General features: G+C 36.4%; 3 protein-coding genes and 3 pseudogenes across 4 annotated transcripts; 4 read left to right on the top strand and 2 right to left on the bottom strand.

Annotated features, from left to right (window-relative positions):
* Positions 1–76,769: 76,769 nt before the first annotated feature.
* On the bottom strand, positions 76,770–78,440 carry LOC131760647 (pre-mRNA-splicing regulator WTAP-like). The gene is made up of 2 exons (XM_059070859.2): positions 77,813–78,440; positions 76,770–77,595 (listed from the first exon to the last, which is right to left on the bottom strand). Exons 1-2 carry the CDS (start codon positions 78,262–78,264, stop codon positions 77,535–77,537), a joined length of 513 nt encoding a protein of 170 aa, XP_058926842.1. The 5' UTR covers positions 78,265–78,440; the 3' UTR covers positions 76,770–77,534.
* A 7,331-nt stretch (positions 78,441–85,771) lies between these two features.
* GUCY1A2 (guanylate cyclase 1 soluble subunit alpha 2) lies at positions 85,772–563,073 on the top strand. 2 transcript variants are annotated; one of them, XM_067038547.1, is made up of 9 exons: positions 85,772–86,424; positions 127,740–127,801; positions 142,721–142,842; positions 190,632–191,350; positions 326,502–326,987; positions 398,150–398,293; positions 486,494–486,648; positions 548,793–548,895; positions 561,742–563,073. In XM_067038547.1, exons 1-9 carry the CDS (start codon positions 86,140–86,142, stop codon positions 561,823–561,825), a joined length of 2,160 nt encoding a protein of 719 aa, XP_066894648.1. In that variant the 5' UTR covers positions 85,772–86,139; the 3' UTR covers positions 561,826–563,073. The 2 variants fall into 2 exon arrangements, with proteins under 2 accessions (XP_066894648.1, XP_058926784.1); XM_059070801.2 differs by lacking the exon at positions 561,742–563,073 and having other exon boundaries at positions 548,793–550,134.
* On the bottom strand, positions 120,473–121,229 carry LOC131760649 (large ribosomal subunit protein uL30-like; annotated as a pseudogene).
* On the top strand, positions 156,103–157,096 carry LOC131759668 (palmitoyltransferase ZDHHC7 pseudogene; annotated as a pseudogene).
* LOC131760636 (heterogeneous nuclear ribonucleoprotein A3-like) lies at positions 515,860–517,292 on the top strand. Its single transcript, XM_067039463.1, has one exon. The coding sequence runs from the start codon at positions 516,080–516,082 to the stop codon at positions 517,016–517,018; it is 939 nt and encodes a 312-aa protein (XP_066895564.1). The 5' UTR covers positions 515,860–516,079; the 3' UTR covers positions 517,019–517,292.
* On the top strand, positions 523,317–524,353 carry LOC131759667 (HIG1 domain family member 1A, mitochondrial pseudogene; annotated as a pseudogene).
* Positions 563,074–571,141: the final 8,068 nt, after the last annotated feature.

Raw genomic sequence — 571,141 nt, 5'->3', positions numbered from 1 at the left:
GCCTTGCCATATACGTGTGTGTGTGTGTGTGTGTGTGTGTGTGTGTGTGTGTGTGTGTATGATTTTGAGAAGACTGATGCCAGTCTAATTCTCTTGCCTTTACAGTTTATTTGGTCATGTAGCCTGCAATCCTTGATGATTTTTTTTTTTAATTTCAAGTCTAAATAGTTTTACCAGGATATGTCTCAGAGTTGACATTCTAGGTAGGTTTACTTTTCCAGTTACCTTGAGATCCCTTTCAAAATGTAAATTCAGATCATTTTTATTTGTGATTAAGTTTTTATAATTATAGTTTTAAGTATTAATTCTGTTACATTGTTTTTATTTTCTTCTTCGGAGACTCCAGTTATACATGTGTTATTTCTCCTTTGTACACCATTTCACTCTTTCTAACCCTGTTTCCTTTCTCATATTGCTTGTTATTTTGCATTTCTTCTTTTGCCTCTTAAATTTTCATTTAGTCTGTTCTCTATGGGCACCTTGTAATTTAATCTTCATTTATGATACGATTTTGCCTTATCTTCCATTTCTTTCTTGAATTTACTCATCTCTCAATTGTGCCAGTTATTTTTGCCTATTTGTGTTTGTTTGTTTTTTTTAATTTTTTTGAGTTTTCAAGTCAGGCTGCTTTTTATATACCCAAATGCTATTTGAGTGTTTTAATTCAGTTTGCTCTATTTTGTTACAGTTTTCTGTGATTGTTGTTTTGGTAGAGTTTGGTTGAATCCTTGGTTGATTGAATCTGCAGGTGTGGAACCACAGATATGGAGGAACCACAGATATGGAGGGCCGACTGTAAGTTATATTCTTACATTTTCAACTGTATGGAGGGTTGGCATACCCCTAACCTCCATGTTGCTCAAGGTTCAACTGTAATTTGAGGTTTGGATATATCCTATCTTTTCCTTAGGTTGAGGGTATGATTTTTGTATAAATTTATTTGTTCTTGTTGTTCTTTATTGTTTCTGGTGGATATGGGGAGACAAAGATGTAGGTAGCTGCCATTCTTCTTTATTACGTAGAGGTTCTCTCTGGTTCACTCTCTTTTTTTTTTTTTTTTTTTTTGTGGTTCGCGGGCCTCTCACTGTTGTGGCCTCTCCCATTGCGGAGCACAGGCTCCGGACGTGCAGGCTCAGCGGCCATGGCTCACGGGCCCAGCCGCTCCGCGGCATGTGGGATCTTCCCGGACCGGGGCACGAACCCGTGTCCCCTGCATCGGCAGGCGGATTCTCAACCACTGCGCCACCAGGGAAGCCCTGCTCTCAGTTTTATGGAGACATTTTCTAGCCCTCAGATCTATATGCACTTGATACAGAGAAAAGTAAAAGATTATATAGCAGAGCTACTTTGTCATTAAGGTTAATATCCAACTTATTCATACTCATATTTCTTTGCAATTCCCTGTCTATGCAATGTTTTCAAGTCATTACTATTAAAAGCAACTTACCCACATACAAAAAACAAGACGTTCAAGCACTGCTCTTTTGTTGTATCTAGATGGTATCAGGTTTGAAAATGCAGTAAGCCAATAATAATTAATATTAATGTTGAAATTTGTATAGTATTTTATGGTTTATAAAGTAAACCATGGAATCATTACAAACCCCCTGTAAAGTATGGACTACCCCCGTTTTTTAGAGATGAAGAAACAAAGGGTCAGAGGAGTTACATCAGTAATTATTTATTCATTTACCAATATGTAGAATAGCACAGGGTCAGGATCACAGGATTTGTAATCAGATAGACCAAACTTTTAATTATATTTATATATATTTTACTAGCTATGTGATGCTGGCCAAGTTTCCAGGCCCTACTAAACATCAGTTTTCTTATCTGTGCTTTGGGGCTAATCAAAGTATCTACTCATGGGGCTGTAGTGAGAATTAAATGAGATAATTCATGTAAAATATTAAGCACAATATCTGGAACACAGCTGTTGCTCAATAAAATTGATGGCTGATATTGTTATATTACTATTACTGCTTTTTCACTAATGTGCTGGGCATTGTAATAGTTGCTAGTGGTATAATAGAACAAGGGGTAGTCTAGTGCACTTGCATAAATATTCACAACTAGTAGGTAGAAGAGACAACACAAGTTTTCTGTTTCTTAATCCTTAAATCAATTTAATTTTAAATGCATTAATCTTTTTGTAATGAAGAAAAGTGAGAAATTCAAAGAAATATAAATAAAACTAGGTAAGAAGATGCTGGTGTCTCATGAGTTGTACAAAGTGAGAATGTTATTCCTGGGCTCTGGACAGAATCTCTTTTCCTTAACGTAGATATTCTAATTTCCATCATGCAAACCAGAGTGCAGTGGAGCTTGTTTTACTGTGGCCAGCTGATCCCTTTCTTGCAGAGTCACCACAGATTTAGAATTTTATTGGGCAGATGTTGAAAACCAGATTGAAAAATTTATAAATGATGTACTGCAAAGATGATTCATCTTGAGTAAGGTATCTTGCTGCAAACTTTCTAGTTTAATAGGCTTATAGAGTAGTTATGGTTTCCATAGGAACAAGACTAAATCATTCCTTTAATACAATCCTGGAGGTCTCAGTAGACCTGCAAAGTATGCCATGAACTGTCAAAGCACTGCTTCTCCTGACATACAGGGTGCAGCAGCATTTGTTGTTCTGTCAAGCTGTCCTTGAGTGGCATGATGCATCGGAAGTTTCAGTTAAGATTCTTATTTTTACAAAGAAAATGGGTGTTCCTCAAATGTTTACTTCACTCTTTAACTGCAGCGTCCACCAGGCTGATAACCCAGAGAGTTAAATTCAGACCTCTTTTGTACACTGTGCATGCAAGTCCTAATAGAAGAGTTCAAATGCAAATTTTCCTGCTACAGTTTCTTCATCGTTTACTTGTCATTTCATGGTAGTTACACTTTGTTCTCAACCTACAAGCTAAGCTATGCAATTCAGTTTTCATTAGATGAAAAGAGGCAGCAAACCCTGGGAACTTTAACCATCACACTGCCAGAAAGCATTTGGACTCAGGTAATTCATAATTATTTCATTGTAAACAAGGATAAGGCTATTGATTGATCCATGCTACAGGGAAGTGCTGAAATATGTAGAGACGTAATTTAAGGGATAAACAAAATTTCAAACTTCAGTATTCTGTTTTTAAACCAAGGCAGAATAGATAATCCATTGGAAATGGTCAATTACTATGGACTGGCAATAATAAATTCTTAATGGTATGATTATAGTGGTAAGACCAGCTCTTAACCAAAGTGAATACATAAGGCACATAGAAAGATATCTATAGAAAGCAGACATGTTAACAATATATAATTTTAGTATGATTTTCAAAATTCTATGTAGTAGCCAATGCTGGACTAGGTCAATGACCTGTTTGTGAATAATTATTACCCTTTATTACTATTTTTTTTCTCTTTACCTTTGACCATTTAGCTGCTCATTAGTGTCCAATTAAATGAGTGTGAAATTTTTTCCATTAAGAGAATTTTGTAAAGTCCAAAATAAATGGAAATCCAAAGGTGCAACATCTGGTGAATATGGTGGATGAATCAGAACTTCCCAGAGAAGCTGTAACAGTTTTTGCCTGGTCATCAAAGAAACATGAGGTCTTGTGTTATCCTGAAGGACAGTTACGTGTTTTCTATTGACTAATTCTGGATGCTTTTTGTCGAGTGCTGCTTTCAGTTGGTCTAATTGGGAGCAGTACTTGTTGGAAATAATCGTTTGCTTTTCCGGCAGGAGCTCATAATAGAGGATTCCCTTCCAGTCCCACCATATACGCAACATCACTTTCTTTGGATGAAGACCTGGCTTTGGTATGGCTGGTGGTGGTTCATTTCACTTGCCCACATGATCTCTTCCATTCCACATTATTGTAGAGTATCCACTTTTCATCCATCACAATTCTTTAAAAAAATGGAATGTTTGCTGTGACTAAAACTTCCAAAACTATGTTGAGTAATAGTGGTGAGTGGGCAACCTTGTCTTGTTCCTGATCTTAGTGGAAATAGTTCAGTTTTTCATCATTGAGGATGATCTTGACTGTGGGTTTGTCATATATGGCCTTTATTATGATGAGGAAAGTTCCCTGTATGCCTACTTTCTGCAGGGTTTTTATCATAAATGAGTGTTGAATTTTGTCAAAAGCTTTCTCTGCATCTATTGAGATGATCATATGGTTTTTCTCCTTCAGTTTGTTGATATGGTATATCACATTGATTGATTTGCGTATATTGAAGAATCCTTGCATTCCTGGAATAAACCCCATTTGATCATGGTGTATGATCCTTTTAATGTGCTGTTGGATTCTGTTTGCTAGTATTTGGTTGAGGATTTTTGCATCTATGTTCATCAGTGATATTGGCCTGTAGTTTTCTTTCTTTGTGACATCTTTGGTTTTGGTATCAGAGTGATGGTGGCCTCGTAGAATGAGTTTGGGAGTGTTCCCCCTTCTGCTATATTTTGGAAGAGTTTGAGAAAGATAGGTGTTAGCAGTTTTCTAAATGTCTGAGAGAATTCGCCTGTGAAGCCATCTGGCTTTTGTTTGTCGGAAGATTTTTAATCACAGTTTCAATTTCAGTGCTTTTGATTGTTCTGTTCTTATTTTCTATTTCTTCCTTGTTCAGTCTTGGAAGGCTGTGCATTTCTAATAATGTGTCCATTTCTTCCAGGTTTTCCATTTTATTGGCTCCATTTTATTGGCATATAGTTGCTTGTAGTAATCTCTCATGATCATTTGTATTTCTGCAGCGTCAGTTGTTACTTCCTCTGTTTCATATCTAATTCTATTGATTTGAGTCTTCTCCCTATTTTTCTTTTTTTTTTTTTTTTGGCTCCCTATTTTTCTTGATGAGTCTGGCTAATAGTTTATCAAATTAGTCATAGCAATCAGAGAAGATAAAGAAATAAAAGGAATCCAAATCAGAAAAGGAGTAAAGCTGTCACTGTTTGCAGATGACAGGATACTATACAAAGACAATCTGAAACATGCTATCAATCTACTAGAGCTAATCAATGAATTTGGTACAGTAGCAGGATATAAAATTAATGCACAGAAATGTCTTGCATTCCTATACACTAATGAAAAATCTGAAAGTGATATTAAGAAAACACTCTCATTTACCATTGCAACAAAAGAATAAAATACCTAGGAATAAACAGACCTAAGGAGACAAAAGACCTGTATACAGAAAATTATAAGAAACTGAGGAAAGAAATTAAAGATGATACAAATAGATGGAGAGATATACCATGTTCTTGGATTAGAAGAATCAACAATGTGAACATGACTATCCTACCCAAAACAACCTATAGATTCAATGCAATCCCTATCAAACTACCACTGGAATTTTTCACAGAACTAGAACAAAAAATTTCACAATTTTTATGGAAACACAAAAGACCCCGAATAGCCAAAACAATCTTCAGAAAGAAAAATGGAGGTGGTGGAATCAGGCTACTGGACTTCAGTAGCTATAGTAATCAAGAGTGTATAGTACTGGTACAAAAACAGAAATATAGATCAATGGAACAGGATAGAAAGCCCAGCGATAAACCCATGCATATATGGTCACCTTATCTTTGATAAAGGAGGCAAGAATATACAATGGAGAAAAGACAGCCTGTTCAGTAAGTGGTGCTGGGAAAAGTGGACAGCTACATGTAAAAGAGTGAAATTAGAACACTTCATAACACCATACACAAAAATAAACTCAAAATGGATTAAACACCTAAATGTAAGGCCAGACACTATCAAACTCTTAGAGGAAAACATAGGCGGGACACTCTATGACATAAATCACAGCAAGATCCTTTTTGACCCACCTCCTAGAGAAATGGAAATAAAAACAAAAATAAACAAATGGGACCTAATGAAACTTAAAAGCTTTTGCACAGCAAAGGAAACCATAAACAAGTGGAAAGACAACCCTCAGAATGGGAGAAAATATTTGCAAGTGAAGCAACTGACAAAGGATTAATCTCCAAAATTTACAAGCAGCTCATGCAGATCAGTATCAAAAAAACAAACAACCAATCCAAAAATGGGCAAAAGACCTAAATAGACATTTCTCCAGAGAAGATATACAGATTTCCAACAAACACATGAAAGAATGCTCAACATCATTAATCATTAGAGAAATGCAAATCAAAACTACAATGGGATATCATCTCACAGCGGTCAGAATGGCCATCATCAAAAACTCTAGAAACAATAAATGCTGGAGAGGGTGTGGAGAAAAGGGAACTCTCTTACACTGCTAGTGGGAATGTATATTGATACAGCCACTATGGAGAACAGTATGGAGGTTCTCACTCCTTCTTGAGAGAACACCAGAATCACAACTAGCTGCTGGACAATCATTGAGAGGAAGACACTGGAATTCACCAAAAAAGATATTCCACATCCAAAGACAAAGGAGAAGCCAGAGTGACACAGTAGGAGGGGCACAATCACAGTAAAATCAAATCCCATAACTGCTAGGTGGGTGAATCAGACTGGAGAACACTTATACCACAGAAGTCCACCCACTGGAGTGAAGGTTCTGATCCCCATGTCAGGTTCCCAAACTCGGGGTCTGGCAATGGGAGGGGGAATTCTTAGAGAATCAGATTTTGAAGGCTAGTGAGATTTGGTTGCAGGATTTCGACAGAACTGGGGGAAACAGAGCCTGCACTCTTGGAGTACACACACAAAGCAGTGTGCACATAGGACCCAGGGGAAGGAGCAGTGATCCCAGGGGAGACAGAACCAGATCTACCTGCCAGTGTTGGAGAGTCTCCTGCAGAGGTGGGTGGTAGCTGTGGCTCACCATGGGGACAAGGACACTGGCAGCAGAAGTTCTGGGAAGTACTCATAGATGTGAGCCCTCCCAGAGCCCTCCATTAGCCCTACTAAAAAGCCCAGGTAGGCTCCAGTGTTGGGTTGCCTCAGGCCAAACAACAGACAGGGAGGGAACCCAGCCCCACCCATCAGCAGTTAAACAGATTAAAGTTTTACTGAGCTCTGCCCACCACAGCAACAGTCAGCTTTACCCACCACAAGTCCCTCCCATCAGGAAACTGGCACAAGCCTATTAGATAGCCGCATCCACCAGAGGGCAGACAGCAGAAGTAAGAAGAACTATAATCCTGCAACCTGTGGAAAAAAAACCACATTCACAGAAAGATAGGCAAGATGAAAAGGCAGAAGGCTATGTACCAGATGAATGAACTAGATAAAACCCCGGAAAAAAACAATTAAATGAAGTGGAGATAGGCAACCTTCCAGAAAAAGAATTCTGAATAATGATAGTGAAGATGATCCAGGACCTCAGAAAAAGAATGGAGGCAAAGATCAAGAAGATGTAAGAAATGTTTAACAAAGACCTAGAAGAATTAAAGAACAAACAAACAGAGATGAACACTACAATAACTGAAATGAAAACTACACTAGAAGGAATCAATAGCAGAATAACTGAGACAGAAGAACGAATAAGTGATCTGGAAGACAGAAAGGTGGAATTCACTGCTGCAGAACAGAATAAAGGAAAAATAATGAAAAGAAATGAAGACAGCCTAAGACACCTCTGGGACAACATTAAATGCAACAAAATTCGCATTATAGGGGTCCCAGAAGGAGAAGAGAGAGAGAAGAAACCCAAATATTTTATTTGAAGAGATTATACTGGAAAATTTCCCTAACATGGGCAAGGAAATAGCCACCCAAGTCAAGGAACTGCAGTGAGTCCCATACAGGATAAATCCAAGGAGAAACAGGCTGAGACACATAGTAATCAAACTGGCAAAAATTAAAGACAAAGAAAAATTATTGAAAGCAGCAAGGGGAAAGTGACAAATAACATACAAGGGAGCTCCCATAAGTTTAACAGCTGATTTCTCAGCAGAAACTCTACAAGCAAGAAGGGAGTGGCATTATATACTTAAAATGATGAAAGAGAAGAACCTACAACCAAGATTACTCTACACGGCAAGGATCTCATTCAGATTTGATGGAGAAATCAAAAGCTTTAAAGACAAGCAAAAGCTAAGAAAATTCAGCACCACAAAACCAGCTCTACAACAAATGCTAAAGGAATTTCTATAAGTGGGAAACACAAGAGAAGAAAAAGACCTACAAAAGCAAACCCAAAACAATTAAGAAAATGGTCACAGGAACATACATATTGATAATTACCTTAACATGAATGGATTAAATGCCCTGACCAAAACACACAGGCTTGCTGAATAGATACAGAAAGAAGACCCATTTATATGCTGTCTAAAAGAGACCCACTTCAGACCTAGGGACACATACAGACTGAAAGTGAGGGGATGGAAAAAGATATTCCATGCAAATGGAAATCAAAAGAAAGCTGGAGTAGCAATACTCATATCAGATAAAATAGACTTTAAAATAAAGAATGTTACAAGAGACAAGGAAGGACACTACATAATGATGAAGGGGTCGGTCAATCCAGGAGGAAGATATAACAATTATAAATATATATTCACCCAACATACGAGCACCTCAATACATAAGGCAACTGCCAACAGCTATAAAAGAGGAAATCGATAGTAACACAATAATATTGGAGGACTTTAACACATTACTTAAACCAATGGACAGATCATCCAAAATGAAAATAAATAAGGAATCAGAAGCTTTAAGTGACACAATGACCAGATAGATTTAATTGATATTTATAGGACATTCCATCCAAAAACCACAGATTACACTTTCTTCTCAAGTGAACATGGAACATTCTCCAGGATAGATCACATCTTGGGTCTCAAATCAAGCCACAGTAAATTTAAGAAACTTGAAATCATATCAAGCATCTTTTCTGACCACAACGCTATGAGATTAGAAATGAATTACATGGAAAAAAACGTAAAAAACACAATCACACGGAGGCTAAAAAATACGTTAGTAAATAACCAAGAGATCACTGAAGAAATCAAAGAGGAAATCAAAGAATACCTAGAGACAAATGACAATGAAAACACGATGATCCAAAACCTATGTGATGCAGCAAAAGCAGTTCTAAGAGGGAAGTTTATAGCAGTACAACCCTACCTCAACAAACAAGAAAAATCTCAAACAATCTAACCTAAAGGAACTAGAGAAAGAAGAATAAACAAAACCCAAAGTAAGCAGAAGGAAAGAAATCATAAAGATCAGAGCAGAAATCAATGAAATAGAAACAAAGAAAACAATAGCAAAGATTAATAAAACTAAAAGCTGGTAATTTGAGATGATAAACAAAATTGATAAACCATTAGCCAGACTCATCAAGAAAAAGAGGGAGAGGACTCAAATCAATAAAATTAGAAATGCAAAAGGAGAAGTTACAACAGACACCACAGAAATACAAAGCATCTTAAGAAACTACTACAAGCAACTCTCTGCCAATAAAATGGATAACCTGGAAGAAATGGACACATTCTTAGAAAGGTATAACCTTCCAGACTGAACCAGGAAGAAATAGAAAATATGAAGAGACCAATCACAAGTAATGAAATTGAAACTGTGATTAAAAATCTCCCAAGAAACAAAAGCCCAGGACCAGATGGCTTCATAGGTGAAGTCTATCAAACATTTAGAGAAGAGGTAAGACCCATCCTTCTCAAACTCTTCCAAACAATTGCAGAGGAAGGAACACTCCTAAACTCATTCTATGAGGCCAACATCACACGGATACCAAAACCAGACAAAGATACTACAAAAAATTAAAATTACAGACCAATATCACTGATAAATATAGATGCAAAAATCCTCAACAAAATACTAGCAAACAGAATCCAACAATACATTAAAAGGATCATACACCATGATCAAGTGGGACTTATCTCAGTGATGCAAGGATTCGTCAATAAACACATATCAATCAATGTGATACATCATATTTACAAATTGAAGAATAAAAACCATATGATCATCTCAATAGATGCAGAAAAAGCTCTTGACAAAATTCAACACCAATTTATGTAAAAACTCTCCAGAAGGTGGTCATAGAGGGAACCTACCTCAACATAATAAAGGCCATATACGATAAACCCTGAGCAAACATCATTCTCAATGGTGCAAAACAGAAAACATTTCCTCTAAGATCAGGAATGAGACAAGGATGTCCACTCTCGCCACTATTATTCAACATAGTTTTGGAAGTCCTAGCAACGGCAATCAGAGGAGAAAAATAAATAAAAGGAATAAAATTGTAAAAGAGGAAGTAAAACTGTCACTGTTTGGAGATGACATGACATTATACATAGAGAATCCTAAAAATGCCACCAGAAAACTACTAGAGCTAATCATTGAATTTCTTAAAGTTGCATGATACAAAATTAATGCATAGAAATCTTTCATTCCTATACACTAATGATTAAAAATCTGAAAGAGAAATTATTGAAACACTCCCATTTACCACTACAACAAAAAGAATAAAATACCTAGCTAGGGAGACAAAAGACATGTATGCAGAAAACTATAAGACACCGATGAAAGAAATTAAAGATGATACCAACAGATGGAGAGATATACCATGTTCTTGGATTGGAAGAATCAATATTGTGAAAATGACTTTACTACCTAAAGCAATCTATGGATTCATTGCAATCCTTATCAAGTTACCAATGGAATTTTCTATGGAACTAGAACAAATCATCTTAAAATTTGTATGGAGACACAAAAGAGCCCAAATAGCCAAAGCAGTCTTGAGGGGAAAAAAACGGAGCTGGAGGAATCAGACTCCCTGACTTCAGACTATACTACAAAGCTACAGCAATCAAGACAATATGGTACTGGCACAAAAACAGAAACATAGATCAATCGAACAAGATAGAAAGCCCCGAGATAAACCAATGCACCTATGGTCAACTAATGTATGACAAAGGAGGCAAAGATATACAATGGAGAAAAGACAGTCTCTTCAACAAGTGGTGCTTGGAAAACTGGACAGCTACATGTAAAAGAATGAAATCAGAACACTCCCTAACACCACACACAAAAATAAACTCAAAATGGATTAGAGACCTAAATGTAAGACCAGACACTATAAGACTCAGAGGAAAACATAGGAAGAACACTCTTTGACATAAATCACAGCAAGATATTTTTTGACCCACCTCCTAGAGTAATGGAAATAAAAACAAAACTAAACAAATTGGACTTAATGAAACTTCAAAAGTTTTGCACAGCTAAGGAAAGCATAAACAAGACAAAAAGACAACCCTTAGAATGGGAGAAAGTATTTCCAAATGAATCAGTGGACAAAGGATTAATCTCTAAAATATATAAACAGCTCATGAAGCTCAATATTAAAGAAACAAACAACCCAATCCACAAATGCGCAGAAGACATAAATAGACATTTCTCCAAAGAAGAGATACAGATGGCCAAGAAGCACATGAAAAGCTGCTCAACATTGCTAATTACTAGAGAAATGCAAATCAAAATTACAATGAGGTATCACCTCACACCAGTTAGAATGGGCATCATCAGAAAATCTGCAAACAACAAATGCTGGAGAGGGTTTGGAGAAAAGGGAACCCTCTTGCATTGTTGGTGAGAATGTAAACTGATACAGACACTATGAAGAACAGTATGGAGGTTCCTTAAAAAACTGAAAATAGAATTACCATATGATCCAGCAATCCCACTACTAGGCATATACCCAGAGAATACCATAATTCAAAAGACACATGAACCCCAATGTTCATTGCAGCAGTATTTACAATAGCCAGGTCATGGAAGCAACCTAAATGTCCATTGACAGACAAATGGATAAAGAAGATGTGGTACATATATACAATGGAATATTACTCAGCCATTAAAAGGAATGAAATTGAGTCATTTTTTGAGATGTGGATGGACCCAGAGACTGTCATCCAGAGTGAAGTAAGTCAGAAAGAGAAAAGCAAATTTCAAATATTAACGCATGTATGTGGAACCTAGAAAAATAGTACAGATGAACCAGTATGCAGAGCAGAAGTTGAGACACAGATGTAGAGAACAAACATATGGACACAAAGGGGGAGAAACCATCGTGGGTTGGGGATGGTGGTGTGCTGAATTGGGCGATTGGGATTGACATGTATACACTGGTGTATAAAATTGATGACTAATAAGAACCTACAGTATAAAAAAACAAACAACAAAAAAAATACTAAACTTTGGGTTATTTGTATGGAAATATGTTAATATAAATGTTTCAGACATTACATGAAATTTCTAAAAATCTTATATGTTCTGGTATAATGTTATAATTCATAATTCTAGTTATTACTTGAAAATGTATATCTAGGAAATAACTAAATTTCCTTGTCAATTGCATTATTATGAACTTTCATCAAATCGTTAACCATGGTCATTTTTGAGTCTTTTGTCATTTACAGAGAGTTCTGGGTGTACTCTGATGCTTTTGCAAAAATGTTCCTATGAGAGTGTTTCATCTTCAAGGAATTCATGGAAAAGACTCTGACAAGTACAGGTTTCTGGTAACTTACTATACTGCTGAACTGAATGAATAAGCATTTTCAGAACTCTAATCGAAAACTGATGAATTCATAAAAGTGTTAAGAAAAGATCAAGATTAAAAAATTAATTACATGGGACTGAGTGAACCGATGAGGATGATTATAATTTTTGTGACTTTCTATTTGAATAAAAAAAAATCCAAAAAAAAAAAAAAATCCAACAAGGACTCAGAGGCAAAAATAATACAAATCAATTTTCACTGCAAAGTAAAGGACCTGTTACAGTGGAGGATTACTGGACTAAATGTCAATATTATGACATAGTGTGAGTGTGTTTCGTGTTTGGTAATTGCAATGATTGTTGCTTTTGTTGTGGTCATCCATTTACAAAAAAAAAAAAAGCAATTAAAAAAAAAAGAAAACTGAGGCTATCAGTATAAACTCATTTAACTTCTATCTCTTCTTACCTTTATTTCCTCCCAAACTTACCAGTATCCATCCAATTCAAAGGACACAAGTGATTTTTATATATGATGCAAGGTATTTTTCTTATTCATATGTCCATGTTTCCCCAATTCTCTAAATTATTATCTACATCTTCAGGATCTCCTTTATCAGTTCCTTTATTTCAACATTTAAAATATAAGTCCTTCTCATTCCAAAAATTCCTTTTTTGCTAATTATTTTCTCCTTTCATCCAAACCCCTTCAGAGTAGCCTATTCCTACTGTCTTCACTAGCCCTGCCTATCCCCACAGGCAACCCTAGACCCTCAGTTTATTGCAATCTGGCTTTCTTGTCCACCACTTCACTGAACTGCTCTAAGATCACTGGGGACCTAACTGCCCAAACCCAATGGACACTTACATTCTCTGAAGTATGACACTGTCATCTACTTCCTCCTTCTTGAAACTCTATCACCTCTCTCCTTCCTGGAATTCTTTTTCTCTGCTTATTATTTAAACGTTGTCAGTACTCACAATTCTCTGAAATCTCATCCAATTTCATGATTTTAATGGCTGCTGATACGTACTGATGACATTCTAATTTTTATCTTTCCATGTCTTCACATGCATGTCCAGTTATCTACCAGTTTGTCTCCTGAATTCTACAGGTACTTTAAAATTCAACATGTCCAGAACTAGAGTATTTTCCCCAATTCATTTCTTTATCCCCTATTTCCAAACTCAATGATACCACCACCCAACCTTAGTCACACAGATGGGGGTTCAGTCTCTGCCTCCTAATTCTTCCTGACTTCCCAAGATCAAGTTTTGCTTGTAATTTCCTAAATAAAATGAGAACTTATTTCCTCCCTTCATCTATACCTTATTTCAGACCCCTTTCTTCTTGCTATTACCTGGTCTAGCAGTTACCAAATTTCTGTTTAGTGGAACCAGTTGTTAGACAATTCTATTAAAAAAGGACTCTACAGTCAAATAGATTTGAGGATGGCTGTGTACTGTATGCCTTCTGTGAAGATCCAGAATGAACATTAGCCTACAGCAGCCCTGAGAAGCTGTACAGTAAAGAAACCTGATTAACTTTACTTAAGCCAGGTTCTCCCTTCTGCCTGCCTGTAAACCTTTCAGTAGGGACAGGAGAGGTGGTGGCAGCATGAAAGTCCCACTTGAAAATAAACAACACTACTCCTCAGAAGAGTGGGGCATAATTATCTCCAGGCTTCCTAAAATTCCTCATCCATACTGACGTCAGTGGTCTAAAATGCCACCTGAACTTGTCCTTTCCATTCTTAGCTATTTCTGAGGAAACCAGCTTCACGCAGATGAATGGTTAAGACCCGTTCTCCTCCTCCTCACCGCCTCCCTCAGGGGCACTTGCCACTGCCTGATGACACTGCACTAATTCTCCAGAGCCTGTGCCTGTGGCTCTGTAACACACCCCTCTCACCCTCACGGCTCTGGACTTCTGCTGTCCTCTCTGCCTTGAGTATCCTTGCCCTTCACCAGCTGACTCACCAGTTTTTCACGAGTCCTTTAAGACTTAGCTTAGGGACTGCCTCTTTAGATGACTTTCCTTTGCCCCACAGCTCCCCCTCTTCTTCCACAAACACTGACTAAATGCCCTGAATATGCCCATCACAGCATGTCATGTACAGTATGAGACATCTGCTCTGCGTCTTCCCCTCTCACTCCATTGTTAAAGGGCCAAAGCTACATCTTGCTCATTGTTTCACTCCTCTAACACTCAATCCATGACTAATGAACTAACTAGTACTGTAGTAGCCCTCTTAGTAACAATCAGGTAGCACATTCTAGAAGAAATCTGACACTCCAGCTTCTCTCTGATCTCACCTTTCAGTCTGGTTGAACTAAAGACGTATCTGTGCATGTTTTACCAGAGAGACATAATTTAATCCAGAGATGTGTCATCACATACTCTTACATACTCTACTGTTTAAAAATTAGGCTCACGACGGGGGAAGGAGACAGGTGTGCTTTCTGATAGCCTCTCTTTTGCACTTGTAGTGCTCACTGGTTTCTCCCTTGGTGCCTTTCTTAAACCCTTCCTCTCTTAACAAGGAAACAGGATTTTAAAAGTAATTAACAGTCTGGGTTCTGCCTATCTGTGAACAGAAATAGAACCAGGGACATAGACTGGTGGTTGCCAAGAGGGAGAGGGTGGGAGAGGGTTGGATTGGGAGTTAGGGATTAACAGATGCAAACTGGTGTATATACAGGATGGTTAAACAAAAAGGTTCTACCTGGGACTTCCCTGGTGGTGCAGTGGTTAAGAATACGCCTGCCAATGCAGGGGACATGGGCTCGAGCCCTGGTCCGGGAAGATCCCAGATGCCACAGAGCAACTAAGCCCGCTGCCACAACTACTGAAGTCCATGCACCTAGACCCCATGCTCCGTTACAACAGAAGCCACCACAATGAGAAGCCCACGCACCACAAAGAACAGCCCCTGCTCACCACAACTAGAGAAAGCCCATGTGCAGCAAAGAAGACCCAATGCAGGCAAAAATTTAAAAATAAATAAATACATTTATTTTTTCAAAAGTGGATGTATTTTTAAAAAATCAAAAAGTCCTACTGTATAGCACAGGGAATTATATTCAATATCCTGTGATAAACCATAATGGAAAAGAATGTATATAAATGTATAACTGAGTCACTTTCCTGCACAGCAGTAATTAACACAATACTGTAACTCAACTATACATCAATAAAAAATAAAATTAAACTGCCACAAAAATTTTTTAAAGTGGTGCTGAGAAAAATTGGACAGCTATATGTGAAATAATGAAATTAGAACATTTTTTCACACCATATACAAAAATAAACTCAACATGTTTTAAAGACACAAATGTAAGAACAGAAACCATAAAATTCCTAGAAGAAAACATAGGCAGAGCACTTTTTGACATAAATCATAGCCATATTGTTTTGTATCTGTCTCCTAAGGCAAAGGAAACAAAAGCAAAAATATAAAAATGGGACCTAATTAAACTAAAAGCATTTGTACAGCAAAGGAAACCATCTACAAAATAAAAAGAGAACCTACAAAATGTGAGAAAATATTTGCAAATGATATAACCAATGATGGGTTAATATCCAACACATATAAACAGCTTATACAGCTCAATATCAAAAACCCAAACAACCCATTAAAAATGGGTAGAAGACCTGAATAGACATTTTTCCAGAAAAGACATATAGATGGGCAACAAGCATATAAAAAGATGCTCAACTTTGCTAATCATCAGAGAAATGCAAATCAAAACTACATTGAGATATTATTTCACACCCATCAGAATGGCTCTCAAATAACAAATGTTGGTGAGGTTATGGGAAAAAGAGAACCCTCCTCCACTGTTGGTGGGAATGTAAATTTTGCAGCCACTATTGAGAACAGTATGGAGGTTCCTCAAAAAACTAAACATAGAACTATGATATGATCCACAATTCCACTTCTGGGCATATATCCAAAGAAAATGCAAACACTAATTTGAAAAGATACATGCACCACAACGTTCATAGCAGCATTATCTGCAATAGCCAAAATATGGTAGTGTCTGTCAACAGATAAATGGATAAGAAGATATGATCTATAATGGAATATTATTCAGCCATCAAAAAGAATGAAATTCTGCCATTTGCAACAACATGGAGGGATTTTACAGTTAGTGAAATAAGTCAGAGAAAGACAAATACTATATGTTACTACTTATATGAGGAACCTAAAATATAAAACAAACTAGTGAATATAAGAATATAAGTGAATATAAGAAAATAGAAACAGACCCACAGATAAAGAGAACAATCTAGTGGAGAAGGAAGGGGGGAGGGGAAAATTAGGAATAGGGTATTAAGAGTTACAAACTACTATCTATAAAATAAATAAGCTTCAAGGATCTATTGTACAACACAGAGAAATATAGCTATTATTTTATAATAACTTTAAATGAAATATAATATAAATAAAATAAAAATACTAAATCACTATGTTGTGTACCTGAAACCAATATAATGTAAATCAACTATGCTTCAATAAAAAAAGAAATAAAAATTTTAAATAAATGAATAAATAAAAATGAATCAAGAAAAAATATATCCAATTGGATCCAAAGAGAACATAATAATCAAATCTATTCATAGGTACCATTGTGTCTTTTTACTGACAGTTCCATTGCTGAATCAAAATGGGGACATGAAAGTTTATTTAATATTCATTAACAGACTTAAGTCATTCTGAGTTTTTCTTGTGATGCAACTACATTCTAATTAACAGCTAGAGACAATTAATGATGTTGACATTTAGACCCCTATTTCTACCTCATACTAATTGGCATTTAGAGCCACAGGAGACATGTTTTTGAACTGAACACTGACACCATCATGCTGCTGTAGGTTTTTTTAAAGTCAAAGACATATGGGCCTGTTGACAAAATGATGTATCATTTTCTAATTGCATTTGCTTAGAGAATCTGAAATCCTGAGAACATGAATAGGTAAATGTTGTCTACTTTCACAGTTAGAAGAGAAGCTATGTGTGAGTACACTCCCTAGTGTACTTTTCAATATGTTTTTAAAGTTAATATGTAACAAACATAATCACACAGACATTTAGGTTTAGTAGTGCAAGACTGTTGTCAGTATTTCCTGAATTAAAAGGAAACAAATAAATACCTTGTTGAAAGGCTCATACTTACGAACACTGGGCTCTTGAGCCAAAAATGGTTGATTGTGCCCCTTTACTATGTATAATTGAACAATAAATTGATTTTTGTACTGCTTGACATCTTGAGTTCATTAGACAGTATTTGGATTTATGAAAAGAGAGGGGAAAGAGGTTTAAGAAGAGGGAAGAGAGAGGAGAGATGAGACAAGAGAAAGGAAAAAGGAGAAAGGTGAATATATATTAGGGACATGATTATACTCTGATGTAGAGCACCATTACGATTTAAGGGGTGTCCCCCTCTGAAAGGTCTCTAAAATAAGTACAGCTTCCTCAATCTTTTAACATTTATCCATAATATTCCCCCCCAACATTCCCTCCTCCCTCCTACTGAAAGAACATGTGGAAAGACAGGCAAGCCCTGGGTCTAGCAGTATCCACCAGGGAACATTTGGAAAACATAAATCACACAAAGACAGCATTTTGCTTTATAGCTCAGATGCCAAAACGTCTTTAACAGCAACTGAATGAATTGTTGGATGTCTTTCACCTTTCCCTGGATACAAAATTAATTTTTCTAAATCCTTAATCATCCCTCCTGGCATTACTCCAAAGGAAAGCTTTTTCCAGCAGCACTTAGTCTAATTAACTATCTTGGTATTACCTATTTAGGCATTCAAATTACACTGTGAATAACAGACAGATTGCTTATCAACATTTAATTCTTGACATCCAAAGTTAATACTGATTTGAGTTATTAATCCCTAATGCTTTGATACTGAAGAGGCCATTGATTCAATTAAAAATGTATCTCTTTTCATAAAAAGATTCTTTTTTTAAATTTCCACCAAAACTCATTTTTAAAAACACAAGAAAAAAAATTCAAATGAAAAATGTTTACTTTGCATTCTTTTAATAAGAAAACACCTTCAATTAATCTATCCTAATGCTGAGTGAAATAGACCAAACCCACAAATTTGACAATGGAATGACTGCTCACAGAAAACTGGAACCCAGGGAAAAATGACTTTCATTACGCACAACTCAGATTCCCTGAAATCCGAATCTTTTCTTTGATTCCCAATTTAGTGCTTGCACACACATATATCCTGTTAATTTTATCTCAACTATTTCTCCAAGCTGCTAACCATCTTTGTCTTCATTGAAGCTTTCATTTAGCATCCCTTCTTTTGGCTATAACAACTGCTTCTTAACTGGCCCCTCAATCCAGTTTCCTTCCATTCAAGTCCATTTCAACCTAATGACCTTTCTCAAGCTCAAATGAGACTTTACATAGCTTTCCTGCTTAAAACTCCATTATGGCTCCCCACTGCCTATAGGATAATCCAAATTTGCTTATAAAGTACACAAGGTCCTCCAAGGCCTAGTTATGCCCAATTCTGCATCCTCATCTCCTTACCTAAGCATGCATGATATCACATTCTAATCTCCTGAACATATCATGCACTTTCATACCTCATGCCTTTGTTCATGTTGACTTTTTGTCTGGAACATCTTCTCTCCCATTCCCTTGTCTTTTCCTACCACGTTTCATCCTTTAAGACTCAGTTTAGGTTTCACTTAATCCCCAGACAATACCCTCACTCCCAGCACCAGAACTCAAGGAGTCCCTCCTTACACTCCTCCAACCTATGTGCATTCCTCTGCCATTGCACTTAACATAGACGGTAATGATCTTGAATTATCTGGAAAAGCCTATTTGCTCCAATTAAGGGCATGCATGATGACTCTATCTTCTTGGGCTCATGGCCCAAAAGTGCTTGCATAAGTTTTTATTATTTATTTTTTATTTTTTCGGTATGCGGGCCTCTCACTGTTGTGGCTTCTCCCTTTGTGGAGCACAGGCTCCGGATGCGCAGGCCCAGCGGCCATGGCTCACGGGCCCAGTGGCTCTGCAGCATGTGGGATCCTCCGGGACTGGGGCACGAACCCGTGTCCCCTGCATCGGCAGACGGACTCTCAACCACTACGCCACCAGGGAAGCCCCATAAGTTTTTATTGATAAACGTAGGAAAAGCTGCTATATAGCTCTGCTATATAGCTCATTTCCTGTAAGCTCCAAGGTTCTTTGCTGCTGCCCCAGCATAGTACTACTGTCCATTTTGTGGTTCATACTTAAAATAAATAAAAAATAAATAAAGTGGATTTGATCCCACAACTGCGAGTTTCTCTCTTTGGGTAGGGCAAATACAAAAAAAAAAAAAAAAAATGCTTCTCCTTAAATATAGTGTTAAGTCAATGTTAAAATAGAGTGGTTTATATTGAGTATGACTGCCATTTCTAGTAAGGAGAAAAGAACTTAGCATCAGAAGTACAAGTCCCCACCCAAGGAAGTACATGAATTATTTTCTATGTTTACTCCATGAAAGCACCTACTCTAAAGGTCTGTGCATCCACAGGTATCATATAGCACTAGCTCGCAGGATGCAGTGAGACAATCAGAACTTGAATGAAAGGGAGGAGGTAGAAGAGGAAAACCACAGAAACACTTTAGGAAGTGAAAATGAGAGGTCATTTGGGAGGAAATTAAAAAGAAAGGAAAATTCCTAATATGAATCCATGGTCAATAGAGGGCAAAAGAGGAAAACAGCTCTTTTGCCAAAGAGAGAGGATGTACTCCTGACCAAAGAAAATGAATTCACCTTTAGGACCTCTCTGTCCCTTCCAGCTTAGCCTGGTTTCTGGGTTGCGCACTTCTGTAGCTTCCATATGGTAGATGTAGTGGCTCTAAATCCAAGGAGGCAGGGACAACAATGCAGACAGGTTTTTTAAAATACTCTTTAAAATTATATCAAGGTATTATATGTTTATTGTAGACAAACATTTACTACAAATAAGTAAAAGGAAAAAAATTAAATATTCCTTAATCACATGACTTAGAAATCAATGCATATATAGGATAAAAGTAGAATTATAGTACTTGAGAAACTTGCTTTTCAAAGTTAACAATAGGTTGTGAACATGTTGTCCACATTAAGTGTTCTGTGTAATGTTATTTTTAGTGACTGAAAAATATTTCATTGTACAGATGTACCATAATTTATTTAGTCAATTACATATTGATGGACATTTAGGTTGTTTCCAATTTTGCATATTAGCACTTCTGTGATGAGTATCTTTATAAATAAAATTTTGACAGTCTATAATATTTGCCTCAGGAGAAGTTACTGCACATAGAATTACAAAGTCAAAAGATATAAGTATGCTGAAGCCTTATATAAAGCCAAATCTCACTGCACAAAAGTTGTACCAATTTATACTCCCACCAGCAGGAGATAAAAGTATCCATTTCTCAATTCCCTGCAGAGTTTTTCAAAGTAATTGAAAATACTTTACAAAGCTTCTATTTAGAAACCAGTCTAATGATCACAGACAGTTTATTCATCCACTTAGATTCCATTCCACAATTACAGAGAACCTTTTCTGTGCTAAGCAGTACAGGTAAAACCAACACATTTAATTAATCTAATAATGCTCTAATCAATTTGGCTAAAATAGTCGCAGTGGCTGATACAGAACACCCTTAAAAATTATGCTTAAAATATTTTATGGTTAAATTTTCCATTTTGAAATCCACTGTTTATAGTTTCTGATGCTCATTCAGTGTCCTCCTGACAGAGAGTTCACTACGGGGCAAATCCATGCCTAAGAACAGAGTTTTTAATTAGGCAAAAAGATCTTTATCATCCTGAAGCCAAAATTCCCCTCTGCAAATTCTATATTTCAGTCCTATTATTACCTAGCAAACAATCTATTTCCTCTTCAAATACACTATCTGTTCTTCAGACAAACAGCCCCAATACCTTCCACATTTGCTTATAAAACATTATTTCTAAGATCCCATTTCACCTATCTGGAATTCCTACAATTACTTTTCCTTCTTTTTGTTACATCCTGGTGAAATCCCATACCAAGGGGACCTCTTTCAAGGTCCAGCATGTGTCACCTTCCTTCATCCTTCATCAACCCTACAACCTATTCAGAATTAATTACTTCCCTTTCTGTATTCCCATAGCATTTTGTATACATCTTTAGTATGTCTTCATTATTTAATGTTTTGATTGTTTGTGTGATTGTCTTCATGGCCCATGTATGAACTCTATGAGGATAAAGATTATCTCCAGAGCACCTAAAACAGTACCTGTTTGACATGGTAGTTACTAAAAAATGCATACCTATGTTACATGAAACAGTAGAAGTTCAAAGTCCAGTAGGATGAATGAGACATATACAAATAACTATAAGATAGAAGATACAGAAGGTAGAACATATAGAAGGTAGTAAATATCAGAGGGTGATTATAATTAGGTTCTGTGGAAATGCAAAAATAAGGCAGACAATTGAATAGCCTTGAAAATCAAGCTGAGATCATTGTTTTCTCATCATAGACAATGTGAACAAATTTTGAATAAAGTGTGCAGAAGAGCTCAGAGGGAGGGGCAAAGAAAAAGTCCGTGAACAAGCTGACAAGGAGTCTAAACCAGGATCAATAAGAATAGGGTAAAAAGGAGAAATGAGGGAACAAATGAGAGGGAAGAAACCTTATACTTAAACATGTTGAAATGACCAGGAAGAAAACTAATCAGAGAAGTAAAAAGGACAGAAATCCCTCCAAGGTGTCCAGCCTGGGTAATTAAGATAATATTCCTACCCAAAGATTGCAAATTTATAACTCTTGAGAAGATTAAACTTACAGATATGGATTTATGGCTCACATGCTGAGTTATTTGACGGCTGTTAGAGGTGGTATGTTACCGTCAGTATACCACAGTTGCCACTACTCTCTTCTGTCTTAGATTCAGGAAATTTCACTGATTTACATTTCCTATTTTGTCCCTGCAGGTATTTGACTCAGTAATTCCTATAACAAAAACTGAAATTAAAAAGTCAAGAGTAGATGGAACTAGTTCTGAACAAATTTGGGTGACTCAGTAGATTCCAAAATTTTTTTAGCATCACAATCCTTGAAAAAAATGAAATCTTACTTGGAGGTCCCTCATATAAAACAAAAACAAAGATGCTCCTGTTAACTGAATTGGAGGGCTGGGGCTCTCATTCTCACAGCTACTAACCCCATTCCTAATTAGCATCTGAGGATTTTTCATGAACCGTAGGGATCTGGAAACCACAATTTGAAAACACTTGAGATGAATTATCAATTGAGATTTAAATATATTGCTTTTGATTTACCAAAAAATCCACAGGTGAAAAGGTCCAGCAAGCAACTGAATGGGGAGAACAGAAATTGGGAAAGATCCAATCCACAGATCTGGATAAAGATTTGGGAGCCATTGGTAAGAAGGCCATGGAAGCCATGGAATGGATGAGATGAGTGAAAATGAGTGGGCAGGAAGATGAAAGAATACAGATAAGAATAGGATTTGGGAATGCCCACATTTCTAAGGTGGGTGAAGAAAGAAAAATCAGCCTAATTGATGAATACTCTGACAAGTAGCAGGAGAATGCAAGTAGTATAAAATATTAGAAGTTACAGAATCTGTTGCAGGAAAAGAAGGGTGATGGGTTTTCCCTGGTGGCGCAGTGGTTGAGAGTTCGCCTGCCGATTCAGGGGACATGGGTTCGTGCCCCGGTCCAGGAAGATCCCACATGCCGTGGGGCAGCTGGGCCCGTGAACCATGACCGCTGAGCCTGCGCTCAGAGGAGCCTGTGCTCTGCAATGGGAGAGGCCACAACAGTGACAGGCCCGCGTACCACAAGAAAAAAAAAAAAAAAAAAGAAGGGTGATGGGTGGTGCAGAGTGTCAGACAGGAAGGAAGGAAGGAAGGAAGATGGGATTGAGGAAAGGTAATTTGATAGGCCACTGTGAGAGTACCAACAATGTGGCTCTCCAAGGAGCAGTTTCAGAATTGTGGTGGAGACAAGAGGCAGAGTGCAAATGAAATATTCAGTGAACAAGCAGAGTGTCTACTCTCTTGAGAAGTCTGGAGGTCAAAGAAAAGATATAAATAGTGTAATAACGTGAAAGCCCAGCCAGGAACATGGAGAGGTTGCTAAGAAATGTTGTGTTAGGTGAAAGTCCAAAACATTTTGACGGCAAGTGGACGTTTATATTCCTTTAGTCCAACCCAACAGAAAAGTAAAAACATACCCCAGGTGCCACAAGTGGTTCCCAAATTTGTATAAGGGTAGTTAAGACTGAAAGACTAGTGAGGTCTCCTCCAGCCTTGAGTGTCAGTGGTTATGTATCAGGTAACAACTGAAAGCAGCTTTAATCTATGTCCAACAGATATTACACATCAATAAGGGTGTATTTTTTGCCTATGGGTTGACAGAGGAAAAGGACCCCTCCAAAATATTGAGAGCAAGTGAGTCACCTGAAGACTCAGAGACATTCTGCCAGAATGTGCCAAGATCTGCTGAGATAATTTAGCTCTGCTTAAAGTTATGAGGTCACAATCCTGGTTTCAATCTCTGTGTAACGACACCCACTGTGAGTTCATAGAGTACATCACATCTAGGGCCTGAACATAAAATCAGGAGAGAAAGAGAGAAAGTGCTTCTGAACAAATTAACCTACAATGGAAAATAGATCAAAGTGATACTGTAGAGATGGTGGGTCAGAAGAGCCATTTTCCTTTGTGAAGGGTGGTAATTCTTATTGGAGCCAAGCCCAAAGTGAGAGAAGTTGGTAGGTACCATGTGGATTTCAGAATCTTGGAGTTGTAATAATAAATAATATAACATCAACATTTTGATGATGAGAATGATAAGCACTATTTTTATGGATCCCCTCGTATGCTCCAATCTCTTTATATATCTTGTCTCATTTAATCCTTATAGAAATCACATAAGAGTTGGTATTTCAAAAAAGAGATTCATAAAGGTTAAGTAACTGCCCAAGGTCACTTGGTTAATAAGGGATAGAGCAGGATTACACCTCAAATTTCTCTTATTTCTATGTCATTGTTTCCACCCCCCCATTAGTCTACATTGCCTGACAGCATTGTCAGATAGTATCCTCTGTTTCCCATGTGCAGGTTGACTGAGGTAACCCCATATCACACTTTGAAGGTTAGCCTTTCACCAACAGCTCAAGTAGTATTTGGCAGCTTTCTGCATCTGCAAGACTGTCTGTATCACTAAACTAGATTGCACTTTATATGTCTCAGAAAGGTAGATTATGTCATTGAAATAGGGATACAAAACAATGCCAATCTTGGAGCAGCACCAGACAAGAAAGGAGAAATGGTTGGTAACCTTGAAATCATGGGGAGGTTCCAAATCAGCACGGTGATCTTACCCAAATGATAATAGTTGAAAGCCAAGACTATACTTACAAGAATTAGTTGTGTATGAGAATTTTTCCAAATGAGAGGCAGCAGATCTCTGTTTCTTCATGTAAGCTGTTTTTCTTTACCAGAGCCATGGAAAGGAGGGAAAGTAAGGTTCTACTCCATCCTGTTCTGGCAAGTGTCATGGCAGGCTGAGGAGAACTTCATTCAGGACAGTATGTGACACAGATCATTATTATGGACAACATAGTGGTGGATAAGATTTCATGCTTACTGCCAAGGTTTACTAATTGGTTTCTCCCATGCTGGACTACTGCAAATCCTATGGTTTAATCATTTCATTTTGAAAATCTGCACAAATGACACTGAAGTTTCCTTCTCAGATATATTTGGCTCTTCTTGCCAAAATGGGTCATACACAACATAATAGTTGCTTAAGGGAAAACAAAAATACTACATCCTTCTCATTCTTGAAGGAGCTTCAGGGCATTAAAGATTACTTGGCCCTTCACTCTGTGCCTTAAAAGGAAAGAGTGTGGCTTGCTGGTACTCATTGTGTTGCAAGGATGAGAGCAACCTAGTTGAGGGTGGGCACCATGAGGTGTAAGCTGCTTGTCTTAATTCAGGTCAAGAATGGACACAGTTCTCTAAGTCATAGAGAAGTTACTGGGCTCCCTTAGTGCTTGGCCACATGCAGGCAATAAGGAGGGATGGAACAAGTGAGAAATGAACTGGGTCAGTGGTGTCATAATAGCTGAACTGTATTTCCTCATCAGTATAGTAAATGAGAACAGTGATATTTCCCAGCACCAACATGAGTCAATAAACAGCCCACAGAGAGACTATGCCCTTTAGATATAACACTACCTCCTCAGAATAACCAGAAAATGTTACTACATAACTAGAACAAGATGGGGCACTGCTAATCTACTTTCTTATTGCTGTATTAGATTAAATAATCTTTAATGTAAAAATTAAATAGCCACAAATATATCTTTGTATAAGTAAATGAATGAATAAATAAATAAGTGGGAAGAAGAGAAAAATCTCCTGTGCAGAAAAATCCAAATTATATATGTAGATATTCTGCCCTTGAAGAAATAGAGTTTAACTCCTCATTCTTTAAACATGGGCTTAGCAGTGACTTCCTTCCAAAGAGTACAATATGAAAGGAGAGAAAAAAGAATTACTTTACTGTGGAGAAACCTGACATAAACTACCTCAACCAAGTAATCAAATTCAATATCAACAGCAGTAATTTATTTTTTAATAGTATGTATCTTTGATATGATATGATAAAAATGGTACCAGGATTCCTTGAAACTGTCAAGGTCATCAAAACCGAGGAAAGTCTGAGAAACTGCCACAGCCAAGAAGAGTCTACAGAGACAGAGACACGACAACTGAAGATAATGTGGCATTTCGGATGGGAATCATAGACTAGAAAAAAAGGACATTACATAAAAACTAAGGAAATCTGAATAAAACATAGACATTAGTTAATAATAATGCATCAATATTTGTTCATCAATCATAAGAAATGTGCCTTACTAATGTAAAATGTTAATAATGGGGGAAACTGCATGAGAGGTATATGGGAACACTCTATACCATCTCCACTATTTTTCTGTATATCTAAAACCTTTCAAAGAATTAAGTTTATTTTTATAAAGAATGAATAAATAAATAAATGATGCCACTTTTTTAAGATCCAAAAACAGTGAACTGTAATGATAAAATATTTGTCCCATTACTGGTTCTGTGTCAAGCAGGCTGCCTCACCTTTCCAAGCGCTCATTTCCATATCTGTAAAGGCAGTGTTGTGTAATAGTTAAGAAACATAGTATTAAGTCGGCTAGAGAAAGACAAATACTGTATGTTTTCATTTTTATGTGGAAGCTATAAAACAAAACAAATGAACAAATATAACAAAACAGAAACAGACTCACAGATACAGAGAACAAACTAGTGGTTAACAGAGGGAAGAGGGATGGAGGGAGACGTACAATAGGTAAAGGAGATTAAAAGGTACACACTACTAATCATTAAATAAAATAAGCCCCAGGATGTAATGTACAGCACATGGAATATAGTTAATATTTTATAACTTTTATGGTGTGTAAGCCATAAAAATATCGAATCACTATGTTGTACCCCTAAAATTAAGATAATATTGTAACTCAACTATACTAAAATAAATTTAAAATTTTTTAAAAAAAAGAAGCATAGGTTTTGGGGTCAGATCACCCTGAGTATGCATTCCAGCTCTGTGTCTTACAAGTTCTATGACTGAGCCTTCATTTCATCATCTAAGTATAATAATATCTATCCATAGAATTAATGTGAAGATTTAATGAAATAGTGTGTTTGGAAGCATTTAGATAAATAGCAGTAGAAAAGTGTGAGAAATTAATCATTGGAGGAAACTGGACCTTTACCAGGAACAAAGCCCTGTGACCACTAGTATGAATGGACAAAGCATATCAGACATTGCCAGCAGGATAATTTATTCTCAAAGTAGCAGAAAAGACACAGAGTATAGGGCTAAACCTGAACTTTATAGACAGTGTTTGGGATAGTAAGACTCTTTTTCTTGTATCCTTCATGACCAAGTCTGATAATCTCTCCCAGGAAGGACTGGGAGCTAAGGAAATGAACCATAGCTGCTTGTCTAGACCTTTAGATGAGGAAGAACAGGCTGTCAGCACTGTCTTGGACAATTTACAAAGAAATCAGCTGGGAGTTTTCTTTTTTTAAAAAACTGCTTTATTGTAGCAAAATTGCTTTACAATGGTGTGTTAGTTTCTGCTTTATAACAAAGTGAATCAGTTATACATATACATATGTTCCTATATCTCTTCCCTACTGCATCTCCCTCCCTACCAACCTCCCTATCCCACCCCTCTAGGTGGTCACAAACCACCTAGCTGATCTCCCTGTGCTACGCTGCTGCTTCCCACTAGCTATTCACTTTACTCTTGGTACTGTATATATGCCCATGCCACTCTCTCACCTCCAACTCCCCATATCTTCAAGTCCATGCTCTAGTAGGCCTGTGTCTTTAATCCCGTCTTAACCCTAGGTTCTTCATGACCCTCTTATTTTATAAGATTCCATACATATGTGTTATCATATGGTATTTCTTTTTCTCTTTCTGACTTACTTCGCTCTGTATGACAGACTTTAGGTCCATCCACCTAACCAAAAATAACTCAGTTTCTTTTTCTTTTATGGCTGAGTAACATTCCATTGCATATATGGGCCATATCTTCTTTATCCATTCATCTGTTGATGAACACTTAGGTTGCTTCCATGTCCTGGCTACTGTAAATACAGCTGCAATGAATATTTTGGTACGTGACTCTTTTTGAGTTATGATTTTCTCAGGGTATATGCCCAGTAGTGGGATTCCTGGGTCGTATGGTAGTTCTATTTTTAGTTTTTTAAGGAACCTTCATACTGTTCTCCATAGTGGCTGTATCAATTTACATTCCCACCAACAGTGCAAGAGTGTTCCCTTTTCTCCACACCTTCTCCAGCATTTATTTTCTACATTTTTTGATGATGGCCATTCTGATCGGTGTGAGATTATATCTCATTGTAGTTTTTAATTTTTTTTAACATCTTTATTTGAGTATAACTGTTTTACAATACTGTGTTAGTTTCTCCTTTACAACAAAGTGAATCAGTTATACATATACATATGTTCCCATATCTCTTCCCTCTTGCATCACCCTCCCTCCCACCCTCCCTGTCCCACCCCTCTAGGTGGTCACAAAGCACAGAGGTGAACTCCCGGTGCTATGCGGCAGCTTCCCATTAGCTATCTAATTTACATTTGGTAGTGTGTATATGTCCCTGCCACTCTCTCACATCGTCACCGCTTACCCATCCCCCTCCCCATATCCTCAAGTACATGCTCTAGTAGGTCTGTGTTTTATTCCCGTCCTACCACTAATCTCTTCATGACATTCTTTTTCTTAGATTCCATATATATGTGTTAGCATACGGTATTTGTTTTTCTCCTTCTGACTTACTTCACTCTGTATGACAGACGCCAGTTCTATCCATCTCTTTACAAATAACTCAGTTTCATTAATTTTTATGGCTGAGTAATATTCCACTGTATATATGTGCGACATCTTCTTTATCCATTCATCTGTTGATGGACATTTAGGTTGCTTCCATGTCCTGGCTATCATAAATAGAGCTGCAAAGAACATTTTGGTACATGACTCTTTTTGAATTATGGTTTTCTCAGGGTATATGCCCAGTAGTGGGATTGTGGGGTCATATGGTAGTTCTATTTGTAGTTTTTTAAGGAACCTCCATACTGTTCTCCATAGTGGCTGTATCAATTTACATTCCCACCAGCAGTGCAAGAGTGTTGCCTTTTTTCCACACCCTCTCCAGCATTTATTGTTTCTAGAGTTTTTGATGATGGCCAATCTGACCGGTGTGAGATGATATCTCATTGTAGTTTTGATTTGCAATTCTCTAATGATTAATGATGTTGAGCATTCTTTCATGTGTTTGTTGGAAATCTGTATATCTTCTTTGGAGAAATGTCTATTTAGTTCTTCTGCCCATTTTTGGATTGGGTTGTTTGTTTTTTTGTTATTGAGCTGCATGAGTTGCTTATAAATTTTGGATATTAATCCTTTGTCAGTTGCTTCCTTTGCAAATGTTTTCTCCCATTCTGAGGGTTGTCTTTTGGTCTTATTTATGGCATCCTTTGCTGTGCAAAAGCTTTTAAATTTCATTAGATCCCATTTGTTTATTTTTGTTTTTATTTCCATTTCTCTAGGAGATGGGTCAAAAAGGATCTTGCTGTGATTGATGTCATAGAGTGTTCGGCCTATGTTTTCCTCTAAGAGTTTGATAGTGTCTGGCCTTACATTTAGGTCTTTAACCCATTTTGAGTTTATTTTTGTGTGTGGTGTTAGGGAGTGTTCTAATTTCATACTTTTACATGTAGCTGTCCAGTTTTCCCAGCACCACTTGTTGAAGAGGCTGTCTTTTCTCTACCGTATATCTTTCCCTCCTTTATCAAAGATAAGCTGACCATATGTGTGTGGGTTTATCTCTGGGCTTTCTATCCTGTTCCATTGATCTATATTGCTGTTTTTGTGCTAGTACCATACTGTCTTGATTACTGTGGCCTTGGAGTATAGTCTGAAGTCACGGAGCCTGATTCCTCCAGCTCCATTTTTCATTCTCAAGATTGCTTTGGCTATTCGGGGTCTTTTGTGGTTCCATACAAATTGTGAAATTTTCTGTTCTAGTTCTGTAAAAAATGCCAGTGGTAATTTGATAGGGATTGCATTCAATCTGTAGATTTCTTTGGGTAATAGAGTCATTTTCACAATGTTGATTCTTCTAATCCAGGAACATGGTATATCTCTCCACCTGTTTGTATCACCTTTAATTTCTTTCATCAGTGTCTTATAGTTTTCTGCATACAAGTCTTTTGTCTCCGTAGGTAGGTTTATTCCTAGATATTTTATTCTTTTTGTTGCAATGGTAAATGGGAGTGTTTTCTTAATTTCACTCTCAGATTTTTCATCCTTAGTGTATAAGAATGCCAGAGATTTCTGTGCATTAATTTTGGATCCTGCTACTTTACCAAATTCATTGATTGGCTCTAGAAGTTTTCTGGTAGCATCCTTAGGATTCTGTATGTATAGTATCATGTCATCTGCAAGCAGTGACACCTTTCCTTCTTATTTTCCTATTTGGATTCCTTTTATTTCTTTTGTTTCTCTGATTGCTGTGGCTAGAACTTCCAAAACTAGGTTGAATAAGAGTGGTGAGAGTGAGCAACCTTGTCTTGTTCCTGATCTTAGTGAAAATGGTTTCAGTTTTTCACCATTGAGAATGATGCTGGCTGTGGGTTTGTCATATATGGCCTTTATTATGTTGAGGAAAGTTCCCTGTATGCCTACTTTCTGCAGGGTTTTTATCATAAATGGGTGTTGAATTTTGTCAAAAGCTTTCTCCGCATCTATTGAAATGATCATATGGGTTTTCTCCTTCAGTTTGTTGATATGGTGTATCACATTGATTGATTTGCATATATTGAAGAATCCTTGCATTCCTGGAATAAACCCCATGTGATCATGGTGTATGATCCTTTTAATGTGCTGTTGGATTCTGTTTGCTAGTATTTTGTTGAGGATTTTTGCATCTATGTTCATCAGTGATATTGGTCTGTAGTTTCCTTTTGTTGTGACGTCTTTGTTTGGTTTTGGTATCAGAGTGATGGTGGCCTCATAGAATGAGTTTGGGAGTGTTCCTCCCTCTGCTATCTTTTGGAAGACTTTGAAAAGGATAGGTGTTAGCTCTTCTCTTAATGTTTGATAGAATTCACCTGTGAAGCCATCTGGTCCTGGGCTTTTGTTTGTTGGAAGATTTTTAATCACAGTTTCAATTTCAGTGCTTGTGCTTTGTCTGTTCATATTTTCTATTTCTTCCTGGTTCAGTCTCAGCAGCTTGTGCATTTCTAAGAATTTGTCCATTTCTTCCAGGTTGTCCATTTTATTGGCATAGAGTTGCTTCTGGTAATCTCTCATGATCCTTCGTATATCTGCAGTGTCAGTTGTTACTTCTCCTTTTTCATTTATAATTCTATTGATTTGAAGACTCAAAAAAGGCTCCCTTTTTTCTTTATGAGTCTGGCTAATGGTTTATCAATTTTATTTATCTTCTCCAAGAACCCGCTATTACTTTTATTGATCTCTGCTATTGTTTCCTTCATTTCTTTTTCATTTATTTCTGATCTGATCTTTATGATTTCTTTCCTTCTGCTAAATTTGGGGGGTTTTTTGTTCTTCTTTCTCTAATTGCTTTAGGTGCAAAGTTAGGTTGTTTATTCGAGATGTTTCCTGTTTCTTAAGGTATGATTGTATTGCTATAAACTTCCCTCTTAGAACTGCTTTTCCTGTATCCCATAGGTTTTGGGTCATCGTGTCTCCATTGTCATTTGTTTCTAAGTACTTTTTGATTTCCTCTTTGATTTCTTCAGTGATCACTTCGTTATTAAGTAGTGTATTGTTTAGTCTCTATGTGTTTGTATTTTATACAGATCTTTTCCTGTAATTGATATCTAGTCTCATAGCATTGTGGTTGGAAAAGATACTTGATACGGTTTCAATTTTGTTAAATTTGCCAAGGCTAGATTTGTGACCCAAGATATGATCTACCCTGGAGAATGTTCCATGAGCACTTGAGAAAAATGTGTATTCTGTTGTTTTGGGGTGGAATGTACTATAAATATCAAGTAAATCCATCATTTGCAATGTATCATTTAAAGCTTGTGTTTCCTTATTTATTTTCATTTTGGATGATTTGTCCATTGGTGACAGTGGGATGTTAAAGTCCCCTACTATGATTGTGTCACCTTCGAATTCCCCTTTTATGGCTGTTAGTATTTGCCTTATGTATTGAGGTGTTCCTATGTTGGGTGCATAAATATTTACAATTGTTATATCTTCTTCATGGATTGATCTCTTGATCATTATGTAGTGTCCTTCTTTGTCTCTTGTAATAGTTTTAATTTTAAAGTCTATTTTGTCTGATATGAGAATTGCTAGTCCAGCTTTCTTCTGATTTCCATTTGCATGGAATATCTTTTTCCATCCCCTCACTTTCAGTCTGTAAGTGTCCCTAGGTCTGAAGTGGGTCTCTTGTAGACAGCATATATATGGGTCCTGTTTTTGTATCCATTCAGCCAGTCTGTGTCTTTTGGTGGGAGCATTTAATCCATTTACATTTAAGGAAATTATTGATATGTATGTTCCTATTACCATTTTCTTAATTGTTTCAGGTTGTTCTTGTAGGTCTTTCCCTTCTCTTGTGTTTCTTGCCTAGAGAAGTTCCTTTAGCATTTGTTGTATAGCTGGTTTGGTGGTGCTGAACTCTCTCAGCTTTTCCTTCTTTGTGAAGATTTTAATTTCTCCCACAAATCTGAATGAGATCCTTGCTAGGTAGAGTAATCTTGGTTATAGGTCTTTCTCGTTCATCACTTTAAATATGTCCTGCCACTCCCTTCTGGCTTGTAGAGTTTCTGCTCAAAGATCAGATGTTAACCTTATGGGGATTCCCTTGTGTGTTATTTGTTGTTTTTCCCTTGCTGCTTTTAATATGTTTTCTTTGTATTTAATTTTTGACAGTTTGATTATTATGTGTCTTGGCATGTTTAACCTTGGGTTTATCCTGTATGGGACTCTCTGTGCTTCCTGGACTTGATTGACTATTTCCTTTCCTATATTAGGGAAGTTTTCAACTATAATCTCTTCAAATATTTTCTCAGTCCCTTTCTTTTTCTCTTCTTCTTCTGGGACCCCTATAATTCGAATGTTGGTGCGTTTAATGTTGTCCCAGAGGTCTCTGAGGCTGTCCTCAGTTCTTTTCATTCTTTTTTCTTTCTTCTGCTCTACAGTAGTTATTTCCACTATTTTATCTTCCAGGTCACTTATCCGTCCTTCTGCCTCAGTTATTCTGCTATTGATCCCATCTAGAGTATTTTTCATTTCATTTATTGTGTTGCTCATCATTACTTTCTTCCTCTTTATTTCTTCTAGGTCCTTGTTAACTGTTTCTTGCATTTTGTCTATTCTATTTCCAAGATTTTGAATCATCTTTACTCTCATTATTCTGAATTCTTTTTTGCGTAGACTGCCTATTACCTCTTCATTTGTTATGTCGGTGTGTTTTTATCTTGCTCCCTCATCTGCTGTGTGTTTTTCTGTCTTCTCATTTTGCTTATCTTACTGTGTTTGGGGTCTCCTTTTTGCAGGCTGCAGGTTCATACTTCTATCTGTTTTTGGTGGCTGTCCCCAGTGGCTGAGGTTGGTTCAGTGAGTTGAGCAGGTTTCCTGGTTTGGGGGACTAGTGCCTCTGTTCTGGTGGATGAGGCTGGATCTTGTCTTTCTGGTGGGCAGGTCCACGTCTGGTGGTGTGTTTGGGGATGTTGGTAGCCTTATTATGATTTTAGGCAGCCTCTCTGCTAATGGATGGGGCTGTAGACCTGTCTTGCTCTTTGTTGGGAGTAGGGTGTCCAGCACTGTTCATTGGTGGTCCTTGAGTGAATCTGGGTCTTGGTGTTAAGATGGAGATCTCTGGGAGATTTTCTCCATTTGATATTATGTGGAGCTGGGAGGTCTCTTGTGGACCAGTGTCCTGAGGTTTGTTCTCCCACCTCAGAGACACAGCCTTGACACCTGGCTGGAGTGCCAAGAGCCTTTAATCCACACGGCTAAAAATAAAAGGGAGAAAAAAATAGAAAGGAAAGAAAGGAAGGAAGGAAGGAGGAAGGGAGGGAAGGAAGGAAGCAAGAAAGGAAGGGAGGGAGGAAGGAAGGAAAAAAGGAAGGAAGGAAGGGAGGAAGGAAGAAAGGAAGGAAGGAGGAAGTAAGAAAGAAAGGAGGGAAGAAAGGAAGAAAGAAAGGGAGAAGAGAAAATAAAGTAGGATAAAATATAGTTATTAAAATAAAAAAATTATTAAGAAGAAAAATTTCTATTAAAGAAAGAAAAAAAAATGGGTCAGTCTAACCCTAGGACAAATGGTGAAAACAAAGCTATACAGACAAAATCTCACACAGCAGCACACACATGCACACTCACAAAAAGAAAGAAGTGGAAAATAATAGTATATCTTGCTCCCAAAGTCCACCTCCTCAACTTGGGATATTTCGCTGTGTATTCAGGTTTTCCACAGATGCAGGGCACTTCAAGTTGACTGTGGGGCTTTAATCTGCTGCTTCTGAGGCTGCTGGGAGAGACCTCCCCCTCTCTTTGTTCTCACAGCTCCTGGGGTTCAGCTTTGGACTTGGCCCCGCCTCTGCACGTAGGTCGTCTGAGGACGTCTGCCCTTCGCTCAGACAGGACGGGGTTAAAGGATCAGCTGATTCAGGGGCTCTGGCTCCCTCAGGCCAGGGGGAGGGAGGGGCATGGATACGGGACGAGCCTGCAACATCAGAGGCCGGCGTGACGCTGCACCGCCCCGAGGCGCACCGTGCATTTTCCCGGGGAAGCTGTCCCTGGATCCTGGGACCCGGGCAGTGGCGGGTTGCACAGGCTCCCGGGAGGGGCGGTGTGGAGAGTGACCTGTGCTCACACACAGGTCTCTTGGTGGCGGCAGTCGCAACCCTAGTGTCCCACACTCGTCTCTGTTGTCCATGCCGACAGCCGCGGCTCGTGCCCGTTTCTGGAGCTCCTTTACGCGGTGCCCTTAATCCCCTCTCTTCATGCCCAAGGGAGCGAAGAGGCAAGAAAAAGTCTGTTGTCTCTTTGGTAGCTCTGAGCCCGTTTCTGGAGCTCCTTTAAGTGGTGCACTTAAACCCCTCTCCTCGCGCACCAGGAGGCAAAGAGGGAAGAAAAGTCTCTTGCCTCTTCGGCAGCTCCAGACTTCAACTGGACACCCTCCCGGCTAGCTGTGGTGCACTAACCCCTTCAGGCTGATTTCACTTTGCCAACTCCAGACCTTTCCCTGGGATCTGCCCGAGGCTCAGTTCCCAGCCCGGCCTGCCCCGGCGGGTGAGCAGACAAGCCTCTCGGGCTGGTGAGTGCTGGTCGGCACCGATCCTCTGCGGAATCTCTCTGCTTTGCCCTCTGCACCCTGTTGCTGCGCTCTCCTCCACTGCTCCGAAACTTCCCCCTCCGCCACCCGCAGTCTCAGCCCACGAAGGGGCTCCTAATGTGTGGGAATCTTTCCTCCTTCACAGCTCCCTCCCACTGGTGCAGGTCCCATCCCTATTCTTTTGTCTCTGTTTATTCTTTTTTCTTTTGCTCTACCCAGGTACGTGGGGAGTTTCTTGCCTTGGGGAGGTCTGAGGTCTTCTGCCAGTGTTCGGTGGGTGTTCTATCGGAGAAGTTCCACGAGTAGATGTATTTCTGATGTATCTGTGAGGAGGAAGCTGATCCCCGCGTCTTACTCTTCTGCCATCTTCTCTGAGATTTTCTCATTGTAGTTTTGATTTGCATTTCTCTAATGTTTAATCATGCTGAGCATTCTTTCATGTGTTTGTTGGCTATGTGTACATCTTCTTTGGAGAAATGTCTATTTAGGTCTTGTGCCCATTTTTGGATTGGGTTGTTTGTTTATTTGTTATTGAGCTGCATGTGCAGCTTGTAAATTTTGGAGATTAATCCTTTGTCATTGGCTTCATTTGCAAATATTTTCTCCCATTCTGAGGTTTGCCTTTTTGTATTGTTTATGGTTTCCTTCACTGTGCAAAAGATTTTAAGTTTCATTTGGTCCCATTTTTTCACTTTTGTTTTTATACTATACATAGAGAATCCTAAAGATGCTACCAGAAAACTACTAGAGCTAATCAATGAACTTGGTAAAGTAGCAGGATACAAAATTAATGCACAGAAATCTCTGGCATTCTTATACACTAAGGATGAAAAATCTGAGAGTGAAATTAAGAAAACACTCCCATTTACCATTGCAACAAAAAGAATAAAATATCTAGGAATAAACTTACCTAAGGGGACAAAAAACCTGTATGCAGAAAATTATAAGACACTGATGAAAGAAATTAAAGATGATAGAAATAGATGGAGATATATACCATGTTCTTGGATTGGAAGAATCAACATTGTGAAAATGACTCTATTACCCTAAGCAATCTACAGATTCAATGCAATCCCTATCAAATTACCACTGGCATTTTTTTACAGAACTAGAACAGAAAATTTCACAATTTGTATGGAAACACAAAAGACCTCCAATAGCCAAAGCAATCTTGCGAACAAAAAATGGAGCTGGAGGAATCAGGCTCCCTGACTTCAGACTACACTACAAGTCAACAGTAATCAAGACAGTATGATACTGGCACAAGATCAGAAATATAGATCAATGGAACAGGATAGAACGCCCAGAGATAATCCCACGCATACATGGTCACTGGTCACCTTATCTTTGATAAAGGAGGCAAGAATATACAGTGGAGTAAAGACAGCTACTTCAATAAGTGGTGCTGGGAAAACTGGACAGGTACACGTAAAAGTATGAAATGAGAACACTCCCTAACACCATACACAAAAATAAACTCAAAATGGATTAAAGACCTAAATGTAAGGCCAGACACTATCAAACTCTTAGAGGGAAACTTAGGCAGAACACACTATGACATAAATCACAGCAAGATCCTTCTTGATCCACCTCCTAGAGAGTTTTATTTATTTCAGCTGCTTAATGGAGCACATTTTGTCAGTGGATGTTAAAATCTTCATTCCTTTCAAAAGAATGATTGTTGCACCTCCCTCTTTAGGACCCGTCACCTCATGTTTTAAAAAATTTTGGAGGAGTATAAAGTATCTTCCAGAGCATATAGGAGTTGGAGTTTTGGCAGTAAGTTTCCCCAAATATCTTCAGAACTCAAGTCAAAGAATGTAGTCCAGGTAGGTCATGGTCACTGTCCTATTGTCTTCCCAGGCCAAACTTCTAGGAGCACTAAGCAAGTGCTACCCTGAGAGTCCCTTGCCAAAGATGCAAAATTCAAGCCATTGCCCACTCTCTGAATCCTTTGAGGGTTACATAATTTTTATTTTATTTTATTTTTTTTGCGGCACGTGGGCCTCTCACTGTTCTGGCCTCTCCCGTTGCAGAGCACAGGCTCCAGACATGCAAGCTCAGCAGCCATGGCTCAAGGGCCCAGCCACTCCGCGGCATGTGGAGTCTTCCCAGACTGGGGCACGAACCCGTATCCCCTGCATCGGCAGGCAGACTCTCAACCACTGTGCCCAAAGGGAAGCCCTACATAACCTTTCATAAAATTTATTCTCATCCTTTTCAACATAGGCAAATATTTGTCTAAATCATATTGGGGTCATGGAAGACCCCAGCAATTACAGCTCCTCCAATACTGAAAATGGCAAAAGTCAAAGAATAGCTTTGGAGTCAGAGAATCTGGGGTTACAATTTTGGCTCTTCCCCTCATTGGCTGGGTAGACCTTCAGAAAACTTTCTTAACTTCTCTGAGCCTCAGTTTCTTTATCTCTAGAAGGGCAATATGTTCTTTACAGGACTTAAGTTAGAGGATGAATGAAAAGCACCTAGCAAAACACTCAGTATATGCTGAACGTTCAATAAATAGTATGTTTATCATAATATAGGCTTCAAATGAAATAGACATGGTCCCAGAAGTCTTTGGGAATTTAACTAATATAGAAGGCAAAACAAGGTGCAGAAATGGAGCCTAATAATTTGAAAGTAGTTGGCTGAGGGAAAAAAAATTAACTCACAGTGAGATTGTGAACACACCAGTTGGTTGATTGGACTCATTCCGTATTTAGTCATCATGGTTTTAATTTACAAAATGAGATGTGATCTGTTTCTGAGAACTAAGAGAGCACCACAAGCACAGTCTGATCAATCCTTACCACTCCCTACCATCATATACCACCTTGCTACCACAACCCACATGGACAAAAAGAACGAGCATCCCTCCACCTACCCTGGAGCCTCTTGTATATCTTCTTGCCTCTAGAAACGGGATCTCGTCATATATTTTGTCACAACAGAAGCCCATAGGCCCAGAGAGGATTGCATCTGTTCCTGCCACAGGTATTCAGCCAGACTTCTCAAAGCAGAGCCAGTTCTGTGCCTTCTACCCTCTCTGGCTAGTTCAAAATAAGAGTGAAACCTGAAGAACTCAGGACTGATTGATAACAATTTCCATCCCCTTGGGCTCACTTGTTTCTTTTTTAAAAATTTTATTCTGCTTACCAGCTACTTCTGTTTTGTGATATATAGTGGTGAAACATTACCATCATATATCTTCTGGTCATCTGGATGTCTAACAAAAAAAATGTATCTAAAGTATTCATCAAATTCTAATAGAATGGCTAGAATGGGAATCAGACTATACTAATAACTGAAGTTCCGGTTTCCTGTACACTCAAGAGAAGGAAAGTTTCAGGTCTCACTATCACAGACAATATCATCTTCTCTTTCCAATTCCCAATGGCTTTCAACCTGCCAGCCCCACTGTGGCACTTTATAAATTCAGCTCTCACCACAGACACATAGGTTGGGGAAAGCTAGTTCACACAGCAGAAATCTGGTCTGAGTTAAATGCCTCTCCAATGATTCTGAAAGTGTGATATCTTATCTGATGTGTGTTAACTATAGCTGCATACAGGCTCTTGGTATGAGGAGCATTTTTATGCTTCTCAGCCAACCTATAACCTCTGAATCCCTGACAGTCAAGCTTTCTCATGCATCACTTGTCCCAGCTAGAGCAGTGAAATACACTGTTTTATGCAACTGTGCAAATGGTATATCTGGGAACCCATGTGCTTCCTTTAGCAGTTGCATTTTCTAATAGCAATAGCAGGGGTCATAGGTTTGTTTGCTTGATTGGTTTTCTTTTCAAATAATTTGCAAGAGAGTAAGCAAAACATTTTAAATGACACACCATCCAGTTAAGCAACGTCTATTCTAGAGGTCAAGCAATTGCAGGTTAGCTAGAAAGGAGTTCAGGTGGGCCCAACTGAAAATTCTTCTTACTCAGAAGACATCAAAGAAGAAAGAGCCAGGGAAGCAGGTCAAGACGGCAGAGGCGTAGGAAGTGGAGCTCATCTTCTCCCCACAGATACATCAAAAACACATCTACATGTGGAACAATTCTCACAGAACATCTACTGAAAGATGCAGAAGATCTCAGGCTTCCAAAAGGGCAAGAAAATCTCCACATAATGGTGTAGGGCAAAAGAAAAGAGAATAAAAAGAGAGGAATTCGGACAGGACCTGCACCTTTGGGAGGGAGCTGTGAAAGAGGAAATGTTTCACACACTGGAAACTCTACTCATTGGCAGGGACAGAGGGGAAGTTTTGGATAACAGCAACAGGTGTGTGGAAGTCAATACAGAGAGACCTGCCCAGAAGGTCAGTGCCAACTGGCACTCCCGAGCCTGAGACACTTGTCTGCTCACCTGCTGGGGTGAGTCAGGGCTCAGTAGTGAGGCTCAGGCTTCCAAGGTCAGACCTTGGGGAGAGGACTGGTGTTGGCTGAATGAAGACAGCCTGAGGGGGCTAGGATGTAGTGTGCCACAACTGAGGGAGTCCAGAAAGAAACCTGGGCACACCAGAGAGAAAAGGCAACATTGTTGGGAGTCACATGAAGAGAGGGGTGGGCCCGCTATAGGAGCATCTTTCTCCAGATGCTCACAAGTGGCAGGGCACTGCTTACAAGAGTTCCAGAGGCAGCATGTTCCATGATTGCCATCTTGGATTCCAGAGGTGGGTGCTGACTGCTGCCACTGCTGCTGCTGAGGATCCTGTGAGTGGGTGCAGGCCCCTGCTCCCACCTTTCCGGGACCCTCCAACATAGCCCGCCACCAATGAGGTCCCTGTGATCAACTACCCTAGGAGCATGCTCAGCCCCTTGCTGCTGCCAAGGGCCCTGTGACCCTGTGCCAACCACTGCCCCCACCTCCCTATGTGTGCATGAACTGCTGCAGCCACTGCAGAGGGACCGATGGCCTGGAGCCAACCACTGTCCCCACCTTCCTGGGAGCCTAAGCAAGCCATGCACCTGTTAAACTGGACACCCACTATCAAGGGGATAACTGCCTGCACATGCTAAGTAAAGAGATGGCAAGCATCCAAACAAAAACAGCCCTCATGCCAAAAAAATATTAAAACCACATAAGTTACACAGGGACCCTCCCACATATAAATACCTCTCCAAAACTATAGTAGATAATTGTATCTCCTAAACTCACAGACTAAGAGAAGTACAAGCAAACTGAAGAAGCAGAGGACCTGCTCTCAGTTAAAACACCCAGAAAATTCCCCTGAAGGAGCAAACAATTAAACAGACCTCTTCAGTCTAATAGACACCAAGTTCAAAAAGGAAGTAAAGAAAAAACAGAAAGAATTAAGAAAGGCTATTGACAGAAATACAGATTACTTTAAAGAGAAACTATAAGGAGGATCCAAGAAAAATTAGAAAATTCATTTGCTGAGTTGAAAGCTGAGCTCAAGGCAATGAATAGCAGAATGAATAATGCAGAAGAATGAATAAGTGATCTGGAAGAGAGAATAATGTATATCACCCATTCAGAACAGCAGACAGAAAGCCAAATTTAAAAAAAAGGAAAGCAATATAAGAGACCTAAGGGATAATATAAAGTGAGCCAATCTGTGCATAAAAGGGATTCCAGAAGAAAAAGGAAAAGAGGATTGAAAATGTATTTGAAGAAATTATGGCTGAAAATTTCCGAAACATAAAGAAGGAAACAGATATACAGATAAAGGAAGCACAGAGGGTCCCAAACAAGTTGAACCCAAACAGACCTACACCAAGACATATTATAATAAACGTAGCAAAAGTTAAAGAGAGAATCCTAAAGGCAGCAAGAAAAAAAAACAGAGAACTCTTAACAAGGGAACCCCCATAAGGATATTGGCTGATTTCTTTACAGAAACACTGCAGGCAAGAAGAGAGTGGCAAAATATATTCAAAGTCTTGAAAGAGAAAAATCTGCAACCTAGAATACTCTATCCAGAAAGATGATCATTTAGAATAGGATAAATGATTTCTCAGAAAAGCCAAAACTAAAAGAATACAGCAATACTAAACTTATCCTAAAAGAAATATTGAAAGGTCATCTTTAAATAGAAAAGAAGAAAGAAGAAATAGGAAGGAGGAAATCACAATTGGAAAGTAAATCACTTAAATTAGCCAGTATACAGATCAAAACAAAACAAAACAAAGCAATTTGTGAAAGCAATGATAAACACAAGGAACAGCAAAAGGATAAACATGAAGATGTAAAAAGGGACATCAAAATAATAAAAGCTGGGAAGGAGAGTAAGAAAATGCGATGCTTTTTCTTTTCTAGAATGTGTTTGACCTTATATGACTATCAGTGTAAAGGAAGCAGATATAGGAAGGTTAACATACTTGAAAAAGAGGGCAACCAAGAATCAGAAACATACAATAGATTCACAAAAAGCTAAAAGAAGAGAATAAAAGCTTAAAATAAAAGTTAATCATCAAACCACAAAAAGAAAAACAAAAAGCAAAAGAAAGAAACAAAGAATCAATTGGAAATCAAGGTTTGAAGTGGCAATAAATACATATGTATCAATAATTACCTTAGGGAGAGGAGCTTCAAGATGGCAGAAGAGTAAGATGTGGAGATCACCTTCCTCCCCAGAAATACATCAGAAATACATCTGTATGTGGAACAACACCTATGAACACTCGCAGAAGACCTCAGACCTCCCAAAAGTCAAGAAACTCCCCACGTACCTGGGTAGGGCAAAAATAAAACGAATAGGGATGGCACCTGCACCAGTGGTAGGGATCTGTGAAGGAGGAAATGTTTCCACACACTAGGAAGCCCATTTGAGGGCAGAGACTGTGATTGGCGGAGGGGGGAGCTTCAGAGCTGCAGAGGAGAGCACAGCAACAGGGGTGAGGAGGGCAAAGCACAGATTCCTGCACAGAAGATTCGTGCAGACCAGCACTCACCAGCCTGAGAGGCTTGTTTGCTCACCTGCTGGGGCGGGCGGGGGATGGGAGCTGGGGCTCGGGTTTCAGTCAGAAGCCGGAGAGGACTGGGGTTGGCAGCGGTGAACACAGCCTGAAGGGGTTAGTGCACCACAGCTAGCTGAGAGGGAGTCGGGAAACGGGGAAACAGTCTGGATCTGACGAAGAGGCAAGAGACATTTTCTTCCCTGTTTGTTTCCTGGTGTGCGAGGAGAGGGGATTAAGAGCACTACTTGAAGGAGCTCCAGAAACAGGCAAGAGCCGCAGCAATCAGTGTGGACTGGAGAGATGCTAAGGCTGCTGCTGTAGCCACCAAGAAGCCTGTGTACTAGCACAGTTCACTGTCCACACCTCCCTTCCTGGGAGCCTGTGCAGCCCGCCACTTCCAAGGTCCCGTGATCCAGAGACTACTTCCCCGGGAGAACGCACGGTGTGCCTCATGCTTGTGCAACGTCACACTAGCCTCTGCCACTGCAGGCTCACCCCACATCCATAACCCTCCCTCCCCACGGCCTGAATGATCCAGAGCCGCTGAATCAGCTGCTCCTTTAACCCTGTCCTGTCTGAGCTAAGAACAGACACCCTCAGGCGACCTACATGCAGAGGTAGGTCCTAATCCAAAGCTGAACCCTGGGAGCTGTGCGAACAAAGAAGAGAAAGAGAAATCTCTCCCAGCAGCCTCAGGATCAGTGGATTAAATCTCCACAACTTGTACCCTGCATCTGTGGAATACCTGAATAGACAATGAATCATCCCAAACTGAGGAGGCAGACTTTGAGAGCAAGATATATTATTTTTGCCACTTTTCCTCCTTTTGTGAGTGTGTATGTATATGCCTCTGTGTGACATTTTGTCTGTAAAGCTTTGCTTTCAACATTTGTCCTAGGGGTTTTTTTTGTCCAATTTTGTTGGGTTTTTTTTACTTAAAAATATTTTTTCTTAATAATTATTTTTTATTTTAATAACTTTATTTTATCTTACTTTATTTTATTTTAGCCTCTTCTTTCTTTCTTTCTTTCTTTCTTTCTTTCTTTCTTTCTTTCTTTCTTTCTTTCTTTCTTTCTTTCTTTCTTTCTTTCTTTCTTTCTTTCTTTCTTTCTTTCTTTCTTTCTTTCTTTCTTTCTTTCTTTCTTTCTATTTTTTCTCACTTTTATTCTGAGCCGTGTGGATGAAAGGATCATGGTGCTCCAGCCAGGAGTCAGTGCTGTGCCTCTGAAGTGGGAGAGCCAACTTCAGGACACTGGCCAACAAGAGACTGCCCAGCTCCACATAATATCAAATGGTGAAAATCTACCAGAGATCTCCATCTCAACACCAAGACCCAGCTTCACTCAACAACCAGCAAACTACAGTGTTGGACAGTCTATGCCAAACAACTAGCAAGACAGGAACACAACCTCACCCATTAGCAGAGAGGCTGCCTAAAATTATAATAAGGCAACAGACACCCCAAAACATACCACCAGACGTGGACCTGCCCACCAGAAAGACAAGATCCAGTCTCATCCACCAGAACACAGGCACTAGTCTCTGCCACCAGGAAACCTATACAACCCACTGAACCAAATATAGCCAATGGGGACAGACAAGAAAAACAATGGGAACTACGAACCAGCAGCCATCCAAAAGGACACAGTAAAAAAAAAAAAAAAAAGAGTAGAATAAACAAAATGAGAAGACAGAAAAACACACAGCAGATGAAGGAGAAATGTCAAAATCCACCAGACCTATCAAATGAAGAGGAAATAGGCAGTCTACCTGAAAATTCACAATAATGATAGTAAAGATGATCCAACATGTTGGAAACAGAATAGATAAAATACAAGAAACTTTTAACAGGGACATAGAAGAACTAAAGAGCAAACAAACAATGATGAACAACACAATAAATGAAATGAAAAATACTTCTGAGGGGATCAAAAGCATAATAACAGAGGCGGAAGAACGGATAAGTGACCTGGAAGATAAAATAGTGGAAATAACTACTGCAGAGCAGAATAAAGAAAAAAGAATGAAAAGACCTGAGGACAGTCTCAGAGACATCTGGGACAACATTAAATACACCAACATTCGAATTATAGGGTCCCAGAAGAAGAAGAGAAAAAGAAAGGGAATGAGAAAATATTTGAAGAGATTATAGTTGAAAACTTCCCTAATATGGGAAAGGAAATAGTTAATCAAGTCCAGGAAGCACAGAGAGTCCCATACAGGATAAATCCAAGTAAAACACACAAAGACACATATTAATCAAACTATCAAAAATTAAATTCAAAGAAAACATATTAAAAGCAACAAGGGAAAAACAACAAATAACACACAAGGGAATCCCCGTAAGGTTAACAGCTGATCTTTCAGATGATACTCTGCTAGCCAGAAGGGAGTGGCAGGACATATTTAAAGTGATGAACGAGAAAGACCTATAACCAAGATTACTCTACCTAGCAAGGATCTCATTCAGATTTGTGGGAGAAATTAAAATCTTCACAAAGAAGGAAAAGCTGAGAGAGTTCTGCACCACCAAACCAGCTTTACAACAAATGCTAAAGGAACTTCTCTAGGCAGGAAACACAAGAGAAGGAAAAGACCTACAATAACAAACCCAAAACAATTAAGAAAATGGTAATAGGAACATACATATTGATAATTACCTTAAATGTAAATGGATTAAATGCTCACACTAAAATACACAGACTGGCTGAATGGATACAAAAACAAGACCCATATATATACTGTCTATAAGAGACTCACTTAAGATCTAGGGACACATACAGACTGAAACTGAGGGGATGGAAAAAGATATTCCATGCAAATGGAAATCAGAAGAAAGCTGGAGTAGCAATTCTCATATCAGACAAAATAGACTTTAAAATAAAGACTATTACAAGAGACAAAGAAGGACACTACATAATGATCAAGGGATCAATCAAAGATGAAGATATAACAATTGTAAATATTTATACACCCAACATAGAAGCCCCTCAATACATAAGGCAAATACTAACAGCCATAAAAGGGGAATTCGAAGGTGACACAATCATAGTAGGGGACTTTAACATCCCACTGTCACCAATGGACAGATCATCCAAAATGAAAATAAATAAGGAAACACAAGCTTTAAATGATACATTAAACAAGATGGACTTAATTGATATTTATAGGACATTCCATCCAAAAACAACAGGATACACATTTTTCTCAAGTGCTCATGGAACAGTCTCCAGGATAGATCATATCGTGGGTCACAATTGAAGCCTTGGTAAATTTAAGAAAATTGAAGTTATATCAAGTATCTTTTCCGACCACAACACTATGAGACTAGATGTCAATTACAGGAAAAGATCAGTAAAAAATACAAACACATGGAGGCTAAACAATACACTACTTAATAACCAAGTGCCCACTGAAGAAATCAAAGAGGCAATCAAAAAATACATAGAAACAAATGACAGTGGAGACACAATGACCCAAAACATATGGAATGCAGCAAAAGCAGTTCTAAGAGGGAAATTTATAGCAATACATTCCTACCTGAAGAAACAGCAAATATCTCAAATAAACAACCTAACCTTGTACCTAAAGCAATTAGAGAAAGAAGAACAAAAGAACCCCAAATTTAGGAGAAGGAAAGGAATCATAAAGATCAGAGCAGAAATAAATGAAAAGGAAATGAAAGAAATGATAACAAATATCAATAAAAGTAAAAGCTGTTTCCTTGAGAAGATAAACAAAATTGATAAACCAGTAGCCAGACTCATCAAGAAAAAAAGGGAGCCTTTTTTGAGTCTTCAAATCAATAGAATTATAAATGAAAAAGGAGAAGTAACAACTGACACTGCAGATATACGAAGGATCATGAGAGATTACCAGAAGCAACTCTATGCCAATAAAATGGACAACTTGGAAGAAATGTACAAATTCTTAAAAATGCATAACCTGCTGAGACTGTACCAAGAAGAAATAGAAAATTTGAACAGAGCAATCACAAGCACTGAAATTGAAACTGTGATTAAATATTTTCCAACAAACAAAAGCCCAGGACCAGATGGCTTCACAGGAAAATTCTCTAAAACATTTGGAGAGAGTTAATACCTATCCTTCTCAAACTCTTCCAAAAGATTGCAGAGGGAGGAACACTCCCAAACTCATTCTATGAGGCCACCATCACCCTGATACCAAAAGCAGACAAAGATGTCACAAAGAAAGAAAACTACAGGCCAATACCACTGAATGAACATAGATGCAAAAATCCTCAACAAAATACTAGCAAACAGAATCCAACAGCACATTAAAAGGATCATACACCATGATCAAATGGAGTTTATTCCAGGAATGCAAGGATTCTTCAAAATACACAAATCAATCAACGTGATACACCATACTAACAAACTGAAGTAGAAAAACCATATGATCATCTCAACAGATGCAGAGAAAGCTTTTGACAAAATTCAACACCCATTTATGATAAAAACCCTGCAGAAAGTAGGCATACAGGGAACTTTCCTCAACATAATAAAGGCCATATATGACAAACCCACAGCCAGCATTGTTCTCAATGGTGAAAAACTGAAACCATTTCCACTAAGATCAGGAACTAGACAATGTTGCCCACTCTCACTACTATTATTCAACATCATTTTGGAAGTTTTAGCCACAGTAATCAGAGAAATAATAGGATTCCAAATCTGAAAAGAAGTAAAGCTGTCACTGTTTGCAGAAGACATGATACTATACATATAGAATCCTAAAGATGCTACCAGAAAACTACTAGAGCTAATCAATGAATATGGTAAAGAAGCAGGATAAAAAATTAATGCAAAGAAATCTCTGGCATTCCTATACACTAATGATGAAAAATCTGAGAGTGAAATTAATAAAACACTCCCATTTACCATTGCAACAAAAAGAATAAAATATCTAGGAAAAAACTTACCTAAGGAGACAAAACGTGTATGCAGAAAATTAAAAGACACTGATGAAAGAAATTAAAGATGATACAAATAGATGGAGAGATATACCATGTTCTTGGATTGGAAGAATCAACATTGTGAAAATGACTCTACTACCCAACTACCACTGGCATTTTTCACACAACTAGAACAAAAAATTTTACAATTTGTATGGAAACACAAAAGACCCCGAATAGTCAAAGCCGTCTTGAGAACAAAAAATGGAGCTGGAGGAATCAGGCTCCCTGACTTCAAACTATAGTACAAAGCTACAGTAATCAAGACAGTATGGTACTGGCACAAAGACAGAAATATAGATCAATGGAAGAGGATAGAACAGCCAGAGATAAACCCACGCACATATGGTCACCTTATCTGTGGTACAGGAGGCAAGAATATACAGTGGAGAAAATATAGCCTCTTCAATAAGTGGTGCTGGGAAAACTGGACAGGTATATGTAAAAATATGAAATTAGAACACTCCCTAACACCATACACAAAAATAAACTCCAAATGGATTAAAGACCTAAATGTAAGGCCAGACACTATAAAACTCTTAGAGGAAAACATAGGCAGAACACTCTATGACATAAATCACAGCAAGATCCTTTTTGACCCCCCTCCTAGAGAAATGGAAATAAAAACAAAAATAAACAAATGGGACCTAATGAAACTTAAAAGCTTTTGCACAGAAAATGAAACCATAAACAAGATGAAAAGACAACATTCAGAATGGGAGAAAATATTTGCCAATGAAGCAACTGACAAAGGATTAATCTCCAAAATTTACAAGCAGCTCATGCAGCTCAATATTAGAAAAACAAACAACCCAATCCAAAAATGGGCAGAAAACCTAAACAGACATTTTTCCAGAGAAGATATACAGATAGCAAACAAACACATGAAAAGATGCTCATCCTCACTAATCATTAGAGAAATGCAACTCAAAACTACAAGGAGGTATCACCTCACACAATTCAGAATTTTCATCATCAATAAGTCTCCAAACAGTAAATGCTGGAGAGGGTGCAGAGAAAAGGGAACCATCTTGCACTGTTGGTGGGAATGTAAATTGATACAACCACTATGGAGAACACTATGGAGATTCCTTTAAAAACTAAAAATAGAACTACCATAAGACACAGCAATCCCACTACTGGGCATCTACCCTGAGAAAACCATAATTCAAAAGGAGACATGCACCACAATGTTCACTGCAGCTCTATTTACAATAGCCAGGACATGGAAGCAACCTAAATGTCCATCAACAGGTGAATGGATAAAGAAGATGTGGCACATATATACAATGGAATATTACTCGGCCATAAAAAGAAACAAAATGGAGTTATTTGTAGTGAGGTGGGTGGACATAGAATCTGTCATACAGAGTGAAGTTAGTCAGAAAGAGAAAAACAAATACCGTATGCTAACACATATATATGGAATCTAAAAAAAAAAAGGGGGGGGGTTCTGAAGAACCTAGGGTCAGGAGAGCAGTAAAGATGAAGACCTAGAGAATGGACTTGAGAACATGGGGAGGGGGAAGGGGAAGCTGGGACAAAGTGAGAGAGTGGCATGGACTTATAAATACTATCAAATGTAAAATAGATAGCGAGTGGAAAGCAGCCACATAGCACAGGGAGATCAGCTGGGTGCTTTGTGATCACCTAGAGGGGTTCGATAGGGAGGATGTGAGGGAGATGTAAGAGGGAGGAGATATGACATATATGTATATGTATAGCTGATTCACTTTGTTATGAAGCAGAAACTTACACACCATTGTAAAGCATTTATACTCCATAAAGATATTTTTAAAAATTAATTAATGTGGAACAGTTCTCATATAAAACTAAATGGAGTAAACAATAGCTGAAAGAAAGATTTTCACATAGCCCAGTAGAATGGGAAACAAAAAGCATAGAATCAGGACCTCCACCCATGCATAGGATCTGAAATGAAGAGAAGATCTACACAGTTTGACCCTTGCCCTGGGGAGTAAGCAGGTCAAGCCACAGTATAGTTGTCCTCATCCTATGTTCCTACACAGAGGAGATAAGCCCTCTTGGCTGGTGGGAGAAATGTTGGGACACATAGACGGGTTTTAGTAGCCTAGATTCTACTCATGAAGAGTGTATAGGTACTGGTTTGCCAACAAAGAGTGGAAAGAGCTCTGCATTGGCAGCTGCCACTTTGCCATTCTCCCTGATCCAAGCAGGGCAAACACCCCACCTCTGTGCATTCCACACAACAGCTTAGTTCAGGATCTGGGCCAGCAAGGCCCTGGGAAAAGGCTTGGTCTAGCTACACAAAGACAGTGTGGGAGCCTGGGTTATGGTCCAGGTGGGGCAGCAGTGGTCATTGACAGTGTTTGCTGAGGCCATGCCATTGGAACCACCCTGACCAGTGTGCCTTGTCCCAGCTCTCAGCAAACACTCAGGCCCCACCCACTCCACACCACAGCTTGACACTTGATTTGGGGTAGACAGGTCCTAGAGGAAGACTCAATCTGAGGATGCAGAGGAGGCTTAGTGTCATGGGGTGTGGTCCAGTTTTGGTAGTGGCAGTCAGTGTTAGCTATGGGGTATATGAATATGTAGAGCTGATTCACTTTTTTATAAAGCAGAAACTAACAGACCATTGTAAAACAATTATACTCAATAAAGATTTTTTAAAAATCAATAAATGTGTCCTTTGTTATGTTAATGATATGACTTTGGGGCCCCACCTATGGAAGAGGGATGGTTGCCAGGAGAACCAACTCTGTGATTAAAGGGCTGGAATTTTCAGTCCCACCCCTCTGACCTTGGGGGAACTGAGAAGGGGTGGAGATTGAATCAATTGCCAATGGCCAATTATTTCATCAATCATGCCTAAATAATGAGGTCTCCATAAAAGCCCAAAAGGACAGGGTTTGGAAAGTCTCCAGGTTGGAGGTGCTGAGATGGTGAAATGCCTGGAAAGAGTATGGAAGCTCTGCACCCTTTCCCAATACATTGCCCTGTGCATCTCTTTCATCTGGCTCTTCCTGAATTATATCGTTTTGCAATAAATTGGTAATCTAGTAAGTAAAATATTGCTCTGAGTTCTGTGAGTTGCTCTAGCAAATTAATTGAACCCAAGGAAGGGGTCATTGGAACCTCTGATGTATAACCAGTCAATCAGAAATATAGGTTACAACCTGAGCATGTGACTGGCATCTGAATTAAATCTTGTAGTGTTGAATCCCTGACTTCTGGAGTCTAATGCTATCTCTGGGTAGATAATATCAGAATTGAGTTGAATTCTCAGACACTCTGCTGGTGTCCAAGAATTGTTTGTTGATGTGTTGGGAATTGGGTCCAGGAACCAAAAAGAGGCTCAAAATGATAGTTGTTACTATTATTTTGTTTTTGTGCAGTTGAAAATAAAATTTTACTAAATACCAAATCACAATTTAAAAGGAACATTAACAATTAGGAGAAAGATATCCAGGCTGAGGAAGGATCAGTTAACCAAATTGTACAATTAATTGCTGGAAAAGTGGGAATAATTTGCTGTGAATAAAGCAGGAAGCAGATTGGTTAAGAAAAAAATACTTATTAGCTGGGAAGGTGAAATTCTGTCATGTATTAAAATAGGGAATAGATTTATTGTGTGAAAACCTAGATTTTTAGAAGATAATCATTCTCATGCATTGATGACCAGAAATTTTAAAATGTGCAAAACTTTCTACTTTCATACTCAGACCAAGCTCTGTTGACCTAGATCTGATCACTTTTTTGGGTTTTTTTCATTTGTTTGTTTGTTTTTACCACACATACTGCTTCTCAGTGCTGTTGCTCATTTTCTTTCAGCTTTGATTTCATGGACTTCCTTAGGTCAGTGCCTTAGAAATTTGAAACGGTCAAAAGGTTAGTATGATTTAGTTCCTTGGTCATTTAGTGGCTTTTTAAAAGCTTTTATTTTGTGTCTTTTATATAGTGATGGTATGGGAAGAGGCTGGGATGAAAAATTTGAATGGTGGCTGAGGCAGCCTTAGTTCTTATTCTGGCAATTACTATCAGTCTCTAATACTACAAGCTCTTTATCTTTAGAAAGAAATGAATAAAGATAGTTGTTGTAACCTCACATAAAAGGGCTCTTTTCATCTATGTTTTATCAGTTTGACTTCATGCTTGAATGGGTGACAGTGAAAGAACAAGGTCTAGAGCTCATAGTATGAGTATCTTGATGCCAAGATTACCGATGCATTTAATATGGCCCTCAAAGTAGTATTATCACTTGTGGTTGACTATGAACACTGAATCTTATTCTTCAAATGTAAACCATGGGCCTGGCAGAGCCTATAGATGCCCTATGCCAGAGCTCTTATTTACTGTGTCTGCTTAATAAACCTGACCCAAATGTGACATTAATAAAGTGCTCCATGTGAACTGACAGAAGAGTACTTAGTTTCCTAATAGTCGTGTGTGATTGTTTAACTACTAAGTTGGTATGTAGGTGTTACATTCTTGGGAAAGTAACAGGTGCAAGTTTAAGGGTCTTCCAGAAAAAAAGGCAAGCACAAAAGCAAAGAAGATTTACCAACCTCTTGCCTGGGACTGGGAAGCTTCATTGTAATCTGCTGCACTGCTCCTGTGTTTTCTGTCAAATGAGTTTCATTGCTGTAGGCAACTAGCTAGATCAATCTATTGGTGATGTTTGTTTCACTGTTGATCTGTCACATCTGCAAGAGTGTAAGGATGTATAATGTGGACAAGGAGCTGAGTGTAATTTTGTATGTGCCAGATGGGAGGATGTGATATGGTCGCCCCTGACTTTGGCAGCAACTAGCTTAGAATGTTGTTCAGCTACAAAAACATCTCTTCACTACTGTATACAATTAATTACATAACATCAGATTATGGTTTGCTATAAATAGCCACTGATTTGTCTTCGTTTACATTTTGGAGAACCTTTTGTTGGATATATACTCAGGAGTGGAATTGCTGGATTATAATGGTAGTTCTGTTTTTAGTTTTTTAAGGAACCTCTATACTGTTTTTCAAACTGCTCCACCAATTTACATTCCAACCAACAGTGCAGGAGTCTTCCCTTTTCTCCACACTTTCTCCAGCATTTATTATTGTAGACTTTTTTTTTTTTTTTTTTTTTTTTTTTGCGGTACGTGGGCCTCTCACTGCTGTGGCCTCTCCCCTTGCGGAGCACAGGCTCCGGACGCGCAGGCTCAGCGGCCATGGCTCACGGGCCCAGCCGCTCCACGGCATGCGGGATCCTCCCGGACTGGGGCACGAACCCGTGTCCCCTGCATCGGCAGGCGGACTCTCAACCACTGCGCCACCAGGGAGGCCCCTATTGTAGACTTTTTGATGATAGCCATTCTGACTAGTGTGAGGTGCTATCTCACTGTGGTTTTGATTTGCATTTATCTGATGTAAGCAATGTAGAGCATTTTTTCATGTGCTGTTAGCCAACTATATGTCTTCTTTAGAAAAATATCTATTCAGGTCTTTTGCCCCTTTTTTGATTGGGTTGTTTGGTTACTTGGTATTGAGTTATATGAGTTATTTGGTTATTTTGTATATTAACCCCTTGTCAGTTGCAGCATTTGTAAATATTTTCTCGCATTCTATAGGTTGTCTTTTTGTTTTGTGGATGGTTTCCTTGGCTGTGCAAAAGCTTTTAAATTTGAATAGGTCCCATTTGTTTATTTTTGCTTTTATTTATTTTGCCTTAGAAAACTGATCTAAAAAATATTGCTACAATTTATGTCAAAGAGTGTTGTGCCTATGTTCTCTTCTAGGATTTTTATGGTGTCACCTCTTAAATTTATATCTTTAAACCATTTTCAGTTTATTTTTGTATATGGTGTGAAGAAATGTTCTAATTTTATTGTTTTACATGAAGCTGTCCAGCTTTCCCAGCACCACTTCTTGAAGGGACTGTCTTTTTTCCATGATATATGTTTGCTTCCTTTGTTGTAGATTAATTGACCATAGGTATGTGGATTTATTTCTGGGGTCTGTATTCTGTTCCATCAATTTATGTTCTGTTTTTTGTGCTAATACCACCCTGTTTTGATTACTGTAGCTTGGTAGTATAGTCTGAAGTGTGGGAGGGTTACTTCCAGCTTTGTTCTTTTTTCTCAGGATTACTCTGACAATTTGTGGTTTCATATAAATTTCAGGATTATTTGTTCTAGTTCTGCAAAAATTGTCCTGGGTATTTTGAGAGGGATTGAATTAAATCTGCAAATTGCTTTGTGTAGTTTGACTATTTTAATAATATTGATTCTTCCAATCTAATCCAAGGGCATGGGATATCTTTCCATTTCTTTGAATCATCTTCAGTTTTCTTTATCAATATTTTATAGTTTTCAGCATATAGGTCTTTCACCTCCTTGGTTAAGTTTATTCCTAGGTATTTTTTTTCTGTGTGTGATTTTTAAACGGGATTTTTTTTTTACTTTCCTTTCTGATATTTCATTATTAGTGTATAGAAACACAACACATTTCTGTATATTAATCTTGTATCCTGTAACCTTGCTGAATTCATTTGTTAGTTCTAATAGTTTTGGTGGAGATTTTAAGGTTCTTTATATAGTGTATTATGTCATCTGCAAAAAACGTGACAGTTTTACCATTTCCCTTCCAGTTTGGATACCTTCTTTTTCTTGTGTGATTGCTGTGGTTAGGACTTTCAATACTATGTTAAATAGAAGCAGAGAGTGTGGACATCCTTGTCTTTTTCCTAAATTTAGTGAGAAGGCTTTCAGCTTTTAAGTATTATGTTGGCTGTGGATTTGTTGTAAATTGCCTTTACTATGGTGAGTTATGTTCCCTCTATACCAACTTTGATGAAAGTTTTTATCATGAATAGATGTTGAATTTTGTCAAATGCTTGTTTGCATCTATTGAGATGATCATGTGTTTTTTGTCTTTCCTTTTGTTAATGTGGTGAATCATATTGATTGATTTGCATATGTTGAACCATCCTCCTGACTGGAATAAATTCAATTTGATCATGGTGTGTGATCCTTTTTATGCATTGTTGGATTCAGTTTGCTAGTATTTTGTTGATGATTTTTGCATCTATACTCATTAAAGATATTGGCCTGTAATTTTCTTTTTTTGTAGTGTCTGATTTTAATATAAGGGTAATGGTGGCCCTGTGAATTTGGGAGTGTTCCCTGCTTTTTGATTTTTTGGAATAGTTTGAGAAGGATAGACATATATTCTTCTATATATGTTTGGAAGAATTCCTCTGTGAAGCTGTGTGGTCCTGAAATTTTGTTTGCAGGGAGTTTTTAAAATTACAGATTCAATTTCACTTTTAGTAATCAATCTGTTCAGATTGTCTGTTCCTCTTGACTCAGTCTTGGCAGACTGAATGTTTGTAGAAATTTGTCCATTTCTTATAAGTTGCCCAATTTGTTGGCATAGGACTGTTCATTGTATTCTCTTATAATTTTTTGTATATCTGTGGTATTAGTTGTTATTTCTCCTCTTTTGTTTCTTATTTTGTTTGTTTGAGTTTTCTCTCATTTCTTCTTGGTAAGCCTGGCCAGATGTATATCAATTTTGTTTATCTTTTCAAAAAACCAACTCTTGGTTTCATTGATCTTTTCAATTTTTAAAAGTCTCTACTTTATTTCCTCTCTGATATTTATTACTTCTTTCCTTCTGCTGACTTTGGGATTTGTTTGTTCTTCTTTTAAGTCTTTTAGGTGGTAGGTTATGTTGTTTGAGTTTTTCTTGTTTCTTGAGGAAGGCCTGTATTGCTATGAACTTCCCTCTTAGAACTTCTCTTTCTACATCTCATACATTTTGTAAAGTAGTGTTTTCATTGATGTTTTTCTTGAGATATTTTCTGATTTCATCATTGGCCCAATGTTTTTTAGTAGCATGTTGTCTAATCTCCATGTGTTTGTTCTTTTCCCTTTTTTCTTTCAGTACAGTTTCATATAGTTGTGGTCAGGAACAATGCTTCATACATTTTCTACCCTCTTAAATTGTTGAGGCTTGTTCTGTGAGCAAGTATGTGGTCTATCCTGCAGAACATCCCATGCACACTTGAATAGAATGTGTATTCTGCTTTTTCTGGATGTAGTGTCTTGCAGATATCAAGTAAGTCCAACTAGTCTATTGTGTCATTGGCTCTTGTGACTCTATGGTATGTTTTGATTTGTGGTTACCATGTTGTTCATGCATATTGGTCCATAATGATACTTGCTTTAAACTGATAGTCATTTAAATTCAAACACATTCTAAAAGATCTATGTCATATTTTACAGCTTCGGGCTTATCCCTTTTCTGTTTAGTATAATGATCTTTGCTTTTACAACTTTTTTTTTTTAAATCTATGTACTGGCTTATTTAAGTGATCTTCAATCCTTATTATATATTTGTCTTTCCTAGTGGTATTTTCCCTTTTCAATAGATTCTTACTTATATTACATTTAGAGAAGATTTTAGGGTAAGATTAGTATTGGTGAATTCTTTTAGCTTTTCTTGTCTGATAAATTCTCACCTTTTCTATTCTAAATGATAATATTGCTAGGTAGAGTATCTGAGATTGTAGGTTTTTCCCTTTCAGTACTTTGAATATATCATGCCACTCCCTTCTGCACTGCAAATTTTCCACAGAGAAATCTTCTGATAGCCTTATGGAGGATCTTTGTATATGACTCTGTTTTTCTCTTGCTGCCTTTAGAATTCTCTATCTTTAATTTTTGCTATTTTAATTATGTGTTTTGTTGTAGATCTGCTTGGATTCATCTTATTTGGGGTCTTCTGTTCTTCCTGTATCTAGATACAATAAGTCCCCTACATATGAACTTTCAAGATGTGAACTTTCAAAGATGCCAACATGTGTTCCATCAATGTCAGGTGTAAGTGAAATTGCAGCTTGCACTCCATTTTCTTTTGCTGACGATCCTTCACCTCTACCATCTCCCACCTTCTCTCCTTCCTCCAATCAGTAACTCTTCTTGCCTGTTCACTTGATGACAACCCCTGAATACCAGCTGTTGTACTGTACTAATGTACTTTTCAAGGTACTGTACTGTAAGATTTAAAATGTTTTTAAAATTTTTTTGTGTTTGTTTTTTATGTATTACTTGTGTGAAAAGTACTGTAAACCTATTACAGTACAGTACTATATAGGCGATTGTGTTAGTTGGGTACCCAGGCTAACTTTGTTGGACTTATGAACAAATTGGACTTACAAATGTGTTCTCAGAATGGAACTCATTTGTATGTAGGGGGCTTATTGTATTTGTTTCCTTCTGTAGGTTTAGAAGTTTTCTTCAAATACATTTTAGATCCCCCCTCTCTCTTTTCTCATTCTGGAACACTTATTATGCCTAGGTTGGCACGTTTTATAGTATCCCGTAGATCTCACATGTTGCCTTCATTTATTTTTTCATTTGTCTTTCTGGCTGCTGTTCTAATTGGGTGATTTCCATTATTCTATCTTCCAGATCACTTATTCCTTCTTCTGTGTCATTTAGTCTGCTATTTATTGCTTCTAGATTGGTTTATGTTCCAGCAGTTGAATTATCTATTTTTGATCAGTTCATCTTTATAGTTTCTAGTTCATTGTTACAGTGATCTACTTTTCTATCAATAACTTTTCTTGATTAAGTTAGTGTTTTTATTATCACATTTTTGAACTCAGGGTCTGGTAGATTGGTGAGCTCTACTTCATTATTTGTTTTTTTAAGGGATATTTCTTATTCTTTAGATTAGGAGTAGTCTCTCTGCCTTTTCATTTTACTTAATTTCTCTGTCCCTATGAATTAGAAGAAACAGTTATCTTCTATGGTCTTGAAGGAGTGTTTTATGTCAGAGCATCCCTGTGTAGACTCTGGCTGTCCAATGTCTTTGGTGTGAGAGTGGTTTTGATGTGATGGCCAGTCAAATCTTTCCTCAGGGTGTGCTGGGAGCAGTCATCTTGATAGGGGGTGTTGGAGGATCTAAACATTGCACAGGGTGTGAGGCAGGACTTCTTCTCTGCTCATTGGCTGTTATCACACAATATCAGAAGAAGGATCTCCTCCCCAATTGTTGAAGCAGAAGGCTTGAGGGTCAGGCTCAAGCAGCCTCTGTTCCTTTTGAGTGTGTGCCCTGCCCCAAAGTAGGAAAGTGCTGAAGAAATTGAGGGGGTCTGATCTTCCCACTTAAGGTGGGAAATGAGCTGCAGACTGGAGTGGTGAGCAGTCTTGCTGAGCGTCAGAAGAGTGACCTAATAGAGCCAATCTGCAAGGACTAGAAAGTGAATTACAACAGGAGAAAATCAGACTTCTATGCAGTGGATACTTGAAGCATTTTTAGAAGCACAAGGCTTGGGAAAATCCAATTATATGTTTCACTAAAGATACCATTTGCAGAGGAGCTTCAAGATGTTAGAAGAGTAAGATGTGAAGATCACCTACCTCCCCATAAACACATCAGAAATACATCTACATGTGAAACAACTCCTACAGAACACCTACTGAATGCTGGCAGAAGACCTCAGATCTCCCAAAAGGCAAGAAACTCCACACGTACCTGGGTAGGGCAAAAGAAAAAGGAATAAACAGAGACAAAAGAATAGGGATGGGACCTGCACCATTGGGAGGGAGCTGTGATGGAGGAAAGGTTTCCACACACTAGGAAGCCCCTTCACAGGCAGAGAATGTGGGTGGTGGAGGGGGAAACTTCAGAGCCATGGAGGAGAGTGCAGCAACAGGGGTGCAGAGGGCAAAGTGGAGAGATTCCCACACAGAGGATTAGTGCCGACCAGCACACACCAGCCTGAGACACTTGTCTGCTCACCTGTTGTGGTGGGCAGGGGCTGGGAGCTGAGAGCTGGGAGCTTGGACTTCGGAGGTCAGACCCCAGGGAGAGGACTGGGGTTGGCTGCTTGAACACAGCCAGAGGGGTTAGTGCATCACAGCTAGCTGGGAGGCAGTCCAGGAAAATGTCTGAAGCTTTTACCAAACGTAAAATAGATAGCTAGTGGGAAGCAGCCGTATAGCACAGGGAGATCAGCTAGGTGCTTTGTGACCACCTAGAGGGGTGGGATAAGGAAGGTGGGAGGGAGGGAGTCTCAAGAGGGAAGAGATATGGGGACATATGTATATGTATAACTGATTCACTTTGTTATAAAGCAGAAACTAACACACCATTGTAAAGCAATTATACTCCAATAAAGATGTTAAAAAGAAAAAAAAAACAAAGCAAGGCCCATGCACTCACAAAGGTCTGATGCACCACCTCTGTAGACATCTGTGGCTCTGCTCAGATGCAGACCAATGTTGCATCCCCTTCTTTGTTGTGGTCCTCCCAGATCTAGTGCAAGGCTGTGGCATGTAGTGGGTGGAGCTGGAGTGCTTGCTAGACTGTGCAGGCATAGTGGCTGCAGGATCTAAAGTGGCCATGATGCCACCAGAGATCTGGGCTGCCCCTATGGCACTGATTAAGCTAGTGCTGCCACTGGCTGCCACTGCCCCAACTGGACCACACCCCATGACACTAAGCCTCCTCTGCATCCTCAGATTGAGTCTTCCTCTAGGACCTGTCTACCCCAAATCAAGTGTCAAGCTGTGGTGTGGAGTGGGTGGGGCCTGAGTGTTTGCTGAGAGCTGGGACAAGGCACACTGGTCAGGGTGGTTCCAATGGCATGGCCTCAGCAAACACTGTCAATGACCACTGCTGCCCCACCTGGACCATAACCCAGGCTCCCACACTGTCTTTGTGTAGCTAGACCAAGCCTTTTCCCAGGGCCTTGCTGGCCCAGATCCTGAACTAAGCTGTTGTGTGGAATGCACAGAGGTGGGGTGTTTGCCCTGCTTGGATCAGGGAGAATGGCAAAGTGGCAGCTGCCAATGCAGAGCTCTTTCCACTCTTTGTTGGCAAACCAGTACCTATACACTCTTCATGAGTAGAATCTAGGCTACTAAAACCCGTCTATGTGTCCCAACATTTCTCCCACCAGCCAAGGGGGCTTATCTCCTCTGTGTAGGAACATAGGATGAGGACAACTATACTGTGGCTTGACCTGCTTACTCCCCAGGGCAAGGGTCAACCTGTGTGGATCTTCTCTTCTGTTCAGATCCTTCACAGTGGTGGAGGTCCTGATTCTATGCTTTTTGTTTCCCATTCTACTGGGTTATGTGAAAATCTTTCTTTCAGCTTTTGTTTGCTACACTTAGTTTTATATGAGAATTATTCCACATGAATTTATTTTTTAAACATCTTTATGGAATATAATTGCTTTAAAATGATGTGTAAGTTTCTGCTTTATAACAAAGTGAATCAGCTATCCATATACATATATCCCCATAACTCCTCCCTCTTGCGTCTCTCGCACATCCTCTCTATTCCACTCCTCTAGGTGGTCACAAAGCACCAAGGTGATCTCCCTGTGCTATGTGGCTGTTTCCCATTAGCTATCTGTTTTACATTTGGTTAGTGTATATATGTCCATCCCACACTCTCACTTTGTCCCAGTTTACCTTTCCCCCTCCCTGTGTCCTCAAGTCCATTTGCTATGTCTGTGACTTTATTTCTGTCCTGCCCATAGGTTTTTCAGAACTTTTTAATTTTCTTTAGATTCCATATATATGTGTTAGTATACAGTATTTGTTTTTGTCTTTCTCACTTACTTCACTCTGCATGAGAGACTCATGTTTGATCCACCTCACTAAAAATAACTCAATTTTGTTTCTTGTTATGGCTGAGTAATATTCCACTGTATATATGTGCCACATCTTCTTTATCCATTCATCTGTTGATGGACACTTCGGTTACTTCCATGTCCTGGCTAGTGTAAATAGAGCTGCAATGAACATTGTGGTACCCGACTCATTTTGAATTTTGGTTTTCTCAGGGTATATGCCCAGTAGTGGGATTGCTGGGTTATATGGTAGTTCTATTTTTTGGTCTTTTAAGGAACTTCCATATTGTTCCCCTAGTGGCTGTAACAATTTACTTTCCCACAAACAGTGCAAGGGGGTTTCATCTTCTTCACACCCTCTCCAGCATTTACTGTTTTTATATTTTTTGATGACGGCCATTCTGACTGGTGTGAGGTGATACCTCATTGTAGTTTTGAGTTGCATTTCTCTAATGACTAGTGATGATGTGTTTCATGTGTCAACAAACACATGTGTTTCATGTGTTTGTTGACAATATGTATATCTTCTTTGGAGAAATGTCTGTTTAGGTCTTCTACCCATTTTTGGATTTTTTTTTTTTTTTTTGATATTGAGCTGCATGAGCAGCTTGTAAATTTTGGAGATTAATCCTCTTTCAGTGGCTTCATTTGTAAATATTTTTGCCCATTCTGAGGGTTTTTCTTTTCATCTTGTTTATGTTTTCATTTGCTGTGCAAAAGCTTTTAAGTATCATTAGGTCACATCTGTTTATTTTTGGGTTTTATTTCCATTTCTCTGGGAGATGGGTCAAAAAGTATCTTGCTGTGATTTATGTCGTAGAGTGTTCTTGCACTCTATAGATTTTGCATCTATGTTCATCAGTGATATTGGCCTGTAGCTTTCTCTCTTTGAGACATCTTTGTCTGGTTTTGTTATCAGGGTGATGTTGGCCTCGTAGAATGAGTTTGGGAGTGTTCCTCCCTGTGCTATATTTTGAAAGAGTTTGAGAAGGCTAGGTGTTAGCTCTTCTCACTATGTTTTTTACAGAATTCGCCTGTGAAGACATTTGGTCCTGGGCTTTTGTTTGTTGGAAAATATTTAATCACACTCTTAATATCAGTGCTTGTGATTGGTCTGTTTATATTTTCTATTTCTTCCTGCTTCAGTCTTTGAAGGTTGTGCATTTCTAAGAATTTGTCCATTTCTTCCAGGTTTTCCATTTTATTGGCATATAGTTGTTTGTTGTAATATCTCATGATGCTTTGTATTTCTGCAGTGTCAGTTGTTACTTCTCCTTTTCATTTCTAATTCTATTGATTTGAGTCTTCTCCCCTTTTTTTTGATGAGTGTGGCTCATGGTTTATCAATTTTTTTATCTTCTCAAAGAACCATCTTTTAGTTTTATTGATGTTTGTTATTGTTTCTTTCATTTCTTTTTCATTTATTTCTGATCTGATATTTACAATTTCTTGCCTTCAGCTATCTTTGGGATTTTTTGTTCTTTTTTCTCTAATTGCTTTAGGTGTAAGATTAGGTTGTTTATTTGAGGTGTTTCTTGTTTCTTGAGGTAGGATTGTATTGGTATAAAATTCCCTCTTAGGACTGCTTTTTCTACATCCCATAGGTTTTGGGTCATCACGTTTTCATTGTCATTTGTTTCTAGGTATTTTTTTATTTCCTCTTTTATTTCTTTAGTGATCCCTTGGTTATTTAGTAGTGTATTGTTTAACCTCCATATGTTTGTATTTTTTTTCCTATAATTGATGTCTAGTCTCATAACATTGTGGTCAGGACAGATACTTGCAACGATTTCAATTTTCTTAAATTTTCAAAGACTTGATTTCTGACCCAAGATATGATCTATACTGGAGAATATTCCATGAGCACTTGAGAAGAAAGTGTATTCTGTTTTTTTGGATGGAATGTCTTATAAATATCAATTACATCAATGTTGTTTAATGTACCATGTAAAGCTTCTGTTTCCTTATTTAATTTCATTTTGGATGATATGTCCATTGGTGAAAGTAGGGTGTTAAAGTCCCCTACTATGATTGTGGTACTGTCAATTTCCCCTTTTATGGCTGTTAGCATTTGCCTTATGTATTGAGTTGCTCCTATGTTGGGTGCATATATATTTACAATTGTTATATCTTCTTCTTGGATTGATCCCTTGATCATTATGTAGTGTCCTTCTTTGTCTTTTGTAATAGTCTTTGTTTTAATGTCTGTTTTTTCTGATATGAGAATTGCTACTCCAGCTTTCTTTTGATTTCCATTTAAAAAGAATATCTTTTTCCAGCCCCTCACTTTCAGTCTGTGTGTGCCCTTAGGTCTGAAGTGGGTGTCTTGTAGACATCATATATATGGGTCTTGGTTTTGTAACCATTCAGCCAGTTTATGTCTTTCGGTTGGAGCATTTAATCCATTTACATTTAAGGTAATTATCGATACGTATGTTCCTATTACCATTTTCTTAATTGTTTTGGGTCTGTTATTGTAGGTTTTTCCTTCTCTTGTGTTTCCTGCCTAGAGAAGTTCCTTTAGCATTTGTTGTAAAGCTGGTTTGGTGGTGCTGAATTCTCTTAGCTTTTACTTGTCTGTAAACGTTTTAATTTCTCCATCAAACCTAAATAAGATCCTTCCTGAGTAGAGTAATCTTGCTTGTAGTTTTTTCCCTTTCATCACTTTAAATATGTCCTGCCACTCCCTTCTGGCTTGAAGAGTTTCTGATGAAAGATCAGCTCTTAACCTTATGGGGATTCCCTTGTATGTCATTTGTTGTTTTTCCCTTGCTGTTTTTTAATATTTTTTCTTTTTATTTAATTTTTGATAGGATTAATTATATGTCTTCCTGTGTTTCTCTTTGGATTTTTCCTGTATGGGACTCTATGTGCTTCCTGGACTTGATTGACTCTTTCATTTCCCATATTAGGGAAGTTGTCCACTATAGTCTCTTCAAATATTTTCTCAGTCCGTTCTTTGTCTCTTCTTCTTCTGGGACCCCTATAATTCGAATGTTCTTGCATTTAATGTTGTCCCAGAGATCTCTGAGACTCTGCTCAATTGTTTTCATTCTTTTATCTTTATTCTGCTCTTCAGTAGTTATTTCCACTATTTTATCTCCCATGTCTCTTATCCATTCTTCTGCCTCAGTTTTTCTGCTATTGATTCCTTCTAGAGAATTTTTATTTTCATTTATTTTGTTGTTCATCATTGCTTGTTTGCTCTTTAGTTCTTCCACGTCCTTGTTGAACGTTTCTTGTATTTTCTCCATTCTGTATCCAAGATTTTGGACCATCTTTACTACCATTACTCTGAATTCTTTTTCAAGTAGACTGCCTATTTCCTCTTCATTTGTTTGATCTGGTGAGTTTTGCCTTGCTCCTTCATCTGCTGTGTGTTTCTCTGTTTTCTCATTTTGCTTAACTTTCTGTGTTTTGGGTCTCCTTTTTGCAGGCTTCAGGTTCTTAGTTCCTGTTGATTTTGGTGTCTTCCCCCAGTGGCTAAGTTTGGTTTAGTGGGTTTGTAGCCTTCCTGGTGGAGGGGACTGTTGCCTGTTTTCTGGTGGATGAGGCTGGCTCTTGTCTTTCTAGTGGGATGGACCATGTCTTGGGCTAGGGTTTGGGTGTCTATGATCTTATTATGATTTTAGGCAGCCTTTCTGCTAATGAGTGTGGTTGGGTTCCTATCTTGCTAGTTGCTTGTCAAATGGTGTCCTGCACTGCAATTTGCTGGTCATTGAGTGGGGCTGGGTCTTCGAGTTGAGATGGAGATGTCTCAGAGAGCCTTCACCATTTGATAGTATGTGGGAGGTCTTTGGTGGACCAATGTCTTGAACTTGGTTCTCCCTCCTGTGAGGCACAGGCCTGACAACTGGCCAGAAGACAGAGACCCTGTCAGCCACACAGCTCAGAAGAAAAGGAAGGAAAAAGGAAAGAAAAAAATTAAATAAAATAATGTTATTAAATTAAAAAATAAAAATAAATTAAGGATTAAAAGTTTTTAATTAAAAAGAAAGAAAGAACAGAGCAACCAAACCAAAAAACAAATCCTTCAATAATAGTAAGCACTAAAAACTGTACAAGAAATAAAAATGGACACACAAAACCCTAGGACAAATGGTAAGAGCAAAACTATACAGAGAAAATCACACAAAGAAGCATACACATAGACACTCAGAAAAAGAGAAAAAGGAAAAAAAAATGTATATATATAAAAAGGAAGAGAGCAACCAAATCATTAAAGAAAACTACCAATGATAATAAACTCTAAATACTAAACTAAGATAAACATAAGACCAGAAACAAATTAGATGTAGAAAGCAAACACCAAGTCTACAGTTGCTCCCAAAGTCCACCACCTCAATTTTGGGATGATTTGTTGTCTATTCAGGTATTCCAGAGATGCAGGGTACATCAAGGCTGCTGGGAGAGATTTCCCTTTTTCTTCTTTGTTCCCACAGCTCCTGAGTTTCAGCTTTGGATTTAGTGCCACTTCTGCATGTAGGTACCCTGAAGGTGTCTGTTTTTCACTCAGACAGAAAAGGGTTAAAGTAACAGCTGATTAGGGGGCTCTGGCTCACTCAGGCTGTGGGGAGGGAGGGGTATAGAATGCAGGGCGACCCTGTGGCGGCAGAGGCCAGCATGAAGTTGCAACAGCCTGAGGTGCACAGTGTTTCTCCCAGCGAAGTTGTGCCTGGATCATGGTACACTGGCAGTAGCGAGCTGCACAGGCTCCCAGGAGGAGAGGTGTGATAGTCACCTGTGCTTGCACACAGGCTTCCTGCTGGATGCAGCAGCAACCTTAGCATTTCATGTCCGTCTCAGGTGTCTGCACTGATAGGCACAGCTTATGCCAGGCTTTGGAGCTCATTTAGGCAGTGCTCTGAATCCCCTCTCCACATGCACCCCGAAACAATGTTCTCTTGCCTCTTAGGCAGTCCCAGACTTTTCCCTGGACTCCTTCCGGCTAACTGTGATGCACTAGCCCCTTTCAGGCTGTGTTCACACAGCCAACCCCAGTCCTCTCCCTGGGATTCAACCTCCGAATCTGGATCCTCAGCCCCCAGCCCACACTTGCCCTGGTGGGTGAGCAGACAAACCTCTCAGGCTGGTGAGTGTTGGTTGGCACTGATCTTCTGTGCAGGAATCTCTCCACTTTGCCCTCTGCACCTGTATTGCTGAGCTCTCCTCCATGGCTCTGAAGTTCTCCCTCACCACCCCCTCTCTCTGCCAGTGAAGGGGCTTCCTTGTGTTTGGAAACTTTTCCTTCTTCACAGCTCACTCCCAGAGATGCAGGTCCCATCCCTATTCTTTTGTCTCTATTTTTTCTTTTACCCTACCCAGGTACGTGGGGAGTTTCTTGCTTTTTGGGAAGTCTGAGGTCTTCTGCCTGTGTTCAGTATGTGTTCTGCAAGAGCTGTTCCACATGTACATGTATTTCTGATGTATTTTGGGGGAGGAAGGTGATCTCCACGTCTTACTCCTCTGTCACCTTAAGGGTCTCTCCCGCATGTATTTTTAATGTGCTTTTGTGGGGAGTTGAGCGCCATATCCTCCTACTACATCATCATGTTCTGATCTCTGGGCACTTCTTAAAATATGGATATCTTAGTACGTTTATATGGGAACTTACTATCAGTTAGAAATAAAAATAAAATATCTGTGAAAATGTATGACTAAATATACTTTTATCTCAATGTGAAATTATTTCCCAACCTACAAAGGAATTGGATATGATATTTTAAGAGCTTTTTTTATTACATCAAGGGAGTGTATGTCTCCTTCCCCCAAGTTTTGTCATTTATATTAGTTACATATCCTTCCTTTTAAAGTTAATTGGTAACATATGAAAGGGATTCTTGGACTGTTAGATATTATATCATCAATGCAGTAAATCAAGTACTGGGCAATATTACTTGAAGTGTGTTCATAATTCATATTTATCTTCAAAAGTAAATATGCAGGCCACCTGACAGAGTCTAAATAAAATATTTTTGTGAATTACTAAGTATATAATTCAATCAAGTTCAGTTATGTGTCTAAGTAATTTTCATTTTGATAATTATATATGAGTAATCATGATATTCAGAATGATGTTATGGTTAACTATCTAAGTTGGAAAGAAATTCTATTTTGGATTACATAATACAAGTTTCATTTAGCATTGAAAGGTCAGGCTAAAGACACTTCTAAATGGAACTTACAAAACTGCAGCGCTTTTATTGTCAAAAGATGGTAAAAATGTGCATTTTTCCACATAATTTTGAAGGTAAAAAATGCAAATCAAAGAAGTGAATTCCAACTTCATCTTTTAGCTGAATGTCACTGATCAGCATGAATCTTTGCTAAAATGCATTCCTTAATAGCTTTGTAAACTCTCATTTGTTCCAAAAGTATAATGTTTGTAGAGCTGGTAGAACAACATCATTCTGTTCTTTTTGAAGGGCTTAACCTTCCCTATCTAGTTCCCCCAAATGCCATTTGAGCTTCTTCGCTTTTTGTTTGCTGACCCAGAAGTTACATGAAGATTTCCTTTATTTAGCACAGGTCTTCTATGAAAACCATAAACTGACAGAAGTGTTTGGATTTTTTTTTTTTTTTTTTTTTTTGGAATCTAAAGAAGTTCACAAACACTTTTGAGTGTCTTTATTGGTATAGCTAAGAAGTAGGAAACCATTCATTCATTGGCCACATCTTTCCCTTAGCCCATTTTCCTTTGACCTAAACATTACTAGGGATAGTATCATTTATGCCTATAGGTTCAAAAACACAATAAGATGGTGAGAGACTTTAGCCACAGTTTCCTAGAGTACCACAAGATGGGGCTAAGTTATAGTAGACAGTTACCTTTGTGGCCTATCAGAGTAAGTAGTTATCTAATTTTATTTTTGCTGTTGTTACTGCTGTTATGAGAGGGGAAATGAGTTTGTGACAATGTAAAACTTATAGACTTTAACTAGCAACTGAAATATTTTTAAAACAACTGTTGGAGAAGTAGTTTTATTCCCAAATAATCTTAATTTCAATGGATGTATATATATTTTTCTTGCCAAATAGTGAGTCTGAGGTTTTGCATTTACTACATAGGTATTCTGAATTATAGTGATTGATTATGTATCTGCATGTATAACATAAAATGATACTTTCAAATAACCTTTCTATAGCATTTCTTAGGATAAAATACCTCTTCCTGGCCTTTGGTTTTTTCCCCATCCCTTCTCCTCCTTCTTCTCCTTCCCTCTCCTCCTCCTTCTTTTTCTGTCTCCTTTTCCATCTGTCACACATTTTCACCAGATGACTAACATGCTAAGTATGTTTTTACACTTCCTATACCTCCTCCCAACACTGTGAATGGTAAGGCTGGGATAGAATTGAGATAGAAACAATCTCAGATGGAACTGAAGGAATTTGCTGGGTTGGAAGGAGTGTATATCCAAATGATATGGGATCTGATCTTATGTGCCAAATATTGACGAAAGTCAAATTATTTTGACAATGATTCATTACTCAACTATTCATTGAGCACTGACTCTGATCTAGGTATTATACTATATATTAAAATATTATTTATTATCTTTCAAGTATAAATTAATTATAGGTTTTAAGCATATATAAGTTAACAAGGCAGACATGAGTTCTTTCCTAATCAAGTTTTTGTAAATGCACAGATAATTTTTTAGATTGACAAGTTCTGACAAATATAATTAACTATTTACCTAATATCCAAGTCAAGATATAAGGTATTTTAATCACCCTAGAGAGTCACCTCACGCCCCTTTAGTCCAAGTCAATTTGCCTGAGCACCCCCTATCTCCATTCTGATTTCTATCACTATAGATTAGTTTTGTCTCTTCTTGAACATCATATAAATGGAATGTGCTTTCATGTATGTCTTGTTTCACTCAGCATAGCATTTTTGTAGTTTATCCATGTTGTTGGGTGTATCAATACTGTTTTTTTTTTATTGTGAGTAATATTTTATTGTATAAATATACCACAAATTGCTCTCCCATTCTACTATTGATGATCACTTCAGTTGCTAACAGTATTTTATTATCATGAATGAAGATGCTATGAACATTCTTGTATACATTTTTTGCAGACATAAGCCTTCGTTTCTTTTGGATATATACCTAAAAATAGAATTGTTGAGTTCTAGTGTAGGTATATTTTTAACTTTACAAGAAATTGCCAAATAGTTTTCCAAAGTAGTTATACCATTTTATAATCTCAACAATAATATAGGAAGTTTCCAGTTGCTCCACATACTGGACAACATTTGGTATAGCCAGTCTTAATTTTAGCCATGCTAGTGTATATAAATGTTAGTACTTCATTGTGAAGATGTGCACCTAACTCTATTATCAACAATACTACCAATAACTTAGACGGCATGGTGGGAAAATTTGGGAGGTCAAGAGTGAAAAGAGAAATCCTGGAGAGGAAAAACGAAGTAACATCTGGATGAGACTATGTGGTGAGAGTGAGGTGATCAGAGTCTTTCATTTTGAGCAGTTAAGAGAGAGAGGTGCAAGTTATTAAAAGTGCAGATAGGAGCAAGGTGAGACCTCAGGTATGTGATGCATTTAGCTGTGTGAAGTCTAATTAATAGTTAGCTTAAACTTTACAAAATATTTACATGGTGGTGGAATGTTTGAACTATCATAGCCCAGAACCTCTTCTTGGTCTCATTCTTATGGTATCTTAAAATGATGGTCATGCTCTGTGAGAGTAATCAAATCTATCTATAGAAGACATTTCAACCTGAAGTGTACCCTTATATTAAAAATACCCTTCATACTTTGCCCTTACCCAGAATCACTTATAAATGAGATATTCCAGTTTGAAACCTCTTTTTAATTATAGCTGGAAAAGGGGGCTTTCTCTAGGTCTCCTCATAGTAGTATGAACAAAATGCCTACTAAAAGGAGAACATAGATTTTATTGTTATCATAGATCATTTAAACATTTCAGTGTACTTTTATTGGTCATAGATATGATGGATATTTAGATCTTGGCATTTAAAAAATCACTCATCACTGTGGTTACATTTAATGATCTCAAATGTTAAATTCCACATTTCAAAACTGGCCAAGCAAGTTTTATTAAAAATGAACATTTTATTTTGGAATAATTTTAGATTTACAGAAAAGTTATGAAGATAATACAAAGATCCCATATACCCATCACCCAGATTCTCTTAATGTTAACAAATTAATTACCATGGTGTATTTGTTAAAACTAAGAAATTAACATTGGTATGTTACTACCAACTAAACTTTAGATTTTATTTGTATTTCACCAGTTTTTCCACTAATGTGTTTTCCTGTTCCAGGAACCAGTCCAGGATATCACATTGCATTTAGTTTTCATGTATCCTTAGTTTCCTGAGGCCTGTGTCAATTTCTTAGTCTTTTCTTGTTTTTCATCATCTTGATAGTATTGAAGATTCCTGGCCACATATTTTGTAGAACATCCCTCAATTTGGGTTGTCTGATGCTTTTCACATGATTAGACTGAGGCTATGGTTTTGAGGGACAAACACCACATATGTAAAGTGCCCTTCTCTTCACATGATGTCAGAGATACATGATATCTACATGACATCACTGGTGATATTTGTGTCTGTCAGATTTCTCCATGTTGAGGTTATTATTTTTCCCTATTCATATTCTATTCTTTGGAACTGTGTCATTAAGTTCATTCCATACTTAACACATGTGTGCTTGTGGTGGGGGTGAAGAAAGGATGGAGGTTAAAGATGGAGGGGGGATATCTACATACATTATTTGGAATTTTTTTGTAATAAAGACATATCTTTTATTTATTTATTTATTCAATAATTTATATCAGTATGAACTTGTGAACATTTATTTTATACTTTGGGTTGTAGTTTAGCAATACATTATTTATTCTTCAAATTCTTCCAGCTCTGACCATTGGAAGCTCTTTTAGGTTGTCTCCAGTGTTCTTTTGACATACATACCCCTATTTGTTTATTTACTTTTCTTTTTAGTACTTCTTTACTTCCTGGCACTAGAAGATCCTCTAAACTCATCTTGTATTTTCCCTGAACTAGCTCTAGAGCCAGCCATTTCTATAAGGATCTCTAGTTTCTTTATTGGAAACTTAAATTTAGAATATCAAGATCTGAGTACTGGGTGTGCTTATTGTTACTGAGATGTCATTGCCTCTATGCTTTCTCTGAGGACAGAGTTAGAACATGTTTATTTACACTAAAAATATATAAACACTTATCTATCTATCTATCTATCTATCTATCTATCTATCTATCTATCTATCATCTATCTATCATCTCTCCTAAACATGAGTTCATACAGATGTCTCTAAATAAGTACCACAGGGTTTACTCTAGACTTCTCCCTTGCTTATTTGTAGTTAATTTCTCTGATAGTAAGAAACCTAGATCCTATTTACTTAACATTTGCTTTCTTATTTTTCAATCCTAGTAAACATATAAAATAGTTTCCGAGTTGTTAACTGGTACTCCTATAAGAACTAAATTTACTAACTAGCATACTGTGCTTACGTACAGGTTTTGGGTTTTTTTTTTTTTTTATCTTTAGTCAAAACACCATTATCCTAAGTGACTTAAAGAAACTTCTTTTTTTATCCTACCACTTTCAGTGAGGTTATGTCACACATTTATATTACAAATAAATTCATTATGCCAATCAACTTTTGTATAAAAATGCTTATTTTTCTCTGTTGCTATGTGTTGTAAGTTGTGATGATGTATTGGGACCCTTTATATTTTCAAGAGATTTTCATAGCCAAAATACAGTTTTCATGGATAGAGTAGTGAGACATAAATTTGAGGACTGACTCATATTTTAAATTCTCTATGAAATTTAAGTTATATTATTGAATATTTTTTTCAAGGAGTAGAATGTTTTACAATGGCTTGGAAAATACTTTGTCATGAAATACAGAAGGATATACTAACATTATGGAAGTCAAAAGATATGATAGAAAATGTGCACCCTGTGCCAGATATTCCTCCTGTAGTGCTTCTTCTGGTAGACATGGGTGCTAGGGGCTTGACAAATCATTGACAGAGCATCAGACTAATTTTTTAAGTGGCTGAATTATATATTGATGTTTATTATTTCAAAACAAAATTCATTACTTTTAATCTCTCTTCCTCCTCCTTCAAGATTTTAATCTGAAAACTGTCTTTGTCACCGTTACTCTATTAGTACTTTTCCCAGTAATTCTTCAGGCTATTCTTATGATTATTTGCTATCTCTTTTTTAAGCTTCCTTATTTGAATATTTTTTCTTTTCTTAATAAATCCTGATATTCTCATCACTTAAAAAAACCCCAGAGAATAAAGCTATAAACAAAACCTTACATATATATCCAAAGCTATTTTCCACTTTCCTTCAACTATCAACCTAGCTGGTTAAACCAGACTATAGTCCCCTGATCTTGCTCCAGTACTTTTTGCTTTACTCCAGTGATGTTTACTAGTATTAATATTTTCAAGGCATTTATCTCTTTCCTCATTTTCTTTCATGGTTAAGTTTGGGTAGCTGAAGGTCTTACTCCTTACCAATTTTTTGTTGGTTTTGCAGTTGTCTTAATATCTTTTTCTATGCACCTGTCTATACTGTAGGGCTTTGTTATATTTTTTTTTCCTCTTCTACAGATTCTTATTCTGCACATGTTCAAACTCTGCTGCTATTCTATAGTATTTGACTGGGTACCCAGGAACTTTACTTTTTATTATCACAATTGATATTTATATTTTATATTTATATTATCTCCATATAAAATAGGGGTAAATGTAAAATAATCAGTACTTGATATCTCCATTTCCTCCTTTTCATTTTGCTCAATTCATTGACTAGTTTCTAAGTCTTTGCTGAAATTGTTCTAAGCTTCCCAAAGACTTCTTATTGCTAAATCCAGTAAATATTGTCCATTTTAAACAGTTTTTAGTAGACTATTCTGCCATGTTTACCTATTTAGTCCTCCATTCTTAAAATTCTTTTACATAAAAGTCTCCTAACTCTTCCTAGTTCTTGTCTGCCCTTTCTCTTTCTCCTCTGAGAGCTGTCCTTAGAATTTGGTGCTGCTCAAGTATTTTTGCCTGTTTTCATTTTCACCATATTTTCTCTGTGCATTGGTTTCCTATTGCTGAGATAACAAATTACCACAAACTTAGTGGCTTAAAACAACACAGATTTATCCTCTTATAGTCCTGGAGGTCAGAGTCCAAAATCAGTTTCACTGGAGTAAAGTCAAAGTGCCACAAGGTCCAGTTCCTTCTGGAGATTCTGAGAATACATTTCTTATCTTTTCCAGCTTCTAGTGGCAACCTGCATTCTCTGGCTTGTGGATTCTTTATCCATCTCCTGAGTACATCACTCAAATCTATGATTCTGTTATCACTTCACCTCTTTCTCTAACTCTGGTTCCTCCTGCATTCTTCTTATAAGGACTCTGTGATTACATTGGGTCTACCCAGATAATCTCCCCATCTCAAATTCCTTATCTTATTCACATCTACAAATTATTTTTTACCTTATATGGTAACATATAAATTTCAGGGATTAAGGTGTAGAGATCTTTGGGGATGGTCAGTGTTCAGCCTCATTATACTCTTGTTCTTCTCCTTTAATCTTATGGTTTTGATGAATATGTAAATGCTGATGATTTCCACATCTGCATCTCTTACCTAGCTTTCTCTCCTGTATTCAGGATCCATATACCTAACTTCTTGCTAGATATTTTCATCTGGATCTATTTCAATTTCAATTATAAGAAATAGACCTTATCATTTTCACCAAACCTTTTCCTCTTCTTGTGTTCTCAATATCAGTTGACAGTCTCCAAAACTGAAACATGGGGCCATTCTTAAATCTCACTCCTCTCTCAGTTCCCATATTAAATCCATTACCAATCCCTGCTAACTTAATTTGTCTGAAGTGTTCCCTCTAATTAATCTTTATTCCAGCTATCAGTTTCCTCATTTGCAAAATGGGATGATATTGTATAATTCTTATAAACATTATTATGCCAGCTTTACAGATAAAGAAATTGAAGCATAGGGAGATCAGGGCCTTGTGCAAAGTTACATAGAAGATTTGGGATTTACACACAGCATCCAGCTGCTTCTACAGCTCTAGTTAAATCCCTCATACCTTTTTTTGGGTTACTCAAACAGCCTCCTAACTGTTTTCCTCTTTTAAGAGTTTTGGCTCTTCAAGTTTGTTCTTTACATAGTCACGTGATCTTTCTAATATGAAAACATGACTCCTCCATGAAATATCTCTGTGATCTGGGACCTGTCTTGCTTTATTCTGCTGAGCCTTGCTTTAACTCCACACTTTAGCAATTCTGAACTCCTTGTGTTTCTTGGTGCATATCTGCTGTTTCTCAATTTTGTGCCTTTACTCTAGCTAATCCGCTGCCTAGAATACCTTGTCCTTAACTCCTCTGTCTTCAAAGTTCTATTTATTTTAAAAACTCAGCTTAGGCATCTTTATCTCCAAGAAGACATTTTAAAGCTTCCTTTTTTTCTAAGTTTGTATTTGGTGTCTCTCTGTACCCCATATGTATCTCTATTATTAAACTTACCATTTAAAAATCTATATCAGTTTGTGTGTTTGTTTCTCCCAAGGTATTTTTTTAAACTCTATTGCTAGTCCTTGAAGAAAAAGACTGTTTTATGCTCCTTTCTCTTCACAATACCTATTACTGTGCTTGCACAAAATACTACTGAATAAATGCTTTTTGGTTGAAGGAATGAATTAATGTATATATGTTTGTTCTATTATTTTTCTTAATAAAACCAGACATTCTTTTTGTTTTCAGCATGAAGCCATTGTCTCTAAGTCTTTAGATAATAATCATAGCAGAGGTAATTATCATGCTGAAGAAAAGCAAACTAATTCCATCTGTGATATGGATTCTTGTTTTCATAAGCAATTGCTTTACACAAAATAACAAAAATAAAATAAATCATGTCTAATAGAAAGAAGTATGCTTTCATTACCCTTAAGAAAGCATTTTCTATTTTTTCCTCTTCAGTATAAATAAATGATGGGATAAAGAAGAAAAAATGTAAAAAACCTTTATCTATACAATTTAAATTTCTCATAACTAATGATAGATGTGAAATATTTCCTTGTTTGTATATGCATTCATTCAAGTATGAAAGTACCAATAACTTGATCCAAATTGTCAATTTACTCAACAGAAATATATCTGTTTTGTATCTTAGGAACCAGGTACCAATAACTTGGGGGAAAAGATTTTTTTTTATTTGTGAAAAGAATGTATAGCTTTGTTTTAGAACATTGGAACTTGCCACAAGTTGATAGATTATCAATTTGGTATTGATTGCTGTATTCCAATGAATTTGAGTGACAGTCAAGTTTTGGCAACGTTCATGTTTACTTAATTCCCAAGTATATGAAAGATAACCTAATCTATTTTATACATTTACCCTATATTTCAGTGATTAATATTGGTCTTTAAAAAATCTACTCAGATTGCCCAGAAATTATATTATGTCATTTGAATAATAATAATAAGGTATTGGATTTTTTGCTAATGGAAAACTACCAACAAAAAGCAAACAGCAAAAAGCAAAGGTGTGCATTTTTGAAATAGGACATCAAAGAGAGCATGGAACAGCTGAGGAAAAAGTTCTGTTAAAATAATTGAAAATCAAGAACACTGATAATCTATGACCTCATCAGCCTGGAGACAATTAATTTTATTATGGTTTGTTAAATAACCTCCTGAAAATACAAGCATCATGCAAACTAAGAGAAATGAAGGAGCAAATTAGAAGAACTATGGATTGAGAGTAAGTTGAGTATTTTCCTTTGGTGACTTTAATGCACTTTGATTTCAAAATACTTTAGTTATCTTTTTAAAAAACATATTAGAACTATTTAATTGTTATATTTGAATGGGGCATTTGTATTTACACTCATCAAATTATTTGAAGTATTTTTTGAGGTACTCTTAAAGTGGAAAATTGTGGCCACTACCTCTTAAATATGTGCAGTGAGTATGGGAAATTTTGGAGATGATGATTTCAAAACCATTTTTCATTTGTTTTCTCATACACAATTAGTAAGCACTTTCAGTTGTGCTATCTCTAAACAAAGATCCCCAAATTTTCATTCTTCATGTGGTGTTCAGTTGGCAAACTTGTCTTGTATGCTTCAGTATCATTCCAGCCTGTTCATTTCAAATACTGCATCCTCATTCCTGTTGAGCAGTCTTTGTTCTAGTATTGTATTTATTTCTGACCACATGATATCTCTCCTGAATATCCTACAGCCATCTCTCTCTTTCTTTTTCTAATCTCCCCATTGGCCTTAATATCTCCTGGACCTAGCTGACAATGTTTTCAAAGCGTATATTTGCTCTGGTCCACTAACTAACAAGAAATTCCTGAAGGCCAATCTTCTCAATTTTCATGGATGAGCTTTCTCTTTCAGTTGCTGGAAGCAAATGTAGCAAATTAAAATCTTTCTCTGATAGAAAAAGGAAATGTATTCGATTGAATTTAAGAGCACAATAGATTTGGTATGAGTCAAGGTGGGATGATTTTTTCTTGACCAATCTGTTTTAGAATCTTCTTTACTGAGTCAACAAAGTGACTGTCTTAGGACACCAAATGAAGAATTTAGGGGTCTCTTTGTTAAGTACAAGACACACCACTGGTCCAGACACAGAGTGGCATTTATTGAATCTATTGGGAGTTCAATTTTCAAAAGTTTCTATAGAGGATATCTTTCCTCCTACCAGTTTAATGACTAATATGCTTTGAAAATTGGCCATTTTATACAATAGGAAGCTGAAATAGGGAGGTGATATATTTTACTGACTTGGATTATATTCTTGGAAAACATCATAAGTGTATAATATGTAGCAAGTGTGCCCCCAGTTTGAATGATAGAGAAAATGGTTGTGTGTGTGTGTGTGTGTGTGTGTGTGTGTGTGTATGTGTAGAGGAGGAAATCATGAAGAGGCCATATACCTTAGTTTTAATGGTATGGAACAGATTTCTTGGACAACTGAGGCAGTCTGCCCTGCTGGTTTATGTTCTTGGGAATAATAGACTGTATAGATGAATTTTATCTAGGTAGATTTTCTTGACCTATATAACACTCTCTTCAAGTCACTTGCCAGGTCAAAAAGTTAAAATATATTTTTTCAATGCCTGGCAGAGAAAGTCCATTGTAAGGCCTTGTTCAATCTGGTCTTTATTTTCTTATTCTACTTCTCATGATTCCTCCGTATTTATTCTCTGATCCAGTTTGGATGCCATACACAGTGTTTCCAAACACAAGTTACTCTCTCCTCCATGTCCAATTCATTCATATTCATCTATTCAAATTTTACCCATTCTTCAAAGGCCAATTCAAGTCCCATTCCCTTCATAAGAAATAGAGTTCACCTTTATTTTTCTTTTAAAATATTATAACTTGTTTTCCATATGACATCTAATCTTGTTCTATATTGTATGGCCATTTATTTTTTGCTCTTATTTAACTTTTCCTTAGGCTTATTAGAGTGTAAATTTTCCAAAAGTAGGAATAATACCTTTATAATATCTGCTGTGCCTGGTTTAATACTAAACTCAAATATGTGTTGTAATGAATGGATATGGATGAATTAACTTAACCATGGTGGTCATGTGTAATTGGATTAATGCAAATCTATTCTTACTACCCGAGAAAACAACTCAAATGATATTCTTTACAAATAATGAGATAGACATTTATTTTCCCTCCCAAAGGATTGTCATTTTTATTTTTATTTTTATTTTTTTTTTATTTCAAGGCACATTTAATTTAATATCAAGAGTGCAATACAAAAGGCCCAAATACAATGAAGGAACACATTCCCCCATGAACACCAACGGCAATGCTCTTTCAACATGTGCCTGTTGAATGGAATGGGGATTTCATAAATTTCACTACTGAAAAAAGAACGCAGTGAGTCTCATCACAGCTAATATCCTTATACAATCTAGTTGTGAAATGAATGTTTATAATGCTTCAAACAGTTTAGACCTGAAGTTTGATACCACACCTTCATTATTTGTACAGTCCTCAATAAGATTATCTACAGTATTTGCAACCATTCAAAGAACAAACCATTGAGTAAAACCACATTGATTTAAGGCCCAATCAAGTAATACGGAGCCCCAAACTAAATGGTTAAATATACGAACTACTTGTACTGACATCTATTATTTGATTCTCTCATGACTATTAAGTTGGTTCTTAGCAAATAAACCCTTTAAAGGCAAAATTCACCTCATTTGAGTTTGACCCAGAAGTTCAACAACAATCACGAAGTCCACAGTCTTATTGGCAAAACTGATACACAGTGTCTCTAAGTCACTATGCTCAAGGTTAAGAGCGATGCATACTCCATCTTTACATTTACTGGAATTTTACATGTTCAATTCATGATTTTAAATCTCTAGGTTTTCATTCCTCCAAACTGTCTGAAGACACAGTGTGCCACAGACTTAAGACTTCTGTTTCTCCCTCTATTTTCTTCAAACAGAAACATTTCTCAAGTGTCTACATGTTCTAGAAGGGGAATTTTTCGGAGGTGGCCACTTCTTCGGAATAGTCCGACGCCATCAGGCCTCTGAAGCAAGGGGAGGGGGAAGAGAAAAAAGCTGAAACACAAGGTTCATCTGGTAAGTTTTACATTAACCATTACAAGCTGGATAGTATAAGAATGTGGCTTTTTGGCTCAAAAAGTCTGAGTCTTGGTGTGGAAACGAGTACTTGGCTGTCCCACCACAGCTTTCTCGTAGTGGGACTGTCAGGGAAGTCTTGACTGGGGAGTATGATTTGTTTACCTATCAGGCGTAAACTTCCAGGCACTCAGTTCATTTTGGGCTTGTTCCAGTTTGTCTTTAGTCTGTTCCAGTTCACCTTTCATTTTTAGGAAAAACAAGTTGATCGCTGGGTCTACCATTGTTGATCTCAGTTGGGCAACACTAGGCTGCTGGACTTGCTTGAGGTACTGGATTTGAGTAGTACACTCTTGCATCTCTTGCTCCTTGGTTGCTAGTCGCATTACAAGAATGTTTTCCCTGCGTGCAGACTCTTGCTGTTGTTGCTTTAGTTTTTCTTCAGATTCCCTTAAGCCAGTTACATCATTAGAGTTAAGATCTGTGTACTTGCTCTCCAACGCTTGCACATATGCTTCATATTGTTTCCACCTGAGAATTAAATCATCTCGTGCCATAACTTTGAAGTCTGTTTCACTCAGTCGAACCTTTTTAGGAAGAGGTTCCTCGTTGGTCATCTTGAATCCTCTCTTGATGGAGGCCGCGTCGGCGCCGCCCAGTCACATAGGCTGACCCCGCGCTACCCGCTCGCTGCCCAGGCCGCCCGACCCCGCTGCCGCCGGCCCCCGCGCTCCTCCTCCCGCCACAGCCCCGGCTCTCCCCTTTATTTGCAGGTCTCGCTGCCACAAAATGGCCAGGATTGTCATTTTTAGGTACAGTCTTCTACAGTAGAACTATGGAATGGGATTTTGCCATGCTAAGAGCTTTACCTGTAATTAACTACGTGCCATTGGACCATGAACAGTTCCCTTAATCTTGGATGTCTTTGTTTCTCCATCAACAAAATGCAATGAAGTGCCTTCTTTCCTTTGCTATATAGTAGAAGTTATAGGGAATAATAAACTTTACCTTTGTCTTTCCTGTTCTTTTCAAACAAAGCATAGTTATCAAGATTTCAGGGTCAGCTTTTGTTTGTTTGGTTTTGGTTTTTTTGGCCTCACTGTGCGGCTTGTGAGATCTTATTTCCCTGAACAGAGATTGAACCTGTGGCCCCTGCAGTGGAAGCACCAAGTCCTAACCAGTAGACCACCAGGGAATTCCCCAAGGTCAGTTTTTAAAAGAAACAAATATTTTAAAATCTTTAAAAATTTTGCATGAAATAATATTGATTTCTATACTCTCAGCAAATACAACCCTTGGTAAAAAGATTATATGTATAAGAAATATCAAAAGCAAATATTTTATGTGTCTTTTCAAATTATTTTGTTTCTTATGTATTCAAAGCTTAGTTGATAGATAATTAATGAGTTAAAACATTATACAGATTTAAATTATAGAATAACGTACTACACATAAATTACACTTTAGGTAGTATTCTGTACATAAATTTATTATAACAGAAAATACATTAAAATACATAATTTTCATTTTACATTTATAAGCTCTTATTGTGTGTTCAGAGTCTGTAATAAAGATAAAAGACTTGAGAACTTTGGAATAGCTGAACAACCAAAGTAGTAGTTTCCAAACTGTGCACTAAGACTGTGCCTGGGACAATGTAATGAATGCACAGGAGTGAAGAGGGATATTTTAAAATTTTGAGGGAAACAAAGCAAAATTTAACATCTTTTGAAAACTGAGAAAACTGTTAGCTTGAGGTAGTTTATGTTTTAACAGTTGATTGTGCTACATTGTTTCAGTCAATTCATACACTTGCAAAGCTAAGTTTATTGAAGTTCATGTTCAGTGTGGAACAGGAAATGAGGTGGCAATGTTCAGTCTCATCTCAAGGTTTGAGAAGCTGTATAGTGCCCAACTGCAAAATAATTAATTAAATAACTACAATTATTTTAGAATGAAATTTTAAAATTCACTTTATAGATAGATGTATTTTTAAATGCTACTAAGTTGTTAGGACATAAGTCCTTATTAAATAGTTTGGGTACAACTACCTTATACACTGAATTGTTAAGTATTTCTTTTGGTTTCGAATGCTGTTAAAAATTACTTAGAAAACCTAAAAACCAAGAGAATTTGGATCTTCTCTGAGACAGAAGTGCCAAGACCTTATCGGATTGGGCAAAGATAGGTCCAGCTTATGTCTACATAACCTGGAGGGAAACACAGAGTCACTTGTGAGGTCTTGGTGCAGAGGCTTTGGAATGAGTGTCTACACTGTTACATGCTGTTTATCTGGAAACAAGGATTCCTCTACTTAGGTGACCATAATAAGGCCCCATGTGAATTAGAAAAATGGAACATTTTAATTTTAGTTCACTGTGGTGGTACAGATGCCTGTCCATTTTTGTATACCAAAAGAGGAATTAATGCTCATATTGCTCATTAAAAGGAGAACTGTCAGAAATGAGTAAACATGTTTTATTTTTAAATTTCATGTCTTTTGGTGGAAAAATATTTTAGAATTATTTTAACACTAAATTTTTTTTTAGGCTTGAACTAATCTATTCATTAGTGAGGTCAGTCATTTCAATATCTACTCTGAAATGCTTTCCAGAAATGATTGTCACATAAGTGAGTGTAAATTGTGATTTGTTTCTTAACTTTAAACAGAAAATTTTTTCTTATTAATTACTTTAAGGAATCTAAGTATATTGCCATTTAATCATTATCAGTAACATTTTACTTATGTTTATTTTATATCTAGTGACAAGGGCATAACATTTCATTCTTAATGCTAATGCTTTTAAGAATTCTAGTATTTATATTAAAATTTGATTAAAATAGATTCATTAATTTAAAATAATGATTACATAACAGATTGCATACTCAGGTACTCATGACAAATTGAACACATTTAAGTAAATGTCTATTAACATTAACAAGGTTATATAAAGACACTCATTGATAATTCATACTAATTATTGTTAGCTGTCAAGCTTAATAAGTTGCAGACAGGAAGATATGATTCCTTTCTATAATATAATAAAGCATACAGAAGAATTAGGTTATGAAAAGACAGAGAGATGGTGAACATCTAACCAAATAAAATTGAGTTGAAATTTTTCTTTTTTATCCATTTAATTCTGTGGACCTTGTTCATGGCAGTTTCATATAAGATCTTAGACAGTTAAAGAAGGTATTTGCAGAGCAATTGTGTTCTCAGAAAGGATGTGATAGGGAGGGAAAAGAGGAACTGACCTTATAATATGTGAAGGGAAATTTTTCTAGGCAGAAGACATATCTGGAAAGAAAATGAGTAACTCCACAAATAGAAAAAGAATTATAAAAACTTGGGGATTGATGATACTCTGAAGATTTCACTCAACCCTTTTAATTTAGAGATAAGGGGTCTGTAACCCAGAGTGGTTAAGCAACTTCCTTTTGAGTCATTTGTCTAGTTATTAGCAGAACAGCTACTAGAAAGTAGAGCTTCTGCACAGATCAGTGTTTTTCCATGACATTATGTTCCAGGGAATAATTCCAATGTGTAATATTTATTTGTAATGCAATAAACCACTTACATTGTGATTTTAATTCATCAGATTTGTTTTTCTCTGTGTTTTTAGGACATCTGAGGTCAATCACAAGAGGAAGGCAGGAAACAGGGTTCAATGGAAATACATGGGCTTATGAGTCAGGACTGGAATTCTGACTAATATTTATCAGCTCCATGACCTTGAGGAAAATATTTAAACTCTGTGCAAAATTTTCATACTTGTAAAACTGGGAAAATACTTCCTATTATGGCATTGTAAAGATTAAATGAAGCAACAAGTAAAAAGACCCTGGTCCATAGTAGGTTCTCAACAAATGTTAATTCATCTTTACTTAAATAGATTTGGAAGGCAAAGGTTTGGAAATAATTTGAAAGGCAAAAGGTTTGGGTACAATGTGGAAAGAAGTATTTAGGAAAATTATAAAAAGCTACAGAGGACCACTGTTGAAACACTTAGCACAAAATATTGCTCTTATTAGATATGTAAGGACAATTCTGTGATTTATAAAAATATGTAGAGGAAGACACAATAATCTTCCAATATAGTTTGCACTTAGTACCTGAAAAAGAATCCCAATTTAAATAAAGGTTGTAGAGAGCTAATGATTCTGAAGACAAAAAGGCTGGAGATTGTAGGAGGCATTGACTTATAGGGTCTCTCCTCAGAGGAGGATAGATTTCTGCAGTGCATGATTGAGAGTGCAAAGCCATTTAAAGCCACTTAAGGAGGAGAGTGTTGTCAGTCTGAAGCACCAATAGACAATGATTACTTTCCCTTTTTCTCTCTTTCTTGGATATGGGGGCATCAAAATGAGGCAACCATCCCACTTATAACTCATAAGTATCTTTTTGGTACAAATCTACTAAGTGTTGCATTGACTTTATTTCATCCCCTCCACCCTTCTTGTTTTGAGCAAGAAGTACTTTTTGATGGTGTTATGATGAAATATAACCATAGGATGGTGGGTTGCACTGTCTTCCATGTATCCCTTTATATATGAACAAAGCAGATGGTGTTTCTCATTTTGATATTTTCCTTAATATTTAGTTTTACTTATAAAATTATGCAAGAATATGACACATGATATCTTTGCCCTTATTTGTTCACAATCTTTCACTGAGAAAGTATGTTTGACCTCTTATAAAAACGAGATTATGAGAAAGTGGGAGAGGTAGACAGATCTCATTCAGGGCACATGTACATAGATAGGGTTAACCTGCAGGTGTGGAGTGTATGTGTGTGTGTAATTTTCTAAGTTAGGGATACAGAAAAACTTGTCCTAGTTAAGAATTCACCAGCTACTATATTTCTTTGAAGAACTTGCTTTAATATTACATGTACAGTTCCTGTGATTACCATATTTATGTAAAGATTGACTACAGGGAGTGAGTTCCTCTGTCTTCTGATATCAAGCAAGAGCTCTGTTCTATGGAACACTTATGCAGATAGATGTTGCAGGTTTTCTTGCCCAAGACTTAGATGGATGAAAATAAATTAGGAAAGAGTTTGAAGTTCTGAAGTGCAAAGAATTTGGGGAGTAAGGACTGATGGCAGTTCTTTTTTGAACTTGACAGAGGTGATTTTTCTTTACTTCTCTGGACAGAGTGAAAATCAAATTAAACGTGACAATGTAAGTGAAAGGAGTTTATAAAATAGCAAATCTGTATATGAAGTTAAGATATACACAACAAATTTTTTTTGTGATTAAAGGGGAAATAGTCCCCATCTAAATTAAGATGAGGAATTTTCTTTCTTAAAAAGTCCTTCCCAATGCTTGATCAATCTGAAGTGAGTCCTCAAATGCTCTCACTGACTTCACAAACAAAGGAAGTACATCCCTGCATTTTCCTTTTCCAATAGAAGACTGCACTTTAAGGAATTTATTGAAACACAATGTATCCAGCAGGACCAGATTTGTGGGCATGAGTCTATGCAAGTTTTTTTTTCCTAAAATCAGAGCACAAATCTTTCATTTTCAGTGGACTATACTTTCCCTAGAGTATCTGGATTCCTTTTACTAGCTCTAAGGCTTTAAATTTTTTGTTTCATGGAGCATCAGGTTATGCTCTCTTCTAAAGATGTTAATTCAAATATAGAACACAGCGTTCTTTGTACTGAGAACTTTTGAACCTTGCTCCTGTACAGAAATACAAAGGAAACCCTTTAAAATAATGCAGATGATATACTGTCTATATCTAGGCCTCCATTTACTTATAGTTTAAAAATCAGTGGGAAAATCATGATCAACTTATACAGAAAATTGTAAGACCACTTCATCTGGCTAGATCTTATAAAGAGTCTGATTCAAATCATTCACACAAAGCAAAAATGTCCCATAGGTTCAAAATTATTTCTGGCAATAAACTGCCAGTGTAAACAGGAAGACCACTGGGCCTCTTGTAAATTTTGGAAACAAATGATACTCATTGCTTTGCACTCAGTCATTTTGATTTTGAGACAAGAGTTTGAATGAATTTTAGTTTTAAGTTCAATGCAAAGGTTATTTGCCATTACCAAAAAAGAACTTTTGTGTTGAGTGTGTGCCACAGTAGTTATTAAAAGGATGCGAAGGGCATAGGCTATTTAGTATCCTGAATAGAAGCTCTAAAATTGTATGACTCTAAAGAACTTGACAGTTATATCATTATTACTAAAGAAGGGAACTAAAAATTCCATTTTATTATGCTATGATTGATACTGCACAAAAAGAATATTAAACAGTTTTCCCAAAGTTGGAATAATGTAATTTGCAAAAAAAAATTTTAGGAATAAAAAAGGCTAGTGAAACCTTTTAACACAATTGATGACTATCCTTTCTGATAAAAAAATATAATTTGTGTCTAATTTCAGTGGAAACACATGTGTATAGAATTAAGTGAAGCAATGGGGAAATCAACAGTGGATACACCACAAGATCAAAATAATAGTAACTACAAATATTAACTATTATTATTATTTTTAAAAAGAGGCCTGAATTTCCTCTGCTAAGAGGAGAAACTATGCAGTTAGCAATTTACTCAGCGGGCTGAGAAAGAGTATATATGTGTATTTGAAGGGGAGTATGTGAGGGATAATACACACTTTTCATATCTTTAACACCTATTTCATATCTGAGATTAAGGCATATCTCTAAAGCAATTTGAGTGCATTTTCCCAAAATGTAAATGGAATCTTCAAACAGCATTTATATTTATTTGGGTCCTCATAAACAATTGGGAAGATTTAGAATTAAAAGCAAGTTGGGCTTGTGGTATAGCAAAGGTTTTATGCTTTGTCTGTTAAATTTAAAATAAATACAATCCAGAAACCTATCTCTCTTTACCTTAGAAGAACCTTTAAAAGAAAAACTGATTTTGCTTCTGTATCTCTGAGGAGCTAAAGCTCTGAACTTTTCTTTCCGGAGAAGGGGTGGGGAGCCTTCTCATCTGCTTTGCTGCAGGGGTATCACAGCCAGGGACCCTTATTTGCCTCCATCTCAATGTCAGAACAAATCCGAGGCTTTCCTGGAGCTAAAGCAAGCGCGGTGGGGACAGGCACTAAGAGCGGCTGTTGGTTTGCCAAGAGGCAAGCTTTGGAATGAAGCAGTTCCACCGCAAACTTGCGAGACCCTTAGCTTTCCGAGCAGCGTTTGTAGCCTAGTGCAAACAGATCGCATATTTGGTGCAAAGAGCCGAGAGAATGAAGGACAGGGGATCACTCCCCAGGTCCTAGGTAGTGAAGTCTGCAGAGGAACTGTCTCCAGGTCTGCACCGCCTGCAAACGCGGCTGCAGGTGGCAAGCGGAGCTGTCCAGCACCAGTGCAGAGGCGGCGGGAGCCAGGACCCCGGCGCGCCCAGGCCGGCTGATGTTCAGCAACAGGGCTCTCCCCTGAAGACACGCTGTCCTCATTCACTGCCTTCAGGCTCTGGGCTCGCTGCGAGCCCACGCAGCCTCGACAGAGGCGGAGAACACTCGTCCTCACAAGCTGCCCCAGCAGGATGGGTGCCAACATGTTGACCCTTCCTTTCCCTTGTAAGCGACTCCTTCGGAATGGGCGGACTGGAATGCTCGGCCTTTCCCCTTGGCCTCAGAAATTCCTAAATAAACTCGGAGGGAAAGGTCAATTATGGACCCTAAACCCCCACTTCAACATTCTGAGGCTTCCCCGAGGTGGCTCCAGAGGGTGGTCTTCCGTCCCCGGCCCCGCACCCCTCTCCCTTCCAGCGCCCACCAGGGCCAGTCTGCTCCTCAGCTGCCTCTTCCGTGGACGAGGGGTAGGGCATTTGGTTTTGGGGCCCTTTGGTCTGATCCATGTCAACGTGAGCTCCTCGGAGGAGGAGGGGACGGTGGGAGCTGAGGTGGCGTTCAGAGGACGGCGACGAAGTGTCCTTGTTGCTCCTGAAATGTGGCGACAAGCCAGGCAGACTCCCAACGAGTATGATGGCGACACATGATGCCGGCAGAGAGAGAGAGACCACGGAGGAGGGTGTGCTTAAAGGGAGAAGGAAGTAGGCGGGCAGCAATGGGAGAGAGGCGGGAGGAGAAGGGCGGGAGGAGCTAGGGGAAGGGGGGCGAGATAGGCGCGCAGGCGGCAGAAGCCTTTGCCTCCGCGACAGTGCGGGCCGCAGCCTCCCCGCCCTGCAGCCGCCGGTCACACACTCGCAGCCTCCCCGCGAGCTGCAGACCGGCCACAGCGATGCGCCGAGGCAGGCGCTGAGGTGGCGTCGCGCTAGCAGCAGCAGAGGCGGCAGGCACCGCCAAACGCGGGCGCCGGGTGCCGCGGCGCCCCAAGTTCCCGCCATGAGCAGTCGTATCTGGAGGCTCCGCGGCTCCGGGGACTCACTCCCAGCCGAGCACGGCAGCAGCGCTCAGAGGCCCCAACGCTCCTAACGCCAACGCCGCCGCCACCCGCGTCCCCCCCGCCGCCGTTTCGGCCTCCGCAGAGCCGCCAGCAGCATGTCTCGAAGGAAGATTTCGTCGGAGTCCTTCAGCTCCCTGGGCTCTGACTACCTGGAGACGAGCCCCGAGGAGGAGGGGGAGTGCCCCTTGTCTAGGGTCTGCTGGAACGGCAGCCGGAGCCCGCCCGGGCCGCCCGAACCCAGCGCGGCGGCCGCCGCCACCCCGACCCCGGCAGCCGCCGCAGCTACCGCCGCCACGGCTGGGGCCAGGAGAGCGCAGCGCCGGAGGCGGGTCAACCTGGACTCTCTGGGCGAGAGCATCAGCCGCCTGACGGCGCCCTCGGTGAGCGGGGAGAGGAAGGAGGGCCGCTGCGCAGGAGAAAGGAAGGGGATCGGGCAAGTTGGCGCCACGCTAGCCCGGGCGTGTGCGAAGAGCCCCACCGCTGGGGGGCGGCCGGGCCTTGCTCCGCCCGGCCTACTGTTCCCAAAGGTCGGGGCAAGACCCGCACCTTGGGCTCTGGTGGAAGGGGGCACTGGAGTACGGGAAAGGAGGAAGACTTCACTCCTCCGGGGTCTCCCGATTCAGAGGTCTGTCTGCCCACCTCCAAGCCTTGAACCCTCCTTCGTCGCGGTCACCCTGACGGCCCTAGGTCCTCCTTCATGCCCACCTGTTTTCTTTCCCCCAAACTTTCCCAGGCACTGTGTTCTGCAGTTCCCATTTCCATGTCTTTCATCTCTGGTCTCCAGTATCCCAAAGGAACTCCTACTCCCTTCCAGGAAACTCTTCCTCTCTTTTCCCACACTCTCTTGCTCTTAGCATGACCTTCTCTGACATCTTTGAATTCTGCAGGCTAACTGCATCCTATGTTGCATTCCTTTCTTCAAATCTTTGGGAACTGGTTGTCAGATACTTTTTTGAGTTGTCTTCTGATGCAGAAACCTCATCTCTTGTTTTCTTACTACCTCATATACTTATTTTCTTAGTCACTAGGCATTTATTGGTTCAACCTTCTCCTGTGAGTAACCCTAGTGTCTGGTTTTCTAAATCTGTCTGATATTTCTTGCACCCCTACCTCACCCTTCACTCTCTTTTCCCTGGATTCTTTAGTGCTCTCTCCCACATTTTTTCATGATTTCCTTTTATTAGGCCCTTCATAAATATCTGTTGAATGAATAAATGCCTTCCTAGCTCTCTCTAAACTTGTGCTCATTTAGGGATGTCTGTATCAGCAGTTCCAGGTGTACTCCAGACTCCCCTTGGTTCTAGGCATCTTTCCAGAGCACTTCTGCCTCATTCCTGCTCAGGCATTTCAGCTACTCTTGACTTCTACTCTTTGCAGTAATGCCAGACCTCTGTTTCAGTCTTTGACTGTATAAGCTCTGTTTTGAAGGAATTCACTCCATTGTACACAGAAGCCTAAAGAGACTCGGTGTCAAACCACCATCCACCTTTTATTCTCACCTTGATTGGTTACAAAGACTTCAACTACTAACAGCACTTTTACCTACCCATCTCTGAGACTTTTACTTCTTTAAAGTTTCCAAAATGAATTGGAACATTGATCTTGTTTGCCTACTCTTGAGTCTCCCTTTTGAAAGTACTCTTATAGTTTATGGTAGGACGGACCTGAGAAAGAATGGGATCCAGAGACACTGGGAACTGGTACCAGGCAATCCTACAAATATCCTGTGGCCATTGCATTAATGGAGTATGACCTTTTAGCAATGAAACTACTCTTCGGTCATCTTGCTTTTTTTATGCATTTCCTCTTCAATTTACCTTTAGCCACTTCTTTCATCGATAACCTAGGAAACAAAACTCAGAATGGGTTAGCTACTGTTTGCTATTCTTAATGCAAATATTTACCAGGAAGCATAATCTTAGGAACTATTTGATGTTGCAAATTGTTGAACATAAGCCTTTATAAAAGGAGTCCAGTAATCCTGTGCATCTGTAGTTTTATGTCAGTACCCAAAGCAACGTTTGTGCAATATACTAATTCTTCAGTATAACAGATTCATATCTAATATGATGATTTTACTAAAGATAATTATTAGTTTTTTGTGGGAATTGTTTTTATAATCCTGGAGTTTTCTTTTTCTTTTCTTTTCTTTTTTCAGAATTTACAAATTTCTAAAAAGTTGTGGCACTGCCTCTAGTAATGCCACTTTAACATAAGACTATTCTCAGCAACTTATGTGAGTAGATAAAATAAACTGAACTCAAGTATTTACTGCCAAAATAAGAGGTAGGAAATAGTCTCTGATTTTTACCTTTTATAAAGGTAAAATTTGAATGACTCTGACTCTTTGCTGGATAAAAAGCATATAATCAGATAATGGTGTTCAGGATAAGAAGTTTGAAATTAATTGTGATAATCAAAAATTTGCAACAGCTGTATGTACTTTCCATGCTATAATTCTTTACTATTTTGTTCTTTTTTAAAATTTTACTTATTTATGGTTGCACCAGGTCTTAGTTGCAGCAGGCAGCCTCCTTAGTTGCGGCTCACTGGTTCCTTAGTTGTGGCATGCAAACTCTCAGTTGTGACGTGCATGTGGGATCTGACCAGGGATTGAACCCAGGCCCCCTGCATTGGGAACACAGAGTCTTATCCACTGCACCACCAGGGAAGTCCTCTTTTCTATTTTGAAAAAGGTCTTTCAGCTGTTATGCTGAAAACATACATGTGAATATAGTGTAAACAATTCCAACTTCATAAAGCATGTATAAACAAATTCTCATTGGCTAACCATCATGTCACCAATAGAATTGGTAACAAAGGAAAACAGAGAGTATATTTCAAAGCAGCGGCTTATTTCTGTGTTCTCCACCCCCATTTTCTTTTGTTTGGCAAGCTAAAACACTGCTTCAGAAAGTTCCAGTAGATTCGTTCTCCTACATTGTCAGCATTCTAAACTTCTCTGAAAACACTTATGTGCTATCTAATGTCCTTTCATTAGAGCTAAACAACTTAATACAGGGCTTCCCTGGTGGCGCAGTGGTTGAGAGTCCGCCTGCTGATGCAGGGGACACGGGTTCGTGCCCCGGTCCGGGAAGATCCCACATGCCGCGGAGCGGCTGGGCCCGTGAGCCATGGCCGCCGAGCCTGTGCGTCCGGAGCCTGTGCTCCGCAACGGGAGAGGCCACTACAGTGAGAGGCCCGTATACCGAAAAAAAAAAAACTTCAAACAAACAAAACCCCAAAAACCTCTGAGAACAGCCATTACCAGAGTGTTCTTAGATGGAAATTTCTAGTTGTTTTGAGTGTTGCAAACTTTCTTGCATTGCTGTGGAAGCTCCTGTGTTCTTAGTGGTCTCATCGTGGAATATTGTCTCAATCACTGGAGATCTATTTGTTTTTTATTCAGGATAATTTGCAAGTAGGGAAATGGAAGTGAATTTAATAAATACTAGGATATTGCCAAGTAATTCAGCTAGTAATTTGATCAATGGAATATTCAAACTCCATTTTTTCATATTTTAAGAGTTACTTTTAGGTTCATTGATGTTGGCTACAAAGATTATAATACTTTCATACTATTTTAATAATAAAAGTAAATTGAATTCATAAAATTGAAAAAATTCTGGAATTCAGGATACCACGTTCTCATTCATTGTGCCTTGGACAACTAAATACTTGTATATCACTGTGCATATTACTTTTACTGTCTAGGATCCTACTCATCTGTAAGTTATTATATTTAGGGTCCCTTCCTGTTCTGACAGTCTACGAAGACGTATTGTCAAGCTTTCAATAAACTGTCACAATGGCATATGAAATAAAAAGCAAGGACATATTACTATGAGTTTTAAAACTGAGGAAAGTAAATTACTTTTTTAAGTAGGGGCATCAAAGTACTAGTTATTCCACCTAGTTGTTAAAAAAATATTTGAGGATCTGCAATGTGGCAAGTATTGTGCAAAGCACTGGTGATACAAATGCCAAACAAAACTTTCCCGTTTTTTGACCTCATGGAACTTCTTTAATTATAGATTTTATTCTAAGGAAACTGTATTGAGGTAAAATATAAGAACTCCAATTGTTGAAGAGATGTCTAGGGGAAGTTTTATTTATCATCCACTTTGGTTAGTTTTGTTCACTATGAATCTCTGGGGTGCAGCCATAAAAATAAAAATAATCCTAAAGACCTGGCTGAAGATGCATATATCACTTATTACATTATTTATTTTGAAATAATTTACTTGGGAACACATATGGAAAAACAGTTGGGGATTTTATATCAAGGGTGAATTTAGGGTCTCATTTATTTCCATTTTATGTTTATAAATGAGAGTTGCTTAGACCCCTCTCATTTTGACATTGGTTTTGGGTTTGCTAATGTCAGCCTGTCAGTGGAGATATTCTAGGAGACCAACCCAGGGGCAAGTGTCAGAGAACTACTAGCTGTTATAACATTACAGATGGCTTTGAAGACCTCAGAAGCTATAGAGAGCAGAATGGCAGGAAGAAAAGTAACAGAACTGGAAGGATGGCATATAAAGGGAGGAAAGCTACTTACATAGGGAATAGTCCAAGAAACAAAGAACAGTGAGGAAAGAAAAAGGAAGGGAAGCTTGAATTCAAGTAGCAAAAATCCAAAAACTCTTTCATTATTTTTGGAAAGGAAATTGCATTGATACATGCCTATGAAAAAGTGAAAGGACATAAAAAATACATATTTAGCGTCTCCTAGTATTAAATAAAATGAACTTTCTGATGTGTAAAGCCTTAAATAAAACCTTAGAAATTGTGAGTGTAACTAACATGTAAATAATGAAAAATATATAAAATATAGTTTTGAGGTTATATAGTTGATAAATTTATGTGTTTTAATTGAAATTTTAAAAATTTGGGGCTCAATATGGGTAATAAAGTTCTTAGCAATAGATTCATTAAAATTAAAAATCAAACAAAATGTATTCCAGTAGTTCAGTGTTTTCACTTTTGTAGAAATTAGATATGATCTTCTGAAATCAGAATTTAATGGCCATCTATTGCTTTTTTCTACCTCATCCCTACTTATCAGAAACAACATGGCAGAATTGAAAGAACAAAGATTTGAAGTTTGACAGAAAAATTGAATAACTCCCTGCTACCCCTTGCTATATGTAAGGCCCTGGGAAAGCCAACTCCTTCCTCCTCAGAGCCTTAGTTTTCTATTTTGTGAAGTAGGAATAATGACTACCTTATAATTTGTTGTGAAAGAGGAGGAATATTCCTTGTAAAAATTTCTTGAACTCAATAAATGATAGTTTCAAGTTGAGATCCATTAACTACAATCAAATTTGAATGCCTCCAAATGATCTAAAATTTTTCATTTTTTCTCAACAATTTACTTGCTAGTAACCTTATTAAAAGAGTTCATAGGTTAACTGATGTCATGTACCTAAAAAAAAATTGATAAGGAGTTAATTTTGTTGGCATTGTCCAGTCAATCCATTAAAATAACTAAAACTGGACTCCCTTTTTGGCTCCTTGGCTATGCCTCATGTGTGTACACACGTATATGTAATCATTGCAGATTCAAACATTTCTGTCAAACTGCTGAATGTTATGTGGCAGTATGAGTACCACAACTATAAATTCTATAAAAATACTAGAACATATATATTTGGTAGAATATGGGTATTTCACAACAAATTACTCTTAAATTAGGAAAAAAAATAGGTGAAAGAGAAACTGCTTATTTCACTTGCCTGAGAATTTCAAGAGTTCCCCATCCATTGTGTTCAAACTAATTTGTACAACTGTTCAAAGGTTTATGCTGTGAGATGCAAGAACCACCTAGAGGGGTGAGAGAGGGAGGGTGGGAGGGAGGGAGACGCAAGAGGGAAGAGATATGGGAACATATGTATATGTATAATTGATTCACTTTGTTATAAAGCAGAAACTAACACACCATTGTAAAGCAAATATACTCGAATAAAGATGTTTAAAAAAAAAAAAGAAAAAAAAAAGAAGTAGAGACACAGATGTAGAGAGCAAATGTATGGATACCAAGGGGGAAAGATGGGGTGGGGGTGTGGGGGGAATTGAGATTGACATATAAACATTATTGATAGTACATATTAAATAGATAACTAATGAGAACCTACACTATAGCACACAGAGCTCTACTCGATGCTCTGTGGTGACCTAAATGGGAAGAAAATCCAAAAGAGAGGGGATGTATGTGTATGTGTAGCTGATTCACTTTGCTATACAGTATTATACTCCAATAAAAATTATTTTTTAAAAATTTAAAAAGGAATTATCCAGCTAATGACTTCTACATTTTGTGTACTGCACTCTATTCTTGTTTGGCTACAATCTCAACTGTTAGCCCTTCTTTTTTTTTTTTTTTTTTTTTTTTGGTGGTAAGCCGGCCTCTCACTGTTGTAGCCTCTTCTGTTGAGGAGCACAGGCGCTCCGGATGCACAGGCTCCGCGGCCATGGCTCACGGGCCCAGCCGCTCCGCGGCATGTGGGATCTTCCCGGACCAGAGCACGAACCCGTGTCGCCTGCATTGGCAGGTGGATTCTCAACCACTGCGCCACCAGGGAAGCCCTAGCCCTTCATTTTAAAGATAAATTTTGACTATGGGAAATGACATCAGTGATTATTAGTCTATAGGTAGAGGTGATGTGATTATATATTCCTTTTTAGTATATAATTTATCTACCTTGAAGTTTTCTGAGATGTGTGGGAAGAGTACCTGAGTGCTATTGTTTTTCCCTTCTATATCATCATTGCTCTTTTCATTCACTTTTGTTTTATCTTGTTGCCTCTATGATAGGGAGCTGAAGGTAAAAGTTTAAAAACTTACATGTTTTATTGAATATGATAGTAAAATAAGTGGGTGATCTCTAGATATAGACATTGTTAAATGTGAATTTCACACACATCTAGGAAGAAAAAAAATTAAGTGGCATAAGTAGGGAGAATGTTTACAAGGGCTGACTAGGTTTTCTTTGCAGGCCCTTATTTGATGCATGAACCAGTGATTAGGTCAAAATTCAAAGTTCCTCTATTTAATTTCTTACTCTAATCTTGATACTCTTATGTTTATCTTGTATTTAGCATGGTACCTGATACTTAATGGATTTTCAATAAAATGCTCAGAATAAATGAATGGATGTTCTTATTTAATTATCCAATTATATTATTTCTTTTTTTGTTTGATTTTTTTTCTGTGTTATATTTGGTTCAATCAAACAAAATATTTAGATTTCATAACCAGCCTGTGAGAGATACTTTCAAGTATGCAAACCTGTTTGACTTTTACTTACACCTGCCATCTAAAGCAAAACTTCAGAATAAAGTTGTGTTAAAAAGAGAGCAGATGGAAAAGTATTCTTCTCCTGGAACTCCTTGAGTGGCCTATTTATATTTTAAGAAGTTAGGTAAATGTAACTACTCTCCTCACATCTCCAGTATAAGTCTGCTTATATTTTCTGTACAGTTCTCTCTCAGGTGAGAAATGTTTGTCAGCAAGTAGGTTACTGTCACCAAAAATGCACTGCTGGGAGATGGAATGAAAAAATCTTGCTCCTCAAATATCACTTCAGGACAGGATCTGAATATCTAGAATTATGAGCATCTCATAAAGTTGAAAATTCCAGCTTAGAGTAATTTAGGAAGTAGGGGAGCTGGAAGTCTCTTTGAAGGCTGGAGATTTGTTGTGGCTGTTGTGGGGAACTGAGAAAGAGTGAACATTCTTATAAATAGAACAGTGAGAAATCACTTCCTGTACAGCCTTTATTTGAGGCATATTAAACAGTTCTTCATCTTATCTAGTGGTTATCAAACTTCAGTGAACATAAGAAATACCTAAAGGAAATCATTAGAATGTAGGTTCTAAGCATAGTTCACTGTGCTATACAGTAGGACCTTGTTATTTATCCATTCTATATATAGTAGTTTGCATCTGCTAACCCCAAACTCCCCCTCCATCCCTCCCTCACCCTCCCTCCTTCTTGGTAACCACATGTCTGTTCTCTATGTCTGTGAGTCAGCTTCTGTTTTGTAGATAAGTTCCTTTGTGTCATATTTTAGATTCCACATATGAGTGCTATCATATGGTATTTGTCTTTCTCTTTCTGACTTACTTCACTTAGTATGATAATCTCTAGGTCCATCCATGTTGCACAAATGACACTATTTCATTCCTTTTTATGGCTGAGTAGTATTCCATTGTATATATGTACCACATCTTCTTTATTCATCTGCTGATGGACAGTTAGGTTGGTTTCCATGTCCTGGCTATTGTAAATAGTGCTGCTGTGAACATAAGTGTGGATGTATCTTTTTGAATTATAGTTTTTTTAAAAATTATAGTTTTGTCTGGGTATATGGCTGGGAGTGGGAATGCTGGATCATATGGAAACTTTATTTTTAGTTTTTTGAAGAAACTCTATAGTGTTTTCCATAGTGACTGCACCAACTTACATTCCTACCAACAGTGTAGGAAGGTTGCCTTTTCTCCACACCCTCTCCAGCATTTGTTATTTGTAGACATTTTTACTGATGGCCATTCTGACTGCTGTGAGGTGTTATCTCATTGTAGTTCAGATTTGCATTTCTCTAATAAATAGTGATGTTGAACATCTTTTCATGTGCCTGTTGGCCATCTGTATGTCATCTTTGGAGAAATGACTGTTTAGGTCTTCTTCCCATTTTTTGATTGGGTTATTTGTTTTTTAGTTGTTGAGTTGTATGAGCTGTTTGTATATTATGGAAATTAATCCCTTGTTGGTTGCATCTTTTGTGAATATTTTCTCCCATTCTGTAGATTGTCTTTTTGTTTTGTTTATGGTTTCCTTTGCTGTGCAAAAGCTTGTAAGTTTGATTAGGTCCCATTTGGGGTTTTTTTGCTTTTATTTCTATTGCCTTGGGAGACTCACCTAAGAAAACATTGGTACTATTTATGTCAGAAAATGTTTTGCCTATGTTCTCTTCTAGGAGTTGTATGGTGTCATGTCTTGTTTTTAAGTCTTTAAGCCATTTTGAGTTTATTTTTGTATAGGGTGTGAGGGTGTGTTCTAACTTCCTTTATTTACATGAAGCTAACTTTCCCAACACCACTTGCTGAAAAGATTGTCTTTTTCCCATTGTATATTCTTGCCTACTTTGTTGAAGATTAATTGACCGTATGTGTGTGGGTTTATTCCTGGGATCTCTATTCACTTCCACTGATCCATATGTCTGTTTTTGTGCCAATAATAAACTGTTTTGATTCTTGTAGCTTAGTAGTACTATCTGAAGTCTGGGAGGGTTATGCCTCCAGCTTTGTTTTCTTTTCCTCAGGATTGCTTTGACAATGCTGGGTCTTTTATGGTTCCATATAAATTTTAGGATTATTTGTTCTAGTTCTGTACAGAATGTCATGGGTAATTTGATAAGGATCACATTAAATCTGTAGATTGCTTTGGATAGTATGACCATTTTAATAATAGTAATTCTTCTAATCCAAGAGCATCCAAGAGAATATCTTTCCATTTCTTCAAATCATCTTCAGTTTCCTTTATTAATTTTTTATAGTTCTCAGCAAGTCTTTCACCTCCTTGATCAGGTTTATCCCTAAGTATTTGATTTTTTGGATGAAAGTCTTAAAAGAGATTTTTTTTTTACATTCCTTTTCCAATATTTCATTGTTAGTGTAAAGGAATGCAGCTGATTTCTGTATGTTAATCTTGTATCCTGCTACCTTGCTGAATTAATTTGTCAGTTTTAGTAGTGTTTGTGTGGAGTCATTATGGTTTTCTATATAGCATATCATGTCATCTGCATATAATGAAAATTTTACCTCTTCCCTTCAAAGTTGGATACATTTTATTCCTTTTCCCTGTCTGACTGCTCTGTCTAGGACTTCCACTACTATGTTGAATAGAAGTGGTGAGACTGTCATCCTTGTTTTGTTCCAGAATTTAGCAGGAAAGCTTTCAGCTTTTCAATGTTGAGTATTATTTTAGCTGTGGGTTTGTCATATGTGGTTTTATTATGCTGAGATATGTTCCCTCTGTACCCACTTATGTGAGAGTTTTTATCATGAATAGATGTTGAATTTTATCAAATGCTTTTTCTGTATCTATTGAGATGGTCATGTGGTTTTTGTCTTTTCTTTTGTTGATGTGGTGTATCACATTGACTGATTTGTGTATGTTGAACCAGCCTTGTGAACTTGGGACGAATCCAACTTGGTTGTGGTGTATGGTTGTTTATATGTTGTTTGATTTGGGTTGCTAATATTTTGTTGAGAATTTTTTCATCTATATTCATCAAAGATATTGGCCTGTAATTTTCTTTTTTGGTAGTGTCTTTGTCTGGTTTTGGTATCAGGGTGATGGTGGCTTCATAGAATGTCTTTGGGAGTGTTCCCTCCTCCTCAATGTTTTGGAAGAGTTTGAGAAGGATTGGTATAAGTTCTTCTTTGTGTGTTTCATAGAGTTCACCTGTGAAGCCATCTGGTCCTGAACTTTTGTTTATAGGAAGTTTTAAAAATTATTATTATTACAGATTCTATTTCACTTCTAGTGATTAGTCTGTTCAAATTATCTATTTCTTCTTGATTCAATTTTGTTGGGCTGTATGTTTCTAGAAACTTTTCCATTTCTTCTAGGTGTTCAAATTTGTTGGCATATAATTGTTCATAGTATTCTCTTATGGTTATTTGTATTTCTGTGGTATTGGTTGTTATTTCTCCTTTTTCATTTCTTATTTTGTTTATTTGGGTCCTCTCTCTTTTCTTCTTGGTTGGCCTGGCCAGAGGTTTGTCATTTTTGTTTATACTTTCAAAGAACCAGGTCTTGGTTTTATTCATTTTTTTCTATTTTTTAAATATCTCCATTTTTATTTATTTCCTCTCTGATCTTTACTATTTCCTTTCTTCTGCTGACTTTAAGCTTTGTTTGTTTTTTTTTTTTGAATTCTTTTAGGTGGTAAGTTATGTTGTTTATTTGAGATTTCTCTTGTTTTTTGAGGAAGGACTGTATTATGAACTTCCCTGTAAGAATTGCTTTTGCTGCATACCATAGATTTTTGTATGGTTGTGTTCAGAGGGTCTAGTTTAATAACTGTAGGAAGAGGCCTGGACTCTGTATTTTAAACAAAAAGCCAAGTGATTGCTAGGCCCACCAAAGTTGTGCTTAAAGGTTACTGAATTACATATCTCCAGGATCATTGATCTAGGCTCAGTGAGCACTGTATACTCATTTTTTGGAAAGAATGATCCTGGAAGTGGCTCCTTTGGAATGATTGTATCCCAGGCAATTATTGTCTTAATTGGAACAGAATAGAGGAGGTGTCTTGGAGACACACCTTATTGCTGTATCCTTCGTGTTCAAAATAATTTTGTTAGCTCTGTGTTGGAAAATATTTGAGGTTTAACCATTCTTAGTTTTAATTATTTGTGGACTCTTCCCATTTTTCCTGAGGATTCTCCCCTAAGTTTATGTTTAGTAGGTCACAAGTCATTGCTGTATGTGCCCTGTGGCCTCTTTACTCAAAATAAAGAAACAGCTATTCAGAAATGTTGGGGCTGATAGAGAAGGGAGAAGAAGAGCTGTTGTGATGGTCAATCTGACATTATTATCCATATCTGTGTTTTTTAGAGCAAGATTGACATGACATTTCACAAATATGCCATCAAGTGCTTCATTTTGAAGCAATGACTTGTTCACGTGCCAATGAAAATTTTTTTGAAAAGGTGAAGAGAGAAAGAAACATCTAGATGGAGAAGAATTTTTTTGCCTAGAAAGGAAGCAAAAGGAGGTTCAGATATCAAATTATAGAACCACCTCTCAAACCCTACCAAAATGTGACAAATATAACAATGGTTGCTAAACTCTACATCCTTAGCCAATTAGTCTTTCTCTCATTCAGTGGCTAAGGTGGGTAGAGGTCTAGTTGAAGTCTCCAAATAAGTGGTGATCCAACATTTGAAGAAATTTGCATTTGCAGAGAACTCTAGAACCAACCTATTATGAGAGGAGGCTGTCTGTGTGGAAGTCCTGAGATTACCTTAGTTGGAAGTCCTTGAATCCACTTGACTCCTTTTCCATTCACCATACTATATTTGTGAGGTGTGAGTCTGCTGTGCCCAGTGGAGGAACTTAAAATGTTCTTAAAAAAATGCTTCCATTCCTTGCTGCTTTATACCTCTGCTTATTCATGCACGGACCCTTCAACTTAATATTGGGAGAGCATGGCTTTTCTGATTAGTTTTGTGCACACACAAACACAGACACACACATACTCAGACACATCTGTCCTGTTTTCTGTTGCTGCATCTCTTCCCTATAGAATACTAAGTTATTGCTCAGACCTGAATAATGGGACTTATTGTGTTGACAGGTGATTTTGGTTTATTCTGCCTCCTTAAGACAGATATCTATGCATGCCCATGACTAGCAGAAAGTCTGATTTATAAAGGTACTCAATAAATGTTTGTTAAGATAATGAATAAATGATTGCATAAATTCCTGTGTAGATTGTGGTGTATCTGGTAATGCTCTGTAGGCTATGGTGATTTTGTGCTGTCATATTTTATTTGATTACTGTAATTGTTTTGTTTGTAGATTTTTTTCAGACACAAATAAGTGTAAAGATAGTTAAAGCATTTGTTTTATAATGCTTTAAGATTAGAAAAAAACCTCCCTTATTGGATATTTTATTGGAGCTTCACAATAATCATTAGATTTTTTGCCAGTTATCTTTAACTTTGGTTATTATGATTATCAGAACATGCCCATAGACATAGTATCTATTTGGGGGAGCATACGTGCTGCCACTTATAAGTGTCTTTATACTATACAGAGACAGTATTTCTACCATGCTTTTCTGTTCATTATTATTTCAGTGTATAAGAAACCTTGTGTTACCAAACATTGTATTAAAAATCTCTACAAGCCAGCACATCCACATATCTATCCTTCAGATATCATTATAGACATAATGATGTTACTGGAGGGTTAGAGTCCTTGAGAAAAGTGGTAAAGTTAGAAATTATTGATTTAAGGAATGGGGGAGAAAACTGAACAGGAACAGGTTAATGTATTATTGGGTATTTTTTGAGGGTCGAGCTGAGGGTGACAATAATGAATTTGTAGCCTAAACTGAAAGGATGAGTATGACTTGGAGAGGTATAAAATGGTGAAAGTATTTATTGTATATTAAAAGGCCTATATGTCAGATTGAGTTTGAGCTATTAGGGGGCAATTTAATGGAGGAGGGTTAGGGTTATGTCTTGGGAAGTAATGAGAGTGAATGTCAGATGGGGCAGATTGTAATACTCAAAGGCATTTCTAGCCTTCCTGTATTGGACAGAGATCTGATGTTAAGCTTATTTAATATATATCTGGGTCCTGTTCTTTCACTATTCTTTCTCATAGCATAGATGATTGGTACCACAGGTCCCCATCTACCAGACTGATGACTGGTAACTAGTTGGTCTTTGAGAAACTCAGATCTAGCTTCTTGATTACTATATACATTATGTTTTAAAAGTTAGAACTAATACTTGAAAAATAAGAACATTCAGTTACATCATTCAATGCATTATTTATGGGCCCTAGTTGTTACACAGTAAAGTTACCATGGCTCATACTTGGTACATTGCTTCTTGAGTATGAGAGCCTATGGGATTTAGAGTAATGGGTGGCTACCAAAACATTTCCTAATGTATTGGAGAACATAGCAGATTGGTTTTTTTTTACCTGAAAAGGTAAAAATTAGTTCCAGTGAATCAGTCTAAATAAACAGTCTAAATAAAACATATGCAGTATCAATTTGTGAGTAGGTGAAGTTCAATAAAGAGCCCTTAAGAGTTAAACAATTTTCATTTTGTTAATCAGTTTTTGATAGTCCCAAAGACTCTCCTGTGTGTTTCAGTGCCTCAGTGTCATCATTATGAGTCAATTATCACTGTGCTATAGACGTGTGGACATCCTGGTAACTGGAGTGATTGATTGATTGATTTTTTTCATTAATTTTTCCTCCAGTTTTTTTGAGATATAATGGACATACAGCACTGTATAAGTTTAAGGTGTACAGCATAATGATTTAACTTATATACATCATGAAATTATTACTACAATAAGTTTAGTGAATATCCATCATCTCATATGGATACAAAATTAAAGAAATAGAAAAAAATAATTTTTCCTTGCAATGAGAACTCTTAGGATTTACTCTCTTAACAACTTTCATATGTAACACACAGCAGTGCTAATTATATTTATCATGTTGTACATTACATCGCTAGTACTTGTTTGTTTCTTAGTGATTTGATATTTCTATACATTTCAAAATGATCATCATGATAAGGCTAGTTACCATGTATGTGGAGTGTTTTAGATAATCAAATGCTTTACAATATGAAATTTCCTCTACATAGGAGCACTAAGAAACTAAATGGTCCTTGCGGTCTGAAAGAGTTAAGATGCGTGCTCGGTTTCTCCTCTTCCACCAGGGAGTCTCAGGCAATGGGAGGCAAATTAAGCATGATTTAAAAAAAGGTTTCGTTTTGTTTTTTTAACTTTTAGAGTTCTGTGTATAATTTGGTTAATGTGCTTGTCTTGTTTTTTCTTGAAAAATGCCTGTTAGTGTATGTGTGTGTGCAGGATGGGTGGGGAGAAGGGCACCGGTGGACAGAGGCTACAACGCAATTAATGCTGCCTTCTATTTTTGGTTTTAATTTTACTTTGGGGAAATAACTTTTCTGGCTCTGTTTCCCATCTCTGAAATCAAATGTAATAAGACTTTTTTCTTACTCAAGGGTAAATATGTAGTAAAATGTGAATAGTGAACTGAAGACAATGTGTCTGTTATTAATTGCTTCATCATGCTGCTATGCTGATTGCTTGAGGACTAAGGCATTGTTTCAGATTCCTTCACTCTCTACATTCTGGGAAAAGAACAAGTTGTAGAGTCAGACACGAACCCTGGTCATTATATTGTGAATTCTTGGATAATCCTTTATAAGGCTCATTTTCTTATTTATGAAATGAAGGTAATAATTTATAGGATTATGAAGATTAAAAGTATAATGCAGGGCTTCCCTGGTGGCGCAGTGGTTGAGAATCCGCCTGCCGATGCAGGAGACACGGGTTTGTGCCCTGGTCCGGGAAGATCCCACATGCCGCGGAGCAACTAAGCCCGTGAGCCATGGCCGCTAGGCCTGCGCGTCCGGAGCCTGTGCTCTGCAACGGGAGAGGCCACAACAGTGAGAGGCCCGCATACCGCAAAAAAAAAAAAAAAAAAAAAAAAAAAAAGTATAATGCATACACAGTAATTGGAATACAATAAATGATCAATTAATTTTGGTGGCTTTCGTTAACTGCTTCTTATCAGCATCTTACTGACCTGCATATTGTAAATCACATCTCCTAGTAACTTGAGTTACCTCCAGCCACATCTTTTCCGAAACCTGTAGAAATTTCCTTCTTTATGGTTGTTGCTCAGCATTCTCCAGCTTTTTATGGGAAATATTTTTTAACTATCTTGGGTGTACATTTCAGAGTTATGAAATCTCCCAGAAATTCCCTCCCAGAAATCTTAAAAATAAACATATTCTTACTGGTCACTTGTTTATTCACTCATTCCCTTACCCCTCACATTCACTCATTCAGACAGCATTTATTTAGCAAATGAGTACTTATTGATTCATTAGCATGCACTCAGTATGCATTAAACACACACAAGAAGTGGGGCATTCAGACAGAAATTTGATACGATCCATTTGGATTTAAAAAATGTAAAACTGCTTTTTAAAAATTACCAAATAATGTGCATGACAGCTATTTCTGTCCCTCTTTTTCATCCTATCCCAACCTTTCCTTATTTGGCCTATGAATATATGGAGGACATATGGACAAAGGAAGGGTCTGTATGTAAAAGATCAGTTGAAACTGTAATGAAGATGATGATGCTAGTAATAACAACTGCTGATTTACCATGTGCTGGGCACTGTACTAAATGCTCTACACATTTTATTCTATTTTCATACTCACAACAGTAATGCAGGAGTGATGCCTTACTATGGTCTACAAGTACCAAGAGACTACCTCTCTTTCCTCACCTCATGAACTCTAATCTACACTTACGGTTCTATAGTACACTCTTTGAACATTCCAGGAAAGTATTATCTTGCCTCAGGACTTGTGTTCTATATCCCCTATGTTAGAAATACCCCCTCAGTCCAGTTCTCCACATGATTGGCCTTTTCTTGGCTTTCAGATTTCAGCTCAGTGTCACCTCATCAGACAGTAGCTCTCCCCCACCCACCATTCTCTTTAACATCATTGTTTATTTCGACCAGCACTCACTATCAGAAGTTATCTTTTTATTTACTTACTCACTTATGTATTGTCTTCCCTCACTGTAATTTAAGCTGTGCCAGGGCAGGAACCTTGTCTGAGTTGTTCATAGTGGTTTCTGTAGTGCCTAGAATAGTCCTGGCTAAAGGCAGGTTCTCAGTACCTGTTTATTGACTGAATGAACATCATTTTGAAAGAAGTCTTAGTACCTAGAAAAGAAACAGCATAGTTAAAAAAACTTACAGGGTAGAAGAAGAATTAACATGTGTTAGGCAACTACTGGGGATCCAGCATTGTTTTCATAATATGTATCATTGAATTTTCAAAATAGTCTTATGAGAGATTGAGAGAAGTTGACTTGCCTGTGATCACAGTTAATTACTTACTGATGGAGAATAAGTTTAGAATCTTGGTCTGTTTAGCTCCAAACTCTATTTCTTCCACCGTATTTGTATATTTCACCCCTCTGAGTATGGTGGACATTGTGATGTACTGCCTAGATGCCCCTACTTTAGTAATGATGGACTTACTTCCCTAGATGCTAGGAGTGCTGCTGACAGTGACCCTCAGATGTCAGTCTCCTATATGTATTGCCTGGAGTGAAAAGAGATGCCTTGCCCAACGTCATTCCCCATTCCAGTGACTAATCAGCATATGGATATGAAGACTTGCCCCTTTTGACCGAATTCAGCCAACTTTGAAGGTAGAACTCCACGTAGGGTCAGCGGTGGTCTCCACTGAGACAGCATCACAGTCCAACTTCTTCCTCTTTCATGGGTATTGATCCCCAGAGTACCCCTTAATAAGCTTTCTGCATTCTAATCTTCTCAGAGTCTGCTTCCCAGGGAACCCTGCCTACAATAGTGTGTTTGAGAATTGTAATGGCATTAATAAAAGTGCAAAAATCAGCAATGGGAAGGTGGTATTTGGAAGGAATATAATGATAAACTTGGATTTAAATTTAAATTTAAACTTGGATTTTTTGAATTTAGGTGCAAATGGTTGGCTCTGGACTGTGAGTTCTTTGTGAGCTTGCTATTATTGGTTCACCAGCCTCAGCACACTGCATGTCATATTGTAGACAGAAGACTCAATAAATAGAACATTAAAGATTTAGCATTGGAGTTTGGGTGACAGTTCCTGGAGGTAATAGCAAATATCTTGGAAATTGACAAGCCGTCTTATTTAAAGAGAGGAAAAATAAGAACAGTAGAGAATTGAAAAGCAGTATAGAAAAGGGAATCAGAAGAATGTAGGTGCTAGGATGCTTTTTTATTTGGTTGTGTGGTGGAAGGTGACTGGAGAGCAGCTGGAAGCAAGTGTTGTAATGGTTGATATTTGAAAAATGTGAATTTAAGACTGGTACTTTCAAACCCAGTATGAATGAGGTTTCTGGTGGCCTTCAGAAGTGATGCCAGTCATGCAACTGAGAAGGAAACCTGTTTAATGAGATTTAAAGAGAGAATATATGATGATATATATAGGATATCATGGGCATAAATTTGTCTTCCAAGACATATGACAATACAAGTAAAGAGAGGTAACTGGCAGGGCCTGTGAGGCCAAATCAGTTTATTAAAGAAATGGAAATTCATGTCTGAAGGTAACAAAGTAGTCAAAAAAGCTGTAGATGGATGAGATAAATAGAGTTTGGGAAAGGATAGAGTTGATTTAGAGCCATTCTGTAGCTCCTTTGCCAAAAGTAAGGACGCTTATTTCTCTGTACACAAGGGGAATACAATATGGCATAGTAGGAGTATAGTGCAAAGACAGCTATCAGATTTTGGTTTTATTTACACCTAATTTATCATGATCTTATATTGATTTTATCACTATAACTCATTGGTCAGTAATTTTGTGAAATTTAAATTGCAGTTCTCTAAGTATATCTTAGCTATGGCAGCTACACTGACCATGGGATGTCAAATGAGGTCTGAAATGTTAGTAATTCATTCTTCAGAAATTTTGTATTTAAACCATGAAGTGTATATTTTTGTTTATATTCCATTGTAAATCACCTTTTGAAAACTTCAGATTTACTCTTATTCTTCTAAAGATAAGACTTTGTAAATTGATATGCTGGTATTAGCTTGTTCTCTTAGTTTTAAAGGTAATTTGAGATACATATTTTATGTATATAACCCATATTCTTACCATCACTGTGTCTGATATGACTTTGTTAAGCATTGGACCTCTTTTTGACATTGATGAAAAGGTCACTAAAGGAAGGAACTCTTGAGGTATTAGGAGCCAAGTGAATAGGACTCTGTTGTTATACTGAATATATTTTACACAGTTGAAAGGTGGTGTGGAAGGCAAAATAAGGCCAAACAAGACATACACAATCAAACGGTGCTTCTTGGCCCTCTCCCTTTTCATTCCTGGGGGAATTTTACTCAATTTCAGCAAGCAAGGATTTTTGTCTATTTTTATATACTTCCACATCCCACGTCTACTAGTGCCTGGCATGTGGTAGCCGATCAGTAAGTATTTGTTAAATGATTAAATTTAGAGTGAATATAAGGATTTTTATTCTAACTATACTACATAACTATACTACACAAATAAGAAAGAAGTAGGATGATAAATACAAATACATTTTAGAAAAATAAAATCAGTAACAGGATCAACAAAATAGACAAAACATATTATACAAATGTAAATAATTATTATAGCTTATTATCCTTTATTCCTTCATCATATATTTACTATACACCCTCTATACATGTTTGACTTTATTGTGTCCTGAGCCAAAACATAAGATCTATGGAGCACAAAATGGCTCTAGTCATCTGCAGCGTTAAAAATTAAAAAATATTTTATTGGATTTTTATCCAGTATTTTACTGGATTTTCCTTAAATACTCTTGTAATATACTATGCTAGTCAACTTACATTATATATTAGGAAGTAAGAATAATTTTTTTCTACATGATCTAAATATATATATTTTAAAAAATTGACATTAGTTTATTAAACAGATATTTGTTGTTGGCCTTTTCTGTGCCAGGAATTTGAGATGTCTCAATTATAGAAAATACTTAAAATCTGCACTCCTCACTGCCCTCCTCTCCCCCGTTAACCATTTTTTCTTGTGATTATGTTGCAAACATTTCAGGGATAAAATTTAAGAAAGATTTTGTCTTTCTTCCAACCTCTTTTTTGTATAAAGTTTTCCCAAGGGAAAGCAAGAACTTTTGGAAGAAAAATTCATATTACCCCAACAGCAAATTTAGGGAGTACCTGTTTGTTGCTGCACTAGTGAGAAGCCTGTCATCTCAATGTAGTAAGTTTCTGTAGATCTCAACAAGAGAAAAATATATCTCTTTTAATGCCTGTTGACCAAATTCTCAGTTCAGGGTTACTCTGAGCCTGTCTTCCAATTTCATTTTTTCCTTGTGTGATTGGTTTAATTTGCGTATGGGAGATAATTTGATTTTTGAATGTTGTCTTACAAATATTTGGTTTCTAACTTAAGGAATTTATTTGTTTTCAGAAAGGAAAGAATGCAGAGACCCTTACAAATTGTATTTTTATCATATATTTACAGATATAAACCTGAGTTTAATAGCATTTTTGAAATCTATATGTTTATCTGTCTATCAATCTATTATTGATTATATAGGTCAGAAATGACTCTGTCTGATTCTGAATTTAAAAATTTAATTCAGTAGAAATCTGGAGTAGGTATACTTACTCTCATTGTGTCTTTTTAAAAAAAAATTGCCACAGTAATGAAAATGTCTTTTGCCTCCTTAACAAAGAATCTGCCTCCAAAGGCATTTATTGTAAGCAGTGATAATGATGAGATGATTATGTTGTAATGGAACAGACTGAGGGAAAGAATAAATTTTAGCTACATATTACTATAATTCCATATGAAACTTCAGGCAGATATGAGGAAGTTTCTAGTGTGGTTGCTGGTGAAGGAAGATTTATTGTTTCCTCCTGATATAAAGATCAATTAACACTTTGTAGACATGACATCATTTGCAAGCTATAAAGCCTCTCTTTTTTTCCCTCTTATGTTAACTCATTGCCATTATAAACACATTTCAAAGAAAACCAATCTTTCCTTTTGTTCTGAATTAAGTTCTTTCTCCAAAAGTGTGCTTGCAAAGTACAAACCTAACTTTTCTGCTGAAAGAGAATGGGATAGATTCTTCCACAGCTTGCAAGGGGCTAACTGTGAGAATTGTGGTGTGTGAGGCTGCTGTCTGCTGGTTCTTTAAGCACTTAGGCAGTTGTCTCATTCAGCTGCATTCTTGGGATGGGAGTGGGGGAGGATGGAGGAAATAAAATACTACTTTAAGTTATAAATGTAATTTTCCACCATTAACTTAACATTCTTGACTACTGAGAAATATCTCAGTCTCAAATACATAGTTAACATAGATACCCAGTTATTTTGATTATAGCAATGGGATATATTAATCAATGGCATTAATGATGACTGTAATGAAATTAACAATTCCGTTGGATATGTAGTTGGAAAAAGCATTTTACTACAAGTTACCCCAAGAGACATAATTTTTCAAAGAATACACTTTCAAATGAAAATGTTACAGTTATAAAACTATAAAATATGAATCTAAAAATAAGATCAGAACAACAATTTTTGCCATTAGATAAGGTTTCAGCCACTTTATGTGATCTATATGTCAAATCAAGATATGCCTGTCTAGAAACATCTTAAAAACCTAAAGTAACAAAGTTTATTATTTTGCTCTTCCAGAGTAACTAGCAGAAACAAAAGCAGTCATTTCAATGTCAAGCATATCACAGTTTCTGCCTTGGCATTTTATACTAGTGTAAACTCTGATATATTATGAATTAAGTTTGAGAAAAAATTGTAAAATATTTACTTTTGGTAGTCCTTATTCTCAATCTCTCTCTCCCCCCTCCCCATCTCTATCTCTATCTCTTTCTATATCTCTTTCTCTATCTATCTCTATCTCTCTTGATTCCTATAGCAAAACCCCTAGCTGCAAAAATCTGCTATGGGTCTCTCCCACCAGACAAATTGGAATGTGTGCATTTTACATACTTTATGTTAAATTATTAATTGAAAAGTACTTCTTTTTATTTTAAGCGCCTTTGCAGGAGTGAAAACTAAGTTTTGGAGGGTGCCTTGAGGGGATGGAGAGGATGGGCATAGCTCTCTTGGTGCTCCTAAAATCAAATTTGGTGTCTGGCTCCACAATGCTCTGACATATATTGACGACTATATGGAAATGTGTATGTCTGGGCACTTCTTACACAGCCATATGAAGATCTCTGTAGACATAGTAAATTACTTAATATTTTTGGTCTGTATGAATGATGTAGATATATTTGTGGATAAAACAAAATAATAATATATAGCACCTTTGATTATGTGGCATTACACTTATTAATTTTATATCAAACTATTTTCTGTTACTTTTAAGAACTATTACTGCTACTTCAAGGTTCATTTAAAAGAAGACCCATAGGACTAAATAGGGCTTATGTTGTCCTTATATTTTATAATGCCTAGAGATTCCAGAGACTTGTTACTTAAATGAATAATTTATGGATTAATATGTATTATGCCAATTATGGATGCCCCTGCACTGAATTTGCCTTGGAAATTCCAATTAAGAGCCCTTATGCATGCAAGGAAATTAAAATGATTTTTTAAGACTGAAAAATGGTGAATGATATCTAATTAGTGCCTTGTTCCTAAGCATAATATCATTAAAACTGTCTGTTGTTTGGTGTGAATGTGTGTACATGATTTGTGTGGGTCAACATTTGATATTTGTATAGCTGAATGCCAGAGCAAGATATTTAAAACTCTTATAGTATTCTAGAAAGAATTTGAGAAAAAAAACACTGTGCCAGAAACATTTCCCCTCTTTTGTAGGCAACTGTGCTTACATCATTTTAATGTCTGCCCCTTTTCCTCTAATCTTCTGTTAGGTAGTTAAGACAAACAAACGGCTAAGAAATACTACATAGATAAAAAATTTGGTTCGAATGTGAGCAAGTTTAATGTTCTTTGCTGGAGGTCTTCTACAATGACCTCTATATCAATTCACATTATTATAACCAATTTTGTGATAAATAGCTTATTTTGATTAGTTAGTTTTTAGTGTGAGCAGATTTGAAGAGAATTTTGAAAAACCAGGGGCTTTCACCAGATTTTTTTTTTTTTTTTTTTTTTTTTTTTGGTACACGGGCCTCTCACTGTTGTGGCCTCTCCCATTGTGGAGCAGCACAGGCTGTGGAAGCACAGGCCTAGTGGCCATGGCTCACAGGCCCAGCCACTCCATGGCATGTGGGATCTTCCCGGACAGGGGCATGAACCCATGTCGCCTGCATCAGCAGGCGGACTCGCAACAACTGCACCATCAGGGAAGCCCCAGATGTATTTTTTAACATCTAAAAATACGAAACATTAGTGACATCATTTTTTTTTCTTCTTGATTTTCCCCACTTCAGGACTATGAGAGAATGATGTGCTAACCTATACTTTCCATACAGAAAAACCACAAGAAATAAGTGATATCTATTTAGAGCTTACAAAGCATGTTTTATAATACTCATTTCGTCACCCTAATTCACTCAGGAAATGTATGAAGTAAGGAGGTCCAATTTAAGGATGGGGAAACCAAAGCCCAGAGGGGAACAGTAACTTGCCTAAAGTCAAGAAGCTTGTAATCACCTATTTTAGTGCCTGGTTTTCCTGTTTCAGATCCTAAGCTCTTTTCACCATGTTGTGTCTTTCAACATGTCCATGAATTGTTCAATAAGCAATTTAGCAATATACAATATTGTTCACATAGATTCCCTATTTCCTATTTTGCTTCCCATATGTTTCATACTTTGTGACTTGCAAGTGGTGGCTGATAGCAATTTCCTGTTGGTTTTCTTGAACCCTACCTCCTGTCACCAATTGTTTAGTTCCTGAATGTGCTGTGAGTTCATATAACATAGACCTGTGTTAGAAATGACAAAGTGCTCTTTCTTCATCAGGGCTCTGTCTCTAGGCTGACATAGTTTGCCTGTCCACTGTCATGTTTGTATGTTCCAGGCTCCCAAGGGTGAGGCACCTATGAACGGAGTGACAAAAGCCATCCTCAATGCCAAAAGCTTAACTTATGCTGCAGAGTCTGGGGACAGCAAAGACATTACTAGTCCTATGATTTCTGAACATGAAGGAAGTCATGATTATCATAGAAATAGTTATGTTCATAAGGTTATACATTTCACAGTTCATACATAACTATGCTGTAATTAAATAATTTACTAGAAGGAATGAGGAAGCAATATAATAGATATTATACAATGGAGTGATACTTAGGTTAAAAATGTGCTCAGGTAGAGTTAAATGAAAAAAAATAAGACTTTTCATGTCATTCAGTATTAGTATTCTTTGACTTGCATATTTTTTCCAGAAAGAAGTGTGATTATCCTGTACCTTTAGCTTAGGAATGTAGTTCATCATAAACATTGATGACATGGCAGTCATTATCTGCCAAACATCTGCCTACTAAGCAGGTTTCATATCTGTTTGGATCAGCAGATTATAGTCAACAATAGATCTGATTATATTTAGACCCTTGTTGAGTTTTATCTTCCAAAAGAGGTTGAAGCAGTAGAGCTGAGCAGAACAATCCCTGGGTAGTATTTTGATGGTTTCGGCATATTTCAGCGTCTGAAACTTTTAAACTCCAAGGACTTGGGCTTGTCTGAGTCCTGAAATATTCAGACTCTTAGCCACTGACTGGGTAAACAAAATGCCCATGGCACTTTGGTTGATGTCTGAATGACAGTTTACTTTTTCAAAGTGAGCAATAACTGTGAAATGAAGCTTACTACTCAAAGTCTGCATGGTGAATACTTTTCTTACCTATTCAGGCTACATGAGGAGCCAAGTCATAACCAAAAGTTTGCTTTAATCCACGGAGAGCCAGAGCAAAATGAATTTCATGTCAAATTCTTTAATCCAGTTTAAGGGTCTATCTGGTTGTAGGGAAGGCCTTGACAATGAGACCTGATACTCCATATTCATTCATGAGACTCTCATTTTAGTTAAGATGGTTGAAGAATTTTCCTTACCTTAAGAACAATTTATCTCAATGTGATAGAGGACCACTATCTCTTGAACAGTATTAGAGGTAATGTTTCATAAACTATTCTCCTCCCTTCTCTTTCCTATGGGTTGCCCTCTCTAACTTCACCCACTTTCTATTGCTCAGTAGCCTACTTTGTCTGGAGCTATACCATGGCTGGTATTTGAAGGTAATTCCCAGTCACGAATTTACAAACTATTGTTTAAGCTGGTGCATTTAGGGTTAACAAAACATTTCCCTGTTTTATGAGTTAATTTTATAACTTAACTGTCAAACAGAAATATCACTTCCCTCATATCCAGGCTCTTGTTGGGAAACACCTCATTGTAAATTCCAGGTACTGGAAACAATAGAAAATTCTTTGGAAATGTTCAACTGGAGGCTGCAAAGATATTTTAAAAGGCTAGAGGACAGAGAGAAGATGGCGGAAGAGTAAGATGTGGAGATCGCCTTCCTCCTCACAGATACATCAGAAATACATCTACACGTGGAACTGCTCCTACAGAACACCCACTGAACGCTGGCAGAAGACCTCAGACCTTCCAAAAGGCAAGAAACTCCCCATGTACCTGGGTAGGGCAAAAGAAAAAAGAATAAACAGGGACAAAAGAATAGGGACGGGACCTGCACCAATGGGAGGGAGCTGTGAAAGAGGAAAGGTTTCCACACACTAGAAGCCCCTTCACGGACAGAGACTGCAGGTGGCAGAGGGGGAAGCTGCAGAGCCACAGAGGAGAGCACATAAACAGGGTGAGGAGAGCAAAGCAGAGAGATTCCCGCAGAGGATCAGTGCTGACCAGCACTCACCAGCCCGAGAGGCTTGTCTGCTCACCCGCCGGGACGGGCGGGGGCTGGGGGGTGAGGCTCAGGCTTCAGTCGGAAGCCTGGAGAGGACTGGGGTTGGCTGCGTGAACACAGCCTGAAGGGGTTAGTGCACCACGGCTAGCCGGGAGGGAGTCTGGGAGAGGTCTGGAGCTGCCAAAGGGACGACACTTTTTCTTCCCTCTTTGTTTCCTGGTGTGCGAGGAGAGAGGATTAAGCATGCCTCTTAAATGAGCTCCAGACATGGGCGTGAGGCATGTCTATCAGCGCAGACACAAGGGACGGGCATGAGACGCTAAGGCTGCTGCTGCCGCCACCAAGAAGCCTGTGGCTGAGCACAGGTCACTCTCCACACCTCCACTCCCGGGATCCTGTGCAGCCTGCCACTGCCAGGGTCCCGGGATCCAGGGACAACTTCCCCGGGAGAACGCACAGAGCGCCTCAGGCTGTTGCAATGTCACGCCAGCCTCTGCCACCGCAGGCTCGCCCTGCATCTCTACCCCTCCCTCCCCTGGCCAGAGTGAGCCAGAGGCCCCAAATCAGCTGCTCCTTTAAACCTGTCCTGTCGGAGGGAAGAGCAGACGCCTTCGGGCAACCTACGCGCAGAGGTGGGGCCAAGTCCAAAGCTGAACCCTAGGAGCTGTGCAACAAAGAGGAGGGGGGATGTCTCTACGAGCAGCCACAGAAGCAGTGGATTAAAGCTCTACAATCAACTTAAAGTGCCCTGCATCTGTGGAAGACCTGAATAGACAGCGAATCATCCCAAGTTGAGGAGGTGGACTTTGGGAGCAAGACGTATTATTTTTTTCTCCTTTTTCTCTTTTTGTGAGTGTGTATGTGTGTGCAGCTGTGTGAGATTTTGTCTGTATAGCTTTGCTTTCACCATTTGTCCTAGAGTTCTGACCGTCCTGTTTTTTTATTTTTTAGTTAAAAACATTTTTCTTCTTAATAATTATATTTTATTTTAATAACTATTTTATCCTATTTTATTTTTATCAACTTTCTTGCTTGCTTGCTTCCTTTCTTCCTTTTTTCTTTTCTTCTTTTCCTTCCTTCCTAACTTCCTTTCTTACTTAATTCCTTCCTTCCTACTTTCCTTCCTTCCTTCCTTCCTTTCTTTCTTTCCTTTCTAATGTTTCTCCCTTTTATTCTGAGCCATGTGGGTTAAAGGCTCTTGGTGCTCCAGCCAGGCATCAGGGCTGTGTCTCTGAGGTGGGAGAAAAAACTTTAGGACATTGGTCCAAAAGAGACCTCCCGCTCCACGTAATATCAAATGGCGAAAATCTCCCAGAGATCTCCATCTCAACACCAAGACCCAGCTTCACTCAACCACCAGCAATGTACAGTGCTGGACACCCTATGCCCAAGAAATAGCAAGACAGGACTACAGCCCCATCCATTAGCAGAGAGGCTGCCTAAAATCATAATAAGGCTACCGATACCCCAAAACACACCACCAGACGTGGACCTGCCCACCAGAAAGACAAGATCCAGCCTCATCCATCAGAACACAGTCACTAGTCCCCTCAACCAGGAAACCTACTCAACCCACTGAATCAACCTTAACCAACAGGGACAGACACCAAAAAACAACGGGAAATACAAACCAGCAGACTGCAAAGAGGAGACACCAAACACAGTAATTTAAGCAAAATGAAGACAGAAAAACACACAGCAGATGAAGGAGCAAGGTAAAAGCCCACCAGACCTAACAAATGAAGAGGAAATAGGCAGTCTACCTGAAAAAGAATTCAGAATAATGATAGTAAAGATGATCCAAAATCTTGGAAATAGAATAGACAAAATGCAAGAAACATTTAACAAGGACCTAGAAGAACTAAAGAGGAAGCAAGCAACGAAGAACAATACAATAAATGAAATTAAAAATACTCTAGATGAGGTCAATAGCAGAATAACTGAGGCAGAAGAACGGATAAGTGATCAGGAAGATAAAATAGTGGAAATAACTACTGCAGAGCAGAATAAAGAAAAAAGAATGCAAAGAACTGAGGACAGTCTCAGAGACTTCTGGGGCAACATTAAACGCACCAACATTTGAATTATAGGGGTCCCAGAAGAAGAAGAGAAAAAGAAACGGACTGAGAAAATATTTGAAGAGATTATAGTTGAAAACTTCCCTAATATGGGAAAGGAAATAGTTAATCAAGTCCAGGAAGCACAGAGAGTTCCATACAGGATAAATCCAAGGAGAAACACGTCAAGACACATATTAATCAAACTATCAAAAATTAAATACAAAGCAAACATATTAAAAGCAACAAGGGAAAAACAACAAATAACACACAAGGAAATTCCCATAAGATTAACAGCTGATATTTCAGCAAAAACTCTGCAAGCCAGAAGGGAGTGGCAGGACATATTTAAAGTGATGAAGGAGAAAAACCTACAACAAAGATTACTCTACCCAGCAACGATCTCATTCAGATTTGATGTAGAAATTAAAGCCTTTACAGACAAGCAAAAGCTGAGAGAGTTCAGCACCACCAAACCAGCTTTACAACAAATGCTAACGGAACTTCTCTAGGAAAGAAACACAAGAGAAGGTAAAGACCTACAAGAACAAACCAGAAACAATTAAGTAAATGGTAATATGAATATTCACATCGATAATTACCTTAAATGTAAATAGATTAAATGCTCCCACCAAAAGACACAGACTAGCTGAATGGATACAAAAAAAGACCCATATGTATGCTGTCTAAAAGAGACCCATTTCAGACCTAGGGACTCATACAGACTGAAAGTGAGCGTATGGAAAAAGATATTCCAGGCAAATGGAAATCAGAAAAAAGGTGGAGTAACAATTCTCATATCAGACAAAATAGACTTTAAGATAAAGACTATTACAGGAGACAAAGAAGGACACTACATAATGATCAAGGGATCAATCCATGAAGAAGATAACGATTGTAAATATTTATGCACCCAACATAGGAGCACCTCAATACATAAGGCAAATACTAACAGCCATAAGAGCAGAAATCGACAGTAATACAATCATAGTAGGGGACTTTAACACACCACTTTCACCAATGGACAGATCATCCAAAATGAAAATAAATAAGGAAACACAAGTTTTAAATGATCCATTAAATAAGATGGACGTAATTGATATTTATAGGACATTCCATCCAAAAACAACAGAATACACATTTTTCTCAAGTGCTCATGGAACATTTTGCAGGACAGATCATATATTGGGTCACAAATCTAGCCTTGGTAAATTTAAGAAAATTGAAATTGAATCAAGTGTCTTTTCCTACCACAACGCTTTTAGACTAGATATCAATTACAGGAAAAGAGCTGTAAAAAATACACATGGAAGGTAAACAATACACTACTTAATAAAGAAGTGATCACTGAAGAAATCAAAAAGGAAATCAAGAAATACCTAGAAACAAATGACAATGGAGACACGACGACCCAAAACCTTTGGGATGCAGCCAAAGAAGTTTTAAGAGGGAAGTTTATATCAATACCATCCTACTTTAAGAAACAGGAAACATCTTGAATAAATAACCTAACCTTGCACCTAAAGTAATTAGAGAAAGAAGAACCAAAAAACCCCAAATTTAGCAGAAGGAAAGAAATCATAAAGATCAGAGCAGAAAGAAATGAAAAAGAAATGAAGAAAATGATAGCAAATATCAATAAAACTAAAAACTGGTTCTTTGAGAAGATAAACAAAATTGATAAACCATTAACCAGACTCATCAAGAAAAAAAGGGAGAAGACTCAAATCAATAGAATTAGAAATGAAAAAGGAGATGTAACAACTGATACTGCAGATATACAAAGGATCATGAGAGATTACAGGAGCAACTCTATGTCAATAAAATGGACAACCTGGAAGAAATGGACAAACTCTTAGAAATGCACAACCTGCCGAGACTGAACCAGGAAGAACTAGAAAATATGAACAGACCAATCACAAGCACTGAAATTGAGACTGTGATTAAAAATCTTCCAACAAAAGTCCAGGACCAGATGGCTTCACAGGCGAATTCTATCAAAAATTTAGAGAACAGCTAACACCTATCCTTCTCAAACTCTTCCAAAAGATAGCAGAGGGAGGAACATTCCCAACCTCATTGTTGAGGCCACAAGCACCCTGATACCAAAACCAGACAAAGACATCACAAAGAAACAAAACTACACGCCAATATCACTGATGAACATAGATGCAAAAGTCCTCAACAAAATACTAGCAAACAGAATCCAACAGCACATTAAAAGGATCATACATGATGATCAAGTGGGGTTTATTCCAGGAATGCAAGGATTCTTCAAAATACACAAATCAATCAACATGACACACCATATCAACAAACTGAAGGAGAAAAACCATATGATCATCTCAATAGATGCAGAGAAAGCTTTTGACAAAATTCAACACCCATTTATGAGAAAAACCTTGCAGAAAGTAGGCATACAGGGAACTTTCCTCAACATAATAAAGGCCATATGTGACAAACCCACAGCCAACATCATCCTCAATGGTGAAAAACTGAAACCATTTCCACTAAGATCAGGAACAAGACAAGGTTGTCCACTCTCACCACTCTTATTCAACATAGATTTGGACGTTCTAGCCACAGCAATCAGAGAAGAAAAAGAAATAAAAGGAATACAGATTGGAAAAGAAAAGTAAAGCTGTCACTGCTTGCAGATGACATGATACTATACATAGAGAATCCTAAAAATGCTACCAGAAAACTACTAGAGGTAATCAATGAATCTGGTAAAGTAACAGGATACAAAGTTAATGCACAGAACTCTCTGGCATTCTTATAAAGTAATGATGAACAATCTGAGAGTGAAGTTAAGAAAACACTCCCATTTACCACTGCAAAAAAAAGAATAAAATATCTAGGAATAAACCTACCTAAGGAGACAAAAGACTTGTATGCAGAAAACTATAAGACACTGATGAAAGAAATTAAATATGATACAAATAGATGGAGAGATATACCATGTTCTTGGATTGGAAGAATCAACATTGTGAAAATGACTCTACTACCCAAAGCAATGTACAGATTCAATGTAATCTCTATCAAACTACCACTGGCATTTTTCACAGAACTAGAACAAAAAAATTTCACAATTTGTATGGAAACACAGAAGACCTCGAATAACCAAAGCAGTCTTGACAACGAAAAATGGAGCTGGAAGAATCAGGCTCCCTGACTTCAGACTATACTACAAAACTACAGTAATCAAGACAGTATGGTACTGGCACAGAAACAGAAATATAGATTAATGGAACAGGATAGAAAGCCCAGAGATAAACCTACACACATATGGTCACCTTATCTTTGATAAAGGAGGCAAGAATATACAGTGGAGAAAAGACAGCCTCTTCAATAAGTGGTGCTAGGAAAACTGGATTGGTACATGTAAAGTATGAAATTAGAACACTCCCTAACACCACACACAAAAATAAACTCAAAATGGGTTAAAGACCTAAATGTAAGGCCAGACACTATCAAACTCTTAGAGAAAACATAGGCAGAACACTCTATGACATAAATCACAGCAAGATCCTTTTTGACCCACCTCCTAGAGAAATGGAAATAAAAACACAAATAAACAAATGGGACCTAATGAAACTTAAAAGCTTTTACACAGCAAAGAATACCATAAACAAGACCAAAAGACAACCCTCAGAATGGGAGAAAATATTTGACAAAGAAGGAACTGACAAAGGATTAATATTCAAAATATACAAGCAGCTCATGCAGCTCAATATCAAAAAAAACAAACAACCCAATCCAAAAATGGGCAGAAGAAGTAAATAGACATTTCTCCAAAGAAGATATACAGATTGCCAACAAACACATGAAAGAATGCTCAACATCATTAATCATTAGAGCAATCAAATCAAAACTAAAATGAGATATCATCTCACACTGGTCAGAATGGCCATCATTAAAAATTCTAGAAACAGTAAATGCTGGAGAGGGTGCAGAGAAAAGGCAACCATCTTGCACTATTGGTGGGCATGTTAATTGATATAGCCACTATGGAGAACAGTATGGAGGTTCCTTAAACTACAAATAGAACTACCATATGACCCAGCATCCCACTACTGGGCATATACCCTGAGAAAACCATAATTGAAAAAGAGTCATTTACCAAAATTTTCATTGCAGTTCTATTTACAATAGCCAGGACATGGAAGCAACCTACATGTCCACCAACAGAAGAATGGATAAAGAAGATGTGGCACATATATACAATGGAATATTACTCAGCCGTAAAAATTAATTAAACAGTTATTTGTAGTGAGGTGGATGGATCTGGAGTCTGTCATACAGAGTGAAGTAAGTCAGAAGGAGAAAAACAAATACCATATGCTAACAGATATATATGGAATCTAAGAGAAAACAAAATGTCATGAAGAGATTAGGGGTAGGACGGGAATAAAACACAGACCTACTAGAGCATGGACTTGAGGATATGGGTAGGGGGACGGGTAAGCTCTGACAAAGTGAGAGAGTGCCACGGACATATATACACTACCAAACATAGGGGGGATAGCTAGTGGGAAGCAGTTGCATGGCACATGGAGATCAGCTAGGTGGTTTGCGACCACCTACAGGGGTGGTATCGGGAAGGTGGGAGGGGGGGAGATGCAAGAGGGCAGAGATATGGGAACATATGTATATGTATAACTGATTCACTTTGTTATAAAGCAGAAACTAACACACCATTGTAAAGCAATTATACTCCAATAAAGATGTTAAAAAATAATAATAAAATGCTAGAAATTATTTCCTGACATGAAGGTCATTGCTCAACCTGACTTGAAATGGCCCTAATTAGCTTGGCAGCATATAATTGGCATCTTTGGGCTATGAGGCATGCTTGGCAACAGTCCTAGGTGTTAGACATAGTCAGTTTAGTTCAATTTAATAATTTTTTGACTAGTTCCTCATGAACAGATTTTTGCATAGAATTAACATATAACAAATATTAGTATACTACTTCATAGTTTTATTTCATTTGGTTCTACACCAACCCTGAGAAACAGTTATGTTAGTAATTTCCCTATTTTATAATAGAGGTTCAGAAAAATAAATGCTGTATCCAGAATTATACAGTCTAGCTAAGACTTAATTATCCCTTTCAACTGTAACCTTTTCTGCTTTGTTAAATATAGAACATTGTATTTCGGTTTAGAGGAGAAGATTAAAAGCTTGACTTTTGGAGGTAGTCAGATATAGATCAGACACTTAATAGACTTAGATACTTACAATCTAAGTGACTCCGGGCAAGTTTTTTTTAAGTTCTCTGGGTTCAATTTTCACATTTATAAAATTAGGGTAAGACTTCTTCCTCTCTTACAGGATTTTTGTGAGGATTACATGAGTTGGGTCATGTAACGTGTTGGACCAATTGTTTGACACTTAGCACTCAACTTCTATTACAGCGTTGAATCCAGAAAGCTTACTCTTATTTCACTTTGTAGACTGAGTCAGCCCTGTGCTATCTGTGAGTTCCTGTTTGGTTTAAGGGTTTAGGACTGAAGTCATGTTTCTCCAAAGTTCTGCAATAAAGCAATATCAATTTTCCTGAGATGTCTAGAAGCAGTACCGTCTTGTCTCATAGTCAGGATTTTTATTCAGACAGCCAAGTTGGCCAAGATGGTGACCAGGAAAGTATGTTTCTCCTGAAGTTTCCCTATTAAGAAGTTAATGATCCTACCAGAACTATTTAAATAACATTTACAAATTTGGGGAAACAATTTTCAACATTGTTTTCATATCTATTACAGAAAAAAAAGGAAATAAGGGATTTCAGTTAGGTACATGGAATAACTTCCTAGTGTTCACCAAAGTGAGATAAATTACCAATGGAGGCAGCAGCTTGTGGAAGAAGTAGCATAGGAGACCTAAGTTCTTGTCTAGTTGATGTCTCTTTCCAGCATGTAGCTGAGGCAAAACACCTTAATCTCTCTGAATCTCAGCATTTTCATCTGTAAAATGTGGATAATTATATCTGAGACTTACAAGGATGTTTTGAATATATAATGAAATGAAGGAAAAGAAAGCGATTTGTAAACTGTGAAGTGTTATATAAACTGAAGGTGATGGTATTATTTTCTGGTGTTCGTTGAAAACAGAAATTCTTGGATTACTTAAATGTGCTCTTGCCTGAGGTGGAGAAGAACTAATAAATAGCCCTTTGAATCTGTTTCAGTTCAAAGAATATATGTTTTCAGATTAAATCAGTATTGATGGTGTTAGGTCTTGTCAAATTGAAATTAAATCACTATTTTGGAAGGGAGTTAAAAAATCAAGGGGAAGATATCTGAAAAGCAGAGATATTTTGTATAGAAAGAATTAATTATCACGTTGAGTATATGTTAAATATATTCAGTTTAAAATCAATAATTAAATGGTAATGAACACTGTGCTCTGCTAATTAGAACCTACTTTTGTTTTTCTTTTTTTTTCACAGCAGACAACCGAGCATTGCTTTTGTGCGCTTCTTTCTTTCTTTCTTTCTTTCTTTCTTTCTTTTTTTTTGCGGTACACGGGCCTCTCACTGTTGTGGCCTCTCCCGTTGAGGAGCACAGGCTCCGGACGTGCAGGCTCAGCGGCCATGGCTCACTTGCCCAGCCGCTCCATGACATGCGGGATCTTCCCAGACCGGGGCACAAACCCGTGTCCCCTGCATCGGCAGGTGGACTCTCAACCACTGCACCACCAGGGAAGCCCGGTGCACTTCTTTCTAATTGTATTTCAAGTTCTTTCCAGAACAAGACCCTGGGATACTCCAGCTTCAATATGCCCCTGGACCTGGTCCACTGTTGTCTTGTATTCATGTGTGGGTATTCGTTCGTTCACCAACTTTAAATCCCAGGATAGGTGTGATAAAACAGGACTCCCTCCTGCATGGCACAAGTCCTTTGCTGGTTTCAGAGGTGGACGGCAGTCTTTGCAGAAAACACACAGGAACTTTTTCTTAAAACTGAAGTGGGATGAAAAGTGCTTGCCCTGAACATCACCATCTTTTCCCTGACCCTTCCCCTCCAGTTTCTGAAGATAAAGCAGAAAATAATCTTGCTTGAAGATACTGGGTTACAATTCCATAAAATAAAAACACATGCTTCCAATGCACTGTGCTTTCTGATATGCTGGGTTTAGTTCAGCTGTGGAGGAGCTGATTGATGTGTTCACCTCGATAGCCAGGTGAGCCCACTTCCTTGAGGAATCCCACTCTATTCTTGGTAGCATGACGGGCTACAGAGTTGGAAAGGGCACAAGAACCCTGAGATCACCTGAAAATTCTTCCCCTGGAAGGCAATTTCATGAATGAGGTCTTCCAAGCAAATGACACCAAACTTCCCCAGGTGCTCCTCAATCACTGTGTTGTCTGTCAAAGGGATGATTTTATTCTTGACCTTTGCTTGTCCAGGTTTCAAGATGAGCTCCCAAACTGACTTCAAATTTGGAAATCCCCAGGTCACATAAGGTTCCACTATACGAAGCATTTGTATGGTTTGAGGAGTTACTTGCATAAAGACACCACTGAAAATCTTATTCAGGCAAACTCTTGTAATGGTCCTCTGCACCAGTAAACTCACCCCATTAATTCTTTCTATGCATAAAACAAAGGCCAAGGAATGTTTATCTGGCACTTCCAAGCCGTGAGGTTTCACTTCTAGTTGTCTGAGTCTCACCCTGTCACGTAGTTGCCGCCAGGAATCATGTAGGAACACTTCTAGTCGCTAAACTTGATCTCTTTTCCTTTCCTCTGCTCCTTCCTTTGCAAAAGCGCCTACTTTGCCTGGGTGGCTTTCAGGGCTTGATAAGCCTTCCTCTTTGTCAGGAGATTTTCTGGAACCAAAGGTATCTTTTTTTCTTGGCTCTTCCTCTACCATCTTTCCAACTCTAGAACTTACTTCTAATAAGGCCAAGGTTATCAGTTTGAATCCCTTGTGGCTCAATTAGCATAATGTCAGCCTTCACCCTAAGCTTTCATGAGGTCACTCAAATGTGTACCCATGTTCACAAGGAGAATAAAAGTGGAGATTGGATGAAATCATGCAGATTTTCAACCAGTATGTATAAAACTATATATTATAATGCATCTCCAGCTTTTATTTTTTTCTTTTAGCATACTTATCATTTTTGGTTTTTGTAGTTATTTGTCTGGACTACCAATTTTGTTTAGAAAATTATTGGTGTAGTTCACAGATGATATTCCAAGTTTCTTGAAAGGTAATTTAGTCTCTGGTATATTCTGACCCCCTGTTTACAAGCTCTAACTTTACAGTTCTTTACTTCAAATGACCCGGAGAGCTATGAACTTCTTATACGTGTTTTTAGATGGGAAAACGGAGGCAATTTTTTCCCAAGGTTTTTACTGCCAGGTGAAGAGATTTTGGCTAATTTTATAAAAAGGTCAGTAGCACAGCTGGGCTTGAAATACAGAGGTCCTGACTCAAAGTTCTATATTTAATTTGCAGTGTTTTTTTTCCTTTTTGGCTTATATATAGTAAGTTTAGTCAAAGGCTGGGAAAATTCATATTATGCCTGGATCTTTAGCAGGACTGACAATTACTACAATTACATGTCTTTCAGATGTACCTATGCTGGTTATTTGACATGACATTATTTTGACTAGTTTTGTTAAAAATATCAATCATATAATTTGGTCCATTTGTGTCTACAGACCTACCCATAAAGATAAGGCATCTAACATTATAATTTTGATCACTTTAAGTGAAGAAATTTGGCATATCAAATCCTTATAAGCAAAATGCTCTTATGTTATGAAGAAAGTAGAGATCCTTTGGATTGTGATTTAGAGGATGATGAAAAGTTTCCTTGCTCCCTAATTTATCTCTCACTGACCCTCCTATTTACCAAAATTCTACCTTTAGTGGTTCAGACCATCTTATACAAAGTAGGAAAGCCCATATATACCATCATTTACCTTAGTAAGGGTTGAGGATCAAGTTTTGTAAGCAGGATTCCTCCTGAGTACCATCTGGGGTCAGGGTACTTAGAGGATTTCAAATTCTGATGAAGGAAGGATAGAGAATATGCAATGATTATTTTTGGAGACCTATTCTGGGAGTTTAGATTATGGTGTTGGGAATTTGTCCTATCAGAATGCAATGTAACTAAACTGGACACTCAGAGGGTAGGGAAGAGGGTGAGGGAAAGCTAAGGATGGGAAAGTAAAAGTGTATCTAAGACAAGATATTCATAATTTTTGCTTATGGTCTTGTTTGTGTACATATGTTTAAAGAACATTAAGTGTGTTGTCAAGAAGCAAACAATTAATTTGAAACCATGTTATTCTTCATTTTTATGTTGACATTAAAAAAATGCTTTCTTGTTATGGAAGTTTCCTAGGGAAAAAGATGCTCTTTTTGTAAAGGAGGGCTTCTAATCTCTCTAATTTTGATTCTTTTTTAGTCAAATTGTGATAATATCAATCTAACTATTTCATTGGATTGGTGCAAAGATCGATTTGGATAATATGCATTAAAAACATGAAATGTAAAGTGCTCAACCAAATACAGGGTGTTAAAAATAATGTGCTGTACAGGTTGGAGATTAAGTGCTTGGATTCTGGAACAGATTACCTGAGTTTCAACCCTGGCTTTGTCTCTTTTTACCTGTTCAACATAGGACAACTTAAACTTTCTGTGTCTCAGTTTTCTAATCTGTAAAATAATAACCTACCTCATAATGTTAATGTGAAGTTCAAAGGAGTTAATATATGTAATGGGCTTAAAGCAGTGCCTTCCATAGATTAAATGCAACAATCGTATTAACTGTTGCATTGTTATGTAAGTGTCAGTACAAAATTGAATACTGACATAAGTGCATGGGAGTGAATTACTTGGAAATGCTTCAAGCAATATAATTCTCTGTTTACCTAGCAAATCATATTTAACTATGAGCTATTAGTGGAACTGTGTTGATTTGGCAGTTATGTGTGAACATCTTTCAGAAGCTTTCTTGTTTTGATATTTGAGTAAAGAAACTACTCTCATTAATGCTGACTTATTCAAGTAACTTTTATAGAGTATTGGTCTTGATCATCATGTTTATATCTTACATGAAAGGTTTTCAACCCTGACTAACATTAGAAGCAAATGGGTCCCCCAGTTGTATTGGAAAGTTTGGGGGTGGCACTCAGGCATTGGTATTTTTTCAAAGCTCCCCAGGGGATTTTAATTTGTAGGCAGAGTTGAAAATCACTGGCCTAGAGCAATAGTAATTAAATATATATCCATATCATTTAGTTTCTGACATTGAAATATCATTTTTCATACTTAAATAAATAAAATGACATGGCTATTTATGGATGTTTCTTGTGGTTTTGTGTTATAAAGCAGAAATGAGAAGTTTGTTTTTAAATTATCTGTGGATTTTTGTTTGTTTTTGGCATGATGAAGGCTGTATATATTTTAAAAATTTATAGGATCACAGAAGAGTAAAGGTGAGAGGGACCCTCAAAGCATCTAGTAGAAAGATTGCACACTTTGAAACCAGTCCTGGCTTGCAGTGACTGATTCACTTACGAGCTATATGATCTTGGGCTACTTACTTAATCAATCTGAGCCACAACTTCATCTCTGTAAAATTGAGATGTATGTGTACTTTGTAAGATGAAAACTGCATTTCATGTGATACACACACACACACACACACACACACACGCACGCACACATCTTGACTCCCTGACTCCTGCCTTACTCCCATACCATCTGGTGCAGATATCTAGAGCAGGGACTGTGTGGGAGCCTCTGCAGGGCTGTCTGAGCTTGAAGGGCCAGTTGCTGAGAACTGTTTCCTCCCACTACTCAGGGATCATTTCTCTGGCTCTTTTTGGATTATTTCATGGCTGGCTGTTTGGATCCCATGACTTTTCATGAGCGTAACATTTAGTCTGTGGGGGTCAGTCACTGCTAAGTAGAGTGAAGCTGTTAATGAAACTAGAGATGAAGATGGCTTCTTGTTGCCAAATGATGGAAGCTTTGGGTACTTCCTCTTTGAGCCCTAGACAATACATGTGCAGGACACAGATGGCTGCTTTGTCTTTCCAGCTGTCTTCCTGTCCATTGCTTCTTTGTGTTGAGTAGAGACAGTAGGAAGCCACTATCTCTATCTTAGTTTGGGGGAAGGAGAGAAAAAATTACAGACTTCTTTGATTTTCTTTTGTATGATAGGGACAGTGGATTTTGTCTCCTTCCCAACCCTTGTCTTTCAGATCCTGTTGCATATAGCTATAAACATATTAGATCATCCAGCTCTCCTGTTGCACATCTTTATGTCATAAGAAGGAGGTTCATGGGTTGTTTCTAATTAGTTATAAAGCATAATGCCTGAAGTCTTCATCTTAGCTATAGTGCATCAATGTCCTTCCCACATATAGGCCTGGATTTAGGTCTATTCTCAATCTTACTTCTGAGATTTCTGCTTTTGTCACCATCTGTCTGGACTGATCTGAAGGTTTCATTGCAAATATTTATAAATTCAGCTACCATTTTCCTATTTTCCCCTCAGCTGGAATAGGCACCATCTTCTCATTATTAGTATTAGCAGTAAGTCTATTGATTTTTTTAACTGATGAGGATCTTGAAACATTACACTTGTGGGGTGGGTGTTCTAACATAAACTTTGTACTCCACTAGATTTTGAGACTCTTGAGGGTAGGAATCCACTGAAAATAGTCATAACTATCATTTATTATGTACCTACTATGTACTAGTGACTTCGATTTAATTATTTCAATTAATTCCCATAAAAATAATGTACACATAAGGAATCATTTCAGATAACTTAAGTAAACTGCCCAAGGTCATCTACTTCATGAGTAAGAGTTGGATTTTGAACTCAGTTTGAGTTTAAATCCTCTTTTCTAAATCATCTTTCCAAACTCCTTCTTAAAGAAAAGAATAGATACACATAAGAGGAATGGGATTTTGGCCTGTTGAAGGTTGGATGGAGCTGATATGGAGTTGCATTCTTAAAGAAAAGGAGAGAAAATCTGCAGATCTTTAGAGCCCTTGCTTTTCCCACTAATCTACACTGATTTGCATCACTGGCATACATGGACATTTAGTAAATGGATCCTACAGCCCTCAAGGCAGAAGTCACCCCTTCAGAAGGCTTTGGCCCACGTGCAGGTCTTCACTTTGTGCTTTTTATTCATGTCAGAGAGGCTCAGATTATGTGAAGATGTCTCTAAATCAGGCAAACTCTGAAGAAGATTGGAGTGGATCCATGGTGATAGTCCATGGTGAGGATTCAGGTCTGTATTGAAGTTAGCCTTGGCTTTCTGAAGATCAAGGGATACTCTGCAGTCAGCCTCTATGCTTACAGTTCAGACCACCAGAATGTGCCCACTGGATCTGGCAAGCAGTAGGAAATATATAAATCTTTATGAAGTTGAAGCTTTGTTGAATGTGCCCAGAGAACATTTTCCATTTAATGTATTTGGAAACTATAAATATAATTCCTTCTGGGGAGTAAAAGTAATTGCTTCAGAAAAGAAAAAAGTCAGTTCTTTAAATGGCTTAACTCCTTTCACAAACATTTGCTTTTTTTAACGACTGGGAAATTCCTGGTACAGGAAAATAAAATGTCCTTTTGTACAAAGGAGGTCATTCTGGTCTTAACTGACCCTATGCACTCTAGTTCCTGCTTTCTGTTCCATATTTTGTCACCAGAGGTTATTGGAAGGATAATCTCTCTGTGGATTTTCACTGCTTTTAGGGCATGTTGCCAAAGAGAAAGTTATCTTGGCTCAGAAACTGCCAAACAAGTTTTGAAGGCTCAGATCCTAGGGGTACTGAGCCAGTGACTGATAATGACTTGATTTAGGTTGGCCATGGGTTGGATTTTTAAAGCACACTTTTCATGTGCGCTAGGTTTGCTGTGTCTGCTTCATCCTCTTCAGATTTTTCAACAGACTCATTGCTTCTTGGGTCAGGAATGATTTTCCTTTCCTAGGCATGCTAGTCTACTTTGATTCTATTCTTATGAACAGAAACATCTGTACCAGTTTGAGGCCTCATGTACATCTTTTTAACCTAGTATAAAGGAAAAACAGCAGTTGAAAGAAGTTGCCCTGTATCTATTTTTTTGAATACTTGGAGGCTGATTTCTCCTAAAATTAATTTCTGAAATGGCTTGGCTAAAGCAAAGAATATATCTGAGCTCTTAGATTTGCTCAGTGAAGATGTTCTCCTAAATGGTAGCGTAGAATAGTTCTCAGTGGATGCCCTTGATTTAATTGAAGCTCAGTTTCCTCAAGCTTTAAAATAGCCATTTCCTACCAAGGTGGATGTTGAAAGTATTAGGTAGGGAGATTTTTACATCTATCCTGGACATTTTTCACATAGAGGTAAACATGAAAGAGGTTCAAGTGAACCCTGACAACAATCTCTGTAGTCTCCTTTAAATTACATATCTTTAAGACAATATCTTTGAAGGATTAGGGATGGGAAATAAACTGATATTTATTAACTCCTTCTTAGGTAGCAGCATTTTGCTAGATGCTTTCTACAGATTACCTTTTCAGATTTATCTAGGTTTGTGTGGTTAATTAGTGGCAGCGCACAAGATTACCAATCTACCATGCTGCTCTCACATCTTGAAGGGTCTGTGTCAGAATCATTATAACCCACCAAAATTCTTCCATGGCTATAATAGATCAATGTTTTGATAAGCTTTTTTTCCTGCTTGATTAGAAGTTTTTATTATTTAAAAAATTCACACCCTTGCCACTGAGAATTTGGTTCTTATTATAATTTGTTAAAATCTGTGTTTTAAGATCTTTGAGTCACTTTCATGCCTCCCTAGGTCTGAGACTCCAAGATGAGGCTCTGTTGCCTAAATAAGTCTAGAATAATTCTTGCTCTGGGATCAAGAAACTCTGTCTTTAGCTGTCATGGAGAGGAGGGGATTATAAAATTCAGTCATGAGCTGCTTAGGTATTTTCTGCAGATCCCATTTCTTGCCCCAAACACTGTGGGCCCTCTCGGACACTCTAGAACCCTTGCTTGAAATCTCTTGAGGAAGTCAGGCTTGACCTGGGCATTACTCATCTTCTTTAGTACATCCCTCTCCACTGCTCACAATGTCTAGGTTTATTGTAGGCAGCCAATGAGTATTTTGTTGAACTTAATAACTAGTACAAAAGCATTGGGGAATATATGGCTAGGAAATACTATCATATTTGAAACTGGGAAATTCTGGGTAATTGCTGAGTGCCTCATATTATTAGTTCCTGTGGGGAAAATACATGGCAGAATTCTAGATGGGTTTATATTGTAAAATGAAAACTCTTATGAGATGAATCAGAAGCTACATATCTGCTTATGATACTCAGAATGGGAATAACACTGATTTGCTGATAATGTATTATTGTTATTATTATTCTGTAGACCCAGATGATACAGCAAACTCTCAAGAGGACATTGCAGTATTATGAGCACCAATTTACTGGGTAAGTAAAAATGGATTTTGGCTATTATTGGGGACAAATTAAAGATAATTACTATATAGAGAACAGACCTGTGGTTGCCAAGAATTGGGGGAAAGGGTTGGGGGAGGGATGGAGTGAGAGGTTGGGGTTAACAGATGTAAGCTATTATATATAGAATGGATAAAGAGCAAGGTCCTACTGTATATCACAGGGAACTATAGTCAATATCCTATGATAAAACTATAATGGAAAGAATATATATAAAAAGAATGTAGATATGTATAACTGAATCATTTTGCTGTACAGCAGAAATTAACACAATATTGTAAATCAACTATATTCCAATTTTAAAAAAAGAGCTACTCAAACATAGCTGTTGAATATGTGGGCAACCAAGTCAACCTTATTACATAGTGATTATGATCTCAGTGTGAAGTGGGAGCTCATAGGAGCCCCATGGAGTGATTTCCTTTAGTTTATTTGTGTTGAATCCTTTTTAAGTAAAATCCTTTTGCTAGTGCTTTCCTTTTTCTTCCTTCTTGTGCTCTTACCCTCTCATTCTCATCCACTGAATCTCATATTTTGCCTTAGTAATATCATAAGGTTTATTGGTACCAACCAAGAGGCTTTAAATGGGATTTTAGGATCCTTCAGTAAAGTTTAATCAAATTCACTACAAGCTTAACACAGTTCAGTGAGAAGTATTTGTTTAGTTAGAGTCACATGCTACATATTTCCTTTATTTATTCCCCATTTCCTGAAATGGTTGTGGTATGATGTAAAGTAAGATGATTTGAGTCAAAAGACAGGAATTCAAGGCCTCACCAGGACATAGAACTTTAAAGTAACTTTATCTCTTTTAAAGGGTGATGATGATGGTAACAACTAAATCAAGGATTCTTTGTCATTATTAAATGAGGTAATTTTAATGAAAGTATTTTTAAACAGGGAGCTCCAAATAAGAGTAAGGTATATCCTTGATTGGCTATGGTAGAAAGCAGTTGGCAAATACAAAAGCCCAAATTCACTTTCTGATGCAGTCTAGCTATTTAAATTAAATGTACAATGTACTATAGCTATTTATCTTTGTAGAAGTTTAAGAACTTCTGAGGAGTCAAGTTTCAAACCCTGGTACACCTTGAAATGTTATGGGGAATCACTTAACATTTATAAGTAATAATCATTACCCTGGAGATCAAGAACATATTTTGGCTATTAGGAAGTAGTGTGATTTTTTTTTTTTAATAAAACAAAAGGGAAGAAAACTTAGTGGAAAAATAATCTCAGTACCGAGTAGAATACCATATACTTTAAGTGCTTGATGATTATGTTAACTGTCATTTCAAAGGGAATTGCTCTGAAACTTTGTCATATCAATCCTCAAGAGTACAGTACTAGAAAAAACATATTATTTAAACTCATGAGATGGTTTTTAATTTGAGGCTATTTATAGTTTTAAATGGTTTATTTTAAGGGAGATAAATAATGTCAAGTTAATCTCTTCCCACATACTCTAAAATAAAACTTAATCACTCTCATTGGATTTGCTGCTTTCAAATATGGTGTTTGGATTAAACTAGTCAATGTATTTAGAGCAATTTCTGATATGTAGTAAGCACCACATGCTTGTTTACACATATTTATTATCATCATTATTTTTAACATTTTAATGACAATACCAGTAATGAAATGCAAATTATTTCTGGAATTATGAATGCCCTCTCCGTTTTGAAATCAAATAATGACTGATGAAATAGTCTTATCTGTGAACTAGATTATGTCTTCATTACAAGCCAGAGTGGGAATCTTATAAATATGATCAAACTAGATAACTAAACTCTATTACTATAATCAGCAGAAATTTTTTTTCCATTAGTAGGATGGAGTTCTCTTTCATCTAAATAACTGTCTCAATTCTCCTCTCAATCTCTGTAGACATAGCCTGTGGTATTTCTTTGTTCATTGCCTAAATGGTCTTTCCCTAGTTCTGTTTATTGCAGACACAGTATTTAAAAAAGAGACAGCATATAGGACTTTCATATAAAGAGGTGTCTTAATGTCCTACTGGTTCTAAGACGTAGTAGCATATTTTTGCTTGGGTGTTGGCTACCTTCTGAGGACTTGAAGTACCTTTGCTCACTGTCTTTTTCTGTGCTCATGCTGATGAAGATAAAAAGGGGCCATGGTTTCCCTGTCCAGTGTCCTCTTTGCCTTTTAGAGTCCATCTTTCTACTTTCAATTTCTTTTTTTCAATACTGAAAAAGAAGAGCGTCTATGATCACTAACACTTGGATTAAAATGTATTAACTCATATGTGTTGTTCCTCTTAAAAAAACACAATTTTATCTCTAACTGTGAAAAGGAATGTGTTTCTTACAGTTAAAGGGATTTCAGGCAATTGCAAGCAAGTGCTGGAAAGTTTATTTTACATGTTTCTGGGGAGGTGAGGGTGGGAAAGTGGTGCTTTTCCTAATCCCTGAAATTGGGCTTTGCCTAAAGCTTGTCTGGAAATAATTCAGCTTTTAGGTGTCTTGGGTTGGATGATGAATTAGAATGGGTAACAGAGAGTAGGAGCTAGCTTTTTTCTTTTTAATTTCATAATTCAGCCTCCAACCGCTAACCTTCCCATCTTCCCTTTCCTCTGTTTTGATACTCTGCCTTTGGATCTACATTATTTATCAGAGCTCAAGGATTGTATAGTCTTGCTCCTTAATTAATTTTTATACCAGTAGCCCATAGAAACTCTCTGAGGCTTTTTTTAGTCTCCAAGACCTAGACTTGAATGAAGTGAGCAGCTGTTCAAAGGATCAGACAGATGGAGGATTCGGAGGGAGTAGCCGATGGAGCCTCTTGTTAGGAAGTAAGATAGCCTCTCTGTACTTCAGCAACTTTATCTTTAAACATTTATTCTGTTCCTTAACTTATCCATTCACTTGTTCATTTATTTATTCATAGAGATCATTCAAGTTGGGAAAATAAGTACTTAAATAATTTATTCATGCGGTATGATAAATCTTCATCTCTTCATCTCCACTGTCACCATGGTCTCTCAGATTGAGATTCCAATCTAGTTTTCTGGCTTCTACTCCTGTAGTTTCTGATCATGTATGTCTGGGTGGGGCTCAAGAATTGGCATTTCTAAGGAGTTCCCAGATGCTGTTGGTTCTACTGGTCCATGGATCAAGCTTTGAAATCCCTGTTTAAAACCATATAATAACTTACTGTGATAGAATAAAATCTGAGCTATTCCTGTGATTTGGTCTCTGCTTACCTCTCTGATTTCATCCTATTCCACTCCCCACTTTTCTCTCCACTCCAGCCATTCCAGCCTTCTGTTGGTTTCTCAACTATACCAAAGCTAGCTTAGCCTCAAGGCTTTTGCACATAGTATTTCATATACCTGGAATATTCTGTCCCCAGATGTTTACATGGATTATTCTTTTATACAGTTAAGTCTTTGTTTATTTTTTATTTTTTTATTTTATTTTATTTTATTTTATTTTTTTTCGGTGTTATTTCTTTTTTTTTTTTTTTTTTTACATCTTTATTGGAGTATAATTGTTTTACAATAGTGTGTTAGCTTTTCCTTTACAACAAACTGAATCAGTTATACATATACATATGTTCCCATATCTCTTCCCTCTTGCATCACCCTCTCTCCCACCCTCCCTATCCCACCCCTCTAGGTGGTCACAAAGCACAGAGGTGATCTCCCTGTGCTATGCGGCAGCTTCCCACTAGCTATCTAATTTACATTTGATAGTGTATATATGTCTCTGCCACTCTCTCCCTTCGTCACAGCCCACCCTTCCCCCTCCCCATATCCTCAAGTCCATGCTCGAGTAAGTCTGTGTTTTATTCCCGTCCTACCACTAATCTCTTCATGACATTTTTTTCCCTTAGAGTCCATATATATGTGTTAGCATACGGTATTTGTTTTTCTCCTTCTGACTTACTTCACTCTGTATGACAGACTCCAGGTCCATCCACCTCATTATAAATAACTCAGTTTCATTTCTTTTTATGGCTGAGTAATATTCCATTGTATATATGTGCCACATCTTCTTTATCCATTCATCTGTTGATGGACACTTAGGTTGCTTCCATGTCCTGGCTATTGTAAATAGAGCTGCAATGAACATTTTGGTACATGAGTCTTTCTGAATTATGGTTTTCTCAGGGTATATGCCCAGTAGTGGGATTGCTGGGTCGTATGTAGTTCTATTTGTAGTTTTTTAAGGAACCTCCATACTGTTCTCCATAGCGGCTGTATCAATTTACATTCCCACCAGCAGTGCAAGAGGGTTCCCTTTTCTCCACACCCTCTCCAGCATTTATTGTTTCTAGAGTTTTTGATGATGGCCAATCTGACCGGTGTGAGATGATATCTCATTGTAGTTTTGATTTGCATTTCTCTAATGATTAATGAGGTTGAGCATTCTTTCATGTGTTTGTTAGCAATCTGTATATCTTCTTTGGAGAAATGTCTATTTAGTTCTTCTGCCCATTTTTGGATTGGATTGTTTGTTTTTTTGTTATTGAGCTGCATGAGTTGCTTATAAATTTTGGAAATTAATCCTTTGTCAGTTGCTTCATTTGCAAATATTTTCTCCCATTCTGAGGTTTGTCTTTTGGTCTTGTTTATGGTATCCTTTGCTGTGCAAAAGCTTTTAAGTTTCATTAGGTCCCATTTGTTTATTTGTGTTTTTATTTCCATTTCTCTAGGAGATGGGTCAAAAAGGATCTTGCTGTGATTTATGTCGTATAGTGTTCTGCCTATGTTTTCCTCTAAGAGTTTGATAGTGTCTGGCCTTACATTTAGGTCTTTAACCCATTTTGAGTTTATTTTTGTGTGTGGTGTTAGGGAGTGTTCTAATTTCATACTTTCACAGGTAGCTGTCCAGTTTTCCCAGCACCACTTATTGAAGAGGCTGTCTTTTCTCCACTGTATATCCTTCCCTCCTTTATCAAAGATAAGGTGACCATATGTGTGTGGGTTTATCTCTGGGCTCTCTATCCTGTTCCATTGATCTATATTTCTGTTTTTGTGCCAGTACCATATTGTCTTGATTACTGTAGCCTTGTAGTAGAGTCTGAAGTCAGGGAGCCTAATTCCTCCAGCTCCATTTCTCGTTCTCAAGATTGCTTTGGCTATTCGGGGTCTTTTGTATTTCCATACAAATTGTAACATGTTTTGTTCTAGTTCTGTAAAAAATGCCAGTGGTAATTTGATAGGGATTGCATTGAATCGGTAGATTGCTTTGGGTAGTATAGTCATTTTCACAATGTTGATTCTTCCAATCCAAGAACATGGTATATTTCTCCACCTATTTGTATCATCTTTAATTTCTTTCATCAGTGTCTTATAGTTTTCTGCATACAAGTCTTTTGTCTCCTTAGGTAGGTTTATTCCTAGATATTTTATTCTTTTTGTTGCAATGGTAAATGGGAGTGTTTTCTTAATTTCACTGTCAGATTTTTCATCATTAGTGTATAAGAATGCCAGAGATTTCTGTGTATTAATTTTGTATCCTGCAACTTTACCAAATTCATTGATTAGCTCTAGTAGTTTTCTGGTAGCATCCTTAGGATTCTCTATGTATAGTATCATGTCATCTGCAAACAGTGACAGCTTTACTTCTTTTCCTATTTGGATTCCTTTTACTTCTTTTTCTTCTCTGATTGCTGTGGCTAGAACTTCCAAAACTATGTTGAATAAGAGTGGTGAGAGTGGGCAACCTTGTCTTGTTCCTGATCTTAGTGGAAATGGTTTCAGTTTTTCACCATTGAGAACGATGCTAGCTGTGGGTTTGTCATATATGGCCTTTATTATGTTGAGGAAAGTTCCCTGTATGCCTACTTTCTCCAAGGTTTTTATCATAAATGAGTGTTGAATTTTGTCAAAAGCTTTCTCTGCATCTATTGAGATGATCATATGGTTTTTCTCCTTCAGTTTGTTGATATGGTGCATCACGTTGATTGATTTGCGTATATTGAAGAATCCTAGCATTCCTGGGATGAACCCCACTTGATCATGGTGTATGATCCTTTTAATGTGCTGTTGGATTCTGTTTGCTAGTATTTTGTTGAGGATTTTTGCATCTATGTTCATCAGTGATATTGGCCTGTAGTTTTCTTTCTTTGTGACGTCTTTGTCTGGTTTTGGTATCAGGGTGATGTTGGCCTCATAGAATGAGTTTGGGAGTGTTCCTCCCTCTGCTATTTGTTGGAAGAGTTTGAGAAGGATAGGTGTTAGCTCTTCTCTAAATGTTTGATAGAATTCGCCTGTGAAGCCATCTGGTCCTGGGCTTTTGTTTGCTGGAAGATTTTTAATCACAGTTTCAATTTCAGTGCTTGTGATTGGTCTGTTCATATTTTCTATTTCTTCCTGGTTCAGTCTCGGCAGGTTGTGCATTTCTAAGAATGTGTCCATTTCTTCCAGGTTGTCCATTTTATTGGCATACAGTTGTTTGTAGTAATCTCTAATAATCTTTTGTATTTCTGCAGTGTCAGTTGTTACATCTCCTTTTTCATTTCTAATTCTATTGATTTGAGTCTTCTCCCTTTTTTTCTTGATGAGTCTGGCTAATGGTTTATCAATTTTATTTATCTTCTCAAAGAACCAGCTTTTACTTTTATTGATCTTTGCTATTGTTTCCTTCACTTCTTTTTCATTTATTTCTGATCTGATCTTTATGATTTCTTTCCTTCTGCTAAATTTGGGGGTTTTTTGTTCTTCTTTCTCTAATTGCTTTAAGTGCAAAGTTAGGTTGTTTATTCGAGATGTTTCCTGTTTCTTAAGGTATGATTGTATTGCTATAAACTTGCCTCTTAGAACTGCTTTTGCTGTATCCCATAGGTTTTGGGTCGTTGTGTCTCCATTGTCATTTGTTTCTAAGTATTTTTTGATTTCCTCTTTGATTTCTTCAGTGATCACTTCGTTATTAAGTAGTGTATTGTTTAGCCTCCATGTGTTTGTATTTTTTACAGATCTTTTCCTGTAATTGATATCTAGTCTCATAGCGTTGTGGTCGGAAAAGATACTTGATACGATTTCAATTTTCTTAAATTTACCAAGGCTAGATTTGTGACCCAATATATGCTCAATCCTGGAGAATGTTCCATGAGCACTTGAGAAAAATGTGTATTCTGTTGTTTTTGGATGGAATGTCCTATAAATATCAATTAAGTCCATCTTGTGTAATGTATCATTTAAAGCTTGTGTTTCCTTATTTATTTTCATTTTGGATGATCTGTCCATTGGTGAAAGTGGGGTGTTAAAGTCCCCCATTATAATTGTGTTACTGTCGATTTCCCCTTTTAAGGCTGTTAGTATTTGCCTTATGTATTGAGGTGCTCCTATGTTGGGTGCATAAATATTTACAATTGTTATATCTTCTTCATGGATCGATCCCTTGATCATTATGTAGTGTCCTTCTTTGTCTCTTGTAATAGTCTTTATTTTAAAGTCTATTTTGTCTGATATGAGAATTGCTACTCCAGCTTTCTTCTGATTTCCATTTGCATGGAATATCTTTTTCCATCCCCTTACTTTCAGTCTGTATGTGTCCCTAGGTCTGAAGTGGGTCTCTTGTAGACAGCATATATATGGGTCTTGTTTTTGTATCCATTCAGCCAGTCTGTGTCTTTTGGTGGGAGCATTTAATCCATTTACATTTAAGGTAATTATTGATATGTATGTTCCTATTACCATTTACTTAATTGTTTCGGGTTGTTCTTGTAGGTCTTTTCCTTCTCTTGTGTTTCTTGCCTAGAGAAGTTCCTTTAGGATTTGTTGTAGAGCTGGTTTGGTGGTGCTGAACTCTCTCAGCTTTTGCTTGTCTGTAAAGGTTTTAATTTCTCCATCAAATCTGAATGAGATCCTTGCTGGGTAGAGTAATGTTGGTTGTAGGTTTTTTTCCTTCATCACTTTAAATATGTCCTGCCACTCCCTTCTGGCTTGTAGAGTTTCTGCTGAAAGATCAGATGTTAACCTTATGGGGATTCCCTTGTGTGTTATTTGTTGTTTTTCCCTTGCTGCTTTTAATATGTTTTCTTTGTATTTAATTTTTGACAGTTTGATTATTATGTGTCTTGGCGTGTTTCTCTTTGGGTTTATCCTGTATGGAACTCTCTGTGCTTCCTGGACTTGATTGACTATTTCCTTTCCTATATTAGGGAAGTTTTCAACTATAATCTCTTCAAATATTTTCTCAGTCCCTTTCTTTTTCTCTTCTTCTTCTGGGACCCCTATAATTCGAATGTTGGTGCATTTAATGTTGTCCCAGAGGTCTCTGAGACTGTCCTCAGTTCTTTTCATTCTTTTTTCTTTCTTCAGCTCTGCAGTAGTTATTTCCACTATTTTATCTTCCAGGTCACTTATGCGTCCTTCTGCCTCAGTTATTCTGCTATTGATCCCATCTAGAGTATTTTTAATTTCATTTATTGTGTTGCTCATCGTTTCTTGCTTCCTCTTTATTTCTTCTAGGTCCCTGTTAACTGTTTTTTGCAAATTGTCTATTCTGTTTCCAAGATTTTGCATCATCTTCACCATCATTATTCTAAATTCTCTTTCAGGTAGATTGGCTATTACCTCTTCATCTGTTAGGTCTGGTGTGTTTTTATCTTGCTCCTTCATCTGTTGTGTGTTTTTCTGTCTTCTCATTTCGCTTATCTTACTGTGTTTGGGGTCTCCTTTTTTGCACGCTGCAGGTTCGTAGTTCCTGTTGTTTTTGGTGGCTGTCCCCAGTGGCTAAGGTTGGTTCAGTGGGTTGAGTAGATTCCCTAGTTGGGGGGACTAGTGCCTCTGTTCTGGTGGATGAGGCTGGATCTTGTCTTTCTGGTGGGCAGGTCCTCGTCTGGTGGTGTTTTTGGGGAAGTTGGTAACCTTATTATGATTTTAGGCAGCCTCTCTGCTAATGGATGGGGCTGTAGACCTGTCTTCCTCTTTGTTGGGGATAGGGTGTCCAGCACTGTTCTTTGCTGGTCCTTGAGTGAAGCTGGGTCTTGGTGTTGAGATGGAGATCTCTGGGAGATTTTCGCCGTCTGATATTACGTGGAGCTGGGAGGTCTCTTGTGGACTAGTGTCTTGAGGTTGGTTCTCCCACCTCAGGGACACCGCCCTGGTGCCTGGCTGGGGCGCCAAGAACCTTTAATCCACACGGCTCAAAATAAAAGGTAGAATAAATAGAAAGGAAAGAAAAGGAAGGAAGGAGGGAGGGAGGGAAGGAAGGAAGAAAGGAAGGAAGAAATGAAGGAGGGAAGCAAGAAAGGAAGGAAGGAAGGTGCAGAGGAAGAAAGGGAGGAAGGAAGAGAGGAAGGGAGGAAAGAAGGGGGAAGGAAGGAAGAAAGGAGGGAAGGAGGGAAGAAAGGAAGGAAGAAAGGAAGAAAGAAAGGGAGAAGACAGAGTAGTATAAAGTATAGTTATTAAAATAAAAAATAATTATTAAGAAGAAAAATTTCTTTAAAAAAAAAAAACAGAAAAATGGGTCTGTCTAACCCTAGGACAAATGGTGAAAGCAAAGCTATACAGACAAAATCTCACACAGCAGCACACACATACACACTCACAAAAAGAAAAAAAAAAGGGGGAAAATAATAGTATATCTTGCTCCCAAAGTCCACCTCCTCAACTTGGGATGATTCGTTGTCTATTCAGGTTTTCAACAGATGCAGGGCACTTAAAGTTGATTGTGGAGCTTTAATCCGCCGCTTCTGAGGCTGCTGGGAGAGACCTCCCCCTCTCCTCTCTGTTCACACAGCTCCTGGGGTTCAGCTTTGGACTTGGTCCCGCCTCTGCGTGTAGGTTGTCCGAGGGCGACTGCCCTTCGCTCAGACAGGACAATGTTAAAGGAGCAGTTGATTCAGGGGCTCCAGCTCACTCAGGCTGGGGTGGGGGAGTGGCACGGGGGCGGGGCGAGTCCGCGGCGGCAGAGGCCGACGTGACGCTGCACAGGCCCAAGGCGCGCCGTGCGTTCTCCCGGGGAAGCTGTCCCTGGATCCCGGGACGCCGGCAGTGGCGGACTGCACGGGCTCCCGGGAGGGCCGGTGTGGAGAGTGACCTGTGCTCACACACAGGCCTCTTGGTGGTGGCAGCAGCAACCTTAGCGTCCGACACCCGTCTCTACTGTCCGTGCCGACAGCCGCGGCTCGCGCCCGTTTCTGGAGTTCCTCTACGCGGTGCTCTTAATCCCCTCACCTCACACCCGAGGAAGCAAAGAGGCAAGAAAAAGTCTCTTGTCTCTTCGGCAGCTCCGCGCCCGCTTCTGGGGCTCCTTTAAGCGGCGCACTTAATCCCCTCTCCTCGCGCCCAGGCAGCAAAGAGGGAGGAAAAGGTCTCTTGCCTCTTCGGCAGCTCCAGACTTCTCCCCAACTCCCTCCCGGCCAGCCGTGGCGCACTAGCCCCCTTCAAGCTGTCTTCACTCTGCCAACTCCAGACCTTTCCCTGGGATCCGACTGAAGCCCGAGCCTCAGCTCCCGGCCCCTCCCGCCCCGGCGGGCGAGCAGACAAGCCTCTCGGGCTGGTGAGTGCCGGTCGGCACCGATCCTCTGCAGGAATCTCTCTGCTTTGCCCTCTGCACCCCAGTGGCTGAGCTGTCCTCCGCGGCTCCGGAGCTTCCCCCTCCGGCGCCCGCAGTCTCCGCCCGCGAAGGGGCCTCTAGTGTGTGGGAGTCTTTCCTCCTTCACGGCTCCCTCCCACTGGCATAGGTCCCGTCCCTATTCTTTTGTCCCTGTTTATTCTTTTTTCTTTTGCCCTACCCAGATATGTGGGGAGTTTCTTGCCTTTTTGGAGGTCTGAGGTCTTCTGCCAGCGTTGGGTGGGTGTTCTATAGGAGAAGTTCCACGTGTAGATGTATTTCTGATGTCTCTGTGAGGAGGAAGGAGATCTCCGCGTCTTACTCTTCCGCCATCTTTAAGCCGTCCTAAGTCTTTGTTTAAATGTCATATCCTCAGCAAGGTATGACACACACCTAAAGTAATCCTCAATCCCCTACCTCAATCTCCAACCGCAGTGATTTTCTACTACATTAGTCTCTATTATCTCTCTTCATAGTACTTATCATTAGCTTATATTATCTTGTTTATTCTCTTATTTGGTTATTTATCTTATTTACTCTTATATTACTGTGTCTTTGTAAATGCTTGGTACATAGGAGGAACTAACAGGTTTTTGGGGGGAGGGAGGGGTGTTAATAAATGAATACATTGTACTCTAGAGGTATGTACACAAAGGTATGTATATAGTGGATAAAAGAGTAAATTATGCTTCAGAAAGGGGTGTAAAATGAGTAATCCCTAGGGTCCATTATAGTTCTAAAATCTATAGTTCCAGGATCCAAAATCCTTCTTTTTATGGCAAAAATTATACTCATTTATTTGCATAGTTTTCCATTTATGCTTAATGTTCTGCTACAGTGTGTCAGATTGACTTTGTGGTAAATTTTGATTGCTGTGTAAACTCTGCATATGCAGTCTTCTTCCCTCAATCTAAAATGAGAAAAGAGGGCCCTGACTGTTCTCTTTATGTTAGCCTTTCTTTAACTCAAGCTTCTAGGGAATAGACTAGTTGTGGGGGCAGTGTGAGGTAGGAAGAATAGTGAGAAGCAAAAGTGGTAAGTAGGAGACAGGCAGTGTTTACCTTAGAAATCAAAAGGAAGTCAGGATTGAGGAAAATCTGGTTTATGGTGACAATTTTTTTCTGATGTCATTCTTGTCATTATATTGTGCCCTTCTCTCTGTGCAGCTTTATTGTGTAGTATAGAGCAAGGGACTGCCAAAAATGTGCTTTGGAAGTAGACATACCAGATTTACTAGATTTAAAGTCAGGTTGTGCCTTTGAATGATCATGGGCAGATTACTTAACCTCCCTGAGTCTCAGTTTTCTCATTTTTAAACTTGGGAATAATAGCACGGTAGGGGTGATGTTTAAATGAAATATTAATGATAATAATGTGGTAAATCATATAATCAGCTTGCTATACATAAGTAATCAGTATGTTTGTTGAATTATAATTACCACTACTGTATCTGACTCTTTTGCACCTTAATTTTTGTTGATTGTCTTTCCCTTTATCCTCTTGCTGTATCCTTTACCTGTCCTCCTTGAGCCTTTAAAACTCTGCAATCATTTGCTTAGCATCAGGAGTTAAATATGCCCAGTTCATGTTCCAGCTACAGCTTTCTTCTTACAGAGAATTTGGATTTTTAAAAATCTAAATTTCTTCCTCCAGAGTGCCTAATCTATCTGCTCTCACTGATGTTTATACTACACCACTCCTACTGGTCTTTAGCTCACAAAAACAGATTGCTATGGTAGGGAAGACAAAGCAGAGATTTCTTTAAAATGATGATTAGAAAATAACATGGTCATCTTTCTGAGATGTAATTTTAATTCTTTATATATTTTAAACATCAAAGTATAGAAAAATATGTATTCAGTATCCTGCCATTTGTTTTATACTTTTTGCCAGAATGAGCATCGTTGTGCTAATATCACAGGTAGGACTGCTGCCAACCTCATATTGGTCTGGGACACCATTTCCTATAGTCATCTAAAGGTATATTATTACTCCATTTATCACTGTGGGCTCTATGTTTGTTTTATACAGCCAATCTCTGTTCTCTTTTTATTTTGACAGTTGAATAAGGATTAAGGTAGAATAATTTCAATAGAACGTTAGAAGTGAAATTAGGAGTGGGTTAACCCTGCTTATTCAGGGAAACAAGCTTCAGTGATATTACTTATGCTGTCATGGTCAGATTTTGTGGCTGTAAATTATTTTATCTAAAAAGTGATATAGCTTTTTTTGTATATATTTATATATAATACCTATCTTACTGAATAAAAACAAGTTAGATAAAATCTAATATCTATTGCTCTCTGTTTTTGAGGTAATATACTGGGCACTTCATATCTGTTATTTTATTTAATACTAACAATCTATTTCATAGGATCACTGTATTAAGCTCATTTTTACAGATGAGGAGATTGAGACTGTAAGAAAAAATATTTTGTTTAAGGTCACTCTGATTAAAATGGTGGAGCTTGATTTAAATATAAACATGTATTTGTCTGTGTTTAATGACTGTGTTCCCCATTCCACCTTTTATTGAGTGATTACTGAATTCTAGAAATTGTAGTAAGCATTTTGTTTAACTGGTTTATTGGAGTCTAATCTTACAAACATGAAACCCCTTTACTTTTTTCTCCTCAGTCATTTCAAACATACTAGGATGAGCCCTCTTTGATACTAGGTTGGGCAGATTGCACTGTATTCCAAGTACTTTCAGGGAGTATAAAGTCCACTCCAGACCAATTCAAACCTTCAATCTCATATCCAATCTTATTCTCTGTCCCTCTCTGCCTGGGTTAAACCTTGGCATGAGGAACTTGGAATGTAATGTAGAGGTGATATCATGTATTATTGACTCCTCTGTTTTAGGCCAATCCTTTCTGGTTCCTTTCTCTTCTGATGTGTTATATCAGGCATGAATAAAATGGGAAATAGTAGAAGCCTCGTTTACTTCACTCGTGGCTGTAATAATCCTCTCTTGGCTGTGATGCCCTCAGCAAGGTGCATGTACAGGCTCTGCCTTTACTGCTTCAGATGCCTCAGCTCCTGGCTCTGTGGATTTCACTCCACAGTCTTGCTAGTGTAATCCTTGCCCCTGGCTGCAGCCTCTAGATTGGGAAAGCAATAGGAAGGGACACCCCCAGTTCACCTTTCTTTAGTGATATCTCCATATCACTAAATATGAATTTTCCCATGGGAAACCCATAGTTTTTGCTTTGTCAAATGGTAGGACTGTAGGCCTGTTCCAATTTGGCTCTATTTATTTTCCCTGTTAATAACACTCCCTGGAATCTTCTTCCATTCAGTCAGGTATAGAGGGATGATCAGGAATTCCACCACCTCAGCAGATATTCATGGAGGAATAAGATACCTAAACCTCAGTCTCTATCAGAGTAGAGCCCTCTTTCACCAACTGGTCCTCTGTAGGGAATATTATTAACCTTCTCTCTTTTACTTGTGTTTGTGTGTGTGTGTGGGGGGGAGAGAACAACAGTACTCTCCTCCTAGGCCAATAACTCATTCTTCTGATTATTTTCTTTCAAATTTTTCCTATTCCTTGACTTATGTATGCTGGTGGTGAGGTGACAGTGACAGTGACTATTTAGTCACTTCTTAAGTTCTGAAGGTGATGTCTGGTCTTCTTGGCTACTCTTTTGAAACATGGGAGTGTTTGACCCTTATTTTCTGCAGCTTTGGTGCCTTAGCTCTAATTCAGAGGAAACTGGAAAAGTTTCAGTCAACACAGTCATTTTATCAACCCTGGCATTTTATCTGTAAGTCCTCGTAAGAACTCTAGGAGGTATCTCCATTTCATGAGGGAGGAAAGTTAGACTAACAAAGATTAGATTACTTGCCCAAAGTCTCACAGATAGAAAAAGGTAAGACCATGATTCAAATTCTGTCAGACACCAAATGCTTTATTTGCTTATTTGTTATCCATGCTAATTTCTTAACTGTAATAGAAGTTAAGATGTGTTTACTTTCAACACAGTTAGTGCCAACGCACCAAATTAGCACTGTTAATTATTCTTTTTCTAGGCAAATTTATTATAGAAACAAATTACCAGTAGTTATGAAGCACTCAAATAAAGAAACATTAGATACACAAACTGATGTATTTTCTGGTTCTCATCATTTATTTTTTTCGCACATTGCTTTCTTGTTAATGATTGCTTCCAGTTCCAGGTCCACATTGCTTATTCTGATGTTAGTGATGGGTTATGCCAGAAATTATGTCTTAAAGCTTCAGTTGTTTGAAAATGTCATTATGCTAAGAGTATAAACACATGCTTTTGTGTATGTATATGAGTGTATTTGCAGAGTCTTTTAAAAATTTCTCCATATACTAATTTTGTTTTCTTCTTAGTTATAGGGATGTAGAAAAGAATTTCTACAGTATTTCTAACAGATGCTCCTATGCAGACCATTCCAACAAAGAAGACATTGAAGATGTCTCAGGAATTCTTCAGTGTACTGCTAACATACTCGGTATAGTAACTATATATTTATAAGGTTGAGAGAGAATGAGTAAGGGGAAAGGGGGACAATTAAAAAAGAGTAAATGTTTCATTTTCTACGAAAGAGAGATTTGGAGACTATGCTGAATTGAGACCAAGACCTTGTCTTCAAGTGACTTAGTTTCAATACTTCTGATGATGTTTAAATGGAAATTACATGCATGCCATTTACTTGGAGATTGGAAAACATTACATTCCAGGCAAACTTTTCTAAATATTCATATCTGAGTATTATTAGTCTTCTGTAATCCATATTTCTCTGGCTCTTACTGTCAGTTAAAATTGGGGATCTTCCTCTTTTCTCAAAGTCTATGCTTTATTATTATTTATTCTACTATTTCTGGAATGCCTGGTTGGGGCTGGAGGGTGACTCACATGTACTCATAGTGGACTCTATAACTCAAAGGCAATGAGGTATGCCATCTATGGAAGTCTCTGCTCCCTGTTTATAGGGGGGTGTCTACCTTGAAAAGAGGTACATTGTATTATAAACAAAGTAGATACCATAGCAGGAATATTTTTTGCTCTAATGTCTTACATAGTTTTGGGGAAAGATATCTCTTTCAATTTTTTTGGAATCTTCTTTTTGCCTCAGAACTCAGACAGAAATCCATGGAGTTCTGGGGAGTGGTGGGGAGGAACAGCAAATCTTAGTGACTGACTCCATACAAAACTCAGAATCACCTCTCTCAGAATCAGATTTTGGAGACTAGGAAAAACTTGTTTCACTTTCTTTCCCTTTAAGGTAAGTACTTTCCCTGGAGACACCTAAGTCCCCCCTACAAACAGATTCCAGGTGACCTCAGTGCATGAGTTTACCAGAGTTTTCTAAACATATCTGACTCCCAGAGGTAGACCTGGCTTTAACACTCAAGCTGGGACTCCAGCTAGACATTGACTACATTTTCTCCCTAGATAACTTTTGTAAGCATAAAATATTATAACAAGAACATGGACCTTTTATGAGGGGAGGCATATAGATGTAAATGGTTTGTCTAAGACAATAATAGGCAGTGAAAAGATGTACTTACCTCAATCTTAGTACAACTGCGTGGATGTCATACTACACAAGTCAACATTATTATTGGAGAAGATAAGGGGTGAGAGTAAAGGTGGGGTGGGGTTGAGCATTACCCAAGAACTGTTTATAGTTTTCTGATTTTGTATTTCCCAGGACTCTCTCATAAATGATATCTATTTCTTTTGACACATTGTGATTTTTTCAAAGGGTGAGGTGAGATGACGTTCCACTAAGAGGGATGTATCAGAATCTTGGCCAAGGGATTTTTAATATATTGAAAAACTTCTTTTTAATTGCTAATTTTCTGAATGATTCCCTGACCCTCACATCTCCTTTCCTTTCCTTTCCTTATGCTGCCTACTTTGAGAATCACTGAGTTAGTGGGAGTAAGAGGTGTACAAGATAATGAATATGTAAGAAGTACTAAAGACTTTTTCTGAACTGTGACTTGGAAATATGTACACAATTCCTACAAGAAACTCTAGGTCAGACAATTTGATATAGTAAACACCAGGTGATACTGTTGGCCCAGCATAGCTTAGTTGATAGATTAAGTTAGTGAGTGAAAAGAACAGCAGGCAGTATGCTACCTGATGGTATTAGGGGAAGAGTAGTTTTTAAATAAGTACTTATAATTTAGAAGGGGACTGTATAACAGGGTTTAGATATCCATAAATGTTAAATTTTTCTGGAAAACAGATATTAGGTCTAATTTTTTTCCCTGTAAGTAACGATGGGTTGTTCTCAAATGTAAAAAGCACAATCTTGTAAATGTCTGCCTCCTGTTCACAAGACGCTGGCATGTATCCAACAGGTGATTAGGTGCCTAGCACGTAGCTGTTCTCTTAACTTATGTCCTATCATAATTCTTGAAATATAGACTGAGGACAAAGATGACAGCTTTACTAATCATATTCAATGTAAGCTTTATTTTTATTTTTAACAAGTCACTGAAGTATGATTAATCTTGGTTTGCTTAGATCTCACCTTTTACAAAGAATTACATTTAAAGTCTTCTGTGCAATCATTTATTCAAATGCAAAAATTGATTAACTCTGAAAAGAAAAACACAGTAAAGAAAGAGGACCTGTTCTGAGTTGGGGAGTTTAGCATGGAGAAATATAGTTTCAACGAGTTTAAGGAAAATGTTGATGCCTGGAAGCCCTCTCTGTGGATGCTAGAGGGCAGTTTTCCTACTCTATGATTTATATTTACCAGCTTTGGGTGGTGTGGTTAGAATATTGGTGGATTGGACTCGAGGGATACATATTTCTCTCACCTTCTTAACATATTACAAGGTTATAGTAACGACTAAAATTGTGTTTGTTCACTCATCTGAATGTTATTTATATTTCACCTATCATCAAAAAATATTTAAAGTCATAGGTCAGAAAATATGATCAGAGTAACAAATTTTTCTCCTTTCAAAATGACCATCTCTATCTACTAAATTATAAACTTTAAGTAGTCTGATCATTTACCAGCTCTTCAGGTTGAAGTTTGAGTTAAGTGGTTGGCATAGAATAAAAAGAGAAACCTGAAGAGAAGGAGAAAGCTTGTTGCAGAAGACCAGTCATGCTTCTGTCATGCATTTGTTCCATTGCCTCTTCCCTAGTACTCCCTGGAAACGTGCACATTACAGAGTGGTTTATTCCCTCTGTAGTAATGGTAAAGAACTATTTCTACACATCAACATTTTTGTCATTGATTTTCTTTTGTTGGCTTACAAACCAGTTGTTATATTGTCTCATTATTTACAAATTAGGGATATTAAGTACAGACTATTCCTTATTTTGGTGCTCTGGCATTCACTGTGATAATGCAGTACAGTACTCTAAGGAGGTTTTTAAACTCTGGAAAAAAGGATATACAAGGAGAGATCATTGTGAACAATGCCCTCCCTACTGGAGGCTTTTAGTGTTAAACGTACTGCTTTATTTAGTACATCTTTTGCATACCAAAATGATCTTCTAATTTTAGTTTGAAAAATGTAAGCCTTTTCCAGGCATAATCTGCAAAGCTCATTTTTAGCTCCAGTTAAGTAAAAAAATGTTTATAGTCTTATGAGGTACAGCATTGAGTATTTTCTTGGAAATTGTAACAGTTGATTGGTACAGTGAAGCATCTATGCTAAAGCATTAAAGGTTGTATACTGTGTTTTCTGCTGAAGTGTTGCCACCTGATCCGTATCTTGGATTTAGGTAATGTTGGGGAAAGGAAGACAGAATTGAATAGGGAGACTTAAGGGAGAAGGACGATATATTGCTTAGCTCCCTTTGCGTAATACAATTTAAAATAAATGAGGATTATGAGGATTTCAGTTTTAACAGGGTTTGATACTGTTGTGTGTGTTTCATCAAGAGCCATAAAATACAGATGGTGTAGGATAGGGTCATTCCACAGTAAGACAGAAATCATATAGAAATGAGAGATCTAAGGTAATTCATCTACTGATGAATTATAGCAAACAGAGGTTTACTATTTTAATAAGCATCAGTTATTTACTAAGTATTAACAAAGTATAGTTTTATACTGCCTTGGCTAAAGTGCATTTTCTCTCAAAATGATTGGTGAAGGACATGAATTGTGAAAGAATCTTCATTAAAAATTTTTTTTGTGTTTTAAAGGTCTTCTGTTAGAGTGGGACTTTGTTGTCTCCAAAAAGTCAGCAATTAAAGTCAGTGTCAGAGTAATGTTTTCATGGGATTATTTGTTGGGAAAATGCTAGTGAGGAGAATGGAGTGGATGACCTTTGGTGCATATACCTCACAATATTTTTGTGGTAGACTCTGAAGTACTGTGAAACCTGAGCTCCCTATAAAATGCCACTGATTCCAGACTCATTAGCTGATATGGAACTTTTTATTGCCACTTGTTTTTATATAAGCAATAGTTTATTGCTTACATGTTGACTTGTATGTACTTTTCTGGTTTTATTGTGATTTTGAATGTGCACTTGACAGCCTTTTAATTGGTCATAAAACTGTGAAGAGTTATTTAGCCTTACTTTAGGGTTAAGATTACCTGAGGGTTTCCTTAGAATAACTCTAAAATGTGTAATTGTTTAGTGAATTAGAATATATTTAACATATTTAGCATATTGGAGAACTAGTTGGTGCAAAAACCACTTATCATTTTTATAGATGAATTAATCTTGATAGCAATAAATAAATTCTGCCAATATAGTTCTTTTTTGTGGGAGACAAACGGTGTTTTATTTATTTTTTTTACTGAAGTATAGTTGAGTTACAATGTTGTGTTAATTAATGCTGTACAGCAAAGTGATTCAGTTATACATATACATATATTCTTTTTTAAATATTCTTTTCCATTATGGTTTATCATAGGATATTGAACATAGTTCAATATAGTTCTTATTACTGTAACTTGGTAACTGATCAGTTTTCTCTTTCATTAAAAGTAAATTAAAAGTAAATAGTGTCAGTATTTTAATGAGATGAATTGGAGTTAGGGTGGCTGAAAGGGAACTGATTTATTAACTGATTTAATAATGATATTATAATGTAGTAATTTAGAGCAAAAACTAGAGCCTGATTACTTAGTTATGAAAACATACTTACTCGCTGTATGAACTGGAATAAGTTACTTCATCTTTCCATACTAGATATTTCTCATTTGTAAAAAGGGGATAATATAATTACATACCTCCTAGAGTTGTTAGGAAGATTAAATAAGTTAATTTATATAAAGTACTTACAGCAGCCTGATAAATAACAAATGCTGAAGTGTTTGTTCGTATTATTGAATATTCATAAAATAATGTTTGCATCAGAACTGGGAGGTCAATATTCTCCCTTTTATAGATAAGGAAACATATTTTGAGACATTAACTTGTTGTTAAGTTCCTTTGTCAGTGCTGACAAGCCAGGATTTAAAGCCAGGTCAGTCTGATTCCAAACCTTTCCCTGCTTCATGCTGCCTTCAAGGGCCATTGTACTAAGATTGACTTTACATCACACCTCCAATGCTAATTACACAAGTCTTTCTAGTTCTCTGAATTATGAAAGTTGTCATTGTATTGAATTTTACTTAGTTCATTACTACTTGAAAGTGTACTAGGGATATTTGCTTGCATAAGGTAGTATCAAAAAAGTTTGGTTATTTATCATTGGTATTAAGGAGAATGCAGTTTCCTTGTAATTTGAATCATTTACAGTTTAGATTTTTTTTTTCAGATTTCAGGTGTTGACAGTGCAAATTAAGGGTGACAGTGTTTGGCTCATGACACAAAAATGGTTTCATAGCTATGCTGTAGTAAACCCTATGCCAGTTCTGTTGGCCACAAGATTTCAAGCTGATTTGGTGGCTTAATTTAATATGTTAGATGTCATTGGCCTAGCACAAACCTTGCAAAAGGCTGTATTTACAATGCCATTGATTTTTTTTTTAATGGTTAAGCTTAGGAATATTGTCAGAGTATCTCATTTAGGAATTTAATAATTTAGGCATTATTAAATTTAGGAATTTAATAATTATAAAATTATTAAACTTAGGAATTTAATAATTCCTAAATTAATAAATTTAGGAATTTAATAATTCCTAGTAGAGAACTGAGTAATGATTCTATGTAAATTAAAAATAACTTCTGTTTTCTGCTTTCTGCTTGAATACTTTTTTCTGAAATGATTAGATGTAGTAGGTAGGCCTGAAAAGGATTGAGACTGCTGAGTGTCTCACTTCCTTCAATATGTGTAAAATTATAAAACATTTAAATAAAAACTGACCCTTAAATTATGCAGACCAGTTTTAGAAGATACAAGTATATTGAGAAGAAATGTAGAGGGCTTTCTTTACTCCCCTAGATATTTTTTTCTCTTAGGAGCATTTTCTTCTGAATCTTGTGGCAAGCCTTTTCCCATTTATCCTGATAAATTTCTCCACATTAAGCTTCTCTTCTTTACTGAAAAAACACGACAGTCATTTTTCTTTCTTCTTTTTTTGATCTTCTTTGTTTATATCTAATGTGTTATTGCCCTATCACTAGCAGCTTTCTGTCCTGGACCTCTTCTTTATGTGGGAGAGCAACCTCTCACATCCTAAATTCTTCAGACTGTCTGTTCTCTTTTCTGAATTTTTTAGTAGGTAGGTTTTTACTTTTCTTTTCCCTCTAAGTTTTTTTAAAAACTAAACTTTCAATTTTAGTATAGATTCAGATTTACAGAAAAGGTGTGAAGATAGTATAGAAGGTTCTCATACATTCCACACCTATATCCCCTATTATTGACAGCTTACTGTCATGGTAAGCTGGTACTTTGGTCCCAATTAATGAACCAGTATTGATACATTATTATTAACTAAATTTCAAGCTTTATTTAGATATCTTTAGTTGTTACCTGTCCTTTTTCTGTTTCAGCATCCTACTCAGGATATATTACATTTAGTCATTAGGTCTCCTTAGACTCCTCTTGGCTGTGACAGTTTTTCAGACTTTCCTTGTATTTGATGACCTTGATGGTTTTGAAGAGTACTAGTCAGCTTGTTTTCAGTTGTCTGCTGTGTACTTTGACGTATGTCCATCATTATTGTGTATGTGTTTTGGGCACTTCCCTATTATCTTGTATTATAAGATGCTCCAGACTCATCTTGTATATTTTCTGTCTCAGTCATTTCTCCAAGTCATTTCTTAAAGGAGCCTCAAAGGAGTCCAGATTCCTTTTGTTGGAGAATGGAGTTGAAAACCAAAATCTGGGCACTTGGTGTACTCATTGCTATTGGGGTGTTGCTGCTTCTAGGCTCTCTCAGTTGACAGAACAAGGAAATATATATGTGTATATTAAATGCTATATATATATATATATATGCTATATATATATATATATATATATATATGCCTGTTTATAAATATATGCCTGTTTATAAATGCCTGTTTATATATGCCTGTTTATAAATATTTCTGTATTTCTGTATTATGCTAAATATGAGCTCATACTGATGCCTTCAACTCTAACCCATTATCATGTGGATCATTTTAACCTTTCCCCCTTGCATACTGTAACTTCCTACTCCAGCAGTGAGAAACTTTGTTCTGTTTAGACATTGATCTACATAATTGTTCAGTTGCAGTGTAGGAGTATAGTTGTTTCAGAATTGTTATTACATACTCCTATGAGATATGATTTTTATCAACTAGAGTACAGTGTTTGTGTGCAATTTCAGAGTATGGATTTACATATGAAGTTTTACAGACTCTGCTCATTTCCAAGGTTATTTAGGTCAGCACCTTTCTACTCTACTACCTTCAGTGAAGTTTTTTTTTTTAACTTGTAATAAAGTTTGTAATACAGTTGTATTCTTTGTGTGACTTGATAGCTAATTCCTTTTTCCATTCTATTCTGGGATCTTACATTCCATTTCTGGGATATACATATGTATATATATAAATATATATACAAATATATATATAAATTTTTCTCTCTATATATATTTAAAATTTGCATACTGTAAAGTTCACTTTTTGTGCTGTATAATTCTATGGGTTTGATAAATGCATAGTGTCATGTATCCACAATTATAATATTATATGAAATACTTTAACTGCCTTAAAACTCCTCTGTACTTCACCTTTTTAAGCCTACCTCTTTCCCCTCAACAAATCCCTAGAAAATACTAATCTGTTTGCCACTCTATAGTTTTGCCTTTTCCAGAACGTTATGTAAATGGAATTATAATAGCAGGTAACTTTTTAATATTTTTTCTGGGTTTTTTTTTGTTTGTTTGTTTTATGGCTTAGCAGTGTGTATTTAGGTTTAGTACATATCTTTGTGTGGCTTGATAGCTTTTTTTTTCTCTCTGAATAGTATTCCATCATAATAATGTACTACAGTTTGCTTATCCATTCACCTATTGAAAGACAGCTGGTTGCTTCTGTTTCTGGTGATTATGGATAAAACTGCTATAAACATACACCTGCAGGTTTTTATGTAGACATGTTTTTGAATCAGTTAGGTAAGCACCTAGGAGTGTGATTGCTGCACTTTGTTTAGCTTTGTAAGAAACTACCAAAGTGTCTTCCAAAATGGCAGTTATCACTTATTCCTCATTCTCTCCAGAAACTGGTTTGTCAGATTGTTTTGATTTTAGTCATTCTAATAGATGTGCCTTTTCCCTTGAAGTTTTAATAAACAAAAACAGCACCTACTATCTCCTTATAATTTCAACATATACAAACTATAGTTAAGAATTTTGTTTTTCTGTTTTGTCATTATGAGTGCTTTTCCAAGATTTTATGACTGATTTAGAAACTGTTTAAAAAATTATTTCTAGTATGATTAAAAATCATACCAGAAATTATCCATGGTGGTAACAGGAAGAATATTTCTCTTTGATTTGGTAAAAATAAGCCCCTGGAATGGAGTCAGCCACCGTTATATAATGGAAAATAAAATATTTTATGTATTTAGGTGTAACTTTTAAGTGATATGACTTGTTCATTTTCATAAGCAGGTTTTGTAAGCCTCTTATACAATCACCCATTGCTCTTTTCTCAGGAAACAGTATAATTTCCACTTAATATCAGCAAAATTCCTAACATGGAAAAATTACATGTGACTTAGAAGAAATGAAAGCACAGTTAGGTCAGCCTTTTTGCATGGTCTTGTGGGGCAGTCAGGAAGACTATGAGGCTGTGATGTAAGAGTCTGCTGCAATACTTATTGACCTCTCTACTGCTTCTATTACAAAAGAATAATTTTTGGTTTTTCTCTCAGTTAGCAAGAAGTTTATTCTTTCCTTACTATGTGAGAAAGATGATTGTGGGCCCATACCACTTCCTATGTGAAACTCATAGGTCATTTTTTTTACCATCTCTTGGAACAAATTCATAGTGATTTGGCATATTTACTTTTTAAATTTAAATACCATATGTTTGTGTTCACTCCTTTTGAATCTTTTAGCTCAGATGAACACACAACCTTCTCTCCTCCCCTCTCTTTTCCATTTTTATTTTATGCCTTTTATTCATTAATTATTTTAATCTTAGGTCTATTTTTCCTTTGTTTTTTGGTCCTTTATATTCTCTAATTTTATTGCTCTTTGCTACAAATCTCTAACTTTGACTGGGCTATAAATTTTAATAACCAGTTAATTATATTGAAAATTAATGAAAATTTTAAGTAAGATTTGAGTTAAATTCAAATATCCCAGGTTCTATGCTAGATGAGTTTTCATTCTTATTAACCTTGAGTTTAGATATTCAGTCAATTTTAAGTGTTTTGACAGCATTTTTTTTTTTTTTTTTTTTTTGCGGTATGCGGGCCTCTCACTGTTGTGGCCTCTCCCGTTGCGGAGCACAGGCTCCGGACGCGCAGGCCCAGCGGCCATGGCTCACGGGCTCAGTTGCTCCGCGGCATGTGGGATCTTCCCGGACCCGGGCACGAACCCGTGTCTCCCGCATCGGCAGGCGGATTCTCAACCACTGCGCCACCAGGGAAGCCCTGACAGCATTTTTAATCACCATTTATTTCAATTAATTTGATGAACAGAACTTTATGAGTCAGAATAAAGATGCTACTCAAATTAAGGTTTGTTATATGATGTATTCCCTTTATTATCTCACAGTCAGTCTATTTTCAAAAACAAAAATATGAATCTTTTAATTTTTTTTTTATGAGCCTGTTCTGTTAAAGATTCTCATATGCTTTATTTTCCATTTTGGGAGCTATGATTATGTATTGTGGATGATTTTATAGGTGTTTTGGACTTCTCTTTACCTATTTCTGTTATCCATAATGGTAGGTAGTTAAAGTGAGATAAGAGATTCATTTCAAATATAGTATAATTGAGCCCAAACTTCCAATTCCTGGCCTATCCTTCTTTTACACCAAGTCTGATCTTAACTTTACAATAAGAAATGGTAATTTTCCTTTGTGAAGAAACGAAATGTAGCTTTGGAAATATTAGTCAGATTTTTTCCCTGTGATACATGTGAATTTTATTGTAACATTTGTGGGCAGCTTCTGTATTCTTATTCCTCATTGTTGTGGTACAGACTTGGTTAGAGTAGATTGTTGGGAGATAGAGAATGGTTGTAGATATGAAAGATTGAGCTTCACTTCCCATGTAGAAAAGAGGAGTCAGAAGAACCAGCTGTGAGTCCCCACAGAAGAGATGAATCATTGTTGGTATGAGGTAGAATGTTATTTGATATAAGGGGAGTGTTGTTGATAGATGTGAAAAGAAACCAATGGATCACATATAGCATCCAGTTGAAGAAAAAAACACGTGTTATATTCATAAGCAAGGATACTGAAATAATTCCTGACTTGTACATACTGGTCAGGATTGAACATTTTCCAGAGCTAGATGAGGGAAAAAGGAAGAAAATCCAACTCTAAATATATGTACATTTATTTTAACATTTATGAATTTATGCTTTTGCCCTTCCTAGAGAGATATTTTTTACATTGTTGATTTGAATTCTAATCCCAGAAATAATTGTCTCTACTCCAGACTCTAGTAGAGTAGATTCCACTAGTGATTGTACAGTAGGATCATCTGGATAAATTTTAAAAAATAGGCTTGTAGACCCTATATCCAAATATTCTGATTCATCATATCTAGAATGGGGACTGAAATCTTGTATGTTAAAGATAAGTTCCCCAGGGAGAATGACCAAGATCCTGAGCTCTCCTCCTTCCATGGGCACACCAAAATTACAACCATTTAATTAGCACTATTGATAAGAAAGACCAGAAGACTAGTAGAAAAGATCTTCTAGAATTAAAGATGTAAAGAAGGAACCACAACATGATGGGCAGGAGGGGCTAAGATGCAGTATAGACAAGACCCATAACCCTGGTGGGTGATCCACAAGTGGTAGGATAATTACAATTGTAAAGTTTCTTCCCAAAGACTTAGGGATCCAAGCCCTACATTGGACTCCCCAGTCTTGGGAGTCCTGTACCAGGAAGACAAGTCCCAGAATGTTTGGCTTTGAAGGCCAGCTGGGCTTACTTTCAGGAGACACACAAGGCTGTGGGAAATAGAGACTCCACTCTTAAATGGTGCACACAAAATCTCACATGCTTTGCGACCCAGGGCAGAAGCAGTTATTTGAAAGGAGCCTGGGTCAGACAAACCTGCTGATCTTGGGGAGCCTCCTGAAGAGGCAAGAGGAAACTGGAACTCACCCTGAGGACATATTGATGTCAACCATTTTGAGGAGCTTATTCTACCATGAGGACACTGGTGCTGGCAAGTGCCATTTTGGAATCCTTCCTGTAGATTATTAGCACTGGGAACTGGCCTTGCCCACTAGCCTGTCAGTGCCAGTACTGGGAACCTAAAGCTAAGTAGCTACCTTGACAGGAACTCAGCCCCAGACTCCCTGCACCCACAGCCACCCTGGGACCTGGTCCTATCCACTAAAGGGCCCAACACCTGCCCCTGCATACCAGTGCACTGACACTAACCCTAAAGTAATCAATCACCAGCAGGCTGACACCAACATTGGGCTCCATGGGCCCTACAGTCAGCTGTGTTAGGAATCATCCCCACCCATCAACAGGCTGACACCATATCTTGGAACCCTGTCTCCACAACCACCCTTGCCAGATATGGCTCAGCCCACCAGTTGACCACCACTAGCCCTGGGACTACCTGGGACTCTGCGGCCAGTCACCCTGTGACCCAGCCTCACCTGTCAGTGGCCAGCAGCCTCTGTACAAGACAGGGCCTGGTAAACAACCCAGCTGGGGGCTAGCCATGCCTACCAGACTTGCCCATAGTAGTCAGCCTGCTAAAACAGAAGGACCTATGCAGCCAACATAGGGGATACCCTAGAACCTATAGCTCTGGTGACCAGGAAGGAGTGCACTGCTGGAATGCGTAGGACTTCTCCTACAAAAAGTCACTTCTTCAAGGTCAGGAAATGTAACAACCTACCAAATACATAGAAATAAGAACAGCAATTTAGGCAAAATAAGGCAATAAAGGAGTATGTTCCAAATGAAAGAATAAGACAAAACCTCAGAAGAGGAACTAAGTGAAGTGAAGATAAGCAATCTACCTGATAAAAATTTCAAGGTAATGATAGTAAAGATGCTCAAAGAATTCTGCAGAAGATTGGATGAACAGAGTGAGAAGTTAGAAGTTTATAACAAAGTTAGAAAATATAAAGAACCAAGCAGAGCTTCAGAATACAATAACTGAAATAAAGGATACACTAGAAGGAATCAAGAATAGATTAGATGATACAGAGGAACAGATCAGCAAGCTGGAAGATAAAGTAGTAGAAATCACTGAAGCTGAACAGAAAAAAGAATACAAAGAAATGAGGAAGTTTGACAGGTTTCTGGGACTACGTCAATAGTACTATTTGCATTATAGGTGTCCCATTAAGAGAAGAGAGAGGGAAAGGGCCAGAGAATATATTTGAAGACATAATGGCTGAAAACTTCCCTAACCTGAGAAAGGAAATATCCAGGCCCAGGAAGCACAGAGTGCCCCAAACTGGATCAAACCAAAAAGGGTTACAGCAAGTTAGGGAAAAAGAATATTTTAATTACAATGTGTCTTGGTGTGTTCCAAAAAGGAACACACCAAGACACATTGTAATTAAAATGGTAAAAATTAAAGATAATGAGAGAATATTAAAAGCATCAAGGGAAAAGAAATATGTTAGGTGTAAGGGAACTCTCATAAGGAAATCATCCGACTTTTCAACAGAAACTCTGCAGGCCAGAAAGGAGTGACTTAATATATTCAAAGGGATGAAAGAAAAACACCTCCAACCAAGAATACTCTACCTGTCAAGGCTTTCATTCAGATTTGATGGAGAGATAAAATGTTTTACAGATAAGCAAAAGCTAAAATAATTCAGCACCATCAAATCAGCCTTACAAGAAATGTTAAAGGGACTTCTCTACATAAAAAAGAAAAGGCCAGCTCTCCAGGATGGGCTCTGGCTCTCATGTGTGCTCGGTGGCAGCCTCCCTTTCACTAGACCATGAGACCCAGCAGAGCAGAGCTGTGGGCGGCTCTGGCCCGAACATGAGCACTGCTGTACAATGTGTCCCTGCTTCTATTGCTGCAGTTGATGTTGCCGCTGCCGCAGGCCAGGAGGAATCAAGGTGCTGGGTGACCCCACCTGGGCCTCACATTCTATCACACGGGACAGTATGCACCTTAAGATCCTGAATAAAAGGCACAAAATGTTCAAGAAATGTTTAGAAATAAATTGTGAGGGAAACCATGCCATCATCAGGACACTGGCTCTGGGATGTCAAACATCATCCTCTCCTGACTGAAAATGACAACTACGACTTTTCATCCTCCTCTAGTTCATCCGTGACAGCAGCAGCATGATCTGCACCATCATGATGTGGTTTCTGATCATGTACTTGGACTTCATGGTGATGTTAGTTGTGCTGCTGCCTTCCAAAGACTTCTGGTACTTTGTGGTCAACAGGATCGTTTTTATCTGCCTGGTGATGCTTGCCCTGTCGTCTTACCTGAGGACCATGCTCACCAGCCCTGAGGTAGTTCCTAAAGGAAATGCTATTAAAGAATACATGGAGAGTTTGCAGCTGAAGCCTGCAAACTGAAGAATTTGCAGAAGAAGTGATCTACAAGTACCCCAAGTGTTGCTGTATCAAGCCTGAGCACACCCACAACTGCAGTATTTGCAAAAGATGTATTTGGAAAATGGATCATCCCTGCCATGGCTGAACAATTGTCTTGGAGAAAAGAATCAGAGATTTTTTTGTGCTCTTCACTCTGCACTTCACGCTGGTGTTCATGCACACACTTGTCCTCTGAGGGTTGCAGTTCATCCCCTGTATCCAAGGGCAGTGGACTGAATGCAGTGATTGTTCATCTCTAGTCACTGTAATTCTGTTGATCTTCCTGTGCCTTGAGGGTCTGCTGTTTTTCAGTTTCACTGCTGTGATTTTTGGCACTCAGATCCACTTCGTATGCAGTGATGAAACAGAGGTTGAGAGGCTCAAGAGTAAGAAGCCTGAGTGGGAGCAGAAGCTTCAGTGGGAAGAGATGAAGTCAGTCTTTGGGAGGCTCCCCCTTGTTGCTCTGGATGAACCTCTCTGTTGGCTTCTGATTCAGGCGACTGCAAATAATACTCAGAAAAAGTGACCCAAGTTCTCTACATGAGACCCTCTCATCATGCTGCAACTTATTAATGAACTTTATTTATTTGGGGTCAGAACTGGTATCAACAGCTCATTTGTGACCAATAGGACAAATGGAACCTACACAAACCAGGTGTTATAGCAAGCAGAATTTATATATTTGTCACAGATGGGTATTTCCCACACTAGTAACTGGGTGGCACTCTGACCAGTGTCACCGTCCAGTAATGAAGGGATGTGGCCACATGAAGAAGCCATATGTTATTATCTACCTGTACAGTTAGGAGTTTTCTTAACATACTTGGCATTTTCTGAGAAGTTGTGTGGGGTATTATAAAGGTTATTAAAATTCTGTGTGCCAGAAAAAACAAACAGTCAAAGAAACAAAAAAAAAAAAAAAAAGGAAAAGAAAAGGACACAACTAGAAACATGAAAATTACAAATGGACAAATCTAATTGGTAAAGGCAAATATACATAAAGGTAGTAAATCAACCATGTATAAAGCTAGTAGGAAGGTTAAAAGACAAAAGGAGTAAAATCATCTATATCCACAATAAGTGGTTAAGGGATAAACAAAATGAAATGATGTAAAATATGCTGTCCAAAACAGTAAATGTGGTAGTGGAGAGTAAAAATGCAGGGTTGTTAAAATGGACTTAAGAGATCAACAACCTAGAATTATCTATCTATCATCTATCAACTATCTATCATCTATTTATTTATCTATCATCTATCTATTTATCTATCTACCTATCATCTATCCCTATCTGTTTATCTATCTGTCTATCTACCTGTCTATCATCTATCCCTATCTATCTGTCTATCTATCTATCTATCTATCTATCTATCTATCTATCTATCTATCTATCTATCTATCTGTTTATCTATCTCATGGTAAACCACAAGCCAAAAAATCTATAATAAATACACACAAAAAGGAGAAAGGAATCCAAACACAATATTAAAGATAGTCATCAAATCACAAGGGAAGTGAACAAAAGAAGAAGAAAGAAAGGAAAAATAACTATAAAAACACCCCCAAAACAATTAACCAAATGCAGTAATTACATACCTATCAATACTATTTCAAATGTAAATGGACTAAATGCTACAATTAAAAGACAGAGTGGCTGAATGGATAAAAAACAAGACTCATCAATATGCTGCCTATAAGAGACTCATTTCAGAGTAAAGAACACACTGAATGCAAGGGTATAGCAAAAGGTATTCCATGCAAATGGAAACAAATAATTAAAATTTTTGTATAGCAACACAAAAGACCCAGAGTAGCCAAAACAAACTTGAGAAATAAGAACAAAGCTACAGGTATCATACGCCCTGATTTTAAACTATACTACAAAGATACAGTTATCAAAAGAGTATGGTACTTGCACAAAATATATACATAGATCAATGGAACATAATAGACAGCCCAGAAATACACCCACACTTACATGAGCAATTAATCTATGACAAAGGAGGCAAAAATATACAATGAGAAAAAGACAGCCTCTTCAATAAATGGTGTTGAGAAAACTGGACAACTATGTTCAAAAAATCAAACTGGACTACTCTCTCATACTGTGCACAAAAGTAAACTCATAATGGAGTAAAGACTAAAACTTAAGGCTTGAAAACATAAAACTTCTAGAAGAAAACATAGGCAGTATGTGCTTTGACATCAGTCTTAATTTTTTTTGGATATGTCTCCTTAGGCAAGGGAAACAAAAGCATAAATAAATAAATGGGGCTACATCAAACAAAAAGCATTTGGAAACTATCAACAAAACAAAAAAGCCATGTACTGAATGGGAAAAGATTTTTGCAAATGATATATCTGATAAGGGGTTAAAATCCAAAATATGCAAGAAAATTATACAATTCAACATCAAACAAACAAACGAACTTATTAAAAATGGGCAGAGGATTTATATAGGCATTTTTCCAAAGAAGACATATAGATGACCAACTGGCACATGGAAAGATGCTCAACATCACTATCATTAGGAAAATGCAAATCCAAACAGCAATGAGATATCACCTCACACCTGTCAAAATGGCTATTCTCAAATAGACAACAAATAACAATTGTTGGTGAGGATGTGGAGGAAAGGGAACCCTTGTTCTCTATTGGTGGGAATGTAAACTCTTGTGGCCACTATGGAAAACAGTATGGAGAGTCCTCAAAAAATTAAAAATAGAACTACAGTATGATCCAGCAGTTCTACTCCTGGGAATAGATCCAAAGGAAAACAAACAAACAAACAATACTTAAAAATATATATGCACCCCTATATTTATTGAAGTATTTTCCATGATAAACAAGAAATGGAAGCAACCTTAGTGTCCACCAATAGATGAATAAAGATTCAAGATACACACACACACACACACACACACACACACACACACACACACACACAGAGTGGAATATTACTCAGCCATAAAGAAGAATGAAATCTTTCCATTTCTAATAACACAGATGGACCTAGGGGTATTATGCTAAGTGAAATGAGTCTGACAGAGAAAGATAAATAATGTATGATATCACTTATATGTGGAAACTGAAAAATAAAACAAACAAACATAAAATAAAAACAGAGTTCTAGATACAGAGAACTAATAGATGGTTGCCAGAGATGGTGTGGGGAGGAAAGAAATAGATGAGGGAGATTGAGAGGTACAAACTTCTAGTTACAAAATAGATGTGTCATAGGTAAGAAATATACAGTATGGGGAATATAGTTAATATGTAATTCCTATGTATGGTTACATATCATAGTTAGATTTATTGCAGTGATCATTTTGAAATGTATAGAAATATTGAATCACTATCTTGCATAACAGAAACTAACATAGTGTTGTAGGTCAATTATACTTCTAAATCAAACAAACTCATAGGAAGAAAAGATCAGATTTGTGGATCAGACCAGAGGCGGGGGTTTGTAGGAGAGTGAGTTGGATGAAGATGGTAAAAAAGTACATATTTCTAGTTATAAGATAAATAAGTACTAGGGATGTAATGTACAACATGATCATTATAATTAACACTGCTATATGTTATACATGAAAGAATTCTCATCACAGGGAAAAATTTCTTTTCTCTGTATCTTTAATTTTATATCTATGTGAGATAATGGATGTTCACTAAACTTATTGTGGTAATCATTTCATGATGTATGTAAGTCAAATTATTATGCTATACACCTTAAGCTTATACAGTACTATGTGTCAATTATATCTCAATAAAACTGGAGGAAAAAAAAGCTCCCCTGATAGTTCTCACATGCAGCCATAACTTGACACCGTAACTCCAAGACTAACCCTGCTCTTCAGCAAGGATGCCTAGTAAGCTCTAGTTCAATTCTTAGAGAATTTAGTACCAAGTTATACTTTCTGGTACTAGAGGTTCTAGAATCTGGGTTTATCTCTCTGTCTTATTTCTGAGAGGAGGTTGCTTCCTTGTACACCACTCAGTTCTTTTCACTTATTCTGTTTCTTTTCAGGACTTTTAGTTCTGCTTCTGATCTCTGAACAGGAACTGGAGCCCTGCATCCACTCATTGCCCTTTGTCTTCTGGCTGTAGGTTTAATGCCTCCTGCTAGATGCCATGTGCTCTAGTGATGCCTTCCCCCCCATCTCTTTATCTCTTTGCCAAGTCTTCTTAATGCTGAGGACTGCTGGCTTAGATTGACACTGTCTGTACCACACATTTATATTATATTTTTTTCTGATTTTCTCCTGTCTTTGCATAAGTGGACATACTAGTTCTGGGTCAGTCCCTCACTTTCTTCATCCTATGTCATTAACTTTGCACAGATGTATGGTAGGTTGTTCTTCAGCGAATGTCAGAAAGAGTGGGTCACACATAGTTTTAGTAAAATACTGGTTTTAGTAACATTTTTATCTCTACCACTACTTGGACCAGAAATCCCATTAATCACCAGAGGACAAATTTAGCCTAGGTGGGGAAATATAAATAGAGTGGGCAATAGAGTGAGTTTGCAGCTGCTCTGGGAAAGGGAAGTTTTTACTTGTCTGTGAGCTTTCATAAAACAAAGTCATTTTAGGGTCTTTTCAAAGGAGAGATCAAGAGGGATTTCAGCCAGAGATCAAGCATAGCAGTGACAAATGAGCCTGATTTTTGTGAGTTACTCCACTGAGTGATTAGTGCACAAAATAATTTTGACTGAAAATACCTCTGATTGCTATCTTTTTTCTACTTTTTGTTCTGTTTTTCCTGATTCTTTGTACTTCCTGCAACATTCTGACACCTCTTTCTCCTCTTCATTCACTTTTAGTATTTAGGACTGTTTTTCATTTACCTCTGTTTTTGTTTTCATACCCTTTCTTTTTCATTATTTGGATACTCAATCCTTCATATTAATAAAAAGGAAGATGCAAATCTGCCAAGCATTTAGAAGTTTGCTTCCTTTAATTTATCATTAGTTTTCTTCTTTTATGTTATATTTAAGCTTAATTTTTTGGATGGCAAAATTAGTAATCAAGAGACTCTACCTTGTTGCAAATCTATAAACTTCCTTAGTTTGTTTTAAATGATCACCAGGGCTTTAGCTGAGGTAAAGTTTATTGTTGTACTAACTACAGGAAAAGGTTTATTAATCCAGTGATATGTGTATATAATAATATAGAAAATGTTTACCTCATTAAAGAAACAATTTTCAAGTACTTTGTTCCATCAATACAAGTATTTATTGAGTAGCTACTTTTTTCAGTTATTGCTCTAGGTGCTGGTGACTAGCAGGGAGAAAAACAGAAAGTGGAGAGGCAGACAACAACAAAAAGTACCCACAAATAACAAAAATGATAACTTCAGAGTGATGTGCTATGAAGAAAAATAAGGCAGTGGAATGTAAAAGAGAGTGGGGAAAGGATTAAATAATTAATACGTTAATGATAATCATTTTTAATTCATTTACATAATTCTAATAGGATTTATACATGACTATAGTGTTTATGCTGATTCAGAGTTCCAGGAATGAACTTTTTCTTTTTAAACTTCATTTACCCTAATATGGAGGAGGTTGATGTAAGTTCTGGTTTCCCGGCTGTTGTCTGAGTAGCAAGTACCTCTAGAAGGAGCCAGTGATGCTGTGTCATAGTATTTTGGGCTGGAAAAGGTCTCAGCTGGTGTTCACCATTCCACAAATATTTGTTAGGTACCCTCTGTGTACCCAGGACTGTGTTGATTCTAGAGACTTGACGGTGAGTAAGGGAAAGGGATAATCCCAGGCATAATCTCTACCCTCTTAACACTGTCAGTTTAGAAGCTCATGGAAAGGCCATGTGATAGGAGGAATAGAACTTCTGTACTTAGTGGACAGAATGGAATGCTGCTTGTATGTGGCCATTGGAAGACAGCCATCCCAAGAGAAGTGGGAGGCCCATGCTCAAACTGAGAAATTTGTGATTCAATACTCCTCTAAGTGGTGAGAGGGAGGACCCTGTCAGGAAAAAAAATTCAAATCAAATACATCCTTAAGCTTTCTCTCACTGTCATTCTCTGTCTATCCCCATGTGCATGTACATACACACATCCACCTATATGCATCACTACATCTATAGACGCACATACATATGTGTACATGCATATATACATGTATATATATATCACAGTGCTTTACTTTTTATGAAAAATTTTCACATATATTCTTCTGTTACTCATTAAAGTCTATAGTTAACTATTGTTATCTGATTTTACAGATGAAGTAATTAAGGCCCAGATTTTAAGTGACTTTCCTAAGATCACTTAGCTAATAAATGACTGAGGCTAGATTTGAATATAGCTTCTCCAGCTTCAGAAAGGGAGCACAGTTTTTTTCACCATGTTCAATTTTTCTCTATTTCTGAAAATAAATGGAAATTGTAACACATCTTCCATTTAGAAGAAACATGACTATGTCTTAAAAAAAAGAAAAAAATACCCCCATCCCCCACAAATTTCTGTGTGTGCATGTTTGTGTATGTATACGGTTTTACTGCATACTGTTATATAGTACTCTATATTACTTCAGATAACTCATTGAATTAAAATTTATTTTTTAAATAACTTTTACCAGTGATGATTCTGACTATACAATTATTTTCCTGTTCCCAAATGGGAGATAGAAAAAAGATAAAGAAAGCAATGGTTTTCAGCTGATAAAAATGGGGAGACTCCAGCTTATACTTTCATGATGTGCTTCCTATTGGTTTATATATCTTTCTCTCCGGCTTGACTGTAGGTACCAAGTAGTTAGATTCCATGTTCAATCTTTTGTAACCACACCAACAAGGAAGAGTGTCTGGAAGGGTAGGTATCTGAGAAATATTGTTTGAAAGACAAAGAAAGACTGAGGAATTGTTCTAGAGGAGGGAAAACAAAAAACACAAGACAAACAAATGCAATATATGATCTTTTATTGGATCCTGGACTAGAAAAAAAAAGGAGCTGTAAAGAGTATTGTTGGGACAGTAAGGAAAACTTGAATTTGGACTGTGTTTTAGGTAATAGTATTGTACCAGTGTTAAATTTCCTCATCTTTATGATTTTACTGTGTTTTTGTAAGGGAGAATTCTTGTTCTAAGGAAATACACACTGAAGTATTTAGTGGTAAAGGGGCATGTCTGCTACTTACTCTTAAATGGTGTGTGTGTGTGTGTGTGTGTGTGTGTGTGTGAGAGAGAGAGAGTGCATAATAAAGCAAATGGGGTAAATTTTTAACAAATTGGTGAATCTTGGTAAAAGAATATGGAAGCTTTTGAACTAATCTTGCAACTTTCCTCTAAGTTTAAAATTATATCGAAATAAAACATTTCTAAAAATGATTGAATAAAATTATATTTAAAATAGATCATTGATCCAAAGGGACCTTCTATTTCTAGCACCAATTTTTAAAAAAATCCAAAACTAAACAAAAATAACAAACAAACGAGTTTAAGAGCTTTGGTAGTCTATTTTTATACTTAAGTATATTTTGCTGTTCCTAATATCATCAATGAAAACATCTAATTCTATGTAATCAGTGTCCAAATTGGAGCCCATCTATGGATACTATTTTTCTCAAGTTTTGTGGCCTTATAACTTGACTTAGTGGTAAAACTGCTGACTACTTCTACTGCTCAAGTTATCTATTTTATTTTTTGATACTACAGTGAGTGGCATCTATACTAGGACCTGTTCCTTTCTGCTTGTAATCCTCTTACTGTTATGTTATGACATTTTTGTTATGACATTGTTGACATAATCTTTTCTATAGACTCTGACTTTCTTTTTTATTTCTCCCCTGACATTTTAAGTACCCAGAGTAAATTATTATTCACAGTCTGTCATCAGTCATTAGATAATATTGCAATGTGCTATAAGTGTTTCTATATTTAATAACAGTGCTTTCTGCATCTCTATATAACTGTTTGTACAATTAGTTAAATAGAGTCTTCATCTGAAGCAAGATATCACACCAAGTAGCTGTTTAGTTTTTTAAAATGAGCTAATAGGAGTTTAAAGCAAACTATTTAGAAGATGATGGAAAACGCTGTGACTACAACTATATATGGTTAAAATTACTACCATGGCCCAGATTGTAAAATTAATAACAGATCAGAGCATCCAGCACATACTAGATATTCACTTCCCCTCTTGTTGGAATAGACAAAGTATTTTTTTAAATGGTGTTCATTTTTGATACATATCTATTTAATTCTTTAAAACTTTAATTGTTATATAGAAATAATGGGATTTAAGTGAATTATACTCAAATTTCAAACTTATTGTGACCATAAGCAAACATATGAGGCAGGTAGATGTCATCTCAGGTCTTACTTATGTCTAAGGTCTCCTTAACTTCCCTCCCCTTACCCCCTTAAGCCCTACACTCATTCACATACACACTTTCATGCGGTTATGAACCTCACAATCTTGATTTTGTGGTGACAAAATTTTTAATTAAATGATGTATGAATCTAATTGCCAGTGGGAGGCAAACATCAAGTAACAGTAGTATCCACAAACCAATGTCCCTGCTTTCACCTTAGTAGAAATGTTAGGCAAATCGGAGGGATTTGTGAGATAGAGCAAATCTTAGTATTGCCACATGGGAACTTGACTTCATGTGTCTTCATTCTTAGCTCCTTTATATAAGTCCTTGGGTAGTTCTGATTTGTGAAACAGGGATATTTGTAGCAAGAGTTACTGTAGTATAGGTTCTGCAGACAGTGGAGTTTAAATTTGGCTCACTGTTTAAAAAGAAGATTGCCTACATCATAAGATTTGCACTTAGAACAAGGTTAACATGGTCGCAAGGTTAAAAATATCTCAAATGTGTATTTACCTTCTAGGCCACCCAGCCAGCCATTTCACTGTTAGTTGGATAGACAAAACAAACTATGTTGACCTTTGACATTCTTCTGGAAGCTAGAAAGGAAATAGCAGCAATATTCTGGCAAGGCTTGGAAATGGCCTAAGAAGAGAAAAGTCAGCATGTTTTTTGACTTTTAATTATGACTCTTTTCTGCAATGTACTAAAGAAGTGCTTTGAAAAGAGTGTGGTGTTTATCACTGAGTGTGAATTTAAGATCTTACAACTTTGTAATAACTTTTTCCTGTCAAATGCTGGATGTGGTTGACCTTTTGGATAATGTGTTTTTGTTTGCTTTCAGATGTTAAGAAAGATCTCCCATATAACCTTTTGTTTTCTTTAGGACTTAAAGCGTGGTGGGGAAGTGATAAAAGTTTATGGGAGAAAGAAAAGCTCTAAATTCAGACATTTTTGTTTTATATCTCTTTTGGGTAAGTTAGCCCCAGGCTTACCTATTAATATCTCTATAAAAATAAACTAAGCTTTTGGTGCAGTTTCTTTTCTCCTGCTTCTGTTTTTTGGTATTCTCTGCCTCCTACTATGATGTATTTTTTCCTCCCTCTCCTTCCTAAGAAGTGGATTCCTCTCCTCTTTGTCCCCTTGTTTATGCCTGTCCAGTGAGGGATGCTCTTTTTTGGGGATTCCCGGAGAGGCACTCTGAGTGACAGGACACATGTGGGAATGAGCAAGGTGTGCTCACGAATCATTGAAGAGACAGCCTGATTTGAGAAATGATTCTTGTTGAGGCATTTTAAGAGACGAGAAATGGGGATAAATCTTACGATATGTCTATAGGATTGCCAATGCATCTCACGAGATATACCATGCCTTCGTTCCTCATCTGCCCCAAATTTAAAATGTGAATTTCCATTAATATCTTTCAGTCTCTGGCACTTCTTTCCATGAATTTGTGGCATGTGTCCTGGTGCAATAACAAACTTTGCTTACTGTTTTCTGGTTGACTCTGAGTACCTTTACTAGTTGTAACTGTATTTTATTCTTCCTTAACTCTTCCATCTTAGTCCCTCTGCTAGCTTCTGCATACCACATATGCTATTACTGTTACCAACACCATTACTTTTGCTTTGGCATGGGAACAATTTAAGAACTTAAAGCTAAAGGCTTCTCAGTATCCTGTCCATATTTTCTACATTACATACATTTTCTACATTTCTACATTAATGAGCTTTCTTGAATTTCAATTAAAATTTAAAACAACCTGATTATTTATTTATTCATTCATACATACATGTATTCAACAAATATTGATGGTATACTGGGTGCTAGCATTGTGTAGATTCAGATTTACTCAGCCAAGTACGGTATAATTAGCTGCAGAAGTTAATTATAGACCATTCTGTTCTCTTTTTCTTTTGGGGCCTCTCAAGCATCCTATTCTGAGTCTTGGGTCAAAGAAACAATAATATATAAAATAATCTGTCCCAATTCCTTAGTATTCTGGTGTTATATTTTGCTATTGGACTTATGTTTGCAATGCTATGATCTATAAATCCTTAATATCGATAGACTGAAAACCTTCATATCTTTATCTTAATAATATCCGATGCTTCAGATTTTTTAAGAAATAGTTTAACACAACAAGAAGAAACATCAAAAATGGCTTGATCCTGTTCTCTGAATGCTCTTTATACTGAAAAAATATTGGCAACCACCAATAGTCCAACTGTACGGAAATAGTCAATTAAAATGTGATAATCTGCTTACAAGAACATTAAACAGCTGTTTCATTGAGAACTATGTGGAAAGATTATGCTACAGCATGGGAAAATGTTTATAATGTTATCATAGCTCTGTTTCCCCAGGAAACAGGCTCTGAGGGGGAGATCTGTTCTCAGGAATGCTACTGGATAGTACTCTCAGGATCAATGACCCAACCAGGCAAACCACAGTAGGTTTCAAGGCCTGAGAATAGTACTTTGTGATTAGCTTCACTGTCTGAGTCATCCTTTTTCATGAAAGAAAGCCCGCATTTGCAGCTTAGCAGTTTTATCAGACTATTGCCTGTAAGGATGTGAAGAAAGTAAAATGAGAGAGAAGTTGAACTGCTATGCCTAGGTGCAGTCACAACAAATGTCTCAGCTGATCTCTCCAGAATTGCCCCCTACTGAGGCAAGGATGCCTTGCCTTTGTATTACAGCTCACCACCTCTCAAACTAACCTTTGGATTCATGCTTCCCTGGGGCCTGAATCCTGCCATTGGGCCAAGCATCTCCCTTCAGCTAAAAGCAGTTACCAGAGCACGACTCAGCCTAGAGCTGATAGCTTCACACACTCCCAGCATCCATTAGAGATGAAATACAAAAAAATCACAAATTTTTTGTATACATTATTATATTATGAATTCAATTGTAATATATGTGTGGGTATGTACAAAAATTGGGAAGGGACAGAAAAATGAACTGTGTTACACAATGCTGTATTAGAAAAGTGAAAGAGGCAGTCCAGTGGTTAGGACTCCGCACTTTCACTGCAGGGGGCATGGGTTCCATCCTGGTCGGGGAACTAAAATCCTGCATGCCATGTAGCATGGCCAGAAAAAAAAAAAAAAAGTGAAAGAATTCTTAAGAACATAACTTTTTATCAAATAAGCCATGAAACCAAAAATATTGTAGTTTCCATTACAATATTGGAAGAACTCAGGTGTATGTTGTCTCCTCTCCCAATTTTAAAAGATTACCATTTTTGTTAATTATTGCGTATCTCAGGCTTTCCCTTGTGTTCTGTTTGTGGAATATCTTCAGCTGTGGTATGACAAACATAGGTCAGTGGTCCTGTCAGATTCGCTGTAAGGTAGGAACACATATGAACAGTTGCTCTGCTTCGGGTGCTAGCTTTAACCATTCTTAGGGTGACCTCACCTATGAGGCAAAAGAAGCAGTGGTTAGGGGTTCAGTCCCTATGTATGCCATTGATACTTTTTTTCACAGCTTTAAATTACTTTCTTACTCAGCCCAATATCTTATATGTGTGATCAAAAGGGAATTGGTTATGAAAAATGTGATTCGACAAGGGCAAATAAATCAAATATGATACTGAAAACCAGTTTGAAAGTGTAAAAAAAAATTCAGATTCCCATCAATTTTATTTATTTACAACAACAAAACTTTTATTCCAAAAGTTAATCCTCTCTGTACAAATTGGATAGAGGCATAGTTTCCAAAACCGGGTTAGAGCAGTTGAGGACGGTGGATCACAATTTAGTGATTGTAAAAAGCATAACAATTAAAGAGGCATTAGCAGTGATTAACAGCTCTGAGTAAACCCTCGGAGGAGCCTTCCTTCTGGAAATTATGCTCTTCTTCTGCCACTTTTGTGACCTCTGATTTAAACTGGGCCAGTTATCATCAGCAGAAACAGGAATCCATGCATTTGCATAGTAATTCTCTTCCTTAAATTCTTAGCCAACGTGTAAAAGACTGCTAAAAAGTGCAGGCATGAGAAATGATGAGAGAACATCTCTGTAGGGAGATTCTGAAGCTTATGAGACATTGACACATTTTCACAATGTGGCAGATTGCATTTCAGAAGCAAGGGCCAAGTGCGTGTACAAGGCTGAGGCAGGTGCTCCTGAAGTTCCTCTTTTTAATTAGCTCATATTTGTGCATTCTTTGAATGTACCATACTGCTGTGGGGCTCTTGGCTTAGTGTCTTACACAGCAACATGTCAGGGTGCTGGGGAAGGAAGACTGGGACATGTGATGAGCCCTTAGTCACCTGACAGGTGGGCAGCTTCTGATAGCAAGCATAGCACAGAGCCCTGATAAAGCTGCCTGATTATACATGTGCTGTCCTGAGTCTGTCCATTTCTTAGTTCTCACCTGTGGCTATTTGTTGGCAAAGAAACAATAATTTGTCAAATAGTAAGCATTCACACCTATTAAATTAGTCTTTTAGCATTACTAGCCCACTTATGTAAAAAGACCTGCCAGTGAATATTGAAGGGCATGAAAAACAACAATGGAAAAACTATACATATGCACCCATACAAGCATCTATCGATATATCCAGTGTATTATATAATATATACATTGTATATGATCTATATATATACATATATATATTATACAGACATGTGGTCAGTCACACACAGCCATATTTATTTGTTCATTCATTAATTGATTGATTCTTTTATCTATCTATTCAAAAAATTTACTACAAACAGGCACTGTGCCAAGGATTAGGATTACAATAGTGGTCTTCATTGTTTCTCAAAAGCTTCATTTTAGTTTCTCTTGCAGGACTTTTGCATACATGTTCCTTTGGTCTGGAATGGTCTTTCTTTCCTCCTTCTTGGCTGCCTAGTTGACTTTTACTTATCTTTCATATGTGTCACTTTTTAAAGGAAGCATTCTTTGACCCTGTAGATTATATTAGGTCCCTGTCATATGCTCTCATATCATTCTGCAACTTATCATTCTAACACCTATCATCATGTGGTTTCTATGTACAGTTGTTGGATTATGTGTACAACTACTGGATCAGACTATCTTTCACATAGCTCAATAAGGGTATTCTGAACATGATAGTTTCCCTGGTGCTCAGCACTGAGACTGATACAGAGCAGGTATTCTCATTTTTAAAAAAATAATAATTGAATGAATGGTGAAGAGGATATAACCTTTGTTTTCAAAGAGATTAAGTCTGATTGAGGGGGTGGACAAGCCAGCAACTGTTGCGTGGTAAATGCTAGGATGGGGGTATTCACAAAGTGCTTTGGAAACTGAAGAAGTAGAAGCATCCATCTTAGTCTTTGAGTGTCAAGGAAAGTATTCAGGAGGAATTTAGGTGTAAGGATCTGCAAGATGAGTGTAAGCAGATAACTACCTAAGTGGGGTAGGTAGGAGAACAGAATTCTTTTAAAACACAAAACAACAAAACGAAGCACAAAAGTAGCATGGACAGAAACCTGTCAGAGAGACATTGTTGAGCATGTTCAGGAAACTTCAAGTGGGTCATAATGGCTTATACAGAGATGTGAAGTGAGGAAATTGGGAGAGATGAGGTTGAGTCTGTAAGTAAGGGCTGGATCAAGCCCTGGTGCATTTGGACTTTATTCTGAGGGCAAAGGATGATCATTAGAGGGCTTTAAGTAGAGAAATTATATGATAAGATTTATGATATTAAAAAGACGCATATAGAATGGATTGCAGAGAGATTAGAAAGCAGAGTAATTAGGAAGCTGTTGAAATAATTCTAGATGGTTGATAATGGTGGTCTGAAACAAATTAGTTGTATTTAAGATAGAGAGGCTAGCAGAATGTCAGGGGAGATGCATCACACACACACATGCACACACACATACTTATATTTTTACTAAAATAAAATTGTATTCTATATATTATTCTGATAGTTTTAGCTTAGCTTTTTATCATACAAAATCAAATATGTCTTTATGTCTTTTTGTATGTTTGTTTGCCAGTTTTGGTTAAGGCATACATAAAGTCCCCTAGATTTTCTTCTAAAATATTTATTGTTTTGTCTTTTACATTTTAAACTTTTATTTAGAATTTGATTTTGTGTGTGTGTGTGTGTTTTGAGATAGGGTTTAATTTTATTGTTTTCCAGATGGCTAGTACCATGTATTAAATAAACCATTCTTTCCCCATTGAATTAAAATACTATTTTATGGTACATTAAAATTTATTTTCACAGATTTGATTCTGAATTCTCTATTCTGACCTAATAATCTCTTCATTTGTTTCTATAGAAATAAAAATTTTAATTACAGTGCATTTCATTTACTCCAATATCTGGTTCATACTCAGCAGTCTTATGTCATGAAATTTTGGGCTATCCTAAGAATTTATTCTTCCATATGAATCTTAAAATTACTGTATTACGGAGAAGAGAGAAGACGGTGGAAGACTATGACACAGAGATCACCTTCCTCCTCACAGATACATCAGAAATACATCTACACGTGGAACTGCTCCTATAGAACACCCACTGAAAGCTGGCAGAAGACCTCAGACCTCCCAAAAGGCAAGAAACACCCCATGTACCTGGGTAGGGCAAAAGAAAAAAGAATAAACAGAGACAAAAGAATAGGGATGGGACCTGCATCAGTGGGAGGGAGCTGTGAAGGAGGAAAGGTTCCCACACACTAGAAGCCCGTTCATGGGCGGAGACTGTGGGTGGCAGAGGGGGAAGCTTCAGAGCCACGGAGGAGAGTGCAGCGACAGGGTGTGGAGGACAAAGTGGAGAGATTCCCGCACAGACAATCGGTGCTGACTGCCACCAGCCCGAGAGGCTTGTCTGCTCACCGCCGAGAAGGGCGGGTCTGGGAGCTGAGGCTCGGGCTTCCGTCGGATCCCAGGGAGAGGTCTGGGGTTGGCAGTGTGAAAACAGCCTGAAGGGGTTAGTGCACCACGGTTAGCCTGGAGGGAGTCCGGGGGAAGTCTGGAGCTGCTGAAGAGACAAGAGACCTTTTCTTCTCTCTTTGCTTCCTGGTGCGCAAGGAGAGGGCATTAAGCGCACTGCATAAAGGAGCTCCAGAAACGGGTGCGAGCCGTGGCTGTCGGCATGGACACCAGAGACGGGCGTAGGACGCTAGGGCTGCTGCTGCCGCCACCAAGAGGCCTGTGTGTGAGCACAAGTCACTCTCCACACCTCCACTCCTGGGGACCTGTGCCACCCGCCACTGCCGGGGTCCCAGGATCCTGGGACACCTTCCCCGGGAGAAAGTGTGACACGCCTTGGGCTGGTGCAACGTCACACTGGCCTCTGCCGCTGCAGGCTTGCCCCACATCCGTACCCCTCCTTCCCCCCGGCCTGTGCCAGAGCCCCCAAATCAGCTGCTCCTTTAACCCCGTCCTGTCTGAGTGAAGAGCAGACACCCTCGGAGGACCTACACGCAGAGGCGGGTCCAAGTCCAAAGCTGAACCCCAGGAGCTGTGTGAACAAAGAGGAGAGGAGGAGGTCTCTCCCAGCAGCCTCAGAAGCAGTGGATTAAAGCTCCACAATCAACTTGAAGTGCCCGGAATCTGTGGAATACCTGAATAGACAGCGAATCATCCCAAGTTGAGGAGGTGAACTTTGGGAGCAAGATATATTGTTATTTTCCCCTTTTTCTCTTTTTCTGAGTGTGTATGTATGTGCTGCTGTGTGAGATTTTGTCTGTATAGCTTTGCTTTCACCATTTGTCCTAGGGTTCTGACTGACCCATTTTTTTTAAATAAAATTTTTCTTCTTAATGATTATTTTTTATTTTAATAACTTTATTTTATCCTACTTTATTTTATCTTCTTCCTTTCTTACTTCCCTTCATCCTTTCTTCCTTCCTTTCGTCCCTCCTTCCTTCTGTCCTCCCTTCCTTCCTCCCTTCCTTCCTCTACCTTCCTTCCTTCTTTCCTCCCTTTCTTGCTTTCTTCCTTCCTTCCTTTCTTGTTCCCTTTCTTGCTTCCTTCCTTCCTTCTTCCTTTTTTCCTTTCTTTCTTTCCTTTCTATTTTTTCTCCCTTTTATTTTGAGCCATGTGGATTAAAGGCTCTTGGTGCTCCAGCGAGACGTCAGGGTTGTGTCTCTGAGGTGGGAGAACCAACTTCAGAACACTGGTCCACAAGAGATCTCCCAGCTCCACGAAATATCAAATGGTGAAAATCTCCCAGAGATCTCCATCTCAACACGAAGATGTAGTTCACTCAATGACCAGCAACGTACAGTGCTGGACACCCTATGCCCAACAAAGAACAAGACAGGACTACAGCCCCATCCATTAGCAGAGAGGCTGCCTAAAATCATAATAAGGCTACCGACACCCCAAAACACACCACCAGACGTGGACCTGCCCACCAGAAAGACAAGATCCAGCCTCATCCACCAGAACATAGGCACTAATCGCCCCAACCAGGAAACCTACTCAACCCAATGAACCAACCTTAACCACTGGAGACAGTCACCAAAAACAACGGGAACTACAAATCTGCAACCTGCAAGAAGGAGACCCCAAACCCAGTAAGCAAAATGAAAAGACAGAAAAACACACAGCAGATGAAGAGGCAAGGTAAAAACCCACCAGACCTAACAAATGAAGAGGAAATAGGCAGTCTACCTGAAAACGAATTCAGAATAATGATAGTAAAGATGATCCAAATCTTGGAAATAGAATAGACAAATTGCAAGAAACATTTAACAAGGACCTAGAAGAACTAAAGAGGAAGCAAGCAAGGATGAGCAACAAAACAAATGAAATTAAAAATACTCTAGATGGGGTCAATAGCAGAATAACTGAGGCAGAAAAACGGATAAGTAACCTGGAAGATAAAATAGTGGAAATAACTACTAAAGAGCAGAAAAAAAAGAAAAGAATGCAAAGAACTGAGGACAGTCTCAGAGACCTCTGGGACAATATTAAACACACCAAAATTCGAATTATAGGGGTCCCAGAAGAAGAAGAGAAAAAGAAAGGGACTGAGAAAATATTTGAAGAAATTATAGTTGAAAATTTCCATAATATGAGAAAGGAAATAGTCAATCAAATCCAGGAAGCACAGAGCATCCTATCCATACAGGATAAATCCAAGGATAAACACGCCAGGATACATATTAATCAAACTATCAAAAATTAAATACAAAGAAAACATATTAAAAGCAGCAAGGGAAAAAAAAACAAATAACACACAAGGGAATACCCATAAGGTGAACATCTGATTTATCACCTGAAACTCTGCAAGCCAGAAGGGAGTGGCAGGGCATATTTAAAGTGATGAAGGAGAAAAAGCTACAACCAAGATTACTCTACCCAGCAAGGATCTCATTCAGATTTGATGGAGAAATTAAAACCTTTACAGACAAGCAAAAGCTGAGAGAGTTCAGCACAACCAAACCAGCTTTGCAACAAATGCTAAAGGAACTTCTCTAGACAAGAAACACAAGAGAAGGAAAAGATCTACAAGAACAAACTTGAAACAATTAAGTAAATGAAAATAGTAACATACATATTGATAATTACCTTAAATGTAAATGGAATAAATGCTCCCACAAAAGATACAGCCCGGCTGAATGGATACAAAAACAAGACCCATATATATGCTGTCTACAAGAGACCGACTTCAGACCTAGGGACACATACAGACTGAAAGTAAGGGGATGGAAAAAGTTATTCCATGCAAATGGAAATCAGAAGAAAGCTGGAGTGGCAATTCTCATACCAGACAAAATAGACTTTAAAATAATGACTATTAGAGGAGACAAAGAAGGACACCACATAATGATCAAGGGATCAATCCATGAAGAAGATATAACAATTGTAAATATTTATGCACCCAACATAGGAGCACCTCAATACATAAGGCAAATACTAACAGCCATAAAAGGGGAATTCGAAAGTGACACAATCATAGTAGGGGACTTTAACACCACACTTTCACTAATGGACAGGTCATCCAAAATGAAAATAAATAAGGAAACACAAGCTTTAAATGATACATTACACAAGATGGACTTAATTGATATTTATAGAACATTCCATCCAAAACCAACAGAGTACACGTTTTTCTCAAGTGCTCATGGAACATTCTCCAGGATAGATCAGATCTTGGGTCACAAATCTAGCCTTGGTAAATTTAAGAAAACTGAAATCATATCAAGTATCTTTTCCAACCACAATGCTATGAGACTAGATATCAATTAAATGAAAAGATCTATAAAAAATACAAACACATGGAGTCTAAACAATACACTACTTAATAAAGAAGTGATCACTGAAGAAATCAAAGAGGAAATTAAAAATACATAGAAGCAAATGACAATGGAACACGACGATCCAAAACCTATCGGATGCAGCAAAAGCAGTTCTAAGAGGGACGTTTATTCCAATACAATCCTACCTTAAGAAACAAGAAACATCTCGAATAAACCACATAACTTTGCACCTAAAGCAATTAGAGAGGAAGAAGACAAAAACCCCAAATTTAGCAGAAGGAAAGAAATCATACAGATCAGATCAGAAGTAAATGAAAAAGAAATGAAGGAAACGATAACAAAGATCAATAAAACTAAAAACTGGTTCTTTGAGAAGACAAATAAAATTGATAAACCATTAGCCATACTCATCAAGAAAAAAAGATGGAAGACTCAAATCAATAGAATTGAAAAAGGAGACGTAACACCTGACACTGCAGAAATACAAAAGATTATTAGAGATTACTACAAGCAACTGTATGCCAATAAAATGGACAACCTGGAAGAAACGGACAAATTCTTAGAAATGCACAACCTGCCGAGACTGAACCAGGAAGAAATAGAAAATATGAACAGACCAATCACAAGCACTGAAATTAAAACTGTGATTAAAAATCTTCCAACAAACAAAAGACCAGGACAAGATTGCTTCATAGGCAAATTCTATCAAACATTTAGAGAAGAGCTAACACCTATCCTTCTCAAACTCTTCCAAAAGATAGCAGAGGGAGGAACACTCCCAAACTCATTCTATGAGGCCACCATCACGCTGATACCCAAACCAGACAAAGAGGTCACAAAGAAAGAAAACTACAGGCCAGTATCACTGATGAACATAGATGCAAAAATCCTCAACAAAATACTAGCAAACAGAATCTAACAGCACATTAAAAGATCATACACCATGATCAAGTGGGGTTTATCCCAGGAATGCAAGGATCCTTCAATATACGCAAATCAATCAACGTGATACACCATATCAACAAACTGAAGGAGAAAAACCATGTGATCATCTCAATAGATGCAGAGAAAGCTTTTGACAAAATTCAATACCCATTTATAATCAAAACCCTGCAGAAAGTAGGCATAGAGGGAAATTTCCTCAACATAATAAAGGCCATATATGACAAACCCACAGGCAGCATCGTTCTCAATGGTGAAAAACTGAAACCACTTCCACTAAGATCAGGAACAACACAAGGTTGTCCACTCTCACCACTCTTATTCAACATAGTTTTGGACGTTTTAGCCACAGAAATCAGAGAAGAAAAAGAAATAAAAGGAATCCAAATAGGAAAATAAGAAGTAAAGCTGTCACTGTTTGCAGATGATATGATACTATACATAGAGAATCCTAAAGACTCTACCAGAAAACTTCTAAAGCTTATCAATGAATTTGGTAAAGGAGCAGGATACAAAATTAATGCACAGAAATCTCTGGAATTCTTATACACTAATGATGGAAAATCTGAAAGTGATATTAAGAAAACACTCCCATTTACCATTGCAACAAAAGAATAAAATATCTAGGAATAAACCTACCTAAGGAGACAAAAGACTTGTATGCAGAAAACTATAAGACACTGATGAAAGAAATTAAAGATGATACAAAGAGATGGAGAGATATACCATGTTCTTTGATTGGAAGAAGCATCATTGTGAAAATGACTCTATTACCCAAAGAAATCCACAGATTCAATGCAATCCCTATCAAACTACTGCTGGCATTTTTTACAGAAGTAGAACAAAAAATTTCACAATTTGTATGGAAACACAAAAGACCCCGAATAGCCAAAGCAATCCTGAGAATGACAAAGGCAACTGGAGGAATCAGGCTCCCTGACTTCAGACTATACTACAAAACTACAGTAATCAAGACAGTGTGATACTGGCAGAAGAAAAGATATATAGCTGAATTGAACAGGATAGAAAGCCCAGAGATAAACCCACACACATATCATCACTTTTTCTTTGATAAAGCAGGCAAGAATATACAGTGGAGAAAAGACAGCCTCTTCAATAAGTGGTGCTGGGAAAACTGGACAGGTACATGTGAAAGACTGAAATTAGAACACTCCCTAACACCATACAAAAAAATAAACTCAATATGGGTTAAAGACCTACATATAAGGCCAGACACTATCAAATTCATAGAGAAAAACATAGGCAGAACACTCTATGACATAAATCACAGCAAGATCCTTTTTGACCCACCTCCTATAGTAATGGAAATAAAAACAAAAATAAACAAATGGGACCTAATGAAACTTTAAAGTTTTTGCACAGCAAAGGATACCATAAACAGGACCAAAAGACAACCCTCAGAATGGGAGAAAATATTTGCAAATGAAGCAACTGACAAGGGATTAATATCCAAAATTTATAACCAACTCATGCATCTCAATAACAAATAGAAAACAACCCAATCCAAAAATGGGCAGAAGAAGTAAATAGACATTTCTCCAAAGAAGACATACAGATTGCCACCAAATACATGCATGAATGATCAACATCATTGATCATTAGAGTAATGCAAATGAAAACTACAATGATATATCATCTTCACTGGTCTGAGTGGCCATCATCAAAAAATCTAGAAACAATAAATGCTGGAGAGGGTGTGGAGAAAGGGGAACACTCTTGCACTGCTTGTGAGAATGTAAATTGATACAGCCACTATGGAGAACAGTATGGTGGTTCCTTAAAAATCTGCAAATAGAACTACTATGTGACCCTGCAATCCCACTACTTGGGATATACCCTGAGCAAAGCATAATTCGAAAAGTGTCATGTACCAAAATGTTCTTTGCAGCTCTATTTACAATAGCCAGGACATGGAAGCAATGTAAGTGTTCATCAGCAGATGAATGGATAAAGAAGATGTGGCTCATATAAAGAATGGAATATTACTGAGCCATAAAAAGAAATGAAACTGAGTTATCTGTAATGAGGTGGATAGAACTGGAGTCTGTCATACAGAGTGAAGCAAGTCAGAAGGAGAAACGCAAATACCATATGCTAACACATATATATGGAATCTAAGAAAAAAAAAATGTCATGAAGAGATTAGTGGTAGGATGGGAATAAAACACAGACCTACTAGAGCATGGACTTGAGGATATGGGGAGGGGGAAGGGTAAGCGGTGACGAAGTGAGAGAGTGGCATGGACATATATACACTACCAAATGTAAATTATATAGCTAGTGGGCAGCTGCTGCATAGCACAGGGAGATCACCTCTGTGACCACCTAGAGCGGTGGGATAGGATGTTTGGGAGGGAGAGAGAGGCAAGAGGGAAGAGATATGGGAACATATGTATACGTATAACTGATTCACTTTGTTTAAAGCAGAAACTAACACACCAATGTGAAACAGTTATACTCTCTGAAAGATGTTAAAAAAATAATAATAAATAATGTAAAAAATTTATATATTAATAAGAAAACATGTTGAGACTATAATTAGAAATGCATTAAACTCAAATTAATTTGGGAAGAATTGATATTTTTATATTGTAAGGTCTTTGCATCTTGAAATTAGGAACATTTTTTCCATTTGTTCAGTTTCTGTTTTCTGTGTTAAAATTTAATAGTTTTCTTAATATAAGTTATATGCCTTTCTTTTTAGTGTATTCCTATGATTTTATAATTTTCATTGCTACTTTGAATAGAATATTTCCCCATTTCTACTTCTTGATCCTTATTGCTAATATAGAGAAAAGCTATTGATTCTTTCTATGTTTATTTTATATTCAATTATTTACAATGTTTTCTTATTAATTCTAGTAGGTATTTTTTTCTATAAAATAATGTTCTATTTTGTGCACCAAAAAAAAGCAAGAAAGAGCCTTGAAATTAAAAGGCTTTCTAGGTTTTCTAAGTGTACAGTCTTCATTAGCAAAAATAGATAATTTTATTGTTCCTTATATTTCATAGCTTCAGCTAGAACTTCCAAGGTAATATTGAATAACAATGGTGATAACAAGCTTATTTGCATAATTTCTGATTTTAGTTGAAATGTTCTTAGTATTTTACCATTTAGAATAAGCTTTGCTTCTGGTTTTTGAAGAGTAGAATTTATTATGTTTGAGCAGCTTCTCTATATTCCTGTTTTGCTCAAAATTTTTATTAAAGTTGTTCAATTTCAGACTTTTCAGAATCTACTGAGAAAACAATATTATTTTTTCATTTAATTTTATAAACATACTTTACGCTGATAGATTTTCTACTATTGAACTACTTCTTTTCTGACATGAACAGTACTTGGTCATGAAGTATTACTCTTTAATAAATTGCTAGACTCCATTTGCTACTATTTTAGCAAATATTCATAAGAGAAAATGATCTTAGTACACTGTATCAAGTTTTGGCATTAAAGTTATGTGGGCTTAATAAAAAGAATTGAGTAGTTTTTTTTTTTTTTTTTTTTTTTTTTTTTTTTTTTGCGGTACGCGGGCCTCTCACTGTTGTGGCCTCTCCCGCTGCAGAGCACAGGCTCCGGACGCGCAGGCCCAGCGGCCATGGCTCACGGGCTCAGCCGCTCCGCGGCATGTGGGATCCTCCCGGACCAGGGCACGAACCCGTGTCTCCTGCATCGGCAGGCGGACTCTCAACCACTGCGCCACCAGGGAAGCCCAAGAATTGAGTAGTTTTAATTGTTTTCTATGGCCTGGAAATATTTAAATCACTTTGGAATTATCAATTTTCTTAAAGGCTATCCAAAACCCATTTCTTCTTGGGTCAATTTTTGTCATTTATGTATTGATGAAAAATTAACCATTTATATTACATGTACACATTTGTTGTCAGAACACTGTATGGTTCTATTTTGATTCCTCTATTTCTCCTTAATATATGCTATGTCTTCTTTCTCACTCCTAATTTAGTTCTAATCTACAAATTTCAGCCTTTATAGTTTAATTTTAAATTTAATTTCTTAATTGAAAGTTTTAATTTACTTATTTTTTTTTGTTGCTGAAAGTATTTATGACATATATTTTTGTTTGAATACAGTTTTTGTTGTGCCTCATAAGATTTTGAATGAATTAGTTTCCTTTTCATTGATTTCCAGAAGTTATAATTTCAATTTTTTCTTTTTAATACAAGGAAGGGTACTGTTTAACTTCTAAATAGATAAAAGTTTTGGTTACCTTTTTCTCACATATGTGTTTATTATTATTTAACATCTTTATTGGAGTATAATTGCTTTACAATGGTGTGTTAGTTTTTGCTTTATAAAAAAGCGAATCAGCTACACATATACATGTAACCCCATATCTCCTCCCCATTGTGTCCCTCTCCCACCCTCCCTATCCCACCCCTCTAGGTGGTCACAAAACACTGAGCTGATCTCCCTGTGCTATGTGGCTGTTTCCCACCAGCTATCTATTTTACATTTGGTAGTATATGTAAGTCCATACCACTCTCTCACTTCATCTCAGCTTACCCTCCCCGTGTCCTCAAGTCCATTCTCTACACCTGCTTCTTTATTCTTGTTCTGCCCCTAGGTTATTCAGAACTTTTTTTTTTTTTTTAGATTCCATATATATGTGTTAGAATATGGTATTTGTTTTTCTCTTTCTGACTTACTTCCCTTTGTATAACAGACTCTAGATTCATCCACCTCACTACAAATAACTCAATTTCATTTATTTTTATGGCTGAGTAATATTCTATTGTACATATGTGCCACATCTTCTTTATCCATTCATCTGCCAATGGACATTTAGGTTACTTCCATTTCCTGGCTATTGTAAATAGAGCTGCAGTGAACATTGTGGTACATGACTCTTTTTGAATTATAGTTTTCTCAGAGTATGTGCCCAGTAGTGGGATTGCTGGGTCATATGGTAGTTCTATTTTTAGTATTTTAAGGAACCTCCATACTGTTCTCCATAGTGGGTGTATCAATTTACATTCCCACCAGCAGTGCAAGAGTGTTCCCTTTTCTCCACACTCTCTCCAGCATTTATTGTTTGTAGATCTTTTGATGATGGCCATTCTGACTGGTGTGAGGTGATACCTAATTGTGGTTTTGATTTGCATTTCTCTAATGATTAATGATGTTGAGCATTCTTTCATGTGTTTGTTGGCAATCTGTATATCTTCTTTGGAGAAATGTCTATTTAGTTCTTCTGCCCATTTTTGGATTGGGTTGTTTGTTTTTTTGTTATTGAACTGCCTGAGTTGCTTATAAATTTTGAATATTAATCCTTTGTCAGTTGCTTCATTTGCAAATATTTTCTCCCATTCTGAGGGTTGTCTTTTGGTCTTGTTTATGGTATCCTTTGCTGTGCAAAAGTTTTAAAGTTTCATTAGATCCCATTTGTTTATTATTGTTTTTATTTTCATTACTCTAGGAGGTGGGTCAAAAAGGATCTTGCTGTGATTTATGTCATAGAGTGTTCTGCCTATGTTTTCCTCTATGAATTTAATAGTGTCTGTCTTTACATTTAGGTCTTTAATCCATTTTGAGTTTATTTTTGTGTATGGTGTTAGGGAGTGTTCTAATTTCATTCTTTTACATGTAGCTGTACTGTTATTATTATTATTATTTGTATTATTATTAGAAAATGTGTCTGCAAAATCTTTCCTTAAAAACATATTATGGAAATTTTGTGGCTAAGTACTTGAGCAATTTTTGTAATATTGTCATATACTATAAACATGCATGCATGTGTATATACATACATGTGTACATTTATTGCCTTTGTTATTAAATTTTATTTATTTTAATTTCATTTTTCCTCTGAATTTTTTATTTTTATTGTTGTTGAGATTTATTTAATTTATGACTTTGCTTTTTTAATCTTTGATCCTGAAAAAAGCACATTAATATTTACTAATGACATTTTATTTTTATTACATTTTTCTTTTGTTGATTGTTTTGTTGTATTTATTTTTATTTAATTTCTCTATGACTTTGATTTTTTTTTTTTTTGTCTGTCAGATCCAACTGAATCTGAGAGAGATACATTAAAGTTTCCCACTATAATCCTACTATAATTTCCTCTATAATTGTCTAGAGTTTTTCATTAGAGTAAAATTAGATTTTTTTTTTTTAGCTTTTAAAATGTGTAACAGGTATAGTGAAACATAATTCACATACCATACAATTCACCCGTTTAAAGTGCATACCTCAGTGTGTTTTTAGAATATTCATAAAGTTTTGCAACTATCACTATGATCTACTTTAGAACTTTTTTTGTTTTTTTTTTTTTTTTTTGTGGTATGCGGGCCTCTCACTGTTGTGGCCTCTCCCATTGCGGAGTGCAGGCTCCGGACGTGCAGGCTCAGCGGCCATGGCTCACGGGCCCAGCCGCTCTGCGGCATGTGGGATCTTCCCGGACCGGGGCACGAACCCGTGTCCCCTGCATCAGCAGGCGGATTCTCAACCACTGCACCAGCAGGGAAGCCCTAGAACATTTTTTATCACTCCATAAAGAAATCCCTTGCTCATTAGCCATCAATTTCTAATTACTAATATTTTGTATATTTAGCTACATTGTTGCAGGTTCATGTCTCTTAGGTCTTTGTAAATTGTGATTTTTAAAATATAATATCTCTCTTTATCCTGATTAACACTTTTAACTTTAATTCTACCTTGTTTGATATTAATACTACTCCTTCCTTGCTTTTTTTCTTCTTGTAGTTTCTTGGAAATTTTTGCCTAATATTTATTTTCAAACTTTTTGTTTAAAATCACCTTTTATAGGTTGTTTTATACATATGCAATTCTTATATATGGGGTGAGAATTTCTGACATTTGATGGTATTTATTTGTTTACACTTAATGAAATGCATAATTTACTGATTTTCTTTCTTCCATCTCGATTTATGATAATTATTTATTTTACATTGTTTTTTCTTTTTCTTATTTTTGCTATTTTGATCATGTTGAATATAAAATATTTTTAATCTTTGTAGTTTGAAAGTTCTCTTCCACTTTCCCATTTCATTATTAGTTAGCTTCCCTTTCTTGTTACTAAAATTAGATCCATGTGTTTTTTCAATATTTTAAAACAAAATATCACTTATTTCCTTACTAAGAATGCATTTCTTTTCTCTAATTACCATATCCCAAAGAAACCTTTAGAGTGCTGTTAGAACATTTTCTCCTCACTGTTTCTCCCTAGCCTCCTAACTCTTGGGTTTTGCTGAGATTGTTTAGTTTCAGATTATCAATAAAATTTACCTTGCAGTTGTCAATAGTTTCCCTTTCTCTCTATTTCAGTGATTTTTATTTATATTTATATTACAAATTTGCAAAATAAATCTGTCATTGACACATACACACACACACCTGTGTGTGTGTGTGTGTGTGTGTGTGTGTGTGTGTGTTGCAAGGTTCATTGCTCCTTGATGTTTTTACTTTTCCCATTTTCTCTTACCAGGACTCCTCTGTTTCATTTGTTGTTTGGTTAAAGTGTTTTCTCAATTATTTTCCTCAGGTGTTTCACTGAGTCATATTGTTTCTGAATCTGCCAGATATCTTGGCTGGGTAATGAATTCTTAGATTTAAATTCTCTCAGTATTCCACGTATATTATTCCACCATCATCTAGCTTACAGAATTGCAAATAAGAAGAACATTGTTTTTAAGTTTTTTGAAAATTACTTGTTCTTTCCTGCAGCTTAAAAGATTTTATATCTTGTATTTCAGGAATTTAACCAGATGTGCTTAGGTTTTTTTTGTGTGTGTATGTGTGTGTGTTTTCTTACCAGTTTTGGCTGGAGCTTGTGCATTTTCTATAAGTTGATTCAAGATTTTCTACAGTTCAGGGAAAATTCCATTATTGTTTTAGTTATAGTCCTTCCTCCATTGGTTTCTTTTTCTCTTTCTAGATCACACTGTTTCTAGATATCATACATTTCATGAGTTGTCCTACTAAATCTGTTTATGGTCAACAGAAGGATCATAGACAAATATTTATAATACAAGGGGATATCTGGTATTTTACAAGAAAAGCACAAAGGTGTGTTTGCTATTTGAAAGCAAGGAGTACCAACTGATAATGTTGGAGTGTACTTTCATGATGTTCTGCTTTTTAGGTATAATTTCTGGGTGAAAAAATACTCCCAGTACTCAGGGTTTGGCATCATCTCCATTATGCCATATTTCTAACTTAAAATTTTTGCCCTATGTTTACTTTATTACTTTATTTACTTTATTTTTTGTCCTGTGTATATTTTAAAGCATACCTTAGCATAGTCTCAAAATTACAAACTGTACTCTTAACCATCACAAGTATTTTTGTGCCTGAAGCACTTACTATACTTATAGTAATAAATATTCCTTTGGGTATTCAAGAATTAATCTTAAATATGTTAGAGGGTTTCCTTTAATGCTATGCTTAGCAAATTCTTTTTTAACTCAAAAATGTTAAAACCCTGTTTTTAAAATGTGTCCTGCTACTTTTAATTATATAATAAAATTGTTAAAAATAAAATAAAAATAATAATTGTTAAAATATTAAGGAAAATTTAATTTAGTTCACCTACCCTTAAAAATAAATATATGACTTACTCTGTGTTCTTTTTTGGAGAGGGACAGGATGCCACAAATGCAATAAAAGGAGGAGAATTAAATGCCTCTACAATGGTAGAAAATTGCAGTTTAACCCTTCATAGATTAAGAGCAAAATTGATGACTCTCTTTTTTCTATTATCCCAACAGTTTTACTTATTTAATTAAAGTACTCTAACTACAAACGTTTTATCTCAGCTCACCAAAATGCAAATCAGAATGTATTGATAGCTCAGATTCAAAACAATTTCCCTTGGGGTTTCCCTGGTGGCACAGTTGTTGACAATCCACCTGCTGATGCAGGGGATACAGGTTCGGGCCCCAGTCCGGGAAGATCCCACATGCCGTGGAGTGGCTGGGCCCGTGAGCCATGGCTGCTGAGCCTGCGCGTCTGGACCCTGTGCTCCGCAACGAGAGGGGCCACAACAGTGAGAGGCCCATGTACCGCAAAGCAAACAAACAAACAAATAACCAATTTCCTTTAAAATTACAATTTGGGCAGTGGGACTTCTTTCCAGCCTTTCTTCTTTGTTATTATTTAGACATATGTAATATTTACCCTTTGTAGGTTGGCATGGCACTAGAATTATATTCTTATAAAAGTGTCATCTGGGTTTCAAACATAGTTGAGAAACATCTTATGGTCTTGCTAGATAAAATAACTTTTTCTTGACAAATACTGTATGCTGCCACTTATATGTGGAATCTGAAAAAGCCAAACTCATAGAGAGTAGAATGGTGGTTACCTGGGGCTGGGGAAACAGGGAAATGTTCTAACTTCCAGTTAGGAGATGACTCAGTTCTGGACATCTAATGCACTGCCTTGTGATTATAGTTAACAATTGTGTATTATACTTTGAAAGTTAAGAGCAGATTTTGAATGTTCTCACCACATAAATAGAAATGGTTATTATGTGAAGTGATGGAGGTGTAAACTAATGGTATGATGCTAATCATTTTGCAATATTTAAGTGTATCAAATTAACACATTGTGTACCTTAAACTTACACCATGTTATATCTCAATAAAGCTGGAAAAATAATTGTTTGTCTAAAAGGATAATTGTTTACTTAAAATGTTGAAATCTTTTGGACTTGAGATACTGTTGTGATTGAGTCATATTACTTAGATATTAGGTTGATGAACCCTAAGTAATTAATCAAAAAATAATTATGGAGGTCCACAATTCACAGAAGTGATAAGTTGGTAGGTATTCAGCTCCTTGGTTGAAGTTTAAGCAACTTGAAGAAATACCTTCCACTTTGGTATTTTCCCAAGTTAGTGGAGACTGATACATTTGCTGGGTGATAAGGATGGTCTCTGGACCTAGAAAGACACAAATTTCCCTCTTTTATTAATAAATCTTCCCCCAGAGGATCCAGGACCCCAGTCAGTGGTACATCTTTTGTGTCATACCTTTCTTCTCTATTCACTCAGTTCTCAATGAAGGCAACATTTCCCTTTCCAAGCATGGAGGCCATATTTTTTTTAAAACAATTTTATAAAATCAGTAATTTTAGCCTTCCAATAATATTATTGATACAGCTTAAAACTAATATTCTGTTTCTTCATTTGTCCCACTCTCCTCAACCCATTATACTCATTCTTTTGCCTCCACCTCCCCACTGAAATTGCTCTGTCAAAGGTCCCCGAAGTTCTGACCAATCCAATTTAAAGTTTTCTTCCCTGACCTCTCTGTGGCATTGATAGCCATTGACTGCTCCTTGTAACTCCTTTCTATTGACTTCAGTGATACATTAATTCACCTGACATCCAGCTATTATGTATTGAGCGCCCATAAATGTCAGGCAGAATGCTAGGCATTGATGATATTTCAATGGGCAAGACATGCATTTTTCCCCCATGCAGATAGTTAACTCATTTAATACTGTGCACATTATCACACAATACTTATTACACAAGATCTAGTATTAGACAGACTTCACTTTGAAACCTGGCACTGCTACCTACAACTGGGTGAACATGGGCAAATTTCTTAACATTCCTCACCTTAAAAATGGGTGCAATTAAAAATATTCACTTGATAGGAATTTTTAAAATGTTAAAGTAATATACGAAAATGTTTGGCACACTGCTTGATACTAATTTCTCCATTCTTACTGGAACTACCTAATTCAATCAATATAACCTTGTAGAGACACTGAAGCATCTCTTTGGCTGCTATCTTTGACTCTGGTCTTGTCACACTTAAGTCCAACTTCTACATTGCTGATTAATTAACAGCTCATCCCACCACCCATACTCCACAGCCATTATACACTTACTACTTGTTCTTCCATGACTCTGCTGGGCTCTTTCACCTCCCTGCTTCATTCATATTTCATTACTGTCCATCTGTTAGAGTGCTCCTTCCTTCCTTGTTGGCTTTTTTTTTTTTCCTTGTTAGCTTTTTGAACACCTACTTTTTCTTCAAATTATCTTTCAAACTTTATCTCCCTGAGCAGAAAGTCAGACATTCTTTTCCCCATACTGTCATAGCTCCTGTATGCCTCTGTTATAACCCAATCATTTGTAATTTAATTATCTGTGCTCATGAGAGAAAAATATGTGTCTGGTTGTCTTGATATCCTTTGATGTGACACATTTGTAGCTTTAAAAGCTTGATTCTAGATGAATGTTTAGTTTCTATGAATGAATTCTTAGTCTCCATGTGCCAGACATTATGCTAGTGATAGGTATGAAGACATATATGCCCTCAAGAGGTGCACAGTGTGAAGTTGGATAAGGGACAAAAGATTCATGTCATGAATGAACACACTATTTCATTTTCAGTTAAAGGATGTCAGCATTTAGGCTATTCATTTTTTTGAACGGATGAATTAGTAGTAATTTAAAATTCCTTAATTTACCTGCTAATGAAAGTAGTTTTATTGTAAGTTTTTCCTCTTTAAGAAATGTATTTTTATATACCCAAATGTCAAGCTTCTTGTGATAAGAACAGATGAGCACTGTTTCTATGTTTCAAGTGATTTACTGGAAGTAGGGGGTTTGCATCAATTATAAGTGGAAACTTGGGAGTAAGACTGAGCTAAACTACTTTCTCTGTGCTTTCTAAATTTTGAGATGTTTAAAGTGGAAGTCTTGGGTATTGATACATAGCATATTTGCAAAAGTTGAAGTGATGATTCCCTAGTTCTATTTTTTCAAGCTCTAAGAAATATTTTCTTTTCTCAGCTGCACAGTTTAACAATTGTGAGACCAAAAATATTTATTAGTTAATTGAATACTGTGGTGGATATAGAATTGCCATGTATAGTATTTGCATATAATATTAAAAATAATTTAGTTTTTCTTTATTTATACAAGTCACTTTAGCACCCTGGTAGGCTTTAGCATTATCATTTGAGACTTAATAACAATTGTATCTTAGGTACAGAAGTGCTTTTTAAAGCAGCAAGGATTTCTAGTTGATAGACTGCTGTACTCACAAGTAGTTTTAATTTTGTTGCCTCTGGTGAATTTACTTACTCATTAATTTCTGGATGATTCTTTGGAATTATGACATTTGGAAATAGGACATAAGCTTACTGTATTATATCTGTGTTCTTAATAACTCTGAGGACATTTTTAATGTTATGAAAAATGCAAGTTAGAAGAAATTCTCTTTTTCTCGTCTGTGCATAAAGGCCCTATGTCCTTTAAGACACAACTCTTCAAAGTATAGAAGCAATCCATGGAATATTTTCAGTGACACGTGGAATTTTGTTGTTCAGCAAATATAGTCAGATTATAGGAATTTTTATTTATTCTGAACTTAGTTTTTAATAAGAATTTCATAATTAAAAATTAATAGCAGCAAAGTATATTGCCATTGAAGGGACATAAGTTTAATTTGTATGTATTAGAAATTTTTAGTTACAGTATAGTGATGGTGATGTAAGGATTTTGTATAGGAAGAAGTTTTAGTGAAGGGCTTTTCAGACAGCTAATAATTAAACCAGGGGAGAATGGTTTATAACCCAAGAGAGAAGAGCAATTTAGGAGGAAGAGTTGATGAACACTATCAAACTAAAGGAAAAAAAAAGTTAAGTAAGATAATGACAAAAGAGGATATATTGGTTTAAATAATTGCAAAAGCAGTTTTAATGGAGCAGTTGGAACAGGAGCCAAATTGCAGTGGATATCATCTATTTTGTTTTCTCTCTTTCACACCAGGGAACTAGTTAGAAAACTGCTATTATAATCAATTCTGGCTGGCATTATTGTTAGTGAATGCAACATATGTTGAAGTTCAATCTTGTAACATTACAATGTGAGATGAGTAGTGATGTTTTTATCCTAGTAGGTGACTTTCTCAGCTTCTCTTGAACATCAGATCTATGAAACTAAAATTAATGTGAAATGCTTCTTAATAACGGGACTGATTTTCACTTAAGTTTTCTATTTCTCATTTCACATGGATTTTAAGAATTTCTTTGTCAAACTAACTTCTTAATTTGGCTTTCACAACATTTAGACTCTATGGTAAGTTCTCAAAAAATATTTGACGTGTTTGGACTCTATTTTAAAACAATATTATTAACTGTTTTATCCCCTCACTTCTGGGTGGAGAGAACTCATAGGGAATAATAAAGTAGGAACAACAAACTAAGCCATAGACAGCCTAGATTACTTTGCATTCTAACAGGATACTAACAAAGTGACCTGTCTTTTCCTGTCTGATTTTCAGGACCTCCTTGTAAGATGAGACAGATAATGAAATAAAATATGAATATGTAAACTACATGTACTGATTTCAGCCAATGTCAAAGGAGAAGCACTAGGGTGACTCAACATAGAAGCTTTCTTTAGGATACAGACTCAACTCTTTTATCTGTGCTGTACTCTCCCTCAAGGGTGGATCTAACTAGATTACATGTGATCCTGCTTCTAATTACTATATAATGCATTGTGTTTGTTTATTTATTTATTTATTATTATAACCATTATTATAAGGTAGATCTCCTTTTGCCATGGCATCTGGGAATAAGTATGAAAGGAGAAAACTTAAAGACTTTTAACTCTGTCTGGTCAGATTCCTACTCTACTTTTGTCTGCTCTCATTTTTGTGAGTGAAAGAATGAATGCAAATCATTCCACAGTTTAAATTCCTTGTTTTGTCTCTCACTTCCTGGGGTCTAGCTGACTTGCATGATTTTCTCAGAGATTACTATTTTAAACACTTCTGTTTATGCAAGAAAACCTGATGCTTTTCTCTGCTCATGTACCATAGATTCCCTCTCTGGTTATATTTCCTACTTAACAGGTGAATTGTGATAAGTAAAATAGTAATATTGAGTGAACATAATAAACAACTTTATAATAGTCTCTTAAAATTCTTTAATGATGAGAAAAAATGTTAAGGAAAATATATTATTGATGATAATTACAGCAAATGGAGTATAGTATTGAAAAGAAAAGAGAACAACTAGATAAGCAGCATTTTAAAACTTCATGCTCCAGGGTTTGAGGGGAGGGAGGAATGAATAGGTGACACACAGAGGATTTTCAGGGCAGCAGAACTACTCTGTGTGATACTATAATGGTGGGCACATGTTACCATACATTTGTCAAAACTCAAGTATATACAACACCAAGATTGAACCCTAATGTAAACTATGAACTTTGGGTGATAATGTTATGTCAGTGTAGGTTCATTGATTGTAACAAATGTACCACTGTAGTGCACAATATCAATAGTTGCCAGGGGAGGGGGTTGTGTGTGTGGGGGGGGGCAGGGGGTACATGGAAAATATCTTTATATTCTGCTCAGTTTTGCTTTGAATCTAAAATTGCACTAATAAAGTCTATTTAACAACAACAACAAAACAGTTTATGCTCATTAACTTCTTAGAAGCACCCAGAAAATGAACTGAAATTTACTTTCTTTAACTCAAAATGAATGACTTAACCTATTTGGGAAATTTGTGTACCCAAGGGAAATACCTCTCTTGCTTCTCTCACTAGCTACCTCTTCTGGTAAGCATTAAAAAAGCTGTGAATTCAATTATTTGTATTTTACTTTATTAACATTTGCTTCCATTTACCTCTAGGTTTGAAGTTTGAGGAAATTCAAGAAAGATTTGGTGAGGAGTTCTTTAATATATGCTTTGATGAGAATGAGAGAGTCCTTCGAGCTGTAGGTGGCACGTTGCAGGACTTTTTTAATGGCTTTGATGCTTTGTTGGAACACATTAGAACTTCTTTTGGAAAACAGGCCACTCTGGAGTCACCATCATTCCTATGCAAAGAGCTCCCTGAAGGTAATCTTATGCTGCACTACTTCCACCCTCACCACATTGTGGGGTTTGCAATGCTTGGAATGATTAAGGCTGCAGGAAAGAAAATCTATCAGCTGGATGTAGAAGTGGACCAGGTTGCAAATGAGAAACTGTGCTCTGATGGTTCAAACCCAGGCAATTGTAATGGTCTTACTTTTCTTATCAAACAATGTGAAAATACTCATATCACGAAGAACCTTCCACAGGGAACCTCCCAAGTTCCTACGGACCTCAGAATTAGCATCAACACCTTCTGCAGAGCCTTCCCTTTCCATTTGATGTTTGACCCCCACATGACAGTCCTTCAGTTGGGGGAAGGCCTAAGGAAGCAGCTCCGATGTGACACTCACAAAGTGCTCAGATTTGAGGACTGCTTTGAGATTGTTTCTCCAAAGGTTAATGCCACCTTCGAAAGGGTTCTGCTGCGACTGTCCACGCCATTTGTGATTAGAACCAAGCCTGAGGCTTCTGGAACTGAGAATAAAGACAAGGTAAGTGGCTATGGACTTGATATGGGTGATGGGAACTAGGAGATTACATAATTATTTTAGTAAATTACATGATGGCAGTACCTGTCATTATTTAGGCAAGAGAGCCTAGAGTGTCATTTAGAAAATTACTGGTCCCTGGATATATGTAAAAAGATTTGACCTTATTCCCAGCCATTTTGCATAGTGTCTGCCTCTTTCATTAATTTATTTCATTATATAAAAAGAAGACATTTATTAATACTAGCCATAGTAATTACAAAAATGATAAGACTCACTAAAAACGGGATATTGTAAACCCATGACTATTTCCACCTTTTGAAGTCAAACTATGAGAGAAATAGTAAGACTGATATCAACATTATGGGGATTGCTTGCCTTATTCTTAAATATTGCATAAATATAGGTAAAAAGCTAGCTACATTTTGAATATGTTATGTTCTAAATTTCATAATCTAAGAACATCTGTTTTACATCCTATTATTTTCTTAATATGCAGAATAATGTATCAAGTGACTATCTCAAGACTTCTAATTAAATTTTAGTGTTGAAAAAGAGACATTTCTTTAGAACATGTTCACTTCTTGAGAGAAGACACTGGAATTATTCTATCTTTTAAATTTAGGGAATATTAAGGCTATTGGTTTTGATTTATAGAAGTACAATATTTGGCTAGGAGTGTTTGAAGCATTTTTGGCCTTATAACTGAAGTTAATATTATTGAAAATGTGCCTGAAGTAGAATATATTATTACCAATGTTGATTGCTTCATATATTTTGTAGATTTGACAATTAATTCAATTTAAAGTTACTACTTCAGATTTTCCCCCTATATTTCATCTTGTATATCTATTTAATTTGTATACCACAGTAAGAAATAGACACAGTGAAATGATGACTCAGATGTCAAGGCCCCCTGCCAGTTCCAGTAATAAGGAACTGTGCTCATTGAGAAGATGCAATTATAATTTAAACATGTTAGTGGTAGTTTAAAAATAAAACAATAGGCAAGATTTTTAGTTAGAATAGGGATGGCAATCCCCTCATTCTCTGTGCATTTCTGCTTATTCACCTGGGTTTGCCACAATGGGACATTTGGGAGACTACCGTTAGCCCAAATAAAATTATAATCAATAAAGTTATGGCATGGAATCTTAACCAGATGAGTAATATTTTTGAATTATTATGTTCCAAATTCCAAATTTATAGTTTCCTAAAACATGGAAAGAAGAAAATCAGGGTTAAAAATTATGATCCTGTTGATAAATTTGGCCTTGATATTCATTATTTTTCCCATAATTGCTGGTCTTATTAATAACTCCATGTTATCTGGAGTTTCTAATTTTGTATTGGGCTTTGATAAGAAAGTTCTAATTTTCAATAATGTAAGATATTTATTCTTTAGTCTACAGTGAAGGCTTTCATTATAATTTAACTATTTAGCTCTGCACTTAATACCAATGGACTACCACCCCTGCCATCAAAAAGAAAAACAACAAAAACAAGAGCTAATCATACAGCTGAATGATGGTAAATCATTTGCAGAGTGAACTGTAATGCTTTTGCTAAACCATGATCTTTGTCATTTTGGTTGCCAGTTAGTGTTAACTATATAACTAAAGGTAGAACACTCTTGTAAGCAATTTGGTGAGGTAGCCGTCATCCTAGTTTCAAAGAATTTACATCTTGATTCTGCAGTAATGAGTTATAAAGACATAAGTGTTTGTTACCAAAAGCAAAAATATCACTGAGAGACAACTGAAGCATTTTCAAAGAGAGGCAGAGGGGAATCTGATCTTTCAACCATGAAAAGCTCATCCTATTATCAAGACTAAGTTATAATAATTCTCTGAAAATTAGGCTGCCTACCTCAGAAAGTTATTTGTGAAGATTAAATGACACAATCCATGTAAAATTCTTATTATATCTTTGCCTTCAGGGTTAAGTGTTGAATGAATGTTCATTATTGTTACTTCTACCACTATTATTATTATTTTTTTCCTTTCCTCTTGTCACATTCCTCCTATCCATTCTCCTCTCTTCTTGCCTTATGGAAGTTAGTACTGGAAACCAGTAGGTTGAATAATTTTAGAGAAATATCAACTCTACCTAACATCTTCACAAAATACGACTTGGGTTTGTCTTCTTAATAATGACTAGAAAACCATTTGTCACAAATCCTGTAGCAGCTTTGTTTGAATCTGCTTTTCTATTTATAGGCTAGCATTGTTTTAAAAGCCCTAGTCTCCTTTTCAGATTCACTAAAGTTTGGAATCAAGTTTTTATTACCTGTGTCTATTAATATATTTTATGTTCACTTGTTACAGCACTTTGTTGTGTCAGTGGTTTCCAAAATAAAATGGACTGGTTAGCTTAGGCAAAACCTAAAACAGCAATGGATTTGAGAATCAATAAATAATATGAGTTCCTTTAACATTTTTTTTCCTTAGTAGCAATGCTTCAAAGAACATTGTGGAAGGAGTCCAGCATTTGAAATACATCATCCTTACGATACAGCAATGGCATGCTATTCATCTTCACTTTTGTTCTCAAGGTTAGAACTTAGGAGAAGCATAATAACAACAACACATTTCTTTTTCAATCCCCAGAAATATCATCACATTTGCCTTCTTAATTAGAAGTTGCAAAACAAATATCAGGAGATAATTTTAAAAGACTAAAGGAAGAATTAACCTCTGATTTTCTGTAGTCAAATCAGTTTCCACAATGCTCCTTTATCTTTTCTAGACATATGTCCATCATTTTTCTGACATGGTGATGGAAAAGTTTAAAATATATTTATTAATCTTACCAATCCATGATGATGCTGAGAGACAAATTTCATCCAGTTGTTAAGAATACATTATTTGACTTCAACTTAAAATTAATTTAATTTGGGAAAATGTGAGCATTCCTTCTCTGTTCAGATCATAATATTCTATTAGAGAATTTCAAATATTGAACAATATTTTAGTGATGGACAAAATGACACTAGGACTTTTTCTATAAATGAGCACTATAGAACATAGATGTACAATAACTTCAATCAAAATTATCTGGAATTTTCTTTGCTCTTATAATTATAAATGAGATTTTTAATTTTAATTTTTGTTTATTTTTCTCTAGAATTTCTCCCTGACAATAAACTACCTTTTAAAGTAGGTTAGACAAATTGAGATTTCTTTTTAATTGAAGTATAGTTGATTTACAGTATTATATTGGTTTTAGGTGTACAGCATAGTGATTCAGTATTTTTACGATTATATGCCATTAAAAGTTATTACAAGTTAATGGCTATAATTCCCTGTGCTATAAAATATATCCTTGGTGCTTATCTATTTTATACATAATAGTTTGTATCTCTTAATCCCATACCCCTAATTTGCCCCTTTCCTTTCCCTTTCCCATTTGGTAACCACTAGTTTCTTTTCCTTCTGTGTGAGTCTATTTTCATTTGCATATACATTTGTTTGTAGTATTTTTTAGACTCCACATATAAGAGATATATAGTATTTGTCTTTCTTTGTCTGACTTATTTCACTAAGCATTATATTCTCTAGGTCCATCCACATTGCTGCAAATGGCAGCATTTTATTTTATTTTTAAATGGCTGAGTAATATTCCACTGTATATATCTTCTTTATCCATTCTTCTATTCATGGGCACTTGAACTGCTTCCATATCTTAGCTGTTGTAAATTGTGCTACTATGAACATTGGGGTGCATGTATCTGTTCAAATTAGTAATTTCATTTTTATATACCCAGGAGTGGAATTGTGGATCATATGATAATTCTATTTTTAGTTTTTTGAGCAACCTCCAGACTGTTTTCCATAGTGGTTGCACCAATTTACATTACCACCAATGGTTTACAATGGTTCCCTTTTCTCCACATCCTCTCCAAAATTTGTTATTTGTAGACTTTTAGATGATAGCCATTCTGATAGGTGTGAGGTGATATCTTGCTGTCATTTTGATTTGCATTTCTCTAATAAGTAGTGATGTTGAGCATCTTTTCATGTCCCATTGGCCATCTGTATGTCTTCTCAGAAAAAACGTCTTTTCAGGTTTTCTGCCCATTTTTTCATTGGGCTGCTTGTTTTTTAGATACTGAGATGTACGAGCTGTCTATATATTTTAGATTTTAACCCCCTGATGGTCATATAATTTGAAAAATATTTCCTTTAATTCCATAGGTCGTATATTCATTTTGTTGATGGTTTCCTTTGCTGTGCAAAAAGTTTTAAGTTTTATTAGGTCCTATTTGTTTATTTTTGCTTTTACTTCTTTGATCTTAGGGAACAGATACAGAAAAATATTGCTTGATTTATGTCAGTGTTCTGCCTATGTTTTCTTCTAGTTTTATGGTTTCCAGTTTCACATTTAGGTCTTTAATTCATTTTTGGAGTTTATTTTTGTATATGGTATGAGGAAATGTTCTAATGTCATTGTTTTATATGTTTTTTCAACACCAACTTGTTGAAGAGTCTGTCTTTTCTCCATTGTATATTCTTACCTCCTTTGTCATAGATTAATTGACTGTCATAGTATGGGTTTATTTCTGGGCTCTCTATTCTACTCAGTTGATCTATGTGTGTTTTTTTGTGTGCTAGTAGTATGCTGTTTTGACTACTGTAGCTTTGTAGTATAATCTGAAGTCTGGGAGGGTGATATCTCCAGATCTGTTCTTTATTTCTCAAGATTGCCTTGGCAATTTGGGGTCTTTATTGGTTCCACATGAATTTTAGAATCATTTGTTCCAATTCTGTGAAAATATCATAGGTATTTTGATAGGGATTATGTTAAATCTGTAGATTGCTTTCGGTAGTATGGCCATTTTAACAATATTAATTCTTCTAATCCAAGAGCATGGGATATTGTTTCACTTCTTTGTATCATCTTCAGTTTCCTTCATTAATGTTTTATAGTTTTCAGACTATAAGTTGTTCAGCTCTTTGGTTAAGTTTATTCTTAGCAATTTTATTCTTTTTCCTGCAATTTTACGTGGGATTTTTTTTTTTTTTTTTTTTTTTTTTACTTTCTCTTTCTGATCTTTCATTGTTAGTGTATATAATGCAACAGATTTAGGTATGTTGCTCTTGTATCTTGTAACTTTGCTGAGTTTATTAGTTCTGATAGTTTTTAGGTGGAGTCTTAAGCGTGTTCTATGTAAAGAATCATATCATATGCAAATAGGGACAGTTTTAATTTTTTACCTTCTAATTTGCATTCCTTTTATTTCTTTTCCTTGTCTGATTGTGTCACTAGGACTTCTGATACTGTGTTAAATAGAAGTGGTCAGAGTGGGCATCCTTGTCTTTTTCCTGAATTGTTCCCATAGGTTTTGAAGTGTTGTGTTTCCATTGTCCTTTGTCTTGAGCTATCTTTTTACATCCTCTTAGATTTCTTCATTGACCTAGTAGCTTTTTAGTTACATGTTGTTTAATCTCTACATATTCGTGTTTTTCCCATTTTTCTTCCTGTAGCTGACTTCTAGTTTCATACCTTTATGGTCAGAAAAAATTACATATATAATTTCTATTCTTAAATTTGTTGAGACTAGTTTTGTGGCCTAGCTTGTGATCTATCCTGGAGAACATTCCATGTTCACTTGAAAAGAGTGTGTATTCTGCTGTTTTTGGTTGTAATGTCCTATAGTTATCAAGTCCAAATTGTCTAGTGTGTCATTTAAGAACACTTTTTCCTTATTGATTTTCTGTCTGGAGGATCTGTCTATTGATGTCAGTGGGGTGTTAAAGTCCCCTACTCTTATTGTACTATTGTCAATTTCTCCTTTTTATGACTGTTACTATTTGCATTCTATATTTAGGTGTTCCTGTATTGGGTGTATATATGTTAATGAGTATAATATCCTCTTCTTGCATCAATCTCATTATCATTATATAATGCACTTCTTTGTTTTATTATAGCCCTTGTTTTAAGTCTATTTTGTCTGATATGAGTATTGCCATCCCTACTTCCTTGTCATTTCCATTTACATGAAATAACTTTTTCCATCCTTTCACTTTCAGTTCAGTGTGTGTCTTTCACCCTGAAGTGTCTATTGTAGGCAGTATATTGAAGGGTCTTGTTTTCAATCCAGTCAGCCACCCTGTGTCTTTTGAATGGAGATTTTAGTCCATTGATACATAAAGTAATTATTGATAGTATGTAATTATTGCTATTTTATTACTTGTTTTTTGTAGTTCTTCCTTGTTCATTTCTTCATTTGTTTCTTCCCTTGTGGTTTGATGATTTTTTTTTAGCAACATGTTTGTGTTTCTTTTTGATTTTGGTATATGTAACTGTAGGTTTTTAATTTGTTGTTATCATAAGATTCACATATATTGACCAATAATTACATTTACTTGTTTTAAACTGGTAGTCATTTAAGCTCAAACACATTTTTAAAAATCTACATTTTTTTATTCCCTTCCCCCAATTTTGTGTTTTTGATGTCACATTTTACACCTTCATGCTTATCCCTTGACTGCTCATTGTAGTTATAGTTGCTTTTACAGCTTTTTGTCTTTTAATCTAAATACTGGCTTATTTAAGTGGTTGATCTTCAATTTGTACAGTATATTTGTCTTTCCTAGTGGGATTTTCCCTTTCCTGTAGATTCTTTCTTTTCCATTTAGGGAATACCCTTCAACTTTTTTTTAGGGTAAGTTTAGTACTGATGAATTCTTTTAGTTTTTGCTTTTATATAAAGTTTTTTTTTTTTTTAATTTCTCCTATTGTAAATGATAATCTTGCTGGGTAGAGTGTCCCAAGTTGCAGATTTTTCCTTTTCAGGACTTTGAATATATCCTGCTACACCTTATGGTCTGTAAAATTTCTGTAGAGAAATTAGCTGATAGACTTATGAGGGTTTCATTGTATATAATTTTTGTTTTTCTCTTGCTGTCTTTGGAATTCTCTATCTTTAACTTTTGCTATTTTAATTATGATATGTCTTGGTGTAAGTCTCTTTGGGTTCAGCATGTTTGGAACTCTCTGTGATTCCTGTATCTGGATATCTGTTTCCTTCTTTAGATTTGGGAAGTTTTCAGCCATAATTTCTTCAAATACATTTTCAATTCCCTTCTCCCTCTTTTCATTTTCTGGACACCTGTAATGAAAATTTTGGAATGTTTAATGTTATTTTAAAGATCTCTTGAATTGATTTTTTTTTTTTTTTTGTATTAGTTTTTCTCTCTGCTTTTCTCATTGGGTGATTTCTATTATTCTATTTTCCAGATCACTTATGTGTTCTTCTATGTCAATTAGTCTGCTATTCATTCTTATAGTGTGTTTTTTATTTCAGCTATTGAATTATTCATTTCTGATTGGGTCTTTTTATATTCCCTAGTTCCTTGTTTAGAAAATTTCTTCTCCTTAATACAGTTAACATTTTTATTACCAATGTTTTCAATTTTTTATCTGGTGAATTGTTTATTTCTGTTTCATTATTTATTTTTTCAATGGTTTTCTCTTGCTCTTTCAATCGAGAGTATTTCCTCTGCCTTTTCATTTTAGTTAACTTTCTCTACTTCTATTAATTTAGTTGAAACAGTTACCTATTTCAGTCTTGAAGGGATTTTCTTATGTGGAATCATCTCTATGCAGATTATGTGTGCCCAAGGCCTTTGATGGGAGGGCTGGACTTGACATGGACAACAATTACGTCTTTCCTCAATGTGTGCTGGTAGCTATCACCTTGATGGATGGCGATCCAGGTAGAGGGACTAGAGCCAGCACTGGGCATGAAGTGGAACTTCTTCTCTGCTCAGTGGCCACTACTGCCTTGTCAGAGGTGGGGGTCTGATCTCAAGTTCCTGGAGCAGAAAACCTGAGGGTTGACCTTGAGCTGGCTCTGTTCCTTTTAAGTGTGTAATTTTTCCCTCTCTCTGCCCAGGGACTTTTGCCTCAGAGGAGCTGAAGTAGTAGGGTCCGGGGGCAGAGGACTGATGTGCAGCATGTGTAGGTGTCTATAGCTCTACTGAGATGCAGCCTCTGCTGCAAGCCCCCTTTGTCACTCACAGGTGGTCATTGTCTTCTGCTTCCACCATCCCCATCCTGTGTGAAGCTTCTCTCCTGGGCTGATGGGGTCCTGGGTAGATTCCTGGTGTGTGTTGGAAGGTTAGCTGTGGTTGAGTGGAGGCCATCAGATACCTGGGCTTCTTCTGAGGTGCTGCTTGAGTAAGTGCCAAAATGGACACCTCTGCCCCACCTGAGACTGAGTTGCCTGGGACTGGGTCCCCTGGGACTGGGTTGCCTCTGTGTCCCATGGTCAAGTCTTCTCTGGTTCTTCCCACCCTAGATGCAGTGCCATGCCATGGCATGGAGTAAGCAGGACTGGGTGTTAACTTGACTCATGCTGGGGTATACTGAGAGGCGGTTTCTGGATCCCCAGCAGCTGCCAGAGCAGACCTGTCTCTGACCTGCCTCTGGGGCTAACCTGCATATGTTCATTTTTCAGGAGCAGAGTCCATTCTTTTCCTTACCATTCTATTTGTTGCAGTGGACCTCCCACTATACAAGGGAGTGTGTCTTCTCCACATAGGCCTCAGGACTGGAACTCCCAGTCTGTAGCTCTGAGTTCTTCACTCCCCAGGTTACTCATCTGAGTGTCTGTTCAAGTAATTGCCTTTTCCTCTGAGTCCCCTCTCAACGGCACATGTCCCAACCCAATTGCTACTCTTCCCTTCCTACCCAATTACATGTTTCTTGCTTACAGTCTTGGTTGAACAGGGGTCTTTCTGCTAGTTTTCAGTTAGTTTTCAGTGAGAATTGGTCCACATATATATTTACTTTGATATGTTTGTGGGGAGAGGTGAACTCCATATCCTCTTAATCTGTCATCTTGATCTCACTGCTTCCAAATTGAGATTCTGATGCAGATATTACTGAGGTTCATGCTGGCTTTCTTTCTTGATTTTTTTAATGCCTGTAATGTTAAAATTACTGTAGAGTAAGTGTTATGTTACTATACAGTTACTGTATTCTGTGTATTTAAAGGACAGGGTAGATGATTACACGGTCAATAATATATTCCTTACAGTAATCCTCATGTTTAAAGTGTACATTTTGCCATGTTTTCATTTTTGTTAGCAGGAAAGACTGCAACTCTTAACTTACAAAAGAAAGTAACCCTACTGTAGATCAGACATTATTTAGTTCTAGTGTAGGTTCTGATGAGTGGGAAATTAGTCCCTTTCATTAAAACTTGTTCAGAATCTTTCTTTAATTGTTCCTTTTGTATTTAACTTAGAATCATTTTGTTTTAGCTGGTAGCTTTCAGATTCAGTGAATTAAAATCTGAAGAGCTATTTTGAGTGTGTTGTCTACCTCCCAATTTTTAATGGTGCTTTCTTTATTTATATTAACATTTTTTATAAGTAAACAGTGCAATTATCTTTAGTAAATGTACATAATTGTGCAACTATCACAATGATTCAGTTTTAGAATACTTTATCACCCCAAAATATCCTGTGCCCATTTGCAGTCAATCCCTGCTCTAACTCCCAACCCCAGGCAACCACTGGTCTACTTTCATCTCTATAAGATATCATTTCTAATAGATGTATCATACAAATATGTAGTCTTTTTTTGTCTGGCATAATGTTTTTGAGGTTTATTCATGTTGTAGCATGTATGAACAATTTGTTCCTCTTTGGTACTGAACAGTATTCCATTGCATAGATATACAACACTTTGTTTACCTGTTTATTAGTTGACAGACACTGAATTGTTTTCACATTTTAGCTATTATGAATGCTGTTGCAATGCATGCAAGAGTTTTTATTCCATACATTTACATACTCTTGGGACAATTCCTAGGAGAAGAATTACTATGTCATAAGATAAGTATATCTTTAAATTTTAAAAGAAATTGCTACACTGTTTAACAAAGAGGATGTGCCATTTCATTTTTGAACAGCAATGTATGGGGGTTTAAATTTCTTCACATCCTCACCAACTCTTCATATTGTCACTCTTTTTGATCATAAGCATCTTAGTGGTTGCTGAGTGGTAGGCATTTAATGTACATTTCCCCAATGACTAATGATGTTAAGCATTTTTTCTTGTGCTTATTAACTAGTGGTATATTTTTTTGTTGTATGTCTAGTCAAATATTTTGTTCATTTTTAATTGTGGTTTTTGTCTCCCTATTATTGAATTGTATTTTTTTTTGAGAGTGCACAATTTTATTTCATTTTATTTATTTTTTAACAGCTTTATTGGAGTATAACTGCTTTACATTGTTGTGTTAGTTGTTGCTGTATAACAAAGTGAACCAGCTATACGTATACATATATACCCATATCCCCTCCCTCTGACATCTCCCTCCAACCCTCCCTATCCCACCCCTCTAGGTGGTCACAAAGCATGAGCTGATCTCCCTGTGCTGTGGGGCTGCTTCCCACTAGCTATCTACTTTATATTTGGTAGTGTATATATGTCAATGCCACTCTCTCACTTTGTCTCAGCTTACCCTTCCCCTTCGCCATGACCTCAAGTCCATTCTCTACATCTGCATCTGTATTCCTGTCCTGCCCCTAGGTTCATCAGAACCGTTTTTTGGTTTTGTTTTTTTTATATTCCATGTATATGTGTTAGGATATGATATTTGTTTTTCACTTTCTGACTTACTTCACTCTGCATGACCAAGGTAATGAGGTCCATGCACCTCATTACAAATAACTCAATTTCATTTCTTTTTATGGCTAAGTAATATTCCATTGTATATATGTGCCACATCTTCTTTATCCATTCATCTGTCGACGAACACTTAGGTTGCTTCCATGACCTGACTATTGTAAATACTGCTACAATGAACATTGTGATACATGACTCTTTTTGAATTATGGGTTTCTCAGGTTATATGCCCAGTAGTGGGATTACTGGGTTGTGTGGTAGTTCTATTTTTCATTGTTTAAGGAACCTCCATAGTGTTCTCCATCATGGCTGTATCAATTTACATTCCCACCAACAGTGCAAGAGGGTTCCCTTTTCTCCACACCCTCTCCAGAATTTATTGTTTGTAGATTTTTTGATGATGGCTGTTCTGACTGGTGTGAGGTGATGCAGCATTGTAGTTTTGATTTGTGTTTCTCTAATGATTAGTAATGTTGAACTTCCTTTCATTTGTTTGTTGGCAATCTGTATATCTTCTTTGGAGAAATGTCTATTCAGGTCTTCTGCCCATTGTTGGATTGGCTTTTTGTTTTTTTGATATTGAGCTTCATGAGTTGCTTCTAAATTTTAGAGATTAATACTTTGTCAGTTGCTTCATTTGCAAATACTTTCTCCCATTCTGAGGGTTGTCTTTTTGTCTTGTTTATGGTTTCCTTTTCTGTGCAAAAATTTTGGATTTCATTAGGTCCCATTTGTTTATTTTTGTTTTTATTTCCATTTCTCTAGGAGGTGGGTTAAAAAGGATCTTGCTGTGATTTATATCATAGAGTGTTCTGCCTATGTCTTCCTCTAAGAGTTTTATAGTGTCTGGCCTTACATTTAGGTCTTTAATCCATTTTGAGTTTACTTTTGTGTATGGTGTTAGGGAGTGTCCCAATTTCATTCTTTTGCATGTAGCCATCCAGTTTTTACTGCACCACTTATTGAAGAGTTTGTCTTTTTTTTCTCCTTGTATATTCTTGCCTCCTTTATCAAAGATAAGATGAGCATATGTGCATGTGTTTATCTCTGGGCTTTCTATCTTGTTCAATTGATCTATATTTTCTGTTTTTGTGCCAGTACCATACTGTCTTCATTATTGTAGCTTTGTACTATAGCCTGAAGTCAAGGAGCCTGATTCCTCCAACACTGCTTTTCTTTCTCAACATTGCTTTGACTATTCAGGGTCTTTTGTGCTTCCATACAAATTATGAAATTTCTTGTTCTAGTTCTGTGAATAATACCATTGGTAGTTTGATAGGGATTGCATTGAATCTGTAGATTGCTTTGGGTGGTATAGTTATTTTCACAATGTTGATTCTTGCAATCCAAGAACATGGTATATCTGTCAATCTGTTTGTATCATCTTTAATTTCTTTCATCAGTGTCTTATAGTTTTCTGCATACAGGTCTTTTGTTTCTTTAGGTAATTTTATCCCTAGGTATTATATTCTTTTTATTGCAATGGTAAATGGGAGTGTTTCCTTAATTTCTCTTTCAGATTTTTCATCATTAGTGTATAGGAATGCAAAAGATTTCTGTGCATTAATTTTATATCCTGCTACTTGTCCTAATTCATTGATTAGCTCTAGTAGTTTTCTGGTAGCCTCTTTATGATTCTGTATGTAAAGTGTCATGTTATCTGCAAACAGTGACACTTATAATTCTTCCTTTCCTATTTGGATTCGTTTTTTTTCTTTTTATTCTCTGATTGCCATGGCTAAAACGTCCAAAACTATGTTGAATAATAGTGGTGAGAGTGGGCAACCTTGTCTTGTTCCTGACCCTAGTGGAAATGTTTTCAGTTTTTCACAATTGAGAACCATGTTGGCTGTGGTTTTGTCATATATGGCCTTTATTATGTTGAGGTAAGTTCCCTTTATGTCTACTTTCTGGAGGGTTTTTATCATGAATGGGTGTTTAATTTTGTTGAAAGTTTTTTCTTCATCTATTGAGCTTATAGTATGTTTTTTATCCTTCAGTTTGTTAATATGGTATATCCCATTGATTGATTTGTGTATATTGAAGAATCCTTACATTGCTGGGATAAACCCCACTTGATCATGGTGTATGATCCTTTTAATGTGCTGTTGGATTCTGTTTGCTAGTATTCTGTTGAGGATTTTTGCCTCTATGTTCATGAATGATATTGCCCTGTAGTTTTCTTTTTTGTGTGTGATATCTTTGTCTGGTTTTGGTATCAGGATGATGGTGGCCTCATAGGATGAGTTTGGAAGTGTTCCTCCTTCTGCTATATTTTGGAAGAGTTTGGGAAGGATACGTGTTCACTTTTCTCTAAATGTTTGATAGAAGTCGCCTGTGAAGCCATCTGGTCCTGGGCTTTTGTTTGTTGGAAGATTTTTAATTGCAGTAACAATTTCAGTGCTTGTGATTGGTCTTTTTATATTTTCTACTTCTTCCTGGTTCACTCTCGGAAGGTTGTGCTTTTCTAAGAATTTGTCCATTTCTTCCAGGTTGTCCATTTTATTGGCATATAGTTCTCGTAGTAATCTCTCACAACCCTTTGTATTTCTGCAGTGTAATTTGTTACTTCTCCCTTTTCATTTCTACTACTGTTGATTTGAGTCTTTTCCCTTTTTTTCTTGATGAATCTGGCAAATGGTTTATGAATTTTGTTTATCTTCTCAAATAACCAGCTTTTAGTTTTATTGATCTTCGCTATTGTTTCCTTCATTACTTTTTCATTTATTTCTGACCTTATCTTTATGATTTCTTTCCTTCTTCTAACTTTGGGTTTTTTTGTTGTTCTTTCTCTAATGGCTTTATGTGTAAGGTTAGGTTGTTCATTTGAGATGTTTCCTGTTTCTAAAGGTAGGATTGTAGTGCCATAAACTTCCTTCTTAGAACTGCTTTTGCTCCATTCCATAGGTTTTAGGTTGGTTGTCATGTTTTGATTGTCATTTGTCTCTAGGTATTTTTTCATTTCCTCCTTGATTTCTTCAGTGATCTCTTGGTTATTTAGTATAATATTGTTTAGGCTCCATGTGTTTGTATTTTTTACAGATTTTTTCCTGTAATTGATATATAGTGTCATAACGTTGTGGTTGGAAAAGATACTTGATACAATTTCCAGTTTCTTAAATTTACCAAGATATGATTTGTGACCCAAGATATGATTTATCCTAAGGAATGTTGCATGAGCACTTGAGAAGAGAGTATATTCTGTTGTTTTTGGTTGGAATGTCATGTAAATATCAATTAAGTCCATCTTGTTTAATGTGTCATTTATAGCTTGTGTTTTCATATTTAGTTTTATTTTAGATGATCTTTCCATTGCTGAAAGTGGGTTGTTAAAGTCTCCTACTATGATTGTGTTACTATCAATTTCCCCTTTATGGTTGTTAGCATTTGCCTTATGTATTGAAGGGCTTCTATGTTGGGTGCATAAGTATTTACAATTGTTATATCTTCTTCCTGCATTGATCCCCTGATCATTATGTACTGTCCTTCTTTGTCTCTTGTAATAGTCTTTATTTTAAAGTCTATTTTGTCTCATATGAGAATTACTACTCCAGATTTCTTTTTATTTCCTTTTGCATGGAATATCTTTTTTCACCCCCTCACTTTCAATCTGTATGTGTCCCTAGGTCTGAATTGGGTCTCTTGTAGACAGCGTGTATATGGGTCTTGTTTTTGTGGGTGTTCTGTAGGAGCAGTTTCATGTGTAGATGTATTTCTGATGTATCTGTGGGGAGGAAGGTGACCTCTGTGTCTTACTCTTCTGCCATCTTCTCTCCCTGGGTCTTGTTTTTGTATCCATTCAGCCAGTCTATGTTTTTTGGTTGGCATTTAACCTTTTACATTAAGGTAATTATTGATATGTATGTTCCTATTACCATTTTCTTAATTGTTTTGAGTTTGTTATTGTAGGTCTTTTCCTACCTTTGTGTTTCTGGCATAGAGAAGTTCCTTTAGTATTTGTTTTAATGCTGGTTTGTTGGTGCTGAATTCCCTTAGCTTTTCCTTGTCTGTAAAGGTTTTAATTTCTCCATCAAATCTGAATGAGATCCTTGCTGGGTAGAGTAATCCTGGTTGTAAGTTTTTCCCTTTCAGCACTTTAAATATATCCTGCCACTCCCTTCTGGCTTGCAGAGTTTCTGGTGAAAGATCAGCTGTTAACCTTAGGGGGATTCCCTTCTATGTTATTTTTTTGCTTTTCCCTTGCTGCTTTTAATATTTTTTCTTTGTACTTAATTTTTGATTGTTTGATTAATATGTGTCTTGGTGTGTTTCTCCTTGGATCTCTCCCATCTGGGACTCTGTGCTTCGTGGACTTGACTAACTATTTCCTTTCCCATATTAGGGAAGTTTTCAACTATAATCTGTTCAAATATTTTCTCAGCCCCTTTTTCTCTTCTTCTTCTGGGACCCCTATAATTAGAATGTTTGTGAATTTAATGTTGTCCCAGAGGTCTCTGAGATTGTCCTCATTTATTTTCATTCTTTTTTCTTTATTCTGCTCTGTGGTAGTTATTTCCACTATTTTATCTTCCAAACACTTATCCGTTCCTCTTCCTCAGTTTTTCTGTCATTGATTCCTTCTAGAGAATTTTAAATTTCATATATTTTGTTGTTCGTCATTGTTTGTTTACTCTTTAGTTCTTCTAGGTCCTTGTTAAACATTTCTTGTATTTTCTTCATTTTATTTTTGAGATTTTGGATCATCTTTACTATCATTACTGTGAATTCTTTTTCATGTAGACTGACTATTTCCTCTTCATTTGTTTGGTCTCATGGGTTTTTACTTTGCTCCTTCATCTGCTGTGTATTTCTCAGTCTTCTCATTTTTCTTAACTTACTGTGTTTGGGGTCTCCTTTTCACAGCCTGCAGGTTCGCAGTTCCCATAGTTTTTGGTGTCTGCCCCCAGTGGGTATGGTTGGTTCACTGGGTTGTGTGGGCTTCCTGGGGGAGGAGAGTGGTGCCTGTGTTCTAGTGGATGAGGCTGCATCTTGTCTTTGCATCTGACAGGACCATGTCCTGTGTGTGTTTTGGGGTGTCTGTGAACTTATTATGATTTTAGGCAGCCTCTGTGCTAATGGATGCTGTGTTCCTGTCTTGCTGGTTTTGCATGAGATGTCCAACACTGGAGCATGTCTGTTGTTGAGTGGAGGTGGGTCATAATGTTGAGATGGAGATCTCTGGGATAGCTCTCACCTATTGATATTATGTGCAGCTGGTAGGTTCCTGTTGGTCCAAGGTGCTGAACTCGGCTCTCCCACCTCAGATGCTCTGGCCTGACACAGGCCAGAGCACCAAGACCCTGTCAGCCACGCAGCTTACATGTAAATGAGTTAAATTATCCAATCCAAAGGCACACGGTGGCTAGCCTTCTGTACTCTGCTCAGTCCTCCTGCCGGGTGTTGTCCTCCAGTCCTGGTTGATATGGAGAGACTGCTTTGGATCCAGGTCCAGCTGCACTTCCTAGCATCTAGAAGTAGCAGCTGTTGTCCCCATCCTTCCCTTTCCCACTGCAACTCATCAGGATCCTGGAGTGTCTGAGTTTCTGCCCCTCATGCTGCTCGCAGTGCTGATCCCATCTGTATTGATTTTTATCATAAGAATGCACCATAATTTATTTAATCATTCTCTTATTGATGGATTTGAAGATATTTCCATTTTTATTATTTTTTTTGGTGAATAACTTTTATACATGGATCCGTGCCTGCCTTTCTGTTTATTATCTTAGTAAACTTGGTGACTCAAGGGTATGGATATATTTAAGGTTCTTAATACATATTGTTAATTTTATTTCAAAGAAGTTTTACCAATATACCTTCCCAGCATCAGTAATAATTGTGCCAGATGACCCAGCATTTGCACTCTTGAGTATTGTCCCAGAGAAACAAAGAATTATCCTCATACAAACATCTATACAGTAATTTTAATAGAAAATTTATTCATAGTAGCTAAAAACTGAAAACAAGCTAGGTGTCCTTTAATGGGCAAAAGGTTAAAAAACCTGTGGTCTATCCATATCATGGAACAAAAAAGAATGACACTGTTGATAAGTGCAAAACTTGGATGAATCTTCAAAGAATTATGCTGAATGAAAATGACAACCCCCAAAGATAAAATGCTGCATGATTCCATTTATATGAATTTTTGAAGTGAGAAAAACAATGAATAGGCTAGTAGTTGCCTTGGTTTAAGGATAAGGGAGGGCAAGCAGGGCCAAATATGGTTTATAAAGGGGCCACGCAAGGAATCCTTGTGAGGATGGAACTATTCTGCATCTTGACTGGTGGTGGATACACAAACCTATACATGTGTTAAAATTGCACGGAACTAAATACACACCATTGAATGCAAGTGGGGAGATTTATAGTGCAAGATTGGTGGATTTTATCAATGTCAGTATTTATTTTGTGATATTGTACTGTAATTTTCCAAGATGTTATCACTGGGGAAACTGGGTAAATGACATATGAGATCTCTATTATTTTTTACAAGTGAATATTAATCTACAATCATCTAAAAATAAAAAGTTTTATTAAAAACAATAATGTATGAAATTTATCATGTAGCTTTAGTAATTTCTATATAATAAAAGTTCTGTTCTTTGATGACTGTTCTGTAATTAGGAGATTGTCCCTTTCTTTCTACTATTACTAGTCAACAGTTATTCATTCAGTATACAGCTGAAACCTTTCCTTATTTCCCTGCCCCCATATTCTTCTTTTATGTTTTAGTAATTTTTACAGTATAATATGTATAGCAATTACAAAAATATTTCTTTATCATCTAGCCATTTTGTTTGGACATGATCACACATCTTTCACTGATGTATCTCTACGGTAGCTCTGAACTAAGCCTGATTTTTAAATTTTTGTTTTTGTTTTCTTCAAATATAATGTAATTACCAAAGGACTTCTAGTTTAGCACTGGTTGTCTTACTGAATAGTGAACTGATTTATATGCTGGAGGTCAATAAGAAATGCTGTTAAAAGTGTTCTCTTATCAAAAAAGATAAGGATTTTACTTTTTTTTAAAAACTATGGATTTTTATTTTCATCTTTATTGACATTTATTTATTTTTAAACATCTTTATTGGAGTATAATTGCTTTACAATGGTGTGTTATTTTCTGCTTTATAACAAAGTTAATCAGCTATACATATAAATATATACCCATATCTATTCCCTCTTGTGTCTCCCTCCCTCCCACCATCCCTATCCCACCCCTCTAGGGGTCACAAAACACCCATCGGATCTCCCTGTGCTACGCAGCTACTTCCCACTAGCTATCTATTTTACAACTGGTAGTACATATAACTCCCTGCCACTCTCTCAGTTCTTCCCAGCTTACCCTTCCTCCTCCCATATCCTCAGGTCCATTCTATAGTAGGCCTGTGTTTTTATTCCCATCCTGCCCCTAGGTTCTTCATAAGTTTTGTTTTGTTTTGTTTTGTTTTAGATTCCATATATATGTGTTAGCATATGTTATTTGTTTTTCTCTTTTGGACTTCACTATGCATGACAAACTATAGGTCCATCCACCTCACTACTAATAACTACATGACAGACTCTAGGTCCATCCACCTAACTACAAATAACTGTTTAGTTTCTTTCTATGGCTAATATTCCATTGCATATATGTGCCACATATGCTTTATCCATTCATCTGTCGATGGATACTTAGGTTGCTTCCATGTCCTGGCTATTGTAAACAGAGCTGCAATGAACATTGTGGTACATGACACTTTTTGAATTGTGGTTTTCTCAGCATATATGCCCAGTAGTGGGATTGTTGGGTAGTATGGTAGTTCTATTTTTAATTGTTTAAGCAACCTCCATAGAGTTCTCCATAGTGGCTGTATCAATTTACATTACCACCAACAGTGCAAGAGGGTTCCCTTTTCTCCACACCCTCTCCAGCATTTATTGTTTGTAGATTTTAAAATTATGACTGGTGTGAGGTGATTGTAGTTTTGATTTGCATTTCTCTAATGATTAGTAATGTTGAACTTCCTTTCATGTGTTTATTGGCAATCTGTGTATCTTCTCTGGAGAAAAGTCTGTTTAGGTCTTCTGCCCATTTTTGGATTGGTTGTTTGTTTTTTTTGATATTGAGCTGCATGAGCTGCTTGTAACTTTTGGAGATTAATCCTTTGTCAGTTGCTTAATTTGCAAATATGTTCTCCCTTTCTGAAGATAGTCTTTTCATCTTGTTTATGGTTTCCTTTGCTGTGCAAAACCTTTTAAGTTGCATTAGGTCCCATTTGTTTATTTTTGTTTTTATTTCCATTTCTCTAGGAAGTGGGTCAAAAAGGATCCTGCTGTGATTTATGTCATGGTGTTCTGCCTATGTTTTCCTCTAAGAGTTTTATAGTGTCTGGTCTTACATTTAGGTCTTTAATCCATTTTGAGTTTATTTTTGTGTATGGTGTTAGAGAGTGTTCTAATTTCATTCTTTTACATGTAGCTGTCCCGTTTTCCCAGAACCACTTATTGAAGAGGCTGTCTTTTCTCCATTGTATATTCTTGCCTCCTTTATCAAAAATAAGGGGGCCATATGTGTGTGGGTTTCTCTCAGGGCTTTCTATCCAGTTCCATTGATCTATATTTCTTTTTCTGTGCCAGTACCATACTGTCTTGATTACTGTAGCTTTGTAGTATAGTCTGAAGTCAGGGAGCCTGATTCCTCTAGCTTCATTTTTCTTTCTAAAGATTACTTTGGTTATTTGGGGTCTTTTGTGTTTCCATACAAATTTTGAAATTTTTTTTCTTGTTCTGTGAAAAATGCCATTGTTTGTTTGATAGGGATTGCATTCAATCTTTAGATTGCTTTAGGTAGTATAGTCATTTTCACAGTGTTGATTCTTCCAATCCAAGAACATGGTATATCTCTCCATCTGTTTGTATCATCTTTAATTCCTTTCATTAGTGTCTTATAATTTTCTGCATACAAGTCTTTTGTATCCTTAGGTAGGTTTCTTCCTAGGTATTTTATACTTTTTCTTGCAAGGGTAAATGGGAGTTTCTCCTTAGTTTCTCTTTCAGATTTTTCATCATTAGTGTATAGGAATGCAAGAGATTTCTGTTCATTAATTTTACATCCTGCTACTTTACCATATTCATTGATTAGCTCTAGCAGTTTTCTTGTACCATGTTTAGGATTCTCTATGTATAGTATCATGTCATCTGCAAACAGGGACAGCTTTACTTCTTCTTTTCCAATTTGGATTCCTTTTATTTCTTTTCTTCTCTGATTGCTGTGGCTAAAGCTTCCAAAACAATGTTAAATAACAGTGGTGAGAGTGGGCAACCTTGTCTTGTTCCTGATCTTAGTGGAAATGGTTTCAGTTATTCATCATTGAGGACGATGTTGGCTCTGGGTTTGTCATATATGGCCTTTATTATGTTGAGGTAAGTTCCCTCTATGCCTAGTTCTGGAGGATTTTTATCTTAAATGGGTGTTGAATTTTGTCAAAAGCTTTTTCTGCATGTATTGAGATCATCATATGGTGTTTTGTTGGTTTTGGTATTTTTTGAGTTTTATTTTATTTATTTTTTATACGCAGGTTCTTATTAGTTATCAGTTTTATACACATGAGTGTATATATGTCAATCCCAATTGCCCAATTAATTACACCTGAACCCCCACACCCCCTGCCATTTTCCGCCCTTGGGGTCCATACGTTTGTTCTCTACATCTGTGTCTCAATTTGTGTCCTGCAAACCAGTTCATCTGTACGATTTTTCTAGGTTCCACATATATGCATTAATATACTATATTTGTTTTTCTCATTCTGACTTACTTCACTATGTATGACAGTCTCTGGATCCATTCACGTCTCAACTAATGACCCAATTTCATTTCTTTTAATGGTTTAGTAATATTCCATTGTATAGATCATATGGGTTTTATTTTTTAATTTGTTACTATGGTGTATCACATTGATAGATTTGCATATATTGAAGAATCCTTGCATTCCTGGCATAAACCCCACTTGATCATGGTTTATGATCCTTTAATGTGCTGGTGGACTCTGTTTGCTAGTATTTGGTTGAGGATTTTTGCATCTATTTTCATCAGTGATATTGGCCTGTAGTTTTCTTTTTTTGTGACAACTTTTTCTGGTTTTGGTATCAGGGTGATGGTGGCCTCGTAGAATGAGTTTGGGAGTGTTCCTCCTTCTGCTATATTTTGGAAGAGTTTGAGAAGGATAGGTTTTAACTCTTCTCTAAATATTTGATAGAATTTTCCTGTGAAGCCATCTGGTCCTGGGCTTTTGTTTGTTAGAAGGTTATTATCACAGTTTCAATTTCAGTGTTGTTGACTGGTCTGTTTATTTTCTTTCTTTCTTTTTTTTTTTTTTTTTTTTTTTTTTTTTTTTTTTTGTGGTACATGGGCTTCTCACTGTTTTGGCCTCTCCCACCATGGAGCATATGCTCCAGACGTGCAGGCCCAGTAGCCATGGCCCATGGGCCCAGCCACTCTGCAACACGTGGTATCCTCCTGGACTGGGGCATGAATCCACATCCTCTGCATTGGCAGGTGGACTCTGAACCACTGCACCACCAGGGAAGCCCTGTTTATATTTTTTATTTCTTCCTGGTTCAGTCTCAGAAGGTTGTGCTTTTCTATGAATTTGTCCATTTCTTCCAGTTTGTCCATTTTATTGGCATATAGTTGCTTGTAGTAATGTCTCATGATCCTTTCTATGTCAGCAGTGTCAGTTGTTACTTCTCCTTTTTCATTTCCAATTGTATTGATTTGAGTCTTCTCCCTTCTTTTCTTGATGAGTCTGGCTAATGTTTTATCAATTTTGTTTATCTTCTCAAAGAATCAGCTTTTAGTTTTATTGATTATTGCTGTTGTCTCCTTCATTTCTGTTTCATTTATTTCTGATCTGATCTTTATGATATCTTTCCTTCTGCTAACTTTGGGTTTTTTTTATGTTCTTCTTTCTCTAATGCTTTAGGTGTACGATGTTTGTTTATTTAAGATTTTTCTTGTTTCTTGAGGTAGGATTGTATTGCTATAAACTTCCCTCTTTGAACTGCTTTTGCTTCATCCCATAGGTTTTGAGTCATTGTATTTTCATTGACATTTGTTTCTAGGTATTTTTTGATTTCCTTTTTGACTTCTTCAGTGATCTCTTCGTTATTTAGTACTGTATTGTTTAGCCTCCATGCATTTGTATTTTTTAGATATTTTCCTATAATTGATATCTAGTCTCATAGCGTTGTTGTTGGAAAAGTTACTTGATACATTTTCAAATTCCTTAACTTTATCAATGCTTGATTTGTGGCCCAAGATATGATGTATCCTGGGGAATGTTTCATGAGCTCTTGAGCAGAAGGTATATTCTGTTGTTTTTCAATGGAAGGTCTTATAAATCAATTACGTCCATCTTGTTTAATGTATCATTTAAAGGTTTTGTTACCTTAGTTATTTTCATTTTGGATGATCTGTCCATTGCTGAAAGTGGGGTGTTAAAGTCCCCTACTATGATTGTGTTACTGTTGATTTCCCCATTTATTGCTGTTAGCATTTGCCTTATGTATTGTGGTGCTCTTATGTTGGGTACATAAATATCTGCAAGTGTTATTTCTTCTTCTTGGATTGATCCCTTGATCATTATGGAGTGTCCTTCTTTGTCTCTTGTAATAGTCTTTATTTTAAAGTCAATTTTGTCTGATATGAGAATTGTTGCTCCAGCTTTTTTTTCATTTCCATTTGTATGGAATATCTTTTTCCATCCCTTCACTTTCAGTCTGTATGTGTCCCTAGGTCTGAAGTGAGCCTCTTGTACACAGCATATATATGGGTCTTGTTTTTGTATCTATTTAACCAGTCTATGTTTTTTGGTTGGAGCATTTACAATTAAGGTAATTATCTATATGTATGTTCCTATTACAGTTTTTTTTTAACTGTTTTTGGTTTGTTATTGTAGGTCTTTTCCTTCTCTTGTGTTTCCTGCATAGAGAAGTTCCTTTAGCAATTGTTATAAAGCTGGCTTGGTGGTGCTGAATTCTCTTAGCTTTTGCTTGTCTGTAAAGGTTTTAATTTCTCCATGGAATCTGAATGACATCCTTGCTAGGTAGAGTAATCTTTGTTGTAGGCTTTTCCCTTTCATCATATTAAATATGTCCTTCCACTCCCTTTTGTCTTGTAGAGTTTCTGGTGAAAGATCAGCTGTTAACCGTATGGGGATTCCTTTGTATGTTATTTGGCTTTTTTTCCCTTGCTGTTTTTAATATTTTTTCTTTGTATTTAATTTTTGAATAGTTTGATTGATATGTGTCTTGGAGTGTTTCTCCTTGCATTTATCCTGTATGGGACTCTCTGTGCTTCCTGGACTTGATTAACTATTTCAATTCACATATTAGCGATGTTTTCAAATATAATATTTTCAAATATTTTCTCAGTCCCTTCCTTTTTCTCTTCTTCTTCTGGGACCCCTATAATTAGAATGTTTGTGAATTTAATGTTGTCCCAGAGGTCTCTGAGATTGTCCTCATTTATTTTCATTCTTTTTTCTTTATTTTGCTCTGTGGTAGTTATTTCCACTATTTTATCTTCCAGGTCACTTATCTGTTCTTTTGTTATTGATTCCTCCTAGAGAATTTTAAATTTCATTTATTGTGTTGTTCATCATTGTTTGTTTGCTCTTTAGTTCTTCTAGGTCCTTCTTAAATGTTTCTTTTATTTTCTCCATTGTAGTTCCAAGATTTGGGATCATCTTTACCATCATTACTCTGAATTCTTTTTGAGGCAGACTGCCTATTTCCTATTCATTTGTTTGTTCTGGTGTTTTTACTTTCTTTGCTCCTTCATCTGCCGTGTGTTTCTCTGTCTTCTCATTTTGCTTAACTTACTGTGTTTGGGGTCTCCTTTTTGCAGGGTGTACGTTCATAGTTCCTGTTGTTTTTTGGTATCTGTCCCCAATGACTAAGGTTGGTTCAGTGGGTCATGTGTGCTTCCTTTTGAAGAGGAATAACTCCTATGTTGTGGTGTATGAGGCCAAATCTTGTCTTTCTGATGTGCAGTTCCACGTCCTGTGGTGTGTTTTGGGGTCTGTGACCTTATTATGATTTTAGGCAGCCTTTCTGCTAGTGGGTGGTGGGGTTGTGTTATTGCCTTGCTAGTTGTTTGGCATAGGTTGTCTAGCACTGTAGCTTGCTGGTTGTTGAGTGGAGCTGGGTCGTGCCATTGAGATGGAGATCTCTGGGAGATTATTGCTGTTTGATATTACCTGAAGCTGGGATGTCTCTGGTGGACCAATGTCCTGAACTTGGCTCTCCCACCTCAGAGGCACAGGACTGACACCGGGCTGGAGCACCAAGACCCTGTCATCCACACAGCTTAGGATAAAAGGGAGAACAAAAGAAAGAAAGAAAAAATAAAATAAAATAAAATTATTGTAATAAAAAATAATTATTAAAATAAATTTAAAAGTAATATAAAAAGAAAGAAAGAAAGAAGAGAGCAAACAAACCAAGAAACAAATCCACCAATGATAACAAGCTCTAAAAACTCTACAAAACAAAAAAACAAACAAATAAACAAAGAAACCCCTAACAGACATAACCCTAGGACAAATGGTAAAAGCAGAGCTATACAGACAAAATCACAGAGATAAGCATACACATACACACTCACAAAAAGAGAAAAAGGAAAAAAATATATATATCTTTGTCCCCAAAGTCCACCTCCTCAATTTGGGATGATTCATTGTCTTTTCAGGTATTCCACAGATGTAGGGTACATCAAGTTGATTGTGGCGATTTAATCTGCTGCTCCTGAGGCTGCTGGGAGAGATTTCCCTTTATCTTCTTTGTTCACACAGATCCTGGGGTTCAGCTTTGGATATGGCCCTGCCTCTGTGTTTAGGTCACCTGAGGGCATGTGTTCTTCACTCATACAGGATGGGGTTGAAGGAGCAGCTGATTCAGGGGCTCTGGCTCACTCAGGCCAGGGGGAGGGAGGGATACAGAATGCAGGGCGAGCCTGCAGTGACAGAGGCCAACATGACATTGCACCAGCCTGAGGCTCCCCATGTGTTCTGCCATGGAAGTTATTCCTGGATCACGGGATCCTGGAAGTGGCTGGATGCACAGTCTCCCGGGAGGGGAAGTGTGGATAGTGACCTGTTCTTGCACACAGGCTTCTTGGTGGCTGCAGCAGCAGCTTTAGCATCTCATGCCCATCTCTGGGGTCTGCGCTGATAGCCGCAGCTCGTGCCCATCTCTGGAGCTCATTTAGACTGTGCTCTGAATCCCGTCTCCTCACTCACCCTGAAAAAATGGTCTCTTGCCTCTTAGGCAGTTCCAGACATTTTCCCAGACTCCCTTCCAGCTAGCTGTGGTGCACTAGCCCCTTTCAGGCTGTGTTCACGCAGCCAACCCAGTCCTCTCACTGGGATCTGAACTCCGAAGCCAGAGCCTCATCTCCCTGCTCCCACTTGCCCTGGCAGGTGAGCAGAGAAGCCTCTCAGGCTGGTGAGTGCTGGTTGGCACTAATCCTCTGTGTGGGAATCTCTCCACTTTGCCCTCTGTACACTTGTTGCTGTGCTTTTCTCTGTGGCTCCAAAGCTTCCCCTCCCCCCACCACCCACCGTCTCTACCACTGAAAGGGCTTCCTAGTGTGTCAAAACTTTTCCGCCTTCACAGCTCCCTCCCACTGGTGCAGGTCGCATCCCTATCCTGTTGTCTCTGTTTTTTTTATTTTTTCTTTTGCCCTACCCAGGTATGTGGGGAGTTTCTTGCCTTTTGGGAGGTCTGAGGTCCTCTGCCAGCATTCAGTAGGTGTTCTGTAGGAGTTGTTCCACATGTAGATGTATTTCTGATGTATTTGTGAGGAGGAAGGTGATCTACACGTCTTACTCTTCCACCATATTGAAGGTCTCCTCCTAGTTACTTTTTCTTTTCAAATTGCTCTAAATGGAAGAATTGAGTTAATGATATTCCTTGCATCCTCTGTTTATAACACTTGACCATCATCACTCTATGCCAGGACCTTCTTTTCATTTTTCTTCTCATTTGGCTCTTTATCACAGGCTCATACTCCCCTACTCCACATTCCATGGTTTGTTTTCTCTTTTATGTATGGGTGTATCCTTATAAAATGTGTAGCATTTTGTGTGTTTTTCACATTTACATCAACAGTATTATGCTATTTATGTCTTATATCTGTTTAAATAAAATAATTATTTGTGGATTTCCGGTATTCCATATAAATTTGAGTAGGAGTTTATGACTTTCTTTAAAATAGTTAACTTGAATCTTTGTTAGAATTACACTGAATTTTTAGATTAATTTGAGAAAAAATTGAGCTCTTCACTGTGTTTAGTGCATGCCTTGTAAGGAAAGGTCTAAGTGATAGATAATTTACTTGATAGTGTGTATGTTTCTTTCCTCTCCTGAGATTTTAAAAGGTAGCCCTGGTGTCATTTGCCTAATGTCTCTTTGATGATGTTTTTAGTTTTCATGCCTTAATTATTTTTATTGCATTTTTGGTGTATACTACTGTACATTAACTAATACTTAGTTCATTGTCATAATACTAATGCATAGATTTCTGTTATAATGCTTATAAATGTTCCCTTATTATTGTATTGTGTAATTTTCAATTGTAGAAACCTGACAAAAGGATTTGAAATCCAATTTACACCTTCTTGAAATTGTGTGGATAAACTTATTTGCATAAAGATAACCATTTGTGTGTCTTAGCTGTAGCTGGAACAATCCCAAACAAATGGGTCTTAGCTTATTTGGACTTCATTTTGGCAGTGATGTCTGCTTGATCTTATTTCTCTATGTGCTATATTATAATTAATTATGCCCCACACCATGAATTAATATATTGAAGACCTAACCCCCCACGTGACTGTATTGGAGATTGGGTCTTTAAAGAGGTTATTATAGTTAAATGAAGTGATAAAAGTAGAGTTTAGTTATAGAGCTAGTGCACTTACAAGAACTAGACACCAGACACCAGAGCTCTCTCTCTGCCATGTGAACCACACAGCAAGAATGCAGCTGCCTGCAAGACAGAAAAAGAGCCTTAACCAACATGTGGCCATGTTGGAACCCTGATCTCAAACTTCCAACCTCCAGAACTATGAGAAAATAAATTTCTGTTGTTTAAGCCAACCAGTCTATGTTGTTTTGTTATGGCAGCCTGAGCTGACTAAGACACTAAGTCTGACATCAGAGTGATTGTCATATTTATTAATGCCAGATAAAGTTATGAGTCAGCTTTCCATTAGAAATCATTTTATAACAGTTTATTTTTCTAGTAGGGTATTTTGGCATTAGAGTAAATGAGCCATTTGTCGTATCTTTCCATGTTTTCTGACTCCTAATGAACTACTTTATGAAGTAATAGCAACTCTTTTTCTAGCCAGTACCTTATAAGATGGTTAGGCTTTATGTATCATTTCCTGTCTTTTCTGATATCAGGGTATAAAATTATTTTACTATATAACTCAGTTAGGACACCTGAGACACTTAGTAAGCTAGGCTTCTGAAATCCAAAATAGTGTTGCTTATGCATCTTAATATATTTATTTTTTTAAATGCAAGGGCCACTTAAGGAGTCAGAGTCACCTAGAAAATTAGATAATTGCACTTTCTTTCCAAATCAATTGTTATCATACATGTTTTTTCATCAAGGGGATATGTCATAGCAATCTGGTGGTTTCTCATATCTATATTTGAGACTTCATTCTCAGATTGAATATACTAAATTTTTAGTAGATTTGGGGCTTATATAAAAGATAGGCTTGGTCATAAGTATGGAACAGAAATTTTATATTTATTTATCTTTAACATCTGCCTCAGTGTTTGAAACATATTAGGACAACAGATGGGTGGATATTTGTTTTACATTATAAAACAACTAAAAAATCTCCTTCATATCAAAATTAATTTATGTAAGAATTTGAAACATTCTGAAATTGATTTTTAAAGTGCTTCTCAACTAATAATTATGACAAAATTCTCCAAAGGGGTTCATGAAAACTTCTGAGTTACTGGGATAGACATGTTTACTAACAAAATAATAAATGGTTACACATTCTAAACATTTATTTAGTCAACATGATGGAATACTGAGATAATATTATAGTAATTTAAACACTTCCATTGTCATTGGAGGTAAGGAAAGCAGTGAAAATTTTGTGGTAAACACTTTCAGGATATTACTCATCTCCATTTTGGATGAGATGCAGGTAAAGTCCTGCAGAGTTCCACTCTACATTGTGAAAAAGTTACTACTGTTTTGCTCTGAGGATGGTGTAGGTCAAGTGGAGGATAGTTTGTTTAGCTTTTTAAATATAGTTCTGGCTTTTTGTTCAGTATCAACTAAGTCTGATTGCTTAGAAATAACCTTAGGTTTAAACTATGATAGTTATGAGTAACTTGATAGTTACTTGATGGTTTTCTGTCTAAAGAAGAAGAAAATAATTCTGGTTACTTTAGATTCCATTATTTAGTCACAGTTTTTAATATAAAAAAGGGCTTAGAAGCTAGATTAGAAAAATGCTTCTTATCATCTAAGAAAATGTTCCATGTTAGCTATGTCATCTCCACATTATTAGCTGGGAATTATGGTATACCATGTTGTGAGTATCCTTACAAAAAGGCTTGCAAGAAATTATAGACAATTTAACCTAATTTGTGACCAAACTCTAGTTTGATTTTTGACCATACTCATGGTTTTTTCTGAAAATTTAGTAATTTAGAAGAGAAGTAATACACTTCATAGAAAGCCCTTTGTCATTTTCTAGCATCTTCCTTGCCCTTGGCAATTTCTTTGTCTCCTTTGTTATTTAGATAACAATAGATAATCAGAATTTTTATTTAAAAAATTCTATTCTCATTTATTTCTGGTGAGAATGTAAAATGGTACTGTCTTTTTGGAAGACACTTTGATGGTTTCTTACATAAACGAAACATAATTTTGACAAACAATTGATCCAGCAATCACACTCCTTGGTATTTACCCAAAGGAGTTGAAACTTATTTTCACACATAAGCCTGCACACAGATGTTTATAGCAGCTTCCTACATAATTGGTGAAATGTAGAAGCAATCAAGATGTCCTTCTGCAGGTGAATGGATAAATAAAGTGAGGTACACTCAGGCAATGGAATGTTATTCAGCAATAAAAAGAAATGACCTATCAAACCATGGCAAGACGTGGAGAAATCTTACTTAAATGCATACTACTAAGTGAAAGAAACCTATCTGAAAAGGCTACATACTGTAAGATTCCAACTATATGACATTCTGGAAAAGGCAAAATTATGAAGACAGAAGAGCAGTGGTTACCAGGAGCTGGGGGTGGGGGATGGAGGGAGTGATAAATAGGTAGAGCTCAGAGAATTTTTAGGGAAGTGAAAATACTCTGTATGAAATGATAATCGTGGATACATGTCATTATGCATTTGTCAAAACCTATAGAATGTACAACACCAGTAGTGCATAGTAATGTAAACTATGGACTTGAGTAATTATGTGTCAATGTAGATTCATCAGTTGTAAACAAATGTTCCATTTTGGTAGGAGATGTTAATAATGGAGGATGCTATGCATCAGTGGGGCAGGAGATATGTGGAAAATCTCTGTATCTTCCACTCAATTTTACTGTGAACATAAAATTTCTTTAAAAATAAGTCAGAAAAGTCACAAATCTTCATTTGAGTGGTATCTAGCAATTTCAAACTAGAAAGCCAAGTCATAAAAACCTCTCTTGCCTTTGGGTAGTTAGCTACAAATTCCACCAGGGCCTGAGAAATATGATAGTTTGAAATGAACCCTGACCAAGGATTCATGGTTTTGTCTGAAAAGGAAGTTTGGTTCTGGTTAAATCCAAACTGATTTTGAGAAAGCTATAGGAAAAAAATACTTTGATGTAAAGAGAAACATACTGGCCTCCAAGGGAAATCCTAAAGTGTTACTGGTGGCCGGGCCTTTATGTTTCAGTGCAATATAATGACATAATAGGTCATGTAAGCTGAAATGTAATACAGAGAAATTCCATATTATTGTTTCTCTAGAGACAGTTCACCAAGGGTCAAAGTTAGATTGAATCAAGGTAGGGAAGCAGTGCAAGTGAACTGAGAAAATTGGATATGGTCAGACAGCATTAGAGAAAGGAGTGAACTGACTCTAGGTGTGAAAATCTTCAGAAATTGGTAATGGAAATTTTTTATAATTTCAATGAATATAATAATTATTAAATACTATTTATTTAGTACTCTCTTGTGCTTGGGACTTTGGCCACATCTATTTAATAGTATACAATAAATTAAAATTTATTTTTTTCTCCTTTGGAAGTTTACACTCTAAAGAATGATATTAGAGTTTTAGGACACAATAAGTCATTGGACACATGTTAGAAGTTGTGTTAGTTTTTATATTTGAACAGTCTTTGCAGGTCATAGATTCATAAGAAAGATATATGTAAATGCTTTCATGACTATAAGGGAAAACTTACAGTCCTGGACGCCTGGTACAGTTTGGGGCCACTTCCTAGATATGTATTAAGGTGCCAGAAGTTTTATCCATCATTGCCTTTGCAAAGTTTATGAAAAGATCAGCACAGTGAAAAACACAAGTCATTTTTGATATTATTTTTGAAAACATTTTTTATGTTATGTATTCCTTGACAAGATTTCTAAAATTGCTGGATGTCTGAGGACCATATTTTAAGTATGAAAGTTCTAGGCCTAGGATATACAAGGAAAAGAGAAGATGTGCTCTTTTTGTTTAGCTGTTCCTTCTGTTTGATCTTGAAAGTGCAACTTTCTTGTTTGAAAAGTCCCTAAATTCCATAGCACTAGGAGTATTTATTTAGTTTCATTAATGTTAAGATTTCCAGTTGTCTCCTTTAGAAGAATTACAATAGCTTTTTGGAAAGATATTACTTGCATGGTATTTCAATTAAGGGTACGAATAAACAATGATTTTTTTTTTAATTGGTGATGAAAATAAATTTCGTTCATTTTCTTAAAATGTGCTGTGGAAGAATACTTGAAATTCTGGAGATATAGCAGATGTTTTCAGAAATTATTCAAAAAAAGAAGCTTAGTCTTAGAACCACCAGAGTCCTTCTGATTTAAGATAGATATTATATGTTTATTTGAACATAAATATTTTATTATTACTATCTTTGCTAAATTGAGCCATGCAATTATGGCTAATAGATTAATAGATGATTATGCTTGGTTTTTGTCAAAACATTACATTAATTACCAGATATCATACATTGATTGACTACATATATCATATGTTCTTAATTTGGATGTACAGATGTATTTCAGGAGCTCCATGAAGCCCCTAAATTACTAATATGAAAAAATCTGGTACACAGTTAATTTTATGGGGTGAAGGTCTATCAGATTATCAGAAGGTTTTCCTGGAAGTACTCATTATTCTGTATTTATGGAATTGGCTACAAATACTTTATTTCAATTCTATGGGGAGGAAAATATTTTTAACACAAGGTAGATTAAACAACTGGTTACTTGAAATATCTCTCTTAACTATTAATTTGGTATTATGTAGACAAAGCACAAGTCCTTTAATTATCTGAATTAATTTATAATATGTGAAATTCACCTACAATTCTTCTATTTATTGCTCCATGAAACAGCATGCTTTGGACTACTACTAAATTTTCCATATGCAGGACATTTCCACTTTTATATTTAAAAGTATATTCTTCTAGATTATATTGTCTCATTCAAACTCTTTTCGGAAATGCAGTGAAGTTTAATTTTAAAATGCATTTTGAATGAGTCAGCTTTTCATTGTATAGATTCATTATCTTGTCATTGTGTATTTAAATGTTTTTTGTTTGTGTATTTTCTAATGATTTTTCTTTTCTTTCAGCATCTTTATTGGACTATAATTTCTTTACAATGGTGCATTAATTTCTGCTTTATAAAAAAGTGAATCAGCTATACATATGTCCCCATATCTCCTCCCTATTACGTCTCCCTCCCATTCTCCCTATCCTACCCCTCTAGGTGGTCACAGAGCATGACGAGATCTCCCTGTACTATGTGGCTGCTTCCCATTAGCGATCTGTTTTACATTTGGTAGAGTATATATGTCAATGCCACTCTCTTCATCGCAGCTTAACCTTACCCCTCCCCGTGTCCTCAAGTCCATTCTCTACGTCTGCATCTTTATTCTTGCCCCTAGGTTCTTCAGAACCATATTTTTTTCTTTTTTCTTTTTAAATTCCATATATATTTGTTAGCATGCGGTATTTGTTTTTCTCTTTCTGACTTACTTCACTCTGTATGACAGACTCTAGGTCCATCCACCTCACTACAAATAACTCAATTTTGTTTCTTTTTATGGCTGAGTAATATGCAGCCATAAAGAGATATTGTATATATGTGCCACATCTTTATCTGTTCGTCTGTCTATGGACACTTAGATTGCTTCCATATCCTGGCTATTGTAAATAGAGCTGCAATGAACATTGTGGTACACGACTCTTTTTGAATTATGGTTTTCTCAGGGTATATGTCCAGGAGTGGGATTGCTGGGTCGTATGGTAGTTCTATTTTTACTATTTTAAGGAACCTCCATACTGTTCTCCATAGTGGTTGTATCAATTTACACTCCGACCAACAGTGCAAGAGTGTTTCCTTTTCTTCACACCCCCTCCAGTATTTATTGTTTCTAGATTTTTTTTTTTTTTTTTTTTTTTTTTTGGTACGCAGGCCTCTCACTGCTGTGGCTTCTCCCATTGTGGAGCACAGGCCCCGGACACACAAGCTCAGCGGCCATGGCTCACAGGCCCAGCCGCTCCACGGCATGTGGGATCTTCCCGGACCAGGGCACGAACCCACGTCCCCTGCATCGGCAGGCAGACTCTCAACCACTGTGCCACCAGGGAAGCCCCTAGATTTTTTGATGATGGCCATTCTGACCAGTATGAGATGATACCTCATTGCAGTTATGATTTGCATTTCTCTAGTAATTTGTGATGTTGAGTTTCCTTTCATGTGTTTGTTGGCAACCTGTATATCTTCTTTGGATAAATATCTATTTAGGTCTTCTGTCCATTTTTGGATTGGATTGCTTGTTTCTTCATATTGAGATTCATGAGCTGCTTGTAAATTTTGGAGATTATCCTTTGTCAGTGGCTTCATTTACAAATATTTTCTCCCATTCTGATGGCTGTCTTTTCATCTTGTTTATGGTTTTTTTTGCCGTACAAAAGCTTTTAAGTTGCATTAGGTCCCATTTGTTTATTTTTGTTTTTATTTCCATTTCTCTAGGAGATGGTTCCAAAAGGATCTTGCTGTGATTTATGTCATAGAGTGTTCTGCCTATGTTTTCCTCTAAGAGTTTTATAGAGTCTGGTCTTACATTTAGGTCTTTAATCCATTTTGAGTTTATTTTTGTGTATGGTGTTAGGGAGTGTTCTAATTTCATTCTTTTACATGTAGCTGTCCAGTTTTCCCAGCATCACTTATTGAAGAGGTTGTCTTTTCTCCACTGTATACCTTTGCCTCCTTTATCAAAAATTAGGTGACCATAGGTGCATGGGTTTATCTCTGGGCTTTCTATCCTGTTCCATTGATCTATATTTCTGTTTTTGTGCCAGTACAAGACTGTCTTGATTACTGTAGCTTTGTAGTATAATCTGAAGTCAGGGAGCCTGATTCCTCCAGCTCCATTTTTCTTTATCAAAATTGCTTTGGCTATTCAGGGTCTTTTGTATTTCCATACAAATTGTGAAATTTGTTGTTCTAGTGTTGTGAAAAATGTCATTGGTAGTTTGATAGGGATGGCATTGAATTTGTAGATAGCTTTAGGTAGTATAGTCATTTTCACAATGTTGATTCCCCAATCCAAGAACATGGTATATCTCTCCATCTGTTTGTATTATCCTTAATATCTTTCATCAGTGTCTTATAGTTTTCTGCATACATGTCTTTTATCTCCTTAGATAGGTTTATTCCTAGGTATTTTTTTTGTTTTTCTTGCAATGGTAAATGGGAGTGTTTCCTTAATTTCTCTTTCTGGTTTTCATCATTATTGTGTAGGAATGCAAGAATTTCTGTGCATTACTTTTTTATCCTGCTACTTTACACAATTGATTGATTACCTCTAGTAGTTTTCTGGTAGCATCTTTAGGATTCTCTGTGTATAGTATCATGTCATCTACAAACAGTGACAGCTTTACTTCTTCTTTTCTGATTTGGATTCCTTTTATTTCTTTTCCTTCTCTGATTGTTGTGGCTAAAATTTCCATAACTATGTTCAGTAATAATGGTGAGAGTGGACAGCCTTGTCTTGTTCCTGATCTTAGAGGAAATTGTTTCAGTTTTTCACCATTTAGAATGATGTTGGCTGTGGGTTACTCATATGTGGCCTTTATTATGTTGAGGTAAGTTCCCTCTATTCCTACTTTCTGGAGGGTTTTTATCATAAAGGAGTGTTGAAAATTGTTGAAAGCTTTTTCTGCATCTATTGAGATGATCATATGGTTTTTTTCCTTCAACTTGTTAATATGGTTTATCACACTGATTGATTTGTGTATTTTGAAGAATCCTTGCATTTCTGGGATAAAACCCACTTGATCATGGTGTATGATCCTTTTAATGTGCTGTTGGATTCTATTTGCTAGTATTTTGTTGAGGATTTTTGCATCTATGTTCATCAGTGATATTGGTCTCTAGTTTTATTTCTTTGTGACATCTTTGTCTGGTTTTGGTATCAAGGTGATGGTGGCCTCGTGGAATGAGTTTGGGAGTGTTCCTCTCTCTTATATATTTTGGAAGAGTTTGAGAAGGATAAGTGTTAGCTCTTCTCTAAATTTTTGATAGAATTTGCCTGTGAAGCTGCTGGTCCTTGGCTTTTGTTTGTTGAAAAATTTTAATCACAGTTTCAATTTCAGTGCTTGTGATTGGTCTGTTTATATTTTCTATTTCCTCCTGGTTCAGTCTCAGAAGGTTATGGTTTTCTAAGAATTTGTCCATTTCTTCCAGGTTGTCCATTTTATTGACCTATCCTTGCTTGTCATAATTTCTCATGATCCTTTGTATTTCTGTGGTGTCAGTTGTTACTTCCCCTTTTTCATTTCTAATTCTATTGATTTGAGTCTTCTACCTTTTTTTCTTGATGAGTCTGGGTAATGGTTTATCAATTGTGTTTACCTTCTCAAAGAACAAACTTTTAGTTCTGTTGGTCTTTGCTATCGTTTCCTTCATTTCTTTTTCATTTATTTCTGATCTGATCTTTATGATATCTTTCCTTCTGCTAACTTCCTGTTTTTTTGGTTCTTCCTTCTCTAATTTCCTGAGGTGTAAGGTTTGGTTGTTTATTTGAGATGTTTCTTGTTTCTTGAGGTAGGATTGTATTGCTACTAACTTCCCTCTTTGAACTGCTTTTGCTGCATCCCATAGGTTTTGGGTTGTCTTATTTTCATTGTCATTTGCTTCTGGGTGTCTTTTGATTTCCTCTTTGATTTCTTCAGTGATCTCCTGGTTATTTAGTAGTGTATTGTTTAGCCTCCATGCATTTTTATTTTTTACAGATTTTTTTCCTGTAATTGATATCTAGTCTCATAGCATTGTGGTTGGAAAAGATACTTGATATGATTTCAATTTTCTTAAATTTGCCAAGGCTTGATTTGTGAACCAAGATATGATCTATCCTGCAGAGTGTTCCATGAGCACTTGAGAAGAAATTGTATTCTGTTGTTTTTGGATGGAATGTCCTATAAATATCAATTAAGTCCATCTTGTTTAATGTGTCATTTAAAGCTTGTGTTTCCTTATTTATTTTCATTTTGGATGATTTGTCCATTGGTGAGAGTGGGGTGTTAAACTACACTAGTATGATTGTGTTACTGTTGATTTCCCCTTTTATGGCTGTTAGTATTTGCCTTATGTATTGAGGTGTTTCTATATTGGGTGCATAAATATTTACTTTTACTATATCTTCTTCTTGGATTGATTGTTGAGCAGTATGGAGTGTCCTTCTTTGTCTCTTGTAATAGTATTTATTTTAAAGTCTATTTTTGTCTGATATGAGAATTGTTACTCCTGCTTTCTTTTATTTCCATTTGCATGGACTATCTTTTTCCATCCCCTCACTTTCAGTCTGTATGTGTCCTTAAGTCTGAAGTTGGTCTCTTGTAGACAGCATATATACCCGTCTTGTTTCTGTATCTATTCAGCCAGTCTATGTCTTTTGGTGGGAGCATTTAATACATTTACATTTAAGGTAGTTATAGATATGTATGTTCCTATTACCATTTTCTTAATTGGTTTGGGTTTGATTTTGTAGGTCTTTTCCTTCTCTTGTGTCTCCTGCCTATAGAAGTTCTTTTAGCATTTGTTGTAATGCTCGTTTTGTGTTGCTGAATTCTCTTAGATTTTGCTTGTCTGTAAAGGTTTTAATTTCTCCATCGAGTCTGAATGAGATCCTCTCTGGGTAGAGTAATCTTGATTGTAGTTATTTCCCTTTCATCACATTAAATATGTCCTGCCACTCACTTCTGGCTTGCAGATTTTCTGCTGAAAGATCAGTTGTTATCCTTATGGGGATTCCCTTGTATGTTATTTGTTGCTTTTCCCTTGTTGCTTTTAATATTTTTTTCTTTGTATTTAATTTTTGGTAGTTTGATTAATACATGTCTTGGCATGGTTCTCCTTGGATTTATCCTGTATGAGACTCTCTGTGCTTCCTAGACTGACTGACTATTTCCTTTCTCTTTTTAGGGAAGTTTTCAACTATAATCTTTTCAAATATTTTTTTCAGTCCCTTTCTTTTTCTCTTCTACAACTGGGACCCCTGTAATTCAAATGTTCATGAGTTTAATGTTGTCCCAGTATTCTCTGAGACTGTCCTCACTTCTTTTCATTATTTTTTTCTTTATTTTTGCTCTGCAGTAGTTATTTCCACTATTTTGTCTTACAGGTCACTTATCCATTCCTCTGCCTCTATTATTCTGCTATTGATTGCTTCTAGAGAGATTTTTGTTTCACTTATTGTGTTGTTCATCTTTGTTTGCTCTTTAGTTCTTCTAGGTCCTTGTTAAACATTTTTTGTATTTTCTCCATTCTATTTCCAAGAATTTGGATTATCTTTATTATCATTACTCTGAATTCTTTTTCAGCTAGACTGCCTATTTCCTCTTCGTTTGTTTGGTTTAGTGGGTTTTTGCCTTGCTCCTTCTTCTACTGTGTGTTTCTCTGTCTTCTCATTTTGCTTAACTTACTGTGTTTGGAGTCTCCTTTTTGCAGACTGCAGGTTCCTTGTTCCCATTGTTTTTTGTGTCTGCCCTCAGTGGGTAAGGTTGCTTCAGTGGGTTGTGTAGGTTTCCTTGTGGAGGGGACTGGTGCCTGTGTTCTGGTGGATGAGGCTGAATTGTGTTTTAGGGTGGGCAGGACCACGTCCTGTGGTGTGTTTTGGCATGTCTGTGACCTTAGTATGATTGTAGGCAGCCTCTCTGCTAATTGGTGGGGTTGTGTTTCTGTCTTATGAGTTGCTTGGCATAGTGTGTCCAGCACTGTAGCCTGCAGGTGGTTGAGTGAAGCTGGGTCTTAGTGTTCATATGGAGATCTCCTGGAGAGCTTTCCTCATTTGATATTATGTGGAGCCAGGAGGTTTCTGCTGGACCAGTGTCCTGAACTCGGCTCTCCCACCTCAGAAGCAGAGACCTGACACCCAGCTGGATCACCAAGACCCTGTCCTCCATTTGGCTGCTGGTCTTGAAGGGTCTCCTGCAGAGGCAAGAGGGTGGGGTTGACCTTTGCTCTCTCTGGGGTCATAAAACCTGGTGGCAGAAGCAGGGACCCACATCAACACTGGCTAGATGCAGAGACAGATATTTTGAGTCTCTGGCACCAAGACATGGCCTCACTCTTTAATGACATTTCTTGGTATCTTCTTGAAAGAAATCTAGTTTGGGGGCTTCATTACAAAGTGTTTATTCCATACATATTCCATGGTATATTTTAATTTCTATTTTTGTTGTGGTATAACTTACATAAAGCAATGTGCTATAATATTAAATATATGGCTTGATATATTTCTTTATTAAACACATTTTTTCTTAGACGAGTTTTAAGTTCATAGGACAATCAAGTGGAAGGTACTTCAATTTGCCATATACTCCCTGCCTCAACACCAGCATAGCCTTCCCCATTATCAGCATCACTCATCAAAGAGGTACATTTGTTATAACTGATGAACCTACACTGACACATCATTATCCCACATTCATAGTATTAATTAGGGTTCACTTGATGTACATTCTATAAGTTTTGACAATTTCATAATGACATGAATCTACAAATATGGTATCATACAGAGTAGTTTCACTGCACTAAAAGTCCTCTGTGCTCTACTTATTCATCCCTCCCTCCAAACTCCCCCAATCCCTGGCAACAACTATTCTTTTTAGTTTTTCCATAATTGTGCCTTTTCCAGAATATCATGCAGTTGGAATCATTCAGTATGTAGCCTTTTCAGATAGATTTCCTTCACTTAGTAATATGCCTTTAAGGTTTCTCCTTGTCTTCTTATAATTTTATAATCATATCTTTTTGGTACAAAATAACTTTCATATGTCTGGATGTATCACAGTTTATTATCCATTCACCTGCAGTAGGACATCTTGGTTGCTTCTACATTTTGCCAATTGTGAATGAAGCTGCTGTAAACATCTGTGTGCAGGCTTATGTGTGAACATAAGTTTTCAACTCTTTTGGGTACATACCAAAGAGTGTGATTGTTGGATCAATGGTGTGGTAAGACTATGTTTAATTTATGTAAGGAACCAACAAATTGTCTTCCGAAGAGAGAGTACCATTTTGCATTCCCACCAGCATTGAGTGAGAATTCCTGTTGTGCAGCATCCTCACCAGCATTTTGAATGTCAGTGTTCTGGATTTAAACTATTCTAATGGATGTATGGTAATCTCATTGTAGTTTCAATTTGCATTTCCTTGATGACATATGATATGGATCATCTTTTGCTACTCGTATGCTTCATTGTTGAGATGTCTTTTAGGGTCTTGGCCCTTTTTTTTTTTTTTTTTTTTTTTTTTTTTGTGGTACACGGGCCTCTCACTGTTGCAGCCTCCCCTGTTGTGGAGCACAGGCTCCGGACGCACAGGTTCAGCGGCCATGGCTCATGGGCCCAGCCGCTCTGCAGCATGTGGGATCTTCCCGGACCGGTGCATGAACCCGTGTCCCCTGCATCAGCAGGCGGATTCTCAACCACTGCGCCACCAGGGAAGCCCTCATGGCCCATTTCTTAATTGGGTTATTTGTAGTCTTATGGTTGAAGTTTAAGTTTTTTGTATATTTTGGATAACAGCCCTTTATCAGATATGTCTTTCATTACTGTTTTCTCCCAGACTTGACAGTGTCTTTTGTGGAGTAGAAATTTTAAGTTTAATAACGTCCAGCTTATCAATTTTTAATTTCATGTATCATGCCTTTGATGTAAGTATCTAAAAAGTCATTGTCAAACACATGGTCATCTAGATTTTTTTCCTATCTTATCTTCTAGGAGTTTTATTGTTTTGCATTTTACATTTAGCTTTATGATCCATTTTGAGTAAATTTTTGTGAAGGCTGTATGAACTGTGTCTAGATTCTTTTTTTTCTTGTCCGTGTGTTCCAACCCATTTGTTGAAAAGGTTATCTTTTCCCTATTGTGTTGCCTTGCACCTTTGTCAAAGACCAGTTGACTATATTTATGGAGGTCTATTTATGAGCTCTCTGTTCTGTTCCATTTATCTGTTTGTCTGGTTTTTTTAGTTTGTTTATTTTCTTTTCTAATATCATATTGTCTTGATTACTGTAACTTTATATTGAGACTTGAAGTTCAGTAGTGTCAATCCTCCAAATTTTTCTATCTTCTTCAATATTTTATTGTCTATTTGGGATTTTGATTGGAAATGCATTGAGTCTATAGATCAAGTTGGGAAGAACTGACATCTTGACAATATTGATTCATCCTGTCCATAAACATGGAATATCTCTCCATTTATTTAGTTCTCCTTTGATGATTTTTGTCATAGTTCTTTAGTTTTCTTCATAACTCTAACTACAATATACATATATATATTCTTGTATATATTTTGTTATATTTACACATAAGTGTTTCATTTTTTACACCTAAGTGCCAGTGTAAAAGGTATTGTGTTTTTAATTTCAAATTACACTTTTTAATTGCTTATATATAGAAAGGGATTGGCTTTTGTGTATTAACCTTGTATCCTGCCACTTTGCTATAATTCCTTATTAGTTCCAGGTGTTTTTTGGTCAATTCTTTCATATTTTCTACATAAAAATATATTTTCATCTGTGAACAAAGATAGTTTTATTTCTTCCTTTCTAATCTGTATAATTTTTATTTCTTTTTTCTCTCTTATTTCAGTAGCTAGAACTTCCAGTACAATGATAGGAGATATACTTGCCTTGTTCCTGATCTCAGTAGGAAAGCTTTTAGTTTGTCACGAGTATGATGTTAGCTGTAAGGTTTTTGTAGATATTATTTGTCACGTTAAGGAAATTCCTCTCCATTTCTCAGTTACTGAGAGTTTTATCATGAATGGATATTGGATTTTTTTCAAATGTTTTTTCTGCATCTATTGATATGAGAATGTGATTTTTTTTCCTTTGTATATAGACTTTTAATGTGATACATTAATTAATTTTCAAATGTTGAACCAGCCTTGCACACCTAGTATAAATTCTACTTGGTTGTGGTGTATAATTCTTATTATACATTGCTGTATTTAATTTGCTAATATTTTGTTGAGGATTTTTGCAAGTATGATCATAAGAGATACTGGTCTACAGTTTTCTTGTAATGTCTTTGTATACTTCTAGTATTAAGGTGTTAGTGAACTGCAGCTTTGTAGAATGAGTTAGAAAGTATTCTCTGTACTTCTGTCTTCTGACAGAGTGTAGAGAATTGGTATACTTTATTCCTTAAATGTTTGATAGATTCACAAGTGACCCATCTGGGCTTGGTGCTTTCTGTTTTGGAAGATCATTCATTATATCTTTAATATAGGTCTATTCAGATTGTGTATTTCTTCTAGTTTGAGTTGTGTCTTTTAAGGAACTGGTCCATTATCAAATGGACCAGTTATCAAATGTATTGTCAAGTGTGTGCACACAGAATTTTTCATTGTATTCCTGTATTATCCTTTTAATGTCCATGGAATCTGTAGAGATGCTTCCTTTTTCATTTCTGATATAAGTAATTTGTATGCTCTCTTTTTTTTTCTTAGCCAGCCTGGCTAGAGGCTTATCTGTTTTATTGATGTTTTCAAAGAGCCATAATTTGGTTTTGTTGATTTTCTCTGTGGATTTCCTCTTTTCAATTTCATTTTTATTATTTATTTAAATTTTTTCTCTAGTTTTTTTTTTTTTTCTTCTGCTTACTCTGGATTTAATATACTCCTCTTTTTAAGTATCCTAAAGTAGAAGCTTAGATAATTGATTTTAGATCTCTCTACCTCTCTAAGATATACACTGTATTCAATTCTATACATTCCCTTTATGCACTGCTTTCATTGCATCTGACAAATTTGGATAAGTTGCATTTTCATATTCATTTAGTTCAGAATATTGTAAAATTTCTCTTGAGTTTTATTTGTCTCATGTGTTTTTTGTTTGTTTGTTTTTTGTGGTACGTGGGCCTCTCACTGTTGTGGCCTCTCCCATTGCGGAGCACAGGCTCCAGATGTGCAGGCCCAGTGGCCATGGCTCATGGGTCTAGCCACTCCATGGCATGTGGGATCTTCCTGGACCAGGGCATGAACCCACGTCCCCTGCATCGGCAGGTGGAGTCTCAACCATTGCACCACCAGGGAAGCCCTCATGTGTTATTTAGAAGTGTTTTGTTGAATCTTCAAGCATTTGGAGATTTTGTAATTGATTTGATTTGGAAATTGATTTCTAGTTTAATTCCACAGTGGTCTGAGAGCTGACATCAGATGGTTTCCATTCTTTTAAATTTGTTAAGATGTGTTTTATGGCTCAGAATGTGAATGTTCCATGTGAGCTTGAGAAAAATATGTATACTGCTATTGTTGGATGAAGCAATCTATTGATGTCAATTATATCTAGTTGATTTAGAGTGTTATTGAGTTCAACTATGCCCTACTAATCCTGCTTCCTGGATCAATCCATTTCTAATAGAGGGATGTTGAAATCTCTAACTATAATAGTGGATTCATGTATTTCTCTGTGCAGTTCTATCAGTTTTTGCCTCATGTATTTTGACACTCTGTTGATAGTTTCATACATGTTAACTACTGCTATGTCTTCTTAGAAAATTGATCCCTTAGTCAACATGTAATGCCCCTCTTTATTTCTGGTAATTTTCCTCGCTATGAAGTCTTCTGTCTGAAGTCAATATAGGTATTCCTGCTTTCTTTTGATTAGTGTTAACATGGTATGTGTTTCTGCATTCCTTTACTTTTAATCTATGTGTTTCCTTATATTGAAAGTCAGTTTCTTGTAGATAACATGTAGTTGTGTTTTGTTTTTTATCTATTCTGACAATCTTTGTCTTTTAAATAGTGCATTTTAATTAGTTCACTGAAGTTCAAATGTTCAAAATGACTGTTGATATGGTTGGATTAATACCTACCATATCTATTACTGTCTTCTATTTGTTGCCCTTGTTCTTTCTTCATTTTTTTCTTCCAGGCTTTCTTTGCCTTTTGTGGTTTTAACTGAGCATTTTATTTGGGATTCCATTATTTTTTCTTTCTTAGTGTATCAGTTATATTTATTTTTAAACGTTTTTAGAGGTTGCTCTAGAGTCTACAATATGCTTTTACGGCAAACAAAAGTCCACTTTCAAATAACACTATATTGCTTCAAGGTAGTATGAATACCTTATAATAACAAAATATTCCTAATTCTTATTTTTTTCCTCTCATCCCTTGTGTCATTGCTATTATTTATTTCACGTATACATAAGTATACAAAATTGGATACATTTTTGCTGTTATTATTTTGAACAAAGTGTTACCTGATAGAGCAATTAAGAATAAGAAACTTAAAGTTTCTATTTTACCTTTACTTATTCTTTCTCCAAAGTTTTTGACCTATATTATTTGCCTTCTCTCTAAAGGATTTCTTTTAATATTTCTTACAGGGCAGATCTACTGGCTACAAGTTCCCTCAGTTTTTGTCTGAGAGAAAGTCTTTATTTTTCCTTCACTTTTGAAGAATAATTTTGCAGGGCACAGAATCCTAGGTTAGTGGATGTTTTTCCTCTCAATGCTTTAAATATTTTACTCCATTTTCTTCTTTCTTGCATGGTTTCTGAGAGAAGTCAGATATAATTTTTATCTGTGCTTCTTTATAGATAAAAGTTTTTGCTCCACTGGCCTCTTTCAGGATTTTTTCTTTAATCTTTGTTTTTCTATAGTTTGAATATGATATGCCTAGTTGGTTTTTTGTTTGTTTATTTGTTTTGTTTTGTTTTTAGCATTTATCCTTTTGGTGTTTTCTAAGCTTCCTGCATCTGTGACTTGATGTAAATTCTCAGTCATTGTTGTTTCAATATTTCTTCTGTTCCTTTATCTCTTTCTTCCCCTTCTGGTATTCCAATTACATGTATTTTACACTGTTTGCAGTTCCCCCTCAGCTCTTGGATAGAGCTGGACAAAGCTATTAATAAGGCCATCAAAGGCATTCTTCATTTATGTCACAGTGTTGTTGATCTAGCTCTTCTTTTTCATTCTTCCTTGGGATTTCTATCTCTTACATTGACCATCTGGTCTTGCATGACATCCACTTTATCCATTAGCACTCTTAGCATATTTATCATAGTTTTCTAAAATTCTTTGCTTGATGATTACAAAATCCCTGCCATATCTGAATCTGGTTCTAATTCTTGCTTTGCATCTTCAAACCATGTTTTTTGCCTTTTTTAGTATGCCTTGTAATTTTTTCTTGAAAACCAGATATGATATCCTGTGTAAAAGGAACCACTGTAAATAGACCTTTAGTAATGTGGTGGCAAGGTATATGAGAGAGGAAACATTCTATCTTCTTATGATTATGTCTGTCTTTTAGTGAGCCTGTGCCTCTGGATTGTGAACTTCACAAGTCTCAGTTTCTGTCTCCCCTACTTTCCCCTTAGGGAGGACAGCATAGTTCAAGTGCACTGGAATTGAATATTCTCTTTTACCACATTGAAGGATAGAGCTGTCTCAAGTTGGGCATTTTCCTTCCCCTCAGGTCAGTTAGGCTGTGATGAAACCGCAGCTGATTAGGCTAAGATAAAACAGTTTCTCCTGTGTGTCAGCCTTGTTAAGAAGAACAGAATGTTCTGGTGTATTTCAAAATGGTTTTTTTCATCTTTCCAACTGAAAGCACCAGGTAATTTTCCCCTGATATTCACTTTGAGAACCTAGTAGAGCTTCAAGAGGTAAAACTCACAAAGGTGTGCCCCCTGCCTATGACTGGATCAGCACGCCCCCCATAGATTTTAATCTCCAAGACTTGAATGCATTGAGTCTCTAGCAATTTGTCAAGTACAGTTCAGATTTTCCTACTCTGACACTGGTTCTTGTGGAGGTTTCTATCTATGAGTTTCTGCTCTGGTTTGTTGTCATTCTGTTGTATATACCTGTCTCTGGAATTTTGGTAGCAGCAATTTGGCCCTATGATGTCATGTCTCTTATGGATCTAAGAAAAGTTGTTGATTTTTCATTTTGTTCAGCATTTTGCTTGTTGTCAGGGAAGAGTGGCAACTTCCAGGTACCTTATATTCTGCACCAGAAACCTTAAGTCACCACCATATATTTTTAAAGTATATATCTCATGTTGTAATTTACAATTTTGTATTTCATTATAGATGTCACTTACATTTGGCTTAGAGCTTAGGGATATTATGTGATACAAATAATAAAACAAAGCGAATTTATTGGAATCTTTCTTCCCCCAGATATTGAAGAAGGTTTGTGGTTTTTTTTTAAACACCAAACACTTTGATTTTTATTCTGTGAGAGTTTGTAAATTTTGAGTTCAGCCAAAAGGCTTTTAGCCAACATACATAAGTCATATGTGTGACGCTAGTTCCCTTGCTCTACAGGGAACATCAGGAATGATATTTAAAGATTATGTATTTGGTTTCAGTTTGTATACTTGAGATGCCAAAAAGAAAAAAAATCACCTTAAAGCTCCCCTTAAATATTTTTCCTGGTATTTTCTGGAAAGAATCATTTGATAAGTGAGTATGCTTGGGAAAGCCCAATTCAAAAAAAAAACAAAAAACAAAAAACAGATTCTGTAATTTCAGTATTTAGTTGGCAATTCTGAAAGCAAGAAATGATTATAAAAGTTTAATTTAATGTAGCTAGGATGCTGACTGCAAATATATTAACAGCCCAGAGAGATAGAATTAGTATTGGGAAAATATCCCTAAATTTTTAGTTGTTATTTACTGTGTCACCATGGACAAGTCTATATGTTACCAGCAAACCACTGAAAAGTGAAAATAAATAACAATAAGTAAGTAGGTGTCAGTCTCCTCAAATTGATCTATAGGTTCAATACATCCCAATCAAAATCCAACTACATTTTGTAGAATATGATTCTAAAATTTTATGAAAATGCAGAATGCCTGGAATAGCCAAAAGTGAAGAAAAAGAGCAAAGTTGGAGAATATGCCAGACTCAAGACATTATAAAGTGGCAGTAGTTTGTACAATCTGGCAAAAGCATTATAAATAAATAGATCAATGAAACAGAATTTAGAGTTAAAAAATAGCCCCCCAAATATATTGGATTCCTGATAAAGACACCAGAGCAATTTAATAAAAGAAGAACTTTAAATAAAATGGTTTTGCAGTGACTGGATATTTATGTGTGAAAAAAATGAATCTTGACATTCATCTCATATATATACAAAAATTCAAGGTGGATCATAAACATAAATATAAAAGCTAAAATTGTAAAACTTCTAGAACAAATGACAAAACATCTTTATAATGTTAAGGAAGGTAAAAATTTCTTAAATAGTGAACAGTAAGCACTAACAATAACAAAAATGAATTTAAATTGAATTTCATTAAAATTAAAATCTTTTCTCATAAAAGGGCAGAAAGCAAAAAGGACAACCATAGACAGGGAATAAATGCATGTGACAAAGAATTTATATATAAAGAATTCATGTATCTCAATAAAAAAATCCTCAAAATATGGACAGAAGTCCTGCTCAAACATTTTTGCAAATGGACAAAAAGTATAGGAAAAAATATTTAGCATTGTCATCAAGGAAATGTAAATTAAAACAATGGCACACCAAGAATGAGTGTTATTAGAAAGACTAACAATACTGAATGTCAGCAAGGATGAGGAGCAAACAGAACTGTCATACCTTGCTGGTGGAAATGTATTTGGTACAGTCACTTTGCAAAATTGTTTGACGATCACTAATAATGTTAAACATACCTCTACCATATGACCTAACAATTTCATTACTGGGAATATACCCAAAGGAAATGAGTGAAATGTTCATAAAAACATCTGCACAGGAATGTTTCTAGTAGCTTTGTTGGTAACTGCCCAAACCTGGAAACCACCCAAATGTTCTTTAATGATAACGTTCTCTTTTTATATTTTGTCCAACACTGCTATATGATAGAATTTCAGTGGTTTCTCTAGGCTTAAACTTAAATAACCATCTTGATCAGAAGTCCAGTGTTCTTCAAATGGTGTTTTATACAATGTTTATGCAGTACATAGAACTGTGAAGACTGCAATTAACTGTTAGTTGGTGTTGCAGGTGACGTAGCTAGATAAAATGTTGTGTAAAAACTGATTGGTTGGCATAGTATCCAAGTGGTGTTATTCTGTGACCAGCAAGAAATAAAGTGTAAAATTGTGGGAGATTAAGGTCATGAACATCACTTATGGAGGAAATTACAATCTTGAACTTCCTGAAGAGTGAGTAGTGAAGCCTTTTAAAGAACAGAAACTTTAGATGGAAAGAGTGAGGAAGAGTTAGCCAAAAAGCCAAAACCAACATTCTTAAGAGCATCAGCAGAAACAGAAAAAGTTTTATTACCAGTGTCCTCTTGGTATTGTTATTAAGTAGAAAGGTTGAGAAGCATAGTAAAGGAGAAGTTATTGGGTTTAGCTCGGATAGGTTGCTAGCTATGCAGTCACAAATTCATTTAAGACTAGAGAAACATTTAGTGGGAAGTTAGGTTGTAATGGAGTAGATTTGGGGGGCATAGATGATGAATTCATAGATTTCATCCATAGAGACAGGAAAAATATACAGTGGTAGATTTAATGGCAGTGGAGGTCAGGTGACAATTTATTATTACTTAATTGGGATGATTACAAATAGAAGAGGCAGTCTGGGGCAGGTGAAATTAATGAATTAGGTGACAATGTGTAGAGTATACTATACAATGGAAACAATAATGGCACACAATTGGAGATGTATCCAATAGCAGTGAGGGTCTAAGAGATTTTTATTTATGTAAGATATGTTTTTAGTATGAAAGTTTCTGCAAGCTTGTATTTTTTGGTAACTGCTTTTCTATTGGAAATTTTAAAATCTTCATTAAAGAACCTCTGAACGGACTTCCCTGGTGGCACCGTGGTTGAGAGTCCGCCTGCCAATGCAAGGGACACGGCTTTGTGTCCCAATCCAGGAAGATCCCACATGCCGCAGAGTGGCTGGGCCCGTGAGCCATGGCCGCTGAGCCTGAGCGTCCGGGGCCTGTGCTCCGCAACAGGAGAGGCCATAACAGTGAGAAGCCCGCGTCCCGAAAAAAAAAAAAAAAAAAAAAAAAACATTTGAAGATAATAAATTGCATTGCATAATGGCAAAAATTAATATTTTTTGTCACACTGAAGGAACTTTAGTTGTAATACAGCCTTCTGTTTCTTTTGATGCTTTTCAGCAAATATGTAAAATTACATGTACAAGATGTCATTTACTGATACTGTGAAATGACTGGAATTTTATTGGACAGCAGGAGCCAAGAAGTACAATAGGTTTGCAGACATGTGAAGAGATTACAATTTTTTTAAATATTAGCATTTGCATAAAATAAAATCATATGTTTCATCTTTGGTCTAAAATTTCTTCAGGTTTTAAAAGTCCAGTAATAAATGTGTTAGTACTGGATTTTTTCTTGTTGCAGAAGTGGGCTGTGAGACAGTAGAAATAGATTTTGAAATGCTTGAGACTTGAGAAGTTGGAGTTTGCCATATGGGTTGGATTTAGGCAGATCCAAGTTTAGGAAGCCAAGATTCTATCTATACCTCTTTAGAAGTTTATGAGAATCTGTTTTAACTAAGTAATTTGTTTTCTGTCATTTGACTTTCTGACTGACTTGTCCTTCTTTTGGGGCCTTTTCATCTCTCTGGGTCTTTTTGAACACATGGAAACTCATCCTGAAGAAAACAAAAAATAAAAATACTAAAAATACTGTGTCTAACTGTCCATGAAATGTATAATGTATTTATCCTGGGAATATTGTTAAATGACTTTAAATTATCAAAAAGAATAAGACAGAAAATGCAAACCGAGAAGTGTGGCAATAAAAAGATATTCATGGAATACAATTTCATTTAATTTATATGTATTATGTGAAGAAGAGATATAGTGCATTGAACATAATTTCTTTTTATCAGATGGAAAGTTTTGGAGATTGTTTTAAAAATAGAGTACTGGATTAAAGTATAACCTTATAACTTGTACCTTTGAAGACAGCTTTTCTTACTGTTTTGAATAGCCATTTTGTACTCTCTGTAGCTTAACCTGTCCTTGATAAATCTTAAAGAATTGGTTGTTCTAAAGTAAGGAATGGGCCAGAGTAGGAGGATATATCATGATGCCAAATTGGAAAGGAAATCAATTGCTTTTCAATGATCAATGAGAATATAACACCAAGGAAATGAACTTTTCTAACTATTCTTATGGGACAAGCAAGCAATTGCTGTAACCATTCTACCCAGCAACCAGAAGTGATTAGATAATTACTAAATCATTATACTGATTGTGCTAGAAACCCTTGTTGGCTATAGAAAAAGGTACAGCCCCTAAGAGAAAGCAAAAGGCAAAGGAAATAAAAACAATTGTGCTACTTTGCTGACAGCATGTGATGATGAATTTCTCATTGAAAGCCTGTGAAAGAAAAATAGGTTGCTCATTCAGAAAGTTTTAGTTCTCAGCATCTTTAAAAGACTTTTTCAGACAACATATGCTCAGGACACACTAGCTAGGCATAGGTGATTATTTATTTATTCATTTATCCCTTCAAAGAGAGGCCTTCTCAGGCAACTTTTAAAGTGATTTATCCAGAATCACTGTGGTAGTAATATTCAGAGACTGATAAAGAACTAGGTAGGACCCTGGCCCTACTGGACAAAGATAAATATGACATAATGAATTGCAACAGTTGACAATCTTTAGTGGAATAAAGGTAATATAAGGCTGGAATTACTTCTGACTAGAGAATTCTAATTCTATGACTTTTACTCAATGTAGCTATCTTAGAATATCTCAGAGAGGAGAAATGTCCTACTTTAGTTTTGATGCTTGCTACTTAACCTAAAAGTCCATATCTCTGTCACAGGCTACCTTTTCTTCTCCCTGTAACACCCAACATTGTAAACAAATACTTAATTTGAACCAGGTGTAATGACTGAGTAGATGTGACACAACATATAGATGAGAATAAGGAGGGAATTAATAGTGCAAATGAGAGTAATTGAAAAAAATTGTCATGAGGTCCAAGCTAGGTAAGAAAGGAAGAGAAGCAGGTGGGAAGTTGGTGGCTGGAGAAAAGCATGAAGTCAAGGGACTGGACACTTAAGTGTAGGTTTAGTGGTTGAGAGTCAGTTGGTAAAGTTTTATGGATAAGTAAGACAGCTTTCAGATTTTGATATTTAAAATATCTTTGTCTCTGGATAATACTGTCTAAATTAATACCATGTAAGTGGAGAGAGGAAGGTCAATGAAATAAATGAAGTCAAGGAACTATGACAACAGGGTGCTCGATGAGTCATCTAGTTGAACTGTAGGTAATGCAGACTCCCAATAATTAATTGGCTAATCAATTACTGAATATCTGTACAGTGCATTAAGGATGAAAGAAATTAGAAAATATACTATCTATGGTCTCTAGGACTGTGGGTAACAGATTTTTAAACATTACAATAAACTTGATGGTTATAATAGAGATATATGGTGCCTGCTACTCAGTAGATACTTAGTTTCTTGTTGAAAAAATAAATAAATAAAGGAACTAACTCAGCAAGAGCAACAGGAGAATGAATATGGAAGAGTGTCAAGGAAAGACACCCAAAAGATATAAGATGTAAGCTTACTTTGGAGGATAGTTAGCCATCAGCAGAGTATATTTGAGGGAGTGGGGTGAGGCATTTCAAGTAGAAGAGAAAGATCCCTATCTGTGCAAAGGTAGAGAGACAAGGTGAGGCAGGAGTACAGGATGCTTGTGGGTGAGGACTAAAGGAACTCTCTTAGGAAGGACCTGTATGTCTGGCTGTTATCTGGGCTTTATCTTGAAGGAAATAAAGAGCCATCAGAGGATTTTAAGATGGAATGTCATAAGATTAGATTTAAAACTAGAATTTCTAATGACTATTTTATTGGCAATGTAGAGATTATATTGGAGAGGGTAATACTGTAGGCCTTTGGGGGCATTCCACGTTTGAAGTGTCTGTTCTACTAAAATGTTAAATAGTCACAGTCTTTTGTTTTTGTTTTACATCAAATTAAGTGAGTATAAATGTATGTGTACATATATGTATAAATATTTGTATGTATACATATGTGTGTTTCTAAGTAGTTGTACATATAAATATAGATAACATCCCACACCATATATATATGTGTGTGTGTGTATATATATAGTTTGCAGATAAGATGAAGTTTGTCTTTGAGTAACAGAAGACTAAAAATAACAAAAGCTTATTTCTCCTTCATATGAAATAAAGAGGTAGGCAGTCTAGAGTTGGCATTTTTGTGTGAGGAATTCAGACACCTTTTTTTTGTTGTTTCATCTCCCTCAGCATCTAGGCTCTTCTTCATGGCCCAGAATTCTATTTGAGTCCCAGCATCATATACACATTCCAACTAACAGGAAGGAGGAAAGGGATGGAAGAAATAGATATCCTTTACTTTAAGAACGCTCTTACTCTAAAGATACATTCAACATGATATTTCAACTTACATCCCATTGACCACTATTTAGCTTAAGAGCCACACTTGGCTGTAGGAGAGGCTATAACATATTATCTCTTCTGAATGGCATTATGCCCAGTTAACAAGAATGGCTTTCTTATGAGGGAGAAAGGGAAGAAGGATTACAGCATGAGAACTAGCAGTCCCTGCCACATAAAAGTGGTTAGTATTTTTCTCCCTCTAGTATTTCTGACTAGAGAATAGGTGAGTGTGTGTATATGAAGTTGACATGCTCTTAGAAGTTCTTCTATTTGAAGAAACATACAATCAGCACACTATATGTGGGCAATAATATTTTATAAGTATGACCATTTTTCAAAATGTGTTTATGTAGTTGGCTCAGTGTATAACACATGTGATGATTGTAGTAAGTTGCATTTGTATAGAGATTTAAATATTTTTACAAAGTACCTCCACTTTATATAATCTATATAGCATTTCTAATGTAAATAGGATGATGGTACTTCCCCATTTTGTTACTGGAAAAATGGAATTATGTGGTTTGATGTTAAAACGGGGACTAGTGTTTATTGACTCCTACTCAAGCTATTGATAGAAGGTAATAATGGCATGGATTTCTAAGAACAGAGGATAATTTGAAAATAATTGAAATTTTAGTTTAAATGAGTGTATAATATTGGAAATGATAATTCTGCCACTTGAAAACTTAGTGTTCAAGAATCTACTTTTTCCTTTCACTTACCTAAGCAGCAATATCATGGCCATGGTCAGAGCATCCCATTTTCCCATAGGTGTGACTGTTTCCATCTCCCAACAGAACACATCAATTATTTGGTATTGTTTAGTTAACAAAGTATGATAGATAAGTTTACTTATTCCTCTGCAACTGCAGAATACAAATTTTGCCTACACATTAATTGCTTTCTGACATGTTCACTGTATAAAAAGGTCAGAAAATTCAGCTATCTTTTTTTTACAATATTACTTTGTAAAAAACAGTACGCTTGTAAATATTATCACCATAATTGCAAAATGAAATAAACATTTTGAACAACTGACTCAAATCATGGTGTTTTGAGATGATGACATATATTGCTCAGAAGGACATAGTTTAATTTCTTCTCCAGGGCTCCTTCCAATTAATACAAAGTATTTTAATCTATTATCTGTGGAGTAAACTTTCTGAAGATATCTTTGTCTTAAAAATAACAAAGGAAAGAGAAAGCAGTTGAGTCACTGACTGAGCCAGGATTTGAGTCACCTCTTTGGAAAAGACTGAATTTCTGGTTAAAAACCCGACGACATTGTTTAAATTTTAAACCCTCATTTGGTAAGAACCAACTGAGTACTAATCAAGGGCTAAGACAAGACAATCTGTCATGAATTTCTTTATTTCTTTTTAATAAGGTTATATATAGTCATAACTAGCACTATAATTTTTCACTAACACTAATAATCTCCATGGACATTTTTCAGTCTTCATCATACTTCTCTGTTTGGTAACATTAACTATTAAAAATTCTCTGTGCCTTGAAACACTTTCTTCCTTTGGTTTTTGTTACTATCTTGTCTTTTCTTTCCAAAGATGTTCCTGCTCCTTCTTAGTTTGCTATGCATGCTTATCTCTGTCCACCTAGATATTGGATGTGACTTGTTCCTAGCATTTCCTCCCCTCTCCAACTCCCTTTCTTTTTCTCTTCTGTTTATCAGAGCAATTGTATATGCTATTCTCTCTGCTTGAAATATTCTCTCAAATCTTCATCTGGTTAGCTCCCATTAGTCTTTTAGTTCTAAATTTAATAATCATGTGTTCAGGAAAGACTTCCTTGAACTTTGATTAGTAAAATTGCCTATTATAGCTGTCATAGTTTCATTAAGCTCTTCTAAACACAAAACAGTAACATGTCCATGGAGACAGAACTCATGTTGTGTTACTCACAACTTAATCCCCAGGGTCTAGTACAATCTTTGTGACATACTAGGTACACAATAAATATTTGTGAATGAATGAATAAGTTCATTTTCATGGATATACATAACACATTATGAAAATATCCTTAGTATAAATTATACATGTGGAGATATATGAAGTTGCCTTACTTGTCAGCTGAATTGGGACTGAAAGATAGTCAAAAAGTGAAAGGTGAGAGAGATTGGCTAAGATGGCAGAGTAAAAAATTCCTGAGCTCACCTCCTCTCACAGGCACACCAAAATCAGAATTATTTGCAGAACAAGCATAAGTGAAAAAGACTGGAACCCACCAGAAAAGATTTTCTACAACTAAAGATATACAGAAGGAACCACAACAAGATGGGTAGGTGGGGCAGAGTTGAGATATAGTCAAGTCCCATACCCTCGGGTGGCAACCCACAAACTGGAGAATAATTTCAATTCAGAGATTCTCTCACAAGAGTGAGAGGTCCAAGCCCCACATCAGACTCCCCAGCCTGGGGGTCCTACCTTGGGAAGATGAGCCCCCAGAGCATTTGGCTTTGAAGGCCAGCAGGTCTTATTTTCAGGAGTCCCAGAAGTCTGTAGGGAATAGAGACTTCACTCCTAAAAGGTAAACAGAAAATCTCACATGCTCTAGGATCCGAGGCAGAAACAGTAATTTGAAAGGATTCTGGGTCAGACCTAACTGCTGATCTTGGAGAGTCTCCTGGAGAGACAAGAGGCAACTGCAACTCACCCTGGGAACATAGACACTGGTGGCAGCCAATTTTGGGGAGCTTGTTCTACCACACGGACACTGGTGCTAGCAAGCACCATTTTGGAATCCTCCCTCTAGCATATCAGCTCCAGTAACTAGCCCTGCCCTGGCTCAACAGCCTGTAGGCATCAGTGCTAGGACGCTTCATGCCAAGCAACTAACTGGGCATGGACACAGCTCCACCAACTAGCAGATAGGGTACCTTAGGACCCCTGATCCCACAGTCACCCCTGGACTCAGCCTTGCCCACCAGAAGGCCCAGGACCTGACCCCAAACACCAGTGCACAAGCACTAGACCAAGGACCCCCAAGGGCTCTCCAGCCAGAAACCCAGGGACCCAGCTCCACACATGAGTTGGCAGGCACCAGCCCCAGAATCCTCTGGGCCCTGGCCCTGCCCTGCAGGGAGCTTGTTCTAGCCTCAGGACTAGCCTACACACCAGGGGTCAGACACCAGTGATAAGAACACAGGCCTGCAGCCTGTGAACCCAGCCCACCTACTAGCAAAGAAGATCCTGCCCTTGGGCCAGTTGGACCCAGGCCCCTCCCACTAATAGGTCGAAACAAGCTTGAGAACATCCCAAACCCCACAACCAACTGTGTCAGGAATCAGACACCAGCTCTGAAAGCAGACCCCAGGACCTAAGTCTGGCCAGAGAGCAGACCCCAGGACCTAAGTCTGGCCACCAGTAGGGTGGCACTCACTCCAGAACCTGGTTTCAACTACCAGTGGGTGTGCAGCAGCCCTGGTGTCTCCTGGATGCTGACTGCCCACCAATGAGCCAGCACTAGTTCTGAGGTTCCCCAGGGTTCAATAGTAAGTTGTCTTGTGACTCAGTCCTGACAACCAAATTTCCAAATTGGAAAGGAAGAAGTAAAACTGTCATTGCTTGTAGATGTTATGATACTATGCATAGAAAATCCTAAAGATAGCTCCAAAAACACTTGTAGAGCTCATTGATGAATTTGGTAAAGTTGCAGGATAAAAAATTAATACACAGAAATCTGTTGCATTTATATACACTAACAATGAACTACCAGAAAGAAAAAGTAAAAAAAAAAAAAAAAAAAAAAAAAAATCCCATTTACAATTGCATCGAAAAGAATAAAATACCTGAAAATAAACCTAGCTAAAGAGGTAAAAGACCTGTACTCTGAAAACTATAAGACATTGATGAAAGAAATAGAAGACACAACAGATGGAAACATATTCTATGTTCATGAACTGGAAGAATTAATATTGTTAAAATGACCATACTATCCAAGGTAATCTACAGATTCAGTGCAATTCCTATCAAAACACCAATGGCATTTTCACAAAAGTAGAACAAGTAATTTTAAAATTTGTATGGAAACACAGGAGACCCTGAATAGCCAAAACAATCTTGGGAAAAAATAACAGAGCTGGAAGAATCATGCCTCCTGACCACACTGTACTGCAAAGCTACAGTAATCAAAATAGTATGGTACTGGCACAGAAACAGAGACATAGACCAATGGAACAGAATAGAGAGCCTGGAAATAAGCCCACATACTTATGGTCAGTTAATCTAAAATAAGGAAGACAAGAATATACAATGGATAAAAGACAATCTCTTCAATAAGTAGTACTGGGAAAACTGGACAGCCACATGTAAAAGAATGAAATTGGAATTTTTTCTAATACCATATATAAAAATAAACTCAGAATGTACTGAAGACCTAAATGTAAGAAATCATAAAACCTCTAGATGTAAACATAGTCAAGGCATTCTTTGACATAAATTGTAGCAATATTTTTTTGGATCTGTCTCCTAAAGCAAACAAAGGAGTAATAAACAAAATGGGACCTAATTAAACTTAAAAGATTTTGCACAGCAAAGAAAACCATTGACAAAATGAAAAGACAACCCACTGAATTGGAGAAAATATTTGCAAATGATATGATTGATAAGGGGTTAATATCCAAAATATATAAGCAGCCCATACAGCTCAACATCAAAAAGACAAAAAACCTGATTAAAAAATGGGCAGAATAACTGAATAGACATTTTTTCCAAATAAGACATAAAGATGGCCAACACACACATGAAAAGATGCTCAACATTGCTTATCATCAGAGAAATGCAAATCAAAACTACAATGACATATGCCCTCATACCTGCCAGAATGTCTAGTATCAAAAAGAACACAAATAACAGATGTTGACAGGGATGTGGAGAAAGGGGAACCCTTATACACAGTTGGTGGAAGGTAAATTGGTGCAGCCACTATGAAGGTTGCTCAAAAAACTAAAAATAGAACTACCATATGACCCAGCAATTCCATTGCTGGGTGTACAGCTGAAAAAAAAAAAAAAGAAACACGAATTCGAAAAGATTCATGTACCCAATGTTCATAGCAGCATTTTTTACAATTGCCAAGTTATAGAAGCAACCTAAATGTTTATCATCAGGTGAATGCATAAAGATGATGGGGTATATATAGCCAATGATATATTAATTAGCTATAAAAAAGAATGAATTTTGCCATTTGCAACAAAATGTATGGACTTGGAGGGTATTATGTTAAGTGAAATAAGTCAGGCAGAGAAAGGCAAATACTGTATGATATCACTTATGTGTGGAATTTTAAAAAATAACACAAACTAGTGAATATAGCAAAAAAGAAACACACTCACAGATATAGAGAACAGACTAGTGGTTACCAGTGGGGAGAGGGAAGGAGGGACAAATAAGGATAGGGGATTAAGAGGTACAAACTACTATGTGTAAAATAAATAAGCTAAAAAGACATACTATCAACAAAGGAATATAGTCAACTTTTTACAATAATTGTAAGTGGAGTATAACCTTTAAAAATTGTGAATTACTATGTTGTATGCCTGAAACATATAGTATTTTACATCAACTTACCTCAGTTTAAGAAAACAAATGATGAATGTCAAAACATCAGGTTTCCAGGATGAAATGCGAGCTTTATTCTAAGGGTTGTGGGACTTAAAAGATGCTATCGCTGGCACAGAACAGAACAAATATAAATGGTTAGATACTGTCACTTTAATCCATTTCAGTAATAATATGCTTTTTCTGGGTAACAAAAATATGTAATATCAAAGGCAAATATCATTTTTCTTTATCCAAACAGGCTTGTATACACAGAAAAGATGACGTAGAGATATTGAAAAGTCTGCCACTTAACTAAATGATGACCCTCAAATATTCAGAATTCATATGTTTCTCTGATGAGAATCTGAATAACTGAATGCAGAACTGTGGGACTTACAGCATGGGTCAGTTTTATAGTTTGAGAGTCAGAAGTGATAAAATCTTAGTGCCGCATCACTAGTCATCATGTAAGTCGGTTGCATTCTTATGTTCTTTCATTAGGAATCATATGGCCTTTTTTTTCTCTACAGACAAAATTTATTCCTTTGGGGGTAAATCACAATGCATATTTTGACACGTATAATTTTCTGTGAAATAATAGTGAGAAAATTGCAGATACTGTTAAATGAGAGTGAACATCCATGCTCAGACCTACGTCCAGATAGTTTCCTTTGTAGATTAGATTTATAAAGTCCTGGGGGAATACTTTCTGTCTGTTTTTACTAGTTACTTTAAATCTTATAACACATTTTATCGTAACCTAGACATTGGGAAACAGTAATTTAGTGATTGTTCAGACACTTTTTTTTCTTTCTCTCCCCACCCCCACCCTGTTTTAAGTTTCTTATTGTAAATCATGTCTTTGTTAAATTCTTACAAGAGCATTTTGGAAACTAGAGCTATTAGGGAAAAATCAAGTCACAGCTGGCAATCATCTGACTAAATGTTTTCATGTAAAATTCCATTTTAAACAACGCAAGTTCTATCTCATTCACTATGTCTTCCTTTTTGCATCTCCACAATTATGTAATAACCTCGAATAAATGTTTTGGCTACCTAGATTATGGTAATGCATCTATAAACGTCCCATCTCCAGATATAATGTACTGAAATGGAGTGTGAAAAGCTGAGTTAATTTTTATTTTCTTTTAGCCAAAAAAAAAAAAAAAAAAGAGAGAAATGAAGAAATAAGAATGAAAGAAAGGAAGCAAGACAGGAAGGGAGGGAAGGAGGGGAAAAGAGTCAGAGAGAGAGAGAGATACTGGAAAATTGTACCTGGCAAAAATTTCCAGAAGGGAGAAAGTGACTTATGCTAGAGGCCTTGCCATTGATATATCTATGCAAAGTCTGGGATGTTATGAAGGAGCTTCTGACAGAAGCCCTTCTAGTATGTTGTGATGACATTTGTATAATTCCTTACTCATTTCCACATACATTATATAACAATATATAGCACATCCGCTTATTAGTGATTAGTATTTAAGAAATCCTGTAAAACAAAACATGTGTTTATGTAGAGAATATTTAAATCAATACAATTGATATGTTTGAAATTATTCTGGACAATTCTGTAGAATCGGTTGCAATTGCATTTATTTTAGAGCTTTCCTTGTTTATTTCTTTGCTTTATTTACTGTTGAAAAGTACTGTGGATTACCCTTGAGAAAAAGAAGAATGTTGTCTGAGAGAGGAGACCTAAGGAATTTCAGCCATATTGGCAACATTTTATTTCTTTAAATGAGAGATGGATTAGATGGGTATATGTAGTCTTATTCCTCTTTAGAAGTAATACATTTTAATAAGAATACTACATTATAAGGCAGACTTAATAGTCCTTAGTTTTGTGAAATTGAGCAACAAATTGTATATTCATTCTGGATCTTAATGTACTTAAAGTGAAAAAACCAAAAACAATAAGCATTGTAATTTGTGAAGTCAGATATTGACTAAGGTATGGCCATATTTTGTGGACTCCTCCAGTTTTATGACCAAATAATTAGATAATTTGTAATTCATTTATCCTTTGAATGTTTATGAAGTGTGTAATGTTTACATGCAGTTAACCCCATATGTAACTGTGCCTTACATGTATGTAAAGTTATTATGAGACTTCTAACATTTAAACAGGAGGTGTTTTTATAGAATCAAGTGTAATTGGAAGTGAAAAATATTAGTTGTCCATTGTCTGAACACAATCGAAGCCACTGTACAACTAGATTCATTTAAGGAAAATAGAATCATAGAAGCTTAAAGCTGGAAGAAACCTCAGAGGTGATCTAATTTGCCCCATTCAGTTATAAATGGGGAAATGATTACAGTCCACATAAGCTTTAGTCACACAGCTGCTTAAAGGAAGAGCTAGTACTAAAACTAAGATTTCAAAGCTTTCCTTACTCTTTCCTTTCCACTGTATTGGTATTTCCCAAACTGTCATTTCCAGAATTGTTCATATGAGTGTAATCAAAACATACAAAACTAACAAACAACAATAATAAAACCGGGATTTTGTGGTAAAGCAACTTTTTGAAATTTTGCATCCTTATAATCCCCATGTGAATGCACTTTAGTGTAGCAAAGACTCTGGGAAGTCCTACAGTAAAGGAATTGATAATTGTTTAATTTACTCTTTCCAAAATTTTTTGACAATTAAACCCCTATTGTATGAAACACTTAGTACATTTTGAGGAAGAATGTTTGAATAATGCTACAAAATTAGTCAAATATTTTTTTTATCACCATGCAGTCTAATTGAATAATAGATCAATTTTTAAAATTAGGTTAATTGTTATGGCAGCATACAGATCCACCTTAAAGACACAGTATGTTAATAAGGAAGTCAGTATTCCATGAGTGCTTTAAAAACTTTTCATTCATTGGTATCTTATAGTTTTTTGAGCACAAATCTTTTGCCTCCTTAGGTAGGTTTATTACTAGGTATTTTATTCCTTTTGATGTGATGATAAATGGGATTATATCCTTAATTCCTCTTCCTAAACTTTTGTTGTTAGTTTATAGGAATGCAAGGGATTTCTGTATATTAACTTTGTATCCTGCAACTTTACCAAATTCATTGATGAGCTCTAGTAGTCTCCTGGTAGCATCTTTAGGATTTTCTATGTATAATATCATGTCATCTGCAAATACTGACAGTTGGAAGCAACCCAAATGTCCATCAATAGAGGAATGGATAAAGAAGATGTGGTACATATATACAATGGAATATTATTCGGCCATAAAGAAGAACAAAATAATGCTATTTGCAGCAACATGGATGAACTTAAAAACTGTCATAGTGAGTGAAGTAAGACAGAGAAAGAGAAATAATGATATCACTTTTGTGTGGAATCTAAAAAAAAATTGTACTTATTTACACAACAGAAATAGAGTAACAAATGTAGAAAATAAACTTATGGTTACTAAAGGGGAAAGGTGTGGAGGGAGGAATAAATTAGGAGGTTGGATTTAACATATACTCACTACTATATATAAAATAGTTAATCAACAAAAACCTACTGTATAGCACAGGGAATTCTCAATACTCTGTAATGACCTATGTGGGAAAAGAATCTAAAAAGAGAGGACATATGTATATGTATAACTGATACACTTTGCTGTACAGCAGAAACTAGTATAACATTGTAAATCAACTATACTCTAATAAATTTTTTTAAAATAAAAATAGTGTAATTTTGAAATAAAATTAAACTTCATTCATGGCTCAGTGAAGGGACTAAGGTGAAGGAATGATATTATCTCTAATACAACAGACAAGGGAACAAGCTAATGAAAATGGTAGTTAGTAATGTTAATGTAAATATAGATGTTAGGCTGTGGCAATGGAAAGAGAGAGAATAAAAAGAGAGAAAGAAGATGAGTCAGAGCCATTTCAGAGTAACAGTTTGTTTAGCCCTATCCTTTTCTCTCTGGGGCAATACTCAAACCAAATAAAAGTACCAAAAAGTGTCATGAGGAAGATGATTTTTGTAAGGGAAATAGAGGGAAGGAAGAGCATTAAACACAGGCATGCTAAAGATAAGCAGGGCAGTGTATCTCCATGAGATTATTTTTGAATCCCCTGACAAAATTAAGTCTTCTATGTCTAAATTCCTAAAACTTTTCATTCTCAACTCTGTAATTTTACTTAGCTTGCTCTGGATTTTCCTTTAGTTAGTCAATTATATGTTTTACCACTCCCAAGATGTTATTCTAGAGGAAAAGGACAGTAGTTGTTCTTCTAAATTCCACCGGTACTGGCAGATTACTTCGTATGAACCATACTCTCAGTGAATGTTTCCTGAATAAATACAAATATGAAAAAACCATCAAGCATGCATTATACTCATTACTGCAGTTGAGTATGTGAAACATTAGCTCTGATAGCCCCTTCTCTTAAGAGGTTTAGAGTTTATGCAGGATAACACATTAAAAAAGAAATGATATGCTTATATTAAACCCTTGATATAGGACATATCCATAACAGGGAAAGGTCAGAGAAGGCTTTGTAGAGAAAATAGTATTGAAAATTATTATTTATTGAAGGTGGTATTGGAAGGTGTATTGTTTCTGACTGCTATTTGTAACAAATTATCACAAACAGTGTCTTAAAACAACACAAAGTATTATCTTACACTTCTGGAGGTCGTAAGTCTGAAATGAGTCTTACAGAGCTAAAATTAAGGTATTGTCCTGGCTGCATTCCCTCTGTAGGCTTCATATTGAATCTGTTTGCTTGACTTTTCTAGCTCCTAGAGATTGCTTGTATTCCTTGGCTTGTGTCCTTTTACTGAATCTTCAATGTGTATCACTACAACCTCTGCTTCCACCTTGGAACACTCCTGACTGCTTCATATAAGGAGTTTTCAATTATATTGGGTCCAATTGGATAATCCAGATAACCTCCCCATTTTAAGATCCTTAACTTAATTATATCTGCAAAGTCCCTCTTGCCATGTAAGGTAACATGTTGAGAGGTTCTGGGGATTGGGGCATGAAAAACTTTGTGGAGCCATTATTCTTTCTACTGTAGTGGGAAACCAGCATGAGCAAAGTTCTGGAAGAACCATAGATATAAACATGGGGTATATGGCTGAACAATAAAAAGAGGGAAAAAAATGAAAAGTACATATTAAGGAGTGTGGTGAATCAAATGGCTGGTAGGCAAGTATAAGTTACAAAGGGCTTTAAAATTTAAGACAGGAGATTTAGGGTTTTTAAAAAAAATTTATTTAATATTGGAGTATAGTTGATTTACAATGTAGTGTTAGTTTCAGGTGTACAGTCAAGTGATTTAATTATACATTTACATATATCTATTCTTCAGATTCTTTTCCCATATAGGTTATTACAGAGTATTGAGTAGAGTTGCCTGTGCTATAGAGTAGGTCCTTGCTGATTAATTATTTTATATATAGTAGTGTGTATATGTTAACTCCAACCTTCTAATTTATTCCTCCCTCCCCACTTTACCCTTTGGTAACCATAGGTTTGTTTTCTATCTCTGAGTCTGTTTCTGTTTTGTAAATAAGTTCCTTTGCATCATATTTTAGATTCCACATATAAGTGATATCATATGGTGTTTGTCTTTCTCTTTCTGACTTACTTCACTTAGTTTGAGAATCTCTAGGTCCATCCACATTGCTGCAGATGGCATTATTTCATTATTTTTTATGGCTGAGTAGGATTCCATTGTATATATTTACAGCATCTTCTTTATCCATGCCTCTGTCAATGAACATTTAGGTTGCTTCCATGTCTTGGCTGTTCTATATAATGCTGCAATGAACATAGGGTGGTTTTCTCTGGATATATGCACAGGAGTGGGATTTTTGGATCATATGTTAGCTCTATTTTTAGTTTTTTAAGGAACCTCCATACTGTTCTCCATGGTGGCTGTATCAATTTACATTCCCACCAACAGTGTATGAGGTTTCCATTTCTCCACACCCTCTCCAGCATTTATTGTTTGTAAACTTTATGAAGATGACCATTCTGACTAGCGTGAGGTGATACCTCATTGTATTTTTGCTTTGCATTCTCTAATAATTAGCAGTGTTGAGCATCTTTTCATGTGCTTTTTGGTCATCTGTATGTCTTCTTTGAAGAAATGTCTATGTAGATCTTTTGCCCATTTTTGATTGGGTTGTTTGTTTTTTTGATATTGAGCTGCATGAGCTGTTTGTATATTTTGGAGAATAATCCTTGTCAGTCACATTGTTGGCAATTTTTTTCTCCCATTCTGTAGGTTGACTGCTCATTTTGTATATGGTTTCCTTTACAGTGCAAAAGTTTTTAAATTTAATTAGGTTCCATTTGTTTTGGTTTTTGTTTTTTTTTGCTTTTGTTTTTTGGGGTTTTTTAGGCTTTAGGACGCAATGTGGCTTTTTAAAAAATTAATTATTATTGGAGTATAGTTGCTTTATTATGTTGTGTTAGTTTCTACTGTACAGCAAAATGAATCAACCATGCATATACATGTATCCCCTCCCTTTTGGACTTCCAGGTCAACACAGTGCATTTATATTCATTACTGTAGGAAGTGGATCAAAAAACATCTTGCTGCAATTTTTGTCAAAGGATGTTCTGCCTATGATTTCCACTTAAAGTTTTATAGTATCCAGTCTTACATTAAGATCTTTAATCCATTCTGAGCTTGTTTTTGTGTATGGTGTTAGAGAATATTCTAATTTCATTCTTTTACATGTGGCTGTCCAGTTTTCCCAGCACTGTTTATTGAAGAGACAGTCTTTTCTTCATTAATTTACCATAAGTGTTTGGGTTTATTTCTGGGCTTTCTATCCTGTTCCATTTATCTATAAGTCTCTCTTTGTGCCAGTGTCATACTGTTTTGATTACTGTAGCTTTATAGTATAGTCTGAAATCAGGAAAAATGTTTTCTCCAGCTTTGTTTTAATTTCTCAACATTACTTGGGCTATTTGGTGTCTTTGTGTTTCCACACAAACTTTAGAATTTCTTTTTGTTGTTGTTCTAGATCTTCAAAAAAAAGCCATTGGTAATTTGACAGTAATTACATTGAATTTGTAGATTACCTTGGGTAGTATAGTCATTTTGACAATACTGATTCTTCCAATCCAAGAACATGATATATATTTCCATTAGTTTGTGTCATCTTTGATTTCTTTCATCAGCATGTGGTAGTTTTCAGAGTACAGGTCTTTTGCCTCCTTACGTAGGTTTATTCCTAGGTATTATTTTTTTGATGTGATGGTAAATGGGATTGCTTCCTTAATTCCTTTTTCTGCTCTTTAATTGATAGTGTATAGGAATGCAACAGATTTCTGTATATTAACTTTGCATCCTGTAACTTTACTGAATTCATTGTTGAGCTCTAGTAGTTTTCTGGTAGCACTTTTAGGGTTTTCTATGTATAGAATCATGTTATCTGCAAACAGTGGCAGTTTTACTTCTTCTTTTCCTATTTGCATTCCTTTTATTTCTTTTTCTTCCATGATTGTCATGGGTAGGACTTCCAAAACTATGTTGAATAAAAGTGGCAAGAGTGGACATACTTGTCTTGTTCTTGATCTTAGAAGAAATGCTTTCAGCTTTTCACCATTGAATAGCTGTTGGTTTTTCATATATGACCTTTATTATGTTGAGGTATGTTCCCTCTCCGCCCACTTTCTGGAGAGTTTTTATCATAAATTGGTGTTGGATTTTGTCAAAAGCTTTTTCTGCATCTATTGAGGTGATCATATGGTATTTATTCTTCAACTTGTTAATGTGGTGATTGATTTGCTGATATTGAAAAAGGCTTTCATTCCTGGGATAATTCCTACTTGATTATGGTGTATGATTCTTTTTATGTATTGTTGGATTTGGCTTGCTAGTAGTTTGTTAAGGATTTTTTGTCTATATTCATCATTGATATTAGCCTACTTTTCTTGTGGTATATTTGTCTGGTTTTGGTATCAGTTTGATGGTGGCTTCATAGAATTAGTTTGAGAGTGTTGCTTCCTCTGCAAGTTTTTGGAATAGCTTCAGAAGGATAGGTCTTATCACTTATCTAAATGTTTGAAGAACTCGCCTGTGAAGCCATCTGGTCCTGGACTTTTGTTTTCTCGGAGTTTTTAAATCACAGCTTCAATTTCAGTGTTTGTGATTGGTCTGTTCATATTTTCTATTTCTTCCTGTTTCAGTTTTAGGAAACTGTACCTTTCTAAGAATTTGTCCATTTCTTCCAGATTGTTCATTTTATTGGCATATAGTTGCTTGTAGTAGTGTTTTTTATTATCCTTTGTATTTCTGTGGTATCAGTTGTAACTTCTTTTTTATTTCTAATTTTATTGATTTAAGCCACTTCCATTTTTTTCTTGTTGAGTCTGGCTAAAGGTTTATCAATTTCATTTATCTTTTCAGAGAACCACCTTTTAGTTTCACTGATCTTCTCTATTGTTTTCTTCTTCTCTACTTCATTTATTTCTGCTCTGATCTTTATGATTTATTTCCTTCTACTAAGTTTAGGTTTTGTTTGTTCTTTCTCTAGTTGCTCTAGGTGTAAGGTTAGATAGTTTATTTGTGATTTTTCTTGTTTCCTGAGATAAGATTGTTTTGCTATACACTTCCCTCTTAGAACTGCTTTTGCTGTGTACCAGAGGTTTTGGATCATCGTACTTTCTTTTTCATTTTCCTCTAGCTTTTCTTTGATTTCTTCAGTGATCCATTGGTTGCTTAGTAGCTATTTAGCCTCCACATATTTTTGCTTTTACATTTTTTTGTAGCTGATTTCCAGTCTCATAGCACTCTGGTTGGAAAAGATACTTCATATGATTTCAGTTTTCTTAAATTTACCAAGGCTTGCTTTGTGGCCCAGCATGTGATCAATCCTGGAGAATGTTTCATGTGCACTACAGAGGATGTGTATTTCTGCTGCTTTTGGATGGAATGCTCTATAAATATACATTAAGTTCATCTGATCTAATTTGTCATTTAAGGCCTGTGTTTCCTGGTTGATTTTTTGTCTGGATAATCTGTTCATTGACGAAAGTGGTGTGTTAAAACCCCCTACTGTTATTGTGTTACTGTCAATTTCTCCTTGTATGGCTGTTAGTATTTGCCTTATATATTGAGGTGCTCCTATGTTCGGTGCATATATATTTACAATTATTATATCTTTTTCTTTGATCCCTTGATCATTATTTAGTATCCTTCCAGTTTCCTGTTACTGTCTTCATTTTAAAGTCTATCTTGTCTGATATGTTCATTACTACTTTAGCTTTCTTTTGATTTCCATTTTCCATCCCCTTACTTTCAGTCTGTATGTATCTCTAGATCTGAAGTGGTTTCTTGTAGACAGCATATATACAGGTGTTGTTTTTGTATCCAGTCAGCCAATCTTTGTCTTTTGGTTGGAACATTTAATCTGTTTATGTTTAAGGTAATTTTTGTTATGTTTCTTTTACTGCCATGTTTAAAATTTTTTTTTGTAGGTCCTTTTTCTTCCCTTCCCCATTTTTTCTCTTCTCTTGCAATGTGACAACTAATTTTAGTCTTGTGTTTGCATTCCTTTTCCTTTTTATGTATCTATTATAGATTTTCAGTTTTTGTTTTCCATAAGGTTTTGATATAGCAGTCTGTATAGAAACACAATTGTTTTATGTTGCTGGTCTTAATTTACAATGTGTTTCCAATATCCTGAATTTGTACTCTCCTCTTCTCTTGATTGCTGGGTTTGATATCATATTTGTATGCATATGATTTCCTACATTTACTGTATCTTTGTCTTTACTAGTGAGCTTTCCCATTCATAATTTTCTTTTTTCTAGTTGTGGCCTTTTCTTTTCATCCTAGAGAAATTCTTTTAGTATTTGTTGCAAAGATGGTCTGGTGGTGCTGAATTCTTTTAGCTTTTGCTTGTCTGCAAAGCTTTTGATTTCTCCATCAAAACTGAATGAGAGCCTTGCTGGGTAGAGTATTCTTGTTGTAGGTTCTTTCCTTTCATCACTTTAAATATATCATGGCACTTCATTCTGGCCTGCAGATTTGGGGCTGAAAAATCCACTGATTATCTTATGGGGATTCCCTTATATCTTATTTGTTGACTTTCCCTGTTGCTTTTAATATTTTTTTGTCTTTAATTTTTGTCAGTTTGATTAATGTGTGTCCTGGCATGTTTCTCCTTGGCTTTATCCTATATGGGACTCTTTGCACTTCCTGGACTTGGGTGACTGTTTCCTTTTCCATGTTAGGGAAGTTTTCAGCTATTATCTCTTCAAATATTTTCTCAGGCCCTTTATCTCTCATGTCTCCTTCTGGGACCCCTATAATGTGAATGTTGGTGTGTTTAATGTAGTCCCAGAAGTCTCTTAAACTTTCCTCATTTGTTTTCATTCTTTTTTCTCTATTCTGTTCCCAGCTTTGATTTCCACCATTCTGTCTTCCAGCTCTCTTATCCATTCTTCTGTTTCATTTATTTTGCTCTTGATTCCTTCTAGTGAATTTTTCATTTCAGTTACCATATTGTTCAACTTTGTTCTTTATATCATCTTGCTCTTTGTTAAACATTTCTTGTATCCTCTTGGTCTATACCTCCATTCTTTTTCTGAGATCTTGGATCATCTTTACCTTCATTACTCTGAATTCTTTTTCAGGATGATTGCCTATCTCCACTTCACTTAGTCATTCTTCTGGGATTTTATCTTGTTACTTCATCTGGAACATATTCATCTGCCATCTCATTTGTCTAACTTTTTGCATTTGTGGTCCCACTCTCTGCCAGATTATCATTTCTTTTGCTTCTGGAGTCTGCTCCATGGTGGGTGAGGCTGGTCTAAGAGGCTTATGTAGGTTTCCTGGTAGCAGGGACTGGTGTCTGCCGACTGGTGTGTGGAACTGGGTTATGTCTCTTTTGTGGGCAGGGCCATGTCAAGGAGTATGTTTATAGGTTGTTGTGAGCTCAGGAAGATTTTGAGCAGCCTGTCTTCTGATGGGTGGATCCGTGTTCTCTCCCTATTGGTTGTTTGGCCTGAGACACCCCAGCATGGGAGTCTACAGGCTATTTTGTTGGACTAGGTCTTTGTGTCAAAATGGTGGCCTCTAGGACAGCTTATGCCAATGAGTACTCCCCAGTACCTCCACTACCATGTCCTTGTCCCCACAGTGAACCACAGCCACTCCATGCCTTCCCAGGAGACCCTCCAAGACAAGCAGGTAGGTCTGGCCCAGGCTTCTATGAAGTCAATGCTTTTCCTCCTGGGTCCTTGTGCACAAGAGACCTTACATGCATCCTTCAAGAGTGGAGTTTCCGTTTCCTGCAGTCCTGTGGAGTTCCTGCAATCAAACCCCACTGACCTTCAAAGCCAAATACTCTGGGGCCTCCTCCTCACAATGTCAGACCCCCAGACTGGGGAGACTGACTTGGGGCTCAGAACTCTACCAGGAGATTTAGGTTTAATGCAGTTAATGTCAGAAAACCATAACAAGTTATTGAGAAGTGGGTAGTGTTGTGAAAATGGTATTTATAAGAAATTAGGTGGGTAGGGTTTATAGGAGAGCCTGGTGGAGAGAATATTTGAGAGCATTAAGACTGGCAAATGCATGATTCAATTTGTTACATTGCATAGTTCTTTACATATATGGACACTTATACTTCCAAGACTATTTGTTTGATTAAAGCCTTGAATTAGAGTGGCAATTATTAAATTTTTCACAAATCCATAATTTTACATCTTATTTATATTTGAGCATAGTCATGTTTATCTTTAATGGATTGTGGTAGTCTCTGAAGCAAGGCTTTAACTCAGTTGTCAGTACATGTTTTTTCCTTGCTTGCTCATCATCTTTCAATCTGTATTAAACTTATATTCCAGTGGCTGTTCTGAAGGGCTCTACTTTTTCTCCATTGGAGAAATTTTCCTTTTTCCTGTGAAAATAACTTTATCTAAGGAATGATAAATTACTTTTTTGACATTGTTATAAATATTCCCTGTTAATTCTTAACTTTGTGATATTAATGAATTCTTCCTAGGTGGAAGTTACTCATATCAGACTGACTATTCACTTTAAATGCATGTTAACTGGATACTTTTACCTGGAAAGGGTCAATAGTTAATTGGATAAGAAAGAGTTACATTTCTATTTGTAATAGAATGTATTCTGTGATTCTTTTTATTTTCTTGGATTGTCACAAGGCCATAGAGCCTTATTTTATTTATTTATTTATTTATTTATTAAAATTGAAGTACAGTTGAGATACAATATTTCAGGTGTACAGCAAAGTGATTCAGTTATAGGTATATTAGTTGGATCTTTCCTCTCTTTGTCTATCCCTATGCAGTATATGACCATTCAAAACTACCCTGCTGTGAGGTTTTTGACAATAATAGGGATAGGTAAAGGGAAGGAAGATCCAAACATTTTATTTTTGCATAGATAGTTAGACTACTATTTAATTAATATCAGGCCTCTGTATGTTTGCTGATTTTATTTATTAATTATTTATTTATTTTTAATTTTTAAAATTTTTGGCTGTGTTTGGTCTTCATTGCTGCTCACAGGCTTTCTCTAGTTGTGGAAAGTGGGGGTTTCTCTTGCTGTGGAGCACAGGTTCTAGGTGCATGGGCTTCAGTAGTTGTGGCTTGTGGGTTCTGGAGTCCAGGTTCAGTAGTTCTGGCACACAGGCTTAGTTGCTCCACAGCATATGGGATCTTCCCGGACCAGGGGTTGAACCCATGTCTCCTGCATTGGCAGGCGGATTCTTAACCACTGTGCCACCAGAGAAGCCCCTGTTTGCTGATTTTATTCCTTAACACTTACACATACTATGTCTGTAGTAATAAATTCCTGGGCACTCAGTTTCTCTATTCAATCCTATTTTATATACAAAAGCTACATTCTATTGGATTTAAAAAATCCCTTAAAGATTTTCCAAAACAGCATTCTACTCAGTAGGGGAAAGTACTCTACAAAATTTATTCAGCAAATATTTTTAATTAAATGTTAATTAGCAGACATTGTGCTGGACATCATGGAGAGTTAAGATCAAGACATCTCTTCCCTCTCCCTGGAAGCCCACAATCTAATGGGAGAGAAAGAAAAGTGAAGTGAACAGACTACTACAGTACCCTGTAATAAAGGATAAAATAGGGGTATACGTTCAAGGTATAAGAACCCTAGAGTAGGATACTTAACATGTAGTGGAAGCTGGAAAAGTCATTTTGAGAAAAAATTTGAGCCATGCTTTGAACATGAACAGTGAAGAGCATGCCAAGTAGAGGAGGCAATATGCAAAGACACAGACATGGAGAGATCACAGACAATTTAGAGAATTATGAATAGTTTGACATGATATGAAATTTCATCATCAGTAAAGACTGTACCAAGAAAGGCTTTTTTAATTTGTGTGTGCCATTCTGAGGTGTTGAGACTTAAACTGGTCATTCAAACAGCATGATCACATCAGAGTTCACACAGCAGCCATTACACTTTTGATTAGTACTTATTGTCAGATATTTTTACCTATATATTTAGTTGAGATCCGCCTCCGACTTTTATACACTGGTCATTTTTTCAACTTCATTACTTCAAATTTAGTCTTATTACTCTTTTATATGACTCTCTTTCAGTTATTTAAACGTGTCACCTCCTTACCTAAGCTTTATTCTCTAAACTTAAAATTCCAGTCATTTCACCTATTCTTCATGTTCTTCTTGGAACATTTCAACCTCAAAATGTGGCTAATGCAATTAATAAGTAGTCTAACCTGTGTGTAGCTATGTTCTTACCTTTTCCTGGATTCTGTAAATAGGTCTATTAGTGCCACTTATGATTGTATTAGTATTTTTGAATTTTTGCCACTGTTAATTACTGGTTATTACTGGTATATATAAACTTTAAAACCTATAGATTTACTACTGTTTTGAGTCTGCCTTATCTTGTGATTGTGCAGGTAACTTTTTGAACCTATGAAGAAGATTTTACATATACCTTTGTTCAATCCAATTAATTTAAATTTAATTTTGTCTAGTATAATCATCTGTAGAGGTGCTTAAATCTTCATTTTTATTTTCTACATTATCAACCCCATATGTTTTTGAATCTTGTGCAAGTTAGATAAATACACTTTAATATAAAGTTTTGTTAAGAATATAGAATTTCAGAGCATGTATTACAGCATTCTGCAGGAAAGCACTGTAGATCACCCCATCAAAGATGATAATATACAACATTGTTGGGATTTATTTGGCTAATCGGTTCTGAATTAACCTAAACCAACTAATATCTCCCTATCTATTTGTTTAATTCATAATGACTATGTTAAATGCCTTTTAAAATCAGAGTACATTATGTCTTTGACATTATCTGGACTGAAGCAAATGGAGATACTGTTAGTTTGCCATCCCTTTTTCTTAATGAACGTTTGTTGAGTCCCAGAAATTTCAGTTTCATTTTCCATGTGAACATGACCTTATTTAGAAATAGGGTTTTTGCAGATGTAATCAAGTTAAAATGAGGTCATTAGGATGAACACCAGTTCAATATGACTGGTATCCTTATAAGAAGAGAAGAGGAGGGAAGAGCAAGATGGTGACACAGAAAGACCCAGAGTTCACCTCATCCCATGGACACACTGAATCTACTCCTACATGTAGAGCAGTTCCACCTGAAAGAGAGCCCAGAACTGATTGAACAGCTACAACACATAGAAGGACCACATAGAAACAAGTAGAAAAGATGGAGACATGATATCCATGGGAATCACCCCCTGCTCTGGTGCTGTGACCTGCAGTAGGCAGGGATATAACTGAGGGGCCCAAGCACAGACCCACCCAACGTGGTACACAGAAGAAAAAAACAGCAGTTTACAGAGCACCTAGACTGTATGGAAAAAAATTCATTTACTAACCCTAGAACTTCTGCCAAATGAGCAGAAAAGTGCTGGTGCACTCTCTGGGGTCAGAGGTGCCAGCAAGCGTCTTTATTTGAGTCCTCCCAGGCCTCATCCCAGACCATGCTGCTCCAGTTCCAGCCCGAGGCATCCTTCCAAGGCAGGTTTGAGTGCAACAATCACCAGGGACTGCCCTGAGCCTGGCCTGATCCAGCTTCAGCCACCCTGCCAAGACTGCCTTGAGCATAGTGCTCCCCAGGGACTCCAACGACCTGGAATCCTCCAGCTTCATCCCTCCAAGGAGATCTCAGGCACATTTCTCCCAGGAACTTTCCCCAGCCCATGCCTGATTCAACCCCAACTTCCCTCCAAGGCAGCCTCAGGTGAGCATTCCCCAGGGACTACCCCAGTCCTGGACCGAATTCAGTTTTAGTTACTCCACCAAGGCAGCCTCAGGCACAGTGCTGGACCCAATTCACTTTTAGTTACTTCACCAAGGCAGCCTCAGGCACAGTGCTCCCCAGGGACCATCCCTTGCCCAGACCACTCCAGCCCACAGAAGGCCACTCCTTTAGACCAGGAGAGGTAGGTGTTTCACCCAAGTCATAGAATCAAAACCCTAAAGTCGAAGAAAATGAGGAAAAGGGAGAATATGTTCAAAATGAAAGAAAAACTTAAATCCCCAGAAAAAAATCATAATGAAAGAGAAGAAAGTAATTTACCTGATGAAGAGTTCAAAGAAATGGTCATAAAGATGCTCACCAAACTCGGGAAGTACACACCACGGACTGTGCATTTTAATTGAGTAATTTGGCTCTTCACCTTACAAATGACAAAGACTAGGTAGGAGCTAGATGGATGCTTAGGCTTTAGCAAACAAAGAGAGAAGTTTCATTATTTCCACATGCCAAATAAAAGAAAAGGTACAGATGTGATAACTCAACATAGCAAGATCAACTTGCAGAATAACATTGGGAATTGGTCATTTTCTATAGTTCATCCACATTCTCTTGCACCTAACTAGGCATAGAAAATTTAATTTTCTCTAAATCCTCTTAAATTCATCAAAATTTATCTTTAGAAATTAAACAGTAACAGTGACTTCCACATTCTCTGAAGCCTGTATTGAAGTCATTAAACGACAAATGCACTTCCTTGGGAATTTTCTGTGATTGAATTTTCTCTGATAGAAGCACCCATTCTCCCTTCCCTTCTTTCCTTCCTTCCATTCTTCCTTCCTCCTTCCCTCCCTCCCTCCTTCCTCTGTCTCTCCTTCTCTCTTTCATTTAGAATTAGAGATAATCCAATTCAACTTTTTAATTTGAGACAATTAAGGCCCAGATAGGTTTAACAGTGCCAGAGCCAGAACTAGATTTTCCTGTTCCAGGTCTTTTTGTGTCACACATATTACTTCCTTATAATATAATAAACAAATATTATAAGCCTTAACACATATGTACTGAGCATTTACTGTGTGTAAGGTACTTCAATCAATATTGTGGAGGAAACCAAGGTGAATGAGGCACAGGTTATTCCCTCAAGTATTTTGCATTCTACCAAGGGAAATAAGTCACATATATGTGATAATCGACCTAAGAGTTTAAAAAAAAAAATCCTGGGTAAAAAGGATTTAAGTCTAAGGTCATCTTTCACTTCCCCCTGCTTTCATCTTATTACAGATCTCTTTAATTACAATTTTATCTTTGAGGCCCAGGCAGGGAGAGACTTTATCTTTGGATATAGTCAGGGTCAAACACATTCCCTTCAGTACCTTATTAGATGACCCACAAATGCCTCACAGTTGGAAAATACCTCTTCTCCTTAGTTTACAAAGTATAGCATTTTTCAAAAGAAGTCTTCTATAGGAATCTAAATAAAAGAGAGAAAATATAAAAGAATGAAAACAAAGAAATATTTATCCTGCCCAGGTTTCTTGTCCTGATATATCTTAAAGTTCAACCAGAGATCTGTTTTATCAGGACAGTTTACAGATCCCCTTCCATTCCTCCCTTCTCTTAAATCCAAACGCTCAGAAAAGAACACAGAGAATTTCCTACCTTAATTCCCTCCTTATGGCCAAGGAAAGAATTGGTACCAAGTCTCTAGTCACTCTAGCAAAACTGTATAATAAAGCATTAACTATGTAAGGGAAGAAGCAATTATCTTTCTCTGTGTATTCTCTAAAATGCAAACAAAAGTCTTAAGACATTTCTTCACTCTTTGATTAAGGTACTGCTTCCTTCAGTTTTCACAATAAGGAAAACTATTTTTTCATAGAGTTACAGAAAATTCAGCTACCAACAAAGAGAAACCTATCCACATCAATATGAAAGGGGGAGGGTAAGGTCACTAATTTATTATTGTATAAATACAATGGAGTACATGGATACAGTAAACCACAAAAACCAGGAAGTCATGGTAATATTTCACACAAGTTAAACAGGAAAGTAGAAAAAATACAATAATAGGTAGGCTTCTAGATTAATTCTGGAAATATATGTTTATGATACAAGGAGTGATTAAGCCTGCAACCTTGGTGACATCTTTGCAGAGTAAAACCAGAGACAGGGCTTGTCTAGTTCCTGGAGAGTTCCATTTTCATTCCAATATGTTAGAGCAAATTCTTATTCTTCATTCTCTTTCTTTTCTTCCGTTCACCCTCTTCTTTCTCTTCTCCCTCTTACCCTTCTACTTTCTCTTCCTCCTACCCTTATACTTCTTCTTCCCTTCATCACCACCCTTATTGTCCTCTTCCTCTTTCTCCTCCGCTTTCTAAGTTTGTGTTTACAGTAGTAATGGCGGAGCCTTCCCTTTTTTATCTGTGACTCATTCCTTGGACTAGAGTCAAGCTGAAATGAGGATTAGCACAGGCATTTGAAAGCCGTTTTTGATGGAATTGTGCATCCAGTGTCATCCTTTTAATTTTGGGAGTTAATTCAACCAATATAACGGTAAGTGAAAGTATAGATATTAACATCTTCTTAAATGGAGTTGCAATATTTAATAACCTCGAGTTTTCTGAATTCAGCTAAGTATGACAGAGGGCAAAAAGCTCTGAAAAGCCAAAATATAGGCCACAAAATGCATATCTCCCATGCACTTTATAGAGTCCATCAAGCTCTCTTTATACAGTCTCTTTATACATAATTCAATATGTTTGGTTGTCTGGTTTCTCAATCCACAACAGATTAGATATAATATGCCAAAATGTACTATGGTGGGGAGAGTTGTTTCTAATAATAACTGTGACAGTAGAAAGCCTGAGGTGAAAAGAGCTATAAAGAAAAAAAAAAAAAAAAAAAAAAAACTTGTAATTTGAAAGACAGAAACTCTAATGGTATGGAGATAACATATGTATTTTATTTAGATAAAGTACTTTATGTATAAAGTGTTAGGTAAATAGTAGATACTTAATTCATGTTAGTTCTTTTCTTTTTTTTTTTTCACTGAAACAATCCCTGTATTGCATTTCAGCACAAAAATCAGTGTTCATAATATTACCCTGAGTTTTGAGAAATGTTTTATGATCAAGGCAGTCTGTATAAAATAGCAGAACAGACTATGTGTAAATAATAAGCTCATTTTAACCCAAAATGTTAAAATTGAAATATATTTTGGTATTTAAAGATATAAACTTAAATAATTCATAAAATTCAAACATGTTGAATAGTAATAATTACTTTTATTAAAAGATATTTACAGCCCTTTGCATGTATTATCACATGTTATTTAGTTATTTATGCTGAATCAGATGAAACTCTTATTTTCTCATCAGAGCTGGATTATATCACGCTCTACATATTTTTATTATTAATATCATTATTTTTCATGTAATCTTATTTCACTTTTCAAAATGCAGGTCATTGAGGAGAGGAATCTGATTAATAGCTGAATTTTTTGATCATGTCTCTTGCAAAATAAATGCTTATTAAACTTTAAGGATTTAATAACTCATTAAATCCATTCTAAAATTTTACTGGCACTATATCCTTTCTTGTAATTTATTTCTTAACAGGTTATGGATAATATATGTATGAGATTCAGTAAAACAGATACATAAATTAAGCATGATGGCCAGCTCAAGTTAAATGTGAGACAATATCTATTATTATCTGTTGGTTATAAATTACTATTCTTCAGGGAAGTTTAAATATTCATTCCACCAAAAAGCCTTAAAATAAGACTTAATTCAGATTTTAAGCTATCAATTCAGAATAGCTTTGGTTCACAATTAGTTGTATGACAATCTAATTTTAGATGTAAACACATTCATAATTACTGCATTCTTACCTTTCATTTTAATCTGAATTTGGTTAAATTTACATAATTTCAGTATTAGATCAAGTTATAATAACAGTAAACTACATTCCCTAAAAAATGGTGATGAGGCCACAGCTCATTTTAGTTTAGATTTTTTAGATTTTATAACTTACCAATGTTTATATGTTGTCCAGGAATCCTCAACTATTAAGTAGTTGTTGTTCTAATAGATCATTTAAAAAATCAGCTTTATAGGGGGCTTCTTTGGTGTTGCAGTGGTTAGGAATCCACCTGCCAATGCAGGGGACATGGGTTTGAGCCCTGGTCCAGGAAGATCCCACATGCTGCCGTGGAGCAACTAAGCCCATGAACCACAACTACTGAGCCTGCCCTCTACAGCCCATAAGCCACAACTACTGAGCCCACATGCCATAGCTGCTGAAGCTCGCATGCCTAGAGCCCATGCTCCACAACGAGAGTAGCCATCACAATAAGCCCATGCACTGCAATGAAGAGTAGCCCCCACTCACCGCAGCCAGTGTGCAACAATGAAGACCCAATGCAGACCAAAAATATATAAACAAAATAAATATATAAATATTAAAATCAGCTTTTTGAAATTTAGATAGCAATTACCTACTCATGTGATTATCATTTGTGATCACATCACATGTGATCATCATGTGATGACATGATAACTTGTTAAGTCCCTAGGTTACTTTAAAAAGCCTATTATCTACAAAAGTTGGGCTGTAATTATACCTACCTAAAAATTTGACCTCAAGAAATATGTGTGGGGGGTAGGGGCAGCGTAATGATTTTTGTAGCTGTTTGATGCCAATGAAGCTTGTGTGAGGAATGGTACCACCTATCTGCATTTCATCTTTATCTATCTTATAAGTCCTAGTACTTTTGGTCTTTAGCATTTAGGTGACTAGTCATCCTAGAAGTTTAGAACTCTGATTCTGAGTTCAGAAAGACCTCAGGTTAAATCCTGACTCTACCTCTTGTTGATATGCCCTTAGACAAGTTTCTTTATCTCCCTTAGTCTCAATTTTCTCATGTATAAAATAAAGATAACAGTGACAACAGTTTCATAGGATTGCCAAGAGGATTAAATGGAATAACTCACTTGGAAATGTGCCTAGAACATACTAAATATGTGATAATTGTTACTATTATGGTACCCTAAGTCCTTTGCTATTTATCCAGCCAAATCTTTTCAACTCTACAAACTGCTTCTCATTCGAAATGAGCTTTATCTACTTTTTGTTTCTTGCCAAATAAAAGTATTCATTTCTTTAATATAAATGATAGAATTCAAGTAGCTCTTAGAAGTAAAGAAATTTAACTGTATTAAATTTTACTGAATTATGAGTCACTGGTAGCCATAACCCTTCAATAATTTGTATTTTAAGTAGAGATTTCTTATTTTCCTCAATCTAATTTCTAATGGTTGATGATGTAGATGAGGAGATACATTGAAGTAAAGTCTATAGACAATATAGGGAAAATGTACTTTTGTGGCACAGTGCCGTGCCATTCAGGTTGATTGGCATTGCTTATCTTGGCTTCAGCAAACAGAAGTTAAACCTTTCTGTCATAGATTTTTTTCTTTCCTCTTCTTCTTAAAGCATGCATTCTCCAGAAACTATGAACTCTTTGGAAGAGACAGTGAGACCTAAAATAGATGAAGGCTAGGGAAAGGATGAGGTGGGTTGGAGGTTAGGAGAGTAGGATATGAGAAGCAATGGTGGCTGATTTTATGTAGTTATGTGTAAATAGGGGAATAACTTTATTTATTTATTTTTAGATTCAAAGGAGTGAATTTATTTGTTTTATGTATCTGTTTTCAGGATGAGAGATTAAGGCACATTTGTGTGTTAATGGAAATCTTTTTTTTAACATCTTTATTGGACTATAACTGTTTTACAATAGTGTGTTAGTTTCTCCTTTACAACAAAGTGAATCAGTTATACATGTACATATGTTCCCATATCTCTTCACTCTTGCGTCACCCTCCCTCCCAGCCTCTCTATCCCACCCCTCTAGGTGGTCACAAAGCACAGAGGTGATCTCCCTGTGCGATGCGGCAGCTTCCCACTAGCTATTTAATTTACATTTGGTAGTGTATATATGTCCCTACCACTCTCTCACTTCGTCACATCTTACCCTTCTCCCTCCCCATATCCTCAAGTCCATGATCTAGTAGATCTGTATTTTATTCCCGTCCTATCCTAATCTCTTCAGGACACTTTTTTCTTAGATTCCATATATATGTGTTAGCATACGGTATTTGATTTTCTCCTTCTGACTTACTTCACTCTGTATGACAGACTCCACATCCATCCACCTCATTACAAGTAACTCAGTTTCATTTCTTTTTATGGCGGAGTAATATTCCATTGTATATATGTGCCACATCTTCTTTATCCATTCATCTGTTGATGGACACTTAGGCTACTTCCATGTCCTGGCTATCATAAATAGAGCTGCAATAAACATTTTGGTACATGACTCTTTTTGAATTATGGTTTTCTCAGGGTATATGCCCAGTAGTCTGATTGCTGGGTCGTATGGTAATTCTATTTGTAGTTTTTTAAGGAACCTCCATACTGTTCTCCATAGTGGCTGTATCAATTTACATTCCCACCAGCAGTGCAAGAGTGTTCCCTTTTCTCCACACCCTCTCCAGCATTTATTGTTTCTAGAGTTTTTGATGATGGCCAATCTGACCAGTGTGAGATGATATCTCATTGTAGTTTTGATTTGCATTTCGATAATGATGACTGATGTTGAGCATTCTTTCATGTGTTTGTTGGCAATCTGTATATCTTCGTTGGAGAAATGTCTATTTAGTTCTTCTGCCCATTTTTCGATTGGGTTGTTTGTTTTTCTGTTATTGAGCTGCCTGAGTTGCTTATAAATTTTGGAGATTAATCCTTTGTCCGTTGCTTCATATGCAAATATTTAATCCCATTCTGAGGGTTGTCTTTTGGTCTTGTTTATGGTATCCTTTGCTGTGCAAAAGCTTTTAAGTTTCATTAGATCCCATTTGTTTATTTTTGTCTTTATTTCCATTTCTCTTGGAGATGGGTCAAAAAGGATCTTGCTGTGATTTATGTCATAGAGTGTTCTGCCTATGTTTTCCTCTATGAGTTTGATAGTGTCTGGCCTTACATTTAGGTCTTTAACCCATTTTGAGTTTATTTTTGTGTGTGGTGTAGGGAGTGTTCTAATTTCATACTTTTACTGGTAGCTGTCTAGTTTTCCCAGCACCACTTATTGAAGAGGCTGTCTTTTCTCCACTGTATATCCTTCCCACCTTTATCAAAGATAAGGTGACCATATTTGTGTGGGTTTATCTCTGGACTTTCTATCCTGTTCCATTGATCTATATTTCTGTTTTTGTGCCAGTACCATACTCTCTTGATTACTGTAGCCTTGTAGTATAGTCTGAGGTCAGGGAGCCTGATTCCTCCAGCTCCATTTTTCGTTCTCAAGACTGCTTTGGCTATTCGGGGTCTTTTGTGTTTCCACACAAATTGTGAAAATTTTGTTCTAGTTCTGTAAAAAATGCCAGTGGTAGTTTGATATAGATTGGATTGAATCTGTAGATTGCTTTGGGTAGTAGAGTCATTTTCACAATGTTGATTCTTCCAATCCAAGAACATGGTATATTTCTCCACCTATTTGTACCATCTTTAGTTACTTTCATCAGTGTCTTATAGTTTTCTGCATAAAAGTCTTTGGCCTCCTTATGTAGGTTTATTCCTAGATATTTTATTCTTTTTGTTGCAATGGAAAATGGGAGTGTTTTCTTAATTTCACTGTCTGATTTTTCATCATTAGTGTATAAGAATGCCAGAGATTTCTGTGCATTAATTTTGTATCCTGCTACTTTACCAAATTCATTGATTAGCTCTAGTAGTTTTCTGGTACCATCCTTAGGATACTCTATGTATAATATCATGTCATCTGCAAACAGTGACAGCTTTACTTCTTCTTTTCCTATTTGGATTCCTTTTATTTCTTTTTTTCTCTGATTGCTGTGGCTAGAACTTCCAAAACTAGGTTGAATAAGAGTGGTGAGAGTGGGCAACCTTGTCTTGTTCCTGATCTTAGTGCAAATGGTTTCACTTTTTCACCATTGAGAACAATGCTGGCTGTGTGTTTGTCATAAATGGCCCTTATTATGTTGAGGAAAGTTCCCTGTATGCCTACTTTCTGCAGGGTTTTTATCATAAATGGGTGTTGAATTTTGTCAAAAGCTTTCTCTGCATCTATTGAGATGATCATATGGTTTTTCTCCTTCAGTTTGTTCATATGGTGTATCACATTGATTGATTTGCATATATTGAAGAATCCTTGCATTCCTGGAATAAACCCCACTTGATCATGGTGTATGATCATTTTAATGTGTTGTTGGATTCTGTTTGCTAGTATTTTGTTGAGGATTTTTGCATCTATGTTCATCAGTGATATTGGCCTGTAGTTTTCTTTCTTTGTGACGTCTTTGTCTGGGTTTGCTTTGTCTGGGTTTGCTATGGTGGCCTCATAGAATGTGTTTGGGAGTGTTCCTCCCTCTGCTATCTTTTGGAAGACTTTGAGAGGATAGGTGTTAGCTCTTCTCTAAATGTTTGATAGAATTCACCTGTGAAGCCATCTGGTCCTGGGCTTTTGTTTGTTGGAAGATTTTGAATCACAGTTTCAATTTCAGTGCTTGTGATTGGTCTGTTCATATTTTCTATTTCTTCCTGGTTCAGTCTTGGCAGCTTGTGCATTTCTAAGAATTTGTCCATTTCTTCCAGGTTGTCCATTTTATTGGCATAGAGTTGCTTGTAGTAATCTCTAATAATCTTTTGTATTTCTGCCGTGTCAGTTGTTACATCTCTTTTTTCATTTCTAATTCTTTTGATTTGCGTCTTCTCCCTTTTTTTCTTGATGAGTCTGGCTAATGGTTTATCAATTTTATTAATCTTCCCAAAGAACCAACTTTTACTTTTATTGATCTTTGCTATTGTTTCCTGCATTTCTTTTTCATTTATTTCTGATCTGATCTTTTTTAATTACTTTCCTTCTGCTAAATTTGGGGGGTTTTTTTCTTCTTTCTCTAATTGCTTTAAGTGCAAATTTAGGTTGTTTATTTGAGATGTTTCCTGTTTCTTAAGGTATGATTCTATTGCTATAAACTTCCCTATTAGAACTGCTTTTGCTGTATCCCATAGGTTTTGGGTCGTCGTGTCTCCATTGTCATTTGTTTCTAAGTACTTTTTGATTTCCTCTTTGATTTCTTCAGTGATCACTTCGTTATTAAGTAGTGTATTGTTTAGCCTCCATGTGTTCGTATTTTTTACAGATCTTTTCCTGTAATTGATATCTAGCCTCATAGCACTGTGGTCGGAAAAGATACTTGATACGATTTCAATTTTCTTAAATTTGCCAAGGCTAGATTTGTGACCCAAGATATGATCTCTCCTGGAGAATTTTCCATGAGCACTTGAGAAAAATGTGTATTCTGTTGTTTTTGGATGGAATGTCCTATAAATATCAATTAAGTCCATCTTGTGCAATGTATCATTTAAAGCTTGTGTTTCCTTATTTATTTTCATTTTGGATGATCTGTCCATTGGTGAAAGTGGGGTGTTAAAGTCCCCTACTATGATTGTGTTACTGTCGATTTCTCCTTTTATGGCTGATCGTATTTGCCTTCTGTATTGAGGTGCTCCTATGTTGGGTGCATGAATATTTACAATTGTTATATCTTCTTCATGGATCGATCCCTTGATCATTATGTAGTGTCCTTCTTTGTCTCTTGTAATGGTTTTTATTTTAAAGTCTATTTTTTCTGATATGAGAATTGCTACTCCAGCTTTCTTCTAGTTTCCATTTGCATGGAATATCTTTTTCCATCCCCTCACTTTCAGTCTGTATGTGTCCCCAAGTCTGAAGTGGGTCTCTTGTAGGCACCATATAATGGGGTCTTCTTTTTGTATCCATTCAGCCAGTCTGTGTCTTTGGTGGGAGCATTTAATCCATTTACATTTAAGGTAATTATCGATATGTATGTTCCTATTACCATTTACTTAATTGTTTTGGGTTGTTTTTGTTGGTCTTTTTCTTCTCTTGTGTTTCTTGCCTAGAGAAGTTCCTTTAGGATTTGTTGTAGAGCTGGTTTGGTGGTGCTGAACTCTCTCAGCTTTTGCTTGTCTGTAAAGGTTTTAATTTCTCCATTAAATCTGAATGAGATCCTTGCTGGGTAAAGTAATCTTGGTTGTAGCTTTTTCTCCTTCATCACTTTAAATATGTCCTGCCACTCCCTTCTGGCTTGTAGGGTTTCTGCTGAAAGATCAGGTTTTAACCTTATGGGGATTCCCTTGTGTGCTATTTGTTGTTTTTCCCTTGCTGCTTTAATATGTTTTCTTTGTATTTAATTTTTGACAGTTTGATTATTATGTGTCTTGGCATGTTTATCCTTGGGTTTATCCTGTATGGGACTCTCTGTGCTTCCTGGACTTGATTGACTATTTCCTTTCCTGTATTAGGGAAGTTTTCAACTATAATCTCTTCAAATATTTTCTCAGTCCCTTTCTTTTTCTCTTCTTCTTCTGGGACCCCTATAATTCGAATGTTGGTGCGTTTAGTGTTGTCCCAGAGATCTCTGAGACTGTCTTCAGTTCTTTTCATTCTTTTTTCTTTCTTCTCCTCTGCATTAGTTATTTCCACTATTTTATCTTCCAGGTCACTTATCTGTTCTTCTGCCTCAGTTATTCTGCTATTGATCCCATCTAGAGTATTTTTCATTTCATTTATTGTGTTTCTCATCGTTGCTTGCTTCCTCTTTATTTCTTCTAGGTCCTTGTTAACTGTTTCTTGCAATTTGTCTATTCTATTTCCAAGATTTTGAATCATTTTTACTAGCATTATTCTGAATTCTTTTTCAGGTAGACTGCCTATTTCCTCTTCATTTGTTAGGTCTGGTGTGTTTTTATCTTGCTCCTTCATCTGCTGTGTGTTTATCTGTCTTCTCATTTTGCTTATCTTACTGTGTTTGGGGTCACCTTTTTGCAGGCTAAAGGTTCATATTTCCCGTTGTTTTTGGTGGCTGTCCCCAATGGCTAAGGTTGGTTCAGTGGGTTGAGTAGGTTTCCTGGTTGAGGGGGACTAGTGCCTCTGTTCTGGTGGATGAGGCTGGATCTTGTCTTTCTGGTGGGCATGTCCACGTCTGGTGGTGTTTATCGGGATGTTGGTAGCCTTATTATAATTTTAGGCAGCCTTTCTGCTAATGGATGGGGCTGTAGACCTGTCTTGCTCTTTTTTGGGCATAGGGTGTCCAGCACTGTTCATTGCTGGTCCTTGAGTGAAGCTGGGTCTTGGTGTTGAGATGGAGATCTCTGGGAGATTTTTGCCATTTGATATTGTGTGGAGCTGGGAGGTGTCTTGTAGACCAGTGTCCTGAGGTTAGTTCTCCCACCTCAGAGACACAGCCCTGAAGCCTGGATCACCAAGAGCCTTTAATCCACACGGCTCAAAACAAAAGGGAGAAAAAATAGAAAGGAAAGGAAGGAAGGAAGGAGGGAAGGAAGGAATAAAAAGGAAAGGAGGAAGGAAGAAATGAAGGAAGGAAGAAAGCAAGCAAGCAAGGAAGGAGGAGAGGAAGAAAGGGAGGAAGGAAGAGAGGAAGGAAGGGAGGAAGAAAGGGAGCAAGGAAGGGAAGAAGAAAGGAAGGAAGGGAGGAAGGAAGGGAGGACAGAAGGAAGGAAGAAAGGACGGAAGGAGGGAAGAAAAGAAGGAAGAAAGGAAAAAGAAAGGGAGAAGGCAAAATAAAGTAGGATAAAATATAGTTATTAAAATACAAAATAATTATTAAGAAGAAAAATTTCTATTAAAAAAAAATAACTGGTCAGTCTAACCCTAGGACAAATGGTGCAAGCAAAGCTCTACAGGCAAAGTCTCACACAGCAGCACACACATACACACTTACAAAAAGAAAAAAAGGGGAAAATAATAGTATATCTTGCTCCCAAAGTCCACCTCCTCAACTTGGGATATTTCACTGTCCATTCAGGCTTTCCACAGATGCAGGGCACTTCAGGTTGATTGTGGAGCTTTAATCCACTGCTTCTGAGGCTGCTGGGAGAGACCTCCCCCTCTCCTCTTTGTTTGCACAGCTCCTGGGGTTCAGCTTTGGACTTGGACCCGCCTCTGCATTTAGGTCGTCCGAGGGCGTCTGCCTGTCACTCAGACAGGACGGGGTTAAAGCAGCAGCTGATTCGTGGGCTCTGGCACAGGCTTGGGGGAGGGAGGGGCATGGATACGGGGTGACCCCACGGTGGCAGAGGCAGGCGTGATGCTGTACCAGCCCGAGGCACATTGTGCTTTCTCCCTGGGAACCTGTCCCTGGATCCCGGGACCCCGGCAGTGGTGGGATGCACAGGCTCCTGGAAGGGGTGGTATGGAGAGTGACCTGTGCTCACACACAGGCCTCTTGGTGGTGGCAGCAGCAACCCTAGCATCCCACACCCGTCTCTACTGTCTGCGCCGACAGCCGTGGCTCGCGCCTATTTCTGGAGCTCCTTTACGAGGTGACCTTAACCCCCTCTCCTCACTCCCCAGGAAGCAAAGAGGCAAGAAAAAGTCTCCTGTCTCTTTGGCAGCTCTGCCCCTGTTTCTGGAGCTCCTTTAAGCGGCGCGCTTAAACCCCTCTCCTCGCGCGCCAGGAAGCAAAGTGGGAAGAAAAGGTCTCTTGCCTCTTCGGCAGCTTCAGACTTCAACCGGACTCCCTCCCAGCCAGCCGTGGTGCACTAACCCCTTCAGGCTGTTTTCACTCTGCCAACTCCAGACCTTTCCCTGGGATCCGACTGAAGCCCGAGCCTCAGGTCCTGGCCCCCGCCCGACCTGGCGGGGGAGCAGACAAGCCTCTCGGGCTGGTGAGTGCCAGTCGGCACTGATCCCCTGTGCGGGAATCTCTCCTCTTTGCCCTCCGCACCCTGTTGCTGCTCTTTCCTCCGTGGCTCTGGAGCTTCCCCCTCCGCCACCTGCAGTCTCTGCCCGCGAAGTGGCTTCTAGTGTGTGTGAATCTTTCCTCCTTCATGGCTCCCTCCCACTGGTGTAGGTTCCGTCCCTATTCTTTGTCTTGTTTATTCTTTTTTCTTTTGCCCTACCCAGGTACGTGGGGAGTTTCTTGCCTTTTGGGAGGTCTGAGGTCTTCTGCCAACGTTCGGTGGGTGTTCTATAGGAGAAGTTCCATGTGTAGATGTATTTCTGATGTCTCTGTGAGGAGGAAGGTGATCTCCATGTCTTACTCTTCGGCCATCTTCTTGCCTCTCAATCGGAAATCTAACTTTATTCTTAAGGTTAGAGAAATCAATACATTAGTTCAGTTACTGCTAGGTTTAGACATATAGGTAGATATGTAAGACAGATAGGTAGCTAATTTAGGTAATTCTCTAGGTGTAAAATGTCTATTTCAGGAGAAACACACCAGTTATTTGGAGATTGACTTTGTTTTCTTAACAGTGACAGGGACTATGGGAATTAGCTTTCCCCATTCAGTTTAAGTGAAAAGAACATCCAAGAGACAGATGATTTTCTCATAAAGATAATTCAGTTGGCAAGTAGGGATATTGGCAGTGCTCTGACTTCTACTTGTGGCAGTATATAGTTTAGAAGAAAGAATAATAGGAAATAAAAGGAGCTGGTAACACATTGCCACAGGTGCTAATTTCAGGACAGTGTACACTGCAGATGCCATGATACTTGCCCCAGGCACATAGATTAAAGTGGCAGGCTTGCTTCTCAGACAATTAATGGAAATTTTATCTGTCTGCAGATAGAATTTTCCATAGTAGAGACAAAAAATAATAAACATAGTAAGGTATAATGGAATGGCATCTTCTGGTTACAGAGATTTTACACCCATCATTTCACTTAATCTTCAAAATAATCCTTAAAAATAGATAGAACAAATGGTTTTACCTTTAAATTACAGACTTGGAGAATGAGAATTTCAGAAGTCATAGCTTCTTAAGAGTAGAATCAAGAAAAAATAAGATGTCATTTCTATTATCATATTAATTTTATAAAAAGACAGTAAAACAAAGCAATGCCCAGACTTCACTGAAGAATTCTATCCAACATTTAAAGAAGAATTAATATAAAACCTCACAAGCTATTCTGAAAAAAACGGAAGAGGGGAGGAAATTTATGAAATGTTCTATGAGACTGTTGTTATTACCTTGATACCAAAACTAGACAAAGACAACACAAGAAAATAAAACCATAGACCAATATTCCTAATGAATATAGATGCAGAATCCTTAACAAAATACTAGTAAATGGAATGTATCAGTATATAAAAGTGAATATACACCATGACCAAGTAAAATTCATCCCAGGAATGCAAGGTTTGTTTAACATTTGAAAATCAGTCAATGTAATACATCTTATTAATGGAGTAAAAGACAAAAACCTCATGATCATTTTTATAAATGCAGAAAAAGCACTTGACAAGCCAACATCCATTCATGATAAAAATATTCAGTAAACTAGCAAGAGAAAGGCAACTTCTTCAACCTGCTAAAAGAAATCTTGCAAAAACCTACAGCTGACATTATAACTAATGGTGAAAGCATGGCATGAAATGCTATGCTTTTCCCTTAATTTCAGGAACAAGACAAGCATGTCTGCCCTAGCTTTAGTTCAACATTGTACTGGAAGTACAGGGCAATTATCTAAAAAAAAAGATTCAAAAGGCATTTATATTAGAAAAGAAGAATCACTGCAGCACTATTTACAATAGCCAGGTCATGGAAACAACCTAAATGCCCATCGACAGATGAATGGATAAGGAAGATGTGGTACATATATACAATGGAATATTACTCAACCATAAAAAGGAATGAAATTGGCTTATTTGCATAGCCATGGATAAACCTAGAGACTGTCAAACAGAGTGAAGTAAGTCAGAAAGAGAAAACCAAATATCATATATTAATGCACATTTGTGGAACCTAGAGAAATGGTACAGATGAACCAGTTTGCAGGGCAGAAATAGAGACACAGATGTAGAGAAAAAAAACGTATGGACACCAAGGGGGGAAAGTGGTGGGTCGGGGTGTAAGTGGTGGTGGGATGAATTGGGAGATTGGGATAGACATATATATACTAATATGCATAAAATAGATAACTCATAAGAGCCTGCTGTATAAAAAATAAATATAATAAAATTCAAAATAAGAAAAAAGAAGTATAACTACCTCTATCCTTGGATGATATGATTTTCTCTATAGAAAAATTCTAAGGAATCCACAAAAATATTATATCTAGTAAACAACTTTATCGAGGTTTCAAGATATAATATTTCCAGGGGCCAGACGCCTCCACATGAGGAAGAACCTGGCAGCCAGCTGAGCCAGGGGCCAGCCCTATTTACCAGCATACCCACAGTCAGAAAACCCACCATAACATAAGAGCCCACTCAGCCCACATAAGGGGCAATCTTAGATCATATAGCTCTGGTGACTAGAGGGGGTGTGCTTCTGGGCTCCATAGGATGTCTCCTACATAAGGCAACTCTGCTAAAATCTAAACATAATCAAGCAACATAATATATACAAATAAGCAGAGAGAATTAGGCAAAACGAGGTGATAAAGGGATATATTCTAAATGAAGGAACAAGATAAAACCCAGAAGAAGAACTAACTGAAGTGGAGATAAGCAATCTGCCTGATAAAGAGTTCAGGGCAATGATCATAAATATGCTCAATGAACTCAGCAGAAAAATAGGTGAAAACTGTGAAAAGTTTAGTAAAGATTTAGAAAATATAAAGAAGAATCAGAGTTGCAAAATACAATAACTGAAATAAAAAATACACTAGATGGAATCAAAGATAGACTAGATTATACAGAGAAATAGATAAGCAAACTGGAAGACAGAGTAGTAGAAATCACCCGAGCTGAAAGAAAAAATATGAATTTTAAAACATTAGGACAGCTTGAGACCTCTGGGAAAACAAAAAGTGTATAATATTTGCATTATATGGGTTCTGGAGGGGAAAGAGAAAATGACAGAACACATATCCTGAAAAAGAAAACAGAAATCCACATCCAGAAGTCACAGAGAGTCCCAAATAAAATCATGCAAAAGAGATCCACACCAAGAGACATTGTAATTAAAATAGCAAATATTAAAGATAAAGACAGAATATTAAAAGCAGCAAGGAAAAAGCTATTAATTATGTACAAAAGAACTCCCATAAGAAACTTTGCAGACGAGAAGGAAATGGAATGATATATTTATAGAGATGAAAGCAAAAAACCTACAGTCAAGCATACTCTACTTAGTAAGGCTATCATTCAGATTTGAAAGAGAGATAAAGAGTTTTACAGACAAGCAAAAGCTAAAAGTGTTCAGCAACACTAAGCTGGCTTTACAAAAAATGTTAAAGGGACTTCTCTAAGTAGAAAAGAAAAGACAATAACTTAAAGTATAAAAATTACAAAAGGAAAGATCTCATTGGAAAAGGCAAATGTATACTAAAAGTAGCAAATCAACTACAAATCAAGCTAGTAGGAAAGTTAAAAGCCAAAAGTAGTAAAATCATTTCTATCCAAGATAAGTAGTTAAGGGATACACAAAACAAAAAGAAGTAAAATATGATGTCCAAAACAGTAAATTTAGGGGTGAGGGGAGTAAATATGCAGGGCTAGTAAAATGTGTTAGAACTCAAGAGATCAGCAAGGGTAGGGGGGACTTCCCAGAGGTCTCTCTCTCTCTATATATATATATATATAACTATTTATAAACCTCATGGTAGCCACAAACCAAAAATCTATGATAAAACCACACACAGAATATAGAAGGAATACAAACATAAAACCAAAGATAGTTATCAAATTACAAGGGAGGAGAGCAAATGAAAAAGGAAGGAACATAAAAGAACTACAAAAACAAGCCATAAATAATGACAAGTGACAATAAGTTCATACCTGTTAATAATTACCTTAAATGTAAATGGACTAAGTGCTACAATCAAAAGACATGGAGTGGCTCAATGGATAAGGAAAACAACACTTATCTATATGCTGCCAAGAGGAGACTCACTTCAGATTTAAAGACACACAGAGACTGAAAGTGAGAGTATGAAGAAAGGTATTCCATGCAAATGGAAATGAAAAGAATGTCAAGTTAGTGATACTTATATCAGAAAAAATAATGACTTTAAACAAGAGGCAAGAAGGACATTTCATAATCATCAAGGATCAATCCAAGAAGAAGACATAAACATTATAAATATATGTGTGGACCCAACATAGGAGTACTTAAGTACATAAAGCAAATATTAATAGACATAAAGAAACTGATAGTAACATAAAAGTAGAAGGGAACTTTAATAAGCCAAATTCATCAATGGACAGATCATCCAGAAAGAAAATCAACAAGGAAACACTGGCCTTAAATTACATTTTAGGTCAGATGAACTTAATAGACATATATGGAACATTCCATCAAAAGCAGCAGAATATACATTCTTTTTAAATGCCCATGGAACATACTCCAGGATACATCACACGCTAGGCCTCAAAACAAGCCTCAACAAATTTATGGAGATTGAAATCAGACCAAGCTTCTTTTCCAAATATAACATTGTAAGATTGGAAGTCAACACAATAAAAAAATGCAAAAAACCACAAACATGTGGAAGGTAAACAATATACTGCTGAACAACTTATTGATCACTGAAGAAATCATAGAAGAAATCAATACCTTGAGACAAATGAAAATGGAAACACAGTGTTTTGAAATGTTTAGGGCCCAGCAAAAGTAGTTCACAGAAGAAGTTTATAACAATACAAGCCTACTTTATGAAACAAAACAAAAAATTGTGAATGAACTATCTAACTTTACGCTTAAAGGATCTAGAAAAGAACAAACAAAACTAAAAGTTAATAGTAGGAAAAAATTTATAAAGATCACAGGTGTAATAAATGAAATAGAGTCTGAAAACCAGCAAAACATACCAATGAAACTAAGACCTGGTTTTTTGAAAAGATAAAAATTTTAAACTTTTAGCCAGACTCATCAAATACAAAGGAGAGAGAAAGGGCCAAAATAAGTAAAATTATAAATGAAAGAGAAGAAGTTACAACCGACACCACAGAAATACAAAGTATCATAACAGATTACTACAAACTATATGTTAATAAAATAAACAGCCTAGAAGAAATGGACAAATTCTTAGAAAAGCACAATCTCTGAAGACTGAAACAGTAAGAAATAGATAATATGATAAGGCCAATTACAAGTAATGAAATTTAATCAAAACTTTAAAAATATATATCTCCTAACAAACAAAAGTTCAGCACCAGATGGCTTCACAGGTAAATTCTATAAATTATTTAAAGAAGAATCAACAATTATCAAATAATTCAAAAACTGAAGAAGGGGCTTCCCTGGTGGTGCAGTGGTTGAGAGTCCACCTGCTGATGCAGGGGACACGGGTTCATGCCCCGGTCTGGGAAGATCCCACATGCTGCAGAGTGGCTGGGCCCGTGAGCCATGGCCACTGAGCCTGCACGTCCGTCCGGAGCCTGTGCTCTGCAACGGGAGAAGCCACAACAGTGAGAGGCCCGTGTACTGCAAAAAAAAAAAACAACAAAAAAACAAAAAAACAAACCTCATCTGAACTCATTCTATGAAGAGAATATCACCCTGATACCAAAAACAGAGAAAGACACCACAATAAATAAAAAATTAAAGGCCAATATCACAGCTGAAAATAGATGCAAAAATTGTCAACAAAATATCATCAAGTCAAATTAAACAAACTATTAAAATGATCATACACCATGAACAAGTGAGATACAAGGGTGGTTTAGAATCCAAAAATCAACCAATATAATACACCACATTAACACAACAAAGGATAAAAATTGCATGGTCATCTCAATAGTTGTCTAAAAAGCTTTTGACAAAATTCAACGTCAAATCTCTCAACAAAGTTGTATGGATGGAATGTATCTCAGCATAGTAAAAGCCATATATGACATACATACACCGAATATCATACTCAAACTCAAGGGTAAAATGTTGAAAACATTTTCTCTAAGATCAGGAAGAAGACAAATATGAATGCTCTCACCACTTTTATTCAACTCAGTATTGGCAGTTCTAGCCACAGCAATCAGACAAGAAAAATAAATAAAAGAAATTCAAATTTGAAAGCAAGATGGAAAACTGTCACTGCTTGCAGGTATGATACTGTATATACAAAATCTTGAAGATGTCACCAAAAAGCTATTAGACCAATAAATGAATTCAGTCAAGTTGCAGGATACAAAATTAATATGCAGAACTTGGTTGCATTTCTAAACACTAACAATATCAAAAGGGATAAAATACCTATGAATAAACCTAGCCAAGGAAGTAAAAGACTTGTACTCAGAAAACTATAAGACATTGATGGAAGAAACTGAGGAACACACAAGCAAATAGAAATATATACCATGCTCAGCACAGGAAAAATGAATCTTTTTTAAAAAAACATACTGCCCAAAACAATCTACAGATTCAATATAATCCCTATCAAAATTCCAATGACATTTTTCATAGAAGTACAACTAATAATTTTAAAATTTATATGAACCCACAAAAGACACCAATTAATCAAAACACATTCTTGAGAAAGATTAACAAACCTATAGGTGTCATGCTCCTTGATTTCAAACAATACTACAAGGCTATAGTCATCAAAACAATATGGTACTGCCACAGAAACAAGTGCATAGGTTAGTGGGACAGAATAGATTAATGCCCAGACATAAACCCACACTTATATGATCAATTAATCTATAACAAAAAAGGGAAGAATATATAATTGGGAAAACCAGCCTCTTCAATAAATAGTGTTGGGAATCTGGACAACTACATGCAAAAGAATCAAACTGAACTACTCTCGCACACAATATGCAAAAATAAACTAAAAATGGATTAAAGACTCAAACGTTGAAACTGGCAACATCAAACTCCTATAAGAAAACATAAGAAGTGCACTGTTTGTCATCAGTCTTAGCAAAAATTTTTTTTGGATCTGTCTCCTAAGGCAAGAGAAACAAGCAAAAGGAAACAAATGTGACTACATCAAACCTGTTTTTTCTTTTTTTATTCAAACAGAAAGTCACAAAAATTATAATCATCTGCATCACTTCACTCAGTCCCATGTAATTAATTGTTTTTATCTTGATCTTTTGTTAGAACTTTTACGAATTCATCAGTTTTCCATTAGAGTTCTGAAAACCCTTATTCATTCAGTTCAGCAATATAGTCAGTTACCAGAAACCTGTACTTGTCAGAGTGTTTTCCATGAATTCCTTGAAGACGAAACCCTTTTATAGGAACATTTTTGCAAAAGCATCAGAGTACACCCAGGACTGTCTGTAAATGACAAAAGACTTAAAAATGACCATGGTTAAAGACTTTACATCAAACCTTTTTTAGTTTTTAGTTTTGCACAGCAAAGGAAACTATCTACAAAACAAAAGACAGTTCATTGAATAGGGCAAGAATAGTGGCAAACCATATATCTGATAAGGGGTTAAGATCCAAAAATGTAAGAACTCATGTAATTTAATATTTTTTAAAGTGATTAAAAAATGGGAGGAAGACCTGAATATATATTTTTCCAGGAAGACATATAGATAGCCAACAGGCACATAAAAAGATGTTCAATGTTAATAATCATAAAGGAAATGTGAATCAAAATGACAATGAGATATTACCTCATACCTGTTAGAATGTCAGGGATGTGGAGAAAAGGGAAACTTCATGCCTTGGTGGGAATGCCAGTTGTCATAGCTGCTATGGAAAGCAGAATGGGGTTCTTCAAAAATTAAGAACAGAATAACCATACAATCCAGCAATTCCAATTTTGGATATTTTCCAAGGTAAACAAAAACAGTAATTCAAAAATATATATGCACCTCTACATTCATTGCAGCATTATTTATGATAACCAACATACAGAAGCAACCTAAGCGTCCATCAACAGATGAATGAATAAAGATCTGGTATATCTATATATCTCTATCTATCTATCTATCTATTTACCTAAATTATTCAGCCATAAAAAAAGAATGAAATCTTGCCATTTACAACAACATGGGTTGACCTAGAGGGTATCATACTAAGTGAAATAAATAAGAAAGAGAAGGACAAATACTGAATGATTTCACTCATATGTAGAGTCTAAAAAACAAAATGAATGAACAAACATAACAAAACAGAAATAGACCCATGGATACAGAGAACAAACTGTTGCCTTGGAGACAGGCTGGGAGGACAGAAAAAATGAACAAAGGGGATTAATAGGTACAAACTTCCAGTTATAAAATGAATGAGTTACAGGGACGTAATGTGCAACATAGGGAGCTTCGTCGATAATATTATAATGATTTTGTATGCTAACAGATAATAACAAGACTTATTGTAGTGATTATTATTTAGTCTATAAAAATATTGAATGACTGTTGTACAAGCGAAACTATTATAATACTGTAAGTCAATTATACTTCTATTAAAAATAAAATAAAAACTATAGAGTCTCCTCATCTGTATACCAAATCTTCCTGCCTATGATGTTTTCCTAAATTTTCTCCAATATTATGGCTAGTTTAGGTTGATTACTAGTTTCACTTTTACTGACATTGTCATATAGATTTGGTTTACATCAGTTTCTCCAATGAGAGTCATTAATTGGGGGAACCTTTACCTTTAATAAAAAAAAAGTTATTCTAAACATAGCTGTACATATTTGATCAAAGATTTAAACTGGGAGGAGATTAGTTCACGATGGCAGAATAGAAGGATGTGACCTCACCTCTTCTTATGTAAATATCAAAAATCACAACAACTGCTGAAAAAAAATCAACAGAAAAAGCTGGAACCAACCCAAAAAGATGCCCTACATCCAAAGGAAAATAGGAAGCCGAAAAGAGATGGTAGGAGTTGGGCAACTGTGATAAAATCAAATCCCATATCCACCAGGTAGGAGACACACATACTGGAAAAAAATTATCACAGAAGTTCTGCCACAGGAGGGAAATTCCTGAGACCCATGTTACTCTTCCAGGCCTGGGGATCTGGAACTGGGAGAAGGAGCTCCCAGAGAATTTGAAAGCCAGCGGGGTTTGGTTGCAGGAATTCCACAGGACTGGGGGAAGCAGAAACTCCAATCCTGGAGAGTGCACACAATGTCGCAAGTGCACCAGGAGAGACCCAGGGGACAAAAAGCAGTGACCTCATAAGAGACTGGGACAGATATACCTGCTAGTATTAGAAGATCTCTTACAGAGCCAGGGGAAGGCTGTGTCCCATGATGGAGAAAAAGACACAGGAAGCAGCAGATTTGGGGAGTACTCATTAGCATGACCCTGCCCAGAGACTGTAATTAGCCCCACCCTACAGCCTGTAGGTTCCAGTGCTGGGGTGCCTCAGACCAAGCAACCAACAGCATGGGAACACAGCCCCACCCATCAGGAGACAAGCTGCAAAAAGTCTTCCTGATCACAGCCCTATCCATCAGAGGAACAAGAACCAGCTCCACCTATCAGTAGTTTGGAACCAGCCCCTCCCATCAGAAGACCTGTACAAGCCTCTAAGACAGCCTCATCCACCAGAAAGCAGACAGAAGAAACAAAAAGAACTATAATCTTGCAGCCTGTGGAACAGAAACCACAATCACGGAAAGTTACACAAAATGAGATGGCAGAGGAATATGTCTCAGATGAAAAAACAAGATAAAACCCCAGAAAAACAACTAAGTGAAGTGGAGATAGGCAACATATTGGAAAAAGAATTCAGTATAATGTTAGTGAAGATGATCCAAGATCTCAGTTAAAGAATGGAGGCAAGGATTGAGAAGATGCAAGAAATGTTTAACAAAGACCTAGAAGAACAAAAGAGCAAACAAACAGAGATGAACAACACAATAACTGAAATGAAAACTACATAAGGAGAAATCATCGATAGCAGAATAACTGAGGCAGAAGAACGGATAAGTGACCTAAAAGACAGAATGGTGCAAATCACTGCCATGGAACAGAATTAAAAAAAAAAAAAATACTGAAAAGAAATCAAGACAGTCTAATAGACCTCTGGGACAACATTAAATGCATCAACATTCACAATGTAGGGGTCCCAGAAGGAGAAGAGAGGAGAAAAGACCTGAGAAAATATTTGAAGTGATAATATCTGAAAACTTCCTTAACATGTGAAAGGAAACAGTCACCCAAGTCCAGGAAAAATAGAGAATCCCATGCAGGATAAATCCAATTAGAACATGCCAAGATACATATTAATTAAATTGAAAAAATTAAAGACAAAGAAAAAATACTAAAAACAACAAGGGAAAAGCAACAAATAACATAAAAAGGGACTCCCATAAGGTTATCAACTGATTTCTCAGCAGGAACCCTGCAGGCCAAAAGGGAGTGGCACAATGTATTTAAAATGATGAAAGGGAAGAACCTACACCCAAGACTATTCTAGCCAGCAAGGCACTCATTCAGATTTGATGGAGAAATCAAAGGCTCTACAGACAAGCAAAAGCTAAGAGATTTCAGCACCACCAGAACAGCTTTGTAACAAATGTTAAAGGAACTTCCCTGAGTGGAAAAGAAAAGGCCACGACTAGAAACAGGAAAATTACAAATGAAAAAGCTCACTGGTAAAGGAAAACATACAGTAAAGGTAGGAAACCATTCACACACAAATATGATATCAAAACCAGCAACTGTAAGAAGAGACCACAAATGCAGGATATTGGAAATGCACTGGAAATTAAAAGACCAGTAACTAAAAACATTCTTGTTTATATATACAGACTGCTATATCAAAACCTCATGGTAACTGCAAACTGAATATCAACAATAGATACACACACAAAACAGAAAAAGGAATCCAAACACAACACTAACGTTAGTTACCAATTCACAGGAGAAGAGAACAAAAGAGTACAGGAAAAAAAAACCCTACAAAAACAAATCCAAAACAATTAAACAAATGGCAATAAAAACATACAGATCGATAATTGCCTTAAATGTCAATGGATTAATGATCCAACCAAGACATAGACTGCCTGAATGAACACAAAAATAAGACCTGTGTATATAATGTCTACAAGAGACACACTTCAGATCTAGGGACACATACAGACTGAAATTGAAGAGATGGAAAAAGATATTCCATGCAAATGGAAATCAAAAGAAAGCTAGAATAGCAATATTCATGTCAGAAAAAAATAGACTTTAATATAAAGACTGTTATAAGAAACAAGGAAGGACACAAGGGATCATCCAAGGAGAAAATATAACAGTTATAAATATATATATATGCACCCCAAATAGGAGCACCCCAATATATAAGGCAAATACTAACAGCCATACAAGGAGAAGTCGACAGTAACACAATAATTGTGGGGAACTTTAACACACCATTTTCATCAGTGGACAGATCATCCAGACAGAAAATGAACAAGGAAACACAGGCCTTAAATGACACATTAGACCAGATGGACTTAATTAATATTTATAGGACATTCCATCCAAAAGCAGCAGAATACAGATTCTTCTGAAGTGCACATGAAACATTCTCCAGGACTGACCACATGCTGGGCCACAAAATGAGCCTCAGTAAATTTAAGAAAATTGAAATCATATCAAGCATCTTTTCCCACCACACTATGAGATTAGAAATCAACTACAAGAAATAACTAAAAAACACAAACACATGGAGGTTAAACAGCATGTTACTAAACAATGTATCACTGAGAGACAAATGAAAATGAAAGCATGATGATCCAAAACCTATGGGACTCAGCAAAAACAGTTCTAAGAGGAAATTTTATAGCAGTACAATCTTACTTCAGGAAACAAGAAAAATCACAAATTAACAACCTAACCCTACACCTAAAGCAACTAGAGAAAAAACAAACAAAGCCCAAAGTTAGCAGAAGGAAAGAAATAATAAAATCAGAGCAGAAATAAATGAAGTAGATATGAAGAAAATAATAGAAAAGATCAATGAAACTAACACCTGGTTCTTTGAAGAGATAAACAAAATGGACAAACCTTTAACCAGACTCAACAAGAAAAAAATGGAGACAGCTCAAATCAATAAAATTAGAAATGAAAAAGGAGAATTTACAATGTACACCACAGAAATACAAAGGCTCATATGAGACTATTAAAAACAACTATATGCTTTAAAAAAATGGAAATCCTGGAAGAAATGGACAAATTCTTAGAAAGGTACAATCTCCCAAAACTGAACCAGGAGGAAATAGAAAATATATAAAAACTAATAACAATAATAACAATAATAACATCCCTGGGATTTATCCCAGGGATGAAAGGATTTCACAATATCTGCAAATTAATCAGTTTGATACATCAAATCAACAAATTGAAGAATAAAAACCATATGAACCTTTCAATAGGTGAAGAAAAAAGCTGTTAACAAAATTCAACTCCCATTTATGATAAAAACTCTCCAGAAAGTAGGCATAGAGAGAACCTACTTCAACACAATAAAGGCCATATATGACAAACCCACAGCCAACATCATTCTCAATTGTGAAAAACTGAAAGCATTTCCTCTAAGATCAAGAAGACAGGTATGTCCACTCTCACCACTTTTATTCAACTTGGTCTTGGAAGTCCTAGACACTACAATCGTAGAAGGAAAAGAAATAAAAGTAATCCAAATTAGAAAAGAAGTATAACTGTCATTGTTTGCAAATAACATGACATTATACATAGAAAATCCTAAAGATGCTACCAGAAAACTAGTAGAGTTCATCAATGAATTTGATAAAGTTACAGGATACAAAGATAATACACAGAAATCTATTGCATTTCTATACACTAACAATGAAAGATTAGAAAGAGAAATTTAAGAAACAATCCCATTAACATCACATCAAAAATAATAAAGTACCTAGGAATGTAGCTACCTAAGGAGATAAAAGACCTGTTCTCTGAAAACTATAAGATGCTAATGAAAGAAATAGAAGATAACAGAAAGAATTGGAAAGATATACCATGTTCTTGAATTGAATCAATATTGTCAAAATGACTATACTATCCAAGGCAATCTACAGATTAAATGCAATCCTTATCAAATTACTAATGACATTTTTCATAGAACTAGAAGAAAAAATCTTAAAACTTGTATGGAGACACAAAATATCCCAATTAGCCAAAGCAATCTTTAGAAAGAAAAATAGGGTGAGAGGATTCAGGCTCCCTGTCTTTTGATTATACTACAAAGCTACAGTCATCAAAGCAGTATGGTACTGGCACAAAAACAGAAATACAGATCAATGGAACAGAATAGGAAGCCCAGAAATAAACCCATGCACCTATGGGCAATTAATCTACGACAAGCGAGGCAAGACTTTAAAATGGAGGAAAAACAGCCTCTTCAATAAATGGTGCTGGGGAAACTGGACAGCTACATTAAAAAAATGAAATTAGAACATTTCTTAACACTGTACACAAAAATAAACTCAAAATCGATTAAAGACCTAAATGTAAGACCAGATACTATAAAACTCTTAGAGGAAAATATAGGCAGAATACTCTTTGACATAAATTGAGGCAATATCTTTTTTGATCCATCTCCCAGAATAATGGAAGTAAAAACTGAAATAAACAAATGAGAACTAATTAAATTCAAATGCACAACAAAGGAAACCATAAACAAAATGAAAAGACAATGCACAGAATGGAAGAAAATATTTGCAAATGATGTAACCAACAACAGATTAGTCTCCAAAATTTTCAAGTTGTTCATGTTGCTCGATATCAAAGGAAAAAAAAAAACAACAGAGTCCAAAAAAAGTGGACAGAAGACCTAAAGAGACATTTTTCTAAAGAAGACCTGCAGATGCCCAAGAGACACATGAAAAAATGCTCAGCATTGCTAATTATTAGAGAAATGCAAATCAAAACTACAATGAGATACCACCTCACAGCAATCAGAATGGCCATCATCAAAAAATCTGCAAACAATAAATACTGGAGAGGGTATGGAGAAAAGGGAACCCTCCTACACTGTTTGTGGGAATGTAAATTGATACAGACCCTATGGAGAAAATTATGGAGTTTCCTTAAGAAAACTAAAAATAGAGGTACCATATGTTCCAGTAATCCCAATACTGAACATATATTCAGGGAAAACCATAATTCAAAAGGATACATGCACCCTAATGTTCATTGCAGCACTATTTACAATAGCCAAGACATGGAAGCAACCTAAATGTCCATCAACAGATGAATGGATAAAGAAGATGGGGCACAATGGAATATTAGCCATTAAAAATAATGAAATAATGCCATTTGCAGCAACATGGATGGACCTGGAGATTATCATATTAAGTGAAGTAAGTCAGACAGCGAAAGATAAATGTTGCATGATATCACTCACATGTGGAATCTAAAAAAATAAAACAGATACACATGAACTTATTTACAAAACAGAAACAGACTCAGAAAAGAGAAAGAACTTATGGTTATCAGGGGGAAGTGTGGGGGAACGGAATAGATTGGGAGTTTAAGGTTTACATGCACACACTGCTATATTTAAAATAAAATGCCTTTCCATAAAAATAAGAAAAAGCCTTGAACTGCACTTTTGGAGCTGGGGAGAGGTATTACATTCTGTGACCCATGTTTTTCTAATTTATTCCTCAGAATACACCCAGTTTAATTACCATAATAGCTATTTACTCACTTGCAAATGCAACAATTATGAACCATTAATTGCTAACTCCTCTGAAACTCTGTAAAGCTCCTTTTTCTAGAATTCATTTTTCAGTTAACATATATTGGCTTGTATAGACTGAACTATACATTTGTATATTTACATATTATATATATAATATATATTTAATGTATATATGTACATATATATCCTTTATATTCAACTAAGTTTGTAGTTACAAGTCTCTGCAGAAGGGAACTTTTTAAAGTTTCCTGAAGGCTTATCACAATACCCTACATATATGAGCTAACTAAAAAGTGTTTTAGCTGGATAGTTTATGTGCCAGCCTCTACGCCTGGGAAGAGGAGCCCTGTGAGTTGCCTTTATTTATAATTCAGAAAATTATAGAAAGTTTTAAGATTAAGAATTCTCTGTACCCTCTTATAAGTCTCATCTTTTAGTAGCACATTTTTGTCCAGAAAATGGCAGTTCTTTGTAAAATACATTTGGCCTGGAAGACTTTGACTTCTTGGAATTCTAACTAGCTCAAAATATAATTTTCCTTCCATAAAATTTTATACTTTTTCCTTCCATAAAAACAAATGCAATAGATAATTTATATTGTACAAGTGTCCCATTTAAGCAGGGTGTATTATAATAATAAGGTAGGATTTTCAATAAGTGACCAAGCATTCAAATAAGCATATTTTCATAGGAGTTCCTTGGTAGACAACACACTTTTTTTCTCTGATGGTGATAATATGAAGGCATTTCCTAAGTTAGGGAAGTTTTTAGCTATTATGTCTTCAAATATGTTTTCTGCCCCTTTCTCTCTTCTCCTTCTGGGACCCCTATAATGTGAATGTTAGTACATTTGGTATTGTCTTAGAGGTTTCTTAAATTGTCCTCATTTTAAAAAATTCTTTTTTTTCATTTTTCTATTTAATTTCAGTTATTTCTGTTACTCTTTTCTAGCTCACTGATCTGTTCCTCAGTATCATCTAATCTACTGTTGTTTTCTTCTAGTTTTTCTTATTTTTTAAATTTCAATTATTGTATTCTTCATCTTTGGTTTTTCCTTACATTTTCTAACTTTTTGTTAAAAGTTTTCTCACTCAGTTATTCAATCTTCTCCCAAGTTCTTTGAAAATCTTTATGTTTATTACCTTAAACTCTTTATAGGATAAGTCACTTATCTGTACTTCAGTTAGTTCTTCTTCTGGGGTTTTATCTTGTTCCCTCATTTGGAACATATTTATCTGTTACCTCATTTTGACTAATTTGCTGTTTCATATCTATGTATTTGATAAGGTGGTTACATTTCCCAACCTTGGAGAAGTGGCCTTTTGTATATTTTCTATGCAATCTAGCAGCACAGTCTCCTCTAGTCACCAGGGCTATATGCTTTAGGAGTTCCCTTCTGTAGGCTATATAGGTCCATCTGTTGTGGCAGACTGACTACTGTGGGTGGTCTGGTAGGTGTTGCTGGCCTCTGCTCTGGTTGGTTGCCAGATCCTGCCTTGTGAGGAGGGTGCCAGACACTGGTAGGAGGGGACAGGTTACAAGGTGGCTGGCTGAATATTCTTGAGTGGTCCTGGGGCCTGGGCTGGCCAATGGTGGCTGAACCCAATTCTGAGGTGGGTGGTTGTGGGGCCTGGTGTCCCAAATCTATCATCAGACTGCTGGTGGGCATTTTGGTTCCTGACACAGGTTGCTGCAGGTTCTGGGTTGTCCCAAAACTTATTGGTGAGTGGGGCTGAATCTTGAAGCCACTAGCTGAAACATCCAAGGTGTCTCAGATCTGGTGTTGGTCTGCTGGTAGACTAGGCCATGACCTGGAATGGGAGATGTATTCTAGAGCTATTGCTGGCCTGCTTGTCAGCAGGACTAAGACCCAAGTTGTACTGGGTGTAGTGCCAACTCGCTAGATTGTGGATCCATGTTTCTTGGTTTCTGGCTACAGGGCCCTGGGAGTGGCAGAGCTGGTGTCAACTCACTTGTGGGTGGGCTCGTTCATGACACAGCTGGATGCTGGTTCTGTGGTTTCTTGAAGCTTGTGTCAGTCCACTGGTGTGTGAGGCTAGATCCCTGGGTGGCTGCCTGTGCTTTTCAAGATGTCCCAGACTTGGTATTGGTCTGCTAGTTGGTTGGGTCATGGCCCAAGTGTTATGGCTGGAGCTAGCCTGCTGGTGAGTGGGCTGGAGCTCAGAGGATACCAAACTGGTGCCAGCCCACTAGTGGATGAGGTCATGTTCTTAGGCTAGTGCTGGCTCCCTGGTGGAGGTAACTAGTCCTGCAGGTCTCTGGCTGCACGGTCCTGGGTATCCTGTAGTTGGTGTATTGGCCTGCTGTTGGGTAGGAACAGGGACCTCAGGGTTCTTGGGCTGGTGCCTACCCACTGGTGTGTGGGCTCTCTGTCTTCAGGGCCCTGGTGTCCCAGACGTATTCCCAGTGCACTGGTGTGCAGGGAGCTGTGTCCTGGGTCCACTGGTGGACAGGGTTCTGTTTAGAGAAAGCTGTGGGCTCAGGGAGTCTTAACATAACTGGCCTGCTGTTTGGTAGTGTTGTTTCCCCATCAGCTAGTTGCTTGGCCTGACGTGTCCCAGTACTGGGGCAAACATGCTGATGGGCAGCTGGGCTCCAGGGACAATAAGCTAGAGGTTTGATTCCAAAATGGTGCTTGCTAGCACCAGAGACTTTATGGTAAACAAGGTCCCAAAACTGGCTTCCACCAGTGTCTGTGTGCCCAGAGTGAGCTCCAGTTGCCTCCTGACTCTCGGACACTCTCTAACCCTCATCAGGTGGATCTGATCCAGGCTCCTATCAAATTACTGCTTCTACCCTAGGTCCCAGTGTGTGTGAGATTTTGTGTGTACCCTTTAAGAGTGGAGCTTCTATTTCCCATGGTCCTCTGGCTCTCCTGAAAGTAGGTGCCACTCACCTTCAATGCCAAACTTTCTGGGGACTCATCTTCCCAGTGTGAGACTCCTGGCCTGGGGTCCCATTATGGGACTCAGAAACCTTGCTCCTTAGGTAGAACCTCTGCATTTGTAATTATCTCCCATTTGTGGGTTGACTACCTCCCATTTGTGGGTCGGGAAGAAGACAAAGAGTCCCACTCTTGCTGCTTCTATTTAACATAGTATTGAGATTTCTAGGTACAGCAATCACACACGCAAAAGAAATATAAGGTATCCAAATTAAAAGGGAAGAGGTAAAACTGTCACCCTTTCAGATGTTATGATACTTTATATAAAAGGCCTAAAGTTTCTATCCCAAAATTGTTAGAACTAATAAATTCCACAAAGTTGGGGGATACAAGATTAATGTACAGAAATCTGTTGATTTCTATACACTAATAATAATGATGTCAGAAAGAGAAAGTAAAAAAATAATAATAATCCTGTTTAAAATCACATAAAAATACTTACGAATAAACTTAACTAAGGAGGTGAAAAACCTACACTCTGAGAACTATGAAACACTGATGAAAGAAATTGAAGATGATACCCCAAACTGGAAAATGAGGTGTTAAAGTCCCCTACTATTATTGTGTTAACATCAATTTCTCCTTTTAGTCTGTTAATGTTTGCCTTATATATTTATGTGTGACATTTGGGTGCATATATCTTTACAATTGTTATATCTTCTTCTTGTATTGATTCCTTTTTTTTTTTAGTACATCTTTATTGAAGTATAACTGCTTTACAATGTTATGTTAGTTTCTGCTGTACAACAAAATGAATCAGCTATATGTATACATATATCCCCTCCAACTTGAACCTCCCTCCCACTCTCCATATCCCACCCCTGTAGGTCATCACAAATCACAAAGCTGATCTACCTGTTCTACGCAGCAGCTTCCCACTAGCTATCTATTTTACATTTGGTAGTATATATATGTCAATGCTACTCAAACTACGTCCCAGCCTCGCCTTCCCCACCCCTGTGTCCTCAAGTCTGTTCTCTATATCTGCATCTTTATACCTGCCCTACCACTAGGTTCATCAGTACCATTTTTCTAGATTCCACATATATGCATTAGCATCAATATTTGTTTTTCTCTTTCTGACTTACTTCACTCTGTATGACAGACTCTAGATCCATCCACCTCACTACAAATAACTCAGTTTCATTCCTTTTTAAGGCTGAGTAATATTCCATTGTATATATGGGCACATCTTCTTTATCCCTTCATCTGTCAATGGACATTTAGATTGCTTCCATGTCCTGGCTATTATAAATAGTGCTACAATGAACACTGTGGTACATGTATCTTTTTGAATTATGGTTTTCTCTAGGTATATGCCCAGTATTGGGATTGCTGGGTTATATGGTAGTTCTATTTTTAGTTTCTTAAGGAATCTACATACTGTTCTCCACAGTGGCTGTATCAATTTACCTTCCCACCAGCAGTGCAGGAGGGTTCCCTTTACTGAACACCCTCTCCAGGATTTATTGTTCCTAGATTTTTTGATGATGGCCATTCTGACCAAGTGTGAGGTGATACCTCATTGTGGTTTTGATTTGCATTTCTTTAATGATTAGTGATGTTGAGCATCATTTCATGTGTTTGTTGGAAATCTGTATGTCTTTGGAGAAATGTCTATTTCAGTCTTCTGCCTATTTTTGGATTGGGTTGTTTGTTTTATGATATTGAGCTGCATGAGCAGCTTGTATATTTTGGAGATTAATTCTTTGTCAGTTACTTCACTTGCAAATATTTTCTTCCATTCTGAGGGTCGTCTTTTCATCTTGTTTATGATTTCCTTTGCTGTGTAAAAGCTTTTAAGTTTTATTAGGTCCCATTTGTTTATTTTTGTTATTATTTCCATTCCTCTAGGAGGTGGGTCGAAAAAGATCTTGCTGTGACTTATGTCAAAGAGTGTTCTGCCTATGTTTTCCTCTAAGAGTTTTATAATGCCTGACTTTACATTTAGGTTCTTAATCCATTTCAATTTTATTTTTGTGTATGGTGTAATGTCATATTCTAACTTCATTCTTTTACATGTAGCTGTCCATTTTTCCCAGCACCATTTATTGAAGAGACGGTCTTTTCTCCATTGTATATTCTTGCATCCTTTGTCATAAATTAGTTTACCATAAGTGCATAGGTTTATCTCTAGACTTTCTACTCTGTTCCACTGATCTATATTTCTGTGTTTGTGCCAGTACCATACAGTCTTAATTACTGTAGGTTTGTAGTATAGTCTGAAGTCGGGGAGCCTGATTCCTCCAGCTCCTTTTTTCTTTTTCAAGAAAGCTTTGGCTATTCGGGGTCTTTTGTGTTCCCATACAAATTGTAATTTTTTTCCTCTAATTCTGTGAAAAATGCCATTGGTAATTTCATAGGGATTGCATTCATTCTGTAGATTGCTTTGGGTAGTATAATCATTTTCAAAATGTTGATTCTTCCAATCCAAGAACATGGTATATCTCTCCATCTGTTTCTATTGTCTTTGATTTCTTTCATCAGTGTCTTATACTTCTCTGCATACAGTTCTTTTGCCTCCTTAGGTAGGTTTATTCTTAGGTATTTTATTCTTTTTGTTGCAATGGTAAATGGGAATGTTTCCTTTATTGCTCTTTCTGATTTTTGTTGTTAGTGTATAAGAATGCAAGAGATTTCTGTGCATTAATTTTGTATCCTACTACTTTACCAAATTCATTGATGAGCTCTAGTAGTTTTCTGGTGGTATCTTTAGGATTTTCTATGTATAGTATCATGTCATCTGCAAAGCGTGACAGTATTACTTCTTCTTTTTCAATTTGGATTCTTTTAATTTCTTTTTCTTCTCTGTTTACCATGGCTAAAACTTCCATGACTATGTTGAGTAACAGTGGTGAGAGTGGGCACCCTTGTCTTTTTCCTGATCTTAGAGAAAATGGTTTCAGTTTTTCACCATTGAGAATGATATTGGCTGTGGTTTTGTCATATATGGCCTTTATTGTGTTGAGGTATATTCCCTCTTTGTCCACTTTCTGGAGACTGTTTATTATAAATGTGTGTTGAATTTTGTCAAAAGCTTTTTCTGTATCTTTTGAGATTATCATATGGTTTTTATCCTTCAATTTTGTTAAAATGGTGTATCACATTGATTGACTTGCATGTATTGAAGAAGACTGCATTCCTAGGATAAACTTCACTTGACCATGGTGTATGATCCTTTTAATGTACCGTTGGATTCTGTTTGCTAGTATTTTTTTTTAGGGTTTTTGCATCTAAGTTCATCAGTGATATTGGCCTTTAGTTTTCTTTTTTTGTTACATCATTTTCTGGTTTTGGTGTCAGGGTGACGGTGGCCTCATAGAATGAGTTTGGGAATGTTTCTCCCGCTGCTATATTTTTGAAGAGTTTGAGAAGGATAGGTGTTAGCTCTTCTCTAAATATTTGATAGAATTTGCCTGTGAAGCCATCTGGTCCTGGGCTTTTGTTTGTTGGAAGGTTTTAATCACAGTTTCAGTTTCAGTTCTTGTGATTGGTCTGTTTATATTTTCTATTTCTTCCTGGTTCAGTCTCAGAAGGTTGTGTTTTTCTAAGAATTTGTCCATTTCTTCCAGGTTGTCCATTTTTTTGGCATATGGTTGCTTGTAGTGATGTCTCATGATCCTTTGTATTTCTGCAGTGTCAGTTGTTACATCTCTTTTTTCATTTTGAATTCTTTTGATTTGAGTCTTCTCCCTTTTTTTCCTGATGAGTCTGGCTAATGGTTTATCCATTTGTTTATCTTCTCAAAGAACCAGCTTTTACTTTTATTGATATTTACTATTTTTTCTTTCATTTCTGTTTCATTTATTTCTGATCTGATCTTTATGATTTCTTCCCTTCTGCTGACTTTGGGCTTTTTGGTTCTTTCTTTAATTGCTTTAAGTGTAAGGTTAGGTTGTTTATTTGAGATTTTTCTTGTTTCTTGAGATAGGATCGTATTGCTATTAAATTCCCTTTTAGAATTACTTTTGCTGAATCCCATAGGTTTTGGTTCATCACGTTTTCATTGTCATTCAATTCTAGGTATTTTTTGATTTCCTCTTTAATTTCTTCAGTGATCTCTTGGTTACTTAGTAGTGTATTGTTTAGCCTCCATGTGTTTTTATTTTTTACAGTTTTTTCCTGTAATTGATATCTAATCTCATACAGTTGTGGTCAGAGAGGAAGCTCGATACAATTTCAATTTTTTGAATATTACCAAAGCTTGATTTGTGATGCAAGATATGATCTATCCTGGAGAATGTTCCTTGAGCACTTGAGAAAAAAGTGTATTCTGTTGTTTTAGGATGGAATATCCTATAAATATCAATTAAGTCCATCAGGTCTAATGTGTCACTTAAAGCTTGTATTTCCTTATTTATTTTCTGTTTGGATGATTTGTCCATTGGTGTAAGTAGGGTGTTAAAGTCACCTAATATTATTGTGTTACTGTCAATTTCCCCTTTTATAGCTGTTAGCATTTGCCTTACATATTGAGGTGCTCCTAAGTTGGGTGAATAAATATTTAAAACTGTTAAACTTTTTTGGATGATCCCTTGATCATTGTGTAGTGTCCTTCATTGTCTTTTGTAATAGTCTTTATTTTAAAGTTTATTTTGTCTGATATATGTATTGCTACTTTGGCTTTCATTGGTTTCAATTTGCATAGAATGCCTTTCTCTACCCTCTACCTTTCAGTCTGTATGTGTCCCTAGATCTGAAGTGACTCCCTTCTAAGCAGCATATATGCAGATCTTTTTTTTTTTTTTGGTATCCATTCAGCTATTCTCTGTCTTTTGGTTGGAGCATTTAGTTGGCTTGTATTTAAGTTAACTATCAATATGTATGTTTTTATTGTCATTTTATTAATAGTTTTGGATTTGTTTTTGTAGGTTTTCTTCCCCCTTCTTTTGTTATATTCGCTTCTGATTTGATGACTGTCTTTACTGTCAAGTTTGGATTCTATTTTCTTTTTTGTGTGTATATGTATTCTACATTTTGCAGTTACAATGAGGTCTTTGTATAGCAGTCAATATATAAACTTGATTGTTTTACTTTGCTTTCTCTTAACTTGAAATGCACTTTAAAAACCTTGTATTTTTACTGTCCTCCCCTCACAATTACTGTTTTTGATGACTTTGATGATTTAGGTGATTGTGAATTAGATTTTACAGATAATTGTTTTCTGTATCCCTTAACTACTTATTGTGGATATAAATGATTTTACTACTTTTTTTTTTGCCCTTTCTACTAGTTTTATGTGGGGTGATTTCCTGTCTTTACTGTATGTTTGCCTTTACCAATGAGCTTTTTTCATCTCATCATTTTCTTCCTTCTATTTGTGGACTTTTCTTTTTTGTGTAGAAAATTTTGTTTTTCATTTGTTGTAAATGTGGTTTGCTGGTGCTGAAGTCTTTCAATTTTTGCTTGTCTGTAAGGTTATTGATTTCTCATCAAATTTGAATGAGAGCCTTGCTTGGTAAAGTCTTCCTGGTTGTCGGTTTTTCCCTTTCCTCAGTTTAAATATATTATGCCACTCCCTTCTGGCCTGCTTAATATCTGCTGAAAAATCAGCTGATGGCATTATGGGAGTACCTTTTTATATTACTTATTTCTTTTACCTTGCTCATTTTAATATTCTCTTTCTTTATTTTTTGTTATTTTAATTACAGTTTGTCTTGGTGTCTTGTTTGGATTCATCCTCTATGGGACTCTTTGCACTTCCTGGACTTGGGTGACTGCTCCTTTCCCAGGTTTTTGAAGTTTTCAGCTACTGTTTCTCAAATATGTTCTCAGTCCCTTTCTCTCTCTCTTCTCTTTCTGGGAGCCCTATAATGCCATGTTAGTGTGCTTGATGTTGTCCTAGAGGTCTCTTAAACTGTTCTCATTTCTTTTCATACTTTTTTTGGTTTTCTGTTCAGTGGCAGTGATTTTCACTACTTTTTTTTCCAGCGCACTGTTCTCTTCCTCTGTATCATTTAGACTAATTTTGATTCCTTCTACTGTATTTTTCATTTCAGTTTTTGTAATCTTTGTCTCTGTTTGCATCTTCTTTATATTTTCTAACTCTTTGTTAAAGTCTTCTAACATCTCACACTGTGCATTGATTCTTCTCCTATGTTCTTTGATCATCTTTATCATCATTATTCTGAACTCTTTCTCAGGTAGATTGCCTATCTCCATTTTACTTAGTTGTTCTTCTGGGGTTTTATCTTGTTCCTTCACTGAAACATGCTCTTCTGCTTCCTCACTTTTTCTCTAAGTTACTATTTGTATTTTTATGTATGTGATAAGTTAGTTGACTTTCCTAACCTTTGAAACATGGCCTTCTGTAGGAGATGTCCTATATGTCCCAACAGTGCACTCCTGTGTTTTCACTAAGCTATATGCTCTAGGGATTTCCCTTAAGAGGGCTTTGTGGGTCTTTCTGTTGTGGGAGGCTGACTATGTAGTTGGTCTGGTAGTTTTGGTTGGCCCTCTAGCCTAGTTGTTTACCAGGTCCTAGCTTGTGTGTATGCTGCTGGGCACTGTTTAATGGGGTCTGGTCATGAGGTGGCTCATGCAGAACCATATGGGGTCCTAGGGCTGGTGCTAACTCCCTGGTGGGCTGAGTCAGGGTCCTGAAGATTCTATGGTTGCTGCTTACCCACTAGTAGGTGAAGTCAAGTCCTGAAGCTAGTGTCAGATTACTGGCAGGCAGAGCCAGTTCCTGGAGTCAGGGATCACAGAGCTAGTTTTAGATCATTGGTGCTGGTGGGTGATGGTTCCTGACACAGTTCAGTATTGGGTCTAGGGTGTCCCCAAACTTGCATTGGCTTGTTAGTGCACTGGTCCCAGGGGAGTGTCTGGCCTGCTGTGAGTGGGCTGGTTTCACAGGCTGCAAGATCATAGTTTTCTTACATGTGGTATCTGACCCTGGTGGGTGAGACTGGTCTAGTGGCTAGTACAAGCTTCCTGGAAGGAAGTGACAGTGCTTGCCCACTAGTGGGTGGAGATGTGTCTTGATCCTCTGGTGGGCAGTGACCTATCTACGTGCATGTCTAGAGGCAGCTATGGGCTCAGGAAATCCTTAGGAGCCTTTCTGCTGATGAGTGGGGCTGTGTCCCTGCCCAGTTAGTTGTTTGGGCTGAGGTGTCCCAGCAATGATGCCAACAGGGTTTTGGTTGGGACCAGGTCTTGGCATTAATGAGCCACAATGGCACCCACCAGCAGTAGTGTTCATGTGGCAAAACGTTCCCAAATATGGCTGCCACAGTGTCTATGTCCCTCAGGTGAGCCTCCCCCCTCACTTCTCCAGGAGACTCTCCAAGACCAGAAGGTATATCTGGCCCAGGCTCTGATTAAATTATTACTTTTGCCCAGAGTTCTGGTGTGCATGGGATTTTCATTGTTCCCTTTGAGAGTGAAGTCTCTATTTCCTTTGGGGCTCTCAAAATTAAGCCCCATTGGAATTCAAAGCAAATGTTCTGGGGGATCATCTTCCTGGTTCAAGACCCCTTGTCTGGGGGGGGCCTGATGTGGGGCTCAGAACTCTCACTCCTGTGGGAGCACCTGTACAATATAATCATTCTCCAAGTTGTGGGTCACCCACCTTGGGATATAGGATTTGATTATATCTCAAGTTGACCCCTCCTACTCCTCTCATTATGGTTCCTCCTTTATGTCTTTAGTTGTAGAAGATCTTTTCTGGCCGGTTCCAGTCTTTTTAATCAATGGTCTTTCTGCAGATAGTAGTGATTTTGGTGTGCTCTTGAGAGGAGGTGTGCTCAGGGTCTTTCTACTCCATCGCCTCAGATGCCTTCTGACTGGTGTCCTTATAAAGTTTGAAAATTTGGACACAGAGGCTGACATGTACACAGGGAGAATACCATGTGAATATTATGCTGTCACAAGCCAGAAGCTAGGAGAGAGGTATCCATGGCCCCACCAAAACTTTGATCTTGGGCTTCTAGTTTCCAGAACTAAGGCAATAATTTTCTGTTGTTCAAAGCACTCATTCTGCATTAATTTATTACAGTAGCCCTAGAAAACTAATACAGCCTGTAATTCATTGTAATTAAAGCTTAATTGTCTGTAAGGCAATAGTAGATGATGAACTAAAGTGTTCTAAAACTACTCATAGCAACCACAAGCAAAGCAGTTTTATTTAACATATACATGTTTATTATTTACTATTGACTATTCTGAACACTTTGTAAATATTAATCAATATGTATCCAAATAGCAATACTATTAGGTAGGTTTATTTATTATTTCCATTTCAAAGGTGTGGAGTCAAGTTTGGTCATGCCATCTAAATCCCAAGAGTAGGAAAACATTCAAGCAAATATTACATGACAGTGCAGAGATTCTTGGGCCTGATATATAAGAATTTCTTGAGGGTTTCCCATAGCACATGTACACATGTCCTGTTGTTAGAAGTCCATTTTTTGTAAGAGTGAAAGATGTAGGAAAAGGACATACCTAAGGTGAGACCACCCATGTTCTAGTCCCATGTCTATGTTTCCTTAGCCATAGACCTTGGACTCATCACTTAACTTGTTTCAGTCTCCATTCTTACACTTGCTCAACTAACTGGGTTACTGTAAAATTAAATCAGAGGATATATTTAAAATTGAAAATAAACATCAAAAAAGCAATGAAGTCTCTAATGCATAATTTGCCCTGAAGACTTTCAGTTTTTGAAGGAATATTCACTCAATACCCCCAAATAAATGTATTAATTTCTATACTGTTTGTGAATATTTACATATAAGAAACCACAGTATACTTAAAAGACTTTGACAACATCTTACTGGAATACAAGATACACATGCAATCTAGTTTCAGTAGGATAAAAAATTGATGTGAAGTTCTAATTTATGATGATTCATATTGGATAAGCATAAAACCAACCAGTTCTTTAAGCAAAGCTTTAGCTTCACACTTACAGATTCAACTCTGTATTAATCTCAGGACTCTTCTTTAATTCACTGATAGCATAGAACTTTAAATGGGAATGATATTAATTAGAATGATAGTGAATATAATCGGGTTGGATAAGAATCATGGTTGATTCTTTTCACCTAAGTCCTAGCATGAAGTAGGTATAAGCCTAGAGCACATCTCAAGCATGTGAAAAGAGAAATAATTCTAGCTGCTATAATAATCTTCAAATCCCAGTCCATTAACTATGTAAAAATTTATTTCTTGCTCACATCATAGATCTGGGGCAGGTTAGGTGTCTTCTGAGCAATGCTGTTGCAAAAGAGACTTTGGAACCTACGCTCCTTCTGATTTCATCATCTTTGACACATGGCCTTCATGGTAGTAGAGGAAAGAGTAGAGAGAGGACTGAAGAATCACAAGGGCTAGGTTCACATTCCAGTGATCATAACTCAGTTGTGTGGTCTTGACCTGACTAGACCCTGGTCATTTCCCTTTTGTTCTCTGTTATAATCATACTGGACCTTCTTAAGTGCCCCAAACGTGCTATGCCCTTCTTTCTCTCTGGCGCTTTAAGCTTTTCCTTCACTTATCTTGGAATACTTCCCTTGCCATATTCCAAGAACTATTACATTTTCCACTATAATAGACAGCCTGCAGGACATGTTGCTTCAGCTGAATGCTATTATCTTGACAAGGAATTCTTACACATTGTTCAGTTCATGGGGAAATTTACAAAGACAAATTCTGATAATGGGTGTCTGAGACATTTTGCCAATTCAAAGTCGACCTTCACTGTGATATTTTAATTATTGTAGCATTTTGTATGGTTTGTGAAACTTTTCTCTTAACTGACAGAACATATATCATTTAAGTAGAAATCAATTTGTAGACATGAAACTATAGATATGTTTATAGTGTTTCATTGTTACTGATAATAATCCATAATCTATATCTATGTAATATAGCTTCATAAAACATAATTTTTATTAATATTCATTGGAGTATAGTTGCTTTACAAGTTTATTTTCTACTGTACAGCAAAGTGAATCAGCTATATATGTATATATCCCCTCTTTTTTTCGATTTCTTTCCCATTTAGGTCAACACAGAGTATTGAGCATACAATGTATTATAATTATAATTTCTTCAACATAATTATATTATTATCATTTCCTATTTGTAATATCTCTCTAGCACCAGCCAAATCATCATTATCTTATTTCATAATAATTAATAACAACAGTAACAATAATAATAGAGAGAAATTATTGAGTGAATGCATATGCAAGTATTAGGCTAGACTTTTTATATGTATTATCTCATTTAAACTTTGTCCTACTGCTATTCTATTAAACTTGTCATTATTCCAATATTACAGAGGATGTTGCTAGAGCCCTGAGAGTACATGTGATCTGCCTATGGTGACTCAGCCAACAAGTGGTGAAACTAGGCTTTAAACTCGGGTCATTTTTAGTTTCAAAACTAAACTGTGCAACTAAACTAGCAACTCACCCAACCCTCCCTCGTCTTAGCTTTCTCAGTTACTGTAACTTTGATTGTGTGCACCTTACAATGTCAAGAAGACAAAATGCAACAATGTGTGTGGAAACATTTTGAAAATTCTACATGATGTATAAACTAAGTGATAATTAAGAGATATTATTGAGTCACAAACAGGATTTGTCAAAAAGACCATTGGCAAACACTTCTGGGATATACCCAGAAACTCAAATTGGATAATAAAATCAACATAATTCCTCTCATAAAATGCAGTAGTGTGACAATGAAAATATGTAAGGGGCCCATTTATATCTTTAATGTTTCCACAAGTATGAAGGAAAGTCATTTATAAAGTTGTTAAAACAAAACTGTCTATAACATTTGTTGAAACAGTTTTGTGATTCACCTTTGATTAATATATTTACAGGCAACTTGGTGGTCTTTTTCATGTCATAGCTTTAAGTCATCACTGAACTTCACATTTCACTCTTTTTTTTAATTCAGAATATACTTTCTGACAGTGAACCATCTAAAATGTGACCATATATATCAAGAGGTCTGTTTCAAGTCCTTGCCCTTTACCAACTTGTCTTGTGTTTCCATACAATTTGTCTTTCCTTTCCATCCCTCATTTTCTTTACTTACACTTCATTTACACTTAGATTGTACAAGATGATATTTGAGACAATAATTCCTAAGTCTAGTGAATTTTCAGAATCACATGTAGTTCTTGTAAAATAAAATCAACTTCTGAACCCAACAACAAGGGGTTTTGATTTAGGAGATTTTAGGTAGTTTCAGAATCCACAGTGAAGTCAGCTAACAGTTATTGAAGGCTAATTTGTACCGGATATTGTACTCAACATGGTATACAGACCTGTATGTATTTATTTCATTACAAGTGTTTGAGGTAAATGCTATTAGCATTTACATTATGATCTATGCTTAGTTTTTAACTGCCTGCTCCTTCCTTATAGTCTCTTGGTGCCTTCTTTCTCTATAATTATATCCTTACTTGTAAATATGTAACTGCTCTATAGTCTGAACCTGACAATCTTATTACTCAGAGTTTTTATCATCTAAATCCTGTGTTCATTGTTTGTTTGCTTTTGTCCGTTGCTCAAGCTTAATCGTGTTGGGAGTCTTGTGAGCCTACGATGAGGAAGTTTTAGATGTCACTTGACTGAGGACCACTCTAGTCTTCTCTGAGGATGGAGCTTCAGGTCAAGAATCTGATGAGGCTCCCTAATCTTACAAATGTCCCAAGTCTCATAATCCCAATAGCAGTGTGCTCTCCACATGGCTCTCAGTACAGCCTGGCTTCTCTCTGCCTGTTAGTGGTCCAGATCAAGGTTTCACTTTTTGTTTATTTGCTTTGTTTTGATTTGGTTGTTCCTTTTTCTGGTGTGCATATGTGGGGGTATACTTGGAAACCTCTCCTACCTCTTAAGAGATGGCTCATAAGTTTTTTAAAAAAATCAGGATCTATTTGTTCTGCAGCAAGAGAGTCCTTCAGCCCTCCATAACCATAGCATTTCTCTTTTAAAATATATAGATCATCTCCTCTTTTAGAATATAAGCTCCATGGGTACAGAGACCATAACTGTCTTAAGCTCAACTCTACCTTTAGTGCTGAATAAAGTTCCTACACATAATATTTTCTTAAACCTTCTATGTAACATTGTTAAAAGAAAAAAACATCTGTGTGACCCAAATATTAAATTGTTTCTTACCCCTAACAAATTAGAGATAATACATTGACCAAGTGATGGATTGAATATGGGACCCACAAGTTTTACTTCAGAGCTATGCTGTCCAGTAGATTAGCTGGTAGCGATGTGGGGTGATATACATTTTAATTTCAATTAATGAAAATCAAATCAACCCCACTAACCATATTTTCCATCATTACAGAAAGATCTATTGGAAATAATCCTCTATATAAAAAATTCAATCCTCTATATAAAAACTAGATTCTGCAACTCTTCATATTTCTTTAACCATGGTATGTGCCCTAGACTAAACAAATACCCTGTTATTCCATTAGAAAGTTCCTTCTGTACTCTAATATCCTTAATTCTGCTTATCCAACAGCCAGGATTCTCAGTATGGAACAGGGTTTTGTCAACTTGGGTCTAAGCACAAACTCCAGTTATTTCTTTTAAATATTTAACACAATCCAGTCAAAATGCAAAAACCTTATTTTTATTACTAAACAATATATCAAATATCCACTCCTGATCTCCCATCCTCCCTCTGATTATGTATGGGAGAACAGTTATTTTAATATAAGTGCACACACAACACATACATATAAATGGATAATTATATAACACATATATAATTGGATAATTGAAAATTAGTTTTTTGGTTTTTTTTTTTTTTTCTTTAAGATCTTATCAGAATATTCTCATGTTAAATGGGCTGGGCCAAAAAGACCAATATTTTTTACACATCTAAATGGCTCTCTATTATAATACTATGACAAGGCTTCACTAATCCTCATGTAATAATGTGTTAGTACTTTGTGCAGAATCATTTTTGTAATATTTCCTTAAAGAGAGAGTAGAATTTCCTGTTTTTGCAGAATATTTTAGTGGTAGTTCAAAAATTTATTATAGCTTTTTGAAGTGTATTTTTATAAACTGGATATATAGAAATATAACCAAAATCTTCCATGGGATGTGTGAGTGACAGTGTGGTGACAAGGCATCCCAGAGGCTATTCCTTTAATGTGTGTGATTTACTGATTGTGTGAATGTGATAAAAAAAAAATGAAATCATTTGCACCCTTTGGGAAAAAAGACAGTCTATGTAGGTAAGGTATTAAAAACTTCATATCAATTTAATATTCCTCACATAGTGTGAAATTTAGTGCTTGTTAAATACCAAAAGAATGAGGACTCTAAAAGCAAAACATAAACATTTCTCAACAGAATGACAAAAATTTTTCAGATATAACTTCTTTCAACTATAAAGCGTAACCTATATCCTTTCAATATTACATGAATCCTGCCATGATTTAAAAAGAAAAATGGCATCTAATCTTGGAATATTAAACCAAATTTGTCATGTACTTTACTGGCTTATCTATCAAAACAGAATTCAAATCCATTTTTAGAATGAATTTCTGAGGTGTAAAGAATAAAAATGAAACTAAATACAAATGCATGGGAAATAAAACGAGCACAGAAAGATTAAAATGTCTGAATGGTTATTTTTATTTATATATTTATTTTTGTAAAGAAAAACACCAGCAATTATTTCATCAATAAACAGTATGACTTATATTGAATCTCATCTCAACAAAGGCAACATTTCAATCTATAGAGTAAATAATTAGCCTTAGATGTTAATATCCCTCCAGATACATACACACTTTACTATTGAATTTACTGTTCAATTTAGTAAAAAAGCAAAGATGCTCTCCCTATATTACTGCATATTTAAAGAGCACAGTACTGGTAGGTCATGTATATTAAATAAATATTTGTGAAATAGGTTAATAAATAAATAATTGTTTTAAATTTCTTTTAAATTATATTTAGTGTACTTAAGAATTTTAAAATTGTTTCTCTAAATAAGAATATTCAATGAAGGATTCATGTCAAAGAAAATAAAAACATTTCAAAACTTTTTAAAGATTGTAGCTACTATAAATGCAGATTTTTTAGGTTGAAATTTTTAAAACTCAGCAGCCCTTTGGGTGAAATTGGTTTTGTTACTAAAAACCTTATTTTCTTGATAAATATATTCTAAAAATCAAAACACAAAAATTGAATGATACAAATAAGCAAGCAAGGAAAAGAAAAACTCTTCTAATTTATTAACTGAGAAATTTTTTTTTCTTTTTCTATTAATTGTCTCCTTTTATTTATTTATATACTTCTTAAATTTTCTGCAATATATTTATTCCAATTTTTTTTTACACTACACTTTTTTGTTTTTGTTCTTTTCACACACACACACTGTATTTTATTTTTACAAGAGATAAATAAACTGACACCAAGCATTGTAAATGGATGACCACAACAAAAACAACCATGATTTCAATTACCAAACATGAAACACACTCATACTATGACATAATATTGACATTCAGTCCAGTAATCCTCCACTGTAACAGCTCCATTACTTGCAGTGAAAATTGATTTGTATATTTTTTGCCTCTGAGCCATTGTGGGATTTTTTTTTTATTCAAACAGAAAGTCACAAAAATTATAATCATCCTCATCAGTTCACTCAGTTCCATGTAATTAACTTTTTTATCTTGATCTTTTGTTAGCACTTTTATAAATTCATCAATTTTCCATTAGAGTTCTGAAAACCCTTATTCATTCAGTTCAGCAGTATAGTCAGTTACCAGAAACCTGTACTTGTCAGAGTCTTTTCCATGAATTGCTTGAAGATGAAAGCCTTTTATAGGAACATTTTTGCAAAAGCATCAGAGTACACCCAGAACTGTCTGTAAATGACAAAAAAACTTTAAAATGACCACAGTTAAAGATTTGATGAAAGTTCATAATAATGCAATTGACAGGGAAATTTAGTTACTTCTGAGATATACATTTTAAAGTAATAACTAGAATTATGACTTTAGCATTATACCAGAACATATAAGATTTTTAGAAATTTCATGTAACATCTGTAACATTTATATTAACATATTTCCATACAAATAACCCAAAGAATATTTAGTGTTAGTTGTGTTTTTAAATTTGTTTCTTTCTTTTTTTATACTGCAGGTTCTTATTAGTCATCAATTTTATCTACATCAGTGTATACATGTCAATCCCAACCACCCAATTCAGCACACCACCATCCCTATTCCACTGCAGTTTTACCTCCTTGGTGTCCATATGTTTGTTCGCTACAAATATGTCTCAACTTCTGCCCTGCAAACCAGTTCATCTGTACCATTTTTCTAGGTTCCACATACATGCATTGCTATACGATATTTGTTTTTCCCCTTCTGACTTACTTCACTCTGTATGACAGTCTCTAGGTCCATCCACGCCTCAACAAATGACTCAGTTTCATTTCTTTTTATGACTAAGTAATGTTCCATTGTATATATGCATCACATCTTCTTTATCCATTCATCTGCCAATGGACATATAGGTTGCTTCCATGACCTGGCTATTGTAAATAGTGCTGCAATGAATATTGGGGTGCATGTGTCTTTTTGAATTATGGTTTTCTCAGGGTATATGCCCAGCAGTGGGATTGCTGGATCATATGGTAATCATATTTTTAGTTTTTTAAGGAACCTCCATACTGTTCTCCATAGTGGCTGTATCAATATTTATTCCCACCAACAGTGCAAGAGGGTTCCATTTTCTCCACACCCTCTCCATCATTTGTTATTTGTAGATTTTCTGATGATGTCCATTCTAACTGGTGTGAGGTGATACCTCATTGTAGTTTTGATTGGCATTTCTGTAATAATTATTAATATTGAGCAGCTTTTCATGTGATTTTTGCCCATCTGTATGTTTTCTTTGGAGAAATGTCTATTTACATCTTCTGCCCATTTGTGGATTGGGTTGTTTGTTTCTTTAATATTGAGCTGCATGAGCTGTTTATATATTTTGGAGATTAATCCTTTGTCCGTTGATTCATTTGCAAAATATTTTCTCACATTATGAGGGTTGTCTTTTCGTCTTGTTTATGGTATCCTTTGCTGTGCAAAAGCTTTTAAGTTTCATTAGGTCCCATTTGTTTATTATTGTTTTTATTTTCATTACTCTAGGAGGTGGGTCAAAAAAGATCTTGCTGTGATTTATGTGAAAGAGTGTTCTTCCTATGTTTTCCTCTAAGAGTTTTATAGTGTCCAGTCTTACATTTAGTTCTCTAATCCATTTTGAGTTTATTTTTGTGTATGGTGTTAGGGAATGTTCTAATTTCATTATTTTACATGTAGCTATCCAGTTTTCCCAGCACCACTTATTGAAGAGACTGTTTTTTCTCCATTGTATATTTTTGCCTCCTTTGTCATAGATTAGTTGATCATAGGTACGTGGGTTTATCTCTGGGCTTTCTATCTTGTTCAATTGAGCTATATTTCAATTTTTCTGTCAGTACTATATTGTCTTGATTACTGTAGCTTTGTAGTATAGTCTGAAGTCAAATAGTCTGATTCCTCCAACTCTGGTTTTTTCCCTCAAGACTGCTTTGGCTATTTGGGGCCTTTTGCATCACCAAAGAAATTTTAAGATGATTTGTTCTAATTCCGTAAAAAATGCCATTGGTAATTTGATAGGGATTGCATTGAATCTGTAGATTGCTTTGGGTAATATAGTCATTTTCACAATATTGATTCTTCCAATACAAGAACATGGTATATCTCTCCATCTGTTGGTATCATCTTTCATTTCTTTCATCAGTTTCTTATAGTTTTCTGCATACAGGTCTTTTGTCTCCTTAGGTAAGTTTATTCCTAGGTATTTTATTCTTTTTGTTGCAATGGTAAATGAGAGTGTTTCCATAATTTCTCTTTCAGATTTTTCATCATTAGTGTATAGGAATTCAAAAGATTTCTCTGCATTAATTTTGTACTCTGCAACTTAAAAAATTAATTGATTAGCTCTAGTAGTGTTCTGGTGGCATCTTTAGGATTCTCTATGTATAGTATCATGTCATCTGCAAACAGCGAAAGTTTTACTTTCCCAGTTTGTATTCCTTTTATTTCTTTTTCTTCTCTGATTGGCATGGCTAGGACTTCCAAAACTGTGTTGAATTATAGTGGAGAGAGTGGACAACCTTGTCTCGTTCCTGATCTTAGAGGGAAATGCTTTCAGTTTTTCACCATTGAGGATGATGTTTGCTGTGGGTTTGTCATATATGGCCTTTACTATGTGGAGGTAGGTTCCCTCTATGCCCACTTTCTGGAGAGTTTTCATCATAAATAGGTGTTGAATTTTGTCAAAAGCTTTATCTGAATCTATTGAGATGATCATATGGTTTTTATTCTTCAATTTGTTAATAGGGTGTATCACATTGATTGATTTGAGTATATTGAAGAATCCTTGCATCCTTGGGATAAATCCCACTTGATCATGGTGTATGATCCTTTTAATGTGTTGTTTGATTCTGTTTGCTAGTATTTTGTTGAGGATTTTTGCATATATGTTCATCAGTGTTACTGGTCTGTAATTTTCTTTTTTTTGTAATATCTTTGTCTGGTTTTGTTATCAGGGTGATGGTGGCCTCATAGAATGAGTTTGGGAGTGTTCCTCCCTCTGCAAATTTTTGGAAGGGTTTGAGAAGGATGGATGTTAGCTCATCTCTAAATGTTTGATAGAATTCACCTGTGAAGCCATCTGGTCATGGGGTTTTGTTTGTTGGGAGATTTTTAATCACAGTTTCAATTTCATTACTTGTGATTGGTCTGTTCTTATTTTCTGTTTCTTCCTGGTTCAGTCTTGGAAGTTTATACCTTTCTAAGAATTTGTCCATTTCTTCCAGGTTCTGCATTTTATTGGCATAGTGTTGCTTGTACTAGTGTCTTAGGATGCTTTGTATTTCTGTGGTATCTGTTGTAACTTCTCCTTTTTCATTTCTAATTTTGTTGATTTCAGTCCTCTCCCGCTTTTTCTTGATGAGTCTGGCTAATGGTTTATCTATTTTGTTTATCTTCTCAGAGAACCAGCTTTTAGTTGTATTGATCTCTTCTATTGTTTTCTTTGTTTCTATTTCATTTATTTCTGCTCTGATCTTTATGATTTCTTTCCTTCTGCTAACTTTGTGTTTCCTTTCTTCTTCTTTCTCTAGTTCCTTTAGGTGTAAGGTTAGAATGTTTAGTTGAGATTTTTCTTGTTTCTTAAGGTAGACTTTTATAGCTATAAACTTCCCTCTTAGAACTGATTTTGCTGCATCCCATAGGTTTTGGATCATCTTGTTTTCATTGTCATTTGTCTCTAGGTATTTTTTTATTTCCTCTTTGTTTTCTTCAGTGGTCCCTTGGTAGTTTCATAATGTATTGTTTAGCCTCCATGTGTTTGTGTTTTTTACATTTTTTTCCCCTGTAATTCATTTCTAATCTCATAGCATTGTGCTCAGAGAAGAAGCTTAATATGATTTCAATTTTCTTAAATTTACTGAGGCTTGATTTGTGACCCAAGATGTGATCTGTCCTGGAGAATGTTCCGTGCGCACTTGAGGAGAAAGTGTAATCTGCTGTTTTTGGATGGAATGTCCTATAAATATCAATTAAATCTATCTGGTCTCTTGTGTCATTTAAAGCTTCTGTTTCATTATTTATTTTCATTTGGATGATCTCTCCATTGGTGTAAGTGAGGTTTTAAAGTCCCCCACTATTATTGTGTTACTGTCAATTTCCCCTTTTATAGCTGTTCCAGTTGCCTTATGTATTGACGTGCTGCTATGTTGGGTGCATATATATTTATAATTGTTATATCTTTTTCTTGGATTGATGTCTTGATCATTATGTAATGTCCTTCCTTGTCTCTTGTAACATTCTTAATTTAAAGTCTATTTTACCTGATATGAGTATTGCTACTCTAGCTTTCTTTTGATTTCCATTTGCATAGAATATCTTTTTCCATCCCCTCACTTTCAGTCTGTATCTGTCCCTAGGTCTGAAGTGGGTCTCTTGTAGACAGCATATATATGGGTCTTGTTTTTGTATCCATTCAGTAAGCCTGTGTCTTTTGGTTGGAGCATTTAATCCATTCATGTTTAAGGTAATTATTAATATGTATGTTCCTATGACCATTTTCTTAATTGTTTTGGGTTTGTTTTTGTAGGTCCTTTTCTTCTCTTGTGTTTCCCACTTAGAGAAGTTCCTTTAGCATTTTTTGTACAGCTGGTTTTGTGGTGCTGAATTCTCTTAGCTTTTGCTTCTCTGTAAAGCTTTTGCTTTCTCCATCGAATCTGAATTAGATCCTTGCTGGGTAGAGTAATCTTCATTGTAGGTTCTTCCCTCTCATCTCTTTGAGTATATCATGCCACTCCCTTCTGGTTTGTAGAGTTTCTGCTGAGAAATCAGCTGTTAAAATTATGGGAGTTCCCTTGTTTGTTATTTGTTGTTCTTCCCTTGCTGCTTTCAATAATTTTTTTTTGTCTTTAATTTTTGCCAATTTGATTACTATGTGTCTCAGTGTGTTTCTCCTTGGGTTTCTCCTGTATGGGACTTGCTGCACTTCCTGGACTTGGGTGGCTACTTCGTTTGCCATGTTAGGAAAGTTTTCTACTCTAATCTCTGTAAATATTTTCTCTGGTCCTTTCTCTCTCTCTTCACCTTCTGGGACCCCTATAATGTGAAAGTTATTGCATTAAATGTTGTCCCAGAGGTCTCTTAGACTGTCTTCATTTCTTTTCATTCTTTTTTCTTTATTCTATTCAGCAGCAATGAATTCCACCATTGTGTCTTCCAGGTCACTTATCCATTCTTCTGCCTCAGTTATTCTGCTATTGATTCTTTCTAGTGTAGTTTTCATTTCAGTTATTGAATTGTTCATCTCTGTTTGTTCTTTAATTCTTCTAGATCTTTGTTAAACATTTCTTTTATCTTCTCAATCTTTGCCTCCATTCTTTTTCTGAGGTCCTGGATCATCTTCACTATCATTATTCTGAATTCTTTTCCTGGATGGTTACCTATCTCATCTTCATTTAGTTGTTTTTCTGGGGTTTTATCTTGTTCCTTCACCTGATACATAGCCCTCTGCCTTTTCATCTTGCCTATCTTTCTATGAATCTGGTTTTTGTTCCACAGGCTGCAGGACTGTTGTTCTTGCTTCTGCTCTCTGTCCTCTGGTGGATGAGGCTATCTAAGAGGCTTGTGTAAGTTTCCTGATGGGAGGGACTGGAGGTGTGAAGAGCTGACTGCTGCTCTGGTGAGCAGAGCTCATTAAAACTTTAATCCGCTTGACTGTTGATGGGTGGGGCTGGGTCCCTCCCTCTTGGTTGTTTGGCCTGAGCAACCCAACAGTGGAGCCTACCTGCCTCTTTGGTGGGGCTAATGACAGACTCTGGGAGAGGTCACGCCAAGGAGTACTTCCCAGAACTTCTGCTGCCAGTGTCTGTGTCCCCTCGGTGAGCCACAGCCACCCCCTGCTTCTGCAGGAGACCCTCCTACACTAGCAGGTAGGTCTGGTTCAGTCTCCCCTGGGGTCACTGCTCCTTCCCCTGGGTCCTATGTGCACACTGCTTTGTGTGTGTCCTCCAAGAGTGCAGTCTCTGTTTTCCCCAGTCCTGTTGAATTCCTGCAAGCAAATCCCACTAGCCTTCAAAATCTGTTTCTCTAGAAATTCCTCCTCCCAATGCTGGACCCTGAGTTTTGGAACCTGACTTGGGGCTCAGAACCTTCACTCCAGTGGGTCGACTTCTGTGGTATAAGTGTTCTCCAGTCTGTGAGTCACCCACCCAGCAGTTATGGGATTTGATTTTAGTGTGATTGTGCCCCTCTTTTCATCTTAGTGTGGCTTCTCCTTTGTCTTTCGATGTGGGCTACCTTTTTGGGTAACTTCCAGTGTCTTCCTGTTGATGATTGTCTAGCAGCTAGTTTTAATTCTGGTATTCTCAAAAGACTGTGTGAGAGCACGTCCTTCTACTCCACCATCTTGGTTCCTCCTCCAGCAATTTTTCATTTAGCATAATTCCCTACAAGTTTATCTAATATTTTACCTATATCAATAGACAATTTCTTTATATTGCTGAATAGTATCTCATGTTTGGTTTAATCATTCACCCACTGATATACATCTGGATTGTTTCCAATGTTTGTTTATTATGAATATGTCTTTATTTCTAGTTTTATTCCATATGGTTAGAGAACATATTCCATATAATTTGAATTTTAAATATTTGTTGTGGTGTTTATCTCATGGCCTACAATATGGTCAATCTTAGTGTATGTTACACAGGTTCTTTGAAAAACATGTATTCTTCTGCTGTTGGGTGGATCAGCCTATATCTGTCAATTAGATCTTATTTGTTGATTTTGTTGTTCTGATCTGTATCAGTTTCCTGTGGCTACAGTAACAAATAACCACAAACTGGGTAGTGTTAAACAGCAGAAATTTATTCTTTTACATCCCTAGAGGTCAGAATCTAAAATCAAAGTGTGGATAGCTCCTTGCTCTTTCCACAGGATCTGGAGGAGAATAGGTTTCTTGACCCTCTAGCTTCTGGTGGCTACTGGCATGCCTTGGTATTTCTTGGTTTGTGATTGCATCACTCCAATCTTGTCTCTGTTTTCACACTGTCTTCGTGTGTATGTGTGTGTGTGTAATCTCCCTCTGCTTTTCTCTTATAAGGAGGACACTTGTAATGAGAATCATTAGTGTTATAATTTTTGTTGCAATCATCACATGTGATTTAGACAGCTTATGAGGAGAAGGATAATCTATTTTATTTACCAGTATTTTTAGTCTTTCCATTCTTTTCTCTTTTCCCTTCCTGATGCTCCTTAGAGAAGTATTTCTCTTAGTTCATTCAATTTTAAGAACTTTCTTTAGCAGTTCTGTTAGGACAAAGACTTTTAGCTTTCCTTCATTTGCAGATGTTTTTATTCCCCTTTCATTCTTGAAGAGTAGTTTCCCCAGACATAGAATTAGCAATTGACACTTCTTTTCTTTCAATATCTAAAAAAAGTACTACTTTCTTCTGACCTCCATAGTTTCAGATGAGAAATCAACTGCCATTCAAATTAGTGTTCCCTATAAGTAATGGATCTTTTCTCTGTGACTGTTTTTAAGATATTTTCTTTGAATTTAGTTTTCAAAATTTAATTATAATGTATCTTGAAATGGATTTCTTTGGTTTTATCCTACTAGAGATTCACATAGCTTGTTGATTCTGAGCATTTATATCTTCAATCAGATTTGAGACACTTTCAGCCCTTATTTCTTCAAATGCTTCTAGGACTCCCATGATATGAATGTTGGATTTTTTGCTATTGTGCTACAGGTCCCTGAAGCTCTGTTTATTTTTTTCAGTCTATTTTCCTCGTTCAGATTGAGTAAATTCTATGGAACTATCCTCATTGATTCTATCCTCTGTCAGTTCCATTCTATTTCTTAGCCTATTCCCTTCTTTTATGCTTACCAATTTATGAAATCCGATATATTTAAAGACAGTTTATTTTCATTACACCTTATGCTATTTTATTAAAACTTTAATATAATTTAGAATGCAATATAACCTTAGGGGGATGTTTTAATTTAATGTAGTTTTTCACAAATTTGTCTCCTCTACATAAAAATACATAGTTCCTATAATAGTTGTGCATATTGCTAAATCAATAAATGCAATCATGGTGAATATCTGAATTTATAATTATAATAAAGCAAAAACAATTCAATAAAACTAATTTATATTATTTTCCAATTAGGCTAAACCTGCATTTATGACAGAGACACAAATGCTCCAGTGATATTTGCCCAATTATAAATAAGGAAAAAATTCACTGATGAAAAATATTCTAAAATTAAGTTATTTACTGTGTATATTGTGATTTCTCTTTCATGATTTTTTTTCTGTAATATAAGTAATTTATTATTTTATTGTCTCAAGCTCTGCTGATTCAGAGACTTCAAAAATGAACTAATGTTATATATAAATCAAGAATATATTTATGTTTTGTTTTTTTGAGTTATAATATAGCATATTACATTCAGCTTCTTTGTAAGTTAAAGAAAAACACTCTTATTTATTACAGATAGCAAATAGTGTATAATATTGTTTATGCCTGTGTACATATACTGATTTCATATTAAAATAAAAAAGGAGGTGAAAGCAAAGGTGGAAAATAAAAAGGTCAATTTGTGAAGACGGCTTAAAGGTGGTGGAAGAGTAAGACGTGGAGATCACCTTCCTTCTCACAGAGACATCAGAAATACATCTACACGTGGAACTTCTCCTATAGAACACCCACCGAATGCTGGCAGAAGACCTCAGACCTCCCAAAAGGCAAGAAACTCCCCACGTACCTGGGTAGGGCAAAAGAAAAAAGAATAAACAGAGACAAAGAATAAGGATGGGACCTACACCAGTGGGAGGGAGCCGTGAAGGAGGAAAGACTCCCCCACACTAGAAATCCCTTCACGGGTGGAGACTGCGGGTGGCGGAGGGGGAAGCTCCGGAGCCGCGGAGGACAGCTCGGCCACAGGGTGCGGAGGGCAAAGCGGAGAGATTCCCGCAGAGGATCTGTACTGACCGGCACTCACCAGCCCGAGAGGCTTGTCTGCTTCCCCGCCGGGGTGGGCAGGGCTGGGAGCTGAGGCTCGGGCTTCAGTCGGATCCCAGGGAAAGGTCTGGAGTTGGCAGAGTGAAAACAGCCTGAAGGTGTTAGTGTGCCATGGCTGGCCGGGAGGGAGTCCGGTTGAAGTCCAGAGCTGCCGAAGAGGCAAGAGACCTTTTCTTCCCTCCTTGCTTCCTGGGCGCGAGGAGAGGGGACTAGCGCGCCACTTAAAGGAGCCCCAGAAACAGGCGTGGAGCTGCCGAAGAGACAAGAGACTTTTTCTTGCCTCTTTGCTTCCTCAGGCGCGAGGAGAGGGGATTAAGAGCACCGTGTAAAGGAGCTCCAGAAACGGGCGTGAGCCGCGGCTGTCGGCACAGACAGTAGAGACGGGTGTGGGACGCTAAGGTTGCTGCTGCCACCACCAAGAGCCCTGTGTGTGAGCACAGGTCACTCTCCACACCAGCCCTCTTGGGAGCCCATGCAGCCCGCCACTGCCGGGGTCCCGGGATCCAGGGACAGCTTCCCCGAGAGAACGCACGGCGCGCCTTGGGCCGGTGCAGCATCACACCGCCCTCTGCTCCCGCAGACTTGCCCCGCCCCCGTGCCACTCCCTCCCTGCAGCCTGAGTGAGCCGGAGCCCCCCAATCAGCTGCTCCTTTAACCTCGTCCTGTCTGAGCAAAGGACAGAGGCCCTTGGACGACCTACACGCAGAGGCGGGACCAAGTCCAAAGCTGAACCCCAGGAGCTGTGCGAACAGAGAGGAGAGGGGGAGGTCTCTCCCAGCAGCCTCAGAAGTGGCGGATTAAAGCTCCACAATTAACTTGAAGTGCCCTGCATCTGTGGAAAACCTGAATAGACAACGAATCATCCCAAGTTGAGGAGGTGGACTTTGGGAGCAAGATATACTATTATTTTCCCCTTTTTATTCTTTTTGTGAGTATGTATGTGTGTGCTGCTGTGTGAGATTTTGGCTGTATAGCTTTGCTTTCACCATTTGTCCTACGGTTAGACCGACCCGTTTTTCTGTTTTTTTTTTTTTAATATAAATTTTTCTTCTTAATAATTAATTTTTATTTTAATAACTATACTTTATTCTACTTTGTCTTCTCTCTTTCTTTCTTCCTTTCTTCCCTCCTTCCCTCCCTTCTTCCTTCCTTCCCCCTTCTTTCCTCCCTTCCTTCCTCCCCTCCTCTCTTCCTTCCTCCCTTTCCTCCTCTCCACCTTCATTCCTTCGTTTCTTGCTTTCTTCCTTCCTTCCTTCCTTCCTTCCTTTTCTTTCCTTTCTATTTTTTCTCCCTTTTATTTTGAGCCATGTGGATTAAAGGCTCTTGGCGCCCCAGCCAGGCACCAGAGTGGTGTCTCTGAGGTGGGAGAACCAACCTCAAGACACTAGTCCACAAGAGACCTCCCAGCTCCACATAATATCGGACAGCGAAAATCTCCCAGAGATCTCCATCTCAATACCAAGACCCAGCTTCACTCAAGGACCAGCAACGAACAGTGCTGGACACCCTATTCCCAACAAAGAGCAAGACAGATCTACAGCCCCATCCATTAGCAGAGAGTCTGCGTAAAATCATAATAAGGCTACCAACATCCCCAAACACACCAACACACGTGGACATGCCCACCAGAAAGACAAGATCCAGCCTCATCCACCAGAACAGAGGCACTAGACCTCCAACCAGGGAACCCATGCAACCCACTGAACCAACCTTAGCCACTGGGGACAGCCACCAAAAACAACGGGAATTACAAACCTGCAGCGTGCAAAAAGGAGACCCCAAACACAGTAAGATAAGCGAAATGAGAAGACAGAAAAACACAACAGATGAAGGGGCAAGATGAAAAGACAGAAGACCTAACAAATGAAGAGGAAATAGGCAGTCTACCTGAAAAAGAATTCAGAATAATGCTAGTAAAAATGATTCAAAATCTTGGAAATAGAATAGACAAATTGCAAGAAACAGTTAACAAGGACCTAGAAGAAATAAAGAGGAAGCAAGCAACGATGAGCAACACAATAAATGAAATGAAAAATACTCTAGATGGGATCAATAGCAGAATAACTGAGGCAGAAGAACAGATAAGTGACCTGGAAGATAAAATAGTGGAAATAACTAATGCAGAGGAGAGTAAAGGAAAAAGAATGAAAAGAACTGAGGACAGTCTCAGAGACCTCTGGGACAACATTAAATGCACCAACATTCGAATTATAGGGGTCCCAGAAGAAGAAGAGAAAAAGAAAGGGACTGAGAAAATATTTGAAGAGATTATAATTGAAAACTTCCCTAATATAGGAAAGGAAATAGTCAATCAAGTCCAGGAAGCACAGAGAGTCCCATACAGGATAAAACCAAGGATAAACACGCCAAGACACATAATAATCAAACTGTCAAAAATTAAATACAAAGAAAACATATTAAAAGCAGCAAGGGACAAAAAAATAAAAAAATAAAAAAATAAAAAAATAAATAAAAGCAGCAGGGAAAAACAACAAATAACACACAAGGGAATCCCCATAAGGTTAACAGCTGATCTTTCAGCAGAAACTCTACAAGCCAGAAGGGAGTGGCAGGACATATTTAAAGTGATGAAGGAAAAAAACCTACAACCAAGATTACTCTACCCAGCAAGGATCTCATTCAGATTTGATGGAGAAATTAAAACCTTTACAGACAAGCAAAAGCTGAAAGAGTTCAGCACCACCAAACCAGCTCTACAACAAATCCTAAAGGAACGTCTCTAGGCAAGAAACACAAGAGAAGGAAAAGACCTGCAAGAAAAACCCGAAACAATTAAGTAAATTGTAATAGGAACATACATATCGATAATTACCTTAAATGTAAATGGATTAAATGCTCCCACCAAAAGACACAGACTGGCTGAATGGAACAAAAACAAGACCCATATATATGTTGTCTACAAGAGACCCACTTCAAACCTAGGGACACTTACAGATTGAAAGTAAGGGGATGGAAAAAGATATTCCATGCAAATGGAAATCAGAAGAAGGCTGGAGTAGCAATTCTCATATCAGACAAAATGGACTTTAAAATAAAGACTATTACAAGAGAAAAAGAAGGACACTACATAATGATCAAGGGATCAATCCAAGAAGATATAACAATTGTAAATATTTATGCACCCAACATAGGAGCACCTCAATACATAAGGAAAATACTAACAGCCTTAAAAGGGGAAATCGACAGTAAGACAATTATAGTAGGGGACTTTAACACCCCACTTTCACCAATGGACAGATCATCCAAAATGAAAATAAATAAGGAAAAACAAGCTTTAAATGATACATTACACAAGATGGACTTAATTGATATTTATAGGACATTCCATCCAAAAACAACAGAATACACATTTTTCTCAAATGCTCATGGAACATTCTCCAGGATCGATCATATATTGGGTCACAAATCTAGCCTTGGCAAATTTAAGAAAATTGAAATCATATCAAGTATCTTTTCCGACCACAATGCTATGAGACTAGATATCAATTACAGGAAAAGATCTGTAAAAAATACAAACATATGGAGGCTAAACAATACACTACTTAATAACGAAATGATCACTGAAGAAATCAAAGAGGAAATCAAAAAGTACTTAGAAACAAATGACAATGGAGACACGACGATGCAAAACCTATGGGATACAGCAAAAGCAGTTCTAAGAGGGAATTTTATAGCAATACAATCATACCTTAAAAAACAGGAAACATCTCGAATAAACAACCTAACTTTGTACTTAAAGCAATTAGAGAAAGAAGAACAAAAAAAACCCAAATTTAGCAGAAGGAAAGAAATCATAAAGATCAGATCAGAAATAAATGAAAAGGAAGTGAAGGAAACAATAGCAAAGATCAATAAAACTAAAAGCTGGTTCTTTGAGAAGATAAATAAAATTGATAAACCATTAGCCAGACTCATCAAGAATAAAAGGGAGAAGACTCAAATCAATAGAATTAGAAATGAAAAAGGAGAAGTAACAACTGACACTGCAGAAATACAAAAGATTATTAGAGATTACTACAAGCAACTCTATGCCAATAAAATGGACAACCTGGAAGAAATGGACAAATTCTTAGAAATGCACAACCTGCCAAGACTGAACCAGGAAGAAAGTGAAAATATGAACAGACCAATCACAAGCACTGAAATTGAAACTGTGATTCAAAATCGTCCAACAAACAAAAGCCCAGGACCAGATGGCTTCACAGGCGAATTCTATCAAACATTTAGAGAACAGCTAACACCTATCCTTCTCAAACTCTTCCAACAGATAGCAGAGGGAGGAACACTCCCAAACTCATTCTATGAGGCCACCATCACCCTGATAGCAAACCCAGACAAAGACGTCACAAAGAAAGAAAACTATAGGCCAATATCACTGATGAACATAGATGCAAAAATCCTCGACAAAATATTAGCAAACAGAATCCAACAGCACATTAAAAGGATCATACACCATGATCAACTGGGGTTTATTCCAGGAATGCAAGGATTCTTCAATATACGCAAATCAATCAACGTGATACACCATATCAACAAACTGAAAGAGAAAAACCATATGATCATCTCAATAGATGCAGAGAAAGCTTTTGACAAAATTCAACACTCATTTATGATAAAAACCCTGCAGAAAGTAGGCATACAGGGAACTTTCCTCAACATAATAAAGGCCATATATGACAAACCCACAGCTAGCATCGTTCTCAATGGTGAAAAACTGAAACCATTTCCACTAAGATCAGGAACAAGACAAGGTTGCCCACTCTCACCACTCTTATTCAACATAGTTTTGGAAGTTCTAGCCACAGCAATCAGAGAAGAAAAAGAAATAAAAGTAATCCAAATAGGAAAAGAAGAAGTGAAGCTGTCACTGTTTGCAGATGACATGATACTATACATAGAGAATACTAAGGATGCTACCAGAAAACCACTAGAGCTAATCAATGAATTTGGTAAAGTAGCAGGATACAAAATGAATGCACAGAAATCTCTGGCATTCTTATACACTAATGATGAAAAATCAGACAGTGAAATTAAGAAAACACTCCCATTTATCATTGCAACAAAAAGAATAAAATACCTAGGAATAAACCTACCTAAGGAGACAAAAGACCTGTATGCAGAAAACTATAAGACACTGATGAAAGAAATTAAAGATGATACAAATAGGTGGAGAAATATACCATGCTCTTGGATTGGAATAATCAACATTGTGAAAATGACTCTACTACCCAAAGCAATCTACAGATTCAATGCTATCCCTATCAAATTACCACTGGCATTTTTTTACAGAACTAGAACAAAACATTTTACAATTTGTATGGAAACACAAAAGACCCCGAATAGCCAAAGCAATCTTGAGAACGAGAAATGGAGCTGGAGGAATTAGGCTCTCTGACTTCAGACTATACTACAAGGCTACAGTAATCAAGACAATATGGTACTGGCACAAAAACAGAAATATAGATCAATGGAACAGGATAGAAAGCCCAGAGATAAACCCACACACATATGGCCACCTTATCTTTGATAAAGGAGGGAAGGATATACAGTGGAGAAAAGACAGCCTCTTCAATAAATGGTGCTGGGAAAACTGGACAGCTATCTGTAAAAGTATGAAATTAGAACAATCCGTAACACCACACACAAAAATAAACTCAAAATGGGTTAAAGACCTAAATGTAAGGCCAGACACTATCAAACTCTTAGAGGAAAGCATAGGCAGAACACTCTACGACATAAATTACAGCAAGATCCTTTTTGACCCATCTCCTAGAGAAATGGAAATCAAAACACAAATAAACAAATGGGACCTAATAAAACTTAAAAGCTTTTGCACAGCAAAAGATACTATAAACAAGACCAAAAGACAACCCTCAGAATGGGAGAAAATATTTGCAAATGAAGCAACTGACAAAGGATTAATATCCAAAATTTATAAGCAACTCATGCAGCTCAATAACAAAAAAACAAACAACCCAATCCAAAAATGGGCAGAAGAACTAAATAGACATTTCTCCAAAGAAGATATACAGATTGCCAACAAACACATGAAAGAATGCTCAACATCATTAATCATTAGAGAAATGCAAATCAAAACTACAATGAGATATCATCTCACACTGGTCAGATTGGCCATCATCAAAAACTCTAGAAACAATAAATGCTGGAGAGGGTGTGGAGAAAAGGGAACCCTCTTTCACTGCTGGTGGGAATGTAAGTTGATACAGCCACTATGGAGAACAGTATGGAGGTTCCTTTAAAAACTACAAATAGAACTACCATACGACCCAGCAATCTCACTACTGGGCATATACCCTGAGAAAAACCATAATTCAAAAAGACTCATGTACCAAAATGTTCATTGCAGCTCTATTTACAATAGCCAGGACATGGAAGCAACCTAAGTGTCCATCAACAGATGAATGGATAAAGAAGATGTGGCACATATATACAATGGAATATTACTCAGCCATAAAATGAAATGAAACTGAGTTATTTATAATGAGGTGGATGGACCTGGAGTCTGTCATACAGAGTGAAGTAAGTCAGAAGGAGAAAAACAAATACCGTATGCTAACACATATATATGGACTCTAAGGGAAAAAAATGTCATGAAGAGCTTAGTGGTAGGACAGGAATAAAACACAGACTTACTAGAGCATGGACTTGAGGATATGGGGAGGGGGAAGGGTGGGCTGTGATGAATTGGGAGAGTGGCAGGGACATATATACACTACCAAATGTAAATTAGATAGCTAGTGGGAAGCTGCCACATAGCACAGGGAGATCACCTCTGTGCTTTGTGACCACCTAGAGGGGTGGGATAGGGAGGGTGGGAGAGAGGGTGATGCAAGAGGGAAGAGATATGGCAACATATGTATATGTATAACTGATTCACTTTGTTGTAAAGGAAAAACTAACACACTGTTGTAAAACAGTTATACTCCAATAAAGATGTTTAAAAAAACAAAAAAAAAGGTCAATTTGTGATGGTAAGTGTGGAGATTAATACATAGGGAAAAAAGACAATGAAAAAGAAAAAGGAAACACCAGTGAAGAAGATGATGGAAACCAGTGATGAGAAAGAAAGCCAGGCAAGCAGGAGAGATGAAGACTGAATGTAGATAACATATTGAAAAAAAAAAAAAAAAAAGAGTAAATCCAAAGAACAAAGAGGAGAAGGGAGAAGAAAGTAAGATGTAGAAGAAAAAGAAAATAATTAGAAAGAAATCTGAGGGGAAAAAAAGGGAGAGGGCTTTCCTGGTGGCACAGTGTTTGAGAGTCCACCTGCCAATGCAGGGGACACGGGTTCATACCCCGGTGCAGGAAGATCCCACATTCAGTGGAGCGACTAGGCCCATGAGCCATGGCCGCTAAGCCTGCATGTCCGGAGCCTGTGCTCCACAATGGGAGAGGCCACAACAGTGAGAGGCCCATGTACCGCAAAAAAAAAAAAAAAAAGGGAGCAACCAGACGGAGGTCTAAATCTATGAATATCAGAGGTTTGCTTTTACCTTAAATCACAGAAAAAAAATTAAAGTACTATTTTTTAAACTATGAGGTAGTACATTATGTGTATCTTCTTTATTACACCTTTAATATTCTACAAGTATATATCATTAACAACCCCCCCCCAAAAGCATATCAGGCATATATGTAATAATCTGGAAATACTTTTCAGGACAATTACTTTCTTTGTATTCAAACTATAGCCTGTGGTCTTTTGAGAGCCCACCTTAAATTGGGAATTGAAGGGTCTTCTTTGTTCTATTCTATGGGCTATATAGATTTGGCTCTCCCTTCCATACTGTGATAACTTTGAAAAGAGGAACCTTGTTTTATCTTTTTATGCTTATAATCCAGAGCAGTACTAGTAAATAGCAAACACTCAATAAACACTTCAATGAATAAATGAGAATATAATATAAAGAATGCTGAAATACTGAACACTAGCAGAATCTTTATATAAAAAAGTGAACATTTCATTTCATTAAAAATATAACATGAAGCAAGGATTCAATTTTATTTCCTTATGTAGACTAGATCTTGGTAAATTGTCCATGGGGAACAAAGTAAAACATTAGCAGGCTTACTAATCCAAATCTCTTCAGTTTTACCCCATATTTGTTCTATTCCTCCAATTTCATCAACTAGCCTAACTACTTCATACTATGAAGAACAAAAGAAAATAAATGTATTGAAAACATTCCATGTAGTTGGGGAAAGTGACATAGATAAAACTGATGCACTGTCTCAGCTGGTCTACTTATAGGCTGTTCTCTCTAGGTATTTACAAGTAGCTTCCTCTCCAGATGTGCTGAAATATCTTATCCTAACCCAAATAACTCTATTTGCATAACCATATCCTAAGTCTTCCTTCCTTCCCTACTGGTGCTTATCCCCTCTGAGCGTTCCTTGGGGAACCAAGCTAAAATAGCATAAACCAGTGTTCATGAAGTTTTTCATTAAACATCAGTTCTCAAATTCTCCAGTCAAATAGTACAGAAAGGAGGAATAGATTTAAATTACTACATCTTCAGATTCTTTATCTTATTAATTGAATTCCTTTAATACTGTCCCAACTTGGAGGGCTATTTTTAGCTTATATTGAACATACTAGTTGATTGCTATTTTCTGGTAATACTAGCTTAATGATATCTAGTTTAATTTTTTTTTATTTTTAAGAACAAATGAATTTTCAACTAATCTAGCCAGTGCACAATGTAATATATTTTCATAGGACTACAACTGGTGAAAAATGACTTACATAAGGCTAAATAATTATTTGTATTCATTTAGTCTCCTGGACTTATTTTCTGAGTATTATTTTAATGAGAGTTAAAGGCAGTTATATTGACAGATGGATTTATCCTAATTCTACTATTACTAAGCAGGTTGAAAGTTTTTGAACTGGCTCATGAACAAGTTTCATGATGTACCTGGGTGCAATTTCATTTTGAATGAAAATGTTTTCCTGTTCCATTTCTCATTGATCTTCCTTCCTTTCCATTTGATCATTGTGTTAAGAAAATGACCAAGTGGGAAAAAATAACAAATGTTTATATTTAGAATCATAACTTATATTGGCCATAAATCACATTTAAATTTGCCTATATGAATGCAGAAATTCAATAGAGCTAATTTCTTGTTCTTCCTCTCCATCAGACAATAAATTAATTTTTGTGAACCTACTATGTGAATAGTGCTGATCAAAATTCCGTGTTAATTTTGCAGGTGATGGAAGTTAAAGGACAAATGATCCATGTCTCAGAATCAAATTCTATTTTATTCTTGGGTTCTCCATGTGTGGACAAGTTGGATGAACTCATGGGACGAGGGCTGCATCTCTCAGACATCCCTATCCATGATGCTACCCGAGATGTAATTTTGGTTGGTGAGCAGGCAAAGGCCCAAGATGGCTTGAAGAAGAGGATGGATAAATTAAAAGCAACTTTAGAAAGAACTCACCAGGCCCTGGAAGAAGAGAAAAAAAAAACAGTGGATCTTCTATATTCTATTTTCCCTGGTGATGTAGCCCAGCAATTGTGGCAAGGGCAGCAAGTGCAAGCCAGAAAGTTTGATGATGTGACCATGCTCTTTTCAGACATTGTTGGCTTCACAGCCATATGTGCCCAGTGTACCCCCATGCAAGTAATCAGCATGCTGAATGAACTGTACACAAGATTTGACCACCAATGTGGATTTTTGGATATTTATAAGGTAATGGTGTTTAGTTACTTATATATAAATACTTTTTAGTAGTAAATTTTCATCTTAATTAAATTACAAACATACAATCTATTTCTCTTTTTAAACTTGATATTAAATGGTGGATAATTTTAATTTAGAAATATCAATATTTATACAAATACAAGTATTTCTGCTCTATGAGTAAACTTTCATTATGAGTTGATTTATACTATTGACATAGCTAACTGTGAATCATGATATTGCTCAGTAAGGAAAAATTCCATAGAACTAGTACTCTAAATTCATTATTATAAAAATTAAACACATAAACTTGCTGAAATCTAGGCAAATTTTAACCATATAATTAGTTTTTCCTAAAGAGTAGGATTACGATATAAAGTAAAAGTTTTATGTTGGCATTTAAAAGGAAATAGCAATTTATGTTAAAACATGCATTGCATTGTGAATTAAATCATGGTTAATCGGTATTTTGCTCTTCACTGTCAATTAATTGAGGTCGCTCTAATTCTGAAAGAATACATGTATTCTAGCTATTGTCCAAATAACCAATGGTTTTTAGTGTAAGCACCTTAATTTTCCAAGCTACTTAATTGAAGAGTTTTGGAAATGTATACAAGTCACCATTTGTTAGTCTAATTTGGTGAACTCCTTATTAATCTCTTATTAAAATTATAGAAATATTTTGAGTGATTCAGCTTCATGTCTACATAATGCATAACTGTAACTTTACATAAAATTTCACATGGATTGCAAAATGTCAGGGTGCATGGCTTTTTTTTTTTTAATATGGAGGACAGCAATTACTTTTAGTACAAACAAACTAGTGAATTTTAGATTTTTTTTTCTTCTTTACTAATCATCTAGACTTCTACTTCTTTCATAGTATGATCTTCACATAAACAGATTCAGAAAGAATCTGTTTCACCTTTTAGTTTCATATTATGATCCAGAGGGTGTTTTCATTAAGGTGCATCTCCTTTACGGAAAGATGTTCACTAGTTCCATTATGTATGATATACAACGAATGTTAAATATTTTAGAAAGCCTCTTCTGAGTAGTAAACACTCAGTGTGACATATGTATGAGTGATTTACTTTGTTAAACAAAATAAGAGTTTTTATAAATTATATTTTACTTCCTTATAGTTTATTTTTATGTAATTTATGGCAGAGGCAGCCAAATGTCTGATCCTAAACCAGAGACATGATGAGTCTATCACTGTCAATTCCAGAAGAGAGAGCAGATTGTCCTGAATTTCCAGCACTCTTTTTCCTTCAGACTTTGGGCACTATTTTTTTTTTTTGGCCACCCTGCTTGTGGGATCATAGTTCCCTGACCAGGGATTGAACCTGCATGACAGTGATAGCATGGAGTCTTAATCACTGGACCACCAGGGAATTCTCCAGACTTTGGGGACTATTGCACCAAGCTCTGCAACCACAATCACTTCCTTCTAAATCATTGATTTGCAGTGTTAGTTTCCTTCAGCTAAAGTAGTCATATGTTTTTGTGGCTCTAAGTCTGTGCAAATAAATGAGCATGAAAAATAGATTCTTTTCTGGTAAAATATGGAAATTCCTGATTTAAATATAAGTATCAGTTTGGTTTTGAGAAAAGAAGAAATGTGATATCTTCTGAGGGTACAAAAACAATTTCAAGTTTCAAAAATACAGTTCATTTCCCAGACATCATGTCTTCCTTCTCTGGAGATAAGCTAGGACACCTCACAAGAAAAGAAAATCTGTGGGAATATACTGAATGACTTCAATTTTTCCTATAGTTTATTAAACTGGTAAGGTTCCTATAGTTATAAATAATTATCAGCAAGTTTTAAATTACAGAATGGATCTACTCATTCTCAGGTACTCAAGACTCTGTTTTCCATCTTTCATATATATATTGAAAAGTAAACAAAACAGTTTGGTTCACAGATTCTCTTAAACTGAACTTTCTTATGAAATTTTAGCAATAAATTATAAGGTAAAATAATACCAGAGCCAGGTGTTTTTTTTTAAATTTTTTTTTAAATTGAATGTACAAGCCTTTAAATCCTATAGTGCTTTACAGTTTTCAAAAGTTTCATACATATGATTTTATATAGTACCACAGTAACCCCTTTTTTACCCCATCCCAATTTTGCCCCTCCTCTGTTCACTCTCCCCATTGGTAATCACTAGTTTGTTCTCTATAACTATGATGTCTGCTTCTTTTTTGTTTTATTCACTAGTTTGTTGTATTTTTTAGATTCCATATGTAAGTGATATCATACAGTATTTGTCTTTCTCTGTCTGACTTATTTCACTTAGCATAATGCTCTCTAAGTCCATCCAAGTTGCTACAAATTGCAAAATTTCATTCTTTTTATGGCTGAGTAGTATTCTATTGTCTACATATACCACATCTTTGTCCATTCATCTGTTGATGTACGCTTAGGTTGCTGCCATTCCTTGGCAGTTGTAAATAATGTTGCTAGCAACTTTGGGGTGCAAGAATCTTTTTGAATTACTCTTTTTGTTTCTTTTTGATATATACCCAGGAGTGGAATTGCTGGATCATTTCGTAGTTCTATATTTTGATTTTTCAGCAACCTCAAAATTGGTTACTGCTGCACCAATTTACCTGCACAGTGGCTGTACCAATTTACCTTCTCACCAACAGTGTAATAGGGTTTCCTCTTCTCCACATCCTCGCTAACATTTGTTATTTGTTTTCTTTTTGATGATAACAATTCTGACTTGTGTGAGGTGATATCTTGTCATGGTTTTGATTTGCATTTCTCTTATGATTAGCAATATTGAGCATCTTTTCATGTACCTGTTGGTCATCTACATTTCCTCTTTGGAAAAATGTCTATTCAGTTCTTCTGCCAATTTTTAATCAGGTTGTGGTTTTGATGTTGAGTTCTATAAGCTGTTTATATGTGTTGGATTTTAACCCCTTATTGGTCATATCATTTGCAAATATCTTCTGTGTTCAGTAGATTGGCATAGAGGGAGCATACCTTAACATGAAAATGGCCATATATGAAAACCCAACAGCTAACATCATACTCAATGGTGAAAAGATGAAAGTATTTCCTCTAAGATCAGGAACAAGACAAAGATGTCCACTCTCACCACTTTTATTCAACATAGTTTTGGAAGTCCTAGACATGACAATCATAAGAAGAAAAGAAAATAAAAGGAATCCAAATTGGAAAAGAAGAAGTAAAACTGTTACTGTTTGCAGATGTCATGATACTATAAATAAAAAACCTAAATATGTCACCAGAAAACTACTAGAGCTCATCAATGAATTTGGTAAAGTTACAGGATACAAAGTTAATATACAGAAATCTGTTGCATTTCTATACACTAAAAACAAAATATCAGAAAGAGAAATTAAAGAAACAGTTCCATTTACGATCACATCAAAAAGAATAAAATACCTAGGAATAAACCTACCTAAGGAGGTAAAAGGCCTGTACTCGGGAAACTATAAGACATGGATGAAAGAAATTGAAGATGACACAAACAGATGGAAAGATATACTGTGTTCTTGGATTGGAAGAATCAATATTGTTAAAAGGACCATACTACATCAGGCAATCTATAGATTTAATGCAATCCCTATCAAAGCACCAATGACATTTTTTACAGAACTAGAACAAATAATTTTAAAATTTATGTGGAAACACAAAAGACCCCAAATAACCAAAACAATCTTGAGAAAGAAAAATGGAGCTGGAAGAAACAACTCCATAGCTGACTTCAGACTATACTATAAAGCTACAGTCATCAAAACCATATGGTACTGGCACAAAAACAGACACATAGATCAGTAGTGGAACATAATAGAGGGCCCCAAAGTAAATTCACACAGTTTTAGTCAATTAATCTGTGACAGAGGAAGCAAGGATATACCATGGAGAAAATATATTGTCTTCAATAAGTGGTGCTGGGCAAAATGGACAGCTACTTGTAAAAGAATGAAATTAGAACATTTTCTAACACCATATACAAAAATTAACTCAAAATGGATTAAGGACCTAAATGTAAGGCTGGATACTATAAAACTCTTAGAGGAAAACATAGGCAGAACATTCTTTGACAGAAATTTCAGCAATATTTTGGGGGATCTATCTCCTAGAGTAATTTTAACAAAGCAAAAAATAAACAAATGGGACCTGATTAAGCTTAAAATATTTTGCACAGCAAAGGAAACCATCAACAGAGCCAGGTAATTTTAATGTATCTCCAATACTAATGTGTATATGTATCTGGTATGATAGGTGTATACGGTGGCTTTGATGTTTACTCAGGCTTATGGAGGTTGAATCTGGGGGATCCAGACTGTGAAACACAATATGTGCTGAAGCCAGAGTAATGATAGGGCCAGAGAAAGGGAAGGGTAAATAAAGAGAATATTACCCTTGTTTAGGATAAAATGAAGTATCAATATATTATGAGACCTACATTAGGAGATATATAATTTAGAAATTCTCAATCTGACCAGCCTAATTTAAGGTTTCTAATTATTGTAATCTTTCCAGCTTATTTTCTAAAATATTTACACAGTGCTATTTTATACCAAGAACTATTTGCTAAAATTTCAATTGCTATTGAAAAAGTCCCAAAGGTGACAGAATTTTTTAAGGATTATAAATCTGCTGATTTTATAAAATTTAAAAGTATTTTGTTGGATTTAAAGTATGTGTAGAATTTTTGTTGGAATAATTATACCACAGAGATAAATAAGGTATAGCTCACTTTTGTTTTATGTTAGAAAAGCGAAAGGAAACCAAGTAAAGCTGAATGTTAAGAAAAAAGAGGGCTTCCCTGCTGGTGCAGTGGTTGAGAATCCGCCTGCTGATACAGGGCACATGGGTCGTGCCCCGATCTGGGAAGATCCCACATGCCGTGGAGCGGCTAGGTGGCTAGGCCTGTGAACCATGGCCTCTGAGCCTGTGCGTCCGGAGCCTGTGTTCCTCAATGGGAGAGGTCACAACATTGAGAGGCCTGCACACCAAAAAAAAAAAAAAAAGAAAAGAAAAAAGAACTAGAGAACAAGAGAGAGGACCTCACAGTGGACATTCAAAGTCTGTTACATGCAATAAGACTTCAGTCTATAAATTTATTTGTTGCCCCTCTCTCGATCATCTTATTATCTCATGTTTTCCTATCATAAGGGAGATGATGCAGTGATGAATTATAATGCCAGAATTTAACTAAATTAGGGCATAATAAGAAGGTTCTGCTAAAATAATCAAGCTTCCTATAAAGTAGGAGGTTAAGGAAGATGCTGTATATTTTAATGTACATATTGCAAGCATTGAGAAAATTAATCTTTAAAAATGTTTGACTTCCAAGATGTTACAGGTGTATGAATGTTATATAAGAACAAGGTAAATTGAAGGAAGCATGGATTATAATTTTGATCTCATAATTAGAAAAGCAAATATTCAGCAAATAGTCAACATAATATATTATATAATATTTTGCTCCTCAGGTTTTATAGGGGGTAGAGAATAAACTAAATAAAGAACAAGGAACTCTAACTTTTTAAGTCAATTGTATATAGATAATAATAAATAATAACTAAATGTAGTAAAAATAGTATTGGATGTTGAAGCAACATAATGTGAGTTTTGCCTCATTTTATATTTTTGTCTTTGCCAAACGCTTTAGTTTGAAATAAAGGAGAAGTAAAGAGGAAGATGAATCTTTCTCCATGCTCCTCTTATTGCACTCAGCCAAGCTGCAGTTTCCCAGTGCTATCTTAAATACACTCCTTACAGCTCGCGACTTTTCACCTTTAACACTTTCTTAACTTCCCTCCCGTTCTATAAACTGTAAAGTTAAGATTAGCATGTGGTGTATAGTAGTAAATGGACATGTTAGTTGTCATTATTATTTCTCAGATCAGTACATTTGGACATATGAGAGTGGGTATGTGTTATGTGATTATTTTGTATGTTTTTATATGTACATAACTAAAGTGTACTCAGTGCTTATTAGAAAAGAATAAAATATGATCTCATTTAATAATCCATGACTAACATGTGGACTTGTTGCATTATCTCCATTTTCAGATAAATAAACTAAATTTCTGAGAAGTTAAATAATCCAGATAATATTGCTATTGAATCAGAATTTGAACTGACACTTGTCTGATTCTAAAACCTACAATTTTCCCATAAGTTTAGGCTGTGGGAAAAGATCTAGACAAAGATCAAATAATAGCAAAAGTGGAAACTGTTTCAAAACTATTTTACGTGATCAGTAACTATAGTTATACTGTCAAATGATAAGGAAAACACTATGACAACATAACCCAATTCCACTTCCATCTCTTGAGTCACAAATAGTTCAGAGTTCTGAGAAGCTGCATCTTTAAAAGTTAGGGACTCTCCCATTTGCCATACTCCCTTTTTGTCAGAAACTAGCTAACATCTTCTCCCTTCATTTATCTTGTGGAGAAGTAGTGTACCAAGGAAACAGTGGGATCAGTGATCCCAAGTGCAGGAAATAAGGGGTATAATTTTAAAGGAATGAAACTGAATAAAAGTTGATATTTTTAAAATCACCTTGTCCAGGCAACTCTAAAATATGTTAGTAATAAAATACTTTACTCTCTTGGGGTGGGAGTAAAGAGGCATTCCCATCACAAACTCCAAACCTGGTTTACAAATGTTTGTAGAGTTAAACGTTGCGTATCAGTGTCAGGCTTGGGTTGGGAAGAAAGAGTAGAAAGACAGGATGGGGCAACCAGGACATGCCAGGACCAGAATTTTGTTAGATCAGGGAATCTGATATTGAGATCTAAAAACCAACAACACAAAGTTCATATTGGTAAGGGAATACAAGTATTGTAAGTTCAGGTGGAAGAGCTGAGTCCAGCAAAGTAGGAAGGAACAGAAATTCATGCTCACTCTTAGGGAATGCAAGACCTTGGGACTGGACACAAAGATTATGGGAACTGGGTATCAGGTAACAAGTATGAAGATAGGCATCAGGACAAACTTTGATGGGAACTAGCATCTTTTCCCTGGGCAGGAAAGACTTGGAGCCAGAGGATGCATACAACCTCCACTATAGAGTCAAAGGGAAACCAAATATGGCAACCTCAAAGGAATATAGAGATGTCTACTGAGCTTTTAAATTCTAAAACAGAAATTAAACCTACAGAGAAGCCAGAGTTAACAGGTTCATTCTATCCACTCTTGAAAATAAATTGACTGTATTTGGGGGGCACTCTTGGCATGAATAAAATTTGAAAATTGCTGAACATCTTGAGTTCTGAGAATCTCAAAGACCAATGGAAGCACTTTGTTGACTTTATAAGCTGAAAACCTCCATAAATACAATACCAATAAAGGGCTAGAAAAATCATTAAGATCATGTATCCACTAAATTTATATAAGTAGAAGGTATATATCCATGATAGAAAGGTTTATGTATAAGGTGATAAGAGTTCAGTTTTGAGTGAACTTGTTAATATCACAGGAAAATTGAGAATCAGGCAAACTTTTTGGATTCAGACATCTTGGTGAAGACCATTCGGGCTTTACACAACTGATATACTAGCATTTTGTAAATTTGATAAGGACCTCTTTCAGACTTGAATCTCCATCTTTAACCTCCCTGATAAGAGCTGAAAGTAGATGTTTCTCATATAAAGTTACAAAGCTACAGAACACTATGCTTCAAGAATTTTGATTTGTCTTGACATTTGATTAGTACGGAGTTACTAAAACCACTGTTCACTGGACTTCAGCCAGCCTTCAGAAAACGAAGTAGAATGTCAAGAATATCCTTCCAGTGTGAATTGAGGATTTTGCAGAAAAAAACAAAATGAAATGCTTCCTTTCCCCCTCATTTTGCCTTATGATAAAATAGCACTTTAAAGTACTTAGGTATTTAGGTTATTCTTAGAATTTTATAAATAGGTATATATTTTACTCCATATTCCAGCAATAAATACCAGTTCCATTTAGTAAAGAGTGACTGGTTCATTTTCCCCTAAGGTTTACATATTTTCTGCTTCATTGATCAGTGCACACTTTTGAAATTGAAAACTACTAAAGATTTATACTAGTCCTTTTTAGTGGCTTCAATCAATGTCAATGTCATTTACTTTTGCAGCTATATTATTGGAAATAAGGTAACAGTGTCTTCTAGTAAGTCTAGAAAAGAGGAACTTCTGAAGTAAGATAATCAATTCATTAATTCACTCATTCAATAAACATTTTTGACTCACTCATTTGACAACACCTACAGAATATTTTGGAATTAGTAATATATATATTATAAAATATATATTATATTAGTAATATATATATAGGGGTATAGTTGCTTTACACTGTTGTGTTAGTTTCTGCTGTACAACAAAATGAATCAGCTATATGTATACATATATCCCCTCCATCTTGGACCTCCCTCCCACCGCATCCCCATCCCACCCATCTAGGTCCCCACAGAGCACAGAGTTGAGCTGCCTGTTTTATACAGCAGGTTCCCACTAGCTATCTATTTTACATGTAGTGGTGCATATATCTCAATCCCAATCTCCCAATTCATCCCAAACCTCCTCCCCCCATGTCCACACGTCCATTCTCTAAGTCTGCATCTCTATTCCTGCCTTGCAAATAAGTTCCTTAAAAAACTAAAAATAGAACTACCATATGACCCAGAAATCCCACTACTGGGCATATACCCTGAGAAAACCATAATTCAAAAATTCACATGCACCCCAATGTTCATTGCAGCATTATTTACAATAGTCAGGGCATGGAAGCAACCTAAATGTCCATCAACAGAGGAATGGATAAAGAAAATGTGGTACATGTATACAATAGAATATTACTCAGCCATTAAAAGGAACAAAATTGCATCATTTGTAGAAACGTGGATGGAAGTAACAAATATCATACATTAGTGCAAGAGAAAAACAAATATTGTATATTAATATATAAATGCAGAATCTAGAAAAATGGTACAGATGAACCTATTTGCAGAGAAGGAATAGTATTTTTTTAGCACAATTTTAATGAGTAGAAAACTAATTTATATTCTTTAGAAGGAGGGTGAAAGTCAAAGATAATTGTTTTGTTCTGATAACTTTCCTACTAGGGGGATTATATTGTCAGTTTCAAAATATCATAATGCCCTAAAAATTAATTGACAATGGTTTTGTCTCATTTGTAGTTTTTCTTTTGTCAAGTTCTTAGGCTGGAGATAAGAGAGAAAAAGAGAGGAGAATGTATTCTTCTCCGCATCACTCTCATTTCATTTAGCTAAAATAGTGGAATCCCAGTGCTATCTTAAGTACACTATTTGGATTTCTCATCTTTCTACATTTAACCACTTATTTTATCTCTGTGCTTCAGTTGCACCACCTGTAAATAAAGAAAAAATTTTCTATATTCATAGTTATTTTTAAGCTTTTAAATTAAATGAATGTAAAAATGCTTATGACAGTGTCATTGTAGTAAATATAAATGTTAATTACCCTTTCTCAAATAGCTGATCTGAGCATATATGGTGAGTGATTGTGTGTTTTATATGTATATGCTTATATGTCCATGTGTTTGTATGTAATAAATATTGTATAGCCAGTGCTTATTAGAAATAGATAAAATGCTTACTTCCTTAGGCTCATTTTTCCAGGTTATTAGAATTACTTCTTATGCCAGAGAAAACTGTGAAGGCAGAGTAGGGAGAAAGTTAAAAAGAGGAGGCAAAAAACATAGCTCCCTGAAATGCATTATTTATGTCAGCTTCACTGGGTCCTCATGGATCCTCATTCTTGAAGATGGATCCATATTCTGCCTTCAGAGATCATTTTAATCTGAATAACCTGAGTTACAATATGCAATTTATGAAGATAACAGTGTTTCTTAAAGTAATATTGGATTGTGCAAGACCTATGACCAACACTGTGAAGCTAAAGCTAAAATGTATATTTTTTTACACTCTAATATGACATCCTTCTGCATTCAGAGAAAATTTTCTTTTAGTGTTGTGGCAAATTCTGAAGACAGAAGGCTAAAGCAATTTGATTGCCAAGCAGGAATCAAAATTGATGAATTTCTTGCTGAATTTAACAAACAAAGTGTTTTGGGATGTTGTTTTTCATCTGTATTGATTTTTAATTTTCTTTCTTTTATTTATAGGGCTTCTATTAAATATTTTACAGAGTGGTTAATAATACCCAGTGTTTCAATTTTGAAATGAAGCTTAGTATAAAGTTTTTTAACCTTGACATTTCTGCATCATTTTATATTATTTTCTTTATAAAATTTTTTTTAACTTTTTTCTTTTTTTTAAGTTGAGGTATAGTTAATTTACAATATAAGTTTCAAGTGTGCAACAGTGACATAATTTTTAAAGGTTATGCTCCATTTATAGTTATTCTAAAATATATTCCCTGTGCTGTACAATATATCTTTGTAGCTTATTTCTTTTAAACAGAGCAGTTTGTACCTCTCAATCCCCTATCCCTATCTTGTCCCTCCATCATTTCCTCTCCCCAATGGCAACCACTAGTTTGTTCTCTATATCTGTGAGTCTGCTTCTTTTTCTGTGATATTCAATAGTTTGTTGAACTTTTTAGATTTCACCTATAAGTAATTTTATACAGCATTTGCCTTTCTCTGACTGACTTATTTCACCAAGCATAATACCCTCCAAGTTTATCCATGTTGTTGCAAGTGGCAAAGTTTCATTCTTTTTTGTCCCTGAGTAGTAAGTAGTCCATTGTGGTATATATATATATATATATAAACACATATATAAAATATATATAATCAATATCCATTCATCTGATGATGCATACTTAGGTTGCTTCTATGTATTGATTATTGTAAATAGTGGTGCCATGAACATTGGGGTGCATATATATTTTCAAATTATTATTTTTTTTACTTTCTTTGGCTATATACCTAGGAGTGGAATTATTGGATTATGTGATAGTTCTACTTTTAGTTTTTTGAGGAACTTCAATACAGTTTTCCACAGTGGCTGCAGCAATTTACATTCTTGCCAGCAGTGTACCAGGTTTCCCTTTTCTCAAGCTTCACCGACATTTGTTATTTGTGGTCTTTTTGATGATAGCCATTCTGGCAGGTGTGAGGTGATACCTTATCGTGGTTTTTATTTGCCTTTCTTTGATGATTAGCAACATTGAGCATCTTTTCATGTCCCTGTTGACGATTTGTATTTCTCCTTTGGAAAAATGTCTATTGGGGTCTTCTGACCATTTTTTAATCGTTTTTTGTTTGTTTGTTTGTTTTGTCTTATTTTCTGCTGTTGAGTTGTATGAGCTGTTTATATTTTTTGGATATTAACCCCTTCTCATTATTTGCAGAGATTTTCTCCCATTCCATGGGTTGTCTTTTCATTTTGTCAGTGGTTTCCTTTGCTGTGCAAAAGTGTTTTTTTTTTTTGTGTGTGTGGGTTTACTCCTTTATTTCCTGAATATGAAGAATTACATTGATTGATTTTTGTAGTAGCTTTCTAAAGATATAATTCATGTACCACACAATTCACCCATTAAAGTGTAGAATTCAAGGGCTCTTAGGGTATCTACAGATGTCAAAAAAAAAGCACAGTTTTATAATATTTTCATCTCCCCAAGAAATACACCCCTTAGGTATTGGCTCCCTATGCCCCTATGTCCCCCTGACCCAGGCAAACACTAATATATTTTCTGGATGAAAAATCTATGGATTTGCAAATTCTGGACATTTCATATAAATGGAATCACAGAATGTGTGGTCCTTTGTATTTGGAGTCTCTCATTTACCATAAAGCTTTTTTTAAGTTGTAGTAACACACACATAACATAAAATTTATCATTTTTACAACTTATAATGCACTTAGTACATTCATATTTTTGCACAATCATTACAATTATCTTTATAATTTTTTCATCATCCCAAACAGAAGCTCTGTACTCATTAAGCAATAGTTCCCCATTACTCCCTCAAGCCCATGGTAACCACTATTCTACTTTCTCTCTATGAATTTACCTATTCTAGGTACCTCATATAAGTAGAATTGTATAATTATTGTCCTTCTGTCTGGCTTATTTCAATTACCATAATGTTTTCAAAGTTTATCTATGTTGTAGCATGTATCAGAATTTCTTTTTAAGACTGAGTAATATACCATTGTATGTATATGCCATATTTTGTTTATCCATTCATTGTTTGATGGACACTTGTGTTGCTTCCACCTTTCAGTTATTGTGAATAATGCCACTATGAACATGGGTGTACAAATACCTGTTTAAGTCCCTGCTTTCAATTGTTTTGAGTATATATCTAGGAATGGAACTGCTGAATCATAAGTTATTCTATAAGTTTTTGAGGAACTGCCATAACGTTTTGCATAGCAGCTGCACCATTCCCACAAGCAATGCACAAGCATTCCAGTTTCTCCACATTCTTGCCAACATTTGTTATTTTCTGTTTCATTGATAACAACCATCCTAATGGGTATGAAATGATATCTCATTGTAGTTTTGGTTTGAATTTCCCTAATGATAAATGATGTTGAGCATCTTTTCATATACTTATACAAACCATTTCTTTGTTAGATACATATTTTGCAAATATTTTCGCCAAGCTATGGCTTGCCTTTTCATTTTTGAATTATGTTTTTTTTTGAGAAGTTGTTTTAAGTCTGTATTTTGTCTTTTAGTCTTGTCTATGGTTTTTATTTTATATTTTTAATAGATATTTATTGGAGTATAATTGTGTCACAATTCTGTGTTAGTTTCTGTTGTAAAACAAAGTGAACCAGCCATGTGCATACATATGTCCCCATTCCCCTCCCTCTTGAGCCTCCCTCCCATCCTCCCTATCCCACCCCTCTAGGTCATTGTGAAGCACCGAGCTGATCTCCCTGTGCTACACTGCTTCTCCCCACTAGCTAACTGTTTTACATTTGGTAGTGCATAAATGTTGAAGCTACTCTCACTTCGCCCCAGGTTCCCCCTCCCACCCTGTGTCCTCAAGTCCATTCTCTATGTCTACATTTTTATTCCTACCCTGCAACTAGGTTCATCAGTACCTTTTTTATTTTTTTACATTCCACATATATACATTAGCATATGGTATTTGTTTTTCTCTTTCTGACTTATTTCACTCAGTATGACAGACTCTAGGTCCTTCCACTTCAATACAAATAACTCAATTCCGTTTCTTTTTATGGCTGAGTAGTATTCCATTGTATATATGTGACACATCTTCTTTATCCATTCACCTGTCAATGGACATTTAGGTTGGTTCCATGTCCTGGCTATTGTAAATAGTGCTGCAGTGAACATTGTGGTACATGTCTCTTTTTGAATTATGGTTTTCTAAGTGTATATGCTCAGTAGTGGGACTGCTGGGTCATATGGTAGTTCTATTTTTAGTTTTTTAAGAAACTTCCATACTGTTTTCCATAGTGGTTGTATCAATTTATGTTCCCACCAACAGTGTAGGAGGGTTCCTTTTTCACCACACCCTTTCCAGCATTTATTATTTCTAGATTTTTTGATAATGGTCATTCTGACCTGTGTGAGGAGATACCTCTCTGTGGTTTTGATTTGCATTTCTCTAATGATTAGTGATGTTGAGCATCTTTTCATGTGCCTCTTGGCCATCTGTCTGTCTTCTTTGGTGAAGTGGCTGTTTAGGTCTTCTGTCCATTTTTTACTGGATTGCTTGTTTTTTTGGTATTGTGCTCCATGAGTTGTTTGTATATTTTGGAGATTAATTCTGTGTCTGTTGTTTCATTGGAAAATATTTTCTCCCATTCTGAGGGTTGTCTTTTTATCATTTATGGTTTCCTTTGCTGTGCAAAAGCTTTTAAGTTTAATTAAGTCCCATTTGTTTACTTTTGTTTTTATTTCCATTACTCTAGGGGGTGGATCAAAAAAGATCTTGCTTAGTTTATGTCAAAGAGTGTTTTTCCTGTGTTTTTCTCTAAGAGTTTTATAGTGTCTGGTCTTATATTTAAGTCTTTAATCCATTTGAAGTTTATTTTTGTGTATGGTGTTAGGGAGTGTTCTAATTTCATTCTTTTACATGTAGCTGTCCAGTTTTCCCAACACCATGTATTGAAGAGGCTGTCTTTTCTCCATTGTATGTTCTTGCCTCCTTTGTCATAAATTAGATGCCCATATGTGTGTGGGTTTTTCTCTGTGCTTTCTATCCTGTATCTCTGATATATACTCCTGTTTCTGTGCCAGTACCATATTGTCTTGATTACTGTAGCTTTGTGATATAGTTTCAAGTTGAGGAGCCTGATTCCTTCCAACTCCGTTTTTCTTTATCAAGATTGCTTTGGCTATTTGGGATATTTTGTGTTTCCATACAAATTGTGAAATTTTTTGTTCTAGTTCTGTGAAAAATGCCATTGGTCGTTTGATAGGGATTGCATTGAATCTGTAGATTGCTTTGGGTAATATAGTCATTTTCACAGTATTTATTCTTCCAATCCAAGAACATGGTATATTTATCCATCTGTTTATGTCATTTTTGATTTATTTCATCAGTGTTTTATAGTTTTCTGAGTACCAGTCTTTCACCTCCTTCAGCAGGTTTATTCTTAGGTATTTTATTCTTCATGTTGCTATGGTAAATGGGAGTGTTTCCTTAATTTCCCTTTCTGATTTTTCATTTTTTGTGTATAGGAATGCCAGAAATTTCTGTGCATTAATCTTGTATCCTGCAACCTTACCAAATTCATTGATTAGTTCTGCAGTTTTCTGGTGGCATCTTTAAGATTTTCTATGTATAGTATCACGTCATCTGCAAACAGTGAGAGTTTTACTTCTACTTTTCCAATTTGGATTCATTTTATTTCTTTTTCTTCTCTGAATGCCATGGCTAGGGCTTCCAAAACTATGTTGAATATGAGTGGCGGGAGTGGATCTTGTTCCTGATCTTAGTGGAAATCCTTTTAATTTTTCACCATTGAGTATGATGCTTGCTTTGGGTTTGTTGTATATGACCTTTATTATGAGTTAGGCTCCCTCTATGCCCATTTAGGGGACTCCCTTTACTTCCTGTACTTGGGTGACTCTTTCCTTTCCCACGTTAGTGAAGTTTTCGACTATAATCTCTTCAAATATTTTCTCAGACTCTTTCTTTTTCTCTTCTTCTTCTTGACCCATATAATTGAAATGTGGGTGGATTTTGTGTTGTCCCAGAAGTCTCTGAGATTGTCTTAAATTCTTTTCATTCTTTTTTCTTTATTCTGATCCTTGGCAGTTATTTCCACCATTTTGTCTTCAGCTCACTTATTCTTTCTTCTGCCTCAGTTATTCTGTTATTGATTCCTTCTAGTCTATTTTTTCATTTCATTTATTGAGTTGTTCACCTCTGTTTGTTTGTTCTTTAGTTCTTCTAGATTTTTGTTAAACATTTCTTGTAGTTTCTCAATCTGTGCCTGCATTCTATTTCTGAGATCTGGATCATCTTTTCTATAATCACTCTGAATTCATTTTCAGGTAGATTGCTTTACCTTGCTCCTTCATCTGTGACATATTTTTTTGTCATCTCATTTTTTTTTTTTTTAAGAGTGGGATTGTGTTCCTGTCTTACTGGTTGTTTGGTCAGAGGCTTCCAACACTGTAGTTTGTAGGCTGTTAGCTGAGTCTTGGTGCTGAGATGAGGGCGTCCGTGAGACCTCATTCCAATGAATATTCCCTGGGATCTGAGGTTCTCTGTTAGTCCAGTGGTTCGGATTCAGATTTCCCACCACAGGAGCTTCAGCCCACCCCCTGGCTCATGAACCAAGATCCCACAAGCCACATGAGGTGGCAAAAAAGGGGAAAAAAAGAACAATAACAAAGTAAAAAATAAAATTAGACTAGGAAACTAACAGATATTGTAGAAAGAATATAAAAATAAAAATATAGATTAATCAACAACTGGTAGGTACATCAGTACTTTTTTACCATAATAAAAAGGACGAGATGGGGAAAGAAAAGAAAGAAAGGAAAAGGGTGGAAAAGGCTTGGTTGTGGAGGGTGGGGCCTAAACAAGGGCAAGGTTTGGACAGTGGGCGGGTATCTTATTTTATGATCTTTTTATTCTTAAGAACTCCTTCATATCTCAAGGCTATAATCAGAGTCTCTTACATGTTGTTCTAAAACATTCATAACTTTGTTTTTAATATCTGGTATCTCGAATCCTTCTAGAATCTGTTTTTTGTGATGGTTTGTGGTGAAGATGTCAGCATTTCTCCCCATGCACAGAGCCAATGATCTCAACCATCATCCCTCTATGTTCTCCATTCTTATTTTCCCCCTTCTATGAATTCGTCCCTAGTTTGTTTCCATAGTTCCAGTGACCAACAATAATTGGTGAGTCATATATTTTATCCTAGACTAAAATTTTTCAATAATTACAGAGTGGCATGAATTCTTTCTTCCATTGTTCTTCCAGGTCCAAGGACCTGGATGCCAAACCCATCCTCTCTGGGTGAAGTGTGAATATGGTAGAATGCCTGGCCTAAGTCTAATATAAAGAAAAAGATACAAAAGAGATATTCAAACATTTTTAAAAACACTAGTAGAATTGTAAAGTGTGCTTTGCACACAACAGGGATGCTCTGGCTTACAGTAACGTCAGATATTGGGGAGAAGCACAGCGGGAAGAAGCAAGGGTGAGTCACCCTGTCTTTCCCTCCAGGACTTCAGAAATAAGCACATGAAGTCATAAAATGTAGCTACTTATGTATCCTATTTGCTGGGTCCCAGAAAACTTTGAAAAGTTAACTCTGGCTCCACCTGTTGCCATTCATACAAGTCAGTCCTTCCACAGATTAGTCAAAGAAGGAAGACATGTGGGCACTGATGATATGAAGAAAGCTTTATATATTTAATCTTTAAGAGGAGTGAGAGCCCCCTCCAGTTCTCAGAGCCTCTGGGCATAATTCCCAAAGATGTTTAGTTTAACTAGGTCCCATTTACTTATTTTTGCTTTTGTTTCCTTTGCCTTAGGAGACATATCCAAAAAAATATTGCTATGATTTACTTCAAAGAGTGTTATGCCAATGTTTTCTTCTAGTTTTATGGTTTCAGGTCTCACATTCAGGTCTTTAGTGAATTTTGAGTTTATTTTGTATATTAGATACAATTAGAAACTATTCTAATTTCATTGTTTTATGTGTATTTGTCCAATTTTCCCAGCAGCACTTTTTGAAGAGGCTGTCTTTTCTCCACTGTATATTCTTGTCTCTTTTGTCATAGATTAGTTGGCCATAAGTGCATGGGCTTATTTCTGGACTCTTTCTTGTGATTTTTCTTATTTCTTGAGGTAAGCTTGTATCACTATAAAGTTCCCTCTTACAACTGCTTTTGCTGCATCCCATAAATTTTGGATCATTGTGTTTTCGTTTTCATTTACCTCCAGGTATTTTTTATTTCCTCTTTGATTTCTTCAGTGATCCATTAGTTGTTCAGTAGTATATTGTTTAGCCTCCATGTGTTTGTGGTTTTTGCTTTTTTTTTAATTGTAGTTGATTTCTAATCTGATAGTGTTGTGGTTAGAAATACAGCTTGATATAAGTTCAGTTTTCTTCAATTTACCAAGGTTTGTTTTATGTCCTAGCATGTGTTCTATCCTGGAGAATGTTCCATGTGCACTTTAAAAGAACATGTATTCTGCTGCTGTGGGATGGAATATTCTATATATATTTATTAAAGCCATCTGCTCTAGTGTGTCATTTTAGGTCAGTGTTTCCTTATTGATTTTCTGTCTGGATGATTTGTCCATTGACATAAGTGGGATTTTGAAGTCCCCTACAATTATTGTGTAACTGTCTACTTCTTTCTTTATCTCTGTTAATATTTGCTTTATGTATTTGGGTGCTTCTATGTTGGGTGCATATATATTTACAATTGTTATATCTTTTTCTTGGATTGATCCTTTGGTCATTATGTAATGTCCTTCTTTATCTCTTGTAACAGTCTTTGTTTTAAAGTCTATTTTGTTTGACATAAGTGTTGCTATTCTGGCTTTCTTTTCATTCCATTCAAAAAAAATACTTTTCCATCTCCTCACTTTTAGTCTGTGTGTGTCAGATCAGAATTGAGTCCCTTGTAGGCAGCATATATACAAGTCTTGTTTTTGTATCCATTCAGCCAGTTTCTGTCTTCTGATTGGAGCATTTAAATCATTTACATTTAAAGTAATTATTTATATGTATATTCTTATTGCCATTTTGTTAATTGTTTTGAAGTTGTTTTGTAGTTCTTTTTTGTTCCTTCTTCTTTTGTAATTTCCTCTGGCAATTTAATGACTATCTTTAGTGTTCTGTTTGGATTTTTTTCTTTTTTGTATATATATCTATTATAGATTTTTAGTTTGTGGTTACCATGAGGTATATATGTATATGTATGATTGTTTTACGTTTCTGATCTCTTAATTTCAAGTACCTTATGCAACCTTGAAATTGTACTCTCCTCCCCTCATGATTACTGTTTTTGATATCATATTTTACACCTGACTATTTTCTGTATTTGTTAACTGCTTACTGTTGGTATAGATGATTTTACTAGTTTTGTCTATTAGCTTTCCTACAAGTTTTGTGCTCAGATGATTTACTACGTTTACTGTGTGTTTGCCTTTACCAATGAGATTTTTCCTTTCACTGTTTCTATTTTTCTAGTTGTGGCCTTTTCTTTTTTGCTTAGAGAAGTCCTTTAACATTTCTTGTAAAGACGGCTTAAAGGTGCTGAACTTTTTTTAGCTTTTACTAGTCTATACAAGTTTTTAATCACTCCATCATATCTGAACAACAGCCTTACCATATAGTGGGTTCATGGTTGTAGATTTTCCCCTTTCATCACTTTAAATATAACATTACTTTAAATATATAACTATAACTATATAACTATATATAACTATATATAAAACATCCCTTCTGGCCTGCAGAGTTTCTGCTGAAAAGTCAGTTTATAGCATTATGGGAGTTCCATTGTATGTAACTTGTTGCTTTTCTATTGCTGCTTTTTTTAAAACAATAAATTTATTTCTTTTATTTATCTTTTTGACTTTAATGTGTCTTCATTGCTGCACTCAGGCTTTCTCTAGTTACATCGAGTGGGAGTTACTCTTCATTGTTGTGTGCAGGCTTCTCATTGTGGTGGCTTCTCTTGTTGTGGAACACAGGCTCTAGGCATGTGGGCTTCAGTAGTTGTAGTGCTTGAGCTCAGTAGTTGTGGCTTGCAGGCTCTAGAGCATACACTCAGTAGTTGTGGTGCAAGGGCTTAGTTGCTCTGCTGCATGTGGGATCTTCCTGGACCAGGGTTCAAACCCGTGTCCCCTTCAGTGTCAGGTGGATTCTTAACCACTGTGCCACCAGGGAAACCTCTCCATTGCTGCTTTTAATATTCCTGTTTGGAACTCTCTGTGCTTCCTGGACTTAGATGTCTGTTTTCCTTCCAAGGTTAAGGAAGTTTTCAAGTGCTCATTTCTTCAAATATGTTCTTAGCATCTTTCTTGGTCTCTTCTCCTTCTGGGACACCTATAAAGCAAATATTAGTGCTTGGGATGTTGTCCCAGGGGTCTCTTAAATGGTCCTTATTTCTTTTCATTCTTTTTTCTGTTCTGTGTCAGTGATTTCCACTACTCTGTCTTCCAGCTCACTGATCCATCCCTCTGTATCATTTAGTCTACTTTTGATTCCTTCTGGCATTTTTTAAATTTTAATTACTGTGTTCTTCATCTCTGTTTGGTTCTTCTTTATATTTTTTGACTCTTTGTTTAAAACTTCTAACTTCTCTGTTCTGTGCCTCCATTCTTCTCAAGTGTTCTTTGATCATCTTTAAAATCATTACAGTGAAGTCTTTCTTGGATAGGTTGCCTATTTCCACTTCAATTAGTTCTTCTTCTGGGGTTTTATCTTGTTCCATCTTTTGGAAATATTCCTCTGCTTCCTCATTTTGCCCAAATTGCTGCTTTTATTTATTTCTATCTGGTAGGTTGGTTATGTTTCCCAACCGTGAAGAGATGGCCTTTTGTAGAAAATGTCTTGGCAGTGCTCTCCCCTCTCATCACTAGAGCTACATGCTCTAGCATTGTCCACTAGGGAGGTCTTCTGTTGTAGTGTACTGACTACTATGTGGGGTCTTGTGGACTTGGTTGACCCCCTGTGAGGTTGGTTGCCCAGCCCTGCCTTGTGAGGCCCTTCTGGTTGCTGTTTGATGAGGCTGTGTCATGAGGCAGCTGGCTGGCTGAAGAAACCTGGGGCCCCTGGGGCTAGAGTTTGCTCAGTGATGATTAGAGTTGGGGTCCAGGAGTCCCCAGGGCTGATGTATGTCCACTGGTAAGTAAAGCCAGGTTCTGGGGCTAGTGCCAGCCAACTGGTGGGCAGAGCTGGGTTCTGAGCTCTGGCTATAAACCCCAGAGGTCCCAGATCTGGAGTTGGACTGATAGTGAGTGGTACCAGTTCCTGATACAGCTGACTTTGTGATCTGGAGTGTTTGGGGTATCCTGAAGCTTGTGTTGGTTTGCTAGTGGGCAGTGCCAGTGCCCAGCTAGTCCCAGAGCAGGTGCTGTTCTGCTGGTGGGAAGGCTGGGTCCACCAGCTGTGGGGACATGGTTGTCCTGTGGCTGCTGTCTGCCTGCTGGTGGGTGAGACTGGTTGCCTAAGTTAAAGATGGGTAGCTAGTGGGTGGGGCTGGGATTCTGGGGCTGGCCCTTCCAAGTGGTGGGTGGAGCTGTGTCCTGCATTCTCTGGCTAGAGGACACTGGGGATTGCAAATCTCATGCCTGTTCCCCAAGTCTAGGTCCTGGGACTTCTGGGGGCAAGGCTGTGTCAAGGGGTGGCTGTGGGTTCAGGATAAGGCAGCCTGTTTGCTAGTGGGTGGGCCTGTCTCCATCCAGTAGTTGCTTGGCCTAAGGCATCCTAGTATTTGTGCATACAGGCCATAGGGTGGAGGTGAAGTTGGGGTTATGAGGCTAATAAGAGAGGGGAGGATTCCAAAATGGCAATTGCCAGCACAAGCATCCATGTGGTAGAACAAGGTCCCCAAAATGACTGCTGCCAGTGTTTATATTCCCAGGGTAAGCTACATTTACCTTCTGCCTCTCCAGGAGATTCTCCAGATCAGCAGGTAGGTCTTTTCCAGACTCCTTTAAAGTTACTGCCTCTGTCCTGGTTCCTGGAGTGCAGTATATTTTGTGAACATCCTTTAAGAGTGAAGTCTCTATTTCCCACAGCCCCCTGGGACTCCCCAAAGTAAGCTCCTGGCCTTCAAAGCCAAATGTTCTGGGGTTTGTCTTCCTGGTTCAGGACCCCTAGGCTGGAGAGCCCAACATGGGTTTCAGACTCCTCACTCCTTTGAGAGAACCTCTGAATAGAAATTTTTCTCTTGTTTCTAGGTCATCCATCCAGCAGTATGAGACTTGCTTATATCATAACTCTGCCCCTTCTACATATCTCATTGTGGTTCTTTCTTTATAACTTCAGTTGTAGAAAATATTTTCTGTTGGTTCTGATCTTTTTCATCAATGGTTGTTCTGTTGTAAATTTAGTGGGCTTGTGAGATGAGGTCTTTCAGGGTCTTTCTACTCTGCCATCTTAGCCCCTGTCCTGATTTCACTTTTCTAAAGAGCGATGGCAACTGCTAAGAGATTGATGTTTTTGATTTTTATAGTAACTAATTTTATGGACTGAGTGTGTTCTCTCAAAATTCATTTTTGAAGCCCTAACCCTCAGTACAATGGTATTTGGAGTGGGGTCTTTGGAAGGGTAATTATATTTAAATAAGATTATGAGGAAGGGGTCCCATGGTGAGATCTGTGTCCATATAAAAGGAGAAAGAGACCAGAATTTGCTCTCTTTCTGCCATGTGAGAACACACGGATAAGATGGTCATATGCAAGCCAGGAAGGGAGCCTTCACCAGTGAACCAAATTAGCCAGCACTTTAATCTTCGATTTCCTAGCCTCCACAACTGTGAGAAACAAATTTCTGTTTTTTAAGTCACCCAGTCTATGGTATTTTGTTGCAGCGGCCTGAATGGAATAAGACACCAAGGAATGTATATCATTTTTAAAAACAGTCTGGAAATTTATGATATAAGTCTCTTGCAAGTTTTCTTTGGCCCATGTTGCTAGAGTTTCTTATATTTATAAAGATAAAGGTTACTTCATGATTCAAGTGAAAAATTTTTCACTGGCTTTATGGAGTGTGTGTCATTGCACACTGTCTCTTTTTTACATATCTGTTGATACATAAAATAATTATTTTAAATAAACGATTTGGAATTCTTATCTTTCTACTTTTAACCACTTATTTTACCTCTGCTTCAATTTCACTATCTGTAAACAAATAAACTAATTTTATCCAACTCATAGTTATATTTTTTGAGCCTTTAAATGAAATATATGTAAAAATGCTTATTACAATGTCTTGTCCATGGTAGTAAGTGTAAACGCTAACCATCATTTCTCAAATAGATGTTTCTGGGCATATAGTGAATTAAGTTCTTAGCTCAGACTGCATGTTTGTGCTTATTATCACTAAGACCTTTAACAGTACAGTACAGTATAAATATAGTTTTTCATTTGGGTACATTTTGTAATTTTAAGTTTCACTATCTAGTTAATTACTTACTCCAATATGTTTATTTTTTTAAAAATCATTTACAAATATCAACTTTCTTTACAAAGAATTATTGTCGTTAAATAGTCATTTTTGTTACCCTGAGGTCATTTACCAGAGGATTTCTGGCAAACGCTAGAAGGTGAATATGTCAGTTATGTTTCCATCAAGGTTTATAATACTTGGGTTTTCAATGAGTTTACTAAAATGGAAATCGATCTTCTAAACAGGACAGTTACGTTTCACATAACAGATGGGATAGTCTCAATGCAATCTGAGAATTGTAATATTTCTATTACCTTTTCCACCAAACCTTTAATTAATGATGTTATTTAGCAGAAATCTTATACATAATTATCCCAGTAGTCACCACTTAACAACAGTGATTTTAAAAGTAAAAATTCCTTAAAGCAAAAAAGAACTGAAGGAACTGAATTCACATTTACTAAATACAAACTGTTTTCCAGACACAGTGCTGTTTACCTTAATTGTGACTTCTTATTTATTTTCCAGAACAAATTTGTGAGATAGGTGTTATTATGTCCCTTATGAATATGACTTTATAAGTGACAGAGATATTATTTGAATTTACTTCTGATTCAGCTAAAAGCTCATAATTTAGAAAACCATGGCTGAAATCATTCACGTATCAGATAGCTAGTAGTCCTAACTAATTAGATGCAGATCTATGACCAAAGATTACTCTAGCATTTCTATACATATATTTCATAAATCAGTATTCTGTATTCAATAACTTTGACAGTCACCAGGAAAATTTCTATGAAATGAGAGTAGTGGTATATCACAATTCTGTTCAGAGGGTGTAAAGAGCTAGTAGCCAAAGACCTTTATTATGAACATGAGGTCCTTGATATAATAGTTCAAGTATCAGTTTGAATTTTTAAGTTGCAATTTGAATTTTAGCCTAGAGTTAAGAATATAACTATCATTACTTTTACAAAGCATTCGAAAGATCTGCACTATTTTTAAATTTGTGTTAGACTTCATAAAGTCTTGTCCTTTTTGACTCCAGGAGGGTAAAGAGGATCTGTATGCAGAAGTTAAAAAATAATAATTTTAGCACAGTAGAAGATCCTTATGAAAGTCAGTGTTTCCAACAATAAAATAGATTGTCTGAAGCCATATGCTCTGGTCACTGGAGTAATTCAAACACAAGCTACAATCTTTTGATAGGACAGGTAAAATAAATTCTCAAAGTTCATTCTAAGTTCACAGGATTCTAATATTCTAAATACTCAATTTTGGAATTATAGGTAATTGGCTAGGAAAATGTTCCCAAAGTGCAAACCAGCTCTAATTACACCCTATTAGTAGGTTATTCATATATGGTGAGTTTAAAATAATGTGAATTTATTTATATATGTAAACATATTTAATGTGGGAAAATGAAAATTTAACTTTGTTTTCTTAAATTCAAGTATTTGATTGTAACTGTGTGTACAGTTTGATTAATTTTTCAAGTTTTAAAATCATTAATATGGCTTTGAATAATCTGGAAAACTGCAGGAAATTAGCTGAAGCAAAATTCTTATTAAACTGTTGATCCAGCTGTGTGTGCGTGTGTGTGTATATGTGTGTGTGTGTGCGTGTGTGCGTGTGCCTGTATTGTAGTATATGAAAGCCGCCTGTTAAGATAATGCTGTTCTTAACATAGTTCAAAGCAATATGTTTTAATTTCATATTTTCCTTTGATATTGTATAGATTTTTTTCTACTGTCATCAAAGGAAAATATTGTGTCTCTCCTTTTCCACTTATCAAATTCCATTACTAGTGTCACTACCTCATAAACAATAGGGCATATTTCAGCTCTCTGATAAAGGAGGTCCTTTGACCATAAGGGAGAGACTAGAGAGAGCTGTTGAAGTCCTTGTGCATGACACTGCTGTGATAGCTAAGTGTAGGGGAAAGAGTATTGGATATCAAGCTTGAAAATCGTATTTTCTGTCCTTATCACTAAAGTCACAAAACCTATCTGAGCTCTCTTCTGCTTCTACAAAATGGGAACAATGGTATTGGTCTTATATTTTTGTTACAGTTACACATAAAATGTGCTTAGCAAATTACTGTTGGGAAATTTTGCTATTCATAATTCAAAATAATAATATCTGTGGGAAATAGCAGTGAATTAAGGAACAGTACAAACAGTTGACTCCATCTAGATCCATTCATATGAAAGAAGACAAAGGACAGAGAGTGTCTTGGGAATTTGCTATGAGAGGAAGGAAGAGGAGTGTCTTAGTCCATACAGTCTCCTATAACAAAAATACCATAGACTGGGTGGCTTATAAACAACCAAAAACTTATTTCTCACATTTCTGGAAGCCTGGTAAATCCAACATCAATGCATAAGCAGATTTAGCATCTAGTGAAGGACCACTTCCTGTTTCATAGTCAGATGGCTGTCTTTTTGCTGTGTCCTCAAATGGTAGAAGGGGCAAGGGAGCTCTCTGGGGTCTCCTTTATAAGGGCACTAATCTATTCATGAAGGCTCTGTTCTCATCATTTAATCATCTCCCGAAGGTCCCACACCCAAATGCCATCACACTGGGGATTACGTTTTTGCATATAAATTTTAGGAAGGGGGGCACAAAAATTGAGCTTATATTAGGGACTGATATTTGTTGAATGTAAAATATGTGTGAGTGTAATGCTAAATTCTATGTATATATTTATTTATTTATCTTCAACAAATAATTATTTGTCACCTACTGTTTTCTAAGTACTAGGCTAGGCATTGGGGCATAATGGTAGAAAAGAGTATCTGGGAGAAAGAAATATTCCTCTACCCTTGTAGGTCCTTCTAGCTGGTTTAAAATTAAACTGGCATGAGACAGAGTAACAAGAAAAAAATCAAACAAAAGTTTAATAACGTATACATGGGAGAGACCCTGGAAAACTGAGTAACGTGCCAAAATGGCTGAAATCTTTAAATACAATTTCAGCTAAAGGAAAAAAGAGGATTTGGGTGCAGTCATTTGACACTTCAAGGGGGAGGAAGGCAATTGACATGGAGATGGAAAAGAAAATGTTCAGTAAACAAATGTTTGCCAGGCCATGCAGAGACATGGGACACAGAGAGACGTCCCTTTGCTAGGTTCTTCCATTTCTACCACACCTAACTCATACTATAGTTATCTATATTGATAACTCCCTTCCTGGAACAGATTCTCTATCTAGTTTCTTTAGGCAGTTAGAGGGAAGGTGAAACTTTCTTCCTGAGCCTTTTGGGACTTGATTGTTTACAGCTCAAAACAATCCAAATGCCAAAAAGACATTTTAGGGTGGCACATTTTGCTCCCCTAAAGTTCTGCTTTTGAAACCTCCTTTAAGAAGTTTCAGAATTCAGAAATTGAGTTGATAGACTGCCTTATAACTCACTGAGCCAATCTCTTGGTCCTGACAATAGGTCAGTTCAGTTACTCATTTCAGGAGACAGTGATTCACATGGGGTCTCAAAGTTTGACCTATACAGTGCAAGCAGTCAGGTATTTAATAAAGACCATTTCTATGGATACAAAAGAAAAACAAAGGATAATAGTTCAAGAAAATTATTAACCCAGCGTCTGAGTCCTGAGAGCTACCAGTGGAGAAGATTTTTAGATGTCAGGCTCAAAGTATCTTTTGCAGTTTAAAATGTCCCTGATGATGTCATCTAGCATTCAGGTTAACTTTCTGAGTGGCTTATACAGTAACAAAGAGGTTGTCTAAACATGAGCTATTGTGGTGATCTCTCTTAAGTTTATACCAAGTTGTTCATCTTCAGTTTGCCGGGCTTCAGGAAGAGGGAAATTTTAGCTTGCAATGATTTCAAGTCAAAAGTGAGAGAAAAGCTGGAAACATTAGATTGAATAGTTGTAGCCAAATATTTGAGGAAACTAGAAGAATTCAGGATCCACCTCAGTTTATATTTGGAAAAACAAAACCTCAAAGACAATTAACAGAACTCTAATCTAATATTCATAACTGTGTATTATAGTTTCTGCTGAAACACATTTTTTTCTCTCTAAAATCACCCACATTTCTACCAAAGAAAACCAAATTAAGACTAATTTGTTTTCAAAATAAGTTTAGTTTCATTAAAATTGGCCTATTTACATAAGTCCAAAAAGAATAGAAATTAACCATATAGGTTCATTTAAATCTGCTTTGCTGGAACTTTTCGTAAGGAATCTCCTGATTGAACGTTTCAATGCCTCTTAAATCCAGGAAGCCATGCCCAGGACTTGTCATCACATTCACCTGTAATACCTTGTAGATTTGGGTGACTTCTTCTCTTCTTGAAGTCCCCCAAATACCCAGAGGTTTTTGCATGCGCCAGGAAGTGACCTTCCTTATTTACCTAGTAAAGCTGCTAGGAACCCTATAAGAAAGGTACCAAGCTGTTTTTCCTTGGGACTTTATGGCTCCATGAGGTCTATCTATCTTAGTTCCTTAAAGAACTAAGATTGGTCTGGTCATATCTGAGTCTATGCATGTCTCTCTCAAATATGACATTCCAGTCAAAGCCTTGGTAATATAACCAACGTTTCCAATTGTGTTCTGTTACAGGGGGAACAGATTCTTAGTGAACTTATGTAAATAACCAAATTTCCATAAAAATAAAGAGTTCCCAAATTTGGAGGGATCAGGTAGGGAGAAAAAAGATAAATGTTTCAATTCTCTTAACAAAGGTATAATTTACCAAATTGCTGTAAGTCATAGCTTAAGAGGATATGTTTCTTTATATCTGAAAACCAAATATTAAGAAGCCAGTAATATTTGATAGAAAATGTCATAAAATTATAATCATAGACATCACTTCATTCAGTCTATAAATAATTCTTATTGATTTTGATTTTTGTTAGCAGTTTTATGAAGGCATCAGGTTTTTCATTAGAACTCTGTACGTTCTAATGCATTTCACTGGTATATGAAAGTTATCAGAAACCCATATTTGTCAAAAAGTCTTATTTATTTATTTATTTATTTTTGGTACACGGGCTTCTCACTGTTGTGGCCTCTCCTGTTGTGGAGCACAGGCTCTGGACGCATAGGCTCAGTGGCCATGGCTCACGGGCCTAGCCACTCCACGGCATGTGGGATCTTCCCGGACTGGGGCACGAACCCATGTCCCCTGCATCGGCAGGTGGACTCTCAACCACTGTGCCACCAGGGAAGCCCTCAAAAAGTCTTTTTAATAAATGTTCTTTTTATATTTTTTTGTTTTCTTTCTTTTTTCTTGAAATATAGTTGGCATACAATACTGTGTTAATTTCAGAGGTACAGCAAAGTGATTCATTTATACATTTATACACACATTTATACATACATTTATACTTACACACATATATATTCTTTTTCAGATTCTTTTCTATTATAGGTTATTACAAGATATTTAATGTAGTTCCCTGTGCTATACAGTAAGTCCTTATTGTTTATCTATTTTACATATAGTAGTGTATACCTGTTAATCCCATACTCCTAATTTATCTCCCTCCCCCGTTCCTCTTTGGTAACCATAAGTTTGTTTTCTATGTCTGTGAGTCAATTTCTGTTTTGTAAATAAGTTCATTTCTATTATTATTTTAGATTCCACATATAATGATATGATATAGCATTTGTCTTTCTCTGTCTGACTTACTTCTCTCAGTAAGACAATATCTAGGTCCATCTATGTTGTTGCAGATGGTAGTGTTTCATTCTTTTTTATGGTTGATTAATATTCTATTGTGTATATATAGCACATTTTCTTTATCCTTTCATCTGTTGATGGGCACTTAGGTAGCTTCCATGTCTTGGCTATTGGGGTGCATGTGTCTTTCCGAATTGGAGTTTTTATCTTTTCCGGGCATATGTCCAGGAGTGGGATTGCTTGATCATATGATGACTCTATTTTTAGTTATTGAAGGAACTCCATCCTGTTTTCCATAGTGGCTGCACCAATTTCCACTCCCACCAACAGTGTAAGAGGGTTCTCTTTTTCCACACTCTATCCAGCATTTATTGTTTATAGACATTTTTATGAGGTCCATTCTAACTGGTGTGAGGCGATAACCTCATTGTAGTTTTGATTTGCATTTCTCTAATAAGTAGCGATGTTGAGGCCATCTGTATGTCTTCTTTGGAGAAAAGTCTATTTAGGTCTTCTGTCTATTGTTTGATAGGGTTGTTGTGGGTTTTTTTGATATTTATCTATATGAGCTATATGTGTATTTGGAAATTAAACCCTTGTCAGTCACATCATTTGCAAATATTTTCTCCCAGTCTGAAAGCTATATTTTTGTTTTGTTTATAGTTTCCTTTGCTGTGCAAAAGCTTATAAATTTGATAAGGATCCATTTGTTTATTTTTTGCTTCTATTTCTTTTGTCTTGGAAGACTGATCTAAGAAAATATTGCTATGATTTATGTCAGAGAATGTTTTGCCTATGTTCTCTCCTAGAAGTTTTATGGTGTCATGTCTTATATTTAAGTTTTTAAGCCATTTTGAGTTTATTTTTGTGTATGGTATGAGGGAATGTTCTAACTTCATTGATTTACATGGAGCTGTCCAGCTTTTCCAACACCACGTGTTGAAGAGACTGTTTTCTCCATTGTATTTTCTTGACTCTATAAAAGATTAATTGAGTAGGTTTATTTCTGGGCCCTCTATTCTGTTCCATTGATTCATATGTCTGTTTTTGTACCAATACCACACTGTTTTGATGACTGTAGCTTTGTAGTGTTGTCCAAAGTCTGGGAGGGTTATGCATCCAGCTTTGTTCTTATTCCTCAGAATTGTTTTGGCAATACTGGTTCTTTTGTGGTTCCATATACATTTTAGGATTATTAGTTCTAGTTCTGTGAAAAATCTCATGGGTAATATGGTAAGCATCACATTAAATCTGTAGATGTCTTTGGGTAGGCTGGCCATTTAAAAAATATTAATTCTTCCAATCCAAGAGCATAGGATATCTTTCCACTTCTTTGAATCATCTTCAGTTTCCTTTATTAGTGCTTTATAGTTCTCAGCATATCAGTCTCTCACCTCCTTGGTCAGGTTTATTCCTAGGTGTTTTATTTTATTTACAGGATTTCTTTCTTTCTTTCTTTCTTTCTTTTTTTTTTTTTTTTACTTTCTCTTTCTGATATTTCATTGTAGTGTAAACAAATGCAACAGATTTCTGTATGTTAACCTTGTATCCTGCTACCTTGATGAATTCATTTATCAGTTCTAATAATCTTTGTGTGGTGTCTTTAGTGTTTTCTCTGTATAGTGTCATGTCATCTGCATATAAGGATAATTTTACCTCTTCCCTTCCAATTTGGATACATTTTATTTCTTTTCCCTCTCTGATTTCTCTGACTAGGACTTCCACTACTACGTTGAATGGAAGTGATGAGAGTGTCATCATTTTCTTTTTCCAGAATTTAGCAGGAAGTCTTCCAGCTTTTCAATGTTGAGTATTATTTTGGCTGTGGGTTTGTCATACATGGCTTTAATTATTCTGAGATATGTTCCCTTTACATATACTTTGGTGAGAGTTTTTATCATGAACTGTTGCTGAATTTTATCAAATGCTTTTTCTGCATCTATTGAGATGATTATGTGGTTTTTGTCTTTTCTTGATGTGGTGTATCACATTGATTGATTTGCATATTTTTAGCCACCTTTGTGATTCAGCAATGAATCCACTTGATTATAGTATATAATCCTTTTTATATGTTACTATCTTTGGTTTGCTAATATTTTGTTGAGGACTTTTTCATCTATATTCATCAAATATATTGGCCTGTAATTTTATTTTTTAGTAGTGTCTTTGTCAGATTTTGGTATAAGGGAGATGGTTGCTTCATAGAATGACTTTGGGTCATTTTTTATTCCATTTTCTCTTTCATCTCCTTCTAGGATCCCTATTATGTGTAGATTGGCAAGCTTTGTATTACCTATAGGTCTTGTATGTTGCATTCATTTTTTTCACTTGTCTATCTGTCTGCTGTTCTGATTGGGTGATTTATGTTATTCTATCTTCCAGATCACTTCTTTGTTTGTTTGTTTAGACTTTCTTTATTTTATTTTAATTTTTATTGGAGTATAGTTTCTTTACAATGTTGTGTTAGTTTCTGCTGTACAACAAAGTGAATCAGTTATACATACACATATATACAATTTTTTTAGATTTCCTTCCAATTTGGTCACCACAGAGCACTGAGTAGAGTTCCCTGTGCTACACAGTAGGTTATTAGTTATCTATTTTGCACATAGTAGTGTATATATTTCAATCCCAATCTCCCAATTCATCTCATCTCCCCCTTCCCCTCTTGGTATCCATAAGTTTGTCCTCTACATCTGTGTCTATATTTCTGCTTTGCAAATAAGTACATCTGTGCCATTTTTCTAGATTCCACATATATGCAATATTATACTATATTTGCTTTTTCTGACTTACTTCACTCTGAATGACAGTCTCTAAGTCCATTCAGGTCTCTGCAAATGGCACTATTTCATTCCCTTTTATGGCTGAGTAATATTCCATTGTATATATGTACCACATCTTCTTTATCCATTCCTCTGTTGATGGACATTTAGGTTGCTTCCATGTCCTGGCTATTGTAAATAGTGCAGCAATGAACATTGGGGTATATATATCTTTTTGAATTATGATTTTATCTGGGTATATGTCCAGGAATGGGATTTCTGGATCATATGGTAGTAGTTCTATTTTAAGTTTTCTGAGGAAACTCCATGCTGTTCTCCGTACTGGCTGTACCAATTTCCACTCCCACAAACAGTGCAAGAGGGTTCCCTTTTCTCCACACCCTCTCCAGCACTTATTGTTTGTAGATTTTTTTGATGGTGGCTGACCTGTGTGAGGTGATACCTCATTTCCACTCCCACAAACAGTGCAAGAGGGCTCCCTTTTCTCCACACCCTCTCCAGCACTTATTGTTTGTAGATTTTTTGATGGTGGCTGACCTGTGTGAGGTGATACCTCATTGTAGTTTTGATTTGCATTTCTCTAATAATTAGTGATGTTGAGCATCTTTTCAAGTGTTTGTTGGCCATCTGTATTTCTTCTTTGGAGAAATGTCTATTTAGGTCTTCCACCCATTTTTTGATTGGGTTGTTTGGTTTTTTGATATTGAGCTGTATAAGCTGTTTGTATATTTTGGAGATTAATCCCTTGTCAGTGGCTTCATTTGCAAATATTTTCTCCCATTCTGAGTGTTGCTTTTTCATTTTGTTTATGGTTTCCTTCGCTGTGCAAAAACTTTTAAGTTTAATTAGGTCCCATTTGATTATTTTTGTTTTTATTTTCATTACTCTAAGAGGTGGGTCAAAAAAGATCTTGCAGCAATTTATGTCAAAGAGCATTCTGCCAATGATTTCCTCTAAGAGTTTTATAGCGTTTGACATTGCATTTAGGTCTTAACCCATTTTTGAGTTTATTTTTGTGTATTTCTGTTATTTTATATTCCAGATCCCTTTTAAATTGGTTTTTTATATCTATTTTATTTGCTCACTGGATTTTATTATTTCATCCTACTGCTGAATTTACATGTTGTTTGTTCTTCTCATAATCCTTTAGGTGGTAGGTCAGGTTGTTTTTTGAGGAAGTTCTGTATTGCTATGAACTCCCCTCTTAGGATTGATTTGATGTATTACATAGATTTTGTATGGTTGTGTTTTCATTGTCATTTGTCTTGAGGCATTTTCTGATCTCCTCTTTGATCTCATTGTTGACCCATTGGTATATTAGTAACATGTTGTTTAGTCTCCAGGTGTATTCCACTGTGTATTCCTCCCTAGGAGCTGTCCACTGGTACAGTAAGTCCCCTACATATGAACCTACAAGTTGAGAACTTTCAAAGATGTGAACGTGCATTCACAGGTTCAATCACTTAAGTTAGTTCATGTGTCTGGCATACGTTGTCGTGTGCATGCATTCTCTACACATGGTTGTACTTTTGTGTACTTTACTGTACAGTACTGTATAGAGTACAGTAGTACAGTATCTTTATTTCAAGCCCAGGATGTCCAGAAGCAAGCATAAGGGCAGCGGTGATGTAGCTAGTACTGCTAAGAAACACCAAGTTATAACGATGGAAATAATTGAGAGAGTGGAGTGAGGCAAAAAGACAGTAGACATCACTCATTCTTATAGCATGAATCATTGAACCATTGGCACGATTCAAAAGAACAAGGAAAAGATCATGGAACATGTGAAGTCTGCTGTACCAATGATGTCAACAATTATATTGAAGAAGCATGGAAAATAATGGACGAGATGGAGAAACTTCTCAGTGTGTGCATGCAGGATCAGTATTAGTGTCAAGTCCCACTCAGCTTAATGCTGATTCAAGAGAAAGCTAAAAGGCTTTATGAAAACTTGAAGAAACATGAAGAAGAATCAGAAGGTGCATCTTTTAATGCCAGCCATGGCTGATTTCATCATTCAAGACAAGAGCAAATCTTCACAATGTAAAAGTTAGTGTTGATACAGTGAGTGCAGTGCTGCCCAGGAAATTTCCTGAAAGATTTCAGGAAATTATTGATGAAGGCACATATTTACCCGAGCACATTTTAAATGTGGATAAGACAAGACTGAACTGGAAGAGGATGCCAGACTGAAGTTACATCAGTAAGGAGGAAAAGTTAATGCCAGCAAAGGATAGGTTAACTCTTGTTTAGTGGCAATGCTTCCAGCAATATGAAGCTGAAGCCTCTTTTAACCTCTTTTAGTTTATCAATTAGAGAACCCAAAAGCCCATAAAAACATAGCCAAGGGCTGTCTTCCTGTTGTGTGGGCGAGTAACCCTAAAGCCTGGGTTACACAGGTTACATTTTCCAGGACTGGCTTTTCCATCACTTTATCCCGGAGGTAAAGAAATATTGCTTAGAGAAGGATGTCCCATTCAACATTTTTTTTCCACTCGACAATGCTCTGGGCCACCCCGCATTCATGGATGACTTTCATCCCAATGTCAATATAGTGCATCTGCCACTGAACACTACGTTGTTCATCCAACTTCTGGACCAGGGAGTTATAGCGACTTTCAATAAATATTATTTACATCACTCTTTTCATCAGGCAATAAAGGTGAGTGATGAATCAGAAACAATTTTATGACGGTTTTGGAAGGACTATAACATCTACAAGGCCATAAAAATACATTGACTTTGCTTAGCATGAGGTTACTGCTGTCACCATGAATGGAATTTGGAAGAACCTTTGCCCCAGTTTGTTCACGATTTTCATAGATTTGAGAAGGTGTATGAGGAGTTCAAAGAGGTCTTCAGCAACTTAGTGACCCTCATCAAGAAGCTGGAGCTAGAGCTGCAAGAGGACGACTTCATTGAACTCCTTGCTGTGCAACACAAGGAGCTTACTAATGAAGACCTGATGGAATTGGAGGCCCAGAGAAAGGACGAAGATAGACAAGAGGAAAAAGAAGTAACTGAAGAACCGAAGAGATTCACGAAGCAGGAAGTGGCAAGGGGATTTTCTTTGTTTGAGGAGACACTGTTAGTTTTTGAGGCACAGAACTCAAATGTAGAGTGACACACGAGGATTGCAGCAGCTGTTCAGAATGCAATCCAGCACTACCGTGTCATCTATGATGAGAAAAAAAGAGATACTATCCAGACATCAGTGGATCATTTTTTCAAGTGGGTACATAGAATTGAATCCAGGAAGGAACCAGAACCTATGCCAGGCGTGAGTGAATTGCAGCTTGCCCTCCATCTCCTCTTGCTGACGATCCTTCAGCTCTACAATTTCCCACCTTCTTTCCCTCCTCCAGTCAGTAAATCTTCTTGCCTGTTCATTTGATGCCAGCCCTTGAATGCCAGCTGTTGTACAGTACTACTGTACTTTTCAAGGTACTGTACTGTAAGATTAAAAATGTTTTCTTTATTTCTTGTGTTTTTTTATGTATTATTTGTGTGAAAGTATTATGAACGTATTACAGTACAGTATACAGCCAATTGTGTTAGTTGGGTACCAAGGCTCTTTGTTGAACTTACAAACAAATTGGACTTAAGAACGCACTCTTGGGATGTAACTCATTCGTACATAGGTGACTTACTATACATGTTACTCTCTGATGCCACCTGCCACCTGGTGTGCACACCCACAAAGTACATATTTGTTGGCACTGCCCTTGATCCACCTTCACTGTGGGAGTACCAGTAACCAACTCAGATGTCCCCCAGGCACTAGTCTGACAAAGCTGCTGGTGGGAAAACCTGTCAAACACGTACCCTCACATCTGCTGTAGGAGCACTGGTAAATTGGCTCAGACTTGAGCCCCGAATCCATGTATGTGCAACCCAGAGGTGCTTGCAGGCTCCCAAAACTCACAGTGGCTGGATGCTGCGAGCATGCTAGCAATGAGAATGCTATGGTGTGCCAATGCCCCTCCTTTCATGCAATGATAAAGGGGCTCCTATGGCAGATCTCCATCCTGTAGGCCAGGGGTCCCAAACCCCTGGGCCATGGACTGGTACCAGTCTGCGGCCTGTTAAGAACAGGGCTGCAGGGCAGGAGGTGAGTGGGGGGCGAGTGAGCAAAGCTTCATCTGTCACTCCCCATCACTCCCCATCACTTGCATTACTGCCTGAACCATCGCTCACATTACCGGCTGAACCACTCCTGCCTCCTCGTCCCTGGAAAAATTGTCTTCCACGAAACCAGTCCCTGGTGCCAAAAAGGTTGGGGACCACTGCTGTAGACAATCCCAGTTGTAGCTCAGACCTTCATGCTGTGTCTGTGCAGCCAAACTGAGTCCTCTCCTTGAGTCTCTTTGCTGAAGCTTGTTCCAGCACCAAGCATCTGTGCACACCAGCAGGCACACATCTTGGGCTGGGGAGTGAAGCAACAGGACCATCTGTGCCAGTCTCTCTCTACCCTGACTGCCACAAGCCAACTCCTGCACTCTTGTCTTGAGCCTCTGAAGCTCCCTATCTGTCCTGGCACACCTCCCAGCTGGTGAAGGAAATTTCCATGGTGAGGGAATTTTTCCTCTTTCCCAGCTCTCTCCCAGGGGCACAGGTTCTGTCCCGATTCCTTTTTTTTTTTTTTCTTTCATCCTATCCTGCTATGTGGGGATCTTTCTTGCAGCTTTGTTTGTATGAGATCTTTTACCAACTTTCAGTAGGTATTCTGTGAGAATTGTTCCACATGTAGATATATTTTTGATGCATTTGTGGGAGGAAGTGAACTCCACATCCTTTCACTCCACCATCTTGATCTCTTCCTAAGAATCTTCTTGATGTTGAAGGATTTTAATAAAAATATCAGAGTAAAACAATAATTGTCTATAAATAAAGACTTAAAAGAGCATTGTTAAAGACCTGATTACAGTGCAATTGACAAAGAAATTTGGTTATATCTGACATACAATATTTTAAGTATTTCATAAAATTTTGAGAACATGTACATTAATAACATTTACCCATATAATATAACCTAAGAAGGTTTACCATCACTCATTTGACAATGCTTCCCATATAATTTAGCATACCAAATAAGCCTAATTATTTTATTATCTCTCTTTGAGATATTTCAAAGGCCCTCTTAAATAAAGTTAGCTAGAGTTTAAAAGGACTTAATTTAGAATTTTATTTGGGGAAATTTGTCACAGATACCAAAAGCTTATTAAAACTTGGTCAAATAGGATCATTGGAAACTATACCTTTTTACTTATCCAGCGTGGCAATAAAAGCTTTCAAAGGCAAATAGCAAAATTTACAACAGATTACTTAAAAGGTAAAGAAACTATAATCTGTTATCAAAATCAGGTCAATATTCCAAGAAAATTTTGTCTTCTTAGTGAGAAAACTAAATTCTAGCTTTGTACAAGCTTACTTTTAATATTAAAATTAATTTATTCAATTAAATTTGTTCTAACCTGAACCAGTCCTAACAACACACAAAACTCTTTTGTTAGGGTTCCTTTTCCACAAACGTTCTACAACTTCTTTTATTAAATTTAGATTTTTGTCCTAGCCCCCCACCACTCCTTTTTAAACTTCTCTTTATGACAAAATTATTTTCTCTTTTGCTTATCAAAATATATTTCCATCCCTTACATCTCTTTTAAAAATTTCCTTGCATACAAAGATGCTTTTCTTATTAATTTTAGTAGTTTTAATTAGGATTTTTTAACCCTTAGAAACTTTAATTTCTAGTGAAAACTAAGGAATAAGCAATTGTGGACTGTTTGGTATCCAGTCTTTCTTGACTGGCAAACTTATGAATACATTTCATAATTTCTAGAAGCATATATTCATTTCCTTATAGCGTAATTTTTTTTAAAAAAAATGTGGTACAAGACATGTTTGTAATAAACCCAAACATATTTAGTTTTCCTGTAATAAGACAAAAGTAGGTAAACAGACTTGTTTAGCAATTAATATTTTATTATTTTACTTTCTTGGAAAATGATCTAGACATTCAATGAATTCCCAGCATTTAACTTAGCACAACTTGAATGTTTCAAGTTAACAAAAATATTTGGAGAAACGATGCTAATTAGACATACCATAAAACATAATTATTTTTAAAAACTTCACTACCATATGATCTAGCAATCCCAATTCCAGGCATATATCCAGAGAAGACCATAATTTGAAAAGATATATGCACCCCAATGTTCATTGCAGCACTATTTACAATAACCAGTACATGGAAGCAACCTAAATGTCCATCAACAGAAGAATGGATAGGGAAGATATGGTACATATATAACATGGAATATTACTCAACCATTAAAAAGAATGAAATAATGCCTTTTGCAGCAACATGTATGGACCTAGAGATTGTCATACTGAGTGATGTAAGTCAGACAGAGAAAGACACACAGCATATGATATTGTTTATATGTCAAATCTAAAAAAAAGGGTATAAATGAACTTATCTAAAAACAGAAATAGAGTTACATATGTAGAAAACAAACTTATTGTTACCAGGGGTAAGGGAGGGGGAGGAATAAATTGGGAGATTGGGATCAACATGTACACACTACTGTATATAAAATAGATAACTAATAAGGACCTACAGTATAACACAGGGAACTCTACTCAATACTCTGTAATGACCTATATGGGAAAAGAACCTAAAAAAGAGTGAATATATGTATATATATATATAACTGATTCACGTTGCTGTACACCTGAAACTAACATAACATTGTAAATCAACTATACACCAATGAAAAAATTTTTTTAAAGATTTTTTAAAAAGATTTTTTAAAAAAGATTTCACCTAAAAAAAAGATAGATTTATATCTATCTAAATCACTTGTTCCCAAAAATTTTGTTTAGATTACTCATGGAAATTTCATGATACATTAGACAAAGTCAGCCATCATCCCAAGCTATTTTTCTTGCTGACGAATTTTGTAACAGAGATAACATGAACTTATTTGACTTATAGTAAACCTAGGTAGAATAAAATTTTAAATTTAATGCTGATAACTGTAAAGATATGCCTATTTTAATTAAAACAATAACTTTAAATTTGCTTTTAATTGTAGATCACATGAATTTGAAAAACATTAGGGTTAGTTTATATTATACTTTTAAGATTTAGAAATATTTAATTCATAAGTGCTTACTTTTAAGCCAATTTAAATAGAAATCTTTTACAAATTAATTTTGATAATAATATCCAAAACTAGAAAATACCATATTTTTATGTATATACTTATATACAGATAGATATAACCAGAGATTTCATAATTTTCATTTTAAAACTTAATTATGAATCAGGTAGAACAATATAAACCTCACTAGTTTATAAGTAACAGTTGGAATAAGTTAAGTTTATTTGCTCAGATGGCTAAGGCTGTTTACTATTTGTGGAAAAAACGTTTAAGATTTGTATTTGTCCTTGACAAATAATCTTAATTATGTAGATTATGAATTCGATTTTGGGTGAGGGAGCTTTTCCAGCAGTTTGTACTCTTAAAAAGGCCTCTTTCCCTCTTCTTACCCCCACTCCCCCAGCTTCAGGCTCTACCTAATTGGGTTAACTGGGCTCAGTCTTAGGTCATTGTGGACTGTGTTTACATTTCCCACTTTATAGAGATTTGCAAGATAAAGACAGTTGCTTTAAATTCCCCAAAGAACCGGGTTGCTGCCTAATTCATGTCAAAAGTCTGATCCACCCATCCAATTACATTTTTAAAAATTTGCCTCTTTATATCAGTGAGAATCTTTTCCGAAAAAAATAGAAATCAAAATATTTTTATGTTCTAGAATTTCAGGGTTCAATATATCGTACCTTCAACAAGCCTGTACAAGGAGTTTAATAAAGATCCTCTTTCTAAGTACACAAGTTAACCTCAAGGTAATTCTCCCTAGGAGCAAAAGCTTCCACTATTTCTCCTATTAGCCCTCAAATTTCAGGTGCAGCTTCCATTTCATACTGTGTGGGTTTAGGTAAATCTCTTGTATCGCTTTAGCATGCTCAATTAACATTTCCTGAAGAGTGAATTTACATGCCCTGTCTTATAATACCAGCCAGGGAAACCATTCCCCAGTGAGATACAATGTCCATCCCCACAATACAATCAGACAAAATAAACAACCTTCTTACATGAAGCCTGTTCAAATACACTATTTTTTTAACATCTTTATTGGAGTATAACTGTTTTACAATGGTGTGTTAGTTTCTGCTTTACAACAAAGTGAATCAGTTATACATATACATATGTTCCCATATCTCTTCCCTCTTGCATCTCCCTCCCTCCCACCCTCCCTATCCCACCCCTTTAGGTGGTCACAAAGCACAGATCTGATCTCCCTGTGCTATGCAGCTTCTTCCTACTAGCTATCTATTTTACATTTGGTAGTGTATATATGTCCATGCCACTCTCTCACTTCATCACAGCTTACCCTTCCCCCTCCCCATATCCTCAAGTACATGCTCTAGTAGGTCTGTGTTTTATTTCTGTCCTACCCCTAGTCTCTTCATGACATTTTTTTGGTCTTAGATTCCATATATATGTGTTAGCATACGGTATTTGTTTTTCTCCTTCTGAGTTACTTCACTCTGTATGACAAACTCCAGGTTTATCCACCTCATTACAAATAACTCAGTTTCATTTCTTTTTATGGCTAATATTCCATTGTATATATGTGCCACCATCATCATCTCAATAGATGCAGAGAAAGCTTTTGACAAAATTCAACACCCATTTATGATAAAAACCCTGCAGAAAGTAGGCAGAGAGGGAACTTTCCTCAACATAATAAAGGTCATATATAACAAATCCACAGCCAGCATCGTTCTCAATGGTGAAAAACTGAAACCATTTGCACTAAGATCAGGAACAAGACAAGGTTGCCCACTCTCACCACTCTTATTCAACATAGTTTTGGAAGTTCTAGCCACAGGAATCAGAGAAGAAAAAATAAATAAAAGGAATCCAAATCAGAAAAGAAAAAGTAAAGCTGTCACTGTTTGCAGATGACATGATACTATACATAGAGAATCCTAAGGATGCTACCAGAAAACTACTAGAGATAATCAATGAATTTGGTAAAGTAGCAGGATACAAAATTAATGCACAGAAATCTCTGGCATTCTTATACACTAATGATGAAAAATCTGAGAGTGAAATTAAGAAAACACTGCCATTTACCATTGCAACAAAAATAATAAAATACCTAGGAATAAACCTACCTAAGGAGACAAAAGACCTGTATGCAGAAAATTATAAGACACTGATGAAAGAAGTTAAAGATGATACAAATAGATGGAAAGATATACCATGTTCTTGGATTGGAAGAATCAACATGGTGAAAATGACTCTACTACCTAAAGCAATCTACAGATTCAATGCAATCCCTATCAAACTACCTCTGGCACTTTTCACAGAACTAGAACAAAAAAATTTCACAATTTGTATGGAAATACAAAAGACCCCGAATAGCCAAAGCAATCTTGAGAATGAAAAATGGAGCTGGAGGAATCAGGCTCCCTGACTTCAGACTATACTACAAGGCTACAGTAATCAAGACAGTATGGTACTGGCACAAAAACAGAAATATAGATCAATGGAACAGGATAGAAAGCCCAGAGATAAACCCACAGACATATGGTCACCTTATCTTTGATAAAGGAGGCAAGAATATACAGTGAAGAAAAGACAGCCTCTTCAATATGTGATTCTGGGAAAACTGGACAGGTACATGTAAAAGTATGAAATTAGAACACTCCCTAACACCATACACAAAAATAAACTCAAATACACTAGTTTTTAAAATAAACTTTGATCTGAATTCCATCAACTCATACATCTTTAACTATAACCTCCACTAGGATCCCATCACAGGCACAGTTCATATTCTGAGGTGCTTATAATTGAGCATTGGGAATCAGCATTAAACAAATATTACATAATCAGCTAATAATTAATTAAAATTATAATGACCACTAAAGTGGTATAAAGTTTTGACATTTAATCTTTTCAACCAACTTGTAAAATAGATATCATCTCCCTTTCACAGAATAAAATGAGACTTAAAAAATAAAATTCACCAAGTAAAGTTGAAGGTTTAATTGGCTTTATTTAACAATTCATGAGTTAGGCAGCATCACATCTAGCAACTAGAAGGGCTCTCCAAGGAGTTGTACAAAATGGAAGGTTTTTATATGCCAAAAGAGGGTGGAACGAGGAAGATTTTAGAAAAAGAAGAAAAAGAATTGTTTAAGGCCAGGTCATCTTCTTTTGTGGGGTTGGGAATGACAGAGTATTATGCAAATATCACACATTGCTGATCAGGAAATTTAAGATTGTTCACATTCCTGGGAGAGGTTGAACAACAATTAATTCTTAGTTTGTTGTTATGGGGACAAATGACTCCATTTGGGGCTTGTTATTTCTTTTAAACAACTTAAAGAGCTTGTTTAAGTTCACAAAGCTAATAAATAGGTGGTAAATTTAGCATTGTTCAGGATTTTCCATTCCAGAAGGCTGCTATGGATGGTCTCAAGACTGCATGATCTTAAGGAAGTCCACACTTGACCAACCACTTTCACCTATTTATATTTAAAAAAAAATGTTTCCTGAGCACTTGCCATATGTCAGGCACCACACCAAGTAGTGAGCAAAGTACAAATGATATCTGCATTCATGGAGTTTATAGTCTAATGAGGAAGATAGTGATTAATGAACACTCACAAAATCTGTAATTATAAACTGCAATAAGAATGACTACGAAAAATTACATGGTGTTATGAGAGCATATAATAGAGACAACTGATATATTTTAGGAGTTGGAAGGCATCCCAAGGAGATGATTTTAAATTGAGACCTAAATATGAGTAGGAGTTAACCAGGTAGAAAGAATAATGAGAGGAGAGGATTCTAAGCAGTAGAGTTAGGATATGTAAAGGCTCTGAGTCAGAAAGGAACATGATGAAATTGGAACAACTAAAATGAAGATCAGTTTGGTGAAACTTAAGGAATGGAGAAGAGTAAGACAAGCTAAGACTTGTCTTACAAGCTAAGCTACCTACAGAGGTAGGTAGGAGGTAGAATCTATAAGTGATTTAACTATTTCAGTGATTTTGTTCTTAATCATAAAAGCAAGATGAAGACTTTGAAGAATTTTGAATACAAGAGAGACACAAGTAGATTTGCTTTATAAAAATCACTTCAAGAGTAGTGTGGGGTTTAGATTTGGGAGGGGTGGGTGGAAAGCAGTAGAACATAAGGATATTAATGCCATAATTCTGTTGAGGAATGGTGGTAGCATTACCTGGGCTGGCAAGACAAGTACAGGAGTCAATGTTGGACACCTGAAGTGAGTGGTCAATCTTATCAACTAATAATGGAAGTATTTCTATTTCATCATCCATACTAATCCCCTGGTCACCTGAATATGTTCTAATTTTGGAATTATGTAGGCATGAACTGAATTGGTTGAATGTTTTGGAGGACTGTAACAATGATGATGATCTAGAAAGGTAATTCACATATTGTTTATATTGACCTAACTCTTCCTAGAGAAGTTTATAATACAATTTTATTCAGTCATAATTCTCTACATGTCTACTGTGCTAGCAAGGTGCTAGCCCCTGCTGGATTTAAAACGATAATGAAGGCATTGTTCTTGCCTTCAAAGTTAAATGATTTAACAATCTAGACAGGATGATATTAGAGAAAGTATGAACATGAATGACTACAGTATAAGAGATGTAGAAAATAAGCTTTAGTGGGGTCCTAAAAGAGGCAAAGTTGACATCCTACTGAAGGATTGGGGACACTTTCAGAAAAGATATGGCATGAAGATGGACTTGGAAGCATGTGACAAGTTTGACTCATGGAAGAGGGGTTGGGGGAAATCTGTTTTCTAAAACCATACTTAATCTGGGGAGACAAAAGCTAGTATTTACATAGATAATCTGAGGCAGTAGGATTTATAGAGGTTAGGTTATCTTTAAAAAAAAAATTCTTGGGCTTCTCTGGTGGCACAGTGGTTGAGAGTCCACCTGCCGATGCAGGGGACACGGGTTCATGCCCCGGTCCGGGATGATCCCACAGGCCAAGGAGTGGCTGGGCCTGTAAGCCATGGCTGCTGAGCCTGCGTGTCCGGAGCCTGTGCTCCACAACAGTAGAGGCCACAAGAGTGAGAGGCCTGCATACCACACACACACACACAAAAGAAAAAACAAAAAACAAACACAAAAACCCCAGTTTCTTAGTGAACTATTTCCATTTGATTTGCTAATTAGACCACACTATTCACTTAAAAAAGAAAAAAAGACTTTAATTTTTAGTTTTAGCTTTACAATAAAATTGAGAGGATTGTACACAGATTTCCCATATACCACTGCCCTACACATGCATAGCCTTCTACATTATCAACACCACTCACTAGAATGATGAGTGACCAAGGATGAAACTACGTTGACATATCAAAATCAGCAAGTCCATACTTTACCTTAGATTCACTTTTGGTATTGTACATTATATGGATTTGGGCAAATGTATAATGACATATATCCATCATTATAGTACCATACAGAATATTTTCCTGCCCTAATAACCCTCTGTGCTCCACCTATTCATCTCTCCCAACTCTCAGCAACTGCTGATATTTTTATTGTCTCCATAGTTTTGCCTTTTCCAGAATGTCATATATTTAGATCACATAGTATGTAGCCTTTTCAGATCAGCTTGTTTCACTTAGTAACATGTATCTAAGAGTCCATGTCTTGTCATGGTTTGATAAGTCATTTCTTTAATAATATTCCATTGTCTGAATATACCCGTTAGCTTATTCATTCACTTACTCAAGGACATCTCACTTGCTTCCAGGTGTAAATTTTTGCATGGATATATGTTTTCAACTCCTTGGGGTAACTACCAAGCAAGTGTGATTGCTGAATAGGTTGTAACGTACGAGTTTGTTTAGTTGTGTAAGAAACAGCCAAACTGTCTTCCAAAGAGGGTGTACCATTTTTATTTCCACCAGCAATGACTGAGAGTTCCTGTTGCTCCACATCCTTACCAGCAACACAGTCAGTGTTGTGGATTTCACCACTCTAATTGGTTTTCAGTGGTACCTCACTGTGTTTTAATTTGCATTTCCCTGATGACATATAATGTGGACCATCTTTTCATATGTTTATTTTAAATCTGTATATCTTCTTTGTGAGGTATATATTAAGGTCTTAGGCTATTTTTTTAAATTTATTTATTTTATTATTTTATTCTATTTATTTTTTTTGACCATGTTTGGTCTTCATTGCTGCATGTGGGCTTTTTCTCTGGTTGCGGTGAGCAGGAGCCACTCTTCATTGCAGTGTGCAGGCCTCCCATTGCGGTCACCTCCCCTGTTGTGGAGCATGGGCTCTAGGCACGCTGACTTCAGTAGTTGTGGCACGTGGGCTCAGTGGTCGTGGCTCATGGTCTCTATAGCACAGGCTCAGTAGCTGTGGCGCATGGGTTAAGTTGCTCCACAACATGTGGGATCTTCCTGGACCAGGGCTCAAACCCACTTCCCCTGCATTGGCAGGCGGATTCTTAACAACTGCACCACCAGGGAAGCCCTCTTAGGCTAATTTTTAAATTGGATTGTTTGTTTCCTTATTGTTGAGTTCCTTAAATATTGTAGATAATAGTCCTTTATCAGATATATTTTTGCAGATATTTTCTCCCAGTCTGTGACTTGTCTTCTACTTCTCTTGACAATATCTTACTCAGAGCAGAAATTTTTAATTTTAATAAAGTCCAGTTTATCAATTGTTTTTTTCATAGATTGTGTCTTTGGTGGTGTTATTAAAAAAAAAAAAAAGCATCACCATACCCAAGTTCATCTAGGTTTTCTCTTATGTTATCTTCCAGGAGTTTTATAGTTTTCTATTTTACATTTAGGTATACACTCCATTTTGAGTTAATTTTTGTGACAGGTGTAAGAGCTGGGTCTAGATTCATTTTTTTGTATGTGGATGACCAGCTGTTCAAGCACAATTTGTTAAAAAGACTATTTTTGCTCCATTGTATTGCCTTTGCCATTTTGTCAAAGATCAATCAACTATATTTATGGGGTCTATTTCTGGGGAATTTATTCTGTTTAACTGATTTATTTGTCTATTCTTTTACTGATACCACACTGTCCTGATTATTGTAGCTTTAGAGTAAGTCTTGAAGCTATTCACTTTTGTGACATCAACTAACATGATTCAGCACTTATTATGTGTGTACTGAAAATACAGCAGACATTCACCATTCTCTGGGGACATATTTAAAGTTCTGGTAAATCAGGAATATCTGGAAAACTTTTCTTAAAAAAATAGAATCTTAATAATTATTTCATAAACAGTTAATGGATGGATTCCAGATAAATAACTTTGAGTATAAATAAGATGGTGGCAGGTACAGAAAATATGCAAAGAACATTCAGTTATTCATTTTGATTGAAGCATGGAATAAATTAGGATGATAATGGTGGATAAAGGTAGGATATTAGAACCATATTCCTGAAGTTCTTACAGGACAGTCTACTGTATAGCAGAAAGAAATTTTCATTTGCCACAACTACCCTGAGGATTTACAGCAAAATTGTAACAGGAAAAAATATATATATATTTATGCACATATATATTATTTGCTAACAATCTCAATATTTAATAACCCTTGTGATAAACAACTTAAGGGCTGGCAATATTGTTTTCTACATGATTGAGATCGTGAGCAGTAACTGGAATTTGCATTAATAGATCTACTGAGAGTTTTATCAGAAGAGCTTTCTTTATTAAGCAGTCATTTGGAATCTATTTCCCCTCATGTGGGAGTAGTTCCCAAGCTAAATAACTGTGCTATTTACATCCATGACCTCTTTTCAATGTGCCTTATCAGCTGAGCACTGTAAAGACATCCTTGAAAGAAGTATTATTATAATTTGGGTCAGAAATATCAATCAAAATGAGTGTAATTAGATTTTTTTTAAAGAATGAAAGATTTTTTGAAGTAGCTTTATCAGTAAGTCCTTAGTTAAACTTGTTTCCATTTGAATTGCTAAGCCATTATTCACAATAATACAATTAGATGTATTTTCTTTGTTTAATGTAGAACTTTATTTTTTTTATTTAACATCTTTATTGGAGTATAATTACTTTACTGTGTTGTGTTAGTTTCTGCTGTATAACAAAGAGAATCAACAATATGTATTTATATATCCCCATATGCCCTCCCTCTTGTGTTTCCCTTCTACCCTCTCTATCACACACCTCTAGGTGGTCACAAAGCACTGAGATGATCTCCCTGTGCTATGCAGCTGCTTCCCACTAGCTATCTATTTTACATTTGGTAATGTATATATATTTCAATGCTTACTATCTCCCTTTTTCCCAGCTTGCCCTTCCCCCTCCACATGTCCTCAAGTCCATTCTCCACGTCTGTGTCTTTATTCCTGTTCTACCCCTAGGTTCACCAGAACAATTTTTCTTTTAGAGTCTATATATATATGTGTTAGCATATGGTATTTTTTTTTCTCTTTCTGACTTACTTCATTCCATATGACAGACTAGGTCCATCCACTTCATTAGAAATAATTCAATTTCATATACTTTTATGGCTGAGTAATATTCCACTGTATATATGTGCCACATCTTCTTTATCCATTCATCTGTTGATGAACACTTTGGTTGCTTCCATGTCCTGGCTATTGTAAATAGTGCTGAAATAATTCATTTTGAATTATGGTTTTCTCAGTGCTTATGCCCAGTAGTGGGTTTACTGGTTCCTAGGGAGTTCTATTTTTAGTTTTTCAAGGAACCTCCATACTGTTCTCCATAGTGGTTGTATCAATTTCCATTCTCACCAACAGTGCAAGAGGGTTCCCATTTCTCCACATCCTCTCCAGCATTTATTGTTTGTAGATTTTTTTATTATGGCCATTCTGACCAATGTGAGGTGATACCTCATTGCAGTTTTCATTTGCATTTCTCTAATAATTAGTGATGTTGAGCATCCTTTCATGTATTTGTTTGCAATCTGTATATCTTCTTTGGAGAAATGTCTAGTTAGGTCTTCAGCCCATTTTTTTATTGGGTTGTTTGTTTTTTGATATTGAGCTACATGAGCTGCTTGTATATTTTGGAGATTAATCCTCTGTCAGTTGCTTCATTTGCAAACATTTTCTCCCATTCTGAGAGGTGGCTTTTCACCTTTTTTATGGTTTCCTTTGCTGTGCAAAAGCTTTTAAATTTCATTAGGTTCCATTTGTTTATTTTTGTTTTCATTTCCATTTCTCTGGGAGGTGGGTCAAAAAGGATCTTGCTGGGCTTCCCTGGTGGCGCAGTGGTTGAGAATCCGCCTGCCGATGCAGGAGACACGGGTTCGTGCCCTGGTCCGGGAAGATCCCACATGCCGCGGAGCAACTGAGCCCGTGAGCCATGGCCGCTGAGCCTGCGCGTCCGGAGCCTGTGCTCCGCAACGGGAGAGGCCACAACAGTGAGAGGCCCGCATACCGCAAAAAAAAAAAAAAAAAAAAAAAAAAAGGATCTTGCTGTGATTTATGTTAAAGAGTGTTCTTCAGATATTATCCTCTAAGAGTTTTATAGTGTCTGGCCTTACAATAGGCCTTTAATCCATTTTGAGTTAAGTGTTAGGAAGTGTTCTAATTTCATTGTTTACATGTAGATGTCCAGTTTTCCCAGCACCATGTATTGAAGAGGCTGCCTTTTCTCCATTGTATATTTTTGCCTCCTTTATCAAAGATAAGGTGACCATATGTGCATGGGTTTATCTCTGGGCTTTCCATCCTGTTCCATTGATCTGTATTTCTGTTTCTGTGCCAGTACCATACTCTCTTGATTACTGTAGCTTTGTAGTATAGTCTGAAGTGAAGGAGCCTTGTTCATCCCACTCCATTTTTCTTTCTCAAGATTACTTTGGCTATTCAGGGTCTTTTGCATTTCCATACAAATTGTGAAATTTTTTGTTCTAGCTCTGTGAAAAATGCCATTGGTAGTTTGATAAGGATTGTATTAATCTGTAGATTGCTTTGGGTAGTATAGTCATTTTCACAATGTTAATTTTTCCAATCCAAGAACATGGTATATCTCTCCATCTCTTTGTATTGTCCTTGATTTCTTTCATCAGTGACTTATAGCTTTCTTCATTCAGGACTTTTGTCTCCTTAGGTAGGTTTATTCCTAGGTATTTTATTCTTTTTGTTGCAATGGTAAATGGGAGAGTTTCCTTAATTTCTTTTTCAGATTTTTCCTCATTACTTTATAGGACAGCAAGAGATCTCTTTGCAGTAAGTTTGTATCCTGCTACATTACCAAATTCATTGATTAGCTCTAGTAGTTTTCTGGTAGCATTGTTAGGATTCTCTATATATAGTATCATGTCATCAGCAAACACTGGCAGTTTTACTTCTTCTTTTACAATTTGGATTCCCTTTATTTATTTTTCTTCTCTGATGACTGTGGCTAAAACTTCCAACACTATGTCGAATATTAGTGGTGAGAGTGGGCAACCTTGTCTTGTTCCTGATCTTAGAGGAAATGAATTCAGTTTTTCACCATTGAGAATGATGTTGGCTGTGGGTTTATCATATATGGCCCTTATTATATTGAGGTAAGTTCCCTCTATGCTTACTTTGTGGAGAGTTTTTATCACAAATGGTGTTGAATTTTGTCAAATTATTTTTCTGCATCTCTTGAAATTGTTGTATGGTTTTTCTTCTTCAAGTTGTTAATATAGTGTACCACATTGATTGATTTGCATATATTGAAGAATCCCAGCATTCCTGGGGTAAACCCCACTTGATCATGGTGTATAAGCCTTTTAATGTGCTGTTGGATTCTGTTTGCTAGTATTTTGTTGAAGATTTTTGCATCTATGTTCATCAATGATATTTGCCTGTAGTTTTCTTTTTTTGTGACATCTTTGTCTGGTTTTGGTATCAGGGTGATGGTGGCCTCATAGAATAAGATTGGAAGTGTTCCTCCCTCTGCTATATTTTGGAAGCGTTTGCGAATTAGAGGTGTAAGCTCTTCTCTAAATGCTTTATAGTATTTGCCTGTGAAGCCATCTGGTCCTGGGGTTTTGTTTATGGGACGATTTTTAATCACAGTTTCAATTTCACTGTTTGTGATTGGTCTGTTTATATTTTCTATATCTTACTGGTACAGTCTCAGAAGGATTTGCTTTTCTAAAAATTTGTCCATTTCTTTCAGTTTTTCCATTTTACTGGCATATAGTTGCTTGTAGTAATCTCTCATGATCCTTTATATTTCTGCAGTTTCAGTCCCTACCTCTTTTTCATTTCTATTTCTGTTGATTTGAGTCCTCCTCCTTTTTTTCTTGATAAGTCTGGCTAATGGTTTATCAATTTTGTTTATCTTCTCAAATAACCATCTTTTAGTTTTATTGATCTTTGTTTTTGTTTCCTTCAGTTTTTTTTTTTTTTTCATTTACTTCTGATATGTTCATTATGAATTCTTTCATTCTGCTAACTTTGGGTTTCTTTTTTCATCTTTTTCTAATTGCTTTAGGTGTAAGATTAGGTTGTTTATTCGAGATTTTTCTTGTTTCTTGAGGTAGGATTGTATTCCTATAAACTTCCCTCTCAGAACTGCTTTGGCTTCATCCCCTATATCTTGGGTCATCATGTTTACATTGTCATTTGTTTTTAGGTATTTTTTTTATTTCCTTTTTGATTTCTTCAGTGATCTCTTGGTTATTTAGTAATGTATTGTTTAGCCTCCATGTGTCTGTATTTTTTACAGCTTCTTTCCTGTAATTGATATCTAGTCTCAGAGCACTGTGGTTGGAAATGATACTTGATGCATATTCAGTATTCTTAATTTTACTGAGGCTTAGTTTTTGACCTAAGGTATGATCTATCCTGGAGAATGTTCCATGAGCACTTGAGAAGAAAGTGTATTCTGTCATTTTTGGATGGAATGTCCTATAAATATCAATTAAGTCCACCTTGCTTAATGTGTCATTTTACACTTCTCTTTCCTTATTTATTTTCATTTTGGATGATCTGTCCATTGGTGAAAGTGGGGTGTTAAAGTCCCCTACTGTAATTGTGTTACTGTCAATTTCCCCTTTTATGGCTGTTAGCATTGCTTAGGTATTAAGGTGCTCCTATGTTGAGTGCATAAGTATTTACAATTGTTATATCGTCTTGGATTGATACCTTCATCATTATGTAGTGTCCTTCTTTGTCTCTTGTAATAGTCTTTGTTTTAAAGTCTATTTTGTCTGATATGAGAATTGCTACTCCAGCTTTCTTGTGATTTCCATTTGCATGGAATATCTTTTTCCATCCCCTCACTTTCAGTCTGTATGTGTCCCTAGGTCTGAAGTGGGTCTCTTGTAGACAGCATATATATGGGTCTTGTTTTTGTATCCATTCATCCAGTCTGTGTCTTTTGGTGGGAGCATCTAATCCATTTACATTTAAGGTAATTATCAATATGTATGTTCCTATTCCCATTTTCTTAATTGTTTTGGGTTTGTTATTGTAGGTCTTTTCCTTCTCTTGTGTTTCTTGCCTAGAGAATTCCTTTAGCATTTGTTGTAAAGCTGGTTTGGTGGTGCTGAACTCTCTCAGCTTTTGCTTGTCTGTAAAGGTTTTATTTTATCCATCAAATCTGAATGAGAGCCTCACTGGTTAGAGTAATCTTGCTTGTAGATTTTTCCCTTTCATCATTTTAAATATGTCCTGCCACTCCCTTCTGGCTTGTGAGTTTCTGCTGAAAGATCAGCTGTTAACCTTCTGATGATTCCCCTGTATGTTATTTGTTGCTTTTTCCTTGCTGCTTTTAGAATTTTTTGTTTGTGTTTAATTTTTTATAGTCTGATTAATATTTATCTTGGCATGTTTCTCCTTGGATTTATCCTGTATGAGACTCTCTGCACTTCCTGGACTTGACTATTTCCATTCCCATGTTAGTGAATTTTTCAACTATAATCTCTTCCAATAATTTCTCAGTCCCTTTCTTTTTCTCTTCTTCTTCTGGAACCCCTATAATTCGAATGTTGTTGCATTTAATGTTGTCTCAGAAGTCTCTGAGACTGTCCTAAATTCTTTTCATTCTTTTCTCTTTAATCTGCTCTGCAATAGTTATTTCCACTATTTTATCTTCCAGGTCACTTATTCACTCTTCTGCCTCAGTTATTCTGCTATTGATTCTTTCTATAGAATTTTTAACTTCATTTATTGTGTTGTTCATCATTGTTTGCTCTTTAGTTCTTCTAGGTCCTTGTTAAATATTTCTTGTCTTTTCTCCATTCCATTTTCCAAGGTTTTGTATCATCTTTACTATTATTACTCTGAATTCTTTTTCAGGTAGACTGGGTATTTCCTCTACATTTATTTGGTTTTTACCTTGTTTCTTTATCTGCTGCATATTTCTCTGTCTTCTCATTGTCATTAACTTATTGTGTTTGGGCTTCTTTTCTTAGGCTGCAGGTTCATAGTTCCCATTATTTTGGTATCTTCCTCCAGTGGGTAAGGTTGGTTCAGTGGTTTGTGTAGGCTTCTTGGTGGAGGGGACTGGTGCCGGTGTTCTGATGGATGGGGCTGGATCTTGTCTTTCTTATCAGCAGGGCCATGTCAAGTGGTGTGTTTTGGGGTGTCTGTGAACTTATTATGATTGGGGGCAGCCTCTTTGCTAATGGGTGGGTTTGTGTTCCAGTCTTGCTAGTTGTTTGCCATCGGGCATCTAGAACTGAGCTTGCTGACCATTAGGTGGAGCTCGGTCTTACTGTTGAGACAGAGATCTCTGGGAGAGCTCTCGCCAACTGATATTACTTGGAGCTGGGAGGTATCAGGTGGTCCAATGTCCTGAACTCTGCTCTCCCACCTCAGAGGCTCAGGTCTGACACCAGGATAGGGAACCAAGACACTGTCAGCCACACAGCCCAGAAGAAAATGGAGAAAATAAATAAATTAATTAATTAATTAATATAAAATTATTAAAAGAAAAAAGTTTTTAAAATAAAAAAGTAATAATAGTTAAAAAAAAGAGAACAATGACACCAATAAACAAATCCACCAATGATAACAAGTGCTAAAAACTATACTATGATAAACGTAAAAATCAGAAAAAAAGGCAGTTGCACACAGCAAATCCCAAGTCTACAGTTGCTCCCAAAGTACACCACCTCAATTTTGGTTTGATTATTTGTATATTCAGGTATTCCACAGATGCAGGGTATGTCAACTTGATTGTGGGGATTTAATCTGCTGCTCCTGAAACTTGGAGAAATTTCCCTTTCTCTTCTTTGTTCATACAGCTCCTTGTGTTCAGCTTTCCTTTTGACTTCACCTCTGTTTGTAAGTCACCCTTTGACATCTGTTCACTGTCCAAACAGGAGGGGGTTAAATCAGCAGCTGATTAGGGGGCTCTGGCTCACTCATGCCAGGATGAGGGAGGGGTACAGTAGTTATAATTGGAATGCGGGGCAAGCCTGCAGTCCAGAACCCCATGTGAAGTTGCAACAGCCTGAGGGGCATGGTGTGTTCTCCCAGAGAAGTTGTCCCTGGATCACAGGACCCTGGCAGTTGTGGGCTGCACAGGATCCCGGGGCAGGGTTGTGGATAATGATCTGTGCTTGCACACAGGATTCTTGGTGGCTGTAGCAGCAGCATTAGCATTTCATGTCCATCTCTGGAGACTGAGCTGATAGCCACGGTTTGCTTCCATCTCTGGAGTTCATTTAGCTGGTGCTTTGCCTTCTTTGGGTTGACAAAGAAGGAATCCCCTCTCCTCACACACCCCGAAATCATGGTCTTTTGCCTCTTATGCAGGTCCAGACTTTTTCCCAGACTCCTTCCCAGTTAACTGTGGTGCCCTAGTCCCCTTCAGGTTGTGTTCACACCACCAACACCAGTCCTCTCCCTGGGACCTGACCTCTGAAGCCTGAGCCTCAACTCCCAGCACACCCCCTGGCAGATGAGCAGACAAGCCTCTTAGGCTGGTGAGTGCTGGTCAGCACCAATTCTCTGTGTGGGAATCTCTCCACTTTTCCCTCTGCTCCAGTGTTGCTGTGCTCTCCTCCATGGCTCCAAAGCTTTCCCCCCACACAGCCCCATCTCCACCAGTGAAGGGGCTTCCTAGTGTGTGAAAACTTTCCCTCCTTCACAGCTCCCTCCCAGAGGTGCAGGTCCCGTCCCTATTCTTTTGTGTCTTTTCTTTTTTCTTTTGCCCTACCCAGGTACATGTGGATTTTCTTGCCTTTTGGGAAATCTGAGGTCTTTGCCAGAGTCCAGTAGGTGTTCTGTAGGAGTTGTTCCACATGTAGATGCACTTTTGACGTATTTGTAGGGAAGAAGGTGATCTCCACATCTTACTCCTCCACCATCTTGAAGGTCTCCCCACTTGGATGTATTTAATTGTACTCAACAAACTTTGGATCATTGAATACCTCTTGTGCCAGATGATTCTCAGCATTTGGTGGATATGTGCAGGGATGGAGATGGTGACTGACTTGAAGTTTTAATATAAAGTTCTGAAAATTATGGACATGTCTGGGGAAGTTTATTGCCCCCACAATTAAGGCAAAACTCAGAGAATAGTTTATATGGCAATGGCTGGAGCTCAGGGTAGTGCTGCTTTTCTCCATTCTGAAGGCTTATTAGCACTTTAAAAAAAAATGTTAACATCTGGGTGGATTTTGTATATTTTAAATTCTCATCATACACCAGAAGTCTTCAAACTTTGAGCATCATAAAATTTACCTGGAAGCATGTGAGAATGCAGATAGCTTGGTCTTATACTTAAATTTTCTTTTAATAGATCTAAGTGGGACCTAGAGATCTAATTTTTAATAAGTATTGTCTAGTTGATTCTTATGTGGGTGGTCCTGAATTTTACATTCAAAAAGCTTGCTTAGCAGACAATTTCCACTCCAATGTAGAAACTGGACAAATTTAAAGCATTTAATAAAACTCTATTGGGCATCCTGATACTGTGCTAGGATTCAGGGATATAAAGTTAAATATAGCTAGTAGAGGGAGAGTATAAAGACATACATGCACAAATGCACACACAACCCAGTACATACTATAATATAGAATTATGTTCATCAAATATATGTGTAAGGAAGTCACAGACCCAGAAGTAGGGAAAGTAAACTTGAAAAAACCTGAGGGCTAAGTCTTGAGATAAACTTTTCCTGGTTTTCAGTTTTGTTTGACACGTGCACTAAAGGAGCTGTGTACTCAGTGAGGTGGGAAAAGTTTTTCTTCTTCTATTTTTGAGACTTCTTTCAAAATAATGAGTGCATCCATGAGGTCTTCAGGGACTTTAAAAGTAATAAATAAACCTAGTTTCTATCCATTCTCTGAATTAGAGTCTCTGAGAATGAGCCAACTGTAAATTTAAAGCTACATTGGGGAAAATAGTTATCCACATGTAAAGATAAGAGTGGGCTTTAGGGGCAAATGACCATTTGTTTTCAGAAGATCTTCTCTCTGAATTATCAGTCTAGGTTAATGACAATGCCAATCAAGGACTTTCAGTTCCCTGAATGGTGAGGGGTAACACCCATAGAAAGTTATAAAAATTATGAGGTTATTTTATGACTCATCACCACTTAGTTCTTATTACTCATAACTTCACAAGAAGGACAAATACAGAGCTTGATCCTTTGCAATATTAATCTTAATATTTTAAAATTATTTCCAGAATATCAACCTTTAGCATCACGAAATAGGACTCTATAATGGAGACGCCATTATAATATTGAATGACTGCAGGATTATTTACAAAGACTAAAAAGAACAGGTTAATAATAATTTTGCTTTTAATAATAACATTTTATAGATGGGGAATGAAAATGTTAAGGCAGATTCCCGATATAGTGTCTGACAAAAATGAATATTCATATGCCAGCTTCAAAGTCAGTAGAGGTTGTTTCTTGGCTCCCTGTGGAAGGTGGAGCCTCTTCTTGCTCAGTTTTGGTTACTGTTCAGTCTAGTCTCAGCAACTGAGACTAGAGTTGCACGATTCTTTGTTGGGGTGGAAGGGATGTAGTAATATCCAGGCTACCCCATCCTCCCAGCCATCGTCTGTGATGTCTCAATTTTCTCTGGTACTTTTGGTTCCAGTGAGCAACCTCTTTCAGGAAGGAGACCTCCCACCACACACTATTCACGTTGGCAGGAATACCCTATAGAGTTCTGGCTCACAGTGGGGTAGAGGTCTCACAAAATACTCTGATATGGGGTGTTGGCTAAAATAGTGGCAACTGAAGAGGGTGCCATCTTCTCAATGACAGCAGAAGAGATGAGGAAGGCAAAGAAATTCATGGATGAAAAGCAGGTAGAGAGATGAGAATATTGGAGAAGGAAAAAGTGAAGGAAGTAGAGGAGGAGATGAAGTATCCATGGAGAGAGGAGAGGAGGTGGTGAAGGAAAATTAAGTGGTAGAGATGAAGGACGGGACAAGGGCCTGGCCCCTGAATGTGAAATCTTCAGAGACTTTCTTGAGTCTGGATTTAGGGACAGTGAATGTTCAGGCTGACAGGGTCTTCCTCCAATTGGAGCCCAAGTTTGGGCAAATGCAGTGGTACGTGGGTGAGGGTACAAGATCCATCAGCCAAAAATATGGATGTGGATATTTGGAACAATCCACATCTAACAATCATGCTTAAGGGCCACAATGTAGATTTGCTGAGGTTCATATTAATTAGGAATAAAGGAGTTCAGATAACCCAGGGCAATATACAACTTCAAGGTAATCTTTTGAGCAAACTCCTACTGTAGAAACAAGGTGATTATTAAAGAATATGAGATCAGAGCTTCTGGACAAGTGGCATTTTTTTCCATTCCAAACATATGGTCAGCAGTCCTTCATCTGCAGGAGCAGGATATCACCTGTAACTTTTTCACCTGGTTCTCAGACCATAGCCTCTCAAGATCTGACAAGATTGTTCTTATTCAGGGAAAAGTGTGGCCCATCTCCTACAATACCACCTGCTATGTGAAGGGAAATCAGACTACTTTCAGAAGGGCAGCCCAGGGACACACTCAAGGCTATATGGGTACTAGTCTGGTTAACTCCTACTTCTGGAAGTTATCCCTGCTCCAGAGATATTTTTATTACCTTCCACCTATTTTTACACCTGTGCTTGCCCAACAGTGATGTTTATGTGCTGGCGTTTCTGCACCTTGGCTCCTCTGGACGGCCAGTGCTCTCAACTTCAATAATGTAGCTTTTATGGCCATGGCCATCACTTTGTTTAAGCCAAGAAAATGGTGCTAAAGTCTGTGCTGCTTTCATCTACATTACTTGAGCATTTGTTTTTGTCAGGGCCTTCCTACTTGCTTTTGATATATGTACTCGTGAGTCATATTTGAAGAGAGAAAGTATATCTTCAAGAAACACAGCCTCAACAACAATAAAAACCTGGGTTCATGCTTGCTGTCTGTGGGAAACTGTTCATCTTCAAGTAGGTCCAGTGGATGTTCCATAGCCCTATCACCCCTGCTTGGCCACTGCCACCTGGATTTTCATATTTTGCCAGGAGCCTATTTTACCCACCCAGCAGCTGAGTACTTGGAAAAACAGGAATATAAACAGTAGAGACCTGCTAAGTATGTATGAAATAAAGGGGGAAATGTAAAAGATCTCTAAATTTACCCAAGTATACAGTTTTTCCTGGTCTTCTGTTACTTACAAGTTTTCATGAAGGCCCGTGCCATGCTCTACCTTTTTTCTGGCCAGCCTTTTAGATAATCTATGTCCATACCACCAACAATCCTCTTGTATGGTTTCTAGTCATCAAGTACCTCCAGAACTGTTTTGTGGACTCAGGGTACCTGCCAATCATTAAAAAACTCCTCTACTGTACCCCTCTCCCTGTCACTCAGGAATCGAACCTAATATAAGACAAGGGATTGGGCTGGCAGGTGTGGCCTAATCCTCACAGCAAGCACAAATATGGTATCCTTTCTGAAAATCAAGTGTTCTTAGCCACAATGACCTCATCATGCCCAGGTGACCAAGTGCTCTGTGAAATGCTAAGAGGGAAAAAGAAGACATTTTTCATTTTTAGGCTTACATCATGTTCCAACATCTCTCTTCTCTCTCCTCCCCACCTCAATTTCTTTTTTAAAGACTCTAGGGGCCAAAAACAGAAAGCAGAACAATTAGAAAAGCAGACTTTCTTTTTTTTTTTTTTTTTTTTTGATAAATCAATGAATTTAATAAAAAATGGGCTCAAAAATATAAAAGATGAGTAAATGTAAAACATAATTTAGGAATTATTTATAAGTATGGTATAAAAATCCAGAATCCATAAAGGAAAAAAACTGATACATTTGTCACTAAAATTCTAAAATATGTGTGCAACAAAAGTATCATTACAAAGTCAAAAGACCAACAACACAAGACCAAAAAAAATGCAAATCTCATAACAGAAAAAGGTCTTAGTATACAAGTAATTCTTACAAATCTCTTAGAAAAAGGCCAATCAAAAATTTGGAAAGTTGGTTCAAAACTAGAATTACAAATGACCAACAAAAAAGGAGGACCCTCAAACTCAAAAATAAGAAAATTAAAATGGGAAACCATTTTTAGCTGATCCAGTTGGAGAAGATTTGTTTTATTGTTTGTTTTCTTATTCTTGAATTTTATTTTATTTATTTATTTTTTATACAGCAGGTTCTTATTAGTTATCTATTTTATACATATTAGTGTATATATGTCAATCCCAATCTCCCAATTCATCCCACCACCACCTCCATCACCCCTGCTTTCCCCCACTTGGTGTCCATATGCTTGTTCTCTGAATCTGTGTCTCTATTTCTACCTTTCAAACCAGATCATGTTTACCATTTTTCTAGATTCCACATAAGTGTGTTAATATACGCTATTTGTTTTTATCTTTCTGACTTAATTCACTCTGTACAACAGTCTCTAGGTCCATCCACATCTCTGCAAATGACCCAATTTCATTCTTTTTATGGCTGAATAATATTCCATTGTATATATGTACCATATCTTCTTTATTCATTCATTTGTCAAGGGGCTTTTAGGTTGCTTCCATGACCTGGCTATTGTAAATAGAGCTGCAATGAACATTGTGCTACATGACTCTTTTTGAATTATGGTTTTCTCTTGGTATATGCCCAGTAGTGGGATTGCTGGGTCATATAGTAATTCTATTTTTAGTTTTTTAAGGAACCTCCACACTGTTCTCCACAGTGGCTGTATCAATTTACATTCCCACCAACAGTGAAAGAGGGTTCCCTTTTCTCTGCACCCACTCCAGCATTTGTTGTTTGTAGATTTTCTGATGATGTCCATTCTAACTGGTTGGATGTGATACCTCATTGCAGTTTTGATTTGCCTTTCTCTAATAATAAGCCTTATTAAGCACATTTTCATGTGCCTGTTGGCCATCTGTATGTCTTTTTGGAGAAATATCTACTTAGGTCTTCTGCCCATTTTTTGATTGGGTTGTTTGTTTTCTGATATTGAGCTGCATTAGCTGCTTGTATATTTTGGAGATTAATCCTTTGTCAGTTGCTTCATTTGCAAATATTTTCTCCCGTTCTGAGGGTTGTCTTTTTGTCTTGTTTATGGTTTCCTTTGCTGTGCAAAACCTTTTAAGTTTCATTGGGTCCCATTTCTTTATTTTTGTTTATATTTTCATTATTCTAGGAGGAGGATCAAAAAAGATCTTGCTGTGATTTATGTCATAGAGTGTTCTGCCTATATTTTCCTCTAAGAGTTTTATAGTGTCCAGTCTTACATTTAGGTCTTTAATCTATTTTGAGTTTGTTTTTGTGTATGGTGTTAGGGAGTGCTCTAATTTCATTCTTTTACATGTAGCTGTCCAGTTTTCTTAACACCACTTACTGAAGAGGGTGTCTTTTCTTCATTGTATATTCTTGCATCCTTTGTCATAGATTAATTCACCATATGTGTGTGGGTTTATTTCTGGGCTTTCTATCCTGTTCCATTGATCTATATTTCTGTTTTTGTGACAGTACTATATTGTCTTCATTTGTGGCTAGTATAAAGCTACTATACTAGCTTTGTCATATAATCTGAAGTCAGGGATTCTTCCAGCTCCGTTTTATTCCCTCAAGATTGCTTTGGCTATTCAGGGTCTTTTATGTATCCATACAAATTAAAACTTTTTTTTCTAGTTCATTAAACAATGCCATTGGTTATTTGATAGGGATTGCATTGAATCTGTAGATTGCTTTGGATAGTATTGTCATTTTCACAATGTTTATACTTCCAGTCCAAGAACATGGTATGTCCCTTCATTTGTTTATATCATCTTTGATTTCTTTCATCAGTATCTTATAGTTTTCTGCATACAGGTCTTTTACCTCCTTAGGTAGATTTATTCCTACATATTTTATTCTTTTTGTTGCAGTGGTAAATGGGAGTGTTTCCTTAATTTCTCTTTCAGATTTTTCATCATTAGTGTATAGGAATGCAAGAGATTTCTGTGCATTATTTTCTATCTTGCAACTTTACCAAATTCATTGATTAGCTCTAGTAGTTTTCTGGTGGCATCTTCAGGATTTTCCATGTATAGTATCATGTCATCTGCAAACAGTGACAGTTTTACTTCTTCTTTTCCAATTTGTGTTATTTTATTTCTTTTTCTTCTCTGATTGCCATAGCTAGGACTTCCAAAACTTTGTTGAATGATAGTGGTGAGAATGGATATCCTTGTCTTGTTCCTGATCCTGGAGGAAATGCTTTCAGTTTTTCACCATTGAGAACGATGTTGGCTGTGGGTTTGTCGTATAAAGTCTTTATTATGTTGAGGTAGGTTCCCTCTATACCCACTTTCTGAAGAGTTTTTATCATAAATCAGTGATGAATTTTGTCAAAATCTCTTTATGCATCTATTGAGATAATCATATGGTTTTTATTCTTCAATTTGTTAAAATGGTGTATCACATTGATTGATTTGCATATATTGAAGAATCCTTGCATCCCTGAGATAAATCCCATTCAATCATGGTATATGATCCTTTTACTGTGTTGTTGGATTCTATCTGTTAGTATTTTGTTGAGGATTTTTGCATCTATATTCATCAGTGATATTGGTCTGTAATTTTCTTTTTTTGTAGTATCTTTTCCTGGTTTTGGTGTCAGGGTGTTGGTGGTCTCGTACAATGAGTTGGGGAGTGTTCCTTCCTCTGAAATGTTTTGGAAGAGGTTGAGAAGGATGGGTGTTAACTCCTCTCTAAATGTTTGATAGAATTTGCCTGTGAAGCCATCTGGTCCTGGACTTTTGTTTGTTGGAAGATTTTTAATCACAGTTTCAATTTCAGTGCTTGCAATTTTTCTGTTCATATTTTCTGTTTCTTCTTAGTTCAGTCTTGGAAGGCTGTGCTTTTGTCAGATCTTTTCCATTTCTTCCAGGGTGTCCTTTTTTTTTTTTTTTTTTTTTTTTTTTTTGTGGTATGCGGGCCTCACTGTTGTGGCCTCTCCCGTTGCGGAGCACAGGCTCCGGACGCGCAGGCTCAGCGGCCATGGCTCACGGGCCCAGCCGCTCTGCGGCATGTGGGATCTTCCCAGACCGGGGCACGAACCCGTGTCCCCTGCATCGGCAGGTGGATTCTCAACCACTGCACCTGGAAGCCCCAGGGTGTCCATTTTATTTGCATATAGTTGCTAGTAGTAGTCTTCATGATCCTTTTCATTTCTGAAGTGTTGGTTGTTACTTATCCTTTTTAATTTCTAATTCTGTTGATTTGAGTCTTCTCCCTGGTTTTCCTCATGAGTCTGGCTAATGGTTTATCAATTCTATTTATATCCTCAATGAACCTTCTTTTAGTTTATTGATATTTCCTATTGTTTCCTTTATTTCTTTTTCATTTATTTCTTTTTTTTTTCCTTTTTTTTTAACATCTTTATTTGAGTATAACTGTTTTACAATAGTGTGTTAGTTTCTCCTTTACAACAAAGTGAATCAGTTATACATATACATATGTTCCCAAAACTCTTCCCTCTTGTGTCACCCTCCCTCCCCCCCTCCCTATCCCACCCCTCTAGGTGGTCACAAAGCACAGAGGTGAACTCCCTGTGCTATGCTGCAGCTTCCCACTAGCTATCTAATTTACATTTGGTAGTGTGTATATGTCCCTGCCACTCTCTCACATCATCACAGCTTACCCTTCCCCGTACCCATATCCTCAAGTCCATGCTCTAGTAGGTCTGTGTTTTATTCCCATCCTACCACTAATCTCTTCATGACTTTTTTTTTTTTTTTAGATTCCATATATATGCGTTAGCATACGGTATTTGTTTTTATCCTTCTGACTTACTTCACTCTGTATGACAGACTCCAGGTCTATCCACCTCATTACAAATAACTCAGTTTCATTTCTTTTTATGGCTGAGTAATATTCCATTGTATATATGTGCCACATCTTCCTTATCCATTCATCTGTTGATGGACACTTAGGTTGCTTCCATGTCCTGGCTATCGTAAATAGAGCTGCAATAAACATTTTGGTAGATGACTCTTTTTGAATTATGGTTTTCTCAGGGTATATGCCCAGTAGTGGGGTTGCTGGGTCATATGGTAGTTCTATTTGTAGTTTTTTAAGGAACCTCCATACTGTTCTCCATACTGGCTGTATCAATTTACATTCCCACCAGCAGTGCAAGAGTGTTCCCTTTTCTCCAGCATTTATTGTTTCTAGAGTTTTTGATGATGGCCAATCTGACCGGTGTGAGATGATATCTCATTGTAGTTTTGATTTGCATTTCTCTAATGATTAATGATGTTGAGCATTCTTTCATGTGTTTGTTGGCAATCTGTATATCTTCTTTGGAGAAATGTCTATTTAGTTCGTCTGCCCATTTTTGGATTGGGTTGTTTGCTTTTCTGTTATTGAGCTGCCTGTGTTGCTTATACATTTTGGATATTAATCCTTTGTCAGTTGCTTCATATGCAAATATTTAATCCCATTCTGAGGGTTGTCTTTTGGTCTTGTTTATGGTATCCTTTGCTGTGCAAAAGCTTTTAAGTTTTATTAGGTCCCATTTGTTTATTTTTGTTTTTATTTCCATTTCTCTAGGAGATGGGTCAAAAAGGATCTTGCTGTGATTGATGTCATAGACTGTTCTGCCTATGTTTTCCTCTAAGAGTTTGATAGTGCCTGGGCTTACATTTAAGTCTTTAACCCATTTTGAGTTTATTTTTGTGTATGGTGTTAGGGAGTGTTCTAATTTCATACTTCTACAGGTAGCTGTCCAGTTTTCCCAGCACCACTTATTGAAGAGGCTGTCTTTTCTCCACTGTATATCCTTCCCTCCTTTATCAAAGATAAGGTGACCATATGTGTGTGGGTTTATCTCTGGGCTTTCTATCCTGTTCCATTGATCTATATTTCTGTTTTGGTGCCAGTACCATACTGTCTTGATTACTGTGGTCTTGTAGTATAGTCTGAAGTCAGGGAGCCTGATTCCTCCAGCTCCATTTTTCGTTCTCAAGATTGCTTTGGCTATTTGGGGTCTTTTGTGTTTCCATACAAATTGTGAAATTCTTTGTTCTAGTTCTGTAAAAAATGCCAGTGGTAATTTGATAGGGATTGCATTGAATCTGTAGATTGCTTTGGGTAATAGAGTCATTTTCACAATGTTGATTCTTCCAATCCAAGAACATGGTATATTTCTCCACCTATTTGTATCATCTTTAGTTTCTTTCATCAGTGTCTTATAGTTTTCTGCATAAAAGTCTTTTGTCTCCTTAGGTAGGTTTATTCCTAGATATTTTATTATTTTTGTTGCAATGGTAAATGGGAGTGTTTTCTTAATTTCACTTTCAGATTTTTCATCATTAGTGTATAAGAATGCCAGAGATTTCTGTGCATTCATTTTGTATCCTGCTACTTTGCCAGATTCATTGATTGGTTCTAGTAGTTTTCTTGTAGCATCCTTAGTATTCTCTATGTATAGTATCATGTCATCTGCAAACAGTGACAGCTTTACTTCTTCTTTTCCTATTTGGATTCCTTTTATTTCTTTTTTTCTCTGATTCCTGTGGCTAGAACTTCCAAAACTAGGTTGAATAAGAGTGGTGAGAGTGGGCAAACTTGTCTTGTTCCTGATCTTAGTGCAAATGGATTCAGTTTTTCACCATTGACAATAATGCTGGCTGTGGGTTTATCATATATGGCCTTTATTATATTGAGGAAAGTTCCCTCTATGCCTACTTTCTGCAGGGTTTTTATCATAAATGGGTGTTGAATTTGTCAAAAGCTTTCTCTGCATCTATTGAGATGATCATATGGTTTTTCTCCTTCAGTTTGTTGATATGGTGTATCATGTTGATTGATTTGTGTATATTGAAGAATCCTTGCATTCCTGGAATAAACCCCACTTGATCATGGTGTATGATCCTTTTTATGTGCTGTTGGATTCTGTTTGCTAGTATTTTGTTGAGGATTTTTGCATCTATGTTCATCAGTGATATTGGCCTGGAGCTTTCTTTCTTTGTGACGTCTTTGTCTGGTTTTGGTATCAGGGTGATGGTGGCCTCGTAGAATGAGTTTGGGAGTGTTCCTCCCTCTGCTATCTTTTGGAAGAGTTTGAGAAGGATAGGTGTTAGCTGTTCTCTAAATGTTTGATAGAATTCGCCTGTGAAGCCATCTGGTCCTGGGCTTTTGTTTGTTGGAAGATTTTGAATCACAGTTTCAATTTCAGTGCTTGTGATCGGTCTGTTCATATTTTCTATTTCTTCCTGGTTCAGTCTTGGCAGGTTGTGCATTTCTAAGAATTTGTCCATTTCTTCCAGGTTGTCCATTTTATTGGCATAGAGTTGCTTGTAGTAATCTCTAATGATCTTTTGTATTTCTGCAGAGTCAGTTGTTACATCTCCTTTTTCATTTCTAATTCTATTGATTTGAGTCTTCTCCCTTTTTTTCTTAATGAGTCTGGCTAATGGTTTATCAATTTTATTTATCTTCTCAAAGAACCAGCTTTTACTTTTATTGATCTTTGCTATTGTTTCCTTCATTTCTTTTTCATTTATTTCTGATCTGATCTTTATGATTTCTTTCCTTCTGCTAAATTTGTGTATTTTTTCTTCTTTCTCTAATTGCTTTAGGTGTAAGTTTAAGTTGTGTTTGAGATTTTTCTTGTGTCTTGAAGTAGGATTTTATTGCTATAAACTTTCCTCTTGGCAATGCTTTGCTGCATCCCATAGGTTTCAGATTGTCATGTTTTTGTTGTCATTTGTCTCTAGATATTTTTGGATTTCCTCTTTGATTTCTTCCCTGATCTCTTGTTATTTAGTAATATATTGTTTAGCCTCCACGTGTTTGTAATTTTTACTTTTTTTTCATTGTAATTTATTTCTAATCCCATAACACTGTGTTCAGAGAAAATGCTTGTTATGATTTCAGTTTTCTTAAATTTACTGAGTCTTGATTTGTGACCCAAGATGTGATCTATCCTGGAGAATGTTTTGTGTGGACTTGAGAAGAAATTGTAATCTGCTCTTTTTGGGTGGAATGTCCTATAAATATCAATTAAGTCCATCTGGTATAATGTGTTATTTAAAGCTTGTGTTTCCTTATTTATTTTCATTTTGGATGATCTTTCCATTGGTATAAGTGAGGTGTTAAAGTCCTCCACGATTATTGTGTTACTGTTGATTTCCTCTTTTATAGCTGTTAGCATTTGCCTTATGTATTGAGGTGCTCCTATGCTGGGTGTATATATATTTATAATTGTTATATAGTCTTCTTGGATTTATCCCTTGATCATGCAGTGTCCTTTCTTGTTTCTTGGAACATTCTTTATTTTATAGCCTATTTTATCTGATATGAGTATTGCTACTCCAGCTTTCTTTTGATTGCCTTTTGCATGGAATATCTTTTTCCATCCCCTCACTTTTGGTCTCTTTTTGTCCCTAGGTCTGAAGTGGGTGTCTTGTAGACAGCATATATATGGGTCTTGTATCCATTCAGTGAGCTAGTTTTTTTTGGTTGTAGCATGTAATCCATTTACATTTATGGTAATTATCTATATGTATGTTCCTATTACCAATTTCTTAAATGTTTTGGGTTTGTTTTTGTAGGTCTTTTTCTTCTCTTGTGTTTCCCACTTAGAGAAGTTCCTTTAGCATTTGCTGTAGAACTGTTTTGGTGGTTCTGAATTCTCTTAGTTTTTGCTTGTCTGAAAAGCTATTGATTTCTCCATCAAATCTGAATGAGAACCTTGCTGGGTAGAGTAATCTTGGTTTTCTTTTCTCCCTTTCATCACTTTAAATGTATTGTGCCACTCCCTTCTGGTTTGTAGAATTTCTGCTGAGAAATCAGCTGTTAATCTTATGGGAGTTCCCTTGTATGTTATTTGTCATTTTTACCTTGCTGCTTTTAATAATTTTTCTTTGTCTTTGATTTTTGTCAATTTGATTACTATGTTTTTTGGCATGTTTCTCCTCGGGTTTATCCTGTCTGAGACTCTCTGTGCTTCCTGGCCTTGGGTGGCTATTTTCTTTCCCATGTTATGGAATTTTTCCACTATAGCCTCTTCAAATATTTTCTCAGGTCTTTCTCTCTCTCCTCTCCTTCTGGGACCCCCATAATATGAATGTGGTCTGTTTAATATTGTCTCAGAGGTCTCTTTGTCTTCATTTCTTTTCATTCTTTTTTCTTTATTCGGTTCCACAGCAGTGATTTTCACCATTCTGTGTTCCAGGTCACTTATCTGTTCTTCTGCTTCAGTTATTCTGCTATTGATTCCTTTTAGTGTATTTTTCATTTCGGTTATTGTACTGTTCATCTCTGTTTGTTTGCTCTTTGATTCTTCTAGGTCTTTGTTAAACATTCTTTGCATCTTCTTGATCTTTGCTTCCATTCTTTTTCTGAGGTCCTGCATCATCTTCACTATCATTATTCTGGATATTTTTTTCTGAAAAGTTGCCTATCTCCACTTCAGTTAGTTGTTTTTCTGGGGTTTTATCTTGTTCCTTCATTTGGTATCTAGTCCTCTGCCTTTTTGTTTTGTCTATCTTTCTTTGAATGTGGTTTTCATTCCACAGGTTGCTGGATTGTTGTTCTTCTTGCTTCTGTTTTCTGCTCTCTTATGGATGAGCCTATTTAAGAGGCTAGTGCAAGCTTCCTGATGGTAGGAACTGGTGGTAGGTATAGATTGGTGTTTCTGTGGTGGAGAGAGTTCATTAAAACTTTAATCCACTTGTCTGCTGATGGATGGGACTGATTTCCTTTCCTGCTGGTTGTTTGGTCTGGGGCAACACAGTTCTGGAGGTTACAGGCTCTTTGGTTGGGCTAATGGCAGACTACAGGTGGTCTCATGCCAAGGAGTAATTCCCAGAACTTCTGCTGCCAGTGTCCTTGTCCCTATGGTGAGCCACAGCTCCTCCCTGCCTCTGCAGGAGACCCTCCTACACTAGCAGGTAGGTCTGGTTCAGTCTCTTATGGCATCACTGTTTCTTGCTCCTGGATCCTGATGTGCACACTACTTTGTGTGTGCCCTCCAAGAATGGAGTGTCTGTTTCCTGCAGTCCTCTTGAAGTCCTGCAATAAAATCCCACTAGCCTTCAAAGTTTGATTCTCTGGGAATTCCTCCTCCCATTGCCCAACCCCCAGGTTGGGAAGCCTGATGTGGGGCTCAGATCCTTCACTCCAGTGGGTGGACTTCTGTGGTATAACTGTTCTCCAGTTTGTGAGTCACTCCCCAGTAGTTATGGAATTTGATTTTGTTTTGATTGCACCCCCTCCTACCATCTAATTGTGGCTTCTCCTTTGTCTTTGTATGTGGGGTACCATTTTTGGTGAGTTCGTGTCTTACTTTTGATGACTGTTGAGCACCTATTTGTGATTCCAGTGTTCTTGCAAGAGTGCATGAGCACAAGTCCTTCTACTCTACAATCTTGAGCCAATCTAGAGAAGCAGACTTTCTAATTTGTTTCTCCTCTTGATTGTATCCAGATGAAGAGAGGGAGGCTGCCCAGTAAGGTAAACTGTCAGAGTTCTCTGACTCTACTATTTTGCCCTCTCCCCAAATTCCCTTTCACAAGTTCTACAAAGTTCAAAGGAAGATAGTCGAGGACTATGGGATGGAAGGACTGAGGTGGTCATGAGTTTCATGGGGCAGAGATTATTTATTGCCCAGTTGTGTAAAGTGTTCTTGTAGAGTAATCTTAGTCCCAGTACCACCTTCACCTTTATTTACAACACACACATTCTTTCCTCTGCACTGTGCCCAAATTTCCAAGAAATTTCCAAGATAATTCTTGAACATTAATCTGGAGGGGAGGGAGAAGAAAACATGGGGATGAGCTTCTATTAGAAATTATAAATAAATTATTTTAAATTATTAATCTAAAGCTAAAATAAGGTAAATAAAAAGGGTGAATGAATAACTCTAAGAAGTTTATTTATACCACCTTTATTTCTTGAATAATGTAGGGAGTTTGATTATAAAGTGTTGAGAAGATATACTGAGATAGACGAATTCTTTAAAGTTTGATAAAAGCAAGTATAGTAATATGTGGGACAACAATTTTTACATAATATTTTTAGTATTTAAGCCTCCTTTTTTATGTTCAGAGAAGGATGTAAGGTTTTTCTGACATTTGCATAAGCTCTATCTTTTCCATCTCCAAGTTTAGTTTAGTCATCTTTATTTTTATGTAATGTCATTTAAGAACAGGTTGGAGATACTGAAAATAAATGAGATGCACTATTTTAGATGGTGTCTATTAAAAAAACACTGAAACAATTATAAAGGAATTCAGATCATAGTCAACTTTTTGGTCAGTTTTTTGGTAATATGTTTATAATGTCTACTTGTTTAACTTTGTTTTAACTCAAGGAAACAGCCTCAAAAGAAATTTAACTGATATATAATGCTTTCACTTTCCCTGCTCCTTTTGAAGCAAAGTTGACATAATTTTGAACAGAATCCACTAAAATTTCCACATGTATTCAATTCTGCTAAATTTGTATAGACCTGACATTTAGATGAAGGGAGAGTAGAAAAGAATAGAGCTTTAATGGAAAGCTGCATTACTAAGGTGTTTCATCCAAGATTTTCAGGTTAAGATACTGAATATATGTACAAGGAAAGAAAAACATCTCAAGGATGTATTACTTACTTTACAGACATCTAGCTATTTGAAAATTTCTAAGCAATCCCATATTCATTCATGTTCTCATTAGTACTATTCACCAGATATTTCTGACCCTTCTCTGAGCAAAAGGTTGGTTGCATTTTCCCATCTCCTTTATGTTAAACATGGTCATGTGACTTGCTTTGATGAATGAATCATGAGAAAAAGCCATATACATCACTTCTGGGAGGAAGCTTTAAGAGCTAGTGTATAATCAGAACCTCTTTTCTTCTGACATGGCAACCAGCTTCAGATGAGGAGATCCTATTAGCATTGTCCCTGGAGTGAAGAGATGTGGCACAATGTTTCTCTCCTCTATCCCAATTCCCTAATCCCCATGAATATGCAACATGAATCAGAAAAAAAGACCTTTGCTATTTTAGAGCATTATGATTTGCAGGTTTTATTGTTACTGCAGCATAACCTAGACTTCCATGATGACAACAACATCTTTTAGAATTTTTTTTTTTTTTATGTTGGCTGTTTAAGAATAATTGTGAAAATTCCACATCTTAATCTATGGGTTTTTTGCTGTCTGTTTCTTACCTAGCTCTTGATCCTATTGTTTCTGATAGCTAGTCTGGATTTAAATATCTGGAAACTAAATGTTATGTAATCTTACATGGATGGATTTTAAAGTGAATTTCTTGTATTTATGTTGTGTACTTAATTTGACTTTATTTTTTTGTCATTTGTTAACATATTGGTCCATCTTCTCCATACTTTTAAATTATGTATACCTAAGGAGAAAGAACAACATATAACTAACTAATCTTTATATATGCCTGTGGTGCAAATTCTAGAAATACACATTTAGTGGTATTCAATAAATTTTTACTGAAATAATAGTGGAGATAATACTGATGAGAAGTTTGATGATGATAGAGACTCCAAGAAGAGATCATGCTCCAGGAACATGCATGTTCAGAGTGACTGGAGTGCAGTTCAATTTATACAAATAATTTACTGTTTATGTGTTCTAATATTTGAAAATCAGAAGTTAGTTTCAAATTATATAACTAACAACATTCTAGATGTTTTAATTGTATACAAATACAAAAGTATGAGATAAATCTGAGGTTTAGCAAAAGACATTGTGTTTTCAGGGGGAAATGGTAAATGAGCACATTTCAGACATTTGCTATTTGCTGGTTTTGTTCCTCAGTGAGAGTTTTTTGGTGGAAGTATATTTTAGTATTTAGAATAAAACTTTTGCTGACTCACATTGCATCATCTTTCTGTTCTTACCATACAATTTTAATTTCCATTTTCTGGCCTCAGATAACAGATCCTGAAGTGAAGATTTGGAACTTCATGATAGGTCTGAGTGTATTTGAATCATTTTTGATGCATATTTCCTGATAAGATTCAGATAATCATTGATAATTTTGGCATCTCTAGTTTCATGAGATTCATAAGTGCTGTCATCACATTCCCTAAATTTGTGCTCATAGAATTCAATGCAGAGAAGCTTTTTAATATTAAAGTGTTAGGATTCATTCACATGAAATTTAATTATTGCTGTTAAATCTTAACTAATAGAATATTTTGTAATTCTTGTTATATTTATGATAGAAGCATCCCCAGTAATTTAGAGGTAATTTTTTCCTAACCAGATCTACATGGCACACAGGTCTACATGGTGCTCATAAAATAAATGGGGCAAATGAGCAACTGATTAGAATAACTGTTATTGTAATCACAGTTAAATATGGTTGATTATTTATTCATTTGATATTTATTAAATAGCTATATTTAAGACACTATCATGAGCACTATGAGTACAGACATTAAAAGGACATGATCCCATTCTTAAAGAGCTCACTTTGTAACTGTGGATAAATATTGATTATATATTGATACATATTGATTATAATCTATGATGAATGCTATAATATAGAGGTGTGCTGTTGAAACAGAGAAGAAGAAAGGATTAGTTTTGCTACTAAGAACTAATGGAAGGACCATGGAGTGATTCACAGAAAAAGTGATATTGGAATTGGACATTTAATACAATATTTCATCATTTTTCTCTAATTAAAATATTAGAGCTATTGAACATAATCACCATATCTACCTTGGATAATTAGAAAACTTTCCTCTAGAAATGAGTTGTGCCTAACTTTTATACCATGTTCTATGCTTTGGAATTTTGGAAGTTTTAACACTGGGTAAATATTGAAAATATTTAACAATCACAATAGCCATTCAGAATGATTGCTGACATGGTCTGGAAAAACTCTTGACAGTGCCTGTTAACTCTTTAATTGTAAGATTATGGATGGGTTTCTGTGCATGAATTTCTCATCTCTCAAATATAACCAATACTAGTTTCTTCCATTAAGGATATTTGTGAGGATTAAATGAGATAATGTATGTAAACCAGTTGATGGAATTAATGGTAGAGTATGAATTCAAGAAGTGTTATGTGTTATAGTTATTAAGAGTAAATAAGAATAGACTAGACAACAAATTACAGATACATCAAAAAGTGTGACACCTGAAGCTAACCCAAAATTGTAAATCAGCTATACTTCAATTTAAAAAAATAAAAATAAACACTAAAACGTGTGGAGTAATTGGGAAAATTTTCAAAAAATTACTTTCCAGTGAAGGTCTACTTGAAGGTTTGAAGGAGATGAAAGACTGTCTTTGTAAAAAGTTATTATTTGGAAAATATCCAGGCAAAACAGTGACAATTCTATTTTTGTGAGGGATAATTATTTTGTATTCTAGTTGTTTCTGATTTCAGTAATCATCTATGGTGTTAATGTTGATGAACAAACAGCTCTGGAGTGACATGTTCGTATTTGACTCTGGCTGTTTGCAAACTTTTTTATGACTATACTCTGTTGTCTAATTGCTTGATTTATTGATGCTTTGATGATATGTTTTCCAGCAACATTTGTGATTGCAGAAAACTATTTCTACTTTGACTCATTATCATACATTTGCATTTGATTTGTCTGACTGCTGCAGGTGGAAACAATAGGTGATGCATACTGTGTTGCTGCAGGGCTCCACAGAAAAAGCCTCTGCCATGCTAAACCCATTGCTCTGATGGCCCTGAAGATGATGGAACTTTCTGAAGAGGTGCTGACACCTGATGGAAGACCAATTCAGGTAAGCCTCTCAACAGTTTTTTTGAGTAGTAATGCACCTTTAACTGAAGAAGGCAAGAAATTCCCTTCTGAATTCTATGTACTATAATTTACATATCTAGTTAAGCCAGTTGCTCAAGAAGGAGGGATTACTAGAGATAACTCATAAACCCAGGAAATGAACAAATGGAATATGACCCAAAATAGGAAAAGTTGTGTGGAAGACAAATTACTATGGGGACAAAAAAAAAAAAAAAAAAAAATCTAAAGATTAAACCAAGGAAGGAACCTGCTGTCAGTGACCATTTCACCAATACCAAACAACAGTGATGGTGAGAGTCAGTTCTGAGAGATAATCCAAAGAGCAAGAAATACGAAACAAGAAATTGTAGGACCTGAACAACTTCCTATGGATAGTGTACAGGTGTTCTTATGAAGCCTTAGGCCTCAGGGTTACTTCTGAAATATTTTTTTATGTGTCAGAGCTTGTAGGTTGGAGCCCAAGACTGAGGAAACATCAGAAACTGTGGAAAATGTAGCTCCTCATGTATTGTACTCTTTTTGGTATTGAATGCTGTCTGCAATCTGGGATCTACCTCTGAGAAAGGATGAGGTCACCTAGCTGTATTTCTGCAAGCACCTGATAGATCCCAGAAATGTTTTTACTATGAATCCTTATAAACCAAAAATCTTGTATTTGGCAAAGTTACCTTGAATTCAAGCCAGTCTTTTTATAACAGTTCACCAACTATGGGTTAAAAAATACAGAAAAAAGCCTCAATATGTGAATATATTCCTAGTTTGGCACTATGGCAAAGTAGATACTCTGAGTGACCCTTCTGATTAAAATGTTATTGTTAAGTAGTTTAGAAATAGCAGCTTTTTGAAAGTCACTAAGCATATCACTGAACTCAGGAAAGAGAGAAATGTGTCAATCACATTATATATATAGATAGAACAAACTTTAAGTGGTGAATTTAAGTGCTCTGTCATTAACAGTGATAATAGGAAACACTATTCCTCCATGAAGAAAGTCAACTTCAATTCCCTCTTCAAAGAATTTCCACAGATAAAGTTCTCTGAAAAATGACTGCCTAATACTAAAAACAAAACAAAATAAAACAATAGGGAAATATCACACACTCACACAGGAAAACAAAGTACTATGGTTTAAGAACCAGTAGAAACAGGAGATGATAAAAACAGATCTGGAGTTGTCAAATATCACAATTATTGGACACAGAATCAAAATGACAATGCTTAAAATAATTAAATAAATAAAAGAGAAGTTTCACTACCTTGTGTAAAATATATATCTAGTGGGAACCTGCTGTATAGCACGGGGAGCTCAGCTTGGTGTGCTGTGATGACCTAGATGGGTGGGATGGGGTGGGTGTGGGTGGGAGAGGGAGGTCCAAGAGGGAGGGGATATATGTATAAATATAGCTGATTCACTTTGTTGTACAGAAGAAACTATCACAACATTGTAAAGCAATTATACCCCAATTTAAAAAAAAATTAAAAACAAGGCTGGAACAACTAGGTTTGAAAATGAAGAGAGAATTTCTAAGCAATCAACAGAATACCAAAAGAAACAAACAAACAAACAAAAAACAAAAATCAAGCAAACCAAAACAGAAAGGCTCTCAGTGGATGAGTTTAGAAGCAGATTAGATACAGCTGAAGAAAGTTCCCATAAATAAGTCCAGAGAATTAAAAATGGGGAAATAGAATAAAAGAATGTAAAATATGTAGGAGACATTATACATTCAGTTGGAATTATCTCCATGTGAAGATAATAGAGGGAATGCAAAAAAAAAGGATTTTATTTCTGGAATTATTAAAAGACACTAATCAGTTCTCAGACACAGTAATCCTAAAGAATTCTACAAAAGAGAAATCATAGGAATCCCAAAGTATCTCTTTTTTTTTACATTAAGTACATTAAAGTCTTTTTTTATTTTTAAAATAATTCCATTTTAATTTATTTTTTGTGTTTCACTTCATTTGTATTTAATTCAGTAGTACATATGTGATTTATATAATGGTACATATATATATTTGAGGTATAGTTGAACAATATTATATTAGTTTCAGGTGACTGACATGGTGATTCAAAATTTTTATAGATTATACTCAATTTATAGTTATTATAAGATATTGGCTATATCCCATGTGCTATAAAATATATCCTTATAGCTTATAAATTTTATACATAGTAATTTGTACTTCTTAATCCCCTACCCCTATCTTGCCCCTCCCTTCTTCCTTCTCCCCACTGGTAACCAGTAGTTTGTTTTCTATATCTGTGAGTGTTTCTTTTTTGTTATATTCATTAGTTCATTTTATTTTTTTAGATTCCACATATAAGTGATAACATACAGTATTTGTCTTTGTCTGACTCATATCACTAAGTATAATACCCTCCAGGTCCATCCATTTTGTAGCAAATAGCAAAATTTCATTCATTTTTATGTCTGAGTAGTATTCTGTAGTATATATATTATATATATATATATATATATATATATATATATATATAAGATATATATATAATATATTTTATATATATAATATATATATAATATATTATATATATATATTTCTTTATACATTCATCTGTTGATGGACACTTACAATGCTTCCATATCTTGGCAGTTGTAAATAATGCTGCCATGAATATTGGAATGCATGTATCTTTTCAAATAAGGGTTTTTGTTTTCTTCAGCTATATACCCAGGAGTAGAATTGCTGGATTATGTGTTAGTTCTATTTTTAGTTTTTTGAGGACACTCCAAACTGTTTTACACAGTAACTACACAAATTCACATTTCCATCAACACTGTACAAGAGTTCCCTTTTCTCCACATCCTCTCCAACGTTTGTTATTATGGTCTTTTTGATGATAGCCATTCTGACAGGTGTGAAGTAATATCTCATTGCAGTTTTAACTTGCATTTTTCTCATGTCTAGGGATGTTGGGCATCTTTTCATGTGCCTGTTGGTCATCTGTATATCTTCTTTTGAAAAATATCTGTTCAGGTCTTCTGCACATTTTTAATTAGGCTGCTTATTTTTTTGACATTGAGTTGTATGAGTTGTTTATATATTTTGTTTATATATTTTATATATTAACTGCTTATCAATCATATTACTTGCAAATATTTTCTCCCATTCAGTAAGTTGTCTTTTCATTTTGTCCATAGTTTCCTTTGCTGTGCAAAAGTTTTTAACAAAACTAAACATATCTTAATGAGACTGCAGTACTTGAGAGAAAAAGAGAACTTGATAAATGACAGAGGTGACATTCATCAATGGGGAAATAATGGGCTATTCAATAAATGTTTGGGAGCCAATTGGTTATCCATGTAAAATATATATATATAACTGCACTTCATGTGTCTGCACATAAGTCAGTTCCACATGGGTAAATGTTATAGGCTACAGAATATAATTATAAATTTATAATTAGGAATTTTAAAAAGCAACTCAGTGTTCTTTATTTATTGATTTTTTTGAAATATAATTGACATACAATATGTTAGTTTCAGGTGTACTACATAATGATTTGACATTTGCATGCAATATGATATAATTAGAAATTTGACTTAGAGTAGGGAAGAAGTTTTTGGAGACTAAGCAGGTCAGAAATTTTCAAATCATAAAGGAAAATGTGGATAAATTTTACTACATTAAAATTAAAACTTTTCTGTTGTCAAAGAACACCTAAAGAGAAAAAAAGTCAACCACAAACTAGGAGAATATTTTGCAATACATATAACCAATAAAAATATCATTGGTTAACCTCATCAGTATTCAGATTAGATATATTAATAACAGTATAATAAAGTTTTCCCACCTACTAGTTTGGCACAACTTTGAAAGTCTGACAGTGACACTGTTGCTGAGGAGTTAGAATAGCAAGAAATCTCACACAGAGTTAGTGGGAGTATAAATGGTACAATTTACTTGGCATTAACTAGTACAATTTAACTTGTGCCTTTTTTACAACCCAGTAAGCCCTCTCCTAAGTGTTTGCTCCAGGGAAGTAGTTGTGCATGTGTAGCAGAAGTCACACACAAGATTATTCACAGAAATACTTTCATAATAGCCTAAAACTGGAGATAACTTAAATATTCATTTAATAATAGAATGTATAAACTGTGATACATTTATACCTCAGTATACCATACAGCTGGGAAAATGAATGACTTCAGGAACTGAACATCAAATGGATGGATGTCAAAAACAATATAGTACAAAAGAAGTAAGTCATGGAGCAATTCTATATAATTATTCCATTTAATTAAATTTCAAAACCAGAAAAATTGAAAAAAAATAATGCTATTTTGAAATATCTACCTTGAAGGAGAGAGTGGAAAGTAAGGAATGATTAATACAAAATTCAACATGTTGCTTTCTGTTAGAGAAAGTAAAGCAATGATGGGATGAGAGAGCATGCAATAGGGAAGGTGGACATAGGGATTATAGTTAAAATTATTAATTTTATTACTATTCTTTAATGTACAGGTATATGTTTACATTTGAAAATTTAAAAACATGGAGAGAGTTTTCAAGCCACTCCCACCAATAGTGAAAACAGGAAAGCAAGGAACAATAAAATTTTTTTTAAATCTAAGTTTAAGTTCCCTAGGACATAATTATTGAATTACTCAAGTGTGTGAATGACACTCCTACAACTGCCAGGAAAAACAAACAAAAGGAATGCTGTCTCAAATCTGAAGCAAACTGCAAAAATACACATTCCAGATGGAATTCATATCACTTCTTAAATTTTCAAGGCTACCAGCTGAGCAGACTTATTATTTGGGATTGTTTTTCTATGTTGGATTTTCTTTTACAGGAGATATAATGTTTATATTGATTGAGCATTGTCAAAGCAAACTTAAATTACCATAGAACCAAACCAGGGAATTGTTTTTTTACAGTATGCTCATCCATATTTTCATTTGTGGAATATAACATTGGCTCTGTCTTATTAATTAGTTTTATCAAATAAGAAGAAATATCAATAAAGATTTAATAAGAATGCAGAAAGAGAATTCAAAATAATAAAATCACCTTAATAATTTTAGCTTTGTTACTAATTTATATTTTTTGCAAAGTTTGGAATTTTTTTGGCATCTTAATTTGGTTTTCAATTGGCTTCTAACTTTTTACCATGGGAATGTTTCTAAACTTATTGAAAGAATCTTTCACTAAAAATGCTTGGTTGTTACAGTAGAGTTGACATGTGATCAGTTGATTGTTTACTTCAAACTAAGTTTTTAGGCTTTTTAATATTTGACTTGCAATAATTGCTGAAAACAAAGGAAAACTCCCCCAAACCTCTCAAATTTTGAAAAATAAATTACTAATTTTATATGGTTTTATAAACCTATGAGGCACTTGTCATGATGGGAAATAGGAACCTGAATTATCAATTATAATTCCTTGCAAATGGTTGATAATGTCCTTGAATCATTAACTATAAAATTGACTAGGTTATTTTTTTTAATTTTAAAAATTACTAGAGTACTTCACTGGTGGCACAATGGTTAAGAATCCACCTACCAGGACATACCTGGTGGCACTGTGGTTGGGAATCTGCCTGCCAATGCAGGAGACATGGGTTCGAGCCCTGCTCTGGGAAGATCCCACATACCATGGAGCAACTAAGCCCATGCACCACAACTACTGAGCCTGAGCTCTAGAGCCCACGAGCCACAACTACTGAGCCCACGTGCCACAGCTACTGAAGCATGCATGTCTAGAGCCCATGCTCCACAATGAGAGAAGCCACCACAATGAGAAGCCTGTGCACTGCAGTGAAGAGTAGCCCCTGCTCTCCGCAACTAGAGAAAGCCCACACGCAGCAATGAAGACCCAATGCAGCCAAAAATGAATAAATAAAAAATAAATTTATTTTTTAAAAAAAGAATCTGCCTCCCAATGCAGGGGACATGGTTTTGATAGCTGGTCGAGGAAGATCCCACATGCCATGGAGCAAATAAGACTGTGTGCCACAACTGCTGAGCCTGTGCTCTAGAGCCTGTGAGCCACAACTTCTAAGCTCAAGTGCCACAACTACTGACACCTGTGCTTCTAGAGCCTGTGCTCCAAAACAAGAGAAGCCACCACAATGAGAAGCCTGTGCACTGCAGTGAAGAGTAGCCCCCGCTCTCCGCAACTAGAGAAAGCCTGCACTCAACAATGAAAACCCAACACAGCCAAAATAAATACATAAATAAACAAACAAATAAATAAAATTAATAATAAATAAGATAAAATAAATAAAAATTACCAGAGAATATAGCATTTTATTTATTCAGTTTAAAATACTCAAGCAAATTATTTTTTATATAAGTACTCTAATGAAACTCAGAGGCTAGTTCTAGACTGGTTCTATCTAAAAAGTTCTATCTAACTAGTTTGATCTAAAATGCATACACAAATATGGTCTATTTATACAATAAATTTTGAAAAATCAGCCCAAAGAGGCTTTAATTAAGACTGTTTTTTAAAATAGTGACTAGATTTTAAATATTTTATCAATACAATGTTGATTCTACTGGCTGAGTATATGGAAATGCCAGCAAGATGCCTATTTTTTTCCCCTCCCTATAGATACCTGATTTTCATATACCTTAAACAATTGACAATTCAATAAAAGTCATATCAGATTTATATTCTCTCCTTTTTGTTTGAGGTACTTATATTGTGGTTTCACTAGAAAATTGTATAATTTTCTGCTGTTCTTTAATTTTGTGAACATAATCTTACTGAAGTATTTTGAATAGAGTTTTTAGTGCTGAAAGTCTTAACTTTTACTAATAGTTTAAATACTCTGAGTAAAATAACAAAATGTTTATTACTGCCTGTGCTTTATGCTTTAAAAAGTAGTGTTGCTAGGGAAAGAGAAGCTGGGTTGAGGACTGTCTAGAGAATGTGATGAAACATATATTAGAAATACAAGTAGCATTTTCATGATTTAAGGGTTTTGAAGAAGTTTGAGTTAATATGTCCAAATATCTAAGTTACTTTTGGACCTCAGTTTAAAAAAAAATATTTTGTTGAGTATCATTAATAGGCATACAAATTCAAATTATCTTTATTTGTTCAAAGAATAGTGCATTTTATATAAAGAGGCAATTATAGAGTGATTGTAAAATAGAGTTAAAAACAAAGTGTAATCATGTTTTAATACTAATATGGTTAACAATCTCAACTGCAAATCAGGGAAATGCTATGAATTTCTTCTAACTGCCTAGCACAAAGACAGGAATATTAATTTACAATTTATGTGTACTGTAATACATTAAATTCTAGCTTCTCAAGCTTCAATATAGCCTTCTGATGAGCTTATAGGATTTTTTGAGATGACGAAATAATTATTCTGCAATTAATTTTTAAATAGTTGTTATTTACAAAGAAAACCTCATATTGTTATTTTAATATTTGGAGGGATTTGCTCTTTGCAAATATTGCAATAGTTAACCTCATGAGATTACAGCCCAAGATTGTATTTAGAGAAAAGAAAATCTAATTATTTGATAACCTGATTAATTCTCTATGATTCCTTGATAGTTGTTTGTTTATACAATTATAATTAGTACTTTTCATCTTGAAGTGTGTATACTCATTTGAAATGTTCTACCTCTAGAATTTATATCTAAGGAAAAAAACCTATGGGGTCAGAAAAAACTACATAGGCATTATATGAACTCACAGTTAAGGTACTGAACTCAGTTACCCTCATTTCTCATGTTTATCCAATAGACACATTTGAATTTACTTTTCATATCCTAGATAATGCATATAGTGGCAGTTTTAGTAAACCATTGTTTTATTGTAGCAATAATACACAAAAATGCTCCATAATACTACTGGTAAACTTTATGGCCAAATGTGTTTTTAATAGATCTATACTGTATAGTGAATTTATTCAGTACTAGAAATGTGTTTGTGTTTTTAAAAAAGAATATGTTTAAATTATTTTTTCACTAAGAGTTTACCAGTAGATAAGATGATAACAGATTCTCTTCTGTAGTTTGCCTCTGTTTAATTATCAGAGCTTGAGTCTTATATACTCTCTTCAGATCTATCTTCTAACTCACTAATACCTCAGCTGGTTATGAAAATCATTTGTTAAACCCATCCACTTAATACTTAATGTTGATTATAACAGTTTATAGCTTTTTTAAAATATAAATTTATTTATTTATTTATTTTTAGCTGTGTTGGGTCTTCATTGCTGCACGTGGGCTTTCTCTAGTTGCAGTGAGTGGGGACTACTCTTTGTTGTGGTGCACAGGCTTCTCATTGCGGTGGTGTCTCTTGTTGTGGAGCACAGGCTCTAGGCACATGGGCTTCAATAGTTGTGGTACATGGGCTCTGTAGTTGTGGCTCACAGGCACTAGAGCACAGGCTCAGTAGTTGTGGCACATGGGCTCAGTTGCTCCACAGCATGTGGGATCTTCCCAGACTAGGGCTCAAACCCATGTCCTCTGCATTGGCAGACAGATTCCTAACCACTCTGCCACCAGGGAAGTCCTATAGCTATGTTTTAAATTTCCATTTATCTGAAAAAAATTTTATATTGTTTTTATTTATGTCCTTGAATATATCAGCCATAATTAATTTAAACTCTTTGCTTGATAAATTCATTCTCTAGAGCTTCTGTGATCTATTACACTGTCTGTTCTTTCAGTTAATATTTAGTCATGTTACTTGTCTCCTGTGTGTCTATTTATTATTATTTTTTTGTTTGGGTTCTGGAGATTGTATATAAAAAAATATAGAAATAACTTTAGACTTAGAATGATGTTACCCTCCTGTAGGGAAATTTTATGTGTGCTTCTGGTGAGAATGATTGATAGGAGCTCTAGCAATAAAGAATTAGATGATTTAACACTGAGTTTAAGTCTCTCTGAGGACCAATTTACTTCTGATTCACCTGATGCTTTTGGAATTACTTACACCTGTGGGGTTGCTGGTCACAGTCTCGTCTCAAAGTATAGAGGTTTTTATTAAGGCCTTCCCCTTGGCAATCCTTGGACTCCAATTTTTGTCCCCATTGTCAAAAGCACTGCTCAGTTTCTCAACCTCTCAGTCACTTCTGAGGTCAGAAGATGCCATAATGGAAAATCACTCTCAAATTTAGTGCTCACCTCTGCTCAGGTTCATCTCCCCCAATCTTTTTTTTATTGTCTTGTGAGGTGACCTACAGAGGGCTTTGTTCAAATTATACAATATGCTCTTACTAAAACCAAGCAAAGCCCTATGTAACAAAGCAGGACCCTATGAGGACTTCTGGGGACAGACCCCTCCCCCATATCTTCTGCTTTAGCTCCTCTCTGAAGTACCTAGATAACAATATCTTATGCACATCTCCTGAGTTGTTTTACAGATAATAAAATCCCCACTAGATGGAATACATTAACTATTTGGTGACCAGGAGTACATAGCCCTCAGGCTTACTGGAGCTTAAGGATTGATCATTTAAATCCTATAGAACTGCCCTGTTACCTCACAATCAGAGAATTGTGTGTGAGCTAATTACATACCCTGTGACTCCTCTCCCTCAGCCACCCTTTAAAAGTATTTCCCTGAAACCCATCTGCGAGTTCAAGTGTTGTGAGAACTAGCTGTCCTGGACTACTTGCTTGGTATGCTGTGATAAAGCTGCACTTTCCTTCACCACAACCCGGTGTCAGTAGATTGACTTTACTGCATGCAGGTAAGAGGACCCAAGTTTGGTTTGGCAAAACCTTCAGGACCTTCCCAGGGAGAGAACCCCCCCACACACACACACACATCCTGCCTCTTTTTTATAGAAAAGCTTTAATCTCCTAGGCTTTCCCTGAATTCTAAAGAGCAATTTAGTCAGAGAAGTGAAAAACTGCAGAAACAAAGGAAAACAATCAGGCAAGACAAAATAATAATATTTTAGCCATCAAATAAAGTCAAGGACCTTTAGTTCCTCCTCAAGGGCTATTGATAATATCTGGAGACACATTCTTGAGTTGTTTTGCAGATACTAAAACCCCCACCCGGTGGAAGAAGTTAAGTGCACGCTGACCACCAGTACGTAGACCCCAGACCTGTTGGAGCCAGAAAACAGCTCATTGAGATTCCTGAAATATCACCCTATTACCTCAACATCAACCAATCAGAGAATTGTGCACAAGCTGATCACATACTCCAAGACCCTCACAATGTCTTTTAAACCCTGCCCCAGAAGTCATTGAGGAGTTTGTCTTTTGAGCATTAGCTGCATGCTCTCCTTGCTTAGCACCTTACAATAAAAGCTGTACTTTCCTTTACCACAATCTAGTGTCAATAGATTGCTTTTACTGCACATTGGGCAAATAGACCCAAGTTTGGTTTGATAACATTACTAGAAATGCAATTTCAAAGTGATGTATATTTTTTACGAGTTTTATCTTACTAAGTAGATTCATTCTCACTAATCTACATTTATGCCTATTTTCAAACCAAGTCACAGATGAAATTATCTTTAAACAGAAAAGACAAAAATATCTTAACTGCATTGAAACTATCTACTGCAGAATATTGATCAATAACATCAATTGAAGTACTTAACCATATGCCAGGCAGTCACTGTACCAAGTGCTTTCCATGTAAAAACTCTTTTAAGTTTCACAATAAATCTATGAAGGAAGTATTGCTATTATTTTCATTTTAACAAGTGAAGAGGACACAGAGAAGATGGCGGAAGAGTAAGACGCAGAGATCACCTTCCTCCGCACAAGTACAACAGAAATACATCTACACGTGGAACTGCTCCTACAGAACACCCACTGAAAGCTGGCAGAAGACCTCACACCTTCCAAAAGGCAAGAAACTCCCCACGTACATGGGTAGGACAAAAGAAAAAAGAATAAACAGAGACCAAAAAATAGGGATAAGACCTGCACCAGTGGGAGGGAGCTGTGAAGGAAGAAAGGTTTCCAAACACTAGAAGCTCCTTCACAGTCGGAGACTGCGGGTGGCAGAGGGGAAAGCTTCAGAGCCACAGAGGAGACCACAGTAACAGGGCGTGGAGGGCAAAGTGGAGAGATTCCTGCATGGAGGATCGGTGCCGACTGGAACTCACCAGACCGAGAGGCTTGTTGGCTCACCCTCCGGGACGGGCAGGAGATGTGAGCTGAGGCTTGGGCTTCAGTCGGATCATAGGGAGAGGTCCGGTGGCAAGAACACAACCTGAAGGGGTTAGTGCACCAAGGCTAGCCGGGAGGGAGCCTGGGACAAGTCTGGAGCTGCCGGAAGAGGCAAGAGACTTTTTCTTTCCTCTTTGCTTCCTGGTGCTCAAGGAGAGGGGATTACACACGCCAATTAAAGGAGCTCCAGAGACGTGTGTGGAGCTGGCGAAGAGACAAGAGATTTTTTCTTGCCTCTTTGTTTCCTAGTGCATGAGGAGAGGGGATTAAGCGTGCCATTTCAAGGAGCTCCAGAAACGGGCACGAGCCATGGGTATGAGCGCGGACAACAGAGATGGGCATGAGACGCTAAGGCTGCTGCTGCCACAACCAAGAAGCCCGTGTGCAAGCACAGGTCACTCTGCACACCTCTCCTCCCAGGAGCCTGTGCAGCCAACCATTGCCAGGGTCCCGTGATCCACAGAAAGCTTCCCCAGGGGAACAAGTGGCACCCCTCAGGCAGGTGCAAGGTCACCTGGCCTCTGCCACCAAAGGCTCGTCCTGAATCCATAGCCCTCCCTGCCCCCGGGCTGAGTGAGCCAAAGACCCCGAATCAGCTGCTCCTTTAACCCTGTCCTGTCTGAGAGAAGAGCACACGCCCTCAGGCGACCAACATGCAGAGGCGGGGCCAAATCCAAAGCTGAACCCCTGGAGCTGTGCAAACAAAGAAGAGAAAGGGAAATGTCTCCCAGCAGCCTCAGAAGCAGCAGATTAAAGCTCCACAATCAACTTGATGTACCCTGCATCTGTGGACTACCTGAATAGACAACGAATCATCCCAATTACAGGAAGTGGACTTTGAGAGCAAGATATATTATTTTTTTCTGTTTATTCTCTTTTTCTGACTGTGTACATGTATGCTTCTGTGTGAGATTTTGTCTGTATATCTTTGCTTTCACCATTTGTCCTAGGGTTCTGACTGTCCTGTTTTTGTATTTTTTTTTTTTTTTTTTACTTTTAAAATTTTTTCGTAATAATTACTTTTTATTTTAATAACTTTATTTTATCCTACTTTATTTTATCTTCTTTCTTTCTTTCTTTCTTTCTTTCTTTCTTTCTTTCTTTCTTTCTTTCTTTCTTTCTTTCTTTCTTTCTTTCTTTCTTTCTTTCTTTCTTTCTTTCTTTCTTTCTTCTTTTTCCCTCTTTTATTCTGAGCCGTGTGGATTAAAGGCTTTTGGTGCTCCAGCCAGGCATCAGGGCTATGTCTCTGAGGTGGGAGAACCAACTTCAGAACACTGGTCCACAAGAGACCTCCAAGCTCAACATAATATCAAATGGCAAAAATCTCCCAGAGATATCTATCTCAGCACCAAGACAAAGTTTCACTCAATGACCAGCAAGCTATACTGCTGGACACCCTATGCCAAACAACTAGCAACACAGGAACACAGACAGATCCATTAGCAGTGAGGCTGCCTAAAATCATAATAAGGATACAGACACCCCAAGACACAACACCAGAAGTGGACCTGTCTACCAGAAAGACAAGACCCAACCTCATCCACCAGAACACAGGCACTAGTCCCCTCAACCAGGAAACCTACCCAAGCCACTAAACCAACATTAGCCACTGCAGACAGACACCAAAAACAATGGGAACTATGAACCTGCAGCCTGCAAAAAGGAGACCCCAAACACCGTAAGATAAGCAAACTGAAAAGAAAGAAAAACATACAGCAGATGAAGGAGCAAGGTAACAACCCACCAGACCTAACAAATGAAGAGAGAATAGGCAGTCTACCTGAAAAAAAATTCAGAATAATGATAGTAAAGATGATCCAAAATCTTGGAAATAGAATAGAAAAAATGCAAGAAACAGTTAACAAAGACCTAGAAGAAAAAAGAGGAAGCAAGCAAAGATGAACAACACAATAAATGAAATTTTAAATACTCTAGATAGGATCAATAGCAGAATAACTGAGGCAGAAGAACGGATAAGTGACCTGGAAGATAAAATAGTGGAAATAATTACTGCAGAGCAGAAGAAAGAAAAAAGAATGAAAAGAACTGAGGACAGTCTTACAGACTTCTGGGACAACATTAAACACACCAACATTCGAATTGTAGGGGTCCCAGAAGAAGAAGAGAAAAAGAAAGGGACTGAGAAAATATTTGAAGAGATTATAGTTGAAAACTTCCCTAATATGGGAAAGGAAATAGTTAATCAAGTCCAGGAAGCACAGAGAGTCCCATAAAGGATAAATCCAGGGAGAAACACAAAGAGACACTTATTAATCAAACTGCCAAATATTAAATACAAAGAAAACATATTAAAAGCAGTAAGGGAAAAACAACAAATAACATACAAGGGAATCCCCATAATGTTAACAGCTGATCTTTCAGTAGAAACTCTACAAACCAGAAGGGAGTGGCAGGACATATTTAAAGTGATGAAGGAGAAAAACCTACAACCAAGATTACTCTACCCAGCAAGGATCTCACTCAGATTTGATGGAGAAATTTAAAACTTTACAAACAAGCAAAAGCTGAGAGAGTTCAGCACCACCAAACCAGCTTTACAACAAATGCTAAAGGACCTTCTCTAGGCAATAAACACAAGAGAAGAAAATGACCTATAAGAACAAATCCAAAACAATTAAGAATATAGTAATAGGAACATACATATCAATAATTACTTTAAATGTGAAGGGATTAAATGCTCCCATGAAAAGACACAGACTGGCTGAATGGATACAAAAACAAGACCCATATACATGCTGTCTACAAGAGACCCACTTCAGACCTAGGGACACATACAGACTGAAAGTGAGGGGATGGAAAAAGATATTCCATGCAAATGGAAATCAGAAGAAAGCTGGAGTAGCAATTCTCATATCAGACAAAACAGACTTTAAAATAAAGACTATTACAAGAGACAAAGAAGGACACTACATAATGATCAAGAGATTGATCCATGAAGAAGATATAACAATTGTAAATAATTATGCACCCAACATAGGAGCACCTCAATATATAAGGTAAATAGTAAGAGCAATAAAAAGGGAAATTGACAGTAACACAATCATAGTAGGGGACATTAACACCCCACTTTCACCAATGGACAGATCATCCAAAATGAAAATAAATAAGGAAACAGAAGTTTTAAATGATCCATTAAAAAAGATGGACTTAATTGATATTTATAGGAAATTCCATCCAAAAACAACAGAATACACATTTTTCTCAAGTGCTCATGGGACATTCTCCAGAATAGATCATATCTTGGTCACAAATCTAGCCTTGGTAAATTTAAGAAAATTGAAATCGTATCAAGTATGTTTTCTGACCACAACACTACGAGACTAAATCTCAGTTAGAGGAAAAGATCTGTAAAAAATACAAACACATGGAGGCTAAACAATACACTGCTTAATAACGAAGTGATCACTGAAGAAATCAAAGAGGAAATCAAAAAATACCTAGAAACAAATGACAATGGAGACATGATGATCCCAAACATATGACATGCAGCAAAAGCAGTTCTAAGAGGGAAGTTTATAGCAATACAATACTACCTTAAGAAACAGGAAACATCTCGAATAAACAAACAAACCTTGCACCTAAAGCAATTAGAGAAAGAAGAACAAAAAAATCCCCAAATTTAGCAGAAGGAAAGTAATTTTAAAAGATGAGATCAGAAATAAATGAGAAAGAAATGAAGGAAATGATAACAAAATTCAATAAAACTAAAAGCTGGTTTCTTGAGAAGATAAACAAAATTAATAAACCATTAGCCAGAATCATCAAGAAAAAAAGGGAGAAGACTCAAATCAATAGATTTAGAAATGAAAAAGGAGAAGTAAGAACTGACACTGCAGAAATACAAAAGATTATGAGAGAGTACTCCAAGCAACTCTATGCCAATAAAATGGAAAACCTGGAAGAAATGGACAAATTCTTAGAAATGCACAACCTGCCAAAACTGAACCAGGAAGAAACAGAAAATATGAACAGACCAATCACAAGCACTGAAATTGAAACTGTGATTAAAAACCTTCCAACAAACAAAAGCCCAGGACCAGATGGCTTCACAAGTGAATTCTATCAAACATTTAGAGAAGAGCTAACATCTATCTATCCTTCTCAAATTCTTCCAAAAGATAGCAGAGGGAGGAACACTCCCAAACTCATTCTATGAGGCCTCCATCGCCCTGATACCAAAACCAGACAAAGACGTCACAAAGAGAGAAAACTACAGGCCAATATCTCTGATGAACATAGATGCAAAAATCCTAAACAAAATACTAGCAAACAGTATCCAACAGCAGATTAAAAGGATCATACACCATGATCAAGTGGGGTTTATTCCAGGAATGCAAGGATTCTTCAATATACAAAAATCAATCAACGTGATACACCATACCAAAAAACTGAAAAGAAAAACCATATGATCATCACAATAAATGCAGAGAAAGATTTGACAAAATTCAACACTCATTTATGATAAAAACCCTGTAAAAGTAGGCATAGAGGGAACTTTCCTCAACATAATAAAGGCCATATATGACAAACCCACAGCCAAATTTGTCCTCAATAGTGAAAAGCTGAAACAATTTCCACTAAGTTCAGGAATAAGACACGGTTGCCCACTCTCATTACCTTATTCAACATAGTTTTGGAAGTTTTAGCCACAACAATCAGAGAAGAAAAAGAAATAAAAGGAATCCAATTTGGAAAGGAAGAAGTAAAGGTGTCACTGTTTGCAGATGACATAATACTATAGATAAAGAATCCTAAAGATGCTACCAGGAAACTACTAGAGCTAATCAATGAATTTGGTAAAGTAGCAGGACACAAAATTAATGTACAGAAATCTCTGGCATTCTTATACAGTAATGATGAAAAATCTGAGAGTGAAATTAAGAAAAACTGACCTTTACCATTTCAATAAAAAGAATAAAATATCTAGGAATAAACCTACCTAAGGAGACAAAAGACCTGTACACAAATATTTATGTCACTAATGAAAGAAATAAAAGATGATACAAATAGATGGAGAGGTATACTATGTTCTTGGATTGGAAGAAGCAACATTGTGAAAATGACTCTACTACCCAAAGCAATCTACAAATTCAATGCAATCCCTATCAAACTACCACTGGCATTTTTTTTTACAGAACTAGAACAAAAAATTTCACAATTTGTATGGAAACACAAAAGACCCCAAATAGCCAAAGCAATCTTTAGAATGACAAATGGAACTGGAGGAATCAGGCTCCCTGACTTCAGACTATACTACAAAGCTACAGTAATCAAGACAGTATGGTACTGGAACAAAAACAGAAATACAGATCAATGGAACAGGATAGAAATCTCAGAGATAAACCCACACACATATGGTCACCTTATCTTTGATAAAGGAGGCAAGAATATACAGTGAAGAAAAGACAGCCTCTTCAATAAGTGATTCTGGGAAAACTGGACAGGTACATGTAAAAGAATGAAATTAGAACACTCCCTAACACCATACACAAAAACAAACTCAAAATGGGTTAAAGACCTAAATGTAAGGCCAGACACTATCAAACTCTTAGAGGAAAACATAGGCAGAACACTCTATGACATAAATCACAGCAAGCTCCTTTTTGACCCATCTCCTAGAGAAATGGAAATAAAAACAAAAATAAACAAATGGGCCCTAATGAAACTTAAAAGCTTTTGCACAGCAAGGGATACCATAAACAAGACCAAAAGACAACCCTCAGAATGGGAGAAAATATTTGCAAATGAAGCAACTGACAAAGGATTAATCTCCAAAATTTATAAGCAACTCATGAAGCTCAATAACAAAAAAGCAAACAACCCAATTGAAAAATGGACAGAAGACATAAATAGACATTTCTCCAAAGAAAATATACAGATTGACAACAAACATATGATCAACATCATTAATCATTAGAGAAATTCAAATGAAAACTACAATGAGATATTATCTTCACCAGTCAGAATGGCCATCATGAAAATATATAGAAACAATAAATGCTGGAGAGGTTGTGGAGAAAAGGGAACACTCTTGCACTGTTGGTGGGAATGTAAATTGATACCGCCACTGTGGAGAGCAGTATGGAGGTTCCTTAAAAAACTACAAATAGAACTACCTTATGAACCAGCAAACCCACTACTGGGCAAATAGCCTGAGAAAACCATAATTCAAAAAGAGTCATGTACCAAAATGTTCGTTGCAGCTCTATTTACAATAGCCAAGACATGGAAGCAACCTAAGCGTCCATCAACAGATGAATGGATAAAGAAGATGTGGCACATATATAGAAAGGCATATTACACAGTCTTAAAAAGAAATGAAACAGTTATTTGTAGTGAGGTGGATGGACATGGAGTCTGTCATAGAGAGTGAAAGTAAGTCAGAAGGAGAAAAACAAATACAGTTTGCTAACATATATATATGGAATCTAAGAAAAAAATGTCATGAAGAACCTAGGGGTAGGATGGGAATAAAACACAGACCTACTATAGCATGGCCTTGATGATATGGGGAGGGGGAAGGTTAAGCTGTGACGAAGTGAGAGAGTGGTCTGGACATATACACACTACCAAATGTAGGGTGGATAGCAAGTTGGAAGCGGCCGCATGGCACAGGGAGATCAGCTAGGTGGTTTGTGACCACCTAGAGGGGTGGGATAGGGAGGGTGGGAGGGAGGGAGACACAAGGTGAAAGAGATATGGGAACACATGTATATGTATAACTGATTCACTTTGTTGTAAAGCAGAAACTAACACACCATTGTAAAGCAATTATACTCCAATATAGGTGTTAAAAATATATAAAGTACAATAAAGCTTACATATAAACAAAACAAAAAAAAAACAAGAGAAGAATTAAAAACAAATCTGAGAGTTCCTAATAAGTACACTCTATATAGACTTATTAAATAAATACAGATTAAATCTCATATTGTCAAATTTTTCCTATTGCTTTGAATATTCCATTATTTAATAAGTTAGTCTTTTCATGGCTTTAGTCTTCAAGAAAATTTAAATTAGGTGTCCTCTTTAAGAGAATGGAAGTAAGTAATCTATTTTAAAAATATTCCCTTCAGGGGCTTCCCTGGTGGCGCAGTGGTTGAGAATCTGCCTGCCGATGCAGGAGACACGGGTTCGTGCCCTGGTCCGGGAAGATCCCACATGCCGCGGAGCAACTAAGCCCGTGAGCCATGGCCGCTGAGCCTGTGCGTCCGGAGCCTGTGCTCCACAACGGGAGAGACCACAACAGTGAGAGGCCCGCATACCGCAAAAAAAAAAAAAAAAAAAATATTCCCTTCAAAATGATTAATTTTTTAAATTAGAAAGACAGAGAGATATATTCAATTATGTGTGTGTCGGAGGGGAATGGATGTTATTCCATCATTACTTTGAAAATTGCAATCACCAGCTAGACTGAATGGGAGCATATATTAGCCATCTTACCCCATTGTTTTTTCTCCCTTTATTTTCCTCTGTTTATTGTTTATTGTGGATTGTAATACAGAAGGTACATATTTTAAAATATCATATTTACATTTTGTCATAGGATAGTCTTTGAATTTAAATGTTGTATGTGTCTTATATTCTAATTAATTATTTTTAGGTATTGAACAATATATACTTTAATAGGCAGAGCACCCTTAATGCCTTTCTACCACTCTCTAAGATATAGGTATAATGATTTAATACACAATGTTACATATGCAATGTGTATGTCAATGAATTTCATTGCTAATTTATTTTATCTTTATAAGTGTTTCCAATATGATATAGTCACTTATATTACCACTTATATAATATGTAAGTCTAAATTTAGACTTTTGTGTGTGTGTGTGGTATGCGGGCCTCTCACTCTTGTGGCCTCTCCCATTGTGGAGAACAGGCTGCAGACGCTCAGGCTCAGTGGCCATGGCTCATGGGCCCAGCTGCTCCGCGGCATGTGGGATATTCCTGGACAGGGGCAAGAACCCATGTCCCCTGCATCAGCAGGCAGACTCTCAACCACTGTGCCACCAGGGAAGCCCTAAATTTAGACTTTTAATCATATTTTTAGTCTATGAAAATATAGTTTATCAGACACACATTTCTAAAAGCACTGGTCTTGCTGAAGAGTTTTTTATGATATTTGCCAAACAGATTTTCCAAGAAGATCTTTTGTAATGGTATTTGCATATTTTTGCTACATGAAAAAAAAAGTAATAATAAGACAGTGAAGGAAAAACAGACCAAGCAATGGGGAAAAAAAGATAAATTGATTTGCAGAAACTGTGCATGTAAAATACAAAATTTCTCAGTTTGATTTTATGCAGCAGTCCTCTCACTTCCACATTTTCAGAAGAGAAATACATTCTTTAGTGGGGATATGTTTAAATATTTTATAAAGTTATTCCATTAAATAATATCACCATGGTGTGAATACTCCTAAAGAAGTTATAAATTATTTCATTTATTTTAGTCTGTCTCCAGGAGGGTCCCTCCCAGGAATACTGGTGCAACATCCTAAGAAGAGGCTAAAAAATTATATTAGTAAAGACATTAATTTTTGTTTGACTTTTGTGTGATGTCAACTGACAAAAAAATGCACAACCTAAAAGTTGAAAAGTACGTTTTATTTGGTAGATTTTCTGGAGACTCAAGCCTGGGAGGCAGCCTCATAGATAGCTCTGAAGGAATGCTTTGAAGAGGTAAGGGAGGAGCCAGGATATATAGGAGGTTTGCAACAAAACCAGGTAGTAGGAACATCAAAAGATCACGGTTAAAGAAAATCAGACTTCTCAAGTTAATTAACTTAGCACTTTTCTATGTATGAGAAGATGCAAGAGTCTGGGCTTATTGAAGTCATTCCTTTGATATGTATCTTAACTGTCTAGGACCAGTATCAGGTTCTTTCTCATCCTCAGTCCGCTCGGGGTGCACTGTTGGGCACCACTGCAGTAGCCGAGAGCTTGGTGGTAGGTAGCCTGTTTCCATCCTGAGTTCCCTCAGGGCTCCCCATGGGTTGGGGACAGAGGGGGGAGGAGTAAGGAGGGCAGCTCTGGCTTGATGGTCACAACATCCTCTGTTTCCTGATATGGCAGGTGGCATTCTTGGTCCACATGAGCTTGTAGAAATGTGAAGCCTCCAAGCAGCTAAGTAGCTCAGATTTTTATTATCTGAGTTTTATGTAAAGAATAAGAATTTTTGTCTGCCAATTCTTGCTCCTAAAACGATATTAAGATGTGATTTCACCAACTGATTTGGGGAAGTAATTTAGCCCATTATCTTTTATCTTTTATAGTGTCTGTGTCTGACATTATTGAACAAGAGAACTTTTATTTTTTACTGCCAGCTTAACTTAATCTCTCTTAAGGCTAAATGCACACATGCCAACATTAGCAGCCTGAATCTTACAATACCTAAAAAGATGTGAGAATAGCAAGGTAGAATAATAGGTAAGACAATAATGTGCTATCTATATGCTAAATACACTGCTAGGTTTTATGTCTTTGGTTTGTTATCCTGTCTCAAAATTTCATATCTAACTCCAAACAAAAGTTTAAAAATTATTTCAAAGTAACTTTCTTAGTTTTCTGAAATTATGAAAAATAAAATGACCACTGAAAACTAGCACACAGTAGATAGTCAGAACCATCTATAATTTATCAACAAACCACAACCATGTTTTACATTACGTTGTATATTCTTAAAGCCTTTTTTTCTATACAAACAGAAATAGAATATACAGACTTGAAAAGTAGATTCTTTTAAAAATTGAATGAATATTCAGTTAAGTGAAGTTATGAGACACCATGTACCAAAGATGTACATGCATCCTAAACATGCAGGAGAAACTTGATAAGCCCTAGGAAGAATTTTTCTTTGTTACTACCTCACTTTGTATTTTCTTATTCCTAAAATTAAATATATGAGTCATTGTAAGCAGCTCTTTAATAACCTGAGTTGCAGATGTGGCAGAAACAATTCAGTATCACAAGCAATTTAAAAAATCTGTTAAGCTTTATGTGGATGTCAAGTCAGGCATATTGTAATTGTCTGGGTCACCACTATAATATTCCTTTTTTGGAATGAGGTTTCAGCCTTATCCTAAAGGCTGAATTGATCTCTGCACATTCGTAGTGCTTCCTACTTCATTAGAATTGCCACTTTGCGTGCAAATGTCAGAAGATCAAATTTACATGTGGATTCAATTCTAACAGTCATCCTGCTTTATCATGTGCCTTTAATGTGTTCGTTCAAAGGTTAAACCAATCATTAAAAAATTTAGTAAAACCCCATTAATTCAGATCTCACTCTTCAGGGAAATATGGTAATTTTGACAACAATGTCTGAAATACATGCAAATAATTCCTAGCGGGAGACCTGTTGATGTTGAAGAAACATCGGGTTGATAGAAACATAGACCCTAACTGTGCACTGAATGTCCCAGAGGACAAAAGACTTTTTACTTTGGAGGTGGTTTGCTCTTTCAACTTGGATGAAGCCTGATTCTACATAATCCTGGCTGGAAACTTACTAGGAGTGACTTTTACTCATTTGTTCAACAAATGATTTTTGAATATTTACTGTTTTCTGGGCAAATAATTAAGTACTGGGAATGTAATGGCAAGCAAACAGAATATAGCCCTGACTCTCTCAGAAATTACATTCTATGGAAGCAACACCTATAAATAAATGACTGACTTGGTTAGCAGATAGAAGTAGATACTTGGATTTCCCTCAAAACTGTTTTAATATTAAAAGATTTTTGTTAGTTTTTGTAAAGATTTGGCAAAGATTTTAAATTCTTCTTAGAATATTCAGGATATTTTGGTTGTACATTCAGACCTACATTATTTAGATATCTTCATAGATTTTGTATATATCTAGGAAAGTGGAGTTGAAAAATACTGAAAACCAACTATGTGCTAGTGGTTGGCTTGATAGTTTATTTATCATCTCATTTAATCTGCACAACAATCCCATGAAGGGCACATGTGTAGATTTTAAAGATCAAGAGGAAAGAAATCTAAGAGTTAAAGAACATGTATGAGATCTTGAAAAAATAATATATAGAACAACTTCTATATGTCAGACTTGTGCCCCGTATTTTATACACTTAATCTCTTTTAATCCTCCCATCCCCCCAAACCCTGCATAGTAAGTTTCATTAATCTTATTTTACATTTAAATAATTTGAGATTCAGAAGTTTACATAATTTGACCAAGATTATGCAGATAGTCAACTGCAGAACTAAATTTCAACATAAATATATCTGCTTGAAAAAAGGCTTTGGTATTTTCTTATAACTGGCCAATAACTCACCAGAATGGCTAGAGTAGAATTCTGTTACCTGAATACTTGATAAGAGTTGCCCTTAACAAAGTGATTACTATGTGCCAGGCATTATGCTAAGCACAATGCTAATATATGCTAAATTAAGCTAATATATAAAATATAGATCTATATGTAAATATATACACACCCATATGCACAGATATATGTGTATAGTTAATCTATTTACATTTATATATGTGTGTTTTAAGCACATTTTCATGTTTGTGAAATATATATGTATTGCATATTATTATGGAAGTCTTACAACATTATGGACCATGACTTAGATGTTATTATCCTATTTACTAATGAGAAAACCAAGACTCAGAGAGGTTAAGGGACAGATTGTCAAATAAGAGTAAATAAGTAAACAAGACTAAGTAAGAATAGATTCAGAATTGGAATTCAAATGTTTGACTTCAAAGTCCTTGCTCCTAACCATTACCCGACACTGCCTCCCACAATATAATTATAGCATATGATTTTTAATCTTATGACTAAACTAATAATTTTAATCTTCCCTGAAAAGGTTATTACTCTTCTCTCTCCCTTAAGAAAGAAATGTCCAACAAATGGCCAACAGATACATGAAAAGATGCTCAACATTACTAATCATCAAGGAAAGATGCAAATCAATACAACCTCACATCTGAGAGAAAGGCTATCATAAAAAGACAACAAATAAGAAGTGTTAAATAAGAAGTGTGGAGAAAGGGGAACACTTGAGCACTGTTGGTGGGATTGTAAGTCCATGTAGCCACTATGGAAAACAGTATGGAAGTTCCTCAAAAAATTAAAACTAGAACTACCATATGGTCTAGCAATTTCATTTCTGGGTATTTACCCAAAGCAAACAAAAACACTAATTTGAAAAGATACATGCACACCAATATTCATTTCAGCATTATTTACAATAGCTAAAATATGGAAGCAACCTGTGTCCTTTGATAGATGAATCAATAGAGAATATGTGTGTATGTGTGTACACACAGACACACACACACACACACAATGGAACACTACTCAGCCATAAAAAAAATGATATCTTGTCATTTGTGACAACATAGATGGATCTAGAAGGTATTATGCTAAGTGAAATAAGTAAGACAGAGAAAGACAAATACTGTATGATCTCTCTTTTATGTGGAATCTAAAAATCTAAATAAACAAACAAAGCAAAATGAAAATAGACTCATAGACACAGAGAACAAGTGTGTTGTTGCCGGGGGGGGCAAAATAGATGAAGGGGATTAATGGGTGAAAACCTCCAGTTATAAAATAAATAAGCTATGAGGATGTAATATACAGCATATGGAATATGTAATAACTTTGTATGGGGACACATGGTTACTAGAATTATTGTGGTGATCATTTCATAATATATGCAAATATCAAATCATTATGTAGTACACCTGAAACTAACACAATACATCTCAACTATACATCATTTAAAACAAATATGAAAGAAGGTAACGTTCAGATGTAATAGCAGTGCAACGACTTGAAGGCATTTTCATTTGAGGCAAACTGTATTGACCATTAACTATACATGGAGATGTTGAAATAATGAGGATAACTATGTCTGCATTTAATATTAGAAGCCAAAATTGTTAGTTCTATAAAATTTTAAAATATCTGAAGAAAAAGTTAAGTTGGGAATAATATTGAAATATAAACTTTTGAAATATGAACTTCTTTTTAAGAAACATTATATGATCTGCTTTTTGTGGCAATATAATAATCTAAAACTAGGAAAACAGAGATTTAAAACCATAACAAATAATCCAAAAGATATACTGCTCTTTAAAACATATTATTTTCCAGATGCTATCAGTTGATCCTTTTGTATACTAACTTATCCAAAATCTTTTGTATATTTACAATAACCAAAGCACTGATTGGAAGTGAAAATGTAGTAAAATGATTTGATCACTCAGCCAGCAAGCATTTATTGAATTTTGAATTTCTCACATGTGCAAAACTGCATAATTGAGTTGCAGACTGAACTTCAGGAGTGCCAAACATTAATCTGCTTTTTGTTTTGTTTTATTTTTTTTTTTTTTGGTCTGTCATTGAGTAAAAATACTGAAACATCTGGTCACTTTAATCCATTCAGTCAGAAATTCAATTGGCCACCCAGATTTTCAGACTCCAGGATGTCATTCAACTTGTTTGCTTTAGTTGTTAGTTTATTTGAAAACTATGTCAAGTAGTCAGTAGCCTGTGTTTAGTTATTTTAATATGCTTGGCAGGTATCTTGCCAAGAAAATGTAGAGACATGGAAAAGTGAAAACATGAGACTCCTTAGTCAGGAGGCTTCAGTCAAGTATTTCCACAGATCTATGTTGTTCTCTGCCTCCTATTTTGCCTGCCTTCCTTTCTGAGTTGGCTTCCCCAATCTCTGCCCCTCCCCACCTCCTGCAGGCCTCCTCAGGCTTTTTTTCTCTCAGTCTCATAAAAGTGCTTGTCATTTTTCCATGGGCTACCTAAGAATTACACAAAATAATATTGGTATGAATTAATGCACATAAAACTGTTGATAATGGTTAATTTAGGAGAAGGGACTTTTTCTGCTTTTAATCTTGAAGTTTTACATTTATTTAAATTTTCCAAATATGTGCATGAATTACTTTATGTATTCGTTTTTAGGATCAATAGGAATTATGCAGGTGGTGTCATCATGGACTATTTTTCTTCCTTCTATATAGGTATCTATAATTTTTAAAACGTATGTAGCTTAAAAATGAGGGAAACATAAGCTTTCACCTTTGTATTCAATTCATAAGGAATAATCAGCAAACAAAACCTCAAACTGGACAGGATAAATGTATTTATTGGCTAAAAATTGATGGGAACATCAAATCTTTTTGACACAATTGTGCTGTAAAGCATTTGGCCAGGACAGTTAGGATTGGTAGAAACAATGGTCATAAAAGAAAAACTATACTGGCAGAAATTAATATGAGCAAATATCTGATTAAAGAATCACAGATCATGACTGTAAAATTTAAATAGGAAATAATTGATGCCAACTGAAATATTTTCAGAGAAACACAACTGGAAATGTAAAATATTAGAATTAGTTTATCTGAATTATGTAGAAAATAGATCAAGGAATTTAGTTTACTTAAATTCTGGCATTTAGTTTAGAAAAATAATATCTTCATGATAATTCTTCAGCATTGGTAAATTTCTGCATTTAAGGCCAAATGTCTCAAACTGTAACTGTTTTATTAGTCAGTGGAATTATTTGATGTTCTAGACATGCATTCACAGTAAACCAAATTAAATTTTACCAAATGGTAGAAGAAAGTAGATGATTTTGTTTGTTATGTCATTGATATCTACTATATCTTTGTTTGCATGTATATAATTTCTTCTCTCTGATCCTTTGCTGTACAAGTCAATATTCTTATATTTGCAAATTTTTTTGCCATATCATCTATCTGGTATACATGTAGGTACATTGATTTCTGGTGTTTGTATAAATTTATAGTAGTAGCCATTCCTTTTCTCTTATTTTATTTTCTCATGTTCTTTTTCCCCAAAATTTGCATATTTTGAATCATGTCCTTTTGGAAAATACTGGACGTATCCATGCTCATATTTCAACTTTACCACTCAAGATAGAAATGAGTAATTTTGCTACCAAAATGCAATGAAATAAAAAGGACCTGCTTCATTATTCCAGTATTAGAATATATATTATGAGGTTATGATATATTGTGATGTCTTACTCTATGCAAGAGAGCATCCTGTGCTATATTGAAATCACTTTCTACTATTTAGCTATGTTATTATAGCAAACTATAACCAAACATTATTGTCTATAATTTTTTTCCTTTTTTGTCAATTCTAATTTGTGAAAATGCTCATGATTAAAAAGGCATGCCCAGGGAAGCAAGAGTCATACCATATTTTTTAAAATATACACTCTATCAGAAGTCTAAGCATACTATTATATCAGTCATAAACAATAATGGCAAAGCTTCCCTTTTAAGGTTGGTGCTTCAAGGGTTGTTTATGTCTTCAAATATTTGCTCCAAAATGACTAATCCTTATTTTAAGTTGGAAAAGTTATTAGTGTGTTCAAGTAGATTAGTATTTTGATTTAAAAAATTATATTAGACAAATATGCTTCTATCCAGTTTTATGACACAGTTTGGATGGCCAATTAATGTCAGATTCTAAAGCCAGCTGTATTTGTCTTAAGACTCCAGATGTTTTATGATTTGCTGCTGCTGTCTTGTAAAGCAATACAGCTATGACTATAAATTCATTTTATTGGCTTTGTTGAACAGGGGCTAAAATATTCTTTTTTTTTTCTTATAGTCTAGTTTAGCCAGAACTTACCAGAGATAATTTACAAAAGGATAATTGTATGGGAGCTTAGGAAATTCAGTTGTGAATAGCAATTGGTAATTGGAAGATTTTAAGTTAAAAAATTTGGAGGACAACTCTGTTATTCTACATGCCATAAAACAAGTATAAAAATTATGTAACTATGTAATTAACAATGGAATTTCAACATGTGAAATTTACTAAGGAAGCTAATGAAGCAGTTAAGGCCAACTAGAAAACAGAAAGAATTTTGAAGTTTTTGGTTTTTCCAGCAACTGTTCATTGTGATAGAAGAATATCATTTAGAAAGGGTTCTTTTGAAGTTATTATATAAAACAAGTAGAAAACTTTGCACAAATCTGTGGCAGAAGATCCAATTATTTTGATCTCTTGAGTGTAGTGTCTCTACCAACAGAGTAATTCCATGTTTATTATTTCATTTTACTTCTTTTAAAAACTCTTAATTATTTTCTCCTTGTCTTGAGTCTTCCTTCTGCTAGAGCCTCTCATTATGATTTGGGGGCATCTTATAGAATTTGGTCAAAATTGACAAGTAGATTTCTTCTTTTAACCTTCAATATTTTCTATGATTATATTGGATCAGTTGTTAACTTATAAAAGGGAAAACACAAATAAATGGGTACTCTTTTGAATCTCCATGCCTCTTTCATCTCATCTCTAGCAACATATTTTTTTTTGAAAATAGTAGAGTGTAGTGATGTGTCTTCAGATATGAACAATTTTTCATTATTTTTTATATTTGCTTCCTCTTCAAATATGTCAAATAAATTAGAGTAAGATTATTTTTATACTCTTTGCCCCAATACCAAGTTATAAATACTGTTAACTTATTAAGAAGTTATTCTAAGGAAAAATTATGGCCAGTATAAAAATTGATGCTCACATAAATGATAGTTCTATGTTGTTAGCATGTTATTACAACCCACTTCAGAAATTCACACAGAGTTATGCCTCAGAACTCATCATAACTTACAACTGTTCCAACTCTGGGATCTCAACTCCAAATATCCTTCCTTAATCCACAACCTCTTGTTCTTCTGTCTTTCCTATTCTATCATTCCCTCTGATCACTGTGACCTCCAAGTTCACCTATTTTTAGGTTTTCAGTCCGTTATTTATTTTTTGACTATGTTTACTTCTGTATTAGTATGCCACCGTAGCAAACTACCACAAACTGGGTAGCTTAAGACAGCAGAAATTTTTCTCACAGTTCTGGAAGCTAGAAATATGAGATCAAGGCATTGGAAAGGCCATGAAGTCCCTCTGAAGGCACTAGGGAAGGATCTCTTCCAGATCCCTCTCCTAACTTCTGGTAGTTCCTTGACTTGTGGCAGCACAACTCCAACCTTCAAATGGTATTTTCATTGTGTGCATGTCTATCTCTGCTTCCAAAGTTCTCCTTTTATTAGGATACCCTACTCCAGTATGACCTCATTTTAACGTAATAAATTCCATTTGCAATGACCGCGTTTCCAAATAAGGTTACATTCTGGGGTACTGGAGATTAGGATTTCAACATATAAATTTGATGGGGGGTGGACACAATCCAACCCATAACACCTAATCTGAATCCCATTGTCTCTGTCTTACTCATTGCTCCTAATAGCCCTCTAGTTTTACTCTTCTTTATTTCCATCATACTGGACTACCGAAGTAGAGAATTATTGGTCTGGGATTAATGAGCATTACTGGAGAAAATGTCATAATTATAGGAATTAGATATTTATTGAAAGTGCATACCTTTTAAACTCAACTGGTCCTTAAAATCTTCAGGGATGTCATTTTACTATCCTTCTCTGTGACTATTGCAAATATTTTTCACTGTCTTTAAATTTGTCTCTTAACTTTGCTACTTTTATTTTCAATAGACCTTTACTTTCCTAATTAAATGAAATGATAGAAGATATCAATATGAAAGATCTCAACTTCTCTTCAATGCCCCTCTTTGACATGGTTCTTTCTTCAAATGTTTTCTCCTTTGTCTCCTGTTTTCATTATGAGTAGTATTAAATTTTTTTGAAACATCATTTTAAAGAACATGAATAAGTTGACTATGTTTAATGGAAACATTTAAATTCCCTTAGGCAAGATTAACTCGAGGTGTAAATGAACTAAATGAATGCCTATAATATGCTGACTGAGGGATATAAGCAATATTTCCTCAGAAAGTTAACTCCTCAATCAGTGGTCAAGGCTCTATTCTCTTTCCACTTACTTTAAAGTCTCACCATCAGTACTTGTTTTTTCAGTTTTATTGAGATATAATTGGCATATTGTGTAAGTTTAAGGTGTACAACATGTTGATTTGATACAGTTATAAAGTGAAAAATTATTATCACCATAGTATTAGCTACCACCTCCATCCCATCACATAGATACCATTTCCTCTTTTGTGATAAGAACATTTAAGATCTACAAGTCACCCATGGTACCCATGGATTCAGCCAACCATGGGTGAAAAATATTTGAAAAAACAATCCAGAAAGTTTCAAAAAGCAAAACTTGAATTTGCTGTGCACCAGCAAAAATTAAATAGCATTTGTAATGTATTTATAATTATGTACATAGCATTCACATTGTATTATGTAATGTAAGTAATCTAGGGATGATTTAATGTATATGGGAGGATGTGCAGAGTGTATATGCAGACAGTACATAATTTTAATAAGGGACTTGAGCATATGTGGATTTTGTATTCAAGGAGGGTCCTGGAACCAATTCCCTGCAGATAAAGAGGGATGACTGTACTCTCTTAGCAACATTCAACTATATGATATAGCATTACCTATATAATGCTATATCTATTATTAGACACAAAATTGTCATTTTCTTCCAAAGCTTTCTCCTAGAACTATGCAATATTCTGCTTTTCTGTTTATGACCAAAACAACAACAAAGCCATTCTGTTGGCTCTCCATTGTCTATAAAATAAGGACTAAATCTTAATCAGCACCTTAACTCTTTCCCCAAGCTACATTTTCAACCTATATCCAATTAAATGAATAACATTCCACCATAATATTATGGCATTAAGCATACCAGAATAATGGCTATTCTGTACATTGCTGCCTCCTTAGCCATGCTGTTATTGTTTTATTTTCTTTGTTACATTTGTTTTGTCTGTTATATTTGTTTTGTCTATTATATTTGTCTCACATTTGTGTGTTTTCCTATATTATCCATCCTTCTTGGCTCAGCTCAACCCCTATGAAGTAAACCCCAATACTCACATTCTCTTTAATAAAAATTATTTGCTTCTTCCTTAGGAAATTTATAACTTTAGTCACACTTAACTGTTGATAGTTAACATATGACGTCTTTCAAATAAATAGTTTATGTATATTCCTGTGTATTTTGAACTAGACTGTAAGAACATTAATGTTTGGGACCATGGCTTGTTTATTTTTGTACACTATAGTACAAGCAATTTATTAATATTTTTGAATTAAATTATAACTGATACACTAATGCAGGATATTCATTCTGACGAATAGGGAAAATTATATCCTAATGTATACTTATTCATTTCTTATTCACTTTTTCATACATTGCTTTTCCATCTAAAATATTTATCAAGGCACTACTATGTGCCTGATATCAGATACCCAATAGATGTGGAAAACTGCAACTTATTGTATAATTTTATTCTATAAATAAACCCATTATGATAGCATTTGGGGAATATAATATTGACTTTATATTTAAAATTAAAAAGAAAGAAGTTTGTTTTTTAAAATAAATCAGAAAATTATTGTGGGTGTTTGCATTAATAACCATAGTTCAGGATCCTGGGTTGTAACATAGTACTATTAATGTCAGTAGCCAGACAGATTGGAAACCAGGTCCTGTGTCAAATCCCAGGAAAGGAATCCCTAAGGGAATAGAAAAGTGATTTAATCGAATGACTAGGTGAATGAGACTAACCAAAGGAGAATAAAACCTCAGAAAAAATTCTTTATAAACTGAGTTTAATTAAAGTGAACATGTCCAGTTCTACTGTACATTCTTTAATGCCTAAGCTGACAAGGCCCTAGAAAGGGAGCAGATTTTTTCTTTTTGATATGTGTACATTTAAATATCTTGAATTTAGAAACTACTTCCCAAACTCGCTGGAGTTACAAAAGATTGAATAATTAGCCTTTTCTGTCATTAACTATTTTTAGAATTATCTCTGTCAACCTCTTGCAGTGAAAGTATAAAATGTACCAATAGCTAGTCCATTCAAATATTTCACATAGTGACGTTATCCTATCTTTAAGATAGTATCCTTAAAGAGGAAACATTAGATACCATGCCATGGCAAATAAACAAAATTAACCAGACATCACAGTTTAATTTTAAGAAAGTCATTTGTTCAAATTTCAGAGCTAAATTTATCCTTACAAGTTAAATTTTAGCAGAATAACTTATTTTATTTTATAGCTGTTAACTTGATTGACAAGTAGGACAACCCACCAAGTATGTTTCTGTTCTTGTAATTCATGGACAACTTGAAAATATTTCCCAAGAGAAAATAAAGAAATACATGGAGGAAAAAACAAATGAAACTGCCTTTCTGATTAAGTATTTTTAAGATAAAATATAGAAAATTTTCTCCATCCACTGTTCGACTGGAAAATGCCTTGGTTTTGGAGTGATTGGCATAAATCAAATATTTAATTAATATTTAACAACATTTATAGTGTTGCATGATTCATTTCATTTCTAGTAGTGTCATTCTGTATTTGTATGCAATTTGAATTGGTACTATATTTTCTAATTGCAGGAAGGTCTTATCTTTCCCATATAAGAATTTAAAATTTTATCTTTTTAATAACATTGAAGTATTAAATATTTTATTATATTGTTATTACTGGGACATTTAGTGCTAGATGTTTACACGTAGCTACTCTATATTTGATATCATCTGAATCATGTTAGTGAACGTGGTTTTCATCACCCACTTTCACAGTAAGACTGACATACAGACAGAACTGCATATTTGGGGTCTGTGTTCCAGGGAGCATCTTACAATTTCACATCCTTCTGTTATGGTATAAGAAAGATTGGAACTTTACTACCATATTTTAAAAAGTGACATTGAATTAACATGCCATAAAATTCACCTTTTTAAAGTATACAATACAGTGGTTTTTAAGATAATTAATCAGTATATTCAAAGTTGCTTAACTTTCACTACTATCTAATTCCAGAACATTTTTATCACCCCCCCCCAAAAAAAAACACTGTACTCATTAACAGTCACTTCCCATTCCCTTCTCTCTCCTAGCCTCTTACAACTATAATATTTCTCTCTCAATGGATTTGTCTCCTCTGGACATTTCCTATAAATGGAATGAATACAGTATGTGGCCTTTTGTGACTGGCTTCTTTTACTTAGCCTAATGTTTTCAAGGTACATTCATGTTGTAGTATGTACCAGTACTCCATTCATTTTTATAGCTAATAATATTCCATTTTGTTTATTCATTCAATTTATTGACTTCTCACTTTCCATTTTTTTTTTTTTTTGCCTACTATAAATACTGCTGTTATGTACATTCACATACAAACTTTTGTGTGAATACATATTTTCAGTTCTCTTGGGTACGTACCTAGGAATACAATTGCTGGCTCATATGGTAACTCTATGTTTAACTTTTTGAAGAACTGCTAAATGTTTTCCAAAGCAGCTGCATTGTTTTACCTTCTGACCAGCAATGTTTGAGTCTTCCAATATTTATACATCTTCACCAACACTTGTTATTATTGTCTATCTTAAGTACCATATTTTTAAGTAAATATTTCATTTATGGTTTGCATGACTTTTTTGCATATGGATCTTGAGGAGTTCCTAACTTTATGTAGCATAAATTTCTTTTAGATAATTCACTTGACTGGTAGGTATTTTGTCAATCCTTTTCTTTTTTTTTTTTTTTTTGCGGCACGTGGGCCTCTCTTTGCTGTGGCCTCTCCTGTTTCAGAGCACAGGTTCTGGACGCGCAGGCTCAGCAGCCATGGCTTACGGGCCCAGCTGTTCTGCGGCATGTGGGATATTTCCGGACGGGGGCATGAACCCATGTCCCCTGCATCGGCAGGCGGACTCTCAACCACTGCGCCATCGGGGAAATCCCTTGTCAATTCTTTTTGAATACAAAGTCACTTAAAAACAATGTGATGATGTCGTCTATAAAAATTTTTGAAGGAAGGCATATTGTGTATTATTTAAGATCAATATCTTGAAGGTTCTATTGAGTTACAGGTGAAATTGATGAGTACATTTCACTACATCACAGATATTGGACTTTTCCCACCTGCCGTGTTAAAATGGGCAATCAGCTCTATAATTTCAATGTCCTTATCTTTACTCTTCTGAAGTTATAAAAATGTATTGAAAGAAACATCATTTGCAAACAAACAAACAAAATAGAAATCTTCAGGCATCCTTTATGTTTTTCTTAGTCCTACTTACTATTGGTAATTAGAGGTAAAGTTTCCTAGAATATTCCCATAAAAATTAAGCTACATGATAAATACTTAATGAATACTATACATGGTCCTTTTAGAAATTTTAGAAATATTTATTGCTAAATATCAGTACAACTGTTAGAAGTATGTATATTAATTGGAAATACAGTTATTCCAAAGGTAAATAGAAGACTCATTGTCAGAAAAGTTAATGAAAATTGGATGATAGGAACAGATGACTTCTAAGGAATCTCCCAAACTTAATATCTGATAATTCGAAGTCTAAATGTAAATGTTATGGCATGAGTTCCTTGAAAGAAAAGTCTGAGATGAGGTCTTGGGTATAGGTAGTTTATTTGAAAGTGATACCAGGGGTCAGGAGTGGGAATGGAGAGTGAGAAAAAGAGGAAAGGATAATGTAAAGTTACATTTTCAAGGTCACATCCTGTGAGAAATGTGGACTTGATGCTGCTGGGATTTCTCATAGGAGACATAAGAATGCCTCTTAACGTCTCTGTCCAGGAGAAAGCAGACAAGAATATTTATCCACCTGTTCTGACCTATAAGTGTTGAATATTGCCCTAAGGGCATTAACTCCCTCTCACTAACTCACCCCAGTGGACTCCACAGGATTAGAAAAACTCCAGGGTAAGAAAGTGAAAACAGCAACAACAAAAACACGAATGTGTTTGAGGCAAAAACTTATCAATACAGAGTGGGTCTAAGAGTTTCTAGAACTGTCCACCACAACTATGGCTGAATTCACAGGTGGACTCAGGAGCTACAAAGTGGAATGGCCAAAGGATTTGACAGGATTGGGACATGTAACATGATTGATTTCACAGCACAAATGAAAACTTGACACCCAAATATCACCTAAAACATTAGACTTCAAATATTTTTTCTTATGAACAATAGTAAGAAAAAATTATATCATTCTACTAGGCATCCAGAGACAAAAAATTTATGAAACAATATTTACCCTTGCTGTGTACAAAGCAATCTGGTATTTTCTATTCTATACTATGCTGTTATTCTGCTTTGTTCTTTTTAATTAAAAAATAATGATGTTCATAACTCCCTAAATTAATTTCAAAACCCATGGCTTGGAACACTGGCTGAAAAGATAAACTAATTTACTGAGAAGTTAAAATATAGCATATTCATATAATTAAAATCACAAGACCTGGAGCCATATACAATGAGATTTTTAAAAATAAAGGTTATAATATCAAGGTCAGTTAAAAGAGAGTAGACGGAATTGTTTAAAAAATTAGAAAATAGGGTTACTTGGGTTCATTTTCTATAGTTCTGAATTTCATCTGTCAGTGTTTCAGAATCTATAAATGGGTAAAGAACATCTAGCTCCCTAAGAGAACAAACAGGGTGGAGACACAGAAGGGCTGAATAATGAGGTGCTGTGTCTCCTCTTTTTCCCTCAGCTTCTTTGTTTCCCGATGGCCCAATTCATGTACATACAGTCAGGAGACTTAGTGTATACATTCTGCATATATACATGCATATATACACAACCAGCTGTGTATTGCTCTATAGAGCTGACTAGTGTTATTATCTCAGGACCCTTTTGCATTTTGTGTTTGTTTCAGGTTTATTGTTTTGACAGTTGTCATTTTTACATATATTTTCTCCTTTCATAGGAAAAGGGATTTTAGTCTCCTAATAGCAGAACTCTATTATAATAATTAACCTTTTAAAAAAGAGAAAGTTACCTCCAATTTTTATACTCTGAAGTTTTAACATAATAATTTAACCACCCACCTTACCATCAAAATTTTAAAAAAAAATTTAACTACTTTAATATTTTTTATTTCTTCATTTTCTTTGGAGGAAATGAGAGTTTAAGAATCTGGGAAATTCTACCAAGCCTCTCTACCAAGCTTTGGTTGACTCTCCTACCATCAGCTATTGTGTTTAATGATATCACCACCACAAGAATCCATAGCGCTGCTGTTTTAATCCTAATATTCTAATAAAAGAATATTAGAATATTAACATTCTAATAAAAGGGTACTGTTAAAATTTAAGGGTAAGTGAACAGTAAAGGGATGCCAGTATATGCAGCCCTTCCTGGGAACCACCACCCAAACCTGGCACTTTTGTAAACTTTTCTCATGGGAAAGATAATACATGTGCACACACGCACACACACAAACACACACATACACACCACTATATCTACAGGTCATCAATCAGTATTAAGATCTCACAAAATCCCAGTTCTAATTGATTAGTTTCCAATTGCTGGAGGAAAAAAACAAAACCAATCAAACAAAAAACCAAACACAAACAAACATAAAAACAAAGGGTTTGGTAGCAGGGGTGTTATGAAACTCAAGTCCCACTGCTTGCCACTGGAAAATCAACACTCGAGAAAGGCAAATGTTGATAGAGGAAAGTTGCTTTTAATCAGAGTGCCAAAATCTGGGGTGATGGTGGATTCAGTAATCTCCATTAATCACTGAGATAGGGGGTCATAGTTGTCACCACCCCCCACTGCATGCAGGCTTCTGGATTTATAGTCATCTTTATTTAGATGCTATCTTGTTCACACAGTTTGTTCACACAGTTTTTTCATGAGAGTACTGAAGGGGAAGCTAGGGAAGAGATCTTGTCATTTGTTATTTACTTATTCTTCATTTCTACTTCTTTGATCTACAGAAAAAAAGAAACAGGTTAAGCAAGATATTGTGTGATCATAAGATCCGAAAGGTGTGCTAAGGCCAGAGATCGGTAGAGCATGGGGGTACTGGATTTAAAAGTTAGTTATGTTGACTGAAAAAAAAAATGCGCAATACGGGAGTTGTGAGTTAAGCTTTATTTGGGGCAAAATGAGGACTACAGCCCAGGAGACAGCATGTCAGATAGCTCTGAGAAACTGCTCCGTAGACGTATGGGGAAAGGTCAGTATATATGTGATTTTGGTAAAGGGTGAGTATATGCAATCAAGCACACATTTTTTTGCATAAGGTTGCTGCTAGTCTCGTGGAGGTTACTGCTATTCACGAAGAGTAGACGTCACCATGAAATATTTTAGTGCTTTTCTAGATAAGAGGAGATACAAGAATTGGGCTCATAAAGTCTTCTCCTGAAAATATCTAATTATATGAAGGCCTATTCTGCCAGTTTCCCCAGAGTACAGAGTACCTCATTCCTGATCTCTACCCTGAACTCCTTTCAGGGGGTGTTGAAGGTCAGCAGTTGCAACAGTTCATAATGTAATCCTTGTAGAGGTAAATGGCAAGTGCCAATTTGTAGTTGGCAGTTACAATGTAGCATTGCTTAAACTGACAAGAAAAGGAGTTTCCTGCTGAGTGTGGTTTCCTGCAAAGAGCTACTTACGGGGGCGGGGGGGGGACGGGACGGACAAAAACACGAAGTCATAGCCTCTCCTTTTGCCTTCTAATAAGCACCTTTAGTGTTTAATCCTTTAGTAGTTGTTGGCTTCTCCACATTACAATGGATCTTGTAGGACAGCAGTCTTAAAACTTATCTCATGTGATGTTACATGGGTGTCATATGAAATGAAATTTTGGTGATAAAGTAACTTTGGGACGTGCCTAATACATGAGGATTTGCAAAGCACTTTAAAGATTCTGAAAAGTCTTAAGGTTAAGAAATTCATTCAACTTTTTAACCCAGTATTTCCCAGTATATTATATCATAAAACTTTTTTTGGTATTTGAAAGACCGTGATTATTTATTTGCACAACTCAGTTTGAAAAGAGGATTCTAACTAGAGTGCCATTTAGTTACTTCCTAGGTGCCCAAACATTCTTTTTTTTTCTATGATGCTTTCTTTTCCTTCTAAGTTCCCTCGGAAAACTCATCTCTTCAGACAACAAACGTTCCTTTTCTGAATAATTTTGTAATAGGGAATAACAAATCTGGCTACATATTTGATGTGTTTCTTTTACTTTATCCTTTGTATTCTATTGCTTCTGCTACAAGTTAATCACTAAAGGGATGTTGCCTATAGCTTAAAGAATACATATGGTCTATCTCCTGGAACCCTGCCCCCCATGCTTGACTGTTAAACCAAAACCTTTGTTTAGTCTCAGGAAACATCCTGACCCAGCCCACCTGGCTGCAGGAAAGAGGAAATTAACACATCCCCTCTCAGCGTCTGGCTGAAACCAGGAAATATTTGCAACAAGTTATGGCCTTTTTACCTCCTCAACTCTTTGTTCTGTAAAAGAAACTAGCATTCAGAGCCTGGCAAGATGGTTCTCTGGGACATTAGTCTGCCATCTTCTTGAACTCTCTGCTCTCCGAATAAAGTTTTTATCCCTTGTCTCCCAGTTCATTGGCGTGTTGTGAGGTAAGAAGTATGATCTTGGACTCAGTAACAATTTCTTTATTCCACCACCAACCTTAATTTCAGTGATGTTAGCTATAAACCACATAATAATGGCTGTTTGTATATGCAAATTTTAAAACATCACAGTATTGATTCTTGAGTCCTGTCTTTTATTTACTTTGACATATCAGTGTGCCTATTCAAGTTCCAGAGAGGTGAACTTCCTCTCTTCTTTCTGTTACCGAAATATCGGTTTCCCTGTGCATTGATGCCGAAGAGAAATACGGAGACGGAGATTTTGGAGGAAGAGAGAGATGGGTTTATTTTTCTGCCTGGCAGAAGGGAAGACACAGCAAGCTAGTGCCTCAAGAACTGTGCACCTCTCCTTCGGGAATAGGAGAAGATTTTATATGTGGGGCTCGCAGTCCGGGATATATGATAAGGATCAAAGTAGTGAAGGTGTTGCATTCTTCTTCCTGCATTATTTCAAGACAGTCATATTGGCCTGCGACCTTTTTTCTGAAATGCAAATGCTACAAAGGGTGATCTGCTACAAGGGAGGGCAGGATGTAATTCACATAGTGTTAAAGAGTAATCGGTTAGTTTTGTGAAGTACAAATCTAGTTACAGACACTACAGATTAGTAACAGTTAAAAAGAAAAAAAAAAAACAAAAAAAACTAGGAGTGATTAACTCTTTCAGGCCAGGTTATGTTTGTTCTCTAGCCTGTTCACTGTTCCCTTTATTCTCCTTGTTCTCAGGAGAAGGAAAACTTCACTCCTATTTTTGCTGCAAAAAATTCCCCACTGCTAGTTCATTCCCTCCATATCAATGGAGGAAGGGAAGCAGGTGTCATTCTTGTCTGGCTGAGGACAAAACTTCAGTTTTGCTCCACTTGACAGACAACAGCTGTCCGGCCCAGTGGCCCATCTATCTCCTATTTCATTTCCCACCTCCATCCAGCAGTGTTTGGATAGGTGTTGGGTACTGAAAGAGTGCGGAGTTTCACTTAGAAGGAGAAAATATAAAGATACATTTTCGTTATTACTTTACTTCCCTGATAATAAGCTTCATTCATTCATTAAAGCATCATCATCATCACTTTATTAGTAGGAGTGCTAGGTGTTTGTTGAGTGTCTACTCCATTCCAAGCATTATGTTGGAGCATATATCAATGTTAATTATTTTAGTTCTCACAACAACCCCTCAAAATATGCCTTGCTTTCCTCACTTTATAAATAAAATAGACTCAGTTAAAGGAAGTGATTTGCCCCAGTCACAGGGTAATATATGGCAAAGCCAGAAATCAAACCTAAGTGATTTTAGCACAAAGCTTTTTTTCCCCCACTATGACCTGCTGCTCTCAATACTGCTCATCTTTTAGGAGCAAGGTGCTCCCAGATTTCAGTGGTTTTCACTCATGGCTTCTACTTTATCATTTCTGTGCCTGAACCGTTAGCCAGAGAGAAATTACTTTCATTCATGAATCTTAACACTGTGGCTATAGATGGAAACTCACCATGTGTTTCTCTAACAGATATTGATAATGACTGTCAAAATAATTGAAAATATACAATCTTGAAAACAAAGTCCTAATGGTATAAATTGAAGTTACATTAGATAGTGAACATATTTGCTGGCTCCAAAATATACCCTTATGGCTGTAATTAGTGCAGAACCACGGTAGGATTTAAGGAATGCTTGAATTTATTAGCAAGAGACAGAATGTGTTATCCAGGTGTAACATGTTCACAATGGCCATGAAGGGCCGTAGTTGTAAATATAGTTTATTCTGAGAACAGCTGTGTTGCATATTAGGACAGTAATTACGTATGGTTAGTAATTATTTATTGGGCATCTATTGTGTACAGATGGGTGAGTAGTTAAGAAGGAAGCATCCATTAGCTTTTGTTGCTATGGAATAAACATTGACTAATGTTCATGCCATATCATAAAAATAATTTTAATATTAAAATCTCAATGCACTGAAATAGTGATATGTAACAACAAATGGTAATTACAATAAATATTTGATAGGATTTTATTGTTTAGAAATGAGATGCAATTTAATGAGGGATATACTTACACAGTGTATTAAAATGGCTAATAAATTACTGTTTTTTAGAAGGTGAAAACCAATTATACAAAACCCTTCTCACTTCTTTTTAAGAGAGGGAAAGAGCATATTTGTGTGTGTGTGTGTGTACATTTCCCAAGAATTTTTGTGGTGTTTAGTAAGAGTCTTTTAAGTACAGGTGTCATTAAATAAAAAGACAAGAGTTAAATAATTTTCAATATGAATATTGTATTTTAGTAACTTCTGGTCACACTTATCGTGAGCTATTTAAATGGGGTAAAGCTATGCCAAATAATTCAATCCCTCCTTTCCTTTTTAATATATTCTATTAACTCAGGGTGAATTTGACTCTTTTTACTCTCTCCTAAGTCTAGTAATGTTTTATTCTTTTCCTTAATTATTAAGTGTTTTAGTAGCATTTAAAATAATTTCATGCAAAGCAATTTACACCCAGGAGCTTTAAAAAAAACCAAAATATTTAGTTAGACAACATTTTTGGAAATGTTAAAGTGGAAGCATGATTTAAATTATAGCAGTTTAAGGACAAAGAGAAGTCGTTCATTATGAACTTTTGACAATATAAGTGCCTATTGAAATATGGTTTTTGATGAAGTATATAATTAGATGCTTTTCCATGGACATAAAATGAGTTCTGCCCCTATGCCCCACCTCATCATGCTGTGATGGTAAATTACAATTTTCAAATGTTAGGGAAGTCCTAATAGACTCTCTTTTCACTCATTCATATGGGTTCTCGGTTTCTCTTCAAACATCTAAAACAAGCTCATTGTATGACATGACAAAGAAATCTTCCTGCTCATTACCTTTCATAAGAATGTCTTTCAAAAAAGCCTAAGAAAATGTAAGATCAAAGGATAAGTATGGGGAAAGTGTACAAGATAAGGTTAAATTGTTCAAGTCAACAGTTGTGATAATTTAAAAAAACCATTTATTTTCATGAGCACACAGGAACATATTTGTTAAATGGAAATTCCCAAGGGGTCTCACACACTCAAGTTCCTTGTTTCCAGTACCCGTTTCAATTCTGAGTGACAGCAAACTGTATTTCTTTCACATAATGCAGTAATGGATGGAAGATAGGTATACTAATATTTTAATAATGATGTATATTGTACATCCATGGTTTTCTTGTTAGTTTATTTCTAACCTAGTTTCTAAATTAGAACATGATTGGGGTGGATTCTTAAACTAGAGACTTACAAACTAGGCAAGATTTTAGTTTCAGAATGGTATGTTAAACTCTGGATTTTTGTATCTGACTCTGCTCACGTTCATAAATTTAATTCATTTAGACAAAAGTTTGCTGAATGCCTAGAATAGTGAAGTACACTATTCTAGGAATTAGATTCTCCATTCAGTATATTGGCATATGCTATATTATGTGAAGAACTAAAGATTAAAAATATAATAGTAATGACTATCCCTGACCTCAAGGGCTCACAAACTAGTGGGAGAAACAGACATACAAACACATGATTATATGTAAGTCTTGACTGAAAAAAAATGCACAACCTAAAAGTTGAGAATTGTGTTTTACTTGGCAGACTTTCTGAGGACTTCAATTCCAGCAGGCAGCCTCTCAGAATATTTTTGAGGGACTGCTCTAAAGAGACAAAGGAGGAGCCAGGATATATCAGAGTTTTTGCATCAAAGACCAGGTAGTTGGAACATCAAAAGATAACTGTTAAATTTTTTAAAATCTCAAGTTAAGAAATTTAGCATTTTTCTGTGTAAGGGAAGATGCAAGGGTCTGGGCTCATTGAAATCATTCCTTTGATATGCACCTTAGCACCTAGATGGGCCAGTAATCTGTTCTGTCCCATTCTGAGTCTCCTCAGGGTGTATCATTGAGGGTAGCTGCAGTGGCTGAGGACTGGGCAGCTGACAGCCCATTTGTCTCCATCCTCCATCTCCATTCCCTTAGGGCTTGCCATCAGGGTGGGTGTGATGGCTTGATACCTACAACATGCTTTGTTTACTGATATGGTTGTCCACATTTTTCCTTCACATAAGTGAAAAATAAGTATATTGAGAACATATGAAAGATTGAGGAGAACCCAACACAACAAGTAATCATGAAAAACACCAGCTTATTATTAATACAGAGTAAATGGAGGGTAATCAAGGACACAAAGTGAGACAGAAACCACATCATGGAATGCTTTGTGGTCAGGTTAAAGAATACGACTTTTTTCAATCAGGGAAAAGACCACTCTGGTAGATTTGTGGCTTATGAATTTGAAGGGACAAGCTCAGGAACAGAAAGATCAATTTGGAGGTTATTGTGGGGAGTCCTGTAAAAGATAATGCTAGCCTGAACTAAGAGAGAAGTATTAGGGGTGTTGGGGAAGGGTTCAAAAATACATATGAATCTGAATTGACAGAAATTATTATTTGATTAGATGAGGTACACGAAGGCACAAAGACTGCTTCCAGGATCCTAGCGTGGGTGGGAGCAAGTGAGCAGTGTGATACTGTGACATTAACATGAACCTTTCAAAGATCAAAAGAACATATGTGTACTTTTTCTTATCATTAAAACCTAAGAACTGTTAGGTTAACAGACAAATAGTAACCAAAACCAAAATTGGATCTTCATGAAAAGAGCACTCTGAAGTTCAGACTAGCTTAAATTTCTCTTTCCCTATTAAGAATTCATCCATTTGAAATTCTGTGTTCCTGTTTTTTTTCTGCATTTATTATTTGATTTTGTTGAATGTATTTCAGTAACAATATGAACTGTGATGAAGTAACACGAATGACACTCAGTGAAAGACAGTAATTGCTAAGTAATACTAAGTAGATATAGGAAGAGTCATTTCTTTTTATCAAATGATAACTCTATTAGCCTGAGAGAAGAAAAATGAGCAGCAATGTTACACATTCAAGTGTCATAAATTTATTCACACTTGTTCACTTAGCCATATGCACTATGTACAAATGAATATTATTCAAATTCATGAAACAGTTGTCTAGATTATGAACTAAAAGGATTCAGTGCACTTGATTGTGACATTTTATTTAATGGTAAAATCTATCATGTTTGTAGTAATTGCTTGTGACTGTAAAATGAGGAGAGGTTACATGTATGTGTTGTCATTATCACCATAATAATTTTTTTTTGTAAATATCTACATGTACGTGGTGCTAAAAGTACCACTGTTCTGTTAAAAGCACTATATTTCTTTCCTTCAGAGTAAACTGAAAATTGTACAAAACTCTTCACCTTTAATTTTGGTTCCTCAAATATTCCTATTTCCAATATTTTCTCTGTTTTTACTAACAGAACACCATATCTGAGTCTTTGAAGCTCAATTTCTATAAATATTTTTATTTTCTTCTCCCACTATAAACAATGCCTTGCCAGTCTTTTCATTGCATTGCCTTTTCATTCATTAAAATTATGAGTTCTCCCCCTTCATGTTCAAGCTCCTGAGCTGCATTGTTCTATATGGTAGCATATAAGACACATGTTGTGAATGAGCACATTAGATATGGCTATTCCAAACTGAGATGTGCTGTAAATGAAAAATACACACCAGATTTCAAAACACTTTCTATGAAATAAGGCATATAAAAATCTCAATAAAATTTTGCTGAACGAAGATGGAGGAGTAGAAGGACATGCTCTCACTCCCTCTTTTGAGAACACCAGAATCACAAGTAGCTGCTGGACAATCATCAACAGGAAGACACAGGAACTCACCAAAAAAGATACCCCACATCCAAAGACAAAGGAGAAGCCACAATGAGACGGTAGGAGGGACACAATCACAGCAAAATCTAATCCCATAACTGCTGGGTGGGTAACTCACAGACTGGAGAACACTTATACCACAGAAGTTCACCCACTGGAGTGAAGGTTCTGAGCCCCACGTCAGGCTTCCCAACCTGGGGGTCTGGCAACGGGAGGAGGAATTCCTAGAGAATCAGACTTTGAAGCCTAGTGGGATTTGATTGCAGGACTTCAACAGGACAGAGGGAAACAGAGACTCCACTCTTGGAGGGAACACACAAAGTAGTGTGTGCAGTGGGACCCAGGGGAAGGAGCAGTGACCCCAGGGGAGACTGAGCCAGACCTACCTGCTAGTGTTGGAGGGTCTCCTGCAGAGGCAGGGGGTGGCTATGGCTCACCATGGGGACAAAGACACTGGCAGCAGAAGTTCTGGGAAGTACTCCTTGGCGTGAGCTCTCCCAGAGTCTGTCATTAGCCCCACCAAAGAGGCAGGTAGGCTCCACTGTTGGGTTGCTCAGGCCAAACAACCAAGAGGGAGGGAACCCAGCCCCACCCATCAACAGTCAAGTGGATTAAAGTTTTAATGAGCTCTGCTCATGAGAGCAGCAGTCAGCTCTACCCACCTCCAGTCCCTCTCATCAGGAAACCAACACAAGCCTCTTAGATAGCCTCATCCACCAGAGGGCAGACAGCAGAAGCAAGAAGAACTACAATCCTGAAGCCTGTGGAACAAAAACCAGATTCATAGAAAGATAGGCAAGATGAAAAGGCAGAGGGCTATGTACCAGGTGAAGTAACAAGATAAAACCCTAGAAAAACAACTAAATGAAGTGGAGATAGGGAACCTTCCAGAAAAAGAATTCAGAATAATGATAGTGAAGATGATCCAGGACCTCAGAAAAGAATGGAAGCAAAGATAGATAAGATGCAAGAAATGTTGAACAAAGACCTAGAAGAGTTAAAGAACAAACAAACAGAGATGAACAATACAATAACTGAAATGAAAACTACACTAGAAAGAATCAATAGCAGAATAACTGAGGCAGAAGAATGGATAAGTGACCTGGAAGACAGAATGGTGGAATTCACAGCTGCTGAAAAGAATGAAGAAAAAAGAATGAAAAGAAATGAAGACAGCCTAAGAGACATCTGGGACAACATTTAACGCAACAACATTCACATTATAGGGGTCCAAGAAGGGGAAGAAAGAGAGAAAGGACCAGAGAAAATATTTGCAGAGATTAGATTCGAATACTTTCCTAACATGGCAAAGGAAATAGCCACCCAAGTCCAGGAAGTGCAGCGAGTCCCATACAAGAGAAACCCAAGAAGAAACACACTGAGACACATAGTAATCAAACTGGCAAAAATTAAAGACAAAGAAAAATTATTGAATGCAGCAAGGGAAGAACAACAAATAATATACAAAGGAACCCCCATAAGGTTAAGAGCTGATTTCTCAGCGGAAACTCTACAAGCCAGAAGGGAGTGGCATGATATACTTAAACAGATGAAAGGGAAGAACCTACAACAAAGATTACTCTACCCAGCAAGGATCTAATTCAGATTCGATGGAGAAAGCAAAAGCTTTACAGAGAAGCAAAAGCTAAGAGAATTCAGCACCATGAAACCAGCTGTACAAAAAATGCTAAAGGAACTTCTCTAAGTGGGAAACACAAGAGAAGAAAAGGACCTACAAAAACAAACCCAAAACAATTAAGAAAATGGTCATAGGAACATACATATTAATAATTACCTTAAACATGAATGGATTAAGTGCTCCAACCAAAAGACACAGGCTTACTGAATGGATACAGAAACAAGACCCATATATATGCTGTCTACAAGAGACCCACTTCAGACCTAGGGACACATACAGACTGAAAGTGAGGGGATGGAAAAAGATATTCCATGAAAATGGAAATCAAAAGAAAGCTGGAGTAGTTACACTCATATCAGATAAAATAGACTTTAAACTAAAGAATGTTACAAGAGACAAGGAAGAACACTACATAATGATCAAGAGATCAATCCAAGAGGAAGATATAGCAATTATAAATATATATATACCCAACATAGGAACACCTCAATACGTAAGGCAACTGCTAACAGCCAGATGGTAACACAAAAATAGTGGGGGAATTTAACACCTCACTTTCACCAATGACAGATCATCCAAAATGAAATTAAATAAGGAAACAAAAGCTTTAAATGACACAATAGACCAGATAGATTTAATTGATATTTATAGGACATTCCATCCAAAAACAGCAGATTACACTTTCTTCTCAAGTGCACACAGAACCTTCTCCAGGATAGATCACATCTTGGGTCACAAATCAAGGCTCAGTAAATTTAAGAAAACTGAAATCATATCAAGCATCTTTTCTGACCACAATGCTATGAAATTAGCAATGAATTACTGGGGAAAAAACGTAAAAAACACAAACACATGAAGGCTAAACACTAACGAAAAGATCACTGAAGAAATTAAAGAGGAAATCAGAAAACACCTAGAGACAAATGACAATGAAAACACAACAGTCAAAAACCTATGGAATCCAGCAAAAGCAGTTCTAAGAGGGAAGTTTACAGCTATACAAGCCTACCTCAAGAAACATCTCAAATAAACAATCTAACCTTACACCTAAAGGAACTAGAGAAAGAAGAACAAATAAAACCCAAAGTTAGCAGAAGGAAAGAAATCATAAAGATCTGAAGAGAAATAAATGAAATAGAAACAAAGAAACCAATAACAAAGTTCAATAAAGCTAAAAGCTGGTTCTTTGAGAAGATAAACAAAATTGATTAACCATTAGCCAGACTTATCAAGAAAAAGAGGGAGAGGACTGAAATCAATAAAATTAGAAATGAAAAAGGAGAAGTTACAACAGACACTGCAGAAATACAAAGCATCCGAAGAGACTACTACAAGCAACTCTATGCCAATAAAATGGACAACCTGGAAGGAATGGAAAGATTCTTAGAAAGGTATAACCTTCCAAGACTGAACCAGGAAGAAATAGAAAATATGAACAGGCCAATCACAAGTAATGAAATTGAAACTGTGATTAAAAATCTTCCAACAAACAAATATCCAGGACCAGATGGCTTCACAGGTGAATTCTATCAAAATTTAGATAAGAGCTCACACCCATTCTTCTCAAACTCTTCCAAAAATTTGCAGAGAAAGAGACACTCCCAAACTCATTCTATGAGGCCACCATCACCCTGATACCAAGACCAGACAAAGATACTACAAAAAAAGAAAATTTCAGACCAATATCACTGATGAATATGGATGCAAAAGTCCTCAACAAAACAGTAGCAAACAGAATCCAACAACATTTTAAAAGGATCATACACCATGATCACGTGGGCTTTATCCCAGTGATGCAAGGATTCTTCAATATATGCAAATCAATCAATGTGATACACCATATTAGCAAACTGAAGGATAAAAACCATATGATCACCTCAATAGATGCAGAAAAAGCTTTTGACAAAATTCAACACCCATTTATGATAAAAATTCTCCAGGAAGGAGGCATGGAGGGAACCTACCTCAACATAATAAAGGCTGTATATGACAGACCCACAGCAAACATCATTCTCAAAGGTGAAAAACTGAAAACATTTCCTCTAAGATCAGGAATGAGACAAGGATGTCCGCTCTCACTGCTATTATTCAACATAATAGTTTGGAAGTTTTGGAAGTCCTAGCCATGGCAATCAAAGAAGAAAAAGAAATTAAAGTAATACAAGTTGGAAAAGAAGAAGTAAAACTGTCACTCTTTGCAGATGGCATGATACTATACGTAACAGAATCAAAAAGATGCCACCAGAACACTATTAGAGCTAATCAATGCATTTGGTAAAGTTGCAGGATACAAAATTAATGCAGAGAAATCTTTTGAATTCCTATACACTAATGATGAAAAATCTGAAAGAGAAATTAAGGAAACATTCCCATTTACCATTGAAACAGAAAGAATAAAATACCTAAGAATAAAACTTCATAGGGAGACAAAAGACCTGTATGCAGTAAACTATAAGAGACTGATGAAAGAAATTAAAGATGATACCAACAGATGGAGAGATATACCATTTTCCTGAATTGGAAGAATCAATATCGTGAAAAAGACTATACTACCCAAGGCAATGTACAGGTTCAATGCAATCCCTATCAAATTTCCAATGGCATTTTTTATGGAAGTAGAACAAAAAATCTTAAAATATTTCTGGAGACACAAAAGACACCAAATAGCTAAAGCAGTCTTGAGGGAAAAAATGGAGCTGGAGAAATCAGACTCCCTGACTTCAGACTATGCTACAAAGCTACAGTAATCAAGACAATATGGTACTGGCATAAAAACACAAAGATAGATCAATGGAACAAGATGGAAAGTCCAGAGGTAAACCCATGCACCAATGGTCAACTTATCTATGACAAAGGAGGCAAGCATATACAAGGGAGAAAAGACAGTCTCTTCAATAAGTGGTGCTGGGAAAACTACACAGCTACACATTAAAAAATGAAATTAGAACACTCCCTAACACCACACACAAAAGTAAACTCATAATGGATTAGAGACCTAAATGTAACACCGGACACTATAAAACTCTTAGAGGAAAACATAGGAAGAACACTCTGACATAAATCACAGCAAGATCTTTTTGATCCACCTCCTAGAGTAATGTAAATAAAAACAAAAATAAACAAATGGGACCTAACAAAACTTAAAAGCTTTTGCACAACAAAGGAAACAATAAACAAGATGGAAGACAACCCTCAGAATGAGACAAAACATTTGCCAATGAATCAATGGACAAAGAATTAATCTCCAAATTATATAAACAGTTCATGCAGCTCAATATTTAAAAAAACAAACAGCCCAATCCAAAAATGGTCAGAAGACCTAAATAGACATTTTTCCAAAGAAGACATACAGATGGCCAAGAAGCACATGAAAAGTTGCTCAACATCACTAATTATTAGACAAATGCTAATCAAAACTACAATGAGATATCACCTCACACCAGTTAGAATGGGCTTCATCAGAAAATCTACAAACAACAAATGCTGAGAGGGTGTGGAGAAAAAGAACCCTCTTGCACTGTTGGTAGGAATGTACACTGATAGAGCCACTCTGGAGAACAGTATGGAAGGTCCTTAAAAAACTAAAAATAGAATTACCATATGATACAGCAATCCCACTACTGGGCATATACCCTGAGAAAACCACAATTCAAAAAGACACATACACCCCAATGTTCATTGCAGCACTATTTACAATAGCTAGGTCATGGAAGCAACCTAAATGCCCATTGGCAGATGAATGGATAAAGAAGATGTGGTACATATATACAATGGAATATTACTCAGCCATAAAAAGGAACGAAACTGGGTCATTTTTTGAGACGTGGATGGATCTAAAGAGTGTCACACAGAGTGAAGTAAGCCAGAAAGAGAAAAACTAATATCATATATTAAGGCATATATGTGGAATTTAGAAAAATGGTAAAGATGAACTGGTTTGCAGGGCAGAAATTGAGACACAGTTGTAGAGAACAAACATATGGACACCAAGGAAGGAAAGCCATGGGGTGGGGTGGGGTGGGTGTGGTGGTGTGATGAATTGGTAAATTGGGATTGACATGTGTACACTGAAGTGTATAAAACTGATGATTAATAAGAACCTGCTGTATAAAAAAATAAATAAAATAAAATTTAAAAATTAAAAAAAATCTCAATAATTTTATGTTTGATTACAGCTTGAGATAACAATATTTTGGATATAGTGGGTTAAATATAATATATAATTAAATTATTTTCACCTGTTTCTTCTTATTTTTAGTATGGCTAGTGGCTAGTAGAAATTTTTAAATTTTACATGTGGCTCATATTTGTGGCTATATTTTATGTCTGTTAGGCAGCACTTCAATAAAGGACCCTAGAGTTAAAGAAGACATGCTTTCTGCTCTGAGGATATGCAACTATACAGGAAGGTAACTATAATATCATTATATGATGATAAAATCCACAGAAGGGTGTAAAGAGAACACTGAGTTATCATTTTTGACAGAGCATCTGAAGAAGGATCCATGAAAGAAGTGAATTTGGACCATAATAGGAGGACAGGAATATTCACATTGCAAGTAGAGAAAACAACATAAGACTTGGCAACAAGAAAGTGTATCACTTCCCTGTGGCTAATCATAGAAACTTAAAATCTATCAAGAAAATAAATCATCCCCCTCACCAATTCTCCTTAACAGCATCTGTTTCTACTTCCATGCCTACTTTCAGCAAGGAAAGCCCCTCTCAGTGAGGAGGTAGACATAATGCTGCTTTATGACAGCTAGAGAGATTGCTACTTCAGTTATGCTGATAAAGAACTCTGAGGAGCTAGCCTTTGGTGTCACTACTGAAATGGAAAGGTAAGATGTAACTCACCTGACACTTGGGGTAACTCCAAAAGGGAAATGGAGAAAGAAGAATAGAATTCCTAATAGTTTGTCTCCTAAGAAATAGAATATCTTATTGTTCACCGTAAAGTATTTGCTGAGTGAGGAAAAGTGAACAAAATAAAAAGAGGGAGAAAGAAATGAAGGAATTTGGGGGAGGGGAAGGAAGATCAGTTTCCAAAAGAAATATTGTATAGATAGAAAATAGCACATAAGGAAATTAAGAGAGAAGTGAGGGCTATAGATGAAACAGTGAAATGTCTTGCAGGGGTTTGAATTAAGGCTCTGGCATGAGTTGCCTTTTGGTTGTGGACAAATTTCTTAATCTCTCTGAGTTTCAGTTTCCTTATTTGTAAAATGTATAACAGAATCTTTCATACAATGTCATAAGAATTAGAAATAATATTAAACATAGTGTCTGACACCTTGTAGTGTTTAATAAATGTTAGCTATTATATTTGACCACTCTGGTTAACTAATTTTGAATATTTATCTTATCTTGGCTGATTCTCTGGAAGGAATTGTGCTAACTGGTTAAGCCAATCCAAATCTCTGACCTATTATTTTTAAAGGGAAAGTAAAAAGACAATACAAGGAGAATATTTTATTTAATCAATTCTAAAACATGCATCAGTCAGGCTGAGGGAGTTGTTATTGTCTGTGCATTTCTGGTGACATGCGTATACAAATGCAACCTTAGATGTTTAATCTACAAACCATTTAAGGATTATTTAAGTAAAAACTATGAGTCCTAGTGATTGCAAACATTCTTTTGATCATCTGGTAAAATCCAGAAGTTTCGACATCAAAGCTTGTTGAAGTGAAATCTCTTAAGAAGTCACAGAGGATAACATAGGTGGGAACATATGGACAACAATAACTCCAATTTGAAAAGTGGCTCAGAAGGCTTAGAGTCTGAAAATTAGGAAATTTTAGAATAAATTCAAATTATTTTGCTCATATTTCTCTTTTTATTGGTGCACAGAGTAAATATGATAAAAATATGTATCTAAATAAGTCTAAAAGAAATATTTTAGTAATTGTTAAAGGAAATTCTAAGAGATATGAAAGCATTATGTTATAGTTCAAGTGCTTATGGTTTTTTCCCTTCTTAATGGTACATAAAATGAGCCATGCATTTTATAATTTACGGAGTCTTAGATTCTATGAAATACAGTAGTTTTCAACTAATTGTAAAAGAGAATGAATAAATGGAGGACAGAAAAATATTCTCGGGTTTATAGTATATTCTTTATTTTTTTTGCGGTACGCGGGACTCTCACCGCTGTGGCCTCTCCCCTTGCGGAGCCCAGGCTCCGGACGCGCAGGCCTAACAGCCATGGCTCACAAGCCCAGCCGCTCCGCGGCATGTGGGATCTTCCCGTACCGGGGCACGAACCCGTGTCCCCTGCATCGGCAGATGAACTCTCAACCACTGCGCCACCAGGGAAGACGTATAGTATATTCTTAGTATGTTCTTAATTCATAGCAGGTCAAGGGCAGAGCCATGAGGTAAGCAAAGTGTATCTTTAATTTTGGGTCCTTTTGTTCTCTCTCAAATGGAAAAGCAGGTAAGTGTAATCAAAGGGTAAAGATTTGGAGTGCAAAGACTCTGATTTTAGTTCTTGCCCAAATAATTGTTAGGTTTGTGAACTTGTGTGGGTCATAACACCCCTGAGTTTTCTCTAGGGGTAATAATATACCTGCTTTATGTTCTTCAGAAGATGGTTAATTAAAAAGCACATTAGAAAAACACTATACAATATTGGTTACTATTAACTGATATTGGTCCTTTTTTGCTGTTTTACAGATAAAAAGGGAACTCAGATTTATTTTTCTAGAGCACATAAGGTGAAGGGAGATTAATATATTGTTCATGCACATAATCATTTACTGTGGCTGAACAGTTATAGCCTACAGTCTACTTGTAGCCAAACATTTCAGTCTCCGAGAGTTAGAGGAATACTCCTCTAGGAGAAGTTGGTGAATGCATTCTCAGGAGAGGACTGATGATATTTCTAAGAGATAGTCCTTTATTTCCTCCAGTATTCAAGTTTGGGCATCACATTGCCAAGATTCTTCCTTCTCCTGGTCCAACATCTTTACTCCTTCTTTCTGGCTGTTAGGGACTAGGTTCCCTGTCCAAGCTCCCCCTCCTTTCCCAATTATTGCCCATTGCTAGTCCCCCCAATCATTCAACTACTTGGCTCCCTCATTAGGGAGACATGGTATGTATGTTCTGTATCTCTTATTCCCTCAAAACCAGTCTTTCTCTGGTACAGTTTACTAAATAGTTAATATCATAATCTGGATTTTAAATTCATCTTATTTTAATAAAAAATATTACTTTAAAATTATCCTGAAGCTGACTCTTTATAGTCTCAAAGAAGCATTAATGGAAATTGAGAGATATTGCACAAAGGGTAGAGACTTTCCAGTTATAAAATTAAAGTTTGGGGATCTAATGTATAGCATGGTGGATTTAGCTAATAATACTATATCATATACTTAAATGTTCCTAAGAGAGTACAGTCATTCCTGGGTACCTGCAGGGAAGTGGTTCCAAGACCCACTTTGAATACAAAATCAGTGGATGTTCAAGTCCCTTATTAAAATGACGTATTATTTGCATATAACCTATGCATGTCCTCTCATATACTTTAAATCATCTCTAGATTATTTATATTACCCAATACAATGTATATGCTATTTAAAATTTGGCTGGCACACAGCAAATTCAAGTTTCACTTTTTGAAAATTTTTTTCCAAATATTTTTCATCCATGGTTGATTGATCTGTGAATACCAAGGGCGAATTGTAGATCTTAAATGTTCTTATCACATTAAAATAAATTGTAACTATGTGATTGGATGGAGGTGGTAGCTAATATTATGGTAGTAATAATTTTGCATTTATAAATGTATCAAATCAACACATTGTACACCTTAAGCTTACACAATGTGTCAATCATCTCAATAAAACTGAAAAAAAATACTAATGGTGAGACTTTAAGGTAAGGTGGAAAGAGAATGGTGCTTTGGCCACTGTTAAAGGAGTTAACTTCCTCAGAAAATATTGCTTATATCCCTCAGTCAACGTTATAGGCATTCATTTAGTTCATTTATACCTTGAGTTAATCTTGCCTAAGGGCATTGAAACGTTTCCAATAAACATAATCAACTGACTCATTTTAGCTTTCAATTTTTTTTAACAACTCATTTATGCATTTAACACAGAGCACACATTTATGTTTATTTGTATATGTAATGTACACAAAATTAAAACAAAAGATTAATAAAGCAATGCTAAATCTTACAACTCACTGAAAGATTATGACCGTCAGTTTAAAAAACACTGATTTAGAAAATCAGTCCTTTTGACAAGCTTGATCACAAATCTGTTTGGTAACCTATAAATTACTTTGCTGGAAGATATGCATTTCAGACAGCATTACAGTATTAAAAGAAAGTGTAGCAAATAATCTTAGACTGTAATTGTCTGTGATTTTTCCAAATCTGAAATCTGAATTTTCCATTTCTATGTTATTTTTCTCTCAGGGACCAAATTTCTACACATGATTTTGTAGCAGAGTCAGGGAAATTAAGGATATTAATATTAAAAAGTCTAGTCCATATTTTCTTCCAGTCTTTTTTCCACTATCTTTTTATCCAATCTCAGACTTCCTTATCACTTAGGTTTGGTTAAAAATTATTTCTCTATCCATTTGCCTTGTTCACAAATAAGCCAATTGTCTCTCATATCTTACTTTCTCTAGTGAGACAAGTTGTCAATCCTAAATACAGAGCTTAAAGAATTTCCTGTTCCCAATATTGTTTTTTCACTAAGTTTACTCCCGTTAAGTATTTCATTGTTAAGGATAACATATTTTGGTTTTCCTTCAAGGAAATGCTTCATCATCATTATTATCATCATCATCGCCTAAGTATATTGTTGGTAGTATGGAAAGGTAATTATAATATTTTATATTTAAATTTCTTATAATAAATTAAACATTTATTAAACATTCTGTTTCATCATAGTGAACAAGTTCAATAAAGATGGATTCTAGAATATTAGAATATTAATATGGGCTACAGGATGAAGAATGACTTTAGAGTTATGACTGAGTGAGAAAGACTATAGACTAAACAACTTCTTAGTTGAATTTGAGTGGTAATGTTCTTGGAAAGGAGGAGACTTGTTAGAGAGAAATGTAGGTGGCAAATTGATAGGACTTGGTGACAGACTGGATATAAAAAAAATTTTTAAATAGATATTTATAAAGGAGGATGCCCCAAACCCTTGATTAATGTGTTGAGTGTTATGGATTGAAATAAGGGCTAAAGGAGAAAATCCTTTTGGATGGGACTAAGATGGTAGGATATTGTGAGTTAATTTTGGATGGGAGAGTTATAAGTGAGTTAAATTTGAGTTGGGAGATATCAGCTTTGAAGTGGTTCTAGAAACCATAGCTGTGTCAGACTTATCAGAGTGTGTAACATGTGGAGAAAAAGAGTTGGGTGAATAATTTTGAATAATATGAATATTTAAAAGATTCACAAACAAAGTAAAACCAAGGATCTGAAGCCAGGTCAAGAGTTTGAAATTTTAGAGCAGACAGGTAGGTGTTGTAGGTGAGAGCAAAATGGAGGGACCAAACTAGGAAATAGGAGGTGCATAAGAAGTCAAGTTAGGAAGTTTGAGACAACAAATAAGGAGACCTTAATAGTAAAGCAAACCTGTTAGGACAACAGTCAGTCCCTTAGCAGAATTTAAGAGTCTGGAGAAAGAAGAAAGCAGGTAGAAGGACATGCATGTTGTGCTGAGCAAAGTCAGGGGCTTCTCCTAACAATGGGAGACTAAATTCAAGATGCACTGAAAGAAACAGTGCATCTTGAGAGTTTCTCTGCTCAGAGTGCCCTGAATCAGGCTCACTGAGTCTGGCAAACATAATCTAGCCACTGACATTTTTCCACATCAACAAGATGAGAACATGCAATGGATGGCATGGCTATCTAAACTAAGTTAGATGACCTTAGTTTCTTGATCTTGGAAGGAAACCACAGACATTCTTAATGTCTTAAGCCTCTGAAGAATTTTCAATCTACTAAGCACAGTATTAAGGTCACATTTTTGTATTACTCCTTTGCCCAAGTCATTTCAAAAGAATTCAACACAAGGAAAAAAAAATCCATAAAATAAAAACAACTTAAAAAAAAACAACAAAAAACAGCAACTTATGTTCAGAAACTGGACTTTGAACACTGCAATCATTTAGGAAATAACCCGTCAATTCCACCTCCTGAATCTCCTTCTAATTGGCTTCTCTTCTCCATTCCTACTCTTCCAACCTTTGCTGGGGATCTCACTCTATTACTTGGACTATCACACTAATTTCCTAACTTGTCTATTTGTCTCTAGCCTATTTCTTCTTCAATCTTGCAATATGTAGCTGCCACATGGTACTTTTAAAAATATTTTAAGACATTCACCTCAATAAGGTTTTCCCCAATTAGAATCTCTCAATGACTCCTAACTTCCTACTGAATAATATCCAGCTCTCTTTGTAAACAATTCATAATTCCTAATAGTCTGGCTCTTTGCCAATGTCCCACTTCATCTGACACTCCTCCACCCTTTATAATTTTTTACTCTTAAAATACCATATGCCTGTTGTTTTCTAAATTCAGTGAATAATTTCACACTTCTGGGCTTTTGCACATGTTATTTCTACTGTTTGTACTGTCCTCCTTACCTTAAATACTTGACAAATTCCTACTCAATCTATTAATCTTCAATATTCACTTCATATTCCCTCTTAATAAAGATTTCCCTGACATCTTGCCCTTCTGCCTCCCACACTTCACCAGCCACAGTTTATCAACCCAATCTTCTCTGCTATCTTGGTATCCTGTACATTTCTTTATTTTAGCATGTAATAATAGACTCCTGAAACTCTACTGAAGAGATGAAAAGGATATATCTTTGGAAATCCAAACAAATCTTTGGAAACCCCTAAATTCACTTTACCAAAGTATCAGAAAATTTGTCCCAAAAATGTTTATCTAAGAATGAGACAAAATGCAGCCTATGTGGATGTGCAGATGGTAAACAGCAATCTAAGCTCACTGACTAGCTCCCTACACTGCAGCATGGGTGATTTAAATGCATCTCCTGGTGAAAACATATTTTACTCTGTATAACAACTCTGAGCTCACTTGTGAATAGTTGAGACTGTGAGTGCAAGTTTTATGAATACCAAGGACCAATATTATAGCACTTTCTTGTTTATGTATTTCCCACCTCATCTAAATCTACATTGCATGATGGGAGGGACTATGTCTATTTATTTTTCTGTGAGAAATAGTAGATTTTCAATAAATGTAAAATGAATGAACCATATACCTGAAATTCAATTGCAATGTCTATAAACAATCAAAAAATGTTCATTCCCTTTTTTCCCTGCTTTTGAGAAGAATGACAGTGTAACATCTTCCTATTTTAAAAATATATGAATGCTAGAGAAAAAGATTTACTTCATTCAATATTGAATTATTTCACTTATTTATTCATTCACTCACGAAATATTTGTTGATTTCTTAATATATGCTACACATTGTTCTATGTTTTGAGGATACAGGAATATATATGATAGATGAGTACTCTGCTTTTATGGTGTTTTCATTCTTATGGAGACACACAATAAGCAAATAAATAAAAATCCCATACTACCACATATTTATATCTTTTAAAATGTCTCTTTGTTATTTTTTAAACCTGGGAATGATTTAGATATGGGGGCTGAAGTCAGCAAGGAAGAACTGGTGTGTCCTACCCTTTATTGTTGCCACAACACAATACAAAATTTGAACTTTGTAATTTCAGATTTTGAAGATTTTTCAAATCCTTGTAGTTTTCTTAACCTATTTATATAATAGGCATTGCCAAATGAATAACTAAGATAATTTTTCATTTCTGTGGACTGGAGGTGTAACTTTTTAAATGATTAACTTTGCTAGGAAACTTAGAGGTATATTTTAAAAGGTCTTACTTTTGTAATAGAGACCACATCTTAGCTGAGAAAACTGAAGGGAAAAGATATATAGTGATATAGTGAAAACTACTCTGTAGAAGTCAGTAAAATTTAATCAGAGACCATTTTTTGCAATGACACAAGTCAGCCTACTACTGTAAAATCAGTAGGGAAAAAAATGACTCCTTCAATGACAAAATATCTCTTTTTATAAATTTAGAAAATGTCATACCTGCCAGAGTTGTCACAATTAATTATGGCACTCTAGGAAAATTGAAAATATCTTGATAGTTTCTCACAACTGTTCTCTCCTTCTGAATAATTTCCTCTCTACATGTCCTTCAAGATCCAGCTTTTGTGAGCTCTTTTTTTAAACCCTTCTCTCAAAACATTTAGTCCTTCCTTCCTCATTTACCACTGTACTCTATATATTGTTCAACTAATTTATAGATCACTTTAATTTTTTTTTTTTATAAACCTTCCTCCTATTCTAGATTGTAATCTTCTTGTGTCCATGTAAATCTTTAATCCCAAGAAGTTACCTTTCTGGATTAAACGGAATACATAATTACAGTCTATTTTCTACATCTGCATAGCCAAACATATTATTGTAAAATGATTTTTTTAATTTTTAAATTTTATTTTATTTATTTTTTTATACAGCAGGTTCTTATTAGTCATCAATTTTATACACATCACTGTATACATGTCAATCCCAATAACCCAATTCAGCACACCACCACACCCACCCCACCCCACCCCATGGCTTTCCCTCCTTGGTGTCCATACGTTTGTTCTCTACATCTGTGTCTCAATTTCTGCCCTGCAAACTGGTTCATCTGTACCATTTTTCTAGGTTCCTCATATATGCCTTAATATACGATATTTGTTTTTCTCTTTCGGGCTTACTTCACTCTGTATGACAGTCTCTAGATACATCCACGTCTCAACAAATGACCCAATTTCGTTCCTTTTTATGGCTGAGTAATATCCCATTGTATATGTGTACCACATCTTCTTTATCCATTCGTCTGTTGATGGGCATTTAGGTTGCTTCCATGACCTGGTTATGGTAAATAGTGCTGCAATGAACATTGGGGTGCATGTGTCTTTTTGAATTGTGGTTTTCTCAGGGTATATGCCCAGTAGTGGGATTGCTGTATCATATAGTAATTCTATTTTTAGTTTTTTAAGGACCTTCCATACTGTTCTCCAGAGTGGCTGTATCAGTGTACATTCCCACCAACAGTGCAAGAGGGTTCTTTTTCTCCACACCCTCTCCAGCATTTGTTGTTTGTAGATTTTCTGATGAAGCCCATTCTAACTGGTGTGAGGTGATATCTCATTGTAGTTTTGATTAACATTTCTCTAATAGTTAGTGATGTTGAGCAGCTTTTCATGTGCTTCTTGGCCATCTGTATGTCTCCTTTGGAGAAATGTCTATTTAAGTCTTCTGCCCATTTTTGGATTGGGTTGTTTGTTTTTTCAATATTGAACTGCATGTGCTGTTTATATATTTTGGAAATTAATCCTCTGTCTGTTGATTCATTTGCAAATATTTTCTCCCATTCTGAGGGTTGTATTTTCGTCTTGTTTATGGTTTCATTTGCTGTGCAAAAGCTTTTAAGTTTCATTAGGTCCCATTTGTTTATTTTTGTTTTTATTTCCATTACTCTAGGAGGTGGGTCAAAAAAGATCTTGCTGTGATTTATGTCAAAGAGTGTTCTTCGTATGTTTTCCTCTAAGAGTTTTATCGTGTCCAGTGTTACACTTAGGTCTCTAATCCATTTTGAGTTTACTTTTGTGTATGGTTTTAGGAAGTGTTCTAATTTCATTCTTTTACGTGTAGCTGTGCAGATTTCCCAGTACCACTTATTGAAGAGACTGTCTTTTCTCCATTGTATATCTTTGCCTCCTTTGTCATAGATTAGTTGACCATCAGTGTGTGGGTTTATCTCTGGGCTTTCTATCTTGTTCCATTGATCTATGTTTCTGGTTTTTTTGCGGGTAGAATATTGTCTTGATTACTGTACCTTTGTAGTATAGTCTGAAGTCAGGGAGTCTGATTCCTCCAGCTCCGTTTTTTTCCCTCAAAATTGCTTTGGCTATTCAGGGTCTTTTGTGTCTCCATACAAATTTTAAGATTTTTTGTTCTAGTTCCGTAAAAATGCCATTGGTAATTTCATAGGGATTGCATTGAATCTGTAGATTGCTTTGGGTAGTATAGTGATTTTCACAATATTAATTCTTCCAATCCAGGAACATGGTTATAACTCTCCATCTGTTCATGTCATCTTTCATTTCTTTCAATAGTATCTTAGTTTTCTGCATACAGGTCTTTTGTCTCCCTAGATAGGTTTATTCCTAGGTATTTTATTCTTTCTGTTTCAATGGTAAATGGGAGTGTTTCCTTAATTTCTCTTTCAGATTGTAAAATGATTTTTTTTAAAGTCACTTCTTAAATGGCTAAACAACTTTCTTTAATTAAGATTATATCTTTTTATATTAACATTCTTCAATTTTATGTAGATAAAATTAGCTTCATGGGAATAATGATCTGTTATAAGAAGTTAGGGTCCACTGCTGCCATCATAATAGTCACTGGAGAGTCAGGCACTTAGTTAAACATGCAAACGTCTGTCTCCAACTGTCTTTTAATCTCATAAAATAAATTAATATCTTACCACGTTCAATATTTGGTTCAAAATACTCTGAAATATTTCTAACTTCTTTCAATGAGAACATACTCTTTATTAATATTGTGAATGAAAGTAATTGCATATTGAAATGTTTTACTTTATACTAAAAAAATGATATTCTACCATGGCTTGATTTTTATTTTAATAATACCTTACCTAACTGAAGTAACTTTTTAAATTGAAGTATTTAGTATAATTTTGGTAATTTTAGGCTATGCATGTCTTCCTACATACCTATTCACATAGATATCATAATATTTTAATGGATAGTGTCAGTAATAAGGTAGCTATTGTCCACATTTTGCTGTGTCCTGGCTCCTGGTACACAGCTCTCCCAGGCAACACTTAGATGTTCCCATGGGGCAGGTGCAGTTACTCAGACATACTCATTTAACCTGACTTTGCTTATTTTGTTTGTTTATGTGGTTGTTTTTAATGTGTTTTTAGTGTGAAAGGGAATGGAGGAATACCTTAGGCAAGTTTCTGGCAAATTATTATTTGCTTAAATTTATTTTTTAGGATATCCCTTTTATGAAAAGGAAGAGTTAAAGAAAATGAAGTACATTTCAAATATCTAATTCAAAAACCATATTAATTTATATTTTGAGGTTTTAAAAGAAGTACTTAAATTTATTTTTTACTTCAATATTTACTGAGACACTACTATATGTAGGAAGATTCTGGTAGGTGCTGGGGATATAAAGGTAAGACATGGATCCTTGTTATCCCAGAACTTCACGTCATGCAACAGAGACAAATAATGGAAAAATAAAATAAAGCATAGTAGCTATTGGGAAAAGGTAAATTCAGTGAATAAAATTCATACCAGGGATACCTAACTTCCTGATGGAAGGCTTCCTGATGAAGTGACTTCTAAACTGTGGTCTGAAATGTGAAAAGTCATCCAGATGATCACAATTGAAGAAAACACCTACACTGTTGGTGGGAATGTCAATTATTGTAAACACGATGGAAAATCAAATGGAAGTTTCTTAAAGAAACTAAAAATAGAGCTACCATATGATCTAGCAATTCCACTCATGAGCATATATCCAGAAAACACAGAAACTCTTATTCCAAAAGATACATACACCTCAATTTTCATAGCAGCACTATTTACAACAGTCAAGACATGGTAACAACCCAAGTGCCCATCAACAGACAATTGGCTTAAGAAGATGTGATATATATATATATATATATATATAAAACTCAACCATAAAAAAGAATGAAATCTTGCCTTTGAAGCAACATGGATGGGCCTAAGGAATATTACGCTTAGTTAAGTAAGACAGACAAAGATAAATGTTATCACTTATATGTGGAATCTGAGAAATAATACAAATGAATCTATATACAAAACAGACATAGAAAACAAGCTTATGGTTACCAAAGGGGAAAGGGAAGTGGGGAGGTAAATTAGGAGTATGGGATTAACAGATACAAAGTACTATACATAAAATAAATAAGCAATAAGGATTTACTATATATCACAGGGAACTATATCCAGTATCTTGTAATAACCTATAATGGAAAATAATCTGAAAAAAATATCTATATAACTGAACCACTTTGCTGTACACCTGAAACTAACATAGTACTATAAATCAACTCTACTTCAATTTTATTTTTTATTGACTTTAATCAGTCAAGCTTCAGTTTTCACATATAATCTGAAATATATAATGTATAAAAAAGGTGGTTCTTTGAAACTTCAGAGAAAGAACAAATTCTGATGGCAGTTGTTACAATCCTTGCCTCAATCACCATCTCATTGGCCCAGAGAAGAGAGTAAAAATATGGCATTCAGGTCCATCTAAAATGGTCAGCATTATTATACACATCATGATCTATGATGAGCTTCCTCCATATTTGGGGCCCAGAGCCACACTGTTCAGGGAAATGTCATATAAATGGGTACCCTAATTCTAAGCTAGAAATTACTGCTCACCCAGATGATAACCCAGCAATGCTACAAGGTAACTATGTGATATTAGACAAATCACCCTATATTCCAGGTCACTCTATGCAGCCATGAAATAAAGATCCTTAATATTCCTGGATTCTAAACAAATCTTGTCGAATGGAATTAGGAAAATTAGTCAAAAAATGCTTTAACATAACATAGTTTTTATAATCAACTTGATCAATATCTGAATATCCAGGTTTTAGAATACTAATGGCCTTTGTTGCTGGTATTATTTTTAGTTTTCTAAATAATTGTATATTTTCCTGACACTAAGGGAAAAGGGGTTAAAATATGAAACACACCATTCCACTCGTAGTAACAGAACTCCTAAAATGTTTAGTATGGGGGAAAATTGAAGGTAAATACACTAAAATGAGGTTTGGGGATTTAGTATTCCACTTATCTTTACCTTGTATATCTGAGGATATTTCAAATTTTTAAAAAAGTATTATTTAATTTTACTGCAGTATAGTTGATTTACAGTATTAGTTTCAGGTGTACAACACAGTGATACAAAGTTTCTATAGATTATACTCTATTTAAAGTTATAAAATATTGGCTATGTTCCCTGTGCTGTACAGCATATCCTTATAGCTTTTTTTTTAAAGTATAGTTGATTTACAATGTTGTATTAGTTTCAGATATACAGAAGAGTTAGTCAGTTATACATATATCTATATTTGTTTTCAGATTCTTTGCCCTTATAGGTTATTACAAAATACTGAGTATAGTTCCTTGTGCTACATAGTAGGTCCTGGTTTGTTGTCTATTTTATATATGGTAGTGTGTATAGGTTAATCCAAAACTCCTAACTTATCCCTCCCCTCACTCTTACCGGTTTGGTAACCATAAGTTTGTTTTCTATGTCTGTGGGTCTAATTCTTTATTGTATCAATAAATTGGTACAACTACTATGGAGAACAGTATGGAGGTTCCTTAAAAAAACTGAAAATAGAGATACCATAAGATCCAGCTGGGTTTCCCTGGTGATGCAGTGGTTGAGAACCCATCTGTCGATGCAGGGGATGCGGGTTTGTGCCCCAGTCCGGGAGGATCACACATGCTGCGGAGCAGCTGGGCCCGTGATCCGTGGCCACTGAGCCTGTGCTTCCGGAGCCTGTGCTCCATAGCGGGAGAGGCCACAGCAGTGAGAGGCCCGCGTACTGCAAAAAAAAAAAAAAAAAAAAGATCCAGCAATCCCACACCTAGGCATATATCTGGAGAAAATCATAACTTGAAAAACTACCTGCACCCTAATGTTCATTGAAGCACTATTTACAATAGCCAAAACATGGAAACAACCTAAATGCCCACTGACAGATGAATGGATAAAGATGTGGTATACTCATACAATGAAATATTACTTAACAATAAAAAAGAATGACATAATAATTTGAAGCAACATGGATGGACCTACAGATTATCAAAGTAAGTGAAGTAAGCCAGAGAAATACAAATATCATATAATATAGCTTATATGTGGAATATAAAAAATGATATAAATGAACATATATATTTACATTCCCACCAACAGTGTAGGAGGGTTCCCTTGTGTTTGTAGACTTTTTGATGATGGCCATTCTGACCAGTGTGAGGTAATACCTCATTGTAGTTTTGATTTGCATTTCTCTAATAATTAACAATGTTGAGAATCTTTTCATGTGCTTTTTGGCCATCTGTATATCTTCTTTGCAGAAATGTGTGTTTAGAAGTTTTGCCCATTTTTGGATTGAGTAGCTCTGATAAGTGAAATAGAGACTAAGAAAAAAATAGAAAAGGTCAATGAAACAAAGAACTGGTTCTTTGAAAAGATAAAGTTGATAAACCTTTAGCCAGACTCATCAAGAAAAAGAGGGAGAGAACTCAAATCAATAAAAGTAGCAATGAAAAAATAAATAAATAAATAAATAAAAGTAGCAATGAAAAATGAGACATTACAGCCAACACTACAGAAATACAAAGGACCAAAGAGACTACTACAAGCAACTATATGCCAAAAAATGTACAAACTTGAAGAAATGAACAAATTCATAGAAATGTACAATCTCCCAAGGCTGAAACAGGAAGAAATAGAAACTATGAACAGACAAATTACAAGTATAGAAATTGAACCTGTGATTAACAAACTTCCAACAAACAAAAGTCTAGGACCAGATGGCTTCACAGGTAAATTCTACCAAACATTTAGAAAATATTTAACACCTATTCTTCTGAAACCATTCCACAAAATTGCAGATGAAGCAGCACTTCCAACTCATTCTATGAGGCCAACATTACCCAGATATCAAAACCAGACACATTTACCACAAAAAAAGAAAATTACAAGGCAATATTACTGAAGAGCATAGATGCAAAAATCCTCAACAAAATACTAGCAAACCAATCCATAAATACAATTAAAAAATCATACACCATGATCAAGTGAGATTTATCCCAGGGCTGCAAGGATTTTTCAGGATCTGCAAATCAATCATTGTGACATTAACAAGTTGAAGAATAAATATCATATGATCATCTCAGTAGGTACATAAAAATCTCTTGACAAAATTCAACCCCGATTTATGATAAAAAATCTCCAGGAAATGAGCATAGAGGGAGCATACCTCAACATAATAAAAGTTTTTATGACAAATCCACAGCTAACATCTTACTCAATGGTGAAAAGCTGAAAGCATTTCCTCTAAGATCAGGAACAAGACAAAGATGTTCACTTTCATCCATTTTATTCAACATAGTTTGGAAGTCCTAGCCACAACACTGAGAGAAGAAAAAGAAATAAAAGGAATCTGAATTGGAAAGCAAGAAGTAAAACTGTCACTGTTTGCAGATGTCATGATACTATACATAGAAAATCCTAAAGATGCTGCCAAAACTATTAGAGCTCATCAATGAATTTGGTAAAGTCACAGGATACAAAATTAATACACAAAAATCTGTTTCATACACTAACAACAAAAGATCATAAAGAGAAATTAAGGAAACAGTCCCATTTACCATCTCATCAAGAAGAATAAGACTTCTAGGAATAAATATAACTAAGGGGGAAAAGACCTGTATCCCAAAAACTATAAGATGCTGAAACAAGCAGATGGAAAGATACACCATGTTCTTGGATTGGAAAAATGAATGTTGTCAAAATAACCATGCTACACAAGGAAATCTACAGATTCTATGAAAGTCCTATCAAATTACCAATGCCATTTTTCACAGAACTATAACACATTTTATTTTTAATTTGTATGGAAATGCAAAAGTCCCTGAATAGCCAAAGCAATCTTGAGAAAGAAAAACAGAGTAGGAGGAATCAGGTTCCTTTACTACAGACTATACTATAAAGCTACAATAATCAAAGCAGTATGGTACTGGCACAAAAACAGAAATATAGATCAATGGAACAGGATAGAAATCCCAGAAATGAACCCACACACCTATTGTCAATTAATCTATGACAAAGATGGCAAGAATATACAATGGAGAAAAGACAGTGTCTTCAATAAGTGGTGCTGGGAAAACTGGAGAGCTACATGTGAAAGGATGAAATTAGAACATTCTCTAACACCATATACTAAAAGAAACTCAAAATGGTTTAAAGATCTAAATATAAGACCAGAGACTATAAAACTCTTAGCAGAAAACATAGGCAGAACACTCTTTGACATAAATCGCAACAATATTGTTTGGGATCCATCTTCTAGAGTAATGGAAATAAAAACAGAAATAAACAAATGGGACCTAAATAAACTTAAAAGATTTTGCATACAAAGGAAACCATAATCGAAATGAAAATACAACTTACAGAATGGGAGAAAATATTTGCAAATGATGCAGCCAATAAGGGATTAATCTCCAAAATATACAGAGGTCATACAGCTCAATATCAAAAAACAAGCAATCCAAACAATAAATAATGGGCAGAAGATATACTTCAATTTATTGATAAAAAAATTCAGGAAAGCAGAGGGAAGAATTTATACACAGCCATGGAGCAGAGATGATGGCTAAGCTGTGAAGAAAATGGAAACCATTTCTATGGAAATAAAAAATAGAAAAAAATTTCTATTAAGAAAATGGAAATTACTCCAGAGAAGTGGTACAAGGCAGTCTAAGCAGATAAGCAGCAACAATAAAGGTCCAGGGGAGTAAAGGAGCTTGATGTGTTTAGGAATCTGTGGGTGACTTTGTACCATAATAAAATATATCAAAATAACTGCATATTTTTTAAAGTCATATGTTAATAAAAACAAAGTAATAATCAGAAATTCATTTTTTATTAAAGAGATTGGTTTGGTTAAACTAAAGTTTTCTTATTCTGAATTTCATGTGTCAGAGGGAATGGGGTCAAAACAAAACAAATAGTACACACTTAACTGTTCTAGGAGTTAATGTGTGAAGAGATTCCTTAAAACTGACTTTGTGTGCACATGCAACATACACAAAGTTTGTTTTTGATGACTACTTTGTGTAGGTTCTTCATTTACCAAGTTCAATTTTGAAAAGTTTCCTACTCTTTCATTTGTTTTCTTGGATGAGATCAATTGCACACTAATTACAAATAATTAAAACAAAACTTTTCATTTCAAAGTTTAGAGCTTTTTTCTCAAAGTCCAGGTTAAAAGTAAGGCTAATTCAGGGGACTTATTCTAGTCCATGAACTCACAGATTAGTGAGAAACTATTATTCTTTTATTTTGTACTAAAGGCTGCCATCAAAACAAAAAGTGACAGTTGGATTAAAGCAGCATTAAAAGAACAGTTTTGAGGTTTGAGTGATTTTAGCCTCATTGTTAAGCTTTTTATTTTCTTTTTGCAGCCATTAACTAGTTTCTTCTCATTTTTTAGCCAGATTTCAGAGTATCTAAAGATACAATTTCATAAGTTCTGGGATGACATTGCTTTATCAATTATTGGACTAATGTGACAAGCAGAAGTAGGATTGGGTATAAAACATTAATTCAAGGTCCCTTGTTTAAAAGTTGCTTTTCAATCTTAGTGTACAAATATTGATGATGGATACAAAGATGAATGAGTATCCAAAGATGACTTGAATATCAAAGATGACTTGAGGGATTAAAAATATAGTGCTGCAAATATTTAGAGGAAGGAAAATGTGACATTTGTGCCCAACATAGAATTTTCTTTCTTTTATCCTGCTGATCAATTTACTTTCTCCTTCATTCAACAACATTTTTAAGATTGTGCACTAAATGCAAAATTTAGTGGTAGGTTTTAAAGATACAAAAATAATTTGAAACTGAAAACGATATTAAATTAATGATTCTCTAATACTGGGGAATCCACGGACTCTTTTAAAAGTTGATAAACACTACAAATGCAACATACATGTGCAACTTCAGGAGATCTATGGATGCCTTGAAGTCTACCATTGGACCCTTTGGGATTTATGAATCTTGCTTAATGATTTCTTAATTTTAAGTTTTGTTCATTGTTTGAATTTTTCACCCAACCCAACGTATATTTAAACCTTATTATGGGGTTAACTTTGTTTTCACAATTTACCCCTAAAATTAATATTGGGCCAGATCTTCCAGACATATCTCCAGTTGAAAGAACTATTGCTGATACTAAGGAGCCAACCTGCTCAGGAAAATGAACATGAGTACCATGGAATTCCAACATGGAATAAATGTTGGTGACAACAGTAATGTACATCAGGATTAGGGTATGTATAAAGGATTTAGTGTTGTTATTACCTTTTGGTTGGTTAGTTGGTTGATTGATTGATTTCTTCTAAGATTTGTAAATTATTATTTTTCACATTGCATTACATTTTACATCTTTTTACATTATTGCATTCAATTCTTTTATTCTGCATTCTTGAGTTAGCTGTTACTGTCTGAATTTAAAAATAAACATTTTTAAAGATAAACATTTGAGAACATGTTTTTTTTTTTTGAGAACATGTTTTTTTAATTGATGGAGGAATATGATTTACATTTTTAAAAGAAACTTTTTATTTTACAACAGTTTTATATTTTCAGAATAATTGTGAAGTTAGTACAGAGAGTCTCAGAATACCCCATTTTCAGTTCTCCCCAGATAAGAGTATGGTACTATTGCTATAATTAATGAACCAATATAGATACATTATTATTAACTAAAGTCCATATTCAGGTTTCCTCAATTTTCCCCTGATTTCCTTTTTCTGTTCTGATAGTCTACCTAGGATACCATATTACATTTAGTAGTCATGTCTATTTAGGTTTGGTTAAGACAGTTTGATTTACATTTGATGTTGTGTGTATTTGAATTTTATTGTAGCTTTCTGTTATTTTTCAAAATCATTAAAAAATTTTTTCAGAATACAGTTTCATTTGTTCTGGTCATTTGAGTAATGCTATACAACCATTTAAGCAGACTTTATGGAGGTTTGCATAAACATAAATTATCATCATGAATCTCTCATCTTCCATAATGAAAAAAGGGGATTAAAAAAGGAAACTGCCAAGATGTTATCATAGATTAATTCAGTAGAAGCCATAAGAATAATGTCTCCATTTAGACCTTAATCCTCACTGGTTGTGTTCTTTAGCAGGCCATTTATTCTTTGTCTTTCAGTTTCCACATCTGTGGAATAAGGTGTATGAACTACAAAAGTGTCTAGTGCTTATACTATAAGAAGATAAATAAAACTGACCACTATTTTTCTGGTTAAAGTTAATAATCATAATTTTTTATATTGGATATGAGTAAATGCTTATTATGTACTAGCCTAAGCTGGTACACATTATTCTCTCTGCATTATAGATTATGAGTTTAGAGAAGTAATTTGCCCAGGATCATACAACAGATAATTGATAGGTCAGATTCCAAAGCATATGACCCATTTTAGCATTCATAAGCCTAAAATGCCCTTCATCCCAACTGCCACATTTTTGCCAGGGCTAATCTATAGACCAACTTTCAAGATGAAGAAGTTTCTCTATGTATTCCCAGTACCCCTAGGCATGTGAGACTATATAAAATGCCATAAATGAGACTGGGTTTTTACTCACTCCAAAACAGATGTGCTGAAGTCTCAAGGAGGAGTGTTCACAATTCTATCACGTTTGTTAATATTATAATTATACATATATATATATATTTAAGTCTTCAAGAGATATTCAGGAATATTGTGTCTTCTGGGAGCAGGGTGGAATATTGTGTTTCCTTTCCCAAGTTGAAAGGTAGTATATGTCTCTGTATTCATTGTGGAGGAATTTACACAATGCTGGCTAAAACCATTTGCTAGGAAAGAGTACAGCTATGTAAACTACTTGGCTCCTATAGATTTAGTAATTTTGTAAATATATCTGTGAAACTTAAACAATGTTCTAAACTTGTGGTTCTCAACTTTGGATGCACATTAGAAACCCTGGAGAGAGTTAAAAATCCCAGCGTCCAAGCCTCATTCCAAATTTGTTACATAAAAATATCTGGAAGGGAGATCAAAACAGTAATTTTAAAGTTATCCAGTTCATTGGAACATGTAGCCAAGAGTTCTACATTATAACTCAGGAATTTAATTTGGTTAATGTACTATTATTCTAGAAGGTAAAGTTGTCTATGCTATTTAGCCTTATAATATGAACAAAAGAAAGTTATGTCTTATAAAAGAGGATAATAATTATTAATGTTTAATAATAAAACTCATTTTTATTGGAGTATAATTGCTTTACAATGTTGTGTTAGTTTCTGCAGTACAATGAAATGAATCAGCTATATGTATACATATATCCCCTTCCTCTTGGACCTCCCTCCTCTGCCCCCACCCCATCCATCTAGGTCATCACAGAGCACTGAGCTGAGTTCCCTGTGCTATACAGCAGGTTCCCACTAGCTATCTATTTTACACATGGTAGTGTATTTATGTCAAACCTAATCTCCCAATTCATCCCACTCTCCTTTTCTCCCCCTGTGTCCACACGCCCATTCTCTACATCTGCATTCCTATTCCTACCCTGCAAATAGGTTCATCTGCACCATTTTTCTGGATTCCACATATATGTGTTAATATACTATATTTGTTTTTCTCTGTCTGACTTACTTCACTCTCTATGAGACTCTAGGTCCATCCACATCTCTACAAATGACCCAGTTTCATTTCTTTTTATGGCTGAGTAATCTTCCATTATATACATGTACCACATCTTCTTTATCCATTCATCTGTTGATGGACATATAGGTAGTTTTCAAGTCCTGGAGACTGTAAATAAAGCTGCCATGAACATTGGGATATATGTGTCTTTTTGAACTATGGTTTTCTCAGGGTATATGTCCAGTAATGGGATGGCTGGATAACATAGGAGTTCTATTTTGAGTTTTTTAAGGAACCTCCATACTGTTCCACACAATGACTGTATCAATTTACATTCCCACCAATAGTGCAAGAGGGTTCCCTTTTCTCTGCACCCTCTCTGGCATTTGTTTTTTGTAGATTTTTTGATGATGGCCACTCTGACCAGTGTGAAGTGATATCTCACAGTAGTTTTGACTTGCATCTTTCTAATAATTAGTGATGTTGAGCAGCTTTTCATGTGTTTCTTGGCCATCTGTATGTCTTCTTTGGTGAAATGTCTATTTAGGTCTTTCACCCAATTTTTAATTTTTTTTTATATTGAGCTGTATGAGCTGTTTGTATATTTTGGAGATTAATCCCTTGTATGTTGCTTCATTTGCAAATATTTTCTCCCATTATGAGGGTTGTCTTTTTGTCTTGTTTATTGTTTCCTTTGCTATGCAAAAGCTTTTATGTTTAGGTCCCATTTGTTTATTTTTGTTTTTATTTTCATTACTCTAGGAAGTGGTCATAAAAATATCTTGCTGAGGTTTATGTCAGAGTGTTCTTTCTATGTTTTCCTCTAAGAGTTTTATAGTGTCCAGTCTTACATGTAAGTCCTTAATCCATTTTGAGTTTATTTTTGTGTATGGTGTTAGGTAGTATTCTAATTTCATTCTTTTACTTGTAGCTGTCCAGTTTTCCACCACCACTTATTGAAGAGGCTGCTTTTCTCCAGTGTATGTTCTTGCCTCCTTTGTCATAAATTAGGTGAACATATTTGTGTGCTTTTATCTCTGAGCTCTCTATCCTGTACCATTGACCTATAGTTCTGTTTTTGTGCCAGTACTCTATTGTCTTGATTACTGTAAGTTTGTAGTATAGTTTGAAGTTGGGGAGCCTGAGTCCTACAGCTCCATTTTTCTTTCTCAACATTGCTTTGGCTATTCAGGGTCTTTTTTGTTTCCATACAAATTGTAATTTTTTTTCTTCTAATTCTGTTATGAATGCCATTGGTAATTTGATAGGCATTGCATTTAATCTGTAGATTGCTTTGGATGTTGTAGTCATTTTCCCAATATTGATTCTTCCAATCCAAGAACATGGTATATCTCTCCATCTGCTTGTGTTATCTTTGATTTCTTTCATCCATGTTTTATAGTTTCCTAAGTACAGGTCTTTTGCCTCCTTAGGTAGGTTGATTCCTAGACATTTATTCTTTTTGTTGTGATGGGTTGTTTCCTTAATTTCTGTTTCTGATTTTTCTGTTAGTGTATAAGAATGCAAGAGATTTCTGTGCATTAACTTTGTATCCTACAACCTTATCAAATTCATTGATTAGTTCTAGTAGTTTTCTGGTGGCATCTTTAGGATTTTCTATATATAATATCATGTCAACTGCAAACAGTGAGTTTTACCTCTTCTTTTCCAATTTGGATTCCTTTTATTTCTTTTTCTTCCTTGATTGCCATGGCTAGGACTTCCAAAACTATGTTGCATAAAAGTGGCGAGAGTGGACATCTTTGTCTTGTTCCTGATTTTAGTGGAAATGCTTTTAGTTTTTCACCATTGAGAATGATGTTTGCTGTGGGTCTATCATATATGGCCTTCATTATTTCTCCAATTTTCTGGAGAGATTTTGTCATAAATTGGTATTGAATTTTGACAAAAGATTTTTCTGCATCTGTTGAGATGATCAAACAGTTTTTATTCTATAATTTATTAATGTGGTGTATCACATTGATTAATTTGCATATATTGAAAAATCCTTGCATCCCTGGGGTAAATCCCACTTGATCATGGTGTATGATCCTTTTAATGTGTTGTTGGACTCTGTTTGCTAGTATTTTGTTGAGAATTTTTGCATCTATATTCATCAATAATATTGGTCTGTAACTCTCCTTTTTTGTAGTATGTTTTTCTGGTTTGGGTATCATGGTGATGGTGGCGTCACAGAATGTATATGGGAGTGTTCTTCCCTTTGCAGTTTCTTGGAAGAGTTTGATAAGTTTAGGTGTTAGCTCTTCACTAAATATGTGATAGAATTTGCCTGTGAAGCCATCTGGTCCTGGACTTTTGTTTGTTGGAAGATTTTTAATTACAGTTTCAATTTCATTACTTGTAATAGGTCTGTTTATATTTTCTAATTCTTCCTGGTTCAGTCTTGGAAAATTGTACCTTTCTAAGAATTTATCCATTTCTTCAGGTTGTCCATTTTATTGGCATATAGCTTTTTGTAGTAGTCTCTTTTGATCCTTTGTATTTCTGTGGTGCCAGTTGTGATTTCTCCTTTTTCATTTCTAATTTTATTGATTTGCATCATCTCCCTTTTCTTCTTCTTCTTCTTTTTTTTTTTTTTTTTTTTTTTTTTTTTGCGGTACACTGGCCTCTCACCATTGTGGGCTCTCCCGTTGCAGAGCACAGGCTCTGGACGCGTAGGCTCAGTGGTCATGGCTCATGGGCCCAGCCACTCCGTGGCATGTGGGATCCTCCCCGACTGGGGCACAAACCCATATCCCCTGCATCGGCAGGCGTACTCTCAACCACTGTGCCACCAGGGAAGCCCTCCCTTTTCTTCTTGATGAGTCTGGTTAAAGTTTTATCAATTTTGCTTATGTTCTCAAAGAACCAACTTATAGTTTTATTGATCTTGGCTTTTGTTTTCTTTATTTGTATTTCATTTATTTCTGCTCTGATATTTCTCATTTCTTTCCTTCTACTGACTTTGGGTTATCTTTGTTCTTCTTTCTATAGTTGCTTTAGTTGTAATGTTAGATTTTTTATTTGTGCTTTTTCTTGTTTTTCTGAGGTGAGATTTAACTGCTATAAAGTTCCCTTTTAGAACAGCTTTTGTTGCATCTCATAGGTTTTGGGACATCGTGTTTTCATGGTCATCTGTTTCTAGGTATTGTTTTATTTCCATTTTGATTTCTTCAGTGATCTCTTCGTTATTTAGTAGCACACTGATTAGCCTACATGTATTTGTGTTTTTTACAGTTTTTTTAACCTGTAATTGATTTTTAATCTCATAGCATTGTGGTCAGAAAAGATGCTTAATATAATTTCAATTTTATTAAATTTTCCAAGGTTTCTTTGTGACCCAACATATGATCCATCCTGGAGAATGTTCTGTGTACACTTGAGAATAAAGTGTATTCTGCCACTTTCTTGTGGAATGTCCTATAAATATAAATTAAATTTATCTGGTCTATTATGTCCTTTAAACTTGTGTCTCATTATTTATTTTCTGTTTGGATGATCTGTCCATTGGTGTAAGTGAAGTGTTAAAGTCCCCTATCATTGTGTTTCTGTTGATTTCTTCTTTTAAGGTTGTTAGCATTTACCTTATGTATTGACATGCTCCTATGTTGGGTGCATAAATATTTATAATTGTTATATCTTCTTCTTTAATTGATCCCTTAATCATATTTTAGTGCCCTTCCATGTCTCCTGTAACATTCTTTATTTTAAAATCTATTTTATCCGATATGAGTATTGCTACTCCAGCTTTCTTTTGATTTCCATTTGCATGGAATATATTTTTCCATCCCCTCACTTTCAGTCTGTATGTGTCCCTAGGTCTGTAGGGGGTCTCTTGTAGACAGCATATATATGGGTCTCGTTTTTGTGTCCAATCAGTCAGTCTGTGTCTTTTGGTTGGAACATTTAATCTATTTACATTCAAGGTAATTATCAATATGTATATTCCTCTTACCATTTTTTAAATTGTTTTGGGTTTGTTTTTGTGGGTCTTTTTCTTCTCTTGTGTTTCTCACCTAGAGAAGCTCCTTTAGCATTTGTTGTAAAGCTGGTTTGGTGATGCTGAATTCTCTTAGCTTTTGCTTGTCTGTAATGCTTTTGATTTCTCTGTTGAGTGTGAATGAGATCCTTGCTAGGTAGAGTAATCTTCGTTGTAGGTTTTTCCATTTCATCTCTTTAAGTATATCCAGCCACTCCCTTCTGGCCTGCAGAGTTTCTGTTGTAAAATCAGCTGATTACCTTATGGGGATTCCCTTGTATATTATTTTTTGCTTTTCCTTTGTTGCTTTTGTTTTTTCTTTCAATTTACTTTTTGCTAGTTAGATTAATATGTGTATTGGTGTGTTTCTCCTAGGGTTTGTCCTGCATTGGGCTCTCTGTGCTTCCTGGATTTAGGTGACTATTTCCTTTCCCACATTAGGGAAGTTTTTTACTATAATCTCTTCAAATATTTTCTCAGACCCTTTCTTTCTTGCTTCTTTTGGGACCCTTATAATTTGAATATTGGTGGGATTAATGTTGTCTCAGAGGTCTCTGAGACTGTCCTCAGTTCTTTTCATTCTTTTTTCTTTATTCTGCTCATTGGCAGTTATTTCCACCATTCTATCTTCCAGCTCACGTATTCATTCTTCTGCCTCAGTTATTCTACTTTTGATTCCTTCTAGTGTATTTTTCATTTCAATTTTTGTTGTTCATCAATGTTTGTTTGCTCTTTAATTGTTCTAGGTCTTTGTTAAACACATCTTCTATTTTCTCAATCTGTGCCTCCATTCTATTTCAGAGATTTTGGATCTTTACTATCATTGCTCTGAATTCTTTTTCAGGTAGGTTGCCTCTTTTCTCCTCCTTTATTTGATGTTTTAGGGTTTTACCTTGCTCCTCTATCTATACCATATTTTTTTGTCATCTCACTTTTTTTTTTTTTTTGATGTGTGAGGTTGTATTCCTGTCTTACTGGTTGTTTGGCCTGAGGTGCCCAGCACTGGAGTTTATAAGCAGTTGTGTAGAACCAGGTCTCAGTGCTGAGATGAGGACCTCTGGGAGATCTCACTCCAATTAATATTCCCTGGGGTCTGACGTTCTCTGTAGTCCAGCAGTTAGGACTCAGTGCTCCCACCACAGGAGCTCAGGCCCAACTGCTGGCCTGGGAACCAAGATCTTGCAAGCTGTGTTGCACAGCAAAGAAAAAAAAAAAAGCAGTACAATAACACAGAATTTTTTAAAGTTAGAAAAATTTAAAATATCTTAGGAAAAATAAAAATATAAGTGAAACAACTGCAACTGGGTAAAACAGAACCATAAAAGGAAAAGGAAAAAAAGGGGGTGGGGACACACCAAAAGGAGCAGAACAATAAGAAACTCTAAAGAATAAAATAAAATTAGAAGAATAAAAAAATTATTAGAAAAAATAAAAATATAAGTGAATCAACAACAATGAGGTAAAACAGAACCACCACCTAAAAACAAAAAGACCTTGCTGTAGGGGGCGGAGCTTAGGCACGTGTGGTGTTTAAAGCTGGGTGGCACCTAAGCTCAGGACGCCCTCAGCTGGGAGGGGAGCCTCAGAGTGCAGAGTTTGGAGGAAAGACCCTAGTTAGGGGTGTTCAAGTGGGGTTTAGGCCCAGCGCAGTTGGAGGGGGTCAGAGAGGGTTTTGGAGTGTGGTGTGTAGAGGTAAGGCCCTGGGTGGGGGTGTGGGGACAGGGCTTAGGCTCAGCGTGGCTGGAGGGAGCCTTGGAATGTGGAGAATTAGGCCCAGGATCTCAGCAGGCTCCCTGAAGCCCAAGTGGGCAGGAGAAACGCTGGCCATTGTCCCTTCTAATCCTCCACTCTCCCGAGGTTCTCCCCAATCCCTGTTGATACCCTAACTGTGGGTGGGCCCCTCCACGTGTGGGAGCCTCTCCCCTCCCCCAGCCACCCCTCAGGGGTGCTGGTCCTGTCAGACTGGCTTTTACCTTCTAACCCTCCCTCCCACTCCCTCAGGACCCACACAGCTGGAGGGTGCCTTGGTGGGCAGAGGATCAGGTCCAGGACCTCAGCAGGCTCCCCAGGGCCCAAATGGGTGGGGTAAACACTAACCATGTTTCCTTCTGATCCTCATCTCTCCCAAGGGTCTCCTCCATCATTGTTGATCACCTAACCATGGGTGGGTCCCTCCAGGTGTGGGAGCCCCTCCCTTCCCCCAGCTGCCCCTCAGGGGTGCCAGTCCCAGTCCCACTTCCACTTCTCCTCCTCCCTATCACCACCCCCTCATGTCCTACCTTGTTGCTTGGGAGTTCCTCCCATCCCCTCAGGAGTCCATGTTCCCCCACCAGTGCCTGGTAGGTGCTCTAGTTGTGCAGAGACACGAACTCCACATCTTCCTAGTCTGCTATCTTGACTCCCATCCTCTCAAATTCATTTTTAAAAATCTTTTTTTCTTGTACTTCTATCAAATGCATTGTTTTCTGTCTGAGATAAATGTCAGATTTAGTGTATAGGCCTTAACATTAATACTCTTACAAGTTGGGTCAAATTTAAAACTCTTATCATGTATCAAAAGTACTTAAATAATCACATACACATTAATTAGTGACTTATAAGGAGGTAGTGGTGAAATTGATCCATATTGCTGTGTACCCCAGCAGTCTCTAATATTGTTTTCAGTCCCATCCACGGTAGAATTCCAGGCATGCTCTCCTAATCATCTTCTGTAGGATATCCTCCCCATTAAAAAAAAAAAAAAATCTGGGGCTTCCCTGGTGGCGCAGTGGTTGAGAGTCCACCTGCCGATGCAGGGGACACGGGTTCGTGCCCCAGTCCGGGAAGATCCCACATGCCGCGGAGTGGCTGAGCCTGTGAGCCATAGCTGCTGATCCTGCACGTCAGGAGCCTGTGCTCTGCAACGGGAGAGGCCACAACAGTGAGAGGCCTGTGTACTGCAAAAACAAAAACAAATCTGAAATTGTATGTTGCCATACCAGTGATAAGAACCAGTTTTGTCAAATATTTTCTATAAAGTGAAATTTGTCTATGACTGGTAATTTGGTAATAATCAAAATAAACACAGTAAGACATTTTGCCCTAACTGCTATTTGTCCAGGTATATTACTTGAGAATGTGATGTTTTGATACCATTAGACTGGAGTCTGAGGTCCCTGATAAAAGAAAAAATGTCACATATCCACAGAGTTTCCCCATTTTCTTGCACAAAAGAGAAACAAGAAAAAATTGTAAAAACTATAGATTATGTGAGTTGATCTTATTCTCCCTAACAATTCTGAGCTTTTGAAATTAGAACTTAAAACATTAACTGATTGTTTCTTGTCAGGGAAATATTAGTTATGAATAAAAGGACAAGACAAAACAATGTAAAAATAAATTTTATTAATCTGATTTTATTGGTGAAAGGAAAATTTTATGATAAAACCTTATATAAATATTAACTAATACTGGTATAAGGATGAAGTACTTGTTTTCCTCAATCTTGCCTAACAATGTGAATAATCTTTTGAATCTCCTTACTATTATAACCATTAAAGACTTTTCAATAGCTTGAAATTTCTCCCCCAGTTTATTTAGACATAATTGACATATAGCACTGATAAGTTTAAGGGGTACAGAACAAAGATTTGACTTACATACCTCATGAAATGATTCCCACAATAAGTTTAGTGAACATCTCATATACACACAATTTTAAAAATAGAAGAATAGATTTCCTTGTGATGGGAACAGTTAGGACTTATTCTCTTAACAACTTTCATAACATACAGCAGTGTTAATTATATTGATCATGCTGTACTTTACACCTCTAGTACTTACTTGTCTTATAACTATAAGTTTGTACTCTTTGGCCCCCCTCATCCAATTTTCCCTACCCCAAATCCCACCTCTGGTAAACACAAAAAATGATCTAAATTTCTGAGGGTTTTTTTTTTTTTAAGTATAATTGATCTACAACACTATTCAAATTCCTGTTACACAACATAGTGATTCGATATTTCTATACATTTCAAAATGACTACCACAGTACTTCTAATTATGAATGAATACCACAGTAATGCTATCTTTGTATATCACCATACAAAGATATTACATAGTTACTATATTCCCCACACTGTGTGTATATATATATATATAATATATATTAACATCTTTTTTGGAGTAAAATTACTTTATAATGTTGTGTTAGTTTCTGAGGTAAAACAAAGTGAATCAGCTCTATGCATACATATATCCCCATATCCCCTCCCTCTTGCGTCTCCCTTCCACCCTCTCTATCACACACCTCTAGGTGGTCTCAAAGCACCGAGATGATCTCCCTGTGTTATGCACCTGCTTCCCACTAGCTATCTATTTTACATTTGGTAGTGTATATATGTCAATGTTACTCTCGCACTTCATTCCAGCTTCCCCCTCCCCATGTCCTCAAGTCCATTCTCTACATCTGTTAATGTATTCCTATCCTGACCCTAGGTTCATCAGAAACTTTTTTTTTTTAGATTCCGAATATATGGGTTAGTATACAGTATTTGTTTTTCTCTTTCTGACTTACTTCATTCTGAATGACAGTCTCTAGGTCTATCCACATCTCTGCAAATGGCACTATTTAATTCCTTTTTATGGTTGAGTAATATTCCATTGTATATATGTACCACATCTTCTTTATCCATTCATCTGTTGATGGACATTTATGTTGCTTCTATGATCTGGCTATTGTAAATAGCACTGCAATGAACATTGGGGTGCATATATCTTTTTGAATTATGGTTTTCTCTGCCCAGGAGTGGGATTGCTGGATCATATGGTAGTTCTATTTTAAGTTTTTTGAGGAATCTCCATACTGTTCTCCATATTGGCTGTACCAATTTACATCCCCACAACAGTGCAAGAGGGTTCTCTTTTCTCCACACCTATCCAGCATTTATTATTTGTAGATTTTTTGATGATGGCCATTCTGACCAATGTGCAGTTATACCTCATTGTAGTTTTGATTTGCATTTCTCTAGTGATTAGTGATGTCAAGCATCCTTTCATGTCTTTGTTGCCAATCTGTATATCTTTTTTGGAGAAATGTCTATTTAGGTCTTCTGCCTACTTTTGGTTTAAGTTGTTTGTTTTTTTGATATTGAACTGTATGAGTTGCTTGTAGTTTTGGAGATTAATCCTTTGTCAGTTGCTCCATTTGCAAATATTTTCTCCCATTCTGAGGGTTGTCTTTTTGTCTTGTTTATGGTATCCTTTGCTGTGCAAAAACTTTTAAAGTTTCATTAGGTCCCATTGGTTTATTTTTGTTTTTATTTCTTTCTCTAGGAGGTGGGACAAAAAGGATCTTGCTGTGATTTATGTCATAGAGTGTTCTGCCTATGTTTTCTTCTAAGAGTTTTAGAGTGTGTGGCCTTACATTTAGGTATTTAATACATTTGGAGTTTATTTTTGTGTATGGTGTTAGGAAGTGTTCTAATTTCATTCTTTTACATGTAGCTGTCCAGTTTGCCCAGAACCACTTATTGAAGAGGCTGTCTTTTCTCCATAGTGTAGTCTTGCCTCCTTTATTAAAGATAAGGTGACCGTATGTGTATGGATTTATCTCTGGGCTTTCTATTCTGTTCCATTGATCTATGTTTCTGTTTTTTTGCCAGTACCATACTCTCCTGATTACTATAGCCTTAGCGACAGCAATCAGAGAAGAAAAAGAAATAGAAGGAATTCAAATCAGAATAAAAGAAATAAAATTGTCACTCTTTGTAGATGACATGATACTATACATAGAGAATCCTAAAGGTGCTACCAGAAAACTACTAGAGCTAATCAATGAATTTGGTAGAGTAGCAGGATACAAAATTAATGCACAGAAATCTCTTGCATCCCTATACACTAATGATTAAATATCTAAAATAGAAATTAAGGGGAAAAATCCCATTTAAGCTTGCAACAAAAAGAATAAAATACTTAGGTATATGCCTACCTAAGGAGGAAAAAGAAAACTATGAGACACTGATGAAAGAAATGAAAGATGATACAAACAGATGGAGAGTTATATCATGCTCTTGGAGTGGAAGAATTAACATTGTGAAAATGACTATACTACCCACAGCAATCTACAGATTCAATGCAATCCCTATGAAACTATGAATGGCATTTTTCACAGAACTAGAACAAAAAACTGCACAATTTGTATGGAAACAAAAGACCCCAAATAGCCAAAGCACTCTTGAGAAAGAAAAATGGAGCTGGAGCAATCAGGCCCACACTATATATTTATATTGTGACTCGTTTATATTGCAACTGGACGTTTATACCTCTTAACCTCCCTCACCTATTTCTTACCTCTCCCCACAACACTCTTCTCTGTATCTGTAACTTGTTTTCTGTTTGTTCATATATTTTGTTCTTTAGATTCCATATATAGTGAAATCATACAGTGTCTTTCTCAATTGGTCTTATTTCACTTAGCATAATAACCTCTAGGTCCATCCATGTTGTCACACATGTGAAATTTCTTTTTTTTTATGGCTGAGTAATATTCCATGTTATTTATTTATTTTATATTTATTTTATTTATATATAAATATATAATATTGTAAAATATACAATATACATTAAAATATAGATTTTATGTGTTTATATTATAAGTAAATATATAATATACTCATTATATATTTATTTTATATATGTGTGTGTGTATTTATACATATATCTCATAGCTTCTTTATCCATCATCTGGTGATTAATACTTAGGTTGCTCCATATCTTAGCTATTGTAAATAATGTTGCAATTAATATTTGGGATACATATATCTTTTCTAATTTATGTTTTCATTTTCTTTAGATAAATAGCCAGGAGTGGAATTTCTGAATCACATGATAGTTCTATTTTAAAATTTTTGTGAAATCTCCATACTGTTTTCTGTAGTGGCTGCACCATTTTACATTCTCACCAACAGTGCACAAGCATTCCCTTTTCTCCACATTCATTCCAACAATTGTTACTTGCTGTCTTTTTGATAAAAGCCATTTGGACAGGTATGAGGTGATATATTATTGTCGTTTTGATTTGCACTTCCCTGATGATTAGCATCTTTTTTATGTGCCTGTTGGCCATCTGTGTGTCTTCCTTGGAAAATACCTATTCAGATCCTCTGCCTATTTTTTTAATTGGGTTGTTGTTTTGATGTTGAGTTTTATGAGTTCTTTGTGTATTTTGGATATTAACTCCTTACTAGATATATCACTTGCAGATAGCTTCTCCCATTGAGTAAGTGTTCTTTTCCTTCTGTTGATCTTTTCCTTCTCTGTGCAAGTCTTTTTTGTTTGATGTAGTACTGTTTCTCTATTCATGCTTTTGCTTCCCTTGCCTGAGGAGACATATTCAAAAAGTAATTACTAAGACTAATGTCAAAGAACCTACTGCCTATGTTTTCTTCTAGAAATTTTATGGTTTTAGTTCTTAAATTCAGTCTTCAATCCATTTTGAGTTTTTTTCTACATGGTCTGAGAGAGTTGTCCAGTCTGATTCTTTTTCATGTAACACCATTTATTGTAGAGGCTGTCTTTTTCTCATTGCATATTCTTGCATGAAAATAAGAATGGGTTTATTTCTAGGCTCCCTACTCTGTTCCATTGATTTATGTGTCTCTTTTCTGCCAGTATTGTACTGTTTTGACTACTGTTCAAATCAGTTCAAAATCAGGAATATGATACCCTCAGCTTTGTTCTTCTTTCTCAAGATTATTTTGGATATTCAGAGTCTTTGGTGTTTCCACAAATGCCATTGACATTTTGATAGGAATCCCATTGATCTGTAGATTGACTTGAGTAGTATGATCATTTTAACAATATTCAATCTTCCAATCCATGAAAATAGTATATCTTTCCATCTGTTTGTGTCTTCCTCAATTTCTTTTATCAGAGTCTTTTAGTTTTCTGAGTATGGGTCTTTTACTTCCTTGGTTAGATTTATGCCTAGGTATTTTATTCTTTTTAATGCAATAATAAATGGGAGTGTTTTCTTAATTTATCTGATACTTTGTTGTTAGAGTATAGAAATGCAAAAAAATTCTGTATTTTAATTTTTTCTCCTGCAACTTGACTGAATCCATTGATGAGTTATATATATAGGTTTTGGTGGCATCTTTAGGATTTTCTATGTATAATATCATGTCATCTGCAAACAGTGACAGTTTCACTTCTTCCTTTCCAATTTGGAATCCTTTATTTATTTTTCTTGTGTGATTTCTGTGGCTAGGGCTTCTAATAGTATGTTGAATAAAAGTGGCACAGGTAGGCATCCTTGTCTTGTTCCTAATCTTAGAGGAAATACTTTCAGCTTTTCACTGTTGAGTGTAATGTTGGCCATGGGTTTGTCACATATGGTCCTTATTATGTTGAAGTATGTTCACTCAATAACCACTCTGTTGAAAGTTTTATTATCATAAATCATTGTTGAATTTTGTCAAAAACTTTTTCTGCATCTCCTTAGATGATCATATGATTTTTTTGAATTTTATTTATTTTTTAATACAACAGGTTCTTATTAGTTATCCATCTTATACATATTAGTGTATATATGTCAGTCCCAATCTCCCAATTCATCACACCACTTCTTGTTTGTTAATATGGTGTGTCACATTGGTTGATTCACAGATATTGAGCCATCTTTGCAGGCCTGTGATAAATCCCACTTGATCATGGTGTATCATCTTTTTGAATTCTGTTTGCTAATATTTTGTTGATTGGTTTTTGCGTCTATGTTCATCAGTGATATTGGTCAGTAATTTTCTTTTTTATCAGGTAGATTGCTTATCTCAACTTCTCTTAGTTTTCCTGGGGTTTTATCTTTTGCCTTTCTTTGGATCATAATCTTCTACTGCCTCATTTTGCCTAATTTGCTGTTTTTATTTCTATGTCTTTAGTAGGTTGGTTGCATTTCCCCACCTTGGAGAAATAGCCTTGTGTAGGAGATTTTCTATGTTCCTAGCAGTGCACTCTGCTCTGGTCACCAGATCTCTATGCTCTAGGGGTGCCTCCTGTGTGGGCTATGTAAGTCATTCTATTGTGGCTGGCTGACTGCTGTATGTGATCTGGTAGGCATGACAGGCCTTGGTCTTGTCAGTTTACAGCCTACCAGCCACTGGCAAGCAGGGTAAGGTCACAGAGTGGCTAGCTGCAGGGCTCTGGGGGTGCCCAGGGCTACTGCCAGCCCACTGGAGGGTGGAGCTTGATTCCACATTTGGTAGTTGTGGAATTGGGGGTTCCAGATCTAGTGTCAGCCTGCTGATGGGCTGGGCTGATTTCTGACACAGTTGCTTGCAGCTGAGGTATCCCAAAGCCTGTGTCAGTCTGCTAGTGGGTGGGGCTGGATCCTGGGGGTTGTGGGGTGCAACATTGCCCCAGAGCTGGTTTTGTCCTGCTGGCAGGTGAGGCTGGGGCCCAAGGGGTCCTTGAGCTGGTGCAGCCTGCTGGTGAGTGGGCTGGTTCCTGACACAGCAAGCTGTGTGACTGTAATAGCCCTGATGCTGGTGTCTGTTCACTGGTAGGCAGAGGTAAGGCCTGGTCCCAGGAGAATTTTGAAGCTGATGTTAGCCTACTGGTAGGAAGAGCTCAGTCTAGAGTGGTCTCTGGCTGCAAAGCCCTGGTGGTCTTGGAATAGTTGTCTGTCAGTTGGAGGCCAGACTTGGTCCCAGAGTGTCTGTGGACACAGGTGGTCTTAAGGCAGCTGGCCTGCTGGTGGGTAGCCCTGTGTCCCTGCTCATCTAGCTGCTTGGCTTGACGTGTCCTGCTCTTGGTGCAGACAGGCTAGTGGGCAGGGCTGGGTCCTAGTGCTAATAAGCCAGATGGAGGATTCCAAAATGCTGCTTGCCATCACCATCATCCTACTCATACAAAGAGTTCCCCAAAAGTGCTGCCACCTGTGTTTATGTCCCCAGGGTAAGCTCCAGTTGTCTCCTGCCTCTCTGGAGGGTCTCCAAAATCAGTAGGTGGATCTGATCCAAGCTCCTTTCAAATTACTGCTTCTGCTCTGGGTCCCAGAGTGTGAGATTTTGTGTGTGCCCTGTAAGAGTGGAGTCTATATTTTCTATAACCCTCTGGCTTTCCCAAAAGTAAGACTTAGTCTGATGGGCCTTGTAGAAACAAACTGAGGACCTTTTTAATTTGGGTGTTTTTTATAGTTTACAGAACCCAGAGCCAACTGACCTATGGTCTACAGCTGGCCTAAACACTAATTTGCTCTCTTCATTGTGCTCCTCTTGACTTCAGTTTATTTGTAAAATGAGGGAGCTGGACTAAAGGATCTGTGCTGCCCTCCCAACCGTAACGTTCCTTCTTTACTAAATCAGATAAGTTTTGACTAGCTGAGGTTGAACTATATAAGCCTTCCATTTTTAAGAGCTGTAGGAGGCATGTTATCTAGAAATGCAGTTGTTTATGTGTCTTGGCAAATAAATAATCAGTAAAGTATTATGAGAATAACTGAACCCTTTGATTACTGGAGATTTTGATATTTCCCAGAGTTTTGCATTATTTCATACATTTCATATAGGTATGGGAGATTGAGTAATAGATATCCTAACCTCAAGATAATCCTAAAGTTATTGTGTTTTTCAATAAATTCCTAGTACAAACACAGTTTTTTCATGAACTTTCTCTAAAAAGTGAAGTCTAGTGTTATTTACCAAAGCATTGATCTTATTAAAGCATTTATTTGTGTGTGTGTGTGTGTGTGTGTGTGTGTGTGTGTGTGTGTGTTGCTCTGCTAAGTGTTTATAAGTTGTCTGTTTAATGCAGGTTTCTCAACCTCAGCGCTATTGATATTTTGAACTGGAAAATTCTTTCACATGGGGAAGGTGTCCTAGGAATCTCTAGTTCTACTGAATAGATGCCAATAATAGCTCTCCATCCCAGGTGTGAAAATAAAAAAATGTCTCAAGACATTGTCAAATGTCCACTGAGGGGCACAGATGGCCCCAGCTGACAACCACTGGTTTAGTGCAAAACAATCCTCTTTAGCTAGAGTATACTGACCAGATGGATGCAAACGTTACTGCTTGGTTAACCAAGTAAATAAATTTTAATCTTGCCAAAATGAATCTAAATCTCTCATTGACAGTTAAAAATAGCTCCCTAAAGATGTGGCACATATATACAATGGAATATTAGCCATAAAAAGAAACAAAATTGAGTTATTTGTAGTGAGGTGGATGGACCTTGTGTCTGTCATACAGAGTGAAGTAAGTTAGAGAGAGAAAAGCAAATACCGTATGCTAAAACATATGTATGGAATCTAACAAAAAAAAAAAAAAAAAAAGAAGGTTCTGAAGAACCTAGGGGCAGGACAGGAATAACGATGCAGACTTAGAGAATGGACTTGAAGACACAGGGAGGGAGAAGGGTAAGCTGCGACGAAGTGAGAGAGTGGCATGGACATATATCCACTACCAAATATAAAAAAGATAGCTAGTGGAAAGCAGCTGCATAGCACAAGGAGATCAGCTCGGTGCTTTGTGACCACCTAGAGGGGTGGGGTAGGGAGGGTAGGAGGGAGATGTAAGAGGGAGGAGATATGTGGATATATGTATATGTATAACTGATTTACTTTGTTATAAAACAGAAACTAACACACCATTGTAAAACAATTATACTCCAATAAGAATGTTAAAAAAATAAAAGTAGCTCTCTATTTTGTCTAACTGCTAGATGCAAGAGGCAGATTCTGAATGTGGCAATCAGTGACTTCTTTTTAAGGTAACAACTCCTCCTGGGAAATCTCAAGAAGTTGTTGAAAGAAATGTAAAAGAAAATGTAGTCTGATTATTCAGCTTGGAAGTTCTCAATGGTATCTCCTTATATCCAAGAGTAAATACTTTTTCTGAGTCCTGTTCCATTATAGTGACAGTAACAGCGAATCTGTGCTATTTTTGTGTTTGTTGATATTCTTGTGTATGTTTTAAGGTAGTCTTCTAAGAGATAAGCATTTTTAAAAAATAACCATTTCTCCATTCACCTTCTCAAAAATACCAGGGTTTTTATCTTCAGGCTTTTTAGATTATAATAATTCTTATTATGACAATTTAGTTTCAAAAAAAAAAGAACAGCCTCAGGTCTTTTGAAAAGAGGCAGGGGTGGAACCATATAAGCCTTCAGTATAGTTGGTGGAGTATGGAGTCTTCTTCTCAGACTAAAAGCACAGAACATAGAGGCTGTAAAATGTGTCAGTTTGATACTCATTTCTGCTCTTTTACTGCTTAAAAAGATCACAGGTCCAACATGACAATCTTAGTATTTAAGGTATGGGTGTTTTTAGGCAATCTTATGTTTCACAAGGTAATTTAATATCAATAGACCTTCTGAAAGCAAAGAAATATAATAAAATTTTTCAAAATGCTTCGCTAATTTTAGAGAAAAGTGCATTATGTTTGTTTATAAGGAATACTACCATTCATTATGTAATTGAGCAAGACACTATGAGGCCTTCCCAAGAGAGGCCTTCCCCATATCCTCTGTGATAACTCCTCTCTGAAGTACCTAAATAGCAGTATTTGATGCATATTCCCTGAGTTGTTTTACAGATGTGAAAACTCCCCACCAAATGGAAGAAGTTAACTACTTCATGACCATGAGCACATAGCACCAGTCCTCTTGGAGACTAAGGACTGATAATGTTAACCCTTGCTACACCTCCCTGTTACCTCACCATCATCCAATCAGAGAATTGTGCATGAGCTGATCACATACCCTGCAACCCCCCTCACTCACCTGGCTTTTAAAAATGCTTTACTAAAACCCTTCAGGGACCTCAGGTTTTTTTTAGAGCATGAGTCACACGTATTCTTCCATCACTCTGCAATAAACCTTTCTCTACCCCCAACTCCAATGTTTTGGGTCATTTGGCCTTACTGTGAATCAGGCATAAGAACTTGCAATAACAATTACATTTTTTTTTGTCTTTAAATCCAAACAGACAATCTCTCATCAGAAATAGGCCTAAAGTTTTAAGATAGTTTGTGTTCTTTAAAAAAAGTACATCTCATTTCTTCTCCCAGACAATATGAAAGAACAGGCTGGGTTTACACTCCCACCATCAACAATTAAAAATCTGGACAAAATGTGCCAAAGGACAGTTTCATGACATTGGACATTAGGCAATGGAAGACAATGATGCCTGAGAGACAGGGAACAAAATGAAACATGATTTCCCTGGTGTATTTCTTTGGGGTACATTCAAGCTGCAGTGCAGGGAAGGACAAATCAGGAGGAACCCAACAAACTCCCAAAGTTGAAGAGATGAAGCTGAGAGTCTATGGAGAGCAAAAAAAGCTAGAATTCACAGACAGAGTACCACTTAGGAGAGAGGTGCAAAAAGACCACCAGAGATCTTCCAAGGAGCTTCCTATATGTTCCTTAACTTACTGATTGTTGTTTGTATGTGAGAAAACTACCTGAACCCAACAGGGAAAAACACCTGAAAGGATTAGAGAAAAATTTCCTTGAACTCACACAAGACTTGGAAAAAATGCCAGAACCCATCAGGAAAACTGGAAAACCTCATAAATCATAAGCATTGGGTATAGAACTCAGAGGGTTCTTGCCTCATTAGTAGGGGATAATTAGCCCTACATGAAACATAGCTCAAGACTTGCCTAAAAAATTTTAAAAAGCAAGACTTGAAAGGAAAAAATGAAAAAAACTTTCCAAGTACCTTGACTGCATCCCAGGACAAAGCTCAAGAATATTTATAAGAATATAAAAAATATCCAGCACTCAAAAAAGCCAATTCATGATACCTAACACCCAACCAAAATTTACTAGGCATTCAGAAAAGCTGAAAAATATGACCTATAATAATGAGAAAAATCACTGAAACAAAATTGATACAGAACTGGAGCATATGTTAGAATTAGCAGACAAAAATATTAAAACAGTTATTTTAATTGTATTCCATATATTCAAAATTTAATTTGATACCTGCAAGATTTTTTTTAAAAAGTTCACATTGAACTTTGAGAAAGGAAAATCACTATATCTAAGAAGAAAAATACACTGGATGTGATTAGCAACAGATAAGGTGTTACCAAAGAAAAGATTAGTAAATTTGGAAATAGAAGTGATCTAAAATAAACAGAGAAAAATATTTTAAAGGAACAGATAAACAGAAATATAAATATTTAATTTACAATTGTGTTTAATGCTATGAAGGAAAAAATAGGGTTTTATGTTAGAATAACTGGAGGGATAATAATACATTTTCCATTTATTAGAGCATACTAGGTACAAATAAAACCTGATTTAAATTGTAACACAACTGGATTTAGTGTGTTACAACAGAAAATTAAATGTAGTTGTTTTTCTTATAATTAATCCATTTGTTCATTTATTTCACACCATCCATGTTTATTGATACTATTGATATAATAGTCCAGATATTTGGCTCACAAAAATGACCAAGGCCCCAGTCCCTATCTTTGAGGAGCTAGGAGTTTAATGGTTCAGCAGTACCTCTTATTAAAATAATCACATACCAAATGAAAACATAAATATATCATTTTCTTTTTCTTTTTTAGATGAGAATAGGCATTCACTCAGGCTCTGTGCTGGCTGGAGTTGTTGGGGTAAGAATGCCACGATATTGCCTGTTTGGAAATAATGTCACTCTGGCAAGCAAATTCGAATCGGGAAGTCACCCTCGACGCATCAATGTCAGCCCAACCACTTACCAGTAAGTGTTCTTTGGCCTTCTCCCCCTGTCTTTGGCATTGCGTTATACTAATAGCCTGTCACTTGTGAGACTCTATTTTTTTCTTGATTCTGTTATTATCTAAGATAATATGAGTAGATCCATCCAGTCTGAAAGAGAGCAATTATGACACAAAATTTAATTTGCACCCTAAGAAAGTATATGGAAAACCTGACTTGACTGAGGTAAATGGAGGTTTGTCATTTCCCATAGTTTCTGTTCTCCTTAGGTATTCCTGTTTAAAATACAGGAGAGCAGGGTTTTCCCTGGTGGCAGAGTGGTTAAGAATCCACCTGTCAGTGCAGGGGACATGGGTTCAAGCCCTGGTCCAGGAAGATCTTACATGCCGTGGAGCAACTAAGCCCACGTGCCACAATTACTGAAGCCCGCATGCTTAAAGTGCATATTGCACAAGAGAAGCCACCACAATGAGAAGCCTGTGCACCTGAATGAAGAGTAACCCCCTCTCGCCACCGCTAGAGAAAGCCTGCGCACAGCAACAAAGACCCAATGCAGCCAAAAATTAAAAAAAAAAAAAAAAAAAAAAATACAGGAGAGCAAATGTTAAGGGTCTGCCACACACTAGAAATCCTAACATTTTCAAAATGTTTCTCAATGTTTATAGAAATCAAAGGTATAAGATAGAAAAGATAATTGTCTGTTTTTATTCTTCTAAATAACAAATATAAATAGGGATTCTCTAAAGTTAAATATATACTGGGTACAGAGTAAAACTTCAAACTCTATTTATCTTAAAGGTCATATTTGACAACTCTACACATTTTGACAGCTGAAGTCATCCTTGTTTTGTGCCTGATAGATGTCAAGCTCCAGGCATTAGCTATTAAGTGCCATATGGGCAGAGACCAAGTCATTTTGGCTCATCGTTATATCTCCAAAACTTACCAAAAAAATTTAGCACATAATAAGCACTCTATAAATATTTATCAAATTAATGAATAAATGTACTGATAAGATAAATATCTCTATACTAAGAAAATAGTATGAATATGTCCAACTTGGTAGACTTTGGCTTAATGCTAAGCTTTGGTGTACAAGTGATTTCATTAGTTCCATGATTTAAATGACTTAGAAATCACATTGTAAAACTGTAAGGTAGAAATGGTAACCATGGATATTTTTATTAGCATGACTACCATGTTAATCCAGGATAACAAAAAAAACCCAGAAGCAGAAACTTTAAATACACAGATAATAAATGTTGATTTATAACAAACAAAATGGTGACACTTTGAAGCTTTTGATACCACATCTATACAGAGGGAAGTTAAGGTTTCTTAGATAAAAGACAAGTATTTCCAGATTCCTGAGGAGCACATGAGAAAGGGGAAGAAATTACAAATATAAAATCAAGATAAAGTTGCTTAAGAACTATATGTCATTTTTAGGTATTTATATAAGGGTTTTGCTTCTTTTAAATTTCTCCCAATTTTTCTAACACAATTCTGAGCATAATACATATGATCTGACAATGATTTCCATATTAAATGGAATTAGGAAGCTTCTCTAGATCAGTGCTCTAGATCACTGCACTTTGTTCTCTAGACCATGGGGTAAGGAAATGTCACTGAAGATCAACCACCTTACCTATATACTCCTACCATGGTTATGATTTTTCCCATCATGGAGCTAATACATATGTTTCCTGTTTGTATAAGTGAGTGTAGATTTATAGAAACTCCATTTTAAAAAAAATGATGTGTAAAGAATGGGTCAACCATGTGAGGAGTTATACCCTGAGCTTAAATATCATTGCTATAGCTGGTTTTATCTACATGTGACCAATAAAGGAAACCCCACAAGCCACACAGAGTCAGTGCATTTGGGTGTTGTCTTTGAGTTTTAGTAATCTTTTTCACATAGGTGGGAGTTTGTAATTATCCTTAGTGATGAATTAAGTCTGAAGAATTGAATCATTTAAAACACTGTGAGCATTGAAATATTTTGTTCTGTTATGATGTGTCCCCCCAACTCCCCCCCACCAAAACACAAATGGAGTTTGTAATTATCCTTAGTGATGAATTAAGTCTGAAGAATTGAATCATTTAAAACACTGTGAGCATTGAAATATTTTGTTCTGTTATGATGTGTCCCCCCAACTCCCCCACACCAAAACACAAATGGAGACATAGATGAACAAATTGAGCTGCCTTCTGGGTAGATTATAAAAGATACTTTCTCTGACTGGTCCCAAATCTTATAATTTTTAATAATACTTTATAAAAATATTTTTATGTTTGGTCTATCCTCAAAAATAACACTTTTCCTCCATCTGTTTCTTGGTTCCTCCCTCATTCCCTTCTTTCAACAAATACTTGTAGAGTACCTACTATATTTCAAGCACTATGGTAGTCACTAATGTTACAACAATAAACAGCATAAATATGATCTTTGCCTTCATGGAGGAGACCACCAGATGGCAGACGTATACAAATAAACAGTTTATTACAATATACTAGTGCTGAGGTCAAAAGGACCTGAAGAGAATATTAGAGCAACAGAAGGAGTGGACTAGAATGAAGATGAAGAGATAGACTGAAGTCAGACCAACTAAAGCTGTAATTCATGCTAAGGGATTTCAACTTAACCCTAAGAGCAAAGAAAGACATTGAAGAGTTTTAAGCAGAGGAGTGACTTGACCAGATTTGTACTTTAAAAATATCTCCAAGGTTGTAGAGAGAACAGATTAGGAGGTGAGAAGGGCAGCAATCCAGTACTTGAAATCAGGTAATCTTATTCCCATTTCCTTGATGGAAATGTAGCTAATTACTGAGACCCTGGAATCCAAACCATTTGCTGTTTCAACTTGTCTTCCATGCTTCAGAAGAGTGATTGGACTCAATGACCTTTGACATCCATTTTTATCTGGGATACCATTATAAACAATGTACTTTGGTTCCTGGTAAGTTTCTAGAAAACTAAATTTAGGTATGTGATCTCAGTGTGACTTGGTTTTCAGATTCTGGATGTGTTTGTGCCCAAGTGCTTTCTGTTGGTTTTATATACACCAATCTATACACTTCAGCTATGTATAATTATTCTATTCCACATAGCACAAGTGATTTATGAATCCACAAGTGTAGAGTATACTTCCCTTTCCCTGGATACTCAAAGTGAAATGCCAGGTGGATGTTTCATGGACATTCTCTAAGAGGAGATAAAATTGAACTTTCTTAGAGCAAATAGGAATTTGTGAAGTTAAACTGTGTATTAAGCTCATAATAGCTTGAAATTTCCAATTTTCTTTCCTGAAATAAATACGGAAAAATGTTCAATATTGTCTGCTTATTTTGAAATCTTCAGACAGGTTTCTGAAATTTTTTATTTTAATATTTTATTTTCATTGGAGTAGAGTTGACTTACAATGTTGTGTTAGTTTCAGTTGTACAGCAAAGTGATTCAGCTATACATATAAATATAATCATTCTTTTTTAGATTCTTTTCTCATATAGGTTATCACAGAATATTGAATAGAGTTTCCTGTGCTATACAGTAGGTCTTTTTTGTTTATCCATCTTATACATATAGCAGTGTGCAGGCATTCATCCCAAGCTCCTGATTTATCCCACTGGTGCCATGTCTCCCTTTTGTTAACCATAAGTTTGTTTTCAATATCTATAAGCCTGCTTCTGTTTTGCAAATGAGTTCACTTTTATCTTTTTTTTTACATCTTTATTGGAGTATAAATGCTTTACAATGTTGTATTAGTTTCTGCTGTGTAACAAAGTGAATCAGCTATATATATATATATATATATATATATATATATATATATATATATATATATATATATACACGTATATCCCCATATCCACTCCCTCTTGCCTCTCCCTCCCCACCCTCCCTATCCCACTCCTCTAGGTGGTCACAAAGCACTGAGCTGATCTTCCTGTGCTATGCAGCTGTATCTTTTTTAAAATTAGATTTCACATACAAGTGATACCATATAATATTTTACTTTCTCTGTCTGACTTACTTCACCTAGTATGAGAAACTCTAGGTCCATCCATGTTGCTGCAAATGGCATTATTTCATTCTTTTTCAGAGCTGAATAATATTCCATTGTGTATATATACCACATCGTCTTTATCCATTCCTCTGTCGATGGAAATTTAGCTTGCTTCCATGACTTGGAAATTGTAAATGTGCTGCAATGAACATTAGGGTGCTTGTATCCTTTTGGATTATGGTTTTCTCTGGATATATGCCCAGGAGTGAGATTGCTGGGTCATATGGTAGTTCTATTTTATGTTTTTTAAGGAACCACCATACTGTTCTCCATAGTAGTTGTACCAATTTATGTTCCCACCAACAGTGTAGGAGGGTTCCCTTTTCTCCACACCTACTCCAGCATCTATTGTTGGTAGACTTTTTGATGATGACCATTCGACTGATGGGAGATGATACTTCATTGTAGTTTCAATTTGCATTTATCTGATGATTAGTGATATTGAGCATCTTTTCATATGCTCCTTGGCCATCTGTATGTCTTCTTTGGAGAGCTATCTGTTTAGATCTTCTGCCCATTTTCTGATTGGGTTGCTTGTTTTTTTCTTTGACCTAGAGCTGCATGAGCTGTTCATATATTTTGGAGACTAATCCCTTGTTGGCCACATCATTTGCAAATAATTTCTCCTTCTGTGGACTGTATTTTCTGTTGTTGATAGTTTCCTTTACTGTGCAGAAGCTTTTAAGTTTCATTAGATCTCATTTGTTTATTTTTGTTTTTATTTTCCTTACTCTAGGAGATGGGTCAAAAAAGATCTTGCTGTGATTCATGCCAAAGAGTGTTGTGCCTATGTTTTCCTCTAAGAGTTTTATAGTATTTAGCCTTACATTTAAGTCTTTAATCCATATTGAGTTTATTTTTGTATATGGTGTTAGGGAGTTTTCTAATTTTATTCTTTTTTTTTTAACATCTTTATTGGAGTATAATTGCTTTACAATGGTGTGTTAGTTTCTGCTTTATAACAAAGTGAATCAGTTATACATATACATATGTTCCCATATCTCTTCCTTCTTGTGTTTCCCTCCCTCCCACCCTCCCTTTCCCACCCCTCTAAGTGGTCACAAAGCACCAAGCTGATCTCGCTGTGCTATGCGGCTGCTTCCCACTAGCTGTCTACTTTATGTTTGGTAGTGTATATATGTCCATGACACTCTCTCAGTTTGTCACAGCTTACCCTTCCCCTCCCCGTATCCTCAAGTCCATTCTCTTGTAGGTCTGTGACTTTATTCCTGTCTTACCCCTAGGTTCTTCATAACTTTTTTTTTTAGATTCCATATATATGGGTTAGCAAATGGTATTTGTTTATCTCTTTCTGACTTACTTCACTCTGTATGACACACTCTAGATACATCCACCTCATTACAAATAACTCAATTTCATTTCATTTTATGGCTGAGTAATATTCCATTATATATATGTGGCAAATCTTCTTTATCCATTCATCTGTTGATGGACACTTATATTCCTTCCATGTTCTGGCTATTGTAAATAGAACTGCAATGAACATTTTGGTACAAGACTCTTTTTGAAATATGGTTTTCTCAGGGTATATGCCCAATAGTGGGATTGCTGGGTCATATGGTATTTCTATTTGTAGTTTTTTAAGGAACCTCCATACTGTTCTCCATAGTGGCTGTACCAATTCATATTCTCACCAACAGTGCAAGACTGTTCCTTTTCTCCACACCCTCTCCAACATTTATTGTTTCTAGATTTTTTGATGATGACCATTCTGACCAGTGTGAGATGATATCTCATTGTAGTTCTGATTTGCATTTCTCTAATGATTAATGATGTTGAGCATTCTTTGATGTGTTTGTTGGCAATCTGAATATCTTCTTTGGAGAAATGTCTATATAGGTCTTTTTCCCATTTTTGAATTAGGTTGTTTGGGTTTTTTTTGTTATTGAGCTGCATGAGCTGCTTGTAAATTTTGGAGATTAATCCTTCGTCAGTTGCTTCATTTGCAAACATTTTCTCCCATTCTAAGAGCTGTCTTTTCATCTTGTTTATGTTTTTCTTTGCTGTGAAAAAGTTTTGAGTTTCATTAGGTCCCATTTGTTTATTTTTGTTTTTATTTCCATTTCACTGGGAGGTAGGTCAAATAGGATTTTGCTGTGATTTATGTTATAGAGTGTTCTGCCTATGTTTTCCTCTAAGAGTTTTATAGTGGCTGGCCTTACATTTCGGTCATTAATCCATTTTGAGTTTATTTTTGTGTGTGGTGTTAGGGAGTGTTCTAATTTCATACTTTTACATGTACCTGTCCAGTTTTCCCAGCACCACTTATTGAAGAGGCTGTCTTTTCTCCACTGTATATTCTTGCCTCCTTTATCAAAGATAAGGTGACCATATGTGCGTGGGTATATCTCTGGGCTTTCTATCCTGTTTATTGATCTATATTTCTGTTTTGGTGCCAGTACCATACTGTCTTGATTACTGTAGCTTTGTAATATAGTCTGAAGCCACGGAACCTGATTCCTCAAGCTCCATTTTTCGTTCTCAAGATTGCTTTGGCTATTCGGGGACATTTGTATTTCCATAAAACTTGTGAAATTTTTTGTTCTACTTTTGTGAAAACTGCCATTCATAGTTTCATAGGGATTGCATTGAATCTGTAGATTGTTTTTGGTAGTAGAGTCGTTTTCACAATGTTGATTCTTCCAATCAAAGAATATGGTATATCTCTCCATCTCTTTGTATCATCTTTAATTTCTTTCATCACTGTCTTATAATTTTCTGCATACAGGTCTTTTGTCTCCTTAGGTAGGTTTATTCCTAGATATTTTATTCTTTTTGTTGCAATGGTAAATGGGAGTGTTTGCTTAATTTCACCCTCAGATTTTTCATCATTAGTGTATAGGAATGCCAGAGATTTCTGTGCATTAATTTTGTATCCTGTTACTTTACCAAATTCATTGATTAGCTCTAGTAGTTTTCTGGTAGCATCCTTAAGATAATCTATGTATAGTATCATGTCATCTGCAAACAGTGACAACTTTACTTCTTCTTTTCTTATTTGGATTCCTTTTATTTCTTTTTCTTTTCTGATTGATGTGGCTAGAACTTCCAAAGCTATATTGAATAAGAGTGGTGAGAGTGGGCCACCTTGTCTTGCTCCTGATCTTAGTGGAAATGGTTTCAGTTTTTCATCATTGAGGATGATGTTTGCTGTGGGTTTGTCATATATAGCCTTTATTATGTTGAGGAAAGTTCCCTTTATGCCTACATTCTGCAGGGCTTTTATCATAAATGGTTGTTGAATGTTGTTGAAAGCTTTCCCTGCATCTATTGAGATGATCATATGGTTTTTCTCCTTCAGTTTCTTAATATGGTGTATCACGTTGATTGATTTGCATATACTGAAGGATCCTTGCATTCCTGGCATAAACCCTACTTGATCATGGTGTACTATCCTTTTATGTGCTGTTGGATTTTGTTTGCTTGTATTTTGTTGAGGATTTTTGCATCTATGTTCATCAATGATATTGGCTTGTAGTTTTCTTTCTTTGTGACATATTTGTCTGGTTTTGGTAGCAGGGTGATGGTGGCTTCATAGAATGAGTTTGGGAGTGTTCCTCCCTCTGCTATATTTTCGAAGAGTTTGAGAAGGTTAGGTGTTAGCTCTTCTCTAAATGTTTGATAGAATTCGCCTGTGAATCCGTATGGTCCTGGGCTTTTGTTTGTTGGAAGATTTTGAATCACAGTTTCATTTTCAGTGCTTGTGATTGGTCTGTTTGTATTCTCTATTTCTTCCTGGTTAAGTCACAGCAGGTTGTAAAATTCTAAGAATTTGTCCATTTTTTCCAGGTTGTCCAATTTAATGGCTTATAGGTGCTTCTAGTAATCTCGCATGATCCTTTGTATTTCTGCACTGTCAGTTGTTACTTCTCCTTTTTCATTTCTAATTCTATTGATTTGAGTCTTTTCCCTTTTTTTCTTGATGAATCTGGTTAATGGTTGATCAATTTTGTTTATCTTCTCAAAGAACCATCTGTTAGTTTTATTGATCTTTGCTATCATTTCCTTCATTTCTTTTCATTTATTTCTGATCTCATTGTTATGATTTCTTTACTTCGCTAACTTAGGGGTTTTATTTTAATCTTCTTTCTCTAATTGCTTTAGGTGCAACTTTAGGTGGTTTATTTGAGATGTTTCTTGTTTCTTAAGGTATGATTGTATTGCTATAAACTTCCCTCTTAGAACTGCTTTTGCTGTATCCCATAGGTTTTGGGTCATCGTGTCTCCATTGTCATTTGTTTCTAAGTACTTTTTGATTTCCTCTTTGATTTCTTCAGTGATCACTTCGCTATTAAGTAGTGTACTGTTTAACCTCCATGTGTTTGTATTTGTTACAGATCTTTTCCTGTAGTTGATATCTAACCTCATAGCATTGTGGTCAGAAAATATACTTTATTGATTTCAATTTTCTTAAATTTACCAAGGCTTGATTTGTGACCCAAGATATGATCTATCCTGTAGAATATTCCATGCGCACTTGAGAAAAATGTGTATTCTGTTGTTTTTGGATGGATAGTCTTATAAATATCAAATAAGTCCATCTTGTTTAATGTAACATTTAAAGCTTGTGTCTCCTTATTTATTTTCATGTTGGATGATCTGTCTGTTGGTGAAAGTGGGGTGTTAAATCCCATTCTATGATTCTGTTACTGTTGATTTCCTCTTTTATGTTATTTGCTCTTTTAAGTATTTGACTTACGTATTGAAGTGCTCCTATGTTGGGTGCATAAATATTTACAATTGTTATATCTTCTTCTTGGATCAATCCCTTGATCATTATGTAGTATCCTCTTTCTCTCCTGTAATAGTGTTTATTTTAAAGTCTATTTTGTCTGATATGAGAATTGCTACTCCAGCTTTATTTTGGTTTCCATTTGCATGGACTATATTTTTCCATCCCCTCACTTTCAGTCTGTATGTGTCCCTAGGTCTGAAGTGGGTCTCTTGTAGACAGCATATATATGGGTCTTGATTTAGTATCGATTCAGCCAGTCTGTGTCTTTTCATGGGATCATTTAATCCATTTAAATTTAAGATAATTATTGATATGTATGTTCCTATTCCCATTTTCTTAATTGTTTTGTGTTTGTTATTGTAGGTCTTTTCCTTCTCATGTTTCTTGCCTAGAGAAGTTCCTTTATCATTGGTTTTAAAGCTGGTTTGGTGGGGCTGAACTCTCAGCTTTTCCTTGTCTGTAAAGGTTTTAATTTCTGCATCAAATCTTTGTGAGATCCTTGCTGGGTAGAGTAATATTGGTTGTAGGTTTTTCTCCTTCATCACTTTAAATATGTCCTGCCACTCCCTTCTGGCTTGCTGAGTTTCTGCTGAAATATCAGCTGTTAATCTTTTGGGGATTCCCTTGTTTGTTATTTTTCCCTTGCTGCTTTTCATATGTTTTCTTTGTATTTAATTTTTGATAGTTTGATCGATATGTTTTTTGGCGTGTTTCCCCTTAGATTTATACTGTATGAGCCTCTCTGCTGTTCCTGTGCTTGATTAACTATTTCCTTTCCCATATTAGGGAAGTTTCCAACTCTAATCTCTTCAAATATTTTCTCAGTCCCTTTCTTTTTCTCTTCTTCTTCTGATACCCCTATAATTTGAATATTGGTGCCTTTAGTATTTTCCCAGATGTCTTGGAGACTGCTCTCAGTTCTTTTCATTCTTTTTTCTTTATTCTGCTCTGCAGTAATTATTTCCACTATTTTATCTTCCAGGTCACTTATCCGTTCTTCTGCCTCAGTTATTCTGCTATTGATCCTATCGAGAGTATTTTTAATTTCATTTATTGTGTTGTTCATCATTGCCTATTTCCTCTTTAGTTCTTCTAGGTCCTTGTTAAATGTTTCTTGCATTTTCTCTTTTGTATTTCCAAGATTTTGGATCATCTTTACTATCAGTATTCTGAATTCTTTTTCAGGTAGACTGCCTATTTCCTCTTCATTTGTTAGGTGTGGTGGGTTTTTACCTTGCTTCTTCATCTGCTGTGTGTTTTTCTATCATCTCACTTTGCTTATCTTATTCTGTTTAGAGTCTCCTTTTTGCAGACTGCAGGTTCGTAGTTCCCGTTGTTTTTGGTGGCTGTCCCCAGTGACTAAATTTGGCTCAGTGGGTTATGTAGGCTTCCTGTTGGAGGGGACTAGTGCCTGTGTTCTGGTGGTTGAGGCTGGATCTTGTCTTTCTGGTGGGCAGGTCCACGTCTGGTGATGTGTTTTGGGGTGTCTGTAGCCTTATTATGATTTTAGGCAGCCTCTCTGCTAATGGGTGGTGTTGTGTTCTTGTCTTGCTAGTTGTTGGCATAGGGTGTCCAGCACCGTAGCTTGCTGGTCATTGAGTGAAGCTGGGTCTTGCTGTTGAGATGGAGATCTCTGGGAGATTTTTGCTGTTTGATATTACATGGAGCTGGGAGGTCTCTTGTGGACCAGTGTCCTGAAGTTTGCTCTCCAACCTCAGGGGCACAGCCCTGACTCCTGGCTGTAGCACCAAGAGCCTTTCATCCACACAGCTCAGAATAAAGTGGAGAAAAAGAAGAAGGAAAGAAAGAAAGAAAGAAAAAGAAAGAAAGAAAGAAAGAAAAAGAAAGAAAGAAAGAAAGAAAGAAAGAAAGAAAGAAAGAAAGAAAGAAAGAAAGAAAGAAAGAAAGAAAGAAAGAAGAAGGAAAAGGAGAAAGAGAGAAAGAAAGAAAGTATAAAATAAAATAAAGTAAGATAGAATAAGTAAAAACAAAACAAAACAAAACAAAAATGGATGGACATAACCCCCTAGGGTTGTGACAAATGGTGAAAGCAAAGCTTTACAGACAAAATCTCACACAGCATACACATTCACACTCACAAAAAGAGGAAAAGGGGGAAAAATAATACGTCTTGCTCTCAAAGTCCACCTCCTCAATTTGAGATGATTTGTTGTCTATTCAGGTATTCCACAGATGCAAGGTACATCAAGTTGATTGTGGAGATTTAATCCGCTGCTCCTCAGCCTGCTGGGAGAAATTGCCCTTTCTTTTCTTTGTTCGCACAGCTCCCAGGCTTCAGCTTTGGATTTGACCCTGCCTCTGCATGTAGGTTGCCTGAGGGCGTCTATTCTTCTGTCAGACAGGACAGGATTAAAGGAGCAGCTGATCCGGGGGCTCTGGCTCATTCAGGCTGGGTTGAGGGAGGGGTACGGATGCAGGGCAAACCTGCGGTGGCAGAGGTCAGTGTGACATTGCACCAGCATATGGCATGCCATGCATTCTCCCGGAGAAGTTGTCCCTGGATCATGGGACCCTGGCAGTGGCGGGCTGTACAGGCTCCAGGGAGGGAAGGTGTAGTTAGTGACCTGTGCTCGCACACAGGCTTCTTGGTGACAGCAGCAGCAGCCTTAGCATCTCATGCCCGTCTCTGGGGCCCGCACTGTTAGCCATGGCTCACGCCCGTCTCTAGAGCTCCTTTAAGCATCTCTCTTAATCCCCTCTCCTCGTGCACCAGGAAACAAAGAGGGAAGGAAAAAGTCTCTTGCCTCTTTGGCAGGTCCAGACTTTATCCTGGACTCCCTCCCAGCTAGCCGTGGTGCACTAACCCCTTTAGGCTCTGTTCACGCTGCCAACCCCAGTCCTCTTCCTGTATCCGACTAAAGCCCGAACCTCAGCTCCCAGCCCCACCCGCCCTGGCGGGTGAGCAGACAAGCCTCTCGGGCTGGTGAATGCTGGTCAGCACCAATCCTCCCTGTGGGCATCTCTCCAATTTGCCCTCTGCACCCTTGTTGGTGCGCTCTCCTCCATGGCTCTGAAGTTTCCCCCCTACACCACCCACAGTCTCCTCCCACTAAGGGACTTCCTAGTGTGTGGAAACCTTTCCTCCTTCACAGCTCCCTCCCACTGGTGCAAGTTCTATTCTTATTATTTTGTCTCTGTTTTTTTTTCTATTACCTTTTGCCCTACCCAGGTATATGGGAAGTTTCTTGCCTTTTGGGAGGTCTGAGGTTTTCTGCCAGTGTTCAATGGGTGTTCTATAGGAGCAGTTCCATGTGTAGATGTATTTCTGATGTATCTGTGGGGAGGAAGATCATCACATCTTACTCCTCTGCCATCTTCCTCAACTCCTCCTAATTTCATTCTTTTATATGTAGCTTTCCAGTTTTCGCAGTGCCACTTATTGAGGAGACTGTCTTTTTCTCCATTGTATATTCTAGCCTCCTTGTTGTAGATTAATTGACAATAGGTGTGTGTGTTTATTTCTGGGTTTTCTATCCTATTCCATTCATTGATATTTCGTTTTTCTGCTATTATTTTGACTACTGTTGCTTTGTAGTATAGTATGAAGTCAGGGGTTCTGATTCCTACAGCTCTGCTTTTCTGTCTCAAGATTGATTTGGCTATTCAGGGTCTTTTGTGTTTCAATACATATTTTAAAATTTTTTTGCTCTCCTTCTATGAAAAATGCCCTTCATAATTTGATAGGAATTGCATTGAATCTGTAGGTTGCCTTGAGTACTAAGTCTTTTTGACAGTAGTGATTCTTCCAATCCAAGAACATCTGTCTGTGCCATCTCTGATTTCTTTCATCAGCATCTTATTCTTTTCAGAGTAGAGGTCTTTTGTCTCCTAAGATGGCTTTATTCCTAGGTATTTTACTCTTTTTATGGAACGATAAATGGAATTGTTTCTTTAATTTCTCTTTCTGATCTTTTGTTTTTAGTGTATAGGAATGCAAGTGATTTCTGCATAGTAATTTTGTATCTGCAACTTTACCAAATGCATTAATTAGCTCTAATAGTTTTCTGATAAAATCTTTAGGATTTTCTATATATAATATCATGTCATCTGCAAACAGTGACAGTTTTACATCTTCTTTTCCAATTTGGCTTCTTTTATTTCTTTTTCTTCTCTGATTGCTGTGGCTAGGACTTCCAAAATATGTTGAATAAAAGTGGTGACACTGGGCATTCTTGTCTTGCTCCTAATCTAAGAGGAAATGTTTGCAGCTTTTCACTGATGAGAATGATGTTGGCTGTGGGTTTGTCTTACACAGCCTTTATTCATTGAGGTAAGTTCCCTCTAGTCCCACTTTCTGGAGAACTTTGATCATAAGTCAGGGTTGAATTTTGTCAAAAGCTTTTTCTGCATCCATTGAGATGATCATATGGTTTTTATTCTTCAGTTTGTTAATGTAATGTATCACACTGATTGATTTGTGCATTCTGAAGAATCCTTGCATCACTGGAATGAATCCCACTTGATCCATGTATATGATCCTTTTAATGTACTATTGGATTCAGCTTGCTAGTATTTTGTTGAGAATTTTTGCACCTATGTTCATCAGTAATATTAACCTGTTATTTGTGTGTGTGTGTGTGTGTGGTGTCTTTGTCTGGTTTTGTTTATCAGGGTTATGGTAACCTACTAGAATGAGCTTGGGAGTGTTCTTCCCTCTGCAGTTTTTTGGAAGAGTTTCAAAGGGATAGATGTTAACTGTTCTCTAAATGTTTGATATAATTCACCTGTGAAGCCATTGGTCCTGGACTTTTGTTTGTTGGAAGATTTTTAATCATAGTTTTAATTTTAGTACTTGTGATTGGCATGTTCTTTTTTTCTATTTCTTCCTGGTTCAGTCTTGGAAGGTTGTATTTTCTAAAAATTTGTCCATTTCTTCTAGGTTGTCCATATTATTGGCATATAGTTGCTTTTAGTAGTCTCTTATGATCCTTTGTATTTCTGTGGTGTCAGTTGTAACTTCTCCTTTTTCATTTCTAATTGTATTGATTTGAGTCCTCTCCCTCTTTTTCTTGATGAGTCTGGCGAAAGGTTTATCAATTTTTGTTTATCTTCTCAAAGAACCAGCTTTTAGTTTCATTGATCTTTGCTATTGTTTTCTTCATCTCTATTCATTTATTTCTGCTCTGATCTTTATGACTTTCCTTCTACTAACTTTGGGTTTTGTTTGTCTTCTTTCTACAATTGCTTTAGATGTTAGGTTGTTTATTTAAGAATTCTTTTGTTTCTTGATGTAAGATTTTATTGCTATAAACTTTCTCTTAGAATTGCTTTTGATGCATCTCTTATGTTTTGGTTCATCATGTTTTCATTTTCATTTGTCTCTAGGTATTTTTTAATTTCTTCTTCTTTAGTGATCCATTGGTTGTTTATTAGCATATTGTTTAGCCTCCATGTGTTTGTGTTTTTTAATATTTTTTCTCTGCAATTGATTTCTAATCCCATAGCGTTATGGTCAGAAAAGATGCTTGGTATGATTTCAGTTTTCTGAAAGTTTCTTTCTTAAACTTTCCAAGGCTTGATTTGTGGCCCAAGACATGATCTATCCTAGAGAATACTCCATGTGCACTTAAGAAGAAAGTGTATTCAGCTACTTTCAGATTGAATGTTTTGTAAATATCAATTAAGTCCATCTGGTCTAATGTCTCATTTAAATCCTGTGTTTCCTTATTCATTTTCTGTCTGGATGACCTGTCCATTGATAAGACTGTGGTATTAATGTCCCCCACTACTGTCATATTACTGTTCATTACTCCTTTATGGCTGTTAATGTTTGCTTTATATATTGAAGTACTCCTATGTTGGGTGCATATGTAATTACAATTGTTATATCTTCTTCTTAGTTTGATCCCTTGATCTTTATGTAGTGTCCTTCTTTGTCTATCGTAACATTCTTTATTTCAAAGTCTGTATTTTTCTGATATGAGTATTGCTACTCCAGCTTTCTTTTGATTTGCATTTGCATAGAATACCTTTTTCCATCCCCTCAATTTCAGTCTGTATGTTTCCCTAAGATCTGAAGTGAGTCTCTTGTAGACAGAATATATATGGGTCTTGTTTTTTATCTATTCACCAAGTCTATGTCTTTTGGTAGGATCACTTAATCCATTTACATTTAAGATAATTATCAGTATGAATATTCTTATTGCCATTTTGTTAATTGTTTTGGATTCTTTTTTGAAGGTCTTTTTTCTTCCCTTTATCTTTTGTTCTCTTCTCTTGTGATTTGATGTCTATCATTCGTGATATGTTTGGATTGCTTTTTCTTTTTTGTGTGTATCTATTGTAGTTTTTAGTTGGTGGTTCCCATGAGGTTTTGATATAGCAATCTGTATATATACCAGATTGTTGTAGGTTGCTGGTCTCTTAGTTTCCATTGCATTTTGAATATCCTGCATTTGTACTCTCCTCTTCTCATAATTGCTGGTTTTGATATTTGTGTGCGGATGAATTCATACCTTTACTTTATGTTTGTCTCTACTGGTAAGTTTCCCCATTTGTAATTTTCTTGACTCTGTATGTGCCCTTTTCTTTACTGCCTAGAGAAGTTTCTTTAGGATTTGTTGTAATGCTGGCTTGGGGTGTGTGTGTGTGTGCTGAATTCTCTTAGCTTTTGTTTGTCTGTAAAAGTTTTGATTTCTCCTTTGAATCTGAACAAGAGCCTTGCTGGGGAGAGTATTCTTGATTGTAGGTTTTTTTCTTTTTATCACCTTAAGTATATCATACCACTCTCTTCTGGCCTGCCGAGTTTCTGCTGAAAAATCAGCAGATAACCTTATGGGGCTTCCCTTGTATGTTATTTGTTGCTTTTCCTTGTTACTTTTACTATTTTTCCTCTGTCTTTAATTTTTGTCAGTTTGATTAATATGTCTCTGCCTGTTCCTCCTTGGATTTATCTTGTATGGGACTTTCTGCCCTTCCTGGTCCTGAATGAGTGCTCCCTTTCCCATGTCAGGGAAGTTTTTGGTTATAATCTCTTCAAATATTTTCTCCAGTTCTTTCTCTCCCTTTTCTTCTTCTGAGGCCCATATAATATAAATGTTGGTGTGTTTAATGTTGTCCCAGAGGTCTCTGAGACTGTCCTCATTTCTTTTCATTCTTTTTTCTTTACTCTGTTCCATGGCAGTGATTGTCTCCTTTCAGTCTCCCAGCTCACTTATTCATTCTTCTGCCTCAGTTATTCTGCTTTTGATTCCTCCTAGTGTATTTTTCATTCCAGTTATTGAGTTGTTCATCTGTTTGTTTGTTCTTTAAATCTCCTATCTCTTTGTTAAACATCTCTTGTTGCTTCTCAGTCTGTGTCTCCATTCGTTTTCCAAGATCTTGGATCATTTTTACTATCGTTAGTCCAAATTCTTTTCTGACAGATGCCTATTTCCACTTCACTTAGTTGTTCTTGTGGTTTTTTATCTTGTTCTTTCATCTGAAACATATTTCTCTGCCATTTCATTATATCTAACTTTGTGTTTATGGTCTCCTTTCTGTTAGCTGGAGGGTCATAGTTTCTCCTGCTTCTCGTGTCTGCCCTCTGGTGGGTGACTTTGGTTCTGAGGATTGTGCAGGCTTCCTGTTGAGAGGAACTGGTGCCTGTCCTCAGTTTGGTGGACCTGGGTCTTGTCCCTCTGGTGGGCAGTGCCATCATGTCAAGGAAGCAGGTTTACAGGTAGCTGTGAGCTCAGTATAGCTTCAGGCATCCTGTTTGCTAATGGGTGAGTCTGTGTTCCTATCCTTCTGGTTGTTTGGCCTGGGGCATTCCACACTGGAGTCTGTAGATTGTTGGGTAGGGCTGAGTCTTGATGCCAGAGTGGCAACCTCCTGGGGAGCTCATGATGATCATTATTATCTGGGGTTTCTGTCCTCAGTGTCCTTGCTCCCCAAATGACACACAGCCAACCCCCATCTCTCCAGGAGACCCTCCAAGACTCATAGGTAGATTCAGCCCTGGATTCTATGAAGTTACTGTTTTGTTCTGTATCCCAGTGTACGTGAAAAGTTGTGTTCACCCTCCAATAGTGGAATCTCTGTTTCCCCCAGTCCTGTGGTTCTCCTGTACTCCTCCTCCACTGGTGTTCAAAGACAAATGCTTTGGGTATTCTTCCATCTATTGCCACACCCTCATGCTGGGGAACCTGATGTGGGGCTTGGGACTCTCATTTTTGTGGGAGAACCTCTGTGATATGATTTTTTTTCCAGTTCATTGTTCTCCCACCCAGTGGGTATGGAATTTGATTATGTTGTGAAAGTGCTCCTCCTTCCATCTCATTGTGGCTTCTTCTTTGTCTTTGAATGTAAAATATCTTTTTTGGTTGGTTCCAGTTATTTTCATTGATGGTTATTCAGCAGTTAGTTTTGATTTTGATGTTTTCATGAGGGTAGATGAGCTTAGGTCCTTCTACTCCACCCTCTTTTCCAGAACCGAGGGGCTGATCCTTTTAGTTTGGTTGTGCTGCCTCTTTCCTCAGCATGTGCTGACTGTTATCCCCTTGATATGGAATGTGTAGGTACAGCAGCCCTTGCCTGCTTTGGACAGTGGGAGCAGGTCCTGGTGTCTGCTCATGAATTTCCTAGGGGCAGATGCTATCCACTTACTCCTGGGACAGCAGGGACAGGTCCTGGATCCTGCTCATAGATTTCTTAGTTGTGGGAGCTATCCATACCCTTCTGGGACAGCTGGAACAGGTCCTGGTGACTTCAGGTAGATTTTCTAGTGGCAGAAGCTATATGCACTCTCCTGGGACAACAGGGGCAAGGCCTGGCATCAGTTCACGGGTCTGGTAGAGGTGGCTAGTGCCTGTCTCTGGAGCCCAAGATGGTGGCAGTGACTCACACCTGCCCCTGGAGCTCCTATAGGTGGTGTCCTATTGCCTGGGAATGCTCACAGGGAAAGAAACTCTTATGGTGGTCCTACCCCTCTCTTCGTGTGACCCCTAATAATGGTGACTTGCCTCTCTGGCATGCCCAGCCTTCTTCAGAGTAAACCCTGAGTTGCCACAACCTGGCTTCTTCAAGATGTTTCTGCACATCCCACCCTGGTCCTCTCCCTGGATCTGAACTCTGGATCCTGATCTTCAGCACCTAGCCTCCACCTGCACTGACAGAGGAGTGTCTCAGTTTGGGGAGTGCAAGGTATTCCATTTCACCTTCCACAAACCTGTTGCTGCTCTCTTCTCTTAGGCTCTGAAACTCTCCTTCCATCCAGGCTGATATCGCCACAAGTAGAGAGATTTTTCCAGGGTGCAGGAACCTTTCCTCCTTCACAGCTCCCTCCCTGGGGTACAGACCCTGTCCCCAGTCTTTCTTTTTCTTTTTCCTTTTGTCCTACTCAGTTACATGGAGGTTTTATTGTCTTTTTGAATGCCTGAGGTCTTCTGTCAGTGTTCAGTAGCTGTTCTCTGTAAATCTGTTCCACTTATAGATGTATTTTCAATGTTTTTGTGGGAGAATGTGAATTCCACGTCCTACTCCTCTGCCATCTTAATTCCCCTGCCTCCTTAAGAGAAGTTTATATTCAATTTATTTTTAGCAAGACTATATAATTTTCATAAACTGTAAGAGAGTGGGTTATTTGGATATAATGAGAAATTGAAATAATTTTCTGAATAATTCATTCCAAATACATTTTGCCTGAAATATTTAAATAGTTGATTGAAAAAAAACACTTTTATAAATATTTTGAAGTACTAAAGATTAAAAGGAATAATATAATACCCATGATTCCACCACTTGTTTAAGCCTTTATATGTGCTTCATATCTTGTTTAATAAAAATAAATAAGACTTTTCCTTTGGAATTTTTCCTGCTTTCATTGTGACAAACACCCTAATGAATTTGTTGTGTTGCAAGGTCTAGTGTTTTATACATTAACTTTCTCATGTGTATCCATAAACAATAGAATTTCTTTTAATTTTCATGAGTGATATTTCACTGTATAAACATTTCTCTAACTTTTAAAAAAACTTATGTTTTAAGATCTATCCTTGTTGAGACATAGATAACTCTAGCCCATCATTTTAATTACTGGTCAACATTTCAGTGTATGACTATACTGTATTTTAATGTTCACTCATCTATTCCTCTATTGATGAACACAGGTTTTGTTTTTCTAATTTTTAATTATTACAATATATGTTCCTATGAACATGACATTACATAAATTAAGCTACTTTACATTTCATATGATATAAATAATTGAGTTTCCTAAAGGTTACTAGAATTGGAATGATCAGATGTTGTTTACCTCAATATTCACTTGGACTTAATGAATAAAGATTTCTAAACCAAGTCCATAACTTTTATATAATAGTATTCATTTTTTTAGACTTATTGTGTGTCATCTTGTTGCATGCAGTAATGCCCAAGGACCATTTCCTCTTCACCTAGGGCACTTTATTACTAGTTTCATTTCTGGACAAAAAGAAATTTTTATTGAATTTTGAATTTTTCATGTTTGATGTTTTCATTTTTCTCTGAATGTTATGTTTACAATCATCATTGCTCCCACTCATCCAAATTTTAAAATAATGCACATTATAAGCAATGGTCTCTTAAAATCATGCTGCTGATCTGTGAAACTGAAATAATTGCTTATGCTAAGGACATTTTCAGCAAATTTTGAAATGGCATGAATAGTCAAATTATTTGCCTGAGCAGAATCAATTGTATTTCCTTGCTAAGTGCAAACTAAAAATGTAGAAAAACTCTTTAACTACTTTGATATAAAATTTTCCTTAACCTTTAAGCATTTTTTTTCTCATTTTACAATTGAACTACTTCTAGACTTTTCAGAATGCCTATTTTTCATTCACTGTGAGAGGTTCCTTCTTCAGTTCAAAACAAGTTACCTTCTAACCAATGTTGTATAAATAGCTCATCATATCAGAGGATGTACAATGGAGCAGGATAGGGTAGTGGTCAAGTGAACCAGAATCAGAGTGCTTAGGGTTTGAAACTTATTTTTTGAAATTTAGGAACTAAATTTCTTTTGGGCCCATTATCCTCATATTTAAATTGGTATCTATATCAGAAGATTATTGTTAAGATTAAATATGCTGTTTATAAAGCTCTTATACTTGTAACACAGTAGATATTCATTTATTATTTTAATCTGTTTGTTCCATGAAGGAATAGACTATCTTACTCTGCACTTGATTCTCATATTTTATGTTTAGCCATGTTGAGTGATGTGTGATAGTTGGATTACAGACCTCATCTGGCAGTTCCAAAGAAATAGTGGGTTTGGTAATGTGGCCAAAGGCATTTTGAGCTATGACTTAGAACTGATCTAGTAGTCAGCTTATTCCTACAAGTTTTTATTAGCAAAGACATTTTGCTGATGACTAAGTCTTAGTCATGTGATAAACACTAACTGTTTTTATGGCAAATCCCCTAATTTAAGCAGTGGTACTATTAGGGATAGAGACATTTTCCTCTATCCTTCTAGGTTCTTCTGGGTGCTCTAAGAATTAAATTGAAATGAGGCAGATTAACAGGAGAAAATCAGACAAAAGTTTAATAACATGGGAGAAACCCAGGAAAAATAAATAACTCTCCAAATTGTCCAGGCCCTCATCTTAAATATCATCTTCAGCTAAAGACAAAAAAGGATGTTGGGGGTACTGGTTTGAGACCTCAGAGGGGAGGAAGACGATTCACATGGAGATGGAAAAGCAAATGTTTGGTAAAGAAATGTTTGCTAGGCCATACAGAGACAATGGAACACGAAAAGGAATTTTAACGAATAGATTTTGCTAGGTTCCTCCTTGTCTACCACACCTAGTTCATACTGTAGTTATCTATGGTGATAGCTCCTTTCCTGGAATAGTCCTTCTATTCTTTTAGGAAGTTAGAGGGAAGGTAAAAGTTTCTTCCCGAGACTTTGAGGCCTTGATTGCTTCCAGCTAAAAATTATCTGCATATCAAGGAGACGTTTTGGGGTGGTGAATTTTGCTCCCCTACAGTACATAAAAACATATATGTTAATTAAATTACAACAAAGTTTGTGGCTTAAATGACACAGATTTATTATTTTACAGTTCTATAGAATAGAGGTCTATTATGCGTTTCCCTGATCTAAAATCAAGATATCATCAGAGCTGCATTCTTCTCTGGAAGGTCTAGGAGATAATCTCGTTTCTTGTCTTTTCCAGCTTCTATAGTCCACCTGCATTCCTTGGTTTGCCGCTTCCTTCCTCCATCATATAGCCAGTAATATTGCATCCCTCTGACACTGTTTCCACTGTCACATCTCTTTTTCTGACTCTTTTCTTCTTCCTTCTTCTTCTACTTTTAAGGACCATTGTGATTACATTGAGTCCATTGGATAATCCAGGATAATTTCCCTATTTTAAAGTCAGGTGATTAGCAACCTTAATTCCATCTGCAACCTTAATTCACTTTTGCCCCATAACCTAACATATTCACAGGTTCTAGGGATTAGGACATGGACTTTTTTTTTTTAAAGAACCCTACTTCCTGTCCTCCTTTTGGACAGTAGGTAGTGTTGTTATTCTGCCTAAAACAAGGGGAAAACATCTGCCTAGAATTGTAGCCTCAATTCTACCTACACGTCCTTGTCTTTGAGAACTTTTTTTTAAACATATCAATTATTTTTTTAAAAATCTAGGAAAGAAAAGGACTTTGCAAGATGAGTTATTTAACTTTTAAAGAATTTCTACTAGAAATATAGAAATATATTTCTTATGCTGTGGAGGCTGGAAGTCAGAAATCATGGTACCAGCATGGTCAGGTTCTTGTGAGAGCTCTCTTGTAGCTTGCAGATGACTGACTTCTCTTTTTATCTTCACATAATGGCAAGAGAGAGAGGAAGCAAGCTCTCATGACACTTATAAGAGCACTAATCCTATTCCACTCCTTGAGCTCCACCTTCACGACTTCATCTAATTTTAACTAATTCCCAAAAGGCCTCACCTCCTATCATCACATTCAGGTATAGGGTTTCAACAAATTAATTTTGAGAGGACACAAGCATTACATCCATAACAAGGACTGAATTTTATTTCTATATCTAAGAAGCAGTAAGATGTTTGTCTTGAGGAGGAAATTACGGAGTAGTACAGGGAATTTTTATAAGATGACTGCAGTATCCTTACTTCACAATCTGCCCACAGATATAGCTAGCCCTACATAATCTCTAAAAAAGCTGGGTACTCAGAAAGTTGTAATAGTTAACTTATGGGTATATTTAGACCACTAGAATCATGTTTAAAACTCCATAAACTACATTTTTTAGACTAGAGTTTGGTATAATCGATTTCTAGCCTAGGAATCTGGAGAACTGAAGTCTCATCTTGGTTAAGATATTAACTTTTGTGTACTATTTGGCCAACCTGATAATGTTTCTGGGCTTGGTCCCTTCATCTCTACAATGAAGATTACCTAGATGATTACTAAAATAACTTTTAGCTCTAAAATGTTATGACAGTGATGGCAAACTTACATTGAATTTCTTTTTCCCTGTAAGCATAGTTTTTCACATTACCCCATTTAATATTCATAGCAAGCCTGTGAGTTAAGCACTGTTATTATCTTTATTTTTCAGATGAAAAGAAATTGAGTCTTTGAAAGGTTAAATAAATCACCAAGAACACACAGCTAAAAACACACAATATAGGAGTCAGAATTCAAATTCATAACTGGCTTATCCTAGAGCCTGTGTTCTTATCCATGGACAAACTATCTCTGTGAGTCAATAACTGTTGATAAGGAGCAATAATTTCTGAAGATGACTTGCCTTGATGGGAGGATTTGCTCTGCAAAAGAGTGATAAAAGGATCAATAGGGAGCAAGCTGGAATTAGAACAAGGGTGATTCTGTTTCTTTCTTATTTCCATACATATGAATATGTCCAGGTTACATTTTTGTTATCCTAGAGTTCTTTTCATACTCAAAGAATAAAAAAGAAGAATGTTTGTCCTAAAATATTTGCTTGGCATCTCCGTATTTCTAACCATATCTGTATCTCTTACTCTGGATCTGAACATCAGCTGTGGCAAATAGATGCCTCCGGGTTAAACAGAAAACCATCTTTTGTGTCTGTTATGTTAAAACATTTTGTGTCTAATGCGTATAATAAAATCACAGTGAATATAGGCATATTATTCAGAATTTTACTTTATAGACAATTTAGAGGAATGCATCTTTCTAGTATATTGAGATTTGCATGGAATAATTGAAGAAAGATTAACTTACTTGGGTATATTTTTCTTTGCATGTAAAAGTTAATAGTTACTAACTTAGTTAAAACACTAGGTGGAAAATCTGTTTCTATTTCTTTGTCAATATTATTATTATACAAGAGTGAGATATACTGTAAATATTTATTCTTCTTACTATAGATACTTAAAATGGGGAAAAACATCCAAAAAAATTCTGTCTAGTAGTTTACCTATAATTTCCTGTTTTGAAAAAATCAAAATGCTCATCTGCACTAGTGACTATATTTTTAAAAAATATTTGGGCTGGTATTTTCCTGTCCTGTCAGTCTTTTAAGTGACTTTATTGATCATCCTATTCTTTATAAAAGCACCAAAAATAGTAAACACTATATTTTACAAAAGAAAAAAAAATATTAAAGACAAATGACTTAATAGTTTACAAAAGGATAAATTAAGTTGTGCCTCAATAATTATATTTCTATTTTTTTAATTACAAAGAATAACATCCATGTTATCCTTTTAAAAGTGTCAATAAAAGTCACATATAGCAAAATTGAATGAGATATTCTATTTAGACATTTTTAATTAACTTTTTCTTCCTTTGTCTCTCTGCTGTACCAAATATCATTTTCCCCAGAAAATATAATTCTGAGGATTGGAAATCATAAGCTTTCCTAATTTTTAAAAATAAATCTGGTCTACTTTGTTGCCTTTAGAATATTCCACCTCAATCATTCCATATATTTACCAGCATTATGAGGTCATTATAGTGGAGTCTTTGAGGATCAGAATATAATGTTGCAGTTATTTTTATAGTAAAAATCATATATATATATTTACCTAATAGCTCACTTTTATAAGTTTAATTGCTTATAGTTGTCAGAGTCAATACATAAATATATAAATAAGTACTGTGTAATAATGGTTAGTTATTATTTCATTGTTATGAAATGAAAAAGTGGGTCTGGCAATTTTGACGTTTTTTGTAGTTTGACTGTTTGACATAGGTTTGGTCTATATGATAAGGCTCTAGATTGAATGTAGAAATATTGCTGGTCCTATATTAGGGAACATTCCTTACTCTAGATGAAGGGTGTTTCTCTTTTCCCATGACAGTAATGATAAAATGTTAATTACCTAACTTAGGGTGCAGAATTTAAAGACATGAATCTGGTCCATGTCAATAGTTCTAATATGGTAGACATCTATTAATTTCATAAAAAAGAGGAATTTCTATGAAGTACAAAAAACAGCTATTTTATTGGCCATAAATAATATCTTTACAAATAGCACCAAGTTTAACTAAATTCTTTACATTATCTAGATCACTATAAACTGAAAATTATTTACTAAGATAATTGAGCATAATCTAAAGCAAGAGGGAAATCCAATGCACATCCTCCTCTTTCTTTCTCCACTAAAAATGGCACCAATGCAAGTGACTGGGTCGTCAATGTTTATTTTGCAATTAATAAAGGATAAAGGATACTTTCTGAATTTTTTTAGATATTCACATTTTAGCTGAAAGGGCCAAGTAGAAAAGTAATTTTAAAACATTTGTTGGCGGGCTTCCCCGGTGGCGCAGTGGTTGAGAGTCCGCCTGCCGATGCAGGGGACACGGGTTCGTGCCCCAGTCCGGGAAGATCCCACGTGCCGCGGAGCGGCTGGGCCCGTGAGCCGTGGCCGCTGAGCCTGCGCGTCCGGAGCCTGTGCTCTGCAACAGGAGAGGCCACAACAGGGAGAGGCAAAAAAAAAAAACAAACAAACAAAAAAAAAAAAAACATTTGTTGGCTATGAAACCAATTTAAGTAAACTCTGATTTAAAAATCCAAACTAGAACATAGTTAAATGTAGTGTTGTTAAGGTATTGGGAGATGGTATAGCATTTAAGGAAATCTTAAGTTTGGCGTGTTTATGAGTTTACTGACATATTTTCAATGCATACTCACATGTGTACTTTTCTGGAAGGATGTTTTTTCTAATACATTAGATTTCCAAAGTGACCCATAGTTTGGAATTTTTTTTAATTGCTTCTGGCTGATTAAATAAATGAATGACCAAATAAAACATATCAGGAGACCCAAGTTCACATTAATGTTCTGACACTAATTAGTTTATGACCCTGGATAACTCACATGAATAATCTTATCTTCTGTATCATGAATTAGAAAAAAACAATTAGGTCTGTATTATTTTCAAAAATTTTACACTAAATCCTAGAAAAGAAAAAAAGATATTAGTGGAAAAGTAGTGAAATCTAAATAAAGTCTTTAGTTTAGTTGATAAAACACTATTATTAATCTCTTAGTTATGACAAATGTACCAGGGTTATGTAGAATGTTAACACTAGGGAAAACTGAGTAAAGAGTTTAAGGGAACTCATACTATCTTTGCAACATTTCTGTAAATGAGAATGAAATAACTACAAACAAAATTTCTATTAAATTAAGTTTTGTATCTAAAACAAAAATTAAATTATTCTAAAATAAAATATTTATTTTAAAAAAGTATCACAGTTTTAACATCTAGTGAAGCTGAGAATTTATTTTCAACCTAGAAAATAGTGGATCTTATATGTTATTAAAGACCCATTGTATGTTTTTGACCTGGTAAACCACATGATCAAAGGAAAACTTATTTGGAGGTAATGTTCCACATGGAGGGAATAAGGAAAACTAGAGGAAATATTAGTATTGAAAGGCAACATTATTGTTCTAAACTTGAGCTAGGACTAAGGTTGTGAGAATGGAAGGAAACCATATGAAAGTATAAAGGTATGAATATCTTTAAAGATATAATGAACAGGGCTGACCAGGCAAAATCACATAACCATTATAGGCATTGTGTGGTCAACACTGGGCCTTGGAAGAGGAAAGTCATGTTTACTGATTTTTTTTTTTAAACATCTTTATTTGAGTATAACTGTTTTACAAGAGTGTGTTAGTTTCTCCTTTACAACAAAGTGAATCAGTTATACATATACATATGTTCCCATAACTCTTCCCTCTTTTGTCACCCTCCCTCCCACCGTCCCTATCCCACCCCTCTAGGTGGTCACAAAGCACAGAGGTGAACTCCCTGTGCTATGCTGCAGCTTCCCACTAGCTATCTAATTTACATTTGGTAGTGTGTATATGTCCGTGCCACTCTCTCACATCCTCACAGCTTACCCTTCCCCCTCCCCATATCCTCAAGTCCATGCTCTAGTAGGTCTGTGTTTTATTCCCATCCTACCACTAATCTCTTCATTACATTTTTTTTTTTTTAGAATCCATATATATGTGTTAGCATACGGTATTTGTTTTTATCCTTCTGACTTACTTTCACTCTCTATGACAGACTCCAGGTCTATCCACCTCATTACAAATAACTCAGTTTCATTTCTTTTTATGGCTGAGTAATATTCCACTGTATATATGTGCCACATCTTCCTTATCCATTCATCTGTTGATGGACACTTAGGTTGCTTCCATGTCCTGGCTATTGTAAATAGAGCTGCAATAAACATTTTGGTACATGACTCTTTTTGAATTATGGTTTTCTCAGGGTATATGCCCAGTAGTGGGATTGCTGGGTCATATGTTAGATCTATTTGTAGTTTTTTAAGGAACCTCCATACTGTTCTCCATAGTGGCTGTATCATTTTACATTCCCACCAACAGTGCAAGAGTGTTCCCTTTTCTCCACACCCTCTCCAGCATTTATTGTTTCTAGAGTTTTTGATGATGGCCAATCTGACCGGTGTGAGATGATATCTCATTGTAGTTTTGATTTGCATTTCTCTAATGATTAATGATGTTGAGCATTCTTTCATGTGTTTGTTGGCTATCTGTATATCTTCTTTGGAGAAATGTCTATTTAGTTCTTCTGCCCATTTTTGGATTGGGTTGTTTGTTTTTTTGTTATTGAGCTGCATGCGTTGCTTATAAATTTTGGAGATTAATCCTTTGTCAGTTGCTTCATTTGCAAATATTTTCTCCCATTCCGAGGGTTGTCTTTTGGTCTTATTTATGGTATCCTTTGCTGTGCAAAAGCTTTTAAGTTTCATTAGATCCCATTTATTTTTGTTTTTATTTCCATTTCTCTAGGAGATGGGTCAAAAAGGATCTTGCTGTGATTGATGTCATAGAGTGTACTGCCTATGTTTTCCTCTAAGAGTTTGAGAGTGTCTGGCCTTACATTTAAGTCTTTAACACATTTTGAGTTTATTTTTGTGTATGGAGTTAGGGAGTGTTCTAATTTCATACTTCTATGAGTAGCTGTCCAGTTTTCCCAGCACCACTTATTGAAGAGGCTGTCTTTTCTCCATTGTGTTTCCTTTCCTCCTTTATCAAAGATAAGGTGACTATAAGTGTGTAGGTTTATCTCTGGGCTTTCTATCCTGTTCCATTGATCTATATTTCTGTTTTTGTGCCAGTACCATACTGTCTTGATTACTGTGGTCTTGTAGTATAGTCTGAAGTCAGGGAGCCTGATTCCTCCAGCTCCATTTTTCGTTCTCAAGATTGCTTTGGCTATTCGGAGTCTTTTGTGTTTCCATACAAATTGTGAAATTCTTTGTTCTAGTTCTGTAAAAAATGCCAGTGGTAATTTCATAGGGTTGCATTGAATCTGTAGATTGCTTTGGGTAATAGAGTCATTTTCACTATGTTGATTCTTCCAATCCAAGAACATGGTATATCTCTCCACCTATTTGTATCATCTTTAATTTCTTTCATCAGTGTCTTATAGTTTTCTGCATACAAGTCTTTTGTCTCCTTAGGTAGGTTTATTCCTAGATATTTTATTCTTTTTGTTGCAATGGTAAATGGGAGTGTTTTCTTAATTTCATTCTCAGATTTTTCATCATTAGTGTATAAGAATGCCAGAGATTTCTGTGCATTAATTTTGTATCCTGCTACTTTACCAAATTCATTGATTAGTTCTAGTAGTTTTCTGGTAGCATCCTTAGTATTCTCTATGTATAGTATCATGTCATCTGCAAACAATGACAGCTTTACTTCTTCTTTTCCTATTTGGATTCCTTTTATTTCTTTATTTTCTCTGATTGCTGTGGCTAGAACTTCCAAAACTAGGTTGAATAAGAGTGGTGAGAGTGGGCAACCTTGTCTTGTTCCTGATCTTAGTAGAAATGGTTTCAGTTTTTCACCATTGAGAACAATGCTGGCTGTGGGTTTGTCATATATTGCCTTTATTATGTTGAGGAAAGTTCCCTCTATGCCTAGTTTCTGCAGGATTTTTATCATAAATGGGTGTTGAATTTTGTCAAAAGCTTTCTCTGCATCTATTCAGATGATCATATGGTTTTTCTCCTTCAGTTTGTTGATATGGTGTATCACGTTGATTGATTTGCGTCTATTGAAGAATCCTTGCATTCCTGGAATAAACCCCACTTGATCATGGTGTATGATCCTTTTAATGTGTTGTTGGATTCTGTTTCCTAGTATTTTGTTGAGGATTTTTGCATCTATGATCATCAGTGATATTGGCCTGTAGTTTTCTTTCTTTGTGACGTCTTTGTCTGGTTTTGGTATCAGGGTGATGGTGGCCTCGTAGAATGAGTTTGGGAGTGTTCCTCCCTCTGCTATCTTTTGGAAGAGTTTGAGAAGGATAGGTGTTAGCTCTTCTCTAAATGTTTGATAGAATTCGCCTGTGAAGCCATCTGGTCCTGGGCTTTTGTTTGTTGGAAGATTTTGAATCACAGTTTCAATTTCAGTGCTTGTGATCGGTCTGTTCATATTTTCTATTTCTTCCTGGTTCAGTCTCGGCAGCTTGTGCATTTCTAAGAATTTGTCCATTTCTTCCAGGTTGTCCATTTTATTGGCATAGAGTTGCTTGTAGTAATCTCTAATAATCTTTTGTATTTCTGCAGAGTCAGTTGTTACATCTCCTTTTTCATTTCTAATTCTATTGATTTGAGTCTTCTCCCTTTTTTTCTTGATGAGTCTGGCTAATGGTTTATCAACTTTATTTATCTTCTCAAAGAACCAGCTTTTACTTTTATTGATCTTTGCTATTGTTTCCTTCATTTCTTTTTCATTTATTTCTGATCTGATCTTTATGATTTCTTTCCTTCTGCTAAATTTGGGGTTTTTTTATTCTTCCTTCTCTAATTGCTTTAGGTGCAAAGTTAGGTTGTTTATTCGAGATGCTTCCTGTTTCTTAAGGTATGATTGTATTGCTATAAACTTCCCTCTTAGAACTGCTTTTGCTGGAAGAGGCGAGTCCGGTCTCAAAATGGAGGTAAAACCGCCGCCCGGTCGCCCCCAGCCCGACTCCGGCCGTCGCCGCCGCCGCCGGGGGGAGGAGGGCCATGATCCAAAGGAACCAGAACAGTTGAGAAAACTATTTATCGGTGGTCTGAGCTTTGAAACTACAGATGATAGCTTAAGAGAACATTTTGAGAAATGAGGCACACTTACAGATTGTGTGGTGATGAGAGACCCACAAACAAAACGTTCCAGGGGCTTTGGTTTTGTGACTTACTCTTGTGTTGAAGAGGTGGATGCGGCAATGTGTGCTCGACCACACAAGGTTGATGGGCGTGTAGTGGAACCAAAGAGAGCTGTTTCTAGAGAGGATTCTGTAAAGCCGGGTGCCCATCTAACAGTGAAGAAAATTTTTGTTGGTGGTATTAAAGAAGATACAGAAGAATATAATTTGAGAGACTACTTTGAAAAGTATGGCAAGATTGAAACCATAGAAGTTATGGAAGACAGGCAGAGTGGAAAAAAGAGAGGATTTGCTTTTGTAACTTTTGATGATCATGATACAGTTGATAAAATTGTTGTTCAGAAATACCACACTATTAATGGGCATAACTGTGAAGTGAAAAAGGCTCTTTCTAAACAAGAAATGCAATCTGCTGGATCACAGAGAGGTCGTGGAGGTGGATCTGGCAACTTTATGGGTCGTGGAGGAAACTTTGGAGGTGGTGGAGGTAACTTCGGCCGTGGTGGAAACTTTGGTGGAAGAGGAGACTATGGTGGTGGAGGTGGTGGCAGCAGAGGTAGTTATGGAGGAGGTGATGGTGGATATAATGGATTTGGAGGTGACGGTGGTAACTATGGCGGTGGTCCTGGTTATAGTAGTAGAGGAGGCTATGGTGGTGGTGGACCAGGATATGGAAACCAAGGTGGTGGATATGGTGGCGGTGGTGGAGGATATGATGGTTACAATGAAGGAGGAAATTTTGGAGGTAACTATGGTGGTGGTGGGAGTTATAATGATTTTGGAAATTATAGTGGACAACAGCAATCAAACTATGGACCCATGAAGGGGGGCAGTTTTGGTGGAAGAAGCTCGGGAAGTCCTTATGGTGGTGGTTATGGATCTGGTGGTGGAAGTGGTGGATATGGTAGCAGAAGGTTCTAAAAACTCAGAAGAAAAGGGCTACAGTTCTTAGCAGGAGAGAGAGCGAGGAGTTGTCAGGAAAGCTGCAGGTTACTTTGAGACAGTCGTCCCAAATGCATTAGAGGAACTGTAAAAATCTGCCACAGAAGGAACGATGATCCATAGTCAGAAAAGTTACTGCAGCTTAAACAGGAAACCCTTCTTGTTCAGGACTGTCATAGCCACAGTTTGCAAAAAGTGCAGCTATTGATTAATGCAATGTAGTGTCAATTAGATGTACATTCCTGAGGTCTTTTATCTGTTGTAGCTTTGTCTTTTTCTTTTTCTTTTCATTACATCAGGTATATTGCCCTGTAAATTGTGGTAGTGGTACCAGGAATAAAAAATTAAGGAATTTTTAACTTTAAAAAAAAAAAAAAAAAAAAAAGAACTGCTTTTGCTGTATCCCATAGGTTTGGGGTTGTTGTGTCTCCATTGTCATTTGTTTCTAAGTACTTTTTGATTTCCTCTTTGATTTCTTCAGTGATCACTTCGTTATTAAGTAGTGTATTGTTTAGCCTCCATGTGTTTGTATTTTTTACAGATCTTTTCCTGTAATTGATATCTAGTCTCATAGCGTTGTGGTCAGAAAAGATACTTGATACGATTTCAATTTTCTTAAATTTGCCAAGGCTAGATTTGTGACCCAAGATATGATCTATCCTGGAGAATGTTCCATGGGCACTTGAGAAAAATGTGTATTCTGTTGTTTTTGGATGGAATGTCCTATAAATATCAAGTAAATCCATCTTGTATAATGTATCATTTAAAGCTTGTGTTTCCTTATTTATTTTGATTTTGGATGATCTGTCCATTGGTGACAGTGGGGTGTTAAAGTCCCCTACAATGATTGTGTTACTGTCGATTTCCCCTTTTATGGCTTTTAATATTTGCCTTATGTATTGAGGTGCGCCTATGTTGGGTGCATAAATATTTGCAATTGTTATATCTTCTTCATGGATCGATCCCTTGATCATTATATAGTGTCCTTCTTTGTCTCTTTTAATAGTTTTTATTTTTCAGTCTATTTTGTCTGATATGAGAATTGCTACTCCAGCTTTCTTCTGATTTCCATTTGCATGGAATATCTTTTTCCATCTCCTCACTTTCAGCCTGTAAGTGTCCCTAGGTCTGAAGTGGGTCTCTTGTGGACAGCATATATATGGGTCCTGTTTTTGTATCCATTCAGCCAGTCTGTATCTTTTGGTGGGAGCATTTAATCCATTTACATTTAAGGTAATTATTGATATGTGCGTTCCTATTATCATTTACTTAATTGTTTTGGGTTGTTCTTGTAGGTCTTTTCCTTCTCTTATGTTTCTTGCTTAGAGAAATTCCTTTAGCATTTGATGTAAAGCTGGTTTGGTGGTGCTGAACTCTCTCAGCTTTTGCTTGTCTGTAAAGGTTTTAATTTCTCCATCAAATCTGAATGAGATCCTTGCTGGGTATTGTAATCTTGGTTTTAGGTTTTTTTGCTTCATCACTTTAAATATGTCCTGCCACTCCCTTCTGGCTTGTAGAGTTTCTGCTGAGAGATCAGATGTTAGCCTTATGGGGATTCCCTTGTGTGTTAATTGTTGTTTTTCCCTTGCTGCTTTTAATATGTTTTCTTTGTATTTAATTTTTGACAGTTTGATTATTATGTGTCTTGGCATGTTTATCCTTGGGTTTATCCTGTATGGGACTCTGTGTGCTTCCTGGACTTGATTGACTATTTCCTTTCCTATATTAGGGAAGTTTTCAACTATAATCTCTTCAAATATTTTCTCAGTCCCTTTCTTTTTCTCTTCTTCTTCTGGGACCCCTATGATTTGAATGTTGGTGCGTTTAATGTTGTCCCAGAGGTCTCTGAGACTGTCCTCAGTTCTTTTCATTCTTTTTTCTTTCTTCTGCTCTGCAGTAGTTATTTCCACTATTTTATCTTCCAGGTCACTTCTCCGTCCTTCTGCCTCAGTTATTCTGCTAGTGATCCCGTCTAGAGTATTTTTCATTTCATTTATTGTGTTGCTCATCGTTCCTTGCTTCCTCTTTATTTCTTCTAGGTCCTTGTTAACTGTTTCTTGCAATTTGTCTATTCTATTTCCAAGATTTTGAATCATCTTTACTATCATTATTCTGAATTCTCTTTCAGGTAGACTGGCTATTACCTCTTCATTTGTTAGGTCTGGTGTGTTTTTATCTTGTTCCTTCATCTGCTGTGTGTTTTTCTGTCTTCTCATTTTGCTTATCTTACTGTGTTTGGGGTCTCCCTTTTGCAGGATGCAGGTTCGTAGTTCTATCTATTTTTGGTGGCTGTCCCCAGTGGCTGAAGTTGGTTCAGTGGGTTGAGCTGGTTTCCTGTTTAGGTGGACCAGTGCCCCTGTTTTGGTGGATGAGGCTGGATCCTGTCTCCCTGGGGTCAGGTCCACATCTGGTAACGTGTATGGGGATGTTGGTAGCCTTACTATGATTCTAGGCAGCCTCTCTGCTAATGGATGGGGCTGTAGACCTGTCTTGCTCTTTGTTGGGTATAGGGTGTCCAGCACTGTTCATTGCTGGTCCTTGAGTGAATCTGGGTCTTGGTGTTGAGATGGAGATCTCTGGGAGATTTTCACCATTTGATATTACGTGGAGCTGAGAGGTTTGTTGTGAACCAGTGTCCTGAGGTTGGTTCTCCCACCTCAGAGACACAGCCTTGACACCTGGCTGGAGTGCCAAGAGCCTTTAATCCACACGGCTCAAAACAAAAGGGAGAACAATATAGAAAGGCAAGAAAGGAAGGAAGAAAGTAGGAAGGGAGGGAAGGAAGGAAGAAAGGAAGGGACGGAGGAATGAAGGAGGGAATAAAGAAAGGAAGGGAGCGAGGAAGAAAGGAAGGGAGGAAGGAAGGAGGGAATAAAGGACAGAAGAGAGGAAGGAAAGAAGGAGGGAAATAGGAAAGAAAGGAGGGAAGAAAGAAAGGGGAGAAGACAAAATAAAGTAGGGTAAAATACAGTTATTAAAATAACAAAATAATTATTAAAAAGAAAAGTTACTATTAAAGAAAAAAAAGGGGGGGGTCGGTTTAACCCCAGGACAAATGGTAAAAACAAAGCTACACAGACAAAATCTCACAGAGCAGCACCCACATGCAGACTCACAAAAAGAAAAAAGGGGAAAATAATAGTATATCTTGCTCCCAAAGTCTACCTCCTCAACCTGGGATATTTCGCTGTCTATTCAGGTTTTCCACAGATGCAGGGCACTTCAAGCTGACTGTGGAGCTTTAACCCGCTGTTTCTGAGGCTGCTGGGAGGGACCTCCCCCTCTCTTTGTTTGCACAGCTGCTGGGGCTCAGCCTTGGACCTGGCCCTGCCTCTGCGTGCAGGTCATCCTAGGGCCTCTGCCCTTCGCTCAGAGAGGGTGGGGTCAAAGGAGCAGCGTTAATGGAGCAGCTGATTCGTGGTCTCTGGCTCACTCAGGCGGGGGGCGGGGCATGGATGTGGGGCGAGTTCGCGGAGGCAGAGGCCGGCGTGACACTGCACCAGCCCGAGGCGCACCGCGCGTTTTCAGGGGGAAGCAGTCCCTGGATCCTGGCACCCTGGCGGTGGCGGTCTGCACAGGCTCCCGGGAGAGCCTGTGTGGAGAGTGAGCTGTGCTCGCACACAGGCCTCTTGGTGGCAGCAGTAGCAACCCTAGCATCCCACACCTGTCTCTGTTGTCCGTGCCGACAGCCGCAGCTCGCGCCCGTTTCTATAGGTCCTTTATATGGTGCCTTTAATTCCCTTTCCTTGTGCCCCAGGAAACGAAGAGGCAAGAAAAAGTCTCTTCTCTCTTTGTCAGCTCCACGCCCGTTTCTGGAACTCCTTTAAGCAGCCCGCTTAAATCCCTCTCCTCGCGCAGCAGGAGGTAAAGAGGGAAGAAAAGGTCTCTTGCCTCTTCGGCAGCTCCAGACTTCTCCTGAACTCCCTCCCGGCCAGCCGTGGTGCACTAACCCCTTCAGGCTGTTTTCACTCTGCCAACTCCAGACCTTTCCCTGGGATCCGCCCGAGGCTCAGTTCCCAGCCCCTCCTGCCGCGGCGGGTGAGCAGACAAGCCTCTCGGGCTGGTGAGTGCTGATCGGCACTGATCGTCTGAGGAATCTCTCCAGTTTGCCCTCCACAACCTGTTGCTGGGCTCTCCTCTGCGGCTCTGAAGCTTCCCCCTCTGCCACCCGCAGTCTCTGCCCGTGAAGGGGCTTCTAGTGTGTGGGAACCTTTCCTCCTTCACGGCTCCCTCCCACTGGTGCAGGTCCCGTCCCTATTCTTTTGTCTCTGTTTATTCTTTTTTCTTTTGCCCTACCCAGGTACGTGGGGAGTTTCTTGCCTTTGGGGAGGTCTGAGGTCTTCTGCCAGCATTCGGTGGGTGTTCTATAGGAGAAGTTCCACTTGTAGATGTATTTCTGATGTATCTGTGAGGAGGAAGGTGATCCCCGTGTCTTACTCTTCCGCCATCTTCTCGCTCCCCCCCTTGCTGTTTTTAATATTTTTTCTTTTTATTGAATTTTTGATAGTTTTATTTATATGTGTCTTGGTTTGTGTCTCCTCGGATTTATCCTGTATGGGACTCTCTGTGCTTCCTGGACTTGATTAACTATTTCCTTTCCCATATTAGGGAAGTTTTCCACTATAATCTCTTCAAATATTTTCTCAGTCCCTTTCTTTTTCTCTTTTTTCTGGGATCCCTGAAATTCAAATGTTGTTGTGTTTAATGTTGTCCCAGATGTCTCTGAGACTGTCCTCAATTCTTTTCATTCTTTTTTCTTTATTCTGCTCTGCAGTAATTATTTCTGCTGTTTTATGTTCCAGGTCATTTATCCGTTCTTTTGCCTCAGTTATTCTACTATTGATCCCTTCTAGAGAATTTTTACTTTCCTTTATTGTTTTATTCATTCACCGTTTGTTTTCTGTTTAGTTCTTCTAAGTCCTTGTTAAACATTTCTTGTATTTTCTCCATTCTATTTCCAAGATTTTAGATCATCTTTACTCTCTTTATTCTGAATTCTTTTTCATGTAGACTGCTTATTTCCTCTTCATTTGTTAGGTCTGGTGGGTTTTTGCCTTGCTTCTTCATCTTCTGTGTGTTTCTCTGTCTTCTCATTTTTCTTAACTTACTGTGTTTGAGGTCTCCTTTTTGCAGGCTGCACGTTCTTAGTTCCCATTGTTTTTGGTGTCTGTCCCCAGTGGCTAATGTTGGCTCACTGGTTTGTGTAGGGTTACTGGTGGAAGGGACTAGTGCCTGTGTTCTGGTGAATGAGGCTGGATCTTGTCTTTCTGGTGGGCAAGTCCACATTTTGTGGTGTGTTTTCGGTGTCTGTGGCTTTATTTAGATTTTAGGTAGCCTCTCTGCTAATGGACAGGGTTGTGATTCTGTCTTTCTAGTTATTTGGCATAGGGTGTCCAACATTGTAGCTTGCTGTTCATTGAGTTGAGCTGGGTCTTGGTGTTGAGATGGAAATCTCTGGGACATTTTCACTGTTTGATGTTATGTTGTGCTTGGAGGTCTCTTGTTGACCAGTGTCCTGAACTTGTCTCTGCCACCTCAGAGGAACAGCCCTGACCTCTGGCTGGAGCACCAAGAGCCTGTAATCCACATGGCTCAGAATAAAAGGAGAAAGAAAGAAAGAAAGAAAGAAAAAAGATTTTTTAAAAAAAAGAAAGTAAAATAAAATAAATTTATTAAAATAAAAATAATTATTTAAAAAAAGTAAAATTACAATGAAAAGAAAGAAAGATAGAAGAGAGCAACCAAACCAAGAAACAAATCCACCAATGATAACAAGTGCTAAAAACTATACTAAAAAAGAAAAAAAAAAAAGGACAGACAGAACCCTAGGATAAATGGTGAAAGCAAAGCTATACAGACAAAATCACACACAGAAGCACACACATACACACTCACAAAAAGAGAAAAAGCGGAAAAAAAAAAAAAAAATATATATATATATATATATATATATATATATATATATATATATATTGTTGCTCCCAATGTCCACCTCCTCAATTTGGGATGATTCGTTGTCTATTCAGGTATTCCACATATGCAAAGTACATCAAGTTGATTGTGGAGATTTAATCCACTGCTCCTCAACCTGCTGGGAGAAATTTCCCTTTCTCTTCTTTGTTTGCACAGCTCCTGGGCTTCAGCTTTGGATTTGGCCCCGCCTCTGCATGTAGGTCACCTGAGGACATCTGTTCTTTGCTCAGACAGGATGGAGTTAAAGGAGCAGCTGATTCAGGAGCTCTGGCTCACTCAGGCCGGGGGGAGGTAGGGGTACAGAATGTGGGATGAGACTGTGGCAGCAGAGGCCAGTGTGATGTTGAAGCAGCATGAAGTGCACCGTGTGTTCTCCCAGGGAAGTTGTCCTTGTGTCATGGGACCCTGCAGTGGCAGGTTGCACAGGCTTCCAGGAAGGGAGAGTGACCTGTGCTTGCACACAGGCTTCTTGGTAGTTGCAGCTGCAGCCTTAGTATCTCATGCCTGTCTCTTGGGTCCATGCTGATAGCCATGGCTCGCTCCCATCTCTGGAGCTCCTTTAAGCGGTGTTCTTAATACCCTCTTCTTGTGTACCAGGAAACAAAGAGGCAAGAAAAAGTCTCTTTCCTCTTTGGCAGCTATAGACTTTTTCCTGGACTCCCTCCCTGCCGGCTGTGGTGCACTTGCCCTTTCAGGCTGTGTTCACCCAGCCAACCCCAGTCCTCTCCCTGCATGCCATAGGTTTTGGATCATCGTTTTTTCATTGTATTTTGTTTCTTTGTATTTTTTTATTTCTTCTTTGATGTCTTCAGTGAGCTCTTATTTATTTAGCAGCACACTGTTCAGCCTCCATGTATTTGTGGTTTTTACAGCTTTTCCTGTAATTGATTTCTAATCTCATAGCATTGTGGTTGGAAAAGATGATTAATAAGATTTCAATTTTCTTAAATTTTCCAAGGCTTGATTTGTGATCCAAGATGTGATTTTTTCTGGAGAACAGAACCAGAGTATTTAAGTGACTTAAAGAAGTCCTGTAGTTCTCAAAATATTCTTCAATCACTGTCTACCAACACAGAAGTTTCTCTTTCTTCATATAATGAACGTCATAGATCTAAATTTATTTGAATAGCTTTAGGGGCACCATTTGTCCCCATTGGAATGGCAGGTTTTGCAGCAATCATTGTGTATGAATTATATAAATTGAAGAGAAGGGAAAATACTAAAAAGTCCATTTGCCTGATTCACATGTGTCTAGCAACCCAAGGCTTTTTTGCAGGAACAATGACTCTTGGTATGGACTATTCTATGTATCAGGAATTCTGGCCAAAAGCTAAACCTTAGAAGAGATGCTGTCATGGTCTTGTTGATAGTGTTTGCTTTAGTCAGACATCACATATCGAGGTTATATATTTATGTTGAAAATAAATTGTTTGAGTGGGTGAGACAATAACATAGTAATTTGAAACTGGCTTCTTTTTTTGTGGATTTGATTTGCCTGGTCATGAAATTATTGGTGACTAGTTCACTAACTATGTCATTCAGGGGAATCAAATTAGCACAAAAGAAACATGTCACTTTTACATGCACATGATAATGGTAAAATGTCCACCTTCTTAAGCTCTCCTCATGATATTAGTTCTAAAGAAGAGAACAAGCCAATCGTGAAATACTCCTAGCTGTTACAAAATATCACATTCTTTTGATGTTATGTAGGAATCCTATTTGCTTTATGGCCTTCAGTTTTTAGGACTGGTTGGCTCTTGAAGAACCCTTTCAGAACAATGCATAGAATATAATATTATAATATTATAAGCCTCCCCACACTGACAAATTGTGTGTGTTTAAACCAAACATGAAAAGCTGATAACAGAGATGCTTAGAAGTAGTATTTATTTCAGGATCATACTTGTAAATATGAGAATAACTTAATTATGGATCCTAGTTTTGCTCTTTTGTTATTGCACAATTTTATTTTGCTGCTGCTATTTTAGAATAATTTTTAAATGCCATCTTCAAGCAGAAATATGTATTTTAAGTGCTAATGAAAAGGTAAATGGAAAACACTTTTTAAAGTGTGTATAGTATGTTTATTTTCTAAGAATCATAAATGTTAAACTAAATAAATTATCTTTAATGGAAGTGATTAATGATTTTTGAGCAAGCTGATTTGGTCAGACATTTTATACAAACTTTGGTATACTACAGAATGCTTTATTGCATTTGTGAAGTTCTCTCATCTAACCTGAATTTATATTCTGTGGTGATAACATGGGGAATGTAATGTTAATAAAATGTGAACACTTCAAAATAAAAAAAACGAAGAATGAGGAGGAGGAGGGTTAAACTCTTGAAGAAGAAAAAAAAAAGTTCACTTTTTGTTTTCTAGCTTCTAAATATTTTCTTCAGGCTGATTTGCCTTCTTTGGGACTGAAGTCATTACAATTTTCTATGTTCTCCTTACAATGATCTAGGCTAATTCTACTTATGATTGGTTCAGGAATACATCAAATGGAGAACACAGAATTCTTTAAAATTGTTTCTGCATCTAATATTTTAATAATGAAGTGAATGAAAGATTATTCATTTTTAAAATGTGCATTTTTTTCCCTTCCACTCCACTCTTTGTCTTTTATACAGAAAGACTAGTGTGATATTGGACTTATTTTTTAAAAATAATGTTGATCAAAGGAATAAAAAATGTGAAGAAATTATTTAATTTATAAGAACTGATTACAGTTATCTTTTCTAATCTCTCATTTGCCACCTCTTTTTGAAATTTTGACTGTAGAAATGTAATTCTTCTTAGTGTTTTTAATTTTAACTCTCTTTAGTTTTTAGTCTGTTAAATGGAGGTTTTAGGCTGTTAAACCTGAAAATTGGCAATGTCCACAGAAACCAATGGAGCAGAATTATCTTTAGCTATACAGTATCCTAAAATTAAGAATTTAAGAAGCATTTGTTTTGCCATCCAAATAAGAAACACATACCAGAATGTGCACTCCCTAGCAAGCAGCAGGCACACAGACTGTGGAATTTATAGTAAGCACACTTTGCTATCAATACTTAACACAGGTGGTTGCAAAAAGAAATGATCCAGGGTATCACAGAGAACCTCTATGGCTCTCTGCCTTATACTTTTCAGGGACATATAGGGAAAATGTCTTTTTTTAAAAACTTGTCCATTAACTTGAATTTTTAAACCCACAAACATGATTCTATAAAACTGCTACAAAATCTGCAATTTAAAATGTTTGTAACCTTAAAATGCATACAGATTTGGTGACCTCCTTCTGTTTATTTCATAGTAAGCCAGATTCTTACTTTCCTTATTTGGACAAGAGTGTTATTTCCAAAGAATGCATCATTGAATTTCAAGGGATTTTAGGCTGTCTGACTCAATAACTATAGTTTTATTGGGCCTATCTTCAAACTATATCAGATTTTGGAGCAGTGAAGCATAAAGCAGAAATACAGAGCAGAACTTCTTTTATTCCACTCAGATGGAAAGAAGAAGGTGAATGGGAAAAATTGTGAACTACAAAACACTTAGAAAACCACAAAGAATTTTTATCTTGTTTTCATTTTCTTTTCTCAGAACTGTTATCCTTCTCCATCACTCAAAGACATAGTGTCTAATGCCATCATAACCGAGCCCAAATGCATTCCTTAGCAAGAAGATATTCAGGTAATTAGCAACAGTAGAAAATTCTAATTTAACATTGAAGACTGAACACCTGAGTTTTCATTAATCTTTTCTGAAATAGTAGGAAAATGATAGTAAAAATATAAAACAAGTATAATCCTCTCCCAACTTATACATACAAAGAAGGGAAAAGGAGTTAACAATGGAAGAGAGCAAGATGAAGAATGTATACTTTAGTAGTATTTGGCTTAGTACAAAGGGGATCAATGATATCTCAAGTCCTACAGAAGAAGGTACATATAAGAAGCAAGCTTATACACTCTAACTCTAAATATCAGTCTATTCAGAAAAAGAGAGAAACTAATTAGAGGATTAATTTACAAAGTCCAACACATAACTGAGAGAAATTTCAGAAAAATTACAAGAAGTAGAAACAACCCCATGTATTTTAAGATGGAAAAGATTTAATACAGTGAATGCTATGCTTACAGAACCATGAAAGGGAGAAAAATAGCAGATTCTAAACTGGGTATCTTGAAATGATATCAGCAAATATAAAACTAGCTAGTTAAGCCTCTGATGTTATTACTGGAGTTATAATGGTCTAGGTCTGGAACCATGGCCAAAGCCATACTAAGCTTTGAATCTCAGGAAGCTGAAAAGTGGTTGCCTAAATGTTCATTCCAGCAATTAGGAGGTTGGGTGAAAAATTCACCACTACTGGGCCATTTTCCTGATTCTCAGGAAACTAGAAACTGGAGCATTCTTCTGCAAAATTCTAATCTGATAGCCAGGGTTAATAGTTGCCAAAAGAAAATGGAATCAACTTCACTTCTGACATTCAAATCTTGAACAAGTGACTCTAATTGTAGGAACCTAATAATCACTCAGAATCTTAGTTGTGAGGAATTTGAAAAATGTAGTTTCTAGCTGGGTAGCCATGTGCTCATCTAAAACTCTATTATTAGAATAGATTTGGGAGGGACAAATAACTCTAGAAGTATACAATAGTTTATTTTCCTTGAGATATTGAATGAAAATGGCTCTAAATTTGAGCAGGTGAAACAGGGGGACGAAGTAACAGTCTATATACTGAACAGTGAGATTCCCAGTTCATTTCCTCCATTTAACTTCCAGAATGCTGGAAGCCAGGTTTAATGCTACAGGCATGATTGAAACATTGTTACCTGGACAAATTAGCCCAAGGGAAAAATGCTAAATGTATTGATATTTGGGAGGCCTAATGAAATGCCCAAAAGAAACCCACAATTTTATAAAATCTTACCACACATAAAGCTTCCAATCAGATTGTACTGCAAAACAGTTAAGTAAAAGGGACTTCCAATGATATTAGTCACTTTTGAATGCCTTTAATATGAAAGAGAAAGACCAAAATAAGCAAGCAAACAACAAAAACAAACAAACAAAAAAAATCCCAACAAGTAGTCAGTAAGCATTTGGAGGAAATGGAGGCAATATAGAGAACAGAACAGGGGGGAGCGAGAAGATGGCAGAAGAGTAAGACGCGGGGATCACCTTCCTCCTCACAGATACATCAGAAATACATCTACACGTGGAACTTCTCCTATAGAACACCCACCGAACGCTGGCAGAAGACCTCAGACCTCCCCAAAGGCAAGAAACTCCCCACATACCTGGGTAGGGCAAAAGAAAAAAGAATAAACAGAGACAAAAGAATAGGGACGGGACCTGCACCAGTGGGAGGGAGCCGTGAAGGAGGAACGGTTCCCACACACTAGGAGCCCCTTCGTGAGTGGAGACTGCCGGCGGCGGAGGGGGAAGCTTCAGAGCTGCGGAGGAGAGCACAGCAACAGGGTGCCGAGGGCAAAGTGGAGAGATTCTACAGAGGATCGGTGCTGACCGGCACTCACCAGCCCGAGAGGCTTGTCTGCTCACCCGCCGGGGTGGGCGGGGCTGGGAACTGAGCCTCGGGCGGATCTCAGGGAAAGGTCTGGAGTTGGCAGTGAGAACAGCCTGAAGGGGTTAGTGCACCACAGCTAGCCAGGAGGGAGTCCAGTTGAAGTCTGGAGATGCCGAAGAGGCAAGAGACCTTTTCTTCCCTCTTTGCCTCCTGGTGCACAAGGAGAGGGGTTTAAGCGCGCCGCTTAAAGGAGCCCCAGAAACGGGCGCGGAGCTACCGAAGAGACAAAAGACTTTTTGTTGCCTCTTCGCTTCCTGGGGCGCGAGGAGAGGGGATTAAGGGCACCTCGTAAAGGAGCTCCAGAACCAGGCACGAGCTGCGGCTGTCGGCTTGAACAACACAGATGGGTGTGGGACGCTAGGGTTGCTACTGCTGCCACCAAGAGGCCTGTGTGCGAACACAGGTCACTCTCCACACCGCCCCTCCTGGGAGCCTGGGCAGCCATCCACTGCCGGGGTCCCGGGATCCAGTGACAGCTTCCCCGGGAAAACACACGGTGCGCCTCGGGCGGGTGCAGCATCACACCGGCCTCTGACATTACAGGCTCGCCCCGCATCTGTGCCCCTCCCGCCCCCTGGCCTGAGTGAGCCTGAGCCCCCAAATCAGCTTCTGCTTTAACCCCGTCCTGTCTGAGAGAAGGGCAGACGTCCTAGGACGACCTACGCGCAAAGGCGGGGCCAAGTCCAAAGCTGAACCCCAGGAGCTGTGCGAACAAAGAGAGGGGGAGATCTCTCCCAGCAGCCTCAGAAGCAGCGGATTAAAGCTCCACAGTCAACTTGAAGTGCCCTGCATCTGTGGAAAACCTGAATAGACAGCGAAATATCACAAGTTGAGGAGGTGGACTTTGGGAGCAAGATATACTATTATTTTCCCCCTTTTTTTTTTGTGAGTGTGTATGTGGGTGCTGCTGTGTGAGATTTTGTCTGTATAGATTTGTTTTCACCATTTGTCCTAGGGTTAGACTGACCCTTTTTTGTTGTTGTTGTTGTTGTTGTTTTCTTTAATAGACATTTTTCTTCTTAATAATTATTTTTATTTTAATAACTATATTTTATCCTACTTTATTTTGTCTTCTCCCTTTCTTTCTTCCTTTCTTCCCTCCTTTCTTTCCTACTTCCCTGCTTCCTTCCTTCCTTCCTTTCTTCCTTCCTTCCTTTCTTTCTTCCTCCCTCCCTTCCTTTCTTCCTTCCTTCCTTCCCTCCACCCTCCTTCCTTCCTTCCTTCCCTCCACCCTCCTTCCTTCCTTCCTTCCCTCCACCCTCCTTCCTTCCTTTCTTTCCTTTCTATTTTTTTCTCCCTTTTATTTTGAGCCGTGTGGACTAAAGGCTCTTGGAACTCCAGCCAGGTGTCAAGGCTGTGTCTCTGAGGTGGGAGAACCAACCTCAGGACACTGGTCTACAAGACTCCCAGCTCCATGTAATATCAAAAGGCGAAAATCTCCCAGAGATCTCCATCTCAACACCAAGACCCAGATTCACTCAAGGACCAGCAATGAACAGTGCTGGAGACCCTATACCCAACGAAGAGCAAGACAGGTCTACAGCCCCATCCATTAGCAGAGAGGCTGCCTAAAATCATAATAAGGCTACCAACATCCCCAAACACACCACCAGATGTGGACATGCCCACCAGAAAGACAAGATCCAGCCTCATCCACCAGAACAGAAGCACTAGTCCCCCCAACCAGGAAACCTGCTCAACCCACTGAACCAACCTCAGCCACTGGGGACAGCCACCAAAAACAGATAGAACTACGAACCTGCAGCCTGCAAAAAGGAGACCCCAAACACAGTAAGATAAGCAAAATGAGAAGACAGAAAAACACACAAGAGATGAAGGAGTAAGATAAAAACACACCAGACCTAACAAATAAAGAGGTAATAGGCAGTCTACCCAAAAAAGAATTCAGAATAATGATAGTAAAGATGATTCAAAATCATGGAAATAGAATAGACAAATTACAAGAAACAGTTAACAAGGACCTAGAAGAAATAAAGAGGAAGCAAGCAACGATGAGCAACACAATAAATGAAATGAAAAATACTCTAGATGGGATCACTAGCAGAATAACTGAGGCAGAAGGACGGAGAAGTGACCTGGAAGATAAAATAGTGGAAATAACTACTGCAGAGCAGAAGAAAGAAAAAAGAATGAAAAGAACTGAGGACAGTCTCAGAGACCTCTGGGACAACATTAAATGCACCAACATTCAAATCATAGGGGTCCCAGAAGAAGAAGAGAAAAAGAAAGGGACTGAGAAAATATTTGAAGAGATTATAGTTGAAAACTTCCCTAATACAGGAAAGGAAATAGTCAATCAAGTCCAGGAAGCACACAGAGTCCCATACAGGATAAACCCAAGGATAAACATGCCAAGACACATAATAATCAAACTGTCAAAAATTAAATACAAAGAAAACATATTAAAAGCAGCAAGGGAAAAACAACAGATAACACACAAGGGAATCCCCATAAGGCTAACATCTGATCTCTCAGCAGAAACTCTACAAGCCAGAAAGGAGTGGCAGGACATATTTAAAGTGATGAAGGAAAAAAACCTACAACCAAGATTACTCTACCCAGCAAGGATCTCATTCAGATTTGATGGAGAAATTAAAACCTTTACAGACAAGCAAAAGCTGAGAGAGTTCAGCACCACCAAACCAGCTTTACAACAAATGCTAAAGGAACTTCTCTAAGCAAGAACCACAAGAGATGGAAAACACCTACAAGAACCACCTGAAACAATTAAGTAAATGATAATAGGAACATACATATCAATAATTTCCTTAAATGTAAATGGTTTAAATGCTCCCACCAAAAGACACAGAGTGGCTGAATGGATACAAAAACAGGACCCATATACATGCTGTCTACAAGAGACCCACTTCAGACCTAGGGACACTTACAGGCTGAAAGTGAGGAGATGGAAAAAGATATTCCATGCAAATGGAAATCAGAAGAAAGCTGGACTAGCAATTCTCATATCAGACAAAATAGACTTTAAAATTAAAACTATTACAAGAGTCAAAAAAGGACACTACATAATGATCAAGGGATCGATCCATGAAGAAGATATAACAATTGCAAATATTTATGCACCCAACATAGGAGCACCTCAATACATAAGGCAAATACTAACAGCCATAATATGGGAAATCGAAAGTAATACAATCATAGTAGGGGACTTTAACACCCCACTGTCACCAATGGACAGATCATCCAAAATGAAAATAAATAAGGAAACACAAGCTTTAAATGATACATTGCAAAAGATGGATTTACTTGATATTTATAGGACATTCCACCCCAAAACAACAGAATACACATGTTTCTCAAGTGCTCATGGAAAATTCTCCAGAATAGATCATATCTTGGGTCACAAATCTAGCCTTGGCAAATTTAAGAAAATTGAAATCGTATCAAGTATCTTTTCTGACCACAATGCTATGAGACTAGATATCAATTACAGGAAAAGATCTGTAAAAAAGTACAAACACATGGAGGCTAAACAATACACTACTTAATAATGAAGTGATCACTGAAGAAATCAAAGAGGAAATCAAAAAGTACTTAGAAACAAATGACAATGGAGACATGGTGACCCAAAACCTATGGGATACAGCAAAAACAGTTCTAAGAGGGAAGTTTATAGCAATACAATCATACCTTAAGAAACAGGAAACATCTCGAATAAACAACCTAACTTTGCACCTAAAGCAATTAGAGAAGGAAGAATTAAAAAACCCCAAATTTAGCAGAAGGAAAGAAATCATAAAGATCAGATCAGAAATAAATGAAAAAGAAATGAAGGAAACAATAGCAAAGATCAATAAAAGTAAAAGCTGGTTCTTTGAGAAGATAAATAAAGTTGATAAACCATTAGCCAGACTCATCAAGAAGAAAAGGGAGAAGACTCAAATCAATAGAATTAGAAATGAAAAAGGAGAAGTAACAACTTACACTGCAGAATTACAAAAGATTATTAGAGATTACTACAAGCAACTCTATGCCAATAAAATGGACAACCTGGAAGAAATGGACAAATTCTTAGAAATGCACAAGCTGCCAAGACTGAACCAGGAAGAAATAGAAAATATGAACAGACCAATCACAAGCACTGAAATTGAAACTGTGATTCAAAATCTTCCAACAAACAAAAGCCCAGGACCAGATGTCCTCACAGGTGAATTCTATCAAACATGTAGAGAAGAGCTAACACCTATCCTTCTCAAACTCTTCCAAAAGATAGCAGAGAAAAGAACACTCCCAAACTCATTCTCTGAGGCCACCATCACCCTGATACCAAAAGCAGACAAAGACGTCACAAAGAAAGAAAACTACAGGCCAATATCACTGATGAACATAGATGGAAAAATCCTCAACAAAATACTAGCAAACAGAATCCAACAGCACATGAAAAGGATCATACACCATGATCAAGTGGGGTTTATTCCAGGAATGCAAGGATTCTTCAATAGACGCAAATCAATCAACGTGATACACCATATCAACAAACTGAAGGAGAAAAACCATATGATCATCTCAATAGATACAGAGAAAGCTTTTGACAAAATTCAACACCCATTTATGATAAAAAACCCTGCAGAAAGTAGGCATAGAGGGAACTTTGCTCAACATAATAAAGGCCGTATATGACAAACGCACAGCCAGCATTGTTCTCGATGGTGAAAAACTGAAACCATTTGCACTAAGATCAGGAACAAGACAAGGTTGCCCACTCTCACCCATCTTATTCAACATAGTTTTGGAAGTTCTAGCCACAGCAATCAGAGAAAATAAAGAAATAAAAGGAATCCAAATAGGAAAAGAAGAAGTAAAGCTGTCATTGTTTGCAGATGACATGATACTATACATAGAGAATACTAAGGATGCTACCAGAAAACTACTAGAACTAATCAATGAATTTGGTAAAGTAGCAGGATACAAAATTAATGCACAGAAATCTCTGGCATTCTTATACACTAATGATGAAAAATCTGAGAGTGAAATTAAGAAATCACTCCCATTTACCATTGCAACAAAAAGAATAAAATATCTAGGAATAAACCTACCTAAGGAGACAAAAGACTTTTATGCAGAAAACTATAAGACACTGATGAAAGAAATTAAAGATGATACAAATAGGTGGAGAGATATACCATGTTCTTGGATTGGAAGAATCAACATAGTGAAAATGACTCTATTACCCAAAGCAATCTATAGATTCAATTCAATCCCTATCAAATTACCACTGTCATTTTTTACAGAAGTAGAACAAAGAATTTCACAATTTGTATGGAAACACAAAAGACCCCGAATAGCCAAAGCAATCTTGAGAACGGAAAAAGGAGCTGGAAGAATGAGGCTTCCTGACTTCAGACTATAGTACAAGGCCACAGTATTCAAGACAGTATGGTACTGGCACAAAAATAGAAATATAGATCAATGGAACAGGATAGAAAGCCCAGAGATAAACGCACACACATATGGTCACCTTATCTTTGATAAAGGAGGGAAGGGTATACAGTGGAGAAAAGACAGCCTCTTCAATAAGTGGTGCTGGGAAAACTGGACAGCTACCTGTAAAAATATGAAATTAGAACACTCCCTAACACCACACACAAAAATAAACTCAAAATGGGTTAAAGACCTAAATGTAAGGCCAGACACTATCAAAGTCTTAGAGGAAAACATAGGCAGAACACTCTATGACATCAATCACAGCAAGATCCTTTTTGACCCATCTCCTAGAGAAATGGAAATAAAAACAAAAATAAACAAATGGGATCTAATGAAATTTAAAAGCTTTTGCACAGCAAAGGATACCATAAACAAGACCAAAAGACAACCCTCGGAATGGGAGAAAATATTTGCAAATGAAGCAACTGACAAAGGATTAATCTCCAAAATTTATAAGCAACTCATGCAGCTCAATAACAAAAAAGTAAACAACCCAATCCAAAAATGGGCAGAAGAACTAAATAGACATTTCTCCAAAGAAGATATACAGATAGCCAACAAACACATGAAAGAATGCTCAACATCACTAATCATTAGAGAAATGCAAATCAAAACTACAATGAGATATCATCTCACACCGGTCAGATTGGCCATCATCAAAAACTCTAGAAACAATAAATGCTGGAGAGGGTGTGGAGAAAAGGGAACACTCTTGCACTGCTGGTGGGAATGTAAATTGATACAGCCAGTATGGAGAACAGTATGGAGGTTCCTTAGAAAACTACAAATAGAACTACCATATGACCCCACAATCCCACTACTGGGCATATACCCTGAAAAAACCATAATTCAAAAAGAGTCATGTACCAAAATGTTTATTGCAGCTCTATTTACAATAGCCAGGACATGGAAACAACCTAAATATCCATCAACAGATGAATGGATAAAGAAGATGTGGCACATATATACAATGGAATATTACTCAGCCATGAAAAAAGTGAAACTGAGTTATTTGTAATGAGGTGGATAGACTTGGAGTCTGTCATACAGAGTCAAGTAAGTCAGAAGGAGAAAAACAAATACCGTATGCTAACACATATATATGGAATCTAAGAAAAAAAAATATCATGAAGAGATTAGTGGTAGGGTGGGAATAAAACATAGACCTACTAGAGCATGGACTTGAGGATATGGGGAGGGGGAAGGGTAAGTGGTAACGATGTGAGAGAGTGGCAGGGACATATACACACTACCAAATGTAAATTAGATAGCTAGTGGGAAGCTGCCACATAGCACAGGTAGTTCACCTCTGTGATTTGTGACCACCTAGAGGGGTGGGATAGGGAGGGTTGGAGGGAGGGTGATGCAAGAGGGAAGAGATATGGGAGCATATGTATATGTATAACTGATTCACTTTGTTGTATAGAGAAACTAACACACTATCGTAAAACAGTTATACTCAAATAAAGTTGTTTAAAAAAAAGAGAACAGAAAAAAATCAAAAAGGATGATTAATATGTCATAGATTTAAGATTGTAAGTAAGAACAAAACACTTGAAAAAACAAAAGAATCATATAACAAATATGAGCTCTTGGAAATTAAAAATATGATATCTGAAGTTTAAAAATTGTTTTAAAATCCTTGTGAGGATTACAAGATAATATTAGAGGAAATCATGCAGAAAGTAGAATATAAAAATGAGCAAGTAAATCACAGAGAAAAGAAAACAAATGGGAGGATCAATTTACCAAGTCCAATATATAACTAAGCAGAAATCCAGAAAGAAAAATACAGAATAAATGTAAAAAATTATTAACAAAATAACAAAAAAATTCTCAGAACTGAAAGATATCTTTGTATATCAAAAGGTTCCACTAATTGTCATTTTAATGAATAAAAAGATGCATTGAGGCACCATTATCATTACTTTTTATAAAATCAGAGACAGAAAGATGATGATGATGATAAAAGAGAGAAAGAGAGACTGACAGAAAGTTTATACCCACCGGAATAGGAAATGGAATGACACCTGACTTTTTAGTAGCAAAATATTGAGGAGAAAATAATTTCCAATCAAGAATTTAATGGTGCATCAAACTACTCAAGTTGAGAAGAGAATAAAATAAAGACATTTCAGATATTCAGTCTTCAAAAAGTCACTATCCTCATATGCTTTCTAGGTCTCAGCTCTGCAAAATGCCTCATATGTTATTTTCTCTCGCCTTGGTCTTAATGAATTCTTCAGTGAGAAGTAGCTTGGAAATGAATAGACAAGTTTGTGAATACTTTGGTAGATAGCATTCTGAGTTGTTGCTCTCATAACTTTGCATATTACACAGGTCTTTTTAGTTGTTGAAACAAACCAAAGATTTTCCAATCTTGCATGATGATTTCAAACATGCAGATGTTAGAGGACTGCACATCTAGTTGGTCACTATTAGAGACTGGAGATACATCTATTAATTTCAGCAAGGTTTGTTTTGTCTAGGGAGTTACCCATGACATCAACTCAGCTAAAACAAACAATGACAACAACAAAAAAAACACTTTATGAAAAGACATTTTCAGCAAAAATTAAAGTTCCTTCTTTCCATCTCATCCTCTCCTGCCCCATAACTATACAATCAAAACTAGCAATGCATTTGTTTAGCACCTAGCTCTTAGAAGGCATTTAGGAACTGTTAACCAGCTAACTGCTGAACTCATTGACCAGAAGACTGCATGAAGGTAAAGCCTGGCTTGAGAATTGTATTCCTGGTTATCTTTCCTAATTCTACAGTCTTGGAGTAGTACGAGAAATGCACATAGCAAACAGCCCTAAAGGCCTCCCTAATTAGCAATCAAATCAAAGTATAGATTTGGAGAAAAAGAAATAGCGTCATAAAAGATCAAATTCTAACCTAAGCCATTAGTTTAGAATAATAAGCCATTAGGTTAGAATAATATAAGACCATCAACCTGTATATATGACAATTATGCATATGTCATATATATGTATATATGACAACCTGTATATATGACAGTGAAGTATGATCTGAAGAAGACAATAAATCCTAGAATAGGATGCCTGAAATGTCACTGTTACAACTTGATTACTTTTTTAAAACTCTGGATCTTGTGTTAAAATAGAAATTAAATTTAGGTCATTTGTACCTCAGTGTGATTTAGTTTCAGGTCCTTCTCCAAGACAGAATACAGGAGAGCACAATGCTTAGTGAAAACAAGGCAGAATGGGCATTCAAACAAGAGCTGAATGAATCAGAGAACAGCTTCATTACACAACAGTGAGGGAGCAGCTTCCTGGACCTCCATGGAGGTCCATGCCATGCTTGAGGGCCATCTGATGATCCATAGAAGCAGTTAATTTTCACCTTGAAGATCAATTTGTAGAAAAAAACTCTGTTGAGAAGAGGAAGGGTGACTGGCAGGTAAACTAGGATTTGTGTGGCTTCTGAACACTTGTTAAACATGTTGAAATTCCAGAGTTGTATATCAACCACTTAGAGATTAGAGCTGGAGATTAATTTAGATTTATGTAGAATTTAAGCTTCCATATCAGTCCTGAGTTGCTGAAGAAATGGTCTGCTAGGCAAAGCTTTAGAGCCAGCCCAGGGACCTGGACTTAATAAAGCATATCAGAAGGGTCAGAAGTTCTGAGGTGATCAGTGTATAAATTCTTAATCCCTATATACACATTTGATCATTTATTTATCACCATGACTCATCATGACCAGGTGTCTTGTGTGAATTTTTTTCCCCAACTTCCTGCACAGACCCGCCAGTAACTCATTCAGATTTTCCTATTGGAAATCATCTGAATATTACACTTCAGTGTTTATATATACAAAACTTGCTAAATACTGGATATCATAGGAGCTTGATCAATTTATCTTTTGTGTGTGTGTGTGTGTGTGTGTGTGTGTGTGTGTTACGCGGGCCTCTCACTGTTGTGGCCTCTCCCACTGTGGAGCACAGGCTTTGGATGCTCAGCCTCAACGGCTGTGGCTCATGGGCCCAGCCATTCCACGGCACGTGGGATCCCCTCGGATTGGGGCATGAACCGGTGTCCCCAGCATTGGCAGGTGGACTCTCAACCACTGCGCCACCAGGGAAGCCCCCAATTTATCTTTATGTGTTCTCATTTTTATAATTAAAATTTAAAACTGTATTTAGTTTATTAATAACAAACATATACTTATAAAAGAATAAAACTCCATAAAAGTTGATGCATTTGTGATTTTAGCACAGTATATATGAGATGAATTTAAAATGTTAAGAAATTAATTCATTATTAAAAGTTTCCTCTCAGACAAAGTCCAATGAATTATTTAAGTTGTGGCATCCAAAGCCACTACTGTACCCTCTTTCAGTCATTTACAAGGGCTTTCATAGAAGTTATTCCAATTTTATTATTTATTGTCATAAAAATCTCAATTACAGCAACATATAAAGACCTTGGTAAGGCAAACAAACTGTAAAGATAGCAAAATTAGGAGGCTTAACATGTAGGAATAGAGAAATGTAGTTTATGTAGAATCCTATTTGTTGATAATGGGCCTTTAAGTAAACTTGTTGGAAAGATTGAGATTATGGCTCTATTTTATAATTGGTGGAAGTGAACTTCATTGCTCTGGTTCTAGAATTTTGTATTAAGATCCACAGTCATCATTTCTCCCTTTAGCCTACAGAATTTCCTCTTTTGGATTTTATCATATGTTGTACCATATGCTGGCTTTTATTCTTAATTTGTATCATCAGTATTTCTTGCCCTTTAAATTTTATATTAACATATTCTGTGCATGTCCACTTACTCTTTTCCATTCAGAGGACTATTTTCAGCATGTCACAAGCACTCAACAAGTGTCTATTGATTGATTGGCATCATTGATACCCACATGTTGCACATTGATGACTGTTCTGAGCTAAGAAAAATTATTCTGGAATTCAATGCTAAATTAAACTATTGTTTAGGGAATTTTACATGTTTTTTCTTCTGAAGTAACTTATTGTATATTATATGTAAAGACAATCAGCATCTATAAAAACAAACAGAAAGCAAACAGCACTAAAATGACTTCCATTCTGATTGTCATTAAGGCTTACCTACATCTCAGTTTAGTTATTTTGTGATGTAAAGCTATCTTAAAGGGAAGTGGCCAAGATGGTAGAGTAAGAAGACACTGAGCTCACCTCATTCTATGGGCACACCAAAATTACAACTATTTACAGAGCAACTATTGATGAGAACAACCTGAAACCTAGCAGAGAATATTTTATACAGTTAAAGCTATGAAAAATGAACCACAGTGATATGGATAGAAGGGACAGAGATGCACTGTAGTCAAGACCCATACCCCTAGGTAGGTGACCCAGAAAAGGGAGGATATTTACAATTGGAGAGTTTCTCCCCAAGGCTCAAGGGATCCAAGCCCAACATTGGGCTCCCAAATCCCACATGTGCTTCCCAGTCCAGGGGTCCTACACTTGGAAGGCAAATCCCTAGAATGTTTGGCTTTAAAGGGCAATGGGGTTTCTTTTGGGAGAGACAGAGGACTGTAGAAATAGAGACACCACATTTAAAGGGTTCATGCAAAATCACATGCTCTGGGACCCAAGGCAGAAGCAGTGATTTGAAAGGACCCATTTGCTGTTCTTGGAGAGTTTCCAAGAGAAGTAGGAGACACCAGGGACTCTATCTACTCCAGGGACACTGGTGGTTCTGACAAGTACCATTTTGGAATCTTCGCTCTAGCTTTTAACCACTGGGACTCAGCCAGTCTGTACCAGTTCTGGGAAGCCAAAGGCCAAGCAGCTACCTGTGTGGGGATAAAATCTCACTCACCAGCAGGTCGGCTGCTGTAAGAACCTCTGAACTCCAGCTGCCCCAGGACATGGTTCCACCCAATGGTAGGATGACACCAGCCCCAAGTCACCCTGGGCTCTGGCCCACCTAATAACAGGCAGAGGCAAGCCCAGGACCACTGCAGCCTTATAACCACCTGTTTCAACCTGACCCCCCCACAAGCAGGTTGGCACCAGCACCAGACTCAAGATCTGCTGAACTCTGTCCTGCCCACCAGTGGGTCAACATTAGTTTCTGGACACTTTTGTGCCTCAGCCAACTGCCCTAGGACCTGGCCCCTCCCAGCAGCAGGTTGACACTAGCTATGGGGTCTTAAACCCTCCAGCCAGCCACCACAGGACATGGTCTCACCCGCCAGTGGGCTGGCACTATACCCAGCTTTCTGTATCCAGCTGGTTCATAACCCAGCCCTGCCACCAGCAGACTAGCACTAGGAATGGAAGTTCCCAGTTGGTGCAGCCAGTCATGCCAGGACCCAGCCCTCTCTACCAGTGGCCTACAGCCTTTACCCTAGTCAGAGTCTGACAACCAACTGGACCTGGGGCCAGCCATGCCTACCAGTACACCCACAGTAGTCAGTCCACCACAGCAGAAGGGCCCATGTAGCCCACATAGAGAGCACCCCTAGAGCATATAGTTCTGGTAACCAAAGGGGAGTGTGCTGCTAAGCCCCATATGTCATCTCCTACATAAGACCACTTCTCCAAGATTGAGAAACATAACCAATCTACCAAATACGTAAAAATAAAAACAGAGAATTAGGCAAAATGAGGCAAAAGAGGAATATGTTCCAGAGGAAAGAGAAATATAAAAACCCAGAAGAACTAAATTCAACTAAGTTCAAGATAAGGAATCTACCTGAAAAAGAGTTCAAGGTAATGATCATAAAGATGTTCAAAGAACAGGGGAGAAAAATGAATGAAAAAAGTAAGAAGTTAGACGTTTTCAACAGAGTTAGGAAATGTGAACAAGAATAAAATGACCTGAAGAATAAATAAAAATACACAAGAAGAAATCAAGAGTAGATTAGATGATACAGACAAATGAGTCAGTGGACTGGAAGACAGAGTAGTGGAAATCACTCATGATGAACAGAAAAAGAATTTTTTAAAAAGAAGCAAGCTTAAGAGACCTCAGTGACAACATCAAGCATATTATTAACATTATAGGGGTGCAAGTAGAAGAAGAGAGAGAGAAACAGGCAGAGAATACATATGAAGAACTAATAACTGAAAACTTCCCTAACCTAGGAAAGTCAACAGACATCCAGGTTCAAGAAACACAGAAAGTCACAAACAAGACCAACACAAAGAGGACCAGACCAAGACACATTGTAATTAAAATGGCAAAAATTAAATATAAAGAACATTAAAGCAGCAAGGGAAAAGCAACATGTTATGTACAAGGGAATTCCCATAAGACTATCAGCTGACTCTGCAGGCCAGAAGGGAGTGGCATGATATATTTAAAGTGATGAAAGGAAAAAGACTGCAACCAAGAATACTCTACCTGGCAAGCTCTTTTCAGATTTGATGGAGAAATCAACAGTTTTACAGACAATAAAAAGCTAAAAAAGTTCAACACCAAAAACGAGTTTTACAAGAAATGCTAAAGGGCATTCTCTAAGCAGAAAAGAAGAGGTCAAAACTAGAAACACAAAAATTACAAAGAGAAAAATCTCATTGGAAAAGGCAAATATATCATAAAGGTAGTAAATCAACTATGTATAAAACAAGAAGGTTAAAATATAAAAGTAGTAAAATCAAACTGTATGCATAATAATAAGTAGTTAAAGGATACACAAAACAAACTGACGTAAAATATGTTTGAAACAGTGATTGTGGGGGAGAAAAATTCAGGGTTGTTAAGATGTGTTTGAACTTAGAGGTCAATAATGTAATATAATCATGTATGTATATTTTGCTATATATAAACCTCATGGTAATCACAAACCAAAAATCTATATAGATACATAAACACAAAAAAGGGAAAGGAATCCAAACATTAAAGATAATCATCAAATCACAAGGGAAGAAAGCAAAGAAGAAAAATGGAACAAAAAAGAACTACAAAAACTACCCCAAACCAATTAATGAAATGGTAATAAGTACAAACCTATCAATAATTACTACAAATGTAAATGGACTATGTACTCCAAAGAAAAGACATACAGTGGCTGAATGGATACATATATGTTGCCTTCAGGATATTCACTTCACATCTGAAGATACACACAGCCCAAAAGTGAGGGGGCAGGAAAAGATATTCCATGCAAATTTAAATGAAAAAAAAGCCAGGGTAGCAATACTTATATCAGACAAAATGACTTTAAAACAGAGACTTTAACAAGAGACAAATTAATATATTACTTAATGATCAAGAAGAAGATCTAACAATTGTAAATATATATACCCAACATAAAACCATTTAAATATACATAAAGCAAATATTAACACACGTATAGGGAGAAATTGATAGGAACACAATAATAGGGGGCTTCAACACCTCACTTACATAAATGGGCAGATTATCCAGACAGAAAATCAATTAGGAAGCACTGACCTTAAATGACACACTATGCTTGATAGGCTTAATGGACGTATATTGGACATTTCATCCAAAAGCAGCATAATACATATTCTTTTCAAGTGCACATGGAACATTCTCCAGGATAGATCACAAATTCCTGGAAATGTTTAATTTTCCAAGACTGAGCCAAGAAGAAATAGAAAATATGAACAGAACAATTACCAGTAATGAAGTTGAATCAGTAATTTTAAAACTCCCAACAAATTAAAGTGCAGAACCAGATGGACTGAGAGTTGAATTCTACCAAATATTTTAAAAAGCATCAACACCTAATCTTCTCAAACTATTACCAAAAAGTTGAAGAGCAAGGAACACTTCTGAATTCATTCTATGAGGCCAGCATCACCCTGTTACCAAAACCAAACTAAGACATGACAAAAAAAGAGAAAATTATAGGCCAGTATCAGTGATGAACATGGATGTAAAAATCCTCAACAAAATATTAGCCAACTGAAGTCAACAATACCTTAAAAGGATCATATACTATGATCGAGTGGGATATATCTCAGGGAATCAGGAATGGTTCAATATTTACAAATCAAACTATGTGATAAACCACAGTAACAAACTGAAGAATAAAAATTATATGATCTTTTCAGTAGATGCAGAAAAAGCTTTTGACAAAATTCAACATAGATTTGTGATAAACGTTCTGAACAAAGTAGGTATAGAAGGGACATACCTCAAAATAATAAAGGTCTTATATGACAAATCCAAGCCAACATCATATTCAATAAAGAAAAGCTGAAAGCATTTCTTCCTGAAGAAGACAAATATGCCCACTCTCACCACTTTTATACAGTACTGTATTGGAAGTCCTAGCCACAGAAATCAGACACACACACACAACATTTTTTTAAAGAATCCAAGCTTGAAAAAAAGAATAAAAATTGTCACTCTTTGCAAATGACATGATACTATACATAGAAAATCCTAAATATGCCACAAAAGAAAATTACTAGAACTTATCAATTAATTTGTTAATGTTGCAAGACACAAAATTAATATACAGAAATCAGTTGCATTTCTATACACTAAAAATAAACTGTCAGAAAGAGAAATTAATAAAATCAATCCCATTTACAGTTGTATCAAAAAGAATAAAATACTTAAGAATAAATCTAACTAAGGAGGAAAAAGACACATACTCAGAAAACTATAAGACACTGAAAATAGAAATTGAAGATGGCACAAATGGAAAGATATATAGTGCTTATGGGTTGGAAGAACTGATATTGTTAAATGACAATGGTATTCAGTCAGTCTGCAGATTTAGTGTAATTTCTATCAAAATACCAATGGCATTTTTCACAGAACTAGAACAAATAATTCTAAAATTTGTATGGAAATACAAAAGACCCAGAATAGCCAAAATAACTTTGAGAAAGGAGAACAAAGCTGGAGGTATCATGCCCTCTGATTTTAAACCATACTACAAAGCTACAGTAATTCAAAATGGTATGGTACTGGCAGAAAACAGACACAAAGGTCAATGGAACAGAATAAAGAGCCCAGAATTAAGCCCACAGCCATATGGTCAATTAATCTATAAAAAAGAAGAATGAAAATACAATGTGGAAAAGATAAATGGTGTTGGGTAAACTGGACAGAAGAATCAAATTGGACTAATTTTTCACACCATATGAAAAGTAAAATCAAAATGGATTAAAGACTTAAATATAAGACCTGAAATTGTAAAACTTTTAGAAGAGGACTTAGCTAATATGCTTTTTGTCATTGGTTTTAGCAATATTTTTTTGGACATGTCTCCTTAGGCAAGGGAAACAAAAGAAAAATAAACAAATGGGACTACATCAAACTAAAAAGTTTTGCACATCAAAGGAAACTATCAACAAAATAAAAAAGCTCTCTACTGAATAGGAGAAGATATTTGCAAACCACTTAACCAAAAAGGAGTTAATATCCAAAATATACAAAGAACACTTAAAACTCAACATCAACAAAACAAAAAAAACAATTTAAAATCTGGGAGAGGACCTAGGTAGACATTTTTAAAGAAGACATACATATGGGCACCAGGCAAAGGAAAAGATGCTAATCATCAGGGAAATGCAAATAAAAATCACAATGAGATATCACCTCACACCTGTCAGAATGGCTATTATCTAAATATCAACAAATAACAAGTGCTTCCAAGAATGTGGAGAAAATGGAACCCTAAATCACTGTTGGAGGGAATGTAAATTGGTGCAGCCATTATGGAAAACAGTATGGAAATTCCTCAAAAAATTAAAAATAGAACTATCAAATGACCCAGAAATTCCACTCCTGGATGTTTATCTGAAGAAAACAGAAACACTAATAAGAATAGATTCATGCACCTCTATGTTCACTGAAGTTTTATTACAATAGCCAAAATATGGAAGCAACCACAGTGCCCATCAATAAATGAATGGATAAAGAAGATATAACATATGTATACAATGGAATATTACTCAGCCATAAAAAGAATGAAATCTTCCATTTGGGACAACATGGATGGACCTAGAAGGTATCATGCTATACAAAATGTCAGAGAGAGAAAGACAAATACTGTATGATTTCACTTTTATGTGGAAGCTAAAAAGCAAAACAAATGACTGAATATAACAAAACAAAACCAGCATTATGTATACTGTGAACAAACAGGTGGTTGCCAGAGAGGAGGTTGTTGGGGGGAGGAGAAATACTTGAAGGAGATTAAGATGCACAAACTTCTAGTTACAGAATAAATGAGTTATGGTTATGAAATGTACAGTGTGGGCAATATTGTCAATAATTATGTAATATCTTTGTATGATGACATATGGTAACTAGGCTTATCATGGTGATTATTTTGAAATGTCTAGCAATATTAAATCACTACTGGGTATGACAGAAACTAACATAGTGTTGTAGGTCAACTATACCTCAAAAGTGAACAAACATTAAAAGAGATCAGATTTGTGGTTACCAGAGGGGGGTGGGGGAAGCAGGAATTAGATGGATGTAGTCAAAAGGTACAAACTAACAGTTATAAGGTAAATAAGTACTGGGGGTGTTATGTACAACATGAAAAATGTAATTAGCACTGCTGTATGTTATATATGAAAGTTGTTAAGAGAGTAAACCCTAAGAGTTCTCATCACAAGGAAAAAAATTTTTCTGTTTCTTTAATTTTGTATTTATATGAGATGTTCACTAAACTTATTTTGGTAATTATTTCATGGTGTAAGTCCAACCACTATACTATTCACCTTAAACTTTTACAGTGCTGTATATCAATTATATCTCAATAACACTGGAAGAAAAAAAAACTATCTTAGTGTAGCTTTATTATTTATTGTAGTGCTAAGCTTGACTAGGAGTTAATAGGTCTGGACTCTACTTTCAGTGCCAACACAGTCTTACTGCTCCCATTAACAAAGCACTCTATCTTACTCTGGACTTACTTTTACCCTCCATAAGTTTGTCAGAGAAGAGCATGTTTAGACTTTGCATGGAGTTACATTATGTGGATAAATGAGATAAGTTAATTGAAAGAATTTTGAAATGTTAGAATGAGACTCATTTACCTATATCCCAAGTTAATATAATCACTATGTAATATTTTTAAAGGAATGGTCAATTGGAAGTTTTTAAAAAGGAAAAATCATAATGAGATATCACCTCAAACCTGTCATAATTGCTATTATCCAAATGTCAACAAATAAAAAGTGCTTGCAAGAATGTGGAGAAAACAGAACCCACAGTCAGTGATGGTGGGAATGTAAATTGGTACAACCACTGTGGAGAACAGTATGGAGGTTCCTTAAACTACTAAAAGTAGAACTACCATATAATCCAGCAGTCCCACTCCTGGGCATATATCTGGAGAAAACCTTAGTTCAAAAATATACATGCGGGCTTCCCTGGTGGCGCAGTTGTTGAGAGTCCACCTGCCAGTGTGGGGACATGGGTTCGTGCCCCAGTCTGGGAGGATCCCACGTGCCACGGAGCAGCTGGGCCCATGAGCCATGGCCGTTGAGCCTGTGTGTCCGGAGCCTGTGCTCCGCAACGGGAGAGGCCACAACAGTGAAAGGCCTGCATACAACAACAACAACAACAAAAAAAGATACATGCACCCCAATGTTCATTGAAGCACTGTTTACAATAGTCAAGATATGGAAGCAACCTAATGTCCATCAATAGAGGAATGTATAAAGAAGATGTGGTACATATATAAAATGGAATAGCCATAAAAAAGAATGAAATAATGCCATTTGCAGCCATTTGCAGCCATTTGGATGTACCTAGAGATTATCATACTAAGTGAAGTCAGTCATATAGAGAAAGAAACATCATATGATATCACTTATATGTGAACTCTAAAAAGATGATGCAAATGAACTTATCTACAAAACAGAAACAGACTCACAGACTTCTAAAACAAAATTCTGGTTACCAAAGGAGAAAGATGGGGCAAGGAGATAAATTAGGAGTTTGAGATTAAAATATATACACTACTATATATAAAATAGATAATCAGCGAGGACCTACTGTAGAGCACAAGGAACTACTCAATATTCTATAATAACCAGTATGGGGAAAAGAATCTGAAAAATGAATGGATATATGTATATGTACAACTGAACTACTTTGCTGTACACCTGAAACTAACACATTGTAAATCAACTATACCCCAATATAAAAGAAAAATTAAATAAAATAAATAAAATGAACAAGTAAGAATAAAATCTTTAAAAAATCTTTTATAAGGCAAAATACTACAAGTCATTCATAATGGGTAAATATAGTTTGCTCACATTATAAGAATTCTTAGTACTACCAACTGTTATTTTCAGATAATATTTTATCCATTAAGAACTTTTGACAAAGAATGATTCTTTTTTTTTCTCTTTAGTGTAAAGATGATTATCATTGCTTGTACAATGATCTTACATTTTTCAAACATTGTTTATTCTCCTTGCACTCACTGACTTTTTGACTTTGCCTTTTCTCTGTCATAATGGTTCCTTTCACCCCCAACTCATCTCTTATCCTGAATAACTTGGACCTGCTATTAACATTTACCTGTCTTAGGAAAATTAGTTGTTTTTAGGGAAAAAGTGATAGATTTGGCTCCCCTGTGCCTTCCAAATAAAGTCTAAACTTTTAGTTTTGGACTTCAAAAGTTTGTCTTAACCTACTACTTCAGCCTTAACTCTCACTCTTACCTCATTCTATAATGGTATCCCAATAGTTGGAAACATGTTGAGCCTGATCATAATTTTCTTGTATCTAAACCTTTGATTATATTGTTCTCCACATTCACTTGTCTGCCCATATTTAAGTACCATTTCATCCATGAAGGTTTAGTGGTCATCTCACTGTAAACTTTTTCCCTATCTGGATTTCAACACCTTTTTGGATTCATCTTTCTTATAGCATCTAGCCTATTGTTTTATATTACTGTGGCTTTTGTTTGCTTATTCAGTTTTTATTTTCTGTTTCTTTTATTCTCTGTGTCTATCTCTTTTGACAAACTTTAAGCTTCTTAGCTTGTTGTGTTCTACCTATTATATTCACAACAGAATCTAGGAGATTTTTCTAGGGCAATAAGAAACAGCCCATAAAAGTTGTTGAATTAAATTGAATTGCTGGACCACTTTTTTAGGTACGGCTATCAAACTGAACATTTCATGGAAGTGGACAAGGATAAATCTCCAGTATTAGCGTACTAGAAAATTGTCTTTAACTAAGACTGGATGGGAAGAGTCAAGCTGTTTGACAAATAAATGCTAGTGACTTTAGAAAATATGTATTGCTAGAATCAGTAAACAGATATCAGAGAAACATGGAATTATGACTGTTGTTCTACAAAGCTAAAAACTTGATTTATGTGTATGACACATAGGATTTAAATCTTATTGAGAGTTTACAAAACATTAAAGGAGTGCTCCAGAATTAGGCAGATTTTTAAAAAAGAAAGAGTAAATCCTTCATGTTTGAATAAAAACTTGCATTACGCAGTTTCTTTAGCCTTTTGTTTAGGAAAAAAATCAACTTTGAAAAATATTTTCCAGTAGCACCAAGAACAACTTTGCTTTTTAAAAATTATTATTATAGCGTGAAAGTATTTTCTCCTGAGAAATAATATTTCCTAGTATTTGGAATGGAATGAAGGCCACATCTCTACAAAGAATGAAGGCATTTAATATGAGTTCAGTCATTGAAAGGCTTCCTGAGTCTTTAAAATTTGTGTCCGTCTTTTCTCATCTCCCCTGCCCATATGATTCACATTATATGTTTTCTTCTTAGATTATTAAAACGAGAAGAAAGTTTCACATTCATTCCTCGGTCCCGTGAAGAGCTTCCAGACAACTTTCCAAAGGAAATCTCTGGGATCTGCTATTTCCTGGAGGTAAGAACTGGTCCGAAGCAGCCAAAGCCTTCCCTTTCTTCATCGAGAATAAAAAAGGTTTCCTACAACATTGGCACAATGTTCCTCCGGGAGACAAGCCTCTGAGACCTGCTACAGATCAAAGACTCCTCCAAAAAGCACAAGCCCAGAACATGGGTCATGACAGGAGAATGGAAAGATTGTTTATCCTTCACTGCTCTGTGGAGAACAAGCAGTGGAATTTCTGTTATGTCAGGCCATAATCCTAGAAAAAGGAGGGTGATAACTGGCAAGAAAAAACTAGAGAGCAAAGGGGAAATTAGATGTATCCATTCTTATTAGTGTTTTAGGTCATATCTATATGTATTTCAATTAATTACAAGTGTGAGGCCCCTTTCAAAACTAACCAGTAAATCAATTCCATGCTTTCTTGTTTGTCACACATACAGGTATTTTTCTCTATATATCTGTATCACTTTTGAGAGCCAGTTTTGATTATATATTCCTACATTTAGTGAGTGGGTATGAAAGGAATATTTTCTAATTTTGTTTTTCTGAACAGACATTTCATACACATATCATGGCAGTGTGGTAAACTTCCCAGCAGGAAAAACTGTAACTTGGCAAAATATTTTAGGGATATTACCTATTTTTATACATACCTCTTCTAGATAATTTCACACAGCATTATTAGATTTTCACAATCTGCTACTGTATAGTTGGTATATTATGTAATTCCAACATATTAATTGAATATAGTTTCACTTATTTAGAGAGATAAGTGCTTAGATTGAAAATACACATAACCTAGGATTTCAGATGCTGAGAAAGCATAGTATATCTGCTTAGTAAATATAGCTTTTAGATTTGATTAATGTAGCATAGAATCCAGAGGAAATGGCATTTCCTAATAGCAAATGCATGTATCTGTAACCAAGATTAAAGAAAGGTCTTTTTGCTATCTTCTGAGAAATATCAGTGAAAATAAAATGATTTGCCACATTGGACCCTTTCAACTTAGCATTCTAAATATAGGTAGTTTTTACAATGTGCTAAATTCTAATAAACAGCATCCTACTAAATGACATGTAAGTCCACTCCCCTGCCCTTGTCACCTTCTTCAACGGATGCTTCCTAAGGACTCACTGACCCTCATGGGAGCAAATCACTAGATACTGGCATTAGTGAGAAAGAGGTGTAGGATATTTTGCCAAGAAGGTTGTTTATTCTTTCATAATAAAAACAAGGAAAAAAACTGTACTTTATGGATTTGAGATTTTTTTTAAATTTTCTTCTGCAGTTTATTTGATGTGGCTTTTAAATTCAGTGAATCACCTTCATTAACACTGAAATATGTCTAACCTTCAGACCTAGTAATCACCAAAGTTACAGATAGACTTCCATTGCTTGTTCTGCTAGATGAAAACCTGTTCCCATTAATTAACAGTGCATGAAAATATTATTACAGACCTACCCTGAAATTAGGAGCACAGTGTGTCCAGAGTTTCTTATTTTGGATCAGACACAGAATCTAAGTTTCTCTTGAGGTTAATGAGTTGGAAACATTTGTTTCCTTGAAATCTTGTGGTGGCCATTTTCTTACTCTGATAGGTATACTCATTGGTAGCTTAAGTCTACTGAATACAATATACTTTTTCTGGTTAGGGATTTTGGCTGCATTAGAATTTGGTTATGAAATAACTCAGTTAAGGAACAGATTAACTAGTGTCCATTGTAGTCTGTGAGGATTAATTAGTGTTTTTAAGTTCTCTAAGTATACAGCTAGAATATATTTTTAGATATGCAGATTATTTGTTATAATGGTGATCATTTTTATAGTTGTTGAACTCTGTTCTCTCTCTGGGGATTAAGAGGACACTAATGCAACACTTTGCATGTGAAAACAGGACCTAGACATGAATCCTTGCCTGTCCCTCCCTTCCTTGGGTCTAGGTTTTTGTTTTTAACCACATGTGGGCAAGAAGACCAGGGTGTTTATAGGAGGCTGAGGACAAGGTTCTCTCATGGGAATAAATACTCCCAAAAGTATTTCTTTCATGCACAGGAGCATGGGGAGAGAACCAAACTCACTGAAGTCATTTATGCTTATTCTGCACAGTAACTTAAAGCTTATTGTGATATAGTAAATCATAAGTGTTTTAATCGTAAACAACATGTTTTGTAACCATAAGGCGGAAAGAGACTTCCAGGAATCATCCAATCTAATTCTCTACTTTTTGTAAAGATTTGTCTAAGCAACTATTCTAAACATATGGTTATTCTCTCCATACTTAAAAATACCTGTGGGAAGCATATTTTAAAAGCATCCTTGACAATCCACTTCATTATCTAGTACTTGGTTATAGGATTTGGGATAAGAATTGTATATACATTCAATTTGTCAGAAAAATAACAAGCTCTTTCTTAGTTTATATGATTTTACTTGGAGAAGCGTAGCTATTTACATTGTCACAAATGTCACAATGAAGATATGCCAGAGATCTATTAAATATCACAAACAGGATGTAAACTACATTTTTCATAGAATATAATCTAAATGTATCTTTGAAGGTATAGTCTGAGGCAATGGTCTGATCTATTACCATTTTGCCAAACTAGTACAGTTGACTTATTATAGCTACACTATTCCTATATGTATTTGCAAAATACGGTATAAAATGGCATTTCATTCTAGCTGCAGTCATAGAATTTAGAGGCTGTGAAAAAAACATTGCATTTTTATGTGTCATATAGAGTACAATACATGTATCCTCCATTAGGAATTGTGATTGTAATAATGGGTGGCTGTTGGTATTTCATTTGACTAATATCTATACAGCATTCTCATGTACAAATTATTAACATACATCATGCATTTTAGCATGGCAGATTAAATGGAATTTAAATGGATGTCCCTTTAGAAATCAAGCGTTATTTAATTGGGGAAATGGCTCTAACCCACTTAAAATGGATACTTTAAGATCCAGTTTGGCACATATAGACCCTCTGTTTCAGTATTCTTTCCAGCAACTGATTTGAAGAAGTTACTTTATGACTAGCCATCAGTACCAAAGCTTCATGTTGACATCAGTATCATTTTGATAGAGAGAATGTCATATTGTTTACAAGTAAATGAGTTATATAATGAAGTCAGAAACCCCCATATGTACCCAAAATATACAGCACAGTATGTGCTTTGTGAACTGTAATAAATAGGTAACAGCCATAATTAAAAGAATAATACTCAATGCCTGAAGAACACATATAGTTGGGGCTCTTGGCTGTGTAGTGTTGGGTGGAGAAGGGAAAGAAGAAACAGCTTCTAGTTAACAGTTTGGTCCAACTGTCTAAAATCTGCCTTGATATTCATCTCTTCTTTTATATTTCAAATAGTTTTGATTTTCCCTTTTAATACTTCATTATTGTGGAATCCAGTGAGCTGTGTATGACCTATTGTGACTGAGACAGGCACTGATGCCTGAGACTTGAGAATGGGTTTGTGGATTCAGTGCTTCAAATATGAACTCTCAGGGTCTCACACTGTTCTTATCCAGTGACAATAGTAACAGGAACGTAGTGTTTTATTGTGAAAGTGCAAAATTGTGTGCCTCTCCAGGAAAAACAGAACAAAATAAGACAACAAATAAAGCAAAATCTCATTCACAAAAGCAGGAAGTCTTAATCTGGTGAATTCCTCCAAAGAGTTACAACAATAAAATAAAATTAAATTGATAGATACAAAAGGCAAAATCACAGAGAATCTGGAAAATTGCCAGGCTGTGTTTTTCCTACAGAATCATTTTGATACCACTTGAAATGGTATATTTGAGGTTGTGAGGTGTGAAGAGGGAGCTCAAGATTCTCACCATTATTAAATATAGTTTTGAAGGCTCCTTGGGTTCTTGACTAGCTGAGGGCAAGTTTGTGGATCATCAGAGCAGAGAGTAAAACTTCTACATGTAATTTCTGTCTTGTCCTGCATTTTAAGCACAACTTAACCAATGCCCAGACCTTCTCCTACTCTATACTGTCACTGGAAACCATCTCACCAAGTCAAGTTTGGCTCTGTCAAACACCATTCCCTCTGTAGCACTGAACCTAACATGGCCATAGAGTTGTTGATGCCTGTTTCAGGCAGATTGCAAGACCCACACAACTCTAGGCCCAAGTAACAAGGCACTGCTGAAGTGAACTAACCATTCTCAGTTGTGCTAGGTTATTGCTTACACCTATAGCTTCTCTCTGCTTTCTTCAAAACACTATCTGGTTCCAAGTATTTGGTACAACTTCAGTAAATCTTCTTCAGAATGAGTTACACATGACTCTGAATAGGCTCTGGGGGGCACCAGAGTCTTTCAGCCAACTGTACCTAGAAACTCAAGTCCGAGAACCAAGCCCCATATTGTAGCCTGGGTATTTCTATTATTAAACTATAGTTCTTTGGCTTCAAAAATTAAGTCATTTCAGAGGTTTCTATAAGCATATCTTATTAGATATAACCTGAAAAACATGATGTACCAGAGGCTTAATTATTAAAGTTTAACATACTACGGTCTGAGTGATAATTCTTTAAACATAGCTCTTGATATGAATACACTTAATTTACAACCAGCTGATTGAACATACACATAAATAGTGTTAACATGATTGAAATAATTTTATTGTTAAATGGATAAACTGACCCCAGCCGTGGACTCAATTTAAGTCTCCTCACAGTGGTGAATGAAGAACAGACACTGATATTATACACAGGTTAACATAAATTTTGTCAGAGCATTTTGAAATAGTGTGCAAAATTCCTTCCTCACACTTGATTCAAACAGTTGAAGCCTAAGAATTATTTTCCTGTCACCTTTCTGTTTCCTTCCTTCCTTTGTTCCTTCTTTCCTTCTTTTTCCTTTCATAAAAGTCATTGTTCCTTCTTTCCTTCCTTCTTCCTTTCATTAAAAAAAGTCATTGATAAATTTATAAACAGGAAGAATCACAGCTAATATTATGTTGTAGAATAGTTTTAGTTTTATAAAGTAATAAATATTCTGTGTGTGTGTGTTTGTGTGTGTGTTGAATGTAGATATTACATGATTAAAAAAGAGTGACATTTTGGAAGGACTTGGGATGTAGAGAAGTAAAGTTTGTGTCTTTATTTATTTCTCTTTTTTAAAATTTTGGCTGCACTAGGTCTTCTTTGTGGCACATGGGCTTCTCTTGTTGTGGCGTGCAGGCTCCAGAGTGCTCAGGCTTAGTAGTTGCAGTGCACGGCCTTCTCTCTAGTTGCAGAACGTGGGCTTAGTTGCCCCGCAGCATGTGGGATCTTAGTTCCCTGACAAGGGATTGAACTCACATCCCCTGCATTGAAAGGTGGATTCTTAACCACTGGACCACCATGGAATGTCCTGTGTCTTATTTCTATTGTGTTGTGACCAGACCATAGCTTCAGCCATGTGCCTCATTGCCAATTCCATCCTTATTAAGAAATGATCCTGTTCAATGGTTCAACTCATCAGCTTGGCAGTCCCTGACTACTTTAGGAAGCTTGGTAGTATCTGACTACCTTAGAGACACAAATTACTGTACTTTACCTTCAGAGATTTGGATTCAGTAGGTCTCAGGTGGAGGCCTAGATATCTGTATTTAGAAAATCATTCTAGGTAATGCTAATATACATACAGATTTGGGAATCAATGAAGAATATTCAAATAATCCCAATTACTAAGAATAAATGCAAGTTGACTAAGATAGAAATATATTATTTCATTCATACTTATTTTGAAAAGCTAAATACTCCATACTTAATAACATTATTTCTTTCACAAGTTTTAATTTTAGCTTTGGTTTCAAGTTTATAGTCTGCTTTTTGAGCATAAGTCTTCAAGCTTCAAATCAACACTGATAAGCATGAGGGATGAATATTGCTCACTATAGGGCTATTAGACATACTAGGTACAGTATAACTTTCTTAGTTACTGCCAGAGCTGTGCAGTATATCACAATATTTATTGATCCTTACCAACAAGACTTTGAACAGAGAAGCAAATGTCAAAGTGACAGCCTTATTCCCAAATGCTTTGATTTTTATGTTTGAAACATCACCAACTTGATACTTAGTCTCACTCTGTACTTTTCTCATAGAATTGTACATTCATCTGAAACTTATTTCCTAGCAATATCTTATAACAACCTTTCAAGCAATAATCTAAGCCATGATGATGATGCCATATGAACTTCCACTTCTGTGCACTTCATAGAACCCTTAGGGAAACAGACATGTTTTATATAAGCAATAATATAGGTAGTGTGGACTTTTAAAAGATATTCACCATTCTACTACAGTAAAATGAGCAACAAGTGATAGATAAAAATTATCTGAGCAGATAACATGCTTAATTTCTCTCACAAGTCCTTCATTTGCACACATGCTATGAAGTAATTAATATATTTTGATCAGATTGTTTCTGATGTATAATTATTGATACCTATCATAATATGATTTCTATTCCTCTCAAAAGATTGTGTATGTATTGTTGCCCAGACTTTTAGATCTTTGTAGTATATAGTAAATATATATATATAGTATATAGTATATATACTATATATATATATAATATATATAGTAAATAGTAAATAGGAGTATTTAAGGATAGATAAATGAGCAAAAGTATAGTATGGGTTGGATAAGCTGATCGAGAGTAGGCTTGGCAAAAATACAGATGCATCTTGGGACAAGTTATTAATTCTACTGTTGGTTTGATAAGGTCTGAGATGATGAAAGATTAAAGATAAAAAGAATTATTATCACTGTTCTCTGTGATGGCAAATGTTTAGTAAGTACAATACTATTTTGGCTTTCAGAATGTGATTGGTTGAAATTCATCTGTAGTATAATTTTAAAATGTCTGAAAATCATTATGTAGTCATATTTAAAATAACCTGTCCTTCTCAGCCATTTTGATGATACCACTAAAGCATGCAGGTTTTGAAATGAATAATTCATATTTTTACTTTCCTTAAAATATAATTTTAATCAAATGTGGCACAGTCAATAATAATCAGTCCTTTAATAGTTAAATTACTCCTCCATCATTTAGAATCATGAATTAGTATTACAGTTCAAACTAACTAGTAAATTTATGATACACTGAGGTACTTTTAATCATATGATTATTATTTAGCAAAATCATAAAGCTTAGAATCCATTCCTAAACCTCTAAATAAGATTACAGTTCCTATTATTGCCTAGATGGTTAAACTCTCCTCTAATCTTGAATCTGAACACAACTGAAGTCATGGGTGGGTTGGCTAGTATTTTACCTTCCTATTACCAACAGCAAAACTTAACATCCTCCTACCCACAATTTATAAAATTCTCCTATAAAAATCAAACAGGTTGTTGAGTCACTGAGAAAGTGTTTTTTTCCCACTGAGAAAGCATTTGACAGTCATCTTTTTGTATATCATTGGATGCTTAACCCTTAATAAGCATGCTTTTGTTAATAAATAATAAAAAATACTTAATTTGAATCCATTAAACTATAATGAATCTATTTTCTCAGTTAATTTGTCTAGTTGCTGATCAGACCACTCTTAATATTATACATAAGTACTATTGCTTATTATTTGAAAGCAGAAGAGACAAGAAAAACTAAATGGCAAGCCTAAGTAGTAGCTTGTTTCTAATTCTTTTGATACATATTTTTACAGATAAAGGAATTGGTTTATATTTAAATTTCCTCTGTGGCCTTTTGGAGTTAAAGAAGGGATTCTACTAAATGAATTTTTACTGTGGGCTATTAAGTATAATTAAATATAAGTAGGACAATAATGTATTAGTTGGGGTAAAATCAAAATTGTACAAAATTTCTTCTTCACACCCCCGCACTCTTTAAAGACAATTCTTCCCATTTTGCTGCCTGGCAGTTACACGTCAGACTCAGAACACAGGGACAGATGGAGGGGGTGGGATGGGCAGGAACTTTAGATGAGATTGAGCAAAGAAATTTAACTTTTTTCTTTGTGAAAGTATATATACTCCTAAAGTGAAGCAGTTTTCATAATAGACACATGTAGTTTAGTGAAAGCCAAATGACTTATTTGCTCATTTTTATTTAAAAAGAACACAGAAAAAATCCCTCATTAGCTATTTTCAATTTTCTTAGGAGCTAGCAGCAACCTCTCAGCAGGGGCACACATCGGTGAAACTGGGATTAGAAACTCACAAAGCTATATATAGAAACTCTCTGAAGGTGGCAGATAGAACTAGTCTTGGTTACAGTGATGAAGGTAAATGAAAGTGTGAGAATATCTGGGCTTAAGGAACTAAGAAGGCCAAATACCAGCCCCTCTGTATGTCACAGAAAAGCCTGCTAAAATTAGCACAAAAGAACAGACTATAGGTGTTCAAGTGATATTAAAACAAAACTTTTTTCTTTTCCTTTTATAGCATGCTGACTGAGTTAACATTCCCTGAGAAGAATACAATTTCATTTTATATATCTTTTTTGTTGTTGTTCTGACATTATAGAGATTATATCATTCCCTATTTGGAAAATTTAATCACAAAGAATGAGAAATATTCTGTATACTAACATCTGTAAAATGGCTGTGGGGGGCTATACTCTATTCCATATTCTCCTTCACATTGTTCTCAAATTGGGCTTCAGCTGCAAGCAAAACAAGTGCTCAACTTTAGAGTAGATAAAAGTCTTTATGATTCCAGGCCTATCCATCCTATTCTGAGAAGTTCCAAAGAAATAGAGCTGGGGAGAGAGTTACTCCACAGCATTTGATGGTATTCTGTGGGAGAGATGAAGATGTACTCCCAGTCTTTTAAAATTAAGTGGTTAAGTAGTCTCTAATCATCATTCAAAGATGTTTCACTTATATGTAGCTAGTTAATTCTAGCAGAGTTTGTTTAGAACAGAAATTTTAAAAGGAAGAAACAAACCTGAACAATTTTTAATCAGAGTTATCAGTTAGGAAACTAATTTGGGATGAAGATTTGCTGTCTTGAAAATCAACTTACTTATATCTGAAATTCAGAATGCTAAAGACTTTTGAAAATTTTCTAAAAGTATAAAGTGCTTCAGCACTGAAAAGGAATAATAATTTTGTTGATGGATTCCTTCAGGTTTTATGTCCTGGAGATAACAAAGAATTATAAATTACATTTCAATTATTTTTTTCTCTATGTTTTCCAGTTGTTGCAGGAAAGATGTAGAAGATGTCATAAATAAGACAAAGTTACAAATTTTGGCATTGAGCCATGGTTTACAAATTGGCAACATTCTTTTACTTAAAATAATGAAACTATTTTTAATAATATAAGGGTTAAGGGTAAAAGACAAGTATACTGTATTCACATTTGGCTATGAAAGGATCTAGAGCAAGAATCTCAACTTCTCAGAATAAAATCTAAGTGAAAACTTACCTTCATATCCTTTGAACAATAAATATAAATATTCCTACATATTTTCTGACTAAAAAGAAGCTATGCATTTCCATACTTAATGAAACTTCAATTCCTAGAACAATTCTACTTTTATTGACTCCCAAGAAGCATTCCTTTATGGCCAATATCACTAACTTTCAAGGTTGGCAAGAGAGCATGGCTTTCTTCTGAGACTGGGATGATCTGTATAAATATATTTGTGTATAACCACTTAAAATTCCCCGGCCACTTATAAGCTTTATTTAAAAAGTTCAATTCTCCGTAGTTAAAGTGAAGCAAACTCCATGTTGGAGTGGCCAGATAGATTATCAACAACAGGAAATCCCCCCTCCAATTTTTATTGGTATAAATTACCAGGTTAAAATCAGAGACTAACCTTGGCTTGAAGTTTCAGATAAATTGCTTTTCTATTATTTGACTAGAAAGTATTATCAAGAAGAAGAAATTAATTCTTATGTTAGATCTCATTGTAGCCAAGCAGGTCTAGATAAACTAGATAACTTTATAATTATGTACAGTAATTCAGGAATTTTTAGAAAATTCTTTATTTTTGTTCTTGTTTTACAAAGATAATTATTAGTGAATGGTAGCCAAAATTATTATTCTTATCTCTTAAATTAGTTTCAGGTATGTTACCGGGAAATTATATAATCTATCCCTTTCATTTGTCATGTAACTCAATGATCTGAGATAGTGAGTACTCATTGCTCTTTCTTCTAATCCTTAAAAACACTTTTTTTTCCTGTCTAAAGAGAAATTCTCCTACTAAAATGCAAATGAATACCTGACTATAGGAAGTAACCCATTTTATAAGCATATATGAAATACTTCAGCTGGATTCAGCTGGACCATAATCAAAAAAAAAGACACCAAAAAAGATGACAAGAGACAGAAAAATCACACTTTGCCAACCCTGTTAACCTAGAAGAAAGCTGAAAATAGATGGTAAGGCTAACTGATTATAGATTTTTTTAGCACAGTATTCATACATAATAGAATGTCATAAAATTCAGCATGTAAAAATTTTGTTAAAACAAACAAGAAACTTAAGAAATATGCTAATCAGAATAAAAAGATTTAAAGGGGCAAAAAATATTGCATTATATATGACCATCAGTGAAGAATTTGTTTTCTTTTGGGAAAATTTGGTACTATGTCCTCAATCAATATTTGCTTTATGATCTAATTTAGTATTGGCATAGTATAGGCATTATGTGCAGTAAACTAATTAGCCCCTTAAGTTTGTCAGATCCTCAGCTTCTCTTTTCCATCTCTCCCTCCCTCTTTTCCTCCCTTCTATCCTCCCTTCCTTCCTTCCCCCTTATTTCCTCCTTCCCTCCCTTTCTCCCTCCCTCCCTGCCTCCCTTCCTTCCTTTCCTTTCTTTTTCTTATGAAGTATGTGAAAAATAGTATATTATTATTACGGCTTCATGATTGAAGTGTTTGTGGATTCATGAGGTAAAGAAAAGAAGGTGACTATTTAGATATAGATAATTTGGATATAGAAATGACTGAGACAACTGAGACCTTGGTGTCTATAGAGGTTTCATCAGTTAAGAGAAACATAAGTTTTAAAAAATAACATGTTGTTCTTTTTTACTGAATTTAAACATGTTTTCAAGAAGTATCAGGGTCACCCTTTTTGGACAATCTCCTATTTTTTGCCCCTACAAACATCTTAATTTGGAAAAATCCTCTTATTTTCACATAGTAATTTTTTTCCTTGGGTACCACACTGCTAAAGATTGAAACAGAAAAGAAACTTCTATCTGTAGGGAAATTGTTTTCTAAAAACTACTTCCCAATAAGGCAAATACATCAACTACTACTTGGTTTTACTGGCTCTTTACCTATAGATGACCAATGCACTGTCTTGCATCCTGTATACCCTTCTGTAACTCAGTTTGGCATAGCATGGTGTTTTGGGTTCTTTTTTGAGGGTTTGAAAATGTTTCCTATCAATTTTATGTCTACTGTATTGAAAAAGCAATATACAGTGTATTCCAAATTTCTTAGCTCTATGCCTTTAGATTTTAGCATATATTCAGATGGCTGTTTATAACCACAATTTTGATTTTTTCACTAGAATTAACAAATTACCATGTTCCTAAGTAGAAAAACACAGGTTGGATCATTTTATGATAGCTATATTGAGGGATCAACCATTTACAAATCCAAATCCAAAACAATTTTTTTTTCAGGGAAAATTCAATCATTTCTAGCAGAGTATATGATTCATAATGGAAAAGAAGTGAAATATCTTATTTAAAGGCGTGATAGTGAGGAAGACATGAGTATGTTTTTCATTTTAGATACCCTTAGCACTACAATAATTTGAACAAGTCTTGAACAAGATTTAAACAATCTTTAATCTCTAAAACTGAAAATTTTATTCTTTCCTTTATGTTAGTGTATTAATATTACATTCAAACTACTTAATAAGTTGTCTACATGACACAAATCGTTTGCATTCATTAACAGAATATTATGTAGAAATAATACAGCTTTCTTTTTTCTCTCTGGAAAGATTTGCTTCAGTAAGTCAAATACATTTGAATTTTGGTTCTTATTTCTCATTTGGACTTCTTTGTTATACACCTCAGGGATCTTCTACTATAACAAATCAGGTAGTCAGTCAAAGGAAGGGATATGAAAACTTCATAAAAATTAAAACTTCAAAAGGGAAGACTTTCTATATTGATCAATTTTTATTTATTCCACACTGACATTGATTTTGAAATTGTGAAAAAGTAGGCAGTTTCCATATAAATTGACACCTATGAAAATACAAATTACTTTCTTCCTGTGATTTTCAGTGTTAAGAAAACCTTTGTCTTGAAATAATAGAGAATCTTAATATTTGTTCATGAAAAAATATGACCTTCAATACCTTTACCATTTTTATTTGTTGAGGGAAATGTTTTCAATAATGAATGTAAAAATGGAAGAGATATGGTTGAAGAAAACAGAAGAAATTAAGAAGAATTAAGATAACATTTGAACAGCTGTGAGCCACAGTCCCATTTTCTCCCTCTATTTTGTTACCTCTTACTAAATTGATATCTAAGGCCCAGATTGGGAAAAATAACTAAATCATTGTCTCCTTTAAGTATTTGGAGATAAGCAAAAATTATTCCAACTGTGTGGAAATTGAGTCACATAATAATGGCAGTTTATTACTACTAGGGAAGTCAGGTTAGGTTCAAATGGAAAAATTGTCCATGGACAAAGAGGCTTTCTGATTTTCTTAGAGTTGAATTAACAGCTTTAAGAAAAAAAAAAAATTCCTGAAAAATTTGCCTTGAAAAAACTATAAAATTTTATAACAACTACCTGTAACTACATTATGACTTTTTTTTTTTTTTTTTTTTTGCGGTACGCTGGCCTCTCACTGTTGTGGCCTCTCCCGTTGCGGAGCACAGGCTTCGGATGCGCAGGCTCAGCGGCCATGGCTCACGGGCCCAGCTGCTCTGCAGCATGTGGGATCTTCCTGGACCAGGGCATGACCCCATGTCCCCTGCATCGGCAGGTGGACTCTCAACCACTGCACCACCAGGGAAGCCCTACATTATGACTTTGATAATCAAGTGACAAAGCTGTCTCCTTATGCTTTTAAAATGTACCAATTAAATGCATTCCAGAAATAATACATATCATTCCTCATTTCAAAATCAACCTACCAGAATTCTGACACTTCAGCTGTGAGTAGCCATTTTACAAAACCAAAGGTTCTCATTTCCCTAACAGTACTTTAGATAAAAACAAATACAAACAAAACCTTCCCTCCTGATTTCAATGTATAAGGTAAATAGCCAAAGCATTTCCATCAAACATTCCAGTACCATGTAATAATAAATAGGTTTCCCAACCCACTTTATAAAAACACATGGTTATATCATGCTAGGCCTTCATTCACTTCCTCTACATGGGGTAGGTTTTATTTAACCAGATACCTGAATTATTTTAATGTTTTGTCCAGTTCATTTGCTGTAATCTCATGGGTCTAAATTTTTGGTTTGGCTTGCAATGTAAACAATATTGGGTATTTGCTATTTTATTATCAGATTATGCTTTGTAAATCATTACTTTTAAAAATCTAGTTATTTCAAACTTAGATTACAATGTTATCAAATAACATCATGATATATAATAATATATCCATAAAGCATGGTTAAATTTTATATATTTTGAAATGTCAAGCTATTTTTTGTTTTTCAAAGATGACTGCATCTCTTAAACTTGTACCATTAATTATAAAATTTTAATTCAGTGTTTCATATTATATTTTAAGATTCTTTACTCAATAGTATAAGTTTAGAGAACATTTTTCTGATTGAAAAGATAAAATATGCCCCATTTCCTTAGAATTTTAAGAATACTAGTATGTGTAAAAGTATGTAAGCACTTACAGAATTATAAACATCCACTGTATGTACTTTACTTTTAATGTAACAGTGCTTTTAATTCATTGGATTGTGCTTATTTATAATTGTTCTAAATTATGCATGATATATGTAAATAGCATGTTTCATTATGTAAAATGTGTTTGTATTTACAGATTGAAGAACAAGGAAAATTTGTATATGAAAAATGAGTGATTAAAAACCTGGGATACTTATAAAACAAAGTGGAAATAATAGTTGTGTGTTATATTTACATAATTAATTATAAAACTCTCTGTTTAAGCCACAGATTTATTTACTTTATAAGTGGAAACTGTCACTTATAAAATATTTAAACCAATAAATGATACCAAAAAGGAGAAGTCTATATATTCTTATTTTTTTTAACATTTTTATTGGAGTATAATTGCCTTACAATGTTGTGTTAGGTTCTGCTGTATAACAAAGTGAATCAGCTATATGTATATGTATGTCCCTATATCCCCTCCATCTTGCATCTCCTTCCCACCCTCCCTATCCCACCGCTCTAGGTGATCACAAAGCACTGAGCTCATCTCTCTGTGCTATGAGGGTGCTTCCCACTAGCTATCTATTTTACATTTGGTAGTGTATATATGTCCATAGCACTCTGTAACTTCATCCCAGCTTACAATTCCCCCTCCCAGTGTCCTCATGTCCATTCTCTACATCTGCGTCTTTATTCCTGTCTTGCCCCTAGGTTTTCATAACCATTTTTTTTTTAAGATTCCACATATATGTGTTAGAATACGGTATTTGTTTTTCTCCTTCTGACTTACTTCACTCTGTATGACAGACTCCAGGTCTATCCACCTCATTACAAATAACTCAGTTTCATTTCTTTTTATGGCTGAGTAATATTCCATTGTATATATGTGCCACATTTTCTTTATCCATTCTTCTGTTGATGGACACCTAGGTTGCTTCCATGTCCTGGCTATTGTAAATAGAGCTGCAATGAACATTTTGGTACATGGCTCTTTTTTGAATTATGGTTTTCTCAGGGTATATGCCCAGTAGTGGGATTGCTGGGTTTTATGGTAGTTCTATTTTTACTTTTTAAAGGAACCTCCATACTGTACTCCATAATGGCTGTATCACTTTACATTCCCACCAACAGTGCAAGACTGTTCCATTTTCCCAAACCCTCACCAGCAGGTATTGTTTTTAGATTTTTTGATGATGGACATTCTGACAGGTGTGAGGTGATACCACATTGTAGTTTTGATTTGCATTTCTCTAATGATTAGTGATGTTGAGTATCCTTTCATGTGTTTCTTGGCAATCTGTATATCTTATTTGGAGAAATGTCTATTTAGGTCTTCTGCCTATTCTTGGATTGGGTTTTTTGTTTTTTAATATTGAGTTGCATGAGCTGCTTGTAAATTCTGGAGATTAATCCTTGGTCAGTTGCTTCATATGCAAATATTTTCTCCCATTCTGAGGGTTGTCTTTTCATCTTGTTTATGTTTTCCTTTGCTGTGCAAAAGCTTTTAAGTTTCACTAGGTCCCATTTGTTTATTTATTTATTTTTTATTTCCATTTCTCTAGGAGATGGGTCAAAAAGGATCTTGCTGTGATTTATGTCAAAGAGTGTTCTGCCTATGTTTTCCTCTAAGAGTTTGATAGTGTCTAGCCTTACATTTAGGCCTTTAATCCATTTGGAGTTTATTTTTGTGTGTGGTGTTAGGGAGTTTTCTAATTTCATTCTGTTCAATGTAGCTGTCCAGTTTTCCCAGCACCATTTATTGAAGAGGCTGTCTTTCCTCCATTGTATATTCTAGCCTCCTTTATCAAAAATAAGGTGACAATATGTGCCTGGATTTATCTCTGAGATTTCAATCCTCTTCGATTGATCTACATTTCTGTTTTTGAGCCAGTACCATGTTGTCTTGATGACTGTAGCTTTGTAGTATAGTGAAGTCAGGGAGCCTGATTCCTCCAGCTGCATTTTTCTTTCTCAAGATTGCCTAGGCTATTCGGGGTCTTTTATATTTCCATACAAGTTGTGAATTTTTTTGTTCTAGCTCTGTGGAAAATATCACTGGTAGTTTGATAGGGATTGCATTAAATCTGTAGATTCCACTGGGTAGTATAGTCATTTTCACAATGTTGATTCTTCCAATCCAAGAACATAGTATATCTCTCCATCTGTTTCTATCATCTTTAATTTCTTTCATCAGTGTCTCATAACTTTCTGCATACAAGTCTTTTGTCTCCTTAGGTAGGTTTATTCCTAGGTATTTTATTCTTTTTCTTGCAATGGTAATGGGAGTGTTTCCTTAATTTCTCTTCCATATTTTTCATCATTAGTGTATTGGAATGCAGGAGATTTCTGTGCATTAATTTTGTATCCTGCTACTTTACCAAATTCATTTATTAGCTCTGGCAGTTTTCTGGTAGCCTCTTTAGGATTCTCTATGTATAGTACCATGTCATCTGCACACAGTGACAGCTTTACTTCATGTTTTCTCATTTAGATTCTTTTATTTCTTTTTCTTCTCTGATTGTTCTGGCTAAAACTTCCAAAACTATGTTGAATAATAGTGATGAGAGTGCACAAACTTGTCTTGTTCCTGATCTTAGAGGAAATGGTTTCAGTTTTTCACAATTAAGAACGATGTTTGCTGTGTGTTTTTCATGTATGGCCTTTATTGTTTCAAGGTAAGTTCCCTCTAGGCCTACTTTCTGGAAGGTTTTTATCATAAAAGGGTGTTGAATTTTATTGAACACTTTTTCTGCATCTATTGAGATGATCATTTGGTTATCTCCTTCAATTTGTTCTTATGGTTTACCACATTGATTCATTTGCATATATTAAAGAATCCTTGCATTCCTGGGATAAACCATACTTGATCATGGTGTATGATCCGTTTAATGTGCTGTTGGATTCTGTTTGCTAGTTATTTCATTGACAATTTTTGCGTCTATGTTCATCAGAGATATTGACCTGTAGTTTTGTTTCTTTGTGACATCTTTGTCTGGTTTTACTATCAGGGTGATGGTGACCTCATAGAATGAGTTTGGGAGTGTTCTTCCCTCTGCTATATTTTGGAAGATTTTGAGAAGGATAGGTGTTAGCTCTTCTCTAAATGTTTGATAGAATTCGCCTGTGAAGCCATCTGGTCCTGGGCTTTTGTTTGTTGGAAGATTTTTAATCACAGTCTCAATATCAGTGCTTGTGATTGGTCTGTTCATATTTTTTATTTCTTCCTGGTTCAGTCTTGGAAGGTTGTGCTTTTCTATGAATTTGTCCATGTCTTCCAGGTTGTCAATTTTATTGGCATATAGTTGCTTGTAGTAATCTCTCAGGATTCTTTGTATTTCTGCAGTGTCAGTTTTTACTTCTCTTTTTTCATTTCTAACTCTATTGATTTGAGTCTTGTCTCTTTTTTTCTTGATGAGTCTGGCTAATGGTTTATCAATTTTGTTTATCTTCTCAAAGAAACATCTTTTAGTTTTATTGATCTTTGCTATTGTTTCCTTCATTTCTTTTTCATTTATTTCTGATCTGATCTTTATGATTTCTTTCCTTCTGCTAACTTTGAGGTTTTTTTGTTCTTCTTTCTCTAATTGCTTTAAGTGTAAGGTTAGGTTGTTTATTTGAGAAATTTCTTGTTTCTGGAGGTAGGATTGTATTGCTATAAACTTCCCTCTTAGAACTGCTTTTGCTGCATGCCATCGGTTTTGGTTTGTCATGTCCTCACTGTCATTCATTTCTAGGTATTTTTAAATTTTGATTTCTTCAGTGATCTCTTGGTTATTTAGTAGTGTATGGTTTAGCCTCCATGTGCTTGTATTTTTTTTTACAGATTTTTTTTACAGATATTTTACAGATATCCATTCAGCTAGTCTGTATCTTTTGGTTAGATCATTTAATCCATTTAAATTTAAGGTAATTATCTATATATATGTTCCTATTACCATTTTCTTAATTGTTTGGGGTTTGTTATTGTAGGTCTTTTCCTTTTCTTGTGTTTCCTGCCTAGAGAAGTTTCTTTAGCATTTGTTGTAAAGCTGGTTTAGTGGTGCTGAATTCTCTTAGCTTTTGCTTGTCTGTAAAGGTTTTAATTTCTCTGTTGAATCCGAATAAGATCCTTGCTGGGTGGAGTGATCTTGGTTGTCGGTTTTTCCCTTTCATCACCTTAAATATTTCCTGCCACTCCCTTCTGGCTTGCAGAATTTCTGCTGAAACTTCAGCTGTCAAACTTATGGGGATTCCCTTTTATGTTATTTATTGTTTTCCCTTGCTGCTTTTAATATTTTTTCTTTGTATTTATTTTTTGATAGTTTGATTAACATGTGTCTTGGCTTGTTTCTCCTTGGATTTATCCTTTATAAGACTCTCTGTTCTTCCTGGACTTGATTGACTACTTCCTTCCCCATATTAAGGAAGTTCTCAACTATAATCTCTTCAAATATTCTCTCAGTCCCTTTCTTTTTCTCTTCTTCTTCTGAGAACATTATAATTCAAATGTTGGTGCATGTAATGTTGTCCCAGACATCTCTGAGACTGTCCTAATTTCTTTTCAGTCTTTTTTCTTTATTCTGTAATGCCATAGTTATTTCCACTATTTTATCTTCCAGGTCACTTATCCATTCTTCTTCTTCCTCAGTTATTCTGCTATTGATTCCTTCTAGAGAATTTTAAATTTCATTTATTGTGTTGTCCATCACTGTTTGTTTGCTGTTTATTTCTTCTAAGTACTTGTTAAACGTTTCTTGTATTTTCTCCATTCTATTTCCAAGATTTTGGATCATCTTTACTGTCATTGCTCTGAATTGGTTTTTGGGTTGACTACCTATTTCCTTTTCATTTGTTTGGTCTGGTGAGATTTTACCTTTCTCCTTCATCTGCTGTGTGTTTTTCTGTCTTCTCATTTTTCTTAACTTACTCTTTTGGGTCTCCTTTTCACAGGCAGCAGGTTCGTATTTCCCTTTGTTTTTGGTGTCTGTCCTCAGTGGCCAAAGCTTGTGCAGTGAGTTGTGTAGGCTTCCTGGTGGAGGGGACTGCTGCCTGTGTTCTGGTGGATGAGGATGGATCTTGTATTTCTGCTGGGCAGGACCAGCAGTATGTTTTGGTAGTATGTTTTGGCATGTCTGTGGCCTTATTATGACTTCAGGCAAACTCTGCTAATGGGTGGGGTTGTGTTCTTGTCTTACTAGTTGTTTGGCATAAGGTGTGCAGCACTGTAGCTTGGTGGTCATTAGCATTGAGATGGAGATCTCTGGGAGAGCTTTCACTGTTTGATATTATATAGAGCTGGGAGGTCTCTGGTGGACCAATGTACTGAACTTGGCTCTCCTACCTCAGAGGAATGGGCCTGACAACCGGCTGGAGCACCAAGACCCTTTCAGGCACATGGCTCAGAAGAAAGGGAGAAAAAAAGAAATAAAGAAAGAATAAAATAAAATAAAGTTATTTTTTTGTATTGATTTTCTTTTTTTTTTCTTTTTTTTTAAACATCTTTATTTGAGTATAACTGTTTTACAATAGTGTGTTAGTTTCTCCTTTACAACAAAGTGAATCAGTTATACATATACATATGTTCCCATATCTCTTCCCTCTTGCGTCACCCTCCCTCCCACCCTCCCCATCCCACCCCTCCAGGTGGTCACAAAGCACAGAGGTGAACTCCCTGTGCTATGCGGCAGCTTCCCACCAGCTATCTAATTTACTTTTGGTAGTGTGTATACGTCCCTGCCACTCTCACATCGTCACAGCTTACCCTTCCCCCTCCCCATATCCTCAAGTCCATGCTCTAGTAGGTCTGTGTTTTATTCCCATCCTACCACTAATCTCTTCATGACATTTTTTTTTCTTAGATTCCATATATATGTGTTAGCATACAGTATTTGTTTTTCTCCTTCTGACTTACTTCACTCTGTATGAAAGACTCCAGGTCTATCCACCTCATTACAAATAACTCAGTTTCATTTCTTTTTATGGCTGAGTAATATTCCATTGTATATATGTGCCACATCTTCTTTATCCATTCATCTGTTGATGGACACTTATGTTGCTTCCATGTCCTGGCTATTGTAAATAGAGCTGCAATAAACATTTTGGTACATGACTCTTTTTGAATTATGGTTTTCTCAGTGTACATGCCTAGTAGTGGGATTGCGGGGTCATATGGTAGTTCTATTTGTAGTTTTTTAAGGAACCTCCATACTGTTCTCCATAGTGGGTGTATCAATTTACATTCCCACCAGCAGTGAAAATAAAGTTATCAAGCTGAAAAAAATGTTTTAAAAATGTTTTAAAGTAATAAAAAGGAAAAAAGAGAGAAAGAAGAGAGAAATGAAACCAAAGAAACAAATCAAGCAATAATAACAAGCACTAAAAATTATACTAAAAAAAATAATAAAAGGCAGACAGAACACTAGGACAAATGCAAAACAAAACTATACATACAAAATCAAACAAAGAAGCATACACATACATACTCACAAGAAGAGAAAAAGGGGAAAAAAATGTATATATAAGGAAGAGAGCAACAATATCAATAAACAAATCCACCAATGATAATAAACTCTAAATACTAAAGTAAGATAAACATAAAACCAGAAACAAATTAGATGCAGAAAGGAAATCCCAAATCTATAGTTACTCCCAAATTCCACTGCCTCAATTTTGGGATGATTTGTTGTCTATTCAGGTATTCCACAAATGCAGGGTACATCAAGTTGATTGTGGAGATTTAATCTGCTGCTGCTGAGGCTGCTGGGAGAAATTTCCCTTCCTCTTCTTTGTTCACACAGCTCCAGGGGTTCAGCTTTGGATTCGGCCCTACCTCTGCATGTAGGTTCCCTGAGGGCATCTGTTCTTCACTCAGATAGGACGGGGTTAAAGTAGCAGCTGATTAGGGGGTTCTGGCTCACTCAGGCAAGGGAGAGGGAGGGGTACGGTATGTGGGGTGAGCCTGTAATGGCAGAGGCCAGCTCTGAAGTGCCTGTAGTGGCAACAGCCTGAAGTGCACCCTGTGTTCTCCCAAGGAAGTTGTCCCTCGATCACAGCACCCTGTCAGTGGCAGGCTGCACAGGTTCTGGGAGTGGTGTTGATAGTGACCTGTGCTTGCACACAGGCTTCTTGGTGGCTGCAACAGCAGCCTTAGCATTTCATGCCCGTCTCTGGTGTCTGTGCTGATAGCAGTGGCTCATACCCATCTCTGGAGCTTGTTTAGGTGGTGCTCTGAATCCCCTCTCCTCGTGCACCCCAAAACAATTGTCTCTTGCCTCTTAGGCAGTTCCAGACTCTTTCCCAGTCTCCTTCCCTGCTATCTCTGGTGCACTAGCCCCCTTCAGACTGTGTTCACACAGCCAACCACAGTCCTCTCCCTGGGATCTGACCTCCAAAGCTGAAGCCTTAGCTCCCAGCCCCCACCAACCCTGGAAGGTGAGCAGACAAACCTCTCAGGCTGGTGAGTGCAGGTAGGCATTGATCCTCTTTGCAGGAATCTCTCTGCTTTGCCTTCTCTACCCCTATTGCTGCACTCTCCTCCATGGTTCCTAAGCTTCACCCTTGCCAGCCCCCATCTCCACCAGTGAAGGGTCTTCCTAGTGTGTGAAAATTTTTCCTCCTTCACAGCTCCCTCCCCAAGATGCAGGTCCCATCCCTATTCTTTTGTCTCTGCTTTTTCTTTTTTTTCCCTACCCAGGTACATGGGGAGTTTCTTACCTTTGGGGAAGTCTGAGGTCTTCTGCCAGCGTTCAGTAGGTGTTCTGTAGGAGTTGTTCCACGTGTAGATGTATTTCTGATGTATTTGTGGGGAGGAAGATGATCTCCATGTCTTACTCCTCTGCCATATTGAAGATCTCCTATAGATTCTTCTTAGTGTGTTTTTTCACACCATGAATGACAATGACTTAGAGTATGAATAAACAGTTAATGAAAGAATGGAGAACCAGTAAATGAATGAATGGAATGTTCACATTGCATTATCATTATGGCTGAAGACTATGCTACTGACATCAGGCAGGGCCAATTTTGAATTATTTTTATAATATGAAACCTCTCCTTAATTATCTTACTAAACCTTAATATCACACAGTACTGGAAGGAAGGCTTGGGAGGAAAGGCAGTACTCTTAACCTGATCTTTGCCAGGGTTTTTTTTTAAACTGAGAAGTCTTATAGGTCTCCACTGCTCACTTCAATCTTGTTTTTTACTTAGTCTTTTTCAATCTTATCTCCTTTTTTTTCTTCTTTCTTTGTTTGGTTTGTTTGTTTTGAGTACAGAATTCATTAGTCATTAGCATTCTCCAAATTTTGTGTTCAAACCACACAGCTCTGTCCTAAACTTGATGCCTTCACTTGAAACCTTGACAAATACAACAAGAAGAAGCCAACACACAATTTCTGGCTCCCCATTTTACCAAACTCACCATGGTCAGCTGCT

Source organism: Kogia breviceps, chromosome 7 (assembly GCF_026419965.1).
Source record: "Kogia breviceps isolate mKogBre1 chromosome 7, mKogBre1 haplotype 1, whole genome shotgun sequence".
Classification (NCBI taxonomy): domain Eukaryota; kingdom Metazoa; phylum Chordata; class Mammalia; order Artiodactyla; family Physeteridae; genus Kogia; species Kogia breviceps.
Note: the sequence above shows the minus strand (reverse complement) of the source record. Positions and strands in the feature narration are given on the sequence as shown.

Coding starts and splice junctions, on each gene's coding strand:
- GUCY1A2 (XM_059070801.2), top strand. CDS start 86,140: ATGTCTCGAAGGAAGATTTCGTCGGAGTCCTTCAGCTCCCTGGGCTCT. Junction 86,425..127,739: donor GCCGCCTGACGGCGCCCTCG/GTGAGCGGGGAG, acceptor ATTATTCTGTAG/ACCCAGATGATACAGCAAAC. Junction 142,843..190,631: donor GTGTACTGCTAACATACTCG/GTATAGTAACTA, acceptor ATTTACCTCTAG/GTTTGAAGTTTGAGGAAATT.
- LOC131760647 (XM_059070859.2), bottom strand. CDS start 78,264: ATGACCAACGAGGAACCTCTTCCTAAAAAGGTTCGACTGAGTGAAACA. Junction 77,596..77,812: donor TGGAAGTTTACGCCTGATAG/GTAAACAAATCA, acceptor CCCTTGCTTCAG/AGGCCTGATGGCGTCGGACT.
- LOC131760636 (XM_067039463.1), top strand. CDS start 516,080: ATGAGAGACCCACAAACAAAACGTTCCAGGGGCTTTGGTTTTGTGACT.